General features: G+C 39.0%; 19 protein-coding genes, 1 long non-coding RNA gene and 1 other non-coding gene across 60 annotated transcripts; 11 read left to right on the top strand and 10 right to left on the bottom strand.

The window, feature by feature from the left end:
* Window positions 1-3220: 3220 nt before the first annotated feature.
* Window positions 3221-25164, top strand: LOC147046927 (uncharacterized). 3 transcript variants are annotated; one of them, XR_015068018.1, is made up of 6 exons: window positions 3221-3469; window positions 14739-14867; window positions 20835-20919; window positions 21977-22051; window positions 22428-22460; window positions 23716-25164. It is a non-coding gene; the product is annotated as an uncharacterized LOC147046927 (long non-coding RNA). The 3 variants fall into 3 exon arrangements; XR_015068020.1 differs by having other exon boundaries at window positions 21977-22028; window positions 22428-25164; XR_015068019.1 differs by lacking the exon at window positions 21977-22051 and having other exon boundaries at window positions 22428-25164.
* Window positions 25165-25927: 763 nt separating this feature from the next.
* On the bottom strand, window positions 25928-32382 carry LOC147046928 (uncharacterized). Its single transcript, XM_085928330.1, has 9 exons — window positions 32035-32382; window positions 31439-31591; window positions 31069-31174; window positions 30869-30992; window positions 28192-30477; window positions 27909-28080; window positions 27622-27784; window positions 27363-27495; window positions 25928-27187 (listed from the first exon to the last, which is right to left on the bottom strand). The coding sequence occupies exons 1-9, from the start codon at window positions 32097-32099 to the stop codon at window positions 27021-27023; spliced, it is 3369 nt and encodes a 1122-aa protein (XP_085784456.1). The 5' UTR covers window positions 32100-32382; the 3' UTR covers window positions 25928-27020.
* A 538-nt stretch (window positions 32383-32920) lies between these two features.
* LOC147046929 (intestinal-type alkaline phosphatase-like) lies at window positions 32921-38091 on the bottom strand. Its single transcript, XM_085928331.1, has 11 exons — window positions 38016-38091; window positions 37712-37828; window positions 36835-36950; window positions 36533-36707; window positions 35338-35510; window positions 35100-35225; window positions 34927-34996; window positions 34657-34795; window positions 34129-34319; window positions 33940-34056; window positions 32921-33254 (listed from the first exon to the last, which is right to left on the bottom strand). The coding sequence occupies exons 1-11, from the start codon at window positions 38089-38091 to the stop codon at window positions 32983-32985; spliced, it is 1572 nt and encodes a 523-aa protein (XP_085784457.1). The 3' UTR covers window positions 32921-32982.
* Window positions 38092-38914: 823 nt separating this feature from the next.
* Window positions 38915-74717, bottom strand: LOC147046930 (intestinal-type alkaline phosphatase 1-like). Of its 4 annotated transcripts, none has more exons than XM_085928481.1 (11): window positions 74607-74717; window positions 48305-48430; window positions 46105-46220; window positions 44844-45018; window positions 44072-44244; window positions 42830-42964; window positions 42258-42333; window positions 41164-41298; window positions 40786-40977; window positions 40570-40686; window positions 38915-39690 (listed from the first exon to the last, which is right to left on the bottom strand). In XM_085928481.1, exons 2-11 carry the CDS (start codon window positions 48324-48326, stop codon window positions 39419-39421), a joined length of 1413 nt encoding a protein of 470 aa, XP_085784607.1. In that variant the 5' UTR covers window positions 48327-48430; window positions 74607-74717; the 3' UTR covers window positions 38915-39418. The 4 variants fall into 4 exon arrangements, with proteins under 4 accessions (XP_085784607.1, XP_085784608.1, XP_085784606.1 ...); XM_085928482.1 differs by lacking the exon at window positions 74607-74717 and adding an exon at window positions 54614-54726; XM_085928480.1 differs by lacking the exon at window positions 74607-74717 and adding an exon at window positions 48820-48983 and having other exon boundaries at window positions 44072-44172.
* On the top strand, window positions 53867-55386 carry srek1ip1 (SREK1-interacting protein 1). Of its 2 annotated transcripts, none has more exons than XM_085928483.1 (5): window positions 53867-54005; window positions 54148-54195; window positions 54302-54436; window positions 54657-54729; window positions 54812-55386. In XM_085928483.1, the coding sequence occupies exons 1-5, from the start codon at window positions 53993-53995 to the stop codon at window positions 55029-55031; spliced, it is 489 nt and encodes a 162-aa protein (XP_085784609.1). In that variant the 5' UTR covers window positions 53867-53992; the 3' UTR covers window positions 55032-55386. The 2 variants fall into 2 exon arrangements, with proteins under 2 accessions (XP_085784609.1, XP_085784610.1); XM_085928484.1 differs by having other exon boundaries at window positions 54657-54724; window positions 54810-55386.
* Window positions 74718-94212: 19495 nt separating the features above from the next.
* On the top strand, window positions 94213-96584 carry nppc (natriuretic peptide C). Its single transcript, XM_085928262.1, has 3 exons — window positions 94213-94413; window positions 94946-95238; window positions 96159-96584. Exons 1-2 carry the CDS (start codon window positions 94321-94323, stop codon window positions 95213-95215), a joined length of 363 nt encoding a protein of 120 aa, XP_085784388.1. The 5' UTR covers window positions 94213-94320; the 3' UTR covers window positions 95216-95238; window positions 96159-96584.
* Window positions 96585-98645: 2061 nt separating this feature from the next.
* nucleolin (nucleolin multifunctional protein) lies at window positions 98646-104549 on the top strand. The gene is made up of 15 exons (XM_085928113.1): window positions 98646-98813; window positions 99752-99853; window positions 99936-100050; window positions 100416-100670; window positions 100851-101006; window positions 101297-101380; window positions 101486-101609; window positions 101828-101967; window positions 102036-102162; window positions 102254-102393; window positions 102500-102626; window positions 102875-102999; window positions 103195-103321; window positions 103436-103728; window positions 103836-104549. The coding sequence occupies exons 1-15, from the start codon at window positions 98796-98798 to the stop codon at window positions 103898-103900; spliced, it is 1998 nt and encodes a 665-aa protein (XP_085784239.1). The 5' UTR covers window positions 98646-98795; the 3' UTR covers window positions 103901-104549.
* On the top strand, window positions 100208-100345 carry LOC147046934 (small nucleolar RNA SNORA57). The gene has a single exon (XR_015068066.1). It is a non-coding gene; the product is annotated as a small nucleolar RNA SNORA57 (small nucleolar RNA).
* A 1116-nt stretch (window positions 104550-105665) lies between the features above and the next one.
* Window positions 105666-108886, bottom strand: b3gnt7 (UDP-GlcNAc:betaGal beta-1,3-N-acetylglucosaminyltransferase 7). Its single transcript, XM_085928178.1, has 2 exons — window positions 108750-108886; window positions 105666-107714 (listed from the first exon to the last, which is right to left on the bottom strand). Coding segments are annotated over exons 1-2 (1242 nt in total). The 5' UTR covers window positions 108752-108886; the 3' UTR covers window positions 105666-106474.
* A 3441-nt stretch (window positions 108887-112327) lies between these two features.
* Window positions 112328-124096, bottom strand: armc9 (armadillo repeat containing 9). Of its 6 annotated transcripts, none has more exons than XM_085927687.1 (27): window positions 123736-124096; window positions 123478-123552; window positions 123256-123381; window positions 122932-123102; window positions 122339-122494; window positions 122159-122251; window positions 121374-121398; window positions 121053-121210; window positions 120712-120810; window positions 120378-120407; window positions 119617-119651; window positions 119414-119525; window positions 119193-119285; window positions 118864-118954; window positions 118479-118599; window positions 118213-118352; window positions 117996-118072; window positions 117759-117833; window positions 117481-117571; window positions 117162-117220; window positions 116720-116818; window positions 116401-116516; window positions 115869-116038; window positions 115599-115704; window positions 114562-114737; window positions 113744-113762; window positions 112328-113666 (listed from the first exon to the last, which is right to left on the bottom strand). In XM_085927687.1, the coding sequence occupies exons 2-27, from the start codon at window positions 123550-123552 to the stop codon at window positions 113660-113662; spliced, it is 2520 nt and encodes an 839-aa protein (XP_085783813.1). In that variant the 5' UTR covers window positions 123736-124096; the 3' UTR covers window positions 112328-113659. The 6 variants fall into 6 exon arrangements, with proteins under 6 accessions (XP_085783813.1, XP_085783808.1, XP_085783809.1 ...); XM_085927682.1 differs by having other exon boundaries at window positions 113744-113810; XM_085927683.1 differs by having other exon boundaries at window positions 113744-113810; window positions 123674-124096.
* On the top strand, window positions 124083-126214 carry polr2h (RNA polymerase II, I and III subunit H). The gene is made up of 6 exons (XM_085927693.1): window positions 124083-124331; window positions 124617-124703; window positions 124910-124993; window positions 125160-125253; window positions 125381-125464; window positions 125545-126214. The coding sequence occupies exons 2-6, from the start codon at window positions 124631-124633 to the stop codon at window positions 125660-125662; spliced, it is 453 nt and encodes a 150-aa protein (XP_085783819.1). The 5' UTR covers window positions 124083-124331; window positions 124617-124630; the 3' UTR covers window positions 125663-126214.
* Window positions 126215-127113: 899 nt separating this feature from the next.
* On the top strand, window positions 127114-431901 carry mfsd8l1 (major facilitator superfamily domain containing 8-like 1). Of its 17 annotated transcripts, none has more exons than XR_015067941.1 (22): window positions 127163-127551; window positions 128473-128658; window positions 128754-128816; window positions 129089-129208; window positions 129603-129682; window positions 130010-130373; window positions 130459-130532; window positions 130629-130842; window positions 130991-131113; window positions 131180-131310; window positions 131507-131592; window positions 148167-148258; window positions 148353-148709; window positions 148880-148949; window positions 159559-159708; window positions 164380-164645; window positions 164993-165136; window positions 166541-166698; window positions 233034-233193; window positions 362658-362788; window positions 400321-400538; window positions 431525-431901. XR_015067941.1 is itself a non-coding variant. In XM_085927690.1 (12 exons), exons 2-12 carry the CDS (start codon window positions 127476-127478, stop codon window positions 131579-131581), a joined length of 1506 nt encoding a protein of 501 aa, XP_085783816.1. In that variant the 5' UTR covers window positions 127147-127233; window positions 127343-127475; the 3' UTR covers window positions 131582-134736. The 17 variants fall into 17 exon arrangements, 4 of the variants coding, with proteins under 4 accessions (XP_085783818.1, XP_085783816.1, XP_085783817.1 ...); XR_015067944.1 differs by lacking the exon at window positions 431525-431901 and adding an exon at window positions 415115-415212; XR_015067942.1 differs by lacking the exon at window positions 431525-431901 and adding an exon at window positions 405261-406812.
* Window positions 269787-320354, bottom strand: ephb3b (eph receptor B3b). Of its 7 annotated transcripts, none has more exons than XM_085927679.1 (16): window positions 319671-320354; window positions 294872-294936; window positions 291218-291890; window positions 287963-288118; window positions 286721-287056; window positions 284677-284801; window positions 283947-284109; window positions 283609-283717; window positions 282146-282198; window positions 281597-281719; window positions 278925-279172; window positions 278382-278597; window positions 277539-277688; window positions 277168-277367; window positions 274644-274799; window positions 269787-273154 (listed from the first exon to the last, which is right to left on the bottom strand). In XM_085927679.1, the coding sequence occupies exons 1-16, from the start codon at window positions 319732-319734 to the stop codon at window positions 273046-273048; spliced, it is 2946 nt and encodes a 981-aa protein (XP_085783805.1). In that variant the 5' UTR covers window positions 319735-320354; the 3' UTR covers window positions 269787-273045. The 7 variants fall into 7 exon arrangements, with proteins under 7 accessions (XP_085783805.1, XP_085783801.1, XP_085783804.1 ...); XM_085927675.1 differs by having other exon boundaries at window positions 281492-281719; XM_085927678.1 differs by having other exon boundaries at window positions 281597-281731.
* Window positions 431902-468289: 36388 nt separating the features above from the next.
* Window positions 468290-471337, bottom strand: hykk.2 (hydroxylysine kinase, tandem duplicate 2). 3 transcript variants are annotated; one of them, XM_085928108.1, is made up of 6 exons: window positions 471141-471333; window positions 470343-470650; window positions 469889-470031; window positions 469617-469797; window positions 469042-469500; window positions 468290-468481 (listed from the first exon to the last, which is right to left on the bottom strand). In XM_085928108.1, the coding sequence occupies exons 2-5, from the start codon at window positions 470644-470646 to the stop codon at window positions 469058-469060; spliced, it is 1071 nt and encodes a 356-aa protein (XP_085784234.1). In that variant the 5' UTR covers window positions 470647-470650; window positions 471141-471333; the 3' UTR covers window positions 468290-468481; window positions 469042-469057. The 3 variants fall into 3 exon arrangements, with proteins under 3 accessions (XP_085784234.1, XP_085784235.1, XP_085784233.1); XM_085928109.1 differs by lacking the exon at window positions 468290-468481 and having other exon boundaries at window positions 468994-469500; window positions 470343-470504; window positions 471141-471337; XM_085928107.1 differs by lacking the exon at window positions 468290-468481 and having other exon boundaries at window positions 468994-469500; window positions 471141-471330.
* A 7252-nt stretch (window positions 471338-478589) lies between these two features.
* Window positions 478590-480546, top strand: nmur1a (neuromedin U receptor 1a). The gene is made up of 2 exons (XM_085928545.1): window positions 478590-479424; window positions 480170-480546. The coding sequence occupies exons 1-2, from the start codon at window positions 478590-478592 to the stop codon at window positions 480544-480546; spliced, it is 1212 nt and encodes a 403-aa protein (XP_085784671.1).
* A 2940-nt stretch (window positions 480547-483486) lies between these two features.
* dynlt2b (dynein light chain Tctex-type 2B) lies at window positions 483487-485169 on the bottom strand. Its single transcript, XM_085928291.1, has 5 exons — window positions 485019-485169; window positions 484612-484745; window positions 484324-484393; window positions 484194-484257; window positions 483487-484097 (listed from the first exon to the last, which is right to left on the bottom strand). The coding sequence occupies exons 1-5, from the start codon at window positions 485063-485065 to the stop codon at window positions 484050-484052; spliced, it is 363 nt and encodes a 120-aa protein (XP_085784417.1). The 5' UTR covers window positions 485066-485169; the 3' UTR covers window positions 483487-484049.
* Window positions 485170-486785: 1616 nt separating this feature from the next.
* LOC147046943 (5-hydroxytryptamine receptor 3E-like) lies at window positions 486786-490215 on the top strand. The gene is made up of 10 exons (XM_085927996.1): window positions 486786-486822; window positions 486897-486967; window positions 487122-487285; window positions 487384-487428; window positions 487513-487619; window positions 487799-487968; window positions 488135-488301; window positions 488370-488580; window positions 489612-489791; window positions 489935-490215. Exons 2-10 carry the CDS (start codon window positions 486916-486918, stop codon window positions 490213-490215), a joined length of 1377 nt encoding a protein of 458 aa, XP_085784122.1. The 5' UTR covers window positions 486786-486822; window positions 486897-486915.
* A 1015-nt stretch (window positions 490216-491230) lies between these two features.
* Window positions 491231-494197, top strand: LOC147046944 (5-hydroxytryptamine receptor 3C-like). The gene is made up of 9 exons (XM_085928546.1): window positions 491231-491267; window positions 491652-491815; window positions 491909-491953; window positions 492470-492576; window positions 492693-492862; window positions 492988-493151; window positions 493324-493534; window positions 493646-493852; window positions 493917-494197. Exons 1-9 carry the CDS (start codon window positions 491231-491233, stop codon window positions 494195-494197), a joined length of 1386 nt encoding a protein of 461 aa, XP_085784672.1.
* A 2699-nt stretch (window positions 494198-496896) lies between these two features.
* On the top strand, window positions 496897-498317 carry LOC147046945 (5-hydroxytryptamine receptor 3A-like). Its single transcript, XM_085928547.1, has 5 exons — window positions 496897-497074; window positions 497136-497296; window positions 497370-497580; window positions 497751-498026; window positions 498100-498317. The coding sequence occupies exons 1-5, from the start codon at window positions 496897-496899 to the stop codon at window positions 498315-498317; spliced, it is 1044 nt and encodes a 347-aa protein (XP_085784673.1).
* A 126-nt stretch (window positions 498318-498443) lies between these two features.
* On the bottom strand, window positions 498444-513267 carry rubcn (rubicon autophagy regulator). Of its 3 annotated transcripts, XM_085927994.1 has the most exons (21): window positions 512820-513263; window positions 511183-511336; window positions 510001-510084; window positions 509584-509743; window positions 509397-509503; window positions 509084-509291; window positions 508370-508804; window positions 507222-507317; window positions 506778-506893; window positions 506467-506665; window positions 506258-506365; window positions 505859-505933; window positions 504894-504954; window positions 504435-504567; window positions 504212-504357; window positions 504045-504109; window positions 503722-503960; window positions 503370-503431; window positions 503126-503279; window positions 502738-502831; window positions 498444-500154 (listed from the first exon to the last, which is right to left on the bottom strand). In XM_085927994.1, the coding sequence occupies exons 1-21, from the start codon at window positions 512855-512857 to the stop codon at window positions 500018-500020; spliced, it is 2871 nt and encodes a 956-aa protein (XP_085784120.1). In that variant the 5' UTR covers window positions 512858-513263; the 3' UTR covers window positions 498444-500017. The 3 variants fall into 3 exon arrangements, with proteins under 3 accessions (XP_085784120.1, XP_085784121.1, XP_085784119.1); XM_085927995.1 differs by lacking the exon at window positions 505859-505933 and having other exon boundaries at window positions 512820-513264; XM_085927993.1 differs by lacking the exon at window positions 498444-500154 and having other exon boundaries at window positions 500198-502831; window positions 512820-513267.
* A 3938-nt stretch (window positions 513268-517205) lies between these two features.
* Window positions 517206-533986, bottom strand: tsc22d2 (TSC22 domain family 2). Of its 3 annotated transcripts, XM_085928171.1 has the most exons (5): window positions 533894-533986; window positions 532002-533819; window positions 531677-531911; window positions 519381-519432; window positions 517206-519197 (listed from the first exon to the last, which is right to left on the bottom strand). In XM_085928171.1, exons 2-5 carry the CDS (start codon window positions 533149-533151, stop codon window positions 518907-518909), a joined length of 1728 nt encoding a protein of 575 aa, XP_085784297.1. In that variant the 5' UTR covers window positions 533152-533819; window positions 533894-533986; the 3' UTR covers window positions 517206-518906. The 3 variants fall into 3 exon arrangements, with proteins under 3 accessions (XP_085784297.1, XP_085784294.1, XP_085784295.1); XM_085928168.1 differs by having other exon boundaries at window positions 531677-533819; XM_085928169.1 differs by having other exon boundaries at window positions 531677-533975.
* Window positions 533987-544809: the final 10823 nt, after the last annotated feature.

The raw sequence follows: 544809 nt of genomic DNA on the forward strand, positions 1-544809 counted from the left end.
TATGATGCAAATATTTGGCATGGGCTTTATAAAATAACAGAGTTCCGTTCTTGATTACACATGCAGAGGTCTACATTTGGTCTATATTGGCTCGGTGCTGCACCAATCTGGTTTCCTGTGAGAAAATCCGTGAGAACACAAGCTGTATGACTTATTATGATCGGGAAGGGCTATTTTGCTTTAGCCGTTAAATATGAGAGCAGCGTGCAAGCTTGTGCATCCGCGCATGCTCCTACCCAAGGCAGACACACACCACTTGAAACGAGCTTCTCACGCCCATGCACCCGGCAGACCACCCATACTCATACTCATGTGGATATTATCGGTTGTGCTCAGCTGAGGCTCCAGGCTTGTCCGGTCCCCGTGGCGTAGTGGTGACCAGGGGAGGAAGAGCTTATCTGGGCTCCAGGCCCCCCCTCCCTTGGCCCCATGCCTTGGCTCCAGAAGCTGGGAGGCAGATGCCATGCGGGCTCCCAATGTGGCCTGTTACTGCTCACAAAGCTTACAGCGTTTACTGCCGAAGGGGCACGTTTTTGAACCTCATAGGATATCTTTGTGTCCATGTGTAAATGTGTAGAAGATGAAGGTAGCAGCTTTTAGAAGGATCAAATCCCCATTTCCACACGGATCGGATCAGGGCTCAAAAAGGACATATTAAGGCCAATTATTTCTCTCGCACCTTTATTTAAGCCTTGGATAACCTAGACAAAGCTCTTTTTGATCAAAGTATAATTAGAAAAAGAAGGAAAGCAGTTTATGAACAATCAACCAGATCATCACATCATCTCTCATGAACACATTGCATCATCTTCATTCACAATAAGCAATTTTCTTTTCTTAGCCATCACAAAGGCCAGAACAGGTGTTTGTTGGAATGCGCAACTGAAAATCTCCAAATGACTCTTGCGGCTAGTTAACGGCTTCAGAAGGTTTCTTTCGTCTTCGAGAATTATAAGCCAAGTGTTCACAAAACACGATTCTAAATATAGGGATGGAACATGAAACAGATTAACGCCACACAGTGATGGCTCTGGATGGCGGCATGCAGCTTTCTTCCCACTTTGAGTGGCACAGCTTTGAACCCCATGGATTGAATTCAGTGAGTAAATATCTGTGGGTGTGTACGTGTCTACCTAGGAGCCTTCGCGTGTATCTTCTCCTAAGAACCAAGGGTGAATAACAGTTCAGGGTTTGGGGCAAATCTAGTGCCTTCAAATGTCTGGTGGATGTCTCGGCGTGCGACGCAATGCGGTACAAGAAATATGACGCTATTGGAGTTTTTTTTTTTTTCCCAGGGTGAACATCTTCTTGGCTGTTTAAAGGTATTATCGACTGCCATTTTATTCTTGGGGGGGGGGGGGGGGGGGAACCATGTCGTGCAGATTTACAAAGACACCCTCCCACCACCACTTTCAAAACAGTAAACGCTTTGACGTTCTCAAACCCCGGTTCGTTCGGCGAAGACTCGGCGTGTTTTAATATTGAATTCTTGCCTTTGATGTGCAATCACACATGCGCATGCCCACCACTCGCACAATTACACAGACACAATGCATTTGCTGAGATGGAGCGACTGCGGTATGTTTGACCCATTTTGCAGAGGCAGGCTTTTGCTTTCATAACGATGGAGTGCCAAGGAACGCATGTGTGTATGAATGCATATCCAGTAGCTTGCAACAGGGGTGATGTACCACGGTAGGCTTTTTAAATCTTAAAAAGTGCCTAAGCTACTGTTTGGTTCAAAAGAAAAAACATCCACTGAAAAACATGCCATCAAGTCAAAAATTCAAAGCTGAGAATATTCATATGTCATAATAATTGAGCTAAATTGTTACGTTCTATTTAACAAATTGATGTGAATATGTTCCTCAAGCGTTTATTAAGCGTTCTCTCACAGCTGACGTTATATTCTGTGTCACCATAGCATATTTCCTTATTCCTGTCACTTCTCGTTAAGGATTTGAGACAAACGGAACAGGCGCCTCGCCTTGAAGCTATGGCAGTAACCGTGCCACAAAGTCAAAAAAAAGAGGTAGGAGAGGTCATTATGGTGGGGGGGGGGTTGCAAGTGCCACAAAAATCAGGGAGCGGCGGCCGACCCTTGCAGCGCATCTTGGCAGCAGTCAAGTGAATGTGAAAACAAGAGAAAGCTTTGCGGAATATTGATTTAATGCCGCAGCCAGAGCAAGGGAGGGCGGCAAGATGTGCACTCCAGATTACTTGCGCTCTATTTCCCACTCATACAGAACCTTGAGTTCCTCAGCCTCCACATTGTAGAGAACCAGATGGAGCTCGTGAGAAGAAGTTCTATCATTGGCTTTTGTGTTGTCCAACTGAGTAGAAACCATGAAGGATGAGAACAAACTATACAGTGCATGTAAAATAATGATCTCTTTGTTTATCTGGAGAACATCAAGGCATCTCCTTGGCGATTGCTTGTGCCTTTCAATTAGCTCCGTGCCTTTTAAATAATAAATGGCTTCAGACCTCATTAGCATCAAACATAAATTAGGACGCTTGGTTTAAGTCTATCTAACCTATGCGTGATTTTATAGCGTCACTTTGTTTCATTGAACTCAAAAGCTACTGTTGTGATTGCTTGGCCTCTTATGTTAAAAATGAAAAAAATACAATTTGACAATATTGTCCTTATTGTAGTAGTTCATATAGAATAACTCCAATGTTAAAAGTATCCTGAGGGTTCTTTTAAAATACAAAAATGATGACATCAAATGAATAAAAATACAAAATGGCTATACAATTGGTTCATGAAGACAATTTAAAAAAATGTATTCTTGCGTACTGCCTTATTAATGGTTTAGGCTTTGTGTGCTTTATAAAAAGTTGCAAGAATTCCTTTCATCACCACTATTGTCCAACCTAACCAAATCAGATTGGCAGCTAGGGATGAGGTGGCGAGAACAGTTAAAATATGCGTCCTCCAAAAACATTCTAACTCTTTGAATTTGAGAGCGCGCACCAGTCCTACCCACAGAACACCCCCCCCCCCCTTTTTTTTTCCCCGCCGCCGCTGACGAAAACGACGAACGGAAGAGGCGCACTCCTATTGTGGTGCACAGCCAAGTGAGGAGGCGCCTCGGCGAGCGTCCTGGTCCAATGGAACACGGCGCAGCTTGGGCGCAGTGTGCGCGTCTGTCCAATGGCGCACGCCCCCTCCTGCTCACATGACGCTTTTCTATATGTTGCTTCTCCTCTCAGCGCTCAATAGCGACCAGCCCAGGCATCATTGCAGACTTGACACCGGCCAAATCGGACGACAAGCATCTACGATTATGTGCAGTGACAATTTGTGCTTGAAAAAAAAGAAAAAAGAAAAAAAAGAAAACATCTTATGAAGATGTGCACATAATTCTCACTGCCGAAGAAGGAAAGACTTTTTTCCCGCAAGCAGACGGCCGGAGACGCACGGGGGCGAGACATAAACGCCCATAAGTTGCTGAAATGAATCGTAAGTAGAACATATTGATATACTTTCATTTCTGATTTCTGCTATGGAGAAATTAATGTAACAAAACAATGTCAGCAATTTCAAGGATTGCCCAAGCGTTTTTTATTGCAAATGTGGTACTTTTTTTTGCGCGGACGCGTGAGCACAAAGAAAAATTAAACATAAACGAAATGCAGTTCAAAATTTGCAACGTGTTATGTGATTTGCACATGTTCTTGTCATGTCACTTCTCTTTGTGCACCCACATGAGTTTTTTCCCTCCTTTGTGATACATGCATGGGTGGATGGGGGGGGGGGGGGGGGGGGGTCAGTTGTCTGCACAGCGCCATAGCATGAAATATAGATAAAAGCACGCGGTAAACCCGATGACCCAAGCCTGGCTGGCTGGCTGGCTGGCTGGCTGGCTGCCTGCCTGTGCACCCGCTCCACAAGGCTCAATGAGGACAATTAGGGAGGGGGGCTGGGGTGGCCAGGCCAGAGGAAAAAAAAAAAGAAGTCTTTTAAGGACTCTATAGACAGAGCTGCACTTCACTTCAACCCTCAGGGGTGGACAGTCCAGAGCCTCGTTTGTCAGGTTCAAAGCACTTGGCTACTTCAGTAAATAGCGCTATAAATAATTCAAAAAAATATATATATGCAAACATACTTTTCTAATGGAGCTAAAAAATGTGAGATACATTTTCAGTAAGAACATACTTCAGTCCATTTTTCAACCACCGCACCCTTAAGAGGTCATGTCACTCCCAGAACCTCTTTATTGATTTGAAATTGGTAGGGTCACAGCTCTGTGCAGTGGGGGGGATGTAGAAGCGGTGTATATTTTAAAGTCTAGACTAAAAATGAGTTCCTTGTGATTGTGCATTTGTTCTGCACAATAACAGCGAATGGCATGCAGGACCAGCGCCATTTGATGTTCGAAAAGGCGTCATATGGCTTTAATTAGGACCTATAAAATCTGTCTACCCTATTCTCCAGGCGGCACTGAAGAGCTACAAAGAAGGGGAACTGATGTATGAAAAAAGAGGAAAGCAACACAGAATGTCACTTAGCTGAAGATCTTCTTATCAAATTTTTATGAACCTACTTTTTTTTTCTTTCCCCGCACCCTTCTCGCCCCCTCCCTTCCTTGATGTTGGTGGTATGTAGGCGACGCTTTTATTCCCGCTTTGTTGGCGTGCAACCCCCCCACCCTCTACAGCCATCACCAGCCTCAATCTAACTACCACCGACAGTCGCTCCAACCAGCAGACACCTGGAAGCGAGACATAATGATCAAGAGATGTTTCAGTTCACCAGAAAAAAAGGCGATTCTTTTTTTTTTTTTTTTTTTTTTTTTTTTTGGGAGGGGTGGTTCTATTATTCATATGTCTGCCGACAGTTCCAGGCCCATATGTTGTTAAGAGTTGTTGCTCAAGTGGCAGCGGTATGCAGTTTATACTCCTGCTCTTCATTGGGAACAGCGACTGAGCCCAAAGAGCAAATTTTTGTAAATAATTGATGCTCCCCGAAAATTGTTTATACACTAAGTTGAAATCATGTAACAAATCACAACCTATGATTCCAAAACCTTTAACAACATTCCAAACACGAATATAAAAAAAATACTGTCCAGGAAACTTAGTTTACAGCTAAGCTCGTATATGGACAATGTTCAACGCCTGTACGTATATGTCAACAATTCAAATTATGAATTACGGTAGCAGTGCAATGTGGCGTAAAACAATAAAAATTTCACAACAAAGTGTTACATCGATACTGCAACTACTACTAAGCTGTTGGGAAGTGCGGCGTCTCCGTAGGCCAAAGTTGCGTAAAATTAAAACCGTTTAATGTTATGACGGATTCCTAGCGTGACGATAATGTCATGAGCAAAAGCAGCCACTGCAAACACAGTTGACGCCATCTTATCTATTCTCTCCGACTTGTCATGTAACACTGCCACTGTTCGATTTGTGATTGGATGAGCAAATTGGGGGCTGGAAGTGGAGCAAGTGAGCGTGTGTGTAGGTGGACTTCCACCTTCCACCACAGAAGTTTGGTTGATGTTTTCTTTTGCTAGTTTACAGCTGACAGTAACCAATTGCTCTCTATACTCTACTATACCGTGGCAATATTTTGCCACATAAAAAAAAATCATAATTTTTTGACTATTTTGCCACAATACACCAAATCGCAAATTAATTGTTTGTGTATAATGGAAGATAGGTTACTAATAAAATAAATATGTGAATAGGTATTGTGGACTGCCGAACCGTGAATATGCGGGGGTCCACTGTACATAAATTTGAGATTGGAGGATGGGTGACTCACACAGCTACAGCAGACATTCACAAGGAAACATCAAAGATGTGCATGTGTGTGTATGCATGTTTTATCAAACACGTTTCGACTTGAAACCTGAAGTTATTGTGCAGGTTTTTTTTTTTTTCTGCTAAATAGGTTAAAATATAAGATGCATTCCATTGCCTTCTATGTTTGTAGATACTGTACTCAAAATGAAACTTGAGATGTTGAAAAGGAGGTTTTTATAAATGGATTAATTGTCTATATATATTTTAATGATTTTATAATAAGACTCAGTTGCTGACTGCCGCACTTCCATTTTACTCAGTGGGGCTTGGGGGCTTTCAGCTGGGGGCTGAAAGTTGTTTCTGAAGTCAGACAGAAGGAAAGACTAATTACAGCAGGTCATTGGTAAAAATACATGAGACCACTTTCGTTTTGACTTATTCTTCTTCAAGAACATCTTCCTTTAGAAAAGGCCAGACATCTTGAAGTATTGGTTCGGGATTACATCACCCAAGTGCTGCCGCATTTGTGTGATAATGAGACTGGATATTTCATCGAAAAAACTAGTTTTACATTGGCAGTTTGATCTATGTATAACAAGATCCACAACCCAGGGAAAGAAAAGCATGTTATTTAGGTCTCTCGTTCAGCTGTCAAAAAAACATTGACGCTGTTAAGCCAAACATTGACAGTTTTGGTAAACATGTTTGTTCGAGGATTATTTCTAGCCTCAGCTTCCAAAACAGCGTAATCTTGTCTCATGTGACAAGTGTAGAAAAATATGCACAGGGGTCCAGTCTCAATGCTGACACTTGTTTATATGTGTTTGCTGAGAACTGATGTGTGTCATGGCGTCAAGGAGATTGAGGATATCTCTTCTTCCGCCACCACCCTTTGAAGGGGGAAGTAATAAAAAGTTCAATGGGTGCAACAAGCTGTTCTTCCCTCCTACACTTTGAGGCTTTCTACCTGGAGATGAATAGGAGGCCCCTCCATAACTAAGGGGGGAAAAAAAGAACATTTTATTGAAGGCTAAGGATGTGGGGGATGCTCTTACAACTTATAGACACTTGGTGTGAAATAGTCCAATGCAAACCAGCTATGGAGGAGGAGAAAAAAGGTCCTTCACTTGGTACAAAAAATGTAACAGAATTGCACAGAAACACACAAATTATGCAAACACTCAGTTTAAGTAGGTCAGATGCAAACAGTCCGGTTAAATCCTCCTTGCAGTCAAATAGCGCCTTCCTAGTGTGATGGTACAACCTCCATGTTAATGACTTTGGACAATCACAAAGACACAGATTAGGATTTTCAATAACTAGATTTATGCGTGAAGGGGTGAAGTCATGGTCAGTGCAGAGTCATTCAATTACCATCGTGCCCTTTCCTGGGAAAAGTCCCCAGCAGTGAAGAGGTTAATTGTTTTTGAATCTCCATTCAAGGGGAGAAAACGGACAAACGGAACGGGAATGGAGGGGGGGGGGATAATTGTGTCGGCTACGGATTACTGCAACCCTTCTGAAAATAAAAATGGTAAAGGCGGAAATGCAAGGCAGGGGTGTGAAAGGCTCGCGTTGTGTGAACCCGCCACGAGTTGCTTGCTCCTTGTACCGAGGGGGAGCACCTCATTCCTGTTTAGCCCGCAAAATGACCTTTGACTCTCACAAGCTCCTCCTTCCTCCAGGTGCAAACCCTCAATGCTTTCAGCACCCACACACAAACATTACAAGTTAATTCCTCACACTGTGAGCACGAGACGATAAAAACAGATCCTTTTCACTTTTTTAAAATTATTATTATTTTTTGTTGTTAATTTGCCCCTTGTTTTCCATAATACTTTTTTTCCTTTTCTATAATGTTTTCTGTTCTGGAAAATTGATTCCATTCCACACCTTTCCAAAACTGAGCAAAAAAATAAAAAATTATGACTTTAAATGGTCCAATAATCACAAGAGCTCTAATCAGAAGCATGTCACGTATAATTACTGCAGTGTTTGATAACAGCAGCGCAAATCACCTTGGGCCATTAGTGAAAGTTTCCTTCCGCTATTAATAAGTGTTAATAAATTTTAAGAAGACGTGGAAGGAGCAAGCCCTTTGCATGGCCCACTGGTTAAAGCACAGTGAGGTTAATGAACTAATCTTCATACTTGCCGCGACCATCTGGGGCAGAGAGACAAGGCAGATGCTCGCTGCTCTACACTGTTGCACCATGCATGGAGGAACATGGCAGCACCATACAGCCTGATGAACACATTTAACATTTAGCCTGTGGTTAAGGCATTCATGTCCCTCGGTTCACTACGAATGCATGAAACTGCTAATGTGGAGTAAATTGTTTCAAATGAATTTGCGATCACGTTTGAAAGTACTCGTAGGCTAAATGGTAAAAAAAAAATCACATAATGCCATGAGATATGACTTGCACATACAAAATCAGCTATTTTTTTTACATTTATCATTTGTTATTATGTCTGCAGTGCATAATTTCTAATATGTATTTTTTCTCATAATGCCAAGGGGTGTTGATTTGCACATGCGCATACCTCATGGCATTTTGGAAAAAAATGCACTGCAGACATAATAATAAATGAAAAAGCTAATATATAAAAATTAGGAGTAAGCAATGTTTACTTAATTTATTATCTTTTTGGTACATTGTTGTCCAAATGCCCAAGAATTTAGCATTTTTTTCACTTGCGCATGTGCAAGTCAATCCCCTGTGGTATGGGAAAACATTTTAGTTTTTAGCTTTTAAACTACAGTGAAGCCACACAATCCGTTCCAGAAGGCTGTTCGAGAAGTGAATCGTTAATCCGTTCCAAGAAAAAAAACAACGCCTTTTTTAAGCAATTTTTCATTTGCGCATTTCTGTCTGATCGCGCAACTGCAGCGCACCGCCGAACGCGCAACCGTAGCGCGTCACCGACCGCTCAACTGCACCGCGCTGGTAGCATTATTGTGCCAGAGCCGTCGCTTAAATTTAGAAAATATTTTTTAAAGTCCTGATTTATTTTCCAGAATTTAAGTAGACCTCAGTGCGCAGGAAGTTTAATTTTGTCCGATCGCGCAACTGCAGCGCACTGCCGAACGCGCAACTGTAGCGCGTCACCGTAGCGCGTCACCGACCGCTCAACTGCACTGCGCTGGTCGCATTATTGTGACAGAGCCGTCGCTGAAATTTAGAAAATATTTTTAAAATCCTGATGTACTTTCTCAAATTTAAGTGGACTTCAGTGCGCGTGGAACTTAATTTTGTCTGATCGCAGCAAACTGACGAACGCGCAACTGCACCGCGCTGGTCGCATTATTGTGACAGAGCGGTCGCTAAAATTTAGAAAATATTTCTAAAGTCCAAATGGACTTTCCAAAATTTAAGTGGACCTCAGTGCAGGGAGCTTAATTTGGTCCGATCATACAACCGAATTGTTCGAGAACCGGGACGTTCGAAAACCGAGGCTCCACTGTACAAGTATGTTGGAAAATATTTGCAAATACATTACAATACTCGCAAGTACGTTCAAATGTATTTGCCAGTCACATATGTTTACTCCACAATGGCAGTTCCACACTATTGTAATTTACTCATCATTGAGTGAAAATGCCCAATAATCCGAATCTGGATCAGTATTATACTATACACATAAAGCCATAATGAAGAAAGAAATAATCACCGATCACATTACAGCCTTCTTCCCCCAAGAAAAAACTAAATTTGAAAACCGCCTGCCTAATTGACGTTTGCTGTTGTCAGCATATATAATAGGACACAATCAATACATGTGACGTGATCATACGGACATAAAAAGGAGATAGGATAGATATAAACCCATAACTCAGTTGTGCTCAAATTGATTGTATTACAAAAAGAACATTCTTGATACACTCTTTTACTGTAAGAACACACTGAGGACCGCCTGTGATGACTGAAACCGAGTGAAAACAAGGACATATTGAAAACAAATCAAAGGTTGGCATGGATAATCGCACCCTGCTTGGTGGAATCAGATTAGAACGCGAAGCCCTAATGGCAACGGTGATTGAGCCCCAAGGCAACTTGACTGGATGACCATCCCTAATTGGCACACTGGTTTACAAATGTACAAAAGCAAAAGTGAGCAGCATTTTATCAGAAAAACACCTGAGGGCGATGAACTGGGATCATAATAATCCCAGTTGGATCAATGGGAAGAAATAAATGGAGCTCTTTCTCAACACCTTCATTTTGGCCTATCTAAAGAATATCTAACCATTTACTTGACTTTAATAATAAACAATAAATTCCTCTGAGTTTTTGACAAAGCGTTGGAGCTGGTGTGAGTGCTCATCGCAGATTAGCTCGTACTGTAATCAAAGGTGAAAATTTGGAGGGCTGGAATTGGACAATCATTTTTCAGTTTTATGATAGTCTAACTGTCAGATGGTCCTTAAATGAGGAGGTCTGCCGCAAAGCCAGCAAGATGTCGGTTCAAAGTCATTTCTCAGATGAACCCACTTCTGCGCTCTCAACTTTTCTTGAGCTGACATCGGCACCGTCTGAGCTTTTTCCTCTCAAACTAAGCTTGTACAACATTTATGCGGCGGTGAAGATGAAAAGACATCATCGCTTCACTTCATGTCAGCAAATTTCTCCCTAGAAGTTCACTCAAGCACTTGTCTCTTCTTCCACTCTAAGTATCTGTTTCTAAAAATACCATGAGTCCTTCTTGTAAAATTTCTATTCGTAGAGTTTGTCAGCGCATGTTTTTAATGCAACACCACTTCATACCTTAACAGACTGAAGCGAGCTGTAGTTGTAGTATGAAATTAGAAATTATTTACAGCTCAGGATCTCTTCATTTTTGTCGTCATAACACAATAGGAAAGATGACAATCCTGTCTTCAGTTGTCCCAGTGTGTGATACCTCGTTTGACTTTTGTGTGCCAAAGCCGAAACTAGTCTGTTAAACCTTACCTACAAATTATACCTAAAAAAAAAAAAGCCAAAGGATAAGAATTCAGGTCATTTAAAATGAAGAGAGCACACGTAATTACTCTGACAAATATCTTTAGTTAGCCTTTGTTTCAGAACCCCTCAGTGAGATTTTCAGTTTTTCCACTTTCTGAGCCTTTTATGCTAAAAAAAACTCCCATGAATAAACCCATACATATTTGGGGTTTTATCGTCGATGCGGGACCATCGCGCGTAATGAAGTTCTGTTTCCCAGCGTGAATCGGGAAGCCTCATGATTACCAGTGCTTCTCTCATTGTCTCTCATCATCTCCTACCTAATTGAAGACAATATAATGAGACAACAGGGTCTCGCTCATCATTCTGCATCAATGGTGCGCTCTATGGAACGTGCCCGTTTGCTAAAATGACAAGGGGGTCATTAGACTTATGGGTACTTGAATTCAGTCGAGTTTGTTTAATTTAGCCAAAAAAGGCGGACAATTATGCTACATTTCCCAAGCGACTGCTCATCAGCTTCTCCACTTCATGGCCGCCCACCCTTGTAAGCACTGGATATGTCTGGGTCATATGTTGGGCGGGGTATATAGCAAAACGGGGGGGGGGGGGGGGGGGGGGGGGGGGGGTCTTGCGGCGGCAAATGGTTTGAGGCGGGAATTTAGTAACGGTCTGCCACTGGAGGAGTTGTCTCAGATGATTAGGAGAGCCATGTGGGGAGGGTCCCCCAGTGCCTAGCCTCCTTCACCTCCCTAATATGCTCTGAATAGGCCCCCCTCCACTGTGCGTTTGTTGTAGGCTTTGATGGGAGGGGGGGGGGGATTATGTCTGGCCATGGTTTAGGAGTGTTTGTCATCTGCCCCCTCGAGGCCCGCATTGGTTCCTTTGTCTGGGTGTCAGGCATGGGTACAATGTCACAGTACACAATGAGCTGCAACATTAAGGGCATCTCGGGTGAAGAACGAACACAGGATTTCGTGTCTGGGTTGTAATTTTCATCAAATTGGTTTAATGATAGGGAACTGGTAGTGGTAATACATATTTACAAGAGACTGGGTTAGTGCTATTAACCTCAATATTCACAGTTTTATTGTTCTTAAATTGGTCTCGGAGATAACATGAGAATGGCACAATTCAGATATTTTTGCTCAATGATAGTACAGTCATAGGAGTGTAAAGAGAACACAAATACTTAAAATTGATTCTTCTATGTTTTTTTTTTTATAATGGTCTGGATGATTTTATGCCTCCTCCAATTGTAGATAAAAATTTGATGTGTATTGGATATCTGCCAAAGTACTTCGGTGTAAACAGATTGGTTGTACCACGTCAATACGAGTCTGATGGCAGCAAAATATCATCATTTCTGTCTGCCCAAACTTCCCAAAAGAACAAACATTCTCTGTGAAAGCACAGATGATTAAATATGTGATGAAAATGACATGAATTATCCATCATTTAGTCATCATTCATTTGTGTATCCATCCTCAAAATGAAAATAGCTGTTAACAAATAAGTGCTGACAGCAGTCAACAGAATAAGGCTACCCTCATATTTAAGTCAATGGGGGTAGCTAACCCAGTCCAATTTATAATAGTCAAAACACAACTACACCCAATATATAGTCATATACTGTAGTCGTATACGATGTGATAGGGTTCGATTGCTTCAAAAGACCAGGAAATAGCAGACAGATGAGTTATAAGAGAACTCAACTGTATCTCTGTTGAAACTACACAATCATGTCCAGCAAATTTCACATATAGTCTTAAAATTGATTTACTGAGGTCATTAACACAAACTTTAAATACACTGGACCATGTGATTAAAATCAAAGGTTACATCAAAAGTAATTGTCCAATCAATAGTCTTCCACTGGCAAATATAAAGCAAATGTCAACGTTAGTTAGAAGCATAACTAGATAGATACCCACAAATAATTCAACAGTAAATTAAGATGAATCACAATTTCCATTTTTTTTTTACATTCAATTATTATATTAATATTATTTAAGAGCGTAGACTGACTTCAGTCGGAACAAGCCATTACTGTTTTATGTGCTTGCACAGTTGGACGGGTGAAATTCACACCTGATCAAAGCATTTTTTTTTTTCCTCCTCATCTTTTGGAGTGAAGCCGTTTCAGTAGGTTTGGGTTCTTACACACATGCTTAGAGACATATAATGTATGCAAATCATCTCTCAAATTCAGTCTGTTTTTTTCGACTGGTACAAGAAAGCAAATCCAGTGTGAATGATCTTTGTGTGGGCAGGAAGCCTTGAAGCCTTGCATCATGTCTGCCAGGTTCTCCCTGAGGACGATTCAGCCTCCTTTACATTCACACTCACACACGCCATCTATTGTTTTTCCTCGCATCCCAGCAGAAGTCTGTCTTCATCTGTCCTATTGATTAATGAAGAATGCACAGCGGGGGGAGTCCAAGGGAGGCGGGAGTCTAGATCAAGGCTGAGCTGCATCACTGGGACTTGCACAAACACACAAGCGCTTCACACACACGTTGTCTGTCGTGTTCCGTCTGCGTCTGTTACTGCAGGCGGCTACGACACATACGTGTAGATTTCGAGAGGGTGCACAGACACCAACGAGTGAAAAAAAAGCTAGACGTTTGATAAATATGTGTGTTGATTAATTAGGGTTCATGATGTCAGTTACCATACCATCTGCCCAAGTGCACATAAAGAACCTGTTGTATTCTCATGACTTGGTTATCTATCTATATATACTGTATATAGGACATCTGCATTTTTTTTTTGTTTGTTTCTGCCCAACTAACTCCAGCTTCCATACCAGCACTCCATCTCTCACTTCATAATAGTGTTCGTATTGAGACATGTCTTTGTCACTGCTGAACGGCATCATCCATAGCATGGTAAAGGGTTTGCAGAAAAGAAGTGGAGTAGGGGGGTGTTGTGGGTGGACAAGGGAGGTTTGGGGGTTTCGAACAAAGGATCAGTGTTTCTGCCTGGCTGTGGCTTTTTGGGCGGGTCTCCAACCGGCTGGTGCGGTGCGGGTTATGGGGGGGGGGGCGGTTGGAGCTGGAAAACGAGTGTGACTGAGGAGGTTTTATCTTTAAAATGAATGAGGAGACGAGCGAGGCTGTCTGTTTTGTTCACAGGAATAAAAAGGACCAACAGTGCAAGTCACTTGTTTATTTTCTTCCGTTTTTTTTTTTTTCCCCCCCAACTCAGATTGGCAAAGCTGCCGATAGTGTGTGAATGAATGGGAACGCTACATTGTCTACTAGCCATTATACACAATTTGCGTAACCTTTTATGTGTTATCTGTACAGCTGTATGAAACAAATGAGAAGACACGCTTGTGAACGTGCGTGTGCTCGTGGTGGCAGCTGTCACAGCTGTAAGCAAATTCATTCAGAGGTCTTGTATACAGCCTGAACACATACTGTTTATGCATCCTCGTACGCACACACAAGCCCTGTCAGTTTACGAGCGTGTGGCACGACGATAAACATTCGTCCCAGTGGGACAATTGTTAATGATGATAGCAAGAAGATGAAGTATGCAGCACTGTGCAGAGAGTAGCAAGTCAACACAGGTTTACAAATTGTGAATGGGGCAGATGTATTTCAAATAAAAGTACTCACTATACTGTATATTGTGTCGAGACTGCTATTTTCCTAATGTGTCGTAGCTGACCTTAAGTTGAACCTCATTGGTTGTTACACTGAGCAAACTTTATCCCTCTCCTCAAACAGACTACAGGATTTTACATCTTTATCATCTACCTTTAAAAAAAAAAAGGGGACTAAAAACAGGGATATAATACAAAACATAAAAGTAAATATACTCTAGATTTTATGTAGGCACATTCTGCCGTAGGTCATGAACTACCACCATCTGCGCTTATCTTGTTCATACATTTTTCAGTCAGACTTCAAGTGACTGATTAAATGGAAGTATATTTCATTTTTCTCTACAGTTAGTGATAAAGTTATTATGAGCTGACTTCATCCCTTGTTTTGCTTCTTTGCTCTTTTTTTGGTTCAGGTCATGTACAGGGCTGCCAAAAGAGGAAGAAGAAAAAAAAGTTCCAAATGCCTCCAACACGATGGGGGGAAGTAGGGACGCCCCCAGAGACGAACATGACAAGAAAAAGACAACCATGATGAAAGAGAGGTAAGAGAACTCACTTTGCCCTAGGCTTACACATTGTTCAGGTTGGTGTGTCTTCTAGAGCCCTTTCCTACGATTTGCCTCGGTCCCAGAACTGGGATCTCTGCTCTTTGCGTTTGTCTGTTTGTCTTGTGTATATTTATTTATATGTACCTGGTGTTGAGTAACAGCTGAAGCAAGCAGGTGAAGACTTGAACTCCTGCCTGATTCACCTGCTACATCTTTTCCGTCAACTCTGGCATTTTCTTATCTTATTTTCCACAAACATTGTGCCGTTTTAACCTTTTGTCATGACAACGCATTTTTCTGGTTACCAACTTTGATGATTGCCTCACCATCCAAGCTTTTATAGTTTTGGGCACTGAAATAAACACTGCACTCACAGATAACATTCAATTTTGTAATATATTATAGGCATATGCACCTCGAATATTTTGGTATCCAAGTTCTGGTACAATCACATTTCGCCAAGAATGATAAGACCACATACTGTTAAAAACTAGCATACATCATCAAAACGACCGTTTCAGTTGTTTCTACCGTATAAAATATTCTCATTTCATCATAATGCTTTTCGTATGAAAGCAATACTGCTCAATGGTTATTTTCAGTCTTTTGCTGCTCTTTTTTTCCCTTGTTACACCTCCCTTCTGTTCCTTCTTTCTTCAGCAGTCACAGCTTCATGGTCTCCCTCAGTTTGGTTGCCCACACACATGCGTGCCATCTTTCTGTTTTCATCGTTTTTGTTCCTGTCGCCTGGACAGTTGCCTTCGCATTGGTCCAGGTTTTTTTTTTCCATCTCCTGTGGCCACCAAAGACAGCCTTTTCAAAAACAGGAAACAAGAGGTCAGAGATCCCATGACTCTGACCTTTTTTTTTTTTTTTTTACACATATCCTCATACCTCATCAAGAATTTGGATTGTGCCACCTCTTTCTTTCATCCAAATTGATGGATGCACCGCATATCAACAAACTAGAACAAATGTAGTGACATTTACAATTACATACCCTCCTTATTGTTCTAGGAGCGGCTGAAATGAGGCACGTGAAGCCAGGGAGGGAAGAAGAAAAAAGGAAAAATGTAGAGCATTCAAACCACCCACCCTCGACTCATTTCCTCTCGAGTGTCTTTTCTTTTTGCTCTTTGAGGGGTGTCCAACTCTCTCTAAACCTGCTGGACGAAAAGAAGTAGGGTGGTTTTCTTTTTGCATGCACAGGCATGAGAGCTCAGTGCCACACTTTGTCACATGGTGTCATATTTCAAAAAGACGCTTACGGGAAGTGACAACCAAGTGAGTCACTCAGTCAAGTCCGATTGATTCAGTGCAGTGCAACGAGACACAGCGAGTCATTGTCCGTTTCACGCTCGCGCCAAAGGGGTGAGCGGAAGATGGGCGGTGCTTTATATCGGCAAGGGGCACAAACATGACTCTCAAATCAGCAATAAATGATAAATCTGATGGACAAGTCTTAACAGTGGTGTTATATCTGCATGCACCACCAAAAAAGTAACAGTAGCTTCAAAACGCTTCAAGGGGTGGGTGGATATTAGTATTTGATTCACCACTTCACTACAAAGCATTAAACACTAGCTGGATGTACAGGAAGAGGAGCGCTGGCATTGCCAGAGCTAATGGGGATCCTAAATAAAACAAACACACAAACAAACATGAAAGGAAATAACTTCACCATATTATATTATATTATATTATATTATATTATATTATATTATATTATATGTTTAAAAGGAATTTAATCTGTTGAGATTTATTGTTCATCAATATTATATTATATTATATTATATTAGATGTTTAAAAGGAATTTAATCTGTTGAGATTTATTTATTGCTCAGTGCAAGGTTACAACCATAAATAACCGTAAAATAACCGTATCAAGTTATTTGGTGCCCCAAGGTAAACGTAGGATACCTGCATGTAAAATATGCAAAAGCTGCTGCTCTACATTCAACCTGGCTGCTATAATGTTGTATTTTAATTGTCGAATAAAACCCTTGTCCCTGGGATTAATGTGCAGAAAAAAAAGCTTCTAAAAATAACGAGCAAATTGTTCCTCAAATGAAGTCGTTGATTACCAAAATTGCTTTTTTCCCCAAGCCTTGTGTGTGGGTGTGTGTAAATATACACTTCTGCCTGAACATCCAAACCTTGACACTTTGAGCAAATCTTTTGATTATTATTCTATGAACTACCCTGTCTGCCATTTTTTTTCCAAGAAGAAACTGGGATGCTTTGTGCTGATGAAGCATTAAAACAGTGGCCATTTTAGTATTCATTTTTATCACTGGCTGAAAGAATGAAAAGACTCAGAGGCAGGACCCCCCGCCCCCCCAGGCTTTCCGTCAAGCCTCCTGAGAGGAGACAAAGGCTCACATTGACTGCTGGGTGTCGATAAGACCTATCATTAGTCTGCCGGTGCTGGGATTACCAACACACACTAAAACGCTTATGCACACACAAATGCACAGTGCTCTTGGGTCCGTATTCTTGAAGACACTCCCCCCCCCCTTCCCATTTTTTTACATTCACAGGCTTAAATATTTGCAAGCGTGCCAAAGTAGTCAGAGGTAGTTAGACTCGATCGGAATCGAAGCGGCAGATGAGACGACCTCTCAAGCCACTTCACATCAGCGTCCACACACAGCAACATGATGTCGATATTCAAGCAAGAAAAAAAGAATTCCAAGGGAAATAATAAAAAGTAAAATACCCGTATATTATTGTCAACCTAAGCTACGACAGAGTGTCACCGTTTGGTTGCGACTAGAGTCGTTAATTTATTTAATTAGAGCTGTCCTGCAATAATCATTGTACTAGCAGGTCAAATTTCCAAGTTGTTAAGTAGATGATGAACCTCGTGTTCTCATTCCTTCCCATAAGCATGGCCCCTAGAGAACGTATGAGTTTACTTACCATCGTTTGATCGGAGCTCTCTGCCAAACATAGAGCATCAGCTCAGGGTCATTAGCCTGCCTATTTGCTGCAAATAGCTTTCAATAGTATCACGGCCAAAATACAACAGGAGCACGATTAAGTCATTGATCTGTGGCCGATAGCACATTGGAAACATTATGAGGAAATGAGTGGACAGGGATAATGGACATTTATTGTTGGGAGTCTTTTCCATTTTAAGTTAGATGCTGTGAGTCTGTGTTGCTCTACTGATTATCAGTTGCTTCTGGGTGTCCTCATTTGTAGGTGGACTCCAAATGCTTTTCACTTACAAAAAAAAAAAAAAAGAAATAAAAGAACAATCCCAGGGACGAGTGGGCACAAGATCAAAGCGTCTTTATTGCCTCATTTAGACTGAGCTTGAGTGGCATTATTGTAAACATGAGCCCACCATAGTTCTGCCTTAATGTTTACGTACAGAATTTATTAATGATGGCAAAGTGCCACGCCAGGATGTTGCCTTCCAGCTTTATGTAACTTAGGGCGTTGCTTCGAGATCTGGAGTGTATAGTGTACACAAATGCCATAACAGGCTTAAATTGACTTGAGACGATATTTTCTGCCATAAAATGGCAAGGAAGTGGCCATTTACAAGAGGTTGCTTTAAAAATATGGTACCAACTGAAAACAGTCTTAAGGCTATCACTATGTGATAAAAATACGGCAGGATCACTTTTGCCCAAACTTCATTAGGATTCAAAAAAGATTGTGTGCAATTGGCCTCCTACATTTTCATTGTTGTCTACGGCAAAGTGCTGGACTTTTCATTTACAGTGCATTTCATTTGTATTTGCAACCTTTGTAAAACTGTCCTTGTAGTATTTGAACATGTCTACCCCCAAAATTTTCTTCAAAAGTCCTTGATGCTGGCTCAAATATTTTAAGCAAACAGACACACCCAGAGGATGGATATAATTAATGTAAGCCTTGTAATGATTTTGTAAATTTGGCAAGTTAGTAGTTTTGGGTGGTCTTGCGCTACAGGCCTCTACCACAATATGGTTTAAAACACAGATAGAGTTTGCAGATAAACTACAAAAAGTCTGTGTGCTAATTTAACTTAATGGGGTAAGTAATGTAAACAAGCTCTGAAGCTCTGCCCTAAATGGGTTTAGAATAAAAACGAAAAAAAAAAAAAAAATAGAACCTTTATTTGGTTTTGACTTGGTTGAGATAAGAACTCATTACTATTTCTACCCATGCGTCTGAATCGCGTGTCAACTGTTAAATTATATCCCAAACCCCCAAAGTGGTTACATCAATCCATCAAGAATGATTGTCATCATGTTTGTTTTCTTTAGCTCATTCTCACACTTGATAACTTGTAAGCCCTGTGATTAAAACCTTTATTGATGATTTCAAGCAGGGTTATTGCCGGCCTGACCCTGCTGTCATGGGAGAGAAACATTGCTTTTGGGATAGCCCAAAATAATCTTTTAGCATCCAGGGAATTTGTTGTGCAACTTGAGCACTGGCAAAATAGCATACCCTTAAACAAAGTGACCACCAAAAGGATGGCGATTCTCCAATATTGGCTTCGGTAGGCTAGAAGTAACTAAAGACTTACTAACACTCTTCAAATATACATTTACTTTTGTCGATTTTTAGTCATCAAAAGAGAAATTAACCTTATGGGGAGCTTAAAGAACAAAATTCTTTCTTACTGCAGTTTTAAGAACTAGAAATGAGATCAGCCGTTAGAACACAAAAGATGTCATTTCTCCTGTGCCAGTCTTCCTGTGCTGACCTGTCTCACTTTATTTGAACATCAAAGCCAAATTTGAACAATTGAGGTAATTTTTCTTCCAAACCAAGGTCAGCCATTGTTCCTTCTCCGTGATCCGTCTGGGAGGAATTCTGAAGAAATATATTTTACTGACATGTTCCTTTGTTGCAAGCCACCTTTCAACCAGATTTGAGAGAGATTTCTGTTTTCTTTAGCAACTGCGTTTACAGATTATTTCTTTGAATTATCAAGTTAATTTATTACAGCAGGGTTTGTGTGCAGCACAGGTTTCAACAGTGCATTGTGTAGACTGTTTTAAATAACAAAAGACTTAGTCTTGTCTGTAAAGAAAAGAGAGTTGCAATAAGGCTAAAAAGAGAGCCTTGAAATTGGCCTTAGCATCTGCATGCAAATTTGTACTTTAAGATCACGGGCCAGTTGTGTAGGCAAACCAAAAGTGCTTAAACACAGCATTTGTACAATTTGGGATGTGTTTAAAAAGAAGCCCTTGCATTCACCACATGAAATTCTGTCGAATGTTTGCCAAAAAACAAACGATTCTTACGGCAAAGAATAGGGATGGGGAAAACTCCCTAAAGTATTGTGTTCAAAGTGGCTTAAAATATATTTCTAAATATTATATTCAAGTGGAAGAGGCCACAAATGAGCCCAGGCTTTACTTACAATTGAAGGCAAGTTTGGATCTTTCTCAGCAGACACCCCTTTCATTATGGGTTTCAAATTCTCTCTCAAGTGTTTTGTTTGCAAACATTTCAAGACAACTTCTGAACATTCCACTTTTTGTAGACACTCACTGACAGGCTGTGATGAAGCTGTAAAATAAAACAGCCAAAAACATAATTTTTGATATTTGGGCCAACATGCTGAGCTCACTGAAAATTAACTGATGTACTACTTGAAGGAGTGCAACAAAAAAAAAAAAGACGAGTCACGTGCAAATGTACACCCAAGTAGGCTATTCATCTTTGTTTCTCAAGACCACCCACAATGTTTATAGGTTGCAAGTGGGCTTGTTGTACTTATAAAAAAAAAACTGTGTGACTTTATAAAGGGTAGATAAAGGGAATTTATGAAGTTATTTGATCTCATTTTGTGACTCATTAGCCAATCATTCTAAATACACAGTACCACTACAAATGTGTGATGAAATGATATGAAAGAAAAATCTTAAATTTGTCATGTGTGCTTCATTACTGCTTTTATCTGTTCAACTTTAAAATGATCACTTTTGGTTTTCTTTGTTTTCTGTCCAGGTCCAGACATAATGGAGGCATGCACATACATACGAAGGCACCTTGGGTCTGTCGGCGGTCTAACGCCAGCATACCACCCCCACCAGTATGTTGTCGCATGCTGCGCGCACACACACACACACACACACACACACACACACACACACACCATTGTCTTTTACGATATGAGACCATAGAGTAAAAAGATAACAATGCTGCAAATGTGATATACCTTCTGCATTATTCCTCCCATATTATTATAGCACAATTACCTTTACTTTACCTTAATTTTTTTTTTTTTAATTTCTGTCTACTAATTAAACAAATGTGATGTAATTTAACCGAAAGTCGAGCGGATCCTGCATTTCTAGTTTCAATGAAAAATGATCCAGACAGAGCAGAATTCACAATCATTTTGCATCAGTAAATATCCGTGCTAAAGTGTGGCCCCTTAAGTGTGCGTGCTTCACCTCGTCTATTTTCAGCAGCCCCAACCAATCTCCTCAAGTTTAACAGCTGCACCACATGTCCCACAAACCCCCCTCAGGCTCCCCAACCGGTGCCCCTCCCAAACCTCAGCATCCTGCAGCCTCCTTCCAAAAGCACAAGCCCCAAATTACAATGTCCGAGTACACCCCCCCACCCCGATTTGTATATCCACTGACAAAATGAATTAATGTGAGGTTATCCATGAAATCCTGTCAAAAAAATGCAGGATTGTTTTCAATTGCATTCAAACTACTTTTTTTCAAGGCAAGCATTGGCTACCGTGATAGTACTTTTTCATCAGTTGGGTTTTGCCTAAGTGTTGCTCCTTTGCTTCCCAGTCCTGACAAGGCACAACTCAAGGGTTTGATTGACGGTTATTAAAGTACTCGAAAATCAGAGAGGCAAGGACTTGCTCTGCTTTTGGATGAATCTATTGATGCACCCATTTTAACACCCAATGTAAATGACACAGCTTGAATTGTGAGGGAGACTGGAGGGTGCTTCGGCTGGGTGACGATAATGACAAGGAACATTATTATTTGGTGCCCTGAGGAGTCTCTCTTGCTTTTTAGCTGTGTGTATGTCAGAGGAAGGGAGGGATGACGTGAGAGCAAGGTACTCTTACTCTTCCTGCAGTCTAGTGGCTATTATTCACTTCTCCCTCTTCCTCCCAGGTTCACGCCTCTCTCATGACATTATGCACTGCTGGTCCGCATGCTTTCCAATGTAGGCTACTACTCCCAGTAATGGTGAAAACAAAACAAATATTTCCATTTGAGGAAAAGAAAATGACATTATATTAAATGCTGTGTGGTAAATAACAAGAAACACAATTTATTGTCTTTGGCTTAAATTAAATAAGAGACTACGCTCCAAATATTTCAGTCACATTTCATGTTACAATTGGAGTAACAGTACGAATTAAGTTTGTAACTTGAGGTACCCCAATATAACTATTTTTTGGTGTATTTTGACTTTCTTAACATTGTGCAGGTGTCACTAAATCAAGTGACCAATTAGTGTCTCATCCTGTGCAGACAATGATGTGTCCATTTGAGGCTTTTGTACTCACAGCAGGGATTCATCTGTAATTTCCTGTACGTGTCTGTATGTCTGTAATTGCAGGGCACCAATAGACAAGGCAACATTCCAGCTGTGGTGAGACTGAGGAAGCACACACACACACACACACACACACACACACACACACACACACACACACACAAGGCCACAGGCACGTGAGCAGATGAGCATTAAGTCAGGCAACTAAACAGGTCGGTTTGATATCAGCAGACAGACAGAGGAAGCCAGTCTATACCTGCAGGCAGTCAGCAGCACCCTCACCAGGAATGTCCTCCCACTTGTGAGACACATAAATGTAGCTGGGCTTTCTTCTCAAACATCTACGTGACTGGCTGAATCTGGTCTTCAAATTTATAGCAGTCATCAGAAATGCAATTTAGAACAGCAAATCTACAACGATGGAAAGATAAAAACAGAATGATCAACAAAACCATTGTTTTAATTAATGGGAAACAAAGTAACACTATCATTCTACCTTACAATCAAGCTTTAAAACCACTGGGTGTAGACTTGCTGCCATGGCAACTCCACATGACCTGCTGTTTGTGGTCATTACAAAGGTAGAACAAAGAATATCACCCACATTATGAACTCTAATATATAAAGCCTCTGTATTGAAATTATATTTGAGCGCATATTCACATGATATTCTAATACTGACTACAGGCACTCCCTTTTGTTACTTTGGAGTAATTTGATCATCCCTGCATGAATTTGTCTGTCTGGAATTACGAGGATGTTCCAACGAGGTAACCGGTATCAATTGGGGAAACTTTGACGGTATCAATTTGCTAGACTTGCTTTGCTAGTTTGCTGTGGTGGGAACTCTGCGGGGAAATGATCTGTTATGAGAATTTAACCATAGTCTCCAAGCAAAAGCAAATGCTAGGAAACTCTTTAGGTTGAACTACCGTATTTTCCGGACTATAAGGCGCACCGGACTACAGCTTCAATGAATGTCCCATTTTAAAACTTTGTCCTTATATAAGGCGCGCCGGACTATAAGGTGCACCATTAATGCATCATGTCAGATTTTTAATCCAAATCAAATCATTCTCCATTTTATCTCTTTTATTTCAACTTCAGATGTAACAAATTACTTTATAATCACAAAATATTGATCCATAGTCTTCAGTGGGCCACTTATGATTGATTTCATGATACAATGCTTCGGGGCAGTTTAAATTTAGGAATTTGGTCCATATATAAAGCGCACCGAACTATAAGGCGTACTGACAGCTTTTGAGAACATTTTAGGTTTTTAGGTGCGCCTTATAGTCCGGAAAATACGGTAAATAAGTCGTGCTAACAATTCCCGTCTCCTATGCAGATTTACGGACTCTCCTCTTCAAACTAACATTGTCATTAAGATCCTCCTGAAGATTTACATTTGCCTGAAGCAACCACCACCTACGCTTATCTAAAGATGACTCAGTAGCTAAATGTCAGAGCTGTCCATGCCATTAAGGCCAACGTCTTTGAAGGCTGGACACCCTGAAACCCCACCCTCACTTGCCCCTGTCTCTTCTTATTCCTTTCTCACTCCCACTCTGACTTTGCCTTCATCCGCCATCATCCATCTCCCGCACATCCAGGCTGGTTTGAGGGCTGATGTGTGCGTAGACCTTGTCATTCACATTAGGGTAACAATGTCAGCTCAGGGCCCTTCCCTCTCTCCATCTTTCTGTGCCTCTCTCATGGCCTAGATCTTTCTTCCTGTCACCCTCATCCTGCGGGCAGAGAAGACCTTATAAAGCAACATCCTTCTCATCCACTTCTGTCAATTCCAACACTGTCATTCAAATCCTCGTCTGCCAGTGAGCACTGAAGCAGAGTTTGCAGTGAAAAGCAAACATTAGTTTTAATTGGGATTTTGCGTGCATGGAGCCAGAAGAGGAAAATGTAGGGAAATTAGGCAGCACTCAATAACAACAGCCATGAATAAAATTCATATCTAAAGTACTTTAAGGTTGAAAATGTGGTGTCAGCATGGTATTTTGTTTCACATTATCTCATCAACTCAGCGATCATCTATTTTTTAATAGCTTCCCGAATTTCAGATTTATCTGCTGGCCTCATCTTGATTGATGGCCTCTGATGGACAGTTGCATGATTTTTAATGAGCAGCTGGAAGAGCAACAACATTTCAATGTTCAGTCAAATGTTTCACGCACGGCCCTGGGCAGCTTTAAGCGCTGAAAAGGAAGGTTTGCATGATTTTTTAATTTGTGAGAGTCAACAGTTTCATTTTGCTCATTGCAAGAGATGACATGAGAGTGCCCTCGGTATAGACCACACCACACCTAAAAACTGCCATGACTCAATTGTTTCAAAATGACATCTTCCTCTCTCCACTGCCGTTTTAAAGGAAATGAAGCCCTTCGCTAAACACAGACTCTATCCTTAGTGTCATAATGAGAACGTGTTAGCGTTAGTAAGTGCATACAACACTTGGTGACAGTTTATGACAGGCCAGCATTAACATTGCTGACTTTGAACAATGAGTGAGGCAAAGCCAGTTCTTTATGCAAGGCCCTTGATTGTGGAGTACGCAGAGGCTCTAAAATACTTTTTTTTTTTCTATTCATATCAACATAACAGTTTCCTTTGAAAACAAAATCCACAGTGATTATTTTTTGGTGGTGGATATGTTAGGATATATGCACATGTATAGAAAAATACATTTAGACGTCAATTAATCTTATTGATGTGATATGTGTTTCGAATTAGAATGGTATTCACGCTTTTGAAGATTGTAGCATAGTCCAATAAGATGCTTTTTAAGGAAACCTGTGAGAAACAGTGATGCCATGTTTCTTGATCTCCCTGGTCACCGTCAGGTTTGTGCTTGCCCCAGTGAACATTCAACGCTGTCGGTGAGTTTGGTTAATAGAAGAACCATCGACCGTTGATTGTACCCTGTGGTCGGCAGTTACCCAGGAAAAAAAAATAAACGGTGCAGATTCTGCACACAGGCATTGACAATGACTCATCGACCCTTTTCTACAAGCAAGATGACAAATTTTTTGTTGTTTACAAAAAAACCAACCACAAAGGTCACAATCAACATTCATTGCTGTCGGTGGGTTTAACTGTATAGAAGAGCTCACTGAACGATGAATGCAACTGTGTCCCAGATTTCAGCTGACTTCACAACGAATAATGTCACGATATGCTGATGATGCTATTGTTTATATCCACGCCTGCCCTGCTCCAAGCTTTCCACCAATAACAGGCAAACACAGACTGCGCAGACTGACAGGAAGTTCAGATTGCATCTCGATCACACTGGCTATGCTGGAGGGGTTTGAATCTCGTAACAAAGGCAAAGCAGGAATGGGGGGGAAGGGGCGGGGGAAGATGCAGAGATAGTTGGGGGGGGGAAATGACCTTTAAAAAAAGAATTGCATTTACGTTTGATATAAAATAGCTAAAATTTTCAACTCAAGTTAATGAGTTGCCTCAAGATACCTCTATGCAATCAACACCATTTTCTGAAATGAAGTGTGTGCTTTCCAATTATCTTATTTATTTGAGTACTTTTGAAGAGGGTGAACATGAACGGACTGATATTTTTTGTTTCTTATTTATTAAAACAGCATTGTATGTTGCAATCCTTGCTACTTGCATTTTAATAAATAATGTCCACTAAAATATGTCAGATTATTTTTTTGTCAAATTGTTCATCCATTTTCCATTCCATTTTCTCAACCACTTAAAGCAGGAGAGTTGGAGCATCCCTGTGTGACTCTCCCATTGACCACTAGATGGACTCCATAAATTCCAGTGATGCAAAATATAAGCACTCATACATTTCGGTTCTTGCTGTTTTATAAGCAATAGTAATGATACGTCACAACATCAATTTAAGTGAAGACGGGAAACACATTAAACACATAACTATCCAATTTACTTTCATAATATTCAGTAGCAGAAATGTACATTTATTTTTAACAATCATCACTGAATATTGTGTGCTTTGACTAACATTTCAAAATACTTAAGAAAACTCGAGAATACATTCTGCATGGAATGACCAGTTAGGAGTGACATTTCCAATTGATGTTTCAAACAAAGAAAATAAAATCACTGTTATTAAAAACAACATATTTACACAAAGCTCAATGTCATAAAAGCATTGCCTTAGCAAATTTAACAGAACTGATACTTCTACAACAAATTTACATTACATGATGAGAAAAAGACATTTTGTCCCAGCCCTATTACTACTTCAGTATGAACAAAGAAAGAAGCCAGCATTATTAACACTTTACCTAAATCATTTCCACCATTAATAGGATTTATATATTGTATAACTCAAGTGAAAAGAAATACAATATTTTTCAGAGAGTATGAATAAACAACAATGTTGTTGTAAAAGCACACCCTCTTGTGTGGTCTGACGCCCATTTAACATGAATTCAATCATGATTCATTAATTCTGAACACGGCTATACATCCCCAGTTATAAGAAACTTCAAGCCTTAAAAAATAAAATAAAAACTTCACCGATGGACGATATACAGCGGGGGAGGTATCAGGGGTTGATCGTATATAATCAATAAGAAAGTAATTCCAGGTCTTGTTTGGGAATTAGAATTAAAGCCAATCAAACATTGTTTTTTCCCGTTATTTTTACTGTCTTATATCTGCTGGCCTGAGCTGTCGCTCTCCTTCTGCCAAAAATATCTGCAGGGCCCTGTAAAGCAGGTGGACCCCAAGCTCACGCTTTTTCTTCAGCTGCCAATTTGAAACCACACCGTAAAAATCCCCGCGCTTCAGGTTTGTGAGCATCTTCAACCCTGGGACACCAATAAGAAGAAAAAAACAAGATTTAACCAGGGTTATGATTTGCATAGGACATGCCAGTAACTTGAACTAGGCATCAGCAAGGGCATTTTGCAGGCAAAATATCACGGAAATGTCAATTACAGTATGTCATGCGTTAAAAAGAAAGCAGTTACTTCTTTCACTTACCCATGGCCTCTACCATGCAGGCCTCTCTTGTGTAGGCCTCCACTGGAATGACGTTCTGGAAACAATGCAGTGAGATGACCCCCTGCTTGGCGTTCCATATTTGAAGTATTTGCTGGACTTTGGGACACAGTTTCTGTCGCAGTTGAAAGAAAAATTCAATATTTGATGAGTCGAAGTGATTTCCGCAGATGATGCATTTTAAATGCGCCTTAATTAGAATTATTCAATATTTAATTATATACATGAAATGAATTGTTACTTTTGAGGTCTTATCGCCTTTGTAGTAGTCCAAGGCCTCATAGAGATGACTGTAGGGGCGCGAACGTTTTCCTTTGCCGACATAAAAAATGGCATTGACAAATGTCTGAAAACAATCCTGTTGGGTCATGCCGCGACTCCGGAATGGAAGATTTTGTGTGACTCTGATGGGGGGGGTGAAAAAAAACACGAAGCACGGACCAGTTCATAGAAGTACATTGATAATCTATTCTATACAGTTCATGTCATGCAAGACAGCTTGCAAACAGATTTTAAAACCTGAATCACCTTGGGTCAAGCAGCAGGTAGTTAAAGTTGGACTTGATATTGCCCTCTCTCCACTTTCTGTTCTGATCTGGTTGATCAAATTGTTGGCACAAGGCTCGTTCGTTATCGTGACAGTCAGGCATCTTGAATGTCCGCAGGGCTAAATTAAGTTCTGCGCTAAAACCTAAATGTGCTGCACATCGAAGGGGGAAAAAAACAACAAGATTATTAGGAGAGGTCAAATAGAATAGAGTGATTATTTAGTGATTATATAGAGTGTTTAGAAGTCTGGCAAAACTGTTACCTGTTTGTGGCTGTTCTTGATCTTGCTGTGATGGTTTAGAATTCGACTCCTGCAACAGGCGGCAAAGCCTTTGAACGTAGACTGGCCTGGTTCGACGACTTATGGGGCCCGGACTCACCCCCATCTCGATGAGCCTCCGTCTGAGCTCCTTATCTGTCAGTCCTTCGACCAATCTACTCGAAACCTCCTTGGCCTTCTTGTCATTGGGGCTTTCTGGTGGTTTCTGGTTTTCTTTGCACTCTTGTAAATTTGTCTGCATGGAGCGCCAGTCATAGAGGATGGTCTCTTCGCTGCTAGTGGTACTCATGTTGGAGCTGCGTGAGGTATTAGCCGTAGATGGAATATGAACCTCGATCAGTTTGTGACCCTGCTCCGTATCGGTGTAAAGATACTCCACTGGTTCATCTGCGTTTTCAATGTGTGGACGTCCCCCGGGAGTGTAAGACAGGTTGGCCAGGTGTTGTGATTTGTTATGAGTTGAGAGCAGACTCATGTTGTATCTAGGAGTGCATCCGGTTCCTGGAGTACATGGAAGTTCTGAATGTTCTCTTGACTTTCTTGGAGAAAAATAACTAGAGCTGGATGATGACGAGACAGATCCTAAATGACAGCTAGTGTCCTCCGTGAACCAGACATCCTCCTGTTGTCGGCAAGGTACTTCAGAAATATCATTTGCCGTCTTTGTTACCTCATCTGGACTTGTCACATCATCTGTCAAAAAATCCCTACGTTCCGCAAGCCCAACCTCTCCTTCTTGAAGGGCCTGGATAACCTCTGCGAGATTTCTTTCATAGCAATCCACTGACAATTCATGATTTTCTTCTAAGAGAACAGTGTCACAAAGAGTCTGTGACTCAACAAATGTGCCATTCGTGTTTTGGGGAAGGATGAGCGTATCAGCCTGGCTCGAGCTCGCACATGAACCGGTGCTGGACTGAGTGTCTGCGTACTCTCTGGGCAAGGAGTCGTTTTTTGTGCTATTCTCTGAATTGGATGATATAAAGCATGGAGTACGTGGTGAACTATAGTTGTTTTCCTGCAATCTGGGAGTTGTGCGCCGAGTTCGCACTGGTTTAGGAAAAATGTCCTCAAATAGGCAAGAAGTAGAAAAGAAGCTGTCAGGGGTTCTACTCTCTCTAAGTGAGCAGCGACTCTGCCTCGACTGCGTTCGACCCGTTACAAATGGACTTGGTGTAAATGATGCTTTGCTTTCAGATGCATTATCTAAGTCATCCAACGGGTCATTCACCTGTCTTGAAGTAAGTACAGCAGGATCGACGCAAGCCTTAACCACACTCGTGATTACACGATTATCCTCAATCGAGCTATGTTTATCAACTTGATGTTCACGTTGAACTTGTGGGACATCTCCTTCGGGGTATTTGGTAGTTTCTTCGGATAGAGATAGCTGGTTAGGTTGTACGACAATATCCAGTGCACTGGTGTAATGGTCACTTTCACAACTACTATAACTGCTGCTGCCTCCACTGCTACTGCTGGGCCCACTTGGATTTGCTGTGTGTTCTTCTTTAGTACCTAAAACGCCATTTACACCCTCATGCCCCTTCTTATCATCATCTTCTGAGCTACAGTGACTGATGACTGTTTTCTCCATATCGTCGCTTGTGCTTTCACTACTTTCCCGACAGAAAACAATGACATGGTCTGGTGAGGTGACATCTATGCCTTGCTGCGGAAGAAGTGTTGCCAAACGTTCCGAATCCAGGAAACCAGAATACTCAGAAAGGTTGAAAGATGTGCTCCCATTACTCGGCGTACCATCAACAGCCGCCGTTTTTATCGGAGATTGAGGGCTGAAAACGGGAAAATATTCGTCGACATCGCAGAAGCTGACGCTTTTACGGCTTGCTCGTCTGGACAGAAAGGTGGGAAGCGCGTTGAGTTTATCAGTAGTAATTTGTACATCTCCCTCTGACGAAAGCACATCAGTAGCAGCAAACAAATCTTTCTCCTTTGGAAATGGTATTGCGGGTTCCACTGTAGATATCCGAGTGCTTGATAAAAGGGAGGCACCTTCAAATTCCCAGTGTGAGAATGTGCTGGAGTTCGGATTATGTTGCATTTCAGCTTCGCCATCAAAAAGTCTGTTATACGTTATTGCTTTACAAACTGTCCCTCCATTTATGTTTGAGCGGTTAAGAAATGATGACCGTCTTGTGCTGCTGAAAGGGGCTTCACCAAGATCGCTTATTAGAGACGATTGAGAAGTGAAGCTGCAGCCAGATTCAGGATAGCCAGATGTGTCTGTGTGATCGGAATAAACCGCTACGGAGAGATATAAGAGGGAAAGGATAAATATCAAAGCAGAGCGCTGACTTGCAATTAAAATTGAAATTGGTAGATGAGTGCAATTATCTACCAATTTCAATTCGCAAGTTATATCACCTTTAAGATACAATGCGTATTATTTAGTGGTGAACTAATAGAATGCAATTACCTCAATTCAAAGCTTGTGCAGTTAGAAACATGCGTACTATGGTGCCATACAACACAAAAATAAATACAATGTAAATAGCCTCTAAAAAAATATAATCTAGCGATCTCCAGTCACTAACATCACACATGCTAAATTGGGATGATGATACCTAATGTAATATTTTGCGATTTGAATGAACTGCATTTTTGTAAGCCTCCTTTTCCAAAAACATGATCTTACCGTATTTGAACTGAGGCAGGTCCTCCTCTTCCGTGCCCACATAACTGGACAGGTAGTCCGCTAAAAGCTGAGCACATCTTCCATTCTCCTCTAGTTCTGCAAGGCGCATCGGTGTATTTCCTTCCTGCATGAATGAAGAAGTGTTTTATGATAAACTCATTGTACAGTCTGTGGCGAAATATACAGTGAGTAGACCTTACGTTATCTTTTACGTTGGGGTTCCCACCATTCTTCAAAAGCAACTTCAGATTTTGATAGCATCCCCAAATTGCAGCGACATGAAGAGGAGTTAGGCCATCAGATGATCTGTGAGGAAAATAAAAAAAAAAATGATGGTGCATGTATTGTGCAATTCACATTAGTTCTCGTCTTGTGGCTATTAGCTGCCTTCTGATTTGGCTCAAACCTGTAATTTAATTAATATTATATATATTGCATACATTATTATTCAACTTGGTAGAGTTCAGACATTTAAAATCCAATTGTTACATCCAGTAATTTCTAAACATCCGTAAAATATTTCCATGCAATATCTGTCTGGTTCCAACATACAAGCTGTGTGGCACTCACTTAACATTCGGGTCAGCACCGTGTTGCAGGAACAGTTTTAAGCATCGCATATTCTTTTCAGTTTCTTTCCCAACAGCCAAATGTATGGCGGCCACCCCCTTACTCCCCACAAGGTCAGGGATTGCACCCTGAGATAGAAGTAGCTGCACAGATCTGTAGAAGAAGAGACACTTTGTCATACTTCATCAACCTAACAAAACAAACAAAAGAACCTTGAATAATTCCTTATTGTGATTACGCTCTTACCGAAAAATACTCCACATCTTGCCTTGGGCTTTTTTTTTCTTGATTACTTTTGTTTTATTTTATTTAGTTTTGTGTTGCAGACAGGATGATAGCAGTCGATTTAAATTTTAGACATGCACACTGTAGCAGCATTGTCAACACAATACATTTTAATGGGATCAGTATATGACTTACCAACATACCTCTTAACCGTATTATACGTCAAACAACGTGCATTTTGACGAAGGCCACGAAAGCGTGAAAATCAGCAATCTGACGTACAAATTATTTGTGCCAAGCGAACTTCAGCCTCGGTTCACTTGATGGGAAGGACGGGCATTTCGTAAACAAAGAAGCCATGCATACATCACCTTGGTTCTCCATTGCTCACTGCTGCACACAGTTGACTTTCCAGGCTCCTTTTCTTCCGATCCATGGGCAGATTCGTTCAAAACATGAATTTATTCTCGGTTATTAGCATTTCACGGAGGGATTGTTTACATTTTTGCAGCAACATAAACCATAAAGTTTCGTCCGGCGGGCACGATTCGTGCAAAATGCACAACAGTGGAAGGCTTAAGCATTCAATGCACGTCAATTACATAATTAAATGCAAGATTATTTTACACCTTAAAAGTTGATAACATAATTGCTTCATTTGTTTTCCCCCGAAACAAACGAACTTCCCTCCAAGAACAAAGAACCCTCCCTTTTGTTGACGATAGCGGATGTCCCGTTCTATCTACCAACGTTTAGGCGCATTACCGCCACCTCCCGGACTGGAGTATTAAACAGTTGAAAGACAGCAAAAACAACCAACTTTTTACTGTTAACACACACACACACACTGAAATAAAATATTCTACTCTCTGATATTTATTTTACTTTAATTAACTGATTAATACGTTGCAGAGTTCCCCTTCAACTAATTTTGGAATTTATGACACACCTCAGTAGGCGCCAAAACTGTGGAGACATAATTGAAGTTCTCTTTTCAGCTATTTCTGATATCCACTTAGTTTACTTTCCTTCTGCGGATGGATGGATGGATATGATGAATAGTCAACAAATTCTCACAAAAAATTACAACATTGCTTTAAAATAAATAATATTGTATTGTATAATATTGTAAATATTGTATTGAGCACAATGGCTTCAGGCCACAAAAAAAAACATCAAATTTGAATGTACAACAAACAATTATTTCAACGATCAAAGTCAATAAATACACGTTGAAAAGGAAGTTGTAGTGGTATTTTCCACTCTCGACAGTAGCCCATCCATACTTTCGTTAGAACAACGAGCGATGTCAGACATGATTATGGCGACGTGATGGAGGAAATAATTAGGCCAATGAGGAGAAGTAGCAAACTAGGATAGAAGAATCCAGCATGGTTCGGAGGGTTGAGTTTGCAGTTGTCGTAAGGTGGCAGACAAGCGGCATAAGCCATTACGTGGGCAATGTAGCTCTGTTCTTGGACCCCATGAAAGAGATGGGACATTGGACCTTTGGCATATATAGCCACATCCTCAATACCATGGGTCTCTGAATCCAGCGGGACTGTGGCCTGTTGACGGTATTCCTTATCCGCTGAAGTTTGAGAAAGGAAACGTGGATTAGATTAAGTGTCATTTCTGAAATATCATTGAATTTGAATGCATACTGTACATTGGAATGATGGCATAACAGACGACTGATAATTCAAGCACGGAAGATTATCTGTCTTTTGCAGATTTGAATTTAATTGAGAATTTAAGGAGGAATGGTGCATCGAGTACCTCTCATTCTGTATGTACACCCACATATCAAAGTCAAAGACTGCTTTATTGTCAATTTCTTCACGTGTCAAGACACACAGAGATCGAAATTACGTTTCCCACTATCCCACGGTGACATGACATATTACACAATATACATACAAGTAAACAGCACAAAAAGTAAAAACAAGAAGGCACACACAATGAATAAATAATAGCGATGAATAAATAATAAATAAACAAATAAATAAATAACATTCAGTTATGTTCAGTTGAATAGGTTGCCCAGGTTTTACAGTAGACTGAGGCAGTTTGTATGTAAATCAATGTAACATCATAATTATTCTAGAGTTTTCTTTGCTGGTGTGCTATGATATTTTTGTCATTTAAATTTGGTGTCTTGGCCCAATAAAGTTTGGGAAAGACTGCACTAACATCCAGGGCTCCACGTTATACCACAAGATGGAGCTACTATATTACTTTGGCCTCTATAAAAGCTCTGCGGACAGCCCACTTACTTGAAACAGTTTCATTTACATCTGGACGAGTTCCATTGAAAAACTGGTATCCTGGACCATTTGCATATCCTGCCAAAGTGAAGCGCTTGCTGTCGTCAGCAATGGTCCTGGAAACTCCTGTAGATCATGATAAAATTAGCATCAAAAAATGATTCTTGACTCAACTCCTGCACGGTGTAAAAGCATCACCTAAAATAGAGTTTCCTCTGGCTGAATGTCCACCAATTGAGAAGACGTGTGAGTGGTCTGCAGTGACTATTGTCAGGGTATCCAGCTCACTTGTGAGTTCAGCAGCTCGCCCAATTGCTCGATCAAACTCAACAGCCTCTGTGAGAGATCTTACGGCCCTCCCGGCATGATGGCCGTGGTCTATTCTCCCCCTTGAATTTCAAAGACAAAACACTCTAAGGTCACAGATGTGCGTCACTCAAATCAACTCATCACTGTAACACATGACCTCAAAAAGCCTTATTGAAATTGTTTTTCTGTTTTTACTGAGTTTACGCTTTACTGGTTCGCATAATGGCCGTCAAGTCAAATTATATGATGGTATTTCCTTTTTACTTGAAAACATCAACAACAACAAAATAAAATAAATGGTCAGTTTTTCAAACGCTTTCTCAAGCTACAAGTTCACTGAGGTCAAACACGTGACATATATTATATTGATCTGTATATGTATATTTTGTGCTTCTATCTGATATCAAACAATTATACTTATCTTCCACAAAAAGAAAATATCCTTTTGGGTTTTTGCTAAGAATCTTAATGGCTTTTTCTGTCATCTCAGTTAGGGATGGGTCACTTAACGGATTGCGCTCTATCTCATAGCGACAGTCCTTGGGCTCAAAAAGACCTATAAGACAGATAGAATAAGACTAGTTCAAAACATTAAGGCAGTTTTTATTATGAGGATGACAAGTTTGAACTGATGAATAAATGAATAATCAACAAAAGTGCACAATGCAAGCCTGATGCCATACTTACCCATAAGAAAGTCTGTGTTTTTAGGATTGACATCATCAAACTGTTTTTTGTTCCAAACATATTTAGCCTTCTGTTGGTCATGAAAAGAACACAAATAAACGTAAATAAATGTTTCAATGTATTTGACAGATTACTCCACACAAGCACGCACACTTGTAAAATGTTCCCCTTACCCTTTTATTCTTCATCCACTCATCAATAAGATTTGTTCCATCATTTCGATCTCCTTGGACTTTGGGATATTCTGGGTCTTGCATGGTCCTTGGAAGCATGTACTCTCGACCACCGCCAAGTATGACCTAGATGAGGCACGTTAGCAGTTTCAGCAGAATTATTGTTTGATTGAAGTACTAAATGACCGTAAATGTACCGTAGTGGTAAATAATGTACGTTCTCTACTTTAAAACTTACATTTATCTCAACGTTGTGAACAAGCTGGTATGAAATGTCTCGACAGCCATTTGCAACAGCCTCAGAGGAGAGATCCGAGTCAGCGTACCAACCGCGGTTGGCAGTGTGAGCATAGTTTGCACCTGGAGATGCATGCTGAACTCGAGTTGTAGTGACGATCCCAACTGATTTCCCTGAAACAAAAAAATGTCAGTCATATCGATACATGACATAATGTAGTAGATGATCATATCAATACAAAATAAAGAATTTTTCTGTGCAGTTTTGTCATGGACACACCATTCTGTCTGGTATAAAGAGATACATTTAGCATTACAATTACAATATTATTAACGATAGCAGTCGTCTGAGATGGAATTATAGTATTGTGACGATCGATAGTCACCATTGTTCAACCCGAATTATGACGGCATCAAGTTTATGTTGAACACAAAAAAAAAATACCCACCCCCCCAAAACGTTTTGCACATTTAAAATTGCAAACAGCTATATCAGCAAAAGTATTTCCTGTGCAAGCAAGACCTCACAGAATGCAAATGACTGAATGAGAGTGATATATTCAATTCTACCATATCTACTATGTGCATGTGTGTGCAATTGTGGGTGGTAAGATGACTCAAAGGAGCTGACATATGATGTGCAGCAATTATTCTCTTGCGTCCTCTGAATAAAGGGTAATTATCTTGGAATTATCCTCCGTCTGCTGTACTATAAAAACTGAAATATAACCACGCAATAAATGTGACATGGTATCTTTCGTCTTCTCTTGCTTTTACAGTTTGCTGATGTGGAGCACGGTAGACGTGAGAAAAAGACTGTACTGTACTTCTTATGGTTAAAAGCAACAAAACACTTTCCTTAAACCAATCAGATTCAAAATTCAACCCAGATGCAACAACAACAACAAAAAAGTTAAAAATCTATGTCCTCTGCTCGGTTAGTCAAAGCAAGTAAAGTCCGTACATGTTATTAAGAATTTAAACAAACAAATACATTTCATATTAATCATCATTAAACATATTCATAGCTTTGTGGTATTATTAGATGCATATTTATTATAGACTGCTCCAAATTATTATGTGGGACACCACCGGGCTGTTCATGTTACATATTTCTTTATATTCTTGTTAAATGACTTTCTGTGTGATGATTTGGAGTAGCTGACTAACAATAATAAGCAAAAACCAAATAGTACCTTCTTTCTTGGCCCTATACAGCACAGATTTGACTTCGTTCCCATAGGTGGCACTGCAGTTGTACCTTGGAGTGGCAGCAGTGACTCCCAGGGTGCCATAGTTGGCTTTTACTCCACAGAGGTATGCAGTGGCTGTTCCAGCACTATCTGGCATTTGTTGGTCTATGTTGTATGTCTGCAAGGTCAAACACGACAACAAACTCTTTTTTTTTTTTTTTGTCATAATGCTTAGGGTTATACAATAATGGTTTTAAAGTTCAGCATCTTGTATTTGTAACCCGAGTTATGATGAGTGTACTGACCTTAGACAATGCCACGTGAGGGAAGGTATCCATGACCAAACTGGTCTCTTCTCCAGAGTGGCCTGCGTTTTGGCCTTTGAGAATGCGAGCAGCAGTAACTGTTGTCACTCCCATACCTGGAAAGGGGTGGGAAACCTGAATTAGATAATGTCGACAATCACACTACAAGACTGCCGTTTCACTTTATGAACAACTCAAAACTCCCATGTTCATTATTAAGGATAAGGGATATATTTCTGTATTGTTGGATTTATTCTCCACATTGTTTTCAAGAATATGATTTTCATAGGACGATCAAATATTATCCACAACAGGCAAGGACAAATAAAAAAAGCAACAGAAAAAAATCTAAATAGTGGTTCTCAGCATGTACTTTTGAATTTGATGTCTTAAATCCACAGATTTGAAATGATAAGAAATGTAAAAGACTGATCTTTGCTCAAAGAATAAACAGATGAAGTTGAGCAATAAAAGTTATTGTACAATATGATTAGATAGGAAGGGGAATTAGTAGAAGAAAATTAACCTTTAATTGCCCCTTCACGAAGACATGAAAGGATAGAATCCACACAACACATTTTATCCATATTGCCACATTAATAACATCCATCCCATCATCCATACTCCATTGTTTCTGTTCTCTCCAAGGCTATCAGAACACACTCAGAAAATGCGTGCCATCGAAGACCTTTGCTGAAGAACAAGTCATAAATCACCTCTCTCTGCCATAATACCCCAATATAATTTGATCACTTCATTTGGGAACTGTACTACCATAGTGATTAAACTTTCACTTCCATGGCATATGGAAGTTGTCCAAGTTGTCCACTTACTAATTCAAATAGGCTGTTTAATTAGAAAGATAACGAAAACTCACCGTCCCCCAGGAAGAGGATGATGTTCTTGGCTTGGTGGAGATTAGGCTGAATGTTGAGAGCAGTGTGAAGGGCTTCCTTCCCTTTGTGATTCCAGTAACTAGCATGGAGCTCTTCCTCTTTATGGATGCAAGAAACAATGAGTGAGTACCATCCAGAAGTCGATTTGGACTATTCCGATAATTCAAAAGAATGAAAAAAAATTTGCTGTCAACTTTTTACTTACTGTTCAAGTCTGTATGTATTCCCAGAATTCCAAATAAATAACTATAATGAGCAATTATGAAATGAGTGATAAATGTTTACCGTAAACAGAGGCAGTCCCCTGGATTGAAATGAAAACCAGTAATCCGCACGAAAGCAACAAATACAACCCAGCCATGGCTTTGGAAATAATGCACAAGGGAAAACACACCTTGGTCTTTTTATAACCACAGTTAAGGAACAAAGGGCACATACGTACCTTTTACAACAGGCAGAAAAGAAGGTAAGAACGCTCACATATGGGACTGGAGTAGGGGCACTAAATCAGTAGGTTTCTTGGCCTTTCGCTGGTTATTCTTTACAAGGCTTCCAGTAAACATGACCAGTAACATGGAAAAAGCATGCAACAAATGTTTCCAATATATGATATGTGTAATCGCCACGTGCAAATACAATCACATGCGCAACGTTGGGTGTGTTAGTGGCGTTCTAGTGGTCTATTATCTTATTTATCTTATTTGTACTCATGATCATTATATGCTTATGATAATCATAACTGTAGAGTTTCAAATTTCCATTAGATCACTTTATGGACAGTTTATTGGAGGAAAATATACTCGATTTATTTAAACAACTTGGAAAGTGAAATCAGAATTTTGTAAATAGATGATGCATATGAAATTGTGCATACGTTGTGAAAAATGTAATTAACGAGGTGAAGGGCAATTACTTAAAAAGATACGGAAGTACTTGATTATTATGAATGGCTAATAAGGAACATGGAAACTTCCCAAAAAAATTATACTGTATTTAACTTAATTTGTTTATTTTTTTTCAATCTGACATTCTGCACAGACATTGTATAAAAATACATTTTGCATTTATAATACATTAACGGACAATGAAAATAGTTTCGTGGCAGCAACTCGGACAAACCAAAAAATTAAATGTATTGCCCATGAGGTGCAGATGTGATAACACTTCATTTAAAAAAAAAAAAGTATAAAAACCTGGAAAATACATACAGTACCATTACAAATTCTTAAGGTCTATTGGTGTTCGAGCTTGGCATGGCAAGCTGGTTCCTGGTTCAGAGTCCAGCCCTTCATTCAGTGTCAACATGTGCATCAACAAAGTGAACAGTTGTCCTTGTTGACTTCAAGTTATTCTCGGTGTGTCAACCTCAGATTCATGTGTAAATAATTGGAATGATGAGAGTAGGACAGAAACCTGACCAGTACATTTTTGTAACAACATACTATGACAATATTGCTTTATATGAAATAACCACATAAGGTTTTGCATATTCCAATGGTTGACTGGTGTTTACCTAAAACATTGTTTTTCTTGCTTGCATATATGCATGATGTCTAAATAGCTTGAATTTCAAACAGAGATGGCTCAATACACATTTACTCCAATTATTCCTTGCTGCAAAGATGCTATGCACTTACTTGGATTATACCTCTGTGAATTGATGCATTTCTATTGTTGATGTGTTGATGTCATCCGCATAGCCAGAAGGCAATTAGTAAAAAAAATAGATTTGAGAATGTGTGCACACACCCCCTGGACGTGTGGGAATGAGTTTGAGGGGGACAGTCTGTATAAGGTTCCAAACAAGCAGCATAGGCCATCACATGAGCCACATAGTTCTGTTCTTTGACCCCGTGGAAAAGGTGAGCCATGGGGCCTTTGGCGTAAATGGCGACATCCTCACCACCATGCGTCTCAGCATCAAGAGGAACGGCAGCCTGCTGCATGTACTCCTCGTCATCTGGAAATAAAATTGGTAGAAAGGAGAATATAACTGAGCTCTAAGCTTATGAAAGCACAAAGAAAACACAGAAACACCATAAATCCACAGGCCTCGGGGTGAGATCTTGCTTTTGCCAGGAAGATAATTAACTGCTTAACTTTTCAACCATAATTGCAAGCCTCATTTACTAGTGTGAATACGATCCATTCCAGTGCAACTGAATCACAACCTAAGTTCATACTATTAAATGTAACATGGGTCTTTCTGGGCACTGGGTGTATTTTTAGACACCCATGAACAATGTTCAATGAACCCATATTCAGTAAATCAAGCAAATCTGGGTCCCTCTCTTTTTTTTTTTTTTAGTATTTTCCATAGGATGATGGTTTCTATCATATATACAAAAAAAAACTAAATTATATGTACTTTTATCAGAATAAACAGTGTCATGTTTTCAAAACAAATATATTTTACAAATGAATCCCTAAGCTAACCGAGGTACCAGATGTGTTTCACCTGTCAAAACAAATGGTTTTACGATTGTTATATTCATGCAGGCAAAATGTATGTCCTATAAAAATAATTCATCCTAAGAAAGTGTAACACATATACGCCAAGTATATAATGCAATGACTGAGTCAAATGGCAGAGAACAGGAGGAACCGGATCAGTGCTTGTACAGTCTTTCACAAAGAAACACAAATGGTTTTTTTTAGGTAGATATTAAACTGTACATTTACACCAAGAGTTTAAAACTAAACAGAGCAGTGCACAGTAAATCCTATAAATATTATAGCTGAACTTTTGCTTCCCAGTGATTGAACGCAAGCTATAATTAAATCAATACACCCAAGCAGAGACAAGTTCTGCATCTGAAAGTTATTATCATGTCCTTACAGTAATCCACCATCGTGATGTTCCCTCTGGTTCCATTTATATGCACATAACCGGGGCCGTTGGCGTACAAGATGCTGGTGAAAGGCATTTGGTCATCTGCTTTTTTTGGTGCTAGCCCTGAGTTGCCAACATAAAAAATAAAAAAAAAACAACAACGTGGTGATTGAGAATAATCATATAGCGGTCTGACAGAACATGAATTTAAATGAGTCATACCAAAGATTGGATTTCCTCGGGGTGTGTTGCCGCCAAAAGTGAAGACATGCGAGTGGTCAGCCGTGACGACAGTCAGTGTATCAGATTCTCTGGTGAGCTGAGAAGCTCGATCGATTGCTCGATCAAACATCACGGCCTCTGTCAGTGCAAGTTTGGCTATGCCATCGTGGTGTCCGTGATCAATTCTCCCTCGTAATGGAAGAAGAGAATATAATTTATGTATTGACAAGTGTTTCATTCTAAATCAGGCAAAATATGAATTGAAAGCATATAATGAGCTCAGACTCAAATTAATGTAGTTCATTGATTAGGTATTTCTCAATACTTCTGCTATTTATCGTATATAGGAATATCAGTTCTTTTACTAATAGTACTCATCTTCCACAAAAAGAAAATAGCCTTGTGGATTCTTGCTCAGGATCTGAATGGCTTTCTCAGTCATCTCCACAATTGAAGGGTCCCTGGTGGCATTTCGGAAAACTTCAAATCTCATATCCTTTGGCTCAAACAGACCTGGAACAAAGAAAAGTGAGAAGCTAGATGCTGTTTCGAGTACTCTTTCAAAGATTCAATGAGACATGCACATTTTGGATCAATAAAAAAATGATATTGCAAATATATGCCAGAATTTTACATTGAAAAGAAAAGCAGGACATTTGACTGAAAAATACACTCATCTGGCGTTGTTGTTTTTTGTTTGTTTTAGCAACACCCAAAAAGTAAAAGTGGTGGAAACATAAGTTTAATAATGTGGAGTGAATGCTTGGAAAAGCATGTTGTTAACACACTTAATTCTTAACAGGTGACTTTAGCACGGTTGGCAGCAAATACTGTTATTCACAGGCAAGGAAGGTGAGACTTGGAAATAAATTATTTATCACTATGACAGCAATAGAAACAAAACAGAAAATAATATATTTGTCCCATGGTATTCACCAAGTGCTCTACAATCTGTAATGGCTGAAAATAAATATTGACGACTGACGACCAATGCATCAATAAATAGTTGTGGCTAAGTGCTCGTAGAAATGCAAAGTAATGATGATGAGTGAAATAGTGATGAAGCAACATGGTAAAACGATGCTACCAAACCTTGATAATGAGCTATCGGCATTTAATAAAAACTTTTACTTATTTGGCCAAACGGAAGGTGACAGACACGATGGTGAATGGTGCATAGAACAAGAAACGTGCCCTTGGATTCTTATCACCATGGCAAGGTGTTAACGTAATACAGCTATCAATTTACAGACGCACACTTTGATGACTTCATATAGCTGTTAAGATGAAAGTGGATGTGTTGTTTCTGAACCCTGGAACAGTTTCACAACATAAGATAAAATGTCAACAACTAGGTAGCCTAGACACAGATATGCAAATACTGGATGTGTGTGTAGAACGTTGCCAGTCCATTAATATTATATATTTATTTTGCCTGCTTTCATGTCCTATTTGCATTGCAAGTTACCCACCCATGAGTCGATCAGTAGTTTCAACGTTTATTTCATCAAACTCCTTCCTGTGCCAAACATAGTGTGAATTCTTGTTCTGAAAGACATAGACAAAGACAAAATCTACATTGTCATACATATCTCCTTGTATGTATGACAAGCATACTATCGTATTTTCCGGACTATAAGGCGCACCGGACTACACCTTCAATGAATGGCCCATTTTAAAACATTGTCCTTATATAAGGCGCACCGGACAGTAAGGCGCAGCATAAGAGCATCATGTCAGATTTTTAATCCAAATCAAATCATTCTCCATTTAATCTTTTTATTTCAACTTCAGATACAACAAATTACTTTATAATCCCAAAATAATGATCCATAGTCTTTTTGATTCATGATTCATAGTCTTCAGCAGGCCACTTCTGATTGATTTCATGACACAATGCTTTGGGTCAGTTTAAATTTAGGAATTTGGTCCATATATAAGGGGCAATGCTTCGGCTTTTGAGAAAATTTTAGGTTTTTAGGTGCACCTTATAGTCCGGAAAATACGGTACTTGAGTTTGAAAAAAAACAAAAGATGACCTTACTGGTTTAGCCTTCAACCAGACATCTATAAGGTTCCTCCGGTCTTTGCGGTCCCCCTTGCGAGAGTTGGAGGCTGGATACTCAGGATCGGAAGTTCCTTTTGGTGTCATGTACATCCTCCCTCCTCCCAAGATCACCTAAAAAAGGACACCAAGAGTCTTGGCTATTGTCGTTTTATACTCATAGCCCTGCATCATTATTTGAGTGTATTATTTATGTAATTAAATAAACAAATTGCTTCATAAATTGGAATGCGATTTTTGCTTGTGTTCATGAATAACCTGTAAAAATAAAAGAGGTGGCACAATGTGATTTTCATGTTCATGGCACTGTTATGTAACCTCTGTGTAAAAGATCCTAATGACAGTTGTGGATGTCTACTCAAGCCAAACAGGATTAACTGACAGTCAAAAAAAGAAAGCTCTTTTTTTTTTCCTCAGGATAAATAGTATGTTTGATATTTGGCAACATGGTTTATTGGCCTTCAACTGTGCGGTCCAACATGGGAAGTCAAGAGCAAAGAAAATATCACCAAAAAAAAGTGGCTTGTAATTTATCAAGACAGACACGAGAGTTGGCAGGCTGATGAACAAGGCTTCCCGGATGACGTTAGTCAAAGTACTATGTTGAAGGATTTACTTGAGCCAATTGGACGCCTTGAGGGAAAAAGAATAGTAACCAGCTGTTCTACATTGGCTTCGGATCAGCTGATAGAATTGTCAACTGAGCAAAACTGCCTGAAAACTGCGCACAAGGCGGCAAGTATCATTGATACTATTTGCACAAATCCAACTGAGTGAACAGCACCAAAAACCCGTGCATAATAACAACCCTGCCAACCCCTGTGTTCATAATTGTGACAATACAGTATATTTCTGCACAGCTATCCTGTCAATGTTCTTTGATCCTTTAACCAGACCAAAGTCCTTGCACTGTATGAAAATTCTGCCATAAAATAATAAACATACTGTACTATCAACCCATAAACCTTATGCAAAGTGTTTTCTATAAGGTGAATGTAATGAGTGTGTGCAATTCCATCCCTCTATCTATAAATTGGATGGGTCTTAATATGTTCAACCAAGAAGTGGGAACCTCCTGAAGAGGTTGACAGCCAATTATTTTGGTTATGAGTCAAATGCGCCACTGTACCATAAATTCAAAACAGTGGCTTGGAATTGTTAGGGGGAAAAAAATGAAACTGTACAATCCTCATACATATAAGAATACAAAAATAATCTCACATCAATGTCAACGTTGGTGACTAGTTGCGTGGCGATGTCCACACACCCTTGATGACGTGCGCTGCTGGGAAGATCTGCATCACTGTACCAGCTCCGGCTGACTGAGTGTGCATAGGCAGCAGCCGGTGATGCATGCTGGACCCGAGTGGTAGTCACGATACCGACTGATTTACCTGGACAGTGAAAACAAGACATGGTTTGTTAAATTTCCAAAATTAGAAAATGACATATACCTGCAAGCAGATTGCTGATACTGTCTGACACACACACAAGCACGCATGCACACACACACACGCACGTGCGTGCGTGCACACATGCACACAGCAATCTTTTAAGGCTATAGAGAAAAATGTCAGTCTGCATTAGGGGTATGTGCACAGTTTGTGGGTTGTTTCAGGTGTTGGATAAACACAGAGATTTTGAACGTGAAGAACATAGACAGCCATTAAAATTGGATATGCAGAATGGTAATAAAGTGAAATAAAATAAAATGGTCTTATCCTTTACTGGCTATGGAATGTCGTAAAAAAAAAAAAAAAAAACCATTATCTGTGATTTAAGGACACTAAAAGATGTCCATCATACGTACTCAAGGACTGAATCCATATTATAAAACTTCTTTTTAATAGTCATCCAAACATTTGCTAAGCGATCGCCTAATTGGCCTTCTGTGAACATTGAACTATAACCGTTGTTAGTCCAGTAACATGCTTATCAGATGGTTGGTTTATTCATCCAATAATACAGATAAGAAACTCTTAAACGTGCTGACCTTTGGCTTTTGCACGTCGCAGCACAGAGTAGACCTCGTTGCCAAAGGTGGTGTTACATTCATAGGCAACTGCCTTGCCGCTCAGTCCAACAGTTTTGGCGTTAGCTTTCACTCCACAATGGTAAGCTGTAGCTGTGCTGGCACTGTCTGCCACCTGCTTGTCTACACTGTAGGTCTGGTGAAAAGAAATATGTTTGAATAAATGAATGAATGAATGCTTCAATGTACTTGCTCGTAGACCTCTAGAACGTTTTTGTGATTTTGCAGGTATAAAGGTGGGAAGGTGGGACGTATTCATTTTTATTACAGTCAAGTATAAAAACTACCAAATACAGCATGATCAGAAACATCTACATGTACTGAGATATACGAGCCAATATGGATTTCTTTTTGTAGAATTCTTTGACATCAAGTTGAATTCATTCATTCTGTTTTCCATCTCAGACATGGTGAACACAAGATGGAATATTAAACATTCCTGTTAGGTTCCGTGTCAAACTGACCCAATGCAAAGATCATTTTTAAAGAGGTAAGTGTCGCTTAATGAACTATAAATATTAATGAATGGTGATTAATGGAGTAAATAATTACATCTTTTGTTGTGAATATTTGTATCAGACACTTTGGATAAGTGCATAAAAAAAGTTCATCTGCATGTGACGGACTGTGATTTTACTTGTGCTGCCGCATATAACGTATTCATGTTTTGGAAAAAAAAAAAAGGGGGGGGTTGGTTCCCCTTTTAAAAAGGTGCACAGAATCTTCCACAGAAAGACCTAGCAGATGAGAAAACATAGTATTTACCATAACATATAGAGTAGAGCTTTAAACTTTCCTTCTCTCTATGATTATCATAATTAAAGACTTATGATGTTGGCTTCAAGTTTTGATCCCACCTTAAATCTATTTTCTCATTTTGCCACGGTGTCAGCATTTTGACTTAAATTGCCTTTACCCAGGTTTGAGGGCCAAAGTCTTAGTGAGAAGGCAAGAGACAACACATTAAAGAAAGTAAATTGGTAAAAAAAAAAACTATCAACTGAGCTTGTTTCACATACGTACTGCAACAAATTAGAGCTCACAAATTGTGATAAAATGAAAAAAATGAGGTGATCACCTAGAAAATGTCATGAGATCCAATTCAACACACAAATGCTCAGCTTAGCAAGCTATGAATCAATTCAATTCAGCATTATGAGAAGGGCAAAATATTTATTTTTATGTTATATTTGTGAAATATGTGCTGTTAACGTGTTGTCACCTTCGAAAGTGCCACATATGGAAAGGTGTCCATGGCCAGGACTGTCTCCTCCCCTGCATTGCCCTGCATTTGGCCTTCCAGAATTCGAGCGGCTGACACAGTGGACACGCCCATTCCTGGAAGACAATAACGGGTTAGGCTACTGACTCGCATAGTCATTTCGCATAGTCATATAATCATTTTGTATATTCCTGTCAGTTAATGACCTCAATGACCCTTGAAAGTTTCCAAAGGTTTTCTCAATTTAAGAACATCCAAAATCCAAAGCAGACATTTTCACCCTTTGGTTGAAAAGAAAAAAAAAATTGTTTGTTTGAAGAACTAGGGCTATTCCCGTCAAATTGAGGTAAAAAGAGGATTTGACCATCTTCCAAGTAAACAAAGTTTATGCCATTAACATCAACTGAAAGAGCACCGCTTGGCAAGTAATAAGACCACTGTTGAAAGAATACCTCATGGGTCAACATGTGCAAAATGACTACTGTGCAACATCATGGAACTTACTGTACAGCATGGAACAGCTCATCTTGTGTTTGCTTTTAGTTGGGTTTTTTTTTTTAGAACAATTACAGTGTTCTTTCTATCCATGTATTTTTTGTAGCGCTTATCCTTACTAGGGTTGCAGGTGTACTGGAGCCTATTTATAAAATCGTATTTCATAAACATTGTCACCTTCATTAGTATTAGAACTGTGAAGTTATTTTTTTTTTCATTTTTTGCTATAAACTGGAACAGGTTTGGATTCATTGCCCAAAACTATTACATTAATCAATTGAATTTTAAATGCTATGCAATGTCTATTCTCAGTCTTACGTTTTGCCAACAAGACTAGACTAAAACTAAAGACTGTATCTATACTAGGTTACGGTGGAAGCGGCATTAAAACCTTAGCGATAAAGCTGTCTGAGGATGGAAAAACATCAGAATAAAATTTGAGATAAGGTGGAAAAATTTGATCAAATCAGAGCCATTGACTAATATTTTTCAATCATGTCGATTTTCTGAAGAAACCACTAGTGTACAAAGTTGCGCAAGTAGACTAATGAAAACAACAGTACATGGTAAGAAGGAACATTATGGGAGACCCAAACATCTGCTAGAGACATCAGCAATAACCTCTTTAAAGCAGGGGGGAAGGTATAACAAATCTAATGTTTACATAGAACTCCAAGAAGAGAGCGAAAGTAGATGTCCTGGTGCTACTGGTGGAACAAAGCTACATCAACCATTACCCAAGAAAGTTTGGGTTTAAAACTCAGCTAAAGTGAAGTCTAAAATATGTTTGAAAAGAAAATAGATTTCATGGTAGTACACCATTTTAACTTTGATGGTAATTCTTTTCCCCCTCACTGATCGCTGTTACTACAGTTCCATTGCTCAAAGAGGTCACATCTTGCTGATCTCATCTGACAACCATCGTTGCACTAATCGACATTGCCACCTGAACTGTCGCTGCACATCCTAAAGTCCTCATCCCCGACTTACATAATAGAAAATCGTTCACGCAATGCCATTGTGCATTTGGACTGTCTGGCCACCTGATGAATACAATCTTAATCAATGTAACCCTGACCCTTTTGGTGACGGCTCTTTTCTGCTCCAGCATGACTTTCCCAGTGCACAAGGTAAGATTCAAGAAATTTATTGGCCATGTTTGGGCATGCCAAACAAGTAATTTGATTCCGATAGATCTCAGCCTCAACATTTAAGTGACTAACAATATTCAGGACACGTGTGAAATTGACAATTATTCTCAAACATCCCCCAGGAGGGCAAGGAAAAACTCAAAACTAAATAAATAAATAAAACAAGGCCAATAAAGATATGCTTGGATGATGTTAATGTGGAAAAATTTGAGTCCCCTCTGCTTCATTCCACCTAAGTAATATTTATTGGAATGAAGCCAATTAATCAGGTCTTAGACGTTGAACCTCAGTGAGCTTCTCACAATCTATTCCAGATGGTTGGTCCACCATCATTTTCCTACTGACCACACATGGCCCTCTTATTCCATCCACATCCACTCAGTCGATCGAGTACTTATCTACCCACACATACACATGGTCCTGCATTCAAAAGGCTCTATTTTCCTACAGTTTGTCATCCTGTATTTTGAAGTTACCCTTGACCAATGTCACGCTTGCTTTTTCAAAGAAAAATACTCCAAGAATAATGACCAACAAAAAAAAAATATATCTACCATCTCCAAGGAACAAGATCATGTTTTTGGCCTGGTGATCCCGAGGGCGGAGTCTCAACGCAGCATCCAGTGTCTCCTTGGCCTGGGCATCCCAGTAGGCTGCCTCTCTTTCATGTTCGTACAGGACTGTTGAAGATGACCAAGAATATGATCAGCACATATGTTGACACAATGTCATAAGTTATTTGGAGTGTTAGTGTTTTACCTATCAAAAACACATCTACCGACCAAGCTGTACTCAACCTAACCGCCTGCTTTACATTTTAAGCAGAATGCAATTAAACTTAAAAGAAAAACAAACCAAAAAATATGCTCAACCACACTTTTTATTCATGTGCAGGGTTTGCAGACTTCTCCCTCTGCTTACAAACCTGAGTTTGTGTATTCTGTTCTGAGGGACAGTCTGTCCTGATTCCTCACACACATTAACATGTTTGAGTTTACCTGCATCTGCACACACAGTACTAGAAATAGCCCAACCACAGGGACCACTCGTATCTGTGTTGACTCCTCACCTTGGCTTTCCACAGCAGCCCAATCTCCTGCCAGCAACATAGTTCCCAGAAAAATGAGTGGGAGATTCCAAGACCAGCGATGTGGCGTCTGCATCCCTGGTGTGATGTGACTCGGAGGCTGAAGATGCTGGACTCGACTGGTGTTCAGAAGAAAACGCCAAAACCAAAAAGTGTGTGGAGAGTGAGACCTGCCTTTTTAAAGCCCTGCTGGGTGTGTAGTAAGTAAGGGCCCTCGCCAGCTTATAGGTTTGGAGAGAATGTGAGAGAGGGAGGAACCTATGTGAGAGAAAGAGAGAGAAAGAGAGAGAAAGAGCGAGAGAGAAAGAGCGAGAGAGAGAGAGAGAGAGAGAGAGAAAATGGGGGGGGGGGGCAGAGACCACACAGGAGTACTGTAGCATCGCAGGCCCTTTCCACCCTCTCTTTATTTTTTTTTAAAGGGTTTACTTTAATGCAGTCCTCCCCTTCCCCTCCTCACACAAATGCGAATGATAGAAACTTGAATGGACTCTTGATGTGGTAAATGTCTACCAGCAGCACGCAGCCGGCTTAAATATGGGAGAAAAATGAGCAGGCGGGAAAACCGCTACACCATTTTTCTTGGCACGCACCACAAGACAAATCATAACCATTTCTCTTTCCATTTCTTTCCCCTTCCCCTTGAGAAGAAAGTTGATGCTATTCTTGAGAATGATTGAGTCTTGATGTGCTCTGTTTCATATGAGTGGAAAATGGTTGCATTTCCATTGCCATTTCCCTTCTTTAGCTTTGCATTTAAAATAGACCAATATTTCCCCTCTCACCAAATCAACTCAGTTCTTTTTTTTTTTTTTTCCACATTTAGCATTTTCCTGCTGTGAGTTTGTAGCAACCGCCTGCAGGATGGAAATGCTTCTCTCCTGCGCATGCACGAGAGTCAACGTGTGAAATGAGGTGATTTGAGCCGACTCTTGTTCAACACGGCCAGAGGAATCACATTTTAGCCCAGCGACTCTCACCTTGTGAACCTCATTACAGCATCTCTCCTTTATGCCAGCCGCTCAACCGTTGCCAACAAGGCTTTATGGTTAGTCAAGTGCTTAATCAAAACTGTGGTAGAGCTGCGATCGGAGTTAAAGAGGCCAACAATGCATGAAGTGGGAATACCACCGGCGGCATGCATGAACATGATACAGTAACTTGTAATGGCACATTCCTCTGTCCATTTGTCACGGGGTTGGTCCCTGAAAGAAAGTCCAAATCGTAAGTGTATAGAGCTGCGGGCTGTTTTCACTGTGGCTCATCCATGCAAGAAAACGTGCTTGCAGTCAGTTATTATAGCAGCTGTTAGGACTTGTACACTGGCAGTCAACTGTGTATTTTTTTTTTGTTGTTGGTTTTCCAGCATCCAAAACATAATAATGTGAGTTTTTGGTTTTTATCTCAAACAGATCCACCCATCCACCAATGTTCTCTCTAATTATCCATGTGTTAAAACGCCCAAAGCATTCTTTGGAGCACAGCGGACAAACCAGGATAACACCTATCCAAAACCTAAGATCGTTGTTACAAAAAAATAATAATAATAATCAAACCATCTACAGAAGCAAAGTTATAAATATAGGTTTGTGACATGAATAAAATCAGCCCTGGTTTATCACTTTCACGTCCTGAGTCCTTTACAAAAGGAAGGTGTTTGCAGGTAAACATATTAATTGTTGGCTTGAAAGGAGGGAGGGCTTAAGCAGCAAAATAAACATTTGAATTAAGGCATTGAACTGCGGCAAAAAAAAAAAAAAAAAGAGAATTCTAATCAACACATATCCGTGCTGTATCTGACTGGCTGCGTCATATTCTTTGTCTCTCCTCCCTCATCACTAAGCTCCGTGCTTAGCCTAGATCCCCTTCACATCAAAGCCTGTCATTACAGAACTTCTACATTTGCAGAAAGATCCTGAAAGGAAAGAGGTAGCCCGAAGGGAAGCAGGTTGGTGGCAATTCATCAGGGGAATGTAGAGCAACTTGCACCTCTCCTATATACAGTCGATAAAAAGCCAAAATCATTTCAAAATGTTCCCATCATTAATGTGACCTCTATGTGTTGCAGCTCACCTGCTTTTTGAGTTTGGTCATGTGATATTCGCAATTCCAGCTGAAGGGCACTTTGACATCAAAATGTCTGCGCTCGCCTGCCTTGTGACCAAGATGGATGGTGGTCATTATATTTTCCCTCTGCCATCAGAACAGTACTTTTCTCTTTTTTTTTTTAAATCTCAGTCCCAGCCCAAATACCAATAAACGAAAGCCAAGTCAAATAATGTTAATAATTCAAAATGTCCAATCATTTGTCGGGTGTAAACTTGGATTCTACTGCCTGTTCTACAGGGTTTGTGTTTATTCTTCCGAATCCATGCCAAAGCCAGTTTCCTTTTCCTTCAACGGCCACCCAGTCTTGAGGATCAAGCTTGTGGGAGGAACATTGTGTCAAGTGGTCAGGAGACTGCACACTCTGGCGCTTGAGGTCAGACATAGGTTTATTTACATGGTGGAGCCATGCTGAAACCTGGTTGGGCCTTGGTCCAAAAACATCCTCCACCATGGCCATAGAGTACGCCAGGTGTTGACCAGACACACTGTGAGATGAGGAGCATCTGACATTTGATTTCCGTCAGGATTTAGGTCACAAACTATTTTGTAGCTTATCAATGTAGCATAAAATAAACAAGCTATACAATACATAGTACTACAAAGAAGTGTGATTTATTAGCCTGGGCCTCAGGGTTGAAGCTGTAATTTTATAAGTGGAGAAATAAATTGTTCAGGAGCAAGTTAAACTTTCAGAAGTAATTCTCTTGCATTCAACGGTTCTTCCTCATAGTAGGCAATAAAGGACAGTAAATTGAGGTACGTAAGATGGAATGCCAGAAAATTAAGATGTGATCTGTAAAAAGTCATTCTTGCCACTCAGCTTATTGGACACAAAATGGGGGGAGATGTATGAAACGGTATTTTAGTTTCTCAGAAAAAGTTGACGTGACTAACATCTGTATTATTGTAAAAAAATTGGAATTATATCTGTCCAAGTAGGTTAACGCTGTCACATTGTTTTTTAAAAAAAAACAAAAAACGTACACTGTCAGTTGTACTTCATTTGAACCGATGACAGAAGGCAAGTCATAGCAATGAAGCTAAGATAAGCATGAAAGGAAAGAAACAGCAATAAGACACAACGGAATGTCTTATATCGGCACAGACATCAAAATTTTTCTGAACAAGCCTGTCTGTAGCTGCTAATTCATATTTATGAAAACATCCCTTTTAGGTCTCTTTTCTTTAGCAAGAAGCTGCTATTTCAAAGTATGAGCATGAAAGAAAGAGTAGTGTTGAGAAAAAGTTCTTTATCCCATGTCCCAAATTAGTCAGAATGAGTAAGATGCTTGTTTTAAACCTTAGCGCTGACTGAATTGTCTCGGAAAAACATACGGAGGTATTGTGGATTAAGCTCCATTTTGAGCTTGTGGTTAGACCTCATGTAACTAACGTACGCAAGTAGGTAACACCGTCTGTTATATTTTAGCTTGATGATGAGATCATGTGTATGTGTGTGGGTCGTGGTATGTGAGGTGAGGGGACCTTGTGACAACATTTTCCATATGTCAGTGTGACTCTTGCTGGCTACTTTCAATTTACCGTCTTAGAAACCACAACAGACTTAACTGGAAAAGCAATCAGGTACATGGTAAATATTATTTCTGAAAACTAAGGATGAACATTTGATGCACTAAATAACTGCACACCGAAATAGAGACTATTAAATGTTTATCCTGCTTGTATTATTCTAGCTCGAGATGGGAAAGGCAAAGTTGTCATGTTTGTTACCTTCTGAGGCGCTGCAGCCTATTTGAAATCCAAAAAGACTATAAACAGTAAGGTGTAAATCTAAAACACACTTTATTTTCTGGTTAAGCATTTGATTCACAACAGTTCCAAGTTCTCAAAGTAAAGCATCCATTTCACATAAAGTCTATGTAAAATAGTTTATCCAGATGGCTTTGTGGTCTTCTGTCATGACGTGGAAGAGTTCATTTTAATAGTGTACCACCTGGATCCAGGGCCAAGGAGACATAAGTCAAGATTTGTTTTCACCCCCTGAGACTCTGGGCCCTATTTTGCTTGGCAGAAAAAGATGCGCATCATAATTTTCGTGCCTAGTTTAACGTGTTTTAGAATCGGCAGACCGCGTTGCACCTTGCTGGGCATTCCGCCAATTTGGTGACCAAAAGTTGATTTCATTTTAGACTCGCTAAAAGCAGGTCTAAATTGTGCCACAGATCGTGTAATGCGATTTTGATTTGTTTGCCTCCGTCATAGGCAGACAGACCTCCACGGACGTGTGTGGTGCATGTGACCATATTCCATTCATGAATATGGTTTTAAAAATTGAATGAATAGAAAAAAACTGTTTTTTATGCAAACCCACAACCCTTGTGAAGATAAGCAGTTCGGAAGATGAATATATGAATCAGTTATTATTATCAATTTAAAAAATATTTTAATAGCCTCTTCCAGTAAACTAGATGTTGTGAAAGTGCAATATTAAAAGGTATCATTTTTAGAATGGAAGCCTTTAACGAACCTAATTATTTTTTATTTAGTTTAATATGATTAATATTTCCAGCTTTAAACAATACTAGTACTGACATGAGTAACATCAGAAAGATAAGGAGGAATCACAATTCTGGTGCCAGGTTATGAGAACAAAATCTTTGCCAATCTTTTCCCTTAGTCTACTAATTGCAATTCAATTTACAAAATTGTATTCTAAAGCAAAACTCAAATTGATTACAAAACGCTGAAAGTGCGTCACCCAGTGGTAGAAAAATAGTACTGGCCTTTTGGGTTTACAGTTTCTGCTTGCACCTATTTCTTCAGGAATTTATTTGTACGATCCAGGACATGATAGATTGTACACTTAATATTTTTAAATAGGAATTAACAGTTGATTCATCATTGCAAAAACAAAAATGCTTGCCGAGCTTTTCCAGAAGAAAGCGAGGAAATGAAACACGAAGGTGGGAACAATTTATCACCCGGAAGTACTTTTTCAAGCCGGTTCTATTTTGGGTGTGGACTCAAACCATACGGATGGTCGATTTCGCGCTTTGACGCTTACATCTTCTTCATCAACACAACGAATATGGCCATTCCTGGTACGTATCGGTTTAATAACTTTATGTTCCAAAGTATACATTTTATTTTAGACTACGGAATCGGATTAGCCTTCCGGGAAGTTGCTACCTTTTACTAGCCCGCAACACACTAAACTCTTACCTATCCTTTTCAATTAAACAGGCCCGAATAAGGATAATATCAGAGCCGGATGCAAGAAATGCGGATATCGTAAGTCACATGATGCCTTCGTCTTATTTTCTTGCCATTTAGTTAGTGTGCATAACATGCTCATGCTTTTGCAATTGTTGTGCAATATTTTTTTTTTTTTTTTAAGCGGGCCATTTGACCTTTGAGTGCAGAAACTTTGTGAGAGTTGACCCCCAGAAAGACATTGTTCTGGATGTAAGTAGCACCAGCACTGAGGAGAGTGAAGAGGAAGTTCTGAATCGATCTGGGCAAAGACGTCGAGGTAAGATATCATATTCATCGCACATCCAAACAGCAAACAAATCATGGCTTCATAGGAGCAGCGTGGTTTATTGCAAGCATGGAGATACAAACGTAAATAGATTTTTAAGAGTGGAAGAATAAAGTAATGATTGAATTGTATTAATCTAATTAATTTCATAACATAATCCACGTTTACCTTAAAGTATTTCCACACTTGTGACTGACTTTGCATGTTTCAGACTCTTGTGATGATGACCACAAAAAAGAGAAGCATAAGCTGAAAAAGAACAAAGAGAGAAAATCAAGAAGAAGGTATGTTATTTCTAAAAGGTTATCTGCAACATTGATCATTACTGATTTTAATATTTGGACTTTGCAATCCTCTTCTTCTTAGATATTCTTCAACATCAAGTGACGAAGCTACCAGAAAGAAAAAGAAACGTAGCAGGTCCCTCTCTGCGTCAGATGATGACGAGCAAAAAAAGAAAAAGAAACTGAAAAGCCACAAGAAAAAAAGTAAGAAGAACAAACGGGATCACGGAAAGCATAAGAAGAGAGACAGAAAGAAGAAACAGGAAAGCTCCACCAGTTCGAGTGGATCGGACAGTGATTGAACTGTGTCCGGGGGTCCATTTTTTTTTTCCATTCCAATTTTTCTTGACACTCAAAAAATGACTTGGTAAAATAAACCGATGGTCGTAAGTGTGGAAGAGCTATACTGAAGAAGTAACTGGGTTTTTTTTCAGGTTTATTCATGGGAACATTTTTGGTTATTTAGGGAGGTATGGAAAGCATAAGCGAATCTGCTGAAAAGTTGTACGCGTTAAATACGTCAACTGGAAGTTTTTAACAAAACCCCCCCAAAAAAAACAAGGTTATCTGATACTAGTGATCATATGTGTAGTTAGAAATTAATTGTTGACTATACCATACCTCAATACCCAATAAAAGCAAACAATTTTTATCATACTTCTTTGTCAGCACAACCAGTTGATGAATACTTTATCTCAGATGGACCGTCTTTTGGATATTTCTATTTACCATATTGTTCGGATCTGAAATAAATGTGCAAACATCACCTTATTCAAAATCAGTGTCCGTATACCAAAGTGAAGTGGAACAATCTTTATCCAGCAGATGGCAGCAACATTTAGCTTCGAGGTCCCATTTGAATACTTTCTCAAGCTTATACAATTTGCCAGATCAACACATTAATCAACAGGGTTTTCTCTATCAGTGTTGGCACTGTCACTATACTACTCCCATTTTTTTTCAATGGGGATTTCTGTAATATGCTTCTCATGAATGTACCTATACTTTTAAAAGACACTTAGAAAGTTGAGAGAAAACCTAAGTACAATAGTCCGCCTAGTGGTCACAGTTGGAACATCACGAGACCGTTTTTTTTCAGAACTAGGAATCCCGTTGAATTTTCCAATGAAAATGCACTCAGAAGAATGCAATTTTCTTAGGGGGGGGAGGGGGATATAGAAGTATTTAATACATCATTTGTTTGTTGTTAAAACCGACATTGAATGGTAATACTTGTCAGCCTGCATTGGTCCACGTGCCCAACATAAATCTTAATGCAGTAGATGTTGCAAGGGGAGGATGATAAACACGTGTGTATTAGGTCCATACGGAGCACAAGCCAATATGTACATTATCTGCAAGCAACACACACATGCACTAAGCCATAAAGTTTTGATTTATGACTGTGATAACACATTTACACTCTCCACCTATGAATCAAATTAAAGGGATGTTGAATAGACAATTTCCTGTGGCCATCTCCTGGCAAGGAATCCCAAAAAGCTGGATTTTCATGTCCCTGACACTGTCAAAGCTTAACATTTCGGAAGAACCTGCAAAGGCTTTTCGAAAAAAAACGTAAAAGCAAATTTGGCACTTAAAATTACAGATTAAAAATTAAATGGTAACATCAACATGCACATTAAAAGTATGTGGTTATGCTTCCACTATTTTGTACCAGATCATATAGCAACGGATCTCACGTGGGTATGTAGCCCACTAATGTGCTCCCAAGCAATTCAAATAAAATACAATCATATTGGAATTGACACCTTATGTTAATGCCTCTACTATTCATTTGAATCCATTTGCAAAAAAAAAAAGTCTCAGTTTGTCACGAATGTACTAAAGATGCTTGCATAGAGGCTCAATCGCTACACTGCTGCTGTTAAAGTCTCTTCAAAGAGACTTTGAAAATCTCATTTTCATGCAAATGGCTCTATGGGGTCACATTTGCTTTCTGTTTCCCTGTGCAGCCCCAAAAGGCTCAATAAAAGCCAATGGACTGAGGGGAACTAGTTGTTGTTGTTGCACAAAACAGCATGTGTTTTGCTCAGTGTGGCTGCACATAGACACTTTTACTTTGCCTTCATTTCATGTTCCCCCCACCATCTGGGCCATTATGAAGTTTTCTATACTTTAAAGAGTTTATTTCATGAATATTTCAAGCTGGTAAGTACTCAACAAATTAGTAGTTATTTCCCGATTAAAATTGCCCACTTTGTTCCAACAATTAATGTTTTATTGTAAACCTTTTGCTCATGTGCCCCATTCACTACACATAAAAGCACAATATAAATATTCCTTGAAATTAAATAAGTCACTTATGTTGGGTGCACATGGATGTCCACAAAGACTATTGAAATATTGTTTCAGAGATGTCCTTACTTGAGGACAAGTGCTGCTTGCAGGCAATACATTTGCTACCAATTTAGATTCAACATCTTAGATTTCATTTTTCTCTTCCTATTCTGTAGCAAATAACCTCTAGGATAAATAGACTGTAGTCCATATGTCTCAAGTCATCCAAAAAAAAAAAAAAAAAGGCTGTAATAAATACCACACAGCTTCACAGGAAGTGTGTTCAACATACTCCCAAAACCCACAAGGAAAGATAATAAGGGGTCAAACGGGGTGAGGATATTCTCTTGAAAACCTTCTGGGTTGTTTGAGTATTGCTAGAGCTGACCTAGTTCCTGCAGGTTTTTTCTTTCAGACTACAGCTTCTTTATATTGTTTGTACAATATGTAATATTGTAATATTGCATATGCAATATGCATCACTAAATCTAACCTGTGCTGACCATTCACATTTTTTCCCCATGTTTTGCATCATGGCAAATGTAGTATAGTGGAGATGATGAAAACTTTGAGGACTTTTTTTGTACAAACCATCAAATGCCACATGACAGTTTGACTCTGGTTATTATCAGATCCATCAATACTCAATACTACCTGTAATAATATTGTTAGAGCCTATTACTCATGTCAACATTTTAATAACCACAGCACAATTAGAGCACATCAGAATTCTATTTATTTTTTTTTTTTTTTTGTGACAGGCAAACGCAGCATTTAACACCGCATCCCCTTTTCTTTTCTTTTTGGACCACATGTTTTTATATACATGAAATGGATTTACAGGCATAAAGAACCAGGGGGGGGGGGGGCAAAGCCAATTAGGGAGTAGGAGTAATGTGTCGGTGTGTATTTAATGCATTGTTGTACACTTTAAGATAAATTAGTCAATCACTCCCGCAAGCTTGTTTTTTAATTGTGAACTTCAATGCTGTTAATGTTCTGCCATTTAATGAAGAAATTCTAGGCGAATCATTTTTTTGTCTATGGAAAACAACAAAGAGTAGTTTTGGTTAGAACCTTGTTTCTCATACAGAAGGCAAAGGTTTTATCTTCAGCTTCAGGGACTTCAACCACTATTTTTTAGAAAATATACGACATGTTTAGTGAAGTAGAGGAATGCCTCACATTTTATGTCTTCTTTTATGTCAAAGCTCTGACAGCACTTTTAAAAAGGAACCTCCATCTTGGAGCAGCAAAACAAATGAATAGACATTGTACTTTTCCTACAGAAGAGAAAATAGTTCAATTGGCAAATCAATACAGAATTAAAATCAAAGAAAAATGACATTAAATAGAAAAACAATGTTAAAGTGCGGTAAACATACGTATACCACCAGAGGAAGAAGAATTCAAACACTTTTCTTGCTCCTAGTCTTTGCCTGAGAGAGCATCCATACTGCATTTTACTGATAAATGTTCAATGTCCTTTGATTTTGTACATGTACTAATATTGACAAAATAATCTCAAGTGAGAGGGATCTGTGTCAAAACACCAGTAAGGGTGCAAGTCTCTCAATATGTATGTACACTAATAATTTAAATAAACACTAATAAAATAATTTCTTTTGGTATTTTCATTGATGCCCGCAATTGGAAATGGGAGTTTGCACCGTTGTGGGTGTGAACACAGCCAAGCAGATTCTTGACCAATTGAATTTCCTTTTAAAATCAGAGCGTTAAACCAAGTGTCTTGATCTTCGTATAACCCAACACTTTAAATGAAAGGCCGATGCATGGTTTTGACACCATTGGATGGTTCTCACCACTCTTTTTGTGAGGGGTCAAAGTAAGAGTGTTGTCATTTTTCATTCATGACTTCAAACACGTTGTAAAAATTGGTAAGGAGCATAACCACAGAGGCAGAGGTAACCAGAGATGTTTTCCCAGTCATTCCCTCTTGGCTTTGGCTAAAACCACGCCTGCAGCACATGGGAAAGGTGAGAGTGAGGAAGACTGAGACAAAGAGTGCATGAAACACTGGCAAAGAATGAAAGAAAGAGAGAGAGAGCAAATATAGCATGAGGGCTGATAAAGTGAATGAGACTGATGGGAGGATGAAAGTGACAGATTATTTTTCTGCAGGAACCTCAAATTCCAGGTTCAAACTCAACAGAAAGTAAAAATAATTATTTGAGCCACTGCAAAACACCAAAATGCCAATGCTTAGGACTTTATTTGAATATTAAATCCTGTTTTTTTTTTATTTATTTATTCTCACCAGGCTGGATCAGAATATTTCTGAAATACAGTATAGCATACTGTATGTGCATTATCAATAATTATTAAAATATCAATTTCAGGTGAATTGTACCGTAAAAACAATAAATAAGTATAAAAAAGAAATTACAATCTCTGTATCGTGAAAATCAGAATGTGCCAGATTTAAATACATATCAAATTGCCAACTCTATAAAATTGAAAAAAAAAAATTTTTTCAAACCTCTATCATGTCCATGAATTGACATTATTGAGTCTTCTTTTGTTTTGTTTTACGGCGGGGGGGCAATAGCTTCAAAAGGCATTAGCGCCACAATTTATAGAGCCTTTTACAATTCTAAAACATCAAAACAATCAAATAGTCTTCTCTAACTGTACCTACAAGTTACAATCTGTTCGGTGAGGCATGATCTGTTTATGTCTCATAATCGTTGTATATTCTTCTCTGTCCTCTCAAATAATCTTACTCCCACTTGCTTGTTGAGGTTGGTACTGCTTTTGAAGGGAAAAAAAAAGCCACATAACAAAATAATAATTACAATTATTAAACGTAATTCAAGAGTTTGAAGGGTTGATTTTCTGCATGGGCAGAGTTTGAATCAACCTGATTCTTTCCAGTAGATTATTAGGAAATTACTTTTCCCTTAATTGAGTCCTGTTGATTAGTGTAATCTGCTGAGTATACTTAAATGCTGTCTTTTTCTGATTGGTTGTATTTTTTTTATGATGATCCTCCTGTTTCTATTAGCTTTATACGTGCGTGGTGGGTACATAAAACATCATAGCAAGTCAGGGTGGTCTCGTTACTGAAAGGGCTAGTGTTGAAGATCTCTGATTGATCTGTGCTGGAGATTGATGGCGGCCCGGGTCATGCGGTTCCATGTGCAGGTTGAGAGTGATGATATCAGTTGGAGATTTGAGTTATGCCCTCATTCCAAATACAAATTGCTTTTCTCATCCTGGGAAAGTGATTCTTGCCAACTTGTGATTCGTTTTGACTGTTATATCATGCAAGTTCACGAGTGCTTTGTTTTGAAAACTGACTAAGCTTCTCATGGATTCTGGGTTTGATTGTGTACAATAACTCAGTATTTTACGATTTGAACCGAGCTATATTCATTCAACTTCACATAAGCCAGGATTCAAATTCATAAATGTGGGGAGATGAGGAGTTGTATGTGGCAGCTATGGGGTTGTTTAAAAATTCTTAAAACTAAATCGACTAAATGCTTTCACAGAATTAAAAAAAAACATAAAAACCTTTTAGAGACAAGCAAAATATGACGAGTCTCTAAATAATATTACCCATGAAGTCATACAAATTGGTATTTGTTACACATAAATCCAAAGCTCAACCTGCCTTCAGTTTTTATTTTTTTGCATGCGACTGTCTGCGTGAAGGATACAAATATATTGAAAGAGGGGAAAAGGAATTAGGAGCACCATAAAAATGAGGCTGGATAATTGCATCCTCAAAAAAACTGGTCCACATTATGACACACTGGTACTAACATTATGAGCAATGCAACTATGAGAAGAATGGAAAGTGCATCAGAAAGTCATGACCTGTGTTTAAAGCTTATGCAAGCCATCTTGCCTTCTGTAATCCCTTGAAAGGTTAAAAAGTGGAATTCTACTTTGATAAAAGTTTTTTATGAAGGCAATAGTTGACACGAAAACAACAATGGGCATTTTCATTTTATTTTCAATTTGAACAAATCAGAAGTTGGCCAGAATTCAGGAGCAGATATTGTATTCATAGGATTGTCCGTTGTCATTCATTTATCTTGTGTGATCTAATTTTGACACAATCAGCTCAGTCTTATTTTTATGCTTCTTTTGCCCTCTGAAGCACATTGATAGATAACTCCATTTATATCTTGTTCAGGGTCACACAATAAGCAAATGATGTTACGTTCTAAATACATTTGTATTGTCTATTCATCTTTTGAGCCATCAGTGTTTTTAAAAGCAGTAATTGGAGACTAACGTAGCTGACCTTGAGTTTTTTTTTTCCCATATCTCCGTCTACCAAAATTCGATCTAAAATGTTTTAGATTAATGATGTCACTATTTTGACTACAGGCAACAATTTGATCTAAAGGGGCCAGCGCCAAGTTGTACATGAAAAGAGTTTGAAGCACTAAGTGGGCTATTCAAATCAAAAGATTAAACCTATTACTCTGGGAACACCCGTTTGAGACATTGAAGTAGATTTCAAAGAAGTTGGATGAGGCAATTGTTTCTTAATGTTGAATCAAGTTGAGAGCCAGAATAAGTTCATATCTATGTCTGTCCACTAGGGGGAAAATGTTCAATGAGAAGTTGCAAAGAGCAGAGGTGAGCTCAAGTCAGATAAAGAATATCTTTAGGCGACATGCTTTATTTGTAGCTATCACTTCCCGCATTCATGGGTAGGCGAATTACACAAAGAATTCATCATCTTTCAGTTTATCATCCATAGGTTAACGTGGTACTTGAATTCACTTGGGTCCTCAAATCTCCACCACACCCATCACTGACTCAGAGTGCAGAAAGAGGAAATTCGTCTGAACGTCTGACCAGCCAAACTAATTGATATTATTTGGGAGGTGTCCTTTCAAAACAAAGACAACTAAGCCTTATTTGAGTCAATTGTGACTTACTATGTTGTAATGTGTCTAGATGGACCTCAGAGTTGACTCATACAACATACACATTCAAGGGATGTGTTTAAAGTACAAACATGACCTCATTTGTAATCTGATATAGATTTTAAAATGTAAGGAAAATGTGAAAGAGGAAAGCAAACATTTATATTTTATATCGTAATAAACCCATGCCAATAAATGACCACTTTGACTTCTTTGATCGGCAATTTATTTGATTGGAAAATGACTAACACTAATAAATATGAGCATCCGAGAAATTAACTATTGCATAAAACACAGGTGCTGAAGAACAGCTCCCTTCCTGTCCACATGACACCATGAGAAATCTAATTTTTCTCACATGTAACTAGTGTTAAGCTACTGGATGAGCATCATTTGTTTTTATACATTTGAAGTCACAATTATAACCATCAACAATTATATCGTGACATATAATATGATGGCTGTAAATAATTAAAAACAAATGTAAATGTATTTCCCTTTATTTCTGCGAAGGGACACTTCAATTTTGGTCTTGAGTATTAAATTCCGAAAAGTCTGAATCTGGGCTAGGGTCCAAAGTTACAAATCCTCACCATTACCAAAAAAAAAAAAAAAAAACTCTACATCTGCGTGTTTTTCCCAAGCTAATTGAACATGTTCCTGAACATACTTACATGTCCTGTCCATTCATTTTTGGTTGTCAAGCAATATTGTTTTTTATTTGGACCAACAACCCACCTACCTCCAAATACGATGATGTAATATGGCTGGAAAATCATGACACAGGCAAGTAAAATGCTAATTAAATTTGCAATTAACATATCACAGTGACAGGTGGAAGTTCCTGCCTCAATGCCGATGGTATCTAACTTGGGGTCCCGTTGGTCACAGGGATTTCCACCCTATGGATATGACACAGATGCCCTTGTGTAATCAATGATATCATACGTCACGTTGGATGCAGTTATACGGGATCACCCTCGCACGGATTCATTGTCCAATTGTAGTGATGCATTAGCCCTGGAGTTACTCGGAAACGATTAGCTATGTCAAAACGCTATCCTTCCTTTAGCACTCTCAAATTAACATCTCACTCATGGCTGGATATAAATCTCCATATGGGTTAAGAATGAGAAGACAAATGACTCTTCAATATGTCTGTACAAAACCATTGTGCCCATGTCTGAGGATATATTATGGGGCCATTAGCTACTCAACCTCTACAGGAACTCCAATAAAGCACAGTGAACGTATGACTAAGCAAATAATGATCTGATATAAAACCAGAGAAAAAGGGAATTGTACACTTTAAAATTGGTTCTGTGTTGTTGACTGGGAAGCCTCAGTGACCCGTTTGAAATGTGGCAGGGGCAAGAAGCACTTTATGCCAAGCAGAAATGACAAGATGACATGTCATCTGTTCAACTTCCTACGTAAATAACGGGAAAGCCCTTCTCGCGGCCTTCCTGAGGAGTCCCTCTTATTGTTTTCCAGCACGACTCATCAAAAATTTTGATGATTTCAATTGCACAATGCTGTCTTAAACGTATGACAGTTTTATTTAGTTCAGGCATGGGATAGGTTATATTTTAATGTCCCTGCCTGTCTTTTTTTGTCTCCTCTCCTGTTCATGCAAGAATGGATTACAGTAACAGGCTAAAAAATCTGCACTCCTGGAACATCCGTCACAGACGTCCGTGGGGGACACAGTTGAATTCCCATTCAATTGATTAAGTAGCGTTCGTTAGCTTTATAGATGGAATTGCCTGTTTTGCCAAGGCATGGAGTTTGAATTTGGTGGCCCAAAAACTTGGTCTCAGTCTTGCTGGGTGTTTTATTTGCATATGAAACTGCTGGGATGAAAATTAGAATAAGAAAAGTCCATTGTGCCATGTGGGTTTGGAGTTTGACCTCAATTTGGGAGTTTGGCAAAGTGGATGGAGCAATTTATTTGGACATTGGGCTGCTGTTTTGAAAGAAGGCAGATGAAGTTGCTCGAGGATCTACAGATACCTTGTGGACGTTAAGAGCAGATCTAAGACCTAGATTAGCTGAGATCAGTGGGTTGGACGGATGGACGGATGGACGGATGGAGCCTTGGGCAGTTGTGATCGATCTTCCTTGGCAATACTAGCTTCAGACAGATGCACAATTCCACAAGTGCTGTTTTTACAATGGGAAGGAGAGCGTTGTCATAGTTTCCCACTCTGTAAATGTGTCATTGGAATTCAGTGACCTAGTTGACCAATTGAATGATTATCGTTGCAGTATCTTAAAATGCACTCAACAAATGTTCCACTGTCCAAGGTAGACTAGTGAAAACATCAACTTAAATATAGTAGACTACATATATTCCACCTGTCATCGCCAATTCATGTTGATTACCTTCAAAATAGATAAGTGAAATAAAATACAGGCAAAATTCTATTTCAGAATGAGTTCCTCTTTTGTTCCCCTCCATTCAGAGGGTTAACTTTAACCACAACCTTGATGTATTTAACAGTTAAATACTAATTCAGCACACATGCAAAGTTGAAAAGGTCAAAATATTACGATTTGATTGCGTTATATAGAGCATATTAAAACTGGAGTTAAATGTTTACATTGGTTTTGATGTGCTTATGGTGCGTGCAACGCTTCTAATAGTTCATTTATATTTTGGAGGGCAGCTTCGATATGTTCTTTATTCAACTTATTAGATGACAGCGCCACTTCCCGGTGGCTCAGGTTGCCAGGGAAATTAGCATCCCCCTCGTAAAGCCTTTTAGTGTGAATATGCCCCCGAGATGATGTCATCGAAATGGGACACACACACACACACACACACACACACACACACACACACACACACACACACACACACACACACACACACACACACACACACACACACACACACACACACACACACACACACACACACACACACACACACACACACACACACACACACACACACACACACACACACACACACACACACACACACTAAATAAGTCCACATGACTTTTATGTCAATTAAAGGTTGAAAAGATTGATGGATGTGAGACAAGATCAATTTGAAAACACAAGAAGAAGGGTTTTCAAATGGCAACGCATGACACATGACTGAGAAACTACTCTGAGTAAATGATTAGTCTATCAAATACATCCAAACTTGCATCCGATTGTGTTCCCACCTTTCATCACTAGCGATCTTCCCTTATTGGAAACTAGAAAGAGCTAAATGGTGCTTGTTAAAGTGTTTGAATCACCCACCTATATAAACAGAGACACATCCTCTTCAGTGACTAAAGTGATTCAAACAAATACAAGGAAGTGAGAGATCAAAGTGTTGGTGTTTCTTACCACATGTGCAGACAAGTATTTACTGTAACACCCTTCCTGCAAGAGTAACTTACAGTAAATGGTGAAACAGCATGAAGTCTGTTTTGCTTGCCATTTACATCAGCTCAAATTGTCAATTTACAGCACGTTATGTTACTTATCTTCACCATCTAGAAGTTAAGGTAACATAGGTGAGCGGTTATTTGAGTTAAATGAATGATTTCATTGCTAACCTATCAATCAATCCATTAGTCATCAGTCTTCATCATCTTGTAAATATGTTGAGAAGGTGTGCAAGGAGGGTTAACATTAGGCAATTGGTGTCATACTTGAAGACATTTTAGCAGGGTTAACTAGCACTTCCCATCAGTCCTGTACTTTGCTGTCAACTATCTGTCAGTAAAGTGATGCAATATAAAGTTATTACAGCAGTCGAATTCATGAGGTGTGTTTCGGTTTTATCTTGATGTACTTTTTTATCACACCACTACAGATTTACCTCTTGGAAGAACAAGCAAAATTGACCTCCTCTCTTTGATTAGTCATTTTTGCATGATTAAGTTACAATTATTCACATCACTCAAATAAAGCAAAGAACAACTGATACGATTTCAAAGCCTACATTTGTATCTTTGTATACGAGTACCCATATATATATTCCTTGCACGCATCCTATCACAAAAAGGTATAGCTGTCTGGATTTGCCTGAGACTACTGGGGTGCCGGGTGCAAAACAAGGCAGGCCATTAAAAAAGAATGCCAAAAAAGAAGGAAAAAAGGGAAACTGTAACAAATGGGGGAAAATAGCCTTTGACATATTGCACTGCTCTAACAGAAAGTATCATTGTTTGGATCTTTTTTTGTTAGCAACAGCAGGGGGAGGCTTCCAGCAAGGTCTAAGAAATATCATGTGATTCACTTAAACCACTGAAAGAGGTAAATCGAGGGCCAAAACTTAGCCTGGACAGCTCTAGGGGACTTTGAAGTCAAATAAAGCCACCTCATCGATCACAGATTCAAAGAACCCCTTTTTCCCCTCCTCTTGTCTTGCACTTTTACTTTTCCCTCTCGGGAGCCTTTTGTTTGTGATAATGCTGTTATAAAACCGTTTCACTTCCTCCAGAAAATAAAAATAAAAAGACATAATCAAATTTCAATTTAAAGACATTTGTGACTATTTTCTTAAAAACCATGCAGAATAACTCAACACAACTGAGCACCTGCATTGATGTCAAGTGTATGAAACGCTCTCAACTCGGTTATAGACAACATTGCATCACAATGTCCAAAGTAATTCTTTACACTAATGGCTAGGAATCTGTTTTGAAGATTGAATTTGGATTTAAATAGTCACAAAATGGAACACTGGTCAAATGAATGTAAAACTAATATTTTTATTATATAGAATGGTGTTGACATTAATGGCTCAAGATTCTGTGACTACCTCTTTGAAGGGGATGGCAAGATGGTGGCTGCTTCTAGATTGCATGATGTCGGAATAACTTTCCAAAACTGCACGCTCATCGACCAGCAGAACCTTTTCCAAGGCGACTTAAAAGTGTCATCCAAAACCTAACAACCTGGGGTCTCTGACGAAGGTCGGATGATTGAGGTGCCAATGCTGAGCTTGCCAACCTGGCATCCATTCCAAGAACTTTAAAAATGTATGATGACTCTGATGTTTAAAATATTCGCAGACAGTTAGAGAAAGAAAAGACAGGTTGATTTGAAGAGAAAGTACAAAATAGCTATAAAATTAATTTGGCCGTTGGTGCATTTGAAAGTCTGCATCAACAATACAAGTGGCCAAGTGAACATTGTATCATTCCAGATCATGGAGTGAAAATGACTAAAGAAAAGGAAAAGGTGGAGGATAGACTAGGATATACTTTTAGCCGATGATCTCATACGTTCCAAAGTCCCTCTTTGGGAACACTCTCACCGAGCTGGTCCCAAACATTGAAGCATTTTTAGAAAGTCACTCGTGGCACCTGAAATATGAAATAAGCCAATCGGATGCAGTTATTTTATAACAATTTGCGGTCGCTACATGGAAGTATGCCTCCAGGAAGAACTCCTCTCACCCCTCTTCTTAGTAACCTTGCGAAGGAGAGCACACTGTTAATTGCTTGTGTCATGTTTTGGTAAACCCAAACCACTAATTGTTCTTGTACCTTCTGTCTTGCGTTTTCCAGCCGTCCCCTCCGCTGTACTCCCCCTCCCCCATGCCCGTGTGTCTTGCTCTGTTCTCGTCCATGCTCCTTCAGTCTTTGTTGAGTGATCCCCCAGCCTCCCCCATTTCCGCCCGGTGCAAAGTTGTGGATGGGAGAGCTCAGCCAAGGGTCACTGGTGTACTCTTGCTAGCTCCATCCCTGCGCACCTCTTTTATTTGCTTCATCTCTTGCCACAAATGCCCTCAAAGACCGTTTTCACTCTCAGTCACCCCAAAGTCAGTGAGGACACAAGCTGACGTGTGAAACAGCACTCGGGAAGAAAACTAGAATATTGTTCAATGACTTTTATGTTACCAGTTCTCAGACTCTTCAAAAGAAACTGACTTGAAAGGAGTTAGGAGGCAACTGAGTCTTCTATATCAGTGCCTAAATATTGGTGTGACTACTTTTGACATCTTGGAGGGTGTTGGCACTTGTTCTTAATGGTTATTAGTAGAAATTTGAATGAAAAATAAATTGTAAAAAAAAAAAGTGACAATGTTTTGGTTAAAATACAAACAGTCTATATTGACAGAAAATTTGTATAATGCCGAATTTGCACATGACTCAATAATACTAATTAAATATATAGAAAGCACTAACTACTATATAGTGTTAAAATTATTGTGATTAAGAATTTAAAAATACATATAAATATAAAAATGAACACAGGGTTACGTAAACAGTTTTTTTTTTTCACAATTTCTCGAATGCCAATGGCCAACAAAACTTGTGAATGTGTTTACCTACACTTATTTTTCTAATGCTCACAAATTACTTTGCGCTATAAGAGTTGTCTTGACATTCTTGCTTCTGGAATATTATACACAATGTATGCAGCAACTTCGGGAATTTTTTGGGGAAGTCAGAGTCCTCAATTACATAGCTGATGTTTCATAACAACAACAACATCTGTGATTTGCATAGACTACTGCACATATTTACATTTTTAACCATTTATAATGGCTCTGGGAAACTACTCCAAATAATAACCTGACCAATAAGCTTCCTGGTGATAAATGGCACGTGACACAAAAGATGACAAGATTGGGAGTTAAACAAATGTTGCATTTTTTCTTCTGTAGCTTACACCAGGTTGTCCCCATAACTTATCTTTAATGGATCTTAGTGTGTGTGCATGCGTGTGTGTGTTTATGTGTGTGTGACTGTGTGTAGAGGGGTAATCAGACCAATAATGGCTTACATCTGTTGAGCCCAGACTTCAAAACCCGCAATATCATCTGCAACTGAATTTATACAGAAGCAAGTTATGGCATAGCATCTCAAGTGTGGTAATTATTTCATATATTTGTTTAGCAGTTACCAGCGGCTTGACAGAAATTGGCAAACCGCAGTGAGTGCGGCCAAATTCTGTGGGGTCACATTCTCCTCGACATGATTTCATACTAACTGGCAGTAAAGATAATGTCTGTAATTGTTTCTTTATCACAGCAACTGCAAGTTTGTGCTTGATAAGATGGGGGTACGTGCCTTATCCCCCATCTCGTCTGGCTGACTTGGAGTTTTTGAAAACATGTTGGATGAGGAGTGTGAACATGAACACACGTAGCTCAACATCAATATGCAGAGTGGCTATTTGAAATGAAAATGTGGTGGGGCTCGAAATACTAAGGTCACATAGCAGGAAAACCGCAATACTCTCACTGCTTTTTTAAAGTTGCAGTATCTTTAGGAAAAAAAAAAACATAACTGTAATGATAAACATTCAATTTGAACATCCAAATCACACCAAACCAAAAGCATATTCTATCACACGCTCCTTTTGCACCTGACAATTAAATAATAGAAAGTAGATGAGGCCTTAACAGGAGGTTCCTCAAATAATTTCAGATTTTTAAGCAAGCCATTCCACCGAGATATCGATGTACTTAGCTTTGAGCGTCATCATCAAGTCGTGGGAGCAAATGGACCTTTCTGTCGGTACTCTGCACCGCTTTGCCTTCCAGAAAAAAAAAACATCACACCATCCAAAAGCCATTAAACCAAACCAGTGAGTTGCAAATGTTAACCACTTAAGGAAATTGTTCCAAGTTACATTCAACACGCCATAAAACTCTGTGGTTGTCTGTTATATCTGAAGATATTTGGAGGTGTTCATGAACATGCACACACAAATTTCAGTGCATCCTTGTATATATCATAAAATTGCACATATTATACAAATATGCTCACCAATGAATGAAAAACTAGCGATTGACTTTCTCACATGAACTGTCATTGTCTTTGTTTCGAACAATTATGTTTCTGCTGCAACATCACTTTGGCGTTACTGCAAAAATATTTGTCAACAGTTTTGTATTATACTGGGTTTTATTCAAAAGTGCAGAAAAAAAAAATCCTCATTGTCTCACATTTAAATGTTCCTATTCTTTTCCTTGGAAAAAAAAAGCAGGTGGGTGGTCAGAGCAGATTGTGGCTGTGAGACAACAATGACTCGAAATGCATATTGACCCTTATCATACAAAAACACACATAAGCATTACTCTCACAGCAGCAGCGGCACTTTAAGACGTCACTGTGACGGCATCCCACTGTCCTGTATGTTATTGAAAGGCATTGTGAGAATGATGTATGACATTTGAGGGCAACAATCAATTAATTGGACCATCCCAAGTGTACAAATCATAGTTTTTTCCCCCTCTCAAAGTTGTAATATTTTAAAAAATGTATTGTGTGATTTATTGATGATAAATGTCACTGTCACAAATTAATTTAACAAATACGTTCATCATAGTGGTTGTAGTTTGTAACAGTCAAGATCTGCATTGCATCAGATCTTGACTCTCGCTTACATATCTGAACAAGACAACCAGCTATTTAAAAATAATAATAATAATAATTCAATTATTCAGAAAGGTTTTTGTTATCATTTTTCAACTGTTGAAACAAACCTGTGAATGTGTTTTGGATATCCCTTTCATACCAAGAAACAATATTACCATAAGTTGGTTGTTGCCATGAGGAATCAGAATGGAAAGAATAAAAGCAATTGTTTATATTATTATACAGTTAGATGATGATAGATAGGATGAATCTGGAACAGATGATTCAATTTGTACACGCTAGTCCTTTGTTGATCCAGAGAGCCAAATTTTTATACACTTGCATTTAGTAAAACTAGATGTTGGCCTTTCACTGTCCATCCATTATCTAAACAGCTTGTCCCCACGGGGGTCGCGGGCATGCTGTAGCCTATCCCAGCCGTCATCGGGCACTAGGCGGGGGACACCCTGAACCGGTTGCCAGCCAATCACAGGGCACACAGACAACCAACCATCTGCACTCACACCCACACTTGGGGCAATTTGAAAAATCGGCCTACCAAGCATGTTTTTGGGATGTGGGAGGTAACCGGAGTGCCCGGAGAAAACCCACGCAGGCACAGGGAGAACATGCAAACTCCACACAAGGCGGGCCGGCGATAGAATCAAACCCGCCGCATACCATGCCACCTCCTGTTTTACTATTGCTTCACATTCATATTTGTCATTGAGGGCCTATGAAACTCTTTGGGCCTCGTTTGTGATTAAGGGCTAAATATGACTTGACTTCTGGGCAATGGGGGAGCTGACGTTGGGTGAGAAGCAGGATATACGTGGAACTGATTGCCAGTGACATGCAGGCAAAAATAAAAATGTAAAGGAACTGTGAGGAAGATTTGCTCCACTGTGCTGCTAATGATTTTTTTTTTTTTTTTTGCAGAGGAGTGACATCCTAATCCCATAGTATATTTCCCTTAACACCATTTGTGCCCCCCCCCCACTCTTCCTAAACAACCTCCAAATATTTTGTGCATGCTTGTAGTGTCTACCATCACTGGCAAAGTGTGAGTTAGCAACCTCTCATACTCCTGACTCACCACACGCTCAAACTGCCCTTGCAGCCATTTACCTCAGTCTCTGGGGAGAATCTCTGGACGGCAATGCCTTGGATTTATACGGGAGAGCTTGACTATTATTCATCCGTGTTCATTCCGAATGAGCAGCCTTTTAAAGGTTAATTGCACTGGCTAATTGCTCTACCTCCCTTCTGCTAATGAGGGTGCCTTCCTTGATGATGTCACCAAAACGCCTCTCGGACTACTTTGGTGCATGGTCTCACTTTAGAAGGGCACAGCAATGTCTAATCTGTGAAAAATCTTTAGAAATACAAAAAAGGCTTACAAAAACTGGTCAGCACATCAGGCTCACAGAGGTTGAGGGTTTAAATTCAGGTTCTTGCATTTCTGTGTGGCGTTTGCATGTTTTTCCTCCCACATTTCCGAAAATCTTATTTTACATAGTTCTGATTTGCAACTCCGCCAAAGTTGAAAGTATAGAAAACAACACGTGCACTAAGCCAATCTTATTTTAGGCCAAAACATGGAGGGGAAAAAAATATAAAATAAAAATCGCTGCATGTGCTTCAATTGAAATAAGTACTCGCAAGCCGTTTACGATGATCATAAAGAGGACGGAATACTGATGAGCTTCGACGCACGAGGGCTTCATGTTTGCTCTTTCGTGATGTCAGTGAGTTCGTCAATGACCACATGGTCACTCAAAGAGTTCAACATTTTATATTCTGAAAATGAAACACTGTCAAATTCATGTTAATGAATTGATGCCATTTTTAGTTTTTAGACTGTGGTCGCACAGCTTTGGTTTGAGCAATATCTGATGTAATTTTGCTCAGCTAGGCCAATTCAGTTGGGCAAATGTATCAACTGTCGTTAAGAACACAGAGTAGATGTTGAAAGGGATCACAAACAGAGTTTACTGTTCATTAAATATTTGTGTTAAAAAACAAAATCTAAGTTTAACATCTGAGATCAGCAGGAATATACAACATGGCTGACTGAACCACAGAGAGACAATAGTCACAGTGGTTAGTTGATTGAATCAAAGTGCCTGTTTTTTTGTTACTCACAACTTTACTGACCATTTCATTTCATTTGCATGTTCACCACAATTATAAACATCTATTCATAATAGCTATAGCTACGAAAAGCTCAAAAAACACATTCCAGCCTTTGGATTTGAATAATTCTGTCTCGGGCACAGGATAATTTTTACAGTATTTCCAGTGTAAATATTTCTGCGGGTTTTCGACAATGGTTTGCTCATTTCTCCAATGGGATAAAAATTTGTCTTCCAGCATCCTTGTATTAGATTGCTTTTATTGGTCATAGAAAACCAAGCCGAGTGACGTCAATGTTAAATTGACCTACCTGTATATGTATTTAATTTTACCTTGCCTATTCTCGGCAGTGTATATCAGAAGCCCACGTTTGTCCTCAATAGTCAAATCTAATTTTTTTTACAGACAGGCTAGATTATCCTTTGATGAGGCAAAAACAAAAAATTTGAGTTTAGATGTAAATTCTTTATTATAATAAAAGAATAACTACTTGTGTTTTTATAAATTGTCTCAATGTTTGGCCAGTAAGTCAAGCAGTCACAATAATGCTGTTCTTCAAAAGCTCTATTTTCCCTTCCCATTATTCAAGATTCAAGATTCTATTGTTTTCTACTTTAATCCATCCTGTCATTTTCTGGGTGACCTGGATTACGGTCTGTACTTGCTGGAACATTTTCACTTTGCATGGAGGAAGTCAGCCTGAACTCTTGTTGTTATGGCGCTCAGATCAAAAGCCAATAAAAGTATCATAAAATCCCCATTCCGATGACTCGCTTTGATTGAGTATTTGAAAACAAACTCCGCTATGCATGCCATTATTTAAATTTAGCGCTCACCTACAGAATATTGGAAAGAATTTTCCACAGGATGAAAAAAAAAATACATGTACTGCTATGAAGACATTCCTTCCAGGCATTCGTTTTGCATCTCATACACAACTTTATGAATGTTTTATTAAACTATTACCCATGTTTAAAATACACAATGCTAAGCATTACATGTATCGCCTGTATTAAAAAAAAAAAAAATAACTTCCAACTCGGCAGGTGCACTTGATCTGAAGTCACATCATTTCACTCATTTGCATTTACTGATCCAGATGACATGAAACGCAGAGACCCCTGATATCCACTAAATGTGACAGTAGTAATATTATTGTACAAGCAGTCTTGATGTTTTACCAGTGGACCCACCCTGTAACAGCAACATGATCAACCAGAAGACATGTTTCAAAACATTGTTACGCACCGACCTGCCGCTGTTTCAAAGCTCGCCCAGATTAGATTGGGCAGGTAACTCCATGGAAACACATGATTAGGTTTAGGATTTGCGAGGTTAGCAAAAGGTAACAGTGCAACTGAAACCCAGATGTGACCAAATGTTAAGACCTGTGAGGTTTTTCCCAAGAACTGCACTGAGGGAACAGGATGGGAATAGCAAAGATGGCCTATTATTGCTATAAATCCCCCCAAACACTGCGTAGGAAATGATTTATGTGCATAAATCTGCAGAGTGGGGAAAGGTGGCAGATCAAATGACTGTTTCTGTGGTTGTGCATTGGGGATCTCGGGTGGTGCGTAACAGATCCTACTGTACACATTGACGGTTTTGCATGCGTTGGCAGAGACAGCTCTCATATCATCAGATCATTTGTCCTGCATATACAATGATTGGTGAAAAAGAGCAAGTTTGCATAAAAGGGTACAATTTGTTGATGTAACCTTTCAAGTCTCTTCCAATATCGTATCACATTAGGCAGGTGTGTCAGAAAGAAAAGCTCGGGGCAGTTATGCAACGTGTTAATAACCTATTCCGGAGACTGAAGATTCCCCACTGACAAAAACAAGTGTCAGGTATATTAAATGATTTGTGGCAATGCACGGACAGAGTGAATGGTTGAAATAATACCTGGACAACAGAAAATGCAGCGATGTATACATCATATTCATTGAATTAGCTTTAATGTAAATACTGAACGAAAAAAAAACGAAAAAAATGTATTGCATAATCAGTGGCTTCAAATTAACTGCATACTTCAATAATGTGCATTATAAGTCATGATGATCAATAGTATACATACATATCCTGCATGTGTAAAGCTCTAGTTGTTCCCTGGGCAACTTGCAAGATACCTTCAGATTTATTCCTTTGATTTAGAATAAGAATGTCATTTTTATAATAACAGCAAACTTAAAGACAATCTTACATTTGTCACAGGCGAAGACAGGGCGACCAAGTGCAGCTTGGACTCAGGTTCATTGAAGCAACCAGTGTAGTGGAGATCCGGCTAACAGGTCAAGCAACAGAACAAATTGTGTGGGGGGGTTTATATAGGGTGGCTAATAAGCTAGGACCAGGTGTGGAAATGAGGTGCGGGAAATTAGCATAAATGAGGTGCTGGAAATTAGCATAAATGATGCTGACAGGATGGGAGGGGCAGGAGGGATGAGCTGTCCAGATTACTGCATTCTCCGAAGGCACCCAATAAAAGTCATATATATCACAATAAAAATCATAAAATAATCACGCATCATTATACAACAAAAGAGGATCCCTGTTATAAAATAATAGTCTCAGAGTGCAGTGAAGTGATTATTATAATAGTTAATTAAACTTGATTATCTTATTATACGAGCACTTTTCTTTACCCAAATGCTTAGATTTAGACTCAACTTTATTCATCCCTTGGGATTGCTCCCTCAGGGAATTCCGATTCATGAACAGAACATTTTTCCTATTGATGACTTAGAGCATCATTATGTTATTATTCAAATAGTATTCAGGGCACATATACGCGTGAGAATTAAAAAATGAGATGAAAAACCCGCCCTATCTAAACTAGAAAGGATGTGTCAGCATGATGGACTTCAAAGTGTGAAAGCAAGGAAAGAGGAAATGAAGAGATTTTTCGGGGCCACTCTCTGAGCTCACGTTACATGTGAGAACTCACTTTCAATTTCAGCCACATCTCATCTCATATTGTCTATTATTTAATTGTACTGCAAGTTGCTTATCGGGTGGATTCAAAATGAGTCAGTAGGTAATACAAACAGATACCAATTACAAATGACTTGCATAAGGGATTTTACATAAGACAGATTTTATAGATCAAGGGCTCTTATATTCTTCATTTTGTACATCTTTAACCTATTTTACAATTGAAAATGAGTACTGGGGCCAATGCCATATTGCAAGAAAAAGAGTCGTAATAAATAAGATAAATAAAATAAAATACATTTGTTTTTCACAAAAAATAAAAAGGCACAATTTTCAAAGAATAGTAGCAGTTGCTGGTCTCAAACAGTTTTTTTTTTACTTTTGGAATTTTTAATGTTCTAGTAAAACAAAGACTTTATTCATATACCATATAACTTTATTGTCATCAATTGTATTACTTTATCCACACAGTTGTCTCTTTTCAGTGTGTGCCCAATAAAACATTGTAGCATTTTAAATCACAGTGAAAGGATTAAATAGCAACATCATTAGGTACTTTCAACTTCAGAAAATGTCAAATCACAATCGCAGCTCATATGTCTTTGCTGTCTCATTAAGAGGACTGTGAAAGAAAACAAGAAAAAGGGCAGAAGAAAAAAAACATTTAGGCTTTGTTACTACACCAAGGGAGAAAGTAAAAGGGGGAGAAAAAAAAAGCTTAATACTGTACAGACCCCAGGAATCCTTATGTACCTGAGTTTCCACAAGACCACCTAAATAGCAGCTCTCCAACACCGGCAAACTCTGAGAATACTCAAGGATTTTCTTTTATGGACAACACCCTTGCCAGGTTTGCTTCTCTCAAAACAGGGAGGGTTCACACTGGACTGAACTATACTCACAAATAATGTGATGGCAGTCAGTCAAACTTGTGCAATTCCGCAACTGCCTTGAGAGCATCATGGCAGGCCTTTCTTGTCTCTTGTACGGGCGTGAAACTGAAATGTTCCTTTTCACTTTTATGAGATAACACTCAAAAGATAACACGTTCAACCTTCTCATCACTTCTTTTCATCTACAATATGTCTGTCTGTGTTTGTACAATGCAGATGGTTAATCTGCTACAGCTCTGCACTCTCACCAAATCCAGTCCAACACTAACATTATGAAATGAGCAGCACAAATTACTATCAAAATAGAAGACTGCTTTAAAATAAACCTGGTTGATTTTACATTTACTGAAATATTCGTTCATCTGAGCTTCTGTCCACATTTTTAAACCACAATCTCTTTTTTTTAATTTTTACGCCACACTTTTCACTTTTTCAATAACAAGTGTATTTTTTTTTTTTCTAGTGAATGACTGAGCCAATGTTTCCTCTCCCCAAAATATCAAACAAAGTTACATTTAATGTGGTGTGCATAATCTTAACAGATGTCGTATTAGAACTCAATCAATCATCGTATCATTATCATGTATTTAATACCGATTAAAAATTGTATATGGATGGATGGATTGGGAGGGAGGGAGAGAGAGAGAGAGAGAGAGAGAGAGAGAGAGAGAGAGAGAGAGAGAGAGAGAGAGAGAGAGAGAGAGAGAGAGAGAGAGAGATTTCTGCTGTTAAGGAAACAATTTGTGATGAGCAGAACCCCTTTACTTGATGGGGAAATTTAGAGCGCCCACCATAGTCATGATCTTTAAAAAAAAAAATTACGTGAATCTCAGAAGCTGTTTCCATTGAGCATCTGTGTAGTTTAATAAATGGAAGTGAAGGATCTGAAGGAAACAGGAAAGGAAGTGGTTTTGGTGTCATAACCTTTGCTGCTCATTAGCAAAATTCTGATTTTGTTCATCCGTTAGTGATGTCATTTTTTGGTTGGGGAGTTCATCTGTGCTTGCCTGGTAAGTAAATGTAAATAAATAAGTCCCATCCGCTCATCATCTTTCCTAGAAGTGCTTTTGAACATGCAAGCTATATGTATCCTGGCTGTTATGGCAACAGCCAGAATAAACGCCTATGTTAAAATCATTATGAGATCATGACAACAAAGCTGCCAGAGCAACTTCCACTCGGGAGGTATTCCAGGTGTATTACTATACCTTTTGACATCTCTGATAGTGGTACCTGTGCCAATGTTTAATTAGATTTCCTTCTATATGATAATAATTCACTGTTTAAACAATATCCACTTGAAGTTGTGTTTATACTGACTAGAGCTATTGCTGTTTCTGTGTAGTGGAAAAGTGTCACAAGTTTAGTTGTTGTGTTTGGTGATAGTGGCAAGCAACGTGGTTTTCTTTTCCAAATTTTGAATGAATAGGCAAAACAGGCATGTGGAAACAAAAATACTGAACCAGTAGAATTTAAAAAAATACTTTTGGTGGCAGAGTTATTTAACTTATTTGTTCCTTGTATCTATTCCACTCCTGCTGTGAAACGTCACTCTGAGACAAATAATGTTAGGAGGATTACATCAGCTTTCCTTAAGGCCACATTTAAATGTAGATGTGTACACTGCATCAGGCTGACATCATGCCTGGTAGCGAGGGCTTTTCTTATCCGATTGAACTTCCACATTCCTCTCCAACCTGATTCCTTTTTTCTTGGACTCGGAGGCTTCCATCTGTTGACAATCATCTGTCCTTCAAACGTTGAATTGGGACACTTTTCACCGATTAGCACCACCTTCTAGTAATCTCTATAAGGTGCTGGTAGTGGGTGCAAATCAGGGCCACCATTTAATTCTCCTTTCAGGGTTAATCGCCGTTTTTGTTTGAGCTACTATCAAACAAGATCAATTGTATTTCACATGGAGACCACTAAAGTTGAACTTCTTAATATAACCAAAATATGACTTAATTCACCAAATACGTTAAAACACACGCAAAATTATCTTGTATATTTGGTGTCACTCTTAAACAGAAAAAGAATAGTAGCAGTAATACTGATTAAATGTCCTATATTGAATGTGCATTAATCTCTCCATGCCAGTGTTTATCTAAATGCATTTGTGTATAAATGTGTCTTGAAAAAAAACATGTGCACAAGAACTGTAAATGTAATTAGTTCAACATGGATGGATGGATGGATGGATGGATGGATGGATGGATGGATGGATGGATGGATGGATGGATGGATGGATGGATGGATGGATGGATGGATGGATGGATGGATGGATGGATGGATGGATGGATGGATGGATGGATGGATGGATGGATGGATGGATGGATGGATGGATGGATGGATGGATGGATGGATGGATGGATGGATGGATGGATGGATGGATGGAGGTTAAAAATAACCAAACATTGTGTAATTGTCAGATTACTGGGAGTCTATTTTGAGTACTGTAATGAAAGCAACATGTTTAATATAGCACAAATTTAAGTCGTGTGAAACAAAACACATTCACAATATAACCCACAGATTTCAAGTGCAACTACTGTACTGTTTTTACTGTGTTTTGTGTAATTAAATGATTGTTGACTGCATTCCAGAGGGAACATTAAAAGGTGTTTGTTACTACAGAAATAGAGTAAATGTCAGGTAAACAAACCTATTGTCTGTTCTAAAATACACATTGATAGCGCGAAAGATCATGTGCTCACGTACACCTCTGCATGATGATGGTCACATGAAATGCAGGGTGTGACTTTACTCAACATTTCCTGATGAAAAAATAAAAACCCAATTATGGATGTGCCTTGGTGAGCTATGGACAGCCAGCAGGGTGCCAAACAAATAAAGCCCAGAATAATGAGGAAAGTGTATAAACCTGCAAAGGTTCTGGGAATGGTTGTGAAGGCCGAGGCATCATCAAGGGGTCTTTGGCATTGCTAATCTGGGATGGAAACACATACTTTCCAAAATCCCGAACAAAAACAAAACAAAACAAGAGGAGCAGAAGTACGCCAGGCTCTCTGGAAAACACCACTGTAAGCAGTTGCCTCATGGAATTCACATGGAAACTTTGCTGGCTAGAACTTGAAGACCTGCCCGGGACTCCCTTTTTCCCGTGGAGGGACACCAACTCGCTAACTAAAAGAGCCGGGATCAGAAAGGTCTTTCTGTGTTTGGATTCTGTCTTGTGGCAACTGCCCCAGCAGGAAGAACAATTGCTTCAACGGAAATTACCCTGATTACATTCAATGTTTCGCTTCATCAATTTTTAAAGCTTAAGATATACCTTCCTCCTCCAGTGCTCAAGCAGAGCTTTAAGGAGCAATAATGAAGTGGTGTCTGACTTTTATCAGTTTGATAATAGTCTGTTAAACTCCTCCCTGAGAAAGCGTTCTGTCAAACCAGATGATTCAAGAGATTTAACAGGTTTTCTGGGATCAGTGAATATAGTTTAATCTCCTGTTTAGTATCTTGCGGAGAAAATTGGAGCAAACGAGATAATTCCATGCAAATGCACTTAAACCTAATTTGTCCTGGCATCTTACACAGGGAATCTACAAAGTGGCCGTGAGGACAGAAAGTCAAGAAACATGCTTTGTGTGCAGGATAGCGTTTCCTCTTCCTGGTTACACTTTTTTTTTCCCCCCGAGGATAATGTGATAATAACTGCTGATTTAACATAAACCAACACACCTGTTTTTTCCAACATAAATATGATACATGTCATTTATGGACCATTTGTTTTCATTGTGTGCGGGCTATTATGGTCAATCAACGTATATACTGTCAATTAATTAACTAATACTACGAAGGAAGGTTTTCTTTGCATGATCTGGATTGACAAAGTTTATAATATTTCCACTGTTAATACGTCAAATACTAATAGTTTATTTGAGCAAAAAAATAAATGAATAAAAGTAAAGGAGCCCAATGTTTGTTGATCTGCATCATAGTATTTTAAACTTGTGCAGCCAACCATGGGGAGCTCTACCTGAAAGGTTTTATGAAAGCAGGCTAGAGCCCTGACAAGAAATTTCCTTCTTCAAAACTCACATGGAACAAATTACATCGTCTTGAAATGCCCGCAGATCCTAAAGATAGATGTAGGTAGGTCATTGCCCTGATGAAGTTCTTGGATCACACACTATGACTTATTCCAGTTCATCAACCCCCACAAACCTTCGACTTTTAACAACAAAACAACAAAAATAATTCAAGCTGATAAACACACGTTCGGTTCAAAAATATAAGCAGGCTACAGTCTACAGGGACAGCTCAGTGAATTAGCACTTATTTTCGGTGCTAATAATGTTGTCACCGCTGCTTCTCAAGTGGTAAGTGGCTCAACATGCCTTTCTGAGGTCATATCCTCTAAGGATTAAAGACAGGCCCATGCCCCTCGTTTGGTGTTGAGCTCACGTTGCCAAAAGCAAGCTTGAAGGCTGTTGAAAGATCTAAAGAAAGTGGCATATAGTTTTTTTTTCAGCTTTAAAGCTGCAGCAACACATACTTCTTCCAATTTGTTATCGTTTGCTACTGATTTGTATTGCACTTCAAAATGTGTCGTGAGTTTACACTGACAACCACAAGTAGTGTGTTCACCAAAAAAGCATTTTTATATGATTTCATGCAATGACTGTGGATGATTAGCAATTACTTCTCAGCCACGGTGTTTGCTTGCTATGTGTCAAAATAATGGATATAATCGACTTTCACTGCATGAATCAAATATTATATTGGAAAGAGAGATTCTTATAATTATGCTTTTTTTAATTTTATGATATTTTTTATTATATTTTATTTTTTTATTAAGACATGGTTCCTCACCACTGAGGGCTCTGCCACTGATATTGATTGGCTTCTTTTGCCGTCTGTACTGCAAATGGGTTAATGGGCTGCTCCCAATAAAACGTGGTCTGGTCTCTTGGAGTAAAATGGAGGAAAGTACTGATTAAATAGCAACAAATCTAACAAAAGACCACAGTACGCCGGGTATCTGCCCTGCACACCACATGGCCTAGCTCAGGGTCCGTGGTCTGGTTGGTACTTCATGACACAAATATTGCAACGCTCATCTCACAACTGTTCCATGTATTTTCCATTGGTGGTACGCTAACGTTTGGTATGAATAATATCTCTTGACATGAGAATTGGCTGGCCATTTCCATATAATTTCAGATTTTTTCTCAAAGTATATACAAAATGAATACCCTTTTAGTTTTTGTTTTCAAATGGATAATTTTTTGTGATTCACAAATTTCTCTAATTTGGTGTTTGTTGCAAGTCACTGTCTGTGTATGCACCATTCTTAAATCGTTCCCAAGATCATCAGGTTTGCTAATAACTTTGTGGATTAATAAAATTATGAATGGAGTCAATGGGATCCGAAAGTGACTTTCTAACTCTATTCCTAACGCCTGCGCTACATTCATGCTGACTATTGGCTCTTGTCAACTGTCAAGGTTGCTAAGCGACCAGCAAGGCTGCTTTGTGTGGCAATGGTAAATGTGGGAAAAGTTAGTGACTCAAGGGGACATAGACCAGACTTTCTCCTTTAAGAATGCTCATTTCCGCTTTCTTTCAAGGATGTGGTGTCCGAATTGAGACACAAGTTGCACGTTGCACCAAGTACTGCGGTAATGCAGAGTCATTGGCAAAGGCATCGGGGTACCAACCAGTTGCATAGAACATTGGAGTGACTCAGTTTCATTTGCAATTCTTTGCAACAAGGTAGCCACTAGCCAGAGGTCTGGGGCAAATATTAGGATTCAATTGGCCACTAATTGTTAAAACATTGGGAAAAACTTTGGATAAAGCAAAAAAAAACAAACAACAGGCGGTTGTATCTTCCACAATAATTTGCTGAGACACCGTGTATGTACATAAGTTTAATCCTCCTTGTTAAGCCCAAATCAGTTTTAACACATTTTATAAAAACATATGAACGCATTGGTGTATTGACTTTTCGCATCACAACAGTGATTCTAGTAAAGATAAAAGTAAAAAGGCTTACGTACTTTATTTGGACACATTTTATGTCACCTTGCACTCAACTATTGAATAACTTCACTTTTTCTAGCCAAATTTTATTTCATTATTGTGACCACTGAATGAGATATGATAAAGAGTTCATCAATCGTCTACTGACACACATTTCCTTTCTGACTCACGGTACCAGTAAAGCCCAGCCTCTTAAGCAATAGTCAATCTTGATTTGAAAATAAGGCTTCAACCTTTAACTCACTTTGTTTAGGAAGGATATGGGAGGACTCGTTTTACTGCAGTGACTACTACGGAGATTGTCGTCATGGAGCGAGAGATTGTGTCACCAGTCTCTTCCTGTTGGCTATACACTTAAAACGCCAAGATAAGGGGCATCCCCAGCAGTTGAGATATTGCAGGATGATGAAAAGAAAAAAGTGCTATCTGAATTGGGATTCACTTTCTCATGGTACCCAGGCAGTTGGCCATAGGCCATCAAATGACATCAAAAAGTGACAAGTGAGGGGATTTTGGGTCATCCCATCAGGTGTTCCCTCAAAGAGTAACTCATTTGTGGTGAATGCCCTTCTCATTTACCAAAGGATTAAAAAATTATCTCAATGCTATTGTACTTTAATGCTCCCCATGATGAACCGAGGATTTAATTTTTTTATCATTTCCTTTGGATCTTGAAAAAGAGTCTGACTGTAATCTGGTTGGAAAGATAACTAAGGTCTAGTAAGATCCTATAAAACTAATCATTTACAACCCAATATGATGACTCTTAATGTACATATTTCAGTTTGAGGCCTAACGCCTGGTCTTAAGTGGCCATGCAAATGTGAATTAACCAGGATAAAAAAATTTGAGAAGTTCTGCAGATAGTCAAACTCTATATTTAAATTGTCAGTATTCCTTGCCTAGTGTGGTCAGCCGTTTTGTTTTAATATGTAATACCGACACACATGATGGAGGTCTCATAGTAAATGGATGGAGGTTTGCAAAAAGTTCTTCATGTCATTTTCTGATTGCATGCTATCACATATATATATCAAACACTTTTGTTTGTTTTTCCAATGCCCAAATCCATTTCGACAAGTGGTAATATACACATAATTGCATTCATGTATTACGATGCCAACCCACAAGTTGTAAGGAGACTGGTCATGAAATGAAGTACCAGTAATACATTTTTATTGACAATATGTACTCGATACAAGCTATTGGCTTTAATGACATGTAATTTGTTTTTTTATGGTTTAGTTTCTTCTTTAGTCCTGAACCGCTTATGCAATCCATCCGGATATTGTTTCAAGTGTCAAACACACACAAACACATCTTTTTTTGTGTGTTTGGGCCTTCATTTCTTTCCAAGAAGGTCGCAAATGGAAAATGTGTTTTGTTTCTTCCTGCCCTCAGTTTGTGAAAATGTCTGCTGGTTGGAGAGAAAGAAGTCTCATGATTGAAGCAAATACTTTAAAATACTTTGAAGGTTACTATTAAACAGTGCGTACTTCCTATTGTAAGTATTGTAAAAGGGTAACTCCTTTTTTTGCTGCACATTGAAAATATTTAGGTGACTTGGTATGAAATAAAAATTAGGTAGTCTCAGCATTTTTTATTTCATCACACAAGTTTAAAACAATTTCAATAATATACCAAATTCAGTCATATATTTATTTATTCAGCATCTTAAACTACAAACTTGCCACTTTTATTTATGTGGAAAAAAATGTTTTTCTCAAACCAAAGATGGGGAATGTGAGTAAGGGTGAAAGAATATTAGTGTATTTAAGACATGTCATTCTACAGAAATACAGAATACTGAATGATTGAGAAAGCAATACAGACGTGTGTGAGTAGAACATTTAAGGAGGAAAAGGTGAAAGTGTGTATTTTGGTTCACAAGTACCAATCAAGTGAAGATTATCTAAGGAAGTAAAAAAGTAAGTAAAACAGGTGGGGTAGAGGCAGGAAAAGGGATAGTCTTGGTTTGACTTTTTCAAAGAGGCCCAAGGATTTCCATCTCCTAATCAATTGTCGAGGTTCCTGACCAGCAAGTACGTGTTCGAGTTAAAATATAGAATCACTGCTATACACATTTCATTTGAAATGCAACATTTTGAATATTTTGTTGTCACTTACACATTGCTAGAAAGCATCTAAAAGAGCATTGTTGAGTTGTATTAGAAAGAAAATAAAAATATGGTAGTCTACTATCTACCCTAAAAACATATACGTAAGAGTTTCATATACAGTACGGTCACATGACACAAATGTTGTGCTTTTATTTTAGCAATTTCTTTGGTAGAGGAAATTGCTCAAAGTGACATTTCCCTTGCAGTTGTTTCAGCTTGCCGTGCATGTAAAAATCATACTGGAAACAAAGCTTCGGTGTTTAGTTTCAGGAAACCAAGAACTTACCACTCCCTGTGAGAAAGCGACCACTATCTCCAACCTTTTCCTGTTGGTTTGTACAGCGAGACCACTAAGTAATAACCCTGCAACTGTTTGGCTAGTGTAGTTAAAAAGGAGGAAACTTTGAAGAGCTACGTATCTGTATTTTCATTTATAAACTACTTTTTTTACCTGAACAAAAAAAAAAAAAAAAAAGAAATACCTTTTATTTACCTTCGGTCTATTTGGGGTTAATTTTCTCCATTATAGCCACATAATTTGCGATATAGCCATGTATGCATTTTTTAATTATGTTTGAATTATGTTTTATGTTTGTTATTATTATGTTAATAGGGAACTTTCATCAGTTATGGGATGAGCCACTTTTTCAGGACTGCAGTGTCAAAGTGGCTGATGGATATCAAGTTCTACCCATGATTTGCTTTTCTTAGTTCCCAAATAAACATAAAATTTCAGTTCCTTAATGGTCGCAACAATTGACACACACAACACAGCTGCACAAAAGTAGGTATGTGGAAAACTAAGATGATGCAAAACAGAAACATTCAACAGCAGGCAATGGAGGGGACTCCGTCCGAGTCGCTCTTGGTGGATTTGGATTGTCTACACTATCAATCATCTAAACGGTCAAAAAACTTGGCTGAATGATCGTTGGTATTTGTAGTCTCATTGAACCAACATAGCAACTACCTTTTGGAAATATGTTGAAAACAAAATATGGGAAAATGTGTCATGATTTAATGGCACTAAGACATTTTGGCCATAATTCCCAAAGCTTTGCTGCAAAGTTTGGTGTGAAAACACTGTGCCTCTCTTGAAGAATACCATTTTTCCATTCAAACAAATTGATAGTACAGTAATGGTTACGTAAACACACACTTATTCAAACAAAAATTCATGACACACACTTGTTCCACCAATAAATAATAACCACATTCCTAGAAAGACACAACAATATTTACAGTGTCCTATTCGATTCAGAAAAGCATGATTTATTAATTTACTTCATTTATTTGTCATTATGCTTCATCTCAGTGAAGGATTTTCATGTTTTGGACCACTTCAATTAAAACTGTCTATTCTGGCTCGGGACACCAACACAGAAACCTGCCCAAACACATATTTTACACGCTGGAAAATCCTCAGCAACATTCCAGTCGCAGTCCAGTTAAAACAGAAAACATTTGTTGTATGACAGTTGTATTTAGTGTTTGTCGTGTAGGATTTACCGTATCCTCGAAGGGCATTCTTAACTCATATTCAAATAAATGTGTAAACCAGAACATGTTCCGTGTCTGGAGGTGGTATTTAAATTAACAGTTAGACAACTCCTAAATGTCACTATAAATCCTATTTGTGAAGCATTTACTGAAGTTTACTGTTTGGTCATTTTTGCTCTCCATCTAAATAGATTAAAAAACACATGACATTTTGGTTCAAACCAGTTTTAGAAAGGAAAGTGGTGGCATGAATAGAACCACAACGATCACAAAATTCCAATCAAAAAGTGAAAATGAATAGTTGAGGAAAAATAACACATTTGCATTGAAAAGTCATTTGGTGATGTAATTCAGAAGTATATTATCACTGTGATATAATGGCCTTGCCTTTAATGACACCGAGCTTTTTATTCAGTGCCAAATTGCACTAGCCTAATGCCCTTTGGGTGTTTCTTCCTACTTGTAGCACCAATATTGGGTTTCCCGTTCATTTTTTTGGTTCAGATCAACATTCCCGCCCAGAACAAATGGTCTACCTCAGATGACTCTCCAAATACAAGTTGGGCCCAGCAGGTCTCCAGCCGTGTTTCCTATAACCTTTGATAGCCCTCGGAGGAGCCTCTTCTCATTGAGTGTTAGAGTGGAGGTTTTGGTGTTTTTCTGTCTGCTGTGTGTTTCCTGTCTATTCACTCGGCCAAATGACTTTAATTCAGACGGGGTACAGATGAAATTCAAAATACAGCTGTCATGTGCACCACAAATGAACCATCGGTAAGTGAGACCATCGTGAACTAGAAACTCATAGTTGAAGACCACAATGTATCCCAACGGATATCCTTTTGATTTTCTCATGCTATCCAATACATTAAATGAAAGCAAACATTATAGAGCTTTAGTGTGGAACTGTTATATGAAAAATGTTGAACGAGTTTCATCAACCAATCACCTCCTATAATTATGTTTCTCAGCATTCTCTCGTAATGCTGTCAATGCTCCAAGTTCACCGAAGTAGCAATAGCACTATGATGTAAAGTACATACAGTGTTCCGCTGAAATCATATCATTCAGAATTCAACCCATAATTGTGAGAAATTACCTTTACATGTTTTGGAAGATTTTCTATCTTGAAAAGCATATATTGTGAGGCCATTAAGGCTCGTAGGTGTGAAAGCGTAATAATGCACTGTTGCACCAGTTCTATGGTTTCACCTCTACCTCCAAAGTGGTATAAGCTTAAACTGTGATCAAACTTTTAATAGAGAGTAGTTTGCACACATTCTCTGGTGTAAATACATCACAGACTTTGGTGGATCGAATAATCCTCAAATGACATCATCAGGTAAAATGATATTGAAATTAATCTGTAATGCCAGTCCATTGTACTGGCGTTTCCTGTCAAACTGGGACAGTGCCCTGCATTTAATTATTTTGTTTTTTTGAAGAAGTCTGTGATTGTCTGACAATAATTTCGGGGCATACCCTGTCATGTTCAGCTTCCTTGTGATCCTAACAAGGATGAAGCAGTCCAGAAAATGAATGGATGGATGGATGTGTGTGTGGGTGGGTGGGGGTGGGGGGGTGAACTGTCATGAATGTTATGTTCACAATCATACGATATGCAGAGAGACAAGAAAATTAGGACAACTATCTTAACCCTTACTGACATGAGACATTTCAGGGTATTACAGGATTTTCAAGCACTATAAAGTATAGGCTCCAGTCATGGAATAACAAGCAGGATGGATGAAGTAGCCAATTACTAACATAATTAAATTGTGGAACATCACTTTCTCCCATTGATGTTTGCCTTTTATTTTATCTGTTTGTTGTTTTAGTTACTAATCCTCTAGATTAGCTCGTAATGAAACAAATCTGGCAATCCAGCTCAGGAGCAAGAACCAAAGGAAACACAGATGGGAAATGTGAGGTGGCCCACACCCTTGAGTATAATGCCTCAGACATGGACTTTAGGGCCATTACCAGTTCCTAATTCCGCTGAACAATCCGGAGCAATCAGGAATAGCCTCGTCTTAAAGGACGACTGGTAAAACTCAGCCAATGGAAAAGTCTGTCTGCATAGCAACATGCAACAACAGGCTGGTTCGAACCCCTCTTGAGTCAGTCGTGTTATGAGAAAACAGACTCGGGCAAACTGTACACCTGAAGTGGACATAAAGCAGAAAATCGCCACGTCATGTTAAAATACTGTAGACCCATCTGACAAATGTGTTATATTATATTGCTCCAATGACATGAAGATTATCATTATTGGAGATAGGTTGACAACACTTCTGTGGCTCTCCGACCTTGTATACGTTTTGGGTGGGGACAAAGTATTGACGGTTTAAATCTATAATAGAGGGAGCCTTCACTGAACAAGTGAAAAAACTTGACCTTAAACTTGAATGACATCGCTACAAATGCTCGACAAGCTTGAGAACAGATCTTCATATAATTCAACAAATAATTAATTTTGCATTATCGCTGTTTTTATTTCATGAAAATATTTTACTAGCTATACATACAGTCGAAGTTGAATCTTTAATTTGTCATTCAAAAAATATCTACTTTCAAACTGTTCCCATCATCAAACCAAATGAGCAATGTTTTAAGTGTTTTTAACAACCTCCGCTGTTAAAATAAAACAATAAAAATACTAAGACCTTTGAAATATTTTCATCTTTTGATATTACGGTCAACCATTTTTTTAACTGAGCGCCAAGGCCGCCAGTACAACTTTCTTCTCTATGTTCCATTTCCTCTTTTTCCAATATCACTGTCCAATCTTTTTCGCTTGCCCTCACTGCTAGTGGCATCACACAAAAACATGACCAAATCAAAAGCAAACTGACTGAGGCAGACTCTTGCAAGTGATGCCGGACGCTGCTTATTTAGCAGAAAGAACCAACTCGAAAAATTCTGTTCTTTTCAGGCCCCTTGCACGAAAGCCGCATTACCTGCATTTGCAGAAACACAATACATAGCATAAAACCAACAGCTTTGTTGTAAAGTGGAGGATCCTAGTTATTTTTACTAATAATACCCACTGCTTTTGTGTCCTCCAACATCTGTGAGTGAGTGAATGACTTCATGTGAGCACACTAATGTGTTGCCACATACACATAGTCCACAACCGCACCCCAATTTCTCTTACTGGCCATGATCTTTCACTTGGAATCCAACATGACCTCACATATTGGTTGATGATGCGCTTGTGGTTACTTGACTTTATCGCCAATGCGATTAATTCAAGTTGAGGGAACCTAGACATGCAATGTCTACTAGTGAGCCAGATAAAATAGTCAACTACAGTTGACCCCAAAAAGTGCAAAGGAAGAGGTCACTCAGAGGTTATGTGAGCAGTTTGACAACAGAGCTGAGATTGTCTTCAATACTTCCAGTCAGCCGCCCTTTTACAGCATTTAAAATGATTGCCGCCTTTCTTCTCACATTTTGCTGCAGCATATGTGATGAAAACAGATCTTTATTGAATTAAGTGCTGACTGTAAAGTTACCTACAATCAAGCAAAAGGAACTCTCAGGTCTTATGCCAACAAGTTACTCTTGTGCCCTGTTCCGTCCGTCACACACAATGAGGCATTCGTTCATGTAATTCAAACAATTACATTCAATAAACGCCAGTTCAAAAGTCATTTCTGAGGTCATACGTTAAACCTGAAGCAAAAGAAGCTCATGAGCCAAATCTCTATAAACGTGTTGCATTCAGTAAAACAAATGGCAAAATGAAAAAAAAAAAATGCAAATATTCTCTCAATGCTGTATGCAAACGTGCTCGAGATAAACATGACTGGCATTTGTGCAGAACTACAAAGTTTGACGTCAGCAATCACCCACTCAATCAGAGACACACGGGACAGAGGAGTGAGTGTTGGTTTGAACCCCCTCCTACCTTGCCCATACCAGACTTGATTGATTTGTCTGATTTGAATAAGAATTCGCATGATTACGGTCACATTAAAATGGAGGGGATATCCCGGCAGCCAGTGGCAGCCAGGTAGACTTGAAAATGCAACACCATAATGGTACCACATTTCCAGTCAGCCAGAACAATCGCAAGCGTTTTTCTTCTGATATGCTGCAATATCAGACTTCTTGTTTTTGGCACTCTATGTTGTGTTGACGTGCAGAATAATCTTTTATGTTTTATAATGTTGAACAGAGGCTGTGATGTACCGAAGTCAAATTCCTTGTTTGGCACGCTCAAACATGGCAAATAAAAACTCTTGAATCTTTAACAAAGAAAACCTATTACAATTTTAGTGACTGTAGACATCACCAATCATAGACATAGACATCCGTATTTCCCCGACTGCTCATTATTACCCTGATAAATGACAGTTACATTCAAATTTAGTATATATAAAATATGATATTAATCATTGGTAATTAATAACATTCACAGAGGGTGCAGTTTATTCACAATTCTCTTCCACGTTGTTCTTTTAGAACTTCCTGAACACTTTGGAGGGATAAGGCACATCCGTGTGTAATTACTTTTTGGAGATTTATTTCATTTAGAATTAAAAAAAAAAAACATGCCCTCCATTAAAATGTAAGGCCTTTTAAATTTCAAGTATTCTTTTTTTATTATTCATTTGATTTTTAAGTACATTTTCTCCCTGTTTTGTTCATGTTTTTTTTGTGGTGCCTGATTAGTCTTATTAGTCTCAACTATGTCGCTCGCCTCTGATCAGTTTCAGTTTCTTCCTTTCCCTTGTGTCCTGTGCACCTGTTCACAATCTTAATGTCTTCAATGTGTTTGGTTCCCTGCTGTTGTTTAGTTCTCGTCAGATTCTGGTTATATGATGCGAGATGTTGTGTCATGTCAATTTTGACCATTAAAACAAGCAATTTGATTGATTTTGATCTCCCAGCACAAAACAGAAAACTTGGGTTGAAATTTAGAAACTGAGTTATATAGATGAACTAAATAGGCAATAAAAATGCTTGACATTAATGATTTCTAGATCGTAGGATATTTGTTAAATTACATTGTGTCAATTTAAATATTTGGAATTAATTACCTGGTGAATAGAGAAAATCATAAAGTTGGTGAAATGTACTCTTTGACAATGCATATTTTAACTTATCAGAAATTGATTAAATACATTTATAATCTATATTTTATATAAATCTATATAATCGCACAATTTTAAACATATATCCAAACAGGGACTTGTATAATACTCTATTGTTTGTTTTTTAATTTGTTTTTCTTTTTTTTGTTTGATTATTTAAAAACATATATATATTATTATTATTATTATTATTATTATTTCAGAATCCATACGGGGCATGTGCAAATTAATTCTGGCCAATCAGAAGCAGCCTTTCACCATTAGCCTAGCAACAAGGATGTTTTGTTTGCATCATGACGGCTCGTATTACGGCATCTTCTTGATGGACTGTATGTGTAATGACATAGATTTAAATTTACTCCTGCACTGTCGAGAACATGGAGCTTTCTGTTCATACCGGATGTGGTTTTCCTTGTTTTGTGCACTGCTGCAACCGATTAGTTGAGTTGATTTTCGGGGTTTCATCATGGAGATGTCATTCAAGATCATTTTTACATCCAGTAGTAGCACCAAATACGACCCTATGACTTTGCTTACAAATCTCCCCTGTGGAATAGCAAGTCAAGTATTAAGACAGCCATGCCCCAGCCTTCCAGCCCTCACTTTTCTTGCCCACAGTCAATTTCCACCACGGCACACTGCACACAGCTACTCAAGTGCTTCAGCCACTTGTTTTCCCAGTGGATGCCGTATTACCTGTGCTACCCTCACCATCAATCCCTCAAATGTCCCCACAGGCTCTAATCCCAGTTCCTTTGCAAAGCAGACAATTGCTCCAGTTCCCACTTCAATATCCTAGTCGACCCCAATGACCCCAGTTCTGGCTCCATAGTAGCCCAGGTCCCCAGTTCTGACTCCAGGCAATGTCAGTCCGACTTTGTACAGTACTCAGGCAGCAGGATTCGCCCAATTTCTGTTCAGTTCCTGCCCAGCTGGGTGGTTGCAGCCGTTCCACCTTTTCTCAGCCAGACCTGCACAGAACTACCGTAACTTGGTATCAGAAGCACTTTCCAGACCCTCCCCAGAAGTTTTAAGAACCCCATAATGCATGCATCTAAACTGGCTCTTTAACAGGCTCTGTCAAAGCACTTGTTCCCGCCATGTTGGTGGGCCCCCCAGAACAGGCTCTTTCTAGCTCAACCCTCTGTCTGTATGTTCTCCAGGCTCCCTTCTGCCATCCTGTCTTATTCATATTACCCATGGCTTGTCATTTATTCTCTTGACAGCGGAGCTCTCTCTGTGTGTCTCCTCCAATCATCTCCTTTTTTTCTCTGGTGTCCTCCACAGCTGTTAATAGCCTTGAAATAAATATTTAGTTTGTTCTTGTCAGATCCTCAGTATGTGTTTGCAGTGTGTGCTTCTTTTGCCCTGGGTACCTTTCATTGATTATTTTAAAAAAAAAATCTTTGGAATTTCACATCCCTTTGTTTCCTGGATTCCTTTTCTGTATTGGGATGCTACTAATGTGGTACATTCACTTGATGTCCATGCAGGCAACGTTGGTTCAGTTCCTATTCCCATCCATTTGCTCATCAACAATTTACTGCAATGAATCTACTCCAACATACCTGTTCATATCAAAATTACATAGAATAAAACAATATCAATATTAGTTTTGACTTTTACATTCTAAATTGTAAAGTACTTTATACTAATAAATTCTTTTTTTTTTAATTAAAAAAACAATCCTGTTACATTTATATTGTTTGAAAACATATGAAATTTGAGAGGACAGGCTCTTATGGTACTCGAAATATGTTCCTGGTATTAGATGCCAAAACTGGTGATACTGCAATAACTGTTGAGACTTTTCATAATTTATTTCACTGTATTCTTTTCCTGGGCATGTGCTTGTGTGTCTCTGTGTAAATTACGATGGCATGGCAATAGAGTATATACTACATGCTGGGTAATATTTGATTGACCAGTTGTTTAACATAATATCCAGGAAACCTGTCACACGCTGGTCTACTTTTAATGTCTATTGCTCTCTGATTCATAGTCAAATTAAGCAATGTTTTCATATCCATCAATGTGGTTTCTACAACATACTGATTCAGTCTCACATGATAGGGTTTTCCCAGTTCATGAAACGTTAAGGCGGAGGGTCAGTTGTTACAGTGTCTGGTTGCTATCTCCCGCAGAAACGTCAACTCACCTATTCCAACATTTATTTCTGGGAATATTAGGATGAATAAAAGTCCTCGGTAGTACGACTATGCCACCGAAATACCCCAACTGCTCTCCAGGAGCTGGAAAGCTCCCCACTGCTCCACTTTCTCACTCATGTCTGTGTTGATGATTAGGTTAAAAGCAGAGGGCACATTTTGTAAGTACTCTACATGGACATGAAAATAAAAAAAAGGGTCTTGTGTAATGTGAAATGACGTTTAAAGACAGGTTGAAGGTTGAATCTCTTGCACGTATACGTCAAACTTACTAAGTGTTTTCATATGCTCACATGCTGCTATTAATCACTTTCACTTTGGATGATAGCGAGCCATTAAATTTGCACGAGTGCAATTCCATTTTTTCGGCACAGCAAACACTGCCACTTTGTGTTTCAAAACAGACAGTGCTGCTTGAGAATCCAACTTTCAGACTAAAAGTGTTCCAAGTGGTCATGGGCAGTGATGTTATATCATGGGCATCCTACATTTTGAATAAATCAATCAAAAACAAACAATAATAAAAATAATTATTTAAAAAGATGAACAAAATTGCAAGACCTTGTAACATAAATGTCAAATTTCCCACAAACTTGCTTCAGTGCATGCTGAATTAATGTCCAATTGCAAGATTGGTTAAAGGTCAAAAGTGGAACATAATGCTATTCACAAATGTGATCATTTGTGATGTCCACTTAGAGCACTTGTGCACCTGATTTTCATCTCTGCCTTTATTCTTTGCACCAAAGTTGCTTCTACAATTCCCAGCCTTTGAAACCACCTTCAGTTTCAGATGCTGCATCCCAGCCAGAGTTTTTAAGTGGGGTTTAAAAAAAAAAAAAAAAGTAGCCTATGCATATTGATAGATCAAAGTATATCCCATTTCCTCCGATGCCCCCATGACCGGAGCTTGTATCATTCAATTAATCCTTGGCGTGACGTATTCAGGGGCAGGTACAGAGAACGGAATTGGCGAGGAAGTACGTCTATTACGCAGGTTGTCATGCATGACATCACCGTGGGCTGGCTATAAAGTCCTCTATGGGTTCATACACACAACCAGAGGAGCACTTGAGAAGCTTTGGACAACAGGACGAATCCGAAGCTTTTATTGGCTTCCCGCACTAATCGTACGCCCATCTTCTTGTTGCGCTCTGACCAGAGGAATCCCCCCTTCAGAGTAGAGTTTTGAAGATGAACTTGTCTTACTTGGTAGCTTGTGGACTTATGGTCACGTTGCTTTCGGGGAGGATGCGCGCAAAACCTTTATCTGAGGCGCAGCAGAAGGTAAGAATGTTCGCTTTGTTGAATGGGGGACGCTGATGCTGCCGCGGGGGGAATCTGCCCACTATTGATTTCTACTTCCATTTTTGCCTTTTAAGTCATACCCGCAGTTATTTCCATGAACGTTTTAAAATGTTTTTCTTCACTCCAAACGCATTTGTCTGTTCTAGTTATACCCGCGACACAATGCAACTTATCTCTTGCTGTTTGTTCGTAAAAATCACCATTACGCACAAACCAGAACTTTGTACCGCTTATAGTAGACACATCCATCCAGACCAGAGGAGCGTGCACAAAAAGCACCTGCCCCAGCGAACTAAGGCTTTAAAGGGCAAAGCGGGGGTTTGAGCTGATTGTGGGTGATATTTTGCGGCATTTGAAGACGTGTGCACATTGCTCCAACTTTAAATTTCCCATACAACGTTGTTATGCTGCTCCCGTTATCCAAAACGAGCCCTCAGGGTTGGTTTTTTTTGTTGTTTTTTTTAGTGTGTGACGTCATTAATAATCGATTTCTGATATTTGTGTGTTACAGTCTCTCAGAAGTTTGCTGGGGGACGAGCTGACGGATTTTCTGGAGGCAGAGGAGCGGGACAGGCGGGTAGATGCTGTGCGCGCTCGGATGCGCTTACTGCGAGATTTACGCATGGACACCCGGAGAGGGATGTGGGCTCGGCTGCTCAACGACCAGCCCCCACCGAGGAGACACAAATCTGGAAGCAAGAAAGGGGGTTCCGCGGCGCGGACTGGCTGTTTCGGACATAAGATGGATAGAATAGGGACCATCAGTGGTATGGGCTGCTAGTATTGGATCACAGCTATTTGACGGTGAGTGTTGACCATATCTACAATTTCATCAAATTTGCACTTCACATTACGAGCCTAATGCAGAAACACAAAAGTTATCATGGAAAAGTGAGGAGAACAGATGGAGGATGAGGCTTGAAACTGAACATCCAGAATGTGTTCAATAGGTGGTAGCCTCTCCAAATATTCCCTAACAGGTGCACTGCTTTTATATATTTTCAACACTTGACTTGTGAATCCCACTAGTTCCAGAAAAGCTATTACCTTTGGCTTCAATAATTAGTCCTATGGAACAAATTACTAATCCTACACATTTATTCTAACCCTGTCAAGGATATACATTATATTCTACTTTATGTTTGGGTTCCCATGATGTAAAAACACATCACAACCATTTTATTCGTGATGTGTTTTGTATTGTTTGTTGTTTGGTGGAGCAGTCGTTAAAGCTTACATGCTTGTTATCTTGGCTGTCAAAGACTACTACAACTCTACTCATGACAGGTCACTTCCGCTAAAAAGCCAAGGAAGCTATTTGAAGTGATATGTAGGATACATTCCAGGTTGGTTTCTGGCAAGAAAAATTCCCACCATTACTAAATAATAAAGTAGAAAGAAAGGTGGTGGTTGCAGCAACACTGGAGCCATCTCCTAATAGGAATGTGTCTTATGCCACATTTTGAAATGATTATTGCGGAAATAAACTAAGTGACTCACCTGTACAGTAAGTCATCATTGTAATATAATGGGGTGTGTGTATATCTGATCATGTAACACCCACCAGTCCTCCCATGAATTTCAAATGCATTACATTTGTCAGCTCTTGTGTCTTCTCCTCTCGTGAAAATGAAAGTATTCAGTCACTTTGTAATATGTAACAATGAATATAGCAATGCAATGAGTTGACACCACTAACATTTCATCTCTTCTCTTTTCCCCAGATCTCTGAAGGATGAGTTTGGAAAAGATCATTTTGTTCTCACCTGAAGGGGAAAGAAAAAAAAAACTCAACAAGTGTCAGATTTTCTGTATGAAAGTCATCATGACCAGTATAAAAAGAGACTGAGACTGACAGTGCTACAAAAACCTCATATAAATATATCTAATAAGTATGCAGTTACCTGTATATAAAGAGATATATACCATAAAAAATCTTCAGACAAGGTGTAAAAACTACCAACTGCAAAGCTGTATATTGTCGCTACTGTACATTCATGTACTACATCTTCCCCCTACAAAAATGTATTTATGTTAAGAACTATTTATATGTTTATAAAAAAAAAAGAGGTATTTATAAATGAGTTTTATTTATGTAACATTTCGAAAAATGATACAAACTGCAGGTCAATTGTGTTTGTAACTTTTTTTCTTTTGTCTCAGTTGTGATTGTTTTCAAAAACGATAAAAAAGAAAGAATATCCCATGTGCACATGTGTGTGTGTGTTCTCAGGCTTTTATGTGCTGCAGGAAATTATCCAACTTCATTTAAGTTCCCTAAAAATTCCTTTTTTTTTTTTTTCATTAAAAATGATCGTAATTAGTCAAGTCAAGGATTTGATGTAGTATCGTGAGTGACAAGCAGAACAATTCAATGTTCATCCACCAGATGGCAGAAGGTGGTTTGTTCCCTTTTGTCACCCACATACAGTTACCCTTTTAATATCATTTGACACGTTTTAGATTTGCTGAGTTAACACTAAATAATGTAACACTTTGAAAACTAACACATTTACACATGCTTACCTAATAAGGGGCATGTAGCGTTCACTTTTTTACATTGTAAAAAGTGTACAGTGCAGTGATGCTGTCCAAGCACTTAATGTGTAATACTGGGGCCTTCCATTGGAGGGCAGACTGAATCTGAGGGAGCAATAAAACACCAGTTAAATTTGATAATCCTATAATGAGTTTTGTATTTATCAGGTTCTAAATAATTCCAAATAGCAAAGTGAAATGAAAAAATAATCCTTTAAAGCACGTGGCTAAACCTGGAATAATTTTACTTTTATTTATAGTGTAGAGAGGGTGAATAGTCTGCACAGTATCTGCCCTGCGCTTGACAGAACGGTAACTTGTCCAATTTGTAATCTTGCCTGTAAATAAATTGAAATAGACTTCAACTACACCAAAAAAATGTATTGATGGATGTTGAGAGGAGTTTGATGTCCACTCTACACAGTATGTGCAGAGATCAAGAGTTGAGCAATGCATAACGCAATACTGCCTCGGTGTGGTTTAGATGGTTAATTACTCAAACATAATATTTGTGTAGCATCTGAAGGGTGACTTGAAATCCAACGATTCAAACCCTGAGTTAGATGCACGCCCAAACTACGAATGGTATACATAATGACAGTCGTTATGGTGCCTTTGTCTATCAATGAGTTGGTGGGTGGAAACTCATTACCATTCGATTCCACTGTAAAAGGGCCACGGAGGTGCCTGCAAGCCAAATGAGGTCATGTATACATCTAAATGGTGAAAGCAGAATTGCTGAGTCTTTTTTGGAATGGAGGATAGGATGCCATTGAATGTGGAAGATAAGTAGTTTAGTAACGCCCCTGTTATGCTTACCGACTGTGTTCCCACCTTCATGTACAGTAGATGGCCTTTCTCACTCTTATTTCAAAACAACTTTCTTCTTTGTCCAAAAAATGCACACTTTTAGTCCTCAAAAGGGTGTTGTTTCTCTTTCAGGTGCAGGTCAACAGCATGAATTAATGAAGCCCTGTTTGGATGAATGGCAAAATATCCAGAAGAGTCCAGTTGCAATTTAACGCTTCAAAAACCCCAAAACATTTCATCAGTAATCTGGGTATTACAATCCTAACCAGAACGTGGGATCAGGATCTCATATACTGGTTTAAAATAATCGATTTCTTATTTTAATTTTATCCACACAGATCTGATCCAGACTAAATGCTCTAAAATATGGGTGAAGGCCCACCTTTACTACTACTCTGACTTATCTGGGCCAGAGACCCTAACCCTAAATTATTTCATGTCATTATAAACGTGTAGATTTTTGCATGATCTACCAACAGTAATTTGCAACAAACCATCCATGCAAGAACAATCCAGTTCAACACAATTGTACAACTTCAACTAGCGAACATGTGCTATATATTGAAACCACGTGGTCTTTAAGACAGCTGCATTTGGTCCCCCGCATGGCCACATGTGAAATGCAGCCTGAACGAAATTCACCAAAATGGTTGCCTTACAGAAGTAAAAGATTCATTTCAAACTTTATTTATTTTCGTACAACAACCACTAGTCTAACTTGAATTATTTAAATGTAATAAATATCAAATAGTTGGTCATGGGGGGGAAAAAAAATGCATTCTCCATGAAGGCGAAGTGCAGGCGCGGTTCAAAGAAACTCCTGTCTGATTGGACGACACAACACATGTGGGAGGACCTCTCGTGAACGCGCTTACTAAGAGAGTAAGGAGCGCGTCCGTTTCTCTGTCTTTCCTGCGCAGTGCCTCATCGTGTCGGCACAACCACGTGCATCCAGTAGTTATTTGCTTGGTTCTTTTCTACGTCCTGTTCATCGAAACACACACGCTATCACGATGGTGAAGTTAGCGAAGGTAAGGCAACCTAAAATTCCTTTAAAAAAAAAAAAAATTAAAAAAACGTTTTCATTACGAGTCCCGCGCACGAGGCCTTAATGTTGTAGTCGTGTCTTTTCAGAAATGCAATTATAATCTGCGGGAAGTTACATTTCACCTCTGCCAGTAAATGTTGTATCGAATAAAACCCATGTCGAATGCCGGGCACGAACCATGAAAATGTGATATAATTGCAATAAAAAGAGCGCATCTTCCTCGATTTTGAGCGGCCATGTTGTCTTCCTCATGGCTGCTTGTGCGGCCTGCTAACAGTTAGCCATTCAAGATGGCTTACATGCGCGTCCCCGTCTCCATCCTGCAATTTCGGTGCAAAGATTAACTCTGTTTACTGCCCAATTTGTGTCGTTCGACTCCGATGCCGCACATATCTTTTAATAATATCTTAATATATTTGAGGAAAATGTTAAACGTTTGCATTTACACGAGGGTTAGCCGATCTCATGTATTACGGTGGCTTTTCTCTGACGTCAGTCGTTGCGAGGTGTTTTCTTTATCCTGCTTTGTTGTTTAAATTTTAGCGCCATCTTTCAAAGTATTGCTTTGCTACACAACAGATGATTTATTCCAGCATGGTTTGAATGTCTTTACACGTTAGCTTAAATGCTAACGGACACATCGGCAGTTTCCCACGTGGGTTCAGCGCCTCCATCGTCACACACACGAGGCAGAACATGCGTCGCCCACGCCAGACCGCCAAACCTATAGAATAGAATACATTATAGTATATTGAATCTAAACATTTATGTACAATATTCAATTTTACGAAGATTTCTAGCACAGTAATTCTATTATTTATCTATACTATATCTAGTATTTATTATAATTCTGCATACCAACCGGTTTGAATGAAATACCTTTGAATGAAAACTTTTTTCCCCCCCCCCCCCTAATTCTAGGCAGCAAACAAACAAGCAAACCAGAAGAAAAAAGCCCCTCCACCTCCCAAAGAAGTGGATGAAGAATCAAGTGAAGAGGACAGTGAAGAGGAGGAGGAGGAGGTATGGTAACATTTCTTCACTCTATTTGTCGTGAATATTTTGTCAGAGAATTAACCACTTGCCTAATTGTCACATTTTACAGACTCCGCCACCAAAAGTGGTGAAAAAAGCTACACCGGCTAAAGCTGCCAAGGTTAATGCCAAAAATGGCCAAGCTGCCAAGAAAGCTAAAAGTGAGGATGATGAAGATGAGTCTGGTGAGTTATTTTACATGCCAAAAAAAAGATGTAAGGGATAACGGAAGCCTCGTGCTTTACCACCTAATATTTGTAGTAGAAAAAAATCTTGGATGTTCATATTCTCTATCCAGAGTCTGCAGGTATGTCCTGCAAGGTTGTTTTAATATGTACCCACCCTCCATTTCTTGACTCGTATGTGGTTATCAGTACTCATGCGTGTAATGTACGGAGGAAAAGTAACCTACAGCGCTATGTCTTCGGTGCTGGTGTGTTTCATTGTCCACCAGTTCTATCCTCAATCGCTGTTACATGAAAAATGCTTTAAAGATAACATCTTATGTTGCGCCCGGTTTGGGGAAATTTCTAATTTGTCGTGTTTGTAGATGAAGAGTCTGAAGAGGAGCCCCCACCACCCAAGAAAGGGGCTAAGCCTGCTGCAAAGGCACCTGCCAAGCAATTGAAAGCCAAACCTACAAAGGAGCCTTCAGATGATGATGATGAAGATGATGACGACGATGATGACGAAGAATCTGAGGAAGAGGCCCCTCCTCCAAAGGCTGCAAAACAAGTTGCTAAGCCAAAAGCTAAGCCAGCTAAACAGGAGGAAGAAGATGAGGAGGAGGAGGAGGATGAAGATGGTAAGCAAATGCAATTTCTTAAGATTTGGGGTATTTTGCAAGTGATGATCAAAGGGACTTAATACTGACATTGAACTGTATGATGTCACCTTATTTATTTATCTGACGCATTGTTAACATGTGATTTTATGCTTGGCCCCTACATTGTCCAAATGGCTGAAAAACCTTCTGTGGTTTCAGAATCAGATGAGGAAATGGACACAGCACCTGCTCCAGTAGCTGCCAAAGCAAAGAAGGCGGGCATGGTAAAAGCTAAGGAGGAGTCTGAGGATGATGACGAGGAGGATGAAGACGAGGAGGAGGATGAAGACGACGATGAGGATGACGAGGCAGAGGGTGGGTTATGACATTGAAATGTAATGTTTGAAACAGGTTTTAAGTGTTGCAATTGCCCCCTTTTAAATCTAATAAGCGATTTGCAAACATGGAGAACGGAAGGGATCATGTTACAAAGGTTAAAGGTGTCTGAGTAAATTCAGCTTTCATGACTCTTATTTTCATTGTGGTTTTTGCCCAACAAATTAAATCTCTGGGGGCTGGTTTCAAAATATTGTTTAACTGGACAAACCCATCTGACTTGGGCAATCAGAAAGCCTGAAAGCTAAGTCTTTGACCTTAATTAACAGACGCCCCGGCAACTCCTGCGAAGAGGAAGGCTGGCGCCAAGAAGGACACGCCTCCTGCCAAGAAGGCAAAGTCTGATGGAGAAGGTAAGCATTTTCTAACTTGCTGATTAAAATGTCTTTTTTAGGCATGTCATTTTGACAATGGTGAATGTTGCTTGTACTAATTATCATTCTAACTTGTGTATTAAGGTTTCAGTCTGTATGTTGGCAACTTAAACCCAAACAAAGAGTTTGATGAAATCAAAGACGCAATGAGGAAATTCTTCTCCAAGAATGACATTGAGGTTGCGGATGTCCGGTTAGGTGCATCCAAGTAAGACATTCTATTGCAAATTCAATTAACAGGTTCAATTCAGAAATCTTGTTTTTATTCTAGAAACATTTCTTCTGGTGGTCTACGAGTAAACGGATCCAAATGTCCTGTTCAAAACCGTTTTGACAGAATTGCGACAAAAATTAATTTTTGCACCACGTTTACCTAGACGTAATTTCCAGCGTGTCATTTTGATTGTCTCGCCTGTTTTTCAACAGGAAATTTGGCTATGTGGAATTTTCAAGTGAGGAAGACATGGAAAAGGCAATGGAACTCAACGGCAAAAAGGTTCTGGGCCAGGAAATCAAGATAGACAGGCCCAAAACCAAGGGGGCGACCCCCCAGGATTCCAAGAAAGGTATCACTGGTGCCCACTAGAATCACATTAGGATGACATTATTGACCATGTTGATTTTGTGTTCTTAGACAGGGACTCGCGGACACTTTTTGTCAAAAACCTTCCCTTTGCTATCACTGCTGATGAATTAAAGGAGGTTTTTGAAGATGCGGTTGATGTCAGGGTGCCATTAGGCATGAACGGAACTGGGAGAGGGTAAGAGCGTTTGCTAAAGACTTGGTAAATGTAGCTACTTACGTGTAAAATAAATGTTTATTTCACCTTACAATTCCCGCCTCCCTTTCAGAATTGCCTATATAGAGTTCAAAAGTGAGGCTGATGCAGAGAAGACTCTGGAAGATGCACAGGGTTCCGAAATTCAGGGGAGGTCCATTGTTCTCGACTATGTAGGAGAAAAAAGCCAAAAAGTATACAATGCGTTTGCAGGTAAATGCACAGCAGATTGCTTTTCCTTGTGTAAACTTGGTGTTGAATATAGCGGAGAAAGGAGCATCTACTCGGTTGGTCTAACATGCATTTTTGTTTCTTTCAGGAGCTCCACCCTCCAAAACACTATTGGTGAACAATCTATCCTTTGGCGCCACCGAAGAGACCCTGCAGGCTACGTTTGAGAAGGCAGTTTCCGTTAGAATCCCACAGAGAGATGGTAGACCCAAAGGGTAAGCAAATCATTTGGTAATGTCCAGTATGCCGTTTTTCTGCACCTTCCTTCTCATGAGCTCCTCACAATCTTGCCATGATTGTGCCTGGATTCGTAAGAGAAGCAGAGCTATTGCACGGGTTATGCAGGTTTACCCCAGTCATGTGGGGGGGTGACTGCGCATGTTTGCTGTGCTACAGTGTTTTAACGCGTGGTGACCTAGTGTCGTTTGAAACTGGTGAGCTCAATTTGTCTTATCTTCCACAGGTTTGCATTTGTAGAGTTTGAAAGCCTAGATGATTCAAAGGAAGCCTTTGACACAATGAACAACACAGAGCTTGAGGGTCGCACAATAAGGCTTGAATTTAGCCAGGGCAGCAGGCCAGACGAAGGTAGGTCTTCAAACGGGATACTTGGCTTTTGTGCTAGGTCAAATATGATGAAAACTTCATCTTCTGAAACTCTGATGAGTTCAATGATAGTCAAGTGCTGATCTTGTTTAACACTGTAGCTTGCTGCTTGTCTTCATTCTAAGGTTAAATGAGACTAACAATTTTGTACTATGTTTTTTTTTTTTTTTTAATCAGGTCCAACAAAGACGCTCTTTGTCAAGGGTCTCTCCGGAGATACCACGGATCTAACCCTTAAGGATGCATTTGACACCGCAGTGGGTGCTAGGATTGTCATGGACCGAGATTCGGGGGTTTCGAAGGGGTATGTTAAGTCTGCTTCGACACTTTCCTGGCCCACTGTGATAGTAATGTTAGAAGTTGGAGCAATGTGTGCGGTATGTGCTCCAGGACTAAAGTGAACTGGTTTCTTTTTTAGCTTTGGCTTTGTGGACTTTGATAACGAGGATGACTGCAAAGCAGCCAAGGAGGCTATGGACCAAGGTGAAATCGACGGGAGCAATGTGACCTTGGCCTATGCCAGGCCCAAGGGAGAAGGTGGCTTCCGTGGCGGGCGCGGCGGAGGTGGTTTTGGCGGTGGCAGAGGAGGGCGTGGCGGATTCGGCGGCGGGCGTGGCGGCGGTGGCTATGGCGGCCGCGGAGGAGGATTCGGCGGCAGAGGAAGAGGAGGTCCTCGTGGAGGCGGGCGTGGACGTGGCGGCGGATTTGGGGGTAAATACATTCCGTTTTGGACTTAGTTATCTTGTCAAACAAATAGTTCATGTTACCCTGTAGTGTGTTTAGGATTGAAATTTTCTGACAGACTATTATCTTTTTAGGTGGACGCGGTGGTGGAGGATTTGGAGGCAAGCCCCAGGGGAAGAGAATTAAGTTTGATGATTAAATTGATCTTTTTTTCTTTTTTTTTTTTTTTTTACTTCATGGACTCTGGTTTAATCTGTTTTCAGAGCTTTTGGACATTCCAAAAAGCATCCTTAAATATTTAACTGTAAGCGGGCATTTTAGCCCTTGTATTTAGAATCCGCCAGCTTCACCTACCCTCCTGTGCCAATATGGCGCTGACCTTTCAACTCGCTCGAGTACTGAATGTCCTGAGTAATATAACCTGTACCCATAAACCTGTTTAGTTTGTAATTCTAAAAGAGGGACTGGGTCTGGCAAAACAAGTTTGCTGTGAAAACTGAGGCTAGTCCTTCTCCCCCCTTCTCTCCCTCCGATACATACATACATGTGTAAATTAAACTGCTTGTATAATTTCTATTTTACCATTTTGTAAAAAAAAAAAATACACTTGTATCCACTTGGTTTTGTTTTAGTTTGCTTTAGTCTTACTGTAATGTGTAAAGCATTTTGATAGGATTTGAATCTCCAAGAGTTTAGTGTTATGGCGCCGGAATATTCATGTTTATCGGGATGCGTGATGAGTTTGGAGAAAGACTGCACCTCAATTGTGTAACATGTTTGTAGTGTTGACTGTTTCCCATTTGAGAATACAATTGTCTCGAATAAACCTTCAAGGTGGTGATTTTTAACCGAGTGGTCATTTCACTGTTAATTTTTTTATCATTTCAAATATCAACACTGACTTGGGTGCAACTAGGCTTGCACTCAATGTTTCACGAGAATGCAAGTTAAAACCTTTCTCTATTTACATGCAATACGAGATTACTTAAACTAAACTATTGATTTTGAAATGCAAACTGAGAAGTGGTTGTTTTTCCTCATGTGTGAATTTTGTCCTCTAGGGGGTAGTCAAACGACAGCTGAGGGCTCTAGTTGGTCTAATAATTGCAATGTGACTCGTTTTAAAAGAACCATGACAGCACAATGGGACTCTTAAAGCGTAAGCAGACTTAGCATTTCTTGATACAGATTTAGTTTACCTTGCCCAGCTTTACCATTTCCTGATACAGATTTAGTTTACCTTGCCCAGCTTTACCCAATTCCATAATGTTTGATGCTTGCTGTGATGTGCTTGAACTATCTGGTCACGTGATACTTGTGTCAGTGCTTTACTAATTACTAGTCTTGGGAAAATTTAAGATTAAACTAGCGATTAAATACACTACAAAGACTATACTAATGTAACATAGTGAATGAATAATTATGACCGAATACAGTTCTGCAAGTAAAGAATGCTTTTCATTTGAACTCAAGTTCTTAACATTCTCACTTCTCCTTGTACCAACAAAGTAATTCTTCTGTGGGCCTTTAAGAAAAGATTGAGTGGTAGTGTGAAAGACTGCTGTGCCCTCCAGCCAACCTATTAACCAAACTGACAGAAGACTCCCCCAATTCTTGTCAACAAACATGGTGCTGATCACCAGGCTACTTTGGAAACCTGGGTGTGTGGTTTGAATGGAATAGCAGCGCTTGAGTGGCAAATTTACCCTGGAAGATTGATAAGAATTTCCACAGGGATAATGATATCTAATTGCTGTTTCCACCAGGTTTAAAAAAATAAAATCATTCCCTATTTTAGTTATCACATCTGGAAATGATGCATGTAGAATGTAAAGGCTGTAATCTCGATAGCTTAAATAGTTTAAATTAAACGGTGCCCTAGGGAAACATCTGTATTATTTAGAGCCAAGACAAAAACTGCTGATGGAGAACATATTTACAATACAAAAAAATAATTGCTGGCATTAAAATGGGATATTTATTTACACTTTCATATTCACATATAGAATATTGCTTAACATCCACTCCCCAATACAGTTATCATGGATTCCATGCTTTAAAATTAAACATCAACCCCACATTTGACACCCATTGGTCAAGGACAGGACTCTTAAATTAACATCTTACATATTTGTACCGTTAATAATTTTAGTAGAGGCTCATAATGTAAACCTTTTTTTTTTTTTTTAAATACCAACAATCCCAGTACTATAGAGTAGCAGATGTCCACAGCAGTCACATTCTTTGCCAAGTGCAATACAAAAATGGATTCAAATGTTTATGCTTGTCCAAATAAAGAGCACTGGTAATTTGATGTTATAGGCTGATTGACTTTTAGCCACACTTCCTACACCCAGATAAAAAATAGCGGATCATTTAAGAAGGATTTGTTTCTTTGGACAGGCATAAACATTCATGTTTACTTAGAGATCACATTTGTGGGTTTATCATCAGTTACATCATTGACCAATTCGACAATTCATTAATTATGCTAAAAGGCCCACGGTGGCACTGAGCACCAAGCTAGGGCCAATATCTCAAAGATCACTTTACTACGTCTTCTTTTGTGTTTCCATTGTGATGCCATAGGTTAGGTCACAATTTCCCACTCTATAAGTCAGGGAATTTTAAAGAACCTTTTTGCAGAGCTGGCAAATGCTGTCCCAATTTTTTCTCCACAGAAAGGAGAATATACATCGCTTGGCAATTTCAGCAGAGATCAACATTCAGCTAACGTTCTAGACGCTTGGTCCATTCCCTCGTCCTCGTCGAGCTATAGGATCTCAACTTTCTGCGAGCATACCAGGTCACTGTTGACCAAATTCCACATGTGTCGAAGTTCCGACGGAAGAAGTTTGTGAACCACAATCATGCTCCTAAAGAAACAAGGTTCTCTGTTCAACTTACTGCTCTTGTTTTTCACCAGGCCAAAGGTCTTAAAGGCGTTGTGTTTTATCGGAGTGACCTGAAGCACCTCCAGGCACATACCCAAGAAGACGTCATCAATGGGGTACAACTCCAAGGTGTCTGCCACCCAGTGAAGCCTCCGTGCTACCTTTCCATCCATCAGAAAACCTCCTCCGCCAGCATATGGTGGGTAATGAGACTTGTTGTACAGAGCTTGCGGGATGTAGTATTTGTTTTCCTTTCTACGGATCGGCTTGGCCTTAAAAATCACATCCCCAACAAATAGATTCCTCACATGGCCCGAACTGTCGAGGAACTCGAAAATGTTCTCCACGTTGACGAAGACGTCGTCGTCCCCTTTAAAGATGTAACGAACCTTCGGGCAGTAGGTGTGGAACCATTTGAGGAAATGAGTCTCCTTCAGGGTGAGATTAAAAAAGCTATCCAAGAAACCCCACTGAAGGATATCGCCGTAGATGTGGTTCTCATACTCCACAAGCTTCTGATGGTTTGCCCTTTCCACACGGTTGGATGGTTGAGCAAGAAGGAAAAGGGTCTTTATCCTCTTGCCGTTCAACACTCGCTCCTTTCCCCAAGTTTTCCGAATGACCTCTCTACGGTCATATTGGGTCGCCACCGACTTGATCACCATGAGTAAATATATCTCCCCTGAGCACTTCTCAGGATGGTTGAGGAGCATTGGAAAGTAACGACAGTGTCGATAAAGCATGAACTGCTTGAAATTTTCCTCCAAGCCCCGAAACCAATCCTGGTTTGAGAAGTTGAGATTGGCGCTACAGTTGGAGTTGGTTACACCCCAGGTTGTGGGAGGTTTTTCTTCAGTGACACGGGATTCCTGGGTGGTTGACCGAGCAGGTGGAAAAAGCCGGTGTTTGCTCGTCCTCCAAAAACTCGTTATTTTCTGAGAGGAACGTAAAGCCCTCGATTGGGCTCCGTCCGAGGCATCCATGCGAGCCAGCCTCTCGAGTTGGGACTGAGCCACCATGTTGATGCTTCCCCTATGGACAAGAGTCAGTGCCACCACCGCAAGGCAGAACATGACAGCCACACTCTTGTACACCTTCCAGCGATCTCTGTTGTTCATCCTGGACAAGACAAGGAAGACAAAGCAATACGTTTCAGTCCAGTGCATTGTATTTTTATTTTTTTATATATATATATATTTTAAACCGTGTCCTTTCTTGAATTGGTTTTATGCCTATGTGCGGCAACCTTGCGTGTCCTGAAAGGCACCTTATAAATAAAATGTTTATTATTATTATTATGTTTTTAAATATTTCCATTGAACAAGAAAGAACTGTAAAAACAAGCGAAGTCAGGTAAAACCACAAAAATAATGGACTGCAGCCAGACACTCAAGGCATTGTTTTAGCTAAAACTCATTTACTGCCATTGACAAGTGGCTATTTAGTTTTTTGTTGTTGTTTTTTTTAAATAATTGGGATTTGTATGAGAGTGCCTGATGCTACTCCACTGTACATTTCATACTTGGAAACAACTTTACTGATGGACAACCGATGGTAGTTCTTTCTTTTTTCCTTCATTTTTTTAAACTTTGCTAGAAGATAACAAAACAGCTGTTTAAGAATGTGACTATTGATACCTAAAGAAAATTCAATGGGTGAATAGGCTAAACTGTCAAAAATAGCCATTTATTCATTTGCATTTTCTCTAGGAGTAAAAAAAAAAAGTTTAGTTGCCATGACCCCATATTCCATTCTTACGTATACATTTTCATTTGTGTAGCCAACAAATCAAAGAATGTGTTTCATTTATACTGTACTCATTTTCAGTTTGTTGTTTTTTTTGGCGTGCAAACAATAAATGTCACATAATGAATACTGAAAATTGACCCCGCCCCTGCCCATTATTCCATTTTTGATGGTGAATTTTTATTATGATGACAATAAGTGCCAGAATAAAAACTATTCATTTGTATGGTATCACTTTTGTAAGAATTTCTAATTGTCACGTTTCCATCATATCATGCCAGGGCTCGTTGCGCTCTCCAAAGACACTCCCTATATGAGACCTTAAACTCTTTAGTTTCAAATTAAAATTCACTTCCGTTTAAATTTGATTTAAATCCAGTTCTACCCATCATTCCAAAAAACACTTACATTGTGCACGGGTCTGTGGAGTTGTCGAGGTAATGTAAGGAAACAAAGCAGTTAACTCAGCGCAGAAAAGTCTGGAAGAAGATGATCAAAATCCTTTCCATGAAAAGTCTTCTTGCAACTTATTGCAAACACAAAGACAAATGAAAGAAGTTTGTGTTTGGTGCAGCTGCATACTCCGCTTACTCGCCCCTCCGACTTGCCTTTTCAACACGCACCCATTACGCGCACCGCATGCGCGCATACGTCACACGAGAAAAGCCCACCCAACCAGAACAGTGCAAACAAATGACAATTCATCAATATTTTATGAAGCATCTTCTGATATTATCGGGACAAAAAATGATATTATATTTCTTTTGTCTGAAAACTCAATTGGCTTCTTTCATTTATAACATCAAATATAGCAATTGTGGCCATGTTTAGAATACCAACAATAATAATAACAACAATAATAGTAATCCATCATTCCATCTATTATCCTAGCCTCTCAACTTGAGCGTGTGCGGATTCGTTTCATAAATGTAACTGATAAAAGTCAAAGTCTGCTTTATTGTCAATTTCTTCACATGCCAAGACACACAAAGAAATCAAAATTTTGTTTCCCTCTATCCCACGGTGACAAGACATATTACAAAACATTCAAGAAAAACAACACCAAAAGTCAAAACAAGAAGGCACATACAATGAATAAATAAGAGCGATGAACAACAAGAAATAAATAAATAATGAAATAAATAAGAGCAAAAATGGAGCAAGTGTGCATACAGCAGACGGCAGAAGATCAATTTAATCGGATGTCATATTGGGATTTCCATTACACGTGCGTCACAATGACTGACTTAACTATTATTCTTCGATAAGGAGTGGTCAGCGTGCTGTGACATCAGCAAGAGGCCTGCCGTTAATGAGCAGTGACTGTGCAAACTCCCAAAGTTTTTACGAGCCTGTAGACCTTTCTTGGTCACTGTGTGATTTAGGCTTATACTGGGGGTTAGGTTTGGGGCAGGGCTATTCAATTACGAATGCAGTGGGGTCAAATTTTCAAATTAAGAAATATAGCCAGGCCATGCACAGTTGATAATAAATGATTTCGAAATCAATATAGATGGTTTTCATGATCAATGTTACGTTTCAAAGTTCTCATCCTCTCCCAGTATCTTGTCACTACTCCTGTTTTTGGCACTGCTAACAAGATTTCAAATTAGCAGTGTGACAAAAATGGTTGAATTATTTTGCATTCTTTTTCATTTGTTTAATCTGAGATCAAAACATAAAGCAATAATGACAAGCACAATACCGGGACCAACAGTGGTCTTCCGCTGCTTTGTCAACTCGAAAGGACAACATGTGTTTGAAAATAGGAATTTTCTCAATCTGAACATAGCTGTGATCCAAATGGCCCCCTTCCTATCCTTCTCTCTATTTCCTGCATCCAACAAGTTATCCTTCTCAGGGCCATGTGCATCCTGTTGCCTGCCGACGCTGCTTTTTCCCGTTTGGATTTTTCTCCCCCCCCCCCATCTCCTGCAGCTGCGAAGCGGTGACATTGTTCATCGGTGACGGCCCACAGCCACACAAGTTCCTCATCAAGAATCTGCATGGCAGCCAATGTGGCTTTTCTTCACCTCCATGAGGCATTTTAGCACCCCTCTGCTCTTTGTTTGGCTTTTATAGCTCGCGTACGTCAGTCAGCTTGCTTTCCTACAAGCGCAGGAGCTTATTTTTACTTTAAAAGATGTTAATGGATATAAATATTTCCAAACATTGTTGTTCACGTCACTCTACAAATACACATTCAAGACAGGGTTAATAATTAGTGAACAGATTCCTTATTTGAGAAAAATTGCTCAATTTTAAACAGGTAGAATGACTTGGTTGACATCTGACCTTGCTACGTCTCCACCAGCTTTTTCATCTTTTGTTGTTTACACCAGAACAATAAAGATATCAAGGTGAACAGCAATGAAAGAAAAAAAAACAGGTTGTTAATATGAAGTGGAAATTTCCATCTTTTAGCCCACAGGAAATTTACCCTGATGCTATTGTTGTGTTAAGCCCACCTGAGAGGATTACCTGAACTCCGTCAGGTGTGTTGCACTCAAGAGGCTCACCATGAAGGAATTTTTACTGCTGAGCTGGGGGCGTGTGAGGGGGGGGGGGGCGGACATGCTCGAGGGTATACCGACCCCCTTTTCCATTCAGCCATCAAGTGAGGATGTTCATGTCTGACAATTAAGAACAGAGAGATACCAGCCTCTTTCCCCAAACACCCCGAGGCATGGACTGATGTCATACACACACCAAAAAAAAAGGTTCCCATCCTGTGTGCACAAGTCCTCATTGGTAAGTTGATGCGGTGGCCAGCTGTGACACTGATTCTTATTCCTGTTCACAAGTCAACAGAGCAATATAACTGCCGAGCGACTCTGTGTCCCACAAACATGCTAACTCGCTCTAGTGTACACACACTTGCATTCATGCAAAAGGTTAATGGTTGAATTTGGAGAAACATTCCTGAGAAGGCAGAGTGTGTAAAAGGTGCTTTCCTCTACTAGATGTAGAAAACAGCAAAATGTCACTGTCCATTGTCTTACTGACCTTTTATTTGATGTGCTCACCAAAATCACCAAATATGCCCTTGAAAGTGTCGATACCAAAAGTCACAGATTTGGGTGGTGGGGTCACTTGGACTTATCTATTTCCCAGGACTGATCAAGAGGAAACATGAGATTTACCAGAAAGGAACACTGAAATGTTCTTCTTGGTTCCGTCATCCGTTATCAACAGCGCACATGGCCTCTTACTGATAAAAAACATCTTAAGTGGGATTCTACTGATCGTAACACCTACATGATCCTTAAATTGTTGTTGGAAACTTGTTTTTAGGAATGAGCTACATCATCACCGTGCTTCACTGTAGATAAGGCGAGAAAATTCTCACAAACACTCCAACAGCAGATTTTTGTTTTTACAAGCATGTCAAATGGAAAGAAGTCAAAGCCTGCATATCTGAGCGGGAGCTTTCCGGTGCATGATGCCAGTTGTCTTCTTTGTATCCAACTTGAAATTCCCGTACTGAAATAGCACACGTGACACATATCTGTCCGCACTTGACGCTGCAATACAGGCATAATGCAATGGGAAGTGTTTTTCATCTTTTTGTGTTACCAGACAAGAATATACATCTATTTTTTTTTTCCTCTCTATCTCTTCGTTCATTGTTTTGTTTTGATAAAAAGCAGCGGCTTCCTCTCTGCTGCGATTACAGCTGGACTGTACCAGCATGCTGGAGCTAAGGGTTACTAAGCCACCTGCATGCAAGTGCGTCAATGTGTCATGTGCGACTTGTTTCCTCACATTGTGCTGCTTCTCACTGGCAGCATCCTCAATGAGAATCGGTGGACACGTCATCCCTCAGGAGACCAAAAGTGAGTCAGGGAAAAGCCAAAACGAGCCATATCGTACTTCATAAAAATCTATGTACCCATCTACAATTATAATCATAATTATATTATATTTATTATATTTATTATATTGACATTATCAAACATGAGTGGATAGATAACGACAGATACAAGTTAGATTTCAAGCTGTTTATTATTATTTCGTGAAAATAAAAAAAAAGTGTTGCATTCCACAAAATTATATACATGACAGGAGTTTGAACAGTGCAAATGTACATTGTAAAGAATGATAGCTGAAACATTCAACATTTCATTTGTTTTTGGGAGGGGGGGTGCTGCGTAAACATTGCCACGGATCTAAAAATAAACATTTAAAAAGATCATACAACTAGAAAGTAGCAGTGTAGTTTCCAATAAGCGATGCACATTACAAATTTGAATTCAAGCACTGACAATAGACAGTCAGCTTTATGATCCTTGAAACCAAGCCTCTTAGATCACGTCATTCAAAATGGCAACTAATCTGATAATATAATAGATAATAGATTCATGATTGCTTTAAAAGTTGCGACTGGTTGTCGTGACCCAAATACCAACTAATACGCACGCATTCATTCATAGCATACACAAATGTGTCCATTTCGCAGCATACATAAAGTTATAAGTTATAAGTAAATCTGAGAAAAATACATTTTTACGATCATACATTTCCGATTATTGCGATACAATCATGATTGACAGCATGCTACAACTACAATATCGTAATGTACATAAAACCATTAACAGCCATTGACTGACCAAACTGATCTTTGTTTAAAAAAAAAAAAAAAAGATCAGTAATTTACCATTCATTTTATTGTGACAGCATAAATGCTTAACTCATTCAGAAAACACATTAAAAAAAAATTCTGGATAATGACACACCACTTTAAACCAGTGTGATTTGTACTACAGGTACTTCCTCATACCTTGTTGGAAATATGAATGATAATAATTAAACAAATAGTTCCTGGTAGAGCTATTGTTTCACTTGTGGTCAGAATTTTTTTTTTTCCTTTAAGTAAGCTGCAAAATGCTCGAATGACCAAGTGCTGGTGTGGTAGGAGAGAAAAGTTCGCCGGATATCACAACCAAACCAAATTTCCCATTAATGTCTCTCCCTTAGAAAGTACCAGTAGGCTAAACATTGGGCTTCTCTCCAGTTTGAAAACTAAGACTTATCAGTTCTGTCATATTGTCAGGAAGGTTCCAAATATTCGAGTATGCCAAGTGACCTTGTTGAGAAAGAAAGACAGGGCAGAGTATTGAGGGCCAAACGAGGACACAACGAGCACCGGGGGTTGGCCGGCTGGGGGATGTGATTATTGTCTGACCCCATACTGGGTTACAAATGTCTGTGCTGAAGCCGGGGAAAAAAAAAAAATGCAGGGTCACAATCCTTTGCATTGTTCGAGCCTCTTGGCCTCCCATTGGTGATTCTCAACCCCCTCGTTACCCTGACCCTGATCAAAACCTGGAAGGATGATGTTACAGGAAGTGTGATGTGCCGGGGGAGATAGATCTTTGCCGTGGTGACAGCGGCCTCCTCACCTCCGTGTTGACTGGCTGCCTGAAGGGGGAGACCGGGAGGTGAGGGATGAAGCTTTGGAGGGGGGAGCTACAGAGAATGGATCAAAGTAAAACAATGACAGAAGCTTTTTTTTTGTTCCCCCCCTCAAAGAGGTTTAACTGTGTCATAAAGGTATGTCATAATTTCTCCCCCGAAAATGTCGACTGATTCTAAACTATACAATCCAACAGGCTAATAAGCTATTTCTAAAATGGGCTTACTCAATTGTAAACATAAATTCAATATTATAGAAATTTGCCACTATGGTGCAAGTTTATTATTAACACAACGTTGAAATCATTTCATGGTCTTTCCATCCTTGGAGTGTGGGCGGCTGGGGCTATTGTGTAGCAAATGAGCCTAAAGGGGTATGTGCCTGAACATGTAGCAGCTCCATCAGAAAACTAGCAAGCTTCAGATATTACTGATAATAAAACCCAATGAGCAGCATAAACTGCACTCGAGTAAACTAATAGGACTGATAGTAGACAAGTTGAGGATAAAAGCAATGGAAGCGCAGAATAAATGTCCACTTACTCTCTTTGTTGTGTCATGTGCTTCTGCTTATTTGCCTCAAAGGTTCGATTAAGTGACTTCCGTATGACTTCATTGATGTATGACAAATGCCAGAACCTCCACAAATACACTTAGCGTTATGCTCGGTTGCATGATTGATGGATGAGGTTATGGCCAGAGGCATTATAAAGATGGAGGCAAAATATAAGATACCACAGCTACAGTTACTGTAGAAGCGTTGTGAAGATTTTTTTTGAATTCCACAAAATGAATAGATGCTTACCTCTACTTTGTTGTTTCCCTCCGCTCGTGGAGCTTGTGGAGCACCGGTTGCACTGTTGAGGTTCAGCCTGGGAAAATTTGGGCGCCAGACTATATGCAGTGTTTCTCTGAATGTCTCCCGGGTCAGGGGTCCGTGGTAACCTCGGCCTGCTTGCGAACCCTCTTAACGAATCTCCACTGTTGCCAAGAAAGATGAGAAATAAAGTTAATATGTACAGGTTTGGTTGGTCATATGTAAAATAAGCAACGTGAACTGAGCTACAATTGCTGAGTCATTTCCTGACAATGTTATTGAGTCATTTTACAACATCGGTTTTAATTGAAGCCACTTTCACTGGGTTGGTGAGATCCTTTATCCTTCTCCTATTTGACGAGTTTACTTGGTGGGCACAAAGCTCACCTTGTACATGAACTTTGATCTTGACATGTGAGAGCACTCATTCATTTTAAAACCTCTGCTTCTTCATACCAGACTTGATTACTGATATTTTGGAGGTAGCCATCAGTGGGGTAGATCATACCGCAAAGTCTCGCACAGGTTTAGAAAGGTGTAGTGTAGCAGTAGTTGTAATAAAAGTTTAAAAAAAGTCCTTAAAACTGATTTCATGTATGAAAATGCAGGCCAGCAAGATGGTGTAGTGCTGAGCAAATTTGCCTGCCAGTTGGTTCAATTTTGGCCAGAAGAAAAGATAAGGCAAGCAAGCATTGGTTGGACTAAGGAATGTACAGACAGTCCCAATTTCATGGCTGTTCAAACAGATACAGGAAGGAAATAATACTGTAACACGAAGCCACATCACCAACTCATATACTTAGTCTGGAAGTTAAAGTATGGAACTTGAACAGACTATTCATTGTCTTGCAACTTATCTCTTTCAGCCAATGAAATTGCAAGTAGTTAGTAATGAGTCTTAAATCTCGCTCTAAGAAGGGAAGCCTTATTTGTAGCTCTCTTAAAAGATCAGAAAAAGTTTTAACCCCAAAATATCTTAAAATATTGTAAATAGTCTGTGATGATGCACTTTTGTGTCAGATTACCTTTCAAAATGTCCATTGTGTTTCTCTCTGAGGGCTCCTTTTCGGACTCGCACCTCATAGGAGTGCTCCACGTCAGAAGCCTTGACTTGCCGGCCGGACTCCAAGTCTGAATGTTTGTGTGTGAAAAACGGTAAATGCAATGATGTTACAAAATGAAATGCACCATGACAGTAGTCAGGAAGTGGACTGTCTTTTTTTTTTCCTCCATCAACACACAGTACTGAAACTGCTGTCATATTAGTTTATGCGTATTTGCAATGTTCTACCCACCCAGGATTTGATGCAGGGAATCGGCCGTGTGTGGGCAATTGCCAGAGCTCGTGTGAGGTCGAGAATCGCTCTTGGGAAGAGGGGAGTTTGCCTTCTCGCTCCTGTGTACAAGGTGAGGGGATTCCACTTCTCGGTCAACGATGCTACCCTGGATACCTGGATAGTTATTCCTATTCATGGAACATAAACACAGATCAGATTGTAAGGAGGTCTAGATAAAATGCAATAATCATGATCATGTTCTTTTTGTCTTGAGTTGCAAGTGTGTCTACACTCATGCACAAGTATTTATATGGCAGTCTAGTAAAAGTAAGAGCAGCATTAGTGCTGATCTAAAATCGTGATTTAAAAAAAATATATATATTCTTGATTTCATACCTCAACCGGAACCCACAGAAGCCAGGCAGGCTTTAATTTCAGACTAAATTGTTATCCTATTCACTGAATTGGTTGCATAAACGCACAAGATCTGATAACAAATAATAAAAGAGTAAAATTCAACACAGCACGCATATTTTGTTGTTTCACTTACACAACATTTGTGTTACGATGGGAGCTTGGGGTCACCGGTCGCTGTAGAGGCTCATCTATGCTTGGTTGGCGCTGCGGGCTCGACTTTTTCTTCACTTTGGGTAGGTTGGTAATAATCTGCACAATCAAAATCCAGGAAAATTAGCATGGCAGACTTTATTTGTCAAAATAATTTGGGCAATTTCAAGAAAGTAATTCCCACATCTTATGAACAAAAACACAGTGAAAACAGAATAACACAAAATCAACAAAATCTTGGAATTTGTCCATTCATTTAGAAGATGAGAGAACCTCTTAGTGCGTGTGTGTTTTGCACTTACACCCAGGTACTCTGTAGTGAGCAGACTTTCACCAGACAGCTCACTGGGCTTTGGCTGAAGGACTTCTTCTTTATCTTGGTCCGACTCGATTAAATCTTCCTGTCACAACACAAACCACGCAGCACCTAAGTATAACATCTGCTGTTTCTAATCTGCATTTTGTAACAATAAAAATCTCCCTGGCAACTTTTCACTGAGCACTTCAAATAATAAAATTTGTTTCCTTTAAAATGTGTCCGCACAAAACCTTTCATTAACATTTATCCAGGTGGGGGCGTTTGAATACCTAAGACACATGCATAGTGGGTAGAAAGTTATTATTGCTATGGCTGCTTTTACCACAGAAATCTGAGAAAAAAAAACTCTGATTGAAAATGTTACAAAGGCTGTTTCCTTCAGACTTGTGGAAACAGATGCAGTAAAGTATTAACATCAGACTTACGTCATTGTCATCCTCATCCTCATCGTCGTCATCGTCTAATTCTGGTCCATCTGTATCCTCTGGATGGAACACGGCATTTATGTGTTTAATGAAGAAAATTCCCAAATTCAATCATATGTTCAACTAACGCAGCAAGGGGGCTGAATAACAAAATCTAGATATTAATGAATGGAACAATTTTTTTTACCCATCTGATCATTACCAAAGAGTAAACCAGAAAGCATAAGGACAGGTAAGGTGAAGCATATGACCTTCCACCTGGGGAACCATTCATTAATAGGATAATTTTTTAAAGTAGTGTATGAGTACATTCACTGACCTGAGTTGAGCTGCTTAATTATACAGCCAATCTGTCTGTGAAGAACTGGATTATCCTCCTTGCAGAAGCAACAGAGGATCTCCTCCACACTCTTAACGCATTTGAGCAAAACACACATTATCAATCTGACCCGAGCAACAAGTAAAACAAAACACAATGCAAGTGCAAACATCTTCAAAGACGGAACATCTGCTGGGTGTGCTGAGACATTTAAAGCAAAGAGAAAGGCAAAGTCAGCATCCTGTAGAAGGCTGAAGACATCTTCAGTACTATCTCACCATTTCTTTTGCTTCCTGTCTCACGGAGGGGATACTCAGGATGCTGTACAGGACTCCATTCACATACGAAGGAATCTAGAGAAAACAACACAGATGTGTCTCCATTTACAAAATCAACAGATTAGCAGTTGCACACACAGAATAATTGCATTCAGTTTGTGTGTTGGAAACATCTTACTGTCATAAATACACACATGCACAGGCACACCCAGTTTTCAATGAGATCTAATGTATCACCTCGTGGTTGTCATGTCCGAGGAGGTTAGTTAGTACATTGAGCACATGTTTGGCATTTTCTGCACACTTCATTTTCCCTGTACAAAGACAGCCATCTTAGAAATGTACACAAACACATGACTTCACAGTATCGATGATTGCGCGAGTTGAATATTTCTAGATATATATATACATGTAAAACTACAATCTCACTTATTCATGTTTCTTCTTCATGTACCTTTTGTTCGCAGGCACAAATTCATGAGAAGACATGCAGAATACTCCAGAGTATCATCGCTCAAACAGTCTGAGTCATGCAATTCATCCACCAGCCAGCCAATCAGATCATCTTCAATCATGACTGTCTGCTGGCTCCTCCTAATAAAACAAATGCAACGATCATAATGGCTAAAACGGCATCACGTATTTATGCATTGACCGCTGAAAAATGGCTGATTGAGACTTTTGTTTTTGATGCGGTAGGGTTTACAAACTCACACTTACATGAGGCTGAGTTTCTGCAGAGCCATCAGGACATTCTCTCTGGTCAAGGAGTCTTTCTCCTCCCTGAGTGTTTGCATCAGGAGTTTTAGAAGTGATGGGATTTGGGAGAGGTAAACTCGACCTGTAAAATACATTTGTCATATTTGTCAGTCTCTAAAGTCACTTTTTTTTACTTTAAAGCTGCTTATTTGCTGTCCTTGGTCTTATTCTATGATTGAGAAATGATGCGAAAACATCTATACCATTGCTTAAACTATTCTACGTCAAAGCACAAATGAAAACGTCAACCAATGTTGAAAGGCTTGCCTTCTAAACCACCTCTGTTGTTATTTCAATCCCTGAATCATGCCCACGACCATACCAAACTCTTAAGTGACACACTTACCGTCTGCAAAGGAGGAAAACGTATTGATGAGACGAGCCATGTACTGCCTCACCATTTCGTTCTTTGAAGTCAGTAATTGAAGCACAGTTTCCTATCGAGAAAGATTGTGCAGTCTTTTTTTCATTAGATGCCTTGAGATGAAATCCATATTGAAAAAAATGCAATTAGGACTTGGCAAAGAGCCACTGCAGGAAAGAAAAATCATCAAAACTGGAACTAATTGCTAGATATGTACCATTTTACTTTAGAGGATTGTTGAAGTTTCACATTTGTTTAACATTTCATAATAAAGTAGTAAAACACAAAAGGAAATATTCAAAGGGCTCCACCTGCTTGGTACTGTACTGTTCAAGTAGATCATTGGTTATGTAAGCTTGAAGCGCAGTGTCCCTCTGTTCACCAGGAAGTGAGCGGGTAAGTCTCTATAATTGATTGACAGATTGAGAGAATCAGGATAAGTGGTTAGGAAACAACATGCCAAAGGTCGGCAATCTTACAAAAGTAGTGCTCGAATTTTTTTTTTTTACCATGAATTGTAAAATGTACAAACCCAGCGCAGCGCCTGAAGCAAAAGTGACTTTCGACGATCTGGTCCTTCAAGCAGGTCCTTTTTCAGTTTCACATAATCCAGAGAGGGCAGCATTGGCACATCCTTATGTCTACTGAGGATTGTCATAAAAAAAAACCTCAAAAATAAATTTCATTATCAGGATGTTCAAAAGAACCACAAGTGTAGAAGACCAAAACACTTACTATGGTGCAATGGATGCTTGAAGTATTGATGAAGCCTAAAAAAACCAAACAAAAAAACGATCTTGTATCACGTTCTTTTTTCAAACTCATGCAATTGTTAGACAAATGTGAGTCATCACCTTTTAGTGTGTGCTGTCCTGCTAATCAACCAAGCAATCATTATTAAGTATTGCATTGACATGCTTATCATGCGTGTGGGCACATGCTCAAATCCCAAATTTATATTTCTGTTTGTAAAGATACTCAATTCAGAGACAAGTCGGATATAATTGTTGGAGTTAATAGTAAAAGCGCAACCACGACCATGAATTGAATATTATGGTCATGTTTTATGTATGTAAATAAATGTCATCTTGGTAACAGTCTGAAACAAATCTGAGAAACGTCATTTAGTACATAACGAATATTATTATTACACTTTCATATTGTTGAGAACTGAGCTTGATCTCAAATGACATTTTTCCATCTGCACAGAGACATAACCCGGAGTTTACATAAGCGCTGGCTATTCTGTCAAATAACCTTTACTATCTTGTAAAGACATTTATTGTTCATGTTATTGACTTCACTGACAGCTCTGCTACGAGTTTTCTCCAGCATGTAAAACGCAAGCAAAGAGACAAAACGTCCATTATGGTTAATCATGGTGTTAACATTGGTACATCCGCAAAGTACAATGACAAGAGCAAAAGAGTAAAACAGTAAGGGCGGACGAACTCAGCAAGAGGTGTGAAATACAGATGAAAGCATGAGAAACTTACATCATCATAGGGACTCACAGAGTAATATCCCTTTGAGGACAAAAGTGTCACACACACACACGTACAAACACAAACAGAAAGGTTTTTCAGTTAAAAAAAAATAAAGTCTACCTTTAAGAGAAAGAACATTGTTAACAGAAGGTTCGTGTCTGAATTGAACAGCTATACTTGTTATTTTGCATCACAATCAAAATCACTACAGGTTATAATTGCCTACAAATCAAATTTAATACATTGCTATTTTTTTTTACCCTCAAGTCCACTTTTATGTGACTCTCATCAGAACCCCCAACAAACCAGATTAAGTAAAGTGTAAAAAAGTTGTTCCACTCACAGTGCCAGGCCTGGTAAGGTCAGTCATCTGCACTGTGCTCTGCCTTATCTGGCTGCTGAACAGGCGAGCAAACATACTTTGCAGGTACTCGGGCGATATCTGCAAAAACATAGTAGGACACATTCTCTCACACAGTGTAAATGTCATTTTTACATTTCTAACTGTAATTGCACATCCACTACAGTAAGTGACAGTAGCACATCATTGTATAGTTGTTTTCTAAACAGCTATGAAAACTGCATTTTTCACAAGTATCTTCATTTTACTTCATTTGTACTACAAACTTTTAGCCAGTATTCAATTTGTGTTGTGGGCATATTTGAATTTGCAAACAGCACTACATTTTTTCCACTGATGGTGGCCTTCAAGGTGTCAACCAGCTCAGCTGTGATGCCAATGAGCTGGTAGTAGTCTGCTTGCATCTTGTTGAACTTGCGCATGAAGGAGGTGGCACGGCGCTCGGACTCAACCAGCTGCACCTCGAGTTGCTGCAAAGCTTCTGTGGAAAAAGGGCAGGGGGGGGGGCGTTTACAATGCATACAGATATAAGTAAATATTGTATCAATTGTAATTGGTAATACAACAAGGAATGTCCAATGTTAGTCTAATGTTAATCAATTTTAAATCGACAAGTCACTAAACACATACTAAGCATCATTTACCTTTTGAGCTTTTTCCACCCTCCTTCTGCATACCGTCTGTTAAAGAACACACGTCATCACACTCATTCAACATGTGTATCCATTTCTCTCAATGTCACATAACGGTGCGTAAAGAATACATAAGTGAGTCATAGAAGGTTCTATATCCTGTTGGAAGCTGCCACTGGCCTCACTAAGACAATTCATTTTATAGTGTGACGGCAAACTGGTGTCAATATGTGATTAATGTAAGTTTGTTTTGTAGGGAGGGATGCACTTGTTTTTTTTTTTTTTTTTTTTTTTTCATTGACCAACACCCTTCGATGGACCAATACAGCTGTCATGCATGACTTTACATACACTTTAGAGTGGACCTCTTACACTTAACTTATTGTAAGACAAATAGAGGTTTGCCAAGCAGCAGTCTTTTTAATGTGTGTGTGTGTATATATAAGCATTTGACACGTCAGCTGTGTGAGTGTTTGCACAAGAAAATATTATATGCGTCAGATGAGTTTAATGGTGGTTTGGGTTATGTTGTATGGAGTGATTATAGTTACGTCACACATTACATTAATATGAGTAACTATTGATATTTTTAGGTTCCTTTTGTTTTTGCAATGCTAAGTTTTCTGTAGCTATATTTTTACATACAAATCACCAAGCGAGTGTTGGTGTGACATGAAATGACCAGATTAGGACGGGTTCTTCTGTTAAGTGATAATTAATGTTCATGGACCTTGAATTGTCAAGTGTTAGGTACATTAACCAAGTGATTTCCTATTTTAATTTGCAGCAAAGGATACATATAATGTTAGCAGCCTTGGGCAGTTTGGAGGCTTCATAGTCATGGAGAAAAACTCTTGAAGTTTATTCTTCAACTTTGGTACCCAGGTTTCCTAGAAAAGAAAATTGCTGTTTAAAAATGTTCCCTTGACCAATAATTAATGATTACAAATATGAAATCAATTCATTTCATGGACAACCTGAAAAAGATCCTTGAAGAAGGGATGGTTGGTGGGGTTGGACACAAAAGGCAAAGCATAATAAGGTAGAAACTCGGTGGTCTGACTCAGTGCTCTTCCACATGTCTCCAAGTATTTTTTGAAATAAGAAATTCTCTCTTCAAACTCCGCCTGGTCCTGTAGATAATAGAATCGGTTATGTCATACCAAGATTCCAATGACTTTTAAGTGAAAGACCAATTTAAAGCACACAAAAACAGTAACCATTACAAAGCTTGTTTTGAGGGAGCAGACCTGTCTCACGCAAATAAGTTATTTCTAGTATTTCACTTGCTGATGATGAGAGGACCGACCAAGCGGCAGCGTACACGCCCTCCAGTGGCCACCGTTTTGAAAAATAACTGTGTACTACATGCTTTAAAATAAAAAGTATGTGGACGCCTTTGGAATCACGTGAATTTCTGCATAATTTGCTCATAAAATGCATCTTGATATTCATTAAAGTAAGAACAATAAATAAATACTATACTGGCTGTAATTGCTCTACTGCAACATGTTTAGTGGACATGCAGTTGACACTTGATCCCGCAGTATAAATAATACAAAATACATACTTGTCTTTCAGAATGGCTTCTCAGTGGGTAGATGGTAAAATGGATATAAAGATAGAACTCCAGCTTTTGGGCCTCAGTATCAGTGCAAACTAGATCGGTATCAATATTTTCTTCCCACAACTGAAAAAACACCTTATAGGCTCCATCATCAAAAGAACCAAGGAGATCTTTCTGCACACAGATGGGATTAGAAGAGAAATCAGTTAAGACATCTGAAATATACAATGAAATTGGCCATGGACTCTAGATCCAAAACAAAGCTGTTAAACTTGTTATTTGACAGATTCTACTAACCAAGTAAAATGCATCAGTTTTACCATTTACCTGGACGATGTGAGTCTTTACGTCTCTCAGTGCATTTCCTTGAGGTTTGGACACAAGTTTTCCTTTACTTTTGCACTCCATGTCAAAACTGTTTACTGTGAGATCAAACTGTTCAACCTTAAGGTACTATGGTAGGTAAAATAAACAAGCAACAGGTGTCAATGACATTTTGATATACTGTGGACACAACATATTGATTTATTCCATCAGATTGATTGATACCTCCATGATCATCCCAAGCAGATTGGCTTCAGTGGCTAAGATGTCCCCCATTCTGTCTTCCTCCTTGGAACTCATCTGAGTATCCACAAGTTGTTAATTAAACCACACATGAAAAAAACAACAATTTGCACTTCTTGGTAGCTGAATGTTTCTGTTTTTCTATTAAAGATTTGTCTGATTCCAGCGTGTTCATTACCGACGAAAATGAAGTGAACAACTGTTTGACGATATGCTAGCAGCAGCAATAGTTCTGCATACCAGATCTTATTCTCGCCGTCAATCTTCTCAATAACAAAGATAACATCTAAACGGGTGCTGTCATCCTTGCTCCAAACGTCAGAATCCAATATCAATATTATTGAAAAATCTCATGATCTTCTACAGTACCTCGATATTACTGCGACATCCATTAGCTAGCAACCGTACACGGAAGGGACGCTAACTACATAGCAACCAGAGTTTAGGCTGGAAAGTGGAAGTAAATGTCGTAAAACAATATTTAACGATGGAAAATTTTGTTTTTGTTCATTTTACCATAAGAATGGCCTATGTATGTGTGTATATTTTAACCCCAAAATAGTTGTATGTGGTGGTTTAAATGGATTGAATATGTTACAATATTCATTTTAACACAATAAAAGCATTTGGAACTCGCCGGAAGTAGATTGTGTGTCAAAGGTTGAACACGTTGTTTGGGTTAGCCGCCGCATGTTGTTTTGAATGAATGACGAGTTAACCAAGCAAGAAATTAAGTGCACACTATATTTTCACTTTTTGCTACAACCTGCATCCGAGCACCGCAAAAGCCTTACTGTGTACAATATAGAAGAAAGTAGTACACTAACGTCCAAGAGGTAAGCTTCGGGAAATGGGCGCACAACACGCTAAAGCTACCAGTTAGCATATACCACATAACATTATGGACAATCAAAGTTTAAAGTCAATGACTAGCCCTCACGAGATCTTTTGTAGTGACATATTTTTTAATAATTTTTGATTAACTACGATGTTTTTTTTATGCGTGAGTCGACACCTTTTCTTATGTCAACATGAACGCTGCTGTGCACTGTTGCCCCACACAACTTTCCAGCATAATTGTAAACTGCATGTTTTTGTCATTCTTGTAAATCTGTGTGCAGAAACAGGGAACCAAATGGCAGGAATCTTGTTTGAGGATATATTCGACGTAAAGGACATTGATCCAGATGGCAAGAAGTTTGACAGAGGTGTGTTATGTCTTTTGTTGAAAAGTTCCTGAAATCACACACTGTAACATAATTTTTTGCATTTCATTTGCTCCCTTTAAGACTACCATTGATGTTTTATCATGAATCCAAACTGATTATAAACATCATACCTTCAATAATCTGCTGCTGACATTTACTAGGGAATCTAAAAAAGTTTTTTACATTTTATTGACTATTCTCCACAGTATCTCGTCTGCATTGTGAAAGTGAGTCTTTTAAGATGGACCTCATCTTGGATGTGAACATTCAAATCTATCCAGTAGATCTTGGTGAGAGCTTACATCTTCATACTAAAAGTGCACACGTCATTTAATTGGTTGTTTTTATCATGGAGTAAGGATATTAAAAGCATATGTATGGTCAGTCAATGAAGCAATACAAAAAACACATGATAGTGCATCATCAATGTGCAACATCAATGTTTTTCTTATTAAGGTGACAAATTCAGATTAGTAATTGCCAGCACGTTATATGAAGACGGAACACCAGATGATGGGGAGTACAATCCTCAGGATGACAGACCATCTCGGTATGTTTCTACTAATTCTCAAAGAGACATTTGTCTTATTCTTTTTTATTTGTCTAGTTATAAGAGATTGTGTGTTCTATGTACACAAGATTTAGCTTGAATTTAATTTTTTTACATTTTTTTCCAGATCAGACCAATTTGATTATGTGATGTATGGGAAGGTTTATAAAATTGAGGGTGATGAGACATCAACTGAAGCTGCAACACGCCTGTGAGTTATTTTATCATTTTCTTTTCCTGTTGTGTAATGTTGAAAGTTTATTAACTTTCTTGAATATCCTCTCCTTTCAGTTCTGCTTATGTCTCTTACGGTGGCCTCCTCATGAGGCTGCAGGGAGACGCCAACAATCTTCACGGTTTCGAGGTGGACTCCAGGGTGTACCTTCTCATGAAGAAACTGGCCTTTTAAACCACTCGCCTCTTCTCATTGTTGCTCGTATCACAGTCCGCATCAAAACCATACTGAACCAAGTGCAGTGATAAATAACAAACTGAGGATATATATAGAAGTAGTGTTCCTATTTTGCATTCATAGATTGGGAAAAAGTTGGATTGTGAAAAGATTGTAAAATTTAAAAACTGTTTCAACCCTCATCTCCTCAAAATCTGTAAATAGATTTTTTTATACGAATGTTCTCTCAAAAGGGCTCTTTATTTTCTGGATAATGTACATTTGAATCAATTTTGTGGTCCCAGAATTATGGAATAGTGATGTTTGCAAAAACTATGCTCTGGATTTAGGTTTATAAAACTGCAATTTTTTGATGGATTTTTCTTCATTTTAAACTAAGTGAAACCTCGATAATTGAACAAACGCACATTTTCTTTGTGTTCAGTGTAGTGATGGATTTTAAATTACCTTGATTTCTGCATACATTTATTATAAAATGTGATGTGATCTTCATCTTAGTTAAAATAGACAAAACAGTCTACTTTAAATAATACCACACTGACCAATATATTTCCCTGTTTTTCTTTGGACAATCATTTAAATATTCATAGTGCAGGGTGGAAAAAGTATGTGAACCCTTGAATTTCTTTGACCCCCACCCAAATAAGAAAATTTGTTTCCTTGGGCCTATAGTTAATACACCAAAATGTTGAAGCTTTTTTATTAAAGCAAATTATAGTTTTACTGCCAAAATATTATAGTTCCTCATCTCATTTTTAACAAACACACACACTGCAGAAAAAAAAATCATACACCACTTTACCCACGACATAATAGAAACACCTCTTCTGTCCTTGCACAATGGATACTGAAATTGCAGATTATACTGTAAAATCAAATGTTTTGTTCCCAAACTGGCAGAGAATCATTTAGTCCCTGGCATGCTGGACCCTGTTACACTGATAATAGTGAACACTCTAAGAGTCAAAATTTAATTTAGAGAACTGAAAGGGGCAGAGTGTTATGTGGAATTTCAGCACAATGTCACGTTGGTAATGGATGTCACAGGATGGTGACACCATGAGAGCACTGAAGGAGCTTGCACACTTTGCACATTTAAATGTGAATGAACATGGACTTATTCCTCTGGTTTAGTAGTATCAATATAAAAGTGTTCAGATATTCTTAATTCAAGAACATTTCAGTAAATATTTCTTAATCTTCATCAGTCTCAGGTCATTGACGTCGGGAAAGCTTTTGCACCACATTGGACTTGACTGCATATAAATTATAGTCTTGATGGACCAAAATAAAGGTCCTTTTGAAAAACAAATTGGATGCATGGAATTTCACAAAGTTGGCCGATAGAGATGACGTACACCTTTTCAAATAAGATCAAAACATAACAGTTGGCATGGTAATATTTTCGTGTTACGAAAACACATATTTGAATGTTTTGTTGAAAAACGTGTATTACGGCTCTGAAGTGAATCCGAGTTTGTAATTGGTCGAGGTGTAACAAGATACCCGGAAGTGATGCTTGCGGGATTAAAATACACTGGAGTGGGCCGGTTGGAATCCTTTTTCACGTATGTACTGACAGTTCTACTCGTAGGACTTTTGAATAAAACTAGGCATATTCTTAGCTACTCATAGGAGAATTAATTCATTTCCGACATTTTTGTGTGTGGCCTACAGAGACGTAGTTAACTCACTGGCTGTAATTGGAAACAGTTCCGATAGGATTCTGTTCACTGCGGTGTTTTATTGGCGACGCTAAATAATGACGGAATAGTGATGAACGTTAAAAGTGTATAGCAAGCCCATCACCATGGATCATGGACGGAAAAGAAAACTCACATTTTTCACCATTGGACTCATCTTTTTGCTGAGCGGCGTTGAATATGGTAAATATTGCTTTGAAAATGCTGTGACGTCAAATCTTGCATGTCCAGTCTTTTATCCTTTCAAATAAATACTGACCATAATATTGACCCAAAGTTGATCACATTATATCTTAACCACATTGTGTATTTATACAAGGTTAGAAGGAAAGGTTGAAGGGCTAAACTGGTTCTGCAGATATCTGATCGGGCTTTAGCAACATCGCTATACAAACATTCCCAAATTTCTGTCTTTGCAGAAATTGCCGATCTGAAGAAGTCCCACTGAAACATACTCTCACACATCTTCTTACTAGTCTCACATTCCCGCATAAAAATGCTGGTTTATGACCCAGGAAGTTGTGTCAAATTGATCCTACTTAAAACTAGGGTCAATTTGACCCAGCAAGTGTCTATTTGACCCAACTTCAACCTTGTGCCAATTTGACCCACTTCCTGGGTTATTTTGCCGAAAACAACCCGAAGTTTGATCGCATTGACCTAACTTCCCGGGTAGGTCCAGTTTTAAGGTTTTAAATACATCTGTCAGTGAGATGTGACAATGACATTCACCATGTGACCAGTGTCTACAAATGTCTTCTTCTTGTCCACACCCATTTAAGAAATGCGAATCAATGAGTCACCAAACTGTTTTTGTCCATTGATTCCAAGATTTGAGTGGAAGTCGGTTAGTGTAGAAGTGCGCTGATAAGGCCTTGAATAATTTCTAGTATGGGAAGATTTGGTATTTGTTTGTACAGCACAGTAAATTTTAATTTATAAATTATCTTTTCAAATCATCATATTGTCCAAGAGTCACACAATGATTTTATAGTTGTCTAAAAGCTGTTGCAGCTCTTGTATTCTCGCAGGCCTCTCTACACATCTTTGACACAATTGTTGTGTATCTACTTTCAAGCAAATCCTTCTCCTTTTTGTCCTCAGCTGTGATACTGCCCACAATATGGAGGTATTTGCAAACATTGGAGGCACCATCATACTTCCTGGGTCTGACACTATCAGCATTCAGCCTGACCGGCCTGTTGTCGGGACCACTGTTTGGCCACTGGTCTGATAGAACACGAACCACCAAGAAGATAATCTTATTTGCCAACCTTTTTGAGATTGTGGGTGAGTTCACACCTCTCTTGTACGCAATCATTGATTTGCTCATGTTTGTTTTTTTCTGTTTTATATTTAAATGTTCCATTCTTTTGACCGTTCAGGTAACTTCATGTACTTTATGGGCTTTTCCAAGTGGCTCCTACTGTCAAGCAGACTCGTGGCAGGTAAGGCCTCACAATGCGTTTGTCATTGTTTCTGGTCTATTTGAAGGGTTTGCTTTACTTTGAGTTGTGTACATACCGTTTTTGAACCCAAGCTACTTATTGGCTTCTGATTTCTGCAAAATATAACTTTTGAGGCTACTTCAGGTTTAACTGAAGTGCATGCCAGTTGCAGATTATTCATACTATAACTGCCAATTCACAGATCTAATTTCTTCTCTGGAGTTCCAACTTTCAGAACTGTAATGCGTTTATGCTGGGCATGCTCTCTTTAGGCATTGGCACAGGCGCTGGCTCGTCCATCTTCGGTTTCCTCACCAGAAGCACAGCTTCAGAAGATCGCTCCACTGTGTTTGCCGCTGTCATGATCTGTCGACAAGTGGGCCTTCTGATTGGTGAGTGCTATGAGGCTGCTGTATGAAATTAATTGATTCTTTTAAAAAATGCAGCTCACCATGGAGTGGGGCTTTTTTTTGTGTGCAAAAACATTCATATTTAGTATAGAACAATGATTAAAATCTTTAGTCAATGTGTCTCTTGCTCTGTAATTTATTGGCAACCAGTCTGATGTGTACTATTGCTTCTACCCAAAGTCAGCTGGGATAGTAGCTCACCCGTGACCATGAACAAGATAACCATTAGTGGATGGATGTCTCTCTTATCATGCTGATAATCATCAGTTGGTTCTTTTTCAATCTATAAATTTCCCTGTTTAGGTAGAAACACCAGTGATTGTATTATGGTGACTTTTCCCCCGTTGACCATATTTCACATGTACCTTCGACGTAGGTCCAGCATTTAACATCTTCCTGAGACTTTGTGATTTTCATTTGGGTCCTTTCGTGGTCAATACATTCACTGCACCAGGGGTAAGTAGTCAGTAAGTCTGTCTGAATTGAATTAAGTTATTAGTTTCTCAAAATAAAATAAAGTTATAAATTTGTCGAAATAGATTTTTAAGTCGACAATGTTTCTCTTGTCTGTTGTACAGTAGCTTGAACCAGCTCAATCATCCATTGTAGGTCTACATTTTAGTCATTTCTATATGTGCCAGTTAGTCATCATTGATGAAAATATCCCAATGACTTCAAAAGCAAAATCAAGTTTTTACAATAAACACAATGAAAACATATCCCAAATGCTTAACACTAATTTTGTGGGACCTTTTTATGTTTTTCCCCTTTTGTTCCCTCTAGTTATTCATGTGTTTCTTATGGATTCTTCTTCAATTGGCTGTGATCTTCATGTACTGGGATGTCCCACCTCTGCCGAGTGGGAAAGAGACTATTCAAAGCAAGTGTAGTGACGCGGTAAATAAACAAAGGACTGAGGAAGAGAGAGAGGAAGCTGAAGGTGAGGAGGAGAAGGATGAGGAGGTCCAGCCACTAATGCAATCTCAGGAGCTGGTGGGCTCTTACGGCTCTGTGCCCGCCACTGACTCGCACAGGAATCACACTACTGAAACTTCTGATGCAACCTTCAATCAAATTTCATCATCTCCTGAGCCATCAGTGTCCCATGAGTCCTCCAGTCCCTTTAAGAACTTCAGTCTCTCACGAGGTAGGTTTGTAATTAACATCACACATTCCGACATGCACTTCCATGGATTCTTCGACCGTGATCTTTCTCAACTGTAACTCTGCAGAGTTCCTAAGAGAAGAGGTGGTCGTGCTGCTAGCTGCTCAATTCATCACACTCTTTAATCAAACAGCATTGGAGGTACAACACTTACATTTTTTTTCCTCTGCTGTCTTGATCCTAAGTCCTAAAATGACACATGGGAATTGGTAATGCTTGGTAATTTTTTTTCCCCAGACTATGGTGACACCACTGACCCAAAAGTACTTCAACTACGGGGAGTTGGAGAACAGCATTATGTACTGTCTCTGCGGCGTTGAAGTGATCGCCGGCTTCCTGTTTGTGCGCTGGCTGAGTCGGCGTGTTGCTGAGCGAGTGATTCTGGCTGTCGGACTCAGCATTTGCAACATTTCCTGCGTGTGGTGCCTCATTTTCCTGGCTAACCCGCTAGGTCAGTCCGCATTATGACCGCTGCATCATATGCTTAATTTTCTTACAAAGGCAAATTGTCAGGAATCTAAAGAAAAGTTGCAATAATAGTGCACCTTCTAAAAAATGACCCTTTCATGAACCTGTTCTGGTTTGTGCTTTTTGTGTAGGTGGTTTCCCATGGCAGTTGGCAGAGTTTGTCATAGGCGTGTTTCTGCAAGTTCTGGGTCTGCCATTTGTAGCTGTTGCCCAGGTTTCCCTCTTCTCCAAAGTTACATCTGAAAAAACCCAAGGTAAGACACCATGCAACCTAATTGTTTGCGCTCATTAGTATATATAATGTGTTGCTGGCCTTGCAGGTTTCAGTCAGGGTGTTCGTCGCTCCGTCGGAGGTCTAGCAACCATTTTGGGCCCGCTGTGGGCCGGTGGTCTCACTGACAACATGTATATCATGATGGGTGTGATGATGGTGCTGCTGTCACTCCTAACGGTAAGCAATAAAGTAAAGGAAGCCTTTGAACGGCACATTTTATTTAGAAAGTTGCCGTGTTCACAAAAGAGAAATAATTGTGGAGTTATTCCGAAGATGGGAACATTATCGTCATAATATTTAAATGGAATTTGAATGAGAACTAAAGAGTTTATTTCACTGCGAAACTTAGATGTGACGTATTATTTCTCTGCAGATGATGCTGGCCTTCTCTTACAAGCGGCTCGTTGAACCTTCTCGAGAGGAAGAAGCGGAGAGCAGAGATGTCTGATAATTTATTTGGTGAGCTTGATAGAAATCAGTTGCGAGTTCATATACTATATATTTGCTTTACTCTTGTTTGGGGTGAATCTAAAATTTGGTATCTTAACATTTCAATGAGACAACTATTGAATTTAATGCGATCAAAATGCATACAATTGGGGCAAAATTGAAAAGACCTTGAAAAGAAAAATTCCCAAATGGTCACTGAATTATCAGGAGTTTATTGCAGGATGTTTGCCTCTTAACTACCTCACATTCTATTGCCTGAAGATTCTTCAAATATTCTCTACAGGTTGAGGTCAGGGGAGGATGGGCCCGCATGGCTTTTTCCTTTTTTATGCCCATAGCAGTCAATTTATTTATTCAGTGCAATAACTGTTTAGAAAAAAATAACATTTGTGTAATATGTGTAATATTCGTGACAGCTGGAACGGTGCCAGTTTCATCAGCTTGATTTTGAAATATTGTTGAAGCATTTAGTAATTTAAATTTGTATTTTTAAAATGAATTATTACTCTGCCTTTTCGATTCCAAAGTAACTGCAGTGACCGTTGTAGGTTTTTCTTTTTTTAAACAAAAGGTTACCCCAAATTTTATTTATATACTCGTTTGAGTGTGGAGATGGCTTGGATTTCTTGAATCCATTTGCTCTACCAACCCTATCCCCTTTGCCAGAGTACAGTGGGATGTTGAACTAAGTTCCTTTGGCAGTTCCACTTTTTTCCTGGCTCCCACCATAGGGCATTTTTGCACACACATTCAAGAACCGCTTTGTTGAATATGTACATTTCCCATGGAAATATGGAATCCAAGTGACATATATGTTCAATTGTCATCCTATATGTGCTCCAGCACTGCAATATTTCCTGATTTAAGTGATTGGTTTTGAAAATGCCATGTTGTTAAATTGTTCTGTATTTATTAACAAGTGTGAGTTATATATGCCTGCCATATAAGCTGTTATTTCAATTAATGCTCATTCTATTCATTAGTGACTTTAAAGGCATCCTAACAAAAAAAGATTTCTGGTCTTGGTGTAGAACTTATTCTTAACACTAGAGAGCGCACTTGGACCTCTAAAGTGGATGACAAGTCTTCCAAGCAAGTCTGTCATGAAACGTTGTCAAGCGTTCCAGTGATTGTAATTTTTGAGGCAAATACCTATACATTCAGTTAAAAGCCAACGCAAGCATTTTAATATTGAATAATTTAAGTCCAACCAAACTCAAAATCTCCAGCAGAGAAATGCAATTGTTTTTAGGCTAAATATATTTTTCTGAATAATAGTAATTATAAATATTGATGAAACTATTCATTGCTTTTGCTTTGTGCAGCTATGAATTATGATATAACTGTTGCTATGACTTTTTTTTTTTTATCCCAACAGTTATAAATCATTGAACTGTACATTGTGTCCTTATTTTGATAATTGTGTTTATTATTTCAATTGAATAATTTGATTATTCATAAGTAACAGGGAAGTTGCTATTGCTATAACCACAGGTAAATAAAAAATAATTATGTAGTCAGAAATGCGTTAACTGCCACAAATTTTAGTGCATACTTTATTATATCTATTTTATGTTTATTTATTATTCATGAGCAAAAAAATCTGGGATCTATATTACCCAAAAAAAATCTCATGGGGAAACTCCCCTAATTAGCATTCAAATGCATACATCATTTTAAAATGATATTTACAATTCACACACACACACACACACACACACACACACACACACACACACACACACACACACACACACACACACACACACACACACACACACACACACACACACACACACACACAACCATTAAAGAATCATAACATTAATAATAATGCAAATATTGATATTGTTTAAAAACCTCAACAATGCACTACTTTATGTGCAGAAACAAACTGATAAATGTTTATGCGTCTAAATAAAATAGAATGGGGGGAAAAAAAAAACGTCATTGCTGTGTACATAAAATCTGCGGCTTTCTAACAGTTCAAGAGCGTGACATTTGCTGAAGGTTCAGGTCCACTGGGTGTCATCATCGTGTCAGAACTGGAAACAGGCGACAAGTGGAGGCGTTTCTTGCTCGTGACGTCACTGCGCTCGCCTGATGACATAGTGGTGAGGGGGGTGTGGCTTCAACCATGAACTCTCACTGAACTTGCGTTATTTTGGGTGGTATAGACTCTAAAATGTCACACAGCCAGATAGAGCGATACTTTGAGCTTTTACCTCTTCTTGTACCCCGCTCCCCTTCTGAAAATGTCCGTCCCCCCCCCATCTATAACCGCATACACACAAACAAACCCCAATCACACTTGGCCTGCAGCGGCATTCTGACCGAACAGTGACCCTGCATATCAGGGTCAGAGGTGTAGAACACGTCAAGTGTCATATCAACAGTAGTCAGGGTATGTTTGGTTCCTTGTTTCCAGCCAATCACAGGGATAGTTTGAGGCGTATAAGGGCAGGATTGCCAATGGTAACAGACGTGAACTTTTGGTGAACTGTGTTTTTTTTTTCTCGAAAGGGCAACGAGGGCGTGCAGAGCTTAAGTATTTTATTGTTTGTGTGTGTGTGTGTTTATCTTCTATGCTTCATTAATGGTTCGGCTGGGATACATTTAGATGACGTGCTGTGCCTGACACTGAATGTGGGTTAACCTCCGATCCTACGGGTAAAACCATATTGCAACATAATTTCCCTCCATTTTCACCTTGTTTTTCCCCCGCTACACTTCTACATGCATTGGGCAAGGAGTTCATAGTTAAAAAAATAATACACTGTATTAGACATTTATGAGACTGACTAAAATGGGAAATAAATAAAGGTGTACTTAAAAGCTTGAGCAAGTAATGTCAGGCTTGTAAAATATTTAGCTGCGCACTTGTCACACTTTCTTTTTTCGCCGAGGTGTTCCATTACACAGTCAAATCAAAATGGTGGCACCAACAGAAACCTGTGAAAGGATGTGAGTGTCCTCACGATGGGGCGCCCCAGAGTCCTTTTGAATTAATAAAACGTGTCACTCTGAAGAGGAGCAATGTCTCAAAAACAAGACGTTTATGGGTCTTAAGAGTGGATCAGAATAGCAGCAAAATTAACAGTGCACAGTGACGAAAGGTAGAGATGTGTGGAGGACTTCAGTTTTAATTTAAAATGTTGGCTAAACTTGAACTCTATTTATTTTTGCTACATAAAGCTATATATATATATATATTAAATAGCTTTATGTAGCAAAAATAAAAGAGTTCAAGTTTATATATATAATATATAATAAATATATATATATAATATATATATTATATAATTTTTAATATTATAATATATAATATAATATATATATTATATATAAGTTTATATAAATTACTCATACTCGCTGCTGGTTATTTATTTTCTGAATAAATGAATAATGAAATATGTTCAGCCTACAGCTATTTGAGTCAAATGCAAACTGGTCAACTGTCAGCTGCTCTTGCATTGAGAGTTAAAGAATATTTTTGCCGAACAGGTCACGCTTCAGTCATCCTTTATTCCTTCTAACAATCCCCGTCTTCAGTGTTTTTAAAACGAAATTCCACTTTAGATGTGAATTCTAAGTCTTACCTTTACCCCTCTCTTTGCTCAAAGTATACACCAGAGAACAGACTGTTTTCTTATACTTAAATGGAATTTTTATTCAAAACCTCATCCTTGTATGGTTTCTAATGCTTTTTATTTTTTTAAATAATTATGTGGGCATTTATATGCTGACTGTTTTCAGTTTCAGTTGTTGAAGAGCATTTTATGTTTTAATTTGAGGAGGAAGGCTTTAGAATACACTTTCTAACTTGAGTTTGACCCATGTAAGCTTTGTCATTTTGTTTAGAGTAAATGTGACTTTCATTGTAATTGGTTTGTGTTTTATTTTATTCGTTATGCACTTAGTTAGCGCTTTAGAAACACAGGTTTGCCACTTTATTTCACAGGGCTTGATAATTAAATTCAATTTAAAACAATAAAATAATAATTATAATAATAACCTTTTTGTTGAAGCGCATTTAAGGATAGACTATTTTCACAATCCCACTCATAATCCGTGTCTTTTGGTCCCTTCGAAGATGTGATATTAGCCATATTTTGGTGGTGTTATTTTGGATTACAAAGAACTACTGTCATTTACGTATCTTAAATTATTATTTTGAAAATGCTAATGAATCTGTATATCATTGACTGATGTTTTTATAATTCTAATTCAGGCTGAAATAAAAAAAAAACGATGAGTTTTTAAAAATATTTTAATATTTAATTGGTTGTGGTTATGTGAACTGGATGTTTTCTTACGAGCATTGGTAAAAGCACGTACATTAGCTTGTTAGAAACCGAAACCAGCGAAGTGAAATGGTTGAAAAAAAAAAAAAAAGAATGAAAACAAAGATGTTGTTTCAGTGGTATGCCACGTGTAAAAATCCACGTATAGTGTTCTGCGTGCACATGAAGTTGAAACAATGCGATCAGACAGACGAACAGTGGTGATGAAAACATCCATGCCAGATAGTGTGTCCACATTCAAGAAGTCAGTCAAGCCTCTTTGTTTATTTTTTTTTCATGTTATAATGAAAAGGAAATACAAAATCGGTCACTTTTTCATTTTATTCTTTCTTGTGATTTCAAATTTTGATTTCCAATTAAAAATAGAATGATCATTTGATATCCACCTTATTGTCACCTCCAGAGCTGGAGTGGAACGTGAATTTGAAAACTCTTTAACTGGGTTGAGTGTTGCATTTGTAAATAATACAGCACGGCATCTTTACAAACAGAAAAACAAAACAAAACCTCAAGTTCGCCTTATTTTGTCTCTCGTCACCGTATTTCTAACTGCATGTCTGTCTGAGCCCCTGTGACACCATTTTAATTTTCAACTGACCATATCACTCTCAACCAAAACTAGGCAATCAGCCTGCCAAGATGTGCTTCTACTCTCAACCAGAGCAGCGATTACTCGCCCATCTGGATCACCAGAGCCAGGCCGCGTTAAGCCGATGGGAGCCCTTGCTCAGCAAGGCACCGGCGCAGTTGTTAACCCCGATTAATGTGATGTGTCGTTCAATAGAGGGAACAGTGTGAAAATCAAGCCAGTGTCGTGACCCACTGCCCTGCCACTGAACCCTACAGAAATTGGGCAAACTTGGGGAGGGATGATGAGAGCAGAAGCGTGGAGAAAAAAAAAAAAAGAAGAGGCAAATAGCAGTAAGAATAGAAGACGCCTTAGTTGTCCCCCCCCACCAGTGAATGGATGAGAAAAAAAGATACATGAATCTGGTGGTAGAGCTATAAAAACAAAGTGTCAGGAGCAATATAGATTCCAGCAGTAAAGCATAAATTTGTGTGACTTTCAGGGCTGTGATGATGGTAGCCCTGCATGGCCGCCGGGTCCAGCCAAGGCTATTAAACAGTCCGTTACTATTATAGCGAGGTTATTATCACACAGTGAACAGTGAAGACTTGGAGCCGTTTCCTGTATTGTGTTCATTAGTCGAGCTTGAGAATTTAGATTTCAATCAAACCTTGGCCACAAGGCACAATAGAATTTAATTTATCATTCACAGTCTCCACTCGTTAAAGGATATTGCATTCATTGCTTTGTATGAAAGAGTAATAACAACGTAAGACAGTAGTAACAATGAAACTTCATGATGCTACAGTTATAACTAGTTATCAGGTTAAACTTTAACATGATTCATTTAATAATTCACTCATTTTTTAATAGTCACTTAAATGATGTGGCTCCTTGCAAAGTGCACAAATTGAAAAACGGGATGGTGCATCTCTTCTATGCTGGTGCTACTTGTTCTGTAGTTCGGCTGAATCTGCACATTGGATTTGTCTCAATAAACAATTGATACATACTGTGGCTTCACTTGAGGAGTAGGCATTTTGTAGGGTTTCATATTACAGTACCTCTGTGACCAACAGGAAAAACAATTTTATACCACGCTCACAATTTTGTACGTTACTATGCCTTCGGGCTTTTTAATAATTTATTCAAACATCTATTTTAATTTTAACTCGTGTCTATAAAAGCATTTCGTAATTATTTCTGGTATAACATGAATCATGTTTACTGATTTTCCTTGAAATACTGTATTATAACATCTGTGTTAATATTCAGGGAAATCAGCAGGTCATTTCTGTAAAGCCTCCCCCCCAAAAAACTACAATCAACTTTAAAGCTTTGTAAGCTTTAAAGCTTTTCTTTTTCTTTTTATTTAACTTCATTCTTTCAGTTATAATTGATTTGGTTGATGTCCAGTTTTATAGGGCAGCGTTCGATTTGAAGCTCTATCAAAAGAAATCACATTGGTTATGAAAAAAATTGTTAAGTCTATTTGAGGGCTCTGTGGGATGGTTTCTGCTGTGATGTGAACAAAATAATATACACTAACTCAATTAGCCATCTCGCAGTCATCAAACTTTTTTTTTATTTTTTTTATCTCCTTTAACCTACAGGTGTGATCGCACCATGAGCTCAACACCAATACAAGCCAAAAATCTTTAGGGCCCACCCGTGTTGTGAGAATGTTGACAACTATGTGGGAGCGATGGAGAGTGAGAGAAAAAGATACAGGAATGAGCCAGGAGGGCGGGAGTCCCACAGAAAGGGGGCTACTAGAACCTGAAGTTGTATAGATCACTGACCCAAACGTAAGCGCAGCGGACAGTAGCAGTTTGATTTGATGGGGCAGTGCGATGTTGTTAAATCACTCATTAAATCCAATTAGGGGTCAGTAGATTGAGGCAGACTGTTTGGAAAGTGCATATGGCCGATGCAGCTTTAGTTTGGCTTCTCCTGTTGAATGACGGCCCTGATCTCAAGTGAGCAGGTGACTATTCATGCAAATCGGAAGTTTTGATCAAAATAATTAACTCCCAGCTATCCTTTTTTAACATACCTTTTTTTTTAAATCTATTTATTTGGCTTTAGTTCGACTTCAAGAGTCACGGTACACTCTTGAGTCATCAACAGTCAATCGCAGGAATAGTAAATAGTCGCTGAACACGTTAACTGAGTAAATCGAAAAAAATATCTCATGAACTATTTTCTGCTTTATTTCTTTTGCGTACTGAAATACATGAATGGTTAAGCTATAAGGGACTATAGCCCGAGCTGATGTGGACGTGGGTGGACGTCTGTTGTCATTGCACATTATTGTCTGAAAGCCTGATGCAATATGCATGTAATACATTTAAAAATTATATATGATGTATTAAGTTCGGAAAACAGCCATGACGGTAGAGACTCTTTGGACTCTAACAGTGAAGTGGAAACGAGCGGTGGTCAGCTTGTGAAATGCTAAAAGTCTAATTGGTGTGACCTGTTGTTCACGCAGATCCATAATCACAGTAATTAATGTCTGCTCAGATTAATAGTTTTACTCTCACTTGTCAAACAGACATTTGAGTCACACCCATGCGGTGCAAAGACAAATGCCAGATAATTGGAAGGGATAACCTCCCTCTTCTGTGGCCTCTCAATAACCTTTAACATAAGACCACTGGACATAGATTTGACTTTTTCAGCTCCAAACGTAAATTACAAAAAGTGGTTCTTCAGCGGGACATTAAATAATTATATATATTGAAAAAAAAAATGATAAACTGGGCTTCATGAACCACATGATTTCAAAAAGATATATTTTGTTGTATTTTTTATTTAAAAAAAAAAATTCATAATTGTTCACATATGCCCCCATTTTTTTTTTAATACCAAGGTATATTTTTGCTAAAGTCTGTTAGAAAGATACAATAAAAACAAATTCCCTAGACACAGAATGGAAACATGAATAATAATTACCAAGGGATATCGATGGATGACATATTCGTTTTTAGCTTGCTCGCATTTTGACACACGGATCCCATCATCCATGTGATTGTGGTTTCCTATTCCCAGAGGAGACGTGTTAATTCCTTCAAACTCTCAGGCTCCCTCTATTCATAAATATTCAATTTTACATTTGTTGCACATCTTGTTTTTTTCCCCCGAATCAAATATAGCTCAGAAGACAACAAGCTCTAATAAAACACTCACATGAATATTTTGCTACCTTCACCAAGAGTCGCACTTATTTGCCTCTCAGCGGCATGCAGTTAATAAAATTGAACTACTGAATTTTATTTTATATTGCACATTTTTGTTTGGGGGACAATTTGTAAATGCCTTCACATGGATTTTCTTGTGAATGATGATTCTTATTCACTTAGAAAAAAATGCTTCTTAAGGAAAAAAACATTTTTCACAGGCAGTTACAACATCATTGTCAAAGAACAGTTTAGCAAAATAATATATCATGCAAAATACAGCATATAATTAATATTTTATATTTCCTTTCGGTGTGGTATAGTATCGGCTTTGATTTTCATTCTGGAGTCTTCACTAAAACAGTCTTTTAAGACTGAATATTGGATTAAAACTGAAATACAAAAATGCTTCAACTATAAAGTCATGCGCTGCCGGTTTGTGTACCGAGCTTTTCACATTTACTTCTGCTCCGTAGCACGGGTAACATCTGCCCCCTGCACGTCAAAGTTTATCATCATAAGACTGACAGCAACATAGATGTGATGGAGGCGAAGGGACGCAAGCCGCTCATGAACATGCCCACTGCAGGCAAAGCGTTAAGAGTATACAGCCAATAGGGGGAAGAAGAAAATGGGCCATTGCCTTTCGGGGGCCTCCTTGACTGCAATTATTACAACGGGTCTGATTTATCATAATGAGGCCCAATCCTTTGTCTAGTCTGATGTGAATCCAGATCCCTTGCAACCCACATTCTGCTGGGATTTAAATTGGACCGAATCAGGAATTTGGGTAAATTTGACCCAACTTTGGGTTGTTTTTCAAAAAAATAACCCAATTTGTGGGGTCAATGAGGTTTTTTTTTTCTCCCCCAAAACAACCCAGGAAGTTGGGTCAATTTTCTAAACGAAATTGGGTGGTTGTTTAACCCAGCATTTTTTAGAGTATACACATAGAAGCATTTTTTTTAAGTGCCCCTCTATGACAAAAATAAACATTCCATGCTAAGGCAACGCTATAAAATACCAGAGGCAGCATGATTGAAGATCCAAATCCAGGCATGGCAGGGGGGGCAAAAAGAAGTTCTGAGGGGCTCTGTTGACTCTTACTGTGACTCTGAAGTTACCTCATTGGTGGCCCCACAATGAAGCGTGAAGTAGGGTATAAACAGTCAGACATTAAATCTAAAAAAAAAAAAAAACGTCTATTGGATTGTATCTCCGTCTAGTAGCACATTGATTTCAGATCTGTGGACTGAAGAACACACTTTATGCCCATTTGATTCTTTCCAAAGAACATCAATACGTAAGGTAATCGGTTCTGCATATGACTCCTCGTGTTTAACATTTTATGAAGCAATATTTGTGCCACATTCCATTAAATCTCCAAGGAGGAGACGCAAAGAGACAATACACTCATTCACTAGCTAATATTTTATGTATCTATTGTATAAATGGAAAAGGGGAAAATGGGATCATAAAGAAAGAAAGAGATTTGTGCAGAGCCGCTAAAGCAATTTTGAGCCACAACATAAGGTTAGAGCTGTTCTGGGCTACTGGCCTCAGGATGGGAACGCTTGACTTAATTGCAGGATTTAGTTTTCTAAACTTCAATCAGTCAGGTGACGCATAGGCCCACTGATAATAATTTGAATTGTTCCCAGGACAAGACAGGCTTTTTGGCTACTTGGCTGACTTTCCCCTAAATACTATCACACACTTGCCTGTATATGACAGACACATTTAATATTATTCACTATCTTTAACTTTTAGAAGCTGCTTATTAGTCTAAAATCAAATATTTGACAATTATATTTTAGTTCTTTATTTATATATTTATTTATATTTATTATATATATTTTGTTAAGATGTGAACATATTGTATTTAAAAATCTGCTTATTATGAAATATAATTTGTTCTTTTCAAAATTGTCATGAAGTGCACACGTTTAAGATTTAATTTGATTGCATTTATTTATTTCCATAAAAAGGTGGATGCATATTTGAATTAACTTTAAATTGATTACATTTTAATGAATAAAAACAAGTATATTCAATGAGGGCAATTTCTTATAAAGTCTATTTAACCCTTTTGTTTCATCGATGCAAAAAAAAAAAAAAATTTTGTTTTTTTAATTTAGGAGGTTTTTTTTTGTTTTTGTATAGCCCGTTTTAATGCCTTACTGCATGTTAAAGAAAAACAAAAAATAGTAAATTCCTAATGTGCATGTAAGACAAAAATAAAAAACCTGAAGGAAATAGTTTCTTTGTAATTTAAGTTTGTGATGACAATAACACAAATAAAGACAACGGGAAATGTATGTTCGAGTCCATAATGCAGTTTTTAGAACATTTCATTGTCAACCAGTACTATTTAACAGTAAAAAACAAACAAACATTCTTTATGGAGCAAAAAAAAACTCCAGATAAAAACAAGCTTCCCTACATTTTTGCAAAACATATTTTTCTTTGTTCCATCTGTATCCAAGCCAGACATGATCATGAACCCAAATGGTGATTCCGCCAAACAAGGCCTGTCACATCCGCCAAGTGTTTGATACTTTATTATTATAAAAGAAGCTTACACAACAACTCAGACACCATGAACTCTGAATGACTCAAGGTTCACAGCGAGGTCACTGGTTGAAATTAGCTAAAAGAGCTGGAAAAACTCATGTCTATATAATATTCCGTATATTCTGACCACAAGAAGGCAGTGTATCACCGTAGATTGTGTTTTGGGTGCTTATGATGTTGAGAGTTGAGGAAATGGTAGCATGAGAGAGAGAGAGGAGTGGTGGGAAAGAAGTTAACCACTGTTAAATGGTAAAATGCCAAAAAAAAAACCCAGCAAATTGTAAACTAACTAACAAAAACCTACCACTTCATGAAAAATCAAGCTCTGCTTGATCTTTGCTTCCAAAACTGACAACCTCATCTCATTATCGCAATCAATTTTGATGTCTCATTCAGGAAACTCATAACAGAGAGGTACTAAAACATTTAAATAAATTACTCAAGTTGCAATTTCTGTTTAAATGTGAGACATTTAAACAGAAATTGCAACTTGAGTAATTTAAATATAATGCCTAATGCATCATAAATACACTTATTCTAGGGTCAAACTGTTGCGATATGTTAATACGTTTTTAACAGACATGAATAATACAATATTATTTAATGCTTAAAAGATCATTATTTTCACATTCTCATAATTGACAACATTTAAAGTAAAATATAATATGAGAAATGGTATAGTAATATATCATCAATGGGGCTACATTATAGTATTGTCACTGTCACATCCTAAAAAAAAATCAATGCAGCTCACTCGTTATGTTGCACTTTTGTTCCATTTTTGGCACTGCGGTTTTTCAAATTAAAAAAAAAAATCTTTTACTGCCTCATGTTCTGTGGTAGAGTAAAAAAAGCAAAATGAGCTTGTTGAAATTAATACTCACAAAGCTGAAGTGAGGCAAAGCAGTGGCACAAACTTTTTTTTTTTTTTTCTTCAGCATTTCAGTCAAATTATAAGTCTTAGGGACATTTGATTTTTTCGGCTGTTTTTTTGTTGTTGAAAACTAAATGAAAGCAAACAACTTTACTATACTCCCAACAACAAAGAAAATACCAACATTCCAAAAGTACTTCAGTTGTCGGTGAGTCACACGCTATGAAACTATTCTACTTTAATGTGTGTTTGTATTTATTATACACATTTTGATGCTTAGTTACGTGCAGTAGGTGGCCGGTCCGGTTCATATAAAAATGTCTTGACCGTGAAAAAAAGGAACCTCCTGGCCCATTTGTTTCTTGTTCCACTTGATGCTTTTTCCTTCACCTCAACATTTTTTGGTCTCTGTCTTTTCTCAATCACCGTTTCATTGTAAATGGTTGTTGTTAATTGCTATCAGATTGTCAGGTTTGGATAGGCACCATTTTGTATCCCAAAGTGCTGCACACATCTGCAGAGAGTGAGACTCTTGAGTATCCAAGTGTTTCAAACTGTTTGGCCCACCATCAGGTTCCCCTCACAGAGCGCTGGGCCTGCAATCACGCGCATTGCTTCCTGGCCCAGATGGCTCCAAAATGTGCACATGCATGACAGGTTTCACGTGAACGCCAAAATCTGGTCAGGGGATCTCCTCTCACGGGTGGTTAGCACCTTAGCAGAGACAAAGCAGGACAGCTGAGTTGTCTGTGGTTTGAGGTGAGAATGAACCGAATGGGCTGAGTGAGTTGATCTGCTTCCCTTATTTTCTGCTTTTATGGCACCCAATAGCTCATATCTACAATCTCATGAAACGCTGATATGCACTTGTGCTTGTAGTTTCAAAAACATCCTGTCAAAAAAAATATATATAAATCTGGGGGATGTGTGTTTTCGTTGTGTGTTTGCTGAATCCTGAAATTGGCTCTGGGTTTGAATTAGTACTGTGGGGTGACAAATTGGATATTTTTTAATTTTTTTTTTAATAGAAATTAGAGTGTGTGAAAGATAGTGAGGGAATATCCTCAAAAAGAACCCCCCCAAAACTTGACACTCCCAATTATCATCTACATTTTCTTTTTTCTAGTAATGTTTCTATTTATTTGAACTTGCTCAACAGATTTTCCAGAAAATGAATGATTTACTGGAAGAACAGTACTGTCGTTTTCAATTTGCAAGGAAAATGAACTTCTCAAATAGATCTTAGAAAAACCAGCCAGAAGAGCGATTAGAAAATAATGAATGTCCTCCACATTGTATACTATACTTCTTGATTGAAATGTGGCTTTAGTAACCTCTGTCTCGTTTGGAAAAACAAACATTATACGTAATGCAGATGTATTCATTCAGAACAGTCTTCAATTCCTTTTTGATTTCTTCTCCCATGTATAGCTGAAAGTTAGTTGTGACAACCTCTCAGTTATGACCACAGAAGAATTTTTAACAGCTCTTTTCCAAACCTCCCGCAAACCTCTCTTCCAATACCTGAAACCTTCATGACTCAGGACCTTGTTGTTCCTTTGCCAAGCACTTTTCTCCCCTGTTGGCAGGTTTTGGCAGCCAGCACTTTGGGGAAAGATACTGGGAATGAGATCCAGTGAGAGAATACCTTGAATATCTTCCAGGTGAAATGTGAGACGGGATACGAAGCTTGATTGTGCAAAAACGTTTCAAGGGAAAGTTAAAACAGAGCTATTTCCACAAAATTAATATTTGAATGACTGTTATATTTATTTTTCTCTTATGCTATATTGTATACTATTTTAAGATGTCCAAAAATAGAGAAAGTATTACTTATAGATTTCAAATAGAAATAGTAGAAAAAAACATCTGTATTTGATGTTGGTAAATTTCTTCCTTGTACGAAAATCCCGCAATAGCCACCATCCATCTATGGAGTGACCTCACTTCATTGGGCATGTAAAGAATTGATAGCACTTTTTTTTGTGGATTATTTCAATTGTCATTCATTTATTAGCTTTGACTTTGATACAGCCTTTCCAATAAATCAAGGTTTTCAGCATGGTTTGCCTTCTAGTTCAGATCATTTCAATTTTCATGATTTCTTATAGGAAAAAAAATCCAGTGTATCTGGAGAAATGACTTTTATGATGTGTCTGAATTTAGAGGTTCAACTGTAAAAAAGTGTGATGTCTTAAAAAAAAAGAAAAAAGACACTCTCCCCAAATGTATCAAGTCTTAAAATCCATCCCAATCTGTATGTGGGTCAAGAAAAACCCTGACTGAAATGTGGTCTTGAAAGGTTTCCTCATCAAACCAAATAAGTTTTGAATTGGTTAACGCAAAAGTATTAAAACATATGTAGGCTACTTGTCAATACTCATATTATTCTTGCGAGATGATGAGGTGTTGACATTTTGCTCGAACAAGTGATATTGCATCATTAAAACAGACCGAGTAAGAGTAACCTAATTAGTTTCCATATTACATTTCCATATACACACAGGCCAACATACAGTCCAGCTATTAAGCGACTCGACTTTTCTAGTTCTTGGGAACAGCCTTTTTATTGTGAAACCGCATCAGATAACAGAACAATGCAAATCAGGCACTTTGATTTTATGAAAGACAAGTTCTCTGTTGGCTTTCATGCACGACTACAAGGCAAGGCGTAGGCAGGGAGGGGAGAGGAGGGGAGGGGGGTGGGTGCGGGTTCTCTTAAAACGTTTCCATTTGGTTGGACTGACATTCATTTCGCTTACATTTTAATTAAACTCCAGTGAGGTCAGACAGATCGGCATGTTATTTTGTAAAAGCTTTTTTTGTAGAAATACAATCCTGTGGCCATTTTACTAAACCGGAGTCACCTTATCCTCACTGTGTGCCCCATTGCAGCCATTTCACATTCTGAACGCCATCCAAACACAACAAGACGACACCGTACACGGCGTTAAGAAAACACTCATAATATCTCTCTTTTATTTTTAAACTTTTATTATCATTCTCCCTTTCTGTCTCCCCCCCCCTGCTGGCACATCCGATCAAATTAAACCTGAGGAAAGCGAAGCCAAATTGCTCTACTGGGGCCCTCGATTCATAGAAGAGGATCACCAGAGACGTGGCTCCACTTGTCACCACCCCTTTACCCCCTTTTTTTTTTTTATTTCATGTAATCCCAGTAAGAAACCGAAGAGTGGAAGAAAGGCAACATGTGACGCCCAAAGACGTTACAATAACAGAATGGAAACCAAGCAGCCTGATACACCAAAACCCTTTCATAATCTCGGGCATGGAGGGGAGGCTTTGGAACAAGTGACAAGACTGGCCTGTATGTGTATTTGTGTGCGTGGACGGCACACAAGTTGCACTCATGGGTAACAGATGGTGCCTTATCATTGGCTACCATCGACTGTGAGCACACATTCCTAGACAGGGGAGTAATGCCTTTTATGATGTTCACTTGGTGTCACTCTTACACACAAACTTACTATCCATGTCTGCCTGTTATTTGATTCATTATCAGGACTGAAATCATCAAAGTAAGAAGAATGAAAGTCTTTCAATGGCAAAATGGTTGATTGGGTATGCAAGTGGATGCTATCACGCTTCCATATCCGCTTACAAGGTCCATAAACGCATTTTACTCACTTTGCTGTCCTTTTTTTTAGCCTTTTTTTTTTGCTCATGGATTGTTTTTAAATTCCCACCAATGTCAATTTCATCACAAGCACAAGATTAAATCCTGTCACTCAGGATAAATACCTGAAATTGTTGGATGAGAGCCTAAATGAGACAAGGGCGGGGGATGCGCAGAGGAGCTTTGAGTGATGGATCAGAGTCCATAAATGCTGCTGTTGTGACCCCATGAGAGAAAAAGATAAAGTTGGGAGGCGGTGGGAGGATTGGATGAAGGCCAAGTGCATTATGGGTGAGGAGCTCACACTAGAATGCAGCAGGGGAGCTTTTATGCACCCTGGCTGGCCTCTGCACTGCCTCGTCAGTTTGATGATTGATACTTTGCAGGACTCATGGCTTGATAGAGAAATTCAGATTGAAATTCCAATGGAGGATGAGAATTGTTTTGGATTCTGAGATTGAGTTTTGAGATTGAGATGTGGGACTCACCTGTGACCTGAACTTCATAAATTTATATACGTCTACAGTACCATTCTCTGGTTAGAAGGAATTAATTTAACATAAACATGTACATACTACACAGATTTATAACTGGACACTCAAATATCAAAGGTTTTTCCCGCAAACTGTAGCATGAGAAGCTTTTCAAATAAATCAGTGTGCAGTTTTCGTCATTTTTCCGATCAATGAGCTCCTCCACCCATAAGTGTTTTTTCACCTCCCCATGGTTTTAGTTTGATAAATGTTGAAATAATCCAATATGTCACCAATAATAAAATGCTATATAAAAAGACAGCCTGGAGATGTTTCTCCAATGACTTGACTTGGCACATCTCAAAATAACTGTATTAACTCTAATCTGTATTAAATCATCCCTTTGGAGGCAAACCGGGTCCATAACAAATGCAGTAATACTCCCTACACTATATGTTAATACATTTTGATGTTAATATTCAGATGGAAACAGGATGGAAAATAAAATAAACATTCCTCTGTTTGCTGTCGAGCCTGCCCCAAAGAGCATAGAGTGACATTTGCAGCTCCATTGCACCAGGCAGCCAACACTATTCTTGCCTGCAGCAATCAGAGCAAAAAATTGTTCAGGTCTCAAGGATGACAATGTGTAACCGAGAGTTTACAGTGAGTTACTTTCTATGCACAATGTGTTTTCAATTTGCTAAATTCAAATTTATTGGGGTACCTGATCAATCCACCCTGAGAAAATACAATTAAATGACTATGGCTGCACAGCTCTCATGTCACCCAGGCTTAATCAATCAATACCTGTTCCTTGGAAGCATACAATTGCCTAAAATATTTCAGTTAAACAAATTTCAGGGGTAACCAGAGGGTCTATCCCTAGCCCTGTATTGATTCATTATTTGATTGGCCTGCTGAATATTAAATACTGTGTATTTTACACCATTGTATCTTTTTTTTGACAGTGTCTGGAACCCAGCCAATGTATTTGGATAAAATTTGAAGAACTATCCTTTGTACACCCCAAAAGGAAACGATGCTGTCTGTACAGTACGTGGTAAGGTGAACATTTATTCGACAAGTAGAAGTGTTTTGCGCTTTGCTTTCTCAACCCCTGAAAAACAGAATCCCCTTTGCTTATTCTTCTCCAGCTCACCTCCTCCTCCTCCTCATCATCATCATTCTCATCATTTTCCTGCCGTCTTCTTCATCTCGCTGTGCTGTGATTGATTGTTTGGCTGTGAGGCCTGCTGAGACTGCGCTTTCCCAAACCATTTCAAATCGTTATTATAATTCATAGAGTCTCCACGCTATGTTTTGTAACTGTTGCTCTGTGTTTGCCGTTCCAGGCAGAGAGACTCATGGGAAATGACACTAAGTTGAAGCTATTTTAAAAACAAAAAGACTCAGGGTTTGGGAGAGAACATTATGAGCTTAAGCCAAAGCCCCCATGCGGCTCAGCTTCTCTTCCACATCTGGAAAAATTTTAAACAAGAAAGTACTTTCAGGTAATGTAACACATCCTCTGACAGGCCAACTGCAATTTTGCTGTACATAATATTAATAGTGAATGCTGGATGATCATCTTAACAGAACAGAACAAGGTTAATTTTTCTGACACCATTTAAGGAATAATTTCATCGTTTTGGAAATGTATTTATTCACTTTCTTGCCAAAGGTCGGGAGAAAGGCAGCATGGCTGTCATATACAAAGTGTATCAATGTGGAGAAGAGCTTGGAAAGTAGTGGTAAGTAAAACTATACAGTCAAAAGGGAAAATGGACAAACATGGGCTGTATAGTTTTACTTTCAGTTGTTTTACACTTATTGGAGGAATTTAAAGCAACTCACAAAGCCAAATTCAAGGACCATATTAGTTCATTTTTTATATTTCACACCAACCAAACCAAACCAAACCAAACCAAACCAAACCAAACCACTGAAGTAACTAAACTACTCAACCAAAGCAACAACCTTAATTGAAGGGTAAATATGAAAAGTTATGTCTTCCTTTCCACAAGAGTTCTTCATTGAATCAGTTGACGCAGTTCCCAGGTGGGAACAGAGATCAGAACAGAGATGGAACAATGAAAAGTCCCTGGCCATCTTTAATTACTTTAAAATTAAATTTAAGTGGGGCATGGAACACATCCACACAGTCTACATTGACCCATTTATTCATCATTAATAAATTACATCAATAATACATTATTGTTCTCAATGAAAGAATTTAAAACCAATATATTATTATGAATATAATCTTAACTTTGATGTATAGTTACAACCCTACTCACATTATTAGGGTCGTGGGGAGCTGGAGCCCATATGGCTCACTTTGAGCGAGCCCCTTCTATACATAGCAACATTTTACATTTTATCTGTAATGGTGAAGACATTTGGAAACGTCACACTATGGGTGACACTTAAATACTAATAGCTAAATGCAGATTTGCAGTGCAAAGACTCTATAAGGTAATTCTACACTAGCAGCATTACATGTTGACACATTGACTGATGTCAGTACCAAAATGGCCTTGTTTTGATATCCAATCCTCAGTACTCTCCCACTGAGAGACCAAGTGCCCAAAAGTGGGTTCTATGACAGACTTACCTCATTGGTTACTGTAAAGAGTGATCGGCCAATAGGAAAATTAACCTCTAATGCTCTATGAGCGAGAGCACTGAAGTATATTTTTGATTAAGAGTTGGGCATAGCATGCACACTCATGCACAAACAACACACACACACATGGATCACCTGTCTGGAGTCAGGCTGGATCATGGGGAATTAAAGCGGGACACTGTGACTTGGCTCTGAAACTTGGGGTCCTGTTGTTGTTGGCGTAAGATCTGATCTTCTGCCAAAACATACTGACAGACTCAGTGGAAAGTGGAACCTTTAGATATGAGCATTTGAACAGTGCTGATGTACAACTGTGCCCATGAGCGTATCATGCACACAAATGTGCACACTCCCAGCAGGCAGGCAGTGTGTCTCCTGTCCAACAGTAGCAACTGTAACAATGATGAGGCTTAGTGGCTAAGTAGAAACTGCCCCTGTAGATTGACATATGAGACTGCTGTTCATACAGTGCAACCATTCACGGGCAGAGAAGCTTAATAATGTACTTTTAGTCAACATTAGCCTGCAGCTGTTGTAATTAACAGTGAGGCCCGTGCATGAAATGTCAGTTTGGATTTAAGTGTTAAGCAAAATTTTATCCAGCAAGCATGAACTACGCTGTGGAGGAAGAGAGTGTCGGAATTGATCAATTTGCATTTTGGGTGATTTTTAAATATACAGTTTTTCATTCTCTAAATGAATCTTCTGGTTACTATGTTTGTGCACCTACTTGCAGCCACCAATTTTCAAATTTGCAAAAAAAAAAAAGCTCTCGGAAATTCAGTCTGACTTACATGACTGCTTTAACATGTAATTAAAAAAAAGAGACGTTAAACAGAAAAGGCCCCGCAGACAGAATCCAGCCCGCATACCATTTTATGGGGCCAGCAGGAGCTGTAGGGTTATTTGAAATTGTGTTTCATTCTGCTTTACTGTTTATAAAGTCCATAAACTGCATGTGTCAGAATGAAGCTCAAGTTTAAACCTTATGGAATGACAGCATCAAGCTCCTATACATATTTTTCGGTTATCATCCAGGTTTAGAATTAACTATGTGGCTGGTGACTATCTAAAGTTACCAGCTATTCATAATTTCCGCATTTATTTTTATTTTTTTTACTTTAGCTTAGCTGTTTTTATCTCACTATATGTGTTCACAATGGCGGGTCAATACACGCAAACATTTACAATGTGAATGACGACATGTCATTTCGCTTGCAAACTTGATATAATGAAACCCGTCCTCTTCGTTGCTGATGTCATGACAGAATTGCGAGATTGTCAGAAGACAATATTTCATCATAAAATAGATGATCTATCATTCCAATAGCCAACACTCTGCATTGTGTTTCTGGAAGCAGAACTACTAATAATCTTCCAGCCTGATGAATTCCTTGAACCATAACAGCAATAAAACAAAGGGTTGTCTAAACTTTTAGATTTCCTGAAACCAAGCAGCAAATTAAAAGGCCACCGATAAATATTTTGCATTTGATTGAATGCAAATAGTCAAAAGAAGCCTGCTTATATTTCCTCATTTTCTCTTTGTAATTGCATATGTGATGTGTCATGCTAAACAGAACATTTTATTTAAAAAGGCACATAATCAGAACTTAACTTTGTCAAAATGCATTTTTAAGAAAATATGTTTTATTATTTTTCAATCATCGTACATATGAATTCTTCATGGCCACATAAATGACAAGTAAATCGTCAATCACGTGACTGGTAATAGTCAATGTCTATGACCCGGGAAGTGAAAGCTATGTAGAGGTGTATTGTCTTTTGGCACAGACCTTTACGATTTTTGATCGGGTCGGCTGTTGTTTTTTAACATCTCCGCTCTCCTGCGTATGACCTTTGCAGCTGAAATAATACAGCAGTGACGCCATTATGATGGGTTTATGAGCTAGTTCCTGCAATGTCATGGATGGGTTACAGTTGACTATCTAAGTCAAAACTGCCTGAATTCAGTTTGCCCAGACTGCACGGTAGGCTTTGCATCACTGCCGCCATAACTGAAACATATGGCACCCATGGCGTTACGGATACAAACTTAACACTTTTTTTATATTAATATCTATTTGGTATGACAGCCGTAATGTTTTGAATGGATTATATCAAATGATGTATTACTGCATTTACGTATGTTTAAAACTATGCCTTGCTCTTACATTCCCTCATGTTAACCATGTAATGGATTGACATTGGGCACTCTTAAGTCAAGTTGTGGCTGCAGTACGGTTGTTTAGCACGATGTTAAATAATTGCTCATCCAAACAATTATTTCTCTACCTGTGCTTTTTTGCACATGAATGTGCATAAATGCCGAGTTTAATGATGAAGGATTATCTGAAACATTTTAAGCCAGACTTTTTAACTTTCTATCTGATTGTGTAATGGCCAATCTTTATTATTGTTCAGGAAAAATGCCAGTACAAGATTGCTTCTCCAGTCTAAACTGCCATGTTGTTAAATTGTGGCTGTGTAATACTACTGCAATATTTGCAATTTCTCTGTCCTTGCGTAAGGAATCGATACGAGCGACTGCACTTTGGCACTACTGCATTGTACATTTGTGATGAACAGTCCAACAAACTCAAGGATGCAGCCCATCTTTCTACCCTCTGACAACAATTTGTCATCTGGTTTTAGTAATTACACAGGCGTAAATACAGTCAGGAGACAGTAGTTTGAGGGCTGAATAAGATCTATGTGTAGAATGTGTAAAGTGCCTGGCAAGCTCAAAAAGAACTTGAGGTGAGGTCAAAGCTTTCCTCTCAGGAAGTCATGGCAGCTTTTATTGGACATGGCTCAGACCGTTCACCTTTGAACTCCTGACCTCTAGTGAAGAGTAACTTTAAATGGGAAAGAAAAATAAACAAAAATGCATACATAAAAGGCTTTTTGTGGGCCCATTTGTTCAATCAATCATAATCCTCAATCAGTTTTGAAATCTTTGTGCCATTCTATCATTTGTATTTAATTTTCCAGAGAAGCTCTGGCCTTCTCCAATAAATTAATTATCAGTCTAACAAACAGATTGGAAGTTAAAACTATAGAACTTTGTTTTATTCTTTTTGGCAACAATGATTATTTTTATTTGTGACTTAAAAAGGAAAGAGTGCATCCAAAGTTTAAGCAACTTGTTTGGGGACACTGCAGTGAATTAGATCCAGAGGAATATTTTGCTTTCATGCTGTTCTCTCAAATATTGCTTTTGTTGTGAAGTGAGTCCTGTTTTTTTATTTTTTAACCGCACACTTGCACTGCTTCCCAATTGACCACCCCGCAGCATTTCCCTTAAGTATAAGACCGAGAAGTCAGTAAGTCCCCCTTGAACCATGAAGTAAAATATCCTAGGAATAAAAATAATGTTTTTATGGATGTACATCTTTGACTGAATCACCCTAGAAACAATTCATAGAAGCAATAAAACTGAGGGCAGTAAACCAGTTGAGAGAGATCACTGAAAGAGACGTTTGACTCTTGAGCTTAACAGGGAGCATAAAAACACCTTAAATCTTTCATTCCAAGCACTCTATTTTAGACTTTGTGGTTGGATTTGTTATCTTTATGTGTCTGTAGTAATAAAAGATAGAAGTAGCCTTTATGCTGCAAGGGTCAGATGATCTTCACCTCCATCACTGCAACTGAGTAAAAACTAAAAAAGTGTTTTACTTTGGTGCCCGCATTGTCAGAGAATATAAAGTGCAAAATGAGGTTATTTCATACATCAATGAAAGAGCTGTCTCTTGCATTGATTGACATTTTCACTCTGCCCTGTGGGTCCGTGTAAGTTTTCCTCCCACAACGAAATGTAAGTTTATTTCCAGTCGACCAAGCAAGGTGTTGACATAAGATCACATGGCGGGACACGGTTGCTGGCCGATGCTCCTCGGGGAAGGGTTAACTGTACCATATAAGCATCAAGAACCTTTTAAGATTAGGAAGTATCAAAATCTGTGTTAGTGTACCGGTTGCAAAGTGGAAGAAAGTTTCTAAAGCATTGTCGGCACTTGAGCCAAATGTGATTTGTTACTCAAATTTGATCCTGGATGTCTACTGTCAGCGTTGTGAGTTAAAGGTGACCAAGCAGTTTGGATTTGTTGCCACTGCAACAGTGAATTGACAAGTAAATTAAGATGACATAATCATTATCTCTGTACAGGGCCTTTAGCGATAGAGAACAATAATAATCCTAAGATTTTTCAGATTTTTGTCATTCTTTTTTAAGTGATCACCAGCTCACTCAGCATTTCTGTTTCTGTTATCAAAATGTACCCAAGCTCACAGCTTTCTTTTCCTCGCTACATCAGCATTTTGTCTTCCCTGATTGTGTTTGGCTATAAACCAGTGCTGATTGCTGACTCAGCAGCACTGCAGATTATCCATATTCGATACATGCATCTTAAAAGGGAGAGTTCAAGGGTGACACATAGTGCAAATTATTCTTGCAACCTTCGTTTAACATTTTTTTTTTATGCTGATAATGAATGACTGAATGTTTTTTCTTTAGGAGTGGTTTTTATTATTGTTCAAATTTTTGCGGGTTGCAGTTTGTAAAGGCAAAATATTCCAAAACGACAATGTTTTTTAATGTGTGAATTTAATGAGTGGACATCAGTAGGTTCTCTAAACAATTAGATTTAATCAGTTTGGTTTTACTTGCTTTACGACTTGGTTAAATAAAGAAATTCACTTGAGTACACCACCAACAGAAACAAAAGCACTCGACATTTAATAAACACAAAAAAGTGACTTTTGATGAAGACTAATACAGTTCCAGCATGATGAAACGTCCTTTTTGCATGTGCCTCACAGAAATAACAGTGCCTCTTTGTCTTCTTTATGACTCACCATCGCCACAATACATATAAATTGATCCAGCCAAAGTGACCAGTCAGAGTGGCAATTCCACTCGCATGAAAGTTAGCCGCATTTGGCGGATTTGTGGCGGTTCATGTCATGTCCCATATATATCCCATCTTGTTTTTCTTGGCAACTCCACTGAACAAACACATTGTACGCAGAATAACAATTAGAAATGTGATGTCTCTGGCTCAAGGGTTTTCTTCTCAATGGACCACCACTCATAACTTGACTCAAAAGTCCAAAGAATAAAAAGAGCTGTATGTAGCGATGTAGCTCGAGCTCAGGTCCAAGAGGGAAGCCAAATGACAAATAAAATGGTAACAAAAACAACAAACAACCCCCCTGAGAGTCTTTTGAAGCTTTCTGCTAGAAAATATTCATGGGCCTGATGAAAGGTTGCACTCGAATTCACAGGACATTGAGGATTTCACAGTTTTTAAGAGGAACGTCGTCAGTTTCTCATCATGCAGCTTTGTTCTGGCTGCTCCGTGGTGCTGCTGTTGTCTCACTTGATTTAAAGTTGCTTGCTAATGCATGAAATCGAAGTATTCAAAAAATAGTTTCTTTTTTTTATGTGGGAAGGGAATATTTGTCTGTTGAGAGCAATCGCCATGCAGAGGCTTAAAACTGAAGCAAATAACTGAAAAAGATGGCAAACAAACCAATCATGACGGAATACTTCGAACCGATTTTGGTGGAATTGAGCAGCTCTTTTACTGCCTGTCAGGAACCTCTTCATGGCAAAAAAAAAAAACCAACAGAGATAAAAAGAGTGGAAGGGAGAAAGGGATGTCTATGAGCACCAGAAATCCTTTCTGAAGTGAAGCATGAGAAAGAGAAAGAAGTGCACTGTGCGTTTAAGTATTTTAAAGTGTATGCATTCAAGAAGGACACTGTTTTTTAGTGCACAGATAGTTAGGGAGGATCTTCGTATATTTTGGATTGTGTTGCACTCTGCAACGTCTTTTACGGTGGCCAGTTTTAAAGATTGTTTTTATAAAGCAGTCCTGGGATTTGAGAGGTAATCACGACTGGCTTTTGATTGAAAGCAACTGTCAGAAACTGAGGCTGACCTAAGGTGGACATTTGCGAAAGTTTGCTTGGTTGTATTTGCAATTTGACAAGATTTAGCTGTGCTTTTATGCTAACATTTTGTTGCTCAAGGTCAAACTATCAGCCAAAATGGAAGGTGTAAAACAAGATGGGCCTGTACAGAAAGTCTTGGAAACGGTAGCCCATCATTGCCAACACAGACCTGCAGAATACGGTGAAATCTCTTGCCTAACCTGTTCCTATAACAAAATGTAAAAACTTGTCGTCAACATCTGACCCCAGATGGTTGCTCCGAGTTGTAAATGTGCCCGGTTAGTCTCCAACCTTCACCTTTTTATGGTCGTGGCCTAAGCAAACAAGTACCTCAAAGTGAGTGTAGCCCTTGAACACCAGAGTAGAAGACAAAACAAGATCACTCTAGATTTGCTCCTTGTTCCTAATAAAAGTCGAAAGGTTTTGAACTCTTCTTTGATCTCTTTGAATCCGACTTGACTTTTATTCACGTAGCAGCCGTTTAAATCTATCTTGGTTACGCGAGCCTTGATCTTGGGTTTTCTCCACCACCTAGAGAAATGGCAGCGATGCCTGTAGAGTGACAGCCAATACATCCAGCAGTTGCAAAGATGAGTCATGCCGACAAAGTGTTCGAGACATTTCAGACAGCTAATCTGGAGCCTGTTCTACCAAATAGTCCTGAACCATTTGTTTTGTACGTATATGTGAGATCCTTAAAACAACAAAGTCATCCATGATTTTTCAGTTTACAATGTTGGTCGGATCAACTGCGATGTCTTTGAACAATGTGGTCGAAACAATAGCTTTGTCTGCTTGCTTGCCTAAGATATAAAATTGGACATGCAAACTTACTGTCTACTATTTTCCAGCAGCTGTGTTTATAGTGAGGTTGCTTTTATTCCAGAGGAGGTTTATCTTTCAGATGCCATGTGACTCATATCTCTTATAATTTGCATGCATATTCAGAGAAAAGTCATCTAGCGTCATGAGCGTAGTAAGGTTTTCAAAATAGAAAAATGGCAAACCACGTCAAATTGCATCCTTGATGAATTGCCTGGTCTGCTGTGTAGAAACATCCACAGTTGATCAAATTGATGTGTGAACGATGTGCAAACTATTTTACCCTCTAATACATTAAAATTGGGAAATGTGACAGTTGATGGACATAATTGAAGAGGACAAATGATTTATAGTTCATGAAATGATTTGTGATGACGCCTCCCCCTCTGTCCGGTTGACTTGTGTTATTTTTGGCAATGAAAGTCACTCTTTCCTGCCAGATGAAGTCAAGAATCTGAAAATATTTTGCTAATTCAGTCTGCTAGGCACATACCCATACGGACGGACGCACGGACGGACGCACGGACGCGCACACACACGCACACACACACAACAACAATCTCATTCAAATCAGCTGCAGATTGCTGAACGGAAAGCTGTCACTTGTGAGGAACCTCATGAAGCAAGTGGACAGACAGCCTGTGTATATTTCCCAGGCTGAGTGGATGTTAGTGCCAAGTGGAGCTGTTGCTGACCTCCCTGGGGCCAGAAGGCAAAATTCTGTAAAAAAAAAAAGCATTACTTTTAGCTGACCGTAGCCCACACTGAAATCCTTCCTTAAAATGCTTAGGGGCTCAAATTGAGCTACACAGATTTTTAACAGAGCTGAAATCTTTCCCTAGCCCTGGTGCAACGCCACTTAATCACACAACAAAAAGGCCCCTCTAACCAAATTGATGCATATTTCTTTTCAGCTGAGAAAATAATATTCATATACTTTCATTCTCTTAAATAATAGATGCAGTTGTATTTGTGCTGTCAAAACGTAATTCCTTCCTGGAAACAAAACGGTGACAGGTGAAGTGATGCTAAATCCCAACAAGACAAACCACAGCTGGAGATGCACCACAAGGAGCCATTAAGTTTACCTCTTGAGTTAGTATTTCCAAAGTTCATTTCCATGCTTTGCTTTCCTATTTTCATCACAAGGGTCCTTTTTTGTAAACACCCATTTTTTCTGCCATCATAATACGTAGCTCTAGTAGAACGCTATATTTATCTGTTCAAGGTCTACCAAGGCTAATTTTGAACTGGGTGTAATTAATAATTCAGTTTGAATTGAAACATACATAATTACACTTATCCACAGTTTCACTATGTTACGAATTCATCCAAGTTAGTATGTCGGTTTTCCATTTTGCTCAAGTACCTGCAAACAATGAGACATTTGCGGACTACTGCACTGAAAATCTGGTTGACTGAAAGACATTACACGAAGCTTTTCATTTCTTGTATATAAACAAGAAAAGTATTCCCTTTTTTTTTTTCCAGTCTGCCTCAGCAAATACTAGTGACACATGCTTCCTCTTTGCTGAATGTGCACCAAAGATTGGTCTCTTCTCGAAGGGACACTGTGGTAAAGTTATTCAGACAATAAAATAATAAAACTAGCATAAACTAATCAAACAAAAAATCTGGTTTCATTTAGCCTTCCCCATTTCTAATACAATAACAACTGAGATTTTTTTTCAGAATTTCTTTATTTTCTCTAAACTTGACCATATCATTGTTCATTGCTCAAACTGCTGTTTTTTATTTAGTCAAAGTGGCCTATACGGTATTCCGGTTGACTAATTTGAAAGATTTTAATGGGGATAAGTCAACATTTTACACATGAAAACTTCATAGACTCTATCTTCAGATTCAAATCTGGGCTCATTAGATTTGTGTACATATTCTCGCCTCTCTACTTTCACACACCTGTAATGCATAACAGAGCATAATCTCTAAATGCTTACCATATGCCTCTGTTTGCATTCCAAATCCATCTTTCCTCTTGATAAATCGGGTCTATAGATGTAATCTGGGGGTTTATTTGCTCAATTTAACAATTTGCTGGACATTTTTTTGAATGCAAACACCAATGCACACTCACCTGATTTTGTTTTATGAGGAACTAACACAATACAACATCAGCTTTTGTATAATATTTATTTTCTTTATGCACAAAAATATTAGGCACCATTTCTATAAAACCAGCAAAAAGTAAAAATGGAGGACAGTACATATTGTTATATTCTTCCCAGACGACAATCTACAAAATTCTGTGGTGTGAGACTTCACCTTGTCCTTCTCCCTGCAGTGTTTAAATGGGTTGAGGTCATGGTGTAAGTTTCTTCCACAAGCTCCAACCACACATCTATGAAATGGGGCATTCTCTTTCTGGAAAGAAACATGTCCTCTCAAAAATCCACACAAATTGGATGCATCTTACTGCAGTGAAAGTCTACGTAATAATTGGAAACATTCATAAAAAATATAAACAAAGGCGGACTATGACAGCTCCCTTGATCTGAATTCATAAGAACAAAAATTGTCTCTGCTCATTCCACAGTCTGGCCAACATCCATTCAAGGACTTGCGATGAACCTTGCATCGAGAGCTTCATCTTAATTAGTTCATTGTTTCTTTGTGTTTCTGCGATATGCAACTCTCCTGACAGGAAGTTTTGTGTGAGTTTATTCAAACCATCACCTGGGGCAAATTTCACTTGTTGGCCCCCCTCTCTCTGCAATGACTTATTTTTTTTATTCTACTCCAAGTCTGTGCTGACAAATATACATTCAGACAGACAAATGTACTGCTATCAAGGTTTACCATCTGCTTTTTCAGCACAGAGAAGAAAAAACAGGAAAGTAGTGGAGTGGAGAGTCTGTTTAGATTGCTCGCCTGTTAGTTTCAAGTTTGAATGAAGTCTGATGTAAAGACCATCAATTGTGTCCACTTCCTAGGATGAACTCGTGTGAGGTTTCTCTGAAGATGTCAAGCAAGAAAGGTGTCAGCCTCTCAAGACGTGTGCTCAACATCTTTGGATGACAGGCAAGCAGGCAGCAGCCTCAAAGAGAGCGCATGGGTGGAGCACTTGAGATTCAAATGTTAAGGTAAAAAAGATGTTTTTTGTCTCACTAATTAAACAAGATAAAGTATTTCCTCTGCTTTTTGATGTATTTCAACTGATAAAAATGATCTTGTAAAAAAGTATTCAAGGCTGTAGGGTAGACCGAGGCAATTATTGATGGCATTTGAGATTAAATTGACTTCATTACATGGAATATTTGGGAGACAGTCAGGCACTGCTGAGTCTCTTTCCGGAAACCACAGATCACTGATGATAATGGTCACTTCACACAAGTTCATACATTGTACAGTACAAAAGAAAAAGCTTTCCTGGTGGCTATGACTTTGTTGGATGAAGTCCAACCAGTTTTTTTTTTTTGCATTGTGCCTACTGGGGGCGCTGCAACCTTTCTAACAGCATAAAGAAAGCACAATGTGGTTCCAGCAATTTCCTCATTTTTGGCTTCTTGAAACAGACTGCATTCATTAAAGTAGGTGTATTCAACTCAATCACAGTATTCTGATAGGAACTCATTACAAATACATATTTAAAAAAATATATGTATATATATTTATATATACATATATATATATATATATATATATTCAAGTTGTATTATTTATAAAAATTACACTGGCATTGATTAAAATAGTCCAAACAGCACCTGTTGGCAACGGGTACTTCAATTGCAGAAGAGATGGAGAAGGACCGTGAGAATTGAGAAATTTGACCATATTTGGTCAAGAGGTTTCCGCCTAACAGCGACGATATACGGTTTGAAACAAGAGAGTCTTAGTGACTTTGATTAGATTAAATCTAGCTCAATCATTTATTACATCTTGATCAATCACACTAATGAGCATGGGCAGTTAAATTCTTAATCCAGCCCGCACTGCAGTATTAATAGGACCTATGGCTCATAGAATCAATTAGTGATGATAACTCCAACATTACAAAAATGATAGCTTTTGATCAGTTATAGTGCAGATCATCATCTATATAAATGTAACAGATTAAGAGATGAATGTCACTTGAGAGAAACAAACCAAGTCTGATTCATATGATCACGATCTGTTTAAACTCAAAAATTCCACTTAGAAGCTCTCTCGGTCACAAGACCTTTATCACGAATCTTCTACTCTTTACTCATGTCATCACATCCACTCTCCATTTTACCTCTTGTGCTCACTGCCAGCAAAAGACCTATTAACCCCTTGCAGTGCTCGATATTGTTGTTAAATAATTGAACATCCCTCTTGCCCCAGTGAAAAGGCAACTAAATAATGAATAAGATAGGTGTCTTTAGAGGTGGAAGAGCTATGTGAATTATTCACTTGGCAAATTGCTAGTAAAAGACACTTGTTGCATAGAAAAAGATTTTACCAGCCTTAGTATGTTAATTTCTCAGATCACGGCCTGGGAACCAAAGTGGAAACATACAATCATCTGTCACTACGCAATTATTCAAAATGCGTACAAATATTTTAAGCAGTGCCAAAGCCCTTCCTTCCTTATGTAGCGTGTCACATGCTGTTACCAAAACCCAATTTCAAACTGCATATATTATTGAAGTGATATAAAAGGATCTTAAAAGGCCATTCCTGTCATTAAAAGTTATCAAAGACGGCTGCAATCACAGATGGGAAAATGTGTCATGTGGTTGTGTCATGCAGCAGAAAGACTTCTGTTTGGGGTCACAGCCACTCCCGAGAACACACCTGGCACCACATCCATGTTTATTTCCTACAGCGGAGAACTAACGGCACACCCATACAAACCAATACATGGATGTGCTTAAGGGACAGATGGCAACAAGGAATTAATGTGCACATTAGAGTTCGAAGGAGGCAAGGGTGAAGGCAAAACAAGGGAGACTGTGCATTCATGAATGAATTCATTTAGGCTGAAGTTGGATGAATACTCAAAGTGTGAGGTTACAGTTTTTAGCATACAGCTGGTGAAGGTAAAGGGCATTACCAGTTTTGAATGTTCAGTGTTTTGAACCAAGGTTTCAGAAAGGCACGTACGGACGGTACCACTACATTGGAAAGATAGGAAGGTGCTAAGCTGTGTAATATTTTATGTGTAACAAAACCTTGAAATCGCCTTTCAAGTGGACCGGCCGTAGCTAATGCAAGTTTTCCACCATCGGAGTAATCCGTTTATGTAGGCTGGCTGAATGAATTTTCCCATTTAAATTGCTATCACCATTCGAAAATTTTGAATTAATATACAACTCGTGTATACAAAATTTATGCAAGTGACTGTTAATTGTTGAAAAAATAATCATCAAAATACCACACGCTGTAACGCTGTTAAATAAAGCGAGAGAAATCCACCGGGTAAAAGTTGCACTGGTAAGTGAAGCTACCACTGTACTTACTGTGTGTTACTGTCAAGTTGAAGTCTTGGAGGCTTTTATACAATTTCATCCTCACCATCTTTAAGGAAGTCTAAATTGGGAAGCACTTTAACACAGTTGTTGGAGCTCTGGTTGACATGCACGTGAGCCAAGTGCAAGTGGACCTGGTTGAGCACCTTGTGGCACTCCTCTGCCGTCATCTGCTTTGCCAGGTCAGGCATCTCAGATGTCACAGGACATTTTAATGGAAAAAGATGAATCATTTATAAAGCAATGTTACAGAAGCTGAAAAGATCCACATTGTTAGCTTTTCAAATACAGACGCACATTTATAGTGTACATGGACATATTAATTAGAACTGACACTGACATTCTAAAGATTTTGATTGATTATTCCTGTTTTTACAGAAGAGATACAACCAAAAATTTACATGATTTCATGTGACGAAGAGGATACAAAATAAGTAGGCTTGCTCTGTGAACTGTCAGTAAAACTAAGGCGAGCAAGACGTATTGATTATTGGTGTGACCCGTATTGTTGCAGCCGCGGTCTTACTGTTTTGCAGCCTGTTCTCAGTCTTCACACTTGTTCTCATTCATAATTAATAAAGACGGTCCTTTAATATTAATAAGGCTCCATGCCTTCGGCACTGGGTTTACTTAAGGTTTCAGTAGAAAACGACCATAGAGGTGAAATAATTTCTCTGTGATTGTACAAATGTATTTGAAATTAAATGAATTTTTAGTAAACTGAGAAAATATTTATGAAATCAATCCCAAATTTCCCAAAGTTCCTTTTGTGTTTCTTAATTATCTTTGGTGATTAAGAGCTAGAGGGGAAGGTAAAATGGAAAGACTATTGGTTTTATGTGGATACGTTTGTCAACAATTCCTGGCCACCTACAACTATGCTGTATGAAGGATGAATTGTTTTCAGTGGGATCTAAGATGACTGATAACATGACACAAGTGCACTTTGTCTTTTTGATTTGAAAGGGTATTGCCTTTAAGATGGATGGATGGATGCATGGACGGACGGACGGATGACCAGATGTATAAATGGATGGAATCCAACAGTTCAGTAAATAAGGAATTGGCTTATTGGCGTATTGTGGTTCATAAAAGAATTTATGCCCCCATTTACGTCTCAGACACATCTACAATGTGCCTTAATCTCTCCAAGTTCCTTCCTTTTAAATTGTCCTTCAGCCATCAGTCCTCAATGGTGCACCCATTCTATTTTTCTCTCTGCCATTAAATTATAATGACACAGATGCTAATTTTACATATCTACTTTTGTTTAATTATACTCAATGTCCTAATTCGTTGAAATCAACCAATCCCATTTTGACAGAGGTACTTCGAGAAAAGTGTCCGTGGAGTTTGAAGAAAGATTCTTTCTGCCACTGAACATTGACACTGTAGAAGAAATCTGTCCATGACTCTGCATCTCCCATTGAGGATCACATGACTTAGTTTTATGCAGCTAATCAATTGCAGATTTTATGCAGTAAATTCTTTACCACAATTATCCTGTGATTGACTGGAACCTAGAGGGCCAAATTTTTTTTTAGCTGGGATAGACTCCATGCCAACCAAGATACATGGAAAGATAACCTCAATTTCAAAACTTCACAAATAAAACACTTATTTGTTTTAGCTGGTGCAGATTCGAGAAGCCAATTCAATCAAATTGGACCAGAAAATATTGACACTGGATATTAATTGATTACATCACCATTTTGCCTCATCTGATTTCGGCCCTACACAATGATATAGTACGATGAGAAATTAATTATTCAAGGCACAGTCCAGAGATTTAAAACCAGAACTTGAAAAGAAATGACCTCAGTGGAAGTCAACTTATTTTACATAGGCATCAAAAGTGAGCGACATACCATTGCTCTGTTAGCGGCTCCCAATGGGAAGTGGCAGCCTATAGGCCAGCAACTGATGGTGGAACGGAGTGGCTATGGCAGCGTTAATGGTAAGTGAGAGGTAATTAGAGAGAAAACGACTCATGCGCAACTCTCCATCCGGCAAACAGAGAGGGGAGCCGGCCTCCCCGCCGCCTCATTCATCATCATCTGCTTAGCAGGCGGCTCGGATACAGGATGAACGGAACAGCCCTTGCCATCTCTCTCCTTATTTGAGTGTCTTTCTGCTGTCTTCTATACGTCCAATGTACTCTGTATGTTTCACTTGATCTAAAACTTTGTCCACGAATAGTATTGCCCAATCTGTTCTTATACACCCCAGTCAACTTTGTGTCTGTCTTATACCTTACTTTCGTTAACCTGTCATGAATTTAATGTTAGACATGGTTATTTTTTTTCTTCAATTTCCCTTTAGGTTTTAAAGCTGCATCATTATCATTGCTGTACTTAACAAGTGGTACAACTGGAATAACATAGCAAGGCTCTGGAAGGCACACAGCAATATTAATAATTGGTTGCTAAGGGTGACAAAGAAAAATGGAGGAAAGCTCAAAGAAAATGAAACTGAAGAGAAAGACATGGACAGAACTCCAGGGTGTGACGAGCAAACAGAACTCATTTGGAGCAGAAAGTAATTTGTGGAACTCTTGACTGGCGGCAGTTACAACAGATACTTCCAAGGTACCTCAATTTGCCACTTGAGCACTTGCTTCCTACCTCTTCTTGACTTCTAAAGTTGTCCATTTTTTTCCATTTCCATGTATAACTACACATTTTTAACACACAATATGTAAAGCAATACATACACCCTTTGAAACTTTGTAGAAACTGATTGATTGAACATAGATAGTATTTATAGTATTTGTTTATCGGCATAATGCTCAGGTTACAAATGGATTGCTGCATCAAATCCCATAAAGCACAGATGTCAAACTCAAGGCCCGGGGGCCAGATACGGATTTGTGGGTCATTACTAGAATTGCAAATTGTCTTCACTTTTAATACTATCCTTTTTTTTTTTTTTTTAGCTTTTACTGTATATAATATGAGGTGCTCATCTATTTGGGTTGACGGTCATAATGGCCCTCCGAAAGAAGCTATGACTACAATGCGGCCCGTGAAAAAAAAAGAGTTTGACACCCCTGCCATAAAGAGATGTCACCATGCAAGATGTGAGTACACCACAGTTCAATGAAATGATTGGTGGCAATGGCGTTGACTGTGTTCATGCCCACAACAGCACAAACTGCCCTTTATTTAATAGCTAGACTTTGGCCGTAATTCAGAATTTCAATCTCAAACCCTAAAATTGTGAAATTGCTTTGTGGAGGGTACTGTTCTAACAACCAGTGAAGAAAGACTCGACACTGTACATTTGTTCATATCAGATTATCAGGCATTTGAAATATTGCCCAATCCAATTTAATGTTCAGCCCATTTAGAGACTGAAAATAATCTTCCCCAATAAACCCCAGAAAGTCTCACATATCACAGTTGCCTATTGTTTGGAATTTGGCCTCCAAAGAACAAAAACTATTTTCAGCTGCTGCACTTTTATATTCATGCTGCCTCTTTCAACATGCACTGGAACACATAAATAAAGCTATTAGGTTGCGGAAAACTTACAAAACTGTCTCACAAGGGACGTAAAGCACATATGGCTCTCTGATCAAGGCCTCAAGGTATCACCGCCCAAGAACGCCAGCCTTTTCCAATCAAGCAGAATCTGATAACATATTTATTTAATGAGGGAGGCTGACATCATAGCTGCATCATAATGCAGCAACGGTTTTACTTCAGCATGTTGCTCATAGACGCTTCATTCAATTTTCAAAGTAAAGGCTGAGGATTCCATTCAGAGCAGTAGAAAGAGGCGACAGTATATTACTGTCAAAATACAGAAAATTCATCTTTTCAAAACAATGAAAAGGGTCAATGCCAATTTAGCAAAATATGTGAATAGAAATGCTATGTTCTTTTGACTTGACCATTTTGACTCAACAACTTTGGCCTTGTCTAAACACTTGATCCGAGTTTATCTTTCGCTTCACCCAGATGACAATCTTGCGTAATAGTGTGCCCCATGCATCACCAGTCATGCTGAGGGCATTATACACCAAGATACTCTCAGGCATCAGACTGTCTCAATTCTAAGGTTGTTTGGTCACATCCTTGATAAGCCGCTGTGATCCAATCCTAACAGTGTGTTTTAGATGGTTTGTTTGTGCACTGGTTTGTCACATATCACCCCAGCCCCACCAGCATAGATACACGGTACCATTCTAAAAAGGCCAGCGGTAGCTGTGTAGGCACTGGAATAAAACCATGGATTTTAGAATCAATATTGTTTGAAAGATAGCATAAAATGAAATATTGGTCCACTGATCCTTAAAAACTTTTAGAAAAGCTGCAAAGACGAAAGCAGAGCTGTTTTGTGAGGATAAAAAATTGTCAAAAGAGTGGAAATCTTTGCTGTGTGTTTGACACTGTAACTGACAGTCAGTTATAATAAATTAATTGTTTATATTAAGTGCAAAAGTGTATCATGCACATTTTGTTCTAACTTTCCCTCACAGGATTTATTAATCCTGCACGACAACAGGGAGGACTCTACACGGTATCTGATCATGGTCCTGTCAGGATGGAGAATGTATTTTCAAGGTGGTGTGAATTCTTGCTTACCCGCCCACACAGAATCTGCAAGATAAGAAAATGATGACACTCACAAGAAAAGGTAAGAAAATAAAGTCAATTGGAAAAAGGTGGTTGAGGAACCAAAGTATTTCATATGGTCATTCTCGACTTAATCCTATTGTTGCTATATTTGTAAATATCTGCTGTCACATTCTCAAATGATATTAGGTTTCAATTTCCCTTGTTTCTTTAGTAATTTTACTTTTAAAAGAAAAATACATGTATTAAATACAGTCAGTACTTATATCGTTTTTCTTTCAGACTCCCACGTATTTTTTTTATTCCAGTGCAGTGATTTGGGCGTAAATAGTTAACTCAAGAGTATCTCAATTATTTGCACAAGAGAAAACATGACTCACTCACGCCATCAGAGAAAGTCCATGGTCATTATGTGGTTTCAAAGTGAAAAACCTTCCCTCTCCAAACTAAGGCCTGGGATTATAAGACCATACAAACAGAGGGCAAACAAGTGTTCTCGTAAAATTGACAAATTCTTGTTTCAATATCAAAGTGTAGCAGTTAGTGAGGTATGGACTCTGGAAAACTTTTCTGTTTTTTTTTTTTTCTTTTACTTCATGGAGGCAATCGACCCGCCACTGCTGTAATAGTGATATATCACTTGTGTCTTTGTAAAAGAAGATAACTGGGAGGTGGCCTCCAAATATGGGTGCAAGTGGTTTGTGTATTGTGGAAGTGGGTTTAAATCAAAGCAAAGGACCACAAAGATTATCACTGTGGTACAGATGTGCAAATCACAGGGTAGCTACTTACTACACTAGAGAAGAGTTTGTCCCCAGACACCATAAATACAAAATTGCATGTACTGTACTTACCTCTACGTGCTACAGTTTAATGTCTTTGAGAGACCTTCTGGTTTTTAATGTTCATGTGGTAGCAATCACAACCCCTCCTATCACTACTACATTTAATTACTCCTCTTTCATTCAAGTAGCTTTAGGGTTACGTATTTAACAACACAATTATTCCTTCTTGACAACATAACTATTCATCGAGGCCTTTATTTGATGTGTAAGCATCAGGAAAGCAATGTTGTTACAGTTCAGCTTGAAGTGATTGTCACCGGTTCCATCGACTACGCAGTGTTGAAGTATCTCAGCAAGTTTTTAATTCGCAGCATGTATGATGTGTCATCAAAAGCAAAGATGATAATAATAAAAAATAAATAATGATAAATAAAAATATTTTGGAGTCACCTATTCTAGTTCCAATGGAAGATAGCAAATTCTGTGTTCAAGAACACCGAGGTGTGTGTTATGAAGTTTAAGAATCCAATTGCTTGTTGGAGCCGCTCCTGCTTGACCTATATCCCCTTTGTCGTCAGAGCTTTACAGGGCTAAATGAGCTTTCCTTATATGCTGTATATATATTCCTTATTATCTCTTGCACTGAAGAGGGACAACTGTGCATATTAAACATTTAAAGCAGGTCCATCCATCCATCCATTTTCAACACTGCTTATCCTGTTCAAGGTCACGCGGGGTGCTGGAGCCTATCCCAGCTGACATTGGGCAAAAGGCAGATGGAACCCTGAACTGGTTGCCAGTCAGTCACAGGGTACATATTGAGACAAACAACCAGTCACACCCACATAACTATAAGCAAAATACTTGTTTAGGTTTGACCCTCTGGCACTGGCTGCATATCATTTTCACTCCATTAAATGTACTGTCATGCTTTGACCCGGAACAGATGCAGTTGACCTATATACAGTCAGCTGTAGTGAGCAGCCTCAAGCCATGAGAGCAATCTGGTTCCTTGGCTTTCTCAATTTTGTTGCTATCTCTCCACGCCTGCTCTTGTTGCTTTCATTGGACCTCACACTTTGGACTCTGAACTACCGCTCAACCCCCACATTTGTCTTTTTGGCTCTCTTCTAGCTTGATGCTGAATAGCCTTGGGAGATGACCTTTCTGGCAGCCGGTGGACTGTCAAGTCTGATTACAATTTAGTGTTCTTGTGTCAGTGTACACAGACTCCCGAGTTTGTTGAGTGTGACATCATCTGGCATATACCCAAGGCTCCGGTGTCACTAGAGGTCGGAGAGGCTGAACTTTTACACCTAAATCATTCTCATGATTATTTGTTCTCAGAAAGAATTTGTTTCAAATAGACCTGTTTTTCAAAGGATGGTGCACAAGATTTTCCAAATAATTCCCTCTGTAATACTGCCAACTGCCAACTGCTAGTCTGTCCATCCATTCGTCCATCCATTCGTCCATCCATTCGTCCACCATCCATCCATCCATCCATCCATCCATCCATCCATCCATCCATCCATCCATCCATCCATCCATCCATCCATCCATCCATCCATCCATCCATCCATCCATCCAACGAACCAACGAACCAACCAACATCAGCAATAACTCTGACTCACCAAACACAAGGCTTTAATTGATACTGTATTAGTGTTGCCTGAATAAATATTTATGAAGCAAATGGAAATGACATGCAAGTGGTCGTTGAATTTGGACACAATGCCCGGTTGCAGGTGTGTTGGCTGTTGTTTCGTCAACTCCATGCCTGAGGTAGAAGCAGGTATTTCGGGAATTTTGCAGACCAGTATATTGAGTATGGAGAACATTGGACCGTGACCTGGCTTTGTAATAGGATCTTGTGCTCACGCTGAGTAATTGGCCTCCGGGGCTACATCCAAACTTGAAGAAAGGTAAAGTAAGAGCTTGTCAGAAGACGAGCCAAAACCCCGTACGAAAATAAAAGACGGGTAGGCCTTAAGGTGTTTTTTTTTTTTTTTTAGATTGGCTGGTCTCTGAGAGGGTAACAACCTCAGTGTCATTCAACCTTTCTTGCTAAGATCTTTGAGTTTGGCTCTTATAGTTGGAATTGTAAAGGAAATATTCACTTTGTTTGAGGGAAGTTGGAAGAAATAAACAAGATTGCACATAAACACTTGTGAAAATCACATTTACATTTGAGTCAGCACTTTTCACAGTTTTATTTCACCATGGTTGCGTGAAATAAAATAAATAAATAATATAAAACACAAAATTATCCACATACACTGATGTGTATAATGACTAATCAGTGAACCCTGCATGTAACCTCAGTCACCCTAAAACTGCTACTCCAGACACATATTAGGCATGCAAATCCATAACCTTGGACTCAAGACACCCCTCTTGCCAGACTCTTCTGTCTTGCAGCAGCATGAGCTTTGCCTTTTTGGCTGCTCATCACATTTCCGATCATGCTTATCACCTCCTATTCTTTCCATAGCCCGCTGTGGTATGGGTTTGTGTATTAGAATATATTTAGGGAAATAAAATGGGAAATTGAAACCTGAGAATGTTTACATCTTTCCTCTTGGCTCATTTAAGAACGAGTTTTGCCTCCAATGTAATAATATCGATTTAATATTGCTGGAGTGGCCCCACACCGGCAACGGGCTGCACATGGCCCGGAGGGAGCAGTCATTGTTTTATTACAGATTAAACAATCTGAGTGGCTTCTCAGTGGTTTGTATACCAGATTGTCCTTGGGTGTTTCTTTCACAGCAGATTATTATGTTGATTCAAATTTCACTGCAATGCAAACAGCAAGGAACAGTCTGTCTATTATTAATCATTAATGATTTCAAAAATATATATATTACAACAGCTTTACCCAAGAGAGACACTTCAAATATTGACACATTACAATAATAATTTTATATAAAATTCAATGTACTCAACCAGCCATCTAGGTAAGACACAAAATAAAACAAACTACATCACACTCTATTCCAGTTTGATGTGCTTTTTAAATTAAAATTTGTCTTTCAATTTTCAAAGCTGCCATAAAACATTAGCTTTAGAACAAGAATGCTGAAATTTATTTAGCCTAATTTTGCTGGATCAATTGTATTTGTTGCTGGTTACTGTACGTCGGGATAATGTCTATTATTATCTCCAATTTATCATTCACAGCGATCAGGTCAGTTATTCCACCAGCAATAATTTGCCCTGTCTTAATTCCAGGCCTGATATGCTGGCAGTGAGATGTTATAGCAGCCTCCGCTGACAGACTCTGGCAGGTTTGGCCTTTTCCCCCTCGGGAAGACTTCACTGTCAAGGGTAGCTTACCTGTGCAGGCAGGGGTGGCTCAAGTGAGAGACAGGGAAGTGGGTGAGGAGGAGCAAGTTGTTTAAGAATGCCACTCAGGTTTTCAATTGGAAAGAGGAGGGGCCTCTTTGGGATGACAGAGTGTCTCGAGGATCTGGCGGGAAGGCCAACCAACATGTGGGGATGAGATCGTTGGTGTGGTGCTGAGAGAGGATGCAAGTGATGGATGGCAGTTGTTAGTCTCAGTAATTGTGTTCAGGTAATTGACCCCGTTCGCCCCTTCCTTTTGTGGCTCTCTTCTGAGTGAGCCAAACACTCTATCTTGCTTTTACTTGGGTTGCACAGATGGGAGAAAACATCAGCAAGGAGAGCCCAGCGCAATTACCTTGGCAGCATCGCTTGTTTAGGAAATTTACATTTCTACCTCAGTAACAATTACACACGCACATTGCCAGTTCCTCTTTTTGGAATTATTTCTTGCTAAACAATGTGAGATCCCCCTCTCTGTCCATTTTTAAAACTCATCTGAAAACCCATTTTTATTCTATGGTTTTGGAATAAATGGTGTGTTTGTTTACCACATTAACAGTTAATTACAATGAAACTTCAATGATAATTCTAATAGTATCTTATAGTAATTTATTTGAAAAGAATTGATTATCTCTTTAGAACAGCACATTCACAACTTCAGTGACTAAACTCAACATCTGAAAATGCTTTGAAATGGAGAAAGAGATTTTAACTCGCATCTTCATGCATCAGCAGATTATTACGCCATTTATCTCAGGTCCTGGACTCTGTGCTGATAATTGCGTGACTCTATCTTGATCTACAACCTCTGATTTATACTGAGCTCTGCAGGAGGGTGTGGAGTTCATTTTAAAAGTCAAGGCAGAAGAAAGCTCGTTACTCCCAAAGCTCTGCCAATTATGACACGGATATTCCGGTAAATGTTGACAATTGCATAGTTAAATACCTAAATGACTACATCTATTTCACCTACGCACGGTTGTAGTGATTAAAGCATGCATCTTTTATAGAAGGACATCCAAACAATATTTTGATTATCACACTTTTTTTTTTGTGATCACTGTCCACTTCAATTTAAACTGTAAATCTTTATTTGGGAAAAAAGTATTCACTTCAACACAAATTTAAAAATACAAGGGTGAGTTTGATTTTTCAATATTACTGATGTCCAAAATCCAGCCAAGATAGGTTACAGCTAGTCTGCGATTCTAATAAAGGGGCATAGAAAATTTGCAACTTGCCTCCTGCAACCTGAATTCAGATCACATCCCTTGCCATGCACCCGGACACATTATGATTTCTATTTCATTCACAAGGTTGCTATCTTCTGAAAAGCAATAAGCTATCAATCCATCACTTTACAAACAATCAATTTTTAACTATCAAACAAAACTTAGGGATGTCATTTGGTAGTAAACATGATTTTTTTTCCACACTCACTTTATATGTTCAATCAGCCATTTTAGGACCAGGCGGTAAATGCTAATGACACGCTACTGACACAGACCATAAACTGTACCCATCGTCAACTTTGTAATTTGCCATACCCTTTCGGGAATCACAGTGTGACGACATCAAGTTGTCTGATCCGACAGAGGAATGTCCTGCTGATGTCCTGTCTGTCTTGACCTTGCTTGCATTGATTCACAGTCACTGTGCTGAGGCGTGGGCGTGCAATATCCTTGCCTGGACGTTTTCATTACAGACACAGACTATAACACTGGCAGATGTGGTAAATTGCAAAGCCTTATTTGTTTTCAGTATAAAAGCGTGGTTGGTTTGGTAAAATGTCACGATTTAAGAAAGTCTCTAGTGATGCGTGTCAGCTGTTAGTTACCGTATTTCCTCGAATACAGGTTTTCCATTCGGACAACAATGTATTATTTTGTATGAACGTTGTACCACACAAAGTCCCCATCATTAATCTATGATAATGCAATCGTAAAGTCACACTAATGAATATTAGATAATCAAATAACGTCACCCATCCCCCACTCGTAGGATGTCTGACATCGAATATAACAATATAACATTGAATATAAATGTTCAACTGATTTAAAGGGTAGTTAATAAATGCACGGCACGGTTCCTGTCATATACACGATGCCACACCTCAACAGTTTTCTAACAGTAGCTGGCTTATACAATTACAGCCACTCCGTGACCTTTAACCTCAGATGTTTAACCGCCAAAATTCAAGCATTACTGCCATCATAACATGAGGAATGGCCCATTCGCTGTTTTCTCAGACTGAACAACCCCAGAGGAAACTGACCTGAGGTGAATTCCACCAAGATAGATATGTGATTAACATCAGTTCTGTGGAAAGTTGCCAATAATTAGGGAAAGATAAATCAGGATCATCTCTCTCCAAGGTCAATGAGCACTGACAGTTTTGTCTTTGCTCAATCGTGCACTGTGACACAGTCTTTTTTTAACTTCAGCGCTGGCTCAGTTTCAACACTTCTAAATTAACAATGCCACTATACATTACAAGACAAAGTGAAATTCAATGAAAAGCTAAAAAAAAAATGATATTCAGCAGCCTCTTTTTTTTCCCCCCTTCTTTTTTCAGCTTCCTCAAAGTACTCTCAGTTCCAACAGATGAAAGCATATTTTCTTTCAATCTCACTGCGTATTAAATCGAAATAAAGGCATGGTCACACATCCCGAAATGATCATTTGAGCCATCTAATATCTGACATTCATGTAGGTCACAACAGACTTCAAAATGACACTGCACCTGACATTGCTGCGAGTCAATTAGCCAAAGTGTTGGATCTAAGTGATGGCAGACGGCATTTGGCAGTGTCAGCCAACACTCATAACAGCCGGCCTTTATTGATCTCACTGCCGGATGAATTATGAAGAAGGGTGCTGCATTTCTCCCATTGAGCTAAGCTCACAAGAATACATACTCTGAGAACATTTCTAAACCAATTAATTAAGGCTTATTATTCAAGACATTGTGGCATTCAGTAGAAATCACTAATTAATTCAAGCAGAAAATGTAGAAATAATTAATGTATGGAAAATAAACGGGTGCCTAGGCACAGTTGAAATACAATTTTGCAGTCAGTGGAGACTGGCAACAAAAGGCTCCACTAAATAAACAATTCATGTGTTTCCTTGGCAAACCTTACATTTTTGTAGAAAGAAACTATCTTACATTCCTTTGTGATAAAGTAAAGAGTCATTTTAAGTTTATTTTACATTGATGCTTCTGCCCAAGTTGGGATAATATTTATTGTATTTCAGAATCTCAGGCAACATAAACAATTATTAATTGAACATGCATGTTTATGGAACATGGGATAAAACAGGAGTAAAACCCATGCACAAGGAGAACACAAATTTGTTACCCAGAACAACATCAGCACCACCATGCTGCTTTCTGTATTTTCAGGTAAACTATTATGAGCTTTCAAAGGATTTTTTTTAGTAGCCTCCAGCACTATTTGTTAACAAAGACAAAGTTTTGTTTTGTGGCTTCAAAGATCAGTCAGCTGTCTTTACAAAGAGTGAAAAGCTACTCTCCATCAACAAAGGCAGGAAATGAAAGCCAAAACTAGCCCCTTTGGAAACACACTTCTAAAGACATTTTCTTCGAATATCTAAAAGGGGAAAACAAGCATGAAATCATTTGAATTATATAGCACTCATCAGTCAAAATTTAGCAATTATAGCAACTAAAGGCTTTTTGAATTCAGGGGCACATTATAATATAATAAACACTGATATGCCATCAGATTTTTTGCAAGGCCTTGTTTCAAAGCCTATAACCTTACTAACTATAATGGCAAGGGACTTCGTTTTGCGTAAGGGGGAATAGTCATACCAAAACAAAGAAGGACTTTCAGCAAACTGTGCAAGCAAAGTTGGATTAAAGTATTGTCTAGAATGTCTCATTATAATCTTGTATACCCAGGAATGTGGAAACTAGTTATGTCATCCAAGCCTTAAGCAAATGAATATAGTGTAGAAAAGCATGCTTAATTTCTAATAGGAGCAGATAAAGACGGCAAGCTGATTATGACATGATCAGTCTTGAGATGCTCACAGATGATGCCTCTAATCTAGGACACAAGCCGAAAACCCTGAAGCTCAGTGAAGCCACTGAAAAGCAACATTTTTATTTAGGTCGATGATAACTTCAGGACGCACTGACTAACATGTATATATAAAAGTTTTTGCCGTGAGTTTGTCTTTTATTTCATTCATTTGGTTGAGACATAACTATTTATGATCTTCAAGATCACAGCAGGGACTCGAGCTTTTCCATTTCACCTGCCGTAAGAATTGGTTTGGAATCCTTTTCCAGGAGCAGAAAAGTCAGAGACAAACCTAACTTAATTTGGATCTCAAATGAATTCATTTATATAATATCAAAGAGACTGACCAGAAGTTGTAGTTATCTTCTCAATATTAGCCTTGATATTTGTTTTTTTGTTGTTGATAAACTTAAACCCATTCATTGGCAAGACCTGTGAATTACATTCAGTTTGTAGTTTTGCCTGTTCTTTTGTAGATAAACACTAATCATGAATTAGGCAATGGTTTGGCCAAGCCTTTAATTATATACAAAACAAACAGCAATGATTTTCAGCACACTGGCAATCATTCAACAAGGGTCTCATCATATTGATCAAACAGCCAGAAAAGTCAGTGCTTTCCTAATATGCTCTCTTTTGGATCATTTTCATTTCCTTCTTAAATTCTATTTCAACTTGGTTATCCAGTGACTTCCTTTGAGTTCTGAAGCTCCGCTCTATATTTATGATATTAAAACCCATACTAATATTTAAAAAGCCACCACAGATATTGCACTTATGTGCTTCAAACAAAATGGTTCATAATGACAATCTAAACCCTCTTTTCCCTCAGTCGAAAGATATCGCTGAGTACACAACACACTAAACAAGCCAAACGGTTAGGGCCTTGGCAGCTTCGCTGAGCACAGCTTAACCTTGCCTGCTGCAGCATTATCAGGCCCAACACATTGATGGAGTACTATACCTGATGTTCCTAACAGTGCCAACCTTGGCCTTGCCCCTGCCAGACAGATGCAGCACCTTGTTGTAAGCTCCTGTGCCACTTGAAGAAACACATCTGCAAAAGGGTTGTGTGGGTTTGAAGTCATTGGGCTGTGTATTTTTGTTCCGCTCGTTGATGAATGTACAACTAAAAACAATAGAACAATAAAAACGTCCAGTTCATACGGTACAGAAAACGTTGAAGAAGGTGAACGCTATTCTGCAAGCTCCCACAAAATAAGTGTTGGATTGAGGGGATTTTAGAACAAGACTGTCATAATGGCAGTGTTTTGAGTTGCAACAATAAACTAAATTGAGTAAATGTTCTTGTTCTAACAGGTTTTTATTATTGAAAATGAAATGCTGTGGAAATGGAAGAAGCAAGCCATAGTCAGTGTGAGCAGGTAGGCGAAACACAATAGGATTAGAGAGGAGATTTATCCTCGCTTTGTGTTCTGCAGTTAGACCAGATTACCATCATTTCATTGTGTGAAAATTGCCCAGAAATTTGTTTTCAATTTGCCATGCACTTGGATTGCATTTGGACACGCCTGATTGTGCGCGTGGAGAGGGGCTCTGTGTTGTGCACTCTGAAGTTTGACAGGATTAAACACTTTCGCTCTCACCATGATAATTGTGTCATTTGTAACACTGTTTTTGTTTGTAACTTGCGGACCTTTTAGCATTAGCTCACGACTGAACGACTGAGTGTTTAATATCATTGACAAGTTCAGTTTTACAGTGGGTCACATGACATTCTCCCTCTGATTTCCACCCGACAGATACTTTAAAACGTAAAAAAAAAAACATAGTACTTAAACGTCCTTTGCTTCTGTCAATCTCCTACATGGGCTCCAAAGAGTCTCTGTCACGTCAAAGCTTGTGTGCACCTCTCTTGTGCTGAATTTAAAGGGACTAAGAGTAGTCTCTTTCATTGGCCGACCGGGAAGCAAATAGTCTGTTTTCACTCTCTCAACGGCGCAAACATCCCTTTCTAAAAACACCTGAAAGTATCAAACAAAAGAAAGCTCCACCCTTGTGCACGGTTTGACTGTAATTTGAGTTGCGCTGGGTGTGAAAATAGGTTCACACAATACATTGAATAAGCTCAGCATGTCGCAACCATCCAGTTGTCCCTCATTTGTTATTATTAGTATTTGAATTGAATTGGACTGTGTTGCCCGTGAATTGGAAATAGGATGTGAAGCTGAGGCCATCTCAGTTCCAGTACTTTAGCCAGAGTTCTGCCTCAGTGAGCTGGGCTGATTGGGATGCGGTGGGGTTTCTCCATTTCTCCCCCACTCGCTTTCTCCTTGTGTGCCTCATTCTGCCTGGCCTGAAAGACATTGTGATGAAAAGATGGGGTGCTTGGAGCTGGGGGCAAGTATTTGATGAGGCAGGGCACACAGCGGGATGCACATACATTTGAATTTGATAGTTTTTTGACATAAAGTCAGTACTACTCCCAAAATGACACAGAAGCACAGAAATGGAACTTTTGTCTGTAAACTGAATTTCCAATCTTTCACCTCAAATTATTTAAAGGCATAATGACTGGAATAAATTATTGCTCTTACAGAATGGGCTGTAATAAAATCTCTGGCTGTAGTTTGCTAATCGCATTACACCTACTTGAAAAAAAAGAAACAAGTGTGTTGCTCCTTTTTCCGAGGACAACAATTTGGGTCGTTTGTGGGAATTTTGTCTGTCCATATAGCCTTCTATTTTCCAAACCGCATGTCCTCATTTATTGGTAAAATGCAAGTATTTAGTGCTTTTGGAGACATGCCCAGCCTTCATTCCATATGTTAAGCCCCTGTGTCTACACATTTGTCTGAAGTCAGTGAAGCAAATGAAGATTAACCAGAAATATTTGTGTTTGCATCGTGTGTACATCCAGGCTGCCTGTAAATCGGGGAGAACAAAATACTATCCGAGCATGTCCAGGATTACCATCATCTCCATGGCAACTGCCTCCTCCTCCACCTCCCTATTTCCTAGTCTTTACTCACTGCTTGGTACTTGTGGTGCTCACTCTCCGACACCAACTCATTCCTATCTGAGCTGCCAAAATAAAATATTCAGAAATGGCAATGCGATATTAACTAAAATTGAGTACAACCACTCTCACTGACCACTATTCCAAAGAGCTTCCTTGATTTGCAATATTTTTTCACTCACCAGCCTTTTACAATAGGACTGGACCAGTGGTTCTTAACCTGGGTTCGATCGAACCCTAGGTGTTCGGTGAGTCGGTCTCAGGTGTTCGACAGAGCTTCCACTGAGGAGGTCTGAACAAACCTGATTTATTGTTTAAATTCTGATTTGCCAGTATTTAATTTGTTGTGAGTTCATGCATTGTGTTGGTTTTGTTCTTTGAACAAGGTGATGTTCATGCACGGCTCATTTTGTGCACCAATATAAAACATATATGTCTTGAATAAAAAGAAAAATCACTAACGAGGGGTTCGCTGAATGCCCCATGAAACTGGTGTGGTTCGGTACCTCCAACAAGGTTAGGAATCCCTGGACTGGACGTTTAAGTCACATGGAGTCGAAGCAAATTATGCTAGATTTAATTTCATATCAACATGTTGTTGAGTTGAGTTTTGAGGTAGAGGGAATTACACCGCATCGGGAGGTTATTGGACTGATATCCAGAGTATTTCATGACTAAATTACATTTCTTATAATCAACTCAAAACATTATAACATAAGAACAAAATAACAAAATATTACAAAATAAATAGCACATATTTTCCAATTTCTCAACCATTGAACCAGTACATCAGCTTTATTGATATTATTATTATTATATATTGCCTTTTAAACGTTTTTATCAACAAGAGACAAGCATTTTAATATTAATAATGATAGATATAATTTAACTGTGAGCAGCATTGGAGTACTGACACATTGAAATTATTTTGAAATTAAATACATCAAATTAGAAAAATATGACCTTTGTTATATGCCCCAAATATAGCAAAATTGGAAAATATATATTTTTGGAGAGTTAGGGTTTAAGTAGAGTCTGTAAATATCTGGTACTGATTCTACCATTAAGGTTACTGTCCCTCGAAAGATACTTTAGGCCTAAACGTACTGCACCTCTCATGGTACATGTCCACCATTCTGAAGTCCACTCAAAACCAATCAAATCCCGTTTTACACCCTGCCCTGCGTGTTTACAACTTGTTGGCACATCAAAGCCTACGTGGGCTTAAGTAGCAGCAGAAAAAGTAGGGAAAGAAGGAATTTCGAAAACACTTCGGTGAATGCATTGATATAAGAGGATCAGACATGCAAGAGTGGAATCAGGTCCTTAACTATACCAAAGGAGAAAAAAGGGTGATTTATACATTTAATCCCTCCATGGTCAGGACAAGGGAGATGAGGAGAGAAGAAGCATGTATTTGTGAAACAAGTAAAGGATGGAGGGTCACTGGGAAAATTTGTCAGACAAAGGTTGGTGACTTGGAAGGATGCGTTGTGTATCAAGTGACATGGGTGAATGCGGGAATGATGCAAATTAACCTGTTTCCAGAGTTCACAAGGCAGTCTGGTGACACACTGTGTCAGAATTACATGACTGTTTTCATTTGAGCAAGGAAAAAAAACATTATTTAGTCTTATTATATTTGAGCGAAGAATCAGACAAAAATGCTTGAAGAAAAGCCATTTGAATCAGGAATTTATAAGCATGCACAGCTTTAGAAAACTTTTCTAAAAAGTTCCAACAGCATTGAAAAATGTATAACTGAGTGGGATGAGAGCCGTTGGGAAAGGAAGGGGGGGATACTTCTTGGTGAAGAATAGGGACTCAAGGTTATGGGATGTAATTATATCTGCAAGAATGAAACATTTATTAGACAGATTGAGAGTTTAAAAGTGCACAGACACAGGGAATACTTGGTTTAACTGCAGGGGAATTAACAGGAGCTAACAAATCAAATGGATTTAGTGTATGTACACAGTGTTCCTTACTATGGTGGACTTATGAGGGCCAGAATTTAAAGGAGCAGAAAATTCAGTTAAAATATTCAACAAAATATAATCAACATAGTGTAGGCTGCAATGCTGTGTCCTTTAAACAGAGATACATTTTTGTATTGACAAGAAAGGCACTGTGCCTGCAAGTTGGATGATCTCCTGGGGGTCTATAGCAGCGAGCTTTATGGTCACATGCAAGCTGGAATAAGGGCAAATTGCCAAAAGGAATATAAGTGCCTACAGGGATGATAACAGCGACCTAGCCAAGAAAGAATAAATATCCAGGAGGACAAATCAGCAGGTGGTCAAATTCAACAGCAGCAGGGTCACCCTGGTGGGTGGCTAGCCAACCGATGTTTGGGGAGACAGGGAGGCAGGCACCGCTGGATCCAGTGAGTCCTCTAAAACAAATGATCCTGGCTTAAGAGGCAGTCCTCCCATGCCACTGATAAGTCAAATACCTTTCCTGTCTCCATCACAGTATGCAAATTAAATGGGGTAATTGTGTGAATGCTGTGAGACAAGCATTCCCAACAATGCAATTGTGACTCGCAGTATTAAAAACATGCATAATAGCAGCGCTTTTACTCAAGTATTTCTCAGTTTCCCAATTTATATACCTAATATTGGAAATGGAAATACATATAAGCATTACAAATCTACTTGGCAGGAGTATAAAAAAACAATAACAAATGTTTGCATTTCAGCTCTTTATCTTTTTTGCTGGGTCTTGTGCTTTTCCCAGTTAAGAACAATGCTGAGTTTTTGTTGACATTGCCCAAACAAATACTACAGGCATTGATATCAATGAAATGTTATATTTATGTATTGGAGACTAGGAAACAAAGTTTTGCCTTTGCTCAGCACAGTTCCCATTCATGCAATTTCATCTCTAAAATGACTCCATAAAAATTGTTTAGTATAATATTGCAAGATGGCCACAATGGCTAATACTTCTTTCTCCCTAAGTGCAGGTCTGATTCATTATGCGATGGCTGAGGAGATAAGATGCTGAGGCCTATGTGTTTTTATGGAATAAGACTATCTGACTTGTGAACATAAAACACTGTATAAAAGCAGAGTAGCCGTGGTACGCACTCTAAAATTAATGATTGTGGATCACATTTCCTCTATGGGTAAAGCGTTATAAACAACAGGTGGAGCCTGCTCTTTAGAAGAACTAAGATCTTTCCATTTAAGGAAATATGCTGCTGTTTGTTTGGACAAAAGTGACACCAAGTTGGATGGTTTTATGTTCTGGACTCCTTTGCTAATATATTTAAATAAATGAATGTTTGCAATGCTTGCAGCCTTGATTGGATTTGCCATCTCTCAAAAAAGTCTTCTGATTTTTCTGTCAGCCAATCTAGTCCGTACTTGCTGATTTATTCTACAGGGCAAAGGCAAAGTTTATCTTATAATTTAATAAGAAATAATCACACACATGATCTGGCATGAGGGGGTGTGGGGACAAGTTTGGTTCAGGGCAGGGTACACTAATGTATACTTACATTGTTCTTTTATTGTTTTGCTGAAGTCCCAAGGGAGCTTTTCCGCATTTATTCAAAAGAACCACAGGGAGCCTTTTAAAGATGATATTCTACAGATCGATATGAATGAGTTTTGTTTTTTGGGGATATCAGCCTATTTGATGTAAGTGCCCTGTTGTGTATGACTATTGTTTGAACTATGAGCTATGAGATCTCATGACTGGCTCCAGGCACTGGTCTGGTTTTCAATCTCCAAAAAGTAAATCACACCTGTTCTATGTAATTCCTCCATACTATTTTTGGCTGGAATGTAGACTTACTAAGTCAAATGTAAAGCATAGGGTTTCCATCAAGTTGCACAAAAGGGAGGTTGATGCAGGGAAATTGGGAGAACGTTTTAAATGGTTAAAACACAAGTGGTGGCAGACAAACTAAGGCTTGGTCTGTCTCCCTTGTCGTGACAGTTCCTTTTTGGCTAAAGCTGGGGGTGGAAGTCCCGGCTTAAGTTTCTCTGATTTAGAAGATTGCATAGACTGACGCGCAAGGATAAAGGATCGACACGCCTTGCTTGATGTAACCCTAGCTTGTTGCCATTCTGCGGGTTAATTAGTAGGATTAGAGGGGCAGATGTTCGTTACTTGTTAGAAGACCAGGTTACACCTGAAACACAGGTAGCTGTGGGCTTTTCAGAGTAGCATGAAATTGCTACACGACACAATTGTGTTGATCGGAAACATCTTAGAAGCAATCTTGCATGTCTTAAAACACGTCTTTATACTTCACCATTTTACCATTGGTCAGTATTGTTTTACATGCACACTTAATGTCTGATTATATATGCAAATACAAATGCATTTGGTCTTTTTTTAAGTCACTGACCTTGTGAAACTAATCTCTTTTTAGTAACTATGACTGCTGGACGTTCTTTTCATACTAACCTGAAATTCAAAACTTGAACAAAGTCCGTGAAAAAGAATGTGGCTAGACTACAAAGAGGGCATTTGTGCAAGCTTGGTTAAAACAATGCCTGAGGGTGCTCTTGTGCTTTTCAACAAAGTCTGATCAGGTTCTCTCCATCAACCAAATGTACTCAGCTGTTTTGTTAAAATTTCTTCCCCAGTCCCTAAAACAGCATTGGAGTACTTAATCAAAATCACTTCAGATTAGATGAATTTGGAGCGAGTGACAGATATGCGTACTATGATTTATCTTGATAAAGTCGAACCTCTAAAGTTGTTGTGGATTTTTTTTTAATTACAATTTAAGAGAGCAAATCATGTTTGACTTGTGAGGTCTTGATCTTATTACTCTTATTTTTATGTCTTTGTATTGATTTACAACATAGACTAGATGGATTAATTTATTTAGATCCGCCTGAACTCCTACATATCAGAATTTTTAGCCAACTGGGAAACAACTAATTCTTAATTTTTGTCTGTGGTGAACAATAGAACCCCCAGCAACATATTAATAATGTCTAATTTTTCAATGCACTCATTAAATATGGATTCATAATCGTGTTAAGAGCTTTCTAAAATGATTCAAAGGAAGCCTAGACATTGTGTAAACAAGTAGCTTGCGTGACTTCATATAAAAATTAACGGCTTAAAGAGTAATTATAGCTGAGTGACATACTGCATGCCTTTGAATGCTGTGTTTAAAAAAATAAAATAAACCAAGCTAAATAATTTCACATTTTAACTGTAGCTTCCCTTCGACAGTCTGTTATTGAAGGATTTGCTTTCTTTTGAGCAAGACCTTTGTGTTCAGGTCAGTGAGCATACAAGCATCATGACAAAGCATAACACTTTGCATGAGCAACTCTCTGCGGGTTCCCTTAATGTTGTCACATGCATGACATGATCTGCACTCAGACCAGACATAAAGACAGCCATTTAAGCCTCTAAGGTGTAGCTATTTTCCACCCTTAGTATATTTTCTCAGACTTTGGGAAAATTTTCCCCATTTAGTTATTCATCTCAGCCTTGTTAGATGACACACAGCCCGCCACTAAAAGTGATTTATTTTAACTTGGCCTGTACATCCATTAGGTAAACCAGCGACTCCAGCTTTACATTGTCATTAGTTGATGGTTTTAGACAAGCCTACAACCTTAAACGATTATCTCACCAAAATAATGTAGAAATGATAAGATTCCAATAGAAGAACTTAAAACTTATCACAAATGTCACACATCAAGTTATCATTTAGTTCAGTATGTTCATTTCAGAAGTTTTGATTTAAACCCAAGGCATTGTTCTATAACTGAAACTTATCACGGCCTTAATGTGTGAAACTTTAATAGTGTGAAGAACGAAGCACATTTATTCTAAACCACTGTAAATGCAATCGAGAAGGAAGAAGTTGATTAAGAGGGGGCCGATTGAGTCAGCGTGCCGTATCCAGAGGCCTGTTGCTGCTCCAATAAGTGTAACGACTTTGAATGTAGCACTCAGCACTGGCATTTTACTAATCCCGTTTTGTAATGTAGTCTTTCCTCCCCCATCTTTTCAATTATCATTATCATGAAGTGAAGTGAGGCCAGAGAAACTCCACGTGCTGCAAAGTTTTATCCAATTACTCGCTCGAAAGAGTTGTATTTTTGTCTCTATTATAGATTAATTTTGATGTTTGATGTCATTTTAAATATTGCTTTGCGATACATTACAGTGAACCAACACACAATCAAATACTATATGGACAAACGAACATAGGCATAATTGATTATGATACAATAAATGACAGAATCATGATATTTTCTGCTTCATGTTTTTCCCTACATCAAGAACATGGTGAGATTATTTATTTTGGTTGATTTATAAGCAGGCTACTTCAAAAAGTATATATTCTGTATAATTTACATGCATTTGAACTGTTCAAAGTCTGTTTATGTCTTTTTTCATGTTTTTGATACAAGACAGGCTAAGTTTAGACTGAAATTTATATTTGTATTTGAAATTGCCCCACTGAAAATGTTTAAAGACGAGAAAACGTTTGCTGCTGTGCAAATGCGAATTTAAGAACTAAAATAATTGACTATAAAAAACACGAAACCAATTAGTGATTTGTTATTCAGTGAAATGTTGTTATGAAAAAATATAGTTCATCTGAATACACAACAATTATTCAGTAAAAATGTCATTACGATCGTTGAATACTGAAACATTTGAAAGCTACAGCCATATATTCAATTCCCCCATTATATTGACATATTCATTGTTTACTAAAACCCTTTCTTAAATTCCCAGAGATTCACTTGCAAAATGTCATTTCAAGCCTTTAATGTGTTCTCCTTTTGGCTACAAATAACTCTTGCAATCTGTTACTTGTTTTCACACACGCCACTAATCATGTGCCTGTCAGAAATATTTCTTGTTGCGGTTTTGGATCTGCCAGACCTCATACAGTGATAGTGAAGGAACTTCCTTTTCCAGAGATTTTAGTTATTATTTGAGATGACGTAATGTCCTATCTTCCATTGTCCCTTTGTGGAGGGAAATTTTCCTTCCTGCTGTAAATCATGTGTCAATATTTCAGAAAGTGTAGCAGCACAGTCAGTTTGAACATGGTTTTTAAACAGAGAGAGAGCTTTTAGAGCTTCATTTACGTACCTCTTTGGAACTGCTAACTTTTCATACTTAATAATATTCTCTGATGGCATTATACATGATACATTTGTGACGATTCTTTGCTGAGTTCATGAAGCCTGCAATTAAGGAGATAAGATCATTTCCTCTGGGAGCCAAGGAGAGCAGAACTGTCTTTTCACTCTTAACAAGCAGTTGTAGCCTTTCCATATCTGGCTCTGAATGGGGAGGCGGAGGTAAAAATATATCCTGCAGAAGAAGCCATCGGCTCACTCACCCAGTCTTTGGTACCCTTTGGTAAGAACTTTGAATTACGCATCTACAGACGGGGCTATGCCTTAATTGTATCGTAGGTCTTCATCAAATATGCGTAGACACAAACTGGTAATTACTTAAGACAGCTCCAGTCACTTGGCTGTCTACACCCAAAGGGAATGAGAGACAACTCCAAGGATGGAAAGAGCTGTTCTTCAAGCTTTCTTCATTTCAACCTTCCACCAAGTCTGCATCGATCTAATCAACATGGATGCCTTCTGACAGGAAATCAATCTGTGTCTTCCTAATAAAGCACTTCTCATTTTTAAGTTGCACCTCTAGACTGCCTGGGGAAGACCATGAAGAGCTGCTGATTTCACGTTTGTATGGGAAACTTTGAAACGCCTCTTGAATATGAACTTTAAGTTTATTGAAGTGCTTGTGTGTGTGTGTGGCTCTTCTTCCAATACAAGAAAGAGTGTGCTGCTTTGTGTTAAAGAGGGTATAAGGCAGTTTGTAAAATCTTGAACATTGGTTTTAAAAATGTATTTTTATGGAAATCAGAGACATTATTCAATTTAAATGCATTGCCAGTGCTGAGAATGATTGAAATAGAAATGTGCTCCCAACTTTGTTGATCCCCTGCTCACTGCTGAAACTGACTAAACCCTTCAGCTATCTGCCAAAATGTGCATTGGAATTGCAGATAATGTGATGAAACTGAGAAACCCATCAGTCCAGTGGTCAAAAGCAGCTAAATGCTCAACAATTATCAAATCAATAACCCGTCTACTTTTTTTTTTCCCCCCTCAAAATTTCCTCATTATAGCCTATCCGTGCTGACTTTGAGTGACCCTTCACTGGTCTTCAGTCAATCACACCCATCGGAAAATCTTGATTGAGGATGCCAGATAATATCTCATCCATATCTGACAGTACCGTTAAACAAAGTATCTCACGTAGATAACTGTAATGACACATTCAGATGATTTCAAATACTTGAACACACACTCGAATATATACTGGAGACCTATGTATGTACAATATTACGGCCCCAGATCAACACATGTGGACAATCTTGTTCATTTTACCCAGTTCTGTTTAAACAATGCAGATACACTCACAGGAAATTATAGAATATAGTATAGTGTATGATGATTTTTTTGGGGGGGTATTTTATACGTTAACTTTTTGTGACAGCAAATATTGATGCAATAATTCAAATAATTGGATAACGTAAAGTTATGTTGGGTGATAATCAAAACTAGAAAAAACAGTTTAACAACCAGATACTGTATCGTGTATATCACGTTAAAAAAAAAAAATCCCAAGCATGTAGACTGAATACAGACATCTAGTTTCTTGTGTATGCCAAGTGTTGGGAAGTAACATCATTCGTTAAAAAGTCGAATTAACCTTAATTCTGTGGCCACCAAGCTTGGCTGCGCCTAATACCTTCAAATCCCAATTAAAATATGGTAAGTCTTTTGACAAAGTAAATTTGGATATTTGGCTGGATGAGTTTGATGTGAATGGCCTGAAATATTGACTGCAACAGAGATTAATGCAGAGCGTCTTACCCAATATTAATGACCTCCTGAGAAATGTTGTTTTGGATAAATGGACAAAATACCCACTCCAATGCAACTCAAAATCTTGTAGAAATTATTCCCAGAGGAATGGGAAAGCTTTTATTCTTTTACGTTCACTTGCACTGATGTAATGTGCTATACTTTTAATCATGCAGTCCTCTTTCCATTTATTTTCAAAGCGGTTATGGTTAAAAAATATTATTTTGATAACATTTTAAAAACTACTCTACTCAGGGGGCCATAGGCTCAACCGAACAGCAGTACTGTATTATTGAAGGAAATAATTCCCAAAACCACATAATCTCTTTTTACTGGCCATAGTTTTGATAAAACCTCTAAGGATGGTATCATTTATCAATACAAACAAGAGTCAAATTGTTAGTGAAATATCCCTTTCTGTTGTAGCCTCGTGCTCATTATTGTGTGAAATATAGGCCAAGTATATATTCCCAAACTGTATTTTGACCATCTGCAGACCTTGATTAACTACTGATTGGCTAAATGCCTTGAGAAAGAACTGATATGGGAGAGTTTGGCAAGGTTTTATCCATGAAGAGACTTTGGATTAAGAAAATCGATCATAATAAAGCAAACATCGCACTGAGCCAAATCTCTGCCTGCTATATGGTCTCACCCCTTCATATCCAAAAAGTGACATGTGAAGGAGAGCAGAGAGTGTAAATGTGAGGTGCTGAAAGTGAGAGAGTGGGGATGTAGCCACAGAACCATCTGGCTTCCTTGGGCAGACTTTCATTTCAGTTCTCAGGAAATCACAGACATACCTTGCAGACACAAAAAGTTGGGACCTGTTATGCATTAGTTAATAAACGTCATCTATTTTTGTCTTGACTCTCTACTTGGGGGGGGGGGTGAATACACCATACGAATTGTTACTTACTTACAATGGTTACAAACTTGGAGTAGTTTGAAATGAAAGAACCTAACAAAAATCTATATAGCTCAACATATTTGTATGATACACAGCAGTGTAAATTTGGATAGTATATTAAAAATGCCCTTCTTTTCGAATGTAATTTACAATAGCAGGTGAATTTTACAGCTAAGTAAACGGGATTGTATGATAAACTATATGTGTTTTTGTTGTTGTTTATAAATCAGGTTGACCTGCACATTTTCTCTAAAATCATTGCCACTGCTGGTTGCTATGGAAACCTGGCGGCAGCATCCCAAAAGATTAACATTAAAATGAATAATGACTTGTAAGTCTTTTTATGTTTTTAATCCACTTTATGCCCCATGAGCCTTTGCGTTATTTACGTGCGCAATTTCCTGTATACCAAAACCGGCATTTTGTTTTTCAGAAGACAAAAATTGATATCAATTCTGCATTACTGTGGCTTACCACTCTTTAATATTTTTTTTTCAACTGCTGCCATGTGTATTGCCGAGCGCACGCCGTCTTGTGGTCCCTCATTGTTTGGTTCATTTTTGAAAAGAGAGAAATTCTTTGAACTCAACTTCACCAGAGACATTTTCTCTCTCCTTCAAACCAAGCTTACAAAAAAACAGACAGAATCTAAAATAGTGGACCTAAGCAATGTGGTGTGACAAAATAACAGGTCTTAAATTGTCGGAAAACCAGCGAAGGGCAATATGGGGTTGCCAACTGACGTAGGCACACACCCCAAAAAGTAACCTCTACTCCTCTTCTGTTTATTGTTGTGTGTCATGTCTTCTTCTCCTTCCTCTGATGTGCTGCCAGTAAATGCCCGGTTTCTTATTTGACAAATGGTCCTCTGGGATATCCCTTTGAAAATAGGAGTATTATAAGATACAGACTAGAGGACACAACAGAAAGGAATCAGTGACGTATGTACTGTCACTTTGTCAGGCCAAAGATTATAGGAAGCCTGTCAAGCCCGGACAGCATATGTGCAAATTTGTCTACGGATCTCTACCAAAGTCTCCGAGACTTAAGTCCTGTCCCTCGCCACCCCCTCTGTGATTTCTGGACTTTGTAATACTTCATTCTGACACGAATTGCTCCCTTTTCTAGCAGATGGCCCAGACATCTGAGACCTCTAACTGAGATTACCCTCAGACCGGTGAATGTCTGCATATCATAAGTCTGGGGTAGAGCCCTGAGAACGTTACAATTTGTGAGAAAATTGCTTCTGTTGTGTGAATGACATTCTCATTTATCTCAGTAATCAAGAAACTCTCACAACTTTTAAGTCTAGCCGTGACATGCTTCTTCATGCGCTGTCCAGGAAACAGACCAACGATTTAGAGTAAGAAATTTGAGAAGATCCTCTATATGGCGTCAACAGACTCCTGGCAGAGTCTCTTTAAGAGGGGCGGAGAAGCAGAGTAGCATGTTGTTGGAGGATTTTATCCATTTGAAAAATCCTGGCCTGGCTTTTCTCTTCTCAAGTTCCAGTCTCCCCCTTCTCCCTCTGCATAGAAAATACATTCACACATCTATCCTTGGCATTGCTGATTTATAGCAACGATATAGAAAGCGAATCCTATTTTCCCTGCACGTGTTCATTATTTATAGGCAAAAAAATTGAAAAGTGAGCTCATCTTCCAGCTCTTTGTTTCTTCTTGTTCAGGTTTTCTCACCCCATGCAACTATCCATTATTTACAGTTATACAGCTGGAATGAGTTACAGTCACCTTTCGGTCATAAGAAGGGAACATCAGTCCATTAGAAGTATGTTGATTTGGGGAAGATGTTAGGAATGAGAACTACAGCGGGTGTCTATGAGATATTCATTGCTTACGAGGTTCAAATATTTTGGTGCAATCATTATTTGATGCGTTTGACAGTTGCCTTCAATTGGAATATTTGTCAACTGGGGTGCTTTGCTCATTTCTGTAATATTGCATCATCAATCACGATATAAAAGAGACCCCTTAATAGTGCACAGCACAATAGATGGCAAGAAATAAGAGAGGAGTCATGAAAAATAAGAACATTCTGTACCTCTTTACTGTATAAACAACAATGAACACTAAACCACTATGCCTGCTTTTGAAGGTTTAATTTATATTACTGCATTTTCAGAGGTTATGGATGTGCTCCAAATGCACCCCATATCCCACAAATAAATACTATCGAACTTCCGTGTGCCTGAGCTATTTTCAGTTCTTATAATGGAGCCTTTTTCCACTAACAAGTACGATTGGCAGTAGCATAGCCTTAGGGGAGCAGACTGTTGGTGTGTATTCGTCCAACCTATGACCTTCTTCCCTCCCTCTAGATACTCCTTGTGTGATACTAAAGGCAAAGACTGCTGTTAACTAGAGAGGTACCCTCAAATACAGATACAGTCGATTGCCTGTATCCTGTGCCTTCAGGCTCCAGGTAGCCAATAAGGGTAATCCCCCTACAGTGCCAGACGTAGTAGTTTATACCTTTTTTTTGGCACACGTGTGGTGGACACAACGGTATGGATCGGAACAGGACGAGGTCATTTCTGCTCCGGGTAAGAAGAGCTGTAACAAATATCTCTTGAATATATCCTTTGAATATTCAAACTAGGGAACCCTATATTAATTGTCATATATTTCCATTTTTGTTCATGAGGCAGAGGCATGTGAAGTGAGTATGCCATGTGCAGTAGTGTTGTGTTGCAAAGGCTTCCGAGCAGACGCTAGATTAGCCACCACCATCACTCACTCACACTGTTTTCGACTTTGCAGAGCCCTTACTGGGAGATAAGGCTTTGGATCCTCTTGGCCCTACAGTTTGATCAATCTGCAGATTTACAGCCAGCCCTGCAGCACACTGATGAAGCGTAAGAGCAGTAAATTCTGCTCCACTCATAAGAAACTCTGCTCTCTCTCTCTCTCTCTCCCTCGTATTGATATAACTGTTGAATTAATTTCTTGCTCTTTCTGGTTTTCAGTCTGGAATACAGAGCAGTTCCCTGGTCTTGTTCTTGTTTTGACCATATTCCTGTTTGTTTTTTTGTTATCCCATTCTCTATGCCTGGTTACAAAAAAAGAGAACACATCGTAGTAAAAAAAGTGCTTGTTCTTTTGAATTGCTGTTTAAATAACATAGCAGAATATGTGGAAAAGAGATTTGTGATGTGCTTGGTATTTATTAAGCAAATGCAGCATTTTCTATATTCATCAGCGTTGCAGGTGAGCCGGAGCCTCTCGGGTGATTTTAAACATGACAAAAAACATGAAATTGGTCAAATATCGATAATCTCCATCCCAAGTCTGTATCAATATCGCATCAATATTTACTCACTGAGATCAGTACTTTCAGTTTCGCTCACACAGGCGACAGTGAGAGCGACAGCTTGGCAGATTCGCGGCACCCTGCCCAGTCAGTCGCCCTCCCCTTCACCCCAATCTCTCCTTTTGTGTTGTGCGGTCTCTAGTATGTCACTGTGCGGACAAGCCACCGCCTCGGATCCGCCCGCCCACAAGCACACACATGCATTCACAGACATAAGCAGCAGCTTGGCGGACTCTCCCATTAAAAAAAATAAAATAAATAAAAAATAAACCAAAAGCTTTGTTCTGCACAAGGTGGCTTCTTTGTGAACCTAAAGCCTTTGGGGATTGTTGATTAGTTTGCTCTTAATACATTGTATCACCAGTTTGTTTGTATTTTTCAGAAAGAGAAGGGACATGAACTAAGAAGTGTGTGTGTATTGGATTCCCTGAACATTCATTATACTTAGAAAAAAATAGGTTTCTTAAATATTTTAGGATATTTGTTGTTGAGTGATAATCCTGAACAATTTGTACAAGGAAAAAAAAAATCCGGTGTTCTACTTGTTCACTTTATTAAAGAAAACTTTTTTCCTGGTTTTTATCTGTTAAATAATAAATAGGAAACATCACAAAATACCTAATCATGAAAATGATTTGCAATCTATCAATTTGATGATGCGTTAAAATGAAAGTTGCAGTATTTTTGATACTAGCGCTGTATTTATTTGGTAATTGATCGATACTAAATCATGCAGTATCACACACCACTCGTAAAAGCTGCATTGGGGGACAAAAACCCGTGTTAGCCTTTTCTTGAATACATATGTCAGAAAAGGTAGCTCTGTGAAAGGATAATAGGGAGGGGGCATGGGACTTGATGGCAACCCGCATAACCTTTTGACCTGGTTTTGTGGATGGGGGATACCTGACCAGGGCTAAGTAAAAGTCCCAAGCTTTCCAACATATGGTTCAAATTCCATCAGCTCTGAATAACCTTATTTTATGTTGTTTTACCAAAGGCATGGTGAGGGAAGATAAGAATATGGAGCACTACATTTTCAATATCACTATCAGCAAATTTATGATGATAGCTTTGGGTGTGCGAATTAGTTGTAGTTAAACATGCTTCATGGAATAAATACTATTATTTGGATTCACAGTCAAAACTGTCACCATCTTATTACCTGTATGCACATTTTAACATTAACTATAGTCATTCCAAAATGTGATCTTGAAGTTAAGTAGATAGAGATTTAAATTGTTACCTGTTGGGACATGGCAGTAATAAATAAGTCCAAATGCTCTATTTTGACAGAACATTATTGTGCATTTTCTTTTTAAATCCCTGTTTGCTCATGTTGTGAGCTTTAACACATTCAAGAACTGACATTCTACTGTACTAATCCGGGAGGTGTTCAGGGGGGGCGGTAAAAGTTACTTCTTGTTAGACATATTTGAGACCAAAAATAGACTCTGATCTCCTTCACACAACACTTTTGCACTTTTTCCTCTGCAGCCAGATTCCTTCTGACGGAGGATCAAAGAAGCCATTCCTTGAATCCCCTCATGTACAGTATTCCTCGTGTGCATGTTTGTACTCAGCTCAAAATGTGAGCTCTATCTAGTATGTTGAGATATGTTTGTGTCCAGTTACAGCCTGCCAAAACTTGAGTTTAAAAAAGTGCCGATGTCTGGAGCCAGCGTTACAGATAAGGCATACCTATAAGGGAGCACAACTGACAGTGAAAGCAAGGCCCAGGAGGAAAGTCTCCTTCAGACCTTGACAACCTATTGTACCTTACATTCAGCAAACTATAGGGGGAGCCATGACCTCACGTTCCAGGGGCCCTGTTTTCGCTCTAACGTGCCTCTCTCCTTGTGCTCTTTAAAAACAACTTCAGGACACAGTTCTGAGAAAACGATGGAAATAGAATCAACTTAGATTAGAGGCACAGTGTATTTTTGCATTCATATGGTTGACATGCCATGTAGCAATCTTCACTCAGTAATGGTGTTTTGGTTAAAGTTATGTTTGTATCAGCCCATTGTGGTAAAGTAATGTATATCCTATCAATGTCACCTTGACTGTACTCTTCTAAATGGTAATCAGCCACTAAGATGTTGTCACATCAATATTCAGTTATCACAACTTTGCTTTTGTTACAATTTCAAGTGAAGTAACCAATTTTCCACGGCACTTGGATATTCCTTACGACTTATTTCTACTTACAGTTTATGCAACAGTCTCCAAATATAAATTTGTACCGGTAATGACATTCATGAATGCATAAGTATTTCCCGCTTCTGACTGAGCATGAGAACCCACTTGAAAAACAAAAGGGGATCTATCTGTTTTACCCCCCCCCCCAACCCTTTTTCTCAGTAAGTGACCACTGGATACCGACAATGTTTAAGTGTGCAACTAAGTACATACTGCTCAATGCTATTGAGGATACAACATTCCTCTGACCTCTTTTGAACTACAGGGCAAACATATCAACTACATGCTATGAATAAATACCATTAAAGAAAGGGTTATTCAGAGATCCCTATTTTCTAAAGATATTTGATGTGTTCAAGCATTTAGGGAAGAACTAAAGCTCTGCTTTGGTTTATTACGGTCTGTATGAGATTAAGCTATTGGCACAAACGTTGTGGATGTTTAAACATCTTCATGCAAAAGAAAATATTCTGCCTGAGGTAAAGTATGCATCTGCATGTGTTTTGAAGCACATTTGGGAAAGTCGCACAATTGTATCTAATGTCGACTGTGAAAAGTAGTATTTGAAATCACACAGGTCATCGGCCTTTGTTGCACAGTTATCTCTGAGCTGGTTCGCATCTGTATAGTGTGGATGAAGCAGACATTGCTTATTTACAAGATTTTACCCCCTGAAAGGATGCCTTTAAATTCAGAAATAAAGCAATTTGCATACTTTAATAGTGTATTTTCTACAAAAAATTGTTTTCTGCTTTTTAAAAAAAAAAAAATCATTTACTTAACAAAATATTTTTAATAAAGAAATAATAATTTAAAAAGCTGCACATTTTTACCCTGTTCACCTGTTAAATATGGGGAAATACTGGGGATTAATTCAAGTGAATTTAAAGTTAGAAACAAATACTGCATCTAATTCTCCCAGATTTATTGTGTGTGCACTCTGATAGGCAGCGGAGTTGTGGCTCATTACGCTGGCAGCGAGTGATTGCTTTATCTCCTATCTGTTTCCCATTTTAAAGAGTTTTCTACACACCTCCTTGTAAATGTCTCATGCTTGAGCGTTTCTTTCCAATTGGTCAACTCTGATTATCAACATGCAACACTTTCTTTTTATTTAACACACATGTAAACATTACATTTTATATGTTTGCTTTGACTGCATTGTAATGATGCATCTAGGAATTTACCACAGCTAGTCTTTCTGTATTTAGAGGAAACTCATTAAGAATTCAGACGTTTACCTCTTCCTCTTTAGTGCTTCTGTCACCTTTATTTGTGCTTTTCATTTTTCACGCCAGCTCTTTCAGCCACCTCCCCCCCCACCCTCAACAAACCCTCCACCCACTCCGCCGCCTTCCCCCCATCAACCGTGCTCCATTGGGTGTTCGTCCTGTGCCCTCGCCGTCTCGTGTTTTCTATCACCAACCTCCATTGCAAATCTGGAGCATTGTGGTGCAAGGGCTGTGAATTGTGAACCTGCATCGGGTTATGTTTAAAGCACCCGTGACTGTGACTGACATGTAAAATATGTTATCAGACTTGGTCAACCATGGCAGTTCTCTGCTATTGTTCACTTTATATCCATTTAATGTGTCAGCCTGCTGCAACATGGAGCCCCACTTTGTCTATACCACGAGGCGTTCACACTACTGCACATGCATACAAAGTACATTCCCATCCAATGCAATTACCATATTTGAATCAATTCTGCCATAGAACATTTAGTGATTTTTATTCCACATGGTTTGTTAACATTCTGTAGTTGCAGTTGGGTATATTAAGACTTATTATCAGCAGACTTAAGTCCCATATTTTTGTCAAAGACAGAATAGAATCAGCGCTTGCATTTTTTTCATTTTATTTGTATACCCTGTATGAAGTTAAGTAAGTATCACATTAATGATATGTATTGTAAATTATTTAATATAATTTATAATATTAGTAATAATGTGATTGAACCAAGCATCAACACTCTAAGTCAACTTCAACATTGTGAATCAATGTTGTATAAACCCTCGGAACCTCTCTTCATTATTAAACTCTGAGGAGAAAATAAAAGCCCAACGGTCAACATTGGCTGAGCTGGTACCACAGGCTTAATCAGATCCAATGAACAAAAGTCACCTTGACAGGTTTTGCTACAGTGTTGTTGTTATTGGTAGCCAGCAATACTGTCCAAATAGATGTGGGGTGTTAAGCGTGTTAAAGGACATCACACATGGTCCTGGGGTGCAACTTTAAACATTGAAACAGAGGTGACATTGTTTTGCCAGATATTGCAATAACTGTGGGCAATATCATCATATTAGGCATTGTAGTGTAGGTGTAGGCTGCATTTTCAGTTTCTCTAACACGTGTTCAGCCGAATGAAACCCTTATTTATTCAGCAATATATTGAAAACAGAGATTGTACAATATTGGTTTTCACCTAAACACATCAAGTCCCTTCCACCATCTGTCCCTATAGGCCCTATATCTCACCCATATTATTGGAAAGCAATAAATAAGTCATACTGGCATATTTAGTGAATCTCACCAGAATGATATATAATCTTAATGGGCACTTCGTTTTTGCCTCGTAAAAGTTCCCAAATAAGATTTGACAGAGGTATGAGTGCAATGTATGCAGGCCTCTGACTGTTTGGTGAAAACATTCATCTGCGTTGAAAAAAATCCCACGCTCACAAAATGAATTGTATCAAAGGTCTAAATATGTCAACACTACAAGTGAGTATGAAAGCAAAAATGACACATCTATCTGCTAAACCATGAAACATTTTCATCAAATAGAATAGTACTTGTGTTGTGTTCACACTACCCGACACCAAAACTTGCCTATGAGCAGAATTCACCGAAAGAAAGACAAGGCCAAGACCTTGGGGAATTAAGACCGAGTCACGACCAAGACCGAAAAAAACTGAAACTGAAATAAGACCAAGACCAGGGGAAAGGAAAGTCTGGGCTAAAGCTACCCATGATTAATTCATGATTAATTATCTTCAGAATGTTTGCTTGAGTCTGGTCTTGAGACCAAGACTGTTTTTCAGCGTTTTTTACCTACAAAGTACAACAGCTATAATGAAAGCAAAACAATCACTGGCTATGTTTCCTTTGAAATAAAGTAACCTTAATGTGTATGTGTTTGTAACCCTGAATTGTTCCCGATACTCCCCCAGTAATAGCATTGAGTTCCAAGAGAGTCTTATTGGACCTCTACTTGGCAGGAGGGCTATTGATTTCATTAGGACGATGTTGGCACACATTACAGAATGATGACTGCTTCATGGGAGGTCAACAAGGAATCAATATGAAATTATATTACAGCTGTGGCTTGCGGAGGTGAGGCCATCTTACACACAACACAGTGCAAACACTTGATGGGTTGGCAAGTAGTTCTGGTTGTTTACTATGAGAGTGAAATGAGGTGATGGTAAAAGAGAACTAAGGGTCAACTAGAACCTTGTGTTGTAAAGCAGATTGCTTGACAATAAAAAAAAAACCATGCACTTCCAGTCCAGTAGACTAGAAATGACCAACATGCACTTGAATAGTTCAGTCCAGTAGACTAGAAATGACCAAAAGAGCAAAATATTTAAATGGCCTGAATACAACAGAAATCAGCAGCACTTAAAAGGTTCTGCCAATCTTAAGAAAAATCTCATTTACTCAAATGAGGGCTGAAAGAAATCACAGATGAGATTCATCAAAGCTGATGCTGTTAATTGTTGGAGGCAGGTTTAGTTGGCATGTGAGCAAACAGAAAAAGTGTTGGAAAAACACAGCTTGGCAGATGATTTATACTGCTTATCGTTGTATGTGATATCACAAAGCAGTGAGCTGCTATGGAAGACCTTGATGATAGGCGGTTAATTACAAAGTGAATTAATTCACGGTTAATTACAAGTCATAGTTCTAGAAGAAAGTTCTTAATTGATTTGTTTCCCCTCTCTATCATTTCACACCTCAATTTGGCAACTAGACTGTAAACATACGCCTTTGGAGGTGTGATATGGGTTGTTATTATTTAATGATCATCCTTTTGTTCTCATAAAAAATGCAAGGAAGCAATGTCACCAAAATGTTCGGCAATCTCACAGACCTCCATAAATGTGCTCACGAATGCTCCAGGGGTGTGTCTTCCAGTCATTTTTGGAACCCCTTTTGGCAGTGAATGTCTTGCTCAATAATTTAACATAAAAAAGGAATGCATCTCTGAGGGGACATAGTGGCGGTGCAGTAAATCTACACTTTTCTGGAAAACTGATATAGTTGCACATGTCTATGGTGGACTATGGTTTTATCTCGAGAATATTCATCAGCCGGGGGTGTTTCTGTCAGTCAGCTAAGAACAAGTAAAATTCAATGATAGTGTGATCATTTCTAAAACAGGATCGTGGAATGTATGTGAAAGAATTCTGGTTATATGCAAAGACAAGCTAGAGTTTTTGGGTGGGAAGCAAAAGGGGCTTATGTCCTTTCACCAATGAAAGCCATGTTGTCTCAGAAAGGGGTGAAGGAAAAAAACATAGCACAGTGAGTGACAGGTTAATTGGCAGGATCTTTGGAACTTTGGGTCTGGTCCTCATGTGGAGGACAGATGGGTGGGATGGTATTCCAGCTAATCCGCCTTTTGCCCCCCACCCCTAAGATGGAGGACAACCTCCCCATAGAGTAAATACCAGCTCAAGGAGGAAGCTCAACAATAGAATTGTTCCAGTTTTGCTCTGATCCAGTCAGCGGATGAGTTACCTTAAGAGTATATACGTATATAGTTCCATTTGTGACTTGACTTCATTCTGCACAAATAACTAAAAAAAATTGTTCTTTAGCCGTCTTCCTTTTACACTCAACACATTTTAATGTATTGTTAAAGAAAAATGCTCTTTCTGAAGCAGAATTACAATACTGTGCTTGACTGAAAAAGCCATTTTGCATATTTGTCCTGGCAGGAAAATAATAATTTAAATTCCCCTACTTATGAATGTCCAGATAGATAGCATTAATTTGGCAGTCAAGGGGCAAATACAAGTATTATTAGTTAATGAATTGAGATAACCAAACATTTATTTGACTAAATTTTCGGTATTTATTTTGCTTAATAAGAAATATTCTCCTCACAGTATATTACCTTTGTATGCTTTACCTAATGGGAGTATGTTTGAGCTTCACCTCTTTCCCTCTTAAAAACAAGAAAATGGAGGACTAGTTGTGGGCATGATAATAAGAGGGGCGGCAAACGAGCAAATGTCAAGAAGAGGAGCTTGCATCAGCGTTAGACGAGTGTTGATGTGTCATGGATCTGAGAACACACAAGGGGAATCACATTGCTTTGCTATTTCCAGCCTCTCGTTGAGATAAGATGAACAGGGGAGTCTTTTGTGCATATCTTTCTGATAGACCATTTGGAGTCTTCCCACACTCAATGCACTTTCCCAACATGACTCAAAATTAACATAACACTCCACTTTCTTTTTCATGAGAACCACGAAACAAAGAAATTCGTAGCTTGTAAAAATCAATTCCTATTCTGATTACTTTTTTCACCTGCTACAAACTCTAAAAATGAATCAGAAATATGGTACACACACATACACACACACCATATTCCTTGTTAACCCTCAAGGCCAGCCCTGGCCCAGGAACTGCTCCCAAGATGGATTAAACTGCAATCGTTGAGGAAGAGGGCTCTTAAGCCTAAGGTTATGCATGGGCAAGATGTTCTCCTCCCTGAGGCTGAGGCCAGTCTTATCATGACTTTTTTTTTTCTGCTTGTAGAACATAGTGGCACTATGTCATCAGCTTTTCTGTAAACTCAATAAGTTTACAGTTTAATCTTGTTCTCATGTTGTGGGATTTTCAAGTTGTGCACAATCCTTGTACCTCCAAAATAATCTGTTTCCAGGAGAACCCCAAAAAATCACATATGTTTAATCAGTAAAGTTGGGTCATCAAACGGAGCAAGTCATAATTTCTATGAATAACACCCACATGTGTGGACTGACTAATAATATAGATTTGATGAAAAAAAAAAGGGACATAGGAGGTTTCGGCCTAATGCCAGTGATATGAAGTGATGTCACGTGCATTATGTCAAATTCAGACTGAAAAGCTCGTATTCCAAGTGGGCTTTTTTCGTATTTGTAACATAAACCAGTGCTGGCTGCTCATTTGGTGACCAGATTTGTCATTGCGGCTTTATTTTAATCAACTCCACTTTAAAATGGCAATCTGTTTTGTTGCTGACATGAGCCTTCTCGCAAAGAAAATGTACCCCCTTATTGTGACCAATAGAGAGACATTCAGTTTTGTTATTCCAATTTAAGAAGAGACGTAAATAAAGAAAAGGCCAATCTACATGACAGTCCTGATATTTAAACAAGACAGCATCTCCATTCATCAGCCCAATTGAGATTTACTGCCTTGAACACAGGGTGGACTGGTAGCTCTGATTCTGTTTGCTCTTAACTAGTGAGGATGGTGGCAATAAGATTGTTCTTCCTCAGGTGCAGTGGATACTAAGAAAATACAATAGCAAACTTGGCTTTAAGACTAGGCTCTTCCATGTGCCTTCCCTTGAATACACAATTTGAACAGCCAGCTTTATCAGAGCATCCATTCTCTTAATACGAGCTTGCCTTTCCCCTAATCAATCAAAGGTAGCATATTTTTGTCTTTAAAGTCAGACTATGGGTAAAAAAACTCTTCAAATTTGATTTTTTTAAATTATAAAACAATATTTTAATAAAGGTGTCTGCTCATGTGGAGGGGCATATAGTGTTGCAGAGTAGCAAAAAAAGACATGACACAGTGCTAAGCTGAACACTGGAGTAAAATGTGGGAAAGAAAGCGAAGGACAGGGGCTATCAGTGAAGCCATCCTGAAGTACTTCAATCACTCTGTGTGATTCTCTCAGGAGAGATGAGGTGCCAGGACACTGCATTCCCAGGCAAGAGGGGAGATTAAAATTCTTGGGATGCTACAGTATGAAGAGCAGCAAGAGCTATGAGAGAGCTTGTCTCTGGGGAATTGTCTCACTAACAGGATGTAATGGAGAGGGAGATCTAAATCGGATTCCTACGTTGTTTTACATATAAAAATCTGTTCATGTATGTCAAAACAAGTATAATACCCACAAAGGGGAATTGTTTGCTATTTGTTCTTTGCAGCAGTATCTGGCCGAGCTTTATTAGTTATTGTTAAATGAAAAATGAAGCCTTATTACAACATACACCTTGGAAAAGGATACCTTTCTCCCTCTGATGATAGTTAACCGGTCTTCTTTAGTTCTATGCATCCCATGTAATATTCAGATCGTTGTGTGTGTGTGTGTGTGTGTGTGTGTGTGTTTGAGTGAGGGTTATAACAGTTGTCACAGGAGGAAATATGGGCCTTTGAAAGGAAAGTGTTGTGACATGCAATATGGCACTGAGTAAGCCTTATGTGTGTCTGTGAGTGTGTCTAATGACAGAGGACAGCCACTGTCTGCTGTTTGCCCTCCCACTACTTCCTATGAACTTGTCTTTGCTCGCAGGACAAAAGAATCCTTCAGTAAGCTCTGTCTGCTGTCCAACCGAGCAGCACAGGCCATCTTTATCCATGTTTGACAATAGAGAGATAAAATAGGATCACTCTTGGCGATGTGAATATGCAACGTGTGAGAGTGAGAAGTGTGTTACCCCTTATATTGTATGGACTGGTAATTGTTGACAATAGAATGGACGTCTATTTTTTTTTAAGTCATCGTTAACTTTTTATCAATAATCACATATAACCTTGGACAAGGAGGTATCAAATATTAGCACATAAAGACTTAGTCTGGAGCTGGAGGTAAGGGGGACAAGGAAGGGAGGGACATTAGCTTATCATCAGATGCCTTGCGTTATTCCGTCCTATCGTTTTGCTGTTTCCAGCTCAGTTTTTTTTTTTAGGTTTTTAGGGTTTAATTTTGTGCTCTTTCAAATGCTGAACCACTGAAGTTCTGAGGCTCCTCCGGCAATGACTTTCCCTGCTCATAAAGTTAAAAGCTGGTCTTTTACACTGTATTATGTCCATATCTATGTATTTGCCCTTCACCCGGTATTATTCTGTGACAAGGGGTATGAGTCTGTCTAGTGTCTGAGATGACACTTGCTCTCAGACTGAGTCAGAAGAGCTTCTCTCAAATGTGTTCTCTGACCCCAAACTGCTATAAATTTTGTATAGTTCTCTCATTCCATTGTCAAACATAACTACTCTCTTATGTACTGGAAATTCCCTCATTCCTAATTGACAAAGGAAAATTTGTGAGTTCACTAGTTTCACAACAATAACGGGTTGACTGTCGCAATGTTAGCAACAGGCACACTTCGCCTTGAGCAAATGCTAATTTTATACTAAACATACTAAAATTCTGTGAGTGTGAATCACCAAATCTCAGCTGTCAATCATTCTCTGTAATGCTTATGTGTGATTAATATTTTTACAACATGCTTGGGTCATTTTGTTATTGTCCTGTTTTCTTTTTCCTTTCTTTTTCCTTTTATATTTTACCGATATCTTTTTTTGTTTTTAAGCTCGAAATGAAATCAATCCATCCATCCATCCATCCATCCATCCATCCATCCATCCATCCATCCATCCATCCATCCATCCATCCATCCATCCATCCATCCATCCATCCATCCATCCATCCATCCATCCATCCATCCATCCATCCATCCATCCATCCATCCATCCATCAATCAATCAATCAATCAAAATAGCGTTTTCCAGATTGCCTGCAGTATTCTTGTTTAGCTTTTTACAGTCAACTGCAATTTTAGTTTTCAATTAATTTAAACTCTGCGGTAAGAAAAAACACAACAGAAAAAGACAGCAAGATTGGCCACTTTAATATAGACAGTGGCCTACTAACCGCATTCATTTGTTAGAGGGTGAATATTTAAGTATATTGTATTTATGGAGCAGCTTAAAATCATATAATAAAGACAACATACTGTATGCTAGTTTGGGTTTTGATCAAAGATTTCTACCCTGTGATTCTGAGTCCCCTTGCTGCCATTCTGCTGCTTCTGTTGCATTTTTAGTGAATTCACTGAGAGCTGAATACAGATTTAGTTATCACATCTTGAAAGCTTTACTTTTTTTAGTCTGGCCTAAGCGAGAGGGGAAGAAGGTCCTTGTCAGGGAGACCAAGCACCCAAAGCATTGCTGAATACGCATTCATCCTCGATTGGCAGCGAATATACGTGCACACTGGCGTTTTATTTTGCAGCGTCCATCCAATTCAGAACTTGCGCCATAGCTCAGCACCATAATTGAAGGGGTAGGAAGGTTTTGGGTACAACTTAAAAAACTGCCACTGACTAGAAATATTCGGTATGATTCTTTATGCATACAATTACTGAAACATGGTTATTAGATCCCTGTTTTAATGAGTTATGGATCTTTAGAGCTTCAGAGCAATGTGCCATGTAATACTTAACAGACAAATTCAATAGGTTGCATTAATGCTTGAATTGTGTTGCATATGTTAGGTTACAGATGACCTAGTTCCCAGCAGACTGGTATTTCTTGTCATTCACAATATTCTTGACAGCTGTTTTGCTTCTCATCCCTGCCCCGGTAACCTCTACTTTATTATTATCCAAAAAGGCTCAGGATGTGAATACATTTCCCAGAGTATTCATGGTGAAATTTAATGTACCACTGAACTGGGTGGGTATTGCGAATCAGGTGCAGGGTCGATGCATTAATGTAGGGGTGAGGGTGAAGCATCTGAAATGAAGCAATCTCTTTTGAGCGGCTCTTTCCTCCAAGTTGATCCCGCTGAGTTTAATCCATCACATCATGAGCAAAATCCCACCTACCATTAGCTACGGTTTCCTTCGGGCGCCTTATGGATTTGGGTTTTATCAACCCCGGGAATGGTGGCACATCAGTAAGTAAATTTTGTTGCTCTTGTGCTGGGATGGGCCACTTAAATGCTGGACAATTTGCATTAGTGCTAGGAGGGGGGGGGGCTCTAAATTCCTCTAAGTCTCTAAATTTCTCAAATTTTGAAACTGGACATATATACTTTCAGCTGCAAAGTTCAGGAAATGGCCTTATTAGTGCAGTCCACATCTAACCTTTCTTTCTGTCCAGTGGCAAAAGGTATCTTATCACATCCTTTGACTATATATGGATGTTAACACGTGTGCAGGAAACTCGAAATGGCTGCTTCTTTTATCTGTCAGGAAGAATGGTTAATGTTACATTTTCACTGTATGCTCATCACGCATGCTCATATTGAAACATGATGGATGGTGTGATTTAGCACGTCATCGCAATCCATCTTGAAGGCTAGATCATGAACAGATTGGGAGCTCGACGACCATTTATAATTCACCTTGAGATGAATGCAATGACAGTGGGATAGCGGTACACCTTGATGATATTAGTGCTCATTGTAGCACGTGGCTTAATGGCTACTTGAACAGGATATTGACCCAAGCAGAGCATTCCTGCACGGCTTTATGATTCCTATCAGAACGAAGGAAGCTCCAGAACCTGCTGAGAGTGATACTTTAGCTATCCATTCTTAGTCATTCATCACTGAGGCGAGTCGTGAGATTCATATATCCATTAGGCAAAGATAGATTCACAGTCCCCCTGTGACCATTTAAGTAAGCAAGAAGGACCAGGAGAGGTCACCACTTGAAATAGCCTTGAACCTACCTTGAGATCTCAATACCTTTATTTTAGGTCTGCAGCAAATTATTGTTGACAGAAAATTGTGGCCTTATTTGTTTTTCAAACTTGAGGCGTTTGTTTGACGACTCCCTTTGGGTCTCTCCCCAAATGATGGACGATAGCAGCTTATTGGAAACACAATAGGTAGGCCAACTATTCAGTTTTCATATTTATGATCTGATAAAATAAAAAGTGGGAGAACTCATACTGACTCTTAGTTTGAAGACATTAAGATACCATTTCGCAGCTTTACCAGTGTGAAGCGTGGCATATGAACATTGTTGCTCATATTCTCATAGAAAGGGATAATAAGATGACTCTTTACAAACTCATTGAGAGTTCCAGCCCAAAACAAACATCAAATATAGCCCCTCCAAAGTCACAATAACAAATATTAACAATTTTACCCTCGCAGAGACACGTTTTTTTTCTGACCACAAACCAATTACGTTTCACAATGATAGATTGGTTACGGAATTTCCTCCAGTGGCGTCAAGTTTTTGATCAATGCTAAGATTTGTACCCCTTCAGGCTAATCGCTTTGTAACCACCAAAAGCAAGACTCAATTTGCAGCAGACTCAACCTCAAAGGCTGGAGGTACTAGATCCTAAATTGCTCAGTGGTCTTTCTTTCAGCCGAGGCGCTGCCAGATTCAAGGATGTCTGCCGACCATCTCAATTAATTCTTTTGGAATGCCAGCGTTCATTAAGCTGTGAGCAGAAGAGGCACTTTAACAGCTAAAAGTGAGTAATGAACCTCTGAAACCTGCTCATACGGTATCAAAGAAAGCCATTTCATCTCGCCTCAATCAACATTGTGAAATGGAGTACAGGGAACTAGTGGACTCTTGGGGGCTGGTGTAGAGGGAATCATCTTTCGGGATCTAGTTAGGTAGTAGCAAAACTAAAGAGGTAGTTCTAATCCTTACGAGGACTAGGGATACCACTTAGCCTGTCCCCATTAGGAGCGAGGAGATTGAGATTGTGCAACAGTACAACTATTTGGAAGTACAATTGAACAATGGATTGGAGCACTAACAAGGATGCTGTTTACGAGAAGGAATTGAGCAGACTGTATTTCCCAAGGAAGCACAGATCGTTCTCAATATGTGCAGCAAGATGTTGGCAATGTTGCAGCAGCCTATACAATCAATATTATTGAAAGTACAATATTCTGGAAGCATACAATGCATAATGGATCGATAAGATCCTCCGATTTCTCATTTAGAGGCTTGTTTTCTATTCACTGTACATCAAACACAGAGAAATGACACACCTCAAAGATGAGTGTGTCAGTTGGTGTGAAAGTGTCTGTTCTCAGCTGCTTCCTTTCCTCTGATCCTTTATTGGCATGGGTAGCAAGCAGCAGGAAACCTTCACCCCAATTTGCCATTCTTTGTCAGAACTTGCCCCGGTGACACACACAGACACCCACCATAATCTTTCTGCAGAGGTGTAAAAAAAGGTGAAATGCAAAGTGTGAAGATTAACACCTGAGACTCACTTCTCCTTTGGATTTGAAGTAATTATTGCTGTCACAATGACTTTGACACACATCTAATTATTGTACGAGGGTAAGCTTAAATTTCTCTATGAATTTTGGACAAGGTCATGTCTTGCTTCAGCAGTTCTGTCTAAAAGCATTTTGCTATCACACATATAGAGGCAAAGTTTGAAAGCAGTGTGAAAATAGCCATCTTCTTTCGCATGAAAAATAAGTCCATATATTTTCTCCAATCAACTTCATCCCTTATTCAGCGTTTGAAGATTGGATGATGGATTTAGTGTTTGTTAGACAGCTCGAAATTTTATTAAGCAAATTATTTTTTTTATGGAAGTCTGGGTTACACCTCCCATGGCTTAATGTCCTCCCTTGTAACCAAGGTTGATTTAACAACTGGGAATGTTGGACTTGGATTTCATTTGAGATTTGTTCCCTTCTGTCATTAATATGCTCTTTACTTTACAAGCACTTACACTCGTGTTTTTCATGACCACCTGATTAAAGTCTCATTTTTATTGTGACAATCTATCAAGGCATAAGAAATTCATATCCATGTCATTTCCCATATTACGAAGAACATTGTCACATTTTTGTCAGTGTAATCCACCAAGTTTAAAATCAAGATTGTGTACTTTATCCGGCCATAAATTCAGCTAAGACACCCCGTGAAGTGGATTCATTTTGTTGATGGATGATGGTAGGGAAAGCTCGGGAGGGAATTTGGAAGTGGATTTTGTCTATTATTTTGTTTCCTGGGTCCTGACTGTTGCTGGCATGGTCAATCCGTGCTCCCGCTTATTGGTGAGGGCAAGCCAGAACCCTGGAATGGGTAGTATAAGTGTTAATATGAGGGCTTGATGCCATCTGGACAGTGATGGTGTGATGATGGGCTTAATTCTCTGTACGCCTTCAGATGGATAGGAGGATGTCCACAGTTCTCCCGCTGTGGTGGCGGCACCAAAACCCCGGTAATCAAAATGAATGCTTTTCAGTTCTTTGCAGAACCACCCTTGGTTCTTTCTTGCAGACCAGAAAATGAAAAAATAAAAAAGAGTGAGAGAGGGAGAGAATAGATTTTCATTATAATTCAAGAGTCTTCTTTCTCACACACAAAGCCACTTGGCTATCAGCCATTTCCTGACATCCAGGTCCAACATAGTCACCTGCCAAGCGCCAAGAGCTGCTAAAATGAGTTTCTGGCACACAATGTGCATCACTAAAGTTGGACTGTTTTTGTGAAGTTCAGGAGATACCAGTTTCGGAGTTTCCAGCGCTACTCACAGCAAATAAAAGAAAAAATCAGACTGACGAGCATAATGTATTATTGCAAACACTGGTACAGAAAGAACCTACTGCTACTCAAAACAGAAAAATGTGCTGAGTGACAGGCTCTTTGTACTCTACTACTGCAAACAATGTCAATACACTTTCAGGGTGAGACAGAAAATCCCTGGTCAAATAATACAAATCGCCTTTTTCTGATTTTGTATCATAGGTAAGTTTCCACTACCCAAACCCAACATTCTTCTCTTAAATAATATTCATTGCCTATTTTGATAAATTAATAAACCAGAAAATTATTTGTGCACAAAATATTCTCATATAGTCCATATTCAACAACTCTAAGAGAAGAAATAAGTTTTGGAATGTGGCATATCAGCGTTCTAAATCAAGCAGTTAACCGCTTTTGCGGCGAAACAGCAATTTACTCAACAGGCTTTATTTTAACAGTCGCTGATTATATCTCTGATCATACCCTTCTCAATTAAATGTGTGTTACTGATTAGCCAACAGCAAGCTGCCAACCAGCCGGTTCCTACATTAGATACAGATGTATTTGTTAGAAAATTCCTTTAAGGTTCAATTAAGCATATGTATGCTTATGATGTTATCAGTTCACAACTTATAAGAACAAGTTGGAACCAAATTTAACTGCAATTTGGATTTTATTTTATTTTTTTTACAATAGCTTAATGAAGCCTGTAGGCTATTATACATATGAATATTGTGAGCCTTCTCTTTTTACCAACCCTATTTTGATGACTTAAGCCCTAAAATATAATAAAATGTAGAGCATTATGAAGCAAATCTAACACTACTTGAATTGCATAGCATTAAATTAAATCAGTGTAATTTAACTTTCAGCAGCAGAGGTGTCATCCTCATCCTTAAAGAAAAAGAACTCATCTTCATGGACGAGTCTGTGCTGAGGTGTCTTGTTGGTGACTTGCTGCAATTATCAATGAAGCATGTCATCCAAAACATACTGTAAAATCCTGTGAATAATACACACCCCAGTATAATACATCCCACCAAAATCACCCTTCAAAATATTTTCTTTCTCTGTACTTGTATGTAATATGATCCCGTGATTTGCTTGCATCCTTTATTACACTGGTAAACTCTCTTTACATGGTTGTATGAGAGTATGTCTGCATTTTGTCAAATTTTCTGGCCTTTTCCTTTCTCATGTCTTTGAAAGTTTTTTTGTTTATTTTTTTGGGATCGTCTCGGTTTACTTTTATCAATGTAGAAGAAGGCTTCTTGCGCTGATCGATTTTTCACAGGGGCTCGAATGCTTTTGGTCTAAAAGGAATCAATGGAAGTGTAAAAAACCTCGCCTCTCTACTCCTCTGACTCTTTCTCATTTCTTAGTGACACAGTGAAGCCCAGACTCCATTCAGGCATCTTTTGTAATTGCCTCATTTGATAAAATTGAGCAATTAGCCCTATTCTTTGCCAGCTCTTCAATGATGATCAAGCTGACAAGTTTTCCGATGCAAGACTAAGCTACATTGTTACTATTCTGCCCCCATTGTGGTCATAGTCCAGCAGATGCACTGTGTGACTCAATATCCAATCTCACACATCGGAAAAATGACTTTGTGCACTAACAGTGCTAATGAGAAAATTACATATTTAATATGGCTAATTTTTAATATGGCTCATTTTTGCAACCATAACGTCTTAAAATTAAATAGATTTTATTTTCACCTATTTTGTTTCTCAACATTTTTCCATCCAAAATATTGAGGATAGTAATATTCTGAATTAAATTTATGATAGAATACTAACAACAGTTTGATTGGGCAGAGTCAAATAATTACTTTGTTTAACCAGTCAACCAATGGCTGCCAGGCTAATATAGGCTGCTTCCCAAACAATCTGGAGGCAGAGGCCAGTTCTCTACAACACACATGAATATAAAGTTACTCTAGCCAAAGCTGTGACATACTTACAAAGATAATTTTACATTCTATTGTGTACTTTTTGATATAAAGGCAGAGGGAATTGATTGGGCACCAGTAAGTCTCGCTCTCCATTGTACATCAATCCCTTGCAGAGTTCAGTAGCGCCTTGACCTTTCAACTGTGTTCTAATTGCTTTCATGTCCTGGGGTAGACTGTATCCACAAAACAACCTGACATCTTTCTATGAACTCACCACTGGGATATTGTCTCGGCTGCCCATCACCTGGGATCTTGGCTCCCCCCAATGATCCCCTCCTGCTGTTCACCCGCTAAATGAACGAAGCAGGTCGGGCTCAGCACTGCCATGGTTCTTTCTGCTCAAGCATCTGGCTCTTTTCACATGTCACCCATGTTGGCTCAAATGTGGGGCCCCCATACCAGACTTCCATCTTAGAGGTCAGTGAGTTGGGTGGTGGTTATCAGGAAAGACATGTCAGACCACATCAGCTCCGCATGGGCATCTATAAAAGCAGCTGAAATCGTTCCCGGCAAGCAGGCTTGGAAGAGCCAAGCTGGAATTTCGGCCCAATAAAATGATTCTAAACGCTTCACTGCACACACTGTATTTTTTGGGCTGTGATGGTGCTACTGGTTAGAGAGTAATCTCAGTCTCAGAGAAATTGGTTTAGTTTGGGGCAGAATTGGTTGACTAAGTGATAAGATTAAGAATACAATTCGATACATTACAATAAGCATAAAATCACTTGAGTTTATTAAATTTACAGTTGTTTACAAAGGATTAATATTATATTCCACCAAGGGATTTCAGCATCCAACCACTAGACGAGTTATGCCTTAACCTGCTGTCCAATAATAATTTATTTTGTTGCAACGCTAGAGATGGTGCACTTTTTGCAAAGTGTGTGTGTAATGTGTGTGCGTGTGTGTTTTTAACAGTCTGTCAAATAGCTGTGATCGGTGAAACGTGAAACTGTCAAGGATGGGTCAAAGCTGAGGAGTCACAGGGTGCAAACACAGATGGATTTTTGTATTAAAAAAAAGGGGCGGGGGTGAGGGGGACAACATTGAATGGAATGTTTATTATGTATTATCAAATACACTGAATTGTATTCTTGAAGCCCCATGAATGCTATAGACACCCCATATGCGAACATAAAAAAAAACATCCTATAGCCACTGATGAATGAAGATGCTTTAAAAAAAAAAAAAAAAAAAGGAAAAGTAAAGGGAGATATTAATGGAGGCTGAGAGAATGATCATGACAGAATCTTCAAATTCGCACTTGCAACAATGCAGAAATTAATTTTTGGATGAATTGTTGCTAGCTAAAAGCTCTTGGAATCTCTCTGCCAGGCATCATTAACACATGTGGAGTGCCACTGCTACAGCTGCAGGCCAGCAGCAGCTCCACCATTGTGTCCTGGGAGGAAAAATGAGGGGGGAATTTTAACACCTGCCTCGTAACTTGTCAGGGTGAAGCTTTGGCTCCGATTCATGGTGGGGTCAGCTTGTCTGCTAATCTGCTAATATGGTGGGTATAATTGCAATTGAATGGTCGGCGGTGCGGTGTATCCAGGGGAAACAGTTGTTTCTCCCCATTGCCAATGTTGTGGTACCCAATCAGAGGTAATCACCGCCGTCAGACTGATCAGCTTAATGCAATTGGATGGGCTTTAATTCACACATCTGTCTACAGCACAGGTGCATGTGTGCGTACATCTCTGGCTTGTAATTCCCTCTTATAAAGATTCCCTTCCAGTTTTCACACGTGTGACTGTCTAAAATGAATTCCAAGGTTGATTTATAGTCTTTCAAACACAGCACGTGAAGAGGAAAAGAATACAACCTAGCAACTAAGTATTGACATAAAGAAAGGTTTCCATGTGCATCGAAACTTACAATTTCTGCTAAAGTGGTGTGAAAGTGTATTGTGTTAGCACACATGCAATGCAGTGAGCCAACATCATGAATCAGGTGTTGGCAACAGCAAAGACAAGCAGGTTGAGATTCAGAGCGTCGGACACGCAGGCTAGACATGAGTCTGTTGATTTTGGGAGCAAAGAAGAAGCATAGTAAGGGAAGAATCCATTTTCTCCCTTCACATTGTGCTGTCAAAATTCCCTGTCACTTTTCCCCCCCCTTCCTCATATACTTGTGAGAAGTCAAAGATTTGCTTTTACATTGAAGCACAAATTGTTCATGATTTAAAAAGAAACAGGGAAATTATTTAAATCCAAAGTAATTTCTCTCTCCTGTTTTATGACCTGATATATTCACTTCTAGCAAATTATGAGATCTTTCACGCACTTAGAGTTTAACTAGAAGCTAGATAACGCCTAAGCCGCCCCCCCCCCGCGCGTCTCGCTCTCTGGTCACATTCGGTCTCAACCCTGCGTGCCCGTCCGTCTCCATTTCTGTGTGTTCTTACAGAGTTCCATACGGCATCAACATCGGTAACACAAGCCCTTTTGCCTACGAGAGTGACAGTGTAATTTACATAGATAATACACTTTGACCAAGGTGCTCTGGCAACTTGCACTATTTGATTTACTGTTCAACTTACTGTTTGGATTTACAGCAGCACTTACTCAGAAGGGGTCTTTACTTCTACGCAGATTAAGTTTGCAGGTCATTCATTACAATAAAACAAAAGAGGTTGGCAGGTAGGTAGGGAGTAAACTTCCTACAGTATTTTGCCATGCATATAGCACTTATGGTCATAAATAATAATTGCCATGAGATTTTTTTTTCGAAGGCCAATGTTTGTATAACAATTGTCTCACAATGTAATTGTCTAACTTAACATGCAGCTCCCTACGGCAAAAGAAAGTACTCGGTTTATCATACATGGCGTTGGGCTACTGCACAGCAACTGAGGGGAAATTAAATTAAATCCACTCTTGTGACAATTTCAGTACAAATCCACTCAAGTTATTGAAAACCTCAGTGTTTGGATGAATAACACCCCCGAGAGTTCACTTCTTTGCCCCTAAATAATGTTTCTCCATATTCCATTTGGTGATTAAATTCATCACGGGACTTCTGTCCTTTCTTTGGGCACTGAGGACTGTTAAACCTGACTTTATCATTCTGCTCAGGTTTCCAATTGGAAGAATTGCATGGAGTGATTTTGAAAAGGTTTGTTTGTAGTTGTTTTCCTTTTTTTTGGCTGCATATTTAAATTGACCTAGTTTAGTAGTTTTTTTTTAATCCTATCTCACCCCTTCATAGAATTGAATGCATGTCTGAATCATAAGTGGATGCATAATTATTAATTGTGAATCTATAAATGTAAAGTAACATTATATGGATGTGTGTAACAAATTACAATATAAATAAAATATGTCTGTCGCGTTGTGTACTTGTTTACCTGCATTCCGGGTGAACTTATGCACACGTTCTCGGTTTTCAATTAATATCAGTTGCTATTGGAACACTTGAACGTAAATGGATAACTGGATTAAATCAAGCAATTTAAGCAATGAACTGGAATTCGGCATTAGGACGTCCTGTATATATATTGTATATTATATTCAGCCTCAGAGCTTTTTTGTTTTCTTTTGCTTGAGTGTAACTTGAGTCAGTTTTCCAATTTAACGACCAAGGTCACAGTTTGGGCTGTACAGTAATTCTTTGTTGCAACTTTATTTTCCTTTATGCCAATTACCTTCTCTCCATAAATATACATGAAATGGCATAGACTCAATAACGCTACCCTAAACGTTTATCTGTTTTATTTGCTGCATATGGAATTACATTCAGTTGTGAATTAAGGCAAATTACTTGGGTGAAAAAAAAAAACAGTTTTAACTATTTTAACCCAGCCACTTAATTATAATCACCAAGCTACAGGGTTCTTTTTCTCCTTTGAATAATTATGACACGGATGGCTCCTGCACTATGTATTCGTATGCATGAGACTGCCGAAATGAAAATATTGGGGAAAAAAAAGACATGTATGCATGTGTTAGAAAGTCAAAAATAGAAAGCTGAAGGGCTTATCCAATCATTGTAGAGGTTAGTAGAAGTTGCTTTCTAGGATGCGACAATCAGCTCCCCGTGCACAAACCCCCACTGGCCACCTCTTGTCACAGGTGAAGGAGTTGCGGAATAATTACCTCTGTAGCGCCAATCCTTCCCGTTTTCGCCCCACTACCTGCTGAAAGCGTTTCAGACATTCATTTCCATGTTCATTTCAGTCTGACCCAGGAGGAAACACCTGTCGCTGTTTCAAGCTTCTGTTTGTCCCTGTAACTTTGCCATTCCCCACTTGATAGTTGAGTCACTTCAAAGGTAATTACACCTTAACCGTTTAGTTTGATACGATGTGAAGACACCTGAATGCAAATGAAATAAAGGCAGTCTAGTGGAAGACAGCCAGGTTGGGAGCTTTATTTTGTTTTCCCCACTCATTTCACTTTCAAAGTCAACAGTGTTGACAACAGCCTGTGTACATATATATATGGCTAGTTTTTGAAAAGTCTGGTCCAGTTCCATCGTCAAACGCTGACTCGCTTCGAAAGTCATTATTTTCTTCCCTTTCCAACCAATCGCCGGATTTCACTACTTACATTATTACAGGTTGACTGTAGAGATAAAAGCAACTTGATTGAGATTTGTGCCATCATTTTTAAGTGAATGTATTTTGAGTGATGGAAAATATCCCTTCCGGCGGCTGAAAACATGAAAACACAGCAATTCAATTAAGACCCCTTTGTACCATTAAAAAGCATCATCCTCAAATAAAATGTTCCCAATAAACTGGCAGAATGTCAATGCAACATGATACAGTTTAATCGACCCCAATTATGCTGCCTTAGTAAAATTAATCAGCATATATTGTGCCACACGAATCAAATCAGACGCCTCCTTCTGACCTTAGTGTAAGTTTGTTCCTAACAGAATCGTCGTCATACAGCTAATGTCAATGAATAACATGAACGATAAAAAGACGATCAAAATGTTTTTCTCCATCAAATAAAAATGAGAACGTAAAAGTACAGTGTTTGGTTTTAAAGATCTAACTACTAACCACAAACATCTATTATATCCGTTAATGTGCCTCGCAACATAATAGGCAACTACAAACTTTGGCCTTGTCTTCTTCTGTCATTCCATCATTCCCTTGCTTGGGAACAACCCCAGTATGGGGGCCCTATTTTGATGACAGACCAAAGGGCAAGTCAAGTTTCCCACTGATCCTGAAGGACAAAAGCCAGTCATAATAAGTCAAGGCTGATCCGTGGACCCCAGGCCCCACCGCCAAGGAAGACAAAGAACTGAATTCTCCTCACAAAGGCAAGTTATTACAGCCAAGAGCCTCACATTGCTTCAATGTCAATCAAACAAGCCAGTTAGAGAAGTGAGCCAGGACTGTTTTTCTTCTCTTAATTTGAGGAAATCAAAGGTATTCCTTCTTTCACTCTCCCCTGCCTACTGCCAAAACATTCTCTTGCATTCCGCTTTTATACATTCTCATTACCTCCACTTGCTCTGTCCTCTCTAGTTACAGACGAGTCTTTCATCCACATGTCCAAGGAATAGAGTGATAGGATCGAGAGGACGAGTGGAGAAAGAAGCTCTGTTGCCCTTTACCTTACCTGTCCAATACCACACCCTGGCCCTCTAATAACCCGTAATTATGTATGGGCCCTCTTGAGACTGTTGCCTTGCCCTCCAAGACTTTTTAAAAATGTTTGTCTTTAAATAGACACTTTCAACAATTACCGGTACTTTCAAATGTTCAAACAGTATAAAAGTTAAATCAATACTCTCCTTAATTTCTCACAGAGTGACACTATGGGTAATTGTTCTGCAAAATTCAATTTTCCGCAATAGAACTCAGTGGTCCGAAACATTGGAGGGAATTAAGTTATCAGCTGTGATTCTGTCTTTGCAATAGTATGGTTAAGCAAATGCATATGAAACAATGTTTAAGCTTATACAAATTGTGATTTCTCCCCATCTGCTCAAAGGTCTGAAAGAAAAAAAATCCTTAGTTGGCTTCCTAATGTCGTTCTTGGGTTTATGGAGGCTTATTTACTGTTAGCTCTAGTGCTTCCCAAGTGCTCACTAATCTTGCCGCTTTGGATTTCTTGGTGAACTGCAGCTCTGACACTCAAGCACTTTTAGCCTGACAAAAAGGAATTAGCTAGATATGATGTAAGACTCTCATAAAATTGTAACATTAATCCATGTGTTAGATATGCAGTGATCCCTCACTACTTCGCGGTTTGTTTATCGCGGCTTCACTGCATCGCGGATTTTTTCCAGGCAAAAAAATTGTTGTTTTGATAAGAGTTCTAAAAACATATTTGCAGTGTTGTACTTCATTATAAAACAAATAACTTTGACTTTGACAAAATACGTATAGCGCTGCTATGGTAACTTGTGACCACTAGAGGTGCCTGTTTAACCAACGTTAACGACGGAACATCGCATCTACATATGTTACACACACGCGTGCACACACACACATATATTTATATTTTCAATATTTATACAATATTTTCTGTATGCTATTTTTACTATTTATGTATTATTTACATGTTTAAAACTATTATTTAGTGTTCTAATAATAACATATGCAATTAAATGGTTTCATATACCTACATTTATTGACACACAAAAAATGTACAGATGAGAGGGTGACCCTACTTCGCGGATTTCACTTATCGCGGGGTGGTTTTGGAACCAGTTATCCACAATAAACGAGGGATTACTGTATTCCCACTGCTGTCAGACTTTACAACATGCGTGGCACCTGATCATGTGGTTCATCTCTACCGCTACTTGTGGCGCTTGTCTTTGTCCTCGTCTTATTTATCCATTTTTACATTTTTACATTTGGCACTTCTATTCTATTCTATTCTATTCTATTCTATTCTTGCACTCTTGTACGCTGCTGTGACAAGTAAATTTCCCCGCTGTGGGATGAATAAAGTTCTATTATCATCATCATCATCATACCTTTCCATTGTAATACTAATCAAGTCTTGCCCTTTTTGTCTTGGAAGCCAGTTTTGGTCTTTGAGCAGATGCTCATCTGCACCCGCAGTGATATCTGAGTTCAGAGTGGGATCCCCTAGAGTCAGAGTCTTTCCCAGGAGCATGCATTCCCATCGGGTAAGGGTAATTAGGCCAGGTGAATAGGCCACCGGCCTGTTTACAGTGGAGTCTTGTTCCCTTCTGTCGCAGAGCCCATTGTTGGGAAAAATGGGATAAAAGAGGAAACATTATGTCAGGAAATGAAACAGTGACTGGGACTTTATTAGAGGCACCGTAATTGCATATAATTGGAAAATCCACTTAAAAAAGGCAAAATGTATGAAGCGCAAGATGCAAGAATAATGTTTTTTTTTTTTTTTTTACTTGTATCTTGCATGAACAAGACCTGTTTTGAATCTGTGCAGATTTCAAAACCATCAAAGCATTCTGGAGTGACATTGGCTGCCCGATGTTAGAAAACACACAGCTAAAAAAAAAAAAACACCTAATAATGACAAAGAAAAAAAACCCAACTAGACCATAAGGACTTGGAGAATAGCAACAATTTAGACACCATTAAAAAAAAAACCCTCAATGATTTTGACCAAATAGACCAAACATTGGAGGAGTTACTTTTCACTGGCCATTTTCTGCCTGTTCTATCCTCTACTGTTCCATCCAAGCCTATAGCTACGCTCTTCCGGACTGTTTTTCTCTGGTGCATGGAGCTGCTACAGGCAAGATAAGACTGGTTTCCCCGAGTTAGGGCTTAGCATAATCCCTCTTCCTTCATTGGGAAAAAAAAAGAAAAAAACATTGCAGGAGCTAATCAACACATGACTGAAGTAGAGAGGAAGTGATGGAGAAAGAAGACAGGAGTGAAGGAGGTGTGAGAGTCCGGTTAAACCAATATAGAAATGTCTTTTGCAAAGTAAGACTTCTAACAAATATTTGACTAAATTTCACCGAACTGGAAATAACAAAGAAACAGTCCAATGCATCAGGAGAGCAGAAAACGGTTTTGCATACCAGACGATCGGAGTGAAAGCTAATCCTTTAACAAGAGGTCTGGGGAAACCCAAGCCCAATACCCAGAGGCCTGACATGCCTAAAACTGGCATCCCAACTTTCAGTGGCAGGGTTCAGACAATGCAAGCTGGGAGCTGGTGCCCCAGAATTAGCCAGAGCACAACAGTTCAAAGATGGGATACAGACAGAGCTGCAGCCTGTGCAGCGCCACATGACATAGGATGCTGTTAAAAAGCTGATAAAACAGCTTATGTGGGATGGATGCTTTGAATGAATGCATGCTTTGCTAAGGGATTGAAGGAATGCATTAGAATTCCATTATCCTCATGCAGGTAAAACTGGAAAGATGACAAATGCATGGTGCATGATACACTGCATTCCAAATTCTAATGATACATATTGGGTGCATTATAAGTCACCATTGTAGCATTTTACATCACTGTCAATTTTATTCTTCTCATTTATTGTTTTACTATGTCAGGTCTCATGGCTGTGCACCTTTCATTGTGTCTTTTTGGAGGCGGGGTTTGGGAAGGGTTTTCCTCTTGCAGGATTGGTGGAACGGGTGTTACTGGGGCCAAGTGCAAACAATTATCATCAGTGTAGTATTTAAGCTAGTCCCAGGCTCTACCTTGTTGCCAAATCATCACACTCCACCATGAGTTTGTGCAGCCAAACAGTTTTATAGTCTTTCCGCCAAGAGCTTTTGTTTGTCTGACTCTGCCTTGTTCCCTGCATTCCTGAGACTATTTATGTCCTGATCCTTGGTTGCCAGGAAGGTGTCCAGCTCTTTGAGAAGCAAATCTGTCCCCTTCTACTAGTTGGATTCTCGTGACCTGGAACTGCTTTGGATCACTGCAATCATCACCATTATTGGTTCAATAGGTACCTTTTCTGTCAACCTGTCTCAGTTACTGTGCCCTCCACAACTCACTGCCATCACATCTAGCAATTTATCAAAGCAAGACTATGTATTTCCCCCCCCCCCAAAAAAGTTGAGGTTGGCTTTGGCTATCTGCTAGCGTTCCATATTCTCAAGTGGCCCCTTTGCAAAAGTATTTGCCCACCCTTGGCATCAGAAAAGACAAAAGTCCCTGAAGAAAATCATGAATGCATCTTAAATTTGCATGAAAATCAGCTCATTTAATGTATTTTTATGTCTGGTGTGTCAACGAGGCACGCTAAAGGAACATGCTGCAACTGCATTCCAAGACAGTGTAACTTGTACGTAGAAATCGTTTGGGGGCAAAAAAAATAAGCTTCAGGTAACTTCAGCTGCTAGAGTTCAGATTCAGAGGCCATATTCTGACATTTGCAGAAAATGTTTTAAGCTGGTGCAAAGGGTAAAACTAAGAAAGAACCCAGTGGCTGTTTTGAGTTACTTTCACCCATTGTTTAAAACATTTGACTGTGATTTTAATCCTAACTGCTTTCACCATCTACACACACAAAAAAAATACTGACTACCTGATAAATAATACAGTGAAACTTTAAGTTGGGAACATAGTTTTGTTTTTTTACATCCTGAAAGTTTTATGAACCCTTTATTGTCATATGCCACGACAGCCTGTGGCTGAGTCCTCACCTTTATATGGTCGTTAATATAATCATTCTTTGACCTTACAACAGTCACTGCATACTGTGCTCTACACAGTACAGTACCTCAAAATGAGCTATTGTAGATACCTACATCACATCTGTGATTACCCAACTATGGCAGACCTCAATTGACCTAACTGTTATTGGTAGTGCACACCTGAACCATTAAATCCATACAGAACACTACTGAGAAAAGCTTTTCTACAAAACCATTATATAGTATAGTTTTTCTTCTTCTGAAAGCATCCCAAAAAGTCAACTAAATCATCTTGACCTTGGCAGCGATATGTTAACCTCATATGGATTTGAGGTTAGTCGCAGCTCACAGGAATAATGATCTGGAAGATTCCCTGGAGGATTTATATTTTTACACAGAAGGCTGTTTTCTTCTTGATAATTATAAATCAAACAGCTGGTGCCCACTAACGTGAGGAAATGCAAATAAAATGATTATTACTTGGCTTGATTTCAGTAAAAAACCTCTCAAAAAGATAAAATATAAATATGAGGTAAAACAGTATTATCCCAACTTTTCAGTATTGGATAACTGATTTCCATTAAATTCCAAATGAGGGGTGGTACCTTTACAACTTGTTTTCATCGTTTGCCAGTTCTAACCATGCATAAGACAAGAGGGTAATAGATAGATATTGCTTGTCAATTTTTAATCAAACATTTTAGCTGAAGATTGTTCGGCTTTGAAATAGTTTGGCGCTCTCATAAATTCTGTTACAGTTTAAAAGCTGCAACCACATCTACAACAAGAAATCTGTGGCCACTGAGGGGATGTTTTGATGGACTGGATCACTGCATGGAAGAAAAAAAAGAAAAACCTACGAACTGCCATTCATGTTCTAAAGAAAACAGTGGCTCATTTTCAAATGTTGGGCACAGTGCCAATCTAAACTAATACCTCAACACGTGCACATAGAACATCCACCTGGTGTGGGAGGAATAAAAACTCAAATATCATCTAACTGCTCGGGTGCTCTCTAATTAACATCCATAGTACAATAAGTGAGGCTGAGTTAGTAAATTAGCAAATATGTTCTGAGATGACCACTTTATTCATAAATAATCATGAGGGTCATGCTGGGTTTGAATGCTGACTACTCCATTCACTGCTAAAACTGAGAATTTGCCCTCTTTGGGATTTTTTTTTTATCCTGCAGAATTGCTGAAGGAATCATGAGGCGTTCCTCGGCTAATAACTACTTCTAATTTTATGCAAAAAATGGAAACATGGCCCACTTATGCTGTGATTTGTCACTTTATGCATGATGTTCACTGGGAGAATGTTAAGTACAGTAAGTGCGGTAATTACTAGGGCAGTTGTCAAAGGGTCTTCTTTGCATTGCGTATGATTAATAGTCACATCTAAGTGAACAATTGTTTGAGAAACCCCAGGAATCTAAAAGGTTGCAGTAATCCTTATTTAAAATGTTCTCCGGTATCTCTGGGATTAGAACCCATCATAATCACATGGGAATAATCATTATAGATTAATGTAGGATTTTCACATTACGGCAACATATTCCACAATAAAATTAACTTTTCAACCCATGGACCTACAGTATGGAGCTTTTTGGTTCGCTTCCAGTTCAGGATTTAGACATTTTAACTCTTGGGTATTTGGAAGTAAAGCGAATCAAGTTTTAGTCAACATACATCATGTTTATTTGTGGCCTGCATTATTTTATTTAGATAGACTGTGTATACACTCCTCAAGGCTAACTACTGACACGGCATACAATCTCAATCCCTTGCAAAGGATAATGTTCGAAGCATTATCCAAGTCAGGGAAAATTATTGCAAAAGCTCGTTTTTTTTTATCACCCATTTGGAATTTAAGTAAAGATTATAACAAGGATCAAGTTGACAAGACTTGCTTTCACAGGCCACGTAAAATGTTGTGGCAGACTGGATCTGGCCCCCAGGCCTTGGCTTTGACACAGGCGCTTTGGTCTTTAATTATTGTGACTTAAAAATGCATTTCTCCTTCGTGTCCTTTTTAATTCAGAAAAAGATTCCTGATGACATTTTATCACGTCTTAACTAAAAGGCTAAATTATGCATATGCTCATTATTTTTATGCAGAATCGAAACAAGGGAGCTTTTATCTTTAACTTTTCTTTTTTTCCCCTTCTTTCTCTACTTACTCTCATTTTCAGCATTATTACAGGGACTAAATCCACTATCAGAGGGCTTAAGTGATTAATGGGTTGGGGACGTCTTATGTTGAGATAGAGATGGAGATGGCAGGATTTAATTCACAAATTCTCTGATGAAGGGAATTAAAATAAAAATATGCTGACATGTCAGTAAAAGCATACAGCAGGGGGGTATGGTTAAGATACAGCTAAGACTTAATTGGTAGGGAAATTAATACAGTATTTAAGATAGCAGCTTTCACTGATTGAAATAATCAGTTTTGATCCTATGCCAATCCACATAACTCAAGTTTAAAAAAAAAACATGTAAATACTTGTGGGGTGGATGATTATTTGTTCCCCGTAAAGAAAAAGACAGACATCCATCTTAAGTTGGATTTTTTTTTCAGTGTAAAAAGTAGTTTCAGTGTCAATCATTTCAGCCCTCTCCCGCCACTGTCAGTTTAATTACAATCTCATTTTAAATCACACTGTAAATGCAGCAGTATGTGGGCTATGCATTTTTAATGTTTTCTTTTTTTTGTCCTTGCTGCTTATATGATAAACATTAGACATGAATCATTTTTCAACCCCTTCTATGTATGTACATGTCAAGCTTTGAACCATGGCAAACGTGCCCGAGATCATATTTTAGCAAACACAAATATACAAATACAATTAGTACATAAATTGCACATTCCTTTGATTTGTACAGTCACAAGATGCCACACAGCTGGCAGATTTTATGCGACTGATGCATTTGGCTCCATCTGCCACATTATTTGCTCCAGCTATTGATTTTTCTTTCATGATATGGAGATTCATTCACAAAGAAGTAGCTATCTTATCCCTAATTGCTTTTTAACCTTGGGAAATAAGCATGCCCAGGAAGTCAAGTAACTGAATACAGTCTTGGTCGAAATTGTTGGACTGGCATACATTTGCATAGTTTTGAGTGGTCCCTCAGGGGATTCCTGTAGCCTCCGAGGCTTTTTTGCTTGTGCGTCCTTGTGAGCATCTGTGTTTGTGTGCGTGAGCGTACACTTGTCTGTGTGTTCACGTCCTGCTTTAAACCCTCACTTAACCAGGTAAGATAGCTGAGAACCAATTCTCATTTTAAATGATGACTGGTAGCCACTCTCCGAATCAATACACTGTAGATGAAAAATGTAATCGCCTTACGGTGCAATTGTTGCACGATAGTTTGAGTTTGAGTAGGAAATTATGAACATCCTACTCATTTCTTTTTTGTTCTGTATTTCCTCCTGCTGCTTCACCTGGGTTCTTACCTTGGCTACCAAAATGAATTACTCCATGCAACCATGATTTCCACAATAATTTCTCACAATGGTTATATTTAATACAAATTACATCAACCCTAAAATTTTGAATAATAATAATCATAATGATCATAATTATTACTTACATATTATTGATCTGCAAGTGAATATAATGATGATTACTATTATTATTGTTAATTTGCAGTGATATGATTCCCGGTAGTTACTTTTATAATGAAGGGGTGATCATTTAGAAGAATTACGTTTAAATTTCAGATGTGTTCTTAATGAACTGAAAAAAGAGGTAATAATAGAAGAGGAAAAAAACTTGATTTTTGTCAGAAGGACAATCAGAAATATGGCACAGTATCTTTGTGAATATGGAGAGGATTTGTGGATGTGTGTACCTGGGGCCTTGTCCAGGTAGGTGAAGAAATACATGGAAGCAAGCTGCCAAGGTGAGAGAATGAAACTGAGCCTGGCCACCTGTCCCTGACATCCATCTCCCAATGTACACAACCCCGCCCACCCGACCACCATTTACATGTGATTGATGAAAGCGCAAAAGCCAAGCTTGTGCATTTAAGCCTGACAGGCCAAGAACAATGACCAGTGAAGGATGAATGGACAAAATTCAGACCTGCTGTTTCAACATAGCAAAGTCAGACCAACATAAAGATATAAGCAAATTGAGCAATGACACATCTCAACTATTTTTTACTGTATCCTCATTACGAATGTCTCCCTGGAATTGTCAATGTTGGCAAATGTGGCTACAACTAACAATGAATTTCATGACAGTGTTAATGTTTTGATGCAAAGTATCTGATTCCTTTTCCTACATTTGTATTCTAATGTGGTCCAAATAGTTAATTGTCTCTTGCTATTGAGGTGTGCCATCTATAGTCTCAAAATGTCATGGAAATGAGTGGTGTAGTTGGAGTGTAATTCTGAACACACCAGCCAAGCAACAAGCAACAAGCATGAAAATGATGCTGCATACCTTCTGGCTTGGTGGCGGTAATGAGAGAAAACACGTAGGCTATAATCAGACACAACTATATCGTATGTGGTGGTATCATAGAATCACAAATGAAAAGCCCGGCTTCCTTTGACAGCACGTATTGCTAGGAAAAAGTGAGACTATTTGTTTTTGCAACAGAAATCACATTTTTTTTCTATTTTTTGTCTGAGGAAGACGCACTTCTGTCAACTATGAGTCATGATGGTTTGTGTTTTCTTTCCCACACCTCCATTCCGTGTTTGAAGGGCCTTGTTGACATGAAATGAGGTGAATCTGAGCTGGACCAAAGAGAATACCTTGTCTAGTTCTAGAACAACATGTGGTTGAAGCTACTTTCAAAACTTGGCAGACTTGGCATGAAAATGGGCTTCTCCTCATTCAGCCATCTGAGTTTATGCTTCACTGAGACCTGTGAAAATAAAGAGCCTCTTTGGCAGCGGTGAAGCGATGCCGCACAACATGCACACTTTGGGTATCGTCATAGAAAATTGTCCTTCACAGAGTAAAACACCGTTTTAAGATTTTTGGGAGTGGGGCATCAGTCGATGCTGCTTATTGGTCAAATAAAATGTCTACTTTTGTAAACTGGTGGAACTGTAATTTAACATTACAGGTACTGCAGCAGTGACATAAAATATTGATTTGTTTACTTGGTTTTTGGTGTTGTTTTAGAATGTCAAATTTCATAAATGTAAATGATATGACTAGAATTAAAGATGATTTAAATTAAACCTGATTTAAATTAAAGTAATTATTCCACACGTAAGTAAAATGTAAATAGGGAAAATGCAAACATGACAAACATCTTTGATCCTTTGTATAGTCTGCCTTTGCTTAGTCAGGTAATCCAATAATACACCACAACAGATTCAAATAAATGATTCTGAAGTCTCGCTTCCGCTCTTTTAAGGACGAGTAGGGGTTAATTTACTAAGTGTCCATGTCTCCCTGTCAAAATAAATGAATTAAAGAAAAGAAAATATCGATTGAAATGTGATTTAGGTGAAAGGTCATAAAGAACTATTGAAAATTTTATGGAAAATGTCAAATGCAAATTGCTTTACCAGTCTAAAAAAATCCACTTGTATTGTCGAGTGATCTCATATTGACCTGACCTTAAAAATTCAAGCAAAATGTGCTCTGAGTTATTTACATTGCGTTCTATTATTTTTGTGCAAGGCATAAATAAATTTATATCGTTAAAGATGATCAAAACCAGACATATTTGTTTCATGTTTTGAAACATTGATTTTGTTGTGCACTCTCCAAAGAATCTAATCTTCTTTCTTTTTTTACTCCAAGGATAGACAGTTTATGTAGTGTGATGTCTACAAGGGAGATGAAGATGCGGAACGAGTGATATCTTTGAAATGTGGGTGGAGGGTGCACCATCTCCTTAATTTTTCATCCTATTGGAAAAATGTAAAACATTTAAACAAGTAATGAAAGGAGTAAGAAAGGGATAATGTTTCTTTTTTTAGTATGGATCAGAAAATACACCCCAAATTTAAAATAAAACGTAATAATAATAATAATAATAATAATAATAATAATGATAAATCATTAGATTTCAAATAATTGGGATTTGGCATCGACCTGATGTTGAACTCTCGATCCCAGCTTTTCTTCTGCCTCATTATTTACAAAGTTTTTGGCCAGCAGAATACATGTATACTACTTCACATATCGTCCAAACCTAAACTGACACACAGTCACATACACCAACATACATAAACACACATCCATTATTAACCCCGACACTTGTCTTCAGCATCATGCGAGTGGACAGATGCCTCATTATAGCCCACCTGTGTTCCTGAGTCCCTCTGAACAATAGCACATCTTGGACATGCGCTGTATGCAGGCCTCTTTTTGCGTGAAAGAAATCAAGTGAGCAGAAAGATAAGAGAAAAACATTTTCTCCCTTTTTGCATTTTCATGTCTGGCTTTGGGGAGTAAATTTGATGCACTGATAGATGTTTGTATTCTGGTGAAAATGGCTTTAATATCGCAGTAGAATCAAATCATATAGTATGCTCAGCAGATTTTCTGATGATCACAAGACTGAATAAACTAAAATCAAAAGGTGGAAGTGGAATATGCATCTTCAGTTGCACAAAATGTAGCAGTTGAAACGGGAGACCTCATTTCTCCCAAAATGTGCAAACCTGAAAGCAGAAGGTTGACTGGCAAGCTGCAGTCCCGTTACATGCCACTTCTTATTATGTTTGTAAATGTACATTGCTATTTGTATTTGAAACATAGTTTCATTCATCTGTCCGCCCACCTGTCCATTTTTTTATCATGTGAGTGAGTTGGAGGCTAACCTAGCTGACATTGAGCGAGATGCGAGGAACATCCTGGCCTGGCCGCCAGCCATATCACAGAAACATTGGTCGACCAGCATCTCAAAATTGATTGTGCCTTGACCTTAGGGATTACACTAGCATAGAAACACCCTCTGACCAGGAATATAGAAAAATAACTACACATTAAGATGTGATCCAATCACCATGAGGGGATTTTTCCCTGTTATGTGCAGTCCTTTTCAAAGCAAAACAGACTTTCAATCAAATGATGAAATTTCGACAGCTGTCTTAGCTCAGCAAGACACCTACTGTTACGTATGATGCAGCTCGGGCTTCCAATATGAATAGTTCAAAACTGGAGTAAAGCACCATTAGTCATAATGATCCATAGTTATCTTGATTCAGTCATGCTTGGCTTACAGCAGGCTTCTGAAAACAATCCTTGTTGCTTATTTATGCTTGAAGTAGGTCAGTTCTAATTCGATTTTTGAGCACAGTCATTAACGTACACTTGGAACTTGCTGAACAGACAAATTGAAACAAGATTATTCTTGCAGGACACATTAATTCTCTCCTAAAAAATATAAGCGTAAATGCTTGAAAATAACTGTGTTTGGTCTATTACACAGTCAAGAATAAAGAAAACTGATTAGAAAAGAAGAAAGTTCCTGCTGCTGCTGCCTATTCTGCAATTTTTACGTTTTAATCCATTTAATGTGAGTTTTCTGGTTTCCCAAAAGTCTTGTACGACCTCAGGGTCGAAACTGCATAATACACTTTTAAACTCGTATTGCACTTCATGTTTCTATCGTGTGGACTGGATGTTTAGATGGCTGTTTACCTCCCAAGGTGATTTTTTTTTCTAATGTAGCTTACCTTTTGTTGAGGTTGAATAATGAGACTTTTTGTTTGAATAAGATACCTGACAAACAACACATTACAAAAAGAAATGAAAACAGTGCTGAATTAAGCATAAAATAAGCTAAAAAAAAAGAAAATTAATTTAGAATAAAAAAAAGTGAAAATAAAAAAAAGCCCAAAACAATTTTCACCTTAATATGCTCACCACCTGCGGGAAGTGCTGGAGAGAGTCAAGTGCAGCGTGACCTTGCAATCCAATCCTCAACTGCAGAGGTTAGCTTTAGGGATGTGAAACATTTTATCTCTTTAGTAAAGAACGTGTGCAAGTGTGTGAGTGGTTCCGGCGAGGCATAGTTGGAATCACCCAGATGGCCGGATTGACATCCAGAACCAGCTATAACTACAGCTTCACTTTGATAAGTTGTTTGTATTATAAATTTGATAAGAAACTGTGTGTAGGTGAGGTCACAATCTAGCTGGTATGGACTCTACATCCAACATACTGTACACTAAAATCAATACAACTATGATACATTTTAAATTGAATCTGATATGCATACCACAGAGGTTCTACCTTTAGTTTGTTTCTGCTTTGTATTGCACACATAACAGCTGTGTTGATGGAACACACACATTGACATAAAAAAATCCCTCAGTACTTGTTGGTGCATGCAAGAGGCAAGGAATGCCTTGGAATGAATAATATTGATTGGCTGTGCTTGGTCAGGGAAGCAGAACCAGATCACATGCTATTTGAAGGAGCGTCATCTTGCTGTGTAACAGCCCCAGACTGCACTCCTGTTAGAGGCCCGACACGCTCATTGATGTCACGAATGCCAGCTTTCATTCCATCTCAGCCTGGAAGCTCTGCGATTTTTACAACTTTTAATCAGTTGTGTACTTACGGTCAGGGTTGTCTGGAGGAGACGGCTGAACTTTGTTGAATCATTTGAAAAGTTGTTAATGCGTTAACTCTGGAGTTGTGCTGAGGTTTAATTTTGATGTTTGCCTGTCTCCATGGGGGTCAAATGCTGAAAGGAGAGATAATTGCAGAGGTGATAAAAAAGGAATGTGACTTGGGCACAAACTGAGATTGGCAAAGGGAATCGGGGAGGAAGGGTTCACTCTGAACGACGTTTTGAGTCGCAAACAAGCACTTTCTAATTACTAGCAAATGGACTAACATGAAGCTGCAGTGCTGGCTTGTTTGTAAATATCAGTGGTTTGTAAAAGACACAGTGCAAGAAATTTCTGGAGGGAATAATTAGGACTTGAACCACAAAAGCGAGTCACCATAAAACACCCCCAACCTCATCCACCCCTTCCCCCAACTCCCACACATTCAGAATATCGGTGACCCAGAACCACCGGCCGCAAATACGCTTTTAGAAATCTGTCAGGCTCCCAAAGTTAAGGGCACCCACTTTACAACAGGGCAGAGGAGGTGAGAGGTCAGAGGTTAACTGCAACTCTTTGGGCTGAAACGAACTTTGATGACAAGTTGTGTTGTTGATGTGCCAACAGTGGGGGTCAAACAGTCTCCCGGCAGAGATGTGTCACTTCATCACTTTAACTGCAGAAAAAACAACCAATTTGTCAAGTGCCATACGCTTCCACTTGTCTGGCACAACAATGTATGGATATGTAATGATTTTGGTCTTTTTTTAATTGGCAAGTGCAAGTTATTTTTGGCTGACATTCAATAATGGTAGTAACAGTCTCAATATATTGTGTTTTTGTTCTAAGTAGACAACACAATCAATTTTGGTGAAAATGAAAAGACACAATACATCCTTTACTGCATGGCTTTTCATTATTGATGGACCATTTGCCGACAGCCAAAATGCACAATATGTCTTGCTATTACTCTCCTGACCTCATTCCGGCTTGGGGACAGCATTACACATGGGAGAGGAAGAGAAAGAGGGATGATGTTAGTAGGAGGATATATTGTGAGGGTGCACATGTGTGGCCATGATAGAGGCCTGCAGAATTATCACTAACCAAAATCCTCTTGGTGCACAAAAAGATATCAGAAGTCAGCATATGTAGGAAAAGTGACAGAGGGGTCACAGTGGCAGAAATTTGTGTGAAACTTCTGAATTCTCTTCAAACATGGAGGTTCTGAGATGCAAACCTGTGCTGGGCTCAGATCAACTTTTATCTCAATTTTGCAGCCAAATGTGAACATTGTTTAGAGCCCAAGGGCACCTTGAAACTTGGCAGTCAAGTCAAGGTGAATGATGTGAAAGCAATTTGTTTTGACATAAATTCTAATATGCAGCTAGGAAGTACACTGGGTTAAGCAATCTGATAGATTAATAAAGAGATGGAAGCACCATATTCTTTCTTAAATTTAGCGCTACGCTAAGCAATGTGATGTAGTTCAACATACCAACTGTCAAACAATGTGAGTGCAAAGGATATAGAAGGAGTGGGAAAATTTTTATTGTTTTTCAAGCAAAAGTAAAAAAAAAAAAAATCTGTCATCTCATCTGTCAATCCCTGTGCATCTATCTATATAATTGAGATGTCAGGTAGATTGCCGAAGTGGATTGGTCTTTGGTGAAGTTATGTCTTTAGCCAGTAGCACAGATTAAAACTGTCATTCCGACATTAGTGTCTGAAAATGCAATCAGGCAGAGATGCTGGATTTGCATACTTTCTTGATATCTTGTCTAACGAGTGGCCACATGAGAAAAAGGAAAACTATTATATTGTCAACTTTAAGAACAGTCATCTGGTGGTATTGTATATATGAAATGTCATCTGATGATATTTTATATGTGAAATGCATTTATGCTCTATAATTTTCAGATATCAAATCCTTAGATCAGCTTTAGTTTTGACTTTGCATCTGCATTAGCCATGTAAATATTTAATCACACCCCTCCTCCAAAAAAGCCTCCAAAACAACTTCAAATTAAAAGTGTTAGGGAACTGTAGTAATATTTTGTCAAAAGAAGATTAATGTTCACTTTAAAATGGGCATAAAGATGACAGTTTAAAGGGTAAAAACAAATCACTTGTAGATATTTACAACAACAGATTTACTAATTACAATGAAATTGGTTTTGTACTTAAAACTTGTGAAATGGGCCCTACGATTAGTTGAGAAATTAAACCTTTAATTATATCTATTTTCCAATTAATGCGTGTGCTTAAACTTGTATAATAATCTTTTTTATTCTTTGACTTCGGTGATATTCCCCCTCCTTTGCTCATTTTGTATTCAGTATAATGCTGAGTTAATGTGGTGTTAAATTATGACGGACTATACTGTGGTTAAACATCACGTAGATTAACTAATATCTTTGCAAATTTAGAAAAGTGTGCAGAACATGGAGAGGAGAGGTAATTGGAGAATGTTAGCAATTTACTGACACACAAGGGGGGAACAGGTTAAGGATAGAAAATTGGATAGAAGCTAAAACAAACTCAGGGAAACAGATTCTCTGCTCATTTGCCATATCATTTTTTTTTTGCTTGAAAGATAGACTGCCTTGAATTTCTAATCATGATCCCTTGTAATATAAATATTTTTTTTTGTTTAAGAATGAGTCAAAATCTTTTGCTTTCCTCTCAAACACATGAACAGTTTCAGATGAGATTAGGCCTAAAGATAATTTCCGTGAACAAATTGGGATGAAAATTGAAATGATGCAAAAATAGAGGAAATCAAAATGGCCCGAAGCTACTAGTATGTGAAACAAAAAGATTCCTTTTGAAGTAAGGCAAAGATGGTGGCTCCGTGATAACCCTTTCACCCTCGGCCCTTGGGTTGCAAAAAAGCATGTAAACATGGTTTATTACAACATAAAACTTTGACGGTCTTATAGCGTGTCTGGACTTTATTTGTCAGAGAGAGGCTGTCCTAAATAGAGAGGTCGTAAACTTGTATGACTAAGTGCATGTTAATGGCAAAGGGGCCGGGGAACCACTGACTGACCGGCTTAACCGTCAGGTTGAAGTGCTTATTGCAAGTCAGCCTACACAGCACCGTGCTACAGTTCTATTTACGGAAATAACAAACAGGATAGAGGAACAAAGACCAAAATATATCACTGCCTCTTTTATTGGCCTTATATCCAGTCCACGTTTTCGAGAGTGGGGATGTTTTCATCTTAAACTCAAATAACCCTGGTCGAGTGACCTGTCAATTAAAAGATTCATACAGGTACGTATGAAATGTAAGGTTCTCAAACTTAGAATTGAAAGAAATTGGACTAGCCTAAAAATAACCTGGAAAGGGAAACAATAGAAAGAAATCACCTCCATATTTCAAGTGCAGTTCTACATGTTAACAATAAATCATGGTTTACTGAATTAAGAATTCAATTGCATTGTCTGCTTCTGTAGCCCAGTCGAGTATTATTAATTACCTGCATCATATTCCACAAACATGGTTTGATATACTGGTCATAAGAGACTATATTGGTCGTATTGTGGAATGCTTTCAATTCATGTTTTTTGAGACCATTCAATAATTTAACAGTAATTTTTCAAGGAGTTTAAAATGTAGAGCACCTACCATATGGGAATTTTCCTCAACTACTACTGTGAGAACAGGCAACAACTTTTGCATTGAATTAAAGACATTTTCATAGTGACAGTTTATTAACTAAAATTTTTTAATTGTTTTAAAACACAAGCAAGTGCACATGAAACATTCAGACTAGTGTGTGGACATCTTTTTAAAACAACCCATATTTTGGCCATAATACACACGATTAATTTGATTTCGTAACTCTTTTCGACAGTTTCCCAATATTCTAACATATTTACAGCTAAGGGCAGATACAAACTTCTCTTTGGCTGTTCAGAACCAAGCACCAAACTACAGGGGGTGTTAAGTTCAAAGGGCCACATGTAGCCTTGGTCTTTCTCCAGTATACTATAAAGACTATGTCTCTGGACTGTGTCACACTATTGTCTCCAGAGTTAACCTTTATTTTATGTCCTGGTATTCTGTTACGCATGTGCTTCGGTGGGAAAGAGTATCTGCAGAGTTGCAAGTGAAGGGAGTGGTTGACATTTTGGCGGTTGTTAAGTATTGAGCAGCTTCAGGAGCCAGTTGAGACAAAAAAGAGACTGTAAGAGACACAATGCTTGGGCAAAAATGAATAGAAAATGAAAAATTAAATAATAATAAAGTAAAATACAATGAGTCATGAAGATCCCGCTGTCAGACCCCATTTCAACAGTTGCAGTATCGTCCTCTACCTCTGTCCCCAAATACGTTTATTTATCTTCCCTAGGCTCCGTTGATTAATGGATAGAGCCACGGCTTATGAATTAATAACATTAGTGCTATGATAATGGTGGTGAGAGCTAAAGTGGTATTGATGACTCAATCAAAGATGGGCAGCTTCAAGACAGTATAAGTATTCTTCACTTACTGTGATTGTGTCCTTTATACCATGTGAAGCTATTCTAGGTCATGTGTATTATGTGAAATCACAGTTCTTCTATTTCCATGACGCATTAAACAGACCACCTTAATTCTGCTACATCTGTTGTTTCTTTTAATACAGTAATTATGATTTAAAGTAAATGTACATATTTCCTTTCTATAACCCACTTTCATTTCCTTTCAAAGCCTCAAGTACCTGATAATTTGACTTCAGCTAGCAAAGAATGTAAATTTAATCTATTGCCATTCCTAAGTACAAAACCAGTGCTCTTGATTTTCCTTGAGAGGGCAAAATGAACTGTAGTATGCTCTTATTATTTTTCATAAGAAATCTTGATGAAGCTTTTTATCCTAATGTGAAGTGAGTACTTTGTAGCATGAATTTATTTATTTTCACTCTAAGATCAATCATATGCAAAGGAGATAAACCACCTTGTTCCCCCTGATATTTTACTTTTCCAATTGATATTTGATTGGTAATAGGTGAACTTAATTTCTGCAGGTTTTCTTCTGGATCATCATACTATGTAGAGTTGCACTCGCTATTGCAAATTACCGTAATTTCCGGACTACAAGCACCAGTTAAAATTAGGGGGAAATACTGTTTTGTTCATATATAAGCTGCAGGGGTTTTAAATTAACTGTCCTCATTTCTATAACCTGTATTACCAAACCAAATCTTTTTACAACATCATAAAAATAATGAAAGATCCATCGATACATAAGATGCACCGCATTATAAGATGCAGGGTTCGAAGCTTTTGCAAAAAGTAGTGGCTTATAGTTATGATGGTACATTAATATGAAAATTATCAATAAATAATCAATTTCATTATAACTGGTGTTAATATTTTTTGGTTTAGTTTGTTTGTTGGCAACTTTGTTGGTTTTATGTAAATTAGCAATGTTTTTTGTAGCTACAAACCATTTTTAATGTTTGTCTGAAAGGTTAGACGGTACAGAAATTTCATTCATTGCAGTTTGCCTCATTCTAGTTTACTGTCTGCATCTGGCAATGAATGACCCATCAGTCATTGGTCTGCACACCATTCTGAAATAGCCCGTGTTTATACAGGTGTGTGTGTGCATGCGTGTGTGTTTGTGTGTGTGTGTGTGCGCCCGCACGCGTGTGTGCGTGTTTGTATGTGTATGTGAATGGATGTTTTCCTCTGTTAGCAGACAGGCTTTCATCATTTTTTGTGCTACGGCAGGTCATTTTACTCTTAAGATATATGATGGGCATTTCAAAATCTGATTTTCAATGCAATCTCCTCTTGTTTGAGACGCAATAAAATCAGCTTAGCGAATAACACTGAACCCGAGAACTTGCAGGTGAATAGTTCCCTGACTAATGAATAACTTAAACGCAAAAGTAGAAAACGAGGACTATATGAGTTGGAGCATCAGGGCATGGTTGTGAAACATTTTTATCACCAGTTTTATGTAATTGAAGCTCCTTAATCACTGCATGTGAAAGATTGCATTTTACCACCATTAAGGGAGCACTTTTACAGAATTATCCCGCCCACGACAGAAAAGTCCTAAAACATGGCATTATTGATGTGAATTTAAAATAGCAATGACGATTAACTTTTACGAAACCAACAAAATACGGCATGATGAATATTTTCTTAATAAATGTGACTTTTAAAATAACTATATCGATGCAAACAGTTACTGCATATCTTGTTGGAAAAACATATTCTGAATGTTGTTTTGTCCTTTGAATGTTTGGCCTTCCAATATGGACTGCATTACATGTGGGTGCCTATCTATACACATGCCAACGTTTCTCTTTGTGCTTTATTTAGATACCTGCATTTTCCGGTGTGGATTGATGACACTACCGGGTCTCGCCTCCCACGCCTGCCCTGCCCTGCCCAGACTCACACAGGAGCCGCTAACAGATAAGCAGTGGGGGACCTGCTGAGTTCCTATGCTACTTGGAAGACCAGCCTGACATGTTCCACTGTGAGTACAGCCGAGAGTAAATATTTCAAGGTTATTTTTACTGAAAAGGTTGAGTTGATACAATGTGGTTTTGAGGAGTATAAAGTAAAATTTTTGAGCGGTATTATTATTATTATTTTTATACTTTCTGGCACAAGGAAGGAGCCACCTCCACAAGGAGGCTCAGTTTCAGTCAGTGGGAACAGTGAGGGAGAAAAATATCCCCTCCCTCAATGGTGATTATTTCCTGCCCACTACACACACACAGACACACACACAGACACACACACACACACACACACACACACACACACACACACACACACACACGCACACACTACCATCATGCAGTCCATTGACACTCCTTGAAGACAAGGTCATGCTCACTTTCCAGATGACATATTCTTAACTTGGGGTCCTGGCCTTAACACACAGGAGGAGCATAAGGGCCACAGTGTTGCAGAAATTGTCACCCAGAGTGTTAAAATTCCACCAGGAATGTTAATCTGGTTGGTCCTTGCCAGCACACACTTTAGAAATCCCTAACCCCATTGCATAAAACGATTTGGTTGTCCACCACTTCTAAGCCTTAAAACTCTTCTGTCAGCGTCGAAACATCAGCTTTCCATACTCAAATTTGAATGATGGGTAAAATCCAACTGTCAGTCAGTTGTTTTTAACATTTTAATAAAAATGTATTGAAGCTTTTAATGAATATAATTTAAATGATCTGACTTGAAATGGAAAGTAAATGTTTAAAATAGCATGTCAATAGCACAAACGCTCATGATTTGTATATGTCTAAATTACATTTAGGTTTATTTCTTGTTTTCTTGTCCTAAGAGAGAGACTTTTAAATTCTTTGCTTGTTATAATTGACATTTTGTGTTTTTTGTGCAACTAATTCTACCACGTACAATGGGCCTAGAACTCATTGGCAGATCGCATGTGGTTAAAAATGGAGGAGTGTGATAAAAAAAAACCTGGTCTGATTTTCCTAATGGGTATACAAATTATTGAGGTGCCCTTGAGCAAAGCACTAAACACCTCTAAGTGTTCAAACATGAACACTTCTTCTGTCATTTTTGCTATGTCCGTCTATAAATTAATCTGTACAAGATGTGGGGATTAAACACTACTGTAGTCTAACAATGGAGGAATTTAGCAAGGAATGCACAAGTGGAGGGGATGTACCAGAATACGTGAGACTCCCCTTTTGCTTGTAAAACAATGCAATGATTCATAGCTGACTGGAAATTGACGTGGTTAAAAAGATGCCAGGTGGTAGAAAGTCATCCCCAACTCCCACTCTACACTTCTATGGCTTGTGTTGACAGAACTGTAAAAAGGAGTCGGCTCTGCAGGCGTGTGCCTTTAAACTCTTATGACACAATGACCTGGTACAGCGTTGATGTGTTGATGCTGCTCTTTTGTAGTTATTGCTCCAGTGTTCGGTCAACATGACAATGATTTGCTTCCTTTTGTGACAGCTCTGATATCCATGCTGGTGTTGCTGTCAAAGCTTCAACAAACATGAGTGGTGTGAAACTAATGAGGGCTGAGGCTCCATTGATGTGTACTTGCACGTGCAGCCGCATACTCAGCTGTGTTCAGCCAGGTGTTTATAAACACGGATCCCAGCGTTACCATACAAGTTGTAACTTGTTATGCAAGTTGAGGTGGAATGTTTGCATTTTGTACTGGGGAATCTAGCTTTACACTTGTGTGACAAAAGGTTAAAAAGGTGAGGTGAATCTGTAACAGGCATTACATTTGCATTTAATTAGAACTTTAATAATAATAATAATAATAATAATAATACATCCATTTTATGAACCACTGTAATATAAAAATAATTTTTGGGGATCAACAGTTTAATCCTGAACCTAATTATCATTTTCTTTGCTTAAAATTAGTTTGAAAATCTCAAACGCAAGGCATTGACTTTTAATTGAGCTTTTAACCTTTAATTGAATCTTAGGTAAATTTTTTTAGCATGCCATGTAGAAAATAAAACATACATTAAAAGTTGATGAAATATGTTTTGAGCCCAATATTCCAATAAACTCGTGTAGCGTTGATTGTTTAGTGTGTTTTTGAAGGCTTTTTGCATTACTATTCAAACATCAACATTTTTTTTTAACATTTCTGCGAGCTTTCAAATCTGCACTTTTGAGTATCCAAAGACATGACATGACAGCAAAAAGCAAAAACATCACTGTTCTATTCATTTTCACGGCCTCATAGCATTTGATGGTATGCCTTGTTGTTGGATTTCCTGGTTTCGGGCCAGCACTGGATAAAAAGGCGACGGCATGGAGAGTGAAAGCATAAGCGATCACAGAGCTGAAAAAGGTGGCAGGAGGGGGGACAAACTCACAGCTTGTCCTACAGTTCCTGGCCTGGCTCACTCTTTGTTTGACACCTTAGCCGAAAGCAGAGCTCTGTCAGCAACGTCCGCTGCTGGCTGACAAACAACATATCCTGTCTCTGTCGGCCCACCTCTCCCTCTTTCAGCCAGCAGCGAAGGTGACTAACAAATGGGAGTGCATAGGAGACAGAAGAAGAAAAACACCAGGGAGGTGTTAAATCAAGTTTACTCACAGTTACAAATCTAAATTAGGCTTTGCAGATTTGCGATTGTCTATATTTTTCACCAAGTGTTCAAACTACTATCCGAATCTACACTAACTCATTTTGGGTTAAACCACTACTTAGCAACATCCAAGATGTGATCTCAGTGTGACAGCAACATTATATCCTTGTAGCTCAATTATTTTCACACATATTCCAGTCCCTGCAGACATTTTTACAAAAAGCTGTCAGTTACTGAATTTCAGAAGATGGAAAAGGGATCACGGGACATAAGGGAGAGAAGGTGAGAAAAAGAACAGATGGCGTGTTATGTGTCATGGCGGCCTAAGCAGATGTTTACCTCAGAGAGAATGTGATCAGCCATCTTGAGACTTTGTTTTGTATGACCAAGAGGAGTGAAAGTAAATTAAGTTTGCATATGTATATTAATATTGCTTCCTCTTTTGACGAACAGCCCTACTTTTCTAATTATTTGGAATCTACTATTATAGCTATTCAAGTATCTATATGCAAATACATTTTCTAAGCATACTGTAGGAATTGTATTTTGTGGGCCGGTTTTGTTTTTCAATAGGGTAGGAATCCAGCCACAGCAAATACGTGCATATCTTATGCATCATTACATGTTAACTTCCTGTCTATCTGTCAAATTTATGTTTCCGTTTGGAGGTTTGCTGGAGCTCCTCTTTCCTTTCCACCTGTTACTACTTTATGTTTCATACCTGACTCTGCACTCGACAGCTACTTTTTCAGGGTCACGGGAAAGCTGGAGCCTATCAAAGCTGACTTTGGATGTACCTAACTGGTGGCTCTTTAATTCACAACCCAAAATGTGCTAACGTCTGACAAGATCACTGGCTCCATCACAAAGCCACACATTTTCTAAAAGAGGGAATGCTCACATTTGTGAATACGTCATGTCCTTTCCTCTCTCTAGCTATGTATTCCGTTTTCAGAGTGAACATCCTGCCATTGCTCTAGAACCAATGTGGTTGAACATCAGGTGACGTCTGCACTTATTCTCTGTATTGCAGTGGCTACTAATTGCTGCTCTCTCAGATAAACAGAGTGTTACTTTATCTCTGTCTGGCCACACCATGCTCAAATGGATATCCCAGCAGCAGCAGCAGCAGCAACAGCCTATTACCCCAATTGTCCATATCTAACGCAACCAGTGTCATAGCCTCCAATTAAACCATTATAGTAAGGAAGCAAAGGGACAGGAAGCAGGCCAGGAAAAACAAGGAAGAGGCAACATGGGCGTATCAACAGAGCAAAAGTAATTGAGAAGATACTAAGTCGGAAATGATGCATTGTTTTGACATGTAGAGAAGACAAAAGGGTGCACGAACAGCTTGAAATTTCTGGCTATTTCCCCCAGAGACAATGTTTGCGCTACGGAGGGAGGAAAGATTTAAAAGAAGAAATGAAAACGAGAAGAGACGTTATACAGTGGGTGATTTACACTCTTTTCGTCTCAGTAGTGTCTGGGGAGCCTGGGGACGAAGGAAATGGAAAGCCACCAGCAGATAAGGAGTCTTTGTTCAACAGAGACATAAAGAGTGTCACATACTACCATAGAAAGCCTTGAACTCCTGTCTAGCTTGACCAACCAGAAAGGTAACAAACTGAACAAGCAATTTGACTGTCATTAGCAATATTCGGTTACATTTTGATGACCCAAACATGGGTAAACCCAAGAGGATAGAAATGTACAAGTCTACTTTTCAGAAACACATGCAACACACAATTATTCACAAGTGGGTAATGAAGAAGCAATTCCTGTAAGAAACTAAAAAGTGACCTACACTAAAGTTTTTTGTAAGGGTGCCAAAAGGGAAGTTATTTTGTGTCTGTGTGTTGTCTCCTGCTGGATGTGTGCATTTGAAGAACTTGAGAGGCCTGGTCAGCACCCTGATCGCAATACCATGAAACACCTTTGCGATAAACTAGAACTTTCCACGTCCTTTTCAGTGACCTCTGACCTCACAAATGTTCTGGATATATGGATGACATTGTCCAGCAGACACACCTTATAAACTTGTACAATTTTCACACGGTAGATTGCCAACAGTTATTACTCCCTATAGAAAGAAAAACATGTACTTTGAGGAAAAGAAAGATAGAAAACATTTCAGGAGTTCAGTGACTAAGGGGTAATAATTTAGCTTTGGCTGTCTGTGTGTCTGGAGGAAGGTGATGATTCAGGGGCCACCTCAGGGCCTATTCTAGGGTGTAGTATGTAGAAGGGGGGAGCTTAAGGTTAGAGGGTAAGATAAGATAACGCTGACAACGGAGGGCGGGGTCATTTAATTGTGTTTTTCTGGAAGTTTGGGAGTGTTGTGAGAGTGTTTGTGCATTTGTGTGTACGCATGTGTGTTTGTGCGAATGCCGTGTGGAAGCATCCCTGTGGGTCAACATGGCCTGGGAGTCATCTCAACTCAGTTTGACACAAGGGAGACGGATCACCAAGGCGGTGGTGGAGGATAACACAACACACACAGGACGTTTAGTGGCGTTTGTTTGCATCCTGTCCCCTTCTCCTTCAATACCCCATGTCAGAAGGAAAGACGGACGAGATTCACCCCCGAACTAAACTCCAAATCACCCCCTTGTGCATTTTTTAACTCCGCGCATCCAGCAATTTCCTCCCACCCGTCAATTCATTGTGGCAATATTAGATTGCTGATGGCACTGACAGACTAAAAAGCGGTTCCTGCTTCAGTTAATAGCATAAACAACCATCTAACGGACAGAATGGTTTATTACGACTTCAATCATCCTTGACATGTGTATAGTTAGTCTCATCGTTAACCTCTTAAAGTAACCATCCTCTAGACTGAGGGGTGGCCAGGTAGAATGGCCTCCTCTAATGCGACTCATACCTTACCTGCAAGCTGTTAGGGGGACACCGCCCTGAGGCAATGATGAATGATAATGGTGCCTATTGCCTCAGTTAAGTGTTCCTGTCATATCACTTATCTAATGTTATTATTGAGATTGTTGTTTTTAGACGGTTAACTTCTCGGGAAAAAAAAACAAACGGTGTCCTTAGTCTATCTGAATTCATCTGCAACTGCAAAAAAGACAAAGGGATTGTTATATATAAAGATAAAGAAGATAATTTCTTCAAAGTCTGAACAAGGCAAGCCCAGACCAAGCAGGCGCACATACCTTGGGCATTCACAGAAGCCAACAATGATGTGTCTCAGACAGAGAGATGAGCAATTCAGTTATAGTCATAACAAATAAAAACAAAGGTCGATTTGGCACATAATAAATCAAGGTGACCAGAATTCCATGACGAGACAAAATTAGAATCTTTATTGTCATTGCATCTGGATGGTAAAATCCCCATTACGTACAATTTAGACATAAAAAAAAAAAATCTAATTTATGTTATCACTCATTCGTTCCAAGGAAAGAAATGCCCTGTAAAAAATAACAACACAGGTGATAATTATGTCACTTTGTGGATGAATCCAACCGTGTAATGTGGAGCTTAAGTAGATATGATCCACTGAGTTCCACACAAGTGTGAAAAATAATTACTCAGCCAGACCTGAGAAAGCACCCGAGTTATTTAGTCATTCTTTTGGGGAAAGGGAAGTCAACTGGAAGTTGCAGAGCTGTTCTAACTTGTCAGGCGTTCCTAGCAGAGACAGATTGAAGAGACAAACACACCTTTTCCCAGTCGGTGTGAGAAATGTGAGTATTTTAGGCCAAAGACTTTAATTAGCAGTAAGAAAATATAACTGAGGAAATCCGAGTCAATGACATTTGTCTTGTTTTTATGCATTTAAAATCTCTAGTGTGCTCAGTGCTGAATCAACAGTAAACACAATAATAAATTGAGATATTTTTTGACTGAGCTTTCACATAACTAATGATTCTTTTTAAATCATGTGTACATACTATATGTATGATAATAGAGTATTATCAGTTTTACAGTAATACTGTATTAGGTCACAAAATCAGTTGAAATTTCTTAGATGAGATTAAGAGGTGTGGGTGGAAAAAAATCAATGGAAAATGGGACAATATCTGCAGAGTAAATTAGAGAACGGAGAGTCACTCCTCATGGGAATGAATGTTAACATTGGAATAAGAAAGTCTGGACATTGTTTTTAACTTCTTCCAAGAGAATGACAGCAGCAATGTGCTGGCCGTATCTCTGAGGAGTGTGGCTGCAGGATAAATTTCTCATAGACAACACTTCACAAACTCATTACAGCTGCAGTATATTTCATTTGGCAGTAAGTAAAAAAGTACAGTACACTAGTTAAACTGGATTTTTCACTCGATCTGCCTGTTTCCGTTGTATTGGATGTGACAGAGTCACTGGTGCAATTCATTATGAAGTTGGAAAATATTTTGTGGGTGCTGAACAGTAAATGACAAGGCAGTTTAATTATCATCTTTGTTTCACTTATAATGCACTGTTAAAGTCAATAAAAAAAGTTACAGTTTGTAAATTCTTCAGCACTAATACAAACTTATTCTTGAGGCTAAAAAACAATTATGACAAGGGCGTTAGTGCCTTTGCCTATTTTGGCTTGTACTGTGCTCTAGGACAAGTAGTATCTTACGTTTCCTCCATATAATGACTTCCATGCCTTACCCTTCGTGTTCTCCTTGACATCTTTTAAATTCCTCTGTCTTTCCTTATTCAAAAGCAAATTGCCCGGCAGTTTTTCTTTGAAAATGACCCCAAAATACTTGCCCTCGCTATTGGTGACGATTATTCACAATTAGCCTCTGAGCTCTGCCAGGAAGGGGCCTCAATAGTATTCCCATCAGCATACGGTCTATGTCATCATCTCACTGTCGCACTAGGACACCATCAGTGGACACTTTGTGATGTGTGACACAACCAAAGATATCATACATAATACATCATACAGGAACCTTTTGCCAGGAAATATTTTGGCTGTATTCACTCCAATAAGAAAGCACAACCTGCGCATGTGTACAAAAATGCGAAAAGAAAATAAACCCCACATACGCACATAGTTAGACTGCACTTTGGGGAATCAGCTGGGCACGGAAATAGGGCCCCTAACATCAAAATATATATTACTCCAAGCGGCCTCAGTCGCTGCAGTTAATAGCTTTCCTCAAAGTAACTTCAATAGCATTTAAGTCTTGAGCAAGCCATGATTGCTTTACTCCCCTGCGCTTTTTACTTAGCTACTAATGATCATTTTTTGACTGTACACAAACATAAAACTATTCTGCACATCACTAATAACAAGCCAATTCACTCGCAGGGTTTATAAAAAACATGTTTAAAGACACTGTCTCTGTTTCTCACGCGACAATGGGAAGCTAATTATTTCAACATTGTCTGTGAAGAAGGTTTTTGCGTGGGTATACACACGATGAGAACTGCACTTTGAAGTCGCAAATCTGTCCAGTATTCGGCACCAGACGCTATTCTGCTAATAATTATTTGGCTCAGCCTGGCTTAGTCATACTCCAGTAACTACAGAAAAGGTTTTAAGTGCATTTTTAGATATCTGTTTGCTTGTTGTGCCCCATTACTATATTGATGACGAGAGTAGAATTTATGAGGGGAATTACATGACAACAATATAGTAATCTGAGCTATTTAGGCTTTAGGAATTCTGACAAAATTTCGCCTACAGCCATAATGTTTTTTTTATGTTTTGTTGTCCCAGCCAGTAATGAACTGAGGCACCACTTTAATTTGTGCCATCATCATGAAGGAATCGTGTTGCGGAACGAATATGAAGTATTTTTGACTGCAGGATAGTTGCAAAAAAACAGCACTAGGACTTATAGAATCATGAAGTTTAATTGACTGGTAAATGGAGATAATAAAGTGCAGTACTTGCTGAAATTACCTGAGAGGTGTGACCATACTCGTTTTCCCACCTCATCTTAGCTGCATATTTCATCAAATATCCATTATTGTTCAAGGTCTTAAACTTACTGAAGGATTGGACATTAGCTAGTTGCACGCTTTACTGAAGGTGCACCAAATATCCCAAGTGGAGTTAATGTGAGAATCAATGCTCCATCCTCACACTCTACATTCATCCTTAGAGAGGTTGAAAGTCATCGATCACTGTGCTCACCCTCATCTCTGCATCGGTCTCGCTGCGCAAAGAGGACAAAAATATGTATTTTCCCCGCAAATGGATCAGAGCTATTACTCTGCATGTTGACAACCAATCAATTCTGAAAGTGATTTTTGTGCTGCTTGAAGGAGGTGCTTGATAAAAGGAGGCATACAAACCTCACATAGGAGCTAGCCACCAAAGCCTTCCTTTCGTTGGACTCCCGCCATTTACGCCGTCTTTGCATGTGGACCTCTGTACGATAACTAACAAGTGTATACATTTTTCTCAAAGGAATTAAATGTGAACATGTCACATCAACATATGATCCCAATCAGTGTGCCCTCGATGTCTTATCGTATTATCTTTTATTGATGTCCAGTCACTGAAAGTATGAAACATCCCACAATGTAAGCCAGCAGAAAGTCTCTTTTATTCCACATTCCGTTTGAACTGACACTGTTTTCAAAAGAAATAACCAACCAGCTCCTCAAACCCCTTCCAACTCATCATTTCATGTCCCACTGCTATTTTATTTTTCATCCCTTTGAGATTGTGAACCTGAAAGTTAACAAAGTAGCTTCTCTGATCTTCCCGCTTTTTCAGCGTCACCCTCACATTGTCTCTCATGGCTCTGACCATATCCGTAGAAACTTTTCTCACATTATCAGCATGCCTTAATGGTCTGCAATATGTCAAGAAGGCCTATCTGTCTCCTCGCCCACTCATCTGACAGCCTTGACTGCGTTTCCTCCGTCCTGCTCCGGAATGTGATCGATAGCTCATCAGTCCCCCACACTACTGTCTACAGGTGAATATCATGAGTAGATGACAAATGTCCCATCAAACCAGTCAGTCCTGTACTCTCAGCATAAATGGTAAAACCAACTTTTCAACACATGTAGAAACAATCATGTCCACATATAGTCACTAACTTTTTGCTGTGATAGTCTAGCTCCTAAATATAATATAACCCACAAGTTTGTCTGCAGATCATTGTTAGGAACTCTATCTGCTCAACACGAAATAAATGTAACATTTCCTTTCAAGTTCAAAGATTTATGTCCATTTTGTAATTTAATAGTTTATCCTCATGAGAACAGGAAACCAGAGAGACATGAGGAAGCCAGTCTATGAGCAAACCTCATGTGCCATAGTTTCTGTTGGAACACAAGCGATGGTTTTTGGAGTTAATCCTCAACTCAACTCTGGGTCACATACACTTGGAATTTGTTTGTTTTTAGAAGCAATTTATTGCCTTCATTAGGATGAGAAAGTTATACCTTATGGGTTTCTCAAATGTTCCCAGTAATGGATGGCTGTACTGTGCATAATATACAGTACATCCAAGCCATAAATATAAAAAAAAATCCTGATGAAATATGCTAAATGCAGTATCAACTAATTGACCGTGTATTCTTAAAAATGTGCAACACCCGATCTAACAGATTTACACCGTCACGGTTTGCACCACTTTTGAAGAGTTGTCAGACTATATTGTAAACTGCCATTAGTTAAACACAATGCCAAAAATATAATCAACAAGTTAACGTGAATTTGTTTGTTTCCTCCTACATTTTCAGACATAGGCAAACCAGCCGTAATGGCCCTTGATGCTTGAAAGGGGTCAAGAAAGGTAGCTTTGTGTTTTACCAGAACACAGTGTTATTTAGATAATGATCAAAATTTAATCGAGAGAATATCAGATAATGACAAATAAAAATATTATGGGCAGAAAAGAAACTACAAAAAGCTTGTCATGGAAAAAATGGTGCATCAACTTCTTCAGGATCCTTTCATCATCTTAACAATAGTGTCATTTGGAGTGAGTGGTTCTCAGCTGTTGTCAAGCTGGGATCTTCATTTTACTAGTGTCCCAACCCACATGAATAGAAGTTAGAATCAACAAAGAAATTGAATAGTTCAAACATATCCTTTGAAATCAATTGCACAGTACATCACGCTTACAACAGAACAGATGCGTTCACATTGAAAGAAAATAAACTGTTGGTGAATAGATGCAAAAAGAAATCCAGTGTGATTAAATTAAATATTATAACTTCATATCACACTATTGCCACCAAATTTCATGTATGTGTACCTTGACAGGATGCCTTCTTTTAATGAATGTTCAAGATAGAGATAGATAGATCGATAGATACTTTATTGATCTGCGGGGGGGAAATTCAGGACCACACTGCCTTCTTTTGAAGGAATAAATGACTTGCAACAGTTTCTTCATATTCAATAAAAATACCAGAAGCATTATGATAGACTGCTTCAATGCCACTGGAGGTTGCGTTAGCACCGTGTTTATTGATTTTTTTTTAAATCTGCAACGATGTTCAAATTTGACGTCGAGCCAAAAGCATATAACTGAGATGCATGTTAAATATCCATGACTATCTTGAATAATCATGACGGAAGTCCTTTTCTATGGTGAGAGTTAAGGCAAAGTCCTTAGAAGTAACACTGTATTTCAGAAAGGACACAAAGCTTGTGCTGGATTTATTTTTATTTTTTGCTGTGATACTGTCTATATAAAAGGCACAGTCAGGCAGTCAGTTGCTTGTCCTTTACTATCCCCAAATATACCACTGCACCATCAGTGACTCACTTGTAAAATGACTCTGTATTTGTTAAACACTAAAATTGCATTAGATATTAAAAAAACATTCAATGATGTAAACTACAAAAAAAAAGACTGACAAATTATTTCAAAACAAGTGAGATTAAATACCAGTACCTGTCTGAAACATTGCAGTATGGCTTCCTAGTTTTTCCGCCTTGCTACTTCATTATACAGCGAGAGAAAACACTGACTCTTCCAAATGCTGCATAATGCATAAGCATATTTCTCTAAGGTAGTAGTCAGTTTGTTTCTGTCTAAAACACCAATCTGCATCACAGTAGTTCCCCCCTTTCATCTTGATTAATAGATCCTTGTTTTAAGCCATTCACGTCTCACTCGCCCATTCCCGTCTCTTTAATTTGAAACGCAAATTTAGACCTCAGAATAAGCCTAGTATGACTTTGACTCCCAAACATATAGGGAGGCTATGATTTCAGCCTTATCTGGTGTTATCTCTAGCTGTGGGACACTCCTTGGGTCTTCTGATTCCAGCTATGAGGGTGATACATCAGACAGGCAGTGAGGAAAGGGAGGAATAATGATGTGAGGTTAGAGGCTGAAGCAGTGGTGGAGCTATCTGTACGCTCCAGGCCCCAAACCGCTCTGTTTGACTTGGCCGACTGACGAGAACATCGCTATCATCAAGAATTTTACAATATGATATATGGCTGGCCATTGTCACTATCATTTTCGCTCTTTATGACAAAATGTCAAGCGATCATGCCGAAAATATGTTATTTTGCACCATCATTGCCGATGAAATGTAATGTTGTAAACCAGTAGGGGAAAAAAACATTTACCTTTTCTGGAGCAAACTGTTGCAAAAATGGTTTGTGAATCTTCTCTAGGTCAGGTGTCTGCAAAATTTATTATCTAAATCAGTCAGCTGCATTCCAGTGTCGAAACATCCTCCTCCCTGATTCTCCGACGCTGAAGCACCGCCGGCGAAGAAGAGGAAAATCGGATGGTCCTGATGAAGTCAAATTTGGTGATCACGTAAATACGGTTTAAATAATGAACTGAAGATGACAGACAGGTAGTCTGGCTGCTGGCGAAAGATTCACCAGACAAATTTACTGTCATGCCCACATCTGCAAATAAGCAAGCTGTGCTGCTGAGCTGCAGTTGTCTTTAGGATTGTCTTTATTGTCAGCTCGAGAGGTCTGAAAAACACAATGTGCAGGGAAGCATTAAGTCTTTATAAAATGAAATCTAAAACAATTTGTGTTTCAATGTTAGACGTGTCTACAAGGAGAAAATCCAAGATTTGTTTCCCTATAAAATTAAATAGGTCCATTGGATCACTATATATTCCATGATTCAACTGCTACTCAGGTTGGAAAACGGACCTAGCACAGATTCACATTCATTTTATTTATAACCGAGTTCCTCTTTTTCCAACGGTGAAAGTTCCAGTGATGTGTTTAATGACTGCACTCACTCCAGCCGCCATCTGTTTATGGGATTTTGAGAAAATACAGCTCTAATGTGAGCTTTATGTTATTAGCAATGACATTCACTTCTGCAGAAAATCTGATGACCATATGTTCTTTATTAATTTGACTTAAATCTTTATAAAATCTTAACGTAAAAGTCTGTAGCATTTCTCAGGAAAGCACATCTTTTAGTTTCCCCATGGGCATTGTGCTTGTTTTTGTTTGTCATGTTGACATATCACAGAAACACTTTAGATACTCAGTAAATTAATTAAACTCAAATGACCCATATCATCATAGGGTCAAGTACAGAAACAATTTCAAAGTCCAGAAACTGTCCAAGGTAAAAAAATATCAAAGGGATTAATTACTTGTTTTATTTGACATTAAGCGTGTTTTTTTTTTTGTTGCATCAACATTCCTTTATCAAGCAATCACTGAGTCTTGCTTCAACACACCATTCACCATTTCCTTTGATCATAGTACAGTATCTGCAAATGTTTCATTGTAGCACAGCACAATAGCCAGTGACAAAAAAAGCTAGAAGCCTTGTGAAAGAAAGAGAGCAAAGAAAAACACAATACAAGGGTTGAGAAATGGAATCCAGTCTTGGTGCTGTGGTTGGTTGCACTTGTTTTTTGTTGTCTACACTCTTGACTTTGTCAAAATTTATTTTGGTAACACTTTCTAATGAGCCTTATGGCACCCTCCTCCCTCAACTAAAAGATTCTCGCTTATTATTGTCTCGGCATTTCTGAGCTGGAAATAAAGTGCTTCACTCTGTTTTACCGATTGTTGAATTTTATTGCCTAGTTGTCTCTCGTTTTTTGGTTATTCATAACACCTTCCTTCATACATTTTTTGTGTGTATTTGTTGTTTTGGAGAATATCTAGAAATTACAACCCTCAGGGTATCTCTTGGATAGAAAATTATTCTGATGGTTCTGCTTAATCTTTCTATATTTTTATTATACTGTCCTTTGTTATACAATATGTTATAAAGTATATCCTTGATTTGCTGATTTAAACGCTCCTTACTAAACAGAGGAGTTTAGCAAATCCGGCAAACAGCATGAACATAAAAGCGTCGTTATCAGTGTAAACTCCCAGTTCAGTGGCACCGCTATCAGTCCGGTACCCATTGTTCTCATTGAGAGGAAAAGTGACGACAACAGAACAGGAGAAGATGAGGGGAGGGAGAACGAGACACTATTATACATCGCTTCTTGTACCGCCTTGAGCGATACATCTCCCTTGAGAGTTTCCCACTGACAACTTGACATCGAAAGAGGCTGAACATGGGGGGGAGAGTGAGAAAGGTAATCATCCGCTACAGGCATGAGAGGTATGGAGATGAGCGTGGACTATTCCCATATCACTCAGTCGTCTTCACTCGAGAATTAAATGACTAACATCAGCCGCATATAGAGTGACCCGCATAAGAGAACACATTAATGATTGTAATATGGAATCTATGACAATCAAAAAGCATAGTCACATCTACATTAGATGTACATTAACCTTATCTTGAATGAATAAATAAAGCGATCAAACATGCCACAGGGATCAATTATACCCAAACGACTGGGTTAATTCTATTTGGGGGAGGATGTTACACTACTACGTTTCTCTAGTACACAATGCAAGCTGTATAAAGACTTTAGTGTGTCTTAAAGCATTTCCAACCCTTAACTCCTCATCTCATATATTCATTATTAGTAGCCTACTTGCGTGTGGTGGTACAGTTAAATTACCTTCACACCTGTCCCAAGTGGACTTAAAATGGACATTAAGGATCAGTGTAATTCATCCAGCTATTGAAAAAAAAAATTGATGTGGTGGATTGCACACTGGAACCTTGGACCTTGAAGAATCTGGCACCTATGACTGAAATGTGCTCCTGCCATTTCCAGACAACACCCAATAAATGTTTTATTTCTTACTGGAAGAGTGTTGTAATCGGATCAAGATACTTTAAACAATATATTACAATATAATATCAGTACTATTTGAGCATCCATGATGAGAGCAACCGTTTTTTTTTTTTTTTTAAATAAATCAATCACAAGCAACTTAAAAATGGACTGCCAGCTGACTGATGTATTTTTCAAAAGGGCAGTCCTTCAAAGAGTGTGATCCTGTGATTGTGAGTGAGTGACTTGACAAAGATACATCTGTTTGTCAAGCTGACAGGCTCTCTGTGTCCATCAAGGTGTTTAGGATATGTGACTCAAAGGCATGTCACAGCTGTTATTCAACATTACTAGGTCTTCCATATGATACTAATTATAATCACAGATTTATCTTGACTCATTTTAGTTATAAACCGTTAAACCATCTAATGGAAATTTGAATGGCAATATAAGATACTCTCCATTCTTCTTTTCAGACAAAAGCACAGTAGGATTATTTTATTCACGTTAACTGCAAATCACTGGTAAATACCATTTTAAAAATACTTGTATTTACTATCAAACTTCAATAAATGAAAAATAATAAAATAAAGTAGATTTATTGTGTAAAATATTTACTATTACCTCGGTTGAGCAGGAGAGTATGCACAACCAATCCAATCAGGGTCAAGTGGGGCACTAACCCTTCATCTGCAGTAGGAAAAAAAAAAAAGTTTTATATGTGGCTGTTGGCACCCATGTTATAATATCCATAATGAAAATGAATGCAGTGGAATATGACTGCATTCAGTTAAATGAGTCTGATTGTTCAATTCTGCAGCATTTAGAAGTACCTAGAAACAAATTTGCATTATTTTTCACAGTGCCTCTGAATGTGGTTAAATAATGAATGTATTTAAACACACACACACACACACACACACACACACACACACACACACACACACACACACACACACACACACACACACACGTGCATGCAAGACTACACACCTTACTGGAAAATACTGCAGACGAATTACTGAAAGATCCCAGTCCTGCCAGATGAGGAAAGGAGAGGATTAAGAGCTGGAGAAGGAAGTTAGCAACAAACTGCTAAGCAAGTATTTGACAGCCCTCGGAGCATTCACCAGGCTTGCACAAAACGTGTGTGTTAACGCATGCATCCGTATGTGTGTGTGTATGTGTGAGGAAGAGAGCATGCTTTAGGTGCTCATCATTAAATACACTTATCCTAATCTGTCTCCAGCCTTCTCCATTCCACTCATTTATCTGCCTTACACTAGCGTCACACTATGGAAACCATCATTATGTTACCCCTTGTAAAATGGAATCATTGTTAAGCAATGGGCTCATTCGGTGACATGTTAGAAAAAAACAGATCAAAACTATAATAATTTGATTAATTTGATTGATTCGTTTTGTCATTAATTTAGGTCCAGAAGTACGTTTTGGATGACTAGAGTCAAAGAGTCCGAAAATATATCGGCAAGTGCTAGAAGCAAGGCTTACTCCTTCTGCATATAGAACTTATCCAGGATCCATATTGAGCCTTCCAGCTATCACAGATGACCTTGAGTTAAACAAAACTCAGGAACATTTGTAGTTTCACAAGCTTTTATGGTTATTTGTCCCTCTATAAAAATAACAGCAACATCACTTGTGCTCGTTTGTATATCAAAGGCTTTCTGATGTCATAAAGACCTTATGAAAACTGTCATTCAGAAGGTCATCCCATGGTAATTCTGTCAAGACTGTCTGTAACATGGGTTGGGTGTGTAGGGTTGGGGTGCAGATAGTTGGAACTAAACACAGGGAAGCAGGAACGGCAAAGCAGGAGTGATTGGATTTCAAATAAATATTTATTTCCATTTATTGCTTCAAACGTAAATGGAACATGTCTGTGAAGTTTGCTATGGTAAATTACAATGACCAGAGAAACAGTGCATGGAAAGGCGTGTCCTGTATACTTGCTGATGTCAGCCATGGATGTGCAGACCGGATGTTAGCAATTTTGATCTGCTAGAGCCACAGTAGTTGTCACATTCGACTTGAGTCAAGGCTAATTAAAGCATCTTGTTTCATCCCCTTTCAATATGTGTCACGCACCAGTCTTGCCATGGCAGAAGCATATCTATGCTGTGAAGTGGGTACTTGGAGATCCCTTTTTGCATCCAAGAGAGGCAAATTTGTCAAATAGAGGACCTTTCCGCAGCTCAGGGGTGTCTGTGAAACTGCTTCCCTTCAGACTTGACACATTCAAGTGTCCTCATAGGGCTCAAGTTTCCCCACAGCCGGAAAAACCCGGTGTTAGCTCTGGGTCAGGCCTTTGAGGTGATTACCTGTCTGTGTCATGCCTCCGCGTGTTTACGCCTGCCTTCTCAGACCGTTTCTCTTTGGGTCATTCCCCTCTCATTTTTGTCTGAAAGAGTTTGCCTCTGTCTTCATACCGTCAACTCATTTTTCTGTCTTGCCCACCGCTCACTTTTATATGTATTTCTTGCTCTGCCCTGCCTTGTCATTGTTACCATGGTTACGGGCAATGTCTAACGCTTTGGGGAATTAGAGGGACTGATGTAAAACACAGCACCCTGTGATATTTGTTCCATTCATCTCCATCCCGCTTGCTCACCTCTTAATTCCTTAACTTTTTTTAGCCCTCATTTAAATGCTGCTAGAGGAAAGTCGTTTGAGTTTGTGCCAGATTCACTTTATTTGTTCATTGATTGTTTCCCGTCAAGTATAACAACACAGGCATTTGGCAAAGCTAATTCAAAGGCAGACTTCTCTCATGTTGGGAAGAATAAAATCATAATGTGTTTTTGGTAAGCCTCAGTCGGTTATTCAACTTTCTGAAAAGTATTTGTATTTTTCTCAGCCAGTGATGTTGAAAGTATGACAACTTAACATGCACATATTTTGCATCGAATCAATGCATGCAAATTGAAAACATCACAATTGAAGTTCATATTATTGTGCAAATCATGCCTACATTGCATCTGGGAGGATTTTATCCACCCTTGACTCTCATCCAAAGCTGTGTTTTGCTTGTTAGATAAGAGGATAAATAAACACACAATGCATAGTGTATGTGTCAGGTACCTGCAGTGATCCCTCAGCGGCTCAAATGATAAGCGTCTCCTAATTAAGGAAAGAGCGCTGCATGTACACACAAAGTTGCAACAGTGCAAAATGTGATTATTTAAATCTGCAATTGAAAGATTAGCTGGAATCTGGATCTTATTCATAGCCTGTTCTTTTTTTTTCTTATATTCACAAGATTTCATAGGCTTCCTCTCACAGCAGTAAATATTTCAGTTTGCAAAGTTTATACGTTGTATTTATACAGTCATCATTTAAATGACTTTCACCTTGTTTTTGCTTTTTATTTTTGTCTTTATTTGATTGGTGATGTTTAGTTTACATGTTTGAAACAAATAAGATTCATTCATTCATTCATTCATTCATATTTTCTCTCCCTTTGGGTGAATTTCAAGTGTTACTTGTAAACTTGCTGGGATGGAGACTCATAAGGACACTCAAAAGTAAATTAAATATGCAAGTGTACCTTGTTTTTAAATCAATTTGCATTGTGAATTTAGTTAAATTTGTGTGATTAGATCCAAAACCTAAACGTTCAGCTACTGTATGTGATGCTGTAGTTTGACTCACCTCAATCATCAACACTGTTTAAAAGTATACAACATGAGAGTCAGAGGAATCCAGACAGAGGCTGTGATGTATCGCAAACGATGAATAACATAGGGGCATCAAGAAAGAGGGGAAAGATGTCTTGGTCTGTGATAAAGATCAAAGTCTGATACCCAGGGAGTGAGGAAAAAAGAAAGACGAGAAAACACCGTGCTTCTGTGTTTGTGTGGGTGAGTGAAATCACAGAAGTGAATCCTGTGAATGGAAAGGGCAGTGATCAAAAGCAAGATGAGGTGATGGCGAAGGTGTACCAAGGGGAAACGGAGAAGTGGATCTGAGCTACAAGACCCATGCACACATACCAATTTTAACTTTTGGTGTAGCACCTTTACAGGAGAGCTTTTTTCCATGTCTATTTCTCCTCTGATAGATTCTACCTTTCATTAGAGCTTCACATGTGCCATGCACAGGGACCCCCCACTACGGTAAAAGCAGTCACAGAGTGCCCCACAGTTTTGGTAGCCTTACCAAAGATAGTGATAGATTTGAAAAAACAAAAATAAAAAGCCAACAAGCCAACTGATGTTGCAAATGTTGTTACTCCTTTCTGTGCGACCCAATTTAGAGCATTTCCCTCACTAATGAGAAAGCGCACATAGAGGCCAAAACAAGGGAACAGCATGAAGGTTTAAATACACACGATTCCCACAAGCGGCAGTGATTTGCATAATGCTTCCATAATTACCCGTCTCCCCGCTTGCCTCCACGTTGACATACTGGTCTTGGGGGTAAGCTGAGAAGGAAGGAATAAAAGAAAGGGGGAAAAAAGGGGACAATGTTTGGATTTCCTGTGTTGCAAGCGATGGATAATGAGATAATAATCTGCAAACTCGACATCAGTGGCAAAGATCAGGGAGATCCCATTTCCCGTGTCTGCTTTCTGTATTTCCATATTTTTAATTCTTCAAGGCCATGTCGCAAGGTCTGAGAATTTTCCAGAATTTTCCTACCGCCATCGTTAAAGCTTTTATAATGAACAGTTTAATGAAGAAGACATTGAGTTGAACAGTAGAACCTCTGAGGGACAACCCAATACTTGGTGGGATGCCAGTTGAACTCACTTTTAGTAACATTAAGTAATGGAAATGTCAAACTGTTGCCAAAATAAAATCTTGGTTAAATACTGTATATAAGACGTACTTTCTCTGGGAGCCCCATAAAGACGATAAACCGGTTAACATTCAACATTTTTGACACTGAGTACATTCCTGGGTGAAAACATATAAAATTCCATTAGTATTGTATGTAAATTTGTGACCATTTACCATCTACAAACCCAACAATGAGCCACTTTATTTGCGAGTGGCAACACAAGATGGCTGCATGTGACTTCACTTTCCTCAATGTTGAGTAGGCGGTATTACACATCCAGGTTATTTTTAGACCTCAGTGCGTCCAACCTGACATGCTTCCTATTTGTGCGTTGATAGTTACTTCCTGTTAACCATGATGACATCAGTGGCAAATAGGCACTTTGTCAAGTATGCAAGCAAACAAACCGGACAGCGCATCAATCATCATCAGGACTTCGAGGGCCCAACCTTGGCCCGGAAGTTAGGAATCATCGGGGCCGCCGAGATGATTGTCTTAAAACAATATGTATGATACACAACGTCATCGTTCAGTGGTGGCTGTCTGCCACAGAGACACATGAGTATATTGACTAAGGGCACCACAATTACATTGACCTCTGCTCACCTCAATGGTGGGCCTCAGATAAATTAAACAGCCTGGCCAGATATACAGTACTTGCAACACGACAGTCTTTGTTCTCACTTCTCAAGTTTTATTGGCTTTTTGTAACATATACTCACGTGACCATAGGATCGTATATCAGAAGGGCTTCCCATAATTCCACCTTTATAAAAGTAATACAATTATTAATTCAACAGCATGTTCATCTTTCAGTGTGATGCAGTGTGATTCTGCACTACTAATCTGATGTGGTGGCTTGTAAGCATAAGGAATAGGGTAAGTTTAACTTTCTACAAGGTGAAAGAAGGTTCAGGAGAGCTTTGTGATTAGGCCGATGAAAAGGTACAATCGAAAAGAATGCAACGGAAAACAAAGGTGATAGTCGACAGATTGATGGATGACTGAAAGACACTGAGCAAAAACAGAGCTCACAAAGTTAGAAACTACCATATGTTGGAAACTATAAGTTACAATCAAGTATTAGTTGCTGTTTTTAAAAAAATGATTGCGGTGATTAAAACTGTTGTCTTGGTCTTTAAGACGATCAGCAATGTAGGGCAAATAAATGACATAAGCTTACATCATGTTTATTGTGTGGTATGAATTGTTCTTCTCCACACGTAACTCTGACTTCAACAAGTTGGTCTTGTTTTTTTTCTCTATACTAAATGACCATTTTTTTGTTTTATAGCAAAGTCTAATCTGGTTTACCAATGCATTAGTATTAAGGAGAATCATTTGCATTTTTAAGAATTATTGCGTATCATCAAAGTACACAGAGTAGTAAATTGTATACTTTCCATTACAAAGCTCTTAATGCTGCAGCGAACATTCAGTCATCATTATGCATAAATTAAAATCATCAGGTCATCTGCAAGCTCTGCAGAAGCATGATGTTGGAATAGGGAGTCATTTACAATATGAAGCTCTCAGGTGAGGACATCCTATGATCCTGGATCACTAAAGATGCATTTTTAGTGTTTTTTTTTTTTTTTTTCCCAATCTTATGAGTAACAGTATCTCAATTACATGCACTTGACCAGAGAACTTTACATTTTACTACAATTTTTTTACAGATTTTCCCAAAATAACTTTACATTGCTTTCACTCTGAGACATGTTTTGTTCTTGAAATTTGAAAAAACTGATGAGATTCCCATCTGCATCGTTATCCACACATAACTATGTATACAGCCGTCAAGGTTTTCCCTTCTATTTACTCACAGTGAATCTTTTCTCCAGATGCTTAGTGAAGATTCTCTAGATGGTGATGTTGTACACGATATAAACATGAACATTTAAATGACTGCATATATGATCAGCTAATATGCCCAAAGGAGCACTGAAATACAATGTTTTGGGCCACATGAAGCATATAATGATAGTTGTGGTTTTATCTTTAATGGTATCATTATAATGGTGCATCTACAGTTCAATTCCGTTTTTTTTTTTTTCATGTGTAAAAATAGACTACATGAAATAGAAATGTTTACATAATTAATAAGATTACTCGGTCTGCATGTGAATGCAAATATATTTTATAGTGAAAACAATGTTGTTGATTTATCAGAGCAGATCATTTTGCAATAGTTTTTAAAGAAAATATTCACAAGTGCTATGGCCGTTTGTCAGTTGTTCTCAATTGCTTGCTCTCACGGTATTTGCTGTCTCGCTCCGTCAACGTGTCAGCTTGTGAGGTCTCTGGTTACGGTGCCTAGACGCTATTTCAACTTGGCTGTATGCCACCATCCCAGCCAAGTTGCCGTCATTTTTTCTTTTTTTACAGCAGGCATTTTGGCTTGTCATGGGCATAAAATGCACAGGTGTAAATAATAATACTTATGATGGGCCCCAAGTCCATTAAGTGGACCTGCAAATTCACGTCAGTCAGTGAACAAGTACAATAGCACCCCCCTAAAACTGGAGTCGTGCCATCATTCATGTAATTAATCATCATTCCAGATGTAGGTTTCGTCCTTTGACATGCTAAAATGTCTACAGTCAGATTGTGCAGGAGCTGATTCATGGAAGCCAAATATTTTTTTTACAAATGGCCAATTATTACAAACATAGCGCATAATTTATATAACATAATTTACTGTATATGCTGTCAAAAACTGAGGCAGGTATAAAATATCTTGTGACCGCTTTTAGTTGTACCATGATGAATAATCAGTGACACTAACCTAACAGTTCAAAACGGGGTCATTGAGAACTTGGTGATATTGGTATACATCAGAAAAGCAAAAAATTATAATTCCCTTCCATTGTGTCATATTACGAATGGAGGCCGGCATTGTTCATTTTTGTCTTTTGTGACTCAACGCATAGATACATTTTGGTGCTTTTGCTGAAGATTGTTAGTAAAATCGCAAGAGTAAGTGATGAAACAACTGTTCACAGCACAGAAAACCACAAAACATAGGTGTGTGAAATAGTGTATTAATATTACAACAAAAATATGTAAAATAGTATTAATCTTGACAGTCTCATTGCTGCACAGACAGAATTTACTCTAGCTGTTCTTAACTTTTGTTTTCCCAAATACTTGATGTATGTATATTACCGTATTTTCCGGACTATAAGGCGCACCTAAAAACCTAACACTTTCTCAAAAGCCGACAGTGCGCCTTATAGTCCGGTGCGCCTTATATATGGACCAAATTCCTAAATTCACTAAACACTGATAGGTAACATTGATAAAAATCTTAATTTTACTGGTACTCTGCTTTATCTCTGTCTTGCTGCTATGGAAGCTATATCGACTGTGCTGCTGTGGTCAAGTAAGAATAAATCAAATGCAAGCTACATGACAGCCACCTATTGTCTTTAGTTGGACTGAAAATGTAACTAAAAATATATTTTTATATATTTACAGTCAAACTATGTTTTTTTTTTTTTTTTGCAAATCAGAATTGGTTGCGCTTTCTTTTAAAACTTATCTTTACTGGCTTGAATGCTCTGTCTGTAGACTGTGATTGAACTTCATCTGCAGACACTTGGAGCCTTGGATCACTGTGCATTTGACATATAAAGGAAACCTGTCAGATTTTATTGAAAGTGAACACGTGTATGAGCTGCATTCCATTGTGTACTGTAAGCTTGCAATGTGCACACACCCATGAGAGCTTTAGCTGTTTGATTGATTACCCAGCTGCCTTTCAGCACCTTTACACTACCACATATATCGCTTGCTCCTCCTGCACGCCCACCCTAGTTTACACGTGCACACAAGCCTTTTCGGGGGTGACAGAGGGCCAGCTAACAGCATATTAGCCACCTGTGGGCAAGCCAAGTGCTGTGTAAATACCCAGGGGAGAGAGCAGATGAGCTGAGGCACCCTGTCAACCCTAATCTAGAAGGACACCTAATCTTCACAATCTCCTCCAGATATGTCGCCATCACTCTTTGATAGCAAGTAATAATTCTTGAAGCGGTGCTATGACAAGATGAGTGCAGAAAATATTTGCAATTTTTAGACTGGATGCATTACGTGTCACTGTGCATATTTGATTGAAACATAGTGAGGAATCAGTGGAATTTTAAAAGTGACAATTTAGACCATTTTGTTTTTGTCAGCATTTTGCTTCTTTAAGGACTGGACATAACCCCAAACCCATAACCCTAAATCCTGCTGCAGCAAAGTGGAGACTATGGACAAACATAATACTGAATTGCAGTATTATGATCAGACCTAACATATGTACATGTATGTTGTAGGTTCGGTTTTTGTCTGTTTTCGTGCAATTACGAATCTGCTTGACTGGAAACAGCACCTGTTATTACTTGCCTTAACAAGTAGAAACACGTTGATAATGAGAAAAATCTTGTTGAACCAACCAACCAAACATCTGGTAGTCACACACATGCACAAGAAAATTACTCTAAAAATTTCACTGGGCAATTAAGTTTATTCACACACATTACTTTCCCAGTTGACTGACTGGTATATAGTAGATATAAAATACGAAGAAATAAACTCGGGTGGGGCACTGCCATCCCGGATAATGCAGTTGTCACTGATTTATTTGTTTAATTATATTTAATTACGATTGCCTTTATTAGAGACTCACCTTTTATTCAATGTAAACAAGAGAAATAAATTACTGTCTCGTGTTTATGTGTGTTAAATTACCAGTATCCTATAATGCAGGGTACATGTGGCTATGTTTCTTACAAACTTTGTTAAGATATGATTTAATGTTGTTGCAGCTGTAACAACCCATTCACAAGACATTGCTGTTTCCACTAAGGTCTCTAATTGTGGTTGTTCAGCAGTTTCCTGTTCATAACTCAGTCGAAGTTCAAAAGTGTGCCCTTGACCCATAACCTTGACTTTTCCATAAAATTGTGGGCTGAAAAGGGTGTGGAGGTAGTGTAACAATAAATGATACATTCGTCTGAATATGAAGCTTGTTTAGTCATGACTCCAATACTGAATCAGATATGTTGGGCAAGGACGGGCATATACCGGTAATAACTCAATTGGCTTCTTCTGAAGGACATCAAAACACATTCCTTTGGTTTAAACATCTGTTAAAGTGACTGGTCAGAGGCGGAGTGGGGAGTCTGTTTTTATTGGAACAAGGACCTTTCTGTGGAAGTGGATTTGAGCTGCATCTCCACCCCAAATGCAGTTATCCGTACCCAAATGTTGGCGCTGTAATAGCACGGCTTCACTTCAAAAAACACTCAAAAGGTGATGGTGGGGTTTGGGGGGGGAGGAGGAGGGGCAACAAGCAATTAGCATTAGCAAGTACCACTCAGACAGTTGGAGTGCTAATAAACAATTCTATGATCCATTAATCTGGCTCTCATTTACACATGGCCGCCATCAAAATGTAGCACTTGAATCTCTGTGGTGCCATCAGAAATTGTAATGAGACAATAGAAATAGACAATTAGGTGACAGGTTGAAATAATTCTCTCAGTGACATGGATAGTTTTATTTTGAAAATCTGCTAGGTATTCAAGGGTAAAAGATAAAGAGAAATGGCTTTTGTTCACAAATTACATAGTATTATGCATTGGGGTTTCATGCATTAAGTCTCAGATATGGATAGAAAGAAATATTGCACCAAACTCACAGTCATAATAAATGCCACAAAAATAATTAGCAAAAAAAAGCTGCAGGAAACCAGTTAAGCTCAAACGTGTAGAAAAGCACAAAGAATGAAACATCACTGATTTCTGACTTCAAAAATGCTCCTCTGGATGAATGCACCCAAAAGAAAATCCCAAGCACAACAACAGTTTGGGTAAACACTTTTTATTTCATACTCCAACTGAAGTAATGGTCATGCGTCCTCTCTATTTGTAGATAAATGTAATGCTTTAGTCATAATCATTTCCCTTTCGTACTTTCATAAGCAAATGTCATCGTTCATTGTGACAAAACATTACTATTAATCATTAGGATTTCTAAATTAGCTTGACAAAGTGATGTTATCGTTGCAATGTATTTATTTCCACCTTCTATAATGACATTCATGCACAATTGACATTGGGCTGGCTGTAAAGAATAAGTATGGAGAGCTGTTACACGTCATAAAACATTACCAGATATGGAAAGTCTATTTCTATTGTAGTTTAGTCTAAATATCAAAAATCCATTCAAAAATGTTTTACACAAATATCATGAAGATGTGTTTGTGTGGTCCAAAATATATTTCACTGAATAATTAACCCAACTAGCGTGGTGTCTACTTGACCTAATGTTCAATTTGGTTCCTCATTCTGGTTCCTCATCACATACCCCCATAAAAAATCAAAACAGCATTAGTGCCCCAAGTGAACTGAATACATTGCCCTCTTTGTTCTCCTACCTCCCCTCTCCTAGTACTGAGAACCGCTAAAATACTTGAATTAGATCCCAGTGTTGGCCATGTGTCTCCTCCAACTGGCGTCCAGTGATATGCAAAATTCCTGATCTTCTCAACAAAAAGGGCAGACAAAGAACACGTCAAACTGTGTGTCCCTGAATTGGGACTAGTGATGCTGGAGGTGGCGGGGTAATATTGGTGTCATGGGGAGTTTATGCAAAATTAGTGTGTGTTGGCTGGGTTGTGCAAGGGATGCACATAAAACACTCATGTTTCTAAGCATGGGTGCTATCTTCTGTTCCATCACCCTGTGACACAAGTTTCGCTTAGAGTGCGGGTGGGGGGCGTCTGGTGTTACCGTGGTGCCCTAAGCCAGTTAATGATAACAGGCAGCAGATGGCTAATCTAACTATTGTCTTCCTTTCCTAGTCCCTACAAACAAACTCAATCCATGCAAAATGCTACTTTTTACCCCTATTCCAACCAATTCTAATCTTGTTTTGCAACTTTCTAAGAACTCTCAATGGCTTATCCCTATCTCACAATTTAAACACCCCCGTCCCTCATTCCCTCTCCTTGGATTTTTTTTTTCACATGATAGAAGAGTCTAGCTGTTGGTGAAGGCAGTTATCTTCAGTGGTGTCAAAGGAGGGATTGAGCCAATGGCGTGGGTGGAAGGGCACCATCGGGAGGACCAAGGAATGTTCGGAGTTTCTTTCAAGGCGAGTTCATGCCCTCGCCTAATTAGCAATTATACTTCATAGTTTTTGCATTCACTAATATGTGGGGGATGATGGATATGGTGCTGACATGCTCAGACTCCTGATGCTGCCCTCCCACTGGGCAGGTCAGCCTTGCTCTCTTCTCATATCATCTGTCACTCCGCATCCACCATGTCAAATCGAGCTACTGTCTTGCTGATACTGCAAGAATTCCTTTCCTTGTATCTGAAGGAAGGTGTCTCTGTTTGACGGACATCATTGTGCCAAGTGTGAGTTGCCTTTTATGAAAAAAATTTAGGAAGGTTTTCAGATATTTGTGTAGTTGTAAAAACTTGATTTTCTTTTTTCAATGTAGGATATTTTCCGTGTTATGAGAGGGAGAGTTTTACTTTTGTTACTATGATATCAAAGCATTTTCAGTTCCTTTTCTTAGCTTGCTAATAGGACACGTTGCCATTTATACAGATTTGAATAAGTGGATAAGTAGCACAAAGGGCCCCCACAGAATAGGGAATGACTTGAAACGCTTTCATCGGCTGCTGAAAAGGACATTGTTACTGTCCGACCTCACTGCTGATTTTCACAGGCGAGGAGAGAAGATTACAGGCGTCGAAAGAATCCACTTAACACATTTTATTTTGTATTTTCGATCTTTTCTTCTATTTGCTTGATGTCGGTTGCATGAAAAGGAGGAATTATTGGTAAATGGGATTTATGCCCTGTGTGTTGCGCCCAGGTATCGGCACGCCTCGACATCTAAGGCTGCGGCATGGCTTTGAAGTTTAGCGTGACCGGCAACACCTGTGTCGTTCACGTTGTAAAAAAAATGTCGGTCACACTTACACTCAACACCTGTGCCTGAGCCAAGCTTGCAAACCGGGATTTGTGTTGGTCAGAAAATCCATCCGTCCTTTCTCTATAGCGCTTATCCTGTTTAGGGTCACAGGGGGTTGGAGCCTATCCCAGCAAAAGGCGGATTACACCCTCAAACGGTCACCAGTCAATCACAGGGCACATAGACACACACAAACGTTCACACTCACACTTTTACAAAGTAGGAATTGAATCCATGCTGCCTGCAAAGAAGTCAGGCAAGGAGATGATCACTATACACCATCAGCAACTCAGTCACAAAATGTCTAAGTATGCAAATATGAATGAACAATATTTGCACATGGCGCTTAATGAGCTAATGTGGGTTGATGTTGGTGATATAAAAACAGTGCTTAAATAGGATCTGATATCTCAACACATCTTCTTGGCCTGAAGTTTCTTAAGCCTTGTGAGAAATAGTTAATGAAATAGTAGCTTCTGTGAAGTAACCTCTTCAAACATTCAGTGTTTGCATAGCGTCAATGTGTCTTGGACGTTTACGAGGTTATCTGACTAATACACCTTTAGGGTCAAAGTATATCTTTCCTGGCACCTGTAAACATCCAAGCTTATCATTTATTTATGTTTTTTGGAGGAAGATCTATGTATTAGAAATACAACTTTTGTTTGAAAGACTCTAGGCAAGTTATTTACATTTAAAGGCAAGTTACATGAGAAGCCCAAGAGCGCATGTAGGCTACAGCATCAATAGCTCCAACCTGGAATGTGTTTCCCAAGCTTAATGAGAAAGCGACAATACAATGAGAAGTTCTGTTCCTCCATTGATGAGCCAGCAAAAAATGGCCAACCTCCGCTCTGAATCATTCTCCCAGGAAATGTCCTTCACCACCGGCTTTTTCTTTTTTTATGCAGTAAGTCTCCTTCTGCTCAGACTCCAGGCACCATAAATGGCATGCTGGGTCAGAGTAATTGAAATCATTAATCGTGTTTTATTCCACTTTGGGGCAAAGTAAGCTTCACTTGCGAGGAAGCTCGTATGGATTATGCTCCAGTGTTTGTGCAAAGTGTGTGACGCAAAATTGAGTTCCATACACTATAGAGTTTCAAAGGTGGAATAGATCATTATGCAATCATATTACAAACATTGATTTATCGTTTGAATTTATCCTCATTTTGATCTCAGACACCTTGAAATACACAGATAGCCCTAAATGCATTTTTATATATGCTGCATTCACTACTTCTTTGCTTTGATGTAGTAAAAGAAAAAAAAACAATCATTTGTAGGTATTTATTTATACTAATTTGATTACATTTAATTGAATCATTTAACATAAGCACTAACTCTCACAAATAGAGCCGAATATTCTCTATGCATCCGTCAGATAATTCAACTCAGTTGAGCATGTGCTTGCTGATTTTTTGACTGAAAGCAAACATATGCGTGATAACTTTCAGGAAATATTGTCCTCCTAATTGCTCAATGGTTTTGTGTTCTGTACTGGTTGTTCCTTTGAAGCACTCGTGAACCAATTGAAAGCACTTTGTGACCAGATCATGTAAATGCATGGTAGGAGCTTTAAACAAAGCAGATGATTCCACTTGTGTATTCATTGAGAGAGAGTGATGAATTGCATATTGACATCCGTGCACTAGAATATTGCTCACAAATTGCTGTTCACGGATTTGTTGTCTTTGTAAATCCAGACAACGCTGTTCAAAATGACACCAATGACTCATAAATGTCATTCATTCTTGATACAATGGTGTAATAAAACAAATTGACCTGTTGCATCATTTTACCTTGATTAAATTCCACAGATTGATGTTAAAATGTCTCATTGCCAAATTCTTAGTCAGCAATGCTCTGTAACTCTAACAATTTTGGAATCTCACACAAATTAAGATTAGCTTCTGCTAAAGTCTCTGGTGAACATTAATCATCTTTAAATATGTTGAAAAAGACATTTAATCTTTTACAAGGTTAAATGCTTTTTTTTTTTGTGTAGGACAGACAAATCCTATTAGAGTGAAATTATTTCCTGACCAAAAAAATCGGAGTACCCTTTCTTGCTAATGGCAATTATCCGACGAGGCCCACTCCGAGAGGTGTGTGAACCCATTTTGCAGCTTGATTGAAAGCTATTCATCACAGTCAGAATTCTCCTCCCTTTGGTGCTACATCTCAGTCAACGTGGGAAGACCATTCAAGCCTGTTTTGAATGTGAATAAATACAATAACATTGTTGCCTATATTGATAAATTTCAAGCTCCGCCCCCATATAGGTGAACAAGATTTGATTCTCACCTTTCTAAATGCTTGTTACACAATATAAATAAAATTTTGTACGTAAAATAAAGAATAAATACTGAGCGGATGATTATAACATACCTTCATGAATTAATATGAGCGGAGCATGAGCACGGACGACAAATCATCAGCTAATAACTGTGTTAAAGTTTTTCTTTGTATCTCAAAGTGGCTTAGATTGAGTAGAATCCCGTGTTGTTTATTTGCCATCCTAGTAACATGTACTCTTCATTAAATAATTTAAGCCACGTGCAAGCAGGATGGGCAAACAGAGAGAGAGAGAGAGAGAGACTGTGTAGCTGGAGGAACTCGATCAAGGGTTAGGGTTAGGGCCCAACGAGAACTCATCTTTCCGAACATGACCTCTATTTGACCTTTCGTACAGAAAAGAGGCAGATGGAGATAGATTAAGAAATTGGTATTGGATGAATGAGTGTTCCAAGCATAAAACAACACCAGAGAAGTGTTGTAAGAAATTAACATTTCCTCAAGTGCTCATCTGTGTGTTTTTGATGTATAAAACACACCAAGGGCATATCATCTTAATCACAGCTTCTCTCCAATACCATCAAAAACAATCGAATTTTCTTCTTTGCTTCTCAAGGACCAGTGTCAGTGTGTTCAAGGTGAGTCATGTGCACAGGCATAGACAATTTTTGTGCATACCTTATGTTCGGGGATGCAAACGTGTGCACTTGTGTGTGCGTGTGTGTGTGCGACAATGATGTTCCGTGGCAAAGTCAATAAAGTCTGAAGATTATTACCAGCCCACCGAGAGGATGTATGTCCTGAGGAAAGAAAAGCACCCCAGTAAACACAACCACATGATGGCAACTACGCATAGTGGCAAGTTAAGAGTGATAAAATTGAGCTGTTGACCAGAGGGTCGGCAGTTCAAACCAATTTAGAAGGTCTAAACAGGAAGGTATGTCAGTTTGCAATGTCAGTACTATTCATCTGCCCTCGAGGTATGAGACGTGACCTGTGAAGTGGTATATGGATGCACTTTAGCACAACAGGGCACAGCATGGATTAAGTGTATAGTTAATTATTTTATTCATGATGAATGTAACAAAGATGAGCACGTCCTGGATAGTGCACCCTATTCTAAAAAAACTTTGCCAACTTTTCGAGCCATTTTGCTATTGTTACGGCCTAGTCCATAGGGTTTGGCAGAAGCAACATAAAATAGGTTTGTATTAAAACCAACAATGATGTCATTTAAAAAATGAAATGTAAAAAATACATAAATGTTTCAGTTTTTTGTGACAATCACAAAATTTTTGCACGAGGCCCTAATTTTGTCAAACGCCACCCTGCCTCGGTTTTTATCATATGTAATGTAGCTTGTGTAGTAGAGGCTGTCTGAATTCTTGTCAAGCTTGACTGAATCCACCCCACCACCCCCACCCATCTAAATCTGTCATCCGTTTTGTATCACACAGCAAAGTAACACTTGTGAAGACATGCTTGCAAGAAATGCATGTTTCAGTAGACTATTCAACCAACATTACACATGTACATACAATCTTACATGTACCGACGTATATGTTCAGTATTTCAGTATCAGTGAGCTGCAAAAACATTTTGCTTTTAGTGATTACATTGTGTTAATATTTTATTTGTTTTTTTTCTTATTTGGAATACATGCACAGATATCTTGGACCAGTTTGACACTTCAACTCTCCGAGTAAATTTGTTACCAAGACATTTTGTCATAATGGCAAATGCATCAGTAGAAGGATTTTTATCATTTACCCAAAAATAAATAAATGAATAAATGCATGCAAGAATGAAAAGTACATTAATAATTTGCCCAAGTTTTAGTTATTGTGATATACATTTTTATCATTTATGTTTGTTTATTGCTATAGGGGGTGGCGCTGAATAAATAAATAAATAAATAATAAATAAATATATAGTTAATAATGTGGAAAAGCCCAGAATAATTTGAAATATAAAACACATATAGCTACGTATAGATATGTGGTGCATAGCTTTTTTTCCAGCACTTCCCATGTGTTTATTATGATGGCTCTAACGATGTAGAATGTAATGAGAGGTAATTGCTGGCTGTAACTACACAACTATCGAAAGCCTTTATTGTTCTTTATTGGACACCATTAACATCCTGATAGTGCACTCTGCTAAATTAGGCTTGATGCAAATCTTTGCTAATGTGCGCTATGCAAGCTCTGTGTGTTTAGGCTCGTTTCGCTATAGCGATTAAATACAAAACTCACTTGTGTAGCATGAGGCCAACAACTACCATCAAAGCATGAATGTCTAATTAGATTATTCAAATCTGTGCCTCGTTTCAGCAGAATGATGGCTTCCTTGTTTACTAACTGTCCTACTTTTTATTTCACAACCCTACCCATCCTTCCTAAAAAAAAAAAAGAGGACTTTACCCAAAATGCATTATGATGTGGCCTGTGTATGACCCCATTCACCATGACGCCAATATCAGGCTGAGGGCGGGGTCACATTTTTATCCAATTGGAAATCTCTGCCGTTACCAAATGGCTGTGAGTGGTCCAGCGTCTGACTCCAAGGATGTGATTGGACTGAGTGCATGAGAGCAAGTGCAGACAGTATATGAAAAAAAATCCACAATGTCCTACTTTTCGTCAAGTATCTTCTTTTCCTATAAAAAGAATTGTTTTTTTCCCCTCTATTTGCATCATATTCATTTTTGTTAGTGGTTATTTTTTTCACGGCTGCTCCAAGCAAGGTCAACGACAGTGCTGAAAAGTGAGGTTGAGACTATAATGAGCTGACACCTGCTACCAAAAAAAACCCCACCATTCTGGCCTCAGAACCCACACAGATGTGAAACCCAAAAGAATGTTAGCACATTAGCCAATGCCCCCCGTGGACGCACCTTTGTTTGGCTGCCACTTGACATTAGGCTGCTTTTCTTTGGCCTTATTAGAGGTCTTTAGTGGGTTCAAGGGCCAAAACTGGACACCTGACAAAAGACGTGCATGGCTCGTTTAGGTGTTAGTATCAGTGTGTGACTCATATTTTTAATGGTTGCCAGTTAATTCTTTATTGATAAGATACGTGCATAATCCGTGATGTACCATATGTATGTATGTATGTAGTATGTGTGAACGTGTGTTTGTACACATACATGGAAGAATGGATCCGTCCGTCCGTCCGTCCGTCCGTCCGTCCATCCATCCATCCATCCATCCATCCATCCATCCATCCATCCATCCATCCATCCATCCATCCATCCATCCTAGACACTATAAGGTCATTGTAAAATTAAACACCACTCTCTTTTTGCATGGGGCTCACAAACAGTTTCAGCCATACTGGACTGTTTAACACACCACAAATCAAGGACAGCAGGGAGGATGAGGTATGATTGCTTTCCCACCCAGGAAGTAATCACAGTGGAGCTGCCACCGCTCTGATTAAGACTGATAAATATCGACGAGCAGTTAATGAGATGTCAAGCAAGAACAAGGCCCTTACCTTCATGCCTACCGATGGCACCAATGGAGAGGAAAACTGACCTTGAGATGGCAATCTCCCGAATGTCTTTCTGAAGTGTGAGTAGATCAGGCTATTTACTGTACTAACATTTAATTTAACACTTACCCTAAAATGTTGTTGCTTCTAATTAATTGTCAATGCACAAAAGGCTTAACGCTTTACAGGCCACTTCATGGATATAATTAAAGCTTTCTCAAACATTCAGCTAATTAGTAGACTTTTAATTGTCATTCTGATTTAACTTTAAAACCTCTAATACTGTCTACTAATACACTAACTAATACCCTAATTACTAAAAAAGAAAAGTTATTATAAAAAGTTATTATAGTAATTAAAATATAAACACTGTCTTTTACCTCACAAATACTTTTTTATATATTTGGGGTATTGCCCGGCATATATGTCTTGCTTACATAAATTATAGTTTTAAATTCCAGAGTAGAAACAATGAATTTGCGTGATGAAGGTGTGTATGTGGTAATGCATTTCATAAGGAATCTGATGTTGTTGTTTTTTGTTGCTGTTCTGTTGTGAGAAAAAAACAAAAACATGCCTCATTGTAAGGCACAACGAATTCCAAATTTGTGGCCGAATTCAGTTGTTTGTCTAATATGTGCTCACATATAAAATACCTTCCCTTGTTTGTTTGTTTTTATCATGAAGATGAATTGCACAACAATTATGTAAAATGCACGTTTGACCATTGTCAATGAGTTTCCATGATAGGCCATATGATTTGTTAGTCATTCTTGGTATTTTGTTAACTGGAAATACGTTTACTGGAAATTAAGTTTTTAATCTTAATAATGGACCCCAAGGATGTCTTATCTCCTCTCAGCAGCATTTTAATGTGCTTGTTGAACGTCCCCGTGTTGTACCTGGAGGCTATCGTACCTCAACCATGTGTGACACATTCTCACCACCTGTCGAGCTTTTACCGTGAACTTCAGGTCACCTGCTTGGTATGTGCTTGAGACCGTGTTGACTGTTGTCCCCCTGCCCTGCTCTGGCAGACATAATCACCCATCTCACAGAAAGAACATGCAGCTGCACCCAAACAATCAACAATAGGAGGCTTATGTGGACCAGCAAAGGTCTGCTGCCCTTTTGGATGGTGGAGGGTAGAAGTATAAATATTACAGGGTTTCCCAAGATGTTTGTACTATATAATTCCCTTCAAACGTTAAGTATTTGTAATTCATTCATTCTTGCTATATGAATTGAATTTTTTTAAAGCACCACACATTTATTTTCAAATGGTTACCAAAGTCAAAGATGGAGAGAGTACAAAACAAACAATGTAAGTGCGTGGGTGGGAAGGTGTAGTGGTTGCTGACTAAAATGTTTTCGTGTTGCACACACACACACACACACACACACGCGCACACACTCAACATTCTTCACTCAAGTTTTGGAATAATAAATCCAAATGCTTTCAACCCCAAAGTGGGACCTTTTAAAATCAAATTAGTGAGGAAAGCCAGTCATATGCATTTGCTGATCTGTCAACATTGATTATGCTAATGACAATTAAGGCTAAGAAAGCCAGAGAGATTTATTTTTGGGGGAGATTTAGAATAAATAAATGTGTTCAATGTCTTTGTGACATTTTCACATTACAGCCCTGTTCTTATGTATGTTTCTGTGTGAGTCAATTATTATTCATTCCAATGCAAAGTTTGAAAGTGTATTGGCACGAGCTGCCAGGCTAAGATGCATTTGTTTAATGTTATTTTTCATGGTAATAAATTCATTTATACTTTCTTTTACAGCAGTTTGGGAGTTCTTTAATAATGAATGAAAACAAAGATATGCACTCAGTAAATCTTTGTTGGGACTTCCTGCCAATTAGCAAATTGTGCAGTCGGAGCGGTAATTGGGTTTTCCAGTTGACTGGAGTCTGTGCACAGCTCAGCCAAGAGCGGTCCGACGCTAAACACCTTGCTATTTGTCCGGCAATTATGTCGGGTCCCTGTGTCACCGTACAGACGTGACCAATTAGCTGTGCCTTACTCCAATGAAAGAGAGGGATTACTGCAAAAGTGCAAAGAGTGGAAGAAAACGTAGCTTGTTGTGTGAAGCTTGTAAGGGGGAGGATGAGGCAAAGTCGCTTGAGAGATGATTAGGAGTGTGTAGTGGTGTGCATCTCTACCCGTGTGTCTGTTTCACATTGATCATCATCCTGACCGACATATGGCTTAGGCATGTTCATGCACACTGATATTTATGCTAATACTGTCCCGCTGATCGAGCGAGGATTAGAAATTAATCCTTATTGACATCCCAGTCATTTCATCCTGCATTACAGTACATGACATATTTTAATGAAACAGGTCTGAACACAATCAATCATTTCCATCTTGGAATCTATACAGTGACACTATGTCAGTAGATGAAGTAATGTTTACAGTGCACTAGTTCATCCTCCAATATATTTACTGCAAAGTGACATATTAGCAAGAAAGAATAGAGTACTTTGCAAATCTCAATGTGCGTGTTATTGTCTGTCTGTCAGGACACGGTAGTAGTTGCCAAAATAATGCTAACTTGAAATTAATCAATTCCTCCAAAGAAGTACAATCCATCACGTTGAGATTGTGAAACTCTCAAATATGGTATTTTTCTTTCTGCCAAATGCTACACACAAAAAAGAATCTAAGTTGTACATCAAGAGGTAGAATGTGTTGAGGCCAAAAGTTGCAATGTGGTATATTTTCTGTAATTGGCCAGGGAGAGGAAGAAGACAGGAGCCTGGGGACAAAGCGAGGATTGGATGAAGAAGAATCTATGATCTGAGCATCTTTCTCTTATTAGCTGAGAAACAAAACCGTTGGCTCAGTGCCCTCGGAGAATAGCTCGTATTAATTGGTGGGTAGGAAATACAATACAAGGAAAGCCTGTGTTGCACTTTATTGGCAGACTGTAGATTTCAAACAAACAAACAAACAAACAAACAAACAAACAAACAAACAGAATTCCATTATTGCCACAGCTTGAGAAGACGTCTTTGCCATCTTCCTCATCCAACTACTGCTAAGATTGATTACCTACGCAGAAGGGCCCTGTTGTACTATTGGACTATAAGATGTACCTTTGTTTATATGTTCTTTTACAGCCCATTTAACTGTAAACGTCATCAGGCTAATTGACGACACAAGGCCGTGAATTTCAAGTTAAGTGAAATGAGTGAAACTCAAGTCCTATGCGAGTGATTCAAATTATACCCGTAAAAAACACAAATAAATTATTATCAGTTTTACAAGAATAGTCAGGAAAGCGAGTCATGTTTCTTAAAATAATTTAATAACAAATGAGTCATTTAAAAATATTTCTACAAGAATGCATCACCTTTTTTTTCATTTGTATGCATCATCTATCTCCAACACTTTTATAATATATCCCATCTTCCTATGGTTTATACCAAAACGATTATATGGCAATTAAAAAAAAAAAAAAAAGTTTGGAACATATACTGCGTGTTAAAACCAACAATTGAAGCAAAGACAGCCAAGTGGAACGTGAAAAGGCTTGAAACACATTTGCAGTATGTGTTAAATGAAATACAGGACAAAAAGAAAAGGACTTGTAGTCATCAGAATCTGAACTGAGGCTATGCTGAAAATGTACACTCAATTTAAGGTATAAATAATCTCAGACACAGGCCCATCTTTTTTTCAGCAGCCGGAATTGTTACCAAAAAGAGAAAAAAATATTTTCTGTCAATGTTAAATCTTATAAGCACTGCCTATGAGAATAACAAAATCCAAATTATCTCTGGTGGAAGTGAGTTAATATTCATGCAAACTCCAGAGCATGTCTGCTGCTGTGTATGTTTTTGCCTCCCTTAATTATTGTCTACTTTGTATTATTAGATTACACAAACAGCAAAGGGCCATGTACAGTGCCAAACCACAATTTAGAATTTTAAATCCAGATTTTTCTCTTGTCATCATTCCAGTGCACCAAAAATTTAGAAAAGGTACAACTAAGCACAACACAAATACCATATGGAAGATATCCAGCATTTTGTGTTATTTCACATTTGTATGTGGCTGTTTGAAAACAAATGGTGTATTTCGGGATTCCGTTTAATTCCCGTTTACACTTGACAAATATGTTATCCAATAAATGGATTGTATTCATCTCACTTGCAGTAGTATGATATGAAGAAGTAATTTGGTACCTTTTCCACCATGGAAGCACGAGCTGAAAATATGTACACTGGTTTTATATTTGTAGCATTGAACCTGATTGAGTAGCGTTATATTGTCAACTGATAATATTGTTTTGTGGTGCAACATATTTCGAAAAGCAAATAGGCCCTGAAGTGCACTAGTGTGGCAGACTTTGGAAGATGAAGTTAGTATGTTAAGTAGGAACCACATAATTGATTTGCATAATTTCCTTTGTGGCTATTAACAACAATCTATACAGGACAGACATTTGCACGGCCACTAACATCACAACATTGCATCAATGCAGATCTTCTATAAAATTCACATACAAATGCATTCACCCAGAATACACTGTCTGGAAATCGACAACCATGACTCCCCGAATGGTCTGAATGAGATTGGTGCAATTATTTAGTACGGCAGAGCCTGCAGGTTTTGGTAGTTTGCATGCCAGGGCTGTTGATCTGCAGAAGACTGAGCCGAGACAGGATGATTGCAGGCCAGACAGGAAATGAAGAGAGATAATGATAGGTCAGCCTGCCATATGTCTGTGTTCACTGTGTCCCAGCAAAGTCAGACTGGTTAGAAGCATTAATGGAGCAGACAGACAAGACCAATGGGTTTCTCTTCTGACAGTGCTGAAGATCCTCTTTTGAAGTTTATGGAGGATCCTTGTATGGAAATCCTACTACCACTTACTGTATGCTTCTACATACACAAAATAAGTTGATTTTAAAAAGTAGCTTGAAAAGGTTATTTATTATTTGACTAAGCACTGCTTCTAAGTCAGTATATTCAGAGTATGGAAAGTGAATTTTCTCTAACTACCATGAGGTTGTAGTTTTAATTATTTCGTTTGACTATACACACTCCGAGTCGTCATAACTATACCGTCAGCTTATTTCACATTGCTAGAAAATCTGTTATTTCACTACTACTTATCTTACGGGTCTTACAAAACACGAATTGGCGGTTTGGAACGACAACAAAAATACAATATGCAATGTACTGTATACGTATGTCATTTATTTAATCATCATCATCATCATCATCAGCTGAACCCTCTTTGCGTTTCTGATTGTTTCAAGTCCACTTTTCCAAATGGTCTTGCGAGCCATCTGGTAAGTGGTGGTAGGGAAGTGTGGGAGAGGGAATGGGGAACAAATAAATACATAGGGAAGGATGTCAACAAATTAAAACAATATTTTTGATTATTTCTGAATCCAGGTACTAGTAAGTAGAAAGTTGTCCATAATGGGTTCCTCTGCATACTTTATATGCATATATATGTTTTTCCAAAGTTTGTAATTCCATAAAAAAGGGATGTTTTTAACATTTGTCCACAGAATATAGCATAATTGTTCCAGATATAATTGCTCCTTGTCATGGTTCAGTTCATGCGTTAATTCTCCACAGTGGCAAATAGCGGAAGCTGTATTGTACAGTATACTTGTGTGCAACGTGACACACCTGCACATCCAAGCACACTTAATTACACATACTCTCAAACACACACACGCGCCCACACACACACACACGCACACACACACACTAAAAAGGCCTAGTGGTCTTGTCTATTGTGTTGCCACACCTTGTGTCCCCGTCTCACAGAAAGAGTCCACTTGGGGTATTTCAGTTTGACCAGCCATTTGAAAACCACAAATCTCCCTAAAATGTAATAAAGTCAAAAAGAAAGGGAAAAGTTCAATGTGGACTAAAAAGAAGAGGAAAAAAAATGAAGCAGTTGATGAGCATGTGATCCTGATCTCATAAAAACCCTCCTTCAGGTCAAGAGTGCAACTGTCCTTGAACAAGCATTTGACAGACCTCCATAATGAACCCTGATGTTTTACTTGAGTCCGTCATAGTACCTCTCCCTTCCTCAGCAAGTGCCCTTTTAGATAACACACCTTCAATATGAAGATGGAGAAAAACACATGCACAGTGAAACAACTTCAAGGAAAGAATTGTCCCCTGTCCCCTTTTGCCTTCCAGCATGTTAATTCTTTGCTACTGGTTATGTCCATCAAAGCTGGGTTGAGGGGCAGAGGGAAGGGGGCTCTCACATCAGGATCACTGCGACATTTCACTTACCAAAGCCAAGCTCCATAAAACACACGATCATGCAAAGTCAGCCTACAACCAGAGCTTGTGAAGCGCAAACGGGATGTGTAAACTGACTCCTCTTTCAGAACACGCACAAATTGTGATTGAATAGAAAAATGCACATGATGAATAACATAAAACGGGAAGTGGTAGTGGTGAAAAACAAAGAGTAAACAAGTTTGAGGCACTGCAAGTCAGTTTTGTAGTGTCTAATTGGCAGAGATGGGTCAGGCAGCTTGGATTTTTCCAATGGCTCGATCTGGCACGGTTCCTCCCCCTTTCCTTCCTCAAACTGGTCGTCTTGTGACTGCATCACTGTGGATGTCTTTTCCTCACACCTGGACAGGAAGTGTTTGGTTCATCTGTAATCTCATGTCCTGAATGCTACCGAGAATCTTCTTCTGGTGGCCGGCCAATGTAACTCCTATCCGCAGCAAGTCTCTGAATGGTGGAAAGAGCAAAAGAGGAAGAAGGGAAAGTGAGTGCAGGTGGTTGTAGTCATAAAAAAATAAAATCAAGCAAACATCACATTTCAAACGGTGAACTGTAAATCTAATTTCAGTCCCAAGTAAACACAGGCTGGATGATTCACCATCTTTGTCATCACCATAAAACACCTTGCTCAGTTTAAGTCAACAACACGGGGAACGCGGGAACATGCTGCCGTTGCTCGGCAGGTGTGCAAAAAAAGCAAGAGTTAAACTGCCAGAAAGTTGCAGCTAATGATTAAATCACAAGTACAGCTACGGTTAGGCAGATGAAATGTAGAACAACCTGACATGTGGAAAGCTTTCTTTTTGTGTTTCTTGCCCAATAGACAATTTGTAGAAGACAAAATATCATGGATTGAGGTCTTCAGTTCCATTTCATATTTCTTTTTTGATGCACAATATTTCTGTCGGTGATTTTTCACTGTATATCGAGAGAATTGTTGCATTGGATGGGGTCGGGTTGAATGGACGGACGGACGGATGGATGGGTGGATTTTTGTTTGATGTGACATATCGATGTTTCCATGCAGGTAAATAAGGCCTGGAAAAGTGCACCATCTTCATTACTTAAGAGGGTCTAATTCAATCCTTCGGGGGCAACGATTAGTTTACTGTTGGGGCTCTGCCACAGTCTGTGTCCTCTCCGTTCAATCACACACAAATAGTGGATAATCTAATATTACACTCAGATACCTAACACTGTGGTTGACTGAGAGACATTTGGATTTCGTGAGAGCCCAACATGCAAAGAAAGCGCAGCCATGAGCGAACGCAACTTGTTCATCCTCTCCAAAGCTCCGCGAAGGCATAACACTGCAATTATGCACAAATACATTAAGGTTTTTGTTTTTTCATAGTTTGTCAGCCCCATCAGCACAGTGACAGAGGATGAAATGATAATAAATGGGTGCCATTAGAGGAATTACTGGCCATTTGGGGCAACAGAGAGCCACAGTACACCACACCTGTCAGCCTGACCAAATTGAAACAAATTACCCCCACCTCTAGTGCCTATTACGTGGCTAATGAGGAGGATTTATTTATCATTACAATCCTAATTCATTTACTTGATCATCGCTGGCCTCCTATTTTCACAAGTTCCATTACATAATTTCCTCATTGTAAACAGCAGGAGGAGGCAGGTGAATTTTCAAGGTCAACAATTAGTTGCTGGAGGATTGGAAAACAAACAATATGAGTCTGAGTTAAGTGTAAATCTCCAAGACATTTTTCTGCGTTACTGTTTCATGCTAAAGTTCCATCATTTGTTTTAAATTTACACCATGACTGCTCCTTCAATATCATCACCACCTCATTGTGTTTAGTTTAGCCATGAGCCTTCTTAGAATGATGGCAAGGTCAAGCTGCAGTCCACACATTTTGCTCTCAACCTCAAATCAATTGCTTTAGGCCTGATTAGCTGAAACGACTCCACTCACTCTGCTGTCATCTGGGCAACCAGGTCAAAGGAAGCAAATCCGGCATTGATGAAATTGTCATGGTAGCGGCTCATCTTGATTGCGTCCAGCCAGTCTCCCACAGTGGTGAATGTTGTATAGTCTGGCACGCAGCGGTCAAGCAAGGGTTGGGATACCCTGCGTAGTGGAAGGCAGGTAAGGAGGAGAGAGAAAGAGAGAGAGGGTTAAGGTGGTTACTCCATTGCCTCTATCGGCCAACCTAACAGCCCCAAAATGCCTCCCTGCTGAGCGCCACCTCACCACCTCTCCTCCTCTCTCCTCTCCTCTCCGCCACATGTCATGAGTCGTGCATGTGTGTGTGTGGGGGTGGGTGGGTGTCACTTTAATGAGTGGAGAGACTGGCTGGAGGTTTGGTTGGTGGATGCTGGCGCTGCAGCTGGTGAGGGGAAGTGAATGTTCACAAATAAAATCTTGGATATATGATGAAGCAAGCAAGTATTTTCGCAATGGAATTATATAAAAGAACTCAGACAGTAGGTCTGACAGATGACCTTTGCAGCTATTAAGTCAAAATATTGACAGGAGAACTCTCCCCTCTCATTTAGATAGAAGAGTGACCAGGGAAAAGTTAGACAAATCCTGTCTTTAAAAGGTTCTAAAAGGTGATTTAAGTTCTGTTGTTATACAAGGGTGGGGGAAATCCTTGGTACAGGAGACAATGGAATAATAAGAGGTACCGTGCGTATGGAAATCCCTTTCAAATGAGGAATTAGATTAATTAATCAATTATAATGCGGCTGCTATGACATCTCTCTATCTGAAAATCATGACCAAATATCCCCTAAATTTATTTGCACGTGATAATCATTATCTGAAAAATATTAGAAACCTGCAAGTTTTTTTTATTTACTTCACATCTTAAAGTAAGGTATTTTGTTCCTTTGAAAAAAAACTGATGAAACATGCTCACCACTTTTGACATACATTTCCAGATAGCCATTAAGGAATACTTGCGAGTGAATATATAGTTTATCTTCATGGCGATACAGTGTATGCTGATTCATTCCTGCAATGTTTTGCATAATCCCTCATCAAAAGAGCATTCCACAGTGGGCCAAAGAAGGTCCCCCTTTTAAAGAACAACCAAAGCCCTTTTGCTGATCAGTGCTCCAGAGCGTTAGCCCACCTTGGAAGTTTAATAAAACTGTAACAACTCTGAGAAAAGTGGAGCGGATGAAGCAGAAGAGAGAGAGAGAAGAATTAGAGGGAGGTGTGTTGAGGGAAAGAGTTTGAAGGGAGAAAGAGGTAGGAGCAGCCAGAGAGAAAGAACGCTACTGTCTCCCCTCCGCTCTGCTCCGTTGATTCCTGTCATCCTTTTTGATGGCATTAGATTCATTAACAATTAAAAGAGGAATGAAGAACGGTGGAAAAAAGAGAACAGGCAAAGAATTGTGGCTAATAACTGTGATACAGAGGCTCCATTGAGTGGTGTAGATTGAGTGATTTTTAATAAGAGCTATGCTTCGGTGCTCAAGGCCTCGGGCTGTCGTTAAAGCCAGAACTGGGCTCTTCTTTAATGGAGTTTTGTTGGTGTTCCTTCTCTAAAGTTAGCTTCAAAAAGATCCAGTATGTTGCTGGCCACATGTAATCAACCAGTAGGAGCACAGTAGGAATGCGAAGTAAAGTCTGAGTTTTTCCAGTCGTGATGACACTGCAGGACACAACTAAAATAGTTTTGCCAAACTTCGATCATTATTTTTTTAAGACCGCAAATAGTAGCTGTTGGGAATTTCTTTTTTTTAAATCCTGAGAAGAAGTTGAAAGAAAAAGAAAAATATTGGCCCAATGCAATGTGAGCCACAAGTATTACAAATACTATCGCTCATTACTCTGACCACTGATGGTGCAGTTGTGATGTCATGCATGACAATTTTACATGACACAAAGAACTTTTTGCAAAACTAAGTTAGGTAGCCCCCAGCTAGCCTTCAATGCCAAACAGGACGATAGTCTCTCCCTATTGCAGAATTGTCGGCAGGAGGCCACCTCTCTGCTGGCCCGTTTTAAATCTTGTTAGTGGCTAATTAAAAGACGCTCCCATCTTCCTTTTGCATCGCCTTAATCTAGCTAATTAACCGCAAGCTTAATCTTCTAAGAACGGCACTACAGTAGCCAACCGAGACCCTAGTTTCCCCCATGAGCAAAACCCAGGATTGTTTGCAGACCTCCCTCAGGACAAAAAGACCCTGATGCAGGGAAAGATAGGTAGGTCACCCCCTTCCCAAACCCAATCACTCAAACGCTGCCTCCTAATATCCTTCGTACTCTTTCTAGGAAATAGCTTGTGGATAACAGCAGTGCCAAGGACTGTACATAGAGCATAATTGAGCTCTTTGTTTGCAAAAGCAGTCTTGAAATAGTTGCATGACTGAAGCCATGATGTCTCCTAAGTCTAAACCAGTACACATCTTGGATTTTTTTAGAGACCAAAGCAACCAAAGTAAACATTCGTTCCTGCTATCTCTCAACCAACGCCCCTCCTTACCCAGTAGACTGTGTGCTGTTGGTGACAACTTTGAGGCTGGCGGCATTGCGGATTAGTTTATCCAGGGTGGCAACAATCTGGGTGAATTTTGGCCGTAGGTTGCGTTCTTTCACCCAGCAGTCTAACATGAGTTGATGTAGTGCTGTGGGGCAGTCCATTGGCGGGGGCAGTCGATAGTCCTGCTCCACTGCATTTATCACCTGTGGAATGATAAATAAAGAAGCAAACAACAGTGACCTCTACTTTCTGAAAAAAGACAGAAAGGCATAAAAGACCAAATAATGTGACGTAAGGAAAATAAAGTATGACGTGCAATGTAAACAGAAACATTTAAATACAGTACATCTGAGCATGCCACTTTATGAACTTACATCTTGATTGCTCATGTCCCAATACGGCCGCTCTCCATATGACATCACTTCCCACATGACAATGCCATAGCTCCACACGTCACTTGCTGAGGTAAACTTCCTGTAGGCAATGGCCTCTGGTGCCGTCCATCGAATAGGAATCTTCCCACCCTGTGGATATGCGAATGAGTAGGTGAGCATGAAATACTGGAAGGATGGAGCACAAACACAGTCACACACATACAAGAGGAAAAGAGAGTGTGAGATAAATGCAATCCGAGGAAACATTTATGCACAAACACAAGGGTGCAAGGCGTACGACACGAGGTTAGTAGCATGGTTACAAAACAATGACATGTAGTGAACATATGAAGTTTTGACAACAACAAGTGTAAGTAGTACGTATGGCAATTAATGTTTACTGGAAAAAGCCAATCTTTTGCTATTATTTTATTTGTTGGAAGATATGTTTAATATTTTCTGATTATTTGTTTGACCACATAATTGAGAACCATTTCTCATTTGGAAAAGTATTTTTAGCAGTTGTGAGCAATAATTGTAGGATACGTTGCAAATGGGGTACATTACTGGACTATGATTATGATTTGCCCGAAATTTCCCTTGAGAAATGTTGTAGCCTATTATATCACATGGTTGTGCTATCCAAGACCCTTTTCTGTGTCTCTTAGTAGAAAATGATGGTATCAGTTGGGAGTAGACCAGCTATAGTCTCATGAATATTTTGGGTGAATTGGGCACAGATTAATAATTTATTTATTTATACATGTTAACGTAAAGGAAGCAAGTAAGAAGGTTAGATGCAGGACAAGTACAGACACAAATGCACACCTTGTGGAAACTTACCAGTGAGCTTGTGTATGTGGGGTCTGATGGGTCATCCTCAAGGAAACGAGATAGGCCGAAGTCAGAAACCTTGCACACCAGATTGCTGTTGACCAGGATGTTCCGGGCAGCCAAGTCTCTGTGTACGTAATTCATATCTGACAGGTACTTCATGCCTGCTGCGATGCCACGCAGCATGCCAACAAGCTGAATCACTGTGAACTGCCCATCATTGAGCTGGGAAAGATAAAATATCAGAGATGAACTGGATTGCAGAAAAAAAAAATGACCTTAAACTTTTCTTTATCATTCCTCTGTCAGTTATGTGCAGTTATTTTATTTATATCTTCTCATTATTTGGTTTATTGCATCTTGCATATGTACTTCATGAGTTCCAATTTCTCTGTGGAATTATCAACATCTCGCACAAAGTTAAAATTTTGATAATGTAAGTGAAATAAATATCAATTTTGGTGCAAATGTTTGCAGAGCAGGGTCTAAGTTTTACTCAAAAGGGATATGTCATGGATTGAAAACAAAACCTGGATGTATATTTGTCCTCACCCTTAGGAACGAATCCAGGGCCCCATTTTCCATGAACTCTGTCACAATCATCACTGGTCGACTCTTGGTGACCACGCCTTCCAAGCGGATGATATTAGGGTGGTCAAACTGGCCCATGATTGATGCCTCTGAGAGGAAGTCTCTCCTCTGTCGGTCAGTGTAGCCCACTTTGAGAGTCTTGATGGCAACAATGATCTCACGGCGGCCAGGAAGCTTGAGGCGACCGCGGCATACCTCACCAAACTCTCCTGCGAGAGCCCAGGTGGTGACACCCAGAAAGAAACGAGAGAGAGAGAGAGAGAGAGAGAGAGAGAGAGAGAGAGAGAGAGAGAGAGAGAGAGAGAAAGAGAGAGAGACAGACAGACAGAGAAACAGACAGAGACAGAGAGACAGACAGAGAGACAGACAGAGAAACAGACAGAGACAGAGAGAGAGACAGAGAGAGAGACAGAGAGAGAGACAGAGAGAGAGAGAGAGAGAGAGAGAGAGACAGAGAGAGAGAGAGAGAGAGACACAGAGAGAGAGACACAGAGAGAGAGACACAGAGAGAGAGACACAGACAGAGGATCGGGAAAAATGTATGATGGAAAAGTGGAGGAGAGTGGGGGAGAAGAAGGGAGAGGGGACAATTAACTGGTTAGAACCAAGGAGCCAGGGGTTGGGCAGCAGGTGTGGGACGGGCAACTGCACAAGAAAGCCAGGACTCTAGGCCATAGTCAAAGGACGGTGATGATAGAGGAGCATATAGTGATTATATGCCAATGAATTAAAAAATGTGAGCTGATGCAGAAACATAAATAATGGCATGTGATGGCGATAGGAGTGGATCAGGTAGTGATTAGGGAAAGGTGTCATTTACAAGGGGGGGTGGAGCTAATCTTTGGAAAGGTCGTAGAAGTAGGCACGGGAGGAGGAGATAGGTGGAGAAAGAAGTTTGGGTGTTCTGGGGGCGGTGGATGGTTTAAGTTTCGATTCTACACCAAGCGTGATGGCCACAACAACAGGAGTCAAAAGGTGGCACAGTGAAGGAAGTTGTGGGCAATGGAGGCGGGAATGTAAGGATGGAGGAGGGGAATAAAGGAGAGGAGGGGACATGGAAGACGGGGTTGTCACTGCGAATGCTGGGAAGCAACGGTTTTCAAGTAGTAGCTTCAGCAGCAGGAGAACTGTCGTAGTAGTAGTAGTAGCAGTAGTAATGGTAGTAGCAGAAGCAGTAGTAGGAAATCCCTTCTCTGCCATCACAACGCCCTCTATTTCGCCTCAGATACAATCATAAGAAAAATCAAGCTCACTTAGACACTTCTCCAAAATTCTAAGCAGAGATTGATATCAAATATATTGAAAATGTCGACCATTATAAGAACAAGAAAAAACACCAGGGAAGGCTCTTCAGGGGTAGAACTAACCAGAAGAAGTATTATGTGCAAGGATTGTGCGTCAAAGTCAAAACTAGATAGGAAGAATGTATTCTCAAATTACTTAAATGGAATCCAACCAATTTTGCCAATGGGGTCACTATTATTTCCTGCTCTTTTCAAATATACCTTTTACTCTAGGGGAATATGCGGGAAATGTTAGCCAGTGCCACTCTGTAACTAAATAAGTTATGATGATTGTATTACAGCCCACATTTGTCCCAAGAGAACTGGCAACATTTTACAAACTAGAAGCATCTGACTAGAGGCGTTTTTTTAAAAACATTTTTAACATAAAAATAGTGTGAGACGACAGTCACGTACAGCCTAAATTCTGGTTTCCGTTGCTTCAAGAGGCAATTAGATTTAGTGTTGCCGTGCAATACTCCTTTCCAAAAAACAATACTCCCGTCCTTGCACAGCTACTCTCTGGTTCCCTGGATTGGTTTCACAAAACTAAACAACAATTTTAGTTGACTTCAAGCTTGACTTTGACCTTTTTTAATGGTGCAGTCAGTTACACTGCATGATCTTTAATCTTACCCATTTTTTAAAAAGTGAAAAAAATAAAAGTATATACTCCTGAAAGATATAGCAAATAGATAGAAGGGTCACAGGGCAAGCCATGTTTATTTCACTTTAAATCTTCTTTGGGAAATGTTACCTTTTGGTAACTTTATGACTCAAGACTCGTGAAAAAACTGAATTATCGGCTTCAGGAATAATAAGTAGCTTCGTGTGTTGTCTGTTATGTCATCCTTTTATATGACTTTCTGGGTATATTTCATGTAACTGAATATTGTTTTTTCAGTTAAGCAGTTTGGAGCTTTCATAATCGACTAGATGTGGTGGGCAGTATCTGGCCCTCAGGCCTTGAGTTTGACACCTGTGGACTAGATAGATATTAACAAGCTGTTTTGCATGTATGTGAAAGCACTTTGTGAAACCAGTCCATGAGCTGAGTTCAACTTTCCCAACACAAGTGAAACAATCATCTGACACAGACGGTGTTACATCTGACCAAGAGGGTGTGGGGGGTGCCTCCGAAAACGAGATCTAATAAAAAAAAGTCTGATTTTGAAGAAATCTAAGATACTAGAGAGGAATTTCTAAGAAATGACAAGTCAGACGGGGAAAGGGGTAAGGGCATACCGATGAATTGAGTGAAAGTACCGCTTGGTGTGAAGTCCTCTAACGGTATGGCCTGGAGGTGACTAGCAGTCTTCCCCCTGTAGCTCAGGAGCTTTGGTGGGTTACCTGCGCCGATGACCTCCTCGATCTTCACGCAGGAGACATCAATCTCTTTGGCAAACTCCCTCACGGCTTCGTTGGGGTCCTCGTAGGTGAACGGGTCAATGTAGACCTTCATTCCCGGAGTGACTATAGGAGATTCAGTGGCAAGAACGGGAAAGTGAATCTATGTTGCCAAGTTCAGTTTAAAAGCTGTACATGTTGACACCCAGCAGTGCTGGTCCATTTTGCTTGGTACAATTCTTAGCAAAGCTGATCGGGCTTAAGTTTCAACCACAGAGTGTGGGCAGGATGGCACTAAAAGAAAATGAAGTGGTCAATCGCAGCCACTCTTCAGCTATCACGACTTGTATCTCAGAGCAGGGTACCAAATAATGGCATGGCGTGAGTCAGTTATTTTGGCAAGCCACATTGCAATGCTTTTGTGGTGCTCTGAAAACATCAAAGGGCATCTTTTTAGAGTTTTGAGATGCTTGTAGTCATTTCTCAGTGGTAAAACATGTCTTTTTTCAATTGATGGCACAAAAAGGAAAACATGCAGGCAAAGATACTTACTGTATTGCTGTAGTTTCTCTGTGTATTCTGACTCTGAACCATTTCTTTGCTTTCTGTTGGAAAAAAAATAGATATGCATATAATAATTAAATAAACACGTGAGCAACAACAAGGTGAAAATATGGTGACAGTGCAGATACGGATCACTACTGATGTCTGGAACAGCACGACCACACACTGCTTTGGAAATAAAAAAATCTGATAATAGCGATTGCATCAGTGCTGGCTGGTGCCACAACATTGTCTGAATGAGCAAGTAAAACTTGAAACTTTAACCCTCTGTACTTTCAACACAAATAGCTTGGAGAAAAACAGACACAATCTATTTTCTTTCCTTACAATTCTAGCAAAGTATTTAATTTGCTTTGCCTTAGTTACTTCTCAGATTCTTTATCTCTTGCTCTGTTTTTAATCCAATCCACCGTTTTATTTTTCGCCGCAGATCCTTTCTCTTATGTGGCCTATTTTCCATTTTACCCCATCTGGAAGTTGAATGGTGACGACAAATACGATGGCGTATCAAGAGGGCAGGATTTTCCAAATGACATCTTTACGTGCTTGCTTTGTTGTGTAAGCAGTAACCAGGACAATAATACCCGGTGGTGATTTGCATCTTATTTCAAATTCTAATTTGAATCCGGAATATACCAAAGGCCAGCGTTTTTGTGTTATTATGTTCGCTGTGTTCTTTTATGCCAGTCGGAGCAGTAGTTAAACTGAGACCCTGCAAGAGACACAATGAAATGGTGTGAAAACAGAGGAGAGCAGAGAGGCAGGAGAGGGAGCCGGGGAGATTATTATTGCGTGACCGATGCCCACGCTTGTCAGCGGCTGCCTGAGCAGGCTTGAGAAAGGAACCGAGTGGGTGCCTGTCGGTGGTTGGTGCCAACCTTTCACAAGTACATGTGGCAGTCTGCTTGACAAATAAGTTGTGTAGGGACAAACACATATGTTTAAACCCAAGTGATGTTCCACTTTGTGAAAGGTGAGAGGAACAGCCTTTATCCTCCAAATAGTGTAAAAAGACACGGCAGACGAAGGCCCACCTTGGCTCTTTGTGGTTAGAAAATTGCACACTTGGTGCTGAAATTGGAGCTCAAGCCGATTAGGTCAAATAGCTGCTCAATCATGCCGTGTCCAAGGTGTAAATTCATGTTATAACTAAAGATGTTTACTCTTCAGAGATTCACAACTGTCTGGCATTCAGTGGCCTTATTGGTGGCACACAGCAAGTAATCGACTGTAGCCATCCTGGGACGGATGGGAGGACATGTAAACAAAGTTGACATTTGAAGCAATCTCTGTTCTGTCAAGTTGAACTTAAAATACTTGTATACTCGGCAAACTGTCCCACTATTGGAACAGAACTAAGTTTTGAAAAAGTGATTTTCCTTTGTACCTTGCTTGACACACCATGTCATTTTTTTGGGGGGTCATTTTTAAGACATTAATCATTTTTCTACCTGAGGCAGACAATGGCGATGACCACAACAGCAATGATGAAGACGAATACTGCAGTGGCTGATCCTACAATGAGGGGTAGTTGCTCCTGCCACAGTTTTGGTGGGTCAGCTTGAGGATGAAACAAAAAGAAAACTTGTAATCCCAATTGATTGACAGTTGTGAATGTATAGACTTTCATCTCACACCATACAGTTTTTTTTTTTTTTATGGAAAATGGGTGTACGTATCATCAAACCATATAACCAGAGGTATATCCAGACTACTTTTACCATCATGGAGGTTTTGCTTATAAACCCATATACCATAGAATAACAAAAAATGTATGAGAGTGACATACTTTGCAGGTTGGTACTGAAGTCAGCTGGGCTGCTATACCGGCCATACCCAGCCACTGTTCGTGCTCGAACCTGCACCACATAAGGCGTACCAGCCTTGAGACCTTCAATGCGGGCATTGCTCCGTTGGGCCGTCATTGTATGAGCAATGGCTTCACCCTGATCCTGGAGAGAGACAGCCAATGAAAAAAAAAATCAGTGAAAAACACCAACAGCAATGCTGTACAAGATCCCTGGCTTGTCTCATTAATCCTCATCCCACACAGATGAGCTACTGTTCCTAGCACGGCTGACCAATTTCACTTTGTTAACTGGTGAAAAGGGAATGAAAAAGTAAGAAGCAGAAATAGTGAAACGCGTTAGAGCTGGCTTGCTAATCCATTGGGACGAGGGCAAGACAACAAACAGCAGATATACACTCAATGCCTTTGTTTACTCCCTCAGGCACTTCCAGTCACAGTTCTGTGCACCCCTGAAAAATAATTTCTAATGGAAGGATGGTGAGAAGACAAGGGGTAATGTGGAAGGCAAAGAGGGAGAAGAATCAGGGGTGTACCGAAATCCAAGGCAGAATGGTGATGTAGTAAATACTATGTCAGGACTTGCTTTTGCTGCAACCATGTGTTTATCAGTAGCGGCATTGTTTTCCTCATTTACAAATGCACAAACGACACGGTGACCATGAGTGTCAGTGAAATTCGATTGAATTACAGGATTTACATTAGTTTTTACCTTCTCATGGTACTTAATCTCATAATCCAAAATGATTCCGTTGGGTTTGTCTGGAGGGAGCCAGGACAGGCTCATGGTGCTCGCTGTGGCTGCCATTAGGTGAACTGTGGGTACTGCAGACGGCGCTAGAAAAAAATAAAAGACGAAACACAATAGTTCCGATTTTTTATTTATTTGGGGGATTCAATTCTCAGATTGTCAAAGAAACTGAGGATTAATGTAACACGGTCGTAAACCACCAACATGAGTTTTCAGGCTTTATTTATCTTTTCGAGTCAAGTGATCTCTATCTCGCTTTCTAGTTCCTCTCTTCTCAGGTCACACCTGACTCACTCTCTCCTACATACAGGCCTTTGTTTCATAACTTGAGCTGTCTCGCTATGAGCCTCAAAACCTCTCCCTTTTTCCATACTGAAAATATTTCTTTGACATTTTGGTAGTGAGTAAGTCTTAACATTTTATTACCATTGCAGTTCAATCACCCCATTGTCTTAAACTTTCTCACTTTCCTTAACAAGACGAAAGCCCTGCAGGTTCCCCATTCTTGTTAAAACTGAGGATGGAAACTCCATTTTTTGTTCTTTGATCCCCTTGCATTTTCTATTCCAAATCCTGCTTGTGTCTGGGCCCAGGAATCCTTCTGTTCTTCCTCTTTTGCTCCCCAAAGCCTTTTTTTCTGTCTTTCTGTCGCCCTCCCCTGCAAACCCACCCTATCCCAGACCTCCACCCACACCTCTTTCTTTCTCAAAAAACAATGCTTCTAGGATAGATCCCCTGCTTGCTTCTGACGGGGGATTAGGCTCTGTGCTGCAGGAGCAGATGTAGAAGTAGCCATGGAGGTTGGCCTTTGCGGCTTATCACCACCCTTGTATTTATTTTGGTTCTTAACGTTGAATGCACATGTGGGGAAGGTCTTGGGTCTATACCGGTAGTAATCTAATCACAGATGATGCACCCTTGCCCCTCTTTTCCTCTCCTCCTGCTCTCCTCTGACCTAGGCCGTGAATAGACACTGGTCTCTGCCCTTGTAGGGCACCACCCCTCATAAAACAAGGAGGCTCTATCATAGTAGACTATAGAAGTCCAAGAGCCAAAAAGAGCAGGCATTCCCACAGCATCTCAGAGAAGATCAGAGACTCAAGGGAAAGGACGAGACCACAGAGCGAAGATGACTTGGGGGATGGGGGAACAACTAATCCTTTATGTTGTCTAAGCCTATGGGAAGACCAAATTTAACAAAGCAACCAAATATCGCCAAAGAAAACCTTAACAAAAGCCATTACTTTTCTCTCACCATTAAGAATACTAAGACAAACGCATCCATTTTAATAAATAATCCTAATAATAATAATAGCTGATGAAATCTTCAGAAATGATGACAATATAAATCTTCAAATGCATTTCAAATGCACAAACAAAACAAAAGAATAACTGATTACATTGACCTAGTTACTGGTGTTGCTGTAGGCTGGTGGAACAGTGAATTAGGAACAGTTGGTTGCTAGAATATTGAGGCTTCAACATATTGAACAGACTCCTTATTGCTACTTTGGGTGGTGATCGAACAAAGCAAATGCTGGATGTGTGAGAAACGTCCTTTACTAAGTATATTTTGAACAAAGCTCGTGGATCATACTAATCATAATATGATATACATTTTTTTGTTAATACCACCATTTTAGATTTTCCACTTACGGAAACGTGTAGGTTTTGTTTGTTTTCCTCAATTTCTTTTCATTTGTGATATTCTTGGGGGGCCCTCATCACCTGACTATCACAGACTGCCAAACAAAACATAACTTCTGTTCTGAAAACTCACTTTTTGAAATGGCGGACATACTTTGTTATGCTGGATTCATTTTATTGCTTTGCACTGTGTGGCATGTCTTAACATCTGTTATACTTACAGATGTGTTTATTTGTCAACAGGTTATTAGTTTTATATTTAATTTTTATTCAGCTTTTATTTTTTTGTCTTTTTATATAAAACGTGTTTGATAAATAAATGGATTAAGTGGCCTCACAAGTGCACAGCTGCACCTACCGGCTTGGTTGGTGGTGATGTTCACAGCAGAAAACTGAGGTGTGTAAGGGCTTTTGTTGGAAACTCCGTTCACAGCCTGGATCTCAAAGCTGTACTGGGTATGGGCTTGCAGGTTGCGCACCGCCACTCTACGCTGGGTCAAACCCAGGTGACGTGGCGCGATATCCACGTTGTCATCGCAGCGGGAACACATTCCCCGTTCGGGTAGGCACTTTTTACAGATGACGTTGTAGAAGGTGTCATCGCGGCCGCCCAGATCCCGTGGTTCACTCCATTCCAGTACAAGCGAGGTTTCATTCACACTGGAGATGACATTGCGAGGGGCGGAGGGAACAGCTGCAAAAGACGTGATGGCATGAGGAAAATAGGTTGGGAATGTGTCCGAATTAAATCTCCGTGCATAATAGGTGCGTCCAAATTTGTCTTTTTGACAGGACAGTCATGTACGAGGCAATAAAACTTTCGATTGCTTCATTACATTTTTATTTAAAATGTATTCAATCACATCTGCAATCAACAACTTGTGACCCACAAAGGTTCCCTTTTGTTGTGTTATTGTTTTCACACAATAATTGGAACAGATTTCTTTTCCCCTTAATGAGTCTGTTCCACCCAATCAGTGGGGAAAAAAAATGTTTCAATTTTTAGTTGCATACTCATTTCCACTCCCTGCCTGCCTGCCTACCTACGTGCATGCATGTGTGTGTGTGTAATTTAGGATGTAGTGTGAGTGAGAGAATCCATTGGCAATTCTTATCCAATTACCAAAACCTTATCTCTCATTGTACTGGGGGGCACTCATCCCCATACACCACCCCCCTTAACCAGCTCACACTAGCAATTGTAGATTCTTCCCGAGTCTCCAGTGAATGTATGTGTGCATGTTTGCATTTAATAAAACCACAGTTAGAGTCTGTAAAAAACACTGAAGAAAGATAGACTTCTCTTTGAAGGCAGCTGTGCCAGGATGATAACGTTTCAGATCACAGTGGGAAAACAAGCAGAAGTGTTTGCCTTCTGTGTGCCCTGGTGGGAACAAACTCCTGTTCCGAGCGGTGATAACGCTTCCTGATGGCCTAAAATCCACAAGGGAAGGTTTGGCCTTATATCCATTGAGTTTAAAATTAAGTCAACTGTCTCGACTACTTCTCACAGCAGGTTTACTTTTGAAAGAACGGTTTTTGAGACATGGAGAAAAGGACAGAAGGTTACATATGGAATATAAAAGCAATCGTCACTTACTTGTGCATGGGGAGTCTGGTGTGTCTGTGTCTGAGCGGTAGTAACCGTTTCGACAAGAGCAAATGCTTGCCGCTCCAGCACTGGCACGGCTGTTTGCGGGACAAGGCAGGCAGAAGCCTTCCCCTTGCTTGTACTTGAAAGTGCCGGAACTGCAGGCTAACATGGAAAAGAAGAAAGATGGAAACCAAAAGTGTGACTAATCCTGATTTACTGATCCCGAAAAGAATTTGAATATTGCCGGATTATGCACAATCATATTTGGTCTAACATATGTCCCATTTTCCAAACAGGAAATATGGATCATTATCTTCCTTGAACAAAAAACAACATTTAGAAAGGATTAGTGACAATTTAATTCCACATCTATGCTTTAGAAATCATATGGCCTACATTGGAAATTTTGTCTGAGATTGCATGACTTGCATCTTATCTACAGTAGTCAGTTGAGCTCGTGGTTATTAATGTCCATTTTTACAGTCTACTTTCACATGACTCAAGGCTCAGCAACCCACATATGATAAGGAATGATGTATGGGAGTGGACAGGTCTTTCAAGGTAAGCCAAGAAAATGTATCACATAACCCTAGGAACCAAAACATGGACTAATTTCACATGCATTTTAAAAAATATATATCTAAATATGTGAAGATGTATTTGAACAGAGCATGCCTTCAACCTGGCTGAAAACTATTTCCCTACTATCTCACTTAAGTTTTTAAAGAAAATAAAGAAGCTTTGACCGACAGAACCAAAAATTGTACAGGTGAAGCTTTGATGATTGATTTTTGTTTTGCATAATTGTTTAAACATAACTTTAAAACAAACTAGACTGCGGATTGCAAACAATCAGATAAACTGGAAATGGGATTTTGAAGCGCTGTGTCTTTGAGGAAATGTTTCATTCAGATATGTGTGACTTCCAAATAATATATAAAATAGCAAGAAAAGAATGCAACTCATTGTTACTCATGGATCCAGCTGCATTTATTTTTCTCTCACCACGGCTTCTGACTTTGATTTATTTTGGTTTAGTCTTCCTGTTAAAAGGTTGGAGGTCGCAGCAGCAGACCACTTATTGCTCCTGCTGCCGCGTTCCTTTTCACCCAAATTCAATATTAGCACATGGTTGCCAGTTGGCTGTCGTATACATTATCACTGAGTGTGTTTGTTCTTCAATCATTAATCAAAGTTATCCACACCACTGGTTAAAAGGAAGTAGCTCTAGATAAACACATAAAAATAACCTTGACATAGAGCAGGCAGCTTCTTGCATAGCCATAGGTTGGCTGAGCCCATTGAGGTTCATTTCAGTTCAACCCAATACAAAGAAAATCATAAGCAATTTCCCAACTCAAGAGAGTTAGAAGTGCAGGATTTTCAACATGTTAGCCAAATCAAAGAGGTTGAGGAAGCTTCCCCATTAAATTAAGCTTTTTTTTCCCTGTGTTCTAAAGTGCTGATCAATCACTTCTTGTGAGTAAAGAGGTCATACTCTGCCTTTTATCCATTTTCCCCTAAGGAAACGACTAAAGAATGAGAGAGAAAGAGACAAGAGAGTAGAAAAAAGGGGGGGAGAGGGAGAAGATGTGGAGGCAGTGAAAATGTTAATCCTGCAAGCGTCCCCCCCCTTCCTCCTCACTCTCCTGTGTCTTATCCTCTCATGCAGAACATAGAGTTTAAGAAGCTGATTAAAATGAATGGGGAAATTGGAAAGTGTGGCACGAAGAGAAAAAGAAATAGCAAAGCAAATGAGTGGAAAGGAAAGGCGAGGCTCATCGATTAATAGCAATGCACGCGTGTCCTTACTGTAAATCGGATGGTGTATTAATGAGAGAAATAGCCTTCAGATTAGAATGGAATGAGGTGGCGGAGGAGTGGGGGTAGTAGAAAGTACGCTGAAGAAAAATTGGGAAGCTAAAGGAGCTACTGTCCTTTAGATGAGAACGGGAAGAGAGTATTCTAAGGTAAAATAAAAATCGAGTAAACAAAAATGACTAGACCAGTGAAGCTTGAGTCCTTGTCATCAGGGCCTTGACCAAATGCTACCAGGAATAAATTGGTTTACAGTACGTAATAGCAATGACCAGTCACTTTTTTCGGTAGACGATACCTGATATAGAGCTAGTTTTGGAGTTTCAATGTCTTAATTCACTAGAAAGCCCTGTTTGAATTGGTGAATTATGATTTTGTCTGTTTTTATTACTAGTCTTATTTCTGTAGCACTTTGAGATTCTTTTATGAAAAGTGCTTTACAAATAAAATTTATTATTACAATTTATTATTATTATTTAGAGCAACTCATTAAAGTTTTGTCTTCAGATTCAAGAAACCCTATAGGTTTTGAACTCCCAACAGAGGACCAAACACATTTTTAAAGATATACCTCTCTCACCGTGTCTATAAAAACGTCAAAATGTATAATACAGCCCCATTGGATTCCATTAGATTGTGCCAGTGTCCCTAATGTGCTGACTGTAGTGATTGTTCAATGTAACGCAAGAAAAATGCTTGTTCACTTGTGTCTCTGCAAAAAGGAGTCTTCTGATCCCTAACAGCGAGGCTGATGTGCTGAAAATGCACAAAGTGTGCATACACAGGCAAGTCTCCATCACCTCTCCTCATCAATAACTTTGCCAGCCCCCCCCCCCCTTATCTCATCCTGCTGTCTCTATTTGTCCTACACAACCTGAGCCTAATTTTACGCCCCCATGCCCCTCAACACACACTTTCCATTTATCCTTCCCTCTCCTGCTGTCACCTGCACTCCATTTCAGCTGAGACCTTGCTCGGCTAAATTCACCTTGCTCTCAACCTCTGTGAACTCGCTATGTTCTCCATCAGCCTTGAAACTATCATCAGGGACCTCCCTGCTTTCATAAATAGTCAGCCTCTGCTGCATTTCCATTTATTTAGCAGCCAGGTGCATTGGCTTAAACCAAGGTCAGAAGGGCAAATGCTTGCTGGTGGTGTCATCTAAAATATATTGTTCTAATCTTGTAGAAATTGGAATAATCTTGCATCATTCCTCAGAATGGCCAGTATTATTTTTTTTTTTATTATATTATTATATTATATTTATTTTATTTTTTATTTCATACCGAAAAGTGTCGCGCATTAGGGGACAGGAAATACTTTTTTATTTAGTCCGTTTTTCTAATTCAGATTTTGGTGTTTCGTCGACAATTGATGGGTGAGTCGGTTCAAATTGGCAAGTTGTGGCATTATGTATTTCCAAATGTCACATGTTAAACTCACCTTGGCATTGCGTATCCGTCATGGCTGGTTCAAAGCCAGCCGAGCAGGTGCAGGCACCCACAGGAACCATCCATTCCCCATCTCCATTGCAGTACAGCTTTAGAGGCACAGACACCTCCAAGGCATTGGGGACACAAGTTCCAGGTGCAATCACCAGAGACGTTGCCTCGGCTCCAGTTGCTGTTTCTGGAAAAACTGCAAAGTTTGCAATCGTGGTGGAGCACTTCTTATAAAAAACCCTCACTGAGATGAGTGACATGCAAGCCCCAAGGTCCTGGAAGGCCAGGTAGAACCCGGCTTTGGACAGTGGCCCAAAACTTCTGGTTTTAGTGTTCACCAGTCCGGAATCGAGCTTGGAAAAGCTTGTATCCGGGGCAATGGTGTCCACTTTCACATATGGATTTTCCATCCAGAAGGGACTGGTTGCTGTGGCTGAGTCCGAGTCAGACTCATAGTAGAAGAGGTTGAAGGTCTCTTTGCAGGAGCCTGGGATGTTTGGGATGCTGTTGCAATCACGCACTGTGAATTTCATCTCCACATATACGCGCAGCACATCTTTCCTCGGGATAAAGTCACTGCGTAGCCAGTTATTCTGGTTGAGTTGTTTTACGTTACATACTTGATAAGTTCGGATGGGATTCATGGCATCATCATAGCCACTCACTTCTTCCCACTAGAAAGAAAAAAAACATTACAGGTTAGACGAAAATGTTGCAAATGGAAAGAGCTTATATATTTGAAACACCGAAGCAAGGGAGTTCAGCAAAACAAAACAAAAATATTGTCAAAGTCTTGCTTTCATTGCCAATCAAAACCACATTACTATCTTTCTTGGATTGGATGTCATTCAATTGTGAAAGTGTATCTAATGAAGTGGTCCGTGAGTGAGTGTGTGTCCTATAGTGAGCATAAGAAGAAGAAGAAAAAAGATGAGAACTGCAGATTCATCACAATTAGAGCAGCCTGACACCTTCTTAACCCATAATAATCACATTACCTGTTTGGAGGGAACACACACATTGCTTCATAACCAATTACACTTGAACTGAAGTGAAAATATTTTGAAATTCTCCAACAGACTGATTAACCTTCATGCTTTTCTCTTTTTATTTTCTTCATTTCACTCCATCTTTCGATGCTATTGCAGTACCCAAAGGATGCATTACTATGGACAAAACTGGATTCAAATTTACTAAACTTTGATTACCAGCTTCATTAAACGAGTGAACACAAACCAGGCTATAAAAAGCTTTGTGTGAGACACTGTAATCTAATGCAATTTTCAGTCGCGGAATGAGGACACCACAATTAAACGGTCTCACTTCAAACAGCGATTCCCGTGAGTAGAGTGTGTCTGTGTGGGTGTATGTGCTGGGGGACCTGCTCTGTTTTCAACAGTGTGTGTTCATTTAGTAAGATCAGCCATCGTTTATTTGCAGTGTGCGTTTAAACCACTACAAATGTTTTACGTGCTCATATTATGATTCAGTAGTTAATCCGTATAGATGAAAAATGTTGCTCTCATTATACATTTTCTAAAGCATCAGATTGACCCCTTGACCTTCTGTTTACAGAAGGATTTTTTGTCCCTGGTAAGATTAAATAAAGTAAGGTCTGCAGCTAAAGGAAAGGCACTTAGCAATGACGTTTACATAAGAACATTTAGAACTATGACACAACCACACACCAGTTGTTTCTTTTTAAGTGCTGAGCATGTTAATTAAGGGTAAAATATGGATGCGTGTGGGAAGGGGCTATTCATCAAAGGCCTGAGTGGCTGTGAAAGAGGGGGACATAGCTCGGCCCTGGGATTAATACTATGCTCTGGCAAGAAGCAAGGATGGCAGAAGACTGAAGCCATAATCACCTGACAGGTCAATTGGATGACTAAAAGCAGGAAGCTTGAAGTACAAATTACTGTATTCAACCTGTGTTTACAAAAAGGAAAATATTTAGCATTATTGCAACTGTTATTTGTACTATCCTAATATTGCTGTAGAAAACATCACAGTTGTATGCATTTAAAGCATTTTTTAATACCAAATATATTTTCATGCATGCAAGATGCTATATATATATATATATATATATATATATATATATATATATATATATGGAGAAGTTGATAATAAAGCAGACTTTGGCTTTGACTTGTTTGTTCACTTATATTGTTTATTTACATTTATACTGCTTTATTTATATAGCACATTTCCTAACAACTAAATTTTATACATGTCTACCTTTATTGGATCTGTAATACTGGAAGTGGGCGAGAGGAATTTATAGTAGCCTTTTTGTTGTTTTGTGCAACACTATCAAACAATATCGAGACATTGTGACTCAGACAAGCCAGGAGAGCCTCTCGGGATAATGTACTGTATTATGTGAGTGCGTCTATTTTGAGGATTTTCTTTTAGAGTTCCGGACTCAACCTTTCTCTATCTTGCTTCCTGGTCTCAGTATTTCACTATCAACTCAGCCACTGTACTGACGCCTCAAGAATGATAATTAAAAAGTAGCAAATGTAAATAATCACATCAATAAGAGCAACATGCACATTTGATAAACAAATAACTAACATTTTGTAGGCAATGGTGTTTTTGAAAATCTAGAGTCTCTCTCGAGACTGTCCATCATTTTAAAAGGAGCATCTGTTGCTCAGGGACGCGTTTTTGAATTTGTATGCTGTCTCTTTGCTGCCATTGATGGGGAGGGGGGTCAGAGAGAGGGAGAGGAAGATGGACGGCTGTGAAGAGGCAAAGACTATGGTAGGGGGGTTGGCCATTTGATTGTTGCAGCTTGAGTAATTTGGCTTCATTAAGGGCGAGTTACTTATTGTAAAAGAAAAGGGAAGGGTGGATGACTTGGAACAGCTGGGGTCGGCTTTCCCTGTCAGTGTGTTGGGGTGTAAACAAAATATAAAAATGGGGGCCCTCGCCTTTCAGAGCACAGAGGCCACAGTGAGAGGGCCACACAAAGGCATTGGGAGGAGTGTTGGTAGACTTTGAAGTATGGTTGAGAAGAGGTCAAGACTCTTTTTCGGCCTTCTCCTTAACCCATTGTGGAAATCACATGGGAAAACAAAATGAAACCGTCACTGGTACTTTGTGGGTGGCAGATTCCAGTGTGTACAATGGTTCAATACCAAGACAGTTTAAACTTGAGAGAATAACAGATTTTTATATTTTAATTATATTGACGCATGTTGAGCTAAACATCTGTTGCATAATACATATTCATACCTCGAAGTCACTACGTTGGTTACAATGACTTATGAAATGATTCATCTATCCGACAGGTGAGCTTAACTGGTTTGACGAATTTGTAAACCCATCCGAAAGTGGATCAATTATCCATTGGACACAGTTAAAAACCTGATCTCCTACAAATATGCATCGGTTGAGTTACTGTATGTTGGATTGCATGGCAGTTAAAGCAATGTGGGTCTTTATTTCAGGTACTTTTCAAAAACCCTCACATTTTACAGTGTCCTTTTGCTGTGATTAGTCCACATAACATTTTTGTAGTGCATGTTACAGTTTGATAATGTGGTTCTTGAGAAAGCTGAATCAATTTGTAAGTGCTCACAGTGCCCCATATGTGTTACATGTATAAATCTTTGTACACATCAAACAGACTGAGCAATAAACTCACCCCAGTCTCAGGGTGAGAAGTCCATGCTAATTCTGTAGTGGCCCACTTGGTGTCCATCAGTGTCTCTGGAAAAAAAAAAAAAAAGAATATCCAGATCAGAGAAACGACGACGGTTAAGATCAACAGAAATTTCGCTCAGTTTACAACCATCGTTATCAAACAGAAAGTGGTTCGTTATAAACTGTTGGAAGTAACGCTAATATTTTAATGATACAAAGGGTCTAGACAATGAAGCACTGTATGTGTTTGTGAGCGGAAGCTCTCCACACAGAGATCTCAGTGGTAGATCAATGTGGCCCATGTTATTGCACCTCCTTGTTAAACTAATTAGCCTTAATTAGACCAAAAGGAGTGGGACAAAAACACAACTGTGGTTAGCACCAAGAAGAGAAAGGTTCTGCTTTTCACAAGGCACTGTCACACAAACACACTTACAGTAACCGGTTGTAAAAGTTGACATGATATATAAGCCGACAGAAGGCTTGTATAAGGGGTGATAAAGTTGGGGGACACAAAGGAGCCGCTCTAGACTGCAACAAAAGTCAACACGCTTCAATTGGTTTCGCTGACAAAACGACATCTTGACTTGCAAATAAACACAACGGTTCTCAAGCACAATATGGCGGGTTAATGCACACTGCTGAAAATCCTCTTTTCGGCTCTCAACCTCCATTTCCCGGTTTCATGCTTCTTCTGCTTTTTCTGCTTTCATGCTGCCAGCCTTGTGCTAGCAGGGAAGAAGGAAAATAAATTTAGAATCTTTTATTACCTGGTGCTCAAGGCACGGCATGAAGCTACTGTTATTATTTCTATCACTGTGCTGTGCTACCAGATAGCATAAATGATGAAATGGCGGTGTTGGTTATTGGGCTTTATTTGGTCACTGATAGCAGTATAACCAATCCTTTATCTTTCTCTCATTTTGTATCTTTTTAGTGTGACACTGGTGTCCTACAAATTACACGATATGGACATAATCAATCATTGGTCACCTATTGAATACAAATCAAGATAAAGTTGCAGATCAGAGATTGATTCAGTGATCAAGCCTTTAATAATGTATTTCCTTGTATAAACAAACCAGTAAGTGCAGCAGCATGTCAAGTCATGTTCAACGGCCATCTACAGACTTTCCAATTACTTCAAGGTCCGTTGCAGCATTGAAGAGCAAGGACAGTGACAAACATCATTCAAGCTATAGTTTCTTGTGAATTACGATTGTAAATTTAGCATGTGTGTGCAGCTGAGAATTCCTTGTGAATTACAGCCCCCATGTGCCTCGAGTTAATGTTACAGATATGGATGTGTGACTGTTAGACTGTTGAGTGCAAGAGTTAACAAGGTTTATGACAAAAAGTAACATAAAATCTGATTGTGTGTGTCGCTTTAGCTTGCCCCCCCCCTTAGGCCTAATGTCCTGGAACTGTGAAGCTACTGACAACTGTCTCTATGGGCGGGGCATCAGGAGCTGAAGTGAATAGAATGTACGCGCAGCTGTACAAAGTTAAAGCCCTCTTGCTTTGTCAACCATTCTGTGCCTCTGTGCTGATGCTGAAAATGCTTTAGAAAAAAAAAAAAATCACAAAAGCAGATTGCTTTTGTTGATGCTCTTCCTTTGTGTCATGGCAGCATTTGTCCCAAACAAGCTCAAATTTGTGTTTTCATCTCACAGTGTCAATGGATATTAGCTGCAGATTTTCCCATGACTCATAACATGACAATGGGTGATTTGAGGCATGTTACTGATCGCTATGCAGGTCGTAAGTAAGCTGAGTGGCGGAAATGATACACCTCCGCTGACTGTTGTGTTTTATTATTATTATGTACGTCTTGCCAGGTTTATCATTATAGCTGACCTTGCTGAGAATTACACACACAGCAGAACAGTGTGGTACAAAAAAGAAATAACAACGAGGAAGGAAGAATGAGTGGTGGGGAAATGAAAGGGAGTTATTCAAAGTATACACCTGTGCAGTTTGACTTTGTGGTTTGGATCATTCGGGAGTATGCATACACCGGCCCCACCATCTTTCCTGATGCATCTGCATTGTTGAAGCTCACCAGGCCTGAGCTTGCATGCAACCGAGAGTGTGTATGTGTGTTTGGTGCAAAGCCCTGTATTGTGCCCAAAGTGGAGCACTAATTCTGAGTCAATGGGGCAAAACCAAACCCCTGGCTGACCACTCTCTAACCTGGCCACTCCCCACAAGTCAGTGTGTATAATCTTCTTTCTATTTTGGTTTGAATGATAAATCAAACAACAACAAAAAAGCTCCCGTGTAGACTATTAATAAATAGGCATGACTTTTGTATCAAAACCAAAGCCAGCTGCACTGTTACAGAGGAGTTGTTGAAGTTGACTTTTTTGTTGGAAATATTTTAAAACCATGCTATCAGTGTGTCCAAAGAACCAGAAGGACAGGTTGAGGGGAGGGGGAAGCCCAAAGTCAATATGAGACCATCAGGACACAAAAAAATGCTTGCCTATATTACCATTATTTCACTAAACCGGCTCCAATTCTGGGATCTGTGAACTGAGACGTGGGGTGATTGTAGCTAAGAGGACATGGAAACACAAACAAAGTAAATCATGTGAATAATCATGCAAAATGTTAGCCGTAAAACACACAAACGGAGTATCCAAGACTTCTTACCACCTGTTGTTTACTTTCTCTGACGTGACCCCTTCTCAAAATTTTTCCCTTCATCAAGGTGTGTTTCCATGATAAATGAAAATGTTTTTCAAACTCCTACTGCTCACAGAACCTATTCAATTAGCAAGCCTATGTTTGAGTAATCTGGGGAATGCTTTAGTTAAGTATTATTAATGATTGAGGTCAAATGCACTTGGGATTAGTAGAACAAACATGGTGGTGACATTTGTCTTTGCTGCATGGGGTGATTGTGCAAGGGAAAAAATGTAGGACTACAAATTGGAAAAATCAGAACGGTGGTATACACATGCACACACGCACACACAAAGGTAAGGTACCCCTTTAACATCTCTTTAATCCTGTAATGACAGGGCTGGGCTAATAACAGGGGAGGGCAGTGAAGCATTCATCCCTATGGTCATATCCACACACACTCAATCACATACAGATTTAACACACAGCACTCGGAGTTACAAAGCTTCTTAAAACATTTCTTTGTTAAAACAAGACACTAGATAAATAAACAATAGAAAGACTATCATTGAGGGAAGGAAACGTTGCAGAGGACAGGTGAGGAAGCTGTCTTGAACGTTTGTGGTTAAATCTGCAGATACAGCAAATTGGCCGAGTTACGAAGGCATCAACGGAACGTTCCACTTTCAAAATCAGATTAAGATCTGTTTGTCATCTTCCATGAACCAGGAAGTAGCATGCGGACTAACAAACACGTAAACAACAAATGTGATCCAACAAGTTGATAAATAAATATGATCCTCTAAAATCTCTACCGATGCTCCTCTGGGGCACAACACTATGGCTCATCTTTATTTAGTAAGTTGTAATACTAGTAAAACATGAATGTTGCAAGATAAGTACAAAATAAATCATATTAAGGACCTTTAAACCTATCATCACTCCCTGAAATCATTCCCTTTTTGCCACATCCTCCATCTTACCCTGGCCTTTTTTTTTCTCTGGATTGCTTTTGTTACATTGCATCCGCAGTCAAACATGATGAGCACATGGTAACCTGGCATGGGGTGGCCACTCCATTAAAATACTGCGGTGCCCGGTTGCCAAACACTTGAGCCTCTGTTTAGCCACAGAAACAGTGAAATGTGTCAACATGGAGTGTGAGGACCCCACGCTCAACTTATTATCGCTATTAGCCTGATTGCTTTGTGCACCATCTTTGTTGGCTCGTCTTTTGTCATCCACAGAGGAGTTGTTGCACAGAAAGAGGAAGAGGAGGGACAAAAAGAGAGCAGGAGAGGAGTTGCTATTGAAATTCAAATTGTTCAAGCAGTCTTTTTGCCTTTGTACGGGGCCAGAGAGCCATGATTAGGGGTCCACCCCCACTCCTGAAATTCCCCTTTTTTTAAGCAAAACCTCCCATTTAGCACCACACACACACACACACACACACACACACACACACACACACACACACACACACACACACACACACACACACACACACACACACAGAAGGGACGGTAATTGGTTGCTGCGACATAGACGGGCCAAGGAGGTGATTCCTCTGTGGAATTCCTGAACAGACTTGCCTCCCATGACAAATGCCCCCCTTCGTCTGTCTACAAACACACACATACACACTCACACTTCAACCCACTAGCGCTCTCTGTCAGTCATGCCACAATGGCTGTCACACAAGACGTTTGCGGCGTGTTTGTGCTAACAGGGTTACACTCCTGAAGCCAAGCAAATAAGCTCCCTGCTTACCTTGTTGTCTCGGTCTTTCTCGTGAATCATCGCTCTCGGAGGAGAAGTCTGATGAACTGTCTTTGCCCCTTTGAATTCAGTCACAAGGCTCTTGCCCTCAATTATTTCCTGCCTTGTCAAACTCTTCGCCGCTCCAATCGCAACAGCATCCCTTTTCGTTTTAAATTTAAATACTTGAATCAATAGAGGTCATTTGTGACATACTGCACAGTGCAAATTGCTTTAATATGTTTATGTTTGTGTTATTGCAACCACTCATGCAATTGCTTTTTCCAATGAAGTCTATCCTATTTCCTGTATTGCTGATGGAATGAGCCTCTTTGTCTCTGCCGCCACCCCCATCTTTCATCTCATTCCCCTAAGCCCGCTGCTAGTCAGTCTCCCCATCCCCTTCTCTCACTAACTCCCCTAATTACAAAGAAAAGAGGATCTGACGAACAGGTAGCCCCGGGGCCAGCTGTCTGTAAACCAGGTGTGCCTCTCCATGTATATGTGAGTACTGTATATGCGTGTCAGGATGTGCCATGTGCAAGACTGTGTACTTATGTTAACTCATTATAAGCTGCCCTTTTGCAGTTTGGATGTATTCATACTGTATATACTATATGAATACAACTAGAGCCTCATTGTTCCACTGTCTGCAACAGTAACCACTTTTCCAAATTAATCATGCCAATTAAGTAATGAGACTGGGCCAGTTTAGGGTGCATTTGTGGATGGTCATAACTTAATATGATTAATTAATACAAAAATAAAATTATATGGTGGGGAAAAATATGAACAAACAAAATGTTAGTTTTCAAATCAATATAATGAAATTACAATAGATTGCATGTAATCCTACTTAATTCTTATGGGAAGAGGCTGGTCAACCAAAAGTCTCTTCATGTTCGCGATAACTGATCGTTAACATATGTATATTGTCCCAGCAGTTCTATTAATGACATTGTTTGAATACCATTTAATAAATCACCTCCCCATTCATCAAAACTAGAGACAGTTTAACTAAGGAATATACAAACAGAGCTGGAGGTGAAGCATTATCAGTTGTTTTAATGGCCACTGTACTCGCCTTCATTCAATTATCTATTGATGGAAATGTATTGAAAATCCATCTCTGGATAGAGTCCATGCGATTTATTTCTGTGTTTTTTCATTTGAGAATGTTTTCTTATTGTCTAAGTGTAAATGAAATATTGTTGCACTTGACGATTGTATTTGATTGCTTTGAACTTTCAACTTTTTTAGTTGCGAACATTTAAAATCTGATAAGGTAATGTAAAAGGTTTCATTTTTCATCCTTGACATTCCACATTTGTCTTCCTGCCTGAGCGTGCCTTTTCATTGAACACGCGCGCTCTTATCTTCATGCGTGCGCTGCGCTCACAAGATTGCTCACTCATGACTAAATAACATGTATTGGCTGACCATGACATTTTGTACAATTCTGCTTCATAGGTTGACACAAAACTTGAAGGCTTTTGTGTAAAATGAGTCATTCCCGCTATGCTGATTCATGAGAGGTTGTCTGACACTGTCATGGTGTTTCGTAAAATGAGGATTTCTAATAGAACACTAATGGCAGTGTCTAATGCTGACATCATCAAAAAGTACAGCTCCTCATCCTCTGTTTGATTTTCTCTCAACTATAAGAATAATAAATTCTGGACAATAAATTAGACTCAACTGGTGATATATAGATTTTTTTTCCAGGTATCAAAGGTTTCACGAGAGTTCACGTCATACTTTGGAAAGGTGCTTTACTCATTTGTAAAAGTTAAGAGCATCAGGTCTGTATTTAACCACATGCAGGATATCGGCACAGGGCCAGCTTTCTCAGCGGGCATGGGATGTTTACATGAAATTCCATGGAACAAAATGAAGCAGTTTTTACCCTTGAAGTAATTTCTCCACTCCTATCTTCATGTTTTATATTTAGCAATTTATTTCAGCTTCAAGTTCTAATTCAACAGAGAGATGAGAGGAAATACTATTTGAGTCAGCAATTGGATTGCTGTGACCAAACACCGGCTGACTTGAACAATGTTTGCCTTTGCGTGAGATTCCTTGATGCCATCATCTGATTTTCTGGCGAATGACTCAGTTGTCTGCGACTGAAAAATGCAAACAAGCGGGCAGGGAGCACGTTCGCCTGCACCCTGCGTATCTGCATATGAAAATACCGATCTTGTCGAATTTTGCGTGCGTTCGCGTGTATGCGTTTGTATTAGTCAGTGTAAGAAAGGAAGCGAGACTGAGTAATCTAGATTGTGTGTGTGCCTGTGTGTGTGTTGGTCTGAAAATCTAAAGCTGTTGATTTCACCTCAGCCCCCCAATGGAGGCTGTATTACCTGATATAAGACTCGTATTTAAACCCCAATGTGGAATAAGTGCAATCTCAGCAAGCTCTGATTGATTTATGAGACCATCGCGGAGATGAGAGGCAAACACACAGCATGCACAGGCAGAGCACATCTCAAGCTGCTATAAAAAGACTTGAAACAAACCAAAATAACAAGCAACCAACACTCATCTAAACTCCCAACTTTATCATTACCACCATTCAACCATTCCTATTTATAAGACATACTGTAAAAGCTATCTCTCTATTTCGTGTATGTCTTTGAGAGACACAAAAAAATCACCTGGTTCCTCTGCCCGGTTACCGCCAAGCAGCGCAGTTACAAAGTGGAAGCTATTTTTTTTGTGATATCAAACACAATTTTTTTTATAAGTGTGGGAGAAAAGAGATGTTCCAAGCAAGAGACAAAGAAAGAAAGAAGACCAAACAATGCAAGAGAAATAGAGAACACGGAAGGTGAAGATGGGTGTAAAGTTGACAAAGGAGACATAAGACAACAAGAGGCGTTCACTATTCCCTAAAGCATCATCGACTTTCATTGCCACAATGTTTTTGGCACACTGACATACATAGGCCTTCAGAGAGATCCTGTGTGTTTGTGCTCAGACATCTACAATATGTTCCCTCAAGTGTCTGTGTCTCACATGCAGCCTGACGGTGCCTGTTTTCTTCTCATTGCATTACCGTAGCCCAGGGAGCCATCATCTACTTCGCTATCATCCTCCCTGTGGTCGCTTCTATGACATGCACCTTTTTTTTTTTTTTGTTTACTCTATTTCTGTGCCAACTTCAATATCCACAATCAGAAAACCCCCCTATACATCCAGCACTCCTCAGTACAGCGAGAAAAGGGGCAATGGGATATGTTCTTGCATGAATTTTAATATAAACACTTTGCTGCAGTGTTTGTGTGAATCCAATAACCAGAATGGATGTGAGTAGATGAAAATATCAATTTTCTTCAAGTCTATGGTTATTTGATTGTCCTGCTGTGGTTTTAATCATTCTCCAACACACATCTATAAACACTCACAAAGTTTTAATACAGTGATGGGGGGGGGTGTTGTGCTGCCCAGTCAAGAAGATTTTGAGCGAGAGAGAACCATTCGACATGGGAGCTAGAGCTCATTTGCATATGCTAATGTGCACAGTGTATTACTAATGTAAACATTATCACGAGTATGAAAAATAATAGCATGTATTGCTCTCTTATTTTCTCTTTCTTTCTTTGTCTGTCTGTCTCTCTTTTGCACGAACACACAAATCCTGTTTATTCATTGGGCTGAACTCTAGAAAGACCTGGAACACGGCTATTGAATGAAAGCCACAGCTTTTTGAATGGCTCAACACCACAAGAAAAAGGCTGAGCACACCAAGCTTCTTCGTCTCTTACTCAGTCTTTCTTTTTCGTGGATTCGCCTACATGCAATTTTTTCCTAATACCGTCATCTGCCATCGTATCGGATCACTTTCAAATTCACTTCCAGAACATCAAGAATTGAAATGTTGAATCTAATTAAAGATTTCCACTTCCTGTTCCACCCGGAACAGCTGCCTGCGAGTCTGCAATAAGGGGCAAAACCCCAATGCGGTCTACATGTTCCACATACCGGTGGCTTCCAATTACTTTAACAGTTTGAAAAACACTGCGGTGGCAAAAACCAAAAAGTCTTTGAGGTTTCCTTGTTTCTTTTCTGCTTCTCAATGGAAATGTATAGAATAAACAAAGAGTTGAATTAATTTACACAGACTTGACAAGGAAAAAAAAAAAAGCTGTCTCTTGACTAATTATGTGGTGATGTATTGAGATGTTGTACGGTAATTATCAATTCCATGATTAATGTCTTATTAATTTCCCAGGTATGCCCTTGTTACCTGTAAGGAAGAAAACGTATTCAATTAAAATGAGGAAATGAAAGTAGGTGGGGAATTTTAGCAGATGAGTAATTACACTTCAGCTACAGGCCAAAAAAAAGGGACAAAACAAAGATGTGGAATTTTATCTTCTCACAACGGTTCAATAAAAAAAGAGGTAGGTGGCTTGTTAAAGCTTACCTGGCTGCCCAGTGATTAGGCACTCGGGCCAAAAACTGTGAGAACAAAAGGGAGGTTAGGGCAGTTGAAGTGTGGAATGTAACCTAGCAAGTCAGGGCTCCGAGGGCGTGTGAATGACAAGCATCCAAACACAAACCTTTCTCTATGGAAGGCATTCAAATTCACATCCGCCAAGATCATATTTATGTACAGATATCTGTTTCTATATCTTTGCAAGTACGACAAAGAAGCAAGGGAGTGTCACTTAAACCATTGGGACGCTCCAGTTAGATTCCACTCATGGAATTAGGAATAACTACACACATGCACTTTTAAGTTATTTACAGGAAACACTGGGCAGGTAATCTGTGTTTGTCCTTTATTTTTGCGCCCCCCCCCCACACACACACACAAAAAAATAATTTTGTCTGTTTTCAAATTTTGACAGTTATAGAAGTGCTTTTGCAAGAAAAGCTTGGCAGCAGCATTCCGAAATGGGTAAAAACTACGTCTGCTTGTTAATTCCACTTAAGCAATTGTTTATGGTCGTAATGACAAAGAAGAGGCAACAACTTCAGGGCTTCATGTATTTATCCAGGCAATTGGATTTTATTTCTTGAAGAACTGGCAGATAAATGTCCTTTGTTTGGCATAAATGACATTAGGTTAGTGACATACTGCAGAGATTATAATTATTTATGAGTCAATTGTAATTGTTTTGATTCAGGGTGCCACCCTTAAATGTTTGCGCAAATACAAGTGACTGGCACACTATGTCTCTCTCCCCCACTTTCCACTCTCCTACTGCAAGATATTATTGGACCCTGATTTTTAATCGCCATCAAGTTAATTAAACCCACACTTGGCTGCTGTAATAACTTGACTTGTTAGACCTCTATTGCGTGAATGGAAATCACCTCTTGAGCAGCTAAAACGGCTGCTAATGAACCAGTGTGGATAGTAACTGTGAAGATACCGAGAGAGAGACAGACAGACAGACAGACAGACAGACAGACAGACAGACAGACGACAGACAGACAGATAGACCGAGCAGTAAAGTAATAAAAAAACAGACATTGTTACGGCAGTGCTAATTAATATATCTTAATATTATACATTTAAACCCAGTAGAGCTGCATAGGATTTAAAAGGCAAAAGAAAAAATGAACAGCCGTAGGTGTTACGTCGCACTGTTATGATTTGACCACAAAATTAATTAAATCACTGCACTTATGATTGACATGAATCCTACCACAATAGACTCAGGCTATGTTTATACTTGTACCAGGCAGCCACATTCACCTTGAAATGTAGAGCACCCTGGAATATATATATTTTTCTCTGTATTCAAGTATATCAGAGTATCTATGATGGCCTGGGCAGCTTTTTTGTGACCCCAAAAATGAAGCTCCAGAGTCGGCAACTACAGAATGCTGCTCAATAAATGATTGACAATTGAAGTTTTCTCTCAACAATCCATATTCTAATCCATTGCTTGTACCAAAACATACATAGAAATCTGTTATTCCCATACACACTGCACAGAAATTTATATTCTCTCTGTCGCTCTCTCTCTCTCTCTCTCTCACACACACATACACACACTCGATACTAAGCATTGCCAAGAGGTATGTCACGGCAGGCATTGTGGGTAAATTAAACACATGGCTTAGTTTTAGAAGAGTTGTAGGCGGCGATTAAGTATTAAAGGTGCTGGGAAATACATACGCTTCCCATCCTACTATAACCTGCCTTCAAGTTTTAATATGCCCTATTATGTATTCTGTCAGGTTTAGTTGCGTTCACCTTGTTTTACTACAGCCGACAAGGGTTTTCATCTGCACTGTTACTGCCAATTTTTTTGACAATTTAAAAATGGCGCTAGGCATACGCGACAATTACGGTCTGGCTTATTTGCCCTTCCAGTTCCCCCTGCGTTGTCTCACAAGTGTTCTCATTTCAGTTTTGCCACCAATGAGTGAGAATGTAGCTCTAGATGCCTGTTTAAATATGAGCAGCAGGAAAAAACACGCACACAAACTCTTATTTAGTTTCCGGAATGTGAACATTTGCCCTGCGGTAGGTAATGATGAGTCTGTAAATATAAACTAAATTAAATTGTCAGAGGATCTCATTCCTCCTGGGATCATTCTCTATTTTTGAATTAGTGACTTGCAAATACATTATTTCCTTCAACTATTATTGTTGGCATTTTGTTTCTTGACCTTTCTTCAAAACGGTTTCAATTTTATGGGTGAGGCACCTAACGTCACATCCGTTTCCAACGTGGCACCGTGCATTAAAATAAACCAAGGGAATTATTTTTGGCAAATCCAAAACTAGACACGAAAATGGGAACACCAGATATTTAGTCAACTAGACTATACTATATTCAACTGTTGGCAAGCTTGGGGACAGTATGAAAGGATTTGACTCGACAATAAAATCCATTCTGATTCTGACTTGATGTAACAATCTGCTGAAAATTAGTCTGACGCAGTTACGTCATTTCATGTTTTGCAAAGTTTAAAAAAAATTGAATATTCTACTACCTCACAGTAAAACTGCATTTGATAAAAAGAATATTTGAGGACAATGCAAGATGTTGATGTGCTGAGGTTCACTGCATTATCTGGTCAGTCTGCCGGTCAGGGAGTGGTGTGGTCCCAAGGCCTATTAGATATTAATGTATTTAAGCCATGGAGAAACCACTGGATAGATAACCCGGGCACATGTTCTGGGCAATTAAAAGAAATTGACGGATGGACAGACAACCAAATCTTCTGGGGTCCATATGGCAAGGGGGCTTTCACAGGCCCGTTTCAATTACATAAAGACCTCTGTGCATTGGTATGAGACACACCAAAACAGACTGGCTTTGGATACTCCACACTTCGAAGTTGGGCGATCGATCTTTCTCAACCAAAGTCACAAACAAACTCATAACGCCATCATCCTCGCAAGATGGATGTCTAAACAATCCCATCAAGATTCCAGAACCTCTTGCATCACTGACCCATGCACAAGACTCTCTCAGTGTATGGTGACTCGATTAGATTCAAAGCAGCCAAGCGGCCAGGTGTTTGTCTGCTTTATGGCTTTTTGATCTGGAGGTGTCCTGTTGTCCTCAAAACTACCTTGAGGTAGCATAAATCTCAGAAGAAGAAAAAATGCTTGTACATCATTGGCAAAATACCAAAAACATTACTGACTAAATTTTAAGTGCGGTATGTTGAAGTTTCTCACCTTGAAGGAAAAATCCTAAACTGTGAAATTTCAACATATTTCCTTTCCCATTTCCCCATGCGACCCTTTGAGATGATAAAATGATTAACCTTAGAGTTGAATGTCATCCCTCTTTGAACCTGGTTGCCCTGAAGATACACTTTTTTTTTTTTTTATGTAGTCATCTATACCAAACCTCAACATCGTTTTTTGAACCTGGTTGCCCTAAAGATACACTTTTCTTTTCTTTTTTTTTATGTAGTCATCTATACCAAACCTCAACATCGTTTTTTTTGGGCTATGCTGCAGGCTAATGTATTATTCACCCTCCAATAATGTGCTACTACAGCTGACAACTTGGGAGGAGAAGGATGTGACCCATCATTCCCCACACCTCACCTACCTCCACAGGCACACAAAGGCCAAAAGGCATCAACTGATGGATTCATGGAGTGCACAATGCGCGTTTGAGCGCGTGCACGAGTCATTGCCACAGGTTTTCCTGTATAGTCAAAGCACAGATTTTCATGAATGTTTGCATAGAGCACTACCCACGTATAAGGTCATTTGGGGAACCAACAAACGTTAGTAATCTCATATATGTAATAACATGTATACTGAATATTTAACATTGCTGCAGAGTTTGAAGGTTATTTTACATATTTTGTCATTTTTATTTACGTTTAACAGGATCATCTATGAAATAGGTAAATTAGTCAGATTTATTCTTTTTTTTTAATGCAGTGGATAAGATTCACACAAGTTCAAATTCTTCCACAAAGAGAAATGTGTTAAAAGACAATAATTAACTTTAATAACTTTATTAGTCACCAAGGAGTTTACCTCACCTGTCTACCCCTTATAGCACATATTGAGTAAGTTAAAAAATAACAATCTTCCTGTTTATGCCTAAACTGGCCCATTAACAAAAGCAGTATGTGAGACAACCGAAGCAATCTCAAGAGCGTGAACAACAACCTTTTTGTCTCTCTCTTACTGGAAAAGGAAAACATATGACTTTCCATTCATCACTTCTCTTCCACGTACATCCCTGCACAACCCTAATCCTCTTGGGAGGTCTCAATAGTAAGTTAGGTGGAGTCTGAAACGCTCCAACTCTTGGGTGTGGATCAGCATTGGCCCGATTAGTCATTGGTCCTGACAGTGAACCAATCAAAGTGGCGAGGTTAAAAATGGCTCCCCGGGGATGCTGGTCCACTTGGGACAACTGTTAATGGGATTCTCCTTTCACTACACTAAGGCCACAACAGATTGGACCAACTGACCCCGGGCATTGGCATCATCATTGAAAGCAGAGGAAAAGGCTTTTTTTGGGCAGAGGATGTTTGTGTTGGTAGATTTGTAGCTACAGTAATTATTGGATTTAAGTTACCCGTATGACTTTATCTACTGGTGTGGCTCACTCAAGGCTATAACAGTAACTGTTGTTTCCATTCTTGCAGCCAATTCTTGTTTAACCCATAAAGTAAACTACAAATCTCCCTCCTTAGTAGTGGGCACAAAACAGGCAGCGGCATCAGACTCTTCCCAATGAAACTGTGATTGAGAAGTAACTTTATGTACTCTAAAATCTCTTGTCCTGAGCTTTGACAGTATTGCAATAACTAAGTTATAAAAGAGATGACAAAGTAGAAAAAGTGTTACTTCTCCAGCGCTTTTGCTGCCCTGGGAAAGTGTTAATATTTCACAAACACCAAGTCCGCCATCCTGTTCCTCCAGGTTTTTATTCATTTTTAATGACAGCCAAGTCTAACATGACTTGCTCTATTCTTAGGCTAATAAATAGGTGAGGAATTGTTTAGATAGATTTTTCATGATGTGGAGCACTTAGTATTACAGAAACATACCGCTAGAAAGTGTTTTATGAAACATCAAGGTCAGGGTGGTGCTTTACATCGAAAAAAAAACTGGGGTCAGCAGCCATTACTGGGACTGTATGGATTGTCTGAAAGAAGCACCATTAGCAACGGACTAATTGGGGAGGGAGGGGGTGGGGGGGGCAAAGGATTTCCAGCCCTGGTCGTAGCACAGATTCATAAATAAGTAAAAGCAAGGTCAGGGTGGGTGCTTAATTAACAAAGTGTGTGTGGGTGGGGGGGTGTTTGAATCTCAAGAGGGGCTGAGCCAATCTGTTTGCAAGGATGGAATATCGCAGCAATCCTGTCTATCTTTGAGGCATTGATTGATGGTAAGCCAAATTGAATCGCTAATCATCACAACCCTCCTATCCACCACCAACACCCCTCCCTTCGGGGATTGGGAAAGGCCAAAAGTGGCAATGGAGGTAATGCTTATGTATCCCCATCCTGACACTGGAGGCTTAAACATTATAATTCTCTACAACTCTCCCCCAACCACACTCCAGACACCCCCCCCCCTCTTCCACTTGACCCCCAGACCCTCATCTGGCTAGGGGTTATTTGACTCCTGTGAGTGTGTGTTCCCCTTCACACTTACAACTTTCTTCTGCTTCTTTTCACACTTTTTCTCTTAGGCATTTAAAAACTAGACACCGCATACCACTTCTTGACACCCCCTGTGGCAATTTGTCCTGCTGTGAGGAGGTGCATTCTTTTTGCATTCCACGCCACTTAGTCAAAACTTTGCACGGCTCATGTTGACAGACATCGAACATGTATTGGTGGTGTGTGTGTGTGTGGGGGGGGGGCAACCTTGAGAAAAGAACGTATATCCAAGATGTAATTTAATTTTGTGTACACCTGCATTTGTGATACCTTCAGTGGATGCAGGGGAAAAATGTTGAATTGTGGAGATTTTATTTGGTTTTGCTTTTTATTGACAGTCTGTCCTTGTTCAATTTACAATTACAGAGGTTTTACAATAGTCCCTTTATCAGGAGTAGGCACCTCTACACAGTGAACGATAAATACTGTAGCATCTGTCTCATGTGCTCTCTAGAATTTTTACATCAAATACATCAAACAGGCATGAGATAACAGGGAGAGGACAATAATACTATAATTAGGGCCCACTGTATTTGTGACAAGATGAGGCAGAAATGACGAGTGGTTGCAGCAGAAGAGTGGTGAGAAAAAACAACAGCTTGAGGCAAGACTCAGAGGAAGAGAAGCCAAATAAAATGAATGAAAGGTGAAGCAAATGAAAGGAAGCTTTTTTTCTGGATATGCTATTACTGGAGCCCATTTTTTTTGGCTCGTCTGCCGTGCTGCACGACAACCAAAGGTCAACGCCGCCTCACGATTAAAAAGTAATCATGTATTAAACAAAATAATATTTTTCACCTTCTGCTGAACACAGTTTTGATATTGGGGAAAATGTGCATATTAAATAGAGGCTAATGTTACACTTGCAATCACTACTTACCCAGAGATCGTGTTTTGAAACGGTTACACAGTAAGGTAGAATCAATTCAAAAGATAAAATGCATAAAGATTCATGAAAAAAAGCACTCTTCAGAGGGCCAATTTCTACCATATTTTTAGATTAAAAAGTAATATTTTTTATTTATTAGGTAATAATTTAAATTATTTTAGTGGATTTTTATTGGCTGAAATTATGGGACATTACGCTGTGTAGTGAACCAATATAATTCATGGATTTTACTTTTTTAACGGAATTATCAACATTAAAGGAGGGTTATACTATGTTTGAATTATTTGACACATACGCTGCAAAACATCAAATCATATTCCAAGATTGGGTCACTTTCTACATCGTTGTGTCAAGTCATTGAATAAACCACCAATCATTGCCAGAAAATTGCATTATTATTTTTATTCAAGCAGAAAGAATAAAAGCAATGAAACAAATATGTCAATATATATGCCAAATCATACAAATACCTGGCTGTGAAAATTAGTCTCTAAGTTCCTCCTGTTGTCTCTTGCCACCCATTAAGTTGAAAGTTTGCAACCACAACTTTTGCCAAGGTAAAAACGCAAGGTCAGACACCATGAACAAACTCCAGAAAGCTCCCTTCTTTCCTCTCATCAAATTCAAACACGCATACACATTGCTACCCAACATCCCAATGCCATAATTCTGGAGGAGTACAGCAGATAAGAAAGTCTTAAATCTTTGAACTGTCTGTATATTTCAAAGCCCTTCTTCACTCTCAATCTCCAAGCTCCCCTGCTGCTCTGTTGCGACTGTGAGAAATGGGCTGATCGATGGGGTCTGACAGCAATGAAACGAATGGTACCAGCTGATTGATTCATTAGTGGTGGAATGGGTGGAAGTGGACGTAGAGTGTGACCCTAAGAAGCAGGTGGGTGTGAATTTGGACAGTGATTAGTGCACGTGCATTGAGTGAAGGTAATGTGCACATGTGGATTGCCATTGGCCGCCTTATTAAGCAACTACCACTTCTTGTGTGTGTGTGGTGTGTGTGTCCGTGTGTGCGTGTCTGTGATGAGAAATGAAAGTTTAGAAGGGATTTTGGCAGGGTGTGAAAGGGAAGCTGTTTGTGACTGGACTTGGTACTGAGGCAGGGGTCAAATGGTATTGTGCAGCACTTTTATTTGGTGCTCTGCAATTTGTTTTCATTGTTGAAACACTGTTCAAAGTGATGCTAACAATGCAAATGAACAACTGAAATATGCTTCAGTAACATATAATTTGAGTAGATAGGAATTCAATCTGAGGTTATGTGCAGTTGTTGATGGAAAAATAAATGTAATAGTTAGTTTACTTGTGCTCATTTATGATGGTCAAGCGGCCATGTATGTCATGAAGATTTTGCACTCCAAAAAGGTGGCTTCAATACACATCATAAACTCTACTAATGAAATTGATTAATAAAAAAAAAACAATAAAATAAAAATAAAATGATAATGCTTACTCCCAATTACCTTGTATTACTCTCATAAATGCATCAGTAAAGTGATGTTTAATTTTTTATTTTTTTCACATTTTTCAAACTCTAAATTTAGTATAAATCTGGACAAAGATGTTTATTTCCAAACAACTGGTGTCACACCATATGTTTAACAACTGTCCTGCTGTTAACAAATGGACAGGTGTGATGACTGACAGAGTCATTAAACACCCAAAACAAAAAAAGAAATAAGTCGGCACTTCCACATTTGCTCAATTGCCCAATGATGTAAATGGGCATTCAGGCTTTCTAGTCTTTTTATTGTCTCCAAAGTATTGCACTCTCCTAAACATTAAAGTCAGCATGTCAGAGAGACTCGGGTCTAACTTGAAGTAAGGTTAAATAAATGCTGCCGCAGCTGGCAGTGTCCACAGGAGGCAACGCCACGGGACCGTTGGGATTATGTAAATATCACGACAAAAGGTCACGTGTGATTGGTACCGCTTCAACTGAAATGTGCTGGAGTGAGCGTTAAAGATGTGCTAGTAAACACATGGCATTGCTGAAAACATGAGTCTTTATAGCTGCTGCTGTTTGTGTCCTTCGTTTACAATAGAAGACGAGGTCTCGTTGAGTTTGTGAGCCTTTTCGAAGTACAGGTGATGAATGATTTTGACAGCGCACATGAGAAGTGGAAAGAATGTGACTGGAACCAGTGAGGTGCACTGATTAACATATTTCTATTATATTTCATATTTCTACTTATTTCCTCACTAAAGCATAAAATGCACGCTTGTGCCTTCTCAAATTTAGTCTGATTAATTATCCTTTTGTGAGTCCTACCAAATTAACACTGACCTCACACTATTAAAAGAATGTGTTCCTCCTGATTTAGAAATGTATTTGCTTTTTTCTAGTATATCTTTTTTTAGATATTATCTTTTTAGTTTAATTAGACCTATCAAAGTTTTCACAATACATATTTTACAATGTGTTGTAGTTTATAGCGATATTTGAAAACAAAAAATATTTTTTTTTTATGATCCCGACCCTTAATTCATAAATATTATGAAACCTAATCACATCATATTATTCTTATTGTTATTATTATTAAAACTTGATGTGTCAAAAAAAAAAAAGATTCGTAATCAGAGCAAACAAAAACAAAAAAAAGTGGAAATTATTTAAGATTTTATAAAAGAAAAATGTCCAGCGTCATTTGTAAAATAATACCCACACATGTGGATTAAGAGAATTGTATGGAATTGTGAAAAATATTCAATTTACCAAATTGTGACATTGTAGGTTCCGGCCCGATGCCTGTGATATATTTAACAAGCCCTGCCAAACTGAAACCAGGTAAAGTGGCTTTTTTGCCGCCTGAAGGCACTCAGTAACATGGCTACGGCCACTCTCCAGACAGCTGTAACTGTCATTGTTGAAAAGAAATGCAATATATCAAAGACCTTTTTTTCCCCCTGCATTGCCAGTTAAATTTGTTAGAGAAATCTGAGGGTGGCAATGAAACTGTGGAAGTGAGCCCGAAGGCGGACCTGTTCCTGTCTAACTCAACCCCGCCAACCTCCTGCATTGCTTCAAATGTCCACAAAGTTAAAAAAAAAAAAAAAAGTAATGGACATCACATGTGTATAGAAATTCCTGGTCCAATTCCATATAGTTTAGTAAGTGCAAGCTAGTACACAAAGAGTAAAATGTATGCATCATTCCATTTATATAATTAGAAAAAACAGCTTTAGGATGATGAAGTGACTTCCGTGTCAGACGCTTGTCCGTGTTTCTGGTGTGTCTTCGCACAGTATGTATCAACAAGCTGCACAGTCAGCCTATTTAAATATACACATCCTCTTTCACTGTATTTTTATTCACAACTGGAACACGATAGCCCCGGGAGCTTGACAAGTATGTTTAAAAAGAAACTAACCCAGGCTCAAGAACATCTCGCAGTGGTTCGAACATGGACCACTTGTGACCTCTGATTGAGGGTCACACGGCATGGGTAGTGAGGAGGTGGAAAAAAACAACAGGTACTAGCCCTCGTAAATTGTATTTTTTATTTTGACACATGGTCATTAAGCACGCGCTTTAGGTACAGCTAGCCCAACGCTGCTTTGAAAACCAACTCTAACGTGTAATACCATGTCAAAGGTGTCCATTGATATTTGGAAAGTAACTCGTACAGTCAAAAAGGGGAATATCCCACTAATAACCACAATCACCATTGAACTTTAATATTCTTCTCTCTGACTTCATGTGAATTTTTTTTAAACCAGTGCATATGTTAACTAACCTAAGTAATTAACGAAACTGATTTGTTCTCTCAAACAACCCCCCAGTATTAAGCCCCCCCACACATGCTGTGTCACCCAGGTTGCTCGCATTCAGTCTTTTTCACCCGCTACAATTGTGTGTGCGTGTGCATGTGCATGTGTGTGTGTGTGAGAGACGTTCTGCTCTGCTGACTCGAGACAGCAGCAATGGTGGGCAGGCTCAGACACATTTGGCCTCTCGAGCTTGGGCTCTACCGTGGGTGTCAAAGACGTGCCATCCCGCAAGGCCCCTGGGCTCCATGTGATGCCAGCACGAAATGAGTCAACACACACGTACACACACACACACCCAGCATAGGGTGTCTTGAAAAGAGCATGCACAGCAAAGTTCTCTCAGCAAACTGCGGTTTGGCGACACAAACACACACACTTGACATGAGATGTAATGATCAAGGTGTCTTTTTAAATCCGGTGAACAAAGATTAAGGACTGTATTCATCAGACGGTAGCAGACGGATTGCTTGGCCAACTTTTTTGGGGGACAGTTCATATCAGGCAGTGTTCCAAATGCTCTCAACCATGACTATGGCATTAAATCCACTCTCAACGTTTTTAATGAAGAACACATTATTGTTGTTTCTCACTCTCCCTCATAGAGGACTGAATAAATCAGTGTTTTTCATTATGCACAATGCTTAAAAATGACAATTTTGTTCTATTACATTAGGAAAAATATCATTTTCTGTTTCCATTTTTGAAGATTTTTTTGATAACAACCTACCTTAATTACACATTTATTATATGTACACTGTGTATTTATTATATGTATAATTTTGATGCAATTACCTCAATTAATAATAATAATATGTTTTATTCTGTGATTTGTCCCCTATGATTGAGTGTCCATCAGTCCAGGGTATAATGAATATTTTTAATTGTTTTAAATCGTTCAGCAGTTACTGGATTTATATCTCAAAATATATGTAAAAAAAAAAAAAAAAAAACACTAGTGCTAGCAACATGCTGCACTTGGTTTTAATAATATATGCACTAGTGTGTTTAATTATCCAACAATATCACATTGCAGCTACTTTTACATGCCACTCATCATGTTTGATACTATAACACCAAAACTAATTAATAGACAACCTAAATAGATTTGCATGAATAAGGTAGAGTCATAAAATAAAGTATGCCCTGTCTATCCTCCAGCATGGTGTGTGAAGGCACCAGCTGGCCAAAGATGGCCGTTGCCTGCCTTCATGTGAAATTCCAGCTCGGTAAATCTTTCCACGCCACCATTTTAGTCATGAAGTAGAGCCCTGTGCACATGAGCACTCCCGCACACCCGGATAGCTTGAAGCATATCTTTGGGGTCCAGTTCTGACCCACATCGCAATACTACAACGACACAATACCCTCCATATCATCATCCCATTCTGATACGTTGCTGTCTGACCCCCCGCCCCGCCATTCTTCCTAAGCGTCTCATGCCCAATCAAATCTAAATCAACGTACATCTGTTCAATAGAGCTGCTGTCAGAAAAATGAGGGACATTTCGGATGGAAGACACTAAATACTAAGGGCTTCATACTCCCATAGTTGACCTCTATATAGGTCACGTCTACTGGCTGGTATTTAAGAGGATCATCAAAACAAATGCAGATAAACAATAGAATAATAAAAACTGCAATGGCACAAAATTGAGCACAAGTCCTCGTCTGTGGCTAGAGAAAACTAATTTGGATCAGGACCAAATTGTGCTCCTGAAAGATGCCCATCAATTTTTTATCAAGATGCATTTTACTCACTGCGAAATTAGAAAGCCCCTTTTTTGGCCCAATTCTCGTCTTGGTGAAATCATTTGAGGGTTCTTTGCACAATGGTAAGAAAACTAAACTACATGGTAAACAAGAATTGTAATATACTGAAGCCACAGACAATAATGATAATAATAATGATAAACATAATATTATAAAGAAAAGAAAGAAGGGCAAATACTTTTACAATCAAATAGAAATAATCATAATAATCATAATCATAATAATAATAAGAAGACGAATAATAATAAGAAGAATACATTAATAGTATTATTAGTATTATTACTAGTAGTAGTAATAGTAGCAGTTGCGGTATTATTAGTATGATATTGTTATTATCCTCGAAGAATTAAAAATTGGACATGAGCAAGAAGAAGGGCGGAGGAGAATTTTATTATTAGTGTTGCTTTTATTGTTGTTAAATAGTTTTGAGCATGTATTAACTATTTTTTGGGGAGGGGGGGACTGCTGAACAATGAGGCCAAATGGTCCTTCCAATTGATTCAGGACCAGTGATAAATAGCCTTATGAATTGGTAATTGCTCCTTGCAAGAGCACTGCAAGTCTCCCTCCCTGCATCTAATTCTGCCTTTTTAAAAGGCTGAGCTGCATCGATCGCCTCGATCGATATGGAGCATATCAATTGACACTTTGTTGAAGCCTCCATGTGACAATGACACCCGTGCCAACGCCTATATGCTCTTTCATAACATGGGATAGAGGGATAGACAGACGGACGGACCGATAGATAGATAGATAGATAGATAGATAGATAGATAGATAGATAGATAGATAGATAGATAGATAGATAGATAGATAGATAGATAGATAGATAGATAGATAGATAGATAGATAGATAGATAGATAGATAGATAGATAGATAGATAGATAGATAGATAGATAGATAGATAGATAGATAGATAGATAGATAGATAGATAGATAGATAGATAGATAGATAGATAGATAGATAGATAGATAGATAGATAGATAGATAGATAGATAGATAGATAGACTCATTTATTTATTAATTTCTTCATTGTTTATTTATGTATTTATTCCATGCTTCCATACTTGCAGTGCATCAATCACGCTTTTGTTTAATTCCACTGGGTGCAAATGTGATTTAGAAGCACTGCTTATGCTTGGCTCAAACCGTGATAATTGTAATAACATAAAAATCGTGACACTGACAAGGACCCCCGCTGTCACACGTACACTTACACACAGTATAAATCATTCGCCAAGTGTAAACGGGCCGAGGAAGGCTCCCGTGGAGGTGTGATCTCACCCACGTAAACACATAAACGTGCGCATCAAAGCTCCCCGTTTGTGCGCAATCACTCCATATTGCGCCGTAAATACATCGTCGCTGTTACAAAAGACGATTGAACGCCCATTTGTCTAACTTATATGAAGAGGAAATGTGATTTTTCAAAAATGAATAATTGCCGTAGTCAAAGGCTGCCTAGAAGAAGAAATATTGAATCCCACTATATGACCATTATGATAAAATAAAAACATAAAAGAAACTCAGGAATACCACTGCCACTGTAAATTAGAGGGATTTAAACGTTGGATGTAGCGTCTTCACCCCGCAAACGCTCATAAGAAACACTTAAAATCATCTGGATTCGCTTTTCGCTGGCCTGTACCCTTTAAATCTCCTTTTTTTGGGGGGGGGGGGAGAGTATATTTGTTTGTACCAAAACATTTTGGAGCTGAACATTAAACCCTCAAAAAAAAAATCACGACTCAGACCCCACCATCAGAAATACAGACAAACATCAACTTGAAATAATATTAAAATAATATTAATTTTTGCTAAATATTTTCCCAAGTCAAATGCAACTTACAAAAACTCTTATATGCCTAGTTAAACTCACTTCGTATTTTTATTTAAAAGATAAAATGTCAAACCCACTTCTCCTGGGGACAAGGGTCAATAAAGACTAGCCACCCTGAACGAGCCATAACCCAAGAGTGGATGTAAATTATTGTTTAGCTGCCTGTGAATGGGGTAGCCCACAAAACAACTTGAAACTTAAAACCTTAAATGGAAGTCGACCTGGGAAGAATAAGAGAAAGAAGGAGAGGGAGACCGAAAGAGGGAGAGATGAATCCATTAATTATTCCCGGGGCTGTGTGACCTCGGGACCCGGGGAGTCTCGCAGTGGGGCCGGCTGAACTTCCCCCGCAAGGCTCAGTGTATTATTTTTTTTCCCTCAAAGTACAACAAAACAGAGTCAGAGTGTTCACCATAAATCACTGTGCTGTATTAAAAGCTCCTAGGTAAACCCTACGCCAGGTCGGCGGGACACAATTTATGACATCACTTGTGGCGAAATATATTGTTCAGTGAAATCCATCCGTTTGCAAAGCAGAGACGCAACTCACTCGTTTCTGGTATCAGGGGAAAAAAATACTTTTGTAGATCTTTTTAGCCTCATTCTGTCTACATCTGGAGCTAACTTGAGCACAGCAAGCCTCAATTCATCCATTCAAACCATGTGTTTTAAAGCACTGGTGTCCAACTGGTGTCCGCTGATCATTACTGGATCACTCGGAGGTCCTTGGTTGGTCTATTGCAAATAAACAACTATTTAAAAAAATATGAGATGTTTATTTGCATTAGACTTGTTTGATAGTTTCTTTTATATTTAAAATAATCGTTAAAATATATTTTGGGCGTGTTCTGGAAGTTCAAAAACTTTTACAGCACAGCGATATCAACAGAGCAATAAAAACAACACTTATCAGTTTTATTTCACTTTCTCATCTTCCATACAAAAAATAAGGTACCTTTTGTTTTACCACAGCAAAAAATGTAATTTACACGAGAAAAGCACACCGCTCTATGCGGCGGGGGTGTTAATCTACCCTTTTCAATTATGAGGCAATACATTAAATTTCAATGACTTTTTTTATTTTGTTTATTCTTGTGTTTTGTGTATTATGTTTCGGTTAAACAAATGAGTTGAACTACATTACATGCGTCGAGTTTAACCTTTTGCAGTGATACAAAACAAAAATTGCGCGTCAGTCAATCATGCAGGCAACGCGCACTCGCCAGCAGCTTTATATGTCCCACTTTTTACGGCACCACAATACACCCTCGAATGCAGCATTCATGTCATTCACGAAGCACGCTGCAGGGCTCTCCCAGATTTATTTACCACACTTTGTTCCAAAGAGCAAGGGGTAAAAACGACTAATCAAGTAAATCCCAAATAAATAAAAAAAAACTATATGAAAAGTGCCGTAAAATTGGTTTTATGTCTCAGTTATCATTTTATCTTTCACTACATTAATGAAAACTAAATAATAATATTAATATTTGGAAACCAAATGTAATTACACGTTGATTTTTTTTCTTTCTATAGTTCAACGACCCACTTTCAATGTGTGACGATCGACACGTTAAAAGGCCACACAACTCTAAAATACGCTCAGAAGAAAAGTGTTTTTTTAAGTGGGGGGTGGGTGCGTTCGACCACCACCAGCAGCACCTCGACTCCCCGGTGAGATACAGTGTGGCGCTAATTTTCTCTAAAAGAGCAAGAAAGCAGCAGCAGGCGATGGCTAATGGTGCAAAAAAAAAAGAGAGAATACGCAACTCCCATTGTGGAGCATAACAATTGCGCACTAAAAGTTGGACCTCCTGCCCTAAAACAGATGTTCACTCTTTTCACTTCAACCTGGTTTTTAATTGCAATCTGACAACTCAATACATGACTTGGCCAGTGGAGGTGTTTGTTGTGACCCATTTGAAAACGAAATGAAACATCTTGCATCGAATTTGAATTTGTGCAATTCGGGAAAAAAAATGGGTGGATGGATAGATGAATTTCTTACCTTCAACTGCAGTGGCTACGGGCAGCAAGAAGCTGCACAAGAGCAGAATGTAATCCATTGTCATAAGGCGCTCATGTAAACAGACCCACAAGAGGGGACAATCCCGAGCTGGTCACACTCCACGCACAGTCCGCTCCTTGAAGTCCCAACCTTGTTATGCCCACGAAACCATTCAGCAAAAAACCAAAAGGTGCGCGTTTATTGGAAGAAATGACACCATTCAGGTAGTGAAAAACATAGAAGCCTTCGTCTTCTCTTTATCTCCAACGCGCTTTTTAATAGAACCAGAGGAACCGGTAGCAGAACTCCTCTGGTGTCCTCCTCCGCGCACGGAGCGGATCAGCTGCAAGCAGGGAGTCCAGTCCGGGACCACACCATTGGCGCAGTAGTTCCACAATCAGGATTTCCCTCCTGAAGTCACCGAGAACCCTCCCAAAAAATATACAACGCACACTGCGAGGAATATCCTAAAACCACTTTCTGTTGGGTCACAACAAAGGAGAAAGACGCACTTGTGACACCACCATTACAGTGCGTGGAGTCCATGCAAGAAGAAGAAAAAAACTGAGAACCCGTCTGCGTCCACTGACAAACGATACCTCAGAAGCTGGGTTTTAATTGGTACGGTATTTATTCCCTGAGCGGATTGATCAGCGCTGGCTGCTGCTGTAGACCGTCTGCCTCGCTCTGTGCACTGGAATGAGGCATACAGCCGTGGAGGAATAAGGAGAGCGAGAGAGCGAGAGAGAGAGAGAGAGAGAGAGGGAGGGAGAGAGAGACAGAGAGAAAGAGAGAGGGGGGGGGGGGGGGCACTGACTGTCCGTCTCACCATCATATAGTCTCTTTTTTATTGCCAAAATTAAGCCAAAATTGACTTCTCAATGGATACCCAAAACTACTGTCTCGCAATTAATTTGCATGTAGAATCAGGACAGTCACGGTGCGTTTTGGTTTTGGACAAGCCAAAAGGCGCTCAAATGCAATAATCCAAAAATATATTTTTTTAAAGAATCACAACAGACCAGCACCAGTAGAGGGTTTTTATGTTAATGTTTTGCAATGTAATTGTAACGTTTTGTTAACATTTTGCAGTGTGGCGCTGCATTTTCCTTTCTATTATGAGAGATTCAAACATACGCGCTGTTGTCCACAGGCATGGACACACAGCGCCCCCTGCGGATCGCCTCAGTGAGAGAGAGAAAGAGAGCGAAGGAGAAAGGCAGAAGGGAGAGTTTCCGTGCAAGAAAAAAATATTATGCAAACATTGTGATGGTTACTGTTTGAGTTTATCCGAGTGTGATAGTGACATTACTAAATCAAACATAATCCTCAATGAATAATCCACACAATGGAATAAAAGTCAAACACGTTTTCTATACGTACTTTAGTATCACCGAATGCTCAGATTTTGTTCTCGTTTATTGGCAACTACATATAATGTACATTCACCACTGCCCTTGGGTGCACGCAGGGTTATTCAGCTCAATAAGCATAACAACATCTTTATTTTTTCTTCCGCGGGCCATATAGCTGCAAAGTGTTTTCCTTTTCTGCTAAAGCTGACAGCAGGAGGTGAGAGGGTATCTGCCACAGCCTGAACTTTACAGCCGGTCTCCTCATTCTCTTCGCCAAGTTGTTTTGTTGTATCACTAAGTGCTTGGGGGACCCCTTCTCAAAAGTGTGCTAAACCATATTCCTGGGAGTTTATCTTCTATTTTCTTTTTGCAGTCATTAGTAGATATGATCGTGTTAAAACAAAAATCTAAATGGCTAAGGCATGTTCCCGTTTTTAGAGAATATTTCATCACTATTGACATAGTTTGAATGATCTTGCCCTCTTAGAGCTGAGTTTAACTTGGCATAGTCGTCTTAATAATGAGGTAACAAATTGCACATGCTGCCATCATTACTAATTATGTTTAATATTAATGTGTTCTCTGCTCTATGTGAATACAAGAGTGACGTTGAAAGCAGACTCATACTCTCTCTGCTCATAAAGCAATGTCAAAGTTAATTCAAGCAAATTACAGAATGCAGGCCACCTTTTCTTTTTTAACTTTTTTTCTGTTTACATGAACCAGCATTGATGTCAATTCAAGGGAATGCATTGCCTGGAAGTATTTTAAGGAATGAATATAAAGAGTTCAGGCATTTGCAAGGAAAGCAGACCTGTGAAATGTTGCAGCGAGGCCAAATGACTGCTCTGTTAGTGTAAAGTTGAAAGGCGATTGGATGTCATTTCCTGGGAGGTGCAAGCAGACAGACGTAACCATGTAGTCTGCGGTGTGTCGCCTTAACACAAACTGCTGAAAAATATTTGGAAGTAAAAACCAACATTTGTGCGGTTTATTTTCAGCCTATATTCGCAAAGGCTCGCAAAAAATAGTTTGGCGATAAAACTTTCATGTCAATAAAACTCCAATGAAACTTAAAAATTTAGAATAGAATTTTGAGATTTTTTTATGCACCAAAAAAATGCAACATAGATATGATTTTTTTTAAAGTTGTAATGTTAGTACAAGTCATAAATTGTCTTGATGTTTTTCCTCCTTTTTACTCTAATAATTATTACCAATCTTGTTTATTTTAGTTTTTTAAATCAAAACCAAATTCTGAATTTATTACCTTAATTTATATTCACGTGCTCTGGCCACTAATAATAAATTAATAACAATTATATAGTTAGTTTTATTAATTCTAGTTAATTCTAGTTAATTATGATTTTTATTTATTTATTTAAACAAAAAAAATGAGAGATAATACATTTAAAAGGTTTCCTATATTATGATTGGATGGGGGTAGAAACAAAAACATCCATCCATCCATCCATCCATCCATTTTCTGGAGAGTTTTCTTAATGTGTCTTATTGGTAAGAGGATCTGTGGCCGCTTCAAAGCACATCTATAGTCACCGAAACCCGGTCTCGGCTGCCTGGCCGACATTAGAGGCCCGGATTACAAGTGCCACCCCTGTCATTTCAACAAACTTCTAACTCGCACTGACTCGTAACAAAAATAAGATAAGACAACCTTCCAAAAGTGCAGCGATAGATTTTTGCCTTTATTTTATTTATAATTGGATTTTGAGTATTTCTTTCAATGATACAAAACAGTAACATTTTATGACGTCAAATCCAATTCTCTAGTGCAAAGATGAAAACATTAAAGCGCTTAAAATATCTGTCTTAAAACAACAAAAAATATCCGCATTCATAAATTGATGTTTCTGAGTTTTACAAGACTACATTTGGTGCAGGTTTGTTTTTTAGTTTATGGAGTAGATCAATTGTGGGCTTGTTTGAGGCTATTGTTAATATAAATTGTGACAGTAAAACTTTCTACATTTCCCTTGGTTAATGGCCGTAACACAACAAAATTTCATTGTTATCGTGGGAACAAAGGCAAATTATTACAGTATACTGTACTTCACAGTATTCTTTATCCTATCTTTTAACTGCAATAACAACAACGCACTTAATAATTTAGACCCATAACAAATCCATTTTGGTCTTATCTGCTTTCGATTATGTGACCGTATGTAAACAGCAATATCGTGAATAGACATATATACGCATGCACAGATTAGCGTTCACAATGTGATCCGGGGAATGTCTCACGGCACCTGGCACATATTAGGAACACCGTTCACAAAGTGGTAGACATTTAACTGCCATATGGAAATTTTTCATGCTTACACCTACTGGGCCCTCAGCAGACACTCACAGACCTCAGCCGTTGTTCCTCCCACTCATCTTGTGCCAGGATATCGGTGTCTCCGTACGTTCTCGATTTCATACACACGCACTCACACACGTAGACCAGGGGACCTTTTCCGAAACGCAGAAAACTTTTACTTCTCTTCCGCCCTTACAAATCAAATGCCTGTGCTCAAACACAAACACACGCACTAACCCTAACTCTATAGCACGTATAAAACATTTAAAGATCCACAGACACACACACACACACACACACACACACACACACACACGTACACTGTAGCTCTCATGTCTGGATTTGGTCTAATAGCAGTACTAATGTGATGTGAGTGTGAGCGGATCGCTTTACTCCAGCAATATTAAGGGAATGGTACTGCTGGTTATGTTAGAGTGCCTTTTGACATGTGTGTGAATGTGTGCACGCTCATGTGTGTGTGTGTGTGTGTGTGTGTGTGTGTGTGTGTGTGTGTGTGTGTGTGTGTGTGTGTGTGTGTGTGTGTGTGTGTGTGTGTGTGTGTGTGTGTGAACAGGCGTTGAGTGCTGCTGGTAGTAGTACTGGTGGTGTAGGAATGGCTGGTGGGTGGCTCTGGAGAATCTCAATATGTGCATGTGTCGGAGGTGGGAGGGCGGTTCACAGAAGTTTTGTTGCTGGTTGGGGGTTGGGTAGGGGTTAGCCTAATCCTTCAGGCCTTCACCACTGACCGAGCACTTAACACAGGATCACAAATGCAGCTCGAACTGAACCCCCCTGAGGACTGCCATCAACCTCTAAACGCAGCACCGCAAACACACGTGCAAACAAACACACCGAACACCGCATGTACTTTCGAGGTCTCACCTCTTGTTCCCGTCCCCACATTGCACATCAGCACCTCTGTGCTAACTGCTCAATTCTTCCTCTCCAACACCCTAAAGTCTACAACAGAACAGCTACCGTCTGACATTGTTGACCAGAATCATGTTTCCAGCAAAGGGTACATTTCCATTTTGTTCACCACAGTACAGTTTGGAACACACAATAGTACACGACTACGGACCAGCTGAGTAAATACCTTGACATCATATCGACACAACAAACACATGATCAAATCTGAAAAAACAAAAAACAAACACATAATATACTGCATATATACAAAGTACAGGTTTATGCAATGTGTCCGAATCTATATTTATTGTCACGAACTGGCTTTTTTTTCGTACTGCTTCTTGCTCCCTCCACCACATCCAATTGGGTTTGCGAATAGATACAGTCACCGTGACGTAATATAAAGGTTTTAGGGTAAATCGAGCTAAAGCGCAACAATGTACCGAACCAGGCGAAACAAAAACTTAAACCGGGCAAATGTTTGTGTCATACCGCAATGCTAATTCACAGTATGTGACAGTGTGGGCCTCGTGGATAGTGAGCACTTCAATAAGTTGCTTTGACTTTCCATTCCAAGCAATTTATTTATGCAATGTGTTTTGTAATCGAATGTTTAGTATATGCCCGACCTTACGGAATAATTCTTATAACCTAAAAGCACCTTCTCCACAAATTCATTTTCTAAAGAGAATGACTATATGACTCATCGTCCAGTCAGAATGACACTCTGACTGACAGACGCACACTCATAGTCAGTCATACATTGTATGCATACAGAGGAGTCTGTGCACCAAGTAATTACCCATACTGGGGACCTGCGATGAAAGAATCAATCTATCCTCACTAGCACAGGATTATGTTAGGAACATTGGAAGAATCACGCAGTTGTCTGCACGCTACTTGGATGGGAAATGGGAGTGTTGCGGATGAGGTGGCAGACAAGTGATTACATTTGCTCCCAACTCAAATGGCATGTAGTTATTTCCCTCCTAAGAAGTATTGAACTGTGATTTGAGTTTCCAGAGAGGGTTTTGGAAGAGTGAAATTCAGTTCTTTACTTTGTCAACAAGCCATTTTTTATGCCATTAAAAAATAATGTGTTTATAGGGGAAATACTCCAGCTAAGATTTAACTGTGTGTAGGGTGGGCTACAGTTAAGATCAGAACAAGAAAAACAAGAAGGTGAACATTTCAAGTCGCCTTTGTTAAAAACTATCACTGTGCGGATGATGTGTGTGCAGACTTTGGCACTATGAAATATAGTCTTAAAACTGGTGGAAAGTTGAAGGTGCAAGTATAAAGCAGATCTGTGACATCCAACCTAATTTAGACGTCCAACACGGTCCAATATTCCATAGTGTGATATGGAAAGTAGAAACCTTTGGTGAACAGGGGATCGTTAATTGACGATAATATTTGAAACACGACTTTCTTGGCTGTACTGTTGAGCGTCAAAATGGGCGGGGTCAAGTTCATCTACAGTATAGCCAGCACAATCTGCGCAATACAACACTTTGGAACGTATTCTGTTTAAACGACCAAAGCCATTGTAAATACAAGGTCTAATTAAAGTGATTCACATCCTCCGGTATGTGTCGTTCTGGCACTACACTAGCAACTGTAAATTATATTACAAAACGCGTGGAGCTAGACACAATGGAGACTTTCATAGTTCAACAAAGAATAATTCTGAATAAACATTCATCCGTCCGTTTTCAGAACTGCTTCATCCTCATGAGAGTTGTGGGCGTTGTGGAACCTATCCCAGCTCACTTCCGGTAGTAGGCGGGGCATAGCCTGAGCTGGTTGCCCGGCAATTGCAGGGCACAGAGACAAATAAGCATTTACACTGACAATCACATCTATGGATAATTTGGAGTGATCGCTCGGCCAACCATACATGTCTTTGGATTGTGGGAGGAAACCGCAAGCACGGGGAGAACATGCAAACTCCATACAGGAAGGCCAGAGCCGGATTCAAACCCACAACCACAATAACAAAGCTACCATCTGCGCAAGTAGCCTTGGACCAATTTCCCAACTGCCATCCATCTTCAAGTGATTGATTGAGGATTGGTCTGTGTCTGCCTCTTGTTCTGGTTCAGCTGGGATGGGCTCCAACTCTCCCCGTGGTGTCGAACAGGATAATCGGTATAGAAAATGGATGGACGGATGGAGTCCAGTGTGAAGGAAAGAGGTTCATGCAGGATGCCTTAAGCCCTCGCCCGGAATCAAAGGTCCGGGATGAATAATCACCGGCACTGCTCCAATAACATAATGATTGATTGTCCCTCAGCCTCACACTGTCTGAGATAACATAACTCAAAGTGTTCAAACACAATGTCAACACGGCGTCGCCCTCGTGGGGCCCCTGTTCGCGCTCTGCACCCAGAAATCGTATGTTGGCCTTTGACCATTCAGCATGTTCAGCTGCAAAATACAACGCTCCCTGCAGTCTGCATAACCTCAAGGGCAGGCAACAGTGGCAAATGGTGGCACATGCTGTTTACTGTAGGTCACAGAGGTTCTCTGTCAGTATCCTCGTAACCAAAAAACAAAAACATTTACTGATGAAAGAACCGCGCAGAAATTTCCTTCATTTTGAACAATCATCAACTATTGTGAGACTTTGTGTATTGGTAATCTTCATTCTCCTACGGGTGACTTATTTGAGGACACACAGTGAAGTGCAGGTTAACGCGTTGGTGCCTCCTTCCTATAAGGAAAAATTTGCAACAGCAAATAGTCTCTGCTCATATTGACAGTCAGGTTAAAATGAGTTCAAGTCCCCAACCACCACCAATTATCCCAGAGATGGTTATTTGTGGCTAGCCTTAAAATCAAATGGCTTTATTTGAGCACTGGCTACCATTCAACATGGCTCCCATCTGCCCACTCTTTCTGGTGCAAGGCACAATGAACCAAATGCTGTGTAATGGGGAAAAAGAGTAATTTTACCCCTCTTTCAACCCAAATATATGCACAAAAATAAGGAAATGTCTCCCATATCCCAGGATGAATGGCTAACTACTGATGTCAAGCCAAAACAAAGGCCACCAAATGAGATAGTTACATGATTCAGCAAGTGAACACATGGTGTGAGCACACACGCACTTGGCAAGATTTCATTCAATATGTGTGTGTGTGTGTGTGTGTGTGTGTGTGTGCGTGCGTGTGTGTGACAAGCTGTTATTACCTGTGGAAGTGTGTGCATTGGTCTGTGTAGTGTAGCCTGTGTGCTTGCATGCAAAGTCTTTATTACCAGGAGTATGTGTAATGCACCAAAGAGCTTATTACCTTGGCTTTTTGTTGTGTGTGCGTGCGTCGTCCGTATCAGCTTCTTCCTCGATACCAGATGACTCCCTGTGATCACGAGCTTGCATGAAAGGAACGGAACGTAGTGGAACCAGATCAGGGCTGTTAAAAACATCAAGAAGAATCCGTGTTTATCCAAGTGTTGTCGTCCTTTAATAAAGTCCACAAAATACAAAAAGACAACCTGCAGAAAATTAAGAACAATTGAAATTAGGACCAATGTTGCAGAATGTTGTAAGTTTGGGTTTTGCAGCATAATTATATTTTTTACTCAGGTTTCTGTTTTAGGGGTCCAATATTTTGTCTCTCGGGTGGTCAAAGATAAGAATTAAATTGTGCATTACACACTACGTAAAACAATTACACCTTTGGAGAATAAGAGCAACTTTATAGCCCTGAAATGCTACGAGCAGTTTCATTGAAAGCTGATAATTAGCCAGATGGGTCGTGTATCGATTTTACCCTGAGGAGCAGAAATGGACTCTGCCTGTATCAAGATTCAAGACATTAGACACACCAAGCAAAAAGGGACGTAAACAAAAGTAAAACAGTTAAAAAAAAATAAAAATCAATTCAGAAAACGTAATTCATTCACTTTGACTTTGCCTTTTCTAGAGAATGTCTGAATAGTGTAAAAATGTTGGGCAGAGTTTGTTTTGCTTGTATATTGGTCAACATCTACATTCAGTCTTGTTTTTCCTGAATGATAAATTCATACATACACAATAGCGTACATGATGAATACAGACCAACCCCAGCTAGAGGTACGGAAGATAATTTCCGCTTTGTGTGCTTTGTTTACCTTGTGTTGAAGTCCTGCTGATGCAGTCAAGTGCAAAATGTTGCTGTTCTATTCACTTAGAAAACAATTTACAGGTACAGTGAAAGAAATTTCATAGGTGGAGACAAAAGAGTTGCTAAAATATTCATACTTTTACTGCAATTAATTAATAAAATGCTGCCATTGTTGCAGACCGACAAATAAAGAAGATTAGTATCCACAATGATGTTATAGTTTCACAGTTAAATAGTTGCTACAGCCTCATCCTGACTCAGAAGTTGGAACCAGCAGATTCATTAGTTTGCTGCAGGGCTCTAACATGCCTGTGCATTACAATTTATGATGATGACATCATCTGTGTTTAGAGAAACAGGTGGAACTCATGTTACTAAGATGCAATTCAACTAGTGATAATGGAGAATTTTTTATTTAAACATTATGTCTTTATCTCACGAGTGATGATAATTTGTTTTAATTTTACAAATTAAAACAAGTATTACATAATGAAAAATATTTAGGAGTGACTGATTTTTTTTTCTTCAATTTGCCACCATTTGTTTTTTCCTCATCTTTTCTGTTTTTAGTCTCAATCCATCTCAATTTCCGTAACCTTACAAGCTGTGATAACCTAATAGGCAGCACCCCTGGTAGAGAGGGTCATAATTCAAGAAAACTCAGTCATGTCCGGACAAGCTTATATGGTGTTCACATGGCAGTTGGAATGATTGCATCCAGTTGTGCGTGCATTCACAAGTGACAGTGTACAGCAGGAATTTGACAGATGGAAACACACACGGGGTAACAAGAATTGTTGCACTTTCTAAATGACATCAGCGGCGTTACAAAATAGCAGGTTCGAGTAATTTGTCGTGATTCACTCAGAAGGAAAGATGCATACATGGATATTTATTCAAATGATATTCTGTGAGGATTTGACCAGTACATTTGAAATTGTTTTGGTGGTTTCAGACCTAATGAAACGAGAATGTCACCATGTCTTACAGGCAAGCCAAAATAATTCCAATGGAATGTGATCACCTCCATACTGCATTTTGTCATTAACATTCATATATTCCTGCATCCGCTTCGGCATCAAAATTTAATGGGCTCTTCCTTGGCCCATACCTCACTGTGTCTTGCAGAAGTCAGCAGAGTAGTTTTTGGAAATTCTTGAAAACAAATAAAAACTAGTCCCTGCTGCCAGTAACGATAAAAATGTCTGCACTGCACTGCCACACTGAACAATTGTTTCATTTGTTTGAGTTTGTATGTGTGTGATGTACCAACTAGATTGATTTTTTTTTTTCTGACGAATGAAGCGCTTGAAGTGTGCGTCAACATCTGTGAGGACAATGGTGCTATTCATAAACAGAGAAAGACATCAAAAAGAGAAATAAAAAAGCTCGGAGACTTAAGCCACAATTTCAAAAGGTCTATCAAACCACAACATTGTTAAAATCAACCCCATTAAACACAGCTGCTAAATAGCCTGAATATATTCTTTTTTTTCAATAGCATACTCGCACGCCTGCACAGTTGGTGTATGACCATCAGTTGCTTATCCTACTAAACCTATCTTAAAAAAAAAAAAAAATCATACTCTCCCCTGTATATGCTCAGTTTGAGAATTTTAGGAAATTCTGTGTCTTACTGTGTCAACTGTAAATATACACTTGGCGGGAAAAGCTTAATCAAAGTCTTTGGTTTGAACACAACACACAATATCAAAGGCATACTGTAGCTATTTTTGCTCACCATTTTTGCTTGCCATGGGGAAATATTTCAAGTTGTTGCATACACATTATTTTAAATTTTTTTGGTGGCACACAAGATTGCCGCTGTGCAGTTAATAGACATCCCCAGTTGCTAATTTACACTATAATTGCAATATTTCATGTTTCCCTGCTGAAAGTAATCATTGGGTGTTTAGTGACTTTACCCAGCGTTCCCTACATCTCTCTGGACTGACACACACACACAATTCTGTCACCCATGGCGATGTGAGTGATCTCTGTATGGACGCTACTGAGGTGCACAAGGGGGGCATCTGGTCTTTTTCCCCTCTCAGTTGCTGAAATGTAAACACCCCAGTTGCCTGTATTTGCCAAATGAGCACCTGGTATTTCAAAGTGGACTTTTTTTCATGTTGAGGTGGGGGCAAAGCTGTTCAGCATTATGTAGACTTCCACACAAACAGACTGTTGCACACTTGCTGTTTTTTTTTTTTTTTTTTTTTTTTTTTTTTTTTTAACCACCAAACTTATCACGGGAAGGGGTGGGGGCACACGAGTGAGACTGGCCAGCAGGCCCACACATGCACGTCACACATTCACGCAAGTAGTTGAACACCCCGCCATCAAAACATGGTCATTGGTATATTCACATGCACACACGTACACACTTTGTCATTCTCTCGCCTTTTCTTGTGTTTAGTCTATATGAAATGTAATGGTATATGGTAGGATTACTGGGATTCATCTGCACGACATTACAGTGAGTACGTGTCGCGACTTACTGTCTTTGTCCCAATGGGCTGCTTGGGCTTTGCCATCAAAACATTTAGCAAGAGATGAGCCAGATTCCAAACCTTCCTTCTCATAATGTGAGAAATAAATTGGGGGGTCATACATTTTTTCGTTTTGGGGCAGTATGAGGAAATCAAATGTGGAAAATTGTGACATTTGACTATTCCATCCACAAGAAGTAAAAGTGTGATCAAATGTTTTTGTAGATATAAACAGCTTCCATGCTTCAGGAAAGACTTCAATCAAGTTGTTCCACATTAAATTTATCCAGACATGCTTTGTGCACTGTGGTAGACTCACTAGAACATTCAAGGGACTTTTCTTTGTTCCCACATAATTGGAGCATGGAATTGTCCAAAATGTCTTGGTAAGATCAAGAGTGTCAAGATTCAGGAGGTCTAACTCAGCTATTATAAGCACACTCATAAAAGTAATCACTGTTGTCACAGAATTGCAGATAAGAAATATCCTAGAGAGAACATCACCAGTTGGCCCAGGGAGTCTTTTACTCATCACCCCTTACGTCTCCCTAAAATGGAAAATGTGGTCATGTTGCCGTCAGTGTTGTGATTTGTGGTCTGTTGCTTTTGGGACTGATTCACATTCATGTGATAACAGTCTGTCATGCTACTGCATGCCTCATCTTTAACAGTGAGCGGAGAGAACACTGGCTGTCTGTCAGCAGGGCGCATTGACACTTCCTGGCCCACACCCTCTCAAACCTGACTGTGGCCTCATTGGTTGAAAGTCAAGGAGCTCCTTTGGATTCCGAAACACATTCCATGATACACAATCGTCCAAATCCACAGTCTGTAGAAGTAAGTACGCTCTGCGTATAGTTTGTGTGTATGCAATTGTGGTTGACAGCACAAATGAGTGACTCCAAAAGTACTGAGTCTTTAGTTACTTTTACGCAATTGTTTTAGATGAGGGATTTTTGGCTATAAATGCACCTGGCAGCTCCTTGGAAACTAAACAAAGAGTCTCGCCTATTAGGTGGTTGCCAAGATAGTAACAAAGCTGTGTTGATGCAAGTGTAAATGGGGCAGTCGGAATATCTGAGCAGATCATTCAAAACAATAAACGTGTTGAAACGCCTTTGTTGCAAAATGCCATATGACCTTGCTTGGTAGTGTTCGCTCTGTATTTATCCACACGCTGACGTTGATAAGTTCTATAAACTCATAAGAAACCATAATGATAGGCTCCCTTTACTGGAAATCTTATGTTGTGATTCCTGTGTGAACAGAATAAGTGTTAGTGATATTTTAGAAGTCTTTATGAATAGCAGAATTTTATCATTAATACAGCAAGTACACTTACTTCCTTTGTTGTCATTAGTTGAAATTAGTCAATTGGTCTTTTTTTTTACATACATATGACATTTTAAAATTTTGATATATATATATTTTTTCAAATATTTCATTTAACTTTATTCTATTATTTGAAAAATGAATTGTTCTTGACATCAAAATGTTAGGAGAGTCAGGATGATTTGACTTCCCCCTTGCCATTTCCTCTTCTGCTGTTCTTTCAAACTTCGGCAAATTTGGAGCTCTGTGGTGTCCTCCTAAGTGCTGGGGGCCAAGGTACTCGAGATTAAAAAGAAAATTGCAAATTGAATTCACACTTGACGAAACAAACAAATTTGCATGAATCTCTCCGTCTGAGATGGGGGTGACCAGCTGCAGGCAAAGAACTGTCCTACCTCTGAACTGTGTAATGTACTAAACTAATTACTGGGCTGTAATTGGGGAAATGTGTCATTGAGTTTGAAGCGAGGTCATATAGAGTATTGTGACCCTGGTCCAAAAAAGTCACAGTTTATGCTAATAGCTAGGGGATGAACTAGGTGAAGCATGCTCTAATTTACTATTATTATCATAATGATTATTATTATCATTATTATTTTTACACTGAAATATCTATCCTCTCATTGCATGATTCAGATTACATTGTTATTGTTGTATAGTAGAGGTAGCTGTATAATCACAATTGATGATCTTGTTTGTCTTGTGTCAACAAAAAATGTTTCATAACCTTGCATCAACCGAAATTAAGAGTTAAAATTTGAGGCAATTAATTGGAGCTGTGGGACTAATTTGTACAATAAATTGTTTTCTTGTACTTTTTTGTATTAGCATGATGTCAGCTCTTTGGTGTTTTTGGTCTTCATGCTGCTGGTTGCCATAAGAGGTGAATGGGGAGGGTAAAACCGTCCTTGCTCTCCCAGGGCTGGATAAAAAGGCTCATGGGGCAAGTGTGGGCAGACAGGCTGACGCGTTTCCTCTGTCTTGTTGTGCTTTAAGCCATTTACCAGATAGTGGTCTCGACCCAGCAGGAATTTCACACCCTTCTGACAATGTGGCTTCTGTCAGCTGCCGCTCAGGGAGCCTTAAACATCCTTCCTTCCGTCTCTTTCCAGACCTTTCTTAATTCATCATGGGACTTCTTTACGGTGTTAAAGGAAAAGTCAGGGGTCCGGATGGCTGATCATGAGTCAGGGGATGTGCGCTCAAGGTGGCGCTTCAATTTTTGAGATGGTCTGTTGGTTTAGTTGAGAGAGGACTTTGTTGTTTCACTTGATGTTGAAAACATAACATGGTCAAAGGTCAGGCTAATCTGCTCATGTAAAGTTTATGATTGCAGTTTGATGTTTGAGGAGGATGGTACAAATCAGAAATCCTCAAATTTCTACCTTTTATTTTTGCCACATCCTCAGGTTACCGTTTAGGACTTGGCAGTCCTTTTCACTGGACCAAAATACTAGAAGTGTTTTTTTGTTTTTTTTTGGCCACTCGCCTTCTCCCATTGAAAAATTAGGCAACTTAGCATCTGACGCATGGTATACTGTAACATCATAAATCAATAGAGGAATAACACTGGGGTATTATGTGTGTGTCCCTAAAGATAGAATTTACGAAATATCTCCAGTCAAGTGTTCTTTTAATGTTGTCCGTGGAGCCATTACTTAAAAAAAAAAAAACAGTATGCAAATTATAGTGTCATTGGCATTTTTGCAGCTCGGTTTAAACAGTCATCTTTTTGACCACGATGTTGTCAAAAAATCCTTGCTTTCAATGTCATGTTCAAGCACAAAAAGCAGTCCTCATGTAAAACAGCAGCCATGACAATCTCAGATTAAGAAAAAAGTCCTCTGCAAATTACCCTTCAATCCCACACAGGTCAGTAAATGAAAGATGATTGTATTGATTTGTTAATCAAATGTAAAAAATAAAGCATAGAGTAAATAATCCAAAACACAATTGTTGTTCAAAAGTAGGGCACGTGTAGTACTCCCCTGACTACTACTGTCATAAAACATCTTTCATCACAGATATGAGTTCCTTCCTGAAAAGGAAAGGCCACATCCTTTCCTGTAGTGAGACACGTGCTGCAAGGAAGGTGATAGTGTTGCTTTCTCTTCCCAGTGTGCTCATGTGTCAATGCATGCCAAGACAGTCAAGATTAAAGGTACCTCAGACTTGTTTTTTTATTTTATTTTTTAAGCGCTGTAGCCCATAATATGTTTATAACCAATGATTGTAAAACAGATGAATTGAAGTTGTTGTTTATCAGGGGAGTTGCAGAAAAATATTATGCTTTCCTGAGCACAGCAACAATAATTAAACTTATGAGGTGTGCCAGAAACGTTCCAGCTGTCACAAAAGATACATTTCAAACACAAACAGCAAAGTCTGAATTGTTCCCCTTCAATGAAATCTCCCTTGAGTATATAACTATGACCTCAGCTCTCTGCAACCAGTGAGATTTTTTTCCCCATGCTTCGCATAGCCTCTGTGTCAGGTCGTCAAGAAATGAGTAGTGAGTGATGAGACCAATGAGACTGGACTTGCTATCTTAGAATATGACCCCGAGACCTAATACCAGAGCCTTCAGTGGAAAAGTCTGACGTCACCAAGGCTGAAGAGAGAAAATCAGTCCGAAGTCAAAGTCATGCTGTTCTCTTTCTTTCTTTCTGAGTTGTTTGTTTTCTATCCATCCATTTTCTATACTGTTTGTCGTTATTGGGGTCATGAGTGAGAAGGAGCCTATCCCAACTAGTAACCTTTATTAACCTTTATTGTTTGCCTTTACGCAAGCCACTGTTTAAAGTCTTCTCTTTTGCTCCCGTTTTCCGCAGAGCTACAGTGAGTACCTTTAGAAATGATTAAGAATGGAATTGTCGATGGAACTAATTTAGATGGAATTAAATTGGAGAAGGGAGGACAAGTTAATTAGCTTAATAAGACTTGGGAGATAGGGACTGTTTGGGAAAAAAGATGTTGATTTTTTTTTTTTATTGGGTCATAGTCCCTTTGCATATCTCCGGAACATGCCAGAGGTACTGTGGGGGAGGTAATCTGGCAAATTGAAAGGTACTCTCACAAAGCTGTGGGGGTACAGGTGTGGCATATGGCCTTTAATGCATCAAATGTGGAAAAATAAATTAGTTCTTGGCTCCTCGGATTCAATCCCGTTTCTTCCGCCCATTGATTAAAATTGCAACGTACACGCAAGCCTTGCATGTGATCAAGTTGTGAAGGTACAAAATGCATTTTACCAGGACAGTCAACCTCCATCCTGATCTAAAACTATATCTGGCTTGAGCCATCCTATTCTTATTAACATAATGCCTAACACACATTGGCTAAAATGGCAGTTGGCCAGTAGAGTGTTTGAAAAGACTCTTCTCATATTGCACTGTTTCTGCTTTCAAGTCACGTACTTTCCAAACATTCTTTATCTCCCAAATCAGAATGTATATGGTCTTAATTGTTTTAGGGTCGCTGATTTGACTGCAGTGCAGTGGAGTGTTTCTTTAAATAAATTTTTTGCATTTTTACTGCATGTTTATTTATTTTAGATTCATGTATGCTTATACCGCCGGATTGATATACTGTACATGTGATACCATATGACGATTTTATACACCTTAAACGACTTTTTGTTTATTTTGTTTGTATCCTTGTTTCCTTTTGCCACGGTACTATACTAAAGAGTAACTAAATCCAATGTTCAAAGAGCATGATGTTACAGTTCCATTCATCCATCCATGAATATCTTCTCTATAACAAACTTGTCATTCTGAAGGCACTGACATGTTCAGAGACACAACTATTTATTGTTAGGTGATATGCTAAGGATTTTGAGAAAGAAAATGGCTTCTCTGGAGCAAATATCTAGATATGAATGAGTCCACTATAGCACTATTATAAATTTGGGATTGTCAGGAGTCCATACCATGGAGTAGTTTTACGTGTAAAGCCCACCCATTCCAGTGATGAAACCACTTTCATTAAGAGTGTACATCAGTCAAATGGAGAAACCCTGGTAGAGTAGATGAAGTCACCAAATTAAATGTGAGCTGTAGATTTAAAAGTGGAGGCTCACTGCAAATTTGTCATTGACATGCAAACCATTTTCCTCACAGCGCCCTCAACCAAGGGATGAAAATTAACATATATTTTGATTTCCAATGCATAAAACCAATGCTTTTTCAGTGGACGTGCCGAGATTGAACATGTACTTATTTACTATGCAGTCATTCATTATTCATGTTTACGTATGTGCATTTGGCCTGCTACATTCAGTCAGGTTTGAGAGTGAGAGTCTGGTGAGGAGTCTATTAATGCTAAAAAGATTATATCCGTGTATTCTGTTGACTTGGTGGTAATTAATGTTCCTGAAAGTGTATCTCGTGAGCCCAGACATTGAAAAGTAGCTCACTATATCACAAAACGTTTCACAGCCCGGAATGAACATGCGCTCAAAGAGCACGGAATATTTCATGTTTTAAAGCAATAATGGATTGTATGTGCCAGCTAAGGTAACTAGTACTCTAAGTAATGTTGTGTTTATGGGATAAGAATAATGTAAAAAAAAGTCATTACATAACACCTACTCAATACGCAAATGGCACCTTGCATGTTAATATGAGAGATTGTTACTGATAACACTTCAGAAAACTTCTTACATCTACTAATGAAGGTTTTCAAAATACTCAGGTAATTAATTATTTTCTCATACTACTACTACGTTTCTAAAGCAGTAAAGTGTTTTTTTTCTCCAGTGTGACCATCGAGAAACACCTTGGCCAATGTCCCTTTAAAAACAACTCACACAGGATGCCTTCACACTTCCTGGGTCATCTGTCGCCTAAGTTTTAAAAGGCCCACACAGTCTCTCTCTGTCTGGTTCACAGTACAAAGGATATGTGACATTGTAAAACCTCCAACAGCTGACCATTTGTGCTTATTTGTCATAGTGAATCTACACATTCCAGACACATTTTGTGTGTGTAAGAATTCTTTGAAGGTTACAAGTGATCTTTGCTCTGCATGATGCTGCCTTATTTTTTATACAGTGAAAAGACCTTGGTGTAAAAAAAACCCCAAAATGTAGCCAAGCATGAGTGGCATTCAGCATCATTCCATTGAAGTCGTCTTTATGATTGAGGAAAAAAAAAAAAAAGAAACATCTCAGTCATGTATTTCTTGATGGATTTTCTTTTATTATTTCCAGAGGTGGCTCTGAAATTGCGTACACACTCACTTCAAAGTCATACCATTCCTACAAGGCTGTCAAGACGAGGAATAATCCAATGACGGGAGTAATCCTTTTCAAATTTCACACCAACATTTACATGCAAGTTAAAAAAAAAAAAAGTTTGTCGGTGGATATATACATATTACTTCTCATATATATAACGAACTGTGTAGTTTTTCCTGAGACGTGAATTCAATAGAGATCAATTTGGAAAATATGTCACACTTGAAATGTGAAATTAACTTGTTTATATAAAAAGTGTATGTGAGAAGATGCCCCTGTGTGAGTAACATCCTGCATGTCCAATAGGAGGTTTATAGGGAAGGAATGGACCCAGTGGGAGACAGCTGGTGTCGGGGCCTCCTTTTTTGTGAGAAGTCGCACCAAGTGATCAATGAGGCAAGGAAATTAGCCAGTGTGTGTTTGGATTAGGCGGACAGGGAAATAATGTATTCTCAGAGCGTGGAAGTGAGGTGACAAAAAAGAGCGGTACGGGAGACAGGAGTGTGAATGTGTGTGTTTGCTCAGCTGCAATATCTATTCAGCCACGGGTGACAGTTACAACCTATGTGTCTGATCCCACTTTACCTAACCTCAATACATTTTTCATAAACTAGGCTCATTATTTCGTATACTTTATAATCTGCCCTTAAGACATCAGCAGTCACTTATTGCTCCACTTGTATGTAAAATGGGATAAATGGGTACCTTAGATGCAGTTTGAGATTCTGCAGTCCTATCAGTAGAATACATTGCAAAAGGGTGAGATTAGACATAATCTGTTTCTCCGATGCAGTAAAAACGTTTCAAGAATCATACTAATGCAAAACATTTTAAGTGCCAGTGAATTCAAGTAAGATGTGAGGACAGAAGGTAGCAGTAAGGTGCCGTCTGTGGATAGATTTGAATATTTTTCCATTGTCATGGCAGTTTTTTTGATTTACGCTGTTTCATTGAAACGTAGTTTTCCATGATTTTTGTTGGTTGTGACAGACACACATGTCCAGACTGGGTGCCTGCATGTTCTCCATTATCAGACACATTTAGATCAAGGAGGTTACTGATGTTGACAATACAAACAAAATCTTCTTTGAAATTAGCATGAATAACATATTTGGCAGCTCTTGAAATTTGATGTATTTGTGTGTGGTATTGTAATAGTAACTTGGTCAAATATTCTTCTCTTTCCCGCTGTTCTTCAAATGTTTGCCTGCATTACAGGCTCTATCATGGCATTGTTATGTGACAAAATTAAGAAGTGCTTCTAAAACTAAATATAAAAAAGTAAAAGATCACACTTGTATGACATTAATTTCCTGTGTATTTAAGTATTTGAACCCTATTGCACCCGGCCTACGAAAATAATGTTTATACCAGGATGTCTTCACAGGCAATTGGCGTTCACAGTGTCCCTTTTGACACCAATTTAATTTCCTCAGTTGTAGCTTAAGTACTTTGGATTCCATGAAACTCCCAAATCAAATGTGAATGACATTCTGTTCGCCTGCAATCGTCACTGAGGTGAGGAAAAAAAAAAAAAAAAAAAAAAAAAAGAAGTACATACATGTTTCTGGACTCAATGCCGTGCACAGAGCAGGTCTAGTGCAAAGAAATCAGACAGACTAAGTTTTGGTATAACAATGAAGCTCAAATGTGGATGTATAAACTGAAAGAATCCTTGTGTAAAACTGCCATGTGCTGTTTGTAGAGCAGTACAGCAGCTTGATCATTACCCCCATAATCCTATAACTGCATTAACCATGCTATTCCCCAAAACAGTGGCCTCTCTGGAAGTGGACTTGATCTTTTAACCTCTCCCCTGTGACCCCTACTGGTCACAAGGCAAGGTAAGCTGTGACCCATTTGTTAAAGGAAGCACAGCTGTGTTGCGGAGATCGGACTGAGCTACTGCTGGCAAAAACGCACACTCTTTAAACGTTTGAAGGTTAGTTAGTTAGTTAGTTAGTTAGTTAGTTAGGTAGGTAGGTAGGTAGGTAGGTAGGTAGGTAGGTAGGTAGGTAGGTTGGTTGGTTGGTTGGGTTGGTTGGGTTGGTTGGTTGGTTGGTTGGTTGGTTGGTTGGTTGGTTGGTTGGTTGGGTTGGTTGTTTGGGTTGGTTGTTTGGGTTGGTTGTTTGGGTTGGTTGGATGGTTGGGTTTGGGTTGGTTGGATGGTTGGGTTGGTTGGATGGTTGGGTTTGGGTTGGTTGGTTGGTTGGTTGGTTGGTTGGTTGGTTGGTTGGTTGGTTGGTTGGTTGGGTTTGGGTTGGTTGGTTGGTTGGTTGGTTGGTTGGTTGGTTGGTTGGTTGGTTGGTTGGTTGGATGGTTGGTTGGTTGGTTGGTTGGTTGGTTGGTTGGTTGGTTGGTTGGTTGGTTGGTTGGTTGGTTGGATGGTTAGTACAATCAGTGCCAAAGTTTAGCATTTTGAGGCAGATTAAGTGCTTAGTATTAGTGTTTAAGAGACACATCCACGTTAAATCAGAGGTGCTGCTCAAAGTGGGCGGGCACTAGGGTACGTCTAGGTAAGGCTGGAAAAGTGACCTTTTAATGTCTTTGTCATAACTATCTGGAGGAAACGCACATGATCACAGAGAGAAAAACTCTACACACCAAGGCAGGTGTTGAGATCTAAAGCCCAAAACCTCAGATATGTAAGACAGACGTGGTAACCACATATACATTGTCCTGCCCTGGCTAGAATGCCCGTGCTGGACTAGATTTGATAATAGTCTTTCTGCCACTGAAACCCTGATACAAACAGAATAAAATTCAAAACAGGTATAACGGAATGAATTTTTTAAATGGGAGTGTGGTGTTTGTTTGGTTTTGAGAGAGCTTGAAAACACCAGAAACTCAGAAATGCAGACAAGTCCCCGTGGCATAAACTTTGTTCAGAGGCACTGGTTTCTTTCAGACGAATAAATATGGTGTGATATTAGGGTAAGTGCTACTGGTTGTCTGTTTCATCATTGTATTCACAAAAACATGACGATTTAATCATGCACATTTTCCAAGTTGGGTAATTAGCTTTGTCATCTCTGTTGCACAGCCACTACAGCTGCACCAACAGAAATATTCAAAGGAAAATTAGCTCAAAACAATCTTGTAAAATCCTGGTAGGAACAGTCTGCTTTCTTTATTCAAAGGGTGTACAGCTGAAAAACTTCAAGCAGCCCAAGGGTCCAATTCTCACAGATAGTTGCCAATAGAAGGTGTCAGTTGATGAACAAGGTAATGCCAAACAACTAACAAGCCGATTTATGCTGCTTTGGTTATGGAAATGCTGCTCACACATGGAGCCACACTTTATTGGATGAGGCATCGTTACTTTCCGTGCGGTATATGCGATCCATCCCCGTGGTGGTCTGATGCATGCATTTCTAAATCATTACAAATTCTCGTTGAGAAAGTTCAAACCAGCACTCCCAGGGGAGTATGGCTGATTCCACAACAGAGCTGATATGGAGGGTGACCTGCCGAGGCTTCCCATGCGGTTCTAAAAACTGTAGAATAAGCAGGAGGTGGGGGCTGTAGAGGAATGCTAGAATAGTCGATCATCTCCCATCTTCTCAACAGCTGCGCAACAGGATAGGACCCATCCTGCTTCACACACACAGGACAGCAAGCTGGCAGAAAAAAATCTGGCCATAAATGACTTGTGTATAAGGGCCTAAAGTTGCATTAAAACAACGTTTTTAGTTCAAAATTGCCTGTTGTGCAATACTAGGATTTTAAGAAAAAAATAAACTGGTTGTAACTTGTAAAACAGTTAATTATGGTCAGATTTTTCTTTGTGTACGCAAATTTCTTTCTGTCATGGTCAAAGCAAGCTGAGGTCTCTGCGGTTTTGGATAAAGTGTAATGTCCAAAATAAATGCATTGTAAATTACTTAACAAATACTCTTGCTGTTCTTGATTCACATGTCTAAAGTTATAGCAGCTTATAAGAAAAGGTTAAATAATTGGATTGATGGATACAAGGGAGGTTACAGGTTGATGAGGCTGTGAATACTTGAGCTGCATATATTTTGCACTTCACTTGTTTTCGCTTCTTTTTTCACAGTTGAGTATTTCATAGCAAATGTATATTTTAAAACCTGTTTATTTGTGTTACCACTTCTTTTTTTTTTAAGCTCCAGAGGTTTGGAGTGTAAGCAGACATTGAACTAAAAGAAAGAAACAGATCAAGAGGCATATACAATTTGGTTTACAGGTAGAATTGACAAGAGACAGACAGTTTAGGAATGGATGGGTGAATGAAAACAAAGGACGGAAAGGGGGACACTGTGAGGGTTGAATAAAGGGCATGTCAATTTGAGGCAATGAGAAGGAGGCCTCCATGTCAACATTGCCAAACGCAGGAAGTAAAGTTTTGATGAAAGGCAGAAACTGAGTCATTAATGGATGAATGGTGTGACTTTGTCAAAAATAAATGGGATGAAAGAACATTAGATTAATTATCCCTGGAACACGTAAGGCTCCAAATGATAATACTTGTCTTTTAAACAATTAAAAGGTTATCTTTTTGATTATTAATGATGCCCAGTAAATGTTTGTGCACATCATGTCAACCTTAGAAATAAGAAGACATTAAGCAGATGATAATGAGCCTATCAATGCTCCTTTGTCCTCAAAGCAATTTGTTGTCCCTGGAGAAAATAGCAATGTTCTTCCACTAAAGTGAGAATCAACTAAATGCTTGGCATTTAGAGCCATTCTGTTACTGCATCTTACGTTTACATGAGACATATCGTTGTTGGCTTTCTGGGGATGGTGCAAAGTTTGTAAGGTGGGGTGGGGGGGGGGGGTATTAGTAAAAAAGGGTAAAGAGGGAAGAAAGGGGGGTCCCATCCCCTGGAGAGAGCCTGGGCAGGCATTAATCTTCTCCCCTCGACAGCTCCCTGAAAGTTTCTCAAGAAGGGCCATTTCCTTCAGCTATTATAATGCTTCACTCAAGCACGACACCAATGTAGTGTTTAGGAGGTGGAGGCTAAACTGAATGGATGGAAAATGTTGGAACTAAGGAGGATAAGGAATAATTTATCAGGTGTTTGCATACCTTTTGCAAGCTTATTTTGTTAATTTGCCAATTAACTCGTTAGCATTTTAATTCCTAGCATAACCCACTTTCAATACTTTCTCAAGAGATGGGAAATTAGTGGCATCAAGGCAAAGCAAATGGGCTCTGAAAAATAATTGCAATTATTTAAAGACCCATCCATCCATCTTCTGAACCGCTTTGTCCTCAGGGGGGTCGCGGGCGTGCTGGAGCCTATCTCAGCCGTCATCGGGCAGCAGGCGGGGGACACCCTGAACTGGTTGCCAGCCAATCGTAGGGCACACAGAGACGAACAACCATCCACACTCTCACTCACACCTAGGGGCAATTTGGAGTGCTCAATCGTTTTTGGGATGTGGGAGGAAACCGGAGTGCCCGGAGAAAACCCACGCGGACACGGGGAGAACATGCAAACTCCACACAGGGAGGGCCGGAGGTGGAATCGAACCCGCACCCTCCTAACTGTGAGGCGGACGTGCTACCCAGTGCGCCACCGAGCCACCGTATTTAAAGACCCAGTAAAGTAAAAAAGTTTAATAACACTAGAGAAGAAAAAAAATGAAATCGGCTTGAAATCGATGAAAATTTGAGTCATTCCCTCAGCTGTCAGACACTGTATTGTCTAGAGACACACACTACTCTATTCTTATCTGTCACTCAAATAGTACATTCTCACAGTGTGTGCTCAAATGTCTATGGTCACATACAATATGTCTGTAGTGTGAGCGGCACTTTTGAATTAAGTGCGCCATTGCGTTTGACAAACAGTTAACTTTCCCTGATATATCAAGGCGATTCACGAAACAAGGCAGTGGTGAATTGGATTGTTCCACTACCACTGTGTCCACCTGTCAGTGAGCCAGCAGGTGAGCTAGCGGCTGGGTAGACGACGGCGGATTGCAATTGATGAAATGACAGCAATCATTACTTATATAACTGGGAAAGGCTGACTCATGTCAGGGGCCTAAGTATGTCACTGGTCTCTATTTTTCCTATGAAAATCCTGACAAAAAAATAAATCCTGACCGAGAAAGAAAAAAGTTTAGTAATGTATTTGAACTATTCAGTATTTAGTTCAGTTCTGTCTAAAAATACATAATTTTTCCACCATTTTTTAAATGTTGGTTTTCACCCTTTATAGTGCATATGTAAATAATGCAAACCACAAAACAACAAAATCTGTTATCTGTAAACAGCCCCTTATGATAAAAGGTTAAAGGTGGAAACTATTACAAGTAACTAAGAAACTGGTGGTAGAAGTGTTAAGTGGACAAGCGATGAGAAAATCGATGGAGACACGGAGAGAATCAACAAATCACAAATGGATTCCTTGTCCGTGAGCTCCTGTCAATGAGATGTACATTTGAGGGCACCTTCAACGTCACATTAACATGCCACAACGGTCAAGCAAAATGAAAATCATGTATTAATCATGATCATTTGGCTTAAGGATAACATCCATCAAATCATGCGAATATAATACCAGTACATAGTGTTTTCTTTCTCTTGGGGGGATTGCATACACTAGCACGATCTAAACAATAAAAACATTACACTCTTTCTTCTGCCATTTTGCACACACAGACTAACCCACTCATTCCTCACAATACAATCAGAACGGGCAGAATATGGATCGAGGGCAGTCATTAACCGTCCTTCCTGTCCTAGCAGACATTCATGCCACACACTCACATACAAACCCACACCATTATTTACACTTGATTAAAATTCACCACAGATCGTGCAGGGTCAAGGCCAGTGACTGGGTTGGGCAACTTGGAAATCAGACAACAAATTAATTTCTTGAGACACACATCCTCTCTAGGTTCAAGGACAACAGCAGCCTCCTCTGGAATATGATTGAGTGTGATAGATTGGAAAGGTAGTGTAGAATGAAGCCCCTTTAATGAAGCACAATGTTTTGCTTCTGTTTGAAATTTGGGGATACACAGTATTCGTGACTTACCCATGTATTGAGTTACTAGTAGTCAATAAAGTTGAAGCGCAAATTTGTAATACAACTCAAGGTGCACAGCCACTATTATTATATTACAGGTGACAATTAACATTAATACAGTTTAACCTTATTACGATGTAGTTATTTTTAACATCAACATGTCATTATAATTTATGATCAAGATTAAAAAGTCCTAACCAACAGTGATATGATATTTTACTTGTAGGGTTTAAACGTAAACACTTTCTTGAGAAGAATAGAAGATGGATAACCTGGAAATGAGGCGTGACCGTCTGGAAAATGGATATTTAAGTATCTGGCATCATCTTTAATTTTCCGTAGCATCATTCAACAAGGGGAATTAGTAGAAAAGAAAAGACAGGTTTCAGTCGGAAGATTATAGACAGCCTTTCACTGCTATGGTGATGTGGTGGTGGGAGGGGGGTGTCTTCCCTGACCCTGAATTTCTCTGCTCACTAGACATCAAGAGGTCACCAAATGGACTGCCACAGAATAGGTCAACTCTATTGGATTCGCCAGACATGATAAATCCACTGCTGGTTATTAAACGACAACAATGTCTGAGTTTTTTGGATGTATGAAAAAAAAAAAAAAAAACGTACCATACCTGCATTAGACTTTCCACCATAATTTAGAAACTCGCTGATGGATGATTGCCCACATTCACAAAGCATGCGCAGATGATGAAATGTGTCACGAACTATGATTTTTCTTACCTTTGTGTACCACCCAGAACCCATTCTTTGAGTAATTTCAAATGCAGTCAGATAGTACAATGATGTAAAACACTTTGTGAGGAATCCATCCATTTGTCGGATCACAGTCTCTGACTTGGGCGAGACATTCAGGGCAGAGTGCCAACCTTAGAGAGAAAAAAAATACGTAGGCTGCATTTTGAAGGACAGGTGGTTCAACTTATTGTATATTGGGCTAAAGATGTGACTTTAAATACCAAGTGCTTGTTTTATAGTCTATTGCATAGCTTAGTGAGATTTTTGTGTGAAATAAATATCATGTCATCCTAAAAATATACACAATGTGTGGCGATAACTTTCTGCAATAATCTTTAAAAGATTTAGATGAATCAAGCTATAAATCTGGATGGGTGTCCAGTGCTGTTGGTTGCGTCATCATTCAAATGGTTGTGATTTTCTCCTCGTAAACATACAAAGGCTCACCGGTATGCTGGGCCCTTGTGATTCACTATTACACACCTCTCTAAATATCTACACAAGTAAAGCCCCAACCACTTCTGGCATTCAAGCTTGAGGCTTATACATGAAGTAGGCTTAAGGAGGAATCCATCAATCGCTGCACAAAAGAAGTACCTGTGTAGGAAAGTAATGGCTACCAAATTGTGGAGGCGCAGGTTACAAAGAGGTTATTTAGGTGAAATCAACATGAAACTTGTCAGAAACTGTCACAGTGTGTGTGTGTGTGTGTGTGTGTGTGTGTGTGTGTGTGTGTGTGTGTGTGTGTGTGTGTGTGTGTGTGTGTGTGTGTGTGTGTGTGTGTGTGTGTGTGTGTGTGTGTGTGTGTGTCTGTTTGGAAGTGACATGACTGCTGTGGGTAATGGCTCCTGTCTGACAGGACCCTGGGAAATGGAGTCAAAACGATCGATATGTTATAATGTTAACAACGATTCCCCTTCCATTGTTCCGTGCCAGACAAATCTATTAAAGCTACATCCCATTCCGTCATCGCCATCCACTGCCAGCAGCACAATGTGCCAGAGAGCAAGAGGAGAAAGAATAAAGATGCCAAATAATAAAGATGGATCCTCAAATACAATGTTGCTAGGCCGAATTGTATCTCACATTGTGACTGATAGTTTTCTTTTTTTTTTCAACAAAAGTTCTTCTGAGTTAATATTTTATTGATGTTAAAGTCAGCAATGAATCTTTTAGAAATCACAATGAATATCACTAGTCATATCGCACATTTCCAAAATAATGTCCAGACAAAGCAATGTGTTTCCTCAAGTCATTTTAGTGGGGCTAAAGGAAGGCTTTGTCCAAAGTGACGTGACTTAAATCTCAGGGGAACAATAGCTGGACTAGCAGGCAAGTGACTTTTAATGTCTTAGAGGTAGGTGCTATGAAAAGTTACCATTGTTTGAGAGAAGTGCGAGCTTAAACACTTCAGCCTGTCACTGTATCTCCTGAGAGGAAGGGGTGAGTGGGAAACATTTGTCATCTCTTTTCTCCAAGGGCTTTGCATTTGTGTGAGTGGCCTTTCAGTACAGGATAAGCAGCACGAATAGTGAACATCGACCATGTCTGCTGAGCTCCAGCTGCAATTTTCATCATCGGGTCAAGTAAAAGAAGTTCACATGCTACACATGACATGGATAGATGAGCCTTGACAAGGTTTGCTCGACGTTCCACCACCATCCACATACGTGAATATTTACATCAACCGTCCCGACAAAAAAATTGTTTTGAAAAGGTATTTGTTCGTTTGGATTGATGGTGGTGACAGGTGTCCTGATTTATGAGTTTTTAAAGTCAGTCAACTAAACTTTAACTCCAGCTATCACTGGCCACACCACTTCCAGATATATATGCAACCAAAGCAAGGGTACATTCTGACATACAGTCCTCAAGTAATATAAGTGCCACAGAGTTAAATGGCAGTGAAAGTCCCGCTTACTCCAGCTTCTTCCCGTTACGACCCCCCAAGCTGCGGACACAGATCGAGTTCCGCCTTCAACGTGTCCCCTCTCCTCCAGATGTGTGTCTGGGCCATCTTGGAACTTGAAAAATGTCTTATGTGTGTGTGTGTGTAGGGCACACTTCTGTGTCAGCAATGTCACCCCCCAGCTCTTGACGCCACTGAGCTGTCAATGAGATGGATAGGCATGTGATGCAGACATTAAGGCGGATGGGGTGAGGGGGGCTGAAGTTCATACTAGAGGATCCACTTGCTACCCTTGACGCCCCAGGAAATTACTGCATTTGCTATCGAAGAGAATGACAAAACACTTTTAGGTTCATTTGCACAGGGTCATTGTTTTTGGCAGTTTGTTGTTGCTGAATAAGTTAGTGAAACTAGATTTTAGGTCTACCTAATGTTAGATGAGTATACGGGTCTCTGTCAACCCAAGTATCCCCTATCCTTCTCATTAACATAGCTTTATTATAAGACATATATCTAATTCATATCAGCACCCTAAAAGTGGCTGACTGTCATATGATGACAGCATATCAATGTATAGATGGAAATAACAGTTTTCTGTATTGATTGTCCAGCTCAAATGTTGATGGATGTGTTAAACAGAGGATTGTGTTTCTTCTCCTCAGTAGGTCATCTTATCAGATCTTCTTTTCACACTGACACGGGGAAACACTGAGACGAGGGTGAGGCATTTCGTAAGTCAATACAAATACCAAAGTGGTAACGCTTAGAGGTTGTTCACCCTACTATTGCCACTTGAACATTGGTATGTTGATGATGATATATCCAGACGGCCCCTGTGCTCCTGTTGTGACTTATATGTGCCGTTTTCATCACAAAACAGGATCAGGTCTACACATCAACTGGTGCTAATTTATGATCGGGCGAGAAGTCAAGGAGAAATTCCAATCAATAAAATATTACCATCGGGTTAGAGGTTACCTGTTTGAGGAAGGCCCTTTGCTATTTTTCATCATGGCCTTTGAATTATTTATATTTTCACTTATAAATCACTATAATTATCTTTTTTTTTATTCCTTTCAAAGCCATGATTCAAGTTTAGTTCAGAGGTTTAGTATGGAAAGTGTGTGAAGAGCATGCAGTGTCTATTCACTCGGCAAATTTCTATCCATCCATCCATCCATCCATCCATCCATCCATCCATCCATCCATCCATCCATCCATCCATCCATCCATCCATCCATCCATTCATTCATTCATTCATTCATTCATTCATTCATTTGCGGACCAAACTCTGGCATCGATGATACAAGGACCGAACCTCCCTTACCAGTTGGTTCGTCACCCTATACCCTCGAAGCACCCTCCACAGTACTTCCCGAGGGACACGGTCGAACGCCTTCAGGCTCACACTGAATTAGATTCATCCTCTATTATGTTGTGCTACTCCCACATAGACACACACTCACTACATCACATTGAGATAGCTTGTCTGTCCCACCAATACAAAAATATTATGCCTTGTATGTAACCCAATTATCTGTATTTCATGCTGAAAATTAGAAACCAACATAGTCAATCTAATGCCTCTTTTTGAAGTGATTTAACTCTTCAGAGTGTTGCACTTTTAGGAGTCATCTTTGCATGTCTTTTAAATGCCTTAATTGGCCCTTAATTTGTGTAACCAACAGACCTCTTTCTTGGGGGAGATAAAAAAAAAAGCAATAGCTCAGTTGCTTCAAAACACTGAAGCACTATAGACGATGCTCCATTGCTGCTCTCTTCTCCAATGGGACAATCCCCCCCCGCCTTCCACCCCACCACCACTGTTAGCTATAGAGCTTGCAGGAATTGTGATGGTGAGAAGGAGCACAGCACTGAGACCAAAGGTTTCCAGACCCTTAATTAGCAATGATAGTTGCCAACTGAAGTGTGGAGGTCTCCAGAGCACCTCTTCCTTTATCGTGTTCTACTTCAACTACTTATAATGAAGGCACCAATTTTTCCCCCAAAGTTGGAAAACTAAAAAGTAATTCTTTTACTTTACTGGCTTTATCTGTTACTGTTTGGAATCTGAATATAATCATCCATACTATGATGTTGAAGTTCAGAATCGAATGCTAATTCTAATCTGATTGACAATTTGAGTATTTTTGCAACATCTTAATAGTTCCAAAGACATACTTGTAAAATAGATTGTCCACGATTCTAAATACAAATATCTGAGGTCAGTTTAAGGTATCATGGGGATGTTTGGAAAGATTCTGGTTATTTGTGTTTCCATGTTGTTGTTATATGAATATTGATGTCTTATTGTCTTATTGCACATTATATTCCTACAATGTCAAATGTTGTCTCCATTTATTTCTTCAAGAGATACTTATTGTCAAAACACCATTCTTGTATACAGTTATACATTCATATTTATATACACTAAAGTTGCAGTATGAATAGTCACGAGTAGATAATAGTATACCGTCTGAAAAAGATGAAGAGAAGGGAAACAATCCACAGTCTGTTCCTTCAGGCAGCATTTCAGTTTATGGGAGAAAACCTCCTATATGCATGCCTCAAGTGAGTAATGATCAGCGGTGAAATCCATACCATTTTTCTCAAAGAGAGTCTAGGTCAAAAGATTTAGTCAATAATACTGAAACTTTTCCTGGATGGAATTGGTCAAAATATTGAATTTGCTGTAATTTATGTCCAGAAACTCTTTTTTTGTACTGCTGGGTCTGGTCACCACAGGCTTGGAAGGACTACTTGAAAAGGGACAAAGCACATTTGATTCAGCCAAGTAAGATTCATTGCACATAGTTATGATTCCACACTGGAATCATTTTCTCTCAGTTCCTCAGTTGTCACTCCCACTGTGCCACTTCATAGAAACAGTGGGGCTATGAGATACAATCCAAGTCTTCAAAAACATGTCATTTTGAAGACATATTGATGAAAGCAGTATTTGTTCTCAGTGACAGCAAATTTCACGAGTGAGATGAATAGAAAAAAATGTGACTGGTCACTCCTGCATCTAAGGTTTTACTGATATTTATCACACAGTTGACAGTCAGAGAATTGGTAATTTATTGATTTTGATGGTCAGTTCTAAAGACATAGTGGCGTGATCCTCTTCTATTGATTGTTCTGTATCTACAGTGAAAATGTTTAAAAATAATAATCCGTGTCACCTTCACTCAAAAAAAGAAATTGATATTTATTTCCTTTTCTGTCATGGGCAAGTGAGGGAGATTTACATTAAAATCAGGTATCGGCAACTTAAATAATGGAGCGGCCCACCTTTTTTTTTTTTTTACTTGAGCCGCAACATCGAGGGAAACCATGCACCACCTAACTACATCGTAGATATATGATGAAAATGTGATTTAACATACCCCGATGTAAATAGATAGGCCTGATAGTGGTTGAATTAGATTAAATTGACATAGACCATTACAGGACATACAGTAATTGCTTCATTTTCAGTTTTGGTTTGCTCATGAACCTTTGGATCAATACAGGCAGAGGAATATGTCAGGAAAAATTCAGTATAAGTCTTGTTAAAGAAAAACATAAGGCACATAAGGCAAAACTAATTTCCATTGCCAAAGGGAGATTGCGGGCTTCTATGTGGATGATTATTTCAGACATTTCCTGAGATTTAAAATGCTACTTATTAGAGACACAGTTAAGCTTGTAAGTTTTCTGCAGACCCTACGGTGTATTATTTTCTTTCACTTGAACAATATACAAATATAGAAATCAATGTGGAAGTTGAGACTGGAAGGAGACAACATTTTGGATATACAGTTTGATCATGATAACACTCAGCACACACATACTCTCACACACACTCACGCACACACCCACACATATGAAACGTGTGTGAAATGATTCAACTGATAGTGTATAGTAAAAGGGGCTAATGTTTAAAACCGTAATGAATATTCACTTTTGGACAATATTCAACCAGAATTTCTTTCGGATCATTAAAAGGTGCAAGAACCATCAGTGTTGGGCCATCTGGCTAGCTTTATATCTCTTTGAAATGTAAATGCATTTGTGGACAGTGGGCACAATTTCTTTGATTCCTTCTTTGAGAAGCCAAGGTTGCATTGGACTCTTGACAAAAAAATGAAATGGAAATGAGTTGTTAAAAAGTGGTCTTGGAAAATATATATTTTTTTTTTAACAGGCAAGCCAACGGTGGTTCAGAAAGCCAATGCTTTTATATGCTTCATGCATTATTTGGCAAATGATATGAGATGACAATGATATGAGCTGAAATTCACAGTTTAACATGAAAGGCATTAATTTCAACTTTGAAAAAAAAAGATGAAGAAAGGTTGAAATGTGTGAGAGTCACAATTTATTTTGACTTCATTCAAAGGATGAAAAAGATGAAGATAAATGGCTGTCAAAGTGGGAAGAAATAGGAAATTGAGATAGATGTGCAGAAATATGGAAAAAATGTGACATCACATTGTGAAAAGAAAGTGATGCAGATGGAGCCAGTGTGGGTTGGAGGAAGAGGAGCGAGGATGAGTGAGGAAAGTCGAGGAAAAAAAGGGGAATTGAGAGGCTGCATAGCAATTTCTTCTCCAAACTGACAGGGCTTGACGCTCAACTAACAGGGCTGTTTTGACAGGTGTCAGATGGTCCGTATTACTATTTCACTGCCAGGCCCTTGGGACCCGGCTTCACAGGCCACAACACGACTGACCAAGCTGGAAAAAATAAAGAAAAGTGTCATGGCTGCCTCTGTAGCTCACTGGCTCTGCACTCTCCCACAGTCTGGGCATCTGCTGCATCATGAAACTATACTGTCTATGTGTGCGTGCGTGCGTCTGTGTGTGTGTAGTTCTGAGACTGAAGATATAACAAATGCACTGATCTGATGTTTTGACCTATTCTTCCTCAGGTATATTGTGTCAGATATCAGTTGCATGATTGATGTACGATAAGCTTTGAGAACATGGTTCAGATAAAACACTAACACGGTCATGTCACATTTCATCGATTTGTGTATATTTGTATCATTGTGCAGTTAAACAAATTTAGTGTTCTAATTTTGGTTAACAGTGCACTGTTATGATAAGTAAGGAATGACAAGACAAAGAATGGAGTTAGCAGATAAGCTAAGAGCTGGCCAAAGTTCTGAAAGTGAAATAAGATTTCATTTCTACATAACAATACCATATTGGAGCCTGGAATTTTCATTAAACATTTGAAAATAAGTCACAAAATGGATATTTTTGAAGGGGACCACAATGCTGTTGAAAGTGTTTGACAGACATCTAACAAGAGCTTCGATGTCATCTGTCATCAAACACAGTAGTCCCGCTCAACCCCCACCCCGCCGCCATTTTTTATTTCAGTTATTGCTTAAATGAAGTTGTTTTCATTCAGTCATTGTGTAAATGAAGCATTAGATAAGAAACAATTATGGCTGATAATTTAATGAGCATTGATCGAGTTTGTGGCCTGCAGACCACTGCCAGGAAACGTCTATGGGATCGTCTCTGTACCATGTACAATAATTATATCATCCTCGTGAGGGGTTATTTGGTTCTTTAATGCACTTAGGATAATGTCAACCGAGAGAATAAACATTGATTTTCTGCTTTTCACACAGCAATCAACAACCTGTGCATGAACCTCTGGCCAGGAAATATGATAAGTGAGTGATTAGATTATCCTGTGTGACCTTGTTGTCCACTCACTGAGTTGTCTTGAAGCTCAAGCGAGGAAAGAACACTTTGGACACAACGCTATACTTTCAATGTCGTTTGTATGGCAGGCTTTGTATGTTTAAATCATGCCATACTGTACTTGAGAGACATCACAACTTTCCTCAGTTTGCGTTGCATCCCACTGGTGTCTAGAATAATCATAATAAATCACAATCATGCAGGCTGACTTCTAACAACACCCTAATGCACACAGCCGTAACAAGTTTGTAAATGTCCCTTGCTAAGCATTTCACAGGAAATGCTGCAAATGCTGCGGGTGAAACCTAGTGCAAAATTTTATTGTTACCACATGAAACCAGAATCCCCAATCGCAACGTGCACTTGATTTCTGTGAGCGGGTCTGGTGCCGCTCCTCACAGCTGAACAAAGTCCCGCCTAGACCAAAGGGAGTGCGAGGGCTTGGAATAATTAAAAAACATTTCTTGGGAACTGTTGGTTGCATTGTGTTATGCATTCTGTTTTTTTTTTCATTGGACTTTTGTGGTTCTGGACCGTGAACCGTTTTGCACTCTGCTGGGATTTCTGCTCATCAGAAAGACATTCTAAAGTTTTCGCTCCCCACAACCTTTGAAGTGTGTCACTGCCTTACAGTTCCAATTTTAACAGCAATCTTTTGTAAACGTGCAAAAATTGAGTTCAGAAGTCAGTACATATAAATGCTCGATAAGCTGTTTTCACCTGAGTTTGTCAAGTGTCATTTGAAATCTATAAATAGTCTTAGTTGCTTTGGTTCTGAATATTCATTTGGCAATATTTTGTCATTTTTGTTTTGGTTCCAGATACTTTTTAAGTATGAACTGTACCCAGAATTGCACCCACAGTGTGAAGAAAATTTAAAGCTTTATTTTCTTGTCACTGGTGAGACGCAGTCTGCAGTGAACCCTCGTCGTTGACATGGCAGAATTGCTAATCTAATAAACATCTAGCCAAATGGCAAGAAAAGGATAAATATGAAAATGTTGGATATCTTCCACTGTAGTCCTTTGTTCATTGTGTGATTTTCCTCTTCCTTGTTAAATCTATTGGGTTTACACTCTCAAACAATACTATAGTAGAACTGCACTGCTTGTTAGAGTGGTTCAATGAACGAAAAAGCAATCTGGTGAGCGCACTAGTTCATCCATCACCACAAATCTATAAAACAATTATGTGTTTTCTTCTTCAGACGCTTTTAATTCAAAGTTGAAGAAAATGCTAGTTAGGAGAGCCTGCACAAGTATATAAATCTTTTTTCTCATCTGGGAGTCCAAAAAGTCGAAATCAAAGAGAATCTGCATCTTGTGCAGTATCTATTCTGTTTGTTGAGGCTACAAACAAATGTCTATGTACTTGAACAGTTTCTCTGCATTTCAGAAGTGGGGGGTGGGAGGAATCACCTGTTTTGTACTCTGAAGCCTAAACCTTCACATCACAAAGTCACACAAGAGCATCCAATAGGCTAGAGCTGGGAATTTTCAAAAGTACTATCTGAGATTTTGTTTTTAAAAATATGTCCCCCAACCTTTGCATGATGTCATTTTGTCCACTATAACGTACTATTTTTCTCTTTCTTTTACCTTCCTTTTCATCCTCTTTGAGGTTTCCCATCACTGGTAACAAGATGGAAAGGTCACACAATGGCCATCTGTCAATCAGCAAATTGCAGTTTGACTCAGAGCTTGTCTAAGCTTTAATGACCCCCATATGCTATCACATTTTATCTTCAGCACTGCTGCAAGGAGATGACTTGTTTGTCTTCAGCCCCAGGACAACATTTTGAAATAAATACCCCCGTGGGTCTGCTTTCAACTAAGCCTTACAGTTGACAAAAGACAGAAAAGGACAGTAAAATGTCCCTGAACTTTATGCTTGTCACGTTTCATTGTCCTTGATTCCGACACAAGAGCTCTCCTTACAGTGTTTAATTCAGTTACCGGGGAGTATATTAAAACAGAAGGCCTTTTTCCCAGGGTTTTATGAGGTGTCCTGTTTTTCCAGCATACCATTAGTGATTTAGGCCTTTATAAGAGTTTTGAATGTTAAGGAACTGCTCATGTTTTATTGCCCCCTTGTTTAAATTAAAGCAAAAAATAACTAGAAACGCATAAATGGCGTGGTTGGCAAGAGTCATTTTGGAGGCAGATGTCCTTGGCTGGATCCGGTACGGTGGTCAGTTTTTAATATTGTATGATAGACTTTGGCATGACACCTGCAAAACTATCCAATCGACAGTTTTGCACCGGGACTGTAATTGTCACTGAATATGGATAAAACGTTTAGAGTACAGGGTGAGAATTTATTGAAACCTGGGTGAGGCTGAAAAAAGTTTCCCAGGAAACTCTGGCCATTTTGCTGTGTCTCACCGTTCCAAGTTAAATAGTCTGGTTGAGCTTCCTGTGTGCGGTAAATGACTGAATTACATCAATATAACCTTCACACAAAGAAAATATTTCTCTGTTTGCTTAAAACAATATTCTCACGGCTATTTTTCATTTGACCTGAAAATAATGATAGTCTGTTTACCCCATGTAGTGTTTCAGACAACCAAATGATTTTATACAGCAAGGACTGACTGTGAAGGCCTTCCTGCTTGCCATCTTCAGCCACGGTACAGCAGACAACTTTTGGATGTGAGGGTAAATGAAAAAGAGCCCATATCCCATATGAATAAGCTACTACGTTGTTATTGACTTGATCGTCGAAAGAGGTTTATTTCTACACAATAAAGTGTGATTTCACCTAATCCTGCATTGTACTGCATTTTACCTTCACAGCAATAAAAATATTAAATTCAGCATAATGTCTTTTTGCTGGTTGGAAACGATGATTCTATTTCAAGTTAATTTCAGTAGGAAGCATTGCTCTGGTCCGCGTAGAAGGTTTCGGAAGAAATCCAATTCGTGAACCGAGAATCCACTGTAGCCACTTATTGGGAAGCACAAAGAAATAATCAAACAAATGCAGATTTGTGGGCATTCTAATTTAGTGGGTGAAAACATAAAAGCGAGAGGAACAACTAATCTGTGGACCATTATTGTCACTGAGCCGCTTAAAACACAATGGAAGTCCAATTGCCCTTGTTCAGCTGATAATTCACTTGCTGGATGTATGACTCGTCGTTGTCTTTGTACAAATTAGACCTAGAGCCTGGATGATTTGTAGGAGACGTCCATACATGGAGCTGGACTAATTAAATAGGTTTATTGGTACTCTTCATGATCTTTTACTGTGTTCATTTGCGATTCCATGTGTTGTTTCCAGTGTTTAATGATCAGGAGTGTTTACTGTATGCACATTTCCCAGGGGTGGCTAATGAGAAGGATGACAACTGAGGTTTAAGTCATTGGAGGTGGCGATAACATTATTATTCGGCTATTTTATACATGCTATAAAAAAAGGCTAGGGAGAGAGTGTGTGTGTGTTTGTGTGTGCATGCATGTGTGTGATTTTTTATATGATGGACCGTAGATGATGAAATCCCTAAATTCTTTGCAATCGTACTTTGAGACACGTTCATGAAACATGCAACTATATTCTCACACAGTTGTTCACAAAGTGGTTCTTATTTGCAACAACTGAACCTTTCGGGGATGCTCTTTTTTTAACCAATCATGACACGCACTTGTTTCCAATTAACCTGTTCACCTGTGGAATGTTTTTGAGCATTCCTCAACTTTCAGTCTTTAGTACCCCTGACCTAGTTTTAATGGACCGTGTGGCAGACATCAAATTTAGAATGGAAGAATATTTGTTTTTATAAAAATGTGATAATTTACACAATGTCCCAAAATCATTGGAATTGGGGTTTGTATTTTATATGGATATTTTCTTAGCGTTTATTTAGACATGAAGGTCTCACTGTTTGAAATATTACCACCTTGTATGGTATATTCTGCTATTGGTAAGCAATGAGCAAAATTAGGGTGTCCTAAAACAAGGTCTTCTTTTAACAAATTTAAGTCTTTGTATTGTCATAGCTTGTGGACTGGGGATATAAATGAACATTCACACTGTTAAGTGTCACATGAATATTGACACAGGGACAGCAGACAGCTTAGAGAGCAAGTGAAGAAAATCCAAAAGCACACATGAGTGATAATGACGCCTGCTTCTCTGTTTACTGAGACTTCATCGGGTGCTGTCATTGTGTGGTTTAAGAGGCTTAGCCTTGATGCTTGTCTACAAACCTGCATACACATAAAGAACATTAAAACTTTACCAACCCCCGCTTGGTAGAATGAAGGGAACAGACATGAAAAATGAGTCAGGTTCCGCATAGAATTAGCTGACGGCCTTTGACTCTGAAAGCTTTGTTTTAATTTCCTAAATGTGTAATGGGCCGTGCATTAAATTAAACACCCATACGGACAAAGCCCTTCTCCATCATCCGAGATATATGATGGTAAATGACCCCAAATACTTCAATAAATAAGCTGTATTACAGCATTACTCCTTGGTACTACATTTACAGTCACTTCAATTATCATAATTGAGTTTAACCCCAATAAACAGCTCGTGCTAATTAAGTCATTGTTTCTTTTCTTGACATGAAAAATGAGTCAGGTTCCGCATAGAATTAGCTGACGGCCTTTGACTCTGAAAGCTTTGTTTTAATTTCCTAAATGTGTAATGGGCCGTGCATTAAATTAAACACCCATACGGACAAAGCCCTTCTCCATCATCCGAGATATATGATGGTAAATGACCCCAAATACTTCAATAAATAAGCTGTATTACAGCATTACTCCTTGGTACTACATTTACAGTCACTTCAATTATCATAATTGAGTTTAACCCCAATAAACAGCTCGTGCTAATTAAGTCATTGTTTCTTTTCTTGTCATATAACAACTAGCCATATACATGAGGGTTTTAAAATTCTCCATCCGGGAGGCAGAGGAGATTTACTCATCTGTTTTCTGAGTTTGGTCATGTGACATTTGCAATCTGAGCTGTGATTGGTTATTACCCGAGCCTTCAGCAACTGTGGTTGGATACTAAATATACAAACTTTTTTAGTTTAAGGTGTTTTCTTTAAATCACTGAATGATTAGTACTTTAAGCATCTGAACATGTTTTGAAGAATTACAAGGTAATTTATAATAATGTTGTATAATATGTATGTATGTATGTTATTTATAGACTAAACTAACTTTGTAAAGATATTGCGGCATCATTTTGGCCATCAACTAAAATATCCAGTTTTGGGGTCAATGTTTAGGGTTGGGTTACAGTACATCTCACAGATATGATCATTCAATGTGAGGCCTCCAAAAGTGATCCAAAAGTGAGTTCATACAAGGGCGTGTTTATTGCGCAAACTTTCCACACACTCAAGTTAAGCAAGGCAGGAAGCAATAAGCGTTAAACATTGAAAAGTTTTGGAAGCTATAGAAAACTTTGCATGTTGTCACGGAGTAACTGCAGCCTACCAGATTTTCCTTCTTCCTGAACTCCCACTGTGTTGCACTTATTCAAGCTCCTGCACGTTTGACGGCGTGCCATTAAAATACCACCTTTCTCGGATGTGTAAGTGAACTTCTCTTTTCACCCAGGTGGGTACTGGTCCACATGGGATGTATGATTGTCTCACAGCAGCAACAGGGCCGCCAGTGCATAAGCTTAAGGTGATAAATCAACCACAGTGATAACAGCCCCCCAAATCTCCTCCAGCACAAATCCCCTTTTAATTATTTCCAACAAGACCAATATGCACAGGAAAGGACCTCTTTTTGGGAGGTGCAGTCATTTTTTCAGCACATTATCAATGCCCTGGAGGCAGTGCAGCAGGAGATTGAGCAAAAAGGCAAGAGAGTGCAAAATAAAACCTTAAATACACATCATTTTGCAACCTCCAACATTTGTGTACAAGTTCACAACATTGTGAAACTATGTTTTGCATTTCACAGGCTGTATAAGGGTTGTCTCTCCTTTTATGCACTGAGGTATGAATAGTGCAATTGCAAAACCATGAAACATCGCATGTAACTTGTGGACTAGAGAAAACTGATTCGATACAATCTTTTTTGGGGGATAAAAAAAACATGTTTTTCTGCTCCTGAAGCTACCAGTTTAACTTATAATTACAGTCATATATTTTTATACTTTTAGTTCTTGTCAAGTTGTAGATTTTGGCATTTGGGTTACCAGATGTCAGCAAGGTGGTTAGTATGTCTACCCCACAGTCAAAGGTTGTGGGTTTGAATCTCATCTGGGTGTAGTTCTCATGTTTTCCGCATGCTTTTATTGACTCGTGACTAATCCAGTATACCACAACTTTCACCCAAAGTCTAATGGATAGGCGCCATCTTAAACATGAGCCCAAACAGAATAAAAGCCAGAAAAAATGTATGGATGGGCGGACGGATGGAGGGAGGGACGGAGGACGGACGGATGGATGGACACGTATGTATACAAGACAATATTGTGTAGCACATAGTGAACACTCACAGACAAACCATTAGGTACACTGAGAAATCCAGCATGAGCTGGATCAACAAGTATAACAAAATACTTGTTACTTAACTGTAGCACGAAACTGACAGTTTTATCAAAACTATACATTGTCTTTGAAAGTCTGTGATTATTCATTCAAAAAAAATATATATATATCTAGACTGTGGCAATTGTGTCAGAAGGATAGTGAATTTCCTGCACGTTCATTTTTCTCATGTTCTGCTTGCAGTTTGAAATTCTCAGCAAAATTAGTGACATTTGCCTCACTTTCTTTTATCCCTTGGCCTTGTTTAGGGGAAACATGTTTTGCACATGTGCAAGAAGTGGAACCAGATTTAATTGCAACGCACACAACCAGAAGACTAACACTATTACATCCTTTGGCATTGCCTTCCTTCCTTGCAAAAATTGATCGAATAGCCCCAGGTTGTTATTATCCACCAAAGTTCTCACACATGAATTTAGTCACATACACACATACACACATACACACAAGCGTAGCCACAATTTGCACTGAGCGAAGCAAATACAGTACAATGTCTTTGTAGACATGTTGGTTGATCTTCTGGCACTGTGACAAAACCTCAGAGTGGAGCTCACTTCAAAGAATAGGATCAACATGACTTTCGATTTTGTCTTGCTTTCTTCAGCCTTGCCAATGTCAGATTCTTCAATGTAAATTCCTCTGGGTCCATTCACCTGTAAATACTATGCCTAACAACTCTGGTCACATTGGGGTCATCATCATTGACCCTTCTCGTTGCTTGCTTACCTAACTCAGAGGATATGTTTAAATGATTTGAAAACAAATGTACAATGGCTGCCGCAAAGTGCTGAGGTCACACAGTCTCGTATGGTGGGCTTTAGGGGGCAATAATGTAGTTGTGGTTTAAAAGGAATAATTTACAACATCAGTCCTGGACCTTTTCAGATGCACCTTGAACAGCCTATGTGACTGCATAGATACAAAGACTCAGAGGATCTGAATCGGTCTGGGGGCAGTATCATTTCCCTTTTGTGCCCCTTCCCCTAATTTGTATTAAATCAGAATTCTGCTCCATCTCAGGGAGTGAGCATAACAGTCCTCTCCAGAGTTTACGATTAAATTACACATCTTCACACTCCCAGAAACCCCCCACTCCCACGTCCTTGTGCGCTCAGACTCCCCCATGCAGATGTGACACTTCCCAGTGACTACATTTTCTCATAACACATCGACCCTGTAGGGCCGAAGATGGAGGTGATATGGGAGGAGGGGCCAAAGGAAGAATGTGTCGACAGTTTGGGAAATGTAGCACAGACATTAAGTTGAAAAAAAAAAATCTCACCTCATTTCTCCGGTTCATGCCTAGAGGGACTTAACGTAAATATTCTCATCGTCTATGTTCTTGACAGATCTTCTAAGGATGAACTTTGATTCGCATTGTAAATCAGGCTGCAGTCAGTGAGGGGAACCATGTGTGTAGACAATAATGTGTTAATCTTAAAATCCAAATTGTATCTCTAGTGTGGTTAGTGTTCCTTTTTTTTCTTAAGGGACCCACACATATGTAGGCAACCACCTTTTGGCAGCAACAGAGCTTACAAAAAATAATGCAGTAACCTTTGACCGACGCTTATTTTAATTATTTGGGATTTTTAAATTATCTGATGTAAGCGGAAGTGCCGCATCTTCTACCTTCGGTGTTAGCGGAGTTGTTTAAAAGTAACACAGAGGATGAAGCTTTCATTGGATTTAATGATTTGGAGTGACACGGATGGTTTGGCAAACTTGTTAGCATGTTACTTATGCTATAGTTATCTGAATAACTCTGTTAACATACCAGGCACATTCTCAGTTCTTTGTTTATGTGTCATGTAATGTTAGCATAATGTAAAATTATTCAGCTTGTTGTTGCCTCTATTGTATATTTATTTTAAATTGCCTTTCAAGATGACATGTCTTGTTCTTGATGACATGTTCTTGGTGTTGGATTTAATCAAATACATTTCCCCCAAAAATGCGACTTATACTCCAATGTGACTTATATATGTCTTTTCCTTTTTTATTATGCATTTTATGGCTGGTACGACTTGTACTCCGACGCGATTTATAGTCCGGGAAATACGGTAATGGACTCATTTGAACCTATTACTTAAAGATTCTGAGTCATTTTCACAAATGATTTATCATAGATGCAGAGTTGGTTGCCAGACAATCAAAGCACTATCTTAAGCTTTGTAATGTGAATGCTAAATTAGAGTAATTATTATCTTGACAGTTCTACATTACACTAAGATGCATTTCTGCTTCTCTCAAGTTTCCTCCAGATTTGGTGTAAATTATGCTGAGAAGGCTAATTGGAGGATACAGAGCATTACCCATCTCCAAACCTCTCCAAAGCCACTTTAGCACCCACAAACTCTCTGCATCTCTCTAATACCGTGTAAATCCAACCGAGACACTCATCCATTGACTCTGCTTCACTCTTGTCCTCTTGAAAAGATGGAGGAAGTTCAGAGGAAAGTCAGCTGAATAAAGAATGTGATTTGGGAGTGCACGATGAGGGAAATTTTATGAGCAGAGTAATCTTGTCTATAAATAATATTGGAAATCACACCTACGGGTCTGTCACACTCACACAGACAAACACACACACACACATGATAAGGCTAAGGACTTGCGACATGAAGTGCTGCGAGATATATTTCCTCCTACTTGAGCTCACACTGATTGAATTTTTATCTTTGTACAATTATCATCTGTGATGCAATTTTTCCTGGCCAAAAATACGTCGTATTTTATATATTTTTGGTCATCTGTCAATATCTTAGGAAAAAACAAAGTCAAAGTGGAGGAGGCAGCATTTGTTGTTGATTCCCTTCATGCCACTGATCCTCCTCTCTCCCTCGCCGTCTCTCTCCCCTCCTTTTTCTATTATGTCAAACAACTCAGTCTCAGATCACCTCATGTTGCTACAAAAGCCTAATCAAGCACATGCCACGATGGGATTTTGACTTAGCCTTGTTAGCCTGTAGAGAGAGAAGCAAGTTTCCTTGACTCGCCTAAGGGCGAGTGAAGCATGATGCCATGTTGGGGTTTGGAGAGGGTCACAGCAGGGTCACCAAAAAAACGGCTGTTTCTCATTCCATTTATGTCCTTACATGGTTAATTACTAATGTTATTGATAGGATCATTTTACTGCACACGGGTGTGTTTTGGAATGAGCAAGCTCCTGCTATAACATGGTATTAATATGAGCCATGAGAACAAAGCTGTGCAATTTCCGTGATGTTAATATACACACACTATTTGCATAAATAAAAAATATTTCTCACTTTAACTAAAACCACTAATTGTGTGATTTTTTTTCTTTTTTTCCCCATCTCTATTTTAGTTACTCTATCTCCCACCGCTGTGACAGAAATAGTCAAATGACACACCAAAAGTTTGATGGCATGTGCTCCGGATGTGCTTCTCAGCAAGTGAGCTATCAAAAATACCTTCGGAACTTAACTTCAGTCAGAGGTATGGCCATTTTTCAATCTCCTTTTGACAACTGTGTGAAGTCTGCCCATCACACTGCTATTATTTTATTTTGAGTTGAGTGGATATTCTCTGTGTGTGTATATACTATGAACAAATATAGCAATCAGAACCGCAATAGTTTTCATGAAAATGTATTTAATAGGAGCAGTAAACAATATATGTTAATTAATCCTTGAAAAGTGTCTATTAATCATGTCTTTAGAAAGACATTTGTAGCTGACAAAAGTGTATATTATGTCTTTAATTGAAACGACTAATTAAGTGGAGTCCTGTGAAATAAGATCTCTTCTGCTAATGACTAAGCCTCAAATAACGCAATTAAGTCCAATCAAGTGTTACGCTCCACTTTCCATTCACAAATCTTCTATTTTTTATCCATGTCAATTTTAACTCTCCTTTTTTGTGTTGAGCGCAATTTGCATGCAATTCCCTGTTCACTGACTCCATGTGAGTTTGTCACTGACTAACACAAGAAAAACTGACACAAACCAGCCCATTTGGCTAGTTTAGGTCAATTATGTGCAGTTACATCACTTCAGGAACTTTTGATCGAGCACTTATCACAGAGACTGTGATTGTGGAAAATCTCCGATCACAGGTGTCAAACTCAAGGCCCGGGGGCCAGATACGGCTCGCCACATCATTTTATGTGGCCCGCGAAGACAAATTGTGCATCAAATCCGTGTCATTACCAGAATTGAAAATTGTCTTCACTTTTAATAATATATAGCCTTAGAATAATGCGAATGGCTTCCAGCATTTCTAAGTGTCGATTTGCGGTGCTGAAGGCATTCTCATGTAAACACTATTACACTGTGATTTCAATGGTGTTAGGCCTTATTTTCACAAGAAAAAGAAATGTTGAAAAAAGAATACAGTTTTGTCACTTCTACACAAGTTCAAGTGTGCTACCTTTCAACAAAATTTCTTTCTTAACTGACTTTCCTAAGGAATTTCTTTTCAAACCCTAACCCAATCAAGTGTTCCAAGGAGCGACCTTGATTTTATCATACCTTCCGACGTATGTTGACTGACAAACAAACCAGTGATAGTGGGAAAAGCTCTGGCAAAGGCAAGGCCAAAAGCACTACTATATAAAATACACTATGTTATTCATTGAGTGCTTTCAGCGAGTTGCTTTAAATATTGTTCATCCTGTTTCTGTGGTTTTGGAACAAACTTTGAGTAAAAAGGTTTTACCCATGCCTTAGGCAAAGTTTCAAAAACAGAATATACTGCGGGTATTCATCATCAACCTCCAAAGACTTGAGGGTGTTTTTCAGATGACCATATCCTTAAACCATGTAAACAGAACAATATCTTTCCATATGCTAACATGATTATTTTTGCTCACTGGCATCACTCCCTGGCATTTAAAAATGACCGAGTGACACTTTTGAGTTTCCACTTTCCAACAGGCTGGTTCTGCTTTTCTGCACGTTCCTTACACATAAAAGGCGTAAATATGTTGTGGAGCATATGGGAAATGGTTTTCTTTTGATGCTGGTAGTAACCTGATACCAAACCGGCCTATTGACTAAGTTATCAGTGAGGAAAAATGCTTAAATCTTAAATAGTCAATAGTCATTCGGGTCGTGGATGTGTTGCAGCTTATTCCAGTTGACTTTGGGCAAGGGGTGTGGTCACCAGCCAATTGCATGGCACAACCTCTGAACTGTGAGGTGGATGTACTAACCACTATACAAATCTGATTTATTATTATTATTATTATTATTATTATTATTATTATTATTATTATTATTATTATTATTATTATCACCCCGTGGGGGACAAGTGGTTTAGAAAATGGATGGATTATTATTATTATTATTTACAATAATATTAACCCCAACCCTGACTTCTACAAATACTAATTTAGTTAATGGATAGGAGGACTTGATGATGTGTTTCCATGTAAAGCATACTGGTCAGCAGTGGCCATTTAAATTTTTCTAGCCAGGAATTTTTATGTTTTTCTGTGCTGGCTTCTAATTAAAGACATGGCTGCATGACACAATTTAATGATAATGTCTTATCTTGTTCACTGTCTTGTTTGCCTGGATTGTGGCTTGTCCTTTCCAGACATCTGTAACAACCTCTCAATGTCTGGACAATGTGTTGGAGACACTTGTTTACAATTTTCCTTCTAAATTCTGTGAAAGTCTGTCAACATAGTTTGCCAAAAATGGTTAGTTACAAAGAGAGATGTGCTTTAGTGTGTGGGAAAAAAAAGAGTGTGCAGGAGAGGAACAGACGGTCAGAGAAACGAGTAATGAAGCAAAAGAACGTAACTGTACATTAAAAAAAGTAGTATGCATGGATTTGACACTTGGGTGGTTAAAAATGGAGATAATTACAATCAGAAATAGTGAGGAAATTGGGGGAATAATCCAGGCTGAAAAATGACTGGGGAACCGAATACTGACAGTTCCAAATGTCTCTCCAGATGTTACCAGTCACAGGATGACCATATTAACCTGACTTTATTGTTACAGATGTGGTACCGTTGCTCACTCTACACTCGAGCACCAATCAGATGGCCAAATCAGATGCCACTGCAGTGTAGCCAACAGAACCAGTAGCCCAGAGTAGTAAAGACTGCAAGGGAAGTTGGCAATATGCTGGACTCTGTGCCAGTCATGTGGCTTTGAGAGGGACAATTTTCTGGCTGCCAGGCCGTTTTGGCAGCGCATCACGGGACCTTGCTTGATCTGTCGTTTGCATTCATTCAGCACGTACGGCCGTTTCTCTCAGCATTGCCGCTTCCTCTGCACTCACAAGGAGCTGTGGAAAATGCTGGCAGGAGACAAAAAGACGCTGCTCTAATCAATACCAACACGAGGCCTTCGACAAAGAGCAGCAGAGTGAAAGATGGAGCTCACAGTTGAGCTGCTTTTGCCTTGAGCCTTGCATTCCTCAGAAACCCAATGACTCTACAAAGGCAAACATGCATGTATCTCAAATAGAATGAATTGAACCAGAACCGAGTATGCCACAACCCGGTGTGCGGAATTGTGGTTTATTAACACAATTGTGACGGTGACTGTCTAAAAACTGAAACCATTAAAGAATGCAGTCTGATTTTCAGTGGAAATCGGAACCAGCCTCGGTCACTTTTGGGGGAAATTCATTTTCATTCCTCATTGACGGAATTTTATTGCCATCATCTGTCCATCTATTAGCTAGCAAGGGGAGGGAGAGAACATACTGTATTGCGTGACTGGAGGGTAGCTTTCCAAGTTTGCTTGCTGTCCACTTATGGTTCTTACAAGAAGACATTTGCAATAATTCAGCTATAAATATTAAAAGTCAATGTCTTGAATGGTGGTCAAACCACAGCTACATGAAAAATTTGTGATACTGGTAGTTACAGATAATTTATTGTACACACTATATACAGTATGATAGTTCTGAGTTTGAAGGAGGGAGAATATTCTTCTTAAACATGATACGTTTTCCAGCTGCTGTGATGCTGACAGATTTATGAGGCAGTAAGTAGCCCAGTGATATTTAGAAGGAGCTTCATGAATGGAAGAAAGCTACTTTGATTCCACAGACGAGACCAGAAACCTATCCATGTTGAGAATTAGTTAAAAGTGGAATTCAAATGGCATGTTTGCACAGGAACAAAAGTCCGATTGTAAGTCATCTAAGTGAGATTCATGGTCAGTTGTTGGTTGTTTTTTAAATTTAAATTCAAATCCACGAATATATATTCATATTTTTATTTCAGTAGGAAGCTTTATTGCCAAATGGGAGAGTTGAAGATTAAATGAGATAGTCCAACTATAAATGAATGCAGTTAAGGCTCATGGCTCCAAATTGAAGAATCATTGAATCCTACATTTGCTTGGATTAAGAAATATCTGCTGCCACCTGCACAATAGAAAGATAGAGTATGACTTAAAAATAAATCTGAATAAAATTATTGAACAATCAAATGTATAGCCTTATTCTACCTTTGGACTACAAAACGAGAGCTGCTGATAATTTTAGCAAGGCTTTGAGGTTTCATCGTTCCCTGTGAATCCTCTTTGTTTTCTTACATTTTAAGATTCCATCTTCACCTCTGCCTGACTATACAGCCTTTTTTATTTACATCCCATAATGCAATACAGTTCCCAAAGCATATGGTGCTTCATGCAAAAAAGCCAAGGCCATGCACAATTTCCTAGTGAGCAGAGTGTATGTTCATCATAAAGTATGTTTTCACTTATTTCTATACTTTTTTTTATTTTCAACCACACAAATAAAAAAGGTTAATTTGCAAACCAAGGTTCCACTTCCCTTGCAAATCTAATCTTGTGTATTAGATGTATTTTAAGAGTGTCAGAGGGGAATTTAACAAATATTTAATACTAAAACTAATGGGGCTGACTTCTGTTCAAAACCTTTTTTTCTTTTCTATGGATTCGTTTAGGTTTTCTGCAGCATGTTTGCATGTGGCATTGTGGTTTTAGTTGCAGCCGTAATGGTTTGCATTATGCACCCACTGCTTGTGCAACTACAGCGTAAATCTGAACTGTGTTGCACATTTTCATATCATAAAGTAGTAATTGGTTAGGGTTTTCCAAAAGAAAGGTTTACAGCTGAATAATACGCACATTGAAAAGCCAAAAGTTCTGTTCTATTGTGGTCAAACTCAGTCATTGCTGGCAACAACTAAATAGCACTATGGAGTGCACATCATTGCAAGAACAAGCAAATCGTAAGTGGCTCAAAACAATATTTGGACCTGTGACTTGGCTTGATAATTTCTCCAAACACCATAAGGGAGCCCAAAATGTAATGGTGCATGTCTTTACAAAAGGTACTAAAATTACATTTGTTAAATTTGAATTACTTGTTACTTTTAAGGAGAGTAACCTGTTCAATGTTGCTGGACCAGTAACTAATGTGCAATACATTAAACAACATAAATACCTATGGTGAATATGTTGAACTGTAGTGTGGACATTTAATGTGTCGTTTGCACTTTTGCTATCTCTCACTTGCTGCCACTAGTGTCTCTCCACTGCAGCCTAGGGCTCCTTGTACTCCTCTGCTGTGCTGATTGGACTTTTCATTAGTCAACTCCCTAAGGCTCAGCATGACCTCCTCTGGGTCATCGCCTACTGATTATTCCCCCCCCACGTGCTCCCACCATTTTCCCTTGTCTCCATCAACTTGTGCAAGTGGGGATGTCATGACACTGAAGTGAAGTATCCAATCTTGCTTAGGAGGTTGATAGGTCACCATACTGCTGTATTTTCAAGAGCTATGCTTTTATATGAACAAAAATGTGCTAGTTTAGACACAAGGAGTAGTTTCCAAATATTTTTAGCTCAAAACACAAATGATAAATTTGCTCTTTGTTGGGACAATTAATATATAATGTATTGATCTTGACAATTCACAAAATTACAGCACTTTGGTCTGCAACTCGTTGAACATATATAAACTGACTTGTCACCGGTATTAAGGTTACAAAGGCCGGTTTAATTACAGTAATAATCATAAACTACAAATTATTTGTGCATCTAACAGCGTACCCACCTTATGAAAATAAATTGTAAGGATACATATTTATTGCCATGTCATTGTTGTAATATATAGAAATATATATATTAAAATTCATAGCTTTTATGTTTTTGTTGCAGCTTCAGCTATAGGTGTCCCCCAAAATGTTGTTCATTGATCCAAAAAATACATTGTTAAGTAGATATCTTGTTGTCCGAAGCTTACATTTAACTGTTTATGTTGAAGAACTTTTAATGGCTATGCCACACATCTAAAATGAATCTGTGTGTGTGCGTGCGTGCGTGTGTCATATGTGCTTTTGCGATCTGACTAACCATGACCTTGTCCAAATGAAGCCATAAGCCACTCATCCTGTCCACCCCAACACATACCATCCGTGTTCCCCCAGAACCCTGGCACGCTCCAAAAGCTGGAACAGATTACTCCCCTGTGTGCTTGTTCTGACTCTGATTGCTGCTACATCCAGATAGGCTTTCAAGTGGCCTCCAGTGTGTGCAGTGCCCCATGGGATATGGCCCAGGATACGACACATGGGGACGATTACCCAAGTCGACATAAGTCCACATACGACTAGTCGCCTCTCCAGATTGGGCTGGTGTGGTCCTTATCCTCTCTACAAGGCTCTAAACATCCATTTCCAGTCCCAATCATCACGGGTAATCACAGTGATAGTTGTATTCATGGGCTCTTGGTGCAATGGAGTGGTCATTCTTCTCAGAATAGACACTGACAAGCATCACTGCAAATGTATGGCACTGCACTCCAGAGTCGAAGTCAGTCAAATGTCCAATGTCCCAATGTTTATTGTGTCTTGAAAATGTCTGGGGGTTTTTTTGTATAATGTGTTATATTTTTGACAATTGAAAAGCTGCTGTAGGCTGTGTTGCAATAGAACAAGAAGGTGGACATATTTGACAATTTCTATGAAACATGCAGTGCAATTCATTTGGTTGAGTAAACCTTAACTCTTTGAAGTTGTGTTTATGCATTTTTGGCCATCTCCGACATATCGTTGAGGGAAATCATCTATCCTTACGTCAAACTGTTGCTCCCACATCTCACTCAGACAGTAATGAAAATGGAATATATAAACAGTCATGCGAACAAAGACGAGCTGCGTGAGAAATGAAGCAGTGTCAAAACTTAACACAACTCATCACAAAGCATGGCTGTCTCTCGCTACCGCTATGATGGCTGACAGCGAACCAACCAATGGAAACACACCGTGAAGTGATGGGACTATAACTGCCTGTGCACATCTACAATACCAAGATGGAAGCAGACAAGTTATTTGCATCTACTCATCTAATAAAAAGGCCTTACCTGATTAGTGTTGGCAAATGAAGCTTCAAATTTGCTTCATGGACCAGTTTTATTTTTTGGACTCTTCTAAATGGCACCGTCGGATGAAATAAAGGGGTTTAGCAAATGGCATGTCAGTGTACTTTCAGGCCAATGTTGAAAAGAGTGCCAGCTAAAGGAGTAAAAATAAATAAAAACTGGTTCATGAAGCAAATTTGAAGATTAATTTTCCTTTCATAAACTGACATTCCACTTTCACCACTTTCTTTTTAACACACATAAAAACCTCTAAGACTAGTCTTTTTTTTTTTTTTAATGACCCTTGGTGTGTGCTGGACACAGTGGTGAGGCATTGACATTGCATTCATAGCTATATGTTGGAGAAAATGAAATTGCAGACTCCAAATTATTGAGAATATTCGTATTGTAGTAAGAAAATACCATTAAAAAAGTTAAGTAATAGTGGCTTTTTTTGCAGCAGTAAAAATATCCGCATTTGCATTTGGGTTAACCAGAGCAGAGATTTAAAAGTAAACAAACAGTGTGTGAGAAATTGGAAACGACAGTAAGAAAGCGAGAACAGAATGGCCTCTAAATTTTCAAGCCCCAATGTATGCATTAGCTGAGAGTTGAGTGACAAGAAGTGGAGACAATGGCTTAAGCCCTGAAAAATGATGAACCAAACGGGGAAGGCATTTGTCAAGCGGTGCAGACAATACTGCACCTCTGCTGTGTTCATCATTTGTGTTGGTTAGGAAATATTATTGCTGAAAAAGAGCAGCATCAACAATTTTTAAATAAATAATCCATGTCTCGCTTTATTATGCAACTCATGCAACTACTCTGATAGCAAATCCCATAATGCATTTCTTTCTTTCATCAACTGTATCAGAACACGCACAGCTATGAAACATAGCTCATCACCATTTAGCCCTTACTCTCTACATTTTCACTTTTACTCCTATGTTGTTTCTGTGATTTATGACTCAAGTATGTCAGCTTGGCAAGCACCAAGCGCACACCTCTGTAAGTGTTCCCCTGGCCAAGTCTTACAGTAAATGAAGTCAGAGAAGTTGTTAAACTTAAGTCCAACAATTTAAGTCCAACAGTTTAGTGCCCTTTTGGGTGATTGCCGCTTGTATTTTTGTATATTAAGACTTTTACTTTGCCACTTGCGTGTCCTGTCTGCTTCTGGGTCTGAATTCTGTTCGTGTCACAATCATTTGTTCTTTGGTAGAAAAGTAGAACAGCCAATCTGTAATGTAAATCCTCCGAAGAAACGATGGCTCTCTAATTGCACACAGATCAAAAAGAGAGACAAGCTTCGAGCTCCTACAAAGCCAATCAGATCAAATAGATACGTTTCTAGATCTTACAAAGCCTTTCCGATTCTTTTTTTTTCTTTTCGCTTTGTCTTAATGGGCTGGCCGTGACCTGTACTTGTGACTCATTTTCCTCACATAGCTCAGGGATGGAGGCCTGGAAAAGTCAGTCAAAAGTCATACAGAAAGGCTAGCAGAACAATTGGCCTATTTATAATCATCACTTTGGGCTTAGACTTCAACAGTCTGGCTGACGGCCTCATTTTTGTAACTTTGTTAGTGTAAATGAGGGCTGGAGTGACTCTTACCCAAAAGATTAAAATCAGTGTGTTTGTGAACTTTGATCTGACACAAACACAAACCAAAAACGTGTCCTCCGAAGCAATACTCACACTGGAAATGATCAAGTGAGGAAGGCTTCTGAGGCCTTGTCATAAAAGCTTGTTATGACTGGCGGAATTTCTTTGGCAACATCTGAAGCCATTTCTCTACAGCATGTGCCAAAGTAAAATATCATTTTACCTCTTTTTTTTTCTTCTCTCTGGCTTTTCTTTCTCTTTCGTATTTTTTACAAAACAACTTTTCCTTGTATTGCTGATATGTGCTGCAAGTTATGTAAACATCACTTCACTTCAGATTCCAAGCAGGGATTGAAAACAGCTGCAGTGGCTACTCATAGAAGCAACCCAAGCGTTGGTTTTTCACCTTTGTTCAAATTTGTTAAGTCCTGGTGAGAAACTATGGCATCGGCACGGCAACACTTCTGTGCTCTCTCACAGTCACGTTGTCCGAACTGCAAGCAATTACACGCAAGACTAGTCAGAATGAAGAGTCAAAAATGGAGGGCCATTTTTTAAATAACACATTGTAAAAGTATATATATATATGATACTCCTAATTGTCTATGAAGTTATAATGTCAAATACTTTTTTTCAAGATAAATGATCTTCTCTGCCCCTAACCTGCAGACTTTTTCATTTTTCAAAAACAGGCTGTCTTAGCTGTGAACCTAAACACTGATGAGGGTTAGGAGATTTGTGACTTTCAGATAAAAATCTTCTGATGCTCAAGTAACATCCTTCATCTTGCAAGAGTGTCTGAGATATTATTTTCACAATGTTGCTCCTAGTCTACTAAGTACATGTTCATTCATTCATTCTGTCTGTCAGTCAGTCATTCGTTCATTCTTACATTCATCCGTTCATTAATTAATTCATACATTCATTTATTCCAGTGAGTGATTTGTTTGTATTATTTTCCAACCCCCAGTATTTTTTCCAATGTGGACAATCAGCAACAGTATAATTTAAACAAAAGTCAGCATCTTGGTGGAAGATGGTTTTATTCCAGTCTAGCTCCTGCTGCTGATGCTGGAAGAAATCTGATTTATTAATGGATCCTTGTGTGGCATTCACCCCCCCCCCCCCCCCGTCTGTCAAATAAAATTCAATAAACACGGCATAATATTAGGCAATATAAAAAAATGTGCATATGCTTGGCTGCAGCACATGTTGAGGCATGAGGCCACTTTGCCTCTGCAAGCAGAAAACACATGATGAAGTGCACAAGTAAATAGCCAGAATAGGATGGAAAACATAACTTCATAGGAGTTGATTAGGCAGAGGAAAAAAAACATGTTGATTGTGTACTGTGTCGCTTGGTGCTTGTTGTGCAATAACAGCAGGAAAAGTGTGCTGTTGCAACACCCGCATCCAGCACCGTGCCTCTGAAAGGTAAGCAGCTTTTGCTTTACATTTTTCACAAAGCGAATAAAGGAGGTGAGGTCTAAAGTGCAAATATGATTTGAAGGGTTTTGGTAACTAATGGAGAAAACCATGGTGTCATAAGTACTGTATATACTGAATACGTTACACAACATGCAGAAGGAGATGGATAATCTTCAAATTCACAAAGCAACAATGAAATGCTGTCACATGCTATTCGATACTGGATAAACCATTTCCCTGTTTTTTTTAAATAAACTACTGATGTTTGCATTTATGTTTTTATAACCATTTATTTGCCTTCCTCTCTCTCTCTCATGCTCTACATGAATGAGATGAATGAATCGCTGTCTAATTAGCTGAGTTGAGTGGTACGACGAGTTTGGTCCTTCAAAAGTCAAGAGGTGAACTCCTGTGACAAACAAGCCAGCTGATGATGAGAACTCTACACAAAGAGGATTAGCTGCTGGTGTGGAGAGCAAAGCCATCAGTGACCTTTCAGGAAGGAAGTTTACTTCTCTGTCAATCAATGACAGACCATGTGGCATTAAGGTTGCAAGGACTTAAGTCACCTTTATATTTGTATGAGGAACACGTCCCCTTTGGCCTTGTACACATCAACATATATTCTCCAAAAACACATACGGTATGGCTTCCCACTTAAGCATGCAAGCAGTAACTAGATTGATACAGGATAGTTTGCCATTGACTAGTTGGAATAAATCAACACCGCAAGTGAGGCCTTTGCATTTGTAATGAAAAGGAAATATGGGGTCAATGTTGATTCCTACTGGGATCAAAAGTGACTTCATGTTCTTCCAAAACTGACCTAAGAAAAACAGTCAAATTTACCAGAGGCATCAGTCAAACCGCAACTGTAAGACCACAAATGACCCCGAATGTTTTTGGAAAGCTGCAGACACACTTCACGGTGACATGGCATGAATACACATGCGGAACTGTGTGTTTGAGCCAGCACAATTACGTGCCTGACACATACGTAGAAAAAAAACACCAAAAAGTAGAAAGTACTTTCTTTCAGACAGAATATAATTGGTACCTACAGTGAGACTCTCATTCAGAGCCAAGAATGGCCCAAAAAAACAAGGGCCTCTTTTTTTTTTTCCATCTGACCAACATAATGAAAATCAATATCATCAATCATTGGTAACTACCCTACTACAGATGAAAAGCACAGAAATACACTAATCGCAGATTATTTTGTCTAAATAGATGTGACAATAAACAATGTGTAAAAGTGGAAATGTTTCACATAGACCTGGAGAGTCAGTGCTCGTTGCCAATATTGCGTAGACTCACGACATAGTAAATACTGCAGCCATCATATGTTTAGCAGGCATAAGTGTGAAGTGTTCAGTACTGTGTAAAAGTCTTACACCACCTCTAACTTGGAATTGGTCCAAGTACCTTGAACATAAATAGTTGGCAACAAACAGAGAAGTGTTGTTTGGAGTGGCTAAAAATATTTAGATTTGGATTAAAGTGCAGATACGGCAATGGAGAACCAGGACTTTTGCGCAACAGAAGTTAGAAAGAATGGGAAAAAATTCCACCTACAAACCTCCAACAGTGTCAACATTTGTATTGGATGTTATTAAAAGGAAGAGTAATGTGGTAAACATACCCCTGTTCCATGGAAAGTGATGCAGGAATGAAATTCCAAATGATTGAATATTTACAAAAACAAACTAAATAAAAAAAAAGTGTATTAATTTTGACCATACACTATAGGATCTGCAAAACATTCCATTCTGTTTTAATTAGTTTTACACCAAATGCCAACTTGATTGAAATTGGGTTTAAATAACTTTTTTTTAGGTCAGCACATTTTCTACATAGCTTGCTAACACTTCAGAGGGCACTTATATCTATCCATCCATTATGTATACTGCATATCGTCACGAGGGTTGCGGGCACGCTGGAGCCTATCCGGGCTGACTTTCAAACAACCATGAATACTCATATTCACACCTAATTGTGTGTGTAGGAATTTAGAGTCTCCTACGTCCCTAACAAACATGCTTTTGAAATATGGAATGAAGCAAAAGTATGCAGAGAAACACCTCTTGGGATTGGTTATTACTATGTCAATGCAAGCCTTGAAATAAGATGCAACTCACATGTGATTTCCACTATTGATCCAACATTCAGATTAGAATTTTTAATTAACGTAGGAGGCTAATTGCCTAGAGAGACACTCATTTGACACTGAATGAACATAATAATTTGTGTTGTGAGTTAATTGCTAAGTTGATTCTACTTGCTCTCCTATGGAAGATAAGATGGACCACTTTTCAAAAATTGACCTTACTTTATAATCTGAACCACAAGTAAGGAGGGGTTTAAAAATAAAAGGTGTGTTTGTGCATTATCTCTGCATCTTGAAACAAATATATATAAATATTTTCAAGTTAGTTATAAAAATAATACACACAATTGAAGGTTTGTTTACTTCAAGCTACAATACTTCTCAACAATAATACGTACCAGTCTCAGAGCAGTGTTGAGGACCGCTGGGGGTATTTCCACAGCCTTAAGGGGTTCCATTAACTATTAATCTTCTCCTGGAGAGCAGTGGGAACTATGAAGTCACAGCTGCCATTACACTGCTTCATTCTATAACACCCTTCTTTCCCCCTGTTCCACTGTTTCCATTGGCACACAATCCACAGCTGAGTCTGGCTAATTAATTTTAAATAAAATATATTGGTTATGCATAATTTATGTTTAAAGCCTTGAGCTACTGGTGTTAGACAAATATACAAACTCCATACTGAATTACCAGCCACTTGAGTTGAAAGGAAGAGCGTGGGCCCTTGGCAATGTATCCAATTCGTTCTTTGGGAAAATGAGTATCCAAACCAAACAAACTCGATTACATTCCAATCATAAAGGGATCTTTTAAAAGTACCAAGTTGAACACATTTTCTACCTGGTCAGTGACAAAGGTTATCCATTGAAACTCTCGCCCTGGTAGAATAGGCAGTGGGCCAAACCTATTATACGAGCTTGGGCACTGACTTACTGCAGAGCCATTAAATATAATTGTAATTGTATGTATTTGCGCTGTCAAGTTCCCTAAATCAACTTGGTAGCACCTGTGTAAATGTACAATACACTCCAAGCCGTTAATAAATGAAGCAGCAGAAGTGTGTAGCTTTCGCATAGCTGAAAAAGGTTAAATAAAGTTTGGTTGAAGTCAGAAACAAAAACTACAATAGCCGTAATCCATTGTCCAGCAAGAGCTTTGCTGGTTCCGATTATTTCTGTCCCCCATGTCGTGATTTACTTTTGGTTTGTTTTCCTGTCTGCTTATATCCATCCATTCTCATTAGTTCAGCTCCAGTCACACATATCCGGTTCACGTGTGCCTCGGCTCTGTCCTATGTTTACCAAATCTGCATGTTCTGTCAATTACGTTGAATTAGTTTTTTTTGTTTTTTTATCCTTGCTACACTGCAATCGTGACACTATTGATGTTGTACCTGCCAACCTTCAAGACAAAAGCATCCAAATACTTTGCTGAGTTTTGTTCACTGGCTGATTCCAAGCATTAGAAACTTCCGCCTCTCTCCCAGCTTTCTCCTTCAAGTCTCCAACTTCAGTTTCTGGCATCCGGGATTGAAGTACTCTACACTGGGCAAGGATTTATGGCTTAGTGGAGCATTGGGACTGGGAGAGCGTTCATCTCAGTGAGGAATAAAAGCACTTTCAGTAGATATTTGTACTGCAACCAAGAAAAATAGAACATATTTTATGAGCCTGCAGTCCAGACTAGACCACATAAATACATTTGATGTGTAACTATCTATGAAGTAATATCTATCTCTGCCGTGAATTGTTTTGCTTTAGCAAATTTTTTTTGCAAATGTATTTTTATTTCCCTCCAAATAGATGAATATTAATCTGATTAAAGGTCGGCTGTGGACAAGCACAACGGGATCAGTGCTGGCCCACCCAGAGAGGGAAACATTTACATTGTTTGGATTTGAATGACTCCCAAAATGCCCTTCTCCCACTGAACTGGATGGATGAAAAAAAAACGAGAGATTAACAGAAAGGGAAAAAGAAGCATGGAAAGAGATAAATGTAGAGGGATGAAAAAGAAGAGAACATTCCCAAACTGGGCTGGTTAATTGCACAGGATTGGAAGCAGATGCTCTGCCGCAGTGACGTTATCAGAGTAGACCTTGAAAGTCCTTTTGGGTTGATTCGAAGAGGAATTGGAAGACTCGGGTAGCGCTAGATTGGAGGGATGACAAAGACTGATAAAAAAGAAAGATTAAATGGTATCGTGACACGAGCGAGAGCGCAAGGAGAAGAAAATAAGGGCAAGGACTAATATTTGGCTGAGAAAACAATGACATGGAGAAAAATGCGGTCCAAGTTGACTTCCATATGTTGTCGTACAGCCACTAAATCCAACATGTGTTGCTGTTGTTGGAGTAATTTTTGGCCAATTATCAAAGAAAAGTACAAAGATATTGCTCTTGGAGTCTGCACAGGCTCATTGTAGACTTGTAAATATAACATCCAATTTACAATGCTCTGAGTTGCACATTGCCATTTTGAATCATTGGAGTATAATGTTTTACAGGTCACATATAAATTTGGAGTATATCAGGGGACTATAAGTATGTCACAGGACGGCACTTACCTTTTAGCTCTCTCTCAACTATATACGTACCCACACTTGCACACCCAACCACCCACCCACCCACACAACATAACCTGGCTCTCAAATTACCTTTGAGTCTGACCTTTATCCACTGAAAGGTTTTTGGTTCAGTTTCTGAGGGAAGCCTCCTCCTGTGCCAGGGTTGTGCGATTTGTGATTAGTGGGTGGATCTTTGTGCGATGGGGCCCTGGGGCCGTCACTCTTATAATTACACTGCATCCCTGGGGAGGGACCCTGGAGTGACAGCAACATAGCTCCCATTTTTACCAGGTCAGATTCAGCGATTAAGCACATCCTGTACCCTGCCAGTGGCCCTTCCTTTTAAAAACCAATTCCCTTGGATGCTGGGACACGGGGACCAGGTCCACTTAACCAGTAGGCACCTGTTCAGCAACCTAATTCATGGCTGTGGGGCCAGTTGACTTCGCTAGCAATCCAACTCTGTGAATTTTTGTGAGGGCTGGAGCACCTTTTCAACAATTCCATATATCCGCCCATTCCTCCAGAAATCTAAAAGGAGGGAGGTACATAAAGTAACAGTATATCCAGCATTTAGGCACACAGGAGTCTTAACTGCCTTTTAGTATTGCTGAAATTCTAGTGACACTGTATTTTTTTTCTTTTTCTAAAAGAGATTTTTTTTTTTTAAACTTTAAAATACATAAAACAAGATTATCAGACCAAACAAAAGAAGTCAGCTTCTAATGAGGCATACTATAAAATTTTGAACCAGGCATAATGATCATATGCATTTTTTTACTCATTTGTCATTTTGTTTTATTATATTGAATTGAATCAGCCATGTAAAGTACTTGCCCTGCATTTAAAATATCGCAAATGTAGTATGTGACCTTGCTTTTTACCTTTGCATTTGAATCAAATTAACATGAGATATTCAGAACGATAGGAATTATAGATATTCTAATTATATTGTATATTTATATAAGATGTAACTATATCATAGGCTTCATACAGAACATGGTATAAACAGTATTTAAAAAGGCCCCAATTTTTTATGAGCTGATCTAATAGAAAAAAGTTTCAAAAAATTTTAATAAAGGCAATGAATCCATTGGGGATTAAGTACACCAAGAACACATGCCATGATATGAAACAAATATGCTCACATATAAACAACTATTAAAGCAACTACTAATAAAGTACACATGCCAATAAATAAATCTTTTTAGACACATACACACACTGTAATTATAAAGATTTAGAAGCAAGGAACATAAAAAAAATTCATCACTTTTATTCAAATCATGCGGTTTTATTTTATAGGAAATGATCAAAAAGTACTGGATGTTTGCAACAAGGAGAAGATGAAAGTGCCTATACCTTTCCATTAGCCATCATTAAAATGTTCTCTTTTTGCTCTTTTAGTTCCCATCAAGCTCAAACGTGACAATATAAAGCAGACAAAACAGGTTCAAGAGTTTCAAAGACTCCAGTTTAAGAGTTTTTGATGATGCTCTCTCATCATGCAAACCTCTAAAGTGCCCACCCGGCTCTGGAAAAAGTCCAGCTACAGTATCTTCAAGTCAGTAAATGACCTAAGTGCCCAAGCATATTGACAACATGAACTCAACCCAAGAGCATGTGATTGTCGTCCAGGAAGGAACCTGTTATCACTGATAGCAACAGCTTTCTGACTTCTGTAGATAAACAAGATGCTGAGTCAAATGTAGCCAAGGTACAGATGGTTTGATGGAGCACTTTTACATCCTTAAGTAAAATACATCATTTATCTTGATCCTGCTTGAGCAAACCTTTCAAGTTGCAGCAAACGACACATACGGTAATATCAAAGACTTTCATTTTGTAACTGTGTGAAGATTAAAAAGCAACTAAACATAACACAAATGTTGAAAGATGTTATGAAGTTGTCATGCTGGGATTTAATATGCTTTAAATATTCAGAGAAAGATGCATTTCAGCCCTCAAAAGCAAATTGACTGACAAATCTTTTTGCCTCTCTCACAGAGAAATGTTTCAAGTCCCATGTTCCACTGTGCATGGCCTATAAGACACAAACTCTTAATTCTATTAAAAACCGCAAAATGCATGCTCTTGATGTACTGTACTATTTATTTGATTATATTTGTATGGATTTAGTCACAATTTCTATGGTATTATCATCATCAATGCATTTTTTTCTTAGCATCATTTCCCACAACTTCTGCGTACGCATATCCCGTGGTATAATAGGGAGAATAAAATGCTGAATTTAACTCATGCACTACAGCCAGAATAAAACCATAACATTTTGAATAAAACATTTAATTGCTTAATATTAGAACTTATTGGTGTAACGTTGGCCATTTTTTTTTAAATGCTCTCCCTGGTACCATGCCCCACTCCAGTATACAGTAAGTACTAAGTAGAAAGTGTCCTGCAATATAATTTAACTTTCAAATTGGTTAAAGGCATTATACGATCAACAGATGCAAACAATGGGCTCTACAAAGAGTTATCAGAAATTATAAAAAATCCTGGTTTCTACCTTTTTAAACAAAACCATAACCTTGTCTTGGTTTTGTCATCATTTGAATGAAATCTTCTTTTTCTGGTATTTAATTTCAAATGTCAAAATGTTCCCAATAATTTGCAGTTTCCACTACAACAGATGGATTTTCAGCCAGTTGCAAAAACTCAGAGCACGCCAACTCAATTCTGTAGGTGCCTGGTTAATGTTTTACATCGCATTCTCAATAGACACTTTATTTCCGCCTGTGGTCTTGTGGGCTTCTACATGAACCTTTCTATGACTTGCTGCTGTTTGTCCAGTGCTGAAGTTACGCATAAAAATGTTCATTTAAACACAGTACCCCCAGCCAAGTCATTCACTTGCCAGTGATTTCCATCGGCATTATGGAGCTCACACCCTTCACGAACTTAAAGTTTTGTACACCATAGTCTACTCAATCCCATTGGGCATAGGCAACATCTGTTTCCTCTCTTTGCCTCTGTGTCCCAGTAGACATTCAGTGAAGTGGAGTAGCCACCATCGAGAACATACACACACACACTCGTGTGCACACATACACACAGAGGCACAGTGTGCACACATCAATCCTGGCGCCCACATACTTTCAAAATGTTGAGTTCACACTCAAGCCATAATGAAAGCATTAGAAGGAATCCAGCATCTTTGCCTCTTCTGACCTGTCACTTGCACTAGAAGGCTGCACGTCCTCATATGTGTTTCCGAAGAGAAAATACAGTAGGAGGACAAAGGTTATTGAAAAATGATGAATGAGTAAGTTAATGTATGACTGGGATCCGGCCCGTCTACTTTACGTTCTTCTAATGGAAATCACATTCATCATAGTGTTTGTAACATTAAGCAGCAATGTATGCAAAGCATTAAATTAGGGGTCAACCAACCGTTTTGAAACTGAGAACGACTTCTTGGGTACTGATTAATGTGAGGAGCTATCAGTTTGATACACACTTCTGAAAAATTTTAAAACACTATTTTTATTTTTATTCTTAATAACTAATAAATTATATCTCTTAGTAGTTACTGATAATATTATTGATTTTTCACGTTAAGCAGAAATGGTAAGCAACAATGGTTTGGTTGACCCATTCTTATATGTAAAACACTTTTCCCCAGCAATATACAAAATGTATGGATGGAATAAATCCTCACTAAAGTGTAATGTTATGACAATCTACAGAGAAAATCTGACAGGGATTTGTAATCAACCAGCAAAGGTTGATGATTCCTAACAGAGTAATTTTCCAGTCATATTTTTTCAGCAAAACTCATTTTGGAACAAAACGGTGGTACAAATTGACTATGCAGAACATTTTGCAAGCAAGTGCAAAGTCAAATTGAGCTCCAAATGAACACTCTAGATATACATCAGTTTTAGATGGTTGATTGATATCATTATTTATACATGCTGCTCAACAGAAATGCAGCGTCAATCCTTTTTACATCAGGAGATTACTGACATTCCCACAGACGGAGAAAAGTTTCTCCTCAGCATCCTGAATATGAAGGAGACAATTTGCGAGAACATAAGAGAATTTGGAAGTCATTCAACTATCAAAGACACAAACTAAAGCAAATATGCATCCTTTCCTTTATTTAAGGCAGTTGTTGCACTGAGTAGTTTTCCAATGAGCAAAGCAAATTTGCTTTGCTCATTCCAATTAAAAGTCTGCAGTTGATTTTGATGTGAGAGGGGGGGGATCTTGTGTTTGTTTCTAAAGTTTATTGTGGATGGCTAAAAAAAGGAGGGGGGAAGAGGCTATTTTAGTCTTGGGCGACCGAGTGGTTGTTAGAAAGCAGTCACAAGAAGCCAACTCTCCCTCAAGTAACAAAGTGGATTTTTTTTTTCTTTGCTTCAGAGGTTTTTTGTTGCCAATTTGGCGGTGCCTTTGGGATGTAGAGCTTCTATTTTTCTTCCTTCCATCTTGGGCTAGAGTCACCTGGGATGTAATTAATTAATTAGAATCAGTACGCCAAGATGGTGAGTAGGGGAGGGGGCACATGTGTTTTGTGGTGCGCTGTAGTCGATGTTTTCGGGGTGATTGGGATTAATAACAGTGGGGGCACTTTGTACGGGACTTAATAGACATGGAGTGAGGTTAGATTGGCAGGGGAAGGTATGAAAGGGGGTTTAGAGGTGTACAGACCCCCCAGCTACTGGAACAAAAAGGGCTTTGTGAGGGGAGGAAACATCTTACAGTACACAGTTTATTTTTCGCCAATGACACAAAATACTAAACCTATTGCAAGTGGAAAGATTCATTTCATTCATATTAAAGATGTGTCGCATTTGGCCCACAACTCCTTTGTTATTGCTCACGGATGAGGGAGGATGGGGTGGGGGGGTTCAATTAAAAGGTTGCAAGAAACAGTTTTGAATGTTATGGGGGAAAAAAAATGCAAATCTGTATTGCGACAACATCACGCAAATTATGAACTTTTGAGATTTATTGACGCACACTTTGCTGCTTGTCATATCTTGACAGGTACATGAGATTGGTTTTGTCAACAAAAGGTGAAGAATATCAAATTGCCAAACAATCTGGAAAGCCGAGTTTCTATTCCCCTTGTGAGAAGTATGGGACACATTTTGTATTTTTGTCATACAGTACATATAGAATCATGTTACTGTATATTTTGTTACAAAACACATCTCTATCCATGCCTGCTTATGCAGGTACATGCGTGATTTGATTATTGTCATTTGTTTCTGATTTACAAATAATCACTACTGCAGAATTCCCTATTTGTCAAGGCAGGAAATTATGCTTTGTGTCACTCATTTATTTATTCACTCTTTTATTTGAAAAAGGAAATTACTTTGCTTTTATGACCCTTGCTATGCTTGAAAAGAAAACACACGAAACGCAAGTAAGAAGAAAAAGCAACTGTAATGGGAGTAAAACAGTTGAGCACTTTATGATGCCCAAATCAGTCCCACAGACAGAGTGACAGACTCTATGTATACTTAATGGAAATAAAAACACTAAACCAAAGGAAAGTTGCTCATAATTTCCTCCCACCTGGCTTCCCATAATGAAAGCCGAGCACAGCACCACCAACCCAGAACCTCTCATTCTGTACCTAAAAAAAGAAATGTTATGTGCTCCAAGGTAAATAGACGAAGCCATCATAACAAAGACTGTTTAATGATGACTACATGGTCTTGACTGTATTGCCACAAATATAACAAATACATGACTCAACATGATTAGTCCTGATTAAATTGCCCAAAGCAGACAGGATCTTTTTTCAACTACAGATTTAGCAAGATGTGTCTCGAAAACAGATGATCATTGTTAGCTTTTTTTCCCTCCAATAATCATGATTATTGTTCCACTGTATATACAATTCAAAACTAGATATTGAATCAGTCAACGTGTTAAAAAAAGGAGAAGCTGCTTCATACTATTGTGGTATTAAATAATTTCAGCGATGTAGGCAATAATTGGCTAGAAAGAATCAGTTACTGATTTGTAAGGAAACAAAAGTACTTTTTCAAGTGATCTACTTTATATTCATGAACAAGCCATGAAATCGCTCATAATGTGTTAGCACAATGTACAGATATTACACTATTGTGAATATTCTCAATTTAATTGCATACCTTGTACCTCAACAAGAGAAGATACGTTTGTGAAATGTGTCAAATATGGCCATAAGGAATTAATATCGATGGGATGTTAGTTTATTATAAAGTGCCATTTGAAACTCCTTCACAGCTGGAAACTGCAGCCGGTGGACATAAAGACATAAATTTAAACATCTAATAAATGATGACACATTTATATGTTTGCTGCTGTAATTTTGTTCTTATGGGTGATGGAACACGTTGTATCAATCAAACAGTTTTATGCTTTGAGCTTGGTTATTTGTCATTGAAGGCAACTGTGTCTTTTCATCAAGTACCACAGCATCAGCCGCAGCATCCAATGGGGTGTGGCCCATTCTGTTACACACTCTGTTGCTGATTACTGATAACGAATGAATGATACATGTAATTATAACAGGACCGCAAATAGAGGAAGCCTCATTCATTATCATGCTGAAATGTAATCTTGTAATTACTTTTTGGTGCTTTATTGGTAGTGTTTAATTTGCTGCATAAAGTGACTTTAGCAGATGGTTATTTGCAGAGAGCAGAATCTTGGTGGTTTATTTGTAGAAATCAAACCATATGACAGATACACCTGTAAAAAGATGTTAGATGAATGTTCCCACATTCAAAATGCAGCACTCTCTCTTTTCTCATTTGCTTTTTCTGGATTCCCTTATCTGCTTTGATTATTTCCACTTTTCAATTTCCCTCCCTCCTTTTTAAGTTGCACTTCTGCTCCCATCGTTGTGCTCATCCTCTTCCGTTCACAGACGCTGGTCTCACGCTGTCATGGCTTACCACAAATGAGCATTCTGAATGTGCACACAGCCGACCGATATGCAACCCGAACGGGAACTCCTTCACACTTCACCACAACACTGGTCTAATTAGTCTGTTCAACTAAGTTTCAGTTTGAGAAACTTCCCATTTTGATTTACCATTCCACTGTCTAACTCTGCATATGGGTGACCATAGTAATTGTATTCAGTTCACTATATTAAAAAAAAATTAAAATAAAATCTTTGTGAGTAGTCTCAAAATGGTCTGCCCTCATGGTGGTTTTCCAACTTTCCAAACATGTGCCTCGATTATTTTGCAAGATACTCATAGTGCTTCACTTCTGAATAGCCAATTTGGCTCAAAACATTCTGGAATTTAACAACAACGACTGGAAAAATGTTAGAATAGGCAATAAAATAGCCATTAAAAAACCTCAGCAAGTCTTTACAACGCTGCCAAATAAACTGCAGGTTCTTGGCCTACAATATTTGTGTGTCGTTGCATCATAACTGAATTCTGTCAAACTTCAAAGCAAAGTTATTTTCCCTCTTTTCATGCAGACAAAACTCACCTCACGGGATTGCTTATTGGAGCCTAATTGCATGCACCCTGTTGCTTTATGCCATATTTTTACACTAATTGTTTACAAGACTTATAGTTGTTTTTTGAAAAAAAAATCTGTACATTATTTGTTTTATTTTGCATTAACATCAATGCATGGGTTCACTAAAACCAATGTTTTTGTTGGTCATTAGGTAAGTAAAAGCAAAAGGGAAATAAATAGCATGTCATAGGCAGTCTGCAATAAAGTCATTTGAACTGTATTTTAAAGGGTATCTGACCCAAGACGTCTGAGGTAACTGAGGTCAGATTGGTACAATATTGAGCTGCTTTTTAGCGGTTATAATGATCATCCAATTTCCCTTTCCACTTACAGTAGCTGGTAAAATAAATAAAAGGAAACATGAGTTGTGTCTGAAAAGTCTGGAGACTGGCATCCCAGAGCAGAGCATTTTAAATCCAAACTATGAGCTTTGACCTCATGTGGGCCAGACAATTAACCAGCGCATATACAAAGCGATATTGCGGTATATACTCGACTGACAAAAAGTCCCCCGCATTTCCTTAGAGACAAAATGCTTTCTTTCCCACTTTTGCTACACCAAGGAGATAAACTGGTCTCACTCTGTTTAATTTCACCACTGTCTTGCAGAGACAATACAATCTGTTGAATGTATATGCTTTTAAAATAACATTCTATTGCTTTGGCAGACCTCAGGCGCACAAAGGGAAGAAGGGAAAATATAGGACTTTTGTCATCGTGCAACAATGGTTTGCAAACAATGACTGGATGATAGAAAGAGTTCCATTCAAGCTAATATGAGTTTTTAAATTATCTATGTATGCAGTCAAGCCACCAGCTTGCGGTGCATTGAAATCTTTTTTTTGTCTTTTATGTTAGATGTCTTCATGGGGATATTAACTGATTTGTTCTTTATAATGAGCTTTTACATCATCACTACGAACAACCACAACTAGAAGGAATGTAGAAAATTAAATGTCTCATTTTTAACTAGAGGTTTGATACAGAAGAAATAATAAGACTTTTAAACCCAAGCAAGTTTGGCGTTTACTGTAGTTTTGTTAGTTTTGTATCTGTAAAACAAATTCTACTTATGAGTCATAGACGCGAGAGATATTTGAAGTGTTTAATGGAATGATACTGGTCCAGCCTGAATGAAAAACAAGTGCAAAACATGAAAAAGGTAGACATTCGGTTTACAGAATACCATTTCTGGATTTTGATTGAACTCCTGCCATTGCAGCATTTGGTCAGAATTATGCAAGGTCATATCATTCAAGGACGCTTTTCATTCATGTGTTGGATTCAGTAGGACCAATGGAATTGTGAAACTTAATACTCCAAAGCGTTAGAAGAGAAGACCTTTTGACATGCTTGAAATTTAGCAGAAATATGTGTGAGAATAAAAAGGTTGGAGAGTTATGGTTCCCTCACCGACGCAGCTCAACAAAGCCTGTTTTTATTTTGAGCAGCCACGCCCTCCATTAAGAGGTTATGAGCACATGGAATTAAAGAGCTATATGAGATAGGCCAGGTGACCACAATTATATGCATACGTGTCTTTTGACCTTATGAGGTGTTCTGCAAGTCACCTGCTGGGTGTGTGTATTTGTGTGTCTTCTCAAGCAAATTAGTTATAGATATCATTAAACTGTGAAAGTCTAGAGGTAGAGCTTTATGGTGCAATAGGCCTTCAGCTGTCAGCACTGTTGCCTGACCACAGACACAGCTGCTTAAATGTTGGGCAACACAAAACAGATGATAGTCTGTTACCAAATATTTGTGTGTCTGTATGTGTGTGCGTCAAAGATTGTTGCGTTTATAGGGTACTCACGAATACGCGTGTGTGTATGAGGAGTCATATCGTTTTGTGTGGTAGTGTTTGCAGCCTTGGTGGTAAGGTTGACGAGGGTTAAACCCAACTTGTTTGAAACAGGATTAACCCTTCGTCTCGTGTGGACTGTTTGTGTGAGGGTGGCTCACATTTTCACCATCTCCTCACGTTCACGCCGCAGCACTGCTAAAGGCCACCAGCATGCAGTTGAAACCTGAGAAGGATTTTTGTTGTGCCACTATATGTGCCTTCTTTTATTTGGTAAATATTTTAATGAGATATCAGAGGATGCTTTCTGTGGATTGTAAATGTCCTTTCTACATAAAAAGCATAAATTCAATCTCAGATTTTAAATACTGAGAGATCATGAGTCAAATTATTCTGATTTACTGTGAGACTTTTTAAAATGTGTTTGTTAATTTGTGATCAGAGCAGCACGGTGATGTAAGGATTAGCCCACCTGTGCTGAGTTTGCATGTTCTCCCCATGCCTGCTCTTGGGCTTCCTCCCACATTCCAAAAATGCATGTTAGTTTCATTGAAAAATCTAAATTGTCCATTGGCATGAATTGTGATTGGCTGAAATGTGTTAGTCGGATTATGCAATAACTATACACAAATAACATATATTCATATTTATAAATAACATTTAAAAACCTCTCTTGCACCTTGCAGTTTTTGTTTCATGCCAGTGTGTTTATAAGCATATTTGAATCATACTTGCTGTCTGTTTCATTGGATTTTTCTCTTGTCTGCTGTCTTTTTTGTTCCCTCCACACTTTTGTTTGATGTGGGAGGGGAAAGGTTGTTGAGTAGAGTTATGCAGAATGAGCACAAAACACATCAATGAGGACAATAATGAAAGAAAGGAAGAAAGAAAAGGAAATTGCTGATGTGTGAGAATATATGTACCTGCTCATACTGTGACTGTCTGGAGTGGAATAAGAACAGAGAGACCTTCTGAAAGGCCTGTCAGCTGGTTGGAAAGGCTCTCCTCCTGTTTCTTTGTTCTTATTGGTTTAGAGTATTTAGGGCAGTAGCTTCTTACTTGCAGTCATCTTTCTGTGTATCATACCAGGCAGGTTGACACACTACAATCTACAGTGAAAATGTTATAAAACAGTTTATCTCGCAGCTTGTCTCTTCATACTGTACAAAATAGAAGTGACGTTAAAGACAAGTTGCCACCGTTACTTTTCTTCCAGAAATGCTCCTCGTGAGACTATGGCTGCACTGCATGTATCACTTAGTCTTAGAAATGTAGCACAAACATCCTCAAAAGTTTCCCCATCTCTTAGAGTCTTTTCCCAGGACACAAATAAGTTTTGGGAGTTGCACCCTTGACTGAAGACAAGTACACGCAGCTGGAAAGTGAAAGATGCTCAATGGGTGGAGGTAAAAGGAGACTGGAAATGTCACTGGTAATCTCCAGAGAGTACAGAATTCTTCGGCTGTGTAACAGCAGAGACAAGCAGACAGTGTATCACAATGAAGTCGAAAAAGTTGGAAATATATCTGGTAACATGATGCTATAAGTGATAGAAAATAATGAAAATAATAAGAAAAAATATGAAGTACAGGATGGAAGTGTTTAAAATCTTACTGAATTAAATATTGTTGAAGTCTAGTTGTCATTCAAACCAACCAGCCTGCAAACCTGCCAAGTAACCGTCATGTACCTTCCCTGAGCGTTCATTATTCACCCATTGTTGACTTTAATCAGTGTCATAAGGTACTAAAGGCCGGAACAATGGGTTGGACTGGAATTAAAAAGCCAAGCAATAATAAAACACAGCCCAGCAGCCACAGAGCATATTGCTTAGTATTCCTGTTTTTTATTGAGTGCAAGGGAAGAAATTGTTCAGTGTGGTCAGCCACAGATGCAAGCAGAATGGCAGCATGAGCTCCATGACAACTGTCAAAACGCAACATGAAAGATCAGGCAGCATGTCCATATGGAGACTTGTGGACTCAGAAGATTTGCAATATTGTTTCCCCTCCGCTTGCCGATAAAAGATAGGCAGGAGTTCAGGCCTGAGTCAACCCCACATCTTCAGATAGTCATACTTAGTGGACCATAGCCTTCAGCACCCCAGAGAAGCCACCTGACAGCTCCTCGCATGACTTTGATGATGTCAAGATGAAGCAACGGGCAGGCGCCACTGTCTGCTTTGAGGTGGGTTGCTGCGCCCCACTCATAAAACTACAGCTAGGTATGTTTGTCCATGCAGCACTAAAAATAGAAGTGATGCCAAATAGTTGCGGACATGTAACCAAGTCATTGTTCTGGATCATGAGATGATGCATTAATTGTGGCATGACAACCTGGGACTATAAATGAAAATTCATGAGGTCACAGCATATTGTCAGTAATATGTTTGCTTTGCTGTGTTTGATATTGAGATAAAACAATGTGACTCAGCTTTGTGGTGAATTCAATAAAACACAGACACCAGCACTTTGAAGTGGGAGCGCTTCCTGTGTTATCATTCCTGCATGCGAACGAGTATCCTGTGTGATCCAGCAGATCGTCCACGAGTAACAACACACATTAGGATAAAAAGGCACATTTACTACCAACATGTGTCTTCCGTATCTCCCTAGCAAAAACACTCAAGTATCTCTAAAATCCCACTGGATCCTTGCGAAGTGAGTGCAAATGCTTATAAAAGTCTATTTTCCACTGTTATAGTTGTGGATTTGATTTCCGATAAACCTGGTTGTCCATAACAGCAATACTCGTTTTATTTTCAGCCAAATGTACAATCGGTCTGTTGACTATTAGCCAAGTATATATGTACCTATTTTTCACTATGACAACATAATGTGTGTGTAAAACAGCAAGTGGCTTGATTGACGACCATTAGTATACTATATAATAAAAGTAAATGAAATTGTACGAAACCATTCACCGATTCATCCATCCATTTTCGGAACCGCTTCTCAAAATTAATTATATATAACTAACTTCTTATCCCATTTCATAAAAACATACATAAGGGGATTTGTGTTCAGCAATACCTAAAATGGTTGAAATTTACAATTGCAGGAATAGTCCTATCATAGATTATACTTAGTACATGCATATTCTAATGAAAAGCCATACAAGAACAGCACCAGTTCGCCTTATTGTTGAGTTTTGAAATGGTTAGACATAAATTTAAACTTATATTTGATTATCTTATTGGTGATACAGTTTACATTATAGCCCCCAAAACTCAACATTGTTAAATGAATGTTTCTTCTTCATTGTCAGTAAAAAAAAAAAAGTTACAATTCACGGAAAAATAAATGGTGAAATCAGACTGAGAAAAACAAAATAAATCTAAAATGGTGCAGTAAATGTCATGAATGCAATGAAAATACTAAGCAATTGTATGATGTCTGACAGGGGATTAGAGTGCATGAGAATGCTGTTCACAGTCGTGAAGCTCACACTCACTCACCAACTGCGAGTGGCATGATGACTACAACAATTGCGAGCCAGTCACGCTTGTTGAGGGACTTGACATAGCTTAAAAAAAAATCCAACAGCTTCTTGATTGAGCTACCAGTCATGAAGTCAGTGTGACATATGTTGTGCAGTTAGTGTGGGAAGGTGCCTCGGTGGCTACAGCCTAGCTCTTCGTGTGTGTGTGTGCGTGCGTGCACGTGTCTGCATGCATCCGTGCATGTGTCCGGCTAAAATGTGGCTATGGCCCACACACGCTGCTCACTCTGTAAATATCTGTCAGGATCAAACTCCTGGCTATTTGCAGGCACACTTGATTAGCGAAGGCCAGCTCTGAAAAGCCATTATAGCAAAAACTCCAGGATCGATGAATAACTTTCTTTTATGTCTTTTGGTGAGAAAGGAAATAACAAAAATGCTACTCTCCTTGAAACATATCTTGGCAATGTGGCACATGCCCTGGTTTCGTTCTGTAATGCTTCATTTGAAAAGCAATTAGGTTTTCCCTTGGATTCAATTACCAAAGTCAAACGCTAGTGCTATCTCACCTCTGCAATAATGACACAATAATTATTGTCACCAGCAGCCCCACCCTCACCAACTCCTCTTTCAGCCAGTGTTTTTTGCCCTCTGCTTGTGAACTGAATTATGCTCAGAGTTACCCTCAAGATAAAGAGAAGACAACACATCCTTGCCTTTGACCATATCAGCAAGAATCTAGATTTGAAGTGTCACTTTGAAAATTTGCTCCACACTTGACTGCCACTGGCACAATTGGACATGGATGTATGCCTGTGTGGGCTGTAAAAATTAGCGTACATGTGTGACAAAAAAAGGATTGTGGTTTTGCCTGTGTGTGTGTGCGTGTGTGAATGTAACAGTGTGCCAAAATCTGGAACGTATCACAACTCACCACTACTCTTGACGATGTGTGTGCCCAACACCAGCATGAGCTCTGAAATGGTCTCAGACGGCCGAGACTTTACTGTAATGAAACGTCAAAATCAAACATCATGTACTATAATCCCTTAAGGAGAAAATCCACCATAAGTGTATGTGTCTTGATCACTTCACCACACTGGCTCTTTCATAAAACCAACTTTTAATAACAGGGCTATAGGGTTGGTATTTGGTGAATGCTGAGATAAAAGCATTCATACTAATGCCATTGTATGTTAAGTATATGAAGCCAATCAAAGATGTTTGGCACGTGTGAGCTATAACATTTTGTGAGCCCACCCAGAACACGTATTGGTTTCAGAATATTTAACATTAAAGGCAAGATTAAAGATAACAAGAGGGTTGCAGCACCACTAGGTCAGTCAGCGCTAAGACTGCATCATTCCGATTCTGCTTGCTGCCATGTGGCGGCATGGTATCCGGGGACTTCTATAGTATGATGCAGTATTACACATCATAGTACTTTGTTTATGTATTTCATGTAGCTTGTGATAGCCACATTTGTAGTTGTTATCATTTTCGTTTAACATTTTATCAAGTTTTAAAACAGTCACATTGCTAAAAAAAAATAACTGAAATGGTTCATTTGAATAGGTTATTATTATTGCATTTGCATTGCTCAGTTCCTAGATGGATAAGAAAGGTTTGCAATATTTTGTATTATTATTATTATTATTATTATTATTATTATTATTATTATTATACAGCATGATAGTTCTCGACTCTCTTACTCTGGCACTTCAGTATTGGAGTATCCAATAGCATGAAAAGTATCAAATATGAAATGAAACAGTAAATGCTATTGCATTAGGAATTCCAGTCAAGAGTGCTTGAGCCAATCACTGGAAGACAAACCATCTTTTTTCAACACGTACGCAATGAGAATTTATTTGTGGACCACCAGCTAAGCTCTGTAAAGTGCATCTCACACCATCGTTAAGTGCCACCATTGTGGTGTGCTGTGATTAGATTTAATTGACCCTTGCTTGGAAATTTAACACGCACACACACATTTCACACTAGCCACTCACATGGCTTTCATAAGGAAGTCTAGTACGTAGGTGTCTTGTGGCTTGTTGACCTGAAAACAGTATTCACTTCCTGGATAGGTTGAGGCAGTCTTGACCAGCGTAAATCACTCTTCCATTTGTTTCGATTACACACTCCGCCTCTGTCACTAGCTTAGACACACATACACACACACACACGCAGTTTCAAAGCTAATTGCATCTGACATCAATACGCAGTTACCGCATTGATGTGTGGTTTGGGCAGCTCACTTATACACAAGCATCTCTCATCCAGAGATGAGGAGGTGTAGCTGGTGAGATCGGGGAAAGGAAATAGCCTAAATGTATATGAATGCATGCAAGGTACTCAAAACATTACGCCGCATCTGCTTTGGCACAAGTGTTATTCTATCTGTAATCCACAAGTAATAAACCAACACCATAAAGTGAAACCACTGGGTTATGAATATGCAAAAGCTCATTCAGCAACGTCTGTTTAACATTAAGACACCTTGAGTTTATTTCCAATTTCAACTTTAACCTCAGTAAATTGGACACATTTAGCAATTGAAGACAGTGATTGGATTTTATATTCCCGGTGAATGAAAATTGCAAATGCTGAATAATGCATAGATTGATGTACTGCTGTTATTGCCAACACACAGGAAATAAATCTTTTTTTTTTTCTCCTAGTAAGATGGACATCTTCCTTTATCTGCTCAACCTTGAAGTAATAGCATAGCTCAGGTTTAAGCAGCACAAACTTTGCATGTCCCATCAGCAAGGGTGATGATTAAGTTAAGTAAACAGTTTGGAGAGGGTCCACGATTCCGCTTTGCTGCGCCGCGAGTGTTCCCTCTCAAAGATCTGCTGAAATATATGCTGTATGTATTCCCAACGGAAAGGTAAAAAATCAACAAGAAAATCATCAGCGTTGAGCTTTAAAAAAACAAGCATCCATCTTTATTAGAGACCATGGTTTATGTTAGAGGACCTCAATCCTCCCTTGGCTGTAAACCGTTCTCGACAATAAACAGCTGGTTCATGGGAGCAAAAGGAAAAGTCTGAAATTAATCATAAAAATGCCCATATCGTTTTCATGCATGGGTGGCTGTCACTCAAATTAGCCCATTAAATCTTCAACTAAGCAATTGTGGTTATTGTCAAGAATTATTCATTAAAGCGTACTTCTTGTTTCTTTTAAATGAGTGTCGAAACCATACTGGCAGAATTAAGCAAGATTTTGTTTTACTAATGACGATGAAAATCCTGGTGTATATTTCGGCACATCTCTACAGTTTTATCTCCTAATAAACCACACCACTTTCATAAGCCCTCTTTAAAGTGTTTGATCCTTTGATAAAGCGAGCAAAAAATATCCTAAAGCTTGTCGTCATTAAATCTGTGTTGGTTTATTTGTGCAAGATACCGGAGCTTGGGAGGCGAGTTGAGGAGAACCGGGGTGGTCCGCAGTCTATTTGCTCACTAGCGGCTGATCTTTGGATTTTAGTTTCCGCATGGTGACAGAAAGGTTGGCGGTTAAAGGAAATGAACAAGACGTGGAGTCTACGATCATGTGGAAGATTTCTTGATTGCATTGAGGTTGCGAGTAGGAAAAGCTTGTGTATGACATTACAACGGGAAAATATTTCTCAGCTCGTCAAGAAATGGGTTGAATATTCACCAAGATGAAGGTGAGGAAAGCAGCGGGGAATGAAGTAGGGCAAAGTCCCTAAGGCTTCCTGCGAGGAATATTTAGAAGCAGCTGTTTTGGGCTTGACTAAATGGAGACCTTGTGCTGTGTATCGGACCCTTAACCCCCCTTTCTCCTCCCTAGTCTTGACCAATACGCCCCAAATTCTGCTTCCTGTAAAATTCCCCTCCCTTGTAAAACAGGATGGTGGCAGTAGGTTGAACCAAAGCCATCGTAAGCCACTCTGTGACCTTCATCTCGGACCAAAATACTGCCTGACGTGGTCCTTGACAGCATAGGAACAACCATGCTGGGCTCAGCCTCCAAATTGGTCTTCATTTAAAAGCTCCTAGGTGCTTTGCTAACCATACATTCCACCCAATTATTTTTCTGTCCCCAAAGCCCCGAGTGGAAACATTTTAGTGCACCTTTTAGAAGGTTAACAGGGGTTCAGATTCCCAGTACTAATGTCCTTCAAAGCCAAACCAGCCTATTACAAGAGAGAAGAATTTGCGAACCTTTTAGGGAGGGTCTCATCTTGGTGACACTTTGTTTCTCACATTGCCTCAACTGATTTGTGTGCTCACAGTATTTGACAGCCCCCTCTGGAAGCTATTACTCTGGACGAGTCACCCTCTGTACTGTTAGTGGTCAGTCAAAAACAAATAATGTGCTCACCCTCTCATATTTGCAGTAGGGAAAAAAGCCCCGCAGGATCACAAGGCTTGGAAACGTTTACGAACACTCGGAACCGCAGGAAAGACCCGAAGGAAAACCTTGCCGCTCTTTCTAACAATGCCCCACGGCTTCATCTCATCTCCTTAATAGCGATGAATTTGGGACCAGAGAGCTTGAGGAAGGTCAAAGGTGAGTGGGAGAAAAGCACAGATGACTCTTAGATGGATTAGCACCAAGTGACCCAGATGCTCTCAAACAATCACGACACATAACACTGCTTGGAAACGGCGGTTTCTTTCATTTCCTGTGGCACCCTCAAAGTAGTCGTTGAAATAAGCCAAACCTATATTTTTCCAAGTAACAGTGTACCGTCTGTTAAGTTAGATAACAAAGTTGTTTTGCAATATTGTTTTAGAGTAGCTTTATCTCTGCAAATTGTACCATACAAGTTATGTGGATCGTTCCAGGTTCTTCAGATAACATCACCGCAGTGGTGTGAGCTCTACATTTTTGACAAATGTGAATCTACACACCAAGGTGGGAAAGCTGCTGTTAATCTTGAGGAGGTGAAAGTGGAGCCGGGTGGCTTAACACACTTAAACTTTACAATCCATCATCTCAATGTATAGCCCAAGTCTTCCAGGAAAGGAACACGATAAGGAGGAGGCTGCTTATCAAAAAACAAACACCATACTCATTTGTATCGTTCAAAAAAGTTGAGCTTGAAGGCCAAACCTTTTGTTGCAGGGTGGGATCGCTTTCATAGTGGATAAAACCACTGTGGTCTGTTGTCATGGATATTAATAATGATAAGTTATTACACTGGGGTGTTGTGGCCACTTTCCAAAACCGACAGTTACTCTACAAGACCAAACATGGCGTGTTCATACTGTACTTACTTATTCTATCTCATGTTACCAATATAACACCTAATACAACAGCTACTACAAAACTAAATGGGATTTTCAATTTGTCACACATCAATTAAACGGGCTTGATAAATACGACAAGAGGTGAACAGGAACATTTTGACCTCAGCTACCTTGAGCATCCCGGCAAAAGCGATTCTTTCTTGGCAAGAACAGCGTTGTTTTTGTACCTCTTGCTTCAGAAACCTCTACAAATGTGTTGCACCAATACAAAATTATTAGGTCCAATCAGGCATAGCTGTGTTATATGTTGCATAAGAATGTTTGAGTTGTTGAGTTGTTTGCTGTACAAACATCTTAAATCCAATTGACAAACTGATAAATGCACAGAATGTCACAATTAATCTCACAATGACAAAAACACACCACAATTGGTTGAGTTTACATTGATGACTATGGTGTTAACGTAATCTCATTTGTTATTAATCAAATATAGGTCAGATTCATATTTCATCTAACAAAGCAGCTTTTATTTTTTTTAGATGTAAGAAGTAAGTGCTGATCAAAGTTTACCTTTTTCGTCGGGATACACGAGTATCTCGATTGTAAAGAAAAAAACAAAAAAACGCATCTCCAATGTTAAGAAAATACTGGCCCGTGTTTGAAAAGTTAATTCAAACCATTCAACGCAAATGGATTGCAGCAGTATGTTTTGTCCACACAGTGCTCTAGTTACTGCATAGCCTCAATGCATGAAGTCTTGTCATGGACCCAAAATCATTTATTGTATCATGTAACGTGCATCCAACAGATTTTCACTGGTTGACATGCAGGATTTGTGAACGATTCAAATGTTAATCAAAATAAAGGATAAAATAATATTGTATATAATAAAAATATATTATATAATATACCTACATATTGATAGCAATATATCAACATAATCTCTGGCTGATAAACACAATGTCCCAATGTTGTAATGTCTAGATTATCTTCCATTATTTCAAACAGGTAAGCAACCAACCCAGGTAACCTCAGCATTGAAATAGGAGTTGACACCCTGACCTCCATCACAGTCCTCCAGCTCCCCCTTTCTCCTGCCAAGCTCACTCACTCACTTACACGTCACGTTTTCAACTCCTCTGTTCCTCTGTCCCACAGCTGTTGCACGTACATACATACATACATACATACATACATACATACATATATAGATATAGATATAGATATAGATATTACACATTACCTTTCTATCAGATAAAATGCAGTCAAACATATTTCAACAGCTATTCTTCTCATTTTTTTTTCAATGACAGATCGTTCTTGACATAGGGCTGGGCTCTGACAAAATACATACTATTTAAACATGGTTATTGTAGAATTGCTAAAATAACAGTCTCATGGTGCCTTAAGACTTTTGCATAGTACTCCAATTTATGAGGAAATTACTCTTGGTATTTTTTTTACCTCGTTTGTTTATTCATTTTGAGGATGTCTGTTACACCAGTTATGCATTTCTTTTATTATTGGAAGTTGCCTTCTCCCTTGGTTCATCATGGCGTGTATGTATGCACGGTGGAATCGATAAGAAATGGGTATTTGATTGGAATTGAAAAGTTTGGAACGATTGTAATTGTGTATTTTAATTCAATACCCCATACTTAATATCAAGTTACTCTTGAAAGATGATATCATTTTGTAAACCAATTAAACTGTGCAAGGATTCATAGGCAGAAAAAAAAATCCTATTCTGCAGAGACAGACTATAGAATCATAGATTAAATTTGACCGGAGGTGAAACTTTTGGAGCTTCAGCAGATAAATGAGGAGCAGCAAATGGAACTGGCAGCAAAAGAATAGTTTTTTGATTTGCCAATTACACTTCAAGACCTTTTCTGCCATTCTGCCTCTGTTTGAAAGTGTGAGAAACAAATCCTTCCGTTTAGGTCATTCCACCTCTCCCCCACAAAGTTTACAACAGATCCACCTTTCCGCCCAGTCTCAAACACATAAACACACACACACAGACACACACATAGACACAACCACACATTCACGTACACACACACACCACAAACTACTGCAAGATGTTCTCTACCTTGGGATGGCACTCCAAAACCACAATGACTAAGCTTCCTTTACACATGGCATTAATTACTATTGGTACTTATGATAATAATATACTTTGGGTAGGTGGCATGATTTAACCGAACCTTGTTGCTCAAATACTGTGAAAGTCATGCCAGGAAAGAATAGCTCATAATAATAATCTGTGTGTGATGCAGCTCAGACCCCTAACGTCAAATTCTGCACACCTTAACATAACCATAACATAAACATTTCACTTAACTTTGACACATTCTTTTCCTCGGTGAAAGGCCCATTTAGTGGCCGAGATTGACGGGAGACCTTCGGGCAATCTGAACAGGATGTGGTTTGCTGTAGTTCAGGTAAGCCATTTATTCCCATTAAAGCCCAATGGTGCCTTCTTCTTTCATATTTTTTTTCTTTCACGCGCCATAGCTGCCAGATGTACATCTGTAGAAATCACTACACTACAACGTTGACAATTAACTCAGAGGCACCACCCTAACTCTGAAAAAACAGCTGCTAATTTCAGGTGCATTCCTAACATCTCTAAAACAGCTGCTTTTTTCAAAACTTGACTTTTTTTTTGCAAGGTTTATTTTGCTGTGTCAGTCATGCAGAGTTTATATAGTGAAACTATACCAGATTTTGCATCAACCTAGACACAGTATCAACACAACAGGCAGCAGCAAGACGGTATTGAAATGTAAATAATGTCACTGTGTCTGATGCCAAATGTGTATTTTCCAGTTTCTACTCTTTTTTTTAAATACTAAAACCTTTTTACCTGGCTACAGTAACAAAGAAAAAGTATGTAAATTTTGGATAACGACTCAAGAATATTGCTAAAATGAATTTTTTTTTGCAAAGATCAGACAATACAAGAAATGTGTGGTTGGTTATTATTGCCAGAAATATTGCTCAAATAGTGAATGTAAACATTGATGATCTACCCATTTTACAGCATTTAGTGTGGCTTGCTTTCATCTTGTTGGACTGCCTTACAGTGTCGCACAGGATTTAACAACATTTTTTTTCCCATTAAGACTTCTCCCCATACGCATGGGTCTATTTCTAAGAAAAAATCTAGTGCTGGCCCTTTGCCCCATCCAAAAGTTTTGTGGGAAACGGGACAATGTAATTGGGGTATTTTATGATTGGTTTGTTTATTTCTCTTGCATGGAAAAGGAAGACAAAGTGACTTAAGCCTCTCTCTTAGGTTTTAATTAATTTGTGTTTATCTGGGTGATTGCTGTGCTGAGTCATGACTGCAATCCTGAATATTGAATGTGTTTATATCAAGCTGTTGGCAGGGCCTGTTTCCCACTTTTTCCCCAGCTACAAAATTGTTTGAACATACACATGACGTTTTTCCTTTCTAAATTATGTGTACTGCTAGATGGAGTTTACAAAAATGTTGTAACATTGGCCACTGACAAGAATATAGAGGATCCTTGGGGTATCACATCCCATTTACAAGTAAAAGAGAATAATCAGCAAAAGATGTGTGATAAACCAGCAGAACTTGAAGGCTGGCTTATATTACCACAATGGTGAAAATAGTTTCTGTATGGCTTAGATGAAAAGCAATTGGGTAATTGTGTGGCTGTATGATTGCAGACTCTTAGAGTTTTGGCATGAGTGGCTGGCCATCGTTGCGATGAGACATTGTGAGATAGCTGATCAAACCAACAAGTGGAGGATGAACGGGATTGATTACACTACAACATGAGATACAACTAACCACTAATCTGATGGTCTGCCTGCAGTCATGCATCTTCATCTATCATTCACGCTCCTTCCCGTCACCACCTTGACTCAGGGGCAGTTGAGGAGCCAGACAGGATCAACTTTTTTATTTATTTTTTACTTGGCCACCTCATGATGGACTGTTTAGGCATCCATCAATCTGTCTAGCTTTGGTCACTGGCCTTTTCAAAGAAAGTTGGTGTTCTCCAAATGTGATCCATTTGCTATTAATGACTTGGATGAAAGAAATGGGGGAAAATGGTGAAGTAATTTGCCTGAATCTGCACTACCTTGATGTCACTGTGTTATCTGATCATTCTATGTGAAGTTGGGACGATATGTAAAATGCAATAAAAACAGAATATTGTGTGAGGATGCGTGTGCGTGTGTGCGTGCACGCGCGTGTGTGTGTGTTTGGGGAGAACATTCTATTATTTTGAATTTGATGGCTGCAATACGTTCTAAAAAGCTAGGACGTAGCTAACAAATAACCCAAAAAGTTTAGCAATGCTCAAAAAAACAATACCTGTTTGGAACATTCCACAGATGAACAGGTTAATTGGAAACAGGCGAGTGTCATGTCTGGCTATAAAAGGAGGATCTCCTCAATTCTCAATAATTATTCAGGAAAGATGGTGCAGCAATCACTTGTATGGCTTGTTTTCACACAAGAAACCTTCCCAGATGCATCATGCAAGCCACCTATTTTCATTCAAGCTTTTAATAATTCATAAGGGTATCCCTTTTGTGACAAGCCACCAATAAATGCCACAAAATGTCGAATACAATCTGACCTTAAACTCAGATTTAAGTCTTAAGTATAAGTGTTTGATTCATGCTGACAAAGGGTCTGTTAAGAGAAAACAAAAACGAGTGGTGGCGTTTGTTTTTCATCACAACAATATGGACAATACTTCTCACATCTGCATTAAGTAGAAATCTGTTTAGCAGCACCACAAGTGTTGTTAAAAAATGCATGATGGAAAGTATGAATTACTGTATCCTCTAAATAGAAATGAAAACCAGAGTTTTGTGATGTTGCGTTATACAGATTTTATTTCCTTCCCAGATGGATACTTTTGTTACCGCCAATGTAAATATATTCTTGAAAACCTTTTTTTTTCTTTTTTTTGGTGATGGTGTTAGGGAGGAGGCCATCTTTCCCAAGCTACAATGAGACATCATCTCCTTGAGAGACAGCGGTACATTAAACTAAAGGTAATTACACTGGGAGCCGAGAGGTCAGAGAGTAAAGCGAATGAGGCTGCTGGATCAGCTTATCACAAGGCCAGAAACCGAGGAACAGCTGAGGAAACGAGGAGAAACTCTCTCAGATGACAAAAGAGTAAAAAAGAAAGTGGAAGGTCAGTGGAGTTTTGTTTCACTTATCTCTTTATCAGAGCCCCCCATTCCAAAAAAAAATAAAAATCAGGCCAATTTACAGGAGAGGGTGTGAGACAACTGGAACAACTGAAGATAAAGAGATAAAAGTCATTAACGTCAATCAACCAGGGGCACTTTTTTGTTTGAGGTGTATTTTATGGAGACAGATCTTGTTGTTAAAAATGATTAATGATTGACAAAAGTGTGTATTGTATCACAAAATCACAAGAGCCTCCATAGTCCCACACAGATTAGGTACAGGGTGGGAAAATCTGATTTCAGCAGTTTTACAATAGTCTGCAGTTTCTTCAATAATAAATTAGTTCATAGCAAGAACAAATGCTTTGTAAAAGCAATACTGTAAAATAAATATTTGATCAACATCAATGTTCGACTCACGCACAAAGACCGCATTTGCTGAAAATAGCATAAAAAGGAGATTTGTGTAACCCAAGGAGCAAAAGACCTCACCACAATATGCTTTGATCTGTTCTTCTGGTCCATATGTGGTCAGTTCTCTTGACACTAACCCATCAGCAAAATTGGCTTCATCATTGACAGACAAAAAAAGGTGTGGGGGTTTAACAAGATTGGTCAAAAGAATGTCCTGGCTAATAACCCAGCATCTGGTTATCTTGCAGATTTATACATGCAGACAGAAGTCCAAATGCCCTGAAGGGATTATTGCTTTAAATGGCGCAGTACAATGAAAATGCATTCCACAAAATCCCACATAACTGCTGTAACAGATCAATCCACCATTTCTTGTTGTTTCACAGCAAAACGTTTGAGTGTTTAGGGCAACATGCTTCTTTTGTGAAAGTTGATTTTAAGCATGCACGTCTTATAAAAAAAAAAAAAAAAAACTCTGGATTTGGACTCTGAAGATATGATCGTCTGCATCTGCAACTACGTTATTCTCAGTGTGTCTTCTTCACCCCTTTGCTTTATCTGAGTTAATTTTGTCACAAGAGCAACTGGGAGCCCAAACAAGCTGTGCACGTCTTGCCAGCACACAAATCATGATCTCTGTTGGCAAAAACACATTCACATATACAATGCTCAGATAGGCAGCAGCTTGGATTCATTACCGGTAATGCGTGTAATGCCCAAGAAAATGGTCATTTGGATTTAACCAAAACACTCTCCAGCGTTGTTTTTATTCACCAGATTAATTGGGGTAATTGACTGGCACATGAAACACGAGGTAAAATGCAGGCGCCATGACAATGCCAAGCTGCCAGCCACGAGTAATTAGATGGCCACATCGCAGTCGCCATGACAGGACCCAGAGAGTACTCTGGGTAATTTAACACACATGTCTGATGAAGTCAGTCATAGCCGTATGAAATTGGGTCTTTATCTGTAATCTGGAAGACTGGCACGTTAGACATAAAACGTAGAATTTTACAGACTAACCTACTTACCTGCGTGTGATATGGAAATTGAGGATGAAAATAACATGGAGAAACCTTCCTTGAATGAATACACATATTTTACATCAGACTATTTCAAATACATAAATAATGTTTCTAAAAGATGCCTGTTTTTAAATGTATAATGGTTATATTGCTTATATGTCTTGTTTCTTTAAACTTCAATAATCCAGTACACCAAACAAGAGTCAATAAGAAAAGCAAAATAAGATGTTTGAATGTGACAGAGATGTGTGTCGTTATTCATGGGCACAAACCACATATGCCTGTTTCTTACAAATGTGGTGCCATTTAAAACAAGCTTTTCCACCAATGTAAGATTTATTACCAAGAAGCATTGTTCCAACAAAAACAAAAAATAGCCTACCAAAGACAAATGGCCTTTTTGGCTTCCTTTTTATGAATAAACTTTTTTTTTTTAGGGTCACCTGAACTCTCACATTCCTTGCGAGGAACCCACTATACCACTTTACCAATGGGGCACTTTTGTATCAAAATATAAGCAGATCCAGCTCTAGACCAACATTGATATTGATCTGTTTTTATTGAAAGTATATTGGTCAACCTCTTGGTCAAGCATTTGTTTCCATTAAATTAATCTGCACACTTGAACTAAACAATTTACCGCTATCATTCCCCTGCCTGATAACATAATGTAAAGGATTATGGCCTCTGTGTTGTTAAGAACATCACAGAGAGAGTACAATTAAGAGAAACTAGTGGTTCCCTCCATATGTTCGCCCTAACCATCTGGTATTGAAGGTTGTTTTGAATGCTTTAGAAACGAGCTCTAAGATTATGCTTCAGACAATTAAACACATGACAATCTCCCAATGATTTAACTCAGTCACTCTCTATGCCCATCTCTGGGCTACCGGGCTAGTCAGTTAAGGAGACACATTACTTAACTAGGTAATTGGCCTAATACCTCTAGGCTACAGTGAAAAATGCCAGAATAAGGCGAGCTTTTGTGTTTGTGACCCAAAGACTAGGGCACTGCTCGATTTCATGGATTGTGGGTTCTTGAGCTTTTTCCATGAATGAAATTTAAATGTCAGGCACAGCTGAGTTTATACTGCAGTGAATGTCAAGGGTGGCGCCTGCCAGTGGGAACCACTGGACCATTTTCAGCTGGCCAATTTCCATGATTGTTGCAACCCTGAGAGCACTAAAAATGTGCCGCCGTCGAAACAAAAAAGCTCGCCTCGCTGTGGGGGATCTTGATTTCTGGTATGTGACCTTGTGGCTGACATGGAACCACAAAATAGTGATCCTTTTCTATCCCTCTACAATTTCCCATCTGACTCCATTTGTTTTCATTTGTAGAAACAAAAATGTTCCCCTTTTCTAGATGTGAAAAAATAGCATCCCAGGAGGCTTTGCGGGAAGTATCAATCACTGGAATGGTTCTATTGTGATCTACGGATCTCGTATCAGACACGCTCTCTAAAAGGAAAACATCAGACACCAGAGTAATGGCAATTGGAATAACTAAGTGTTGCTATGTCAGACAAAAAAAAATGTATGAGCATACAAATTAGTTCAGCCACAGTAAATTTGCCATGGCGAGTACACGGTTGTAGACTGGAGGGCGTGGGTAACGTAAAGGCTGTGTCGCAGGTTTGGTATTTAGGAATGAAATAAAATACTTTTTATCGAGGGAAACACAGTGGAATAACAAGATCAGATTCAGTGTCAATGTCGGAATTGCTGGTTTGCATCAAGACATTTTATTGTCATAGTACAGACCTGTCTATAAATAATGAACATGAATGATAAGTAATCCATAAGCTTTTTAAATGATTGCCATAGTATAGATGATGTCATGCAATTTTTGATTGCTGTGTACTAAATATTTGGATGAAGAGAACATTTGATAGACATTTTATAGATGATGTCATGCAATTTTTGAATGCTGTGTACTAAATATTTGGATGAATTTGATGTTATGATACCAGACTGCTTAAGTGCCCGGTGAGAGTAATGCTTCGTTGGTCTAATTAAATTATTTTACCTGATTTTGTTAAATCTGCTAACACTGTCTTACTACTTACATTAAAGTGATATCATTAAAGGAACTCAGTCTTATCTCATGGCTTGCAATAAAAAAAATACAGAAAAACATCTAATCGTCAAGGGATGCCATAAACTATCTATTCGCTGGGGATTAATTCAATAGAAGCCTACTTTACTCTGTTTGAACCATTACAGAGCTAGATTTATTCAATGCGACTTGCTAGACATAGCACACTAGCTAATATTATGTATTGCTCCAACAGAGTGAAACAAAATACGGCGTCTGTCTGGCAGACGCCGTATTAACAATGCTGTAGCCAAGACATAAAATGTACTTGGACATTTACCCGTTTGCAGCCTCTTGCTTGGTCAGTTTTTGTCCTCAACGTCTAAATTTCCTCCGTCAACAACACCTTGTGCCATCAGGGCTTTCTTGTCGCACTTAGCTGGATGAAGACCAAAGGTGTGGAAAATAATACTGTAAAGTGCATCTTGTCTGACTCCATCACAAGATGAATAATGCAAGGGTTGAGGGTGCAAAGTTGGTCAGAAAGAGCAGCAAAAGGATGTGGATTAAAATCGCATCAAGAATATTCCTAAAAACACTTTACACTTTTATTAGAATAAATTTGCTGTCACAATACGGTTGACTAAGTGAGAAGAACCTGAGGAAAGTGTAATTTTACGATTTAAAGAAACTTGGATTAGGGCATTGGATAAGTTTGAACACGACACATTCGTTGGGATACTTGAGTGAAGAACTGGTCTTAGTAAATACACCACAAATGCTGCTATGAGGTTACCCAGACGTGTCTTGGGAAAAAAAAGCATGTTTGAGGGTACAGCCGATCCTTTTATCCCGTGTCACCCTCCAGCACCATCAGTCCTCCTTTCAGCACTTCAGTATCGCCAACTTCCCTATTCTGTCACACCTTGTGTAGGACTTGGGGAAGGTGAACAACAGTGACAGAATTTTCCATTGATGACCTTTGATGCTTTGTTTCTTTTTTTTATGGCATGCCTAGTTCATGAATATCATAGACTACAAGAGGCTAGTGTTGTGTGGAGTGTTTTCATACACTAGAAAATCGTCTGCATCAAACTCATCTGCCTGGATGATTTGTTAATAATATTGAATGAGTTCTAATTTTAGTAGCCAATATTAGAGACACTCAGCATTCACTTGTTTTTATTTAGCTCATGTCTGTGTCTTTGCCATTATCTGTGGCTGTCTCTTTCACTTGCCGCCAGAGTGACAGCAGCTAAGGTGACGCCTGCAGTAGCCGAGATACAGCGCAGCTAATGGATTTGTCCCAGCCACGTGAGGGACAACAGAGGCCCAGCCTCGAAGGAGATGAAACACAAAGGCACATAGTTTAAACGTTTCTCTTTCATCTTCATTTGGACTCAGCAGCAAGTGAGCGTCTCACATCTCACCTCGTCTACACCACTGCCTCAATCCATCATCCATGGCAGACTAAATCCCCATCTCATCTCCATAAATGAGCAGAGTTGGTAACAAGGAGGGCTTGCTTTATATTTTGGGATAGAATCGTTTTTTGTTTTGTCACTGAGGAAAAAGATTTGACTTTTCATACACAACCGTATTATATCGAACTGACTATCTGGATCTTCTAAATTCTGTAGAAGGATGCTAGACGCACCATCATTGCCGCACCATTAAACCCCATGAAAAGAAAAATGTCAGGAATCAAAACTGAACAAGGGGAACCATTTCTGGATCATCTCAAAAGTTTACCTGTATTTCGCACACACTAAGCAATTATTTTTGGTGAAACATATTCCACTGTGATTTTCTCATTTCTGAGTACTCAACAATTATAAAAAAATAAAATAAACACCAGTGTTTGCTAAGTTTGTTTTTAACAAATGAGGGCAACTACTAAAAGGGCCCCTCTGTCAAGTTCTGTTCACATTTTAATTGAATAAGGACTTTTGATGTGGTACTCTGAAGGAGACTATACCCAAAGGTACAGTATGTAAATGTGTGAATGAGGGTCAAATTCCAGAGAAAGATGTTAAATTACATCGAATAGACTTCTGTCAGCACAGAATGTTATCACTGATCCCTGCACTGAAGTTCCAGTGTGTGTTGTAAATTTGCCAGAACTGCAACGGTAATGACTAATGAACCCAACTGTGCCAAGGGACACAACATGTTGTAATTTGGTCTCGCTTCAAAACAACAACACTTGTTCTACGGTACTTAGTCTCAACGCTTACAAGATCATGGCTCAGATTGTCACACTGAAATCCCTCTGAAAGTAATTGTATTCCATCCCTGTGGTTTTCAACCATAAATGACCTTTTAGTTTGAAACCAAGCTCGCTGCGGGTGGTTAACTGTGTTGGAAGTCATCTCGATAGACAGCATAAAACGAGGATCAGGGTGCAATTATGACTTAATGGATAATTAATTGCATAACTACACGTGTATTCCAGAGCAGACATTATTGATTTACTATTGCTTTCAAATCCATCCATAATTAATGTCTAAGATGAAGTTTCTTCCTCGCCTGTAGTGCATCAGGATGCTCGGACAGCTGTTAGTAAAGACTGTAGCAAGAGGAAATGAAAAGGAACGCAAAGTAGCCAATCATCCGGCATTCCTGCCAAAGGTGTACCGAGGGGGCACGAGGTCAAAGGTGAGGGGTGTCTGGATGGCAAGCACAGCTGTGTGCAATGAGGGGTGCACTAAGCCACCCCAGCATGACCCCCTAACTCGCCGCTAACACCGGGAGTTACCCATAACACATCTGGGCCTGATTCCCATGAGCAGGCAGGTATCATAGCAAAACACAAGGACTCCTTCTTTCTTGTTTGTTTGTCATATATTAACCTTGTGCTGGCCTTCTCTTTAGAACTGTGATTGACAACTTCGAATGCCAGATTCACTCTGCGATCGAGCGGTGGATGAATTCAAAATGAATAGAAACAAAGATGAGCCCCTCATATAGTTTGCATACTAGTATTGTAATGCAATTTAATGATCATTTATTTTTATTTTATTTATTATTTATTAATTTATCATTCCTGCAATGATGCTGACTATTTTGGCTTTATTTCACTTTTATGTACTGTATCTAGTATGACCACGTAGAGCTGCCTCGAACTCTTTTTCTGCCATTGCAGATTGCAATATTTGTATAATACTGATATGATTTAGGATTGTTATAATATCGTTCTTATTGAGTTGCTACGCTCTACTTTACTGCAGTAAAACGGTGTCTCCATTGGGGATCTAAAGGCTATTCATTTCTATTATTTTGGCTAGGACATGCATTGACCTTTCTCAAGAGGTCACTGATAATTTGGCCCTTGGTAACCCTGGCAAAATTGAATCTGCGCCTCTGATAAACTCATGCTTTTGTTATAATTGGAAGCTAATACTCTTTTTTTCTGATAAACTGATAAAAATAAAATCCGTTTGGCACCACAGGATTTGACACACAAGACTGAAGCTGTCTGACGGCACATCAAACAATGAATTGTGAGGCTCACATTTTCAAGGATCGATGCCCTCTGGTCTGGTGACCTTTAACTCGAGGTCGCCTCCCAATTTTGTGCGTTATATGAGGACACAGAGCGCTTGTTTGTTTTCCTGAATGTTTAAACGAGAGTCTGTACACGGAACAGACAAGGATTAATCTAGCGCCTACCATCAGCATCTCTTTCCTAATGAAATGCACATTCCTCAATTTTGCTTGATGGTAGAGTGACTGTCCAACATCTGTCCAGGCCAAGGCTTTTGGGATTGCGAAAGGTAACGGGATACGCCCAGTGAGGATTTGGTCAGCCTCCCGTCCTCCGCCAAGAAAGTATTGGTACCAGTCATTTCATCTCATTTGCATTCATTTTCTCACATAAGCATGTTTGAATTTGTAAGCAGACATGTATGCAAATGAGCTTGCTGAAGGAGAATAAACACGCACACATTTATATGGGTACGATTCACCGCCGTCGTGCTTTTGATGTGCATATGTTAGTCTGTGAACGTCTGCCGCTTGCTCACACTAAACGCAGACCGAATCAGCATCAATCGTGTCTCCTTTACTCCAGTGGCATTACCATATTATATTTTATTTATCAAGTAGGCTGCCGTGCATGCTCACCCTACCACCTGTTAGTAAAACTCTCCATGACATTTGAAGCAAATCAGAGGCCCCTACTCATAACTGAGCAATGTATCGCATCTTCAGAGTTTATGCAAAAGATGTTTACCATCCCTTTTTCAACAGCATATGAGACCCTTGGTTAAATAAACGAGGGTTACATTAACTATGAAAAAAACTCCCTCCTATTTCTGAACAAGGAATGTGTCAGCAAAAACCTTCTTCCTTGAGCCAGCTTATTAACATCCCACCAGGGAGGCTGAGGTAAGCAAAGAGCCACTGGAGGTCTCCGTGGTTATACCCTGGGTGAGAATCGAATCGATGACATGCTGTCTCTCTGGAGGGTGACGAGTTATTAATGAGCTTCCATGGCCAATGAGAGAGTTAATTATCAGCATTCTGGCAGGAGTGCAGAAAAAATAAGTGAGGGGATGTTAGAGAGTCTAAGAGAGCCTGCTGGTTTGTAACTGCTGAGATAAGCAAAGACAAAAAAATGTAATTGCCACACAATCAATATTTTCACACAACTAAGCTACTACGTAGTGTAGGAAAACGTCAACAGCCAAACTGTCATCAATTATGTCTACAAATCATGTAGACATTGCTGTGTGAGATTTATATTGCAAATGTTTGATACAAGTATGAATAATTTGTTGGCATACATCCCACCAACAGCTATTCCAACGCCGTAATTAGCACTGTTCTTTTTAAATCAGGATTAATGATCCGGCTGTTAGAGCTTGAAACCAAGATTTCAGCTTTTTTTTTTTTTTTTACTGAATCCATCTATTAACAAACCGGAAATTGAATCTACTGAGAAGCTGAAAGTCTTCAGATGAGAAGATTTCTAACAGTCATTTAAAATATAATGTGACCATGCCATCATTTGCCGCTGTCTATCATCTCTGCATGCATGTACATTTTCAGTTATTTCATAACTGTCAGTTATCATTTTGCTTCAGGCTCTCCATAATTGTCTCACTGCTGATGAATTCGCCTCATAATTGAAACTCCACAGTGGGAAGCCATTGGAGTTATTTAGAGGGGGGGGGGGGGGGGTTGGGGGAATATAATTCCAAGATTTAAACCTGTTTGACTGATTGAAAAGAGTGTTTTGCAAGTATGCTTGTTATGTTGTAGTGACATTATAGATGGAAGAGAAATCTTTGCATATGCCACGATTTTGGTATCAACATTGATTATTCACAGGGAAAAGAAAATATGGAAAATAAGCAAATAGCTCCCATTGAGCAATGAGACGACTCCAGACAATTAAATGTTTGAGTCAGCCTACCATTTAACAAATTTTGCTTATTCCTGGTAACAACAACAAAACTGATGTGATTGGAAATAAAGACAATGTGACAATTGTCACAATGATTTCAGAGCAATTATCTGCAGAGAACCTATTTTGTTCCCATTGGTTATCAAAAAATAATATAATAGCAAGTTTTAATAACTGAGTTAGTGGAAATTGGCTTCACTTTTTTATAAAATTAGTTAAAACCTCTTTAACTTCAGGCAATTTGAAACACTCTGGTATTAAAGCAATCACCAATTCACAGTATTTCCCCTCCAGAGCACAGATAGTTTAGCTTTCAGGGTGCATTCAAACGTTAGCCAATTATAGCGGTGACGAGGGTGTGAGGATTACTGCAAACACCGCAAGTGGTTACTGATGCCAAAACAATAGAATGGCTCAACCCCAACATAAAGCACATCGCTCTAAACATAGTAGTATGATAATGCATAAGCCAATTGATAGCAGGCCAAGCCTCTCTACTCATTATTTAACATAAAAGCACGAGCCATTTGGAGAGAATACGCTTGCGGGTGTTTTAGGAAGAACCTGGATGTACACAAATGGTCTGGATGTGCCTAAAAAATAAAAGCTCACATACCACAGTGATACTTGAATGTATTAAATGTAGTAAAACCTTACCCAATTTGCTAGATAGATGCAAGAGGTCCTCTGACATGTGAAGTGTTGTTGAGAAACTATTCATGGCACTTCAGTCTTATAAAAGATTACATACAACCTTGAGAGTTCCATTTCTGTTTTTTATACAGGTCGCATATTTGGAATGCTTTTTAATCGTGTGCCCAGCTTTTCATATTTGGCTGTACGTATGCTTAGTTTAATAAATTCACATCAGGAGGCTACATAAAATACAGCTATAACTCATTTGGATACTTCCCGAGAAACACCTGCACAATAAGATGAGCTGCAATGCCAGAATTAGTTCTTGGAATTTTTTATAGGAACTAAAAACAACTGCATAATTCGTAATTATGTTCTGTCACAAGTTGTGAATATACATAGGTTAACTTTACTTTGACTAGGCACTGTGAAGACGAAATATAATTTCTAAATATACAATAATATACAGCAATTGTCACTGGAATTGAGAAAAATAAATAATGAACCAAGTTGAAACCCCTGCTTAGTCCAACATCCATGCTGTATTGTGAAAAGTTCAATTTGGCTGTATTGAATATTGAAAAGCCCACACAGTGCACTCTCTGCCAAGTCATATGTATTTTATTTGTCTTCGTATTGAGGGTGCTGTAGGTAGCATTGTGGTTATGCTAAATTCTATCTTGCATGGTTCTGTTCCGCTCATGAATTGGACCAAGAGCCCTTAGTAATTAGTTCAGCATAATGACTTCATGATGCACCATGTCTACCTCTATCATATGGCCTTTCACTACACACATTCTGTTAAAAAAGGAAATTCTATGCAGAGAAAGGAGACGTGTGAATGTGAAATTATATAAATCACTACAAATGAGGGTAGTTAAAATGTCTGCAGTTGGACAAAAATATTTTCCAACCACTCAACTGTGGGCAATAATATTTTAAGGAAAATGCGAATGGAAAAATGAAGCAAATGTATATTATATTATATTATATTATATTATATTATATTATATGTTAATGGCTGATAAGTGCACCATTCTTTGCTTAACTGGTAATGGTACTGTCTTTTTTCATTGAGTGATACTAATTCGTGTTGAGTGTTTATTAAATCACTCATTTCCAACATCATAGTTTTGTGGCAGCACTCTTCCCCACCTTCCTCTTTCCTGATCCAGCCAGTGACTTGCTTGCCAGTGACTGCTGCTGTTTAGGCAATTTGTTGCTCTGAGAAGGAAGCTCGTTATTGGGTTGACATTTGTATGTGCCCTTCTATGGGGTGAAAGTTCAGGGCCACCACCTCTCAGTGCATTTTTGTTTAACCACCTCAGTCAGGTAAATGTATGGGATGGGGAAAGCTGATAGGGCTATTTGACATGACAGAGTAACAAATAAAAGTCTGAGTGTGACCTCTGAAACATGAGGGTCAGAAACACTTTATGCTTTCTCTGTGTGTGTGTGATGTTGCAAGAGTGTGCATTGATGGCAACACTTCGTGTATACCCTCCCCACAAATGGGTTTTAACGCCAGAATGAGAATGGCCAAGGCCACCCCAAGACTATCTTGAGTATTTTTTTTTTTTTTTACCTTGAAATGTGTTTCTTGAGGTTCTTCCAGTCAGTCTGTAATAGGTTCCCCGTTTAGAGACTCGGACAAGATGTAATCTGAGGCCATGAGGGATCTAGTGAAACAGGCTGGGGCAATTTGAAAACAGAGTAAAAAGCACACTTACTCAAAGCATCCCAAAAGTAAAAACAAGTACCATTTAAACAATTTAAGCATTGTTCCAGGTTGATAAATGGACTGGGCATGTCTCGCAAGCTACAACCTAATGGGCAGCAAGGTAAAGGAAAAGCATGTCAATTAATGTGGCAGATCTTGTCTCTGAGTTATGTCGAGCAATTTGTTTCTGTCGTGTGGCTAAAGAAGGTACCATACAAGATTGATCCATGCACCAACCTTTCAAGTGTTGTATATATCAGCTTTGGGTTGTTATTTTGTAGCATAATCCTTCTAATTGAAACTGCCCTATGGTTCCTACTTTATTGTCAATATTATTACTATGTGGGGGGGGGAGTAAAAGTAGACTTTTGCACGGTTTAGGAAAAGTGAATACTAGTTTAAGCACAAAAATAAACTTTACCTTAAAATCAGAATGCAAAAAAATCAGTCACAGTACCTTCAGGTATAAATATATTGCGAGGCCAGGAAATATACACTATGAAACTGTTTTGTTTTGTTTTTTCAAGTGGGCTCTATGGGACAACGGCAATGCCATACGAGCTCTGCTTTAGCCTTCATCCTATTACCAGCCGTTTCACGTTTCCTCCGCAACTCGATTAAGCTTACCTGTGACACCAATTACCTGCACAGGGAGGGCAATGTGTCAAAATATTGATTCCATTAATGCCGCACTCAAAATAATGGCACTTTGAGTTATGACCTTTTACGTAGATGAGTGAGTAGCAAGAGTGCTGGCAAGTGATGGAGAGATGCCATTTTGGATGTTTGAAGACAATGGCTACATGTGGAATCTGGCTTTGTATCGATCGAAACAAAGGGAAGCCCTCAGTGTCTAAATCAGTGGTGTCATCCATCTCATTGTATTGACTGGTCTTCATTTACAGCTGGCCTTTTAACTGGAAGACAACACTTGTAATCCTGGCTTTAGGATAATGGCTGACGTATTGAAAACAAAGTGAATTATAAAGGGTAGAACAACAACAATGGATGGGACATGAGTGTTCAGTACAAATGTCATGGTGGTATATATGCACAATCATTTTAAGGTGTCATTGTTTTGTTGTCATTTAAAATATATAGTTTTACTTTTTTTTTTATATGTTTTAAAATTTCCCAATCTTGTTTTGTTGCAGTCACCTGAATTTAAATTACAAGATAACTAAAAAGTGTTTCAAATGACGGGACATTAGAATGGTTATGTTAGTCTACTGCTTATTTCTATGATATAAGGCTCTATTCAATGACAACCTACTCGTCTTATCATTTCAAACTTGGGCTTGGTTTGCTGGGAAATGCAAAGTAAAAGGTGTGTCCTTATCTTGAAGGCATCTGCTAACTAGCCATGTGTGGTGACACAGTCTATTCAAATAAAACTGGTACAGATTTAAACAATTAACAGCAGTGGAGCAAAACGCAGGGGTGGAGAAGGCAGCGAAATGTTAAAATTGCTACATCATGCTAGAATAGTTTTAAGGCGCCAATGCTTAAATTTGTTTGCAAGTCTGTGCAGAAGAAAAACACTGATGGAAGGACAATAAAATGTGCAGCATGAAAACAAAGTGGCATAGGTGTCAGTCGGATAAGAGGCCAGTGAAGACTAAGAAGCTCGGTTTCAGACTAATGATAATGGAATTTCAAAAAACAACACTCATTTGGACTACACACAATTACTTGCAATTTGTCTGGCTCTCAAACACTTAAGAATAAAAATGTGTTGTGTGGGAAAATTCATGTCTTCTCAATACTGGTGGGGGCTATTTTTAACAGAGAAATTAAAAGGCAATAAATTAATAGTCCGGCTATCAAACAGTTGGCCATTAAATTAATATTCATTCCAAATCAAACTGCAGTATCAAGCTGTGCATGCATTTTTAGTCAGTACATGTTGTGTGGGCACTTTCACTATCAATGAAAAGAGTATTGACTTTGTTGAACACGTTCTTACCATTAATATGACACTGGTCTTGGTGATGTCGGACTCTTCCACAGAAGGCTCTGGTCTATGGGTCAGATTCAAAGACTCATCAGCGGCAATGACTTTTCTTTCCCTTCACTCCTTCTCCTCATTGCTTGACAGCCTAACACAAAATAGAGCTGAGGTCACATTGATATACTCCAGCATGTTTACATTGAAGGAGAAAACAGCATTTGTTGTGAAAGTTGAAAATACTTTTCTGCTATCAGTCCTGGAACTTTGCAGACACCCCTTATACCTGGTTGCCATTACATACAAACACTGAAGTTTGAAAATATGGAATGATTCACTTTAAATCAGAATGCTATTTCCTCGAGTCACTGTGGTCAAATCTTATCTCAAATAGTCTGCCAATGTTTATCCCTGCTTTGGAAATAGTTCATGGCTATGACTGAAAGCACATGTCTTTTATAAGGAAGTGAACACATACAAGTGAGCCCAGAATGTCAAGCCATGTGCCAAACTGGTTAGCCACTGATCAGTGCTGTTCTGCCGACTGTTAGAAGCAAACCGAAGACAGCACTACGAGGCATTCTTTTAACATTTGTGGCAGAGCCTGATATTAATCATTTGTGGCATTTTATGGAGAAAAACATAGGCATATAAAACAGTGTGACGCCTGCGATTTCAAAGCATGCAGGGTTTGAAAGTAAAATGTGATACTTTACAATTCGATCCGCATATAGCCCACACTGCAAAAAACAATGACTGAGTAAATTCATGAATAAATACAAATATTAATTTCTATGATAGATGTATGATACGAGGGCGCCTCACAGTTAGGAGGGTGCGGGTTGGATTCCACCTTGGCCCTCCTTGTGTGGAGTTTGCATGTTCTCCCCGTGTCCGCTTGAGATTTCTCCGGGCACTCCGGTTTCCTCCCACATCCCAAAAACATGCTTGATAGGCCGATTGAGCACTCCTAATTGTCCCTAGGTGTGAATGCGAGTGCGGATGGCTGTTCGTCTCTGTGTGCCCTGCGATTGGCTGGCAACCAGTTCAGGGTGTCCCCCGCCTACTGCCCGATGATGGCTGGGATAGGTTCCAGCATGCCCGCGACCCCCGTGGGGACAAAGCAGTTCAGAAAATGGATGGATGTATGATAGGATACTATGATTAGATTTAGTTGGTTAACAGGTTGGTTTAGCAGGCACACTAGCGACCTAACTACATAATTGCATAATAAGAGAAAATATTATATATGTCTGTTGAAAAGGGGATTGCAAAGTTTCAATCCAATTGATTATACTTTGGATTTTGAAATGTTGAACTTCTATAAATCTTGCTGTTCTACTGCCTCATGGTGACCGCTTATGCTGTTTCTCTGCTATTTTAGGGTCCCATCTGATTTCCCACACATCAAGACAAACACTGAAACACTTTGGAGTCTCACAGTGTTCTTCAAAATAAGCATAATCACAATCATTTCTGCAGCTGGCGTCACCTTCAAAAGTGGTCAAACATGGAAAAAATAGCCCTGAGGTGACTGCTAATAAAATATCAAAAGAGTCAATTGTCTGCTTGGCATGAAAATAAAAGACAGGCCAAGTGATAGATTAAAATGGTCTCTTTTCATAAACATGGATTTGCGAAATTCATGAAATTATAATCAAGACTTTGGCTGAAAATGATCCTTGGCTAGAAAGTAGAAACGAAAAGTCTGTCTGTGGCTTTGTACCACAGAAGCTTCCGTCCCCATCGATTGCTGATTCCACCACTGAGCAGCCAAGTGTGTCTTTTCCACCAAGTGACAGACTCATGGACGAGCACAAGCAGCCTCTCCACACTGCAGAAGGTGACGGATGGACAACCATGCCACGGCGGGAGGGCAGCTCATGTTTAATTCCGATTGCAACCTTTTCCCCAACCAATCATCCAGCAGCTCAAGCCTGGGTCCCTCTAACTCCCTGAGGTGCTCGAGGTGACGGTGTTTCTAAGAAGCAGCCCTTTACTGTCCATCACCTTCAACATTTTCCTCAGTGGAACATTCAATTTATTTTATAACACCACTCAACTTGATAGCACTGACCTCGCACATCTTTGGGAGAGTAATAAGATAGCTATGCTGATGTCAGTCTCACACCAACTGTAGGGATCTTCTGAAAGTGATTTAAAAAAAAAAAATCATGGAAAGGGGATTACTTTGGTCATTTTTAAATTTCAAAGACAGCTCTGGCCTTCCTTACAAGGGGCACACTATGTCTGAAGGAGTGATCACACTGATGGGCATGTGTGATTGCTTTGTCATGGGTGGGTTTCATCCTCACATCTTAAAACAACAACTTACTGCAGACTCAGTCTGGCATCAGGGACTGAACCGCCCTTATCAGTGGATTTAGTTCCTCGTACTCCCGAAACACCCCACACAGAAAGTGCACATATTTTGTCAACAAAGCTCGCTATGTTCTTGTTGTTGTTTTTCCAATTGAAAGTTTCCAGCTGTGTTAATGGCATGCATGTGGCATGCTTTTGGTAAAATACCCCAAGGATCAACGATTACAGGATACTTTAGACAGCCCATTTCTTATCGTGCTGAAACCAGCCAAGTGTGTGTTGTGTTATGCGAGTTAGTCACCATCCTGCCTATATACTGCTGGCCAATAAGTCCTGCTTTCGTTAATGTGTTGACCAGGGTAAGAGCCTGAGCTGTGCAACTAGAGAAGCCTTGCAGACCATCTCTTATCTGTCCAGCAAGTTTAACAGCGGACTATTCTACTTTTGGGAACCAGAGTGCTGAAAAAAGCAAGTGCCTGCAAATACATTAAAAGTATTTTAATTTATGAGGGCAAATGTTCATTTTTATTCTACACAATGACACACTACAAACTTTGCTAAATGGTCTGAATACAACACCAAACACAAACTGCTAGACTAAGAATGTTTTTCCATTTCTGATTTCTTTCGACCGGTGTCTGAAATGGATTTTGTCCTACCTTAAAAGTTCAGCTCTACCTGTAAGGGAATCCTACCATTTATCTTGTATCACTGTTAACTAATTGAGACTTAAATCATCACGTTACCTTGACACTGGTGTCAAATGCGGGGTCGGAAAAGAAAGAAGAATTAATCGAGGTTTCAATAATCGGTGAATCCTAAGTATATTCAAACGCATGCAGGCACGACTTTGTGATGATGTTTCACCTTTGTCCATTAATCCCTGACGCCAGCAGCCACATTTCCTTCTGTGCTACCGATTGACTTCAACATGAATAATACCGTCAGGTGATTGCTATAAACAGAATTGATTGGTTGAATTGATAGGCCTGTGTGGCCTTGGTGTCAAGGTGTTTTCGTGTGTTTGGGAGGCGATGCCAATGCTTTTTGCAATAACATCTGGTTGCTAGCATCTTGCCAATGCACTACAGCACGACTTAATTCCAGGGGGGTAATGTGGAAGGATGTTTGGACTCTGTAAATGGTAATGAAAATAAAATTGAATGAATTGGGGGAGAAACTGGGAACAGGAAAAGAAACTGTGATTGAAATGTGTTGTTGCATAAAGAGTTTTGTGATTGCTGTTCTCCTATTGCTTGAGGAGTCTCTTGGTGTGATAGTGCCTGAATGCATGTTTGTCTGTGTGCCCTGTGATTGGCTCGTGACCAGACCCTAAGACTGATAAAGTTTTTCAAAACACAAAGTCACCTCACAAATTTCATTCTTTTTTTATTACAGTATTATTTTGGATGGAATGCTTCCATGTTCTTCTGAAAAGGCTCAGATTAGAGTAACTGACTGTTTGAAGGGATAATGTTAAAATGACAAGGTAAGTTAGTCCTTTGGATCTCACTGATTCTGCTTTGCTATATCAAACTTGGCAGCACTTGCTCACTGCTCTGGAAACCTGAAGAGAATGCCATTTTTCACTTATAGTACGTGTGAAATCTGCACTCAGGAGCCATCACAATGACCTTCTTTTATCAATATGGCTATGAGATTTAAGTCTCCACGTGCACACATTCATTCACACACATGCACTCCAAGTCACTGATGCAGCATTTTATCTTGATTGTGTGCAGCATGCAGCAGCCCACATGATAAGACAATTTAATGCTCTTTCCAGAGAATTCCTCTCTGTAGATTGAAAGTTGGAACTGGATGACTTAGCAGAGGCTCACAACTTTCCACTCTAGCCCCCTCCTAAAAATCAAATAAATACAGTCAATAAAACTTGGTCTGTCTCAGCTTAGATAAAAGGGCCAAATGGAGACTCAACTACCAAATAAGGACTTATTGGTAAAACTTAAAAGGTAAAACATTGCATTCATTATTCGTGACTGATAATCACTAACAAATGGGATGTACAATTGAGATGCACTCCCTGCAATTATTTATTTATTTATTCTTGCTTGAGACAGAAAACATTTGGCATCACTGTAACCAAACTTTGGCGTTTCCCTTGTGTCATTCTTTTCGAGACTTTCACCACAGACGCTCAGTGGTGGTTTATGGTATGTGCGATATTTGCGGTGGCATAGGGCGGCCTTCCAAAAAATTTAACAAGAATCTTGCCTTTTCCCAGCCACTTCATCCAGCTCTTCCAGGGTGGATCTGACTGCATGACGTTGTTGCCAATATATTGCTTTGTGGACGTTTACTGAACTGCTGCAAGGGAGGTGATTTAAGCACTTATGGTAATTTTATTCAGCACCTTTTTGACTTCTCCTGGGCTACACACCCTTATCATTATATTAGTTCAGTTCTTTCTTTAAATCATAATGGTGATAGCATCTGGAGGCCAAAGCTGTTGCTGCCGGGAGCTGCATAATCAGAGCACAGGGTTGCAGGATGGGTGCATTTAGGGCTTGTGGAACAGGAGGGAAAATCCATTATTTAGTGGCAAAAGATGACTCTTGACCTTTGATTAAATTTTCTGCGACAATTGAGGGTAAAAAAAAGTAAATAATTGCATAATTTAGTTATGGCACACGTTCAACAAAACTTGTTTACAGTCGTTTATGCAATTCTCTGTGAATTGTGATTATTCTGATATGATCAAAAACTCTAAGAAACAATAAGGCCAATTTAGATTGTGGTCATCTAAAACTAAGGGGGTCTCTTTTTTTTTAACTATTGTTGAGCCCTGCTTGGTGTAGTGCCACCACTGTAAAAACTACAACTGCAGAAATTAAGAAGGAAAATAAATGAATAAACAATCCATTAAGATACATTTTTCTGAGTGACTTCTTCCAGTGTTTTGCCAAATTTCTCATTAATTCACACTTCAAGGGTGGTGAATGAATGCACCAACAAAGCAATAATTGATGTATTTCACTTGTCATACGCTCCAGAGAAAATCTTTGAACACTGTGAACTTCTTCATGAGTAAAACGGTTCTGAAGTTCAAATAATTTGTTTTTGTTGTTGTGCTCATGCTTTGTTTTCTCTATTTTCCTGAAGAAAATGAAGTCTTAATTAAAATAATTTGCATTAAAATGGAATGCTGTTTCAAATGCATGAAAACTAACACTTCAAAGACATTTCTTTCAAGATTTGGCGGGCAGCTCTTTACATGTCTGATAATGACAGCTGAGCATAACATGTAATAGAAACAAACGCAAGTAGATAACTGATTGTTAATTAAAATGGTTATCGAGTTGGCCAATATTGGGATTTTGTTTGGTGTCGTATTTGAACTAAACATTGCCGCAAGGCCTTCAAATCCTAATTTTAACAAAAAAACATTAAATTCATGTTTAATTATTTTTCTGGGGATTAGCAATAACGGGCCTTATAGTGCTTACTGCCTTTTTTTTTTTATAATTCCCTCTTGATTGATAGTTGAGTCACAATGAGTCAATGCTTGGTTTCCTCCAATTTCGTGATTATCACTGCTGATGTGTTTGGAGCCATGAGAACTGTGTGATTGATGGTCAGGAAATGAACACACATGCTGAATGCAACTGGCCAGTTGATGTTCCAAGACGATTAAAGTGATGTATATTTGCGTTTGATTAATTGCTTGCTTTTCATTCAGTCAATTGTGTGTCTATTCTATGCAATAATAGAAGTAGTATGCATAAAGCACAAATATGTCTAGATGGAACACATACTTTTAAGTGTAAGTGAGGTGATTAAGTCAATTTCGGCATAGGCGAGATTATATTTCAACACCTTTCGTCCAACATCAAACAAGCTCCAACATAGCTATTGCAAAAGAAAAAACATTCAATTGGACGAGAGGGACAGCATTGTTTGAACTTGGATTCTGGACTGAATTCATGAGAACGCAGGTGTCAGAAAAGCAAGCTTGTAAACAGCCAGATGCCCCCCAGAGAGATTTTTCATAAATGCATCCGTGCCAGCAGTTTGATCAGCACTGCCTGGACTGCATCAACTCAAAAAGAAGAGGAAAGGACTTGCAGAACGCATTCCTTGTTGGGAAGGATGTTTGTGGTCTTCACCCAAATGGCTACAGCAGGCGACACTGCCGGTTTGATCGGATCTGAATGTTGATGCGTGAAGTAACCCCATCTGGTGTCTCAAGTTACTTTTTGGTTGTGTTAAAGTACAAAAAGGACTTGCCTCGGCTTTGGGAAAGATTATCGTTCTTAAGCATAACTTCTCCATAGTTTAAATCAGGTTGGTCGCCATGGTTACAATAATGACCACGTGGTTACGGTTAGGAGACTTTTGAGGATGCGGTTTTTAAGACACGGTCTTCACTCACTCACAGTTGGAAATGTGAAACTTGTGGTTGGGAACACGAAACGAACAGTGGTCTTGCTACTTTATATGGGAGTCATCTGCTTTCCGCCTTTGGTTTGGTCATAAAAATAATGAACATGACAGCGTAGGTGACATAAATCAAGCCTTACCTGGTGATTGGCAAATTCACTTTTGTCTATTCCTTTTTTCTTTGTTTTCTCTTTTGTGAAAAGCAATAAAAATCTGGCTCATTTTCTTGACCACCTTTTTATATTTTATAAGATACACAGACTTTACTGTCTTCTTTCCTTTCAGAGCTTTTTCATATTCTCCCAGTGGTCCTAATGTTAGACAGACCTGTAGACCTCTAGTCCGCTTGCAAGCAAGGAGTCAGCATTAAATAAGAAGGTTTCTTGGATACACATGGCGTGTGGATACATTTGTTGTGAGACAGGTTCACAAAGGATGTGGCTTCAATTCTATTATTCAAGGAAAAATTTGAGTTCACAGTTCAGGGGCAATGAATAATTAAAAACGTGCTTGTTTCCATTTTATTGTGTGTCTTTGTTGCTTTTTCCCCCCCCTCCATCATTGTCGGACTGTTTTGCTTAAGGCCTGTGTTCCTTCAAACGAGCAAGTTGCTCAACAGGCCATGGACGCTAACTGTCATTTATGTTGTATTACACGCACACAATAGAATGTAGAAAAATTAAATGCATACCAGGTGCAACCTCACTGTCTGTCGTAATATCAATATTGACACAGATTCAGTTTAGTAGACTGTTAGACTGAGCTTTTTGGGGGAGAGGGGGGGCTTGCTCAAGAGCACCTCAATTATAGTCAGAAGGGTACAATAGCATATTTCGAACAATCAGCTGTTATGTAGTTTTATCCTCAATTGGATTCAAACCACTATCCAGTTCCAAAGCCAACGTGCTTACAGATGAGCTGCTGCTGTCCCCAAATATGAAAGCCAGAAAGAAGCACTCAGCACATGTCAGAAATGTCTTATTTCTGTGACCGACTGTGGATTTTTGTGTGCTACATTTGCAAAGTGGCCAAACCAATGTCTTTGAAGTCACCACAACCAAAATATTGCCTCTTGTTTGCACTTATGAAAGATACTTGCAAAACAAGCACACTACGACTGAATATGGTCCTGAACGGCTTTCCATGTGATAAGTTTGACATCTTCAATGCATAGTGTCAACCAAGATATATTTTTTCTTTTATCAAAGCAGAGGATATCCTTCAGGCATCAAATCTACAACATTTACAGCACAGATGTCAAATTCAAGGGCGTTCTCTCGCTCTCGCTCGATTTTCAAATCGGCTCTTTGACAAAACTGTTTAATAAGATAATCGAGAGGCCTTTAAGATTAATTTAAATGGTTTTGACTACTGAAGTTGATGCAATGATAAATGCACACAATACACATCTGTAAGTTCTTGTAGAAAAAATACCTCAGAACTCCAAGATGAATTAGACTCAAGAATGTGTTTGGTCACGAGAAGAAAAACACACCACCCTCCACCTGCTCAGAGTTAAAACCTGAATCTAAAATATAAATCTTTCACCATGAGACAATGCTGTAACCAAAAACCCAAGTTAACGTTTTCAGACACACCACTTGTTACATTCTACACATGCAATTAGTTGTTTAAAGGGAAATGTGAAAGCATTAGGTATAATGATCACATTTGTTAACCTCCCTGCACTTTGTCCAGGCCTGGCAATGTGCTCCAACCTGAAATATGATTAAACGTTGCTCCCTTGCGACCAAAAGTTTTCAGTCCTGGTGCACTGGAAGAGTGATGGACTGCAAAGAAATACTTCTCCAGAGAGCAGCAGTCTCATTCAGACTTATCATCACTTTGTTAGCCACTTCATGAAGAGATTGGAGTGGTAAAGCAAGAGATTACTGTTGTTGGCTGTTATGTGTCGCCCATGAAGAACCTTTCAAATAAATGAACAGCACATTCTTTGTTCCTGCTTTTTGTAATTTAGCCACAAATTCCTCAAGCTAACTCTTGGACAAGGGTCACCAGCATGACCGCACAAGACCGCAAGCAGCCCGTGGGCTTGTTCTAAAAATAGCTCACCAGTGATCGTACGTTGTGATTGTGTGTTGGAAAACCGATACTTTGAAAATAAACTATTATTTAGCCTACCTAGTTTCCTACCTTGTTAATCATTCTTAACCATTTTCGGTGAGAAATTCTTAACATGATTGTGTCTTGATATGAACATTACTGTTAATTATATATAATGAGATACAAATAAAGGTAATTTGAGCAAATTTGTCATATGCGTCAACCTAGTAGCGTTACCTTAGAGTTTCAAGGTTAATGACCCCTGGAGTTAAACATTCAAATAGTTATTTTAACTACAGCATGGGAAGGAAAAAAATACTCTAGACATTCAGCAAACATACATACTGTACAATTTGCACTTTGTTAGCTTTACCCAAAAGCAGATATGAGCTTCATGTTCTTCTCCTTCAGCGATGACCAAAAGAGAAAGAGCCAGCCATCTCGTAATCTTGTGTTGTGTCCCTCATACTTCCTCCACAAGGTTTTCATTTCCACCTGTAGAATTATAAAGGGTTCCAGCTAAATAAATACCTAATTCACATGCACCTTCCTCTTGGTAGAAGGGAGAAATGATCTGCCACACTTGATTTGTGGGCTGTTCCATTTTAGGTAATGAACAGGAACGCTTTCCAGTTGAAGGGAGAACTCCATCAAATGGTTAGTGTGCATGATTAAACTTGGAAAATAGTTAAGATCGCTCCTTTAACCTTTAAAGTCATTTTCTATTATCTGACTGTGGGCAAAGTCACAGTCTCTCTCTCTCTCTCTCTCTCTCTCTCTCCCTCTCTCTCTCTCTCTCCCTCTCTCTCTCTCACACACACACACACACACACACACACACACACACATACGCACACATATGCACACACACACATACGCACACATACGCACACAGGCCAACTTAATTGAGTGTAATTCAGGGTTCAAAAGAACCAATACAACGCTGTCGTGTAGTGAGTATCCATGTTTTTCACACCTCTCTGTTTTTATTATTTCAATTGAATGACCCTAAAGAGAATTTACAAATGTTACAACTTTTATAGGTAACAAAATATTATACCAAGGAGCAATGTACGGTTCCAAAAATTATTTTAACACAATAAATCCCCTATTTGTGGAAAGAGACATTTCCATCATTCATTCCTTTTATTAAATCAAAACTACCTTTGGCCCTAAAGCATTTATTAGAGTCCTCAATTGCCTTGTCAGCCCAAATCTGATTTGATTCCTTTTTCCCAGAGATTTTTCGCGGATGTTGTTACACAGCTGGCTGACATGCAAACTTTTACCCCCAGCGTCACGCTTCTGGTCCCAATCACAATGAAAGACTAGCTTGTGTCAAACTTTGCAAACTTTGAGGGCAGCCCAGGATAAAAAGGCCTGAGGTGTTACATTGTGGCAATAATCTGATATTGAAAGAGCTGAATGTTTTTTTTCTGTGTCTTATTAGTATACCACATGGAAAAGGTGGGTGGATAAAATCCCCTTAATGTTACACGTTGGTTAAGAATTTGAGAGGAAATCACAGACACACTGTTTTATTTTTTTCTTTTGAGCGGAGTCAATGTTAGATTGAATGCATCTTTGGGATTATAAAGACCTGAGTGCTTCTTTAGGAGGGTGAACAAAGCACAGAGCAAATAAAGATTTCATTATTAGTTATATGTAAAGCTCTTCTGGCTTTCCTAGTTCAATCTCTCCCGAGATAATATAGTCAGACTAGAAATAAAATGTATAGCAATAGCAGTATACGCACAATTAAAGGGAGGTTGTCTCATCTCCGAAAATACCATGAAATTTAACTATAAGCATCATAAAATGTTTGATTTTATTTAATGGGGCATGGAATAGAAGTCGTGACTTTCCCTATTGGACTTTTGTGGCATGCCTTTTATTATAAACACAATAGTGGCTAAATAATTTGGATTGCACATGTTAATACATTTACCAGATGCTGTGAGAAATACTCCATTTCAAAAACAATACTAACTTCAATGTTTTTTTTTTTCATTCTTTGCAGTGCCTGACACTTAAAAGCCCTGCTTAGGATAAGAATGACATGCGGTTTTGCCGCTTAATTGGAAGTTTATTTGAAGTTGAGAAATCCTGTGCTTTTTATTTGCTAATCTATACAGTGTGCATCCTGCACTGAATTTAAATGGAATGAGAGGAGGCACTTTGATTTGGTGGGCGTTAAGTTGGCGGTGGTCATTCCCACAGCAACACAAATGCCCATTTCTAACTGCTACCTTCTTTAAAAATGCCAAAAGAAAGAAAACTTTACCCACATGCACAATTTGACAACAGTTTGTGCTGGTCACAAAAACGTGTTAGTCATGCAAAAAACATTTCTTCATTTTGTCTCCATCCTTGTTTTATTCCCTAAACTTTTATCGAACACTTTGCACCACAGGTGGTCATAATAATCCCTCCGCAAGGATGATTTCGCCTAGTGAAATTAACCGTCTTGTGTGACATGTTGATTGGCCACTAGTTAAGGGTCACAGTGCAGGCATTTGAGTGCTTGCAAACTTTCAGAATAATGCACATTGGAAACAAATGAGAGGATAAAAGGGCTTCTGCCTCACGACCAGGAGGAAGCCATCGGAGATGAGGTCACCCTTGCCAAAGTGCCAAATTAAACAAAGGACAACAGCTGAGCAATGATCCGTTCAGTCCCTTTCACCCAGCCCCCAATGCGTCTGTTGCACATGAGGACACACATGGTCACACGAAGCCAGTATGCGTCATGATGGTCGGTTAACTTCCTAAAGAGTGATGACATGCTGCTTGACTGAGAGTCTTGTTAAAAAGACAATTTTCATTGCTCACTAAATTTACAAATTAGTTCCCGGTCTCCTCATCAGGCCCCAAATTAAAAAGACCGCCTTTGAACTCAAGGGTCTCAGTTTAGACATTTTAGAGAACAATAACAAAATCACTCTCAGAGTAGGCATTAAAAACCACTGACTCTTAACAAAAAAATGTAAAAGGTCTACTGACTTTTGTTCTTTTTGGACACAGAGAGAGGATTGAAATGCATAAAAGATGGAGGACTGAGTTTTGTCATGGTTTTTCTTTAAAAGTCACACGATACCACAAAAATTAGATTCCATTTGAATTTGAGGCTTCTATCCATGTAAAACACTGCAGAATAAAATACTGCTGTTCTACACCTGACCATTACAAAAAACCAACATATTTCCTTTACAGATGTGATTCCAAAGAAAACCCACATATTGAAGCGTTTAAACTGCACAGTTACACTTGCAGAAGTACACTATGAAGCCTAAAATGTTTGGTTGCATTTCTTAGTCATTTATTTGGTAGGTTGTGTGTAAAAAAAAAATTGCAAGAAATGGCAAACATTTTTTTGCGCATTATTTTTAAGTGGGAAAACTGGAAATTTCCCCAATTGAGGTGAGTGGAATAGCATCCATGCACTCGGGTATTCCACTAACCAGTCTAATCTTACACAAGCAAAGAAACCCAATGCTTTGACCTCTCTCTCAATATATTTCACACACAGTCAACATGAATCAAACTGCTTAAAGATTACTACAACCTAGAAAGCTCAGCATGAAGTAGGCTACTATGTTGGTTTAATCAAGTAAAAGCCTGAACCTGGGCTCTTGCCATTACTCCTGGTTTGTCCGTGCCTCCACCCAACTAACAATACACATTAAAATGGCAATGAATCAGGGGTCTGTAAAACAGGAATAACCCTTTGAACCTTCAGTGGTAAATAGAATAAGAAGAATTGTGGAATCAGCAAGAGGTAAAGAAATGTCAGCGGGGGTAGTTTGAAAACTGAAACACTGTTCATCATGGCTATCACCAAGAGTGACGAGGGTGAGTTACAAAAGCAAAAAGGACCAGTTCCCCGGGCTGCTTATGAGAAATGTGTACCAAGGACTCCCCTCTGTGAGTCCTTTGCCCTGACCAATCGCTATGCGGGTGTCTGACTCCTCCAAGGCTGCATTATTAAATTAAAGGCCAAGATTTATACCCCAATGCCATGAAACGTCTTTAGTCAGATTTCAAATCGTTTATCCCATCAAAGGGTCAATGATGGTGAGGTTTGATTGATAGAGCCAGACTAGCGGGGTTGTATATAGTTACATTCTGTAGCCTTGCAGAGCACTGCTCCCACATCTTGAATTCCGCACTGCACAGCCTTATAAAGTCTAGACCTATCTACACTGCGGCACAGGTAAACGGGTCCCCTGACAACAATGAACACTGATAACGTAAGAGATGGAAGCATGGACCAGATTGCAGACTGTAAATGTTGTTTTGTAGAAGGCAGGACTGCAAATTGGTTATGGGGCCACCTCTTTCATCTGTGCCCAGACTACTGCTACTGCCGCACGAATATGAATGAAGTATAAGAACTAGACCTTGGGACCATGACTTTAACTTTGCTATTAATTTAGAGGCATGTAATATGTTATTTTTATAACTTATTCACCATTTATGTTGGACATTATAATCAGAAAGTGGGATTGCACATTGTGCATAGTACAACAAGGCTTTCCAAAAGCCTATGAAAAATTTGGGGAGATCAAATTTGAACCCACAGTGGGGTTAACAAATTCCGGTTATGTTTTGGTATAGGAAGACTGTTGCAATGGGGTTGCTCTCAAATGACGTCACGTTCGCTCATAAATATTCAGCGGATGCGAGCAGTGATATCTCAATTACAATTTCATAAATACTTTAAGCCAGCTGTTGCTGATGCATAAATTATAATGGGTTGATTACGAATATAATATTTATCTTTTTTTCGGAGGGTACCTTAGTATTCTATAGTTGTTCTCTTTTGCGGATTCCTTTTTAAATTCACAATGGAAACAGTAGCTTTTGTTTAAGTATCGATTTTGGAGTATCTGTTCTTATTACAATTAGAAAAATCTTATGGGGCAAAAATCATTATGGATTAATGGCATTTTGTGTTTTTGTTTTCTTAGTTCCTATCAGATGTGGTGATGAAACTCATCAAAGAACCGTTGCAACATGCGCATGCCAAAGAAATTACAGTTCTGCCTCTGGCCCCATTCATTGCCTTTTTTCTAAAATGTTGAGAACTCGATGGCTCATTATTTTCAGAAAAAGAGGAACTAAAATCCTCCGTGAGAGTTGCAGGCGCAATTAGAAGATCGAAATGGGAGCTGTCTGAATTCAAAACACATGATTTCAAGGAATTTAACTTAATGCCGCGAAGAAACACCAAAGGATCAGAGTTGTACTTGGCGGCTTGGCCTAAGCCATGATGACGAGCCGTAAAGTGCGCATTGAGTTATAGCGGGCCTCTCCGATGCACTCAGTGGCCCCTGCACCTGGATTCCATGTTGTGACAGAACTGGTGGAAATGGGACTGTTTGTATTCTCACAAATGTATCAGAGAAGTCGATTAATCTTCATCCTCTATGGATATCCACTATCACAACAGCACCTCATCAAGAGATTAAAGCAAAGGTCTAATTTGTCCCAATCCACTGTGGAAAAAGAGAGATGGCCACTAAGGCTGCCTTGGAAGGAAATTGCAGATAATATGAATGTGGAAAACTTCCATTTGAAATACTGAGGCATTTTTTTAGGTTGACCACAGCTACCAGATGAATGTAATGGTATCATTAGAGGTGGGTTTTGATGTGACATCTGATCTATCTATGATGTTTTTGTCCACTTTTAGTGATTGAATTAGAAATATGACCTATTTTCGCTTTATTCAGCAATGAGAAGAAAGTCGAAGGGATACAGCCAATGATATTTAAGCAGTTATGAAAGTAGAAGTCTATAACACAAAAGTCATCATAGAAAAGATGCACAATTCATGTCACCTTTTTAATCACTAGACATACAATAGATCTATTGATCAATATGCGGACATCAGTTGATCGCAGTCACTGCTTTATATGAGCGTAAGAAGAGGAAACAGCTGTGGTGACGGCATTCGGCTGAGCCGACACGTGGCAACATCTAAAGTCCTCTTCCTAACACACAGGTTGATAATATCCAGGCTTTTGGTCAAAGCGCCATTGTTCAGTTTGACAATGTAAAAAGACGAATGGTGCTGATAAAGCCGTCACAAAATAGGGTCTGTAGTGTCTCCTACTTGACAGTGACCTAGATAGTTTTTCCAAGTCGCATCTCTGGACATGCCCGTGGCCACCATGTTTGCAGCTGATGCTTTGTTTTGTTACTGAGTTTTGATCGCCATCTTCAGAAAATGAGGACTTGCTGTAAGGTGTTTAGCAGAAACATTGCAGGTGGGAAGGACTAAGTATCATTTGATGTCTCAGAAATTCTAACACCTAATTATGATTCATATTAGGACTTCAAACAAGAGAATATATTTTACCTAATGTGTTTGTCCGTTTTTGTCATGTAGTACAAAGTGGTTTGGTATGCATGATCGGGCTGTAACAGTTTTGCTGTACAACAGGAGAGTTTGTGATTCTCCTTCTGTTGCTGTTTGTCTGTAGGTTTTGGAAATGCTGATTACATAGAGCTGAGCAAACTACATAACTATTATCCTTCTGATACTTTGGGGATGAGTAGCTCATGTGTCAGAGCAGAATATTGGTGTGAATCCAGACTGAGGAATGTATTTTCTCAACTTGAGTATGAGTTAAGATCTATTCTCTCAATGATGATGGGAAAACTGTTCCTGCTACAGGTTATATCCATTGCACTATAGCCTATGAAAAAACAACAAAATAAAAAACCTGCCTCATCTTAAATTTATAACATCTTGCAGCAGCCATTCACTGTTAATAGTGGTGCGGGTCTACATTTCACGCCTCGCTTCATTATTTATTTGACCAAAATTGTTTCACCTTGCAAAACATTTTAAACCAGCTCTAATTCAACAGGAAGACCCAGAAAATGATCTTGGTATAAATATATTTTGAGAGTTCAGTGTTGATGTACAACATCAACATAATTGGGAACACTAGTGAAAAGATGTTTGATTGTTTCAACACGTCACCCTCCAAAAATGTAATTGATTGTATGTAGGTTTATATTGGCATATATCTTTGAACACACAATACAATAACAAAACAAAGATGTCTACATTTTGTCTTCTGGACTGTGCAGAGACCTATTCAGTGCACAGCGTAATCATGTGACTACTGACTGCAGTGTGAATTTTCACATGGGCTTTATACAAAGCTCCCAGCCAATGGCTGAGTGAAAAGCGATAAAAGCTTTCATTCCTGCCTCCCCAATGTGTCATTCTGAGAAGAAACGTAAGATTTCACATAATGTTTACAGTCACAATTCAAAGTCAAAACATCCTCAGCCCTCAAAAGGCTGAAGTAAACTAGGACACAGATGAGAACTAAACCCATAGAATTTCTCACCACAAGAATAAATCAAACATTTCATCAAATATGCGCTAGAAAAATATATAAATTTATAGAAAAAAAATACTGTCTTTATTCTCATGTCCTTCATGGCCAAGGCATTTCTCTTACGACTGTTCAGAGAGCCAACTCCAAACATTTTCATTGTACTTTTTAATCCAGCAAGGAAATTTTTTTTCGGCTGCTGCTGTTCTTTTTGTTGTTGCATGCATTAATCACACACAGAACCAAATCACACATGAACATGGCAAGCTCAGGAGATATTTCAAAGTGAAGGGATATTTGCTCCAGAGTCTACAGTATGTTTGGACACCAGGGTCGTTTGAAGGCAGATGTAGTTCCTGGCGGCATCCTTTCAACAAACTGCCTTCTGGTAATTGGCTATTAATCTAGAACTTAGAAATGGCGTCCAAAGGGCAACTACGTTGGTCTGGAAACAATCATGGACTTAGCAGGCTGGCAGGCAACCTTGTCACTGAAACACACCGCTTCAACTGATTAGGTACTTGAAATAAAATTTGTTAAATTATAATTTTAATGACTGAATACATTCAGAAAATTTATAGAATATTATGTGGTGAGTTTTGTGTCATCGATTCTGCAGGACAACTCCACTATCCCCAAAGCTAAAGCAGGCTTAACCAGGTCTTTTGGGCTGGACCCAAGTCCTTACCCATTGTAATTTGCTGAGTCATTTCTTTGACAATACCAAAGATACCTAAGAACATAGTTGACTTTCCATACTGCCAAGACTTTTTTTTCCTCAGGTTAAACTAATGATTTGCAACCACCCCTTCCTCTTTTTCCTTTTGCCTGTTCTGACATCCTGCAGCAAGATCTTGATGACGCATCTGTGTACATTAGGATGTTTACTTATGTATCTATCCAACACTTTCCTTTTGCTTCCCACACACAAACAAAAATAAACACAGACAACATGACTTGTATATATACCCTCAAAGAGAAGCCCCGCAGGATGCTAAAAATCCCATGTCCTTTCCTCCAGTGATTCATATACTGTATAGTGTGAAGATGTATTGTGGGCTGCACTAAAACTTACCCCTCATGGACCCCCTTGATGTGCGTCAGCCTGATTAGATCACAGTCGGGGGTGGAAGTTGTCGGTGCAACTCCAAAAACAAGCACGCCCAAGCTGTGGGATTTCTGTGTCCTACTTTGATCTGAAGTCAGGAAGTTTTGCAAGACTGCCTGTGAAGGAAGCCCGGAGACAAGGCAAGAGGGATGACCTGAACCGAATCAGGTCTCGGGGGCCACATAGAAGTGTGAGCCAAAGCTGTTTTCTCACATATGGTACATAAAAAGACATTAAAAGGTAGAGGAATTCAAGAGGGGCAGTGATAAAAATCTACAAATATTCTGACTTAATAGATTCAAAGCAAGCAGTATTTATATATGTGTCTGCAAAATTCTAGCTATTATAAGTTAGGACAAAAATACTCCATGGTTAAAATCTCTGTCTATGCCACAAAACTGGACAAAATCTGTAAGATTAAGGGTTTTTTTCCGTTTATTTACAATTCCATTGTTTTTATAGTGATGGCTCAATTGTAGCATTTGTTCATCATCTGACAGGTCCTACAAAAAAATCCCCTGTGTCCTTTTTCTGTCTACAGGCGGACACTATCTTTTTCGTCAAAGGAAAAGGTGTGCTTGAGGAAAGAAGGTAAAATGCCCTTAAAGGCTGATAGTATTCTGGCACTGAGCCTACAAAATCACGAAACCGCAAGCCGTGGACCCCGAATACCATGATGTCACCGGACAAATGTGTTTTACAGCCCATGAGGCCCAAAGACTATCAGTCATATATTCAGACATGCACAGTAAGCTGATAAATAGATTGACAGCCATTTTACAAAACTACAATTTGTACAATTTTCTCGATTCCAGCAGCATTGCAGCTACAAAAACGTGCATAAATGTATGTTGTTGTAATATTACTTGTTTTTTTCTTTAATTATAATAATTATATATAAAGCTATATCATATACTGTATGTATTTTCCAACTAAAATGCTTTTGATTGATTCTCAGTCTATTATGGTGATTTACTTAATTGTTTCAAGAACAGACAGTGCACAAACAAATCTAAGCCATGAAAATTAACTGGAATGTGTCCAAAATGTATAAACAGCTTAGACCACACCAGCAGTGTGTGGGCTGTATGTCTGTCTCGTAGAACTTCTCCTCTCTATCGTCATTGTTCCATTTTTACCTGATTTAATAAGACCAACTCTGATGAGTTGTACTCCCTGAAGGGACTGTCCAAATGTTCTGTGTGTTTATCAAACCTACTTTTTACACAGGCAGAAAAAGTGACTGTCATATTCGTGTCCAAGATAAACAGAGCGAGGCTTGTTATACTTTTCTTTTTTTTCAATTGGGTATTTTCAAAGATTTCAAAGATTTCACTTTGATTGACAACAAGGAGAAAATAGATGGTCAAGCTTTATAATTGCAACATAGTATGAGTCTGAGCTTCAGCAGACATCTGGTTTGACCAATGTTTATGTTGCTTTGTGGGGAAGGGTGAGAGTGGGGGGGGGAGTTAGAAGTGAAAGAGAAAGTCAGGATATCCTCTAAAAACGTGTGATTATGTCTTTTGTTTGTTGTGACCATTAAAATCAGAAATTGATGCACATTTGATTTAGTATTGGAAAACCTGAGCTTTTTAAAGAAGTAACTTTGGATGTATTTAACTCATTCATGGCCAGCTCAGTTATAATGGATATTTTATTAACAGAAGATTAGGACACTACCTGTCACTTAAAACTAAAAGGCTTATTAACTGTTATTGCCCGGGGTCTAATGAGTGTATATTGTCTGTGTTTGTGAGCTTGGTTATATTTGGACTCTAAAAAGGGAATACCTCTTGACTCACTCCTTTTTCCACACACACCCACACAAACAGAGATGCATGCTTGTGTTTACAATGATTGGCCTTTCCATGCATAGCAGAATGACCCACAAGTGGCACAAGTGCATCCTCTCTCCCTCATCATCCCCACTACTGCCTAGACCTGTGTTATCAGTCGAGAGATAGATGTCTCACTTATCCAAAGGCAAGGCTTATTATTTCAGTGGATTTCCTCTTTCCTGGATAGGACAGTCGTGCTGGAGGGCGCCAAACTTCCTGGGGCCACACGGACTATGAAAGTTGGATAAGGTTGAATGAAAGTGACACTTTTCTGGTATGTAAGTATTGTATTTGACATACTGATGGTCTTCACAGGAATGTTTTTCCATTCCAATGCTGAAAGTGCTGCATTGGTAATATTTAGGGTCATCATGAGGAAAAAAAATCTCTCTATAAGCTCTAGATTCCCAGATTGTTAACTGATTTCAATCAGTCAACATCATCCATCTATCTATTATCCAAACCAGTTAAAAACTTGCACATTATCTCGGATAGGTTTTGACCCCCATACTTGCATTCATATAAAGTGTATTTGAAGTACTTGGAATATATACAGCGGTTATGAAAAGTCCACACACCCCTATACAGTTGTGACTCTTTTTTTCATGAGACAAGATGAATATTTAAATAAAATATCTCTAATGTGACCTATAACCTATACAACTCAAACTTGCAATGTTTTTAGGAATATACATAAAAAAAACTTGCAATAAATCTTTTTTGCGCTAAAATCTCCACATCCGTGTTGCAGCAGCTTAAGCTTGTATCAGTCTTTTTCGTTGGGACTCAGTGTAGTTGAGACTAAACCACAAGTGCCTATGATGGTTTCAGCCAAATATTTTACACATAATTAACAATCAGTTCCACACAATTGACAACAATCAATTATGAACATGCTTAATGGGTTTGTTTGAGGTGGTCCGCCCAGACAAAATGACTTGATCTTTAATCAACAGTAGGTAGGTGAAAATTTGATGAGATGGTTTACTTTTTTAATTTTGCAGGCACTGGGCAAGAAAAGGGTGTTTGCTCAAGTGGAGCCAATTACTTGAAATAAATTCCTTGATATTTCCCTGCAATGCTCTTCATCTGCCCTCATCTCTCTAGTACGTGTTGTAATGTGAAAACTGGGTCAGATTCACGGTGAGCCTTTACTTCCAAATAAACAGGCTAGTGATGGCTGTTTACCCAGAGTACAAGAGCCATTATGTGCAAGGAAGTTAAACATCTTTGACGGGCAAAATAGCTGCAGACAAATCGTTGTTGCCCTTTCTTAAGGGATTGAGTGGGAAAATGCTGATGTTTCCCTTAACTGTTACCAGCAGCATATGCACCTCTGATTGCTTTTCAAAACGCATAGCAGAGGCATGGTGTAAGAATCCAAAAAAAATACAACTTTTAGTTCTTCTGCAATTAGTCCACTAGGAACTGTAGTTGGCCTTGTCTAGGATGAATTTTTATGACACTGCTTGCAAGAATAACCTCTACAAAGGACAGCATCAGTGTTGAATCTTTAAAAACCTTTTAAGTTTGGGCCAGCATTATGCAGAAATATAGCTGATGAGGCTGATTTGCAGTGTGCTCATAATGTACAACGAAGCAAACTGTAATGAGTTTAAGGTCATGCTGTGGCGTCATTACGGCGTTAGAAATGCAGTCAGAAACTAACTTGAAGTGGAAGGCACCGTTCTGTGACTTCGAGTTTAATTGGAAGTGAAAGTTCTTGTAAACATAACAATGCGGTTGTGGTCGTCTATGGACTGCATTACATCAAAGCTGGAAAACAAGGCCGGGATGGAACATCACACAATCAGGCAAGATTGAGTCATTGCTCAAGAAATGTTCTCTTTATGAACTTACATGTGATTGGTAGAGATTATTAGTCAAGGAAACATTAGTGGTGTGCAAATTATAAATCAGAATACTATCAGAGATTTAGAATTTTCTTTGCCAACAGAGCTAACCTGTCTTTGCATTGAGGCCACTAGTGGAATCTGTTTGCATGAAGCCACAGGCGGGAATTGATCCAAGTGGCTTAATTAAAAAGGTGATTGATTTTTACAAAATGACCACAAAAATAAGACAGCATTGGTGTGCCAGGCAGGTTGCAGGCAGTCATTGAAAATTGACACCATGTGCCTCATTAATTTTAAAGGAAAGTTGTATTTCTTTCTTTCTTTCTAAAAAACGTTTTTGATTTTATCATCAAGAATATTGTTGATAGTAGCATCAGTTGTTGATTAAGCATTTGAGGCAAATGAAGCTTTTCATCTCATTCTTGTAAAAATCATACAATTTATGCTTTATTCATGTTTTAATTGATTAATGTTTTTAAAGATAATCAAATGTTTATTGATCCTAATACGTTTGTTATTAAAAAGGATGATTGATGACTTGGAAAAAGTAAAGATGTAAAAGACAAAGGCACAAATCAAAAGTGATGTTACTTGTTGTTTTGACGACAGTGTGGGCAGTAGAATTTTGGAATTGGCTCTGAGTGTGAGTCTGCTGCTCCCAAGATGTTTGGATTACTCACATGTTGCCTAAGCTTTGATTTAGCTCATCATTGTGGCTCAGAGAATTCAGAGGAGAGTCGTTCACTGTCAAATCATAAAACCTGACGAGGCAAACAACAGGAACAGGAATGTACATCTCATTCAGTTCTAAATGCAGGCTTGTCAGGAAGCAGCCTGTGTCCGGTGGAAACATTATGACCCAACACTGTCCATGTACATCTGAGTCTCATTTGTACCTTTCTGCAGGCTCTGCATATGCTATACATAGGCATGCACCCACACAATATGAATGTGCATCAAAGTTGGTCCCTTCAGAGTGCCAGGCAGTATTCAGCACTTGGATCAACAGGTCTCTCATATACGCACAGCTACTCTTACACACCCCGCTGATCTCCATCCGTTTGCACAGGCAGGAGTCCGCCCAGCTGCTAACTTTCCCAAGACTTTGCATATACTATCATACAGTGCTTAGCTACTGTAACTGAGCTCCAGTCATGTTTCACCACTTTCAACAATCCCTGATCCAGTTCTTTAGTCTACAGTTGCGTTATATCCTCCTTGTATTGTTTTACATTACGTTTCATGTTGTATAATGTACAATGTCAGCATGGAGTTTTTTTCGGGGTGATTGTGTTTCTGCATGTAGGTTGTTGACAGATGCGAGGTATCATGTTGCACAGTAAGTAATTCAAATCCCTATGGGCTGGCTTTGTTAATTTTGCCAGTAATATGTTAAGAAGTACATTGCAAAAAAAGATGGAGGAAATTACTATTGAGGTGCTTGTGTTCATACTTGGGCCTTTATTCAGTAATGTATTCCTGATGTTGGTCTACCTAAAATCTGGTCCATAGCGTACACTTAAATTTACTTCTTCGCTAGCTTCAGGAACCGTGCCATCAATAATCACAATGTTGCAGTTTTACCTCAATTTGAAGCACATTCGCTTTAGTTCACCCAGGCAGACAATAACACCTCTGCCCCTTCATCACTTTCCCCAAGTGGCCTATTGTGACTGAATTTCTAATATGCAATGTTGTTGGCAGCTTATCAAAAAGTAACTCTTCCTGCATGCCTCAGTCAATGCTCAGGGGTATGCAGACTTCTTGCACAATGTAACAGCTGCTATGAAAAAGAGATGCACGCGAGACATCATAATGATTTTGCTGTCGACTATATGAACAGTGGCACATGCAACAATCTGTTGGGGATTAAGGCAGAAAATACCAAAGAACATAATGCTCCGACGTGGATCATAGTTAGAATGAAATCACACGGTGTCAGGTTAGATAGCAAGTCTGCTTAATGAATGTGGTCATCGTTCTGCTGCTGCAGCTCCCAAAGAAACCTTGGCTACTTTGATCCAACCCACCGAGACACACAAGTCTTCGGCAGCCTGTAATTCGAAAAGAAGTCTTCCAGATAAAGGACTTCATTAAAGCAATAAAATGTATGTGTGCTGAATGGATATGCTTTGAAGTGACTTACTATGTGGCATCGATCAAAAGGTCCTTCATATATAAGATTATATAAATTGGCTATTTGAAGGCATTTTCTTTTGAAGCAGACAGCCAGAAAATTGCACACTTATATCTGTTTCCAGCAGTACTGGAGAAAGGTATGTTCATTAGAGAGCATAAGGTCTTTACTTGCATATCAACGGAGCCCCTAAAAATAGCCTCTTTGCCATCCTACAGCTCTTGGAGGATCATAGTTAGAAGAGGCAGCTGAACGGGGCCATGCCCGGCTCTGTGGACAGATGTTTGGGATAACAGGTGGCTGGGCTAGCCCCCTGGATTTGCATTAGCAATGACACACACAGCAGACCTTGCCGACTTCAAAAGGCGGCAGCAGAACTGCTAATGATCTGCAGAGAGGGGAAAGCGGAGTGGTGAGACAGCTAGCTAGCTTCACAGGAGTCATGCGGCCCCGCCTCTCCAACTAGAAAACTTTTTACTGTTACTAAATGTTTTCTATAATGTCACACTCTCTGCTCTTGGAGGAAGAGGCATTTGATACTCTTGTGATGAGAATTGTTGCATTCCTGCAGAATATCAAAATATGCTGTTGATGAGATGTAATCTTTGATCTTTGTGTTACGTTCAAATCAAGATCCAAAAATACTGTTATTCCTCTCGTTGTCCACCAACGTGTTCCGGGTTTCCTTCCTCAGCTTTCTGCCTTTCTGTTTTTGTGTCCCTCATCCTCTTATTGGAGACATGTCATCAGCTGATAGGATGCAGATTGTGACGTGTGCCAAACAAACACCTGACAACATTTATATTAGCTATTTAATTGAGTTCCACCCTCAACATTCATTCATTCATTCATTCATCTTTTGAACCACCTCTCCAAACGATGGAGCCCCTAACCTCATGCAGTAGGCGGGGGACTCACTGAAGAAAAAAAATACCTCCAGAGTTAGGAAAGGTTTAATGACGATCTAAATTTGAGCCTACAGAAAATGCCTTTATTTTATTTCCAATGGGAGTAAATTTATTTAAAATAGGAAAAAAAAAAACCGCTTTGACATATTTACAACTTTTGACATTCCACTAAACTTATTTGAGTAGAGTTGTATGAGCCGTGCTTGCCCACAGCCTTCTTGAACATTCAGTTAATGCTATCAGATCTCGCAGACCCGCTATTCAAGCATGACTTATAAGAAATTACATTTAGCCACAAGATGGCCTCAGTAATGTTGGCCTTTGTAAATGGTCACATTTTTACCCTGGCGGTCTTTCCATCTGTATGTTTTCCATAATTGGAACATTGTCTCAAGGCTTTCAGTTAAAAAGCACCCTCAGACATAATCTTAACCATCTTGACAAAATCCAAACATAGTCAAGCCTCTCCTGAGAAGCCGCCAAGTCCACTTTTTCCTCTTTAATAACAGATTTTATTAAAGCAGGGTGAAAACAATTAGGTGTGTGTGAGTTCTATGTCTTCAATGCAGCGTTTTATTGAATAAGCGTCCCTCTGTCCGTCGAAGGCGGGCCCATATAAGTGACACAAGGAGTCATGCCTGATGGTTAAATGGCGGGGACGCCTGAAGGGATTGCAGCAGTAATTTGATTATGGGTAATATGCACCAAACCTCGCCAAATCTTTAGTCCAATTCCTTTTCACTGATGGGTGTTGGCTATAAACTCTGGAGGTATATTCAGAAGAGTTGTCCAAGTGTTTTACCCCAAAAGAAAAATGGCAAAGATGAATGCAATCACAACGGATTATCTGCTTAATTGAGTATCACGTGGCGGGCAAAGCTATTATTCACCATACCGATGAGTTCAGATGTAGTTGATTACAGTTCAAGGTATTGTATTTCAAAACAGTCACCATATATTTATTGTTTTTTCCCACCCCCTTGCCTTGGTGTGGCACAGTTGCGTTCACTGGAACTTTCCTTCTCTCAGTAGGAGTCACTGACGTTTTCCCTGTTACTTCAGCTCTCATACTGAAAGTCTCAAAACCACAGGCTTGCTGCCAAAGAGCAACTCAAACATTCTTGGACATACACAATTGAGCTCTGTGGTATAATCTAAATAGAAAAACAGTGAGAGTGTGGACTCGTGACGGTGGTATACTGAAAAGTGTTGAGAACCTTTTGTAATGCTACACCTACATTGTGCATATCTTACTCAAAGATACGTTATTTTATGACTGATGTATATGTTTTGCCTCTATTTTCTATTGATGCATCTATTTTCTATTGATGCATCTTCAACATGTGATAAACATGTGCACATGTAAGAACAGACTGCAACTGCAACTACATGCCACATCAGACATGTTCTGGCATTACAAGAACTACTACACATTCTACACATTCTGTTTTAACAAAAATAGTAATAGTAGTGTATATAGTGTTAAATCAAAACTGAGCATAATCATGATTTTATTTGTTTTTTTCCCGTCTGCACTCCTTCAAATGTCATCTCAAGACCCACCTCTTCAACTCTGCATATGACATCTAATTCATCGTGTGTGTGTGTGTGTGTGTGTGTGTGTGTGTGTGTGTGTGTGTGTGTGTGTGTGTGTGTGTGTGTGTGAGCGCACGATTATGCATGAAACTTTCTATGTGCGGCTTTGAGTACCTAGAAAAGCGCTATATAAAACCGATCTATTATTATTATTATTATTATTATTATTATTATTATTATTATTATTATTATTTTGTTGAGAATGTAGAACAGTATGTCAAGATTGCACACAAGTGTGGAAGAAACTACGTTTGCAAGTAGAATTTAGGTTACAACTTGTCAACACCGTTGATTGATGGGCTATTTACACAAGACTGTTTTAAACGTATTGGATATCAAGTTCAAGGTGTTCACCGCTTCAAGATGGAATCAGCTCTATTTTTTTTTTTCTTAGTAAACCGTTATAATAGTCTAACTTCCAGCAAAACACAATTGCAATGAATCAACTTGTGGATTTAGACACTTCCAAATGACCAAAGGCAAAAAGAAATGTTTTTTATCCACATATTTTGAAAATAAAGCTTGGGGAGCAACATTCCAGAGTGTTGAAAAAATATCCAAGAAAATCCTGATATCCGTCCATAATCCAAATATGAAAACATGGAGATAAGAAACACTAAGAAGATTTTGGCTCAGCCACAGTTTTTCCATTCTTTTGATTTATTTGTATAAGCATATAAGCATACACATCACGGTCTCAACTTTACATACAGGAGATTTCGGATGTTTTTCTCAGCCTTGTGCAAACAGTTGGCCAACTAATTGAAGTAATAAGTGCAAAGAAAAGAGGGAGAAAATCTCTATAGGCAAAAAATATGCCAACATGCACAACTATTATCGCTTTAAGGGTCCTTTCAAGACATCGGAACAACAAACGAAGGCTAAAGAGACATGCAATACGTTTAATATTCGCGCATGAATTGATCTACAAGTAAATTACAAGATAAAAAACTTGTAGATGAGAGGGAGGTTGTTCCTTTGACATGAATGCAATCCTGAGAGCAGTGATGGAGATCCTTTGATGAATGTAAAGTTCAGTTTATAGTGATAACACGATAAAAATAAGTTTTTCCTTAGCTCATTACACTGACATTTTTCTATTCAAATCAGTATAAAGTCAATGAGTTAGTTGCCTAATATTGATTTATTGAAGATGAATAATTTTTTTATCCATCTTCTGGAAAAAAATGATCTGTGAAGGCAATGGAGTACAAACATTTGAGCTTGCACATATCATCTGGGTGGGTCTTGCCTCTGCTTTGATCAAAACAGAAGTATGTCTCCATGCAAGTAAACTGCTCTCAATGGGAAACAGGTGACCTGCAAAGTGGAAAGGTGCTCTCAAAAGGAGTCTACCACTTCTCACTTTACTTAAGCAGGACGTCTCAAGAAGAGCTACAGCATCTACGGGGTGCCTTATTTTGTTTGCACAACAAATAGCCCTATTTAGGGTGAGAGGTCAAAGCGATAATCACATATATAAACACAACTTTCTCTTAAGCAGCACTTTGAAAAGCCTGCTGCTTGACCTATCGCTGTCTGGCATGTAAATGTTAGCAATGCATACACAAAGACTACATCAACATCATAAGATATTCTGTAATACATAAATGTGATTTTTTTTTTTTTTTACTCTGTTGTTTTGGGTTTTACATCATCTACTCTCTGTATAAACATCAATATACAATATGTATACACACGTACACACACACACACACACGAAATTCAGTATACACAGTATAAACCACAATATAAGAATCAGACTATTTCTAGACAACTGCTATTTATTGCAACTTCTCTGTTTAACAAAGAAATGCTGACATGCCACAATGCACTCTCACACATGTGCACGCATGAACACTTTTGTGCAGAGAATTAAACACATACACTCTAATTAAGAACTCCTCTGTCTTTTGAGTGTGCGAGGCAAATACACCATAATCCCTTGACACTTGGCTCAATGTAATCAGCGTGCAGGAAAGTCTGCCTTTGAAACATTAATTAGCATCAATTTTTTTTTTTTCCCTCCCTCAGATTCTGACAGCAAATAGCCTCAAAACAGTTTCTTTTTCAATAGACCCTGACAATCATTATACAATATTTATTAGTGGATCTGTTCATGCATGAGTTGATGATTTGGATTTTATAAAATGCCTGTATTTAATTAAATATGACAATGCTGCAGCATGTACAAAGAAATTAGCATCTGGCGTTGATTTGTAATAATCAAAAGTACTGTCACAAACCATATAAAATAGACTTAATTAAAAAGGCATTCAAATACATTTGCGTGTCAGCCATTAAAGCGCAACACAAAGCGCAAGACAAAGTATCGCAAAGTAAAACTGATTGAAACGACTATGTTGACACGGCAGCACAAATTAAGCACAAATTAAATTATCACAAATTAAGTGATCCCTCTGGTGAGGTAATTTAACAATCTTATCAATATTATATATAATATTAATATTATTTTATGTAATATGAATATTAATTAATATATATATATGTGAGGTAATTCAACAATCTTATCAATATTATATATAATATTAATATTATTTTATGTAATATGATTATTAATTAATATATTATATTTTAATATTAAACCATTTTAATTAATTAATACCTCAGCCTTTAAATAATTATGTCAGTTACGTCTTCTAAATTCTTAGGTATTTATTCATCTGAACTTTAGCCCAGCATACTTAAATCATCCACTCGAATTCCACATTTTGGTGCAGTTGTCAAATTTTGAAATTTTCAGAGATGTTCAACTTTGAGTTCCTAGTGTACAGTACATCTAAACAGCAGGCTATTGTTGCCGCTAGCTCGAAATACGGTTCTCATTGGGCTAATTGCGTGTTTATTATAGTGACCGTGTCCTCATCATCTTTCTCTTTCATAGGAAGAGTGGGTTAAGAAACCATCATGGCTCGACTGAACCAAATCCTGCTACTGGCAAAGCGGTAAAGGGACGGAAGAACAAGGAATTAGGAAGATTTTCTGTCTTCCAAGTATACACTCCCCAAGCCAAATGATTGCTCTTTTTTCATTTTGTTTCCCTCTATTTTGCTTTCTTCCCCTTTTCTCTGGCGCTTATAATTTTTCTCTCCCTTTCCCTCACAGAGCGTGATTGCATCCATATGGTCTCCCGGGATAGATGGGGTCAACACCCTACTTACTCACGCCACAGTGAGGCACTGACACTTGTGAGAAAACCCGTACACAGTCACACACAATCACACACACACACATGGCCAGACAGACACATAATGCATTACCACTGTGATTGCCTCCATGCGGCAGGCCCTCACTGTGCAACCTCAGAGGATGGGCAATAGGATTATCATGCCAATGGTTAAATAAATGCATCATGAACGCGTGCAGTATGTTCCTCCCCAGTAATCCACCTCCTTCATTTACTGTTGGCCCTCTGAGAAGATCTGGCATCAATTAAGTAGCGCTCACAAGAACGGGTCTTGATGGGGGCCCTATGGAGCCTTCTGCCTTCAATCCACTCTTTTGTTCAGCGAGGCCCGGCGAGGTCATAAATTTGAACCTGAAGACAGCGCGCAAATTGCAGTCACACTTGTGAGTGAAGGGAATCAAGGCCAGGAGACAGCAGAGGAATTAGACTGCCCTCCACCATTGGTCCACATCCTTCCCATTTTCCATCTTGCACGCAACACATACACAATAGTATGTGCAGCCGCACAGTTGTGGCTGTTTGCCCTGCGCATGGAGCAAAAGAGGAGATAAATGAGCCAACAACTGAACACGCAGAGGCACACAATCGAGCGCGGATGTTTTTTAACTACCAAGGAAACATCCTAACACAAACCAGCCTGGCCATTCACAGTTCGCACATCACAGTCTTCATCTTCGTTCCTCTCGGCCAGCTCAGCCACAGTCTGTGCTGTCACCAGAAACACACACATACATTCACACAATATATATAATTGAAGGACATCGATAAAGTCTATACTATAATGAACTCCTCCCCAGGACCTTGCGAGTGACCTCTGGGCATCTGATTTCCACCGCCACATCTCTTATCACATCTCAGTTGTCACTTATAAATTATAGCAATATAACAATAGGCAATGCATCTGCACAGACCTCCACTGGCTTGTATGCTGCCTCCCAGTCATGTACTGTATATAGATGGCACATAACTCAACTTACACTGATTGTCACTACCACACTGGCCTCCTAATGGAGGTTTTAGCTTTAGCTCTGCTTGGCCAAGAGGAAGAGCACAGACACAGGAGTGGTCCATGCAAAGGCAACATGCTGACATACAAACAGATCGAGATATGTTCCAAGACTGGTGTCACAAAAGATACATTGTATTTCAAATTCAAACTACTATTTTTCCCCTTTAATGTGGACCAGGCGAGGGCAGGTGGCTGTATCACCATGCCCTGAGCATCTGACAGTTCCTGGCTAAGAAGACATTGCCATGCTACAGCATTTTTTTTAGGCTTAAGGGGGTCAGAGAAGGCTAGGATACCCCCCCCCCCCTCCTTTAACCTGTGAGCAAAAACAATTGCTGATCTGTTTAAGAGCTTTTAACATATATGTTTGCAAGCTGGACTACCTTCAGTAAACCAATCATTGCAAGGTATATTGATCTGCTAGGCATCAATATGTCTTACTAATTGCAATGAGCCTTAGGATACCGTATGTGAGGCTTAAGACTGGTACCACTGATTAATGAAGACTCAGCTACACTGTCCACAAGCAGGGAAAAACAGGAGTGGTTTGCACAAGGGGCCAGGAGGTTAAACTTCTTTTAACCAGCAGCAATTCCGGATCCCGCTACCTCAACTCTCCAACTATGGTCACAAGATCACAGGATGGGGTGGGGGGGCGTTACCACGCCATCTCTTTTGACCAATTATGCGGGACGTGTGAGAGAAAAAGCCCTTGACCTCGCTAAAATCCGTAGACTTAGCGGTAAACTTTGATTCGTCAACGATGACCACAAGAAAGGCAACCACAGGAGCTGCTGCCCTCATCTTTCACGTGCCATGTGAGTCCTGTGACACTCGGATCACAGGGATTCCAGATTTTAACATCAACCACACAATTAGGTGTGACTACAGGGTTAAGATTCAGAAGCCTTAATGAAAGGTTAGAAATGATAAAAGGTATGTTTAGCAATGTTTTTATCTTTTATCATTAATTGTAAGAAAGTATGCTAATGACGTAGGTTTCCAAAGTGATTCTTATCAACAACATTCCTCAGATGTTCCGTTGTTAATCACTCAACACGAGATTAAAAGTAAATGGTAAAATTAAATTACACATAATTTGGTCAGTGGCCTTCTGGACATATCGTTAAATTTCTCCTTCTGAACTGCTTTTCATAACATCAACACTATTAGGGCACAAATGAGTTGTTTTTCGGAAATATTTGCCAGCCTGGAGACATCTTTTTCGTTGACTTCTTTAAATGGCCAAAACTGGAACTATAAAAGCTGTTTTTAGTTGTAGACAAAAAATAGATATTATTTTGTAGACTTCAGATATTGGCCAAAAGAGAGAGCATACCAGCATAGTTCTAATATGAAAGCACTGATAACTTCAACAATTAAGGAAGAGTCACAGAAAGTCTTGTCAATGGCAAGGAAAGTCTTACGGTGCGAAATAAAATGGGAAAAGATTGGCATTTTATTGCATATTTATTTCCTTGTAGTGGGTAATACATGCTGCTTTCTGGTGTTTGGTACTTGGTTTATCATAATGTGACATACTGAGGTGACAAACCGAACAAGTTATGGAACATTTGCTGTTTTGTCCAATAAATCAAATTATACTAAATCCCCTCATATACCGTAAGTAAGACCTTGTGTTTTAAATACAGATGTGAAAAAGGTTTGGCTGACTCTCTAAGAGGGATATACAGTTTTGAGGTTTGGCCAAAACATGAAACTGGAAGTACTGTCACTTTAAAAGCTACATGATAAATGGTAAAATGTTAATATTCCCATATGCGAATTCCACACCATTTCATCTTGCAGTACGATGAGAGCGAAGGCTAAAATGCCGGTCTGTTTATTGTTCCATCACCGACTCGTGTTCTATTAGCAGTGACTTCAACCTCCACTGTGTGGGGGATAGTTCAGATCCCAATCTTACTTTTTTCTCCACATCAAAAGTATCAAGTAAAGGGAAGAGGATGGGTTAAATCTAACAAAACCCAGAGTCAAATTCTAAAAGAAGGAAAGTGATATAGGTCAGTGGTTAGTACAGGGTAATATAAAAAGGATGAAGTCATATATTAAGTGTTATGAATATACAATGCTGCTGTGTTTATATGGGGTATTTGACTTACAACATTCCCTTCTCAAATTATACATCCAGCGGCCATCCGCCCAGGTGCTAAACCACTTGTCCCGCACAGGGATGTGGGCGGGGCTGACACTTGACAAAAGGTGGGGTCCCTCCTAATAGATCACCAGTCAATCACAGGCCTGAAGCTTTAAAAGTAATGGGCTTTCCTTGTACAGTATACACTTCCACTCTTTAGAGGGATACGCACACACACATGCATTCATGCCAGCTAAGCACAAGTGAATCTGATGAAAACCAAACCATGCTGTCGACGTTCTCAAGGGGAATGAGGAACGTCACACACCAATGCGAATCTGGTTACCCGGTAACCTAATCCACAAAATGTGGGGAGGCAGTGAGACTCCCACAGAGTGAGAGAGACAATATGTGCAATGACACACCATCATGCAGAACCGCATCGACCACTTTGTCTCCAAATAAGTGTCAATATTTATGTCAAACAGCAGATGCTACCAGATGGACACGATCATTCTTGACCACTCTGCCGATGCCACATAATATCAGCTAAAATGAAGTTCAAGGAAATGCATTTAAATATGCATCAATTCATCATTATTATTGACATGTGCAGGCTCAAGAGGTAACTTGAGTAATGCTACTGATCAAAACCAATTAAATCAAGAGTTGACATGTTGCAGTGAAATTAGTAGGATATAATAAATAGGCCACAATTGAACGTTCAGTCGACTAAATACTGGTGGTCTTTGGTTCACGACAGTTTCTACGACAGCAACTTATTATTTATAATTTGCACCATGGTATATTTGAGTATGAATCCAAAATGTGGCTCTATATTGAATTTAATGCAGACATATGTAATTGAAATTCAAAACTGAAGTTTGCTCATACTTAAACCTAAGGACAAGAAAAACATGACTTGACATGCTGTGAGATGGGGGAAAAAAATTGTACGGGTTTCGAGAGGCACTCATCATCAGGGGAGCTATTTGCTGGGAGCTGAATTAAAACTTTACAGCACATCTTCCTTAAATGAGGCTAGTCTGAGAATGAGAGCCAGGAAGATAAAAAGAGAGATGTTAAGGATGTAGCAGATAAAATCTCCTTGAAACATTCATCATATTCATCCAGTCCCAAAGCAAGAAAAATCATCTTAATTTTTCTCTTTTATTGGTTATGTGGTTATATTATTTCACTATTTGAAAAAAGGTGAATAAGACGGTTGGAGAAGACACACCGGAGATTGAGTCACTGCGTAATGATGATTGCCTGAGCCTGAGGACAAACAACACCATAAAATGGAAGCTCTCTACCCGGCCCTTTGTTATCTTTCTCATGAAGTGACCCCATTTAACCTTCTCATATTATTTGATAAGGTGAGAAGAGGTCAAATACTATGCGGCAATTGAAATACACATCGAAGGAATAAAATGTGTGCATCCTCACTTTGATAAATAGAAATCTGTTTCACTCACTGAAGCAAGCAAAATAGAATTAACATATATGAGTAAAAAGTCATAGGGCACAGGCCTGTTGATATGAAAACCATAACTGAGATCAAGTTCCCATGAAACAACAAATGTCTCATGCACATGTGAGTGGAACTGAAGTGGCCAAAGGAAGGTGTGAGTTGTTTCTGTAAGATCACAAACATTTAAACAACACCTCAAACCAACAAAGCAAAACTAATCCCAGACACGCCATCTCCAACTCTGCACCAGACTCCTGAGTTCTCCTGTGATGATGCTGCGCTCCTGTTTCTCCTCGCCTCTGAACGGGCTTCATCGATATGACATGCCTGTCACGGGTGCCAACACCGTGAAGGAAGCTGAGCAAATGCAGAACCAATGAGTCTCGAGGCATCCTTTAGGGAGCTCACTTGGGGTCTGGGATATTTTTTAACTCCCTGGACTCGGCTTTTGGAGCCTGAAAATGTTAACGAACAAAAGTATGCCTTTAATCCCTGACGACATTCACAGACCTGGAAGGTGAGCACGAAAAAGCATTAAATGAATAAGAATATTTAGACGGTAAATAAACAGTATAGATGCTTTCCTTACTTATTTTCAAATCTAAATAACCGCACAAATGTAAGTATTTCTTGGCAAAAACTCACAAACATTATGAAATGTACCAAGCAAGTATGATTTTAATATTATTATAATCAAGTCTGTATTTAAATGCACTGAACGCATGGCTTCACCTTTCTTTTACAAAAATGCCAGAAGCAGACAAGCTTTGGCAAAGGACATTTTTTTTTCTCTTCTCCCTTTCCAACTTTCCATCTACTTCAACAGTTCATCTGCCCGATGTCTTCACTTTTTAAGTGAAGAGGCAAATCAAAATGCAAATAGCGTAGGCAAAAATAAGAGTTTTAAATTGTTGTCGGTGGTCGCTAGGAAATAGTTACCCCCTGAGTTTAGTGGCCGTTAATGCAATCCTCCTAATTTTTGTGGGAGAGCAACATCCGTGTAATTACAATAATCTTGTGCTTCCCAAGGTTGGATGGAGATGTTGCGTCATGCCATTGGTCATGGAGAACAGCAGCAGGGAGGGGACTTATGGAGATAGTGCAGACAGAAAACACATGTTTTCCAAGTTGGAGTGAAATGTTTGTTGTTGTTTTTGTGAGCGAATGTTAGAAATTTATTTCAGTTAGAGTTTGTGATTGCAATCAGATCGGGATTGTTGCATCCATGTGTGCATCATTAAAGTTTTATGCGACCACACAAGCTCCCAAGAATTTACACCATGGCACAAACAAGCACAATACAAGACCTCATTGAGCATGTGGCTAATGGCCGCAAGGATCTTACAGACTGAGAGAATATATATTCATAATAATGTATGGCAGAACTGTAATGGCATTTTAAAGTAGGTGCAGTGTGGAATGTTTGAATCTGAACACAATCTATTCCGGGCCACTAGTCTACCTCCAATTTGTACGGATTTTCAATGCATCGTTTCCCGTGGAAAATAATAATATAAAAAACAGTCTCATCTTTAACTATTTGGGCAAAATCACTGCAACATTCTTAACTGTAGGTGACAGAGTAGTATCACGCATTTTTCTCTACAATTTAAAACAGCTGCCAGGTGTCTTTGGTATGGCTTTTATGAAAATACCCAAAGATTTTTTTTATTAATGTAGCATTTCTTGCCAAACTAAAATTGTCTTATTTTAGTGGTGGATCTGCCTCATGCAGTGAGCCAGCTCTCATCCCCTATAAACTACTGTTGAGCCAATGGTAAGCTTGGTTTGTGGGCTGAATCTTGCCTTTGCGTTATGCCCGGCGAACGGCCATGTCCCCTTTTGCCTCGCCAAGAGTGTTTTCACTGGCCAGTTGCTTGGGGAAGCAAAGGTCAAAGCCTGTGAAACAAGCTAAAACCAAAGACATTGAAAGAAATCTGCATTGTCACATAGCCAGATAAACAAACACAACTTTACAGAGCAATCAAGTAAGTGCCATTTAACTAATTTGTGAAGCCCCAAAACTCAGTGCAACCACCGGCTAATTTAATTGTATACACAACGCACACACTCTCTCTCAACGTGAGCAGGGAGGCAACATTTAGTCAGCAAGGACGAAAATACACTTTTCAATTACTGTAGTGGTGAGGTGCATTACAAAGTAAAAGACAAATAAATATACTGTGTGGAATTTATCCTGAATGTTGTAGGTTTGTACAGAATGTGCTCTAGAAATTGCGAGCAACTGGTTCAAGGTGTACAAAGCCTCACCCAAAGTCAGCTGCAACTCACCCACGAGTGGTACAGAAAATGGATGGATTATTTATCACCATAGTGAGGGACACCAATTGCATAATGTCAACACAGAGTAATAAGTAAACATTTTGCATTTGAGGATCTCATGATTAATACAATATATAGCGAGACAGTGATGTCATAGCATGTTGGTGAATGACCTAAAGATATTGACTGGGTCTGACGTCTAATTACGCTCCTCTATATAAAGAAAGCTACTCGGGACATGTATCACTCATTTACTGAGGGGGGGGGGAAATCCTTCTTGGCTCACAATGGCACTCAAGAGCCAAATGCAATTAATTGATAAACGCCAGGTCGTGATGTCCTGTCAGATAATATGGAAAGGCTGCATAAGAGTGCAGTGGGGTGTGAATCAAAGTCAGAAATATGAATGAAAAGAAATTTGGTGAAATACCATTAACCTAGAAAAGCCCTCAACTGATAGAAGAGGGCAATACAGAGTGTTTTAGCCCTTGAGCTTAGGGCAAAGTCTGCAAGTCTTCCGTGACAATTTAAAAAAGCAATTACGATGGCTTCTGACGGTGACTCTTGACATTCCAACTGTTAGATGTTGAATTTGAAAACTATCATTAGGGGTGCGGTACATGTGTTTTGACTGCATGATTACTGTATATACATGTCATGATTTATCCTCATGATGACATTTTGGAGCCACTTTATCATACTTTTCATGGGTTGGTCATATTGTAAATAATGTGTACATGCCAGCATGACACTATGTTTTTCCATAATGTTCATATGCATTCATCCACGGGGCGCCATCAAAAAGCAAAGATCTCTCTATATAAAGCAATGGGATCATACAGTTTAGATAAAACTATTCCCATCAATTCCCCCACCCCCACGCACACACACTAAACCACTCACAAAGGGACACACACATCCAATGCCTCCTCCATCTTGCTGTACAGATTCCCCCTGGTTTTGATTAATCTCCGCCGTCAAGGGGGGAAGTTCCTGTGTTTGGGTCCCGACAGGCAGGTTGCCCATTCCACATCTGGAAGCGTTAGCCCTGTCGGCCATCTCCAGACAAACACACATAAGCACACACACTCAGGCGCTCACAGTCTCACAAGCACACACGCAAGCTCTTACGCACACCATATTATTTATCTTCAGCAGTTTTGCGACAGCTTTGTTCTTAATTTGCGAACCTTCTTCTCTAGGTATTAATTGTATAATGCTAATCTGACTTTCTTTTACATTACATTTTCTGACTTCTCATACCAGTCTGCATCTACTAATCTGTCTACAATAAATGTGTTTTAATTAGACTTTAAGAAACTTTGTGAGGCTGTCACCAAAAACTAAATTATACTAGGAAATGTCTCGTTTAACAAAAGAAATAAAATGGAAGCACAAGGTAATAGATCATGCACATAAGCCTTTTTTTTCCACAAGAATTTAGCTGGAAGTAGCACAAAAATACAAGCAATGAATTATGCTCAAACTGGACGATTTCCCAACAAAATGAGTATCACAGGAAAATAATATAATTTGCCAACTATTTGAGACCAGTAGGTCATACCAATACTGTACAGGATTATCAAAGCAGTCATTTGACCTACAGTAGTACCAAAAATAGTAGTAGTTGCAGTTGTGGTAGTAGTAGTAGTAGTAATGGTATATGGTTTGCTCTATGACACCCTTGGCACACTTATTAGTTGATTTCAGTTAATGCCCTAGAGTCACACAGTCACCTGCGGGCTAGATCTCTGTGGGTGGGCGGCCAAGAGTATAAGAGTAGAAATCCTGAAGGAGGGGGTAAGACCTTCCATAATCTCACCGAAATGGCTTCACAGCTGTCTCGAGCTTTCTGACATCCATGAAATAATTCAACTGAGAATATGCGGTCTTCTGATAGTTCCTTCTTCTGGTAGTTAGTATTAGCACAGCGAACATTAAAGATAACCATGTAAGAGTTCACTCAGAGGTTTTCAAAATAAATAAAAAAAATGCCAGACATGTATACCTAATGTAGAAAATTGAGTTGCACAAACAAAATACAACTACGAAAGATTTTTCGTAAAAATTCAATTGAATCAAACCTTTTTAGTGACGATAGAATCCAGGAAAGAAAGAAAAATGTGTGAATCTCTAAGGAACACCCTAATACATATTTTAATAAAGCCAAGACGAGTGCTGTTTGCTGCAAGTGTTATTTACAAACTCGTCACATAACTGACAGGCTCTATAAGTCCTTGTATGCAGATCTCAGACAATAACTTTCACCAATGCAATGTCATCAATACAATAAATCTCTACGTAAACATCCACTGCAGCTGGACTCCAACACAACACTATATTTACAGACAATTCCTTTAAGGAGTCTGACTGGATTCAATGTATACATAATGTGAGTCGTGGAACATGCCCACTAACACAACGTACAAACAAAATCATATAATGTATGTGTGTGTGCGTGCATTATTTTCTTTCCTGCCCTGTAGATCATTCAGAGGAACTGTGTAACTGCACTTAACATGCACAATGGTTGTTTATGTGACCAGAGGCGACCTGTGCCTCAACTTCAGCAATGATGTAACACTGCCGCTTAGTGGACAGACAACAGCTTGTACACCATGGCCATCACTAATCCTCTCACAAGGGCAAATTTGAATTTACATTCTGCTTTATACTATATATTGTATTGTGCACCACACAAATTTTAACATCCAAGCAATTCATACGCATGTAGACAGCGTTAAAGGGACATTCAAACAGTGTTATGATTCTTTAGTTGCAACGTGAAGACCCCTCAACCGTATCCAAGAAGCAAACTAGCATCTCTCTATCGGTATTCTGAATCTGAACTCAACAGCAGCCATTTTTACATTTTATCCATAACAGCAATAGGATGGCTGGATGGATGGACAGACGCATGGAAGGATGGACGGACGCATGGAAGGAAGGATGTAAGGATGGATGGATGGATGGATGGATGGATGGATGGATGGATGGATGGATGGATGGATGGATGGATGGATGGATGGATGGATGGATGGATGGATGGATGGATGGATGGATGGATGGATAGATGGACGGACGGACGCACGGACGGACGGACGCACGGAAGGATGGAAGGATGGATGGATTGACGGATGACAATCACTGATGTAGTCACTAAGTAGTTAAGACACCTAATTTCTGGGCAGCCAATGTGATTTCAGTTCCTGCTCAGTAACAATGAGAATGTTTTGTGGTTGTTGGGTTTTTTTTTGTATCTGCATGTGTTATGTTATTGACTGATGACCAGTTCAGGGTGTACTTTGGATTTTGTTCCAAGTTAGCTGGCATAGACTATAGCAACAGTGAATATGATAAAGTAGAAAGCGGATGGATTATTTGCATGGGTAGACTCAACTCAACACCATTAATAATAAAGCATCTGGTAGGTAGTAAAAGATGAAGAAAATGTCGCTGAATCTCAACACCCAAATTATCGCTCTCACAAGTGCTGCGGTAATAATAAGAAGTGAAAACATTGCAACACAGTCAGATGGTGGGCGTCTTAATTTAAACTGCCACTAAGAAGCGAACTTTGCTTTGAACTTTGAACATAGTACATTTAATTGTGAAGTCACCCCAGATTGGTCTGGTCCTTGGGCCCTTTGACTGGAAAAGCATTTAAAAGAGCGGACGGATTGTTGAACAATTGAAGGTGATGACACAGACGAGCGGAGGAAGCGGGACAGACACAGTGGGGGAACAATGCAGTAAAAGCAGAGGACGATGTCGATAAAGTGAAATTGGAGATCAAGGAGGCAGCAGATGGAGGAGCAAAAGAATGTAACCTGCCAAGTTGCTCGTGGCACCACCCGCCTGGGTAGACGGCCGTGTACAGTCGGGAGATAAAAAGAGCATGGAGGCTGGCTGTGACAGATGTATCGTGGGGAAGAGCTAGCGAGATGAGAAAAAGAGAGGAAGTGAGACCAGAGGAAAATAGATAAATAAGTCGGCGATGAAGAAAAGAATTCAGTGGAATAAAAATTTTGAAGGAGTGACAGTGAGACCGTGTACGATTTAAGAGCGGAAGAGAGCGAGCACAAATCTAAAAAAAAAAGAAAAGAAAAAAAAAAGGGAAGCAGGGGAGCAAGGGAGAGGCCCCAGCTTGCCTTCCTTCGATTCAGCTGTGGAACAATCGTTGCCTATCAGTCTGTCAGCACCTACAGGCACTGAGGGAGTGCGAGGCCAGGAGTGACAGGGCACTGGCATCAATAAGCTATTGTCTGTGCATGCGTGTGCGCCATCTCATTAAAAAGTTCTTCTATGTGAAATAGCTGCTACCCGAGGAACCATTAAGTCTCTGCAAAAGGAATGCTCGTATGCATTGAATCTTTTGTCAGTGTGATTGCAGTATGTCAAGGGTGCAGGCAACACACACACACACACACACACACACACACACACACACACAGAACACAAAAAAAGTAAAAGTGCATGCACACTGTATACACAAATAGATCATCTTCCTGCTCCACTCCAGTCCAATTTTCAATTAGCAAAGATTGAAGGATTCGTATGAGGGACGAAATGTTGGAAGCACTTCTCTGAGGCATGCCAGGCCTATGCCGACGCAAATTACGACTACAATCGTGAAAATATTGTCAAGTAAATAAGAACTGGCAATGTGGATCAAAATTGAGTATTGCCCTATTTCCTAAATCAGTGGGATGTACTTCAACAAATTTTGTGCCTCAATTAAATGTCCGTATTTACCTTTAAGTTGACGTGTATTGTGGTAGATGTTACCGCAACACACGGAAAAGATCATATTTGACTCGTGAGGTTCCACTTTATGATCTTTGAAAAGGAAGAACTTTGGAAAGAGTTTTACATTTGGATCTCTTCACATTCTTCACGTTTCTAATGATGTGTCTTAGCTCTTGAAAATGCTTACTGTGGCAAAAACATAATTCCACAAACTATGTTTTTGGTTAAAGAGTTTTGAAGACGCACACTGCACAAATATCCATACTAACAGTGATCTGGAAAATGTGGGCCGGTTGTTCCAAATAAGGATGGTGGTGTATCGGAAGTGTTGTGGCGGCCAACAAAACAATAAATCCCAAAAGGATAACAAATGGTACAATGACTTAACAAAAACGTGACCTGCCAGTCTATGAAATCTGTCAACATGACTTTTGAAATCATAATCTTGTGTTTCAATAATGACATACTGTCAAATACCAACATTCTTTCATAGTTGCTTACTTTTTAGCAGTGTTGCAGGAAACGTGTTACAAAGTGAGCAAAGTTGTCAGTCCAGATAAAAGTAACTAATAAACGAACATTAATTACCTAAGCTTAACTTGTGTGAGCATTGGTTTGTAGCACTGCTTAGTGGTTCATTTGTTCTGATTGCTACAATGGGAGCTCACTATGCTCATTCTGACAGTCTCTCAGAACTTATGCAATCTAGTGTTGACTTTACTTCCCAATATGAGTAGATAGCTCTGTGGAAGTCTGTGTTTGCACTCAAGAAGCATTCTGGCCGTACAAATGTGGTTGGGGTCACAGTCAAGGACATCCTAATCTATCTATGTCTGTTTTTGTTAACAGAAGGAATGTCCTTAAGGACCTGTGGTGGTCATTTGTCTTATTTGCATATAGAAATACAAAGGTAAAAAAGTCATGGATATAAAAAACATGCAATTCCATAGTTGCCTTGGTGCAGATGACGCTGGAGATGGAGGGGGAGACTTCATCCATAGTTTCATTACGAACATGATCTGAAAAAAATCCCATCAAACAGGTCAGGATTTTAAAGTATGGTTTCAAATTGGATTCATAAATGAGTAGAACATGCACAAAATGAAGGTACAACCCTAAAAATGGAGCCTTCCATATCTTAATCAATTGATGAATTAACACACCTCAAGTCATTTTGACAGGAAAACTCCAAGCTTAAGGGGCACCGTGGATTTATTTGACTTAAGACAACTTCATGAAAACATGGCTTTTCTATGACCTGTTAATACAGTACAGCTATGTGTCTGGCTTCACGGAGCCGCTCGGTTCATTTCTACATGGAGATCTCTCCCAATGCCGCCGTGTTCAAAGGCAAGGTCAATGTGGTTCTGGTTAGGGAGGGGGAACATCCACACAAAGAGGTAAGAGGAAGGGGAGCAGCCATGTAAATGTTCTCTTATATCAACATGTGAAAGCACACTTTCCCTGATGATGATTTAGACACAGAACTATAAACACTGTAAAATAAATACTTGCAAATGATAAAGGAGCACTTTGGGGTTTTATCAGCCCTGTACTTGGTATGTTAATGTGTACTTGTATTTGAAAAGAATGTATGCCTATGTTTGGAAGGGTGCAAGGGAAGTAATGTGTCATAATATATATATATATATTTTCTTTTTCTTTTAGAATTACATCCTTAAATATGCACAAAAGCCAACCATCGTATGCCCCTCCACTCTACCGGGCACATATTCCTCTTCAATACCAGTAACCACCTGCAATTTCATAGATGTTAAGTCCATGCAATCGTTTTCTTTACTGCCCATCCCGTTCAGGGTCACTGGAGGCGCTTCCATCTGATTTTGGGGCAAAAGCCATATGACACACTGGACTAGTAGCCAGTCAATCACAAGGCACATATAAAAGCAGACAACCACTGAGTGGAAACTCGGCTCACGCTCAGCTCGACGAAAGTCAGGCGGGCAAACTACTAAACCATCCGTGAATTATGTGTGAAGTCTCACAGGTAAATTGAAACTATGACAGGCACTCAAGGCAGTAGACTTGACTCAGATTCCTTCCCTGAAGGAAAATATACATTGCATTATCTTATTTAGTTTCATAGCAGTCATCCAAGCCAGTTTATTCAAACAAGAAACCCTAAAATTCATTACTCGGCCATTTAAAGCCCATTCAGTGGTCAGGTGAATCCTTGCACTATTGTCCATAGATTAATTGAATTGGAAACCAAATAACCAGGCCCTTTTTTACTCATATTTTCCATCTTATCAATGTAAATTGTATCCCTAACTTGCTGGCAAACAGACCAGGGTGACCCCCTTTTGCCCAAAATGAGGTGGTCTACCTCACGTGTGAAGCTAATGCAGACAGACACAATAGAAAATAGATTGATGGATGATACCTCTAATTTCATGCTGTTTTAAATTATGCAGAGCTATATAAGGACAATTCTTTTTGGGTTGATTAGTAAAAAAATCAAAAAACAAAAACATTTAAATTGCACAGTAATTCCACATAGGTCAGTCATCCACACTCCGCTGCCTTTTTGACCTTTCCAGATCCATATTCTTCACTATCTGACCGAAACAAGAAGGGTGAAATGTGCATTCGAGAGCAACAGTGGTTTTCACGGTCACAAACCGCAGCGCGGGAACCTGGTGGGAAGAGGACAAAGTTGAGTCTTCCGAAACAGGATCGCCCAAGAAATGATGTGTTTTACAGACAATCGGCTGTGACCACCCGCAGGTTTAAATCAAACTCCTCCTTTTTTTGCAACAGAGTATTGTTATAGAAAGAACTTGAACTGTGAAAGTCATAGGGGTCAAACCCAGTATGCCATAGTTTTCATTGAAGCATTCCTCTAATTTGGGGATACATGGCAAGGAGACAAGGACTACTGCTGGGATTACTTCCTCGGGAAAGCTTCTCCAGAGGAATATGGTTTCAAACCACATAAGTGTCGCCCTTCCATCTTGTGGACAGCCCTAGTCTGGTTAGTGTTGGTCATAATTACAGCTAGCAGCAATCACACTTAGCCAGGAACCTGAGGAAGATAACCTGGCATAGTTGCAGCAAAAGGAGAATCAGAGTTTTCATTCTGGAAATGTCAAGTGTATATCGGATTGCTGTTTGTCGAGATGTCTTGTAACCCAAACAGCACATATAGAAAACAGTTCAATCATTCAATGTGATTTATGGCTACTTTAAAGATGTGCTACATTGCTCTGCAGATTATCAGGTAAAATGAAATGTTTGAATTATCAGAGGTGCTAGAAGGGACCAATGCGTTTACAATGGATGTAAAACTGTATGCACCTTTTGTTAAATGTCACAAAAACCTGGCATTTGAATAGGGGTGTGGAGACTTTTTGTATCCACTGTAATTTCTCTCCGCACCAGCGTAGCCACACATACGCACACACAAACATGCGTACACGGTTAACTATAGTCTAGCGGGACTAATCCAAACAGCAGGACCTCTCACTTGGCTTTCTCAAGCGATGCTGGTGTTAGTGGCCCGCTGCCCCAAGGGCGCCAACCAATCATTCTGCCTCCGGGGCCTGACTAGACCTCCGCCCTGAGGGCAGATGTTCCTCTTCACCATTCCCAGGCTTCAGCTACTCTCAGCTGCATTATTTATGAGCTGTTCTCGCCAGCACAGCTCTCTAACAGGCTACTGGTACATTCTGCTCTAACTGCAGCTGGGAGGAGTTGGATTGGCCCTGAAGATTTATAGCAATGGAGACTAAGTACTGTATGTACATAAGGTGGCATGAGCGTATAGTATGTGCGAAATAGGCAGTCGGGATATAAATGCACGAGTGGCTTTTTGGCCATAGTGGGATTGCCTATGTGTAGTATGAAAAGCATACATAAGTAAAATATGCTGATATGTAATATGTTGGAAAAACTCAGACTTGAAGAAAACCCCAGCTCGGAGTGAAGCAGAAGGAATGCTACTGAGGGACATTTCAAATAAACAATGTTTTCTTCATTGGTCTCTCAGACGTGGAGGAAAGAGAAGCATAATCTTCAAGGTAGAGGACTTGTCTGGGAAAGGAAATGTCAAAATATTACAAGTAATGGTCTTGTCTGAGACAACCACCTCCAAGGTAAAGAAACTGCAACCTCCAAAACCTTCCCTGGCATGCATTCTATAAACCTTCTTCTCTAAAAACCATAAATCAAGGGGTGTCAAGTCTACCTTTCAAATAAATTATAACCTCAGGAGTTAGTGAGGAGATGATGGGAGTACAGGTTTGTATTGTGAGCATTCAAATACTGGAAAAGGTCTTTAATTTAGTGGTGTCTTGAGTTTGAGGTTCAAAATTCACAGAGCTGTCTGTTGTGCAAGTTCAACCCAACATGCAGTGAGATCCTTTTACTAAAGTTATTTTTAAAGTGCAGGGTAATAAAAAAATGTTTAGCGTGCTGTTTTGTCAAATGACTACTTACAGCTGTTAAAATGATCATGTAAGTCGATGAGTACTCTAATAGAACAAAAAAGGACATTATGATTGTGGATAATCACACAATGGCCATCTTTTATTCATTTTTTTTGTTTGTTTAGTATCACATGTCATTCATTCATACAGTTCTCATCAAGGAAGCTTCCAGCTGCAAGAAAAGATAATGCAGGACTTAGCTTCTCCATGTGGTGACCAGACAGTTCTGCCTCTTCAGCGTGCAAGCCAATAAACTGACTTAACGCTTTCCAATTGTGCGCAGCGCATCTGCCAAAGTCAAATGTTGCATGCATGCAGTACATGCCGCAATGAGCGCAGAAAATGAGTAAAACAGATTTTTGTCTTTGTGTATTCACAACCTCCAAGTGGGGGCAAAAGGGTGTGGAGGTTGACGTTCCAAACCGACACCAGATTCCCATTTGCAATCATAGCATTTACATTAGCAAATGTGGGTTATGTTTCTTTCCAAACAATAATGACTGTTTTCAGAATGAAAAGTGGAATATTTTAAACCAAGCAACAATCAAGTGGGTTTTTTTTGCCAAACTTAGACCTTGGTCATAAGGTATAACATTGACACATCATAAAATATTGGAAGTTCTTGATCCTTTGAGAATCAAGCTTAGCATTTATTTTTTCCTTTTTTTTTTCTAAGGTAAATATCAAAGGGGATTAGGCCAATAATATTGAGGGATGTTTTATTGTTTTGTTTTATTTTTTTGACATTTTAATTTGAAAACTGCAAAAGCAACTCAAAAATTTTTAAGCATATTTTTTTTAATGGCCAAGCCAGTAAAGACCGAATTAAAAGAAGTTAGATTCACAAACAAGCAGAAACTGACATAGCCTGCAGTGAAGATCTCACAAAGCATCTCCAGAGATAAACTTCAGACTGTTTACGCCAGGTAATTCTTGAATAAAACCCTGATGAAAACAGTGTCACGGGGGGGAGTGTTAATTTTTTGAAGTAGATTGCATCCAATATGCATTATGGGGATTGTTGCAACAATACGTCTCATAACATTTCACCAGCAAAAATGACACTGAGACCTCCGAAACTGGGGAAAAACTCAACCGAGAGTAAAAAAAAAAAAAAAAGACACTTTTAGCTAAGACTGGGGGGGGTAAACACATTATTATACCATTATGCAAATGTGTGTTTTAGGGCATTGTAGCAGCTCTGTAGCGCAGATATGTGAAAAAACAAAAATTTGGGCTAACAAATGGGCCTTCAAGTTTCAAAAACGGTATACAATTATGTCACATGTCCAAATAATATTGAGCCGCTGGTAATCAATATAAGTCACATAAAATGGCTGTGCCCATTACAGCATACATTTGTGAAACCACATGAGTAACATCTTGATTGCCGTCTTTCAAATCCATGTTGGTTCAAAAGGCAAAATCAAAGTAATCATCTATTCAACTTTCACTGTCCAACTACAAGTACTTTTGGACTTAACTGTATGTCATCCGTTGGAGAGAGATTGCATTTGGAGAGCCAGGATACATGTACATACTTCACTTAGCTCCAGGCAAGCTTGTCCAATGCTTCCTGCCTTTCAGGTTTCCGATTCTGCTTGTGGGAGTCTGGAAACTGGAACTATCAGTACTGAGACATTACAGGGTCACTCCCATTCTCTTGCCCACCCACCATTTCACTAACCAAACCATGTCAAACTATCACACACGTGCACAAGATGTCTCATCCTACTCCAACATCTTTAAAAAAAAGGAAATCTTTTGACAAATGCTTTTGATTGTATTGTCACAGGAAACTCCCCCATCCCACAAGAAATGCTAACAAACCTTGACACTGATTAGTCAAATGGAGAATGATGTTCAAAGTTGTTTCCTATTAAGTGAGCAACAATGTTGGCAGTCATAGTGGTGAGATTTATGAAGGGAAAAGAGAAGCAAGATGGATATAAGGGCTTTCAGAGGATGGCTTGAGTTTCAAGTTTTTTATCCATGGGGTATTCTTTGCCTGGTTATCACTGAAGCGATCAGTTTTAGTGGGGTTATGGCGCTCATAACGGTTTCATCGCCTTTTCCCCTAGATGTTTAAAGTACAAATAAATCTTCTCACTTGTTACTTAGAGGTTCCTTTTCTGGTCAAGATTGACTGCAAGAGAAAAACTGTGAACAAATTGTTTAAACCACAAAAAAGGTAGATCCAAATTTTATTGATTAATATCAATGTCTGTAAGAACATTTGTGGAGAGCTTCCACTCTCGATGTTCAAATTTATCAATTTGCAGACAAATTTTTAAAGCCATGGAAAACAATGGATGTGATTGGTTACTTGTGAACACAGGACTATCCTCAATTCTAAGAGGGCAGTGTTAGTTGGGAAAGTTAATTTTCTACACAAACTAGTTCAGAGTTCAATTCACAAATTTTAAAATGGACTTGTTCAGTTCATAGTTCATAACTGAAATTTTATGAACCAAGTTCATCATTCCAAAAATGAAAAATTCAGTTCTTTCATAAGCTTTTTGTTTTGTTAAAAAAAAAAACTTGTATAAAGACCTTGTATAGTAAAGAGGGTGTGCAAACTTATTCAACCACCTTTTCTCTTTTTGTTTTATTTGCATGCTGTTTACTTGGGTTATCGTTGCCTGTTATTTACATTTTACATTTACATTTAATGATCTTAATCTCTAAAAGAATTTGATGAAGGGGGCCAACAACTGTAGCACTGCAATCAATTTAATGTCCGTATAACAGTTCACACATAATTGGAACATAAGCGAGAAAAGGCTATTTCATGCTTATTTGGATTTTAAAATGATTCAACTGGAATGCCAACGAGGGGCGTTTTAAGTGAATGACAAGCAAGCAAGTTTGACCCATTAATCACTCTCACACATGCACACAAACACTATATGTATGCAGTTTATAATCCCAAAAAGTTCATAACAAGCTCATGCTACTTTGTCACCCTCCAAGTGCTGGCGGCAAGAGGATTGATAGAATTAAACAATTAGCTTTCAACAATTAGCAGAATGAATTGCTGCTCGCTGAGGAGGAACATGAAATTGAATCTATTTCCCCCTATTTTATTATTGAAGAAATAAAAATATAAACTCAGAACATGGAGGTACCAAAAATGATCTTGTACTTCTCTTAAACGACTCAACTTCACATATATATTTACAAATTATTCGCAGTGGTTGACTTTGTGATGTTTTGTGTGACCACATCCTCGGTTATGTGTGGCTGATGAACACTAGAGAAATGCAGAGTGGTTTGGAAAGAACCAGATCGTTAATGCACAAGAACCATCTTGGGTTTTTTGTTTTTTTTTTGCACAATTCAGGGTACTATTTAAAAAGGTGTGTCTAACAAATCGCAAATGTGGGTGATGGAGGTTGGAAGAATCCTTCTAAAATATTTTCCTTACGCTGCTGCTTGGTTGGAAGTCATTGGTACAAGTTATCAAGTAACAACTACTACAATTTCCTAATTTTAACATGGGCGAGGTCAACAAAACTGTTGTACTGAGGTCACATCTTTTGCCACACTCTTCTAGGGTGTGACTGCGGTCATGGTGACATTTCTACAGTTTAATTATTTTCAACATAATTGAAAGCACATGGTAAAAGAGCTGCAAGATCAAACGTGTGGCCCAGGGTCATGCCCATAGTGCGTTTAAGTGAGTCTAGTTAGTGTAGAATAACAATAACACACTCTTGACCAATCAAAATGGAGCATTGGTATCATCGGATGTGATTCTTTGTTTTGTTTTGTTTTGGTCACAAGAAGCGTAAAGTATAAAGCAAAACGAACTTGACCTTAAAACTGAAGCCAAAACGGCTTTTCACCTTCATTCTTTGTATTTACTTGCCGAGGGCAAGCGCTGTATGGAAAATAAATTCAAAGGGATTTTTTTTCTTCTTTTCACAATGAATCAATGGTTTAATTGTCAGGCCCATTTAAACTTCAATAGAGTATAAAATACAGTAAAGTTCATTGATTCTGGTCCCAACTCAAATCAAATAAATGATCGCCGGAAAAGTGTTAAAACGCATAATACACATAATACACATTCATAATACATTGAACTAATCGGTGAGGACTGAGGAGACACTAACAAACAATAGCAATGAAAGAAGGTAGACTGTTGGCACCTGCAAAGAGATGAAAAAATTTGGTCCAAAAGGAACCTCACATTTCTCACATTTTTAATTTATTTTCCGAAAAACATCTTGGCCTTGGCTACATGGCATTACATCGTTCTGTTTGTTGTTTGTCCAGCCAAACACTACTGGTCCAAATCTACTTGTAAATCTCAGCAAAGCTCTCCTTGTAGTATCTTAAATAGATTTGCATAATTTGGTTCGAGTCAGAAATCCAAATCCACATTCCTTGAACCAACCAGATGTGGTCATACAAACAGAGCCATAAAACACACACGTCGCCAGACACGCACAACAAAAACACGGGCTCATTACACATGTAAAAGACAAACCGAGCTGAGATTTAAATTTTCCCAGAGGGAAGATTTAGCACACTTACGTAAATGTACAAACATCTTTAAACATACTCGTAATTTGAGTTTTTGGCCGTTTCTGATCCCACAGGCCGACCGACGCCTGTGTGTCTTTTTCTCAACTTAGTTCCCCAGCGTCTGATTCATGAGCTCAGCATGTTGTAGCCCAAAAAAAACTTTGACCTCTATCCCCACAATTTTCTCCTCCTCTGCCCAGCTATGTCAAAAATGTTTTGTAGTGCCCCTCATGTTTCAACAGGGGGGGTAGATTGTTTTACCCCCATGTGGAACCTAACATTTTTGAAGAAGTATGCATACGTGTATGTTTGCTGCACAATTAAAAGACAAATAAAGCGAATAGCAATTTCCTGAAATATGCAACATTACTGCCACCTAGTGGAGGTGATGGGAGCACAGTACAGTATTATTGGTTGCTATTGCGAATTGTCAGCGAGGTGTGGCGCTTCTGTTTGGTACAAATTATAATTACAGGAGAAACTTACTCACCTCTAGAATTGTTTATTTCCAAGAATCTTGTCAAAATTGGTTGTGTATACAGTAAAAGGAAAAAAAAAATTCTGCCATGACACTGGTTGACCTTCATTATTAAAAAAAAATCCCCATTGGAAAAGGTGCAAATGACAACATGATAAAATGTTCCTTTTTTATACCAACTTGGAATTTGACAGACAAAGTTAAGCATTCACACAGAGATCCACTACATCTTTTTTCTACCTACAAAGTCATCAAATTCCCGATTTTCCAGCTAAACTGTGGTTTTGTGAAATATGCTATAAGATTGTACATGACAGCGTTCAAGACTTCTGACTTCATATGCAGTTATATGGCAAATTACATGACCACAGAGCTTTTATAGTTTTTCTTTCACTCTTGTCTAAACCATGCCGAAAATGTTCACGACTGAGCTTCCTTCACATGTTTTACGTTTTTTCAAAACCTTAAAAAAACAATGGTAAATCTTTGAACAGAAAGTAGAGACAAGGTTGCTTGACCTGGATACAGTTTGCGGGAGAGCTTTGTGAGCATGCAATATTTTGTGGCGTTGGCTAAAAAAAAAAAAAAAAAGTGAATGAAGCCAATAATGTTTCTCATCGGGATTTGGGCCGATGGGGTTAGCTGTTGTAAAACGTGGGAGCGTCACGCCAACACCCTCAATCCCTTCCAACGATTCACAAAGGACACATCAGCATCGCCCACCCACTCACCTCATCTTTTCTTCATTTGTGATAGGCTCTTTTCCTCTTCGGTGACATTGGCTTGCTGTCTACTAACCTCATACGTGTGCACAATTACACATATATTAAACACTTTAGCATTCTTATCAGAAACACATGTCCTCTAGTTCCTTAGATCTCAAAGAATGACGCAAGTATTGACTGCTGTGGAAAAAGAGTAAGAAGAGTAAAAAACAACAATGGCCAGAATTACAAGCATCTTAATTCTTGGTTGTTGTTTTGTTTTTTTTTAATCTTGCTAATAGTAAGGAAATAAACGTCAACCCCAAGTCACCCCAATTTCTCCCTTCAGAGAGAAAGATGATTTGGCAGAATTACTGCAAATGACATACTGGCGTCTGTTTTATCTAAACACAGTGGGTCTGAAAGACACAAGATTACTTGGCAAAAAGCGCTTTGTTGACTTAACTTCTGCTGCCACCCCGCACAATGTTATTTGACTTCTTGTTTTAGGAAAATAAACTTTATCAGAGTTCTTGTTAATTTCTTGACTTCCTTTTCAAAGAATACAATTTGCTAAAATGGAGATTACAAACTCTTCCACAGGGATTTAATCCTCTTTTGTCCTTCCCAGAGAGCAACATTTGGGTTTTTTCTATAGTGGAGATTTGTAAAGCGAAACAAAGTATAACAAACAATAAAATATGTTTTGTCATGACGTGTGTCGAATCAAATAGCAATACGTTCAATGTATTTTATTTTTATTTTTTTGCATAAGGCAATGGCTTTACCTTAGATGTATGTTTGTATTTATTTAAATACTACATGTATATTATTTTACAATGATGTTGCAATGGACAATATGGGATTCAGTTTAGTTGGTAAAATAATTATATACCATAAGCCTAATAGTATAGTTGCTTAAGTTATATTTAATCATTTTGGGAAACCAAAAAAAAACTCACTTTTTTCCCAGTAAGTAGTACATTGGTAGTTTTATTTGATTTGGTAACAGCAAGTAGAAAATTTGTTTGGCAATTATGCTGTTAGGTTAATGAGAGGAGACATTTTGTTATAAATTAATATGCAATGATGAAATACTTTAATTATCTGGCATATAAATCAAATGCCAAAGAAATAACTAGGGGTATGTTATTATAAATACGCTTGGGTCTTTTCAACTCTTTTCCTTAATTGAGATTAAGTGTTGGTGGTTTTTATTCTGTGCACAAGACCCTGACACCTGTGACACAGGCCAGATGCAGACCACTGTGTTTAATAATTCCAAAAAATTGCAAACGCGGTAAGGGGAAAATAAAATGTACTTGTCGAGGTGAAGGCTAGCAGCTGTTACAACAGTGCTCATAATATATACTTTGCCAAGCTAAATTAATTTATCCAAGTAAAAACAAAAGTCCTCCATCCTCTTGTTACATGTAGTGTGTTATTAACATGAAGCACATTGTCAAACACTTAAAGGTTCTGTGCCATAACCTTGAGGAAGGTATTCACTCATCAAATATAGTGGCAATCAACTGGATCTAATTTGTCTTATGAAAGGCCAACAGAATGGCTGCAAGTAAGTTGACCTCTGGAATCAACCAGACATCATTTTTTCATTCTCGGTCTCGTGTCTGCACTGATATCACGCTTTGAATCATTGTTTGGACAAATTAGTGATGCTTGGAAAATACTGCAGCCAAGCTTTTACAGGATACATTTATCCGGACGTAATGCTGTTTATCATCTTCCAAAATTTAAGAAAGGACCTTGACTAGGCTTTTTGTATTGAATATAATACATTATAAATGTTAATACATGTAATTTTAACCATATTTAAATGGAAATTATGCTGGAAAATTGACTGCTTTGGGTCTCTGGAATGCCCGTACATCCATCAAGAGAGAAATAACACAACCAAGTAAATCTTTTGCCACATGCTAATTTCCAAAAGTGTGTCGAATTTCTTCACCAACAAAGTTTTTCTGCCGGTGACAAGCTCCATTATTTTCAAACTACTGGACTACATAGAAACATGACTGTGTGAAAGGCAAAAGGTAAGCAGAATTGCAGTGCTATTATGTTCAAAACTACTGATAGGTAAATGAAGCTTCAAATTTGCTTCATAATCACCTTGTTGTATTTTATTACTTCTCTTGTTGACACACATTGGACAAAAAGTAACTTGCCATTTCTTAACCCCCTTTGGTTAAACTAACAGTGCACAGAGGAGTCAAAAATACAACTGGTTCGTGAAGTAAATATGAAGCTTCATTTCCCTATCAATCTTCAAAAGGTATAAAGTTAACTACAAATAAGTTACATATGAACTACTTATGCGTGTAGGATGTGTGAGGGGGCGCGTAACAGTTTGACCTCTTGTGACCTAAAAAGTTTGGTCCCTTTATTTACTACGGCCAAAGAAATCAAAACAAAAAATAAACTATTTTATTTTCAAACAGTGGATTGTTGACTACAAATAACAGTAACAAGGAAATCGATGCATAGACTGTATCCATGACTTTGGCTGCCGGGTATGAGGGGGTGTGAGAGAACATACTGTCAAGTGTCAGATATGAATTGTTTTTAAACTATGAGTTTATATACTACATTTGTTTATGTGTGTGGGTGGATTGAGATCATAACTGTCCTGTCAAAGAATAAAGTGGTGACTTTGTGGAAATCAGAAAACGTAAACTTCGGAGAAGTACATAAAAACTACAGTCTACTCTACAAGATGCAATTGGCAATTATCTGTCTTTTTTTCCAATTCCTGTAAACAGCAGACTGTGAGAAATATAGGAAAAAAAACATTTCTTGCATATAGCATTCACTTTTAACCTGGGGGGGAAAAAATGTCCCAACTCACTTTCACATCCCTTCTGTCATAGATTAATGCATCTGTTGTATTTTCTACCTGCTAAGTGTTTGGTCCAACAGCAAAAGCTCAGACACCCATTGGAAAAGCAACACTTGACTATGTGTGACTCGTACTTAATTTATCATATATACATAGTATTCTTGTTGTTTCTCTTCTTTTGGGGTGTTAGGTTTAAAGGACCAAGTTCCTTGACTTGCCCAGTGGCTGAGGTGTGTTTTTATGGATTACACAACTAGTTTTTTTTTCCTAGCTCCAGAAAAATAGGAAAGGTACTTGACATAAAAAATCAATTTGGTAATGGCTGAGCATTAAGTTTTTGTTTACATGCAAGAAAGTCTTTGTTGTTGGTGTTGTGTTATTGATTTCCAGATTTCCGCTTGACTATGTTGCCGTTTGTTTGAGAAGTAAACAAATGGAAATATAAAAAAACTGCACATAACAAAGGGAATTAAAACTAATTCAAAACAATCTGTTAATGCCTAAAAGCTCTTTTCTTTTTGCAAATTACAGTCCTTTGCCGTATTTGAAACAGATGCAGTATGAAGAGCACTCCAAATGCCAAGAGGATTAATGGTACTTTTGAGTGGGGTTGGGTATATTCAACTAAGTCCTCAGAGTTCCTTTTTGTATTCCAACCATCGTTTATGGAGTGTGGCTTATAAAGGTGAGACAAGGCAGGTGAGAAGAGGCAGATAAAGCAGTGAAGAGATATGCCTTCTGCAGCATCAAGAGTCAGATAAACGCCCTTGCAGAGCAACTCATTGTGTTTGGATTCTAGGGAATGATACAGTGGAGTAAAAATAATACTTTTTCAGTACAAATTTTACTTTGACTTTATATCTGCAGACATAAGAATGCAGGCCAGGTTGGAATTGTAAAATAATATTTATGTACTTACAGGACACAAGTCGAATCAGGCATTTGAACAAAGTCAACAGTTGACACTATTGGCTCTCATGGAACAATGTCGCCCTCTTGTGTTCAACCCAGTTCATTGCTGCATTTCAAAATTCTAACATGTCAAGTCTTTGCTGTGACTTCCAGACTCAGATAGATGATTATTATCAAGCTTTTATGCACATGGTTTATGTTGAAATATACCACGGTTTAAAGTTTGGTAATTTTTTTGTTTATTTAAAATATATATACATATTAGGTACGAAAGCATCAAAATTTGAAATCACATCAAAACAATTTTACATAAAAGATTTTACAGACCACAGGCAGCTCGGTGGAGCACTGGTTAGCACGTCCGGCTCACAGTTAGGGTGCTGGTTCAGTTCCACCTCTGACCCTCCCTGTGTGGAATTTGCAGAAAATGGATGGATGGATTTTACAGACCATAATTCGACAGACCATTATAAACTGATATTTATTTTAACACACGTGAAAAATATGATTGGTCTACAAGTAAATGCAGAACACATAACTTTTGTGTTGGTAAATCAGTAACTTCAGATTGTTTATTTTTTAAACTACATACAAGGCATCATGATATAGCTTGCCTTGAACCAATGACACCTTTTAGCAGTTCATGAGCAGATTGGCTTTTATATTCTCATAGATAAGAAAATATGACAATGGATTGATCATATTAGAACTCAATATGATTTGAAAAATAAAATGTTTTGTTCAAGAGGCTAACTACTCCAGGAAGCATTTGTTAGGTTTGAGTTTAAGTTAGATTAAACATTTCGACAATTCTAGAGACTCCAAGTGCACAAAAAAAGGATTTTGCATATGTCTCTGAAATGGTGCCCCATGATATGCATCTGGAAGAAGGTCAAAGTTGATTAAATGACCTAACAAATCATTGAAAATCTTTATTTTATACAGATGTTGCTTTGATTGTACTTACAAATATGTTGTCTGACCTAGTTTCTGTCTTTGAACTGAGCAGCACTTTGGAACCACACTTTCTCCACTTGTTCCTTTCCTATCTCAAAGAACTTGTGTAAAATTGGAATGCCTTTTTTGGATGAAATCATTAGATACTCTTCATTTTCTGGTTGCAGAGTCACCGAATAACGAGCAATCACTAATGACTGGCAGAGGCGTGACAGGACCAACCAAAAGAGGCAATCTCTCTCTGCTGCGTTGAGGGGGAAAACGCTTTCCCAGCCCGCTAGGATGGGTCCACCCACTTCAATGGGGTTGGGGTGTTCCAGCATCATGTACGTGATGGTGATAGCGAGCTCGAAGATATAGTAACCGAAGCCCATATCCCCAAAATCAATTATACCAGAAATCTTATGGCCATTGCTATCATGATCTTGCACCAGCACATTGAGATCATTGAAGTCTCCATGAATGAGGCCTGAAAAAAAACATACGGCATAAGCACATAAACAGGGATTTATTTATCTATTCAAGGCTGTATGCAATCTTTGATAATAGTTAACAAACAACCATATGAGCCAGAGTAACACTTACATGTGCAAAAACTGGAGGATTGAGGGGCCACAACCGTTTTGTACTGATGGAGGACAGATTTCACAACCTCCAAGAGAGGATCTCCATCGAGTACATTTATATATTTCACCAGAAGGGGAATATTTGACAAACTCCATATGAACCCATCCCTCTGCAGCGCACTAAGTTGAGGATGTTCCATCTAGAAGAGTGAGACAATTGAAATAGGATGATTGACACTTAACAGTTGTAAATAACAACCCAAAAATGTTTTACTTCAGAATTGTGTTCACCTTATTGAGGACATTGTCCATATTGGCTACTGTCCGGCCTACTTCATATAATAGCTGTGGTGAGGAAGGGATGTTGGAAATAGGGATTCCCGGCAAATAAGTCAACAGGCGCACCAGGTACTTCTGTAAACCGTAGCCACAATCTGTCAAATAAAAAAATCTAACAATTAGTTTTATATTTTTTGTCTACTCTTTTCAGTAAAATTGTATGGGGAATATAAAAGGATCAACTTGACATATGGTTGTAATTTGCACTGAGTCAGTTCCTGTTATCCTATTTGATGTCCCTTTTGACATGCATCTGTCCAAAGAAACTGTAGAATCAGCTAGAACTGTAATAATAAATACATCTGAAATGCAACACTTGAATAATCAGCAAGGCAGGTAGACCATTAACTAGATTGTAAAGAGCGCAGTTTACAACACAAACACATTTTTATAGAGTGGATCCTACCGATAGCTTCAAGAAACATGACCTGTCCCATGGTTGTTTTCTGGGCTGTTTGGGTAGGAAGTCCATTTTCGTGTAGAAAGTTCATTGCATAAGTTTGAAGTTCTATCAAGGTGGGGTCCTTTGTGTGCACTAAATTCATAATCTTCAGCACATATTCGCCACCTTCGACAGTTTCAACACAGAAGTTCTGGTCGTCATAACTGGGTAGACTGCGCAGTTGAGAGGGTGTCAACTTGTAATGTTTCTTCACAATGTCTGCTGCCTGAGACTGGCTGAGGTTCGGCTTGCCATGGTCTACTGACATGTTCCTGTACACAACATAATGCAAATATATATATATATATATATATATATATATATATATATATATATATATATATATATATATTTACTGTTACTCCAACTGCTATTAAATCTACATTCTTTTAATTACAGCATGTGAAGTGAATCAAATGAATGTATTTATTTTTATATTTAAGAGCAATGTTTAAAGTTTAATATCTGTTTTAATATTACATTTTGTACACCAATAATTCCAAGCATCTCATTGCGTAGTCGCAAGCGGTTTTAGTAATAGGTCATTTGTTCAGAGAATTTCATGCAAAGTTTGAGAAGCGGTTTTAAAAGTGTGATCATGCAAATAATCCGTGGTTTGCATGGTGTAATTTCCTTTTTTGTTTAGGGGAAGAAAATCTCTGCAAGAGATCCCTTGCGCTAACAGAACCCCCGCCACAATGATAACGGGAAACGTCATAAGAAAAACGTGACTTTAGTGTTTAATAACGCTTTCAAACTTACCTCGTATGTCTCGCGACGTGCAGTTTACAGTACTCTATTTATTTCCGATTTATCAGCAGAGCTGACAACTCTGTTCTACGTCCGTATTTAAAAAAAAATCATATCCAGGATAAATTTTCAAAGTAAAATGCTTGCGTGGCGGTTAATATAGTGCATATAATCTCATTTATAACAAAAGTGCTTTCTGCAGGATATTAAAGCGAATCAAAACCGATTATGTATTTCACGCACTGTCTATTACAAATCCATCAGGTTTGAAAAAAAAAACTTTTCTGCTTGTATGGCTTCAAATTAAAAGCTATAAACGGATGCTTAAATTTCAAGCAGTTGTAACAATAAATTATGTTGCTAGAAACCATCTCATTAGATCAGATTTTTTTCCCCATGTTTTACATTGCAACATATGTTTATATACTGCCATAATCGCAAATATGTAGTAGAATAAAATCGCAAAATATATCACAATTGGCCACAGGGTGGCGCCATCGACTCAATAATAGTAATTTCAGACTAGATGAATTAATAATGTTTAATTGTATTGTAGTTTCACAAAACAATCAGTCTCACTGCTGTTCTTCATAAAAGTTTACCAACACATGCATAGTTTCTGCAAAAGTATGCAATAATGTTATATTTTCATACATATCTATTTTAAGGATAATGAGTGATGGTGAACAGGAGAGACGTGTTCTTTCTCATTACAATGTGAAGAAATAAAATAAAGCCTCCTTTTTGTTTGCATGCAATATTATGACATTTTGTTAGCCCACTTGTTGCCCTCATCTTTTAACAGAAGCAGTTTGCATCTAACGTGGCAGCTGTGAAACAGATGTCATTGAAAACGATCTTGGCTTGGCTTGCATGAATATTTACCAAGTCAGAGGATCATGTTGCATGGCTGCCAGGGATATGAGTTGGAACTTCTGCTTCAAAAATGAACAAACATTTTGTAAAAACTCTCTGTGTTATCCTTACCATTGCTCACATTTGTAGATGTGGCTTTCTAACCGCAAAAATCCATGGAAATTGTTGGACGCTAGAATTTTAGCTGATTAATTATAATAGTTATGATTTGTGAGCATGTGTTACATGTGTAGAGTGTTGTCTTGGTCATGCAGGATCCAAATGAAAACAGCTAGTTTAGGCTGGAAATAACAAGCCTAGTGTCAAAAGCAATTGAATGTCACCCACACTAACTAGTGAAAAGGTATTCATAGGGTTAATTAATATGGACTCAAAATATTTTGTCTAGAATGTACGTTTGAACATACATGCAAGCATGTCTCATTTAAATATGTTAAGCCAAATGGTAAAAAAAATGCTGAAAACAAATTAAAATAAAAAAAAGATAAATAACGTAATTAAGACTGATTTTAGCCTAAAATGACATTCAAAGGTCTGTGGCTTCCTTTGTTTGAGTTTAATGGCAATACGTCTGCACCACCCATGCAATTTCTTGACCAAGAATGACCCCAAAGTAACCTGGCAATGTAAATAGATAATAAAACCTGTTCTGAACAATTTCACATGAGCTTTCAATGCATAAGTAATTGGGACTCATCATTCAAACCAGAATTTCAAGGGAGAATTGGTTATTTCAGCTCAGGAGAGATTAATTATATTGGAAGAATAGAAGGCGGCTGTATCAAATGAAAAAGAAAAGATTTTCATATCAGTTTGCTCCACACTATGGCCACCACAGTAATGCAAGGTGAACATAATTATGCGTGTAGAACTGAAAAATGACAACTGTGTAGTGTGCTAATTATCATACACTGACAATTATGCAAGAGTGTCCTTAAGCACTTAAATGTGTCAAGTACTACAGATCAACAACAGTTATGCAAATATTGCAGCGTGCTGAAGCAGCAATACTGATCATGCTGATACAGTAGAGAAATGCTAAACTAGCAAAATGTCAATCGGAACGATGTTTTTTAGAAAGGGGGCTGATAAAAAGTTTCAAAAACATTGTTAATAAGCAGTCAAACTCATTTTTTTTTAATATATCAGAACAGAAAAATGTATGTACTTACTGGCATATTTTGAGCAACATAATTGCTTCAATCTTTTTTTTCAGTCATTAGGCTGTCGGAACTGAAAAAGAAAATAAAGTCATTTCAGTCATTAGACTGGGGTGGCTCGGTGTAGCACTGGTTAGCACATTCGACTCACAGTTAAGAGGGTGCGAGTTCGATTCCACCTTTGGCTCTCCCTGTGTGGAGTTTGCATGTTCTCCCCGTGCCCGCGTGGGTTTTCTCAATGGGCACTCCGTTTTCATCCCGCATCCCAAAACCATGCTTAGTAATGGATGGATGGATGGATGGATGGATGGATGGATGGATGGATGGATGGATGGATGGATGGATGGATGGATGGATGGATGGATGGATGGATGGATGGAGGCAAATTAGGGAATGATGCCCACTCACAAAAGAGAACATTAAGAATTATGTCAAGTGTGTCCATACACATGAATTATATTCAATGCACTGTGTTCCAAATATTAGTGCCACATGTTGAATCAGACGGCTTAATGATGATGTATTTTAATGCACCTGACTCTGGTAACAAATAAAAGTCTACTGGCATTTCAGTAGGCTTCATGATTTCAAAACATGGTCTGGAAAATAGTTTGAAACTGAATTTTGAATATTTGAATAGTTTAAATATATCACGTTGTCGTCTTTACCCTCTTTAAACAAAGAGAGAGAGCCACTAGGCCACAAAGGATCTGGCTGATTATCAATCAAACTCAATTGTCAGAACGCTCCAATCTTAGCTGACAATATTCTCAGAAGGCAGTGTGTTGTTTCCAGCCGCCCATCATAATCTGATTAATGGTGATTTCCAGGAATTCTCAGCGGCCATATTTAACGCGAGATAAATTAATTTTCCCCTGCAGCTGTGGGAGGATACGTGTAAAGGAAACGCAGAGATTTGCATATGAATGCAACAGTACAAAGAAGTTCCAATATGACTCAAGACAGGTCGTTGTACTAAGTCCATTTTGTTCATCACTTCACTATTTCTTTTATCACAAACAAAATATTTTAGGTTGCCTTACCTGACATCATCAGAATGTCAGACACCCTGATGAAGGCGGAAGTACAAGCCGAAATATGTCAGGTAATGCAACCTAAAATATATTGTTTGTGATAAAAAGAACCAGTGAAGTGATTGACTTCGGACAGGTTGGTTTCATGGAATCCAGACGACAAATACAAAAATACACACAAGCTCTAATTGGCATATGACTGCAGGAATGTGGAATTGACTCCTACCACTAACATTACAGATAATTGTAAGCCCACAATAGTTGATGCTGAGTTGCAAAGGCAGGAACATATGGTTGTCATGCGAGTGTCTCACACACACCACAAATAGCATTATAGCAATTATGTAATTACCTGGACACAATTATGAATTTGAATGCCGGGGTGGTGTGCGTGTATAGTATGTGGAGAGATGGAGGGTGACGACAATGGGTAGCATGAGGCGATGGCGAGGGAGGCTTGAGGAGGGAGCTACAGATCAGAAGCGAGAGACGAGAGAGCAGCTCATTGTTCACTCTCCCTTTCAATCCACAAATCTCTCGCACACTCGGGACAAGGTAAGACACATCTTTGAACTTTTCTCTGGTTTGTTAACCTGTGATAATGGATTTGTTTTTAGCTGGAAGTCACCTGTTGATTCGGTAGGGCAAATAAAAAAAAAAAACATTATCTTGAATGTGTAATGTTCTGCTGCAGTGATCAAGGCAACGTACGAATAGGAAGTAAAGAAATCAATGTTCACTGGTCACTCAATCTGGTTTAAAATAAAGTATAGATTGGTCGTAAAATGCTGACTCAAGATTTGGTCGATTTGTAAGTATAGGGAAAGAATGGAAATCATAAAACCTTCATCAACTGATCAGAAAGCGTACCAGTAAAATTTGAACCTCTTTGACATGTGTTCAAGTGTAAAACCATTATTATTGGCTGAAACATAAAAACAATCAAATACATTGTTGACTGGTTTCGCATGTCACAAGTTACATTCAGATTCTATGTTTATTATCATATTGTCGCACCTACAATCCAGTTCACTGCTCCTTGGTTTAAAAAAAAAAAATGTAACGTGGCATTTTCAGTGCACATGCACACCAGTTATGTGCACTCCTGACATTATTATTATATCGTCAAACAACCCCCCCCCCCTACAGATTTAAATAACTTCAGTCTGTCGTAAACAGTAATGGAGTGTTTCAACGATGCTCATTCATTTTGGCCTACCAGATACCTAATTTACACAAGGTCTAATTTTGTATGCAAGTAATACCAGGTGCTCTAAATTGGATATTAGGGGGAAGAGATAATATCAACCAAAAAAAATTAATGAATTGGAGCACAGACTCAGCATAAGGAAATATAAAGCATCAATTATAAATGTAAAGCCATTCCTTACACTAATCCTATCTATTTACATATTAAATTTGTCAGGGAGTTTCAGGAAGCAAAACGTAAAAGATGGAACCAAGACATGATGCAGTGGAGCCTCGGTTTTCGACCACTATCCGTTCCAGAAGGCTGTTCGAGAAGTGAATCATTCGAATTCCGAATCATGTTTTCCTATTACATATCATGTAAGAAAATCTAATCGGTTCCAAGCACACAAAAAAAAAAAACAACGCCTTTTTAAAGCATTTTTTCATTTGCCCATTTTTGTCCGATCGCGCAACTGCACCGCGCTGGTCGCATTATTGTGCATTTCAAAATAAGAAAAAATGGTAAGACTCAGATGAATAAAAGTTATTTATACTTTCTTGTGCAGCCTGGTACCAAATGATCCACGGACCGATACCAGTTGCTTTAGACGATACAGGCAAAGGGTCCGATGGACACTTTTAACATGCTGTGATTATATTAAAACTACTTATTGCTATTACTCCTAACCTAGTTCCCAATTAATAGTATTACAAATTAAAATGGTCAATTGATAATCAAGGGTGTGCGACCCTTGTTTTTTTTAAAGAAGTTTTTTTTAGGAAACCAGATCGGATTTATCAACACACGTCACTTCTAACTGGTGTGTGTAAAACAAGTGAATGTTTTATAAATATATTTATAAATTATAAATACAGATTATATACATATATATATATATATATATACTGTAGATAATATTAATAAATGACTCCCTTGGTTTGAATACGGGGCTCCATGCCGAGTTGTCTGCTAAGTGGTTCAAAGCAATTTCAGCAATAGCTATTGAATGTACCTTTTGTTATTCCCTACTCTGAAATAATGAGAAGAAAAATGCTAAGTAGCATCATCAACAGGGGTTTGCAATCATTTCCAGTCACCCTGAAACTCAAAGACAATGTTAATAACAATGCTATTTGATTTGTTTTGTAAGCAAGCAAATCATGGAAGAAGTGTGGCGCCAAATTAAATCCCACTGACGATGCCACTTTGGGTGTGTGTAGTGTGAATAAAAATCAATCAAGTGTGAATATGATGTCAGAGAAGTTATGCGTCTAAGTATAGAATCTTAATGAGTCATAGCTAAAGGTGACGTGCATATAACAGAGGAGGTTTGTGTTTTTGGACACTACTGTATATTAATTTTTCAGATTGATGAATTAATATATTATAAATAGTACAGTACAGATTTACTTTAGGACTCAGGCAGAGGCATTATGGAATTAATGACATGGTGAAAGTAAAAACCCATAACACAAAAATATCCAACAGGGAGCAAAAAAAAAAAAACTGAAAAGAAACAGAATCCTTTGAAAAAAAATGACATGTCTTTTTGGAGTGAAAATTATACAATTGGATAGATGGCCACTCTACAAAACTCATGCAGGGGCACAGCTCTTGCAGCAAATGCATTCACTAGCCATGTGAAATCTTGAAATTGAACCCTGGCTTAGATCAAATCTATAGCAGTGCATTCACAGATGTCACTTTTCCCACACCAACTTGGCAAACTGACTAAAAATGGGTTATTCTTCCAAACGCCCATTTAAATGAAGAATATATTAATCAACACCTCGTGAAGGGTGTGCTGTGCCCATTCTATGCATAGGTAACACCACAAAATCATCTGAAATAATCTTCAGTTTAAAATGCTTGACAATGCAAACACGTGTCAAGCTTCTTCCATCTTCTCATCAGCAACACTGCATGGCTACATTCAAAAAGCACATCTCCACATTAAAGGAAAAGTCATCTTGCCGCTTCATTGTGTATACAAAACTTCATGCATCACAGTTCATGACAGAATTATCAATGAGACTTTCATCTAGTGTTGGCTCTAATGACCACTGGAATTCCCAGAACTACTAAAATATCTTCTTTGTGCTCCTTTCCAAGTTCCATATGAAGGCATAACCAAAGGACGATGTTATTTAAAACTCGCTTACCTTCAAGGTAAAGTAAAAGCTGCTAGTTTGAGTCAAAATAAATGCATTAAAAACACAAGTAGAGTCACTGCTGACCTTGTGACTGCTGTTATTTAGTAATAATCCAATGCAAGGTACAGAACAATAATAGAATTAAAAAGCACTTGGCCAATATTTCTAATATTGCTTGGAGCAGTGTGCCCAAAGAGCCTAAGATACAATTAAATTGTCATTCATGGACCACTTAAACTTTAAATCTGAATTTATATGTTCAGAAAAACAAACTGAATCTCCCAAATGGAACAGGCAACATAATTAGACTGGCAATGAACATTTCCAGTGACATCATGAATCCAAGCTCGGAGAAAAACAGCCCAATTAGTGAGGATTTACGAATGGGAATAATTAGGAAAGCGAAGAGACTTTATTGTTGTTTTGGAGTCATTTGCTAAAGCCTACAAAAAACATGAAAGATGTATTTCTTAAAATAAAGTACAGAGCTCAGCAAAAATGACTGCACCTCAGTATATTTATTTGAAAAACATTGGCATACTCGTCATTACACATATATACGTTAATCCAATAAAAAGTGAGCGGAATAGAGACAACGGGAAAATCTATGAAAACATTTTCAAGATTTTAGCACTATAGAGTGAAGTGGTGGTCTTGTTGCCATCAAAAAAGAAAGTTGTGTTATGAGTAAAACCCCAATGAAAAGATACAGATCACATGATTTGAAGTTCTTTTTACAATGGCAATTTAATCTTATTCATCAGTCTGCTCTACATTGTCACACTTGAGATACTATGTTCATTAAAAGTAACAGAATATTCAACAGGGAGTTTTGGAGATAGCTTGAAAAAGAATGGATGAAGATTATCATGTCATCACCATTCTTTGTATCTTTCTATAAAATTATTAAATCAAATAAAATGAGGTTGTGAAAGCAAAATGTTGCGTCCCGGTTTTTGTCGGTAATAATCAACTGTATTTGTGTGTCGATTAATTTCTGGATGTTTATGTCATTCTTCACAGATAATCTTCACCACTTGAAGAAGATGACTCCTGACACAAATGGCACTAACATGCAAGTGGAGAACACGAGTGTGACATTGTACGAGTTTCTGGTGGAACATCTGGGACCCCGTCGCTCACCTATGTTGCTTCCTATCTTCATCATTTACCTGATCATATTTTTGGTCGGCGTGTTTGGCAATGTGTTAACTTGCACAGTCATTGCACGCAACAAAGTCATGTGGACGCCAACCAACTACTACTTATTCAGCCTGGCCGTGTCGGACTTGCTGGTGCTACTGCTGGGCATGCCGCTGGAGCTGTATGACCTGTGGCAAAACTATCCTTTTCTGTTTGGGAAGGGAGGCTGCTACTTTAAAATCTTCCTGTTCGAGACCGTCTGCTTGGCATCCATCCTCAATGTGACGGCGCTGAGCGTGGAACGCTACATCGCCGTGGTGCACCCATTACGTGCAAAATATGTCGTGACGCGCACCCATGCCAGGCGGGTCATCCTTACGGTGTGGGGTGTGTCCGTGGTGTGTGCTCTTCCCAACACAAGTCTGCACGGGATTTCCTACCTGACCAGTAACTCAACCAGCCCTGATGGGCTACACGTGGAGATCCCTGACTCGGCCATTTGTACGATAGTGAAGCCTCAGTGGATATATAAACTTATCATCCAAGTAACCACCTTGCTATTTTTTCTCCTGCCCATGCTTACCATTAGTGTTTTATACACACTTATCGGGCTGCAGCTCAAACAGGAGAGGATACACCAAGTGATGGAAGCAAAGTCAGGTGCCGGTCACGAAAGCTTATGTAGCGTCCGCACTCAACAACAAAAGGCCAGACGACAGCAGGTCACCAAAATGCTGTGTACGTTTCACCTGACTGGTTATATTTTTTAGTAAACGACTTGAACGGGCTGTTGTTTTTTATTGTTGTATGCTTAAGATGTGATTTACTAATGTCACCTACTCATGCAAAAAGAGCCGCAAACATGATTACCCATGTAAATCGATGTTGGATCTGATTAATAGGACAATTTCGGTTTGCAAAATTGCTGCGTTGTTAATTTAGCGCCTGTCTACTGCCCAAACACTGGGTGGTGAACCGGACAAGGAAACTTGTTTGTTTTGAAAAGCAAGACAAAAAATATTGAAAAAATGCTGATATAGCTTGTTTTCTTGTTCCCCACAAGGGAATGGGTGGAAATGTATACAAAAAAAATTCGTAAAACACCCAAGTCAATTATCTGATTTAGCACCTTTGTGGGGGTCAAAAGCCCACGCAGCCCACCCTCTAGCTCCGCCACTGCGTGTATTGGGATTACAGTATCTGCGATTCATCAATGTTGAATTGTGTGTATTCTGTTGATAAATGTTGAATCTCTTCAGACCATGTGTACGTACAAAAAAAAAGTCATTTTTGAAAAACCGTCACATTATATCTTATACCAAAGGTGCACTATTACTTTTAATTAAAATAATAATGTTTTAAAAAAAAGAATGATTCGATCATTTCTAACCACAGAGTTTAGGTCATTCTGTGCACCTCATCAATCATCTCACATTCCATATGAAAATTTCTAATGCTTTCATCTTCACATGCTTGTTTGCAGTTGTTTTAGTGGTGGTTTTCGGGATCTGCTGGGCCCCATTCCACACTGACCGCCTCGTATGGAGTTTCATCACCGAGTGGACCGACAGCCGCATGAAAGCCTTCGAGTATGTGCACATTCTCTCTGGAGTGTTCTTCTACCTCAGCTCGGCAGTCAACCCAATCCTCTACAACCTTATGTCCACACGTTTCCGAGAAATGTTCAAGGACGTCATGTGCCATCGGGCTCACAATTCCATCCCCAGAAATTATTCTTTAAGTGTCACTCGGGTGACACTCCGCAGTACCCTAAATGAAGCGCCACTCAGCAGTGGAGCTAACATTGGGGAAGTGGAGGCGGAGGATGGAGAGAGGGCGATGAAAGAAGAGATCAATTAGACATGTAAAACATTGTGATTTTCAACACCTGTCCAAGACTATCCATCCATTATCCATAACATTGTATAATTACTGCAGCAGGTGAGGTAAGACAAATTATAAAGACAGAATTAAAAAGAAGAATGAATTGTATTGACTGTTGTTGTGCTGGTCTTATTCTTGTAGTTTTATATGGTCTATGTTAAAGAGTATTTGTATTTGTCCTTAATTTATCTGTCTGAAATACACAAACAGTATCGTGTAACACACGGATTTTGCGGACAAAATGTAAATAGTGGATATGCGCGTAAAATGAACACCCTATTATATTGATATAACTTGTGATATAGTGATAATGGCCTATATTATTAGTTTGGCGATAGTGAATCTCAAGAATAATGACACACATGCCATAAACACGGTTTGACACCGGCAGATTCACAAATCTATTTTATTTTATTCATATTTTTACTGCAAACTATTTCACAAGGTTTTGCATTGATCTGTCCTGTTCTATACTGCTTACAGTGGCTTTAATGTGAACTAATTGAAACCCGAGTGAAATATCTTGTTTTCGTGCTGTTGTGGATGTAACCGTGAATATCTTACGAATATCAACTGTTCATAAATTACAATTTTGTGTGTTGCTAAAAACCAGCAAAAATAAAGAGGTGCCATGAGGGGAAATATGGTCACAATATTATTTTAATGATTATTAAAATGTTTTTGGGGGGTAATCATCCCTCTCTGGCTCTATCTTGTGGCTTTATTTTAATTTTTAATGATTATTTCTTTACTTTGCATGACTAAAATGAGTTTATCAGACAGGAGAGACAAAAGACATGACCGAAGAACATGTCACTCATTAAACTATAATAGTTTTTTGTCCAGTTCTTTAACTTGGGTCAGCAGTAAAATTTAAAAAGAATTGGAAAAGTCTCTATGCTTCATGTCAAGGGATATAAAGGTGTTATTTTGAAGCATGGATGGCTGCATATGGCTCCAGTGTTGTTGTGACAGTTCTCATTGGGTCATCGAGTAATTTGATCACCTTTCATGTTTTGATTCATTGTACATTCCAAAAATTAATTATCAAACAGGTAAGATTTTTGGTTTTTTGGCAGTCATCCATCAACATGGTACAAAATCAGGTCATGAAAAGTTAAAGTCCCAATGATTGTCACACACACATCTGGGTGTGGTGAAATTTGTCCTCTCCATTTAACCCATCCCGGTGTGATATTGATCCATCCCCTGGGGGAGAGGGGAGCAGTGAATAGCAGCAGTGCCACATCTGAGAATCATTTTAATGATCTAAGCCCCAATTCCAACTCTTAAATCTGAGTGCCTAGCAGGGAGGCAGTAGGTCCCATTTTTATAGTCTTTGGTATGACCTGAACCCACAACCTTCCAGTCTTAGGGTAGACACTCCACCACTAGGCCACTGAGCTGTTGAAGCTAAGACAAGAAAAGACGAGAAAACAAGACAAGACCTAATATAAAGGTTTCTGATAATGGCAAAGCCATGTCTCAAGTTCTTACATCAATAGATGGCAGTTTCATATTTTTGTCCCCATGGCTGTATATTTTAATTTTATGTTAATTTCAACATTTTCCATTTAAATTTTAGTCATGCCGTTGTGTGAAAGCGAGCCCAATTGCAGTTTCAATATCAGATTCAGATACAAATGAATGGAACCCAATCTGAGTAGGGGACTGGTCATAAATGATGCATATAAACACACTGCTTACTGATAATGACAGTGAGAAGGGCTGATAATGGAAATTTAATACGTTAGTAGATGCAAGTTGGGTGATGACTTGAAATTCATAGAGCAGATGTGGACGTTATGAATGATGCCTCGGGGGGGGGGGGGGGGGGGGGGGGCTTCTCAGATATGGAAGGACGTACATAAGGGGCATGTCAAAAGCGAGGTTTACGAGTTAGTGATGCTATTAATGATTAATCATGATGAATAATATGGATGAAATATACATTAATGATGATTAGTTGATGAAATATTAAATAATAAAGTGATTGGCGCAAGGCACTAAAATAGAAGATATAATATTATCAAGTCTGGGTGTACCCCGCCTCTCGCCCCAAAGTCAGCTGGGATAACGTCTGACAACTTATCGCCTCCCAAAGCGCTTTCAAGTGTTCTGAATGAAAGTTGTAAGTTATTTGCTGACAGATCCTCAAAGCCCTTCAACCAATTGACGAAAATATTTCAACAATTCGGAAATTCTCGAGGCAGTTTGACATATGAAACGATAACCACTCTCGGAAACAACTGCTGGTAATCGCCGCATTGCTCTGATCTAAGGAGCGGAAAATCTGTTCCCATCAATGCACCGGCACAACAGAGCCCGTTGGAGGAGAGGCTTCAGTCGGAGCCTTCTGGAAGATTAAAAGCATTAATCATCAGTTGTTTCACCAAGACTGATGCCCATCCATTATTTTCCGCCTATCTGGGATTGAGGATTTCAGTGGCAACCTCAATTAATACTGCTGCTTCCATGTTTTCGTTTCACTAAAAATCGGATTTAAACAGCAAGTTTATTTCTTTGACAAAGCTATTATTTATTTAATTGGGGTGTTCCATAATTCGGTGTCAATTTGTTATATGTGTGGCTGTTGAAAATATGAAACCTAACTTATATATTTCATAAAACTTAGCTCTTAAGTTTTTGTGGCAAACATTTTAACCAACAAAACTAAGAAGTGAAACTTTTTATAAATGTTCAATATGAGAGTCCTTGGTTACATTGCATAGCTATTTTTTATGTGAAGTCAATTGCTAGAGAACCATCGCCTCAAAAGATGCAAACTAACACTGGCTGCTTATAAATGGCATTCAAAATGTCATCAATCAGTGAGTTGTATGGCACAATAACACTCGACTCTGGTGACGAGAGCATCTCTCTAGCTGAATGCGTACAAAGACATAGGAAAAAACATCGACTAAAAAGATAGATTTATTTACTTGGATGATACATGCTGAAACTGAGATGAGGTCCGTAAACAAGAGGCCAGTGATCTACAAGACAATGTCGGTCGGCTTCCAAACAAAAGTTGTGACTATTTTAGAAGACCTCTTCAAGCAGAGACACTTGGAAAATAAATTGCTATTTCACACTTGAAATGGCTTGTGACTTGATTTTGATGCAAGACGGTATCTACAACCTCACAAGTGCTGAAATACACACTCAACAGACACTTGATTCCAACAGCGCATTGGAATGAGCTCCAATGAAGAGCTAGAGCAGAGGTAAGACTTATCACTTTGGATTGACACTGAGATGTATTCATGCACCAACATTGTTATTTAACGCAGGGGTCACCCACCTTTCAGAAACTAATCACTACTTTTGGGGTACTGGTTAAAAATGTTCTTTACAGTATTCAATGCACTGGCATTAGTCGAATTATTATTGTGTTTGTGGAATGATGGTGAGACATTTCTGTCGTATTTTTCATCTCAGCAGCTGCCATTCTCCTTCAAACACTTACACTGGTCTTCTTAGTAGAAATAGCTTCCAAACACGACCACCGCACAGAATAAGCTTTCCTGTTAAAATGACAAAAATATTCAGAAATAAACACGCACCGATACAAAGCCACCCCCTCCAAAAAAAAGCAGACCACAACGAATAGAAATTCTTACATTCATGAAAATATCTTCTGCGTAGTTGTCCGTATCAGCATCCCATAAACATCTTGACGACATCCTGTCAAATCCGAGAAGTTTTATAGAACGCTTTCAAAATAATAATCTAAATCACTACATCACTCACTTGACTCCTTGTCCACGCTGTTCTCCGATGGTCACCTGGACAACAAATTTATACCTGTCAAACCCTAACTCTGTGTTGAAAGACAAAAAAAAAAAAAACACGCACAATGATTAGTAATAATGCAAACATTTAATTATTATACAGTGAAGCCTCGGTTTTCGAACGTCCCAGTAATGTACTTGTTTTCATTATTGTAATAATTGATAAAGGATTTTACAACTGTTTGGTTTAGAAGCAAGAGCGTGTGTGTGTGTGCGATTGTTTGTGAAACAGACGTAGATCACTTACTCTTCACTTTATCCTTCACACAGTCAGCCACCGAGCGGGTCAGCTCTGCGACCTCATCTGGGTCAAATTGCACTTCAAACAGGCGTGCCTTGATTGTTTCACGAATGCACTCCTTCACAACTGCAGACTTGAATCTAGATTGTTACAGAAAGACCACAAAAGAATACAAGAAATGGACTCAGTCTAATGCAACATACAATCTCTCTTTTGGGTCAAACCCCAACTATTTTCGCATCAAGTTTCCACTGACAGGGTTTTTAATATTTCACAATGATCATACCCGTTATGATATTAAAACCATGGGGGGCGAAAATACCAGTTTACGGTCGCTAGGTAACAAGCGTCGGTGAAGCTATAGTTGCAAGCTCACGTCACAAAATAGTGACTTTGCTTGAAAAATAACTCACTTGTGCTGATAGTTGGGCCGTATGAGGTATGTATCCGAGCCTTCCATCACATATCAGTCATATTATAAGTCAACAAGGAATTCCATCAAAGAAAATCATGCAATTCTTCACTTCTCGCTTTGCAATGTTTGCGCTGCGACCTCCGGAAGTTATTTAGTAACAACTGAGAGACTGACAGGTATTTTCAAAATAAAAAAATTTCCTCTGTTTCCGGCGTAGACTCCGTTCCTAAATACGTATATGTAAATCAGAATGCCCCGCAACCCATCTCTCATCTACAATAACGCATGAAAATATAAATTATCATATTAAATATTTGGAAAATGAACACACATTTCTCATTAAAATTTGTGTGAAATAAAAGAATACACACAAAACGGATCAGAAGATTAATTCAAGGATGTGACTTTTAATTATGGTGACAGAAGCCGATAGAATTAAGGGGCAATGTAAATCGCCACAGCTCAGAGGTTTCTTTCCAAACGCTTTCAAAATCTTTTCACATACTGTAGACAGTAACTGGAAGTCAGAAAGATGAATGCCGTGTCCAAATGTTAGATGAGCGTGCAGACTGAAGGAGAATGTAAACGACGACCATTTGCTTCAAGATTCCTAGTTCGTGAAAGGTCACCCCACTTCACCCTTCTCCAATCTTTTCAATCTTACCAAATGCACTACGAATCACAAATTGGTGTCTTGGAACCGTGGGACTTCAACCTTGAAAGGCTTTCGCAGATAGCTCAAACAATTAAGTACAATAAGAGATTCTGTCGTTGACCTTTGAACTCTACCGCACATCCAGTTTTTACATCATGCATATAATTCTTTTTTTTTCAGAATACAGTTTTTCAATTTGGTCATCAGAATAGTTCATTTGAAATATTTTTGGGGCAAGATGACGATATGCATTTAGAATTGTGCAAGTCGTTAAATATAAGGTTTAATTCATTCATAGAAAGAACACTGGTGTAGCAATATTCATTAAACAATCAAGACATATGCTTTAGCTACATTCATCACTATTAGCACTCTCTTATTAGACAAACAACACAACGTTCATAACTCTCCATGTCCAATATTTGATTAAAGCCACTGCACACTGAGTTTCTGAAAAAATGTGTGATAATCAAAACGCCCAGGGTGTAAACAATATGTTCAACATTTCGTTGTTGAATGGCTCATTATTTAATACTGCAAGCCTACTGCAGGGGAGCTACTGTATATCAGACACTCTAGTGTTGTGGTCATCATGGTCTTGAATATTTTATTCAATTAAGGCTGTTAAGTATTTGGTTTATTTTTCAGAAAAGAATGAAATAAAAAGAAACACTGAAGTGTTAGTGGACAATACGGTGTCTGTACTGCAATCAATCTTGTAGTGTATATACAGTACAAATTACGATAACTTTAATTTTTTTTTGTTTATGTTGTTTTGTGATCATCTCCATTTGTTACACAGCATTATTTAAAAATAATGTAGTGAGGAAAAAAAAAAAAAGAAGCTTGGTGGTGATGTGTGACCATAGGAGAGCATGCCTCTTGTTCACAGGGCATCAACACTTATTTGTTTATGACCAGCAGGTGTAACAACTGACGTTACACACATATGAATATGCACGTGTGAGCTCGTGCTGCGGTTTGTTTTGGTTTTTCATTTCTGTATGAAAAAAACAGCTGTCTTGTCACGCAGAATTTTTCCTTTAACCACCATTATTTGCATGTCTTCTAGCTTCTGATGCTCGTCCCACTATATATATATATAAACAGCAGGCCAGGAGCACTCAAGTCATCAAGGGACTGATAGGTAAGTTATTTTTATCCTGTTAGAATTGACAGCTACCTATATATAAATAATATGATAATGGAATACTGTACTAGCAATTCTCAACAGGTACACATGGGAAAGACAGCGATGGCCATGCTGATTATGCTGCTGATTTTTATTCCAGGTATGTTTATTTGCCAGCACTCAAAAGAACATCACAGATAAGGAAGACCTAGTAAAATGCTAGTGAATATAAGTGATTGTCTGCGTGGTGTGCCAAATGTGAATTGAATTTCCCCAAAAACCCCAAAACAGACCCGTTTGTTTGTGACCATCAGCTCAATGCGTCGCCATCAAGGTCAACTGTTCTGAACCAAACCAACTGGCATTGCTGGAGGCCCTGAAGCCCATCTTTAAGATGGGCGCCATTCGGCCAGTCATAAACATGACAACCCCTACCAACGTCAAGTTACATTTTGTTCTCTATGCAATATTAGGAGTGGTAAGTTCAACTCAGTCTAAATCCAACTATTCCTACTTTAATGTAGTTATTGTATATAAGATAGTGACTGCTTTGAAAATATGAATTTTGTTCTTCAGAATGAGAAGGCTCAACTCCTGACGACCTTTCTTTGGCAAAAATTCGTAAGTGATGCATCCTTTGTTGTTTTATGATGGAACTGCAATGACTTGATTGTTCCTTTTGCATTCATGTCCACGTTGCATCAGTCTTGGCAGAATGAGTTTGTCACTTGGGATCCAGACCAGTGTGGCACTGACAAGATTACTCTTCCCAGAGAAAAATTTTGGGTTCCAGATCTTGTCATCCGTGAATTGTGAGTTTCAAAACCTAATCTTGTGTTGTTCTTAGATTCACAGCCAGTTCTGTACATCAGTAAACATACAACCCGTCTTGGACAATCATGTTGTATTGAAATACGTTATTTAGAATTTCCAAATCTAATTTTTTCTCAAACCTAATTTTATACGTCAAATGTGTATCTGTGTGTTGCAGTATGGATCAAGACAAAGCTCCAATTGTTCCTTATGTACATCTGTACAGCGATGGAAAAATGCTCGACGCAAAACCGGCCAGAGTTGTCAGTTCGTGCAACCTGGACATTTACACTTTCCCCTTTGACACACAGAACTGCACTCTTACCTTCGGGTCCTTCGTAAGCTTAGGTAACGGATTTCGCTTGGGTTAAAATTCCCAAAAAAGATTCACCTCTTATCGCTGACACCCTATTTAAGATCACAGTTGATTGTTTGACACGTGCATATTAGACTTAGATTACATCATTTCTATCATACAAGATGTTCACAACAAAATATGTTTTCTTTGGTTCAGTAAGTGTCATAAGGTTGTCCCTATCGATGCCTGAAGATACCATGACAGCAATATCCAAGAACGTGATGACCACTTTAGGAGAATGGGAGCTGCTGAACATCACTGTCGTACAGCAGGATCATCAACACAGTAATGAGGAAACTTACGTGGATGAGCTTCAATTTTATGTATGTCCGACCAAATCGGAATAGAACAATACAACATTCCAGTCCTCAGAAAGCATTTCTTTTGCTAGATCCAACTACGACGCAGGTCCACGCAGTACGTGGTGACCCTGCTGATCCCGAGCTGTTTCCTTCTCACCGTGGACCTTTTTAGCTTCCTACTACCGCCGCAAAATGTAGACCGCTCTTCCTTCAAGATGACGCTTATCCTGGGCTACACAGTCTTCCTGCTCATCATGAATGATCTGTTACCTATCACAGGAAACACCATCCCCCTCATCAGTAAGTGCCATACTCATGATTCTTCATGTATACAGTGAAGACCTATATCAGGGGTGTCAAAATCCTTTTTTTCGCGGGCCGCGTTGCAGTCATAGCTTCTCTCGGAGGGCCATTATGACTGTCAACCCAAATAAATGTATGAGCACCTCATATTATATATAGTAAAAGCTACAAAACAAACTGACAAATAATTTGTTTTCAAATCAGACGAGTAAAAACTGGTCAAATATTAAAAAAAAAAAAAAAAGATATTATTGAAAGTGAAGACAATTTGTAATTCTAGTAATGACACGAATTTGATGCACAATTTGTCTTTGCGGGCCACATAAAATGATATGGCGGGCCGTATCTGGCCCCCGGGCCTTGAGTTTGACACCTGTGACCTGTATAGTGGTTCATTGTGTCTCTGTCATATTTGCAATACAACATGTCATTCTGTATTGATCATTATGTTTTTACACAACATGGTGCTTTTCATTATTAAAACAAGGTCTGGTCAAAGGTCTTTAGCATTACAATGATCATTATTATTATTGTCATTATTATTATTGCTAGCGTTCCATGATGTAATGCACTTCTCACTCAAAATCATCCAGTTCACCCGTGACCCTAATAAGGAAAAGTGGGTTGGCTAGATAAACTTCTGTCATGGGTTTGTCATTTCGAACTGACCAAATTAATGCACCTTCACGTTCAGAGATCTGGCCGCCACAATTTCCAAATAGTCTGTGAGACTGCATCAGTAATAGCACACGCACGCAATGATTTCATAAACAAATTCCTGAGGTCCAGTAAATGTTGCCAAGCGCTACATTGGCAGCATTGATCATTTGCATGATCCATAAACAGTGTGGGCAAACACGTACCGATTTCCATATTGTCAAAATTCAAATGTCAAGCAAGCACAGTTTACCACAAGAAACAATTTGTATAAGTTTTTTTTCCTGAAGTTACAATTGTGTCTTCGATTCTTTACCACCCCAATCGAGAAGTGAATGTGTGCGTGATTTACCTCCTGTCTTGCATGCTAGATGTGTTCTTCTCGCTGTGTCTGGCTCTCATGGTGGCCAGTCTCCTGGAGACAATTCTCATCACCAACTTGCTGCTCAGCTCCAAAAATCCCACTCACGTTCCTCACTGGATTCGCGTGGTTGTTCTACTCTTACTGGGTCGTCTCGTTGGTCTACCTTGGGAAGAAGTCAAAGATTCAGGTATGCAGACTACACGTTTTCCTCTTCAACATAATCCCCCCGCAGTCTAACACACGAATGGATGACCTGGCCCTGATACTAGTTTCTTTTGTGACACCGATCCTGGAACTTTTCTGACCCATATATTGAATCTCTCTTAACAGACACAAGAGGAAACAGTGTGTCCACACAACACGGATGTGATGACCCCTCTCACGAGGAGAAGGGACAAGAAGTGGAAGCCAGGGCCCTGCAGGAGCTCAGGAGCCTTGGTGGAGACCTGAAGGTCCTCCGCCTGCAGGTGGAGGAGCAGTTGGGGAGCAGCCAGAGTGCAAAGGAATGGATCCAGGTGGGTTTTATTATTGACCGCCTGCTGTTTGGCAGCTACCTCCTCTTCATATCTGTCAGCATCATCACCATCATGATCATCTGGGTTAGTCAGTAGATGACAACATTTTTTTGTTTTCGTGTCATTGATTGATAGATCACTATGACGTGCTTCATTTATCAGTTGTACTGCTTTGAAGAGTAATTCTTAATCATAATTCTCGAATTATACCTTCCTATACAATTAGTGCTGACTAGATGATATGTTAAAGTACAATGCTAAAAATAAAATGATACGCTCAACAAATACCTGATAGTTTTGGCTGATTCATTTCAATCTACTGTAGTTACTGTCTTACAGTTGTTGATGTTCTCTTAAGCATTAAGATAGATAGATAGACAGACAGACAGACAGACAGACAGACAGACAGACAGACAGATAGATAGATAGATGAATGTTAAAGGCAAAATACAATAATAAATAATATTAAATAAATAAATAAAAAAATTACATAAATAAATAAATAATGAAATAAATAAAACTCCCACTTTTGAATTCTGTGGTTTGAACATTTAAAAAGGAAAAGCAATTGGCTTCAAACAGTTGAACAAAATTATATTTTAGTGTATTTTGCACGTGTTTTTATCTAAAATATGTACAGAAGCAATCCGCAATTGCGTCAAATGGGGAAAATGTTGGGTTGAGCGTCGTATAGCCTCATTCAAAATGAATCCTATCAAAATGGTTAAAAATAGGTATGTTTGACAAAACTCATTGTTTTGGCAAAATAAATCGCAACGCAACATATTCTCTGAGACGAGTCTCACTGTCCAACACTTTTGAGCGAAACACAATCATTAAATGGAAATCGTAAATAAAAAGAAGACCATGTGCGATTGCAAGGGTTCATGTCCAATTACTCATAACAGTTTTTTTTAATTTTGTCCTGTAACAAAACTATTTCAACATTGCCCTATATAATCTCTCTAAATCCAAAACTGATTTATAATTGGACTAGACAGGCATGGGAATAATTCAGACAATCCCTAACCAGCTCCACCGCTCAACCTAACAACCACTTTTGACCGATTGTTAATGTTTTTAGTGCTGCCCACAGAAAGTCAAGTCTTCTATGGTTCTCTTCATCTTCATCTCTCTCTTCACACATGGTAAGAACATGCGAATCACATTTCTTTTTCAAACCTGCTGATTGTTCCTGACTTTTTGACTCATGCTTCAGGCCTGTTATATCAGCAGACTGAAAGCGGCATTAAAAAGGGGGCAATTTGTTCATTATGTGAAACATTTTAATTGGTAGACAAATTAGTTTTGCATGACTATTTTTATTCAATAATTTTTTTTGTACGTCATTACTTTTTTCATTTAATATTTTTTTTGTAGGTCTTTTTGTGGTTCTACTGCTATTAAGCCTGAATAGGCTGAATAAATAAGGGGGAAAAGACAAAAAAAAAAAATGACACAAAATTATTTGAACTGTAATTCGCAGTAGTGAAACAGCACACCTAATTGCAGATGTAATTCCCATTGTTAAGCATCATGCAACGCCATCATGCCGAACTGCTCTCGCCCGGATGGCCCCGCCTTACTGGAGGCTCTCGGGCCCGTCTTTGACCTCAGCTCCATACGACCTGTCACAAACACTTCAACCACCACGATTGTCCAGATCGGCTTAATCTTCATCGGCATTCTTGGGGTGGTAAGGGACACTGACGCTCATTGCAAAAAAAAGGTCACAACCTCTATCACTTTAGACCATCCTCCACTCAAACAAAATAATGACTTCTTTCAGGATGAAAAGGCTCAGATCCTGACCACATTTATCATACAAATGTTGGTGAGTCACTTTCTTTTGAAGCGAATGACCTGCTGGCAGGCAGCAAAGTGGATTGTTTGGATTACAGAACTGCCTCACAGTTCTGAGGTTTGAATGTGCTCTGCAATTGCATATTAGGGGAACCTCACCCGTGACCTGAGGGAAGCTCAATAGAAACTGGACAAGTGGCAGAGAATGAATGAGCTTCCAGGACAATGCAAACGTTCAGAGTGTAGTGAGCCATGACACAAAGTTTATTGTGAAAGATAATCAAGTATGCCATGGGGGAAATTTTCAAATTTTCCTTCATTGGTATAAAATTTTGTTTACGACAAACTATGTATCTATCTACGACCGGATTGACAGGAAGAACAATGAAAAGCTCTACCACTAGATGGCAGCCTATTTTGTGAATAATAATACGGTTGTCTGCTGTGATTTTTTTTTCTATTGTAAAATATGTGCTTTGAATCTTGGCACTGAATTTCATCTTGGATGGTATATTACATTGTGACAATCAGTGCTTTGGTGTTGCAGAGGTGGAAGAATGAGTTCATAAAATGGGACCCAAACCAGTGCGGCGCCGATTGGATTACAGTCCCCAGAAAACTGCTGTGGCTCCCCGATGTGGTCATTAATGAGTTGTAAGTCGCCGCAGCGATGTAATGGAGGAACAATTGTTAGTACCCTAAAAGTTCAACCAAAGTAGACATCATTGCAATTCAATTCACGAGTTTGGAAATTGTTTTTTTCCCTGCAGTATGGAGAGGAATGTGGCCCAATTTACGCCGTACACATACGTGTACGCCAACGGCTCCGTGTTTGATGTTCGGCCTGTCAGAGTGGTGAGCTCCTGCAGGCTCGACATCTACACCTTTCCATTTGACATTCAGAACTGCACTTTGACCTTTAACTCCTACATCCACGTTTGTAAGTGTCAATTCAGTTTTCCAAACTTTTTTTTAAGGTTTGGCTTTTAATTTTGCTGTGTCATGAAAAATAAAATTCAGATTCAGAATTTGTCTGGATTTTAAATGAAATGATTTTTCTTTCAGTACCTGCAATGAAGATTGGTAGCATAGCGTCGGTGGAGACATTAATGAAATTTTCCAAACAATTGATGGCAACTATGGGAGAATGGGAGCTCATTGGAATCAAAGCATTACATCGGCAGATGCCAACTTCGAATAACGACACTTATGAAGAGCTTCGTTTCTTTGTAACTCAACTTCCTACCTTGAATTATTTTTTTTTACATATTTAAAAAAGGAAAATATTCATTTTAAGTGTGTTTTGGACTTGATGGTAAATAAAAGTCTGTGGTGGGACATCATGGGATTCCTTTCATCAATAGAAGTGACAAAATGTCATTATTATTATCTCACCAACAGATTTCAGTGCGGCGCAGGTCCCTGTTGTATGTGGTCAACCTCCTGATCCCTTCTTGCTTTCTCATCACGGTGGACCTCTTCAGTTTCCTGCTGCCTCCTCAGAAGGTGGACCGCTCCTTGTTCAAGATGACGCTCATCTTGGGCTACACAGTCTTCCTACTTCTCATGAACGACTTGCTGCCCATCACCGGAAACACCCTGCCGCTCATAAGTAGGTTTTTCTTAAAAGGAGTGATATGGCTGGTGTCAGATTTACAAAGTTATGAGCCTGACAAGATGGTGTCAAATCAAAAATGTTACACTTTCTCTGTTGTCATGCCAGATGTGTTCCTGTCCCTTTGCCTGGGTCTGATGGTAGCGAGTCTCCTGGAGACCATTCTCATCACCAACCTGTTGCACAGTTCCGCTCACTACCCAGAGGTTCCTCGCTGGATCCGACTCCTAGTCATCCACACGATGGGCCGCCTGGTTCTGATTCCTCCAAAGCCCAAACAAATGCAACAGATCATCCAAAATCCTCTCACACTAGGTATGGCACAATCTAAAGATACAAGAGAAGTAAAATGACAAAGATGGATTCTTACCCACAACAGAAATGGACACTCAGAGAGGAGGTGACGGAGGGGCCCACGGACTAGAGGGGCCACTGGACAGGGACAAGGTGGTGGAGGAGCTTCGGAGCCTGGGAAGAGATCTCAGAGTCATCAGGCTGAAAGTGGAACAGGAGCTGAACGTTAGCCAGAGCACAGAGGAGTGGATCCAAGTGGCTTTCATCATAGACCGCCTGCTGTTCGCCATCTATATCCTTTTCTTATCTGCTAGCTTCATCCTCATCATCGTCATGTCGGTCAACTCGTACAACGGCTCATTTTAGCATTTAGAAACTGCCTTGTTGTACCTTAATTATGGATTCAAGTTCAGATGGTTTAGTTGGCTTTGCTTGACATTTATTTGACTTTCTAGCAAAAGCTTTTGTTCTAATACAGATTATTAATGAGAACAGAGGGATGGAACATCATCCTCAAAATAGGTTTTTTTTGGATTATCTATTTTTTTTCAACTGTTTATCAACACTTGCTCAAAAAAGGTTTGCTGAAATGTACGGGGTACATTAAAAAGTTGAATACAGTGAGATTATGAGTATCTTTTCTATCTCAACCATAACTAAAGCATCAGACCACAGTCTAACAACCGACTAACATGCAAGTGTAGCGAGTCCCTCAGGTGAAGGTGTTAAAAAAAATCAAATGCTTGAATGGTTACTGGAGGTGTTAAACAAACAAGTACAATCAGTTGTTGGAAGTGAATCCCTAGCTCCATAACTACCGCTCTATAAATGCTAAAGATGTCATATTTTCGTAGATACTTAGACTTATAGTTGATTGAATTTTAGTAACACTACTAGTATTTCCCTTGTCTTTTGGTGTTAGTAAGCATTGGCTTATTATTTATGTGAGTACAATGATATGATAACCTAACTCTTAGACTTAACCTTTGCAACCAAAAGGCAAACTATATTTTCTAGTTAAAATGTGCCTTCTAGTAAGAATTATAGTAAATTAGAAAATTGTCATTTGGACATTAAACTGTTGCCGATGAGTCGCAGTAATCTCTAGGGATTTTTCATATCAGCCAATGTGATACTAGTGTAATTATAAAAGTGTGTGCGGCTATTTGCTGGCAATCAGTGTTGCATCGGCAGTCAACTCCGCTTCATGCTTGCGGCTTTATTTCAATTATATTTAAGCAGGCAAATACATCAACCATGTATTGGTTGCATTGGAAAATCAACATCATTCCAACTCTTCTGTTCATTACAGGTAAAAACAATTTTCTTTCACTTTTCGCTTATTTTGCCTGAAGCATTTGTATTATGTACTCGAAAGAGATCATTTGTCTTTTGCGTGAATGATGGCAACATTTGGTGTGAACTAATATAAAGTGGAGTACTTTTGCCTTCTTATATCATTTTAGCTTGCTTTGTCAAATGATTTTGCATCTATTTTTATATTATACCACTTTAACCTGTTGAGAATTGCAATGAGCCATCTCTGCTTACTTGAGGCAAAATATCATAAAGTCATAATAGGTTTGTCCTCTCAACTTGTGCATTGTAGTTTTAGCGTTACAGTGTCACAGCAAACTGTCATGTAAAGAAGGTGAAAGCGGACCATCCCATGAGTCTATGCAAGCTGTTTTTGACCTCCAAGCTTTCCGACCAGCGGTAAATCTCAGCAATCCCACGGTGACCAATATCTCCTTCACACTGTACGCGGTACTCGGGGTGGTGAGTTCACACAGCCAGGAGGACCATAATTGGCTTATGTTACATTGTAATCATCAGTATTTTCCATTTTAAAATTTGAATCAGGCTTTAACAAAACTGAGGATTTGTGTCTTCTTCTTGTTGCTGTTTAAGAATGAGAAGACCCAGATTCTTACAACATTCCTGTGGCTGAGACTGGTATTTATTCTTCTTACTCCACCCAAATATTATTATTGAGTTATTCATTATTGTATTTTAGATTTAAAATCCTGAGCTCAAATCTTTGTTTTATTTAGTTTATTTATTCCTATTTAAACATTCCGTAATATGATATCATAATATAACTCAAAATAAAAATAACTTGAGTGATATAGTTTTCAATTATATACTACATAGTATTTATTTTCTGATTCTTTGAGTTTCTAAGCCAATATGTTTCTAAGCCTTGTTGGTTTACAGGACAGGGCGGCTCGGTGGTACACCGGTTAGCACCACTGCCTCATAGTTAGGATGGTGCGGGTTCGATTCCACCTCCGGCCCTCCCTGTGTGGAGTTTGCATGTTCTCCCACATCCCAAAAACATGCTTGCTAGGCTGATTGAGCACTCCAAATTGCCCCTAGGTGTGAGTGCGAGTGCGAATGGTTGTTTGTCTCTGTGTGCCCTGCGATTGGCTGGCAATCAGTTCAGGGTTTCCCCCGCCTACTGCCCGATGACGGCTGGGATAGGCTCCAGCATGCCCACGACCCCCACGGGGATAAAGCGGTACAGAAAATGGATGGATGGTTTACAGTAAAGATCTAAATCCAGAAATAGAATGGAAATCTATTAATTAACAGATGACAGTAAAGTCATTACAAGCTAATTACTTTATTGCAGTTCTGGCATCACGAGTTTCTAGTTTGGGATCCTGACAAGTGTGATGGAGTGTCCAGGATTTCTCTCCCTGTCAACAGACTTTGGTCTCCCGATATCATCATCTATGAGTTGTACGTCTTTGATTGCATGAGTTCCTACAGTATCATAATAATATAAAACATTTTTGTGTGATTCATTATAAATATAATTCAATAACACTGTTTGTAAATATGGTATGATCCAGGAGCTGCATCAAAATTATTACTCAATATTCCTAAAGGTTGTTTGTTGTTGCTATTCCTAAATATTATAAATATTTCAGGGCAGTTCTTAAGTCATATTTTAAAATCTTTACTTGACATGAATGCATATGATCAGATGCCGCTAAGTGTTTTAAAACTTGATCCTATACAAACCTCAACTAAATGTTTTTCTTTCTACCAATCGACCGATGTCCAGTGTGGACGCTGACGTCTCTCAATCTTGTCCATACGTCTACGTCAACCACACGGGTCACATTCGTTGGGATAGGATGCTGCGTCTCGTCTCAGCCTGCAACTTGGAGATCTTCAGTTTTCCTTTCGATGTGCAGAATTGTACTTTTACCTTTGGCTCCTACATGCATACCAGTAAGAAAACACAGAATGTACTTGTAGACGAGCAAAGCATTTATAATTGTTTGTTCTGCAGTACGAGACGTGAGGATAAGTCCGGCATTGACTTTCAAAGAAATGTCTGGGAACTCAAAGCGTTACTTGGAAGCCAGTGGAGAGTGGGAACTTGTGGACATACTGGGGAAGACTTCCATTCTACAGTTTGGAATTGATGAATGGGACATCATTACTTTTTGGGTGAGTGAAACTGGTATACCATCCTGGGCTCATTTTTAAATTCATACCTTGCCTGCTTTCCCATGTTGTCCAGGTGGTGATAAAGCGACGCCCAGTCCTCTATGTGGTCAACCTTCTCATCCCCAGCTCGTTCCTCATGCTCATTGACATCCTGTCATTCTACCTGCCTCCCCACAGCGTGGACCGAGCCTCGTTCAAGATGACCCTCATCCTGGGCTACACAGTCTTCCTGCTTATCATGAATGATCTGTTACCCAGCACTGCCAATGGAACACCCATCATAGGTTCGTATTGTATTACCATCATGAAAAAAATATTGAAACACTGTAGCAAAACTGGCCCAAATATTATTTATTGCATTATATTGCCCTGAGGAATTAAAAAAATAATAATAATAATAACAATAACGTTGACCAATCTTTAAAATTGTGTTCAATTGTATTGCTCAATTTAGGTATCTACTTCTCAGTGTGTCTTGCTCTAATGGTAATCAGTCTACTGGAGACCGTCGTCATTACGAATGTTCTCCACAACAATTCCATGAAATATCAGGAAGTCCCACGCTGGGTGAGGGTGATAGTCCTTAAACACATCGCCAAAATCATCTGTTACCATTGGCAAGAAGAGCCACAGCTGCGCTCTGTGACGCAGGAAAAAAATTCTAGAGCGCCAGGTCCACTCACCCAATCAGAAAGCAGGACGTTCTCTGAAAATCCCATCAGCAATGAAGGTAAATAAACACGTGATGCTTTCCCACCCCCCCTGCCAAATTGGAGGTACATAATCAAACATCTACTTACCAGGCACTGCTGCAATGGCTGAGCTCCAGCAGATCTGTCACCACCTGAGCGAGCTCCGTGCTCACCTGAGTTCCATGCAGAAGGAGAACGAGCTGCAAGACCAATGGTGCCACGTAGGATATGTCTTAGACTTCCTGCTCTTCCGAATCTATCTACTGCTTATCTCTTGCTACGCCCTGGTCATTATCTCCATGTGGTGCATCTGGATCAGTCCAACTTAGAGGTTGAGGACCCTTGTGCTAAGCTTTTAGTCGGTGTTTGTTAGGAAACTGTAGATTAGAACTATAAAAATCCAAAGGCTATCCCGGCAAATATGGATGAGTGTAGCAAAAAAGCACGAATTCGCATTAACAGTCTAGCCATTCTTTTATTGTCAAAAAAAAAATTCTTTAACAATCATACAATAACACAATTATTATTGTAACAATTTCAATATTAGAAAATAATTTCATCTCTAGTAGACTTGGAATCACACACACACAGGAGTGGTGGGTGATTAAACCTCCACTATAAGCAGAAGAGGCTATGTTGAAAATTCATGTTCAATTGTTTTCTGTGATGCTAGTGGACACATTTCACTAAGAAGGATCATTTTGAGTTTCTTCGAGAGGGCCTACATATAGGACCAAACAGATCAACATGACTGTTTGAATAAAGGACAAATAATATTTGCCAATGTTTTCTGTTGTTACTGTCTTGATTTGTGGGATACCCTTTTTTTTTTTTTTTTTCGAAAATAAAACAAAGGGCCATTTAAGACTGGATTTGGATTCAGTTGACATTGTGCATTTGGGATGGAGCAAATGTATACTCTTGTTCCCCCCCAGTGATGGGAGAGTGAAGAATGATGTTCTTGATGAACATCAGAAATTAATCCCACAAGTGACATGTCTATCCACCCTCCCCCCACAAAAAAAAGTCAGTGCAATAAAATGGAATTTCTCTAAGAATGCCGATTCAGTGGCATTTAAGGAAAAAATTAAGTGCTGCTTAGACTTGTGTAAACCATGCATAAAGTACAGCAGGTAGAATTGCACACTAATTCAAGTCAGTCTAATGAAAATAAAATACAAAATGCAAAGTGGAATAAACTAATGAGCGCATTTAGAATGTTTACATTCCCCTGAAATCTCACTGGACCAATTCAAGAGAGTTAGCTTTAACTCTGCACTGGCTTTAGCGGTTTAAAATGCAGCAAAGTTCTGTCCCAAATTTTGAGCTTACAAACAAACTCTGTTGTGGTTGTACCTTTATTGTAGGTTCTTCCCCATCTTTGGAGGTTCCTAAGCTCGACGGTTAACAAGGCAAGCTAGCCCTGCCAATTTTTTTTTGGTCTCGAGGCACATGTGTCTATGGCTTAAAACACTAAAAAAAAAAAGTATTATCCATTAAAACATAATAAAGGGAAGAATGTACATTGAAAAATCAATCATAAAGGTTCTTTTTTTTTTCTTTTATATTTGATAATTTTCTTTTAAATCATTCATTGTTTTTAAATCAAAACTACTTGTCCAAAATATGACAGAGGCATGTAAAAGCAACTGTTGGCAAGAGCTAAAAAAAAAAAAAAAAAAAACTACTCATAATAGACAATTATCAACCGTGTGTGTGTTTTACTGCAGAGAAAAAGAAATTAAGTGCCAACGATACTGACAATTGTGTATGATAGCTTGCCTTTCTAGTAGAGGAATTGCAACTCTCACCTGGTAGAGCATCAAACTCTCACTTCTCACAAAAGGTGCACACATCTCCTTTTTCACATTGGACGCATTCTCCAGTGTTAAGTGCTACTAGAGTGAAAGGTGCTTTGTGACAAACAGTAGTTAATTGGACAAAAGCACATCATGAACGGGTGAAACGGAGTCATAAGAATCAGTCACATTGTGCTCCACTGCAACTTCTCAATCTTTGCGTTTTCCTACTAAGTTCCGCCGCCCTCGTCCTCTTGCTGCTCCATGTTCCTGCGTGCCATGGTCACGCGGCGTTGGGCCAGCCTCTGACAACGAGGGCAGTCCTTGGTAGCTCTGAAGCAGACTCTGTGGTAACAAGCGTGGCAACCTGTTTGGAGAAACGATACAAAAACAAGTTAGTTGATGAGGAACATAACAGCGGCGTCAAATAAAGTCAACAATAACCAGTCCAACCGGTTTTGCCTTAGGGGAATCGTGACAGCCAATCAGAATGAGAGGCAGACTATAAAAAGGTGCAAAGGTGAGAAGCAGAGAGCCAGGAGAGAAGAGCAAGCAGGAACATGGCATTGTCGACCGCGCCTTTAACTAATTCAGACACATCCGATCCCTCAGCCGCTACGCAGCAGAAACACAACTTCCACACTCACGACCAACTATGAGGGACTGACAAAAAAAACAACAAGATTCTAAGACGTGTTTATTTCATGTTCATGTGGAATGAAGCTCAAACAGCATGGGAATGCAAAAATATATTTAAATAAAAATGGAAATAAAAAAAAAATGCACAAATTCAAACTAAAATAAATAAAATAAATCTTCATGATTTTGACACTACTGAATGAAAGTGCAACATGCTAGGAAATGGCCCAAATGAAATGCAGAAGTAAATGTTGGGCCCTTTCATACTGCCACTATTTTTCCACCTCTTTTTGTGTCACCATTCTGATCTTTCGACGCGGTAAGCTATAACAGAGGGTTGCTTGCTGTTTGTGAGATGTTAGTAGCTTTAACATCTGTCTCACTTTCCCGCCCTGTTGAGTTTTCAGCAAATGGCGCATTTCGACAAGTACTGCATCTCACACCACGCATCGCTAAAGTCATTATCTGAAAGAGGGATTGAACACACCATTGTGTAAATTAGCACTTTTGTTGGTTTTGTCAAAAAGTGGTGTCTGAAGAGCCTGTAATAGTCTTCGAAGTGATTATCAAAAAAATAAGACCTTGATTATACTTTCAAATGCCATTGACTTGTCAAGTACATATATTTAAATCATATTCAATCACTGGAGAAATGTTCATACTTATTTTACATAGAATATCAACAATATATGGAAGACTTTCTTTTGCCAAGACTACAGAATGTTGACTCCTCTTTAACACATTTGGAAATGTGCTCCAATGTTTGTTTTTAAGTATTGGCTTTCTTAAAACACACAGCTACCCAGAAAAAGAAAAGCCCTAAGGCAAAGAAATGGAGCCTAAATGAGCAAAACAATGCCACCTCAAGTCATCCACCACCAAAAAGGTACCTAAAAATATTACCAGTCCACAATCTGTGCATTCATTCACAAACCATGTGACCAAACTCTAATATCCACCACCACCACCACCACCAAAGCGCAGAGAATTGGGAAATGGGAAACTACCACCCAACAGAAGAACTGAAATGAGTAAATAGTGAATAAGGAAGCATCTAAAAGATGACAACTTACCTTTACCTTAAAATGAAGATTTCAAACCATTTTCGTGAATGTGTGTGTTATTGCAACTTTGCTGTATTAAAAAATGACCGATTCAAAAAAGTCAACTTGCTTTATCTTTCAGAAAGTAATTAAAAAAAAATCTCTGGTCTCACACAGAAAAAGCAAAGACAATAAATAAGAGAGCCCTGAACTTGAAATGTTGTCAAATGTTGCTGCTTCAGCAGTTTCATTGGAAAATAAACTTGATAAAAAAAACAGTCGTCACTCAAAATACGCCCAGAGTATGAATGATTCTGTTCTTTCTTATCCGTGAACATCATTTTCAGTTCCCCCCGTCATCTTGCTATCCCCCTTCCTCCCCTCACAAGTCTGTCCGCTTCTCGTAACTCGGCGGGCTCTGCGAGTCTTTCGAGCTCGCCAGTTGGTTTGAATGGGGACTGAATCCACTTGTCTGTCATCCTTACTGCCGCTTTCTTTGTCTGTCACTTTCTCCACTTTTCCCATATTCGCCTCTGCTTCTCTAACGTCTGCCTCCTTTGCCATCTCCATACTGCCCCCTACTGTCTCAGATATCTGCTCAGGCTCTTCATGTTTTACTTCTTCTTTGGCTTCTGTTACGCCATCACCTTTCGAGAAGGTCCGGCCTAGACGTCCGAACCATCTGTCCTTCCTCCCTTGACCTGTCCCCACTTCCTCTAAACTGTCCTGGCTGCTACACATCTCGCTGTCACTGTTCTTTTTGTTACTCTTTGAGAGACTCTGCTTCAGTCGCTCTAAGTGGAGAATTTTAAGTAAACTGATTTTCTTAGCATGATCCTCTTCCCTTTCCTCACTCTTAGACCCGCTTTTGCTGAAAATCTCATCTCTCTCCCCGCTTCCTTTGTCATGTTCTTTCCCGCCCTCATTCTCAGACTCGCTCTCTTCTGTCACCTCCTGCTCATCTTCATGTCCGTGGTGCCAGGTAAAAGCTTTGATAAATTTCCCAGGAGAGAAATGATGAAATAATCCTGCTTTTTCCATTCTCTCTTCTATTTGGTCTGTCGATTCCTCTTGGTCCTCGCTGTCCGCACCCTCGGACAAATCCAAATCCTCCTCCCCGCCCTCGCCCTCCCTTCGATCCTTGTAGAGAGCCCTTGCCAACCTACGAGGTTTGGAGATTTTCCAGTCTATCCAGATAGCGGGAGCTGAGCTCTGACGAGGGGGCACTCGTAGGCCGCCCAGGCTTGCTACCAGCAGAGAGGGCTCACCTTCGCAGCGTTGGCACTTGCTCAGTTGGAAGGGGAAGATGATGTCTTTCTCGTTGCCGCAGAACTCGCACACGAAGCCCTTTGCCTGGCACAACTGGAGAAGATCAAAACACAGGTGAGCCACAAGCATTCATACTCAACACTGATAAACAAAATAAAGATATTCCGGTGTCAAGAGCAGATCATTTCTATCATTATTCAATATAATCACAAAGGTGCCTTTATAATCCCTGCGAGATTTGCTAATGGAGACTGGAGAGACATGGAGATTAAATAGGACCAAGGGTTTTATGTACTAATGATAGAAATGTAATCACTTAAGTACATAAAACCCTTAACATCGGCTATAAATAAGTGACAACAAAAAAGATCATTAAAATATTCTTACCACGCAGCCTGCTACATGCACAGTGCCGAGTTTAAGTAACTCCTTCATTCGGGGGGTCAATTCTCCATTGCGCACAGACAGAAGGTCATTCAGGGAAAAAAGGTGCAGGTCCTCCGTGAGGTGACAGGGCAGACTGTCAAACTTCTCGAGAACCCTGAGAGACGACAAGCATACATAGATTGTTGATGTGATTACAAGAAGTGACGTTGTGACACAAAAAATGTGTGGACAACACAAGGCTTACTCTTTTGAAAAGCGACATGTCTTGAAGAGCGTTTTCATGTGAAACAGCTGCATTCTCAAAACCTAAAAAAGTAGACCAAAAGGCGGAGTTTTAAAAAAATGGATTAACAGCGTAATGTATTTATGTGTTAAAGAATAAAGTTGTCGTATGCCGTATCCAGAATTTGGAGTAAATTACATGAATGGTTTCATTCATTCATTCGGCGTTCCCAACCTAGTTATCAGTGGCCACGCTGCTTCCATTACCCAATCAGAATCTTTCACACTCAGCAATTGTATTTTGTCAACAACCAATGCTTACACAACTTTTTCAACTTGTTGCAAATCGTGTAAAGTTCATTATGATGGCTCACCCTAACAGACTCCAGAGCTTTAACTTTCTTGTAAAGGTTGCTGTTGATGTCATTCGGATTGAAGAGTGGGTCTCCACCAATCTTGCTCAGCAAGTCACGGGCAAAGTTGCTCACATAGTATTTGCTGAAGTCCCACTTGATCAGAATTCGACTGGGAACCACAACTTGTGCATTTTCGTGGCAGCACTGGCAGAAGTAACGCCCGAGGTACTCGCAGTAACGTAGTCTCTTAATATAGTCTGTGCCCCCCAAAAAAATGAAATGGTTGTTATAGAAATGTACCAGTGATGAAAACCAGAATCAGCTGTCGTAGCATATCGTACCTGGGTCAATGCGAGTTCCACAACCAGCACAGCGGTAATTCTGTTTCGCCACAATAATCTTCCTCCTGACAGAACATTAAATGATTTTATTTAATTTCTTTTAGCATAAAAGCCGTTTTCAAACAACAAACTGTAGGCAAACAAAAGAAAAAGTGTTGCTGACATACTTTGGTGGAGGGTGAATGTTGAAGATAATTTGTGGTCGGGGTGGCGCCCACTCTAAGTTCCCTCGTACCCGAATCCTTAGCTTATAGATGTCTGCGTGCTCACCGTCATCAGGAGAGATGGGAAGTGAGTCTGGGATGGGCAACAGCTGAGAAACATCCGACAAGTGGAGTTATGACTCTAGTAGTAGTTTCGCCAATGTTGCACATGTGAGCAGGAACATACTTTCTGTGGGGCATCATGTTCTGGAACCAGCCAGTCAAGTTCAGAAGCGGCCGGAAGCTGCATGCCCTCAAACTGTCGGAGCAAACCCATGGCGACCGACTCGGCTGAGTTGGATTGAAGGAAGGAGGTGGAACTGGAGGAGGATGGATGCAGGAACAAAAAGAAAAAATACTTTTATGTACACTAATAATAATAACAATAATGATACATTTTATTTGTGACACACTTTACATTTCATAGGAATCTCAAAGTGCTACAGAACAGAGGCTAGGCATACTTGATAAAACTTGTTGCAATGTCGCAATACCACATCACCCGTGTCACCTTTAAATTGGCCTTTTGCAGACAATAATGCAATTTTTCGCATTGTTAATTTGGAGTTGTTAGTTTATGGATTTTATAGAATTGTCCAGGTGCACTTAAATGTCTGATGAGCTCCAAGAATGTATTTTCACTTACAAGGAATCTGAGCTAAGAAAAGACTTGTTGCTGGTGCTCACGCTGCGTTTTATGTCTGCTTCTGCAACACAAGACAACATTAAAAATGATAAGGAAACCGATCGAGACAAGTCATGTTAGGAGGACAAACTATGCTAATACCATATACATCTGCAAACACTTAGTCAATATTTAACCACAGATATGATAACTTATTAAGCAACGCAGAACATCAACATAAATTATAATATAGTAATGATGTAATGCTATATCAACTAAGACTTCATTTACAGATCCATCCATCCAGTTATTAGAATTTAGATATACAGAACAGGAGGTCCTCAGTTAGAGCAGGCTTAAAACTAAGACTATACATGTGAGAAGAAATTTCATTTACAGCCGTACACAATGTTTTGTATTAGATTTTCTATTTATGGCGTGTTCACTGCAAACAAATAGACCATGGAACATTCGGATTTGCGTTCAAAGTTTGCGTCACATGAACGGAACTCGCAAACGCAGGAGCCCTTGTACTAGTTAGTTTTCCTGAGGTGATACTAAAAGGATGACTGAAATAGGCATTTCACTGGATAACTCAAAACAAAAATTGAGATAGATAAAAGCAAGGAATGATCATGTGCGTGAAAGCTATTAGGCCCCCAGTAGGCCTGTGAAAGGCTGACAAAGCGAACAAGGACACACAAGCGAATGGATGGCAGCTATACAGATGAGCTAACTCACACGTATCCACACCCTCCAAAAACACCAGAGTACCTACACAAAATCTTGCCAGCTTGACTCCAAAATGAAAATAAAAATGTCTTCTCATTCTTTTGTGGTACAAAACTTACAACATGGCTATCAAAAAATATTTTTTTTTTTTTTAATCAGTCAATTGTCATATTTGAAACCGATTTTCTCAGTTTGGAGTCAAGAAGCATGTTCCCTTTCCCGAGGAACCCCGCCCCTCAACAGCCAGCGGATACCTGAGAAGAGGGAGGCAAGTGACAAGGAGAGGCCATTCTGAGACACCGCCAGCAGGGACTGACCCTCACAGCCATCTGAGGGACAAAAACTAACACACTCAGCACCACCGTCACCACACAACACCCACATTAAAAACACAAACAAATAAATGTTGCTTGAGTTGCATGAAATACACACACGTACACAAACACACACAGTCACCAAGCCCCAATCATTACAAAGACACAACAAACTCTTCAACCCAGTTATTCTCCAACCTTAACATTCGTCATGTGGCGTAAACAATTAATGGTGACAAGGTTAGTTAGCGGTATGACAACAATGTGATGATTGGGTTATGAATGTGGGCCTATAGCTTCCTCATCACTGATTGAATTCAATTGCGTCCATCTTCGTACCCCGTAATTCACACTCCTCCACCTCCTCTGCAGAGTCGGAGTCAGATAGGCCCTGATGGGAGTCCTGGGAGCTCCTTCTTGAACCGCTGCTATCAGTTGAATGAAACACTACAAAGCAACGTAATGAAATGGTTTTCATTTGTTGGCAGTTTATCACTACTTATTAGACAAATTGACTTAGTCACTGTATATACACAAGTGTAGCTTACAGTGCTGGGGCGTTGCGCAGGGGGGCAGGCGGCTGCGACGGATCTGCTGCCTTCGCAAGCGGATCTTCTGCTTGAGCTGCTGAATCTCAGAGTCGCTATCTCCTTCCTCGTCACCCACCTCCTGCTGACGCCGCAGGTTGTACTTCATCAGCTCGATGGCTGCAATAAGGGACTCAGAGATGCTGAAGTGAGCGTTCTCCTACGTGATGAAAAAGGAAACAGAAACCCGTTTTAGAAGGTGGCCATTTTTGTCATGGGGTATGTAAACGCAACATTCCAGAGTTCAGCATCAAGTGCGATTAACGGTGCACCTTTTCAAGGTCAGCACAGCTGCCAAAGTCCTGCTCTGACAAGTAGCTGATGAGGCTCTGGCCTTTTGATGGCTTCCTGAACAAACCATCTGCTGTCTTGCTGTACTGGGACGGATCTGAAGCAACCAGAAAAATAAAAGTACTCAAAAACAGAATGCCATCATAGCATTCAATATACCAATAAACCATTATATACATATCGATAGATATGAATTCAATATACATATGACTATAAACTGTGCCTTATAAATGCATAAAATAGCAGAGGCAAGAACTGCAATATTGTGACGGAACATGAATTCAAATGACTTGCTGATTAGTTTGCCTGTCAGCAAAAGTTCAACATTGGCAGTAGCGCTATTAAAAACACTCAAAATGTCATAACATCCTATTTCTTTTATACAAGCTGAGCAAGACACGCTGCGTCAGGACATTTCAACTCACGAGATTCCATGTAAAGGGAAGTGGGCGTGCTGATGTCACTGCACGGAGGCGAGAAAGGGTTGTACTCCTTAATGCAGCAGTCTTCACTCCTCGTTTCTAAGGGAGAAAGTTTTTTCTTAAATATTTAGTTTCTGCAGACTTTCACCATCATTTAATACACAACATTTATGAAGTTTGGAAAATAAACAGGTGGTTTTTGTTTTTCACCAAAGGAAAGTTTTTTGTTTACATGCAGACATGGCATGGCTGCCGAAATTTGATATGAACTTTGGTTAAAAACATTGTTGTGCAGATTATCAAAAGCTGAAATAACTTGTGCTCTGCATTTTTGCATTGACATCTAACTGACATTGTGACTCATGAGCATGTAAGAATCACTGGAGGAATGCACAACAGAAAATAAGATGCACATGATGTCCTCAAAATGAACAATCTCAAAACACAAATGGAATTATATGCGAGGGATGACGAATGTTCGTCCACATGCGAAGGAAAAGAAAAAAAAGAAGGATGGAAGGGTTCAAGTGACGGAGTACAGTGCAACTGCGCTGACAACCTGCTACCGGATCCTCAATTATTACGGTGATTTTCCGGTGAGCCCCTTCTTCTTGCAAACAGTAGGAAAAAAGAGGTAGAGCAGAAAGACAGCATGTTACCAAGAAAGGGGAAACCAGTAGGAGCAAAGAGAATACTGTATAGACGTTTTAGCTTTGAGAAAAGATTAGTCTACAAGTCATCTCTTAAACAAATTTGAACTTTCTTAAAGCTGAATTTGATATTGTTTCTGAGCAGAGTCAAATGTAGATTATACCATGTCATAATATTCCATAGTGTAGTATTTGGATCATAATTGATGCTTTCTTGAAACGAAACAGAGAGCACTGCTGGGATGTTTGTTGTGAAGTTTAGCTATAACTTTTCCATGCTGTATTATTTTGGTAACAAAGCAGAAGTTCAGAACTTTGAAAAAAAGATTAATGTATAATGTATTTTGGCTACTGATTCACCTAATAATCCATGTAGCAATTCAGAACACTGATTTCAATTTAAATCTTATCTACCTGATTGTGCCATGATAAAACAAAACGAGGTCGTATGATCAAACAATCAAGAATCACTCCCGTTGTTTAATATTCAGATGCATTTACCTGTCCTGAGTTTTTGAGTGATCCCCGTATCCGAAAATGAGCGGGCGTGTCCTCGAACCCCTCTGCCTTGCTCCCGCTGGCCCTCTGAGAAAGACGAGCGCCTGAGTGGAGGTAGAGCCAGAGAATTTGGCTGCAAGGACCGGTCCTTGTTCTCGCTGGTCTCGCTGTGTGTGGAGCTGTGTGTAGAGCTTTGGGTGTTGCGGCGACTTCGTTGGCCCAGGTTACCAATGGCCAGGTACTCTGGACCGTCGTCATATTCGCCATCACCTGAATCTCCCGTGTCAGGTTGTGGGGAGGAGGGCGAGGGAGACTCTGAAAAAGAGATGGAGGGTATGGACGCATGTCCAGAAGGAGGCGTCACACCCTGCTCACTCTCTTCCGGCCTGGTCAGAGACACCCAGGGAGGAACTAGGCTGCTGGATTGTGAGGTAGTATCTACAACAGAACAAACCGGATATAGAAATAAATCACAAGGCCAGCCATAGATGACAAAACAAAAACAAACCCAAAAAACACATCCCATAACATTCCATTTATTCGTTTTCGACAGAATTTTCTACACCACATTAGCAGGGAGGTGAGCTGCAGCCTCTTGCATCTGACTTTGAGCACGAAGCGGAGTTTACCTTGGACACGTCACTAGTCAAATGCAGGGAACCAAGACTAGTAACCATTCACTCTCACATTCATACCAAATTAGCAATATTTCCTCACTCGAGCCGTTTCCGCCTATCATGTTGTCATTGGTGTTCGTGGTAGCCACATCTCTAAGTGAGCAGTTGGATGCTGTGAGCCTCCGGTTTAGAGGCTCTCTTATGGGTGTCGATTTGGCACTTCTCCAGGGCTCGCCAATGCCGGGCAAAACACACAGGCTCTGGCTCTTCAAGAGGCCGAGGCACGGCGGAATCTTGAGCGGGGACAGCTGCGAGACGGAAATATGAACAGGTTAGAGATGGGAACAATGAAAGGTACATTATAAAACCATTACAAACCACCACAATTCCTAATCCATCAAAATTAAACTCACCCCCACTGTATCTATTTGGGCCAGCAGTTTGGGGTTATTTTGTTCCACAGCTTCTAGACACTGGAACATGGCTGTGACATGCGGCTCACTGAGCAAGAAGGCATCTTCTAAAATAAATATAAAAGAAAAAGATTCATAATTGATTACACAGTGAGAGAGGACACAATTTCACAAAGGAATATCTCACCATTGTAGTATTTTCTTGTATGTCCCTGATGTCTGAGCAAAGGTTTGAGCTGAGCCGAGAGCATGTGGACCTGCAAGCTGTAAAGCAACCAGCGTTCTGCCTTGTAGCTTTCACCAGCACTCTGCACTCTGCTGCTCAGTACCGGCTCCAGCTGACTGAACTGTGGACATCAAGATAACAATTCAAACAACTACCAGATAATAAAACACAACAATGGTTGACCGTTCATATTTTGGCTATCTTTTAGTTAGGGATAATAACGGTTCTGCCTACTGTCATCGGAGCTATAACTTTTTTAAAGGTTAAGTACAATATTGAAATTGATATTGAAAATTATAACACTATGTATAGGGTACCTGATATGAATTTCATATAAATATATATAATTCTTCAATGAACGCATGTATCACTACATACCTGTTCGACGTGTGAGGCGAGGTGAGGGCTTATTTGACGGACACACCAGACAAACGGCCAGTAGTCTCTCTGCTTGTAATACACCTGCGAGCCCCCATAACACACACAAAAAGCTTAACTTTAAAGTAATTTGTGCATAAATGTATTTAACAATGTTGTCAACCAAAATTAAAAAAAATAATAATAATCATGTGCACTGAAAACAGGACGGTACATAATGTCCTTGCGTTCAGTTTGCCATCACAAAAGACCATGTCATTTTGATCACTGCGTATCTAGTTTGCACTTGAGTCTTCTTTAAAGCCTGATGCACTGTTACAATGTTACTGGTTTAACTGGTTTTAATGTCAAATATTGATATAATTTTGACTGTTACGCAAGTGCTATTTCTCGAGAAAGAGGGAGTGAATTGTCAAGAAATGTCAAAACCCTTGAGGCTGATTAAGACGTTTTCCTTGTGCTTTTTTGTGATACATGGAAAAGTTGCAGTGATGGTAAAAAGGAAAAATACTGCACGATAATCACAGAATGGGCTCTAACTGTATTGGATTGTACTTATGAGCAACATCCATCTCTTGCCTGAATTCTCAGTATAATGTGGCTAAAGCGATGATACTAAAAGAATGGAATGTGCGACGCTGAGATTTTCATCTTATTAGGAAAAAACTTGTTGCCAGGAAAAACTAGTTTATTTCTACACTTATTTACGACAGTTTGAAAATTCCCTTGCTCCTCACTTACTGTAAATTGCTGTCACATATGTCATCCAAAGGTGAGCAATTTTAAAGTAACTCATATACTGTATCCAATTTCAATTAAACATTAAAATATTACTGAAATCGCAGCTTATGTATTCAATAAATGTCCTGTGATTACTCTGAAACAGACTATTACAATAGCTCTGATAAAGATTGGACGAGTTTCACAGACTGTTTTGTTGAAAATGAGAATCCGTCCGGAATAAGATGAACTTTTGGACATTTGTTTTTTTTTTTTTTTTTTTTAAACCAGCATCCATAAAATAGTAACCTGCATGACCACGCACAGCAGATGCATAAAGAGAAGCACTAACTGTATTGTCAATGGCTAACATATTACCCAGTAAACCAGTCTCACTTGGATGCATTTATTTATTCAAAAAAAAAAAAAAGGGGTGTCACATTGACCTGGTCTGTGTCTAACCTGCTCATTCTTCAGTCCATGACTGAGAATATTGTTCATGTCCTTGTGCAGGCGCTGTAGGCCACCATAGCGGGACCAAACATTGGGGTTGTTTGTAGACAGGAGGCCCTCCACTGTGGTCTTCAGGCTGGACAACAACTTCCAGAGCTCCCGCCTGAGTGTAACAACATGAGGAGAGGAAGTTCAGGAATGAGGAAGGACTCAGAAAAAGTGCTGGCATTTGTAGCGTTGTGACTGAATTTATTACTCAAGACATATCAAAGTGCTGACAACTACTAAAATCATCCCATTTTAACATGGCGTAGATAAACTTTAACCTTTAAATAGGATCCTCAAAAATACAGGATTGACCTAAAATTCAATGCCACAAACGTTGTACAATAAACTACAAGTTGCTGAAAGCATAAAGCGATCATTTTGCTTTATTTTACTTTTGTTATACAGCCATAAACCAAATGTGGAAAGGTTACTCAAAACATTGGCTGGAGGCTCCACTATGCTTTTAGCAAAGCAGCTGACAAGAGAACTGCTGAGAAGCTGCTACTAAATCATGGCAACAATGAAATGTCTTATCTGTAGTGACAGGCAACTGAAACAGAATTCTTTAATAAACACCGGTCATGTAGTCATGTGATGTGTTCTTTAACCATTGGTCATGAAATATGCTACAGGGAGGGTAGGGACAGATATGCTGTGTGACTGAACTTGGCAGTAATAAATGCAATCATGTCTTAAAGATGCTGTTAACTCGTAGAAAGAAAAATACTCAAGGTTATGGATGCTGCGTATAAAAAGCACAGTAAGGTTTGTATCTGAGAAACACTTTATTAGATCACATGATGCATCTGTTTAAAAAAAAAAAAAGTTTTTTTTGTATACTCCTACATATAATTTGAGTGTTTAAGTGGACACGGGTTGCACACAATGGAGGGAAATTCCAGAACCAAGACGGTTATGGTTAAGAAGTAACAGTATATTTATTGTGTGCGTGCTCGTGCATATGTATATGGTTTAGCAGTCCTAAGCACTATCATTGAAAGACAACAATGTCATAAAAAAACAATAATAATTGCAGTAAAAACCTGCATATTTGCAGCTCTGCATTTGTAACAGTCCCCCCCCCCCCCCAAATTGCAACGCTTGCAGTTTGATAATAACATTCGATTGTAACGTAAAAGCAATTCAGGCCAAAGCAATAGCACCAGAAAAGTGTTGTGTTGAAACTGACTGACCTGCGTGTTAGTGTTTGCACTCACCCACCAGGCCTGACAAGTTAAATTCCAAGACTGTTTTAATATACACAACCGTTTCTAATGAAATAAGGTCAAAGTGATCACTTCCAATGCATACACAGTCCTGCCACACACACGCGTATGCGAATAAAACAAATGGATCTCGTTTCTGTAAATCAACTTGAGAACTGTCAAAAACTGACAGCTAGTTAGCCTAGCAGCTGAGCTAGGCGTTAGCTTTAAATTTCTAGCCAGCTGACAGGCGCCAGTGTAAATGCATAATAATGGAAAACGTTGTCACGTCGTCAATATGTCCATCGTGAATAATATTTTATAAACTTTGCGTTTTGAATGCCAACCGTCAACTAATCCAGCATAGCCGATACATTCCCTGCTGTCACTCACCTACGTTCCGCCGCATCTCCGTCAGACATTATCTCCATGTCTAGTTTGGAATCGAGTGCAGAGAAATCACTGGAATCGCTGAAAATTACATCAGCCGCATGATTGTTTCTCAAAAAACACAAGTTTGCAATTGTCCGCCATCTCAACCCCGCCTGCCCGAGCCCTGAATCCAAACAGTTGAGGAGGCCACATGACAAGCATAAACCAGGGGGCGGGGGCGTTTGTGTCTTTATAACGCTGCGCTAGCTACACCCTTTGACCGTAATCTTATTTTTACCCATTCATTCATATATTATCTGAACCACTTATTCTCACGGGGGTCGCAGGCTGTGCGTAAATTTATGTCATCACCTTTTGCAGCTTTTGTGCCTGCTAAGTTGTGCTATCGTTATTCTATGGAGTCTACAATAAACTAGTAGTGAGAATGTTCCAGGTTAATGCGCTGTTACTTGATTTGCATCGGCCAAAAGTGCCCCCTGCTGGTTTTTCTCGATAGCGCACTCTAAATATCTGTCCAAGATGGCAGCTGAAGTGCGCATGCGTGGTGGGATAATTTTCCACCTAGAAAATAAAACAATGACAAAATGCATTTGTTGACCACAGGATGGCGCCATCTACACTCTGTTGTGTTGTGAAGCACGCTCTTACCTCAACCTACTCTTTGAAAACTTACTAGTCTTTCATATACTAAAAGAGAATAAACAACGCAATGTTATGAATGCAATAACTGCTTTAACATTTTCAATATATGCATGTTTTTCTAATTGAATGTTCTAAATTGTCCAAAGATGTAAATGTGAGTGTGGATGGCAGCCAACTAACTGACAGCCGAAATCAGAAGCGATAAATTCAAGATGGCTCATTAATTTTTTGCGCATTCATGTTGACTCAATCCCATATTAATAGAAAATCCCTGCAAAAGTTGTTTTCATTTCTAGTTTGGTTTGTACCTACCTCCTTCAACTTATGAAACCATTGATCCACTTCTTCAATTATATTAAACATATTATTTGCATATTAGTTGAACTTTCTCCACGCCAAGATGTTTCTACATCGTGACAGATTTTTCAAGTCTTCAGGTTTACTTTCCCTTATGTGGCTGGTTTGCAGCAATAGTGCACCACACGAACTGTGACAGTAAAGTCGCAGTCGTTATGAGGTGTGGTTTCAAATGACTGAACGGTGAGTAATCATTTCATAACACGCGGGTAGCCCAACAAAATGTTTTGAAGGGGAAAATGGATTGCACAAGATCTCGTTTGTGTAGTGTCATGTATTGTTGGGATATTTCACATTCTGTGCGATTTGATTGTTTTGTTTTTTTATTTGCCACTGCTATGTTGTGCAATAAGCGGGCGGAAATTTGATTATATCGGCTGACCGGCTCAAAGTGACCCAAATGGATTGCTTTCAGACAGGAACTATGACATAAATTGTCTAAATTCAAAGTTTCAAGTGGTACACACAGTCTGACTTTTTTTTTTTTTAGTGCAAGTTTGGAGCTGATGTCAAGACACATTTACGATCATATCCGTCTGAGTCACTATGGACAATTTAAAGTCTTTAATTAACATAAGAGACATATTTTTGGAATGTGGGAGGAAAAACCTCAAGCAAGAACGGAAAATTTCCACACAGAGATTTTTCCAATAGACATTGTAATCCAGATTTCTGACTGATAAAAAAAAAAAAAAAACTTCCATATCCAAGTAAAACATGGTGGAAGATCCACGGCTATGTTTGGCTGGTTTCTGAAAATTGATTAAGTTGAAGGCGGAACAGTTTTGTTCTCACCCATTCTTGGTACGATAATATGATGGAAATAATTGGAAATGAATGAACGAAGGGTTCAGATCATGATTTATCCAATTATGAAATTTGTGGGGTGTGTCAATACTTTCCTCTACTGATCATCTGACCTCAAGTTACATGTCTGTTTTTTCCATTACAGGAGTGTGACAAGTCTGAAATATGTGTTAAGAAGTCAGGGACAAGTTTGAGCAAGTTGATGACAAAGTTGCTGGGGAGGCAAATGTTGCACCAAGGCTAGTGTGACTCACCATTGCAAATGGTGGAGCCGTGTCTAAACGCATCAACATATGAGATCAGTCAAGGTCACAGTTTAAGTGAACTTTTTTCCCCCCTTCATTTTGTCTTCATTTCCTCCCACATCCCAAAAACAATTGAGCACTCCAAATTGTCCCTAGGTGTGAGTGCGAGTGCGAATGGTCGTTCGTCTCTATGTGCCCTGCGATTGGCTGGCAACCAGTTCAGAGTGTTCCCCGCCTATTGCCCGATGACGGCTGGGATAGGCTCCGCACGCCCGCGACCCCCGTGGGGACAAAGCGGTTCAGAAAATGGATGGATGGATGTTTGTATACAAATATTTGGGTGTCTGGAGTACCCACCATTGTGTGAAATGAAGCAACCAATGAAATATTTTATTATCTGCCAATTTCTGAAAATGTGTCCTTGAGTGAGCCCTTCTAAACTTATGTTATGTAAGAGTGTCGCTAATTTACACTGAAAATGCCTTCCACCAAGAATTTCTGTCCGAGCTCCATCTCGACTGGGTGAAAACAGATTTGTTCCCAAAATCAAACTATTTTACTAAAAAAACGTGTAACAACCATGTTCTTAAAGTACCTGGAAATTGTTTAAAATTTCAAAGAAAAAGCCTTCTTTAAAACATAAAGAGTGTCTGGGTCACTGTATTATGCAACGCTGTTATGTTCCCTGACGGAAAAACAAAACTTATACGGTCACTTGACCTCATCATTTCAAATAAATAGAAAAAAAAATGTCATCCAAATCCCATTAGAGATTTAGAACTAAGCAATTATAGATTAAATTACATTAACTCAATTCTGCAAGACTTTAGAAAGGTAAAGTGGATTCATGTGGGGGCGCTTGTGAAACAATTTTCTTGGAAGATACTATTTATTGAGACACTCTATTTTGACGTTCCCTTGACCGGTTTTGAGAGTTCACATCAGGTAGGATGCTCCGACAAACCTGTGGAGGAAGTATCTTTGTTTTTGAAGAAGGCTTGGTGTAGAATTCCCCGCCCCTAGTCAATATGTCTGTCACATCATCAGCAATCAACCACAATGTTGAATGAATTTTACATTTTGTTATTTGGTTGTTATGGGTCATTGTAATAAAAATTGTGATTTTGAATTTTGATTGTAAAGTGAATGAGTTTAAAAAGTACCTTTAATCTGGATTTGTTTTAGTTACATAAGAATAGAATGTGAAACATTTGTCATATGATCTAAGAGGGATCAAATTAGCATCATAAAGACTGCTGGCTGCCAGTATGAGTCAATGTGGTAGGTAGCATGTAGTGACGTTGTTATTGATGCCTGAATGACAGCTGAGCTTCAGGAAGTGACACTTCATGACTTCATTCTGGATTTTACACATACCTCTGCCACAGCTGTCTTTCTTTTCTGCCGTGTTGGACCGATACCATCCACGTACTTCACCGCACTCTACATTACGTCTCAAATTCCTGACTGAAAACTATATGACGAAATATAAAAGAGGGGGTGGTTGTAAATAATCTTTTTGATCGGTTTGAAATCCACACATATTGCTCAACATACATTTTTTGAAGTGAACTTTTTTGTCAATTTGTCTGTGAACAATATAAAAAAAAATGCTGAATTTTGATGATGATTTCAAAATATTTGGCTTTCTGCACCAATTTTTACCATATTGAAAGAATTGACTGGACACGTATGATTTTGCAGTACAGTATGTTCATATGCAATATTTTTGAACAAATCTGTCGGGTCATCTCTTATTGTTTGACTACATAACTGAGAAAAAACAGATGGGAGATTTACAGTTCAATTATGCTGACAGTCATCATAGATGCAACACTGTTTTTGTGATTTGCAACTCATTGAATAACCTGCAATCCAATTTGAGGCTGTATAATAGAAAACTCCAGTTTTGAGTTATGTTGCACTAAACTGGAAATGTTTGACCAAATGTGTCCTGTGATTGACAGTACTCAGTCAAAATTGGAGCTCACTTCACCTGTGATCCTCAACAAAGTATTAAAAAATAAATAATAATGATTTAAAAATAGCCCTCACATGTAAAAACATTCCAGACTCACATGTTCTCTGTGAAATCGAAGGGCGAGCAATTTTAGGGCAACACATAAAAATACTCAAAACAACTTCAGGGCAAAAACAAAGACAACATTCAGTCAGAGTGGTGATCCGGTATTAGGTAATACTTTTTGTGGGTGGCCCGATGCCATTTGGTATTTTTACTCTTCCATGGGAAAATTGTCAATATGCTGTGTGTTAAGAGGTTAAATGTTAAATGACCTGTTCTAAGTCTTATGCTAGATAAAGATACATACACACGTTCTTAATAAAACAGTCATTTATTATAGTCTGAAAATTAAAATGTCTGAACAGCACATTACAAGGGTATCGTTAAGATTTTTCTCCAAGGCTCAGTGATCACTTCCGCACAGTACACTTGGCATGTACGCAGCATCTCCTTCAAATTAAACACAAGGAAAACAAAGAGAGGAATAAACGCATTTGTGGTTTAATAAAAAATAAAATAAAACGGAGCCCATCTTGTAGTAAGATAACTCGTACAATCTCCAAGTATTTTGGTTTGGTTCTAAGCCACATAGACCACATCTGTATCCCCTGACGACAGCAGGTGATGCAATGAACATCCCAAAATGTCACCGCTGACTGGGTTCCAGCTTCAAGTTAAGAAATCGTTCAGTTTCCTTATGGTCTGTAAATTATGTAATTACGCAAGTTTTTATTTTTTATTTTAAGGGTGTGTTGGTATGCTACAATCAAAATTTAAATGCTAACTTTGTTAAATACATTAAAATCTGTAATGTAATAAAAAAAAAATGGCTCATTTTTCTCTCTTCTCCGTCAATTCCGCTGCATTTGTTCCCTTTCATCACAACTATAGCCGCAGACAAACGCGCTGACAGAGAACACAAATTGAGTGCTGAATTTAAAAACATGACTTTAAGAAAGTGGTTTGCGTATAGGGCATGCAGGTCATGCAAAAGAGCCAAATAAAAAAAAAAATAAAGGGAGACAGTGTGCCTTTCAAAAAAGAAAAATAATAAAGGGGTGAAAACAGAAAAAGACTTACACAGCGTTGCGTCTTTGGTTATAAAATAGGTCCAACAATTTCACAGCTTTTCATCCCCCAACCAAGCCCCTAATCTTTTGTTTTGTTTCTACCCATTTAGACAAAGAAGATTTAATAGTTTGCTTTATCAAAAACCTCCCAGCACATATTTCATTTATTGGCAGATTTTCCTCTCCTGTACTGTACATACCGTGTTTCACTCTGAATACGTTACAAAATATACATTCAACCTGGATTTCAACTCATGCGAGTTCTGCTTTAGTGTTTCTTTCCTACCCTCCGCTTCCCTCACTGACACTTTGCTTTTTTTGCGAGAGACTACCAAAACGTCCAGACAAGATTCTAAAAAGAGACAATAGACTTTTTTTTTGTCTTTTGTGACATTGTTCGTGACATTATGAAAATAGCAGCCCTGAAATAAATAAATGCAATTACTAAACGTGAACTAATAATGAAAGGATGGTGGCTCTGAGGAAACGACTAAAGTAAGCTTTATGTTGCAGCATATCATGAAGGAGGCACTGGACTTGCTCCGCCGGACGCCTCTGCTGATGATGACTCATCCCTTGGTCACTTCCGGCCCCCGTGAATGATGTGGCGTGTGGACGCTGACATTGCAGGAGCTTCACTTGCCACTGGGGCCATCCCACATGTCTCGCATTGACTGTCCTTTTGGACCACTTGTTGCCCCACCGCCACCTCCGTGCTCCTGCTCCCTTGTGCCACCGTCTCACTTCAGCTTGTCGTTTTCAATAAGACTTTGCGAGGAGTGACGATGGCTCTCTTTCAAGATGATGTCCCTCGAGTGGAGCACAACGAACGCAGCGCAGCGTTGTAGGGACGGTATGCTTTTTGTCTATGCTCGACAGAGGTGTGGAATTGAGGGTTATGGAACGGTGGATGCGTTTGGGTGCGAGCCGGGTAGGGAGGGGATCACGCCGAGGTGATGTTGGGCTGGTGGGGGATGCTCTGAGCCCCCTCGAGGTGTGTCAAAGGGGTGGTGGTGTTGTTTGTAATGGCCGCATGTTGCTGCTGCTGCTGCTGCGGGGGCGACGTGCTGCCGTGGCTGGAAAGATGGTTGAGCTGATCCGAGTTGGCCAACGACTTAAGCACGGCGTTCTCGCGCTCCAGCATGGAGTTGCGCTCGTACAGCTCCTTGATCTGCTCCTTCAGCACCTCCACCTCCTCGCGGACGGCGTACATTAGGTGGCTCTTAACCAAATCCTGAGGAAACATCAGGATTATAAATAAATTATAATAGAATTTGGGCCAATGGACTATTTGATCAAATTTGGTACTACGTTTGTGACAATCACCGAAGATATTGTTGTACTCCTCGTAAGCAAACGCGTGGTAATGTGTTAAATCTTGAAATAAGCAAAACCCGCTCACACTGGAAAAACTCACCATGGCCTGTTCAATCTTGTTGTCGATGGCAACTACGCTGGCACCGGATGCACTGTGGAGAGGAAAAAACAACAAAACACATGAGAACCACACATCTCACCACATGCTTCACATCGACACACCACGCAATTCACAATCATATCACTCATCACTTCCGTTAAGCAGCTCGCGGAAACCAAAGAGTGACACAAATTTCCTCACTATAATTCCCTGGAGTGGTTTTAAATGCTGTCTGCTTTTCTGTCAAGCTAACCCAGCGGCCACTAAGCAGCTGGAAACTAAAATATCAAGCCAGGCCATGTAATGTGTCCTAATCACCAAATACAGAGGCCTATCGCAGGTAACTCCATATAGACCCATATTTAATCACATTTAAATTGACAATTAACAAGTGTTGTACTGTGAGAGTTGTTGTCTATCTGTGTTTAGGCTCAATAAAGTTGAAAATATTTACTTTGAGTAAACTATAGAAAAGCGCACTATAAATTCAATGCGTTTTTATTTTTTATTGATTTGGCCACAAGGGGAAGCTGTAATGATGGTGATCGTTTAAACAACTAATGCAACAATACCTTTGGGGGGAAACAAAAAAACGAATTTAAATGAGCATCGTTTAACAACAACAACAAAACGCGACGTGCAAGAGCTCACATCCAGCACGCTGGATGACCACCGCACGTAACGCACGTAGACGACCCTCGCGCAAAAACACACATTCGGGTTACATGACGCGCGGTACAAATCGGGTGAAGACAAGAGCCACACAAACACACTTAAATATTTTTTTTTTTTTAAAGACAAACGTTTCGAAAGTTTTTTTTTTAATATATATATACCTGCCGCATCTCGCTCTGTAAGGCATCAAGCGTCCGGAATATGTGGGAGAAGACCCCGGCGAACACGAAAGACTGTAGCTCATTGTGCAGCGCATCTTAGCAACACTCCACACACACACACAAAAAACACAAGAAGTCAAGTGTCCAGGTAGTTTTTAGCGATTAACTGTTTCTACTTGGCCGTCCCGTCGCTATGTATCCAGTAGGAGAACACAAGACAAGGACTGTTTTAAAAGGCAGCTCGCTTGGTCACATGGGAAGCAATCACAGGGGAGGAGTTGAGCAAGCAGGACGCCTACTTGTACAGCGAAGTGGATTTCTTTGCAGGTTATATTTTAAATCAGGATCTTGACAGAAATAGTCCACTGTGACTCTCGTGGCCAAGAGTGAATTCTTTTTTTTCTCTCCCCCATTTCAAATGACTGCTTTATGTTTCTTCTTGCCACAAAACAAATAACATTGAAGGTCAACAGTTGGATCAGTTACTTCACGTTTACTTTCACATGACATTGATCCCAAAGAAATCTTCTGAACCCCTTTTTGACCATTCAAACTTTGTGACCCATTTAAGTCTTCTAAATTCCACTGTCGGACAAACAACCCACTAAAATTACATTTGACTGAATTCATACACTATATTTGCATTAAATACAGGTCAAATATTTTTTTTATATTTTCAAATAATGAAAATGGAAAAAAACTAATCAATCACCTAATCATGAATTACAAGCGGTGTTTCATCTCACCTGAGTTGTTTTTTTTTTAATTCAGAGTCCATGAATGCCGAGAACAATTTGAATTTGTGGCATTCCACAGTAGCTGTGTGATTTGAGGCCCTGATAAACAAGGTGAACACATTCCGCCCTTAAAAAGACCAACTATTCACAATGGGAGAGAAAATGTTTCAAATCCAACTTTGCTTGAAATGTGTTTTTCTTCTGTGACACCAGCGAGAGGAGAGACAAGGCCGGCTGGATTCAAATTAGTTTACCGACTGAGATTCTTCTTGCGCAAAGGCAGACAAAATCCCCTCATCTAATTTGTTTTAATTCCGTTTCCAACAAAAACAAAACACCCCGTACATCTTATTCAGGAAGAAAGACACGTGGTGGTTTATATAAGGACCTCTTGCTGCGCTAACCTCCACATGGGCCTGTCCCTACAGATTGCAAAGACGTCCACACGCGCATCCTCCAACAGGACCTTCAGCACATTCCATCCGCGGACACCTCCGGCCTCGAGGCCAGTTTTTCCCGAGCCAAACATCTGTGTCAGAGCCAACGTCATGCTGTGACACGACACGGCAAGAACCGGAGGGTGTCCAGGCAATTTGTTTCTACAAGCTTTTGGGTTCAGTACCAACTTTTCTGTGGAACATCTATTCATAGGAGGGGGTCCTACAGGCACACTCCAAGTTCACCACTGTAAATAGACTTTACATAAAGACGGCATGAGACAACAAGCACATGTCACCACATCACATGACTCACCATGGCGTCACATAAATCAATGAGCTCTCCACTCGCACACAGATGGACCGGCACACGTCCCTGTCCCAAAATCATACAAATACTCCCAGTGGGGGGTGGGGGGGCAGCTGGACAAATGAGACCTGAGTGGATTTCAAAACAATAGATGGGAGGGAGAGGACTAAAACAACAACAGAGGAGCACGCTCACCGATGACTTACTGTTGCTCTACAAGTTCTGTTATCTTCAAGGTGCAGTTTGGGGACATCACCAGATGGTGTCAGCAAAGTTTCCAATTTCACAATTCAAAGTAATAAGTTAAAGTACTAGAGTACTAGTGGAAAAAAACATGCGCGGTTTCCACTAAGGTTTTTTTTTTTTTTTTTTAAGAAGAGGGTTTGGTGGTGCGATCTAATTATGCTTAAAAACTATGTTTTTTAATTGTGCATACAAAAACGTTTATTTTTTGCAAACAAAATTGAATCGTCAATTGCTTTTGAAATGGCTTCTCGTGTTTTCAATCATTACTGACAATTTATTCTCAATTAGCAGAAAATAGCACATGAAAGACAAGTTTCAGTTTATTTAATTTCAAATCAGATGTAAAATATGTTTGAGTCTTACAAACATCATTAAACACATTTCAAATCCCCTGACCTTTGTTGAATAAATAACGTGGACAAATAGTTGCATTGTATCATGAGGTCAATGGTGACAATTGGAGGATGTCGGAATAATGTGAATATGTGCCCAGGAACAAAAAGATTGTAGGATGTGTTGTCTACCAATACGGAGGCTCGCGTATAGACAACGAAGACTAAACAAAATCTGACCTGGATGAGGGACGCCTTGTCTGTGGATTGATGTTTTATTTTCCTAACATGAAACTAAGAGTCATTAATGTGTGTGTGTGTACAGCCCCCATAGCTTCCTCAAAAACATACAGAAGGAACTGGCCTGATACTCATTACATAATCCCCAGACTCGGGATGGCGGAGGTCATGAGAAATAATCAAAGCCCTTAAGCAGTCCACAATTTGCTAAAAGACCAACAATTTTAGCTTGAGCCATTTTGTTGATTGGGATATGAAGTCTTATTTTTAAAGCCCTTGCATAGGGACAGCAATGTTTGCAGTTAGCACTCCACCACTTGGCTCCTGACGACATATGCGAGGTGTTGTGTGACAAGGCTCAATTTGCCAACACACCAGGAGTCCATGTTTATGGTTGTTTAGTCCAAAGTCATCACGAGATCAAGAAGGTTCTCTTTGAGGATTGAAGAAGATGCTTTGAGTCCATCTAATATCATTGGACACGGTGACTTTAAAAGCTTGTATTGACATGTCAGCTGGGATATTACTTAATCAGTCACATTTTGAAATGGAAATTGTTTTGCTGCCGACTGATTGCCTACATCTACAGCTTGAGGGAAATTTTTTGTTAATTTTTACTTGCCCAGTTACGGAGTTTGCTGAAAGCTGAATAGAAACATTGATGCTTGAGATAGGAAATTCCTGAGCATGACAAGCATTTAACTGAGCAAGTGTGAAGCAACAGGACGCTGGTCAAGGGAGACGTGCGCTCAGTAAACGCTTGTGGTATTAATACAGGTCAAATGCCATCCAAGTTTCCAAAGATAAAGTTGACAAGATGCAAATGTTACCTTTTGAATAGTAGAAACTTTAAGACCTGCTGGCAAGTTACATAAGAGGACTTTTAAGATAGCGCCACATCAATTCCTCCGTCAAAAAAAATGATGTACTCAAAGTCTTTGAAGAACGAAACAATTGAATTGGGTTGGGTTACAGTTATTGTGGTTTTAATTTTTGGTCAACAATGTGATTCCAATTGATTCTGTTCCGATGACAGTATTTTGGGAGGGAAAAAAAAATAAAATAAAGGAGTGTTACGTAAACAGTTGGTACTGTTGGAAACATTTAATTGAATGTTAGTGACATCACTTATTCCAGTTACAATATTAGTAACACTATGTTTAAACGGCGGTGACCTCAGCTCATAACTCTAAAGGTACATTTTGCGACTTTTCTATTGAAGCACATTTCAAGCCCTTTTACATAACATTCTCAAATCCCTAATTGAGTTCATGGGAATGAATTAATTTCATACAATACAGGACAAAGTGTTAAAGAAATTTAAAAAAAAACAAGTGTCTGAGAGCAAATGTCCCTCTGCAACTCGCGTACTTTGAGGCATACATTATGAACATTTGGTTTGACTCTGCTAAAGTGGACACAACTCAATCAACACTTCCAACTGCCACAATGTGTTTCAAGTTTCCCGGAGGGCGTCTCTCCATTCTGGCCCTTTTTAAACACGTGCCTCGTCTATTTATGATGGCAGCCGTACCCGAGCAGAAAGTCAATCAAGGCAATGGCCTATAGCGGTACTATGTAAACATCAAGGATTGGCAGCAGTCCAAAAGTCAACTGATCAGGGTTTTTTTTTTTTCTCTTATCGACACAGCAGCAAATATTTGACTTATCTGTCATTCATAACACAACCTGAGTGCGTGCAACTATTCTGCAGGCTCCACCCTCAATAACCCTCAAAGCTTCAGTCTCATTGTCTTTTATACAATGCAAGGGAACCAACCAGCCAAGAATGCAAAATGAATACTAATCAGATTCGCGTCTGAGAATATAAATGACAGACTTCGGGGGGGAAATACATCATCTACCATAGCTTGGTTGTGTTATTTTAGTATGATCTACTCTGCGCGGTGCTAAAATCTCTTGACCCTCAGCTATCCCGACCACCAATGGCTTGTGACTGACAAAACGTTATCACTGATGGCTTAGAAGCTGCGAAGACTGTTACCAATTGCATTGACATTTACGAGAGCGTAATGCTATTTATCTATTTATCTCCATGCGTTATAACAATTCAGTGACTGAAATACCCACAGTGACAAGTCATTTGATTTGGCAACTAGCGCCTTCAAATAGACCTGAAAGTCTATTAGGGGAATTAAATGATTGCTCTGTTCCGAACAATGGCTGAGTTCTTTGCTATTCAACAAAACTAGAGAACGACTGGTAGAAGCCATGGCCTTGTTGGTAGCCATTGCGCATTGTTAAAACTGTATTTAATTCCAGGTGAAAATGACGCAACTGTTGACATGTAGCGTGATACTCCCCATTTCCAACAATTGCCAAGTGTCAACAAATTACATAACCAAGATTTATACTGATCTGTCCTCACGTCATCAAATAAACTGAACTACATGTTAGGAAATGACACCTTTGCATCACATAAATGTCAAAGTAATAAAAGAGTACTGGTGGACTAATTTTAGTAGGTTACTTGAGTGCGTCGACTGGGTACTGAGGCAGTCACTCCGGGCCACACAAACAAACAAGCAAACACATCCGAGCTCATACCTATTGTTGATAGGCTTTGACCCTCGTTATCAGCGAGGCCGGAAAGCCTGGTAGAAAGTAGTGAAAACGTTCCTGCGTTTTTATAGAAAGTGAAAAAAGAAACATGAGGTAAAGGAACGGAATGAGATATTCTTTGAGCGGGAAAGCGAGGAAATGTCAATAAGTGAGGGTGCCAGAGGTCAATGGAGTGATCATTCAACCAGATCCTGGGTAGTCAAAGAGGAACCAAAAAAAACAAAAGCAGGAATCGAAAGAGAACTGTTAACACTGTCGGAACTGCTGGTTGGTTTACAGTTAACTTTCCATATCAGAACCAATGCAAGCGTTATCTATGCCTGAACGATTGTACCGTGACCAGCCCGGGACCTTGTCCTCACACATTGGTGAGGCATGTCAATGCTGTGAGTTTTAAGATCTCCCTAACTGCAACCTCTGTGAGCGCAGCCATATTAACAAGGCAAAAACGTGGTTTTATTGCTACAGTAGGGGAAAGTTTGTAAGCACAATGACTTGTTTGCAAATGCATCAGTGGAATCTCAGTTGATGAACTTGCTATGTTCCAAGATGCTTTTCATACACTGAAGCAGGTTTTGCAATTAAAACGATGAACAAAAATGGTTTGAATGCATTGCAGCCAGAGAATCGAGTCATCTTGCTGGGGCAGCCCCGATGAAAGACAAAGAGCAGACATGAATATGAAGTCTCTGATAAACCGCAGAGTACCCATCCACAAAAAAAAAGACAGCCATGGGGATAGAGTGAGATACTTGGACTAAAATCCGTCCAACAATATACTCTGAAAACAAGCTCAGTTACCATGGTGCAACAGGGTGTCAAGAAAGGGTCTCCTGTGAGATGCCAGAGGCTAAGTTGCACCCAACTGTCACATGTGAAGGACCGATCTATGGTCCTATGATGTGTGGTTTACAAGGGATTGAAATTAAAACTCCTGTCAATCAAAAATTCCATGTTTGTATTGTATAACAAACCTTTTCAAACAGGTTGTTAAGCAGAGCCTAAGGGACTATAGGATGAGATGGAATATTATGTAACTTGACATGACAATGGGGTTGTACAAAGTTTTAACATCAGGGGTGCTAATAATTGTGGTACACACAATTTCGTTTCCACAGAATAAAACAATTTGGATTCAAAGTTGGCTTTTCCTCTTTCCTTCATATTATTTCAGGGGTGGAAGGATTTATTAGAAACTCAAGACCACATCTAAATCAGGGGTGCCAATATTTATGGCAGGCTATCAAAACATGGACATGATGCTATGTTTGGAGTTCTCATCCTATTGTGATATGGGTACCGTATTTGTGGTTATTGTGCACTATGGTTTTTTGAGTAAACTTTAAGTTTTTAAGTGCACTTAATAGTGCGGAAAATACGGTACATACCATGGGATGGGACTGAGAACCCTTCCCCCCTGCTCCATAATAAAACTAAAACAAAATATAAAAACGGACGCGACCCTCTGCAAGGGTCCAAGCTTGCAGCCGGTACCTGATTAAGTCTAAGTCCTTGTTACGCAGCTAAGGATGGAAAAACTCAATCTTTCTCATTGCCCGAGATTGCACCATGACACAATGCTTCATAAAGTGGTGTTGTTTTGTACATCGTTTATAAATAAACGAAATAAACAAAACAAGCTCGGCTTTGCAGGAAAGGTAAGAGTGAAAATAATGTAAACGGAAATCTGAGCCTTGTCATTAAAAAAAAAAAAAAGGCTTTCATTTCAACTTTCACATAATCGTTAATGTGACTAATGATGAGTCAGTATATTACCATCAAGGGTGGATTATTCAGCAGAATGCCAGCCTGAGGCAGCAAAATCATCCTGATTGCTCAATTTCCCTAAACATGGTGAATATTATTGAATTATTTTTACTTGGAAAGATTCTAAATACTACACACAACAGTGACAATCTCATGTTTACAGAATAAGCAGTAAGGGCGTCATGAAACGTGATTTGAATAAGAAAACAGCTTTCGATTAACATGATGCGTTGGTACACAACTGAATTCAATTCAAAAGTTCCAAATGTATAAATGTGTTTGATGTTGCGGATGATTTGTTGTTTCTTTGAATTTCATTACCTTGAACAGTGAGATTTGACATGTTAGTACATGTTAACCACTGCTCAAGTGTGACGAATCTCTTTGAAGGAATTTCCACATTTACAACACGGAAAATGTCATCAATATTGTAAGACGTTTACGTTCAACAACAAACTCGTTGCATCATACCCTGTATAACTGATCTGAATCGTAATCCATATTATAAACGGCTGGTGTCTGTTGGGTAAACATATCAAGTACGTTTCATCTCTAACAGTCAGTAAAAGGAGCTATAATTCCAAACTTGTAATGTCTAACTTCAGATCCTGGCTTTGGTGCAGTTTCTTGCAAACAAGTCGTCTTCTTACTGGTTGCCTGGGCATTTGTATATCTAGGTCAAGTCCAATACTAGCAACTTCCTGTGACAAATTGCAGCCAACTCCTTTGACACTGGGTGTGTCTTTTGGACATTGCATTAATGACCCAAAGTTACCTTGGCTTAAAATATGTCTTATTAAGCCTTTGTGACATTTTCCTTTCTTTTGCCAGAGTGATGTAGTGTATTTGGCAGCATCTCAAGGCCATGAAATAAAGCGTAATAATACTGAAACCTGATGCCCGCCAATAGATGGTCATTCATGCTTTAAGATTCTTGGATGAAACGTGCTCCTCGATAACAATGGTAAAAGGACAGACAACGTGCATTTCCAGACTTTCAACGTCAGTCGAAACCACATTGTAAAGGACGGTGGCTGACAAGTTAGAAATAAACAGATGGTTTGGTTGGTGAGCAGTAAACGTACCATCTATTTGAGGTCGCATTTATAGATATCAATCAAGTGTTAGTAGGTCATCTAGCCACAATGAATCATATCCACTTACTCACTCAAACTTACATTCTAAGAAAAAAGGAGCAAAAGTTGTAAAATGCTGATGACTGGAGATGGTTTGAGAAAAAAAGGGGAAGCAGTTATTGTAAGAATCGGTTCACTTAAATATTTGTCGATCATAGGTAGAGAGAGCTTTTGACTTGCAACGTGTTCTTAAACAAGAATGTCTTTGTGGAAAATCCCACAATCTTCTACACCACAAACAGTCAGAGTGAATCAGAACAGTGGATGACACCCAATGAAAGGAAAGGAGCAAACAGAGAGAAGAATGAATGACTCAACTGCAGCTGGCCGCCATGCTTTCTTCACATCCTCATTAGTAACGATTCAGACATCTCCAAGGCACTGTAACGTCCTTGTTCCAGTCGAGAGTCCCCCGCTCTCATTGGAATGCATGGTTACGACAACTACATATTTTAAAGAGAGATGGCTTAACTGCGTTCTTCATTTGACCTAACGAGGTGAGGCCCAAGACCAGATCCGCGACCATCCTTTAGAAGTATTAAAAGCGCTGTAAACATGCACAACAGTGGAATTAATATTTTTCAGCGTAAAGAGTAGAGGAAATCATGACTTTGACACAAAATCTATCATCTAATAGCGCATAAGCCACAATCAGGCACAACAGCCGCATGTGAGTGACACCAAGGCAAAATGGCGGTGAGCTACGGGTGTGTTGGGTGCTAACAATTGATCACCCGACTAACTGTGACCATACCTTGGAGAAACTGTGACGCGCACAAACACACGGGAACGTCACACATAGCTCAACATAGCAAGTACAGGCTGGTAACAAGCAGCTGTCAACAGGTTCTCTCTTTGGTCTAAGGACTGGCTTTGAAATGAGCCGTGCATACTTAACATACTGGAACTCCTCAAAAGATGGGTCGAACCAGTTCAGACCTCAGAGTATTTTGGAAAACCCAATAAACACCAGCAGTTTAAGGACACTTCTCATTCCTGGAACAGATGCAACCTGCCACCATATCTTATCCAACCAAGAACCTGTTTGGAGTTTGATGGCACTGTATACAGTAATTTCATACAGGGGACAAGCCTACCAAGCGCGTTTTTGGAATGTGGGAGGAAACCAGAGTACCCGGTGGAAACCCACGCAGGTATGGGGAGAACACGCAAACTCCACACAGGAAGGCCGAATCCGGAATTGAATCCACAATCCCTGCACTGTGAGACGTCCTAACATTAACACCTGAAAAATTTGTCAAAGTAAATATTTCATACCAGCTAATATGAAAAATGTAAATTTGTGCTTGCTTTTTAGTTGTATCACCCAGCCCTATTTTGCAACTTTGTAGTGCCATTCTTGACAGTTTAACCTCTATCATTTTGCCCTTCAACTTATTTTGAAAGACATTTGATCAATTAATTCAATTTATTAGCAATTCTTCCTAAATGAGAATGAATTGTGTTTTCTTTTGAAATCAAATTCTTTACTGCACAATGTGTGTTCAGCCTTTTGTCAGAAGTATAAAAGGGATTCCTTTGAAAGTATCTGTCATTGGTTCTACAGAAATTATACGTTTAAAAGTACTAGTGGTTTTAGTTACTTGGTATTTGAGCGTTGTGATCGGTCTGGAAAAAAGGTGGTATTGAACATCCCTAATAAATATTGTACTGAGGAACCAACTGGAGTTAAGTAGGGACTGGGGGTGGTGAGATATTTCCATGAACAGCTAGTGGTCCAGTGGTCCAAAATCAAGCTGGCAGAAAGCCAGGTGCTCAAGATGACAATCCAAGCTATTCAAGGCTCCAAGAATTTCTCCCTTGGAAGTTAAGGCAGCCCAGCTATCAGTGGAAAATGAGCTATTCCCTTGTGTCCAGGCCATGGCAGCAATCCATTTGCCACCAGCAACACATGGTCATTGCAACCGAGACCCCCACCCCACCTCCACCCCCCTTAGACTGTCAAACTGCCAAGAGGGAGAATGGAGGGAGGGGCACCGCGACACTATAAATACATAACACATGTGCACGTCCTGATATCTCACCGTTGTGGAAGTCTTTGTCTGATAAAATATGGAAAATATTTTTGGGGAGTTGACTGGGAGTCTTCTGTATTTCTAGCTTCGAAGATATAATCATCATAGAAAGAGGGTTCTTGGAGGTGGATTACAAGTGCTTCCACTTTGAATTCAATTCTTTGAATTCAATTCAATTGATTATTTGTCAGATGTGAAGTGTTATAAAACATTTGGAATATATGTGTATATATACACATATGACAAGAATTAGAAAACAAATGAAAATCATTGGAGTGATACTGGATTCCTTGTGGCCATATTTGCTGCCTTAAATATAGCCATAATAAAAGAACACAATGTTTTCTCCCTGATCATCATTCCAATTAATTTCCCGTTAAAGTCACAATGGTGGCAACCTGACATCTGTGATGAAGCCCATTTTGCAACATGACATTTGAAAGCGCTCCTTATCAGGCCGCAACTTTCCCTGACATCAAGCGCATGCGGGTGTGCAAGGTTTCCCGGTGACGACGCACGTCGACTATCACATATGTCTGGGCCCATGTTCATTGACTTGTTTGCTTAAGAGGTGGCGGATTGTCAACCTAATCTCAATCATGTAAATGTTATTGTGCTGGTTATAAATTCCATCCCACCTTTTATTGAAAAGGACTACAATCCTATTGATAGCGCTTGATAAACAGCTGGCCAAACACGTGCTTGTTGGGACACTCCGTGTTTGAATGAGTTTTTAATTACTAATAGAACTAAGATATTGAAAGTGTAAATAAATAGTACGACTTTGACAAGACCGGCAAATTACGACGGCTAAACAATTTAAAAAAAAACAAAAAACTGAGTCAAGAAACAGGTCAACACCTAGCTACGTTGTCGTGTCAACAAAGACACTGAAGACTTCAGTGCCAGACCAGAACACAGTCATCCTGCCATGTCATCCTACACACACATGCCTTAAAGCTCTCTGTGGTCCTCATAGGTGTGTGCATGTCTGTGTGACTAATGCAAAAGTGACCTTCTTTATTCTACATCCATTAAATGTCCTGTCCTGCTGCCAACATCGTCATAGCGACACAAGCGTGCCAAGATGTCGGTCCATTTTCCATCACTTTCGTTTCTGCCTTCCCAACTAAGAAAGAGGTACCGGCTGTTCCTTTTGTGATTATCTTGGACAACGTGCGCAAACGCACTGTTCCTCACTTGTGCACATAGTCAAGCCAATTGCAGTGTAGTTCAAGCCAGTATGAGAGCCTGCTGATGAGCCCCTAAAAATCGCTGTTGTGTGTTTGTGAAGGGGTAGTGTAAGCAAGACTCAACATTCACATCGTTTTGGAGCTAAAAGGGGCAGAATGGTGTGTCTCGTAGTCACACTCGGGAATAAAAATAAAAATCAGGCTCTTACTTAACACCTTCCTAAAGGACATCCTTTCATGGCTGAAAAGACTTTTGCCAGGGGGTAGACAACATTTAAAAGGATATTATTAACCCCAGGATGCTTCAAACTCCCCAAATAATGTAACTAACCATAAACAACATCTATTCACATTCACACCATCCTCGAATGAGAATTGAACTCACGCCGGCCACAAAGGACAAAATCGCTTTTTAGAATTGTAGCGACTGCAAAACATCTTACCTGTCCTCATCACCATCCATGGTTATATGAATGCCAAAGAGGCTGTTGACAGCAGGACTGGGAAGGCCGAAACCTTCTCTGATGAAAGGCTTCATACTGTCTTTCACTGGCATCACACTGCCACTGGGCTGAGGTAGGACTTCAGATTTGGGCCAACCGTCTTCTGTCTGCTTACTGAATCCAGTGAGAAAGCCTGTGCTGATTCCTCCGGTGCCAGGAATCAGACTCGTCCCACCTGTAGGGGTAGCAGTGGTAGTGGCCGCTGTGAGAGGCACATTCAGGCCCCCGCTGGCGGCAGAGGAGGTGGCGGCAAGGCCTAACCCACCCGAGGGTTGTGTAGGGTTGACCAGGTGCTGCTGTTGGGCACCTCCTGTCGCCATGTGGAGCAGGAGGCCCTGGGCGGAGGGTACGTCAACACTTAGCCCCTGGGCTACCGAACCAGCTAGCATGATAGGAGACAAGGACCCCACAGAGTGAGGCGTTATGGGAAGAGTGCTTGAACCCAAGTGCTGCTGCTGCTGGTAGTCTAGCTGGCTTGTGGGATGGTTCGAATAAGGAAAGTGCTGGACTTGTGTAACGGGCGGCACAATGGGAGACTTCTGCTGCAGGGAACTTTGGTGCACGCCCTTGAGGTTATTTGAGAGGAATTGGGGAGCAGCAGGTTGCATATTGACCTGAGCGTGATGCGTTTGTTTAGATGCTGTTGAGTACCCTGTGGGCTGGAAGGCACTTGCTCCACTCCCAATCTGGGGGACCAAGCCAAAGCCTTGCTGCACAGTCTCTAAAGAAAGAGTGGCATGAATGCCGTCGTCCACGGCATTCTCCAAAGCCTGTGAGGAGGAAGTGCTGGTGGAGACTACAGTGTTACTGGTGGTCCCTATTCCACTGTCCCGTTCTGTACCGTGATCGACGGTTACATTTGGCTTGATGCTATCCACAGTCCGATTACCATTGGAATCAGAGTCTTTGTCGTGGAACTCAGTGCAAGTCCATCTCCCTCTTCTGAAAGGCTCACCCGTACCATGGTCGAGTTTAATGACCCTGAAGCGAGAGCTGCAAGTATTCGCAGGTGCAACAGCGGTAGTGGCAGTGGGGGGCGGAACACTGGGCACACTTGTTACCGAATGCTGTGGGGTCGCACGACCGCCGCATGCATTTTTATTATTGACGAGACCCCCATTGACAGGAGCTGTCAAAGTAGCCTGACCCTCCTGCGTGTCCCCCACGTTGTTTAAGGTTTCCTCGGACGAGCTCCTATCACACACAGCAAGGTCAGCTCGGGAAACATCGAATATTTCCGAAGACACATCTTCTGTTCGGGACTCGTCCGGATCGTCCAGACTCTCCGTGTCGTCTGCGGTGTTGTTGGCGGCCACCTGAGCCTGCGTAACACTCGTGATCTGGAAACAACTCTTCTTCTTCGCTGGCATTTTCGACATGTTGGCTTGCTCTGTCGAGTCAGTGTATTCCCACATGAAACGAAGCGGCGCACGTCCCGTCTTCTACTGATAGATTCACTGGAGGTGGACACAACACGGAGACGTACCACCACAGCACTTTTCCATACCATTTACCTCTCGCTCAGTCCACTCGGAGAAAAGTCACAAGCACGGTCCAAGATTGTCCCAAACTCCTGAGACCTCACGCGGTGTCCACTCCACCCCGGCCTCTCTGGAACCCGGTCAGCCGTCCTTGTGTCCCTGGGAGCCCCGCCACAAGCAGGCCCTTGTCCGAGATGTTCAGCAGCTGTCCCCGGGACTTCAGTCGGAGGCAGGCCCGGCCCGGTTTTTGAGCCCACTTCTCTGTCTTTTTCGATTTGCCGACTAGCCGAGTTAGCTCAAGTGAGCTAGTTTCGCCAACAGGTGTGGAATCATAATGTAAACATTCCTCTCGGACCCTTCAAGTAGAAAAGTATAGTCCAGCGGCGGAGAGAGAATAAGACGTCAGGAGTCGTTGAAGTTTGGCCTCTGAGTGTCGTAAGTTACTTATGACTGTTAGCTGACAGATAGCCACAAGAGCACCGCAACTGGAAGCTCGGGTGCTGGCTGCCTGCTAGCTGAAGCTGCTGCTGCTGCGTGCCTGCTTGCTTGCTTGCCTGCTTGCCTCTCTTCCACCAGACAAGATGGCAAGTGCCAAGTGCATCCTGGGTAAAGAGGTCAAACACGTTACTCCAAGCGTAAGAAATATTTTTAAATCATCGAAATAAAAATGTCTTACTTTTACTCTGAATAATTTAATTTCGTAGGGATTTCGACAACAAAACGATTCAGCATTGCTCATACATTACTAATACGGAAAAGTATTTCAGAAGTCGTCACTTCCGTTTTGTTTCTTAAAGCGTACTCCGGAGAATTTCATATTCCGGGATGATATAGAGTTGCCCTGTAATGTGTGTATTTTTTTTCCCTGGTATCGTGTATGCTTTATTTATTTATTTATTTATTTATTTATTTATTTATTTATTTATTTATTTATTTATTGTCTGCCTGTGTCTGTCTGTCTCTGTCTGTCTGTAGTTGTTATGTGCAAAGGGATGTATATTATACCTTATGTGTTTGTGTAGAATAAATGTTTAATAAAATAGTATAACAACAACAACAAAAACATAATATTCCGGGAACAGTATTACGTGAAATAAAGTGTATGAAAACGGATGGTGCTTTCAAAAAATGTGTAAGGGTCAATTCTGGCTATGGTTATTATTGCGTCCCCCACATTATATTCTAACAATCAACGAAATGTTTATTGAGAAAATGTTTTAACATTGATTGTCTTTCCTTTAATACAAAATGTCTGTAAAATATCGTTTTTTTTCCACGAAGAAAATGTATATATTAAGTCCGGATGTCCCTTTAAATGATGCCCCCAGGCAAATGTTCAAAGTTTTCGAGACACATGGCATTGTAAATCAATAAAAATGCAACTTCATTATTATGTATATCCATTTTCGACATCACTTATTCTCCTGAGGGCCAAGACTGAGCTGGATCCAAACCCCAATGATCATGGAGAGCTGGAGCCTAAACTGTTATATTGCATTTTTGTATAGAATTGCGATTGTTTAATTGCAAGATGGTAGAAGTTGATTAAGGTGCAAGTAAATCACCACTGAAGGCAGAGGTAAAAAACACACTCTACTAGATTTTCCTGTGTTTGAATTAGTTGGTAGGGTGATTGTTTCGATAGTGTTTGGCTGGTAGCCAGAGTTCATTCAGTCACATCCAGGAAATTCTTCATACATGGCTCATGATGACCCTTGAGAGGAAGGAGCAGAATGAAACACGCTGAGGTCTTGAGAAAAAATATATTTATTCATGTTTTTGGGAGTATTTTATGAGTATACTTTTTTACTTATATGTGTTTTGTTGACAACAATGCTCCTTACTTACAGTCACATTCATAAAATTGAGTTAACAGTTTATTATTTTATCATTCAACATATATTACAAAAGCCTCAAGTCATGACTCCCAATCCAAGACCAAAAAATATGACAGTGCTGGTATTTGGGCATATATTCATATACTGTATATATAGTATTTTGGTATGGACAACCGGCTGTTGACTGCTGCTAGTTTGTTGTGTAACACTTGACCACAGAACATTTTGTCACATGATGGGGCATGATATATATAAAAAAAGAAAAGGGTCATACCGTTGGATTCTGGTTGTGATCATCATATGAATGAATTTGTTGTTTATCTCCACCACAAAGGTCCTGTTTTCATTCCCCTGCCTCTTATTTCACAGAGTTCTGTTGAAAATACATGAAGGTTTTATGTTTTACAGTTTTTTTTCCATGAATATCCATTTGATAATGATGATATTATGAATATTTTTGGGCTATGAGGTGGATGTGGAGTTCAAATCTTACCTCCGTCCTTCTTGTCTGGATTTAGCATGTTCCCCCCTATGCCTGCATTGGTTTTCACTGGATCCTCAGATTTCCTTCCACATCCCCATGAATGGATAATGAGTGTTTTGTTTAGTGTGTGTGTTTTTTTTTAAGATTGTGCCAAATTATTAAAATATTCTGAGCAAAGTTATCCAGAGTCCAATGGATGTTCATGCAAACACATGCCTGATGAATCTCAACTACTTCACTTGAGCCAGTTCAAGGTTCCACAAGGTTTATTGTCATTTATCCATTTGACATGCACCCACTCAAATACAGCTATTATTCATTTTGCCAGTATGAGGCAATTAACTATATTGTAAAAGCTGTGGACTTTAGTTAGAGAAGAAATTGTTATGCCATACAGTATTATTCCCTGACATGACTCACTAATCTTCAAATTACATGGTTAAATAATGCCCGGGTGCCAACTCACAAGGTCTGTCTTGACAAAAAAAGAAAATCATGCAGTCTTCAGATGTGATATTGGAAACCGAAAACAACTATACTGTATACATTTTGAAAGCCCACTATAAGGAGATCTAAACAGGCATAAGCAAACAAAACAAAACAAAAACTTTACATATAAGTATTTGTTCAAATGAGCTTTGGAAGACCTCACCGTATAACGTAATAATAACATATCACAAAAGCAATTGTTTTATGACCAAATCCGTGGCTTGCATGATCTCAATCCAATCAAAGCATCCTGTTCACTTAAGACCAAATATTCCAGGGATGAAAACATAGTATCACTATTTCCATCTAAGTATGATGGTTGTATTTACAATTACTGTATATCAAGTATCCAACTACATGCTACCAACAAAAACATAAAATATTCAAATAGAATACATTATCCTCCGAGTGATGCTGATTCTTAAAAGTGTGAATTTGTGCAAATCATCACAGGCATGTTTTGCTATTCAAAGTTGGCTGCAACACATTTTCCTTTGCTTTTCTTCTTGACCAACCAATCAGAGGATGGACAAATGCTAATATCATCAACCAGCACTACTGATTCTGAAGTCCTTGGTCTGAATAGATGAATGTGGCAACACCAAAAAAATAACAATCACAAACATGTACAGCCAAGCAGTGCAGCCAAGAGAAATGCTATGAAATGAAGTGAATGGAAGTGAACCATTTTTCTTGCATTTAAAGATTATATATAAGCATCATCCAATTCTCTTCACCCCAATTGTATACATACATCTTGATGAATAGCTTGTAAGTGAACATGTAAAATGCCGGAAAAAGCAATATTGCAACATCATATCAGTCTGTCCATATATATTTAGGATCCCTGCTTGGCTTTGCCTTTCCATGCTCCAGACTTGGTGTTTGTGTAGCTGCATGTGTTTATTTATCCTGTTCCGAGGCTGAAGACTACCAGGCTGTGTTGCAGCGCGTTACAAGACGAAATGCCGGACACTTTCAGCACACCACTGAAGAAACAAGACAAACGTTGTCCTGTCTGTATTTTGGGGCCCAAGAGCCCGGGGCCGGTGGTCACTTTCAGCAGTCCCAACATGGAAGACCTATGGCTTTAAGGAAAGCAGTTGTCGGTGTTCGATCAATAAACAAAGTAACCATACATTACTCAACACTTGCTAAAAAGGGAGAAAAGTATACACGTGCTTGATTCGGGGTTTTCACCAGTTAAAACACTTAAAATAATTAGCGGAATGCATGTGAATATCGAATGTGGTGTTATGGGCATGTTTTCCAGTGAATTGACCTGAAGGAATCATTTCCCACAGTCTGACCACTATCAAGTAGGTAAACCTGAATTCACCAACGTGCATAAGCGTCAAGGGGTGTCTCTGGTCGCATAAGCTCTGAATACACATAATTCCCGAAACAGGCTTTGTTTAAGTCTGGTGTATTTTGGGAGATCATCAGGTGTATTTTTATTTTTGTTCAACAGTGACGTGTTCCCTCAGATTTTTGAGAACCTCATAAATTCTTCCACTTTCACAACAAGCGTCTGTTACATAAAACTGTGTGTGATGGTAATCACGGTATCATTTAGCATGAACTTTGAACTTTCAAGGCTTTACCCATTGATTTTCAAAAGACACAAAACACCCTGAAAATTGTGTGAAAACAACTCACAGTTGCCTAGCAGTAGTCATTCCATTCAAACATCAACATGGTCTACTGGTACCATGTGTGAAGTGCTTTTATTAGGTTCGATGAATCATAGCCAGCAAGAGCACCAGCTCCTCTGACCTGGGCCTGCACTTCAATTATATATTATTATTGTTATTATTATTATTATTATTATTATTAGTAGTAGTATCAAGAGTATATCACTGTGAATGTATGGTATTTGAATCCCACAAAAATACAATAATAACAAAAAAATAATATTAATGATAATAATAATAATGTGAGCTTCCTTATAGGATAGATAAGGTGAACATCTAACATTAGCACATCACTTAGCAACATGACTCCGTTAGCGAGCTGACGCCATACTGATTAAAACAAACATATTTGATATTTTTGAAAAGTTTTTAATGAATTGATAAATCACTTTCACCGTGTGGCTATGATCAGCTCAACAACATACTACACACGTCATATGATGAAACTAAAATTTAAATATTTACACAGTTTCAGCCTGTGTTGAAGAAAGACCAATCATGTCATTGAAAGAATCAGAGGGGCATACACACATATTCAATATCCAGCCATCCAGTTTTTGAATTATCATCAAATAAAATGTACAGAACATGAAGAAGATGACTCTTTTTAATCAGTGTACTGGATAATAAAATCAAGTCAAACGAACAAGCATTGATTCAGTATCGTTTAACCACTTATTGAACCAACACTGTAGTTAGCAGAGCAGCTCATCACATGAAAACATGTATGAAATGATGGAAATACATTTTATTCTTTGTACTGTGTCTGTGCAAAATGTTTGCTCACTTTTAATAACACCTCAAAGTTCCAATATTAATTCTGCTGTATTTTCATGATGATGATGATGATGATTGTGTTGAAATGCACAATTTGTGTATATAGGCATAGAAACAATGGGACTAGTGACTGGTAACACACTCACAATGTAATCTTTCCACAGGAATGTTCAAAGTTGTGGTGCAACAATATAACACTAAATCTAGAAAAAACAATTTGAGCTCTTTCCTCTTTGGATTGCTTTGATTTTAAGCTTCTGTGTGATGTAATTCCACAGATCCGAGAGTCTAAACAAGTTTTAGCGGTCACGAGGAGTGGAAAAATATGGACTTGCAAGAGAATCCTTTAGTTCAACCTGTTTTGGCAGCAATGATGTAGTGAAGTATCTTGACCCCTTTGCCTCAAACTTTCTTGACTGCCGTGTTGACATGATTTAACGAGGGTTGTCTCCTGATCAATTAGCCTTTCAACACCATAACGTTGAATCACTTAACACATCGCATTCCGTAAACATCTCAACCTCATTTAATGCTTTCTGTTTAGTGTTGCACTGCAAGATATACCCCCAAATTTTTAGGGTTAGATTTATTTGCTGAAAAGAAAAGAAAAAGCACAACCTGAGGATGACGTGGATGTTTGTGAATGTTGTTAGGGTTGATAGATCTCCACTTGCAAGTGTTCAAAAGGCATACTGTCTCCCGTGTGGTTCTTGCAAATAAGTTAGAGTGAGCACCACTCTAACAAATGTCATAAATAGTTGTACAGAGAAGATGGCAAGGTTTTCCGGTTGTGGAGTAACCATTTCCAAAGAGGTAAGATGGTAACCAAACATCCATCATCGGGTTTGTGGAAGGTATTTTGTTGCATTCCGGCATGCCATCCATTTCACGCCCAAAAGAGCACGTAAGTGCCATTTATCAAAGCGATAGAAAAGTCAAGCTCAAGCAATCAGAGCCTTCTTAGTAGTTAGATAACAAGGAATTAGTCTATGACTGAACTATTTTTCAAGTCAACTAAGCTACTAAAAGGTCAATTTTGTCTGCCTTTGGGTCTCCCTTCCATTTAGTTTCCCTCATGTCACATCTTTTTTTTTCAAATGACATTTATTCAGAAGACTTCCCAAACTGTTTATTCAGTTTTTTTAATCTGCCTTGGTGAAATGAAGGACGCATTTGTAACTAGTGGTGCCACCAGAGAACATTTCTGTTTTTACCACACGGGAACAATATATTATGTCATGCTAAATTGTCCTACATATTGCAATCAGCTTGCAAAAAAAACGAAAATAAAATTTAGAAAGACTTACATTTTCTATCTTTTAGTGTAGTTTATTCAAAGTATTGTGTAGTTTTACAGAAGTGAATCGGTTGGTTTTCAAGTACTTTACATGATCAAGTGTCAGTTTATGTACTTAGTGTATCAAAATTATTATCATTTTCAATCAATAACGTATCAAAATTATTATCATTTTCAATCAATAACCTTTTATACATTGAAGTATTTCCAAATCTTTTGGCCAAGTGGAATTGTCTTACAATCGTGTAGTTGGTGATTAATTCCCATTTATAAACTATTATGGCGTTCGGTATGTTGCTGTTGGAAGAGGAATTATGAGCATTAGCTGAGGCCAAGGGTCAATTCTTCATATCCTGCTGAGGGTGAAATTAGAAGTTGCCCTTGGAGATAAATTTAGTCTAATACATTTTAAATTAAAAAAAGAAGTCAAACAGAATTAATGTGCTGGTATTCTCCTGGTCTGTAATCTAATTGCAGAACCCATTCATTTATTAAAGTCAAAGTCTGCTTTATTGTCAATTCCTTCGCATGTTAAGACAAACAAAGAGACCGAAATTACGTTTCCCACCGTCCCACGGTGACGAGACACATTACACAACACAAACAAGCAAAAAAGCACAAAGAATAAAAACAATAGATAAGAACGATGAATAAGTAATAATTTATAGGTTCCAATTAAACATTGTATAGATGAGTTTCTGTGAGACACAAACACCACATACGACATTCTGCCTGGACCAGTTCTTTTTACAATATGTCATTTTCCATGGCTTCCAGTTGTAACAATAAAATCCAGTCAGGGTAATTTACTGCGCCAAGTGGGAACAAACCGAGTCTGTTGATTTATTTCTGAGAGAACTAGCTAAATGGTATGTCCCTTGAAATATTAAATCATATGTGCCACTTTGAATACCGTCTTGCCGTCTTGCAAAATGACCCTGAGCTGTGGGAATGCCAAATTCAAGAATTAGTCTCAATAGTATTTCCAGGTCAAAACAACAAACTTACCAAACCACGTGGCTTACTGGTATAAGATTTTTCTGATGACTTTTTACTTTTACTCCTAATATTTGAACAAAGAAAACCAGAGCCGAAATTTGATTTTTAACAGGCAGTGTGATGTCTTTTATTTTGTAAAAGTTGTTTCCACTTCTTTCTGAATCTTTACTTCCTATCCTGGTGTCTCCTCTTTATTGTTACTGTCTCCACCATGTGGCCCATTTCCTCACACATACAACAGCAACTACCCTGTCTTGTCAAATTCCTGAGAAATTACCTGAGATTATTTTAAATGGTTATTTTTCTAGCTTTTTTCCAAAGCTTTTGTAGGATTTTGTTTCCCCTTTTTGTTATTTAACTTGTCCTCATGACAATTGCTCTCCAGTTAATTGTAGTGCTGTTTATTTTTATATCTCCAGTCAAAGCAAAGTATTTTATATGACATATGTACACTTGTATTTTATATTTCAATTTTATTAAGATAACTATAATCTCCTCACACGCTATTGTATTAAAATTGCTGCCACGATAAGTTTGTGTCTTTGTGTATTTTCCCCCTTTAACTAAGTTTTCATGGGACTTTATTTTTTTTTCATGCAAAGAAAAAAAAAAAAAGAAGAAGAAAGACGCTGTAAAGAATTATGGCCTCAAGATGTCACCAGACGTTAAGCCACATAACAGCCCTGCATCCAATAAACAGTCATGATAAAGACGCTGGGAAATAAATTTGTGTTCATACACAATCTAAAAATATCTATCAGTAGCTTTACATAGGTAGAGCCCCTTAAAAACTAGGAGGCGTATACACAAACTATTGTCTCCTGCACCGTAGAACAGAGTTGGATGTATCTCCAAATAACCTCAGAATAAAGCTGAAAGGCAGTATTTGAAGCACATCTGGTTGGTTTCATTTCATATTCGAGCCAAAAGTGTGAGAATTGTGTCGATGTACCATTGTTTATGGTCCTGACTGTGTGTCTTGTGTGACTCAAACAATCTGGGTGTGGTGTTCCAAAGAACAAGCAAGTGCTGAATACTTTGACTTTTGGACACAAGGTCATCTCCAAAGCAAAAAAACAAAAACAAGTGAATGACTCATCAGGTGCCAAGGTGGCCACATGAATTATCTGAATTAATTGTCAATGAATCATCTAAGCCTAGAATCTATATATCTGTTCTGTTACGATTTGTTTCTTTGTTTTGTTTTTTAAAGAAAACATACGGTAACTTATCAGGGCCTTACTCAAGAGTTAGAAAAAGAGTGCTATCTAGTGGCAGGTTGTACAAACTGCTTACGTTTATTCACTGGAAGTCCGTACATGTTTTTTTTCAAACCTGAAACTTAGATTTCAGCGGCTGTCGTGCCAGCCACTTGCATTACTGCCCAACTTTGTAAGTAAATATCATTCGACTGTACTCGTTTCCTTGACAGTAATAGTAATAAGGCTCCCTCAAGTCCATATAATCATCTCAAGCTGAAGAAAAAAAAAAAGAACAGAAAATGCTCTCTTGTACCTCACCCGCTAAAGAACCCAAAGCAGGCATGTCGACCTAGTTTTTTGAAAGAACTTTATATGAGCAACGCCTTTGCAGGAAACTCAAAAAGGAAGTTATAAGCAAGAAATGAACCGCCAGTTTCCATGAACCTGTGAAATAGCACGATGAGAGAAGCATCATAAGAATGCCCCTCACTTCATCCTACTCTGTGAATCATGACTATTCATCATCTAGAAACACTGCGGTCTTTCTCTCCAGCCTCCACATTATCATACAATGATGTCAGTGCGAGGCAAACTAGATGTGAAGTAGGACAACAACAATTAGCTTTGCTGCCAAATGAAGATGCCACTTACAAAAATGTCTACACGAGGCGGGAACATGATATGGTTGCGTTTCCTGTTTCTCACCATCAAAAGGGCTCTGAAATCCAAAAGTAATAGGAAGTAGAAAGAATCTCTCGAATCAGTATCACGGCTTGTCAACTCACATTGTTTGTGTTGACTTACAGTCAAGAAGGAATAACGTGCTATTTACAGATCATTTCAGTTTGTGTGTGTGGGTGTGTGTGACATCCATGCATAATCAATGGAAGTGTTGATCAGTTCCACAGATGGGCAGTGTAGGTTCAAAACCGGCCTCTGAAAAGACTTAATTGTGTATGCGGATGAGTGTGTGCGTGTGTGTGTGTTTGTGTGTGTGTGTGTGGACACAGTGACATTCAGATGGGCCAATTTTGATCTCTGCGGTTCCTCAGGCCGGTTGACTGTCACATGTTTTAGTCACAGCTTGCTAGACACTTTCCGATTGATTATGGACAAGCTCAGAGTGCAGTTTGCCTTTACCCAGTTGAAAAAAAAGTTTGCTGCATCGTAGATTTTCTATGTGTGTCTGAGTCATCTGAGACATTTGGTGAGAAAAAAAAAAAAAAAAAGGAACAACATACTTCCGCTTCCCGTCTTGCTAGTTGATATTTTCTATGCATTCAGTCGGATTTGACAACTTCTTTACTTCTTCTTGAATCATTAGATACACTACACTGCTCATCTAGAAATAAGGCAATTTGAAGCACCCTTTGGAAATCAGCATGCAGAGTAGATGTATCAAAATGAATTGATTAATCAACAAACCTATAATTGTAAACATTTAGATCTGTAGCGTTTCACCTTGAGTATGAAAAGTTTGAATTTGTTCTCCCTCAAGAATGTCTTTTGACTGAACGAGCCTGAACACGAGATAAGAATGTGTCAGGTGAACTCTTCACTGCCCATTTGGGGATGTGAAGTATGTGTGGCCTTGTTTTTACGCTTTCACGAGCTGTTCAGGCTTGCCGTGCTGATTTCCTGCGGCTTTTTGATTAGTTCATGTATTAAACACCATAACATGACATGTGTCCCCACCACTTTGTCCAGTCCACAGGTCACACTTCTTCCACAACAAAACCAAAGAATGAGGAAGTGGGAGGAGTTAAGAGTAACTTATTGGTTCACCAGATGGACACTAAAGCCTTAAATGTTAACTTTGGCATGCAGTGCAATGTACAGTTAGCTAGAGATTCATGATATGGACAAGAGGAACTATAAAAATGTTCTATTTTGCTTACAAACTTGTCTTGTACGCTTTCAAATGATACTGAGAACACACAGCCAAATGTTGCATTCCACTGAGAATGGGGCAAGCTCATACAAGGTCCTTAGGTGTGCCCCATCCATAAGTTTTAAGGGGAAAGCTTGAGAAAATGTCCAAACTGCACAATTACATTCACAGATGTTTCACATGATCAGTCAGCATCATGAAAATATTTAGTATCACAGTTCTGTCTCTGAGGGTCCTAAGTAAGTGGTCCTAAGTCGTCAACTAATTCAACTCATTTTGTGAAGTTAAAAAAAAAAACGTACACAATCTTAAATGATTTTTTTGGGTGTCAGTTATTGCCAATACGCATCTTCATAAATCGGTACAAAAAAATAACACCACTGGATATTTTCTACATTTTACATGACATTTTTTTCCAATGAATTCTGACAAAAGAGTAAGAAAATTGAAAAATGATCAAATTGGAATGGTATAGATGGATAATTTTCAAAGGCAAAAAAAAAAAAAGCTATTTGTAGAGTGGTACACATTCATCACAAATAATTTTTGCGGTCAACATAAAACAATTCTCCTAATAAGGCTATGGATGAGGAATATCTGGCTTCTCCCAATCTATTGCATCATAATGCATACTGGTTTATGCAAATTATTAATAATGCTGTCTCTAAATTCTGTCTAAGTCTCCCATGATCTCGCTGTATATTTATGCTTTTTATGTTTTTATATTGTTGTCGTCACGATGGAAGTTGAAAAAAGTAACGCAACTATTTTGACAAGGACAAAAAAAAATGCAGATATACTTTTAAATGTACATCATTTTATTTCAAATCCACGTTGGCAAACATTGCATAAACTAAAATCCTGAAATGATCAACATAACACAAACGTAGAATTTATCATCAGAGACATCATGCTTACGTC

The sequence above is a fragment of the Syngnathus leptorhynchus genome, chromosome 13 (assembly GCF_054491065.1).
Source record: "Syngnathus leptorhynchus isolate UIUO chromosome 13, UIUO_Slep, whole genome shotgun sequence".
In the NCBI taxonomy this organism is placed as follows: domain Eukaryota; kingdom Metazoa; phylum Chordata; class Actinopteri; order Syngnathiformes; family Syngnathidae; genus Syngnathus; species Syngnathus leptorhynchus.

Coding starts and splice junctions, on each gene's coding strand:
- LOC147046930 (XM_085928479.1), bottom strand. CDS start 48,913: ATGCAGACGCCACATCGCTGGTCTTGGAATCTCCCACTCATTTTTCTG. Junction 44,245..44,843: donor GCGACGTGCAAAAGCCAAAG/GTCAGCACGTTT, acceptor TTCACTGTCCAG/GTAAATCAGTCGGTATCGTG. Junction 39,691..40,569: donor CATCACGATGGTGGATTACT/GTAAGGACATGA, acceptor TTTTATTTCCAG/ATGACGAGGAGTACATGCAG.
- mfsd8l1 (XM_085927690.1), top strand. CDS start 127,476: ATGGATCATGGACGGAAAAGAAAACTCACATTTTTCACCATTGGACTC. Junction 130,843..130,990: donor TTTCCTGGCTAACCCGCTAG/GTCAGTCCGCAT, acceptor CTTTTTGTGTAG/GTGGTTTCCCATGGCAGTTG. Junction 131,311..131,506: donor TGCTGCTGTCACTCCTAACG/GTAAGCAATAAA, acceptor ATTTCTCTGCAG/ATGATGCTGGCCTTCTCTTA.
- nppc (XM_085928262.1), top strand. CDS start 94,321: ATGAACTTGTCTTACTTGGTAGCTTGTGGACTTATGGTCACGTTGCTT. Junction 94,414..94,945: donor TATCTGAGGCGCAGCAGAAG/GTAAGAATGTTC, acceptor TGTGTGTTACAG/TCTCTCAGAAGTTTGCTGGG.
- srek1ip1 (XM_085928483.1), top strand. Junction 54,437..54,656: donor ATCTGGGCAAAGACGTCGAG/GTAAGATATCAT, acceptor TGCATGTTTCAG/ACTCTTGTGATGATGACCAC. Junction 54,730..54,811: donor GAGAGAAAATCAAGAAGAAG/GTATGTTATTTC, acceptor TCTTCTTCTTAG/ATATTCTTCAACATCAAGTG.
- dynlt2b (XM_085928291.1), bottom strand. CDS start 485,065: ATGGAAGGCTCGGATACATACCTCATACGGCCCAACTATCAGCACAA. Junction 484,746..485,018: donor CGGCCCAACTATCAGCACAA/GTGAGTTATTTT, acceptor GTAACAATCTAG/ATTCAAGTCTGCAGTTGTGA. Junction 484,394..484,611: donor TGTGAAGGATAAAGTGAAGA/GTAAGTGATCTA, acceptor CTTTCAACACAG/AGTTAGGGTTTGACAGGTAT.
- polr2h (XM_085927693.1), top strand. CDS start 124,631: ATGGCAGGAATCTTGTTTGAGGATATATTCGACGTAAAGGACATTGAT. Junction 125,254..125,380: donor CAGGATGACAGACCATCTCG/GTATGTTTCTAC, acceptor ATTTTTTTCCAG/ATCAGACCAATTTGATTATG. Junction 125,465..125,544: donor ACTGAAGCTGCAACACGCCT/GTGAGTTATTTT, acceptor CTCTCCTTTCAG/TTCTGCTTATGTCTCTTACG.
- nucleolin (XM_085928113.1), top strand. Junction 101,007..101,296: donor TGAGGATGACGAGGCAGAGG/GTGGGTTATGAC, acceptor CTTAATTAACAG/ACGCCCCGGCAACTCCTGCG. Junction 103,729..103,835: donor ACGTGGCGGCGGATTTGGGG/GTAAATACATTC, acceptor TTATCTTTTTAG/GTGGACGCGGTGGTGGAGGA.
- nmur1a (XM_085928545.1), top strand. CDS start 478,590: ATGACTCCTGACACAAATGGCACTAACATGCAAGTGGAGAACACGAGT. Junction 479,425..480,169: donor GCAGGTCACCAAAATGCTGT/GTACGTTTCACC, acceptor GCTTGTTTGCAG/TTGTTTTAGTGGTGGTTTTC.
- LOC147046943 (XM_085927996.1), top strand. CDS start 486,916: ATGGGAAAGACAGCGATGGCCATGCTGATTATGCTGCTGATTTTTATT. Junction 488,302..488,369: donor TGGATGAGCTTCAATTTTAT/GTATGTCCGACC, acceptor TTCTTTTGCTAG/ATCCAACTACGACGCAGGTC. Junction 488,581..489,611: donor AAACACCATCCCCCTCATCA/GTAAGTGCCATA, acceptor CTTGCATGCTAG/ATGTGTTCTTCTCGCTGTGT.
- LOC147046945 (XM_085928547.1), top strand. CDS start 496,897: ATGTCCAGTGTGGACGCTGACGTCTCTCAATCTTGTCCATACGTCTAC. Junction 497,075..497,135: donor TGGCTCCTACATGCATACCA/GTAAGAAAACAC, acceptor TTTGTTCTGCAG/TACGAGACGTGAGGATAAGT. Junction 498,027..498,099: donor AAATCCCATCAGCAATGAAG/GTAAATAAACAC, acceptor TCTACTTACCAG/GCACTGCTGCAATGGCTGAG.
- rubcn (XM_085927993.1), bottom strand. CDS start 512,857: ATGGAGATAATGTCTGACGGAGATGCGGCGGAACGTAG. Junction 509,504..509,583: donor TACAAGAAAATACTACAATG/GTGAGATATTCC, acceptor TATTTATTTTAG/AAGATGCCTTCTTGCTCAGT. Junction 506,894..507,221: donor TTCCCTTTACATGGAATCTC/GTGAGTTGAAAT, acceptor TGGTTGCTTCAG/ATCCGTCCCAGTACAGCAAG.
- hykk.2 (XM_085928108.1), bottom strand. CDS start 470,646: ATGTCAGTAGACCATGGCAAGCCGAACCTCAGCCAGTCTCAGGCAGCA. Junction 469,798..469,888: donor TGGACAATGTCCTCAATAAG/GTGAACACAATT, acceptor TCACTCTTCTAG/ATGGAACATCCTCAACTTAG. Junction 469,501..469,616: donor ATCCTCCAGTTTTTGCACAT/GTAAGTGTTACT, acceptor GTTTTTTTTCAG/GCCTCATTCATGGAGACTTC.
- LOC147046944 (XM_085928546.1), top strand. CDS start 491,231: ATGGTTCTCTTCATCTTCATCTCTCTCTTCACACATG. Junction 491,268..491,651: donor CATCTCTCTCTTCACACATG/GTAAGAACATGC, acceptor CCCATTGTTAAG/CATCATGCAACGCCATCATG. Junction 491,816..491,908: donor TCATCGGCATTCTTGGGGTG/GTAAGGGACACT, acceptor GACTTCTTTCAG/GATGAAAAGGCTCAGATCCT.
- LOC147046928 (XM_085928330.1), bottom strand. CDS start 32,099: ATGGATCGGAAGAAAAGGAGCCTGGAAAGTCAACTGTGTGCAGCAGTG. Junction 31,592..32,034: donor GTGAGCAATGGAGAACCAAG/GTGATGTATGCA, acceptor CTTCTTCTACAG/ATCTGTGCAGCTACTTCTAT. Junction 30,478..30,868: donor CCTGCCTCAGTTCAAATACG/GTAAGATCATGT, acceptor ATCTCTCCGTAG/CGGTTTATTCCGATCACACA.
- ephb3b (XM_085927674.1), bottom strand. CDS start 319,734: ATGACAATGGATTACATTCTGCTCTTGTGCAGCTTCTTGCTGCCCGTA. Junction 284,110..284,676: donor AGATTAAGTACCATGAGAAG/GTAAAAACTAAT, acceptor GTCTCTCTCCAG/GATCAGGGTGAAGCCATTGC. Junction 277,368..277,538: donor GGGACATGAGCAATCAAGAT/GTAAGTTCATAA, acceptor ATCATTCCACAG/GTGATAAATGCAGTGGAGCA.
- tsc22d2 (XM_085928168.1), bottom strand. CDS start 533,151: ATGTGGGAATACACTGACTCGACAGAGCAAGCCAACATGTCGAAAATG. Junction 519,433..531,676: donor ATGGATGGTGATGAGGACAG/GTAAGATGTTTT, acceptor TCCTCTCCACAG/TGCATCCGGTGCCAGCGTAG. Junction 519,198..519,380: donor ACAAGATTGAACAGGCCATG/GTGAGTTTTTCC, acceptor ATGTTTCCTCAG/GATTTGGTTAAGAGCCACCT.
- LOC147046929 (XM_085928331.1), bottom strand. CDS start 38,091: ATGGCTGGGTTGTATTTGTTGCTTTCGTGCGGATTACTGGTTTTCATT. Junction 34,796..34,926: donor AAACACAGACTTTCTTATGG/GTAAGTATGGCA, acceptor TCTGTCTTATAG/GTCTTTTTGAGCCCAAGGAC. Junction 34,320..34,656: donor TTTCTTTTTGTGGAAGATAA/GTATAATTGTTT, acceptor TTGAAATTCAAG/GGGGAGAATAGACCACGGCC.
- armc9 (XM_085927682.1), bottom strand. CDS start 123,552: ATGAGTTCCAAGGAGGAAGACAGAATGGGGGACATCTTAGCCACTGAA. Junction 117,834..117,995: donor TCGGACATGACAACCACGAG/GTGATACATTAG, acceptor TGTTTTCTCTAG/ATTCCTTCGTATGTGAATGG. Junction 116,819..117,161: donor AGGATGAGGATGACAATGAC/GTAAGTCTGATG, acceptor GTGTTGTGACAG/GAAGATTTAATCGAGTCGGA.